General features: G+C 49.1%; 2 protein-coding genes across 3 annotated transcripts; both read left to right on the forward strand.

Annotated features, from left to right (window-relative positions):
* Nucleotides 1–3,805: 3,805 nt before the first annotated feature.
* On the forward strand, nt 3,806–229,458 carry COL22A1 (collagen type XXII alpha 1 chain). Of its 2 annotated transcripts, XM_088023088.1 has the most exons (65): nt 3,806–3,923; nt 7,709–8,275; nt 32,903–32,977; nt 40,592–40,703; nt 42,486–42,609; nt 47,402–47,677; nt 48,033–48,053; nt 48,593–48,625; nt 50,943–51,023; nt 52,110–52,226; nt 55,473–55,517; nt 57,725–57,787; nt 60,596–60,634; nt 76,313–76,366; nt 77,385–77,429; nt 78,333–78,386; nt 80,241–80,285; nt 88,646–88,699; nt 90,739–90,783; nt 95,021–95,065; nt 95,337–95,366; nt 95,634–95,687; nt 100,030–100,083; nt 112,144–112,197; nt 120,880–120,933; nt 121,601–121,654; nt 123,503–123,556; nt 124,524–124,577; nt 128,133–128,177; nt 128,750–128,812; nt 129,253–129,306; nt 132,544–132,585; nt 135,317–135,349; nt 139,539–139,592; nt 139,861–139,914; nt 140,653–140,706; nt 141,988–142,041; nt 143,254–143,307; nt 145,980–146,084; nt 147,272–147,316; nt 154,499–154,576; nt 162,184–162,219; nt 163,535–163,588; nt 164,840–164,884; nt 168,977–169,024; nt 174,623–174,736; nt 175,500–175,553; nt 183,836–183,889; nt 185,523–185,576; nt 189,473–189,526; nt 192,823–192,876; nt 197,287–197,340; nt 201,652–201,705; nt 205,865–205,909; nt 206,638–206,691; nt 208,454–208,507; nt 213,316–213,369; nt 214,863–214,934; nt 216,355–216,390; nt 219,098–219,142; nt 221,496–221,675; nt 222,865–222,931; nt 224,986–225,168; nt 227,206–227,283; nt 229,271–229,458. In XM_088023088.1, exons 12-65 carry the CDS (start codon nt 57,731–57,733, stop codon nt 229,456–229,458), a joined length of 3,312 nt encoding a protein of 1,103 aa, XP_087879214.1. In that variant the 5' UTR covers nt 3,806–3,923; nt 7,709–8,275; nt 32,903–32,977; nt 40,592–40,703; nt 42,486–42,609; nt 47,402–47,677; nt 48,033–48,053; nt 48,593–48,625; nt 50,943–51,023; nt 52,110–52,226; nt 55,473–55,517; nt 57,725–57,730. The 2 variants fall into 2 exon arrangements, with proteins under 2 accessions (XP_087879214.1, XP_087879215.1); XM_088023089.1 differs by lacking the exons at nt 48,033–48,053; nt 48,593–48,625 and adding an exon at nt 76,412–76,416 and having other exon boundaries at nt 76,313–76,370.
* Nucleotides 229,459–394,443: 164,985 nt separating this feature from the next.
* On the forward strand, nt 394,444–567,875 carry FAM135B (family with sequence similarity 135 member B). Its single transcript, XM_028105680.1, has 19 exons — nt 394,444–394,520; nt 432,535–432,614; nt 474,056–474,195; nt 482,907–482,977; nt 488,372–488,545; nt 493,285–493,411; nt 527,397–527,550; nt 529,726–529,775; nt 539,809–539,964; nt 540,706–540,779; nt 547,388–547,542; nt 552,564–554,562; nt 556,319–556,485; nt 560,805–560,896; nt 562,348–562,445; nt 563,700–563,851; nt 565,865–565,975; nt 567,362–567,475; nt 567,670–567,875. Exons 1-19 carry the CDS (start codon nt 394,444–394,446, stop codon nt 567,873–567,875), a joined length of 4,197 nt encoding a protein of 1,398 aa, XP_027961481.1.
* The last annotated feature ends 8,841 nt before the right edge of the window (nt 567,876–576,716 follow it).

Raw genomic sequence — 576,716 nt, forward strand, 5'->3', positions numbered from 1 at the left:
AAGAAAGCTGGATCTCATACCAGGCCTGCCTGCCTCAGTGGGCATTTTGTTGTGAACACTCCATGTATATTCCTGGGCAGAAGGCCGTTCTGTCCTCTACAGTCTCTTCCAGAGGATAGAAACACAAGGAACATTTCCTACCTCACGCCATGAAGCTAGTGTTACTCTACTTCCCCAAACCAGGCAAAGACCTTCCAAGAAAAGAAAAAGACCAGTATCTCTCATGAATATAGATGCAAAAGTCCTCAACAAAATATTAGCAAATTGAATACAAACATATATACAGAAAGAGTTCTACACCATAACCAAGTAGGATTTCTCCCGGTCTGTAAGGCCAGTTCACCATTTGAAAAATCAATGAACAGACTGATTAGCCAGCTTCTCTTCCTTCCGGTTAGTATCAGGTTTCTTCCCTGCCTTTCCCCCTGGCATCCTGTTCTCTTCTTTCCTGTGAACTGGGTGATCAGAATTTGGGTTTTAACTATATGCTTTGCCCGTTTCTCATGCTGTTTCTGTGCCTAAGTTGGAAGTGTTGCACCAGCCAGCTTCCACAGCCCGAGAGAAGCAACGTTGCTGAGTGATGAGGAGCCTGGCCTGTGGTCATATTGCCTGGGACTGCATCCCGGCTCCGAGGTATAGAGTCCCAGGCAGGTTGCTAAGCCCTTTGTGCTCAGTTTCTTACTCTGCAAACTACACCTCCTGATACCTATTGTTCAGATTAAAAGAGTTCTTACCTGTGAAGCCCTAGGGGCTCCTGGTGCTTCGTAAGCGCGTGGTCCTTGTTAATAGTGCCTGTGGGAGAGAGTGTGGGCTCTGGTGTCCTCTGGGCCTGACACCAGTCCATCCCTGCCATTACTAGCCACGTGCACTGAGTGACGTTGTCTGTGCTATGGGCACACACCAGGTTTATCGCTGGCCAGGTGGGGGAACAGGGCAGCTTGCAGGTTTGCTGAGACCTCAGGGAGGATGTTGGTAAAGGCACCGCACTCACCGTGCACATGGTCAGCATGCTCTCCCCGGCCTGTTCTCTAGAGGGAAAAATCGGACTGTGGATTTTTAACTCCACAAATCCTCCCTGGGCCCTGTTGGGGTAACTAGCTGGCTGGTGAGAGGGATGGTGGTGGGCACAGACACCCCCCAGGGGAGCTTGCAGTCAAGGGGTGATTGTCTCTGAGTGCCCTGGGTGGGCTTTCACCCACCAGCAGGTTGTGCCCCAAGGGGTCTTCCCCCACTCCCAGTCTCAGCTTGCTCGCCTAGGAAGGGGGCTGTCGATAGCCACCCATTGGGGTTGCTGTAAGGATGGAGAGGTGCAGTGTGTACAGCATGGAAGCTCTTTACCAATGCCAGGCTTTACCCCAGTAGCGGGACCCTATGGATGGCCGGTGGCCTCAAGAAATAGGCCTGTGATGGAGTCCAGCTCTGGCTCACGTCAGCCATGTGGCCTTGAGAGTGGTTGAGGCATCAGGCTAAGGGCTTTATGTTCAGTTTTAGTGTTCAATCCCTACAGCAATGCCCTGCCACAACCCACTGTGAGGTAGGGTCTGTTATTACCTGTTTTTTTGTATGAGGCCTTTGTCACATTGAAAAGTTTCCTTACCATCTTAGTGTAACGAGTGTTTATATCACAAAAGGGAGTTAGATTTTGTCAAGTGCTTCTGTATCATTTGGGCTCACTGTGTGTGTTTTCCTTTGCTCTGTTGGTTCAGTGCGACTCACGGGTTGATTTTTGTACATTGAACCAGCCTTGCATTCCTGGGGTGAATCCCACGTGGTCACAGTGTATAACCCTTCCAGTGTGCTGCCGAATTCGGGTTTCTAGTCTCCTGTTAAGTACTTTTGCATCTCATTCATAGGAGATGTTGGTCTGCAGTTTTCTCTTTATTCGTGTGTGTATTTGGGAAGATGCATGACCAAGATTCCTCTGGAAACCCTGGTTTCGCCCTGCTTCCACCCACTTTCAATCGTGAGGGAAATGACCACATTTCTTGAGCCCTGGAAAATACTGGACACTATGGTTATGTCTGTTTTCTTTTTTTTTTAAGATTTTATTTATTTATTTGAGAGAGAAAGCATGAGCAAGAGAGCGAGAGAGAGAGAGAGAGAGAGAGAGCACGAGCAGGGGGAGGGGCAGAGGTAGAAGCAGACTCCCCACCAAGCAGCGAGTCTGACATGGGGCTCGATCCCAGGACCCTGGGATCACCACCCGAGCCGAAGGCAGACGCTCAACCAACTGAGCCACCCAGGCACCCCTGTCTGTTTTCTTCTGATGAAGGGCTCCTAGCCACCTCAGATAACAACATGACCGTGTCATTCATCACTGAATCTAGTATTCATTTGTCAAATGCTCACTCTGTGCCAGGAACTGTTCTAGGTTTCAGGCAGCAGAATGAATGAGACAGATGAGTCCACACTTACCTATAGCTTTGAAGGATGAGAGGGGTGGGCAGCCCACTGGACTTTTGCTGAGATTCTGTGTCTCTCCTCCCCCTGTACCCTCTGGTCAACCTTGGCCTCTGCCCCTCCATGTACCGTTTTGGGAAAGTGCCTCTCTTCTTGCTCCTGTGGCTGCCTCCTGAGTATGATACTTTCGGGGTGTTGTCAGGTGGGCTATTATATACCCTGTGCACTTGCAAGGGGGCCGTTAGTGATGAGGGCAGTTTCCCTGAGGGTGGTGGGGCCAGGAGTGAAGATTCAGGTATCTGCTAGAGAAGAGCCCACATACCTGTCCTGCTTGGGGGACGTTCTCCTAGTGCCATACCTTGGCTTTCCTCTGGGACTTTGCAGATGCTCTTCCCTCTGTCTGAAACTATCACCTGCTTTTGTCTGGTTGAGTCCTACTCAGTTTTCCAAAATTGGCTTGGCTGTCACTCATCCAGGAGGCCTGGCCTACCCCTGAAATGGTCATGTGACAGCACCTTCCCAGTGCTCCCATCACCCCTGAACGTCCCTGTGCTGGTGCCCAGGGCCCACGTCTTACTGTTTCCCAGGTGTCACTGACTGCCCGTGAGGGTGGGGGGTCGGTTTCCTTCATCTGCCTGCCCTCAGCATCTGGCACGTGAGGGCAACTGATAAATATCTCAGACTTCTAGAACCTGTTTTCCCTTTCCTGGATCTTGGCTTTAACAGTGACAACTACTTTCTGAGATGGATGTCCCCATGAAAATAAAATATGCAGAAGGAGAAATACACTTAGCTAATAAGCATCCTAAGTCAAAGAAATGCATAGAAAGGAAAAAGCAATGTCTCTCCTTTAGAGCTGGCAGATGGAGGGAATGACGGTGTCCCAGCTGCCAGGGATGCGGTGAGGGGAGCCCCCCATACCCCACAAACTCCTGCGTGGCTGGAGGCAGTGAGAGCCCGTACAACCTCTTCGGAAAGAAGTTCGAGATTTGTATCAGGGTCCTTTGACAAGATTTCATATGATGCCCTAAGTGTTTTCCTACAAACCTGCCCTAGGAAAATAATTATATATGGGCCACGATTTAGGTACCAAGGTGCCCTCTTACAGCATATTAAACAAAGAAACAGGCTGTTAAATGCCCAGAAGCAGAGATTACAATCAAAACGTGGTGCTGCTGCCAAGGGGTGGACCTGCGTGGCCGGGAGCAACGGGCCCGGCGGGTCCTCAGTGCGCATTTGCTGGGGGCCGAAGGCAGACGGGAGGCCAGGGCACGGCCTTTCTCGCACACAGGCCTGGGGCTGCTTCTTTGGCTTCACAGCCCCCAGACCCTTCTCTGAAGGTGTGTCCTTCTCTACACAGGGCATGTTCCAGTAGATCCCAGCGCCGTCCCTTCCCGGCCGAGAGATGCGTGCTCCCGAGCGTGGGAGAGCCGTGGCTGGCCTGCGAGGCGACGCCGCGGCCTGCCTTCTCTGGTTGCTGCTGCTGTGGCATCGGGACCCCGGCTGCCGGGCCCAGAGGGCAGGTGGGGCCACTGAGGAATGAGCCGGGGCTGGGCGCCAAGCCGCCAATGTGGGTGTGTGCGCGCGTGAGCATGTGTGTGCATGTGTGAGGGGGGAGCGAGCGTGTGTGTGTATGTGTGTGTGAGAGAGCGTGGGGTGCAGATGTGTGCCTGCGAGTGCGCTGGGCACTGATGGCGTGAGAGAGACGGAGGTGGGCCATCCGGCAGGTGTAGTCGCCCACGCGGGTGGTAGCCAGTCGTCCGGCGAGGGCATGTGCTTGTGTGAGCGAGAGAGTGTGCGTGTGTGAGTGTGTGATAGAGCTGGGGAGAGTATATACAAGTGTGCGTATGAGTGAGTCTGAGGGGGTGTGTGACCCTGTGTGAGGTATGAGATTGTCAGTGTGTGTGTAGATGTGAGAGTGCACGAGTGTGAGAGTGTGGTGAGTGTGTGGAGGTGTGAGAAAGTGTGTGAATGTGGGAGCATGTGTGTGTGAGTTTGATAGAGCTGGAGAGTGTATAAAAGGGAGTATGTGAGTGTGAAAGTCTGAGGGTGAGTGTGTGACAGTGAGCGTGTGTGTAAAGGTGAGTATAGGTGTGTGAGAGCATCTGAGGGGTGTGGGTGTGTGAGACTGAGTGTGTGAAAGTGAGAGTGTGGGACTGTGTCAGCACGTGTGGGTGTGAGCATATGTGAAAGTGTGTAAGTGTGAAAGTCTGAGGGGGGAGTGTGTGCGAGTGTGTGTGCAGGAGAGTGCGGGAGAACAGTGAGCTGTCGGAACCCACATCCTGAGTGGACCGCACAGTGTGCCGTGAGCTTGTCTCTGTTGAGTGCTTGCAGGCTTCTGGGGGCAGAAGGCAGGGGTAGGACTGTGTCGTGTTGTCCTGTGAAGGGTTTTGGGGCACATTCCAGCGGAAATGGACACACTGGAGGCCCACCAGAAGAGGCGGCCAGGACCACAAGGGCAACACGCCTCTGGAGGAGATGGGGGAGTGGGAAGTTCGCTGGAGGAGAAGTGGTGGTGGCAGGAGGGATGAGGTATGACTGGATGGTGGTCCAGCCCACCCATCTGAGGGCCCCCTGGGGAAGGCACCATCCACGGGGAGACGCGAAGGAGGGCTCAGGAACACAAGCGGGTCTGGGTCACGGCACCCACACAGAGGCTGCACGCCGGCCTCCTCGGGGCACAGGTGGACCCCTCTCTGGGACGGGCCCCGGGGCAGCAGGGCGAACACCTGGCTGCAAAACCACCCCATTTTGCAGATGAGGAACTGAGGTCAAGACGGCCCAAAGCCCCCATCAGGTGAGGAGGGTGTCCACAAGGAAGCGCCCACGCTGTGTTCCCCGAGCCTGCCGAGGAAGCAAACGCAGGCAAAACCCCCACCCAGGCCTTGTGTTTCTGTGTTTTTCCCAAGTCCCCTCCTGTATTTCACTTTGCCTGAGCCTCTCAAAGCCCAGCTAGCTGGAGAGACAGTGATGGCCATGCGTGGCCTGGTCTTCACAGGAGGAGTGTCGGGTTCTGTGTCCATAGAGATGAGCCCAAGAGCACACACAGCTGACACACAGGGAGGGCCCAAGGACCATCTCCTCCCAGCCCTCATTTTAAAGCATGGAAAACAGCCCAGTGGAGAGCGTTCACCATCAGGGCTCACACACGTGGCTCTTGCCCATGGCAGAGCTGAGGGTACCCCCGTCAAGGTCAGAGCCCTTCCCGAGACAGCACACCTAATTCTCACGCACACACCATGCAGTCTGCTCCCTAGCCCCCAGGACAGCATGTACCAGAGTGCCAAAGGGCCCCTGGGTGAGGCCTTTGGAACAAATGAACTGTCTGCAGCCTTAACACAAATTTGCTCGGGGATTACAGCCCACAGGCTGGGTCCTGCTTGGCCCACAGCAGCAATTACCCTGCACAGGCTGGGGCATCATTGTCCTAAAGACAAAAGGATGACCTTTTGTGTCAAGGAGAAAAACTCCCCAGGAATTATCTCTTGAGTCCACACATCTGGGCAAACACACTCCAAAAACTCTAATCCTGTTAGGGAACAATCCTGGAAAGGCGGGGATTTACCTCCACTCCCGAGAGCAGATTGCAACTTGGATTTTAGAAACTGGGGGGAAAGGTAGGTATGGAAAATTTACGAGAGGCACTGGTGTAGGGTGGGATCGAGAAGTGTGTGTGCGTGCATGTGTGTGTGTGTGTGTGTAAATACAGGGTTATTGTTTTCCTCTTTTCTGAATTAATTCATTACTTAAAGATATAACATCAGAAATACAGAATAATAAATTTTACCCACAGTTCTGCTTGCCAGAGGTAAGCAACATTCCTTTTTGTAGGTCCTCTGATGCATACAGACACAATCCCACACACAGACATCACATTGACACACAGCTTTTCAGACCCAGCAAGACACTGGGAGAATGTATCTGTGTTGGTAAATAAGGATTCCTTCAAGCCAGCACTCCACGGCTGCTGGTCACTGTGCCCTATGAGCCCAGCCGATGGTCGTGTGAGCAGTTCCGTAGGGAGAGCGTGGAGCTGGGCTCCAGGATTTTGCTTGCCCATGCTGCATGAACTTCTTAGATATCTTTAAAAATGTTTCTTCCTTTTCGTCTGATTGTTTTATTAGGGTAAATCCCTAAATTTGGAAGTGGTGGATCCAAAACACTCTCCTTCATAAGGCTTCTAAAACCCTGAAAATGGGTGTGACAGATCCCATGGCCAGTGGTAGAACAGGTGGCTACATTCTCCTGCACACTGGCTACCATGGGAATTTTTATGCTTTTGCCAACATGGTAGTTTAACAAACTGTTTTGTTGTTGTTGTTGTTTTTCTTTTGTTTTTACTACGAATGTTTTACCAAGCGCTGGTCAGTTGCTGCTGGTGGTATGAACAAGCGTCAGATTCTGCGAGATTCAAGACCAAGGCTTCTTGATGTTTCCCTTATATGTTTGGGAAGCTCTCTGGAGTGTAGAAAGAAACCCTTTTCCTCCTCCTACCAATTGTGAAATGGAGATGAGCAAGCTCTCAGCCCAGGGTTGCCCTGAGGATCAGAAATAAATTATATAGTGTCCTATTTTGTTTAATCAAAAGCATTATATAGTTTATATAAAACAAAGTTTACAAAAATAGAAGCATATCATACATCAAAATATGCTCCTATTTTGATAAAGCATTACAGAATTTCTACAAATTTATATTTAAAATATGAGTGCAATATATTTTACATGAGTTAAAATATTGAAATACTCTAAACTATTTAAACATCTAATGCTAAATAAATTACATCCTCTATGCAGTGGCATCTTGCAGCCATGGAAACCGGCATCACCACACTGGGAAAGGGTTTCCAGCATATATTGCCAGATGTGGAGAAAACAGCGATGTATCAGCGAGTCTGGTATAGTCCCACGTGCATTAGTAACTATACGGAAATAGAAAATAATTAGGTCTATACAGTGTGGGTTAACAGCATGACCTCTCTGTAGATGGAGACATAAGCATTTAAAACATTTTTCGATTGCCTTTTCTGAAATGAGCATGCGTTATTTGCAGTAGGTTTAAAAAACAAGTCACTTGGTAACCAAAATAAAAACTATTGAAGAAACTGATAAGAGTGGTGTTCCATGAACGTTAACCCTTTTTATGCAAGAACACATATTGGCAGCTGGACCTCACAGCAACCTTGGGGACATTCATCATCATAAGCCAGTTCAGAAAGCCAGGTTTGGACCTTTAAGGCCCCCAGCCAGTGTGACCTTTCCCAATCCGTTTGCCCCAAGTCATCCTTCCTTTCCTCCCTCCCCCCTGCAGGTTGCAAGACTGTCCACTACGACCTGGTCTTCCTCTTGGACACCTCCTCCAGCGTGGGCAAGGAGGACTTTGAGAAGGTCCGGCAGTGGGTGGCCAACCTGGTGGACACCTTCGAGGTGGGCCCCGACCGCACCCGCGTGGGGGTCGTGCGCTACAGCGACCAGCCCACCACGGCCTTCGAGCTGGGCCTGTTCGGCTCGCGGGAGGCGGTCAAGGCGGCGGCACGGCACCTGGCCTACCACGGCGGGAACACCAACACGGGCGACGCGCTGCGCTTCATCACACGCCACAGCTTCTCCCCGCAGGCTGGCGGCCGCCCGGGGGACCACGCTTTCAAGCAGGTGGCCATCCTCCTGACCGACGGCCGCAGCCAGGACCTGGTGCTGGACGCCGCGGCCGCCGCCCACCACGCGGGCATCCGCATCTTTGCCGTGGGCGTCGGGGCGGCGCTCAAGGAGGAGCTGGAGGAGATCGCCTCGGAGCCCAAGTCCGCCCACGTCTTCCACGTGTCCGACTTCAACGCCATCGACAAGATCCGTGGCAAGCTGAGGCGCCGCCTGTGTGAAAGTGAGTGTGCGCAGGGCGTGGGGCCGGAGCAGTGGGGAGTCTCCGAGCTGCGCCAGAGAGCACCGGGCCCGGGGCTCAGTAACCGAGGAAAGCGGAAAACCAGGCCAACCTGTACCCAGCAGGGCGCACAACTGGTCCTTCCCAGGCTCCGCCTCCAGGGCGCAGGCGGGAAGGAAATTAAAGAGGGCTGGGTTCTCAGCCTCACCCACCCCGAAGAGACCTGGAGCGGGTTAAATGCCTGGGAGTCCCATCTCGGTTTCTGTGGTGGGAACGTATCTCACCTGCAGGGCTGTTCGAGTCAGAGCCAGTCCCAAAGCCCTTCCTAAAGCTCATGGCAGGTGAAATATATCAGGCCCCTTTCTTCTTCCAACAGACTGCAGGGACAGGTGGTCTAAGGAAGTAGGCACAGACAGGCTTCTGGACTGTAGCTGTGATCCCCAATCAGCCGTTTGGAGATGGTCAGTCCCAGCTTATCCCAGAGGCCAAGTGCTGTTGACCTGGTGCCCTCTGAGATAACCCGAGGTGGTCTGGAATCTGTTGACTGTGGCTGGGGATGGGCGATGAGGGGGGTTGGGCAGCAGGCAGGGAGCTGAGGGCCCCTGGGCTCCTGACCCTGAAGGCTGACCTCCAAGACCCCTGTTGGGTCATTCTCAGGACAGCCTTCTGCACAGGACAACAAAGGTGAAGTGGGTTTTTGTGCATCAGTCCGTGTCCAACTTCTGTTCTGCCTGCTTCACTGGGGTGACATTTGTCCTTCCTGGGTCATGAGCAGTGTTTGGTGGCACCCCTCCCCAGGACCAGCAGGTGGGGGCTGGGAGCAGGGTCTCAGCCTCTGTCTTGCTGACTACTTCTGGGGACTGAGCCTCCTCGGGTGGGAGAAGCTCAGAGGGTCACAGCTTGCCGGGGACAGGGAAGCCTTGAGGTTGTGGCAGGCGGTGGGAGCGGCTGGGCGTGACTTGGCAAGCAGCAGGGGCCTGGGCCCAGGGATGGGCCTGGCTTGCAGCCCTGGGAGAAAACAGCTAAACTGTGTCTGACACCTGACGCCCTTGGGTTCTGTACCGCTCTGTGACTCTTCTCCCTTGGCTCACTTAATCTCTACTTCCACTTACTTACTCATACATGCTTATTGGGGATCTAGTTTTTGTGTGGCTTTGTGCTGATTTCTGGGCCTGTGGAAAAAGATCAGACAAAACTCCTGCTCTTGGAGTGTTCATAGTCTAGATGGCGAAAAAGACACATAAAAAGGGATATAATACTGTGGGGATGACCTTAATAAAGGTGCTGCAGAGTCTCATGGGGTCCTACTGTGGTTGTGTTCAGTGATGACCTTGAGAATGACAGAGGGCTTCCTGGAGGAGGTGGTGCTTAGACCCTTTAGAAGGACATGCCTGAGCCATAGGATGAGGGATTGAGGGACGGCATGACACAGTCAGGGAAGTGTAATGGAGCCCTGGGGCTGCGGTCAAGGAAGGGTCTGGGGTTGGTGGCTTTGTGTGATTGTCAGGCTCTCAATAAAGGAGGGCTTGTGTGCTAAGGTGAGGTGTGGGAGGGTTTCGTGCAGGGGTGTGACGCCGTCAGATCTGTGAGAATGGAATGCTGGCAGGACAGCAGGACACCCGGAGACCCTTTATGGGACTGCTGGAGAAATGCAGAGAACAAACAGTGCTGGCTTAGATGGAGCACTGAGGGCTAACCCCTGTCCCACACGTGAGGAGATTGCCCTGAGTGCTGAGTGAAGGAACGCAATCCAGTAGTGTACGAGGCATTGGCCGTGAACTTTCACTTGACCCTCATTACAATCGCATAGATTATGGTGATCTCCTCATGGATATGAGCATGCAGCGTGCTGAGCTCCTGGGAAGGGCAGCTGCTAGGCCTTCAGCAGTAGGCCGTCGGGCTGCTGCAGCCAGGATGGGAGAGGGCAGGAAGGCAGGAGAGACAGCCTGGGAGGGCCAGGGCTCAGGATTGGCCTCCGGGCTGATGAGAGCCGGACACCGGGCCCCAGGCCCAGCCAGGAGGCAGAAGTCCGACGTGGTGGCTCAGGAGCGTGTGCACCTGCTGGGATCCCAGAACACCTTGATGCAGGGCGCTGGGAAGCAGGACTCCTCTAGACCCTGCCCACTGGCAGCCTTGGTTCAGACAGGTTCTGGACGCTGGCCAGACAGAAGCTCGATTTTGAAGAATTTCTGTGCCCAGGGCATGGTTCTGGGAATGGTGGGAATGGCCCCCGGGAGGTGAAGTCACTAAGATGTGCTGCCCAGTTCACAGAAGGGCAGGGCTGGGGACGGAATCCAGGCCTTCAGCCTCCACGTGCTGGCCTCATCCCACTGTACCCGGCACTGAGGCGGCGCCCTTACTGACCTTAGTTCTGAGTCAGGGACAGTGCTTTCCATCACAGGCCATAGAGGACGCAACTGCAGATTCATATCACACACGACAAAAAGGTCAGAGGTCAGGCGGGCTTGAATGAGGAGACCAGGGCTCGTTCCACTCCTTCCGTGTCTGGGTTTCTCCTTGGCGTTAACTCTGTTCTTGGCAGGCTTGTGTGTCTGGGTCCCTGCATGGATGGTCCATTGCAGAGGTGTTGATGAAGGCTCTGTCGAGAGACGGCTGAGGTCGTGGAGCGATACTGAGCCCCCAGGAACGGGCAGCAGAAGAAGCAGGCCGATGGCAAGGGTGGAAGTGTGCCCAGAGCCCTGTAAGATGGGGAGGGGGCTGGAGTCACCTCATGGAGGACAGCTGCTGCCTCAGTGGTGGCCTAGAGGGAGCAGGAAGGAAGCACCTGCCCTCTCTCCCCTCCCCTCGTCTCCCTTCCTCCCCTGGCCCAAGCCTGTGTGACACCATCTCGCAAGGGGCCAAGTGATGTCATCCCAGGGGCCAGCCTCCGGGGGTGGGAGGGCAGAGGAAGCGAGAACAGGTGTGGGAGGGCACACTGGGGCTATCTGTGGTGCATCTTAGGGCCAAGAGGGATGAGACCATGGCCCAGCGGGCCTGGATTCAGTCTAATGGACAAGCGTGAGCCTGCAGCTCTCCCCAGACCAACACTGTGGCTTGGGAGTGGAAAGAAGCTGACTGTTTGGGGCGGAAACCACATGACCCCGTCCTAGTCACCAGCACCATTGACCCACGCAGGGACACTGGGGGCTGCAACCAAGAGAAGGGGAACCAGATGCCAGCCAGCCGGGCACACCACATGTCCGCCATGATAACATTAAGAAAACTCACAGTAGCCAGGCTCCTCCGAAAACCTAAATAGATGAAAGATGTAAGTTATGCTCAGTCGTCTAAAGGGAATTCGTTTTTGTAAATACAGCTGTAAGCTGACTAGGGGCCTGCTTGATTCTGGTGACAAATGAAACAAAATCCCCTTACAATTGCTTCAATTAGAAAGAAAGCAAAACAAAATAAAATAGCTAACAGTAACATGCTGAAATATATCTAGTAAGATTAAATCAAGGAGCATCACAAAATCGACATGGCCAGAAGTCCCTGCACACACAGGAGAGATCTTTGGGTGACTTTGGAACCCAGACAGGAGCTCTTCTGAACTGGGGCCTCATATTGATGATCTGGAAAATCACAGACGAACAATGTGGGGTTTTTGGTGTAGCAGTCATTCAATTCGATCTGACCTACTCATACATTCATTCAACGGGTGTACATTGTAGCAGTCATTGGATTCGATCAAATCATTCATTCATACAATCTTCAGCAACCCAGCAGAGCATTGTAGTAATCGTTCGTTCGTTCGTTCGTTCATTCATTCATTCGTTCATTCAGCAACCTCACACCAAGTGATTCCCCTGCTGGGGTCCATGCCCAGTTCCCAGGATGCAGTGAGGGATCTGACATTCTTTTTGTCCTCAAGAAGCTTTTGTCTACTCGAGGCAGCAGGAACGTGGCAGCTAACTACACGATGGAATGTGGACCCTGGTTACCGCCTGCAGTTTCACATGTCTGGTAGTTTATCTGCCTGGGGTCTGCCTTCACACACAAGAACAAGCTTCACGAGGGCAAAGTCTGTTCCTTGCGGTTTCCGAGTGCCCGGAACAGAGCCTGGGGTGTAAAGGAGCCGCCTAAATGTCGTTTAGAGGAGATCAAGGTTGGGAACCTGGGGTTCATTCTGTGCTTGCCGTTGTGTTGTACGCATTAGAGGTACCTAGGCAATGCCCTAGCCCCTTCCAAATGCAAAGGTTCAGAATATTCTGCAAACCTGAAATCATACCCAACATGAATGGAAGTATTGAACTTATCTATATATTGACGAGCAGAGACAAATGGTTAGACTCTGAAGGTTGATGAGGGTCTGCAAAAGGCAGGCTGGCTGGAACGGGCTGAATCAGGCTGCCTTGTCGGGGGGGGCAGGTGCGGAGGCGCAGGACCCTGACCGAGCTCCACTGGCGTGAGCAGAACCAGGAAGTTTGCTGTTCTCTGAGCACCAAATGTTGGCAGCACTCTGCACCCCACTCTCGCCCTGCTCCCCACCCAGCCCCGCGAGGTGGTGTCGATGCTGAATTCTGCACACAGGGAGCCAATAGCCCCAGACCTGCGCTGGCCAGCACAGGGGCATCTTGATCAGTCAGGTGCTGGTCCTAACCGAGAAGTGCCACAGGACTATGCATGCTGGCTTTTGTAGACAGAATGACAAAGCGTTTCACGAATATCTCTTCTATTGATTACGTATTTAAATGTGAATATTTGGGAGATTTGGGGATACATACAATATAGTAGTAAAATTAATCTCACCTGGTTCTTCTACTTTTTCAAATGTGGCTGCTAGAAATTTTACTGTTACATACGAGTCCACATGTGAGGCCCCGCCCCTCCCCAACAGCTCTTTCCTTTGATGCTGCACCTGACGAGCTGAGGTCCAGTTGCATCCAGAGCCCATGCTTTTCCATCCGGCGCTTGGCTGCAGAAGGGTGGAGGGGCAGCTCTGAGGGACAGCAGGCTCGCCAGGGCTGCCCTTCCGAGGGGAAGCAGAACCCCAGGTCAGTGCACAGGAAGAGAGGGGCCTGTGTCTGGGGTGGGGGTGCAGGAGCCCCCCGGGGCCCTAAGGCAGGGTGGATTGGGGGCTGCGAGCCGTGGCTGGTCTGGTCTAGAAGCCCAGCTGGAAGTGACTGGGTGAGCTGAGGAGGGGGCAGTGTGGGAACAGGAATGGGCCTGAGATCAGACAGAGCTTCTTTGGGGTGGCTGCTGCAGAAACTTCTCTGTCCAAATGCCCCTGGGCCATCTGCGGACCTGGACGGTTTTTTTCCTCAGGGTTTCTAGGTGCCTCTGTTCAACACTCTGCTAAGAACTCCATTAGAATTCCAGCTGCATATCCGACCCCCTGGGACATGGCTGCCAACAGGATACTTAGCTCTACTACCTTATTTGTTCTGGCCCATTTATGACTTAGCCTGTGCTTACGTCCTTTGTCAGAGTCTGTGTGTGGGACACCCAGGGTCGGCTAGCCCTGGGATTACCTGAGCGTCAGTGACGACTGGGTTCAACTGACTCCCCAGGGCGGCCCAGCGGGCGAGGAACAGCACTGGGAGCTCAACCCTGTTGTTTGACCCAGGTCCTGAGTTCCTTCTGGTAACTTGGGATATTTAGGAAGTGTCTTTCAACCCACCATGTCCGTGATGTCTCCGCAAGTGCTCAACACGGGTTTCCTGGATCCTCCTGGTCTGTGGATGGTGCTGAGTCCCAGATGGCCTACACGGATTGCCCGGGATCACAGCGGGGCAGGCGGCAGGGGTTCCAGTGTCCGCTCCCTTCAGCGCCCACTGCCTGGGAGTAGGTCCCGTCAATCTGCCCCTCTGCGATCCTTTGGAGTTCTGATACTGAAGTGTGCTGGTGCCTTGCGCCGGCCTGGCTCACACGGTGACCGGTGGCTGTGTGCTGAGTCCACGAATGAAGCTAACGGTATGTGGCTCACTGTCCCCCCGGCCTCAGGCTCATGCAGGGAGGGGCCTGTGTGTCATGGCATCAAGTCCTGCCTCTGTGGCCTGACCAGGTCCCCAGGGGACTTAGTCTCAGCCTGGCTTCCTGCAGTGCATGGGGCGGAGGTTGACGACGGGGCCCAACCCCAGAGCACTGGCTGTAATTAAGAGCTTTCTCCACCCCGGGCTCGGTCGTAGCCACAAAACAACCTTTATATAGCTTATCGGGTGGCCGGGGGTGAGCCTGTGGAATGCTAGCCGGCCACGGCTGAGAGACCTCCGCCTCCTTCTATTTTGGGGACACCCAGTGGTGGTCCTCTCGCCCCATGAGCAAGAGGCACTGTCCTGGGTTCTGTCTTTTGGCTTTTGGACAGCGAGGCTGAGATGCCGGCGCGGGTTGGGGCCGAGTGGCCTCTCCTGTGCTCTGTGGTGCTTTGTTGTATGACACGTGGGCACCCTCTCTCCAGCTGTCTTTCTCTTGCTGGTGTGTTTGTGCTTAGCTGTGTTGCTGTTCCGGAGAAAGTCTGGATGGCTGGATGTTCTATTTACCAATATGGCAGCGACAGGGGAGAGGGGAGGGGGGAGACAGAGGGAGACTGACTTATTTCGTGTGGCAGGGAGATTAATTCTATTGTTCACCCGTGGCTCTCGCTGGGAAAAGGTCGGCATTTACACCCCAGCTCTGCGTTTAATTAGTGGGTGCCCTGCAGCCGTTCAGGCCTCTGAGGCTCCGCTCCCTGTGTGGGGGGCCAGGGTCTCTGCACGCCCTCCTCTGCTGTGACAGTGTGCGGGGCAGCCCCGGCCTGGGTGCCCTGGCCATCGAGGGCTCGCTCTGCTCTGGACTGTGGTCATCAACAGGAAATTTCACCTTCTAAATGAGGGAATTATTAGGTTCACTTGAAAACGTGTCCTTTTTTTCTTTTTGTAATGCATCGTCGGTAAATAACACAACTTACTGATGTCATTGGGAGTGGACTGGGTAGACCTTTAACGATACTGTGTCACAACTGCGGCTGTTTTAAGGAACCTCTGTAGTACTGGGTTATTTTTTCCAACACATTTTAATCAATCCCCTGTTCTCTCACATTGTTCTGAGGCACAGGATTCCTCCTTGAATGAGACATCTGTGATCCTGCTTTTAGAGTGACATTTCCAGAGGCCCCTCGTGAAGAATTGGGTTGAGCTTGGGATGACAGGCTGCAACAGTCCACATCCCGAGTTCCAGGCAGAGGCAGCGGTGAAAGCCAAGGGCCTGGGGTAGGCAGGCACTCTGGGTGCTGGGAGGAGTGTGAGAGGAGACTGTTGTCATCTCCTGCTTCAGGAGGTGGAAATTGAGGCTTAGTTTGCTGGCTTAACGTTCCCAAGTTTATGCAGTAGAAGGAGTCCAGCCACGAGTCTTTCCTTGGCCAGAAGCAGAGACCACCTCAAACCCCTGGAATAATCTGTCCCCTTGAAGACCCAGCAATAATAACGCCCAAGGGAAGGGCTTGGGGGCTGGCTGTCGGCATGCCTGGGTGGCAGGTCTGGCCTGAGAATTTTTTTGGGCCCCATCTCCCTCTGAACCTGAGTCTTCTAGCCATCCAAGAAGGCACCACCTGTTGCTGGCCTTGTCCCCAGTGACCGGGTCTTCCTGACCACACATCTGCCTTCATCCCCACGTCCCTCTGCCTGCCCAGAGACTGGTGGTGAGGTCAGGATACACACACACACACCTGGGAACGTGTGTGTGTGTGTGTGTGTGTGTATGTGTGTGTGGCCCCCAGACCCAGCTAGTCCTCTGGGTGGACCCAAAGACCCGGGAGGAGTCTGTGGCAGCATCAGCTGTGGGTTTGGACCCGCCACATGGATGTCTGTGGCTTGGCCCTCAGGACTGCATCAGCCTCAAGAAGCAATTTGGGCCGGGCCCACCCTTTGCCTAAGGGTCACTGAGAGTTCCTCCTGGGAAACCTTGTTCTGATTGAGCTCACCCCCTAGAAATAGTAACGGGGTTACTTAATTCTGGTTATGTGCTGGGGAATTTTATTAAGACAGTGACTGAAAATGATGAAAAACTGAAATCCACCCATCAGTTCTATATAATTGGCATATATCAGGGAAAGAGGAACTGTCTCTCATCTGTGCCCAGCCAGGCCCATGCCTGGAGCAGATCCCTGGGAGCTGTTTGGAGCATGTCCCTGCCCGAATCCTGTCTTTTCCTAAAACCGAGGAACTCCTGTGTCAAACCCAGATGTTCTGCCTGTAGCCTCCATGGGGCCCGGGGTGGTGTGTCCCGCTGCGCTGGGAGGGGCACGAACCCACATACCCTCCACTGTCTCTGAATGGACCACCCCCCACGTTGCTTCTGGCTCCTGGTTTCCCGTGATGGTGCAATAGTGTCTTCCTTGTGCTGAACTCTGCGTGTGCCCGTGCACTGATGTTCCTCCAGGCCTTTCTTACAAGAGGTGTGCATCAACAGTGAGGTGCGGTCGGGGTGGTTACGCCTCGCCCGAGCCGACACCTGGCATGCCCGGCTCTGCTTCCCAACCCTCAGCTTCCTAGCCTTGTGCTGGCCTTATATGCGGCCATACAAAGGGGGCCCTGGCACCACTTCTACCTTGTAGGGTGTTGTGAGGATATAATGGGGTGTGGGAAGCACTTGGCTCAGGGGTGGCCCTGAGCACCTGCTATGGAGTGTTTGCTTTTACTATATACACATATACACACACACACATGAATGCACATAAACACAAATGTGCACATGTGTGCACACACATACATATATGCACATACAGGCACGTGCATACACATACATATACATATGTGGATGTGTATACCTCCATATACACATACACATAGATACAGGTATGTCTGTGTATAATTTATATATGCATATGTAAATTACATACAATATGCATGCATATACTATTTTCCAGAAAGGTGATTGAGTTAAATACCTTTCACGTAGGGCAGTGTTTCTCAACCAATTTTTTTTGTCATGTCCCTCTGAAGGACCCTACGTAAACGTTGCATTTCCCCCCAACTGCCTCCTTCTCTGAAATAGAATATAAATATACTTTGCTGTCTATGCTGCTTGAGCTTTAGAGGGCCCAAGGCCGTGGGTCTCCTAGACTTGCTCACCCCCTCCACTGAAGCAGTTTTTGCCCTCTCCCTGCCCCCTCCCTGGAGATGTGGCCCCTGTGAGAAGGCATGATTGAGGGTGGAGGGGAAGAGTCCAGGACGAGCATTCAGGGAAGGCCTGGCTTCAGATCCTGCCTTCTCTCCTTCACGAGCTGGGACTCCAGAGCCTCCATGGTTAGCAGAGGGATTGGGATCTAAGAGCCTGAGTTAAATCCAGGTTTCTCTGTTTGGACAGATTACTTTCTGAAGCTTTAGATTTCCCTGTAAAATGCAAACAGTAGTCATGCTACCTACCCTCTAGAGCAGAGGGAACATGTACATAAAAGGCCCCCTTTGTGGCTCGTCCAGAGTGGAGTCACAGTCTGTGCATCTTGAGACATTGCCTGGAGGTAGAGGGGCTGGCCTGGTATCCCAGCCCTGCTACCTGCCAGTTGGGGGCCCCTTGGCTGGGACTTCATGTCTCGGAGACTTGATTTCTTTGTAAAACTTAGATGATAAATTACCGATCTGGCAGCTAATTGATTGTGGTTCTTAGTATTGTGTTATCATATTTACTAATTATGTCAAGTCTATATGAAATAGAACATGCCAAAAATCAGAGTGCCCAAACCTGACATGTCAGGATCTGAGCTCCCTGTCCAGGAAGGGAGTCCAGCAGAGTCTCGAAATTCACGGATTGCGAGCTCTGGGCAGGATGCTGGCCTATTCAGGAACTCAAGATCTTTCTGGATCAAATGCAGGGGACAGCAGACTACAGCCCACAGGCCATATCTGCCCACACACCAGTTTTTCAAATTGAGTTTTGTTGGAATACGGCATGTCAGCTTGTTCACATATTGTGGGTGGCTGTGTTCACACCATGGCCTCAAGCCAAGTAGTTGTGACAGAGGCTGCGTTGCCCACAAAGGCTGTTTGCACTCTGACCCTTGAGAGAAAAGCTTGCTGACCCCTGACAGTGTGTTCTGATATGATGGCTGGAAATCTGACGTCACTGCCACTAACCCTTCTGTGACCCTGGGTAGGATATTTTATGGGGGCCTCAGTTTCCCCCTCGGGTGCTGAGTGGGGTGGGTGGGATTCCCCTTGGAGGGCCCCTCTCCCCTCTCCCCTGTGTCTTGGTCACCATCACACTACCCCCGCCGTGTGCCACTGTTGTGGATGCCTCCTCTGTTTGTCATTTTGAGGGCTCACCCGAGATCGTTAAGAAAGCCTCCTTCCCTCCGTGGCCTCAGACAAGGATTCATGTCCCAACTGGACCAGACGGGGCCCTGGGGTCACATATGAATCAGCATCGGCCCCTTGCCACTGCCTGGCTGGAGGGCCTCGGGCCAGCCCCAGCATCCTTTCCTGGTGCCATCCCACATAAAGCATGACACGGGCGTGGCCATCCCATTTACTGGGACCATATCATGCCAGGCATTCCAGCTCATGGAGGTTGGGCTCCGTGTTTGACACGGTGGTTTTCATTTAGGGATAAAGTACAGTGACCACAGCTAAATTGGTACTGCTTGCAAAAGGCGTATGTACATATACACTGTTCATATATATATGTGTGTGTCTCTATAACTATGCATCCATATAATTAAAGACATGGAGAAATTCTGCGTATCTGAGTGACTCTCACATCCTGCAGCTGACCTTGTTCTAGCTGAACTTACTTGACACTTGGCAGAGGGCAAGTGGGACACGGGGCTTGCACAATGTCTAGGGGCTTTCCAAGAAATGCGGCTGATGAATTGCAATGGTTCTTTTTCTTAGTAATTTTTTTATTATGTTATGTTAGTCACCATACAGTACATCATCGGTTTTTGATGTGGTGATCCACGATTCATTGTTTTCGTATAACACCCAGTGCTCCATGCAGTACGTGCCCTCCTTAATACCCATCACCGGGCTAACCCATCTCCCCACCCCTCTCCCCTCTAACATCCTCAGTTTGATTCCTGGACTCCATAGTCTCTCGTGGTGCATTTCTCCCTCCAATTCCCCCCTCTCATTTTTCCCTTCCTTCTCCTAATGTCCTCCAAGCTATTCCTCATGTTCCACAAATAAGTGAAACCATATGAAAATTGACTTTCTCTGCTTGACTTATTTCACTTAGCATAATCTCCTCCAGTCCCATCCATGTGGATGTAAAAGTTGGGTATCCATCCTTTCTGATGGCTGAGTAATATTCCATTGTATATATGGACCACATCTTTATCCATTCATCTGCTGAAGGGCCTCTCGGCTCTTTCCACAGTTTGGCTATTGTGGACTTGCTGCTATGAACATTGGGGTGCATGTGGCCCTTCTTTTCACTACATCTGTGTCTTTGGGGTAAATGCCCAGAACTGCAATTGCTGAGTCATGGGGTAGCTCTATTTTTAATTTTTTGAGGCACCTCCACACTGTTTTCCAAAGCGGCTGTACCAACTTGCATTCCCACCAACAGTGTAAGAGAGTTCCCCTTTCTCCACAACCTCTCCAACATTTGTTGTTTCTTTCCCTGTCCATTTTTGCCATTCTAACTGGTGTAAGGTGGCAGCTCAATGTGGTTTTGATTTGAATTTCCCTGATGGCTAATGAGGATGAACATTTTTTCATGTGTCTGTTAGCCATTTGTATGTCTTCTTTGGAGAAGTGTCTGTTCATGTCTTCTGCCCATTGTTCAACATAGTACTAGAATTGCAGTGTTTCTGACACAACTTCACACTTACTGGAAGACCGAAGGAAATCCATTGTCAACGCAGTATGTTCTAGGTGACTTGTTTTGCTGTAAAACATGTCTGTCTTTGTCCTTATAATTATAGACTCTGTCTTCTTTGAGTTTTATCCACCCACCCCTCCCCCACACAAATGCATACACTAAAACACGAGGCCACACGCATGCTCGCTCAGAGGCACACTGTGTGTGCATGCACTCATACACACACACATACATACTACTCTGCTGTTTACCAACTGTGTGCATTTGGGCAGAAGACTTACCCTCAGCTTCCTCATCTGGAAAATAGTATGCAGAAACCTCCTGCATACACACATTGCAAAGATTCTGTGCATGTCTGTAGATTGTATGGCCTGAGTGACTGTAGACCTTGTCCTCACTGTCTCCATGTCCTCTGCTTCGGAGAGGCATCAGCCAGAGCCCGGAGAAGGCACAGGACTAGGGAGTAAAGATGCAGGAGGCAGAGCCCCCAGCCAGCTCCTCGTGCCTGGCGTCCCTGATGCAGAAACGTAGTCCTTGCAAGTGAAAATCAGCTGTTTAGCACTATTTCTCTGCACACTTAGAGGTAAAATGGACCGCAGAAGTCTCCACCTGTCATACCAGGCCCAGGTGCCTGTGCTGAGGAGGTGGTAGGAATGGGAGGGAAAGGGACCCTGACCGGCGGGGGTTGGGATGGACGCAGACCAGCTCCTCACCAGCCTTCTTGCTTTGTGTGAGAGTGACCGCATAGTCCACATTCAGGGAGGGGCGACTAGAAACGTCTAAGTGGGCTCAGCAGCAGATTATTCCAGCGACAAACAGGTAATCAACCTGTTCAGCACATTCCATTGTCCTGAGGTGGGCAACAGGGACTGGCCCAGGGGAGTCTAAGGCACCATGGTCCACAAGACGTTTGTTGATTGGAAGCCACAAAGGGCCTTACGCCACCTAAAAAATATTTTTTTAATAAAAAATAATTTATTATCATCAGAGGTGTTATATACAACAGGAAAATAGGTGAGCAGGTTGGGGGGAATGAGTGGAGCCCCCATGGGCTGCTTTGACCTCCTGGTGTAGGAGCTTGAACAGGTGCAGGGGAGAGAACAGACAGATGGTCACCAGAGGGAGTGGGGGGCTGGGTGAAGTGGGTGGAGGGGATTAAGGGGTACCAGCTTCTGTTTATAAAGTCAATAAGTCATGGGGATGAACAGTCCACCACAGGAAATATGGTCAATATTATTGTAATAACCGTGTGCGGTGACAGATGGTGACTACACTTCTCGTGGGGATCATTTTGTAATGTATAAAGAAGTCACATCACTATGTTGTACACCTGAAACTAATATAATGCTTTCTGTCAACTATACTTTAATTTTTAAACACTGGAAAAAAAAAAACAGAAAAGCAAAGAAAGAGGGATCCAATAAACCTGCAGTGAGGACCTGTTAAAACTCTGGGCTATCGGGGATTTTCTCTCTTTCTCTCCCCCCTTCCCTCGCTGACCCGCTCCTGGAAGCCCAGAGTTGAAGTCCTGGGTTTGCCATCCATCATCCTACTGATTATGTAACCCCTGGGCTTGGTTTCTCCATCTGTACAATGGCTACACAATCCCTCCTCTTCCTGAGTGGGTTACATAGAAGGTGCTCCAAGCAGTGCCTGGCCCACAGCAGGTACTGGACACGTGTCCTCTGTCACTATTTTCTGCTACCCATACGAACTTGGGGAAGTCGCATGAGCTCTCATCCGAAACACGGGGATGAGAAACCCATCTGATAGCTTTGCTACAGGATTTTCTTCATCAGTTCAGGAAATCCTGATTAAATGCTTCCCAGGAGCCGGAAACTCTGGCTGCAGGTTATAGGAGTGTGGGGCTTAATGTGACCTCCACAGCCCTGTTCACACGGAGCTTCTATCTCAGGAGAAGAAAAAAAAAAAAAACATTAAAACATGAGCACGTAAAAATGATGAGTGAAAACCAGAATGAGATCCCATCTCACATCTGTCAGAATGGCTCTGGAAAAGACTAGAAATAACAAGTGTTGGCGAGGATGTGGAGAAAGGGAACCTTTGCGGGCTGTTGGTAGGAATGTGAACTGGCGCAGACACTGGGAATACAGGATGTAGGTTCTTCATAATATTGAAGACAGAATTCCCGTATGACCCGGCAGCTCCACCTCTGCAAACATACCCAAAAGAAATGAAATCAGTAACCTGAAAACTACCTGCCTCGTTCATTGCAGCATTATTTACAAAAGCCGGGATGTAGAAGCAGTGTAAGCGTCCATGTATGGATGAACGGGTACAAGAGGCTGTGGTGTTCACTACAAGGGAATATTATTCGGCCATAAAAACTGAGGGGAGACCCTGTCCTCTGTGGCAACATAGTGCAGGCATAGTGCAGAGGGAAATAGGCAGAGATGGGCAGATGGGTAGGCATTCCCCAAGAAGAGGATTTAGGGGCGGGGCGGGGGGTGGAGGGTCTGGCTGAAAAGTGGGAAATGTGGGTAAAGGGTTGAACGGTAAGTCCAGCACATAGTAATGTTCTCGTGAGGAACCGGAGGCTGGAGGGGCTGGGCAGCGGGTTCATGGTCAACTAGGAGGTCCCCCCACAGCTTCATTCTCCAGCAGTGGGGATGGCAGGTGCAGCAGAGCCCAGGACTGCAGGCAAGGTGACCCCTCTGTTCCCCACCCCAGGCTGGTACCTCCAGCTGCAGACCCACAGAGGTGATGTGAGGTGCAGCCCCAGTGGGTGCCCTGGACAGAAGAACAGCATGTGGGCAGGGTCCCTACCCTGTCCCCAGGCCCCGCCCCCCTCCAGTTACAGCCGTGCCTTCGCCAGCTGGATGGTGGAAAGGCTGCCTGACTGTGCCTCTTTGACATCTGGCTGTGATTTCCCAGCAGCCTCACCAAAGCTCCCCCTGCAGGAATGCAGCCGGTGGCCGTTCCGGGAACCCACCTCCACCAAGCCTCTGGGGAGGGGGTGGGAGCACATGAGGAGCCAGGCTGGCCACGTCCGCTTCTGCCCCACGACCTGGGCCGCAGTGAATGGGCCCCCAGGCTTGCCGTCTGCTCCCACAGGCATTTGGGGCCTGGCAAAGCAGTGGGCTGAGCCAGGGCGCCCTGCTCGTCCCTGGGGACTGCCTTGGCCACTGGGGCTCTGATTCTGGGGTCATGACCCTGAGTCTGGACACAGATAGGTCTGATCCCAGACCACATACTAATGGAGAGAATGTGGCCGTGACTAGAGAAAATTAAATCGCACCTTATCTTGTTTGCCCATCTCTGCTGAGAACCACAGAATGTCCCTGCGGGGAGGCATTTTGGGCTCATTCTGTTTTCCTGGGACTGCATGGGGAGGGTCGTATGTCCTGGCCACGGGGTGACTTAGGGCCAGTGTTGCCCCCAGAACCCGGGCCTTCTTCACACCCTGCCCCTTACCTCCTACCCCTTTCCTCCAGGACGTCTTGTCTCCTCTCCATGGGATGGAGTGAAATATCTTCTCAAAACTCCCCTGGATTCACATGATCAATTTGCATTTTGCCACTCCTTTGTTTTCTTATTTCTGTCTGCTCAGAATCCATGGGGTAACAAGTAGGCTTTGTTTCCTTACCTGTGGGTCTGCTCAGCAGCCCTGTCACCTAGGACCCTCACCTTGTCATGCAGCCCTGGGAGTGGCCCTCGACCTCGGATCCTGCAGAAGCTCAGGGTTGTGGGTGACTGAGCCCAGACTCGGCGCAGGTGAGGTTCCCCTCTCAGCGCCGGGTCCTGTGGTGAGAACGGGCAGGAGGGGAAGCAAGATGGCCATTGCATGAGACAGAGGTGGCCTGAGCACTGTACTCGGCTCTTCCTGCACTTTCTCTCCTGTAACCCCTGTTAAGACCCTGAAGGGCAGGTGTCAAGAGTGTGCACTCAATTCTAGAATGGAGCAAACTAGCCTCGGAGTCTGAGAAGACAGAGGCTGCCGTACACATAAGGTCTCTGTTCACTGCCTACGGGGGACGAACAGAGCAGAGACAGCGAAGGGGGAGCTTGAGGAGATGTTTGTTCCTGGGGAACTGATGAAATCGCCTCCAGCAGCAAATTTGGATCAGAGGTTTTGCATCCAAGTCAGAGGGCAAAGCTTTGGGGAGAAAAGCTCGGCACAAGAAGCTATACCCCATCCTCCCCAGGACTAGCTGTCCCGTAAAACACACTGCAGTTTGAGAAGCTCCTGCTCCACTCTGGCCACTGGCGTTCCCTGGGTTTGGCTTCAGAGGACCTTTGAGGACCTTTGAGGAGTGGGACCAAGGCTGTGGGTGTGTGCCTGGCGCGATGGAGGCTCTGGTGAGGGCTGCACCATAGGCATTTCCCTTTGGTAGCATCAGATCCCTTCCCTGTAAAACGAGAGGTCTGGACCATAGGGTCATCCCTCATGCTCCTTCCTGATCCTCAGCTCTGGCTGTGTGCTGTAAGAATATTGATTCTAGAAGTGCCTCTCTCCGTTGCACCTGGCAGCCCAACTCAGCCGCTAACCTTTCCTGCCATATTCCTCTTCCCCTGCCAGACTTTAAGGTGCGCTGGGGCAGGTTGTGTGGGTTGTGCCTTTCACCAGGCCTGGGTTTGTATCCTTTATCTGCCACTCCCTGCAAGGTGACGTGGATGGGCTGTGCAGCCGCTCCGAGCCCCCACGTAGCTGCATGCTGGGAGTGGCCAGCCCCCCATAAAGCCTTTGAGAGACTTGAGTGAAATCCCCTGGACTGTGGGCTTCAGGAGGGCAGGGACTTTTGCCCTTTCTGTTCCTGTGGCCTCCCTAGCATCCAGGCAGTGATCACATCCCTGCTGTGCTAGACACTCCGGAAACATTGGCTCATGTCCTGCTCCGCTCCCTAATGATTAACTTCCCAGCAGAACACAGGGGTCTTAGGGTCCTGACAGTGTCCTGCCTTAGCCCCTGCCCACCACTGGCCCCAGACACCATGCTACTGCCCCTGCCCCTATCTGTCATGTGACATTCTCCCCGATTCTGCTCATTTAAGGGATTCTTGAGGTCCCCAGAGCCCTTGTTCTACAGATGGATCATTTAACCCATGATGGTCTTGCGGTCTGCTATAGGGGTCAGACGAAACTGGGTTTGGATTTTGCATCCCGTATGATGAGTTCTGTTACTGGGGGACAGGTTGCTGAGTCTTATGAGCTTGCTGTGGGTCACTCTCCTGCTGCTTCTACCTCCTTCCCTCCGGCTCACCCTTCAGGTCTCAATGGAGACGACTCTCCAGCCGTTAGCTTGGATCCCACGGTGTTGCCCCCATCCTCACCCCAGAGCTTCACACTGGTTATGATCACCTGCTGGAGAGGTCAGTGCCTTATTTGGCCAGTTTCCATCTTGTCCACTGGACAGCAGCTCCCTGAGGACAGAGAGCTGGTCATTGTGCCCATTACATCCCAGAGCAGGTCAGTGCCAGGTACATAGTAGACATTCATTAGACATGGGATGAAGGAAAAGAAGTTTGCAGGTAGGTTTGGTGCATCTCAGATGCCCACGGCTGAAGGTCACTGCTTGGCTGAGCCCGGTGGGCCGAGGTAGCCAGGACCCACGTTGCACCTGAGTGTTGGCCGAGGGTTCTGCTGCCCTCCCGAGTTCCCCCTGCACCTGTCTTCTCCTGTCCCCTCCTAGAGGAGGTCCTCTTGGCCTCTGCTGACACCTGCTGGTGCTCAGCCCACGGGACATTCCTGGGAGGGCAGGAGGTCCGAGGACCCCAGGGGGACCTGTGAAATCCCTCCCTCCTTGGATGGCCACACTCACACAGTAACTACCATTGCCTTCTGCCTGGTCTCAGTTGCTCTTCCTGACTCCCTGGCAGAGCCATCTATCTCTTCTTTGCCCTGAATTCCAAACCCTGCCCTGGGTTACCAGGCTGCCCTGAGCTGGCGTCTTCCCTCCCTCCCCTCTGTCTCCTCACTCCGTTTAGCTCGGGGCTTGGTCCCCTTCCCTGCCCCGGGGCGAGCCAAGCCCCTTCCCCCTCGGGGCTCTGTGCCACTTGGTGCTCCATCTGCCTACTTGCTTTTCCTGTGGCTGGCTCGTGCCTGTCTCCGCTCTCAGCCCAGATGTCACTCAGCCAAGAGATCTTCCCAGACCCGCGTGTCCGATGTGCATCCTGGTCCCCACAGCCAGCGCCCGGGCATACCACCTGCGTACTTCCTGACCACACCCGATGACTAGCTCACTTCTCTGTGTCTGTCTGTTTGCTCTCTGCTTCCTCCACTAGCATGTGACCACCGAGAGGCCAGGGGTTGGCACGTGTTTGCGCTTGCTCTTTATTCTGGTAGGTTGATGCCGGGCACTTGGCAAAAATGCACTGGCTGAATGAGTGAATGAATGAATGAGCACTAATTAGGTGCCAGGCATCATGCCACCAACTTCCCACTCAGTATATATACCATTTATGCTGCAGGATGACCTTGGGTGGGGAAAACCCCACAAACTTACATCCCTATTTCCGGATCTGGAAGCACACACAGGGGCAGCTGACACGAGAGAGGCGAGGTCTGCAGAATCCCAGACCATCTTCCCCATCAGCCTTGGAGAGCATGGTCTCCCTCTGGCCCTGTTCCAGCCTCACCCTACCCCAGTGAGCAGGCCTGGGCTCGGGCTGGGAGAGGAGAGAGGGCCCCGGTGTGAGGCCGTCTGCCACTGCCCAGGCCACTCCAGGCACGTCAGCTGGTGCAGGCCCAATGGGCCTCCCGGACTCCCGAGCTCACCTCTGCAAACAGCATTTGCTTAAGGCCACCAGCCACCACCCACCCACCCACCCTGCCCCTGCTGGCCTTCCTGCCTCCTCCCCCTGAGCCTCCGGTTGCCTCAGCAACAAGCACCCTGGGCGCAGGACTCAGACCTGTTTTTAAAAATAATAATCACAGTAAATAACTCATAAGTCATGCTCAAATCTTTAAAAAAGCAAAAATGAAGATATCACTTTAAGTTCTGCCTCCCAGAGGTAACCACGATTTCAATATTGCATGTTCTTCTGGACGCCCCAGCATGTGTATGTGTGTGGGAGCAAGCGAGAGAGTGCTGGAGTCACACCGACTTGAATCCCGTCTCCACCACTAACTAGCTGCATGATTTAAGTGGGTCCTCCTGGCTCGCCTAGGCTCAGTTCTCTCATCTGCACAATGGGCACGGTGAATAGTACTAACGGGCCAGACAGGATGCCAAACAGTGCCCCAGTCAGCGGCAGACACGCAGCCGTGCCCGCGGGAGCTGTGATCCCGGCCTGTGTGCTCACGGCTCAGGGGAGCCTTGAGCCTGTCTGGGTGAGGGAAGAGCGGGAGGCCGGGGGGCTCCGCTGGAGAAGACCGGACAGTGGGAGGAGCACCCCGGCTGCCTTGGAATATCTAAGTAGCTTCTGTGAGAGAGAATGGGGACATGTTTGGGCTTGGTACCCGCCTTGCTGTCTGTCCACCCCGGGGTCGCAGTGCCCAGCTCGGAGCCTGGAGTCAACCGGCACAAGCGAGCAGACCCGGCGGGCAGAACTTGGGGATCACCCGGATCCTATAGGTGCAAAGCAAGGACTTTACAAGTCTGAGCTCTTCCAGGGGTGAAGGGGCTGCCTCAGGCAGGAACAGCTGGCCGTCTGTCTGTTCAGGCTTTAGAGACTCGGCTCCCCATTGGCTGGGTGACTGGGGTGGGTGACTTTCGGAGAGGCCGTGTGGCACCGTGGTCAGGAGCCCGATGCCAGAGCCGTCCTGCTGACTTTGCCATTTGCTAGCTCTGTGGCCTTGGTCGATCCATTTACTAATTCCTTTGGCCTTTCTTTCCCCATCTGTAAATAATAGCGCCTGTCCCTTGAAGCTGTAGGGAGGACTCGATTAAACGTGTCAATGTGTTCACCGTGCTTAGGACAGCGTCTGGTGCAGAGCAGGCATACCCGTGTCTGCTGATCACAGAGATGCCGCCATCCCCAGCAGAGTGGAGACAGTCTATATTGCACACCCAGCACAGAGCTGGCCGTGGGGGCCCTCAGTCCCCAGCAGCCACTGGCATTGCTGTTGGGACCATTCATATCAGCCGGGGCCTGCCTCAGTGTCTGCTGGCTCTCCAGAGTGGGACCGTGAGGATGCCTTCCTGGCTGGCCTTGGAGCAGCAGAGAAGCGGGGCTGCGTGTCTGCTGGCGCCTGATTCATGTCCTCCCTCCTCCACGTCTTCCCCGCCCCTCTTGGAACACCGCCATCTTCTCCATGGCCGGTTGCCCTCAGTGGCGTCCGCTGTGAGGTGCTGGGTGAGCAGTGATCGCTTCCTGTCCGTGGCCTGCAGTCCGCTGGCTCTGCCCCTTTCTCCGATGGTCCTGCTGATTCCCTAGACCAGGGCTACCATGTCTTCTCCCAGACTCTAGATACGTGTAGACCTTTATTCAAATCCAGGTACTCCTCCCATCCTGGTGAGTTTCTTAACCTTGTAGCATCCATTTCTGCATCTGTGTAATGGGAAGAAGAAAGAGACTTACTGGAATGGTTGTTGCAGATAAAATCCCCAGCTGGGAGATTGGCACACAGTAGGTGCTCAGTAATTGCCAGCACTCTCTTTTCCCAAATGAAGACACCAGGGGATGCCATGGCTCTGTGTTTTCTAGATAGAAGTGTGGATGTGTCAGTAAAAAGCCAAAGGGCATCCTGGGCAAGCATACTTTCCCCTTCTGCCATTTGGTAAACTGAGGACGATTGAAGTGTTTTTCCAGAAACTGCAGTGAATTCCTGCGTTTGTTTTTCCCTTGGAGCAGCTCTGATCCGTCAGTAGCTGGGCTCTCTTGAAAGCTTCTGGTGAAACAGAACTGGTCCTGTGGGCAGAGAGATCTCTTTCCTCCCTAGAAGTCGCGGAGGATCCACCTGCCCAAAGACTGAGGGAGAACGGATGTCAGTGAGTGACAGTAAGTCAGCTCCAAGAGAGCAGGTCTTTGTGGTCAGCCATGTCCTTTGTGTGTTCCTACCCTTTCTAAAAGGAACATTGACCAACTCACGCAAGAACTAGGTACACATTTCCATTCCTGAGAACTCATCCCATCCCTAATCCCAGAGCTGCTTCTCATGTCGATCCCGAATGATTACCGGGTAAACCCGTCTTTCCTGGGATGGTGAAGACACCCCAGTCCGTCCATGGCTCCTTTACCAGGAAAGTAATGTGCTGGTCCTCACCACTGTCTTGAGTTGTGCTCAGGCAGCTGGAAAGAGAGCAGCTTTCCAGGCCTGGATCCTGGCTCATCAGTGCTGCTTCCAGAAAGGGAACACGTGCAGGTTTGGAATACACTCCGTGGCAAATTAAAAACAAAGACAAACCAAACGAAAACAAGTGCAGTGGCTGAGGCAAACAGAAGTGTGTTTTTCTTACCCTTTTCACCCAGGCTCGGGCTGCTGGAGTGGAGTCCCTGTCTCCTAAGTTGTCCTTGGCAGTCCCGCGGACGTTATGTCCCTGCGGTCTAAGGAGAAGGAAGGGAATGTGAATTCAGCAGCCCCATCCACCTCTCTGTCCCATTTCATCAGGAAAAGCAAAAGCTTTTTAAGAAACCACCCCTCGGCCAACCACAGCAAACTCTGTTACTCATTTTCTTGCCCAGAACTGGGTCACGCGTGTGTCCCTGGCAGTGAGGGAGGCTAGAAAGGTGGGGGACAGTATAACCTTCATTAGCCAAGACCGCCACAGTTCTTCTCCCTGGGCTGAAAACTCTGCCATTCTGAGGCGAGGGGCATTCTTTTAGCAGGGAAGAAGTAGCACTGACAGCCAGCGGGGTCTGTCCCACCTCCGTGCAGAGTCCCACCTCCGTGCAGAGCCCCGCCCTGTGGCATCTCACGGCTCATCCACGTCACGATGGAGCCCATGCCTGGAAGGCCAGTCAGGGCTGACTTCTTGGCTCAGGTGTCACTGGTCATTTCTGGTCCGTGTGAACTTGGGGCCTGTCCGTGCCTGGGGCTGGGAAGACAGTGGCGCTACGGAGCTGAGCGGGGAGCTGCCTGGGGCTGCAGGCTCGCACTTTCTGGGGAGACAGACACCAGTCGGTGACTTCCAGGTGGTGGCATCAGCTCTGGGACATGGGGCGGGGTGCTGGGGCTCTGTGATTGAGAATAAGCCCTGGGGTGAGGTGGGCAGTCTCAAAGGCTGAGGGGGGAGCCTACAAAGCAAGGAGACACAGTGATGTCACAGCAGCTGTGACACTTTCTTGTGCTTCCAGGTCTCAGGTCTGTCGCCACAGTCAGCCCACCAGTGCCCTGAAGGCGGGGAAGGTGACTTGTCATTTTTTTTAAAATTTTATTTATTTATTTGTTAGAGAGAGGGGGAGAGAGAGCACAAGCAGGGGGAGCGGCAGGCAGAGGGAGAAGCACGCTCCCTGCTAAGCAGGGAGCCCGATGCAGGGCTCAATCCCAGGACCCTGGGATCATGATCGAGCCGAAGGCAGATACTTCACTGACTGAGCCACCCAGGCGCCCGGGGACTTGTCTTTTATCCCATTCTAGTGTCCCTAGAACTAGCTGTGTGCCTAGAACGTATCTGGAATTCTCAGGTATTTTAGTTTAAATAAATGAGTTAATGTGGAAATAAATAGATCATTACCTAAGATGTGGAAATATCTTGGCCAAACAGATATAGTTTTAGGCTAAGCGGGCCTTTGGATGCTAACCCTACTTCCCTGCCAAGCAGGTGAACCCACAGGGCCCCGGCATCCCACCCCTGCGAAGCCTGGCTGGAGTGGGTATTTTAGGAACCATCTGTCCTGACTTGATACTAAGTTGGCTATAAATTGCACTTTAGGGCGCCTGGGTGGCTCAGTCGTTAAGCATCTGCCTTCAGCTCAGGTCATGATCCCAGGGTCCTGGGATCCAGCCCCACATCGGGCTCCCTGCCCTGCGGGAAGCCTGCTTCTCCCTCTCCCACTCCCCCTGCTTATGTTCCTTCTCTGTCTCTCTCTGTCAAATAAATAAATAAATAAAATCTTAAAAAAAAATAAAATAAATTGCCCCTTGAGCCTTTTGGATGTATAAAGGTTAGTGATGGCCCCACCAGGTGATTGGCAGGTTGTTCAGGGAATGATTCCTTAACGCAGTTTGGGCAAGTTCTAATGTCTTTGAAAAGAAGCTCCATCTTATCTGTGTTCATGGTCTTTGGACTGTCCTTGCCCATCTGGGTTTGGGAATCAGGTCACAACCTCAGGGTATTTTCGGAGACAAGGCCCCGTGGCCCTGCCTGTGCCCTGAGCTCCAGCCATTAGTCTCCAGAGATTGGCTCGTCATCAAGGATAGAACCTTCTGAGTCAATGCATGATCCACAGCCAGTCTTCTCTGGCAGCCTTCCAAGGCTAGAGCAAATGGTGGTCAGCCCACAGCTGCCGCTGTCTGGGTGGGGCTGTCTAAATATTGCGAGGTGCCTGCATCCTCTTGCATATTTGGTCCTAGACAGACAGCTTGGTGCTGTTTCCAAAATAACCCCTTGCATGGGGCTTGGCAGACCTCATGGTGCCTTTTAGGATAAACATGAAAAATACCTCCACACCAGGGAAGATCTCATTCTTTCCCCTCCCTGCTGATTGGTAAAGGGGCCCCGAACCGGCCCCTCACTGAGACCCTTGTGCCCTGAATGTGAAAACAGGTCATTGCACATGGGACAGATAACAGAACTATCTAATAAGGGGGGAGGGGGGGTTGTGATAGTGACCCTCACAGAGAAAGGTCTCCACTAAGGTAAGCAAGTTGCTTCAGGCGCTGAATTGGAGGACCACCCTGCCTTATCGCAGCCCCTTATGAATTTGAGCTTGCTCAGCCCCCAGGCAGCCTCGTGGCCCGTGTGTGCTCTGTAAGGTCTCCCCGCCAGAGACACTCACACCAAGACAGGTTTACAGACTTGGCCAAGACAGCAAGCTGGTCTATCAGGGAGTCGACACTTGGACTGAGGACTTTAAAATTCCAAGTTGGTGATTTTCTGGGATTTTGGGGGCAACTGGAAGCGTCTCTTTTGCTTCCAACTTTTTTCTTAAGTGAGGAATCGTGAAGACGTTAAGACAATGTACTATTCTATAATGCAGTATTTGTCTTGCTGTAAGACTTACTCTATTGTCTTTGTATAGTCAAGCAGCTTTGCTTCTGGAATTGTACTTGAAGCTCCTTAGAGTGGGCATAAGCATAAGAGACACCTTTGTGGGGGGGCCCCCCGGCACATGTTTCCCGTTTCACTGACACCTGTGAACTCAGAATCTTGATGCGTATGTTCATGCCTTTCTAAATGAGGTTCCCTTTGCCTGTGACCCCTCTTGTTCTTTTGTCAGTCTAGCTAGGTCTTCACTGTTCCCTTAAGAAAACCTCAAGCATCACCTTCTCAGGAAAGCTTCCCTGACCTCCCCAAGCCCTGGCGAGGTGTCAGACCTGTGTCCCAAATCCCCCAGCAACCGCGCCCTCTCTGTCACTTACTACACTGTGCTGACCCTGTCAGTTTGGGTGTCTGACTCCCTCTAAAGGGTGAGACTGTGTGCTCCCTGTGAGTGGGGACACTGCCTTGTTGGTGTGTCACCCACAGGACAGAGCACAGTATTTGCAGAGTAGGTGCTCAGCAAGTACCCGTGTAAATGAACCAGTCCATAGTGTGCACCGCCTCCTGCATGCCAGGAGCTGGGGGCACTCTGGGTGCTGTGTGCCGGGAGCTGGGGGCCTTCTGGGTTCTGCGTGCCGGGAGCTGGGGGTGTTCTGGGTGCTACGTGCGGGGAGTGGGGGTGCTCTGGGTGCTGGGAGCTGGGGGCACTCTGGGTGCTGTGTGCAGGGATCTGGGGGCCCTGGGTGCTGCGTGCCCGGAGCTGGGGGTGCTCTGGGTGCTGTCATATCCCACAGAGGGACCATGGGTCACATTTGCTCATCCATCTCTCTGTTTTCTCTTGCCTTCCTCAGACGTGCTGTGCCCCAGCGTCCGAGTGGAAGGAGACCGCTTTAAGCACACCAACGGTGAAACCAAGGAAATCACAGGTGAGAGAGAGAGGGGGCAGCCGCTGGCTTGCTCGGCTGCGCTGTTTGCTGGGTCTGAGCTCGGCCCTCCCTGACGCAGGGCTAGCCTCCCTGATGTGTTCACCGAAGTCTAATGGAACGGCTGGAGCTGTGAGGGCGGCAGCCCCCATCCACGAGCTGCCAAACTGTGAACAGCAGTAGAATTTCCATCTGGGAGTTGGCAGTGACCCTATGGGAGTCTCTAAATAACACATCAGAACAAATGAGTTGGGGGATGAGTAAGCGAATGATCGGTGGAGTGAGCAAATGAGTGGAGAAATCAATGCATTCAGGGTGAGAGCGTGAATCAGAGCTATAAATACAAGACGGAATGATGAGAGAGAGAGAGAGAGAGAGAGAGAGAGAGAGAGCAGAGACGCTTGGCTGCAAACCCCGCAGTAGAAATAAACCCCACAGAGCCTGTCCCCGCATGATGGGGTAGACAGGTAGCTGGCAGTGGCTGAGGGGGCTTCCCACCCTCCTGAGAGCCATGAGTGTGGAGTAGGGTTTGCTCCTCCCCGTGGCCTACCTCCTGCCCCTGCAAATCTCAGGGGAGTTTCCTCTGCCTCCAGGACACCAGCCCTGCTCCTGCCCACTGCCTGAGGGGCCAGGGGCCCCTCCATGTGTAGCGCCGGAGGGGGGTCTGCATCCTCAGCATGGAGCCAGGGGGTGTCAGGAGCAGGTGCTTTGCAGGCACCGTCTGGGGGATGCCGTCCCGGTCCGCTGCCATGTCAGGGTGTCCCGGCCCACAAGAAGATGCCTGCATCTGCATGTCTGTGCTTGAGGGATGTTTCTAGAATGGTAGAAGGCTGCCCCACCTGCTCGCACAGCAGGTGAAATGTGTCCTCAGGACTGACTCAGCCTGCAGGCCGTTTCTTGGGTAAAGAAACACCCTGGTTCTGCTGCCCTTTTGGGGGGGATTATTCCGAATTCTACATTTGACCCCTTCCCTGGCATTTCCCAGTGGTTTCCAGCTGCAGTCACCTGCTGGGGCGGCTGGCTGAGTGCCACATGCTTTGTAACTGCTTTTCCTGCCTGTCCCCAACCCTCAGTGCCCCATCAAGCCCCTCCCAGGTCAGCGCTTCTGGAGGGACCCAAAAGAAGGCGGAGTTAGTTGTGTCTCTTCTCCTGGTGGAGCACCTGGTTTGTGTGGTTGGTGCTCCGTGAGGACCTCGCACTCGCAGGGGTTCTCTGTCAGCCCGGGAAAGCTTCTGGGCAGTGTGACGTCATTGCTCCCACTCTCTGCCTCGGCAATCCCCAGCTGAGCACAGCTTCCACTGAAGTCACTCTGCAAAGCAAATTCCTGCTTGCTGCATGGTCCATAGTTGACTCTGTAAGCAGCAAATCCCTCAGAGCAGCGTCTCATTATCTGGTGGTGTGTGTGTGTCCACAGAAGGCAACAGAGATGACAAGAGTGACATTCATACCCAAAATGGTAAGAATCGACACTGAGCACCTACGGTGTGCCGAGCGTTGTGCCCGTGTGCTCTCATTCAACCCGGATGAGGTATGAGAGGCACAAGTCTGTATTTTATAGTTGGGGAAACTGAGGCACAGGCACATGCGGTAAATTGCCTGAGTTTCTGGCAAGTTGCAGAGCTGTGCATGAATTCTTCCGCCTCTGCTCCAGGAGGAGGGTCCTGCTGACAGGCTGTCTGGTGATAGATAGAGGGGATCAGATTCCTCTATTAGGAATCGGTGTGTCTGTCTGTAGCCTGTGGAGCCCTGAAATCTCCCCACCCCTCTGTGGGCTCTGAGGCTCCCAGGAAATAATCACAGGGCCAGGCAGGCATCCATCACGTGGCACAGATGCCCTGTTTGTGCGGCGCCGAGCTCACGGAGAACCTGCGGGATCTGTCCTCTCCTTTAATTATCACCAGCCCAGAAAAAAGCCCCAGCCGTGTGGAAGCTGGAGGGGGAGGGGGTTACGGAGAGATACAGTCTCAGACTTGCCAATTTAAATGCAATTGGGTAATTGAAATCGCTTTTATACTCTGGGAAAAATGGGGTTGCCAAAAGCCTCATTTCCAGGCATTCCCTCTAATGACTTCGGGAGTTTTTAGTGCTTCCCAGGCCAGAACAGCCGGGAAGGGAAGAGAGCAGGGGGTTTGGAGGCATAGGTCTTAACCTGGCGCCGCTGCTGCCAGCCTCCCAACACCTCCGAGGCTCAGGTTCGCCGCCTGCATAACCGTGCGCCCTGTTTCTGAGGATCGCTGTCAGTGCTCATGACCGAGTGTCCTGGGAGTTTTAGTGACGGCAGGTATTACGCACCTCTCTGGGAGGTTATCGGTTTGGTGCTGGGGAACACGCTAGGCTCTGAGCAGCTCTGAAACGTGGCCACAGACATTCTGGATTTTGCTTTCTCCTCCTACCTGGGCTCCTGCGTCCAGATACTCGCTGAGGCACACCGCTTGCACCTGTCAAGTGGGCCCTGGCCCGAGGCCTCCTCTACCTTCTCCCCATCCCATCCTGCCTTAGCAAGTCCAGCCTCCCTGGTCTCCCTGTCCTGCCTCCCTGCTGCCAGATTGACCTTCAAAATAGAAACAGGACTGCGTTTCTTTCTTGCTCTGAAGCCCTTCCATGGTTCCCCATTGCCTGCAGAAGGACACTCAGACTTCGCTGTGTGGCCGACAGAACCCAGCCGGATCTGACCCCGCCCACCCCAGTCCCAGCCAGGGTTCCCCTGACCGTGGCTCTTGACATCCCAGAATAGCCAAGATTCTCAGAAGGAACCTAGCTGACCCGAGCCCAGTGACCTGTGCACATCCAACTACCTTGGATGCCCTTTCTTCCTCCTCTGTTTGCCCACCTTTTATTTGTTCTTCAACTCTGGGCCAGGCCTTGCCTCCTCCGGGAGGCCTCCCTGCTCGCTCCTCAGCTGGATGAGGGAGATATTCCCTGTGCTCCCATACAAGCCCTGTCACCCCCCCCCCCCCAATCATTCAGCCACAATGCTAACACTGCATAGGTGTCTGTTTCTCCCTAGACACTAAACTTTTGCGGGGCTGGGATTTTTGTCTGTTTGTTATTGGGATCCAAGCCGCCAACAGGCATCCTACCTTCTCCCCTTCCTTCTTTCTACAAACTGTGCCATGAACAACCAAGGTTCCTGGCTTCTTCGGGGCTGGAACCATGAATGAGATCAAACTGCTCACCATCCGATGAGGGAAGCAGTCCCCTAGACAAGGGACTTAGTCTTTGCCAGACCCACTAAAGACCCGGGAGAAGCATCGTGCCTGGAGAGCCCAGCAAAGGTCTGTCCCGGGGAGATGGTGGGGGAGAGTGCCCAGTGGGCGCCGGCGTGGAACAGGTGCAGTCAGCGGACTCAGGGCCATGGCTAACAGTGTCCCTGATGCCACGTGTTTCAGCTGACTCTGTGATTTGGGGGAAGTACATCCTCGCAATTCCCGCACTGAACAATTGCTTCCTTATTTCCTGGTGCCTTGCATCAGAGCCCATTTACCTCGGGAGCATTTTTCATCTTCCCTCCCAGCCTTTTATTTCCTGCAAGCAATTAATCTTTTCTCTCCGTGCCCTTTGTTGCCACCTAGTTAATTGCTTGTTGTTCAAAGTTTTGTTGTGTTTAAGTCTTTGTAGTCGTCGTTTTTATTCATTGAAAGCAATAAAAATGGAACCAGGAAGCAGAGCATATGTTTGCTTTTTTAAAACTTAAAAAAGGAATTCTCCCACGTATAACTGCATAAGGGAAACCGAGCTCAAGGTGGCAGTGTCTAGTGACAGTGGACAGAGGTGAGAAGTGGAGGAGCAGGCCCCCTTTGCTGTTCTCACTGCTCACTTGTCAAGGGGAAGGCATCGGGCACATGTCCACCGGATTGTGAACTCACTTTCTGAGTAAGAGCTGCCACTCCATGGGAGCCTCTAGGGCTGGACGTCCACGCGAGGCCTCGGACGGACCTGCCCACGGTGGCCACCCTACCCTCCGTGCGGAGGAGGAGGGAGCTGTGAGGGCCGTGGTAGTTGCGCCTGCGTTGTGGAGCTGCAGGCTAAGGACAGGGATGGGGCCCGGGGTGCTGACTGAGATGCTCTCCTCTCCCTTAACTTACCTGGGGGCAGCTTCTCTTGAGCAACAACCTGCACCCCTCCAACCTCACCCCCTCCCCTACAGGAGGCAGGCAGGAGAGTCAGAGAGTGTCACAAATGGGAGAGCCCATAGGGGCCCACCAGTGCCCAGCCGCAGGAGATGCCCAGGACAAGTGCACCTGCTCAGTGCAGCCCTGCCTGCAAGAGTGTGCCCAGTCCTCAAGGTGGCAGCCTGCGAGTTGGGCCATTATCCCCGCCTCCTTGGTAGAGGATGCACAAGGATGCCACCCATGTGCGTGGCCAGTGCTGGGCCAGCTTTTTGACCCGGGACAGACTGTCTGCCTGGAACAGAATCTGAGCCCAAACAGGCTCTACACACCTTACCACTTGGTGTCCATTCCGTGGAACCTCCAGGACCTTCTCGGCCAGTCTCCCCATTCCTAGCTCCCACCCCCCACTGCTGGGAACTTCCCAGCACTGCCAGGCCATGTCCAGGGACAGGGCCCCAGCATGTATGGCAGCCCTGTGGATCTTCAGAAGGTCTCACCTGGGGCCTGGTCAGTTCTACCAGCTGCCCCTAGCTGGGCCCGCTGGGCTCTCTGAGGTGTTGAGCCAGAGCTGCAGGGGCACCTGATGCTTTCTGTCCCCAGGTGATGCTCAAACCACAGGACCCAGTCCCTGCTCAAGGGGGCTGTGGCCAGGCCAACAGCAGTGCCGAGGGGGAGTTGAAAGGAGAGGGCTTCTCTCCTTGTTCTATAGCAGGTGTCTCCCCATATCTTGTGCCCCCGACCTGCTACCTGGGGGGAGGGGCTCCCTGAGACCCCTCCCTGAGTGAGGAGGTGGCTGCTTCTTGCCACATACCTGGTCCTCTACTACCAAGTGATAGCGGTGGGGCTCTGGGGGTGTGGCGGAGCTATGGCCAGGGTATGAGCCTCCCGTGACGGGATTTCACAGAGGATGTGGGTCAAGGAGGTCCCTTTGTGGTCCCCAGCAAGGGCTGGTGGGAGGGATGGAGCAGCTGCCCGGGGCCGTCTTCCCTGCACGTGCTCTCTCAGCTCACCTCACTGGACTGTCCCGACAGCCTCACAAGGGATTATTCCTTCTACCTTCCCAGTAAAGGAAGCAGACTCAAGAAATCAGACGTCTTCTTCAAAGTCACTCAGTGTCTTTGTCCTTTGGCCAGTATAACAGAAATTCCATGGACTGAGTGGCTTATAAGCAACAGGAATTTATCTCTTATGGTCTGGGGGCTGGGAAGTCCAAGACCAAGGCACCTGCAGATTCCGTGTCTGGTGAGGGCCTGCTTTCTGGTTTGTTGATGTCCTTCTTCTTACTGTCTTCAGATGGCGGAAGGGCAAGGGAGGTCTTGGGGTCTCTTTTATAAGAGCAGTGATACCATCCATAAGGGCCCTACCCTCATGACCTAAATGGGACTTGACCTGTAAGTATTTGGCCTTCTAGGTCCTGGGTGCTCTCTCTTTTACACAGTCTTTCTAGGGTAAAAGGCATGCACCAGCCTGAAGTTGGCTGGAAGAATAGTTGCATGAGTTTGTGCAATGGGCCGGGCCTGGTTCTGCGGATGGGATGGGGTGGCGTGCTCAGCTCCCTGAGCATGTCAGCCAAGGGACGTGGCCTTGCTCAGCCTGTGCCCTGCTCAGGCCTGCTGACCCCTCCATGGCCCATACAACATGGTTGATGTCGGGGGGGATGTGGAGCGCCCGCCCCTTGGAGGAAACCCCCATCTCTGGAGGGGCTGGATCATTCACCCTAGGGCACTTGAGGAAGCTTGAAGGTGTACGTTTTTCACCCATGAGGAAGATTTGGGTTCATGTTTTCTATCTTAAGGACTAAACGTCATTTAATATTATATCATGAATTTCATTAATTAGCCAGGGTGTGAAATGCTTTTAAAATGACATAATGGCAACTCTTAGTCATTTTCCAGAATGGAATGAGCGAAGCATGGTGAGGGGCTGGAAACTCCAAAAAGTCACTCAGAGCTCCAGCCTGGCAGAGCCTCACTGTGCATGCAACCCTCCTGGACCGTGGCAGGCTCTGCTCTGGGCCGAGCACAGCCTCTGTTTGCATGTAGTCCCAGGCCTGCTTTGTTGTGCCTCACTGCCTGCAATTGCCCCTTATCTTCCTGCTGTGTGTTTGCTTATTTCTGGTCCCCCACGAGGGCACCAGTTCCCCAGAACCGGGATTTCGTCTCTCCTCCTGCTTGAAGTGCTGTGCTCACACATGCTTGGCTCGGAGCAGGCTCTCAAAAACATGCATCAAATGAATAAAGGGCATCTGTGGGCAAAACTTAGTGGTAGAAGAGGCTGTAATCATTATAATGGGAAAATAATCAATATGAAAACTATTCAGTGGGTTTCTGTATGTTACATGCTATATGAAGAGCTTTGTATCCTATCATTCAAGGTTTACCACAATCCTACGAGGTATATACTGAAACAACCCCCTTTTTACAGATGAAGAGACTGGCGCTCAGAGATGTTAGGCCACCTGCGTAAGGTCAAACTGCAAAGACCTTGTGGTCAGGAGCACAGCCTAGGCCCGTCCATTCTCCCACTCAAACCCTCAGTCAGTGCTAAACCTTTTCTGTCCCTGCTATTTCTTACATGGGGCTTGGAGTAGCAGAGAGACTCTCTAGAATGTGTTGAATGAATAAATGACCTTTTAAAGCAAAGTTTAGTGGGATGTCTTCATCATCATAATGTGAGCCCTGCCAGCTCAACTCTTCCCTGCATGACAGTGCCTTAGAAAGTTAGAGATCCCAAGAATCTTCCCAAAGTCTCATGGGTGAGGCGTCGCCAGGGCCAAGAGTCGTGTGAGCCCTGGGGATGCAGAAACGAGTGAGCCCCCATGCGTGCCCTCTGGTGGTTTCCCTCAAACCTGCCTGAGCTTTCTCATCGCCTGGGGGACACAGTTTGGGCCAGTACATCACACTTGTCAGCCTCGGGTTGAGCGCCGTGCTTGGGTTCCCCTGAGAACTGGGTGTCCCGGCCTGTGGGACTCAAGTCCCGGCCGTTTTGTAGGGATGTGGATTGGGATGCGCTGGTGGGCGTGGTAGAGCAGGAGTGACAACCAACCGGCCAGATCACCGCCCTCCCCTTACGATCAAATGGTCAGTGCCGAGGATCCCACAGGTTACGTAGCTGGCCCAGCGTCTCACGTGCATGTGCCTGAGCTGATCACCCCCTCGCCCCACCAGCACCCCGAGTGCAAAGGTCATGACTTTCCCATCACAGACTTTGCCAGTGCACATGAGGTCCTCCTTTAGAGCCAAAACAAACCAGAACCAAGGACCTGCCAATGAATGCAATATCATTCAGGCTTTTTCTCTCTGACCTTTCACTCTTTAAAAGCATGAAACTTAAAAGCTGCCAACCTATAATCCAAGCAAAATTCACGTGAATTTCAGGACTGTGGCCACAGGAGGGCAAGCCCTCAATGGCCGCTCTGCCTGCAGAGCAAGCCAAGTGTTCCCGTGGGGGTTTCTGGAACACCGGGGCAGCTCCCGACACTCACCCCAGCTCTTCTCTCTGACAGGTTTCGACCTGATGGATCTGTTCAGCGTGAAGGAGATCCTGGGGAGGAGAGAGAACGGGGTGCAGAGCTCCTATGTCCGGATGGGATCCTTCCCTGTGGTGCAGAGGACGGAGTGAGTCTTCCCTTCTCTTCCCAGACCTGCCCTGGACGCCTGGCAGAGGGCTGGAGGGAGGCCGGGCAGAGACCCGTGGAGAGCACGGTCAGCTACGGAGGCTGCTCTGCGCAGGGGTTCTGTAGTAGAGGATCTGGGCTCGGGGTACACCGAGTCCTTCTGAGAAGGGATTTCTATACGGTTCCAACTTGGTTTTGATGGCAAAACACTGGGAACAAAATCAATCCCAACAGAGCTCTGACATTTCAAGGAAGAATAGTATCCTTGTAGTTTTTCATGCTTTCATATGTATGCACGAATACACAGACAGGTGTAATTTTAATGTATAGGTTAATTTTGTTCAGAATGGGAAGGGATGTCACTTTCAATATTAACTTTTTTTCTCATATGTGTAATGTCTAACGGGCATTTTACACGCCTGGTCTAATGTATTTCTCACTACAGTAAAGTGAGGTGAACGTGGTACTCGTCTCATCATTTACCCAGTGTGACATTTGAGACTCGGAACGGGACAATAATGCGTCCACCATCTCGCACGCAGTCTGTAGGAGGCAGAGGTTGGCCCCAAACTCAGGTCTTCCAGCCCCACACCCTTGGTGTTTCCCACTGTGATCTTGTTATCTGTGTGGAGAGCCTGGTGCGGGGTGGGGGGGGGGCGTCTCCGTCCAGTGGGGGCAGTGACCGAGGGCGTCCCTCAGTCTTGTGAGGGCCCAGCACCGAGGGATGGACGCTGCTCCTAGTGCCTGCAGGTGAGCTGGGTGATAGGTCAGTTCGGAGAATGACTTTGAACAACAGGGCCCACACCCAGCTTGGATTTGGAGCCGAGAATCACAAAATGAGGGCCAGTCTTAGCTCACAGGTTCTACAGCCAAACCAAGGGTCCCAGAGGGTGTGCGAGTCGGGAACCAGGAACCCAGACGCCTCCTCACTTCCCTTCCCAGCTTTCTGGCCAGACTGGCTTCCACCCCCTCCCAGGGAGAGATCAGTGCTGTACATTCCTCAGGCAGGTCCCTGCCCCCAGAGCAGGACGTGGCCCCACCGTGGCCAGGTGCCTCGGGGTGAGGGTGTCGATGGTTAAGAGGAGAGCTCTGGAGACGGGGCCCCCTCTCTGTGCGGGTCTCTGTCCAGACACTTAGCAGCCAGATTGTGTCATGTTAACCCTCAGACCCTGGCTGCCCTTGGCTACCCTGTGAGGATGCCAATACCTTCTTTGTGACTCCTGGGAGGAACAGCTTTCATTCTGAGTGTGCAGGGGAAAGGCAGGTACAGAACAATCTGGGCAGGGGGCCACACTGGGCAGGGTTGCAGGGCTCTGCTCTGTGAAGATGGGAGGACGTCCTGGGGCGCAGGGCAGGGGACCAAGCAGGATGAGACAGAGAGGCTGGGCCCAGCTGAGAAGGAGCCAGTGGGGAGAGGTAAAGACAGGTACCCTCAGCAGCACTTGACCCGGAAAGGGAGGGGGGATGGGTGGCAACTTAGCATCTGCCATCGATTTTTGTCAGTGGGGGATGGTGGAGACACAGAAGCGTACACACTCTGTGGGGGTGGACTTGAAGCCCAAGGCAGGGGGGCACGGAAGGGGCCACAGCACGGGGCTGCGGTGGATCATACTGAGACCCCAGCCAAAGGAGAGGGCAGTAAAGGCAGGAGAGAAGGTGGATTTGAGAGACGCCTGGGAAGTAAAATTGGCAGGACTTAGTGACCCACGGGGCGCCTAGGCTTCCCTTGCAGCCCCTGCTCTTCTTGCTAAGCCCACTGTCTTCCATCTCCGTCCCCCTCCAGGGATGTGTTCCCGGAAGGTTTGCCTGATGAGTACGCTTTCGTCACCACCTTCCGCTTCCGGAAGACGTCTCGGAAAGAAGACTGGTATATCTGGCAGGTCATCGACCAGTATGGGATCCCACAGGTAAGAGTAGAGCACTATGTCTCAGGGGCCAGAAGCTTTCTGTGTCCTCGTGGGGCCGGCGGCACCTGCCGTGTTTTCTCCATGGCCCTCCGTCCCGGGCCCAGGAGATCAAGAGTCTGGTGTGTGAAGCCCCAGGGATGCTGCCGGTCCTGTGAGAGATGCAGCTTCTTCCCCCGAGGGTAGTCCAGTGCCTGGCGCTCTGGCGAGCCGGAGACCAACTTCCTTCCTGCCCCAGGGATGCTTGGCCTACCCAGGAGGTGGCGGCCAGCTCTGTCGTCCGGCAGCCTGTGCTCTGTTTGCGGTGTGACTGGCACAGCTTGGTGATGTAGCAGAAGAGACTTGCTCAGGGTCAGCAGACCTGGGTTCCCATCGTGTGCCTACTCCTTTCTTGGTGCAGCCCTGAGACATGTGAGGTTAGCGTTCTGTGAGTCTTGACGTTCCTAGCTGTTGCATGGAAACAGCAGAGCTGCTGTGAACGGTTGGGGACGGTGGGGTGAACCGTGTCTCCAAAGCATCTGGAAAGTGCCTCACACGTGATATGGTCTTGTTACACCTGACGTCCTTTGTTCTTACCCTGAGGGAAGCTCTGAGGCCCTGTCTGTGGCCCCTCGGGTGTGTTTTGGCTTTGTGTCCCTGCAAGGGTAGAGCGGTCCCTCAGCGGCACGCAGCCCAGTGAGGAAAGAGGGTCTCAGATCAGAGTCATCAGCCCCACACGTTGGTTGGAGTTGCAAGCAGCACTGCGTTTGTGCCCTGCCAGGTCCCCGTCCCGGGTTCTCAGGGTTGAGGGGGTCTTCCTGTCTTTGTCATTATCCCGCTCTCCTCTGGAAGACATGACTCACCTTGGGCTGAGGGATCCAGACTCTGTTTTCACTGGAGCCGAAATGAAAATGTGCTCAAGCAATTGGGCCGCGGGGACCACACGCGTAGGCTGCAGCCGGGGAATGGCACCCTCCACGCAGCGAGCCGTACGCCCTGGTGAGAGCTGGACTCAGACGCCGCACGGGCTCATCCACACGGCCCCACTCTCCGTAGGGGCGAGGGATGGGCACCTCTCACATCAGAGCGCATCCTGTCCGCTTCCCAGCCTGTTGCCATCTTGCAGGGGGCGGGGGGTGAGTGCAGGAGGTGAGGCCTCTGCCTGCACTGTCACGAGTGAGAGAAAGGAAAAGAGGGATTTGAACACGGGGCGTCGGGCTCCGAGTCTGTCTGTTACCCACCATGCTCAGCTGGCTCCTGTCTCCCGCCGTTAGTCCTGTTGAATGATTTTTCCATAGCACCCCTGGTCTGACTGAGATGCAGTCTGACTGCTGAGTGCCCTGATTTCCTGAGTGTGGGAGGCTGGATGGGACAGACAAGGTTCTTCTCCAAAGGTCGTTTTCCTGGGGGGCATGCAAGCTATCCACCTCCATCCACAGGCACGCGGGTCTTGCTTCTCCAGTTTCCCAGGGGCTGGTGCAGTGGGACTGGGCGCCAGCCATGCATTCTTGCGGGCGAGCCCCCACCCCCTCGTCTGGGTTCTCTCCCCTCATGGCATTTGCAGAGCTGTGTGGGCTAGCCGTCTGCCATGTCTGTGCCCTTCCCTCCTCCTGCCGGAACAAGCCGTGGGCTGGGACACGACAGAGCCAGGCAGAGACAACCCGCCTAGGGGGATGTGAGGCTCCTTTTCAGAGGCACCTGGCAGTTCGATTTCATTGAGCAAAGGCCTTGGTGGAGTGCTCTTCCCTGGCCCTCTGATGGTGGCCACTTCCATGCCCCGGGGAAAGTACTGGCTAGACGTAGGGAAAATGGAGAAAGGCCTGCCGGAAGTGATGTGTGTTCACAGCCTCCCCACGCATTCTGTCAGACCTACCGACCTAGATCTTCATATTCATCACCACATTGAGTATTTACAACCACACTCGAAAGTTGGCCTTCTCCCCATTTGTCATTCACTCATTCCAGATACCATGAAGGGACAAGAAGGAGGCAGGTTCGGCTGGAGCAGAGCGTGGGGGCTGCTTATCAGAGATGAGGCTCGAGAGGTGGTGGTTGGGGGGGGGGGGTTGGTGTAGGGCCTTCTGCTGGAGACCAGGCTCTGGGAGGCAGGCTGGTCCAGAAACAAGAGGACTAATTCAGACACTATTGTAGTAATAGAAGCAAGAGATGATACTGACCCAGACTGGCAATAATAGTTAAACTGGGTAGAAATGATCAGATTCTGGATGTCTTTTGAAACTAGAACCAACAGGATTTGCTGATGGATCTGAGCCATGAGGCGCCTTCCTGAGGTCCCCAGCCAGCACCAGTAGACAAAGGACTCAGGCCTGCCGGGCGCTGTCCCTCGCTCTGTGTCCTGCTAGAAAAATGTGCATCTGAAGGGAAAGCTACATGTGCTCATGAAGCTCCCTCAGTGGTTTGGGGACACCGGGCTCAAACGGGAAACAGAAGACCATGTTTAATAATAGAAGTATTTGGGTGTGTGTATTAGAAGTGTACGAGGTTATTGGCCAGGGGCTCATAGTTTTCTCTGTTTACCCACACCACAGCCTATCAGCAGGCAGTACAAGTAAAATCAGATCCTAGCCCCACCCCTCTTGTACTGAGGTCACGGGGACCCAGAAAGAGAAATCAGAACGCCTGGGTTGTGTTACTAACACTGTGGCTGATTCCCAGCAGTGCATGGGTGCCTTCCTTGAACTGAGGGCTCTCATTCATTCACTCATTCATTCATTCAGTGCCTTTCTGGGGTTGGCACCATGTGCTGGGTGTGGTCCTCACCCTGGAAGAGAGGAACTAGGGAGATGAAGTGCCCACTTGCAGGGACGGGGCAGGGCAGGCAAGAAATGGGTGAAGAAAAGAAATGAACTCTGACCAGGCACATGAGAAAAAGTAAATGAAATGAGCCTGGGGATGTGAGAGCAAGTGAGTGGGCTAGGGTGCAGTCATATGTGCATGCCAGAGAAGACTTGCCCTGTGGGGATGCTTTTGGATTTATTTCCTTATTTTGTTATAGCTAATACTTGGAACAGCACCCAGCATCTAATAAATACTGTGTCAGTGTTTTATATATATGCTAATTCATTTAATCCTCATAATGACTCTGTGATGTAGGTGCTGTCATTGGTGCCCTTTTATAAATAGGGAAATAGTACAGAGAGGTTAAATGACACACAGCTCAAAAGAGACTTGCCAGTTTGAGTGTAGACAGACAGTAGACAGCCTCAGTTTTTTTTTTTATTATGTTATGTTAATCACAATACATTACATCATTAGTTTTTGATGTAGTGTTCCATGATTCATTGCATGTAACACCCAGTGCTCCACGCAGAACGTGCCCTCCTTAATACCCATCACCAGGCTAACCCATCCCCCACCCCCCTCCCCTCCTGAACTCTCAGTTTGTTTCTCAGAGTCCATCATCTCTCATGGTTCGTCTCCCCCTCCGATTTCCCCCCTTCATTCTTCCCGTCCTGCTATCTTCTTCTTTTTTTTTTCTGAGACAGCCACAGTTTTGAAGAGTGTTTTAAGAAAGTGGCCAGAGTTAAGGTTGCTGATAAGGTTAAGCGTCAGGGTTAAGGAACCCAGCAAAGGATATTGAGGTATCTTGGGATAAGCGACAACAAGAAGCTACTGACGCCTGAGGCCTGGGTGGCTGGGACAGGAGGTGGTTGGTGGCTACTGGAGACCATGAGTTCTGGATCCACGAAGGACAGAGAGTCCCCAAAGGGCCAGAGTGTGTGGGGGGACACAGCCACCAGAACCGCAGAGAAGCAGGGAGGGGCAGGGTGAATCAGCCCTAGGACCCTGTTCTCCTGCCTACGGTCTCCATTCCGTGGGCTTCCCATGGGCCATGCTGATGAGATGCCAAAGGACACAGGAGCCCAGGCAGAGCCTTTAAAGGTCAGACTCGAGGCAGGGAGCTGGGCAGGGAATAGAAGGTGTTTAGTGCGTACCGTGTAAGGGAGGTAGAAATGAGCACCTGGATGAGAAAGTGTCCAATCATTCTTTTTTTTTTTTTTTTGATTTATTTATTTATTTGACAGAGAGAGACACAGCGAGAAAGGGAACACAAGCAGGGGGAGTGGGAGAGGGAGAAGCAGGCTTCCCGCCAAGTAGAGAGCCTGATGTGGGGCTCGATCCCAGGACCCTGGAACCATGACCCGAGCCAAAGGCAGACGCCTAACGACTGAGCCACCCAGGCGCCCCCAATCATTCTTTCATTCCAAGAAAAGCAAAAGTAAAACTTTCTTCCAGGGTTGTGCAGGCATTTTGCAAAGGGCAGGGGGTCCTCCTGTGAACAAGACCCGTTAGTCCTTGCCGCCAAGGAGCTTTATCCTACTGGAGCTTCAGGGTCATCCTCACAGTTGGAGACAGCGTGGGCTGTGATGGGGTCTCAGCCTGGTCCCTGGCATCTGGTCAGATGTGGCCTGTTTTGCCAGGCCAGGATTTTCAATGACATGGAGACCAGTTGGGGTTTCTCGCTGGGCTTGAGACTCAAGCCCTTCTGCACCATTTGTCTTGCAGAGTCACAAAAGTGCCCCTACTGCATAGTCCCCCAAGCATGGGGTTGTGTGTGGCCCCCGGATTAGTGTCTGAGCCCAATGAATCCATCTAGTGTAGGTGCTCAGAACAGCCTGCAGGGTAGTATTGTTAGCACCAAGGCTGAGGAGGGAACCGAGGCTTTATCCAAGGTTGACCAGCAGTGAGGGTCACGGCCAGGATGTGACTCCTGATTCCGCAACCCTCTCCCCTCTTGCACTCTCCCGACTTGGTCCCACGCAGCTCAGGGAGCCTGTGGTCCTTTGCTCTCCAGGTCTCCATCCGGCTGGACGGCGAGAACAAGGCAGTCGAGTATGATGCCGTGGGTGCCGTGAAGGATGCTGTCAGGGTGATCTTCCGAGGCCCCCGTGTCAGTGATCTCTTTGACCGGGACTGGCACAAGATCGCCCTGAGCATCCAGGCCCAGAACGTTTCCTTGTACGCCGACTGTGCGCTGGTACAGACGCTGCCCATTGAGGAGAGGGAGAACATCGACATCCAGGGGAAGACGGTGATCGGCAAGCGCCTGTATGACAGCGTGCCCATCGATGTGAGTACCCGGGGGGCCCTCTGCAGCCAAGGTCCTGGGGTCACTGGGGGCAGCCTCGGGAGTCAGGTATCCCCAAGTCCCCCTCACGGGTCTGGACCATTTATCAAGACATCGCCTTGAACTGCCTTAGGAGGGAGGACCCTGACTCAAAAACCGTACTGGAAGCCGGAGTCACCATCCCTCGTCCATGCAACTGGTCATTTATCACATATGTTGAGCACCTGCTGTGTGCCAGGCACTGTGCTCAGCAGTGGGGACGTAGATCTCCATACGTATTTGTAGGTAGAGAGGTAGAATTATAAAGTTTTCTGTACATTTAAATAGAGGCTTTTTTTCCCCCCTTCTCTGATTGTAGAAAGTTTGGCAAATATAGAAAGTATATGCAAAATAAAATAAAGTCTGCTTGTAAGGTCTACATTTACCGTGCATCTGGAACCCTAGGTTTGTGTCCTGCCTGACTCTGAAATTTGATGGTCACATTGGGCCCTTAATTGGGTTCTTTTAACCCATTGCATGGAGTCTGGGGGCTTGGGTGGGTCCCTTTCTCTCCTCTTTTAGCCCACGGCTATAGCTGAGTGTCCACTTTGTACCCAATACTGGGAATCCCAGAACCTCTGATGTTTGTCAACAGAATACTGCTCCCACTTCCTGTTTCCTGCTGGGTTTCTAGAATTAAAAAAAAAAAAAAATCCTAGTGAAGTATGTGGCAGGAGAACCAGTGAATTCCTCAGCCTGTCATAAATCTTGCAAAAGCGTGGGATGGGGTACTTTTAACCACATGGTCCGGGGCCTTGGACATGGTGCAAGCACCGCAGCTCACCTGTAATCCTCCCTGGGACCCATAGATAGCTCTCTGCCTCACCTGGTCCTCACCTGGTCCTCACCAGGTCCTCACCCAGCTCTACGGGGGCTCAGCACCACCCCCACCTTACAGCATAGGAAAGCAAGGCTCAGGATCGGGGTCCCTTGACCAGCTGTCATGAGAGAGGAGCAGGGCCAGGACCTAAACCAGATTCTAAGCTCCCTGTACCCCCTAGCTGGCTACCCTGCTGTCACCAGGGAAGGGTCACCGAGCTGCAGATGGTAGACCCTGGAGGGAAGCCAGGCCAGGAAGACCACCCAGGTTTACAGGGGGCGTAGGCCTGAGCAGAGGTCTCTAGGTGGAGTGGGAGCCAGAGGAATGTCAGCAAGTGGACTCCCTGGTCGGTGGAGGGAGGAGGGGGAGAGGCGGGAGCCGGGTGGCAGGGAAAGGGGCCCCTTTGGCTCCCAGACCCTCTCACCCTCTCATCCTCTCACCCCACCTGGGAGCACCTCTGCCCGGCCTGGGCCATCTGTGCTCTGTCCCTGACCCTGCTCCTCTGCCTCATTCTTCCCCATCCCTGTCCCTGCAGCCTTGCCAAGCGGTCCAGCTGCTGAGTGTGTGCGCTCACTAATGCAGAACGCAGGACCCTGTCTTTAGAATGGGCCTTGTTCAAAAGCACGATTGTGCATTTTGTCATTTTCTCCTCTGTCTGTGGGCTAGTGTCTTACAGGAAATAGAACAGACAGATGAATGGAACAGTTAAGTGTTTGTAGCGAGCCAAGTCAGTGAGGCAGGGAGTCATACCCCTGGGGCACATCATACAGCCAGGAGGATGAGGCCAAGCAGCCGACCACCCGCCCGGCCAGCTCTCTGGGCCACTCCAAGTGCAACACAGGTCAGCCCGAGAAGGGTAGAGGGAGGTACAAGGCCATGGGCACTTAGCATCAGTGTTTAGTAAAATAAGCATCCCTCCTTCCGCTGGTGCAGCTCGAGTTCCCTTCAAAAAATGTGCGTGCACGTGTGCATCCATCCAACCATTAATTCTGTGCTCGGGGCCTTCGCCATGCACCACTAATGGTCCTGGTGTTGGGGCTCCCGTGGGAGACAAGAGGAAAGAGAGTCCTGCCTGCAGAGTTCATGTGCTAGTAGGGAAGCAGATTTTAAAAGTAAACTAGGAAACAAGGGTGTTCGTGGTCCGCGTGCTGCAGACGTGCAGGATCGCGTGCAGAGTGACCAGCGATGGGGCCGGCACTCACGTGGTGGTTATGGAGCCGGGACATGAGAGCAGCAAGTACAGTTTTGGGGGGTGACTAAGAGCTTGCTGGTTTTTCCGGGACTTTCCTAGAAGAGGAACCTTGCATGGAGAGGCATGGCTGTGGGACTCTGTGAGGTCAGAGGCCGTAGAATAGAAGTGAAGAGAAACACACCTGGAAAGGCAGCAGAGCCAGGTCCTGGAGGGCTCGACTGTCCTAGAGGAGGCCCGGGCTTTATCTGCAGACTGTGCGTGTGTGTGCGCATGTGTGTACTGCATGGGCATTGTGTATGCAGATGTGTGTACATGCATGTGTATATTGTGTGGGCCCGTGTGCACAGATGTGTATACATGTGCATATATGTGAGTGTGTATATTGTGTGGGCGTGTGTGTGTAGACTGCATACAAGTGCATATGCATGTGCGTATTGTGAGGGTGTGTGCACAGGTGTGTGTGTACATGCATGTGTGTATCGTGTGTGTCTGTGTGTGCAGGTGTGTGTACGTGTGCATGTGTATATTGTGCGGGCGTGTGGTAGATGCGTATGCGTACATAATGCGTATGCGCACATGCATATGTGCATGTACAGGTGTGTACATGCATATATGTGTGTATTGTATGGGTGTGTGCTCAGATGTGTGTGTGTGCACATGTGCATGGATGTACATGTGTATATTGTGTGGGCATGTGTGCAGGTGTGTGTATGTGTGCATATGCGTGAGTGTGTGTGTTGGACACCAAAGCCCTTGTAAGTTACACTAAGGGACTGTGGTATTCAAGGCGGTGATAAAGGCACATTTTTACTTTACAAAGTTGATGTAAGCAACCATGTGGAGATGTCTGGAGGGTTGGAAGTGGGGTACTTTCTGAAGACTTTTGGGGCCTGTCGTGAGAGCATCCAGGAGGGGGCTCTAAGTAAGCACAGTGACAGTGCCTGGGGGCAGAGGTGTCCGGGGGAGGATTCGGAGGAGACTCAAGAGCCAGCTCCATCCGTGCCGGCTAGCCGGTAGCCTCCAGCCTCCTCACTCTTGGGTTGTCCCTTCTAGAAGGGGGTGTGTAAGCAGGAGATGTGGAGGCTCCCCTGAAGCTCAGCCCAGGGAGGGACCCCGAGGAGAAAGCGGGGCCCAACCCCTGCACAGGCCTACTGGAGGCGTGGAGGCTTCGGGCTGCCGAGTCCTCCAGACTTACTCTGACCTCATGTCCCTTCCAGTTCGACCTGCAGCGGATTGTGATTTATTGTGACTCCAGACACGCAGAATTGGAGACTTGCTGTGATATCCCCTTGGGCCCGGTGAGCAAACTCCTGCCTGCAGAGGTGGGGAGGAAAGGGGTCCTTGGCGTCCAGAGGGACGGGGATGTCCAGGTCCTAGGGCACTCAGGGGTCAGAGGGTGCCCACCCTCAGAATGTGGTCTGAGAGGAGTCCAGTGACCATCTGGGGCTAGGGCTCTGTTCCCTGGGCCCCCAGGATGTGGGTTGGGGGCCAGGCAGGTCTCCCTGGGGGGCTGCCATGGTCCTGGTCTTAATTGACACCACCAGTCGCAGGCTGAGCGGTGCCCAGCTCTGGGGAGGAGAGGCCAAGGCTGGCAGCATGGCCCTTGGAGGGACGGACCATGCTCAGTGGATGGAGGCCTGGCACACTGGGTTGGTTGGCAGAGGGGAGGAGGCGGCTTGCAGGCAGGACTGGAAAGAGCGAGAAAACCCAGAGTTTTTCCCCTGATCCTGGACCTCTCTGCATCTGCCCCCTTTCAAGGCTCTCCCTCCCCAACTTCTTTAACAAACCCCAGTCCCGGGGCTGCTTGGAAGGTGGCCTTAGTGACAGAGCCCGATTCCCGGGGCAGAGGGGTGATGTCCACACATGGTGCTCAGTGGCCCTGTGCCCAAGACATGGTGGTGGAAACCCCCAACGCTGGGGGTTTGGAGTCAGATGGGCCTGACTGTGGACTGAGCAAAAGAGAGAAGGTCAGATGAGGGCCTGGACAACAGAGGGGAGGGAGGCGGGGAAGTGGTGATGGTAGGGAAACACATCGTTTCCAAGCACCTGTGGGTGTGAGACAGTGAGCTGTCCCATCTAATCCTCCTCACTGCATCACAATGGACCCACACTTGTCCCCATTCTGCAGAGGGTAACACTGAGGCTCAGAGGGGTTCGTGGTTCCTGCAGCCGCTGAGAAGCGAGCGACGTGGCTGAGAGCTGGTTGGCCCAGGCCCTTCTGACTCCAAGGCCTCAGGAGCCCAGGACCTGCCGCTGGGCATGACCCGACCTCCCCTCCACTCAAGCTCAGGCTTCTTGGGTTCCTGGTCCCCTTGCCTGCTGGGGAGCTGTGCTGGGTGAAAAGCCAGGTTCTGACCTTCTGACTCACTGGGATTTCCTTCCAGTGCCAGGTGACCGTGCTGACGGAGCCTTCACCCCTGCCCCAGCAGCCTCCCACTTCCGGCAGTGAACAAATCGGGTTTTTGAAGACTGTCAACTGCTCCTGCCCGGCTGGAGAAAAGGTACCCCCAGCAGTCGACCCTCAGTCCCCAGACCAGAGCCCCCGAGCTGAGCAGAGGAAGTGGGGATTTCTCATCATGCACCAGGGTGGCCAGGGCAGGATGGCCCTGGGCTCTGGGGGACTTGCTGGACGGAGAGTCCTTCTTGTTCCTTGGCCTTCTTGTTTCTTGATGTTCCAGCTCTGAGGAGGGGAGCCCCCAGACCTGTTAATGTTTTCCTGGAGTTAACGTATCCCCGAGGTTTCCCTGACCCCTGCTGTTATCTCTCCACTCATCAAAACAGACCTGGTTTGCGAATAAGACTCCGAGGAGGTGACATACCAGTAGAGTTGTGCGTACCTAGTTTCTAATGTACAAACTAGTGTTTCTGCGAACACCACCAGCACCATCCACTAGCCTAGATTTAATGTCTCATTGAGTGCCCGAGGCCTTCATCTGTTCTGTTTTCCTATAGACCAGTGGCCTTTTTGATAAGTAAGAAGAAAGAAGTCTTCTACTGTTAGCAGAGCAAGTTAACCAAGCACACAAGGATGATAAAAAGCAGAGCTGTGCTGGGGAAGGTCTTGGGGGTTTCTGCCAGAGCCCACAGCCCGGGGCCTTGCCCTGAAGCCTGCAGTCATATCCCCTGCTGTACCTGCCCTCCTGGCTCGGGGCCAGCATGCAGGAGGTGTTCAGTGACTCTGCAGGGGGCTGGGCAGACAGGAAGGAATGTGAAATCACAGTGGAGTTCACTGGAATGGACACGCTTCCAATGCACATGTCCTGGCTGGCAGGCTCCCTCCTCCCCCACTCCCTCCTTGCTCTCCTTCCCCTTCCCTCCTTCCTTTCTACCCAGAGAGTCAGACCTGGGAGACAGGGAGCCCCCAGGAACTCTCAGTCAGGTGAGGCTGCCAAATGCTGGCCCAACTTGCTGAAAGGAGCCAGCTCAGCCTGGCTGTGAGCTGAGGCTCTTTCTGGGCAGGGGTGAAGGGGCGGTACCTTGGCCCAGTGCCCGCTGGGTTAGAATGAGACACGTCAGGCAGGGAGCCAGGGTGAGCACGCAGGGCTGGACCTCTGCCCCCCCGCCCCGTCCCTGGGTTTTGAATAAGAACCCCAAAGGAGAAGGCTAACTTGTTGTGAGGTTTGGGGTACTAGCCGCTTCATGGACAGACTGCTGGGGCAGTGGCCAAAGCCAGTTCTGCCCTGGCCAGAGTTTTCCCTGAGCCAGGCTGTGCCCTGGGTGTGTCCCGCCGAGGCTCCTGTGGCCCCTGGCATGGGGGAAGGACCCCTGGGAAGGAAGTCTGGACTCAGGAGGTCTTTGCCTCCTGTTCCCATGCATCTTCCCACTCAAAGACCCCCAGGCCCTCCCCGCCCACGCCCACCCCCACCACACCACCCTGTGTGGTCACAGAGGGTCCCCAGTTGTCTCTGTAGCACCATCTCTCTCCGTGTTGCCCCCCCAATTTCCAGGACACCTAGAAGTGCTGGTTTCTTGGAGGGGTCACGACCGTTCTTGTCTTTGGGTATTTGCATATACAGCATCTGCCTGGACCCCCTCCTTTATCTGGCTCATGCCTGCTCTTCTCTTAAGAGGTCCCCAAGGAATGTTTTCCTGAGCACCTTGTGGTCTATGTGATTTCCCTCCTCCCTCCCTCCAGCCCTCCCTCCCTCATTCCCCATGTAGCCATACACCTGCTATTTCCAAGACCCCATGACCCATTCCTCTCCCTGGGCTGCCATCTGCCATAACAAGGATCACATTGGACTAAAAAATGTCTACCTGTTTCTACTTCCATAAGGTAAGTTCCAGATGCAGAGATTGGATCTTGACACGTCTGTATTTTCAGCCACTGATCGTGTGTAGCCCAACGTCATTGAATAGTGGTTGAACTGATGGATACGTGGATCAGGGTGTGAAGGATGATGGGCGGATGGTGGCAGGACAGCTGGGAGGGAGGGATAAAGGAACACACCCTCTCTTGCCGGCGGGACAAGGGCTCGCTCTTCAAGATGATCAACCACCTTACAGATTCTCAGCCTCAAACTCTGGGTGGCATCACCCAGTAACCCATTCCTTTATTCCTCAACCACCCCTTCTATCTGACAGTAAACAGTAAGCACCCAGTGTGTGCTGAGCACTGAGGTTTTAAGACACATAGCACATGATCTTCAGAAATGCTTCAGTGTGCGGTCTGGCTACCGCGCCCAGGAGAGCCGAGGGGAGCTCGCACAGGTGGGTGGGAAGGGGGCCTCTTCTGCCTCCCACACGAAAGAGCTTCAACAAGCACCTCATTAAATAGGGCTGGCCTCTGTCTCACCATCTTCAATTCCATAGATGATGTGATGCACGGGGGCCCAGGAGATCTGAGTGTTCTCTCCTGGGAGGAGGCCACAGGCAGACTTGGCTTCCAGTGGTTTAAATCTTGGATTCAGTTTACAGAAAACTTCCATTATTCTCTTAGGTCAATGAGCCTCTTGGGACCATGTTTCCATCTCTAGACCCAAACATGGTTCGTGTGAACTGTGTACCAGACATTCTGATGGGCACTATGTGGGGTCAAATACACAAAACATCATTTACCTCCATTTGCGTGTGCAAATGACATCGATGAATGCATTAAAAAAAAAAAGCTTGTTCCCGAACTAGCTAAGTACACAACCGCACTGGAGTGTTTTTAGCAATGGGTGGTACGCACACACAAATGGATATGGTGTCGCTTCCTTTTCTCTAATGTGAGATTTACACGCGTACGAGTGTATGAACTGTGTTACGTTGGTTTTTAGTGTGGCAGTGTTTACACGCACCCACAACTTAGCAGATCAGAATTTTTAATCTGGTAATTGGATCTTTCACACAAACAGCATGTATGTTAGAAGGTGAACGATGGTTAGAGATAGGTTACAGACATGCGTGGCTTTGGTGTTTAGTGACTAATAACTATGGGAACCATTAATGGGGCCATGTGATAGTTTGACCTCCAGGGGAAGCATTGTCAGGGAAAAAGTAGTCCGTGGGGTACCATCTTGTTTGTCCCCATCTTTATTCCACTGACAGCCACGTAGAGGTGACACCAAAGTGTCCCATGCAGTTGGAGTTCAAGAAGAGTGGTTCTTGGCTCCAGGAAACCTTGTCCCGCTTGCTGGCCATAGGTGACTCATTCAGAGACTGGCTTAGGAGCCTGTGGAGGGATAACCGACTGCTGAAGGCAGAGGGGGTGGGGGAATTAACTAGAGTCTCACTTCTTGTTTCTTTTGTCCTTCTTCCTTTAGGGTGAAAAGGGCTCTGATGGCCCCGTGGGACTCCCCGGCCCAAAGGTCAGTGCAGGCATGGCTCAGGGGCGCTTTGGGGCCCAGGTGAGCCTTTGCTGTGCTCTCCACGTGGAGGCGAAGCGTCGTGCTAGGTGACTAGTCTGTGGTGTTTGTTTCTGAGCCAGTGGTGTGAAGCCCGGAACCTCTGTTTCTGAAAACCTGAGCTAGAAGGGGTTGGGTGAGAAAGTCCTGCCTCCCATCCCATTTGCTCCAATGGGCTTTCCTCTCCGTGGTTAGCTAATTCTGTGCCAATCCTTTTAGGCCTCTATATTTCAGAAACTTTGGGGCTTGGGATTGTAAGAGTCTGTCTGTTTAGACTGCAGGTAAGGTTTCTTTAAGTTGCATGAGATTCTTTTGGCACAAATTTCCGAACTCACTTGTTGCTCAAAGCCAGGTGCCTCTTTGAGGGGCCCCGCTCCTCAGTCATACAGCCACCTCTCTGTCTCCATCCCTTCTCAGGTTATTAGCATTTACAGAGCTGGACAGAGCTGTCTTCTCACATCCTTACTTTGGTCTCAGAAAGCTGAGACCCAGAGAGATGAGAATTGCCTGTGGTCACACGGGCGGGTGGAAGAAGTCAGCATGATCCAGAGGCCATTACCTGGTCTGGTGTTTGAAAGGGGGGCTGAGTGTGGTGGTAGAAACACCCTGAGGTGATACCTTTCCCTTCTCTCTCTCTCTCCCTCTCCCCCTTCTCCCCCTTCTCTCTGCCCCCACTCTGCTGGGCTGGGGAGCCTGGACACACACACACACATACCCCCGATGGGCTCCCCTCCCCTGGTGCCAAAGGAGAGCAGCTCGGGGTGGTCCAGAGTGCCAGGTGGTCCTTTCGAGAAGGAGCACGGGGGTTTCTGCCTCACTGAGCCCCCCTGGGCAGTAACCTCAGCTTCTCGGCTGTCAGAGGAAAGAAGAGAGCAGAGGTGTCCGGGGGTTTGTGGAAGTGTAAGTGGAGAACATTTGTCTGAGGCAGTAGTTGGTTACTGGTTGACCGCGTCGTGCTGTGGTTGGACAGATCCAGGGTTGAGCCGTGACCTTCACAGGGGGACAAGGCAGAGGGAGGCAATGCTAGGGAGGGACTCGGACTCAGCCGCCCGGACACCAGCCTGGCTCCCTCGGAGACGATTTGCAGTCCTTGCCCTTTGGCCGCACAGGTCAGATTGTCCCAGTCCGAAATGAAGACCCCAGGGAAACAGCTGTGGCTCCCAGTGGCCCCATTTACCCAGATACAGCTCAGGTCTGGTCAACAGTCGTGGTCTGGTGACTCCAGGTGCCAGGGCCCGTTCTGGTGCAGGGATGTTACAGTGAATGGAGAGCCCTGTCCCCAGTGCTCACAGGCTGGTAGCAAGAGAAGAGTGACAGAAAAGAGTCGGATCCCCTGCGGGGAGAGCCAGGGTGGAGGGGCCCCGGGGTCTAGCAGGATGCATCGGAGCTTCTTGGGATGAAGAAGGCAGAGGAAGGGCATGACAGACCAAGGGGGGCAGCAAAAGCCAACTAGCTGTTTGTCCTGAGAGTGTACAAGGTGGGAGTAGACCCAGATGAAATTGTATACCAAGAGAAGAGAAAAACAGACAAAACTGAGGGCTCCCGTGTTGGGCACCCAAGCCTGTTTTGGATTGGCTCATGGCATGGTAGGAGACTGCTCCAGTCCCGCACTCGACACTTGGTGAATTTTCTTCCCTTGCAAACACTGTTTTCTCCTCTGCCTGCCCTCCCTGTCTTCATGGACAGTTGGGAGGGCCCAGGGCATACAAATGGCATAATCAGGGGACCCTGGTTGAACTCTGGCAGCCTTCAAAGCACCTTCATGCTTTCAGTCTTATGTGCGCTCAGGACAGCATGCCCATTTCACAGAGGAAAAGCCCAAGGCCCAAAGAGTAATGATGCTCTCACAGTAAGCAGCAGAGCGGGGGTTTGAACCCTGGGGCTTCTCACACCCTTTCTGGGGCTGGACCATTCCCAGGCACAAACACATGATGCGTTCTCCCACTCACTTACTTAGGATGTCCTTAGTTGTGGAATTAAGAGGTTGGGGAAATTATTTAGATGCTTCCTCCTTCTCCGGGGGTGGGAAGCACGGCCTCATTGCAAAGTTGGCAGGGACAAAATCAACCGCTGCCGGAGCATCGAGGGCCAAGTGGGCAGTGGGCCGTCTGAGTGGGGGAGCCCCATTGGGGGACCTGACCCAGTGCTCCTCTCTGGTTTGCATCCTGCAGGGAGACATGGGAGCCACTGGGCTGGCTGGAGCTCCTGGACCCAAGGGAGAAAAAGGTGACATGGTGAGTATAGGGCCGGCGTGGGAGACCCCGGGCTTCCCCCAGGCGTGCACGTCAGCTAGAATGCACCAAACACCTAGTGGGAGCCAGACACTGAGCCTCACGCTGTCCTTGGAATGGAGCCCAAGCTCCTCCCTTGGGCACAGGAGGCCTGCCAGACGTGGCCCCTGCTGCCACTCTAGCCCTGTCCTGTACCACCCCTGCTCCTACCCCTGGATTCTGGGTGCCCCGATTGGCAGCTCGGCGTCTCCACACTGGCCACTTCTCACTGGCCGCTGCACATGCTCTTTCCTCCACCAGGAAGAATTATACTGTCTTTCCATGCCTTATTTCCCCCTTCCCTCCCCTTTTTGGCTGGCTCCTATCTGCCCAGATTCAGACTGAACTGTGTGTGGTTCTCCAGGATATCCCTGTGACCCCCAGGAAAAGCAGCAGGGAGTGGGTTCTCCCGTGATGGGGCACAGGGATTGGAGAAGCAAACACAACCTGCAAAGTAGCTGTCACAGTGACAGTGAAAGGACAAAGCGATATCATTCTTAAAGGAGGAAAGGCAGATATTATGATAGCATGTCAGCAAATACAGAATATCAGTAAAGAGATAGAAGTTTCTAAAAAAAAAAGACCCCAATGGAAATTTTAGAGCTTAAAATTATAACTGAAAGGAAAATGGGAATCAGTGGAGAGGCTCAATGGTAGGTAGGAACCAGCCGCCTGAAAGAAAGAGCCAGCATTCCAGCCACCAGATCAATAGTGATTCTGTAATCTGAAAACTAGAGACAAAGAGTAAGGCCGGAAAATGAACTGAGCGTCGGAGAGTTAGCAGAATGCACCAGAATGCACCTAATGGGGCTGCCGGGAGGAGAGAGGAAAGGAGCAGAAAGTGTATTCAAAGAAATAATGGTGAAAACAAAAATCCCAAATTTGGTGAAAAGCAGTAATCTACACATTCAGGAAGCTCAGTGAACTCTAATCAAGATTACACAAAGAGAGCCATTCTCAGAAAGATTGTATCCCCAACGCCAGAAGACAAAGAAACTTTTGAAAGCAGCAAGAGAGAAAAAGGAGTCAGCGTGGACCAAGAAAGGCCAGTAAGATCCTTCACTGACTGACTGTCGGGGGTGATGGAGACCTGAGTATATAGCAGGATGACAAGCTCAGAGGCATCATCGTGATAGTGTGCAATCGGGCGTGTAACATGCAGGTGTGGGAATGGCCCAAGATTGGGGGAAGAGGGACTGGAACCAGGTAAGGAGGGGTGTGTCTATAAATCTCACTGGAAGAAGTATAAATTGGAAGTAGGTCATGAGAAGCTGAGTTGTGGATGGGAAACCCAAGAGCGACCTCTACCGAAATAGTTCACAAATATACAGTAGAAGTGCCATAAAGAGATTAAAACATAGCACTAGAAAATACTTAATGCAAAAACAAACAAACAAACAAAAGCCGTAAAGGGGAATAAAGGAGCAACAAGACAGGAGGCAGAGATGAAAATTTAGATGGCATACATGAAACCAACTATATCAGTAATCATGCTGTATTTTCAGGCTGGACATAAAAACAAGACCCAACTCAATCCTGTCTTCAGGAGACATACTTTGGATTCAAAGATGCAAATAGGTTGAAAGTAAAAGGATGAGAAATAGATATTCTGAAAATAGAAAACCGAAAAATTGGGATTGACTGTGCCAGTATCAGAAAAAATAGACTCTAAAACCCGACGTTAGCGGAAATGAAGAGGGGTGTCTTAGAATGATCAAAGTGTCAGTCTTTCAGAAATCAAGAACAGTTATAAACATCTGTGCACCTCACAAGAGTCCAAAATACGTGAAGCAAAAAGTGACAGAATTGAAGAGAGAAATAAGTAAGGCAGTGATGATGGTTAGAGACCCTAGTGCCTTACTAGTGATGGATAGAGTAGCCAGGAAGGTGGAGAAGCTGGGACTCTCAGACATCGCTGGTACAGAATGGTGCTACTGCTTTGGAGAAGAGTCTGTCTATCCTTAAAAGGCTAAACAGAATTACCGTGTGACTCAGCAATCCTCTTCTTAGATACATATCCAAAATAAATGAAGACATATGCTCATACAAAACCTGTAGGGAAATGTTCAGAGCAGCATTATTCATAATAACCAAAAAGTGGAAACAACCTGAGTGCTCATCACGTGGTGAATGGATAAATGGGATGTGTGTTACATTCATGCAGTGGCATGTGGTTCTGCGGTAGGATGGAATATTGATACATGTCCAGCATGGATGAACCTTGAAAACACCTTGCTGAGAAATCTCTGGGTGCAAAGCCAGCAGTAAGAGCCCACATATCGTATGATTCTGTGTGTATGAAATGTCTAGAGGAGGCAGATCTACAGAGACAAAATAGATTAGTGTTTGCCTAGGGCAGAAGGTGGGGGGCATGGGGTGTGACCACTAACAGGTGCAGAGTTCTTGCTCAGCTGCTGAAAACATCCTGAAGTTGATTATGGTGGTCGCTGCACAACTCTGTAAATATACTAAAAACTGTTACATTGAATATTTTAGGTGAATGATACAGTAGGTGGATGATATCTTAGTAAAGCTCACAAGCAGAAAGATACAAGTGTAGTAATATTGAATTGTTGGAAAAATTAAATGGGGTACTACCCACGAGAATGAACGCTCAACAACTAAGGGTTATCATCTCGTTTTGGAAGCTCGTTCGCAGAGCTGATGAGAAAGCTTCCGACCTTTGCAGACCCCAGGGCGCTGCTATCACATGTGACGTCATGCATGGAGATGTTCTGTCGTAAACCTGTGCCTCCTCCTTTCCTTTTCTAGGGCAGAGGGCCTTTTGTCCAAGGAGAGAAGGGTGAAAAGGTAAGCATTTCCCTTTTATCACTCCTCCGGGGGCTGGGTAGCTGGCCAGGGAGCAGGGTGGGGGCGGGGTGCTGCCTGGAAGCATCTGGGTGAAGAGAAGAGGTCTCCTGGGCAGAGCAAAGAGCCTCAGTGCAGGTGCTCCCCTGACTTGGGCAGTTGAAGCGGGTGCAGTGGGCAGCGCTGCCCGGCAGGGATGAGCATGAGCGAGCACAACACAGGGGGAATGTTTGTTTGGGCCGTGGGTGATTGACAGTGCTTGGAGCAGAGGGTACTCGCTGGAGCTCATAGGGAGCAGGATGCAGAGCTGCAGAAGGGTCTGAGGACCAGCGCGCAGGGCGGTAGATATCCGAGCATGTCCAGGCCTCGTCGGCAGTGTGGGGAGGCATCGAAGGGTCTGTGCATGGTCAGACATGCTGGGAATGTTTGAGTGTGACGTGCCAGGTGGGTGTGAGGGGAGAGCCCAGAGGAATTTGGGGAATCGCCAGAAGACTTGCAGAAGTTTCAAGGGGAGATGGTGAGCAGCCGGACAAGGCAGGCAGCCCCGTACGTGCTCTCCCCAAATACGAATGTTGTACCTTCTTTTACCTTCATCATAAGCAGGACAAGCCCAACAGATCCTAGGACATAGGTTCCTTCTGAGGAGGAAAGCTTTCTGGCGTTGTTAGCCTGTGAGGAGAAATAAAAATCAGAGTGTCACTAAAATGCTGTTTTTCACTCCCACCAGCTATTAAAAATGTACTTTCCGTGTCCCAGGAGAGACACCCACAGGACTGTCGCACATGCGTCTGTGCTAACTCACATCTCACCAGAGTGCAAGCTCAGAAGGCAGTGCAGATGGACCCTGGAGGATTTTCCTCCACTCCTCATGTAGGGCTGCACGTTCAGGTGCCTCTCTGTTCCATTACCGTGCGAATAGCTTTTACGTGGCCAGCCCGTTCTCTCCCAGTAGGTCCCCTCTCATTGCGTGCTTTCACTCCAGAGATGTACTCTACAGAGCTAAATCAAGGATGCACAGAAGTGCCTACCCCATGTTTCACTCTGTGTCATTCATAAGTGAGACTGGAAACAACCACGTGCTGTGGAGCGGGCAGAGGGCGAGCTGCGTTATCGTACAGCTAAACGATGCGGCGGCACTCACGAATGCAAAACCACATTTTGACAAATAATTAATGACCTAGGAAATGAAAATTATAGTTTGTTAATTTTTAAAGCACATGGGAAAATACACGGTATGACCCCAGTTTGTGTGTGTGTTTGTGTGTCTGTGTGTGAGACAGAAAGAGATTGATTCTGGAGTGGAGCCCCTTTGTTAAACAGGGTAGCCATGTTGACGGTATTTATTTTCTCCCCTACTTCTCTGTGTCGTCATTTATTCCACAGAGAACTTCTTTTTTAGCCCTATTGGAAGCACAGGTGCGCGCATGCGCGCGCGCGCACACACACACACACACACACACACACACACACACACACACACACACAGTAACTCCTACACAAGGATACAGAGCAGTCTGAGAAGCTGCGGGATGGACACACAGCACAGTGTGACTTTCCCATCAGTTTTCCAGTCTGGGTCTCCTGACCCCTGAGACGGGGCTGGTGGTGGCCACCGTCCGCTGTTCCTGTGTGGCGTAGAAGCGCGGCACCTGGAGTCTAGGTGCTCAAGTTCAGCAACTGCTTTTAGCTATTGTCACTAGCTTGTAGATTCCTATGGGCCCAGAGCACAGGTATTAGCAGGATACCCAGATATTCCTGTCAGGATTGGGGCTGCTGGAGCCCTTGAATCCAGGGAGCTGGGTCTGGGTGATGCTTGCTGGGCGAACCAACGTGTGTCTCCTGGACCAGCATGTCCTCTGACTGATGAGCTGTCCTCCCGTGTTGGTGTCACCAGGCAGGAAGTGATGGGCCTCTTTCTCCTATGAGCGGCAGGTGCATCTGGGCCTTATCTGTGCTGGTTTAGCTCAGAACGGGCAGCCTTATTCTCCTGGAGGGTGCAGGCCCCTCCCTGGTGGCATGGATCCTTGCCTGCAGGCCCACAGTCGGGACCTGCCAGGTCACGGCGGCAGCCAGGGAGACCTCCTCACATCCTCGATGCCGGCAGGACAGATGGGCAGCCGAACAGACGCTAGCACTTCCAGCACTGTCCTTGGTTGACTTTCTCTTGCAGTTGAATATTTTTAGCAAAGTTTGAGTCTAGATTCTGCCACATATTAGCTGTGTGATTTGGGGTGAGTCACCTCCCTCTCTGGGCCTCTGCTTCTTCATCTGTAAAAACGAGGGGGTGGGATGAGATGATGCATAAAGGCCCTCGCAGGCGGCGGCTCTGGGATTTGATGATCAGCCCACCCCAGCCTGAGCCCCTGGGGCTCTCTTCTGTAACTTAGAGTCTTCTGCTCCCCGTTACCCCTTGAGGATGAGGCGAGGCCTGTGTAGGTCAAGGGGACTGATAGAGTCCACAGGAAAGAGAAGGCCACGGTGACTAATGCACTTGGACAGGGTCCAAAAAACTGGCTTCCCCACTCGAATATTCTCTCCAGAGAAGTTGCCTTGGGCAAGGGGATCGGATGAACTGGAGCCCAGGGGGCCCAGGAATCATATTTCTCTGATTGTGGTTGTGTGTCTTGTATTTCTGGTGTGTAATTAACCACTGAGATGATGTGTGTTGCACTCCTTGAGGGCCAATGTGCCCATACCTTATGTCTCATGATGAAGCCAGCACTTTAGAGAGGGCGCAACTTATGCCCATTTCACAGATGGGGAGAGCAAAGCTTAGAGGTCAAGTGACCAGCCCAAGGTCACAAGTTAGTCGGATGATGGGAAACACAAACTCTGGTTATTACTTAAGTGAAGGGAGGCTGCGGGGCTCATTGAGGCTCCCCTTCCCCAGCAGCGGAGGAAACCAGCTCTCAAAGAAGGTAGGTGACTGGCCCCAGGTCACACAGCTGAACAGCTGCTGGAGTGCTTGGCCTCCTGACTCTCCTTGGCTCCCCCATCAGATGCCCAAGACCACTGTGTGGTGCCATGTTCCTGGGCTGCTTCTGCCCCTTGTCTTGGAAGCTAGCCTCTCTGGTTCCCATATTCACTGTGGGGTCCTCGGGGCCAATCTCCCCCAGTGTTTTAATATAGATATATATATGAAATCAGGCTAAAGTAAGGGGGACAGCCTTTTAGGGGATGCTGCCCACAGCCCAGGCATTGGGACTATAAAAGGAGAGGAGAGGAGGATGAATCTCCCAAGCCTCTGGGAGGCAGCTGACACTAAGTACGCGCTTGCTAAACGAGCGGATTGATGAGTGGATGTCTGACCTCCGCCATCCAAGACTGAGGGCCAGCTCGACCCAGGAGGGGTTGCTGACTGCAGAATCTGGCTCCACCTCGTGCTAACTGCATGTCTGTCCTGGGGCGACTCTGAGCGTCAGTTTCCTTTTCTGTAAAAGGGGAAAAGGGAAGTATCCTGGTTCTACCACATAGAACTAGGTGAGACTAAAGGAGAGAAGGTGCGTGAAGGGTTTGATGCAGTGCCTGGCCTAGGGAGTGCTTGAGCTGGTGATGCTCTGTTTCTGTTACACCCGTAATTTTCAGTCACTTTGCAGCTGTCTTAGTGGCAGTGATGAGGGTGTATAGCCACTGCCCTGGGCTGGTCAGGACCATTTCCAGTGGAGTCAGAGAGAGCAGGGAGGGGTGACGACCTCTGTGCCCTCCGTCCTCAGTTCTTCCCTGCAGAGATTGACCAGCACAATGAGATGCTGGCATGAGGGTTCCTTCCGATGGGCACTGAGCCATGGACGTGAAGTCTGTAGCATTAGCCGGATCGTGAGCCCCACTGGTAGAAAAAGACTTGGGAACAACAGAGACAAGTCCAAAATGTGAGTTTCCGGTGAGCATCCTGAGGGTCCTTGGTGCATCCTGAGGGTCCTTCTGCTCTGGGGACCCATGCTGCCAGGGAGGAAGCCCTGAGCTGCTCGGTTGTGTCCCTTTCCTGGGCCCATAGCGCCCTCTGGTGTCTGCAAGCCAGCGCGTCCGCTCCAGTTTCTCTCTGCAGGCCTCTTGCCCAGTGGGACTTTGGGGACATCTCTGCCTCTTTTCCTTGCAAATCTGGCATCTGGGAGGAAGGAGGGAAGAGGAAGCCTTGGTTTTGTGCTGAAACGTGGGCTCAGGTGATGGAAAGAAAGCAGGTCTGGGGAGCTGGGCAGACATGGTTTGGATCCCATCTCTGCAGTGGCCGGGTGATCTTTGGCTGGTGTCTCTCTGAGAGCTTCAGCTTCTCATCTGTAAAATGGGAACAGGGATACCTATCCTGTAGGGCTGTTGTGGGGATTATAGGAGGTTGATATTGAAAGCACCTGGCTTCGTGCCTGGCACGTGATAAGTACGTGTAAAAATCTGTCCCTTGTCTTTCTTGTCTTTTTCTGCTAGAAGATTTTGCTAAAATCCATACAAGAGTGAATGTGTTTCTTTAATAGACAGCACTTAAGTACCCAGTATGTGAGAGAGGAGGTTGGGCCCCCGTCCAGGCGCTCATTCACCCGTTCTGCAGAGGAGGCGTGCTGAACGCAGTCATGCCATCCAGAGTGTGATTCTTCCTACTGGTCCCTAACGAGCCAGGTTGTGGCCTCCATTCCCCACGCTGTTACGCACACTGAGGACCCTGCCTGGGCCTCAAGGGACGGAGGAGCAGGGGATGGTCACATCAGCACAGCACCCTGAGGGTTTCCTAGGATACTTGGTGTTCTACTGTGGGGGGTGCTAAGAAATGAAACCAAAAAAAAAAAAAAAGTCTAGGAAATTTACCATGAGCATAATTCATATGAAGGGAGAAACAGAAGCAGAAACAAAATTACCACAAGCTGACTCTGTTTTTTTATAAGAACTCTTGACAACTACAACAGCAACGAAAAATGGGAACAACCTAATGGAACATCACATTACAGCAACCAGATGGGCACGAGTGAAAATTAGGAACACCTTGCGATAGGGAGCTAGGCATGCAACATAATGCAAATGAGATACAGCCTAGGAAGCCCATGTGCTTGCTCATAAAAGGACGTGCGCGCAGGGCAAACCACCAGCACACTGGGGTGGTGGGATTTGGGGTGTTTCATATGTACTGTTAATTACTCATCCTGGTGTTACAACGTCTGTAAGCATTTAACCAAAGACTAAGTCCTAACCTTAACATAATGAAAATCCTTTTAAGTATAGGATCTTCACAACTGTTTATGCAGGAAATCCCAAAGTGGTGTGATTTTGGAAAAAGCACCCTGTCTCCCAGCACAGGGGTCTGCCGAGCACTGGATGGCAGGACAGCTGGTGGGTCCAGAAGGCAGAACATGGCAGTGGCTGAGAGTCAGGCTTTGGGACCCTGGTGCTGCCCCCTCTTGTGCCATAACTGTGGTGCATAGGGAGGATTCTCCACAGTTCTTGGTGCCTCGGTTTCCTCACCTGCACAAGGAAGATACTAGAACCAACCATGTGCTCTCCTCAGGCGGACGTGAGGGTCCAGTGAGGGGATCCGGGAAAGAACTTTGTTGGCACCTGCTAAATAATGACTTGGGCAAGCATTAGCAGGAATCGGGTGTCAGCCATCAGGGCCCCAGCCTTTCCCTGAGCACGGTGATCAGTTCAAGCACATTATCCAAGTTAGCTCAAACCAGACAAACTCAGTACTTTTGTCTCGAAGCCCAGAGACAGAGGTTCTTTCCCCTGGGCCCACGGCTGTGAGGACGGAGCTTGACATCCCTGCCTCCATTTTGCTGCGATGAAATGAGCCAGCTGGAGCCGGGTGAGGTGACCCTCAGAGGTTGGGCCTATTGAAATGGATCCTTGTAAGTGATATTGCTGAGTGATCCTGCCCGCAACCTCTCCAGCTGCTAAGATACACGACGCGATGCATTTCCCGCCAGTGTTGTCCTCTTTATGACCAGCAGCTGGTGTTAATATGGCAATTAGAGTGGGGCTGGGGTGTGGGAGGGGGCCTCAGGCAGGAGGGGCCAGGACCAGGGCGGGGAGGCTGGGAGGCGGGACAGGGTTCCAATTCCCTGGAGTGGAACACAGTAGGGGGGAGATAGGGAGAGGATTTTCAGCCCCTCCTCAGCCCCGATCACGTTCTATAGCTAGCAAGGGCACCTGAGACCTACAGGGGATGAAATTGGGGCAGAGTGTCCTGTAAAGCCATGCTTGGGTCAGCAGCTCAGCACTTAGCAGTTGGTAGAAGCGAAGAAACTCAGAAACGACAACCACCAGAAAGTCCTTCCTTAAGCATTTCCACAGAAATCCATATGGCAATAAATAAAAGCTCATATGGATTTTGTGCTCAGATTTCACGGTGTGATGCACCAGAAAAAATATAGGAGCAAATATGAGAAACTCAGCTGAATTTTATTGGGCTGGCTGGCTGGGTAGCAGACAGAGTTTTAGGTCACACAAACATCAGTTCCTTGTCTTTTATGGTTTTCTTCAATCCTTGCCGGGATCATAAGCCTGACAAGACCAATGTGGTAAAGGAGGAATCTGAGTCCAACAAGTAGCCCAGATGCTGCCTTCTAGAAACTTCAGCTGAATGTCCTAAAGAGGATGCCAGAACAATGAGCAGCAAGCCTGAGTGTCCTACTGAGTGTCCTCACATAGGAGAGTCTTCATGGGCTGGGTCATCACAAAGCTAAAGAAGATGCCACATGGAAAACTGAGGAGAGAGTCCAAGGCCATCATGATAAAATTAAGAAGGGTTGTTGGGAAGCAAGGTTCCTAGTGGTCAGCAGAGGCAGCCTGGTCCCCAGGTCTGAGAAGAGCAGCAGGTTCTGCACATGCGCCCTGGAGGACAAAGCGGGGCCCTCCACTTTGCTGTGGACCATGAAGCATCCAGCCTCTCAGGAAAGGCAGCTGGCTTGAGGGACATTGGGGGCCCACCTGCCAAAAAGTCCCTTCCAGCAGTGGGGGAGGGCGCCTGGATTTCCTCCATTCCCAAGAACTGTCCTCTGGCTTACACTTGCCATCCTGTTGGAAGCATGCATGTGCGCGTGAATTTGCGTTTGATTGTAAAATGCTGTTGTGACAAATCCCCTGTTGACCACTGCTCAGCGCCACGCGTTATGTGACAGATAAAGTCCACGTGTTTGGAGTGCACTTCATACCTGCTGTGATGGGGCCCCAAGAGATCCTTCCTCTGCATGTCTCTTTCCAATTCTGGGTTCATATTTCCCGGGGCCTTCTCTCAGTATTTCTCCTGCTGGAGACTGGTTTCCTCCTTGTGCATCCACCATTGCCCTCTGCCTCTTGAAATACTAGGGATGCTCCTGACCCAGGAACCTTTGAGCCCTCATTCACGGAGCCAGGTGGTCCCAAGGGCACCTTCTCATTCATTCCTTCCAGTGAGCACAGGTGGAAGGTGGCATTCTCCCCATTTCGTGGAAAAGTCACTGATACTTGGAAAATACACACATTGATGTTTTCCCTGTAAGAACCTATGGGAAGAGGATGATGTAGTTTATAATATCTCTGGCTTGTTCAAAATCCTACCAGCTATTCATTTAGGGACAGGCAGGGCTCCTGGGGACTGGGGAGGGGACAGCAAAATAAGGGACATGAGCCTTGAGGTATGATTAATGCAACCTATTTGCACCTGAGGGCAAAAGTGGGGTGCTCAGAGGATGAAGAGTGTCCAGGAGAAAGTTGCTCTGGCCGCTGCACAGCTGATAGGGCAGAGCTGGTAAGACCTGGAAGCGATATTCCCATTCGAGCCTGGTCTGAGCTCACCGAGGGCCCTTTCTGTGAGGCAGTCACAGCAGTGCCTGGAGACCCCCCTGCAGGGGACAGTCAGACCAGCTCTCACAATGGCACCCCTCTGATGCCAACGTGACAGACACACCGTGGGCTGTCTGCAAAGTAAAAGGACAGATCCTTCCCCCCCACCCCGAGCTAGTTCTTTCTTGGGTGTCTTTCCAGGGCAGGCTTTATTTGAAACTTTGAGATGAGATTTCATGGGGTCTTTATAGAATGGATTGCAGAATTGGTGGGGAAAGAAGAGAGTGCCAAATAGGGATTTTCTTCCTGGTGCCTCTTTTCCAGACCAGGGCCCAAAAAAGGTCTCCAGAAACCACAAGGTGCTTCTCTACATCGGGGGTTTCTGGTGTAAGTGAAAAGTGCAGCACAACAAGGGGTAGTGGGCACACTTTTATTCCACTGATTCTTTCTGAGAGAATGGGATGCAGATATTAGCAGTAGGAGCTCTGCAGAATTCAGTGGCCAACCTGTAGTGACTTTATATGGAGTGGTGTGGTGACTTGGTCTCAAAGAACGTGCCATGTAGTGGAAAGAATCATAACAGCACTTACTGAGCTCTTGCTATGTGGCAGGCTGTTTAATTTAGTATCAGCCTCCTGCAACCCCTTAAGGAGTCTGGGGCATGCCCGAGGTCACAGTGACCCACTCCGATCCATTGCATGGCCGGTGCCAGCTCTCTGCCCTTCCCTGAAAGCAGGGCTGGTATCTGGGAAGCTATGAAAACCATGTCCCTGGTGGGAATCAACTTATTTTATGTAACAACTACATCGCAGAGCTTCTGATCCATAAATTATACATGTGTGTTTGTATGTGTGAAACTTTTAAGATATATTTATGCCATTGCCTCTAGCTCTGGGTCTCTTTCCCTTTGCTCACGGCTGGCTTAATCAGCAGCCCCATCTCCTATTCTTAGCCTGTGCATTAATGTGCATTATTCATGGTTATCGAGTTGGATAACTGTGGTTGAAGGCCTTCTATTTTTATAATAATTAAAGGGTTTCGGGGAAAATGAGTTTAGCTGCTTATGTGCCCTCAAGTAGCCTTGTGGGGTTGGGGGCACAACGCTGAGAGAATCATGGGGGCCGCAGACTCTGTCCATGGTGCTGAAGGACATGTTGATGTTGGGAAGTTTTGAGTTCATAGGATCTCACAGCCCTAGGCAGAGCTGGAAAAGGAATGTGTGTACCTTTCCCCACCTCTCTCTGACACTCAGGCACTTGCCAAGCCTAATGGACCAGTCACAGGACCTAGGGCTTTGTACAGGAGGCGGAGAGTATTTGTGGGAAGAGCAAATCCTGGGCTGCTGGACAGTGGGACGGGGTGGGGGAAGGGAGGCTGAGGGCGTGGCCCTGGACACAGACTGGCGGCTTCTGACCCTGCTCAGCCACGTGGCAGCTGTGGACCACCATGCAGTTCCTCAACCCCTTAGCCCTTACTTTATTTGTCTATAAATTGACAACTATACTACTACTCGTCTCAGAGGGTTGCTGTAAGGACGAAATGAGCTAATGAAAATAAATTGACTTATATTTGTAAAAAGTGCTCATAAATGTTAAGTATAATTACCATTACACCAGCGTAGTGTTACATTTTTTATACACCAGATGACGTCTTCTGTGTCCTGGGCATTGGTGAGGTCTTATCCCCAGGGACAGAGGACAGCTGCAAGATGTCGGGGTCCTGCCTTCCCCCCCCCCAGGGGGACCTCTGTAGCTCTGCAAGCCTCTTGAAGCCTAGAGAGTTATTGGAAAATGTGCTTCAGGTGGGCTGATCACAGTATGGGGTGTCCTTTCCTTTCCTTGTTTCTCGTAGAATAGTTTGTAGAGCATCTGAGATTATAACAGTACCTGGTATTTATAGAGACCGTGGACTGCCAGGACTCACGCACATGCTATTTAGTTTGGAGGTAAATACCACTGCCCTCATTTTATAAGCATATTAACTGTGTGATCAAGAACCAAGTGAGTTTCTCTCTCCATGTGTCCGAGCCAGGAGCTGTGCTCATGTTTTCTGACCCCACGGCCAGCATTTATCAGTGCTGAGCCGTGGTTCTCAGACCTGACAGCATCCAAATCACCGGGAGCGCTTATTAAACCAGCTTGCTGGGCCCCACACCCAGAGCATCTGGTTCAGTGGGGCTGGGAGGGAGACAAGAGAATACGCCTTCCTAACAAGGCCCAGGGGATCCTGATGCTGATGCTGCTGGTCCAGGAGCCACATTTTGAGGACCACTGCCCAGAGAACTCCTCAGACCCCACCTGCAGGACCTCCTCTGTCTCTTACAGGTGAACTGCAAGGGATACTAATGTGCACCTCAAGGGATGAAGCGATCTCTTTGTCAACATTTAGAAAAAGCCCTGATAGTTAATTAACCAAAAGAACAGGGGAAATGTCTGCTCTCTCTTTTCTCTGTATTTTGCCCAGTGAGGTAACTCCATAATTCCTGGAGCTCTGGTTCTGAAAGTGGGCATGGGCAGATAGCTACCGCCATATATTACCCTCCTGGGCGCTGCCAGTGAGACCGTGGAGGCAGTTTGCGTGTGGGGGTATGGGCAGAGAGGTCCACCTTGACGAAGCATCAACACCCTGAGTATGAACTGGGGGAGGGCCCTCTTCCCGAAGCCCTGGTCATCTTCTGTAAAGGGCTTCATATGCATTACCTATTATTCTCTTGATCTGGGTGACTGCCTTTTCACAGGTGAAGAGTGGAGGTTCAGATAGTTTGCCCAAAATAGCAGTTCCTGATGCTTGTGTGAACTTGCTTGTATACGCAGCATTTCCCCAGGCACTGTCTCCAAGCATCTACCGGCCATCTGGAGCCAGAGGCACAATTCTTCTCACGTTACCTCTTGCACAGGTGAAGGAGCTGAGACCTAGGAGGGGAGGTCACTTGTTCTGCGTGGCTAACAGGTGGCAGAGGCTCCATGGCAGTCCAGACCCTTCTCCCCCAGTCTACTTCCCTTGCCTTCCCTTCTCTCTCCCTTTCTTCTTCCTTCCTTCCCTCCATTTCCTTACTTTTGTTATACTTTATGTGGATCCTTAGCGACACATATTCCCTTTAAAAATCCCTCTGTGCCTGACTTGACCAATTCCTGGAACAACTCCATTCTTCTCCTTTAGTTGACCCACCCCATGGGCTGGAGAATGTGTTCCTCATTCTCAGAACTATACCAACAACTGGCATTTTTAATTATGTCCACACCCTTTTTCCCAATCTGAAAGCAGCATAGGTCTCCATGAGATGAGGCTCAGAGAGGGCGGGTGAGTTTCCTGAGGGGATAGAGCTTGCAGCCCTGAGCTGTAACTTGCCCTTTGCAAAGCTGCTGCAGGCAGCCAATGGGGAGCCCCCCTGGGGGGTTTGGGAAGGTGTATCATAGGGCGTGGTGGTGTTCTGGGAGGCCAAGCTGAGGTGATGCGAAAACATGAAATATTTGGTTCAGGTTGACAGTTTTCATAAGAGCAGGAACCCGTCTAATAAATGTCTGGATCTCATGAGGATTTGCAAGTGGAAATTTTCAGGGTCTTTTTTTCAGTGCTGGCTTGGTTATCCTAACCATGTAAAATAAGATTGAAAAGAGATGCTATTCTCTTAAGACAGGGGAAATCTTCGCCACTAAAGAGACCTCTAGTCAGTTTCTTAGGCTACAAAACAAGGGTGGCCCATCCATCACAAAGCAAAAGTGACTGCTGCTTCCAAACCAGTTTGCCAAGACGCCCATGTCCTCGGGAAGCACGGATCCTGTAGCTATATTTGTGGTCCCTATTTACAGATGAAGACTGGGTATTAGAGCATTTCACTAACTAGGCCACGGCCATTAATACTAAGTGATGGAGGGTTTGAAGCCTCAATTGGCTGGCTCTCGAGACCACTGTTTTTCTACAACGCCCTGCTATTCCCTGTGTCCCTGGGGGTTCATACCTGCAAGGCTAACTTTAAAGTCCCTGCTGTCTCCCTTAGGAGCCCACAGGGCTCAGGAAGGGATTGAAGCAGACAGCACCTGGGGGGTCCTGTGCAGAGCAGGCTGTGGTGACAGGGAGATAGGTGCTGGAGCCCTGATGCCCCACCTCTTGGAGCTCCTGTCAGCGAATGAGACAGATTCATCCAGATACATGTTGGGCATGTATTGGGAAGTGCCAGCAAGGCTGGAATGTGACAACTGGGGAAAGGGAAGGTTCCGGAACTCTCTGGAGTTCCCTCTGGCATTGTCTCTGGTCTCCTCCCCGGCCCCCTTTATCAGACGGTCCTGGGAACTCCAATGCCCTGCTGCCGTCCCCCCTTTATTCCTGAGGCAGGAGCCCACCAAGACACCCCTTCCCCTGCCTTCAGCTGCAGCAGCCAGAAGACAGACTGGCCTTTCAAGGACCCGCCATCTTAACTGGGTAACCAACACCTAGAGGGAGCTCTGCACCATGTCCCACAATAGGCCTGGTTGTCGGGGGAAACACCATTGAGGGCATTTCCTCCAAGGAGGTCTTTACTCTTCTCAGACATCCTCCTTTTGGGAAATCTTGAATTTAGCCCTAGAGTTATAGAGAAGCAAGAGTTAAGTAGACTGCGGTCCCTGCCATCTGCAGATGTCCATGCCATCCGCTCAGATCGGTACAGGACGGGGCAGGGGATAAAACTTGGAGACCAGGCAGCTGGGGAGCTGAGCCCGCCCTATTCCTGACCACCAGCGTCCTGGCCTGACTCGGGGTGCCCGCCTCCAGGCAGGCAATTGAAGGAGCTCTGCTGCTTTCCTGGGCTGTGAGGCTGAGGGGGAGGGACGGGGTCCCTGGAGAAGGGCAGTGGGGCTGGGCTGAGTGTGCAAGCACGGCTGCTTGCAGTCTCAGCGGCCGTGTCAGCGGTTGTGTGGGCTCGAGAAGGCCACGGCCCTCTGTGCCCCGGTGCTCCAGATAGACTAGGGATGGAGACGCCTGGCCTGCAGGACTGCGAGCATCCAGTGACTCAGCGTGTGCAAACGCTGTGGAGAGGCAGGTCCCGGGGCCCCGAGTGGGTCTTCTGGGTATAGACACTGCAACTTTGGACACATGATGGAATCTCTGTGCTTGCATTTGATAAACTATATGAAGTGTAGATCATAGTTGCATCGTTCTTGTCGAAGAGTCCTGGGACAAGTTAGAGGCACCCTGCAAGGCACTTACTCCGTGCTCGATGCGTCGTGCATGCTCAGTGAGGACGGACTTCTTGGAGCAGCCTCTTCAGTGTCACTTGATTTGTGCGATTATTAACATCACTGTAATATTGCTGCTAGTTCTGCCATTCTTAGTGCTAAGGAAACAAGGCGAATGGAAACTCAGAAATCACTTCTGCCTGTCTTAGGTGCCTGCTTCATCTCTGGACCCAAAACAGCCCACTGGGGAGGCAGGGCGGGGAGTCATCCCCCTTGTGTGGTTATGTAAATTGTGGCTGAGACACCGCCTATTGGGCCAGCCCCTCCCTCGAGGATGCCACCGGAGGTTTGACCCCAGGAAGCACCCAACTCCCATTGGTGCCGAGGAAACCCCGGGTCCCTAACATTGAACAACGCTTCCTGTTGTGGAACATCCATAGCTTTCTCGCCTGCCCCTTGTATCCAACCAAGGACAGCCACAGGTACCTGAAGACCAACAAGGAAGTCCCCCTCCCAGAATCGCACCTGAGTACAATGCTTGCCCACTGGAGACGGTCTCATCTTTCCTCCTCTTAGTCTGTAAATAACTCTCCTTTCCAGCACTTTCAAGCCCCTGCCAATGGCAGCCTGGTCTCCTTGACACACGTGTAAAAAGGATTCGGTTTTGCCCATGATGAGATGCAGAACAGCCTAGGCACGTCTCCCTGTGTGTGCACTGAGCCACTGTAGTCCCTCACACATTCCGTGGCCAGATTGGGTGGGTAGGCAAGGGCACTGGACAACCACCACCACCGAGCAGATTCAAGGCTTCAAGGAAGCCTGCTGTAAAGGATACTGTTTAACTGGGTTTAACTCTGTATTTCACAAACCTATTTGACTGAAGAACCCCCACCTTCCCCCAACCCCTCACAATTTAATTACACATCAAATTGGTATCATCCAGAGCAACTTTGGCAATGTTACATGGAGCACTGCGGAGACATTTAATACTTAAAAAACTTCACAGTAGCTGTGATTATTCCCATTTCACGGAAAGTGAAACCGAGCCCCCCAGACATGAAGTCCTTCGCCGCAGGTGGCCCTCCTTCCGCTAAGTGAGGGTGGCAGGACCTGGCATTCAGTCTACTGGGTCCTTGATACCTCCCTCCCCAGGCTTCCTCACCTGGAGACATCCCTTCTGGAAGCCTCACGTTCACCAGTCCCTTCGGTCTCCAGGACTAGAGCCTCCTGGTCCGAGTCTAAGAACCAAACACCACTAAGCAGCAGATGGGTGTGTTGCGTGAGCACAGGCACCCCGTCTGCACTGTGAACTTGCTCCGTGAGGGCGGGAGGGTGCATCTCCTGTGACCCGCCGCCCCCCCCCCCCCCGCCACCAGCGTATTATGTGCGTGGCACACAGGGGACGGTCTCATTTCCCTGCCACGAGTCTGCCTGGGCAGTGTGGTGCCTCCTACTCCCTCCGTGATCGCGGGCAGGACAGCTGTGCTGACCGCAGGCTGCCAGAAGCCTGGGACTGCCCCGCCGCTGAGCGTGTGCTGCATTGCCAAGCGCTTGCTCACCTGGGAGCGATGCCGCTGCTGGCCTTGTTGTCCACACAGGGGACAGGCTGGTGACACGCACGGCCATCCAGGGTGGCTGCATATGAGGTCCCACAGCTAGAAAGGTGCAGAGCTGGGATGCAGACTCATGTCTGACATCAGAGCCGCAGTTATCTCTCTGTCTTTTCCATATCACACTGACTTAGAAGGAATGTTGCATCCATGGAAGGCACTTCATAGAAATTGTAGAAGTATATCTGTGTGTGCATGTGTATGGACACACGCACGCGTCTTCATTTATAGGTGAACACTGGAAATGTACAAGGTCTGACATGCCTTTGAGAAAATGGCGAGACCTATCTCGCAGGGTTATTTGAGGACTGCATAAGGTGGTAGAAGCAGAAAACATGATGGAGCACACAGTGTTTGCTTATTATTACTTACAGATTCATCAGTTTGCACATGCGTTTGAATGTCCAATAACCTCATTTCACAGATGGGAGAGCCTGGAAAGAGACATTGACTTGCTCAGTGTCCTACAGAAAATTGACAGATAGGGGAGCCTGGGCTGGAGGTCTTGGCAGAATCCTTTGATTTGAATTGAATGGTGTCAGAGTTGGACAGGAGCTCAGAGATCCTGGAGTTCCTGGGTTTAAATGCCCCCCATGTGCTCTCCAGGACGTGTGTGGAAGACGAGCAGCCTGGGCCGTGTCCCCTTCCTCCCCACAGCTGCCACATAAGTATGCCTATCACAGGCTTCTGCATGGGATCCATTAGAATGGAGTGAGCACCAGCTTAAGAAATCCTTCTAGACACCTGTTGCAACCCAGTGGTGCTCAGCCAGGGGCAAGTGTGCCTCAGGGGACTTGTGACAGTATCTGGAGACATGTTTGGTTGTCACCACTATGGAGTGCTACCCGTGTATAGGGCCAGATGCGCCCGGACATCCTGCAGTGCCCAGGATAGCCACCCCAACAAAGGAGCATCAGGCCCAGTGTCCATCCGGCCCAGATTGAGAACGCTGTGCTTTGGGTATGACGTTGAGCCCGGAGCAAGGAAGGGCCACGCTGTGAGTTGGCGGGGGAGGGAGCATGGGGCTGGCAGGTGCGTACAGACCCCTGGGGGTCTTGTTAAAATGTGGACCCCGACCGATGCGGTAGGTCTCCAGTGAAGCCTGAGAATCTGCACTCCCTGTGCTCTTTATCCTGCACTGATTGATGCTCTCTCTCTCTCTCTCTCTGTTGTAGGGTTCCCTGGGCCTGCCCGGTCCCCCTGGGAGAGACGGCAGCAAAGGCACGCGGGTACGTCTGCTCCCACCGCCCTCCCCACAGGCAGCTCCTGGTCAGAGCCCGTGTCCTTGAGCGGGGCGGCCTCTGTTGGGGCCAGGCGTGAGCTGGGGCTCGTGTGTGCCGGGACCTTCCCAGGTCCCCGGAGGTCAGCCTAATCATATTAACAACACCAGCCGCAGCGGTTGCCATGGGCACGGGAAGCGAGTTTCTCACTCAGTTGACAAGCAGCTCTGAATGGGAGGTCTTTGTTGTCCCAGTGCCCAGGCCTGGAATGAAGTCCAGACCCAAAGTGGGGGACTCCCCCAGGTCCCTAGTTCATAGCTTGAGGAGTTGGGGTGGGACCCAAGCAGCACCCCATCCCCTGCATGTGGCCCCCAGCCTCCCTCTTATCAGCTCCCCGACTCCACCTCTCCACTCCCTGGCTCTGAGTTGGAACACGCTCCAGAAACCCAGGCCAAAAGTGATCAACTTGGGCAGGGCAGTCTACACCAGGGCAAAGGGATCCTCCTCACCAAGAACCCAAAGAGAGATCCATTCTGGGTGTTCCCTTGGTGATGTTTGCCACATGTGAGCAGGCCTCAGAGCGGGAGCCTTGACCGTGAGCACCTTCCATGTCTGCAGCCTTTAGCGCTCCAGGGCAGGAGGTCTGGGGTGCAGAGCAGGAGAGAAAGGGGGGCCCCATACTCCACAGACCCCTCTGGCTCCCCTCCCGATGGCCAGGCTCCTCCATCCCAAAGGCCCTCCTTGTCACTCCCGTCACTCTGCTTTCTCCACTATTGTCTGAATCTGGTTCTGCTGACCCTAGCAGCCCGAGTGAGGGGGGTTGAGCTGTGACCCTTGTAACGAAGACCAGCTCCTTTGCTCGTGGGACATCTCCCAAGGGCAGCCTGGGTCTCCTTTCACTGGTGGTTACTTTGTGTCTGTGATGGGTTTTGCGTTCCCGACACGGATGCCCCCGGGCTTGGGCTGCCCTGGCGTGCCGGGGCCTGGGTCACACTGGGTTCTGATCAGCACTGTGTTGTGTGTGCAGGGGGAACCAGGAGAGCCGGGGCTGCCTGGTGAGGTGGGCATGCGGGTAAGTGTCGCTTTCCTCCGATGTCTCCAGGGGATAAATCTTGGTGCAAAACCAGTGGCTTTAGGTGTAGAGTAGGTGCACATGGCTTCCTGCCCCACACTTAACGCATGCACGCTTGTATGTATATATATATATCCTCACATACGTGATTTTTCCTGAATTCTTACAGAAGGTGAATCATACCAAACTCTGCTGCTTATCTTTTTCATTTAACAACAGATTAGAGACGTCTTTCCACATCTATTCTTTTAATCGCATTTCGTTCCATGACATGGGTGCATCATAACCCACATAACCTTTTCCCTATTATGGCCCTATAAGTGTTGTTTCTAATTTCATTTTTCACTAAAATCCATACAGCAGTAAATGATGGCGTATTCTTATGTACTGCAGTTTATTTCAATAGAATAGAGCACTAAAATTGGGATAACTTTGACTAATGAAGTGCACATTCTAATTTTAATAGATTTTAAGAGGCATCTCCCAATTAGCTGCTTCAAATCTGTAGCAGTTGATGGTCCAGGCAGCAGCGGGGCCTCGGGGCTCTGCAGACCTCTTTGGGCCTTGTCAGGACTTGTCCAGGCCCTGCTGGCCCTCGGGCAGAGTGTGAATGAGGAGCCGCAGGAACCACGCAGCTTGCTCAGAAGCTGGGCACAGATCCTGGCCGGGTCGTAGGAAGGCCGTGAGGCACAGGGCAGGTACAAATGGAAATTGTTGTACTTGCCTCATTAGAACTCAGAGGCAGCACACTCTAGCTGTTCCTTGAAGTTGAGCAGATGGGGGTGAGAATCCTGGTGATTCCTGCTGTCTCAGGCAGGGGAGAAGCAGGGGTCTCCGGGTGTTGCCTCTGGCCCTGCCTCTCCTCCCTCCGCCCACACTTTTCTTGTAAACACTCTTCTGCAGGGATTTCAAGGACCACCTGCACTCCCCGGGCCCCCTGGACACGTTGGAGCTCCTGTAAGTAAAGACATGCCTCGGGAAGGGGTCCTTTTCCCTTCTGCAGGGGCGGAGGACCCACTGCCTTGCACGTGTCAATAGCAATGAAGTGTTGGTGTCTCTTCCTAGACCAGAAGTGCCGAAATGTTATGGCACCTGGGGACCTCCTGGAGATCAGGTTTAAATGCACATTCCCAGGACCTCATTCCCGGACAGTGATGCAGCAGCTTTGGCTGAAGTCCAGGAATCCACATTTGTACCCAGTAGCCCACGTGTTTCTGAGACTTGACCTAAAGAAGCCATTTTTACCAGCCTGTCCAGGCCGCCATTCCAGAAGCGTGTGGAATCTGTTAATTCCCAGCCCCAAAACAGTGCCAGACCCATGATGAATGTTCAGTAACCACGTGTCCCTTGAAGTAAGTGATGAGCAAATAGACATGTGTGTAAGGAGCAAGGTGGCTTCTTGGGTGTCTGACCCTATTTTTGGTTCTCATTAAGAGCTTTGAGATTAATCCAAATGAAAGAAGCAGTATAAAAGGTCATTTTCAAGCAAGGCAGCCTGCATTGCCTTGGGGGGCATTTAACACCTCCGATCTGCATGTGTCTGGCCAAGATACTTGGATGGAATTAAAACAGCAGGGATATCCAGCTCCCACCAGGGGCCTGGGTGGTCCACAGAGCCTCTGCCCTCTGGGATAGCGGCGTGTGGTTCTGGCACTGTGCCTCTTCTCCAGGGACAAGGATGTAGGTATTATTCCTGGAATCAGTAACTGGGCCTGGGCAGTCTCTGTCCTCTTCAGCATACTCTGCACAGAATGTCCAAGGGTCCTTTCTCTAGGAAAGGAGAGGAGAGAGAGGGTGTTCCATAGTAACACAGGACACGTTCAGGCCTCTCCAGCAGGGCTGTGCACTGAGCTGTTGGCCAAGCCCTCGAGCCTACCCGGGAGCAGCTGCAGGGTCCTGCACGGGTGCTGGTGGCCCTGGATCTCGCTCCGTACCCTAAATGTGGCAAAAGAACAGGTGCAGGCATGCATCCTCCACTCCTGCATGTCACTGTGGGGCAGGAGCCTGCAGGCAACACTTCTACAGGATTCTTGTGCTAACCAATGATGGAAGCAGTCATTGACTGACTCATTTGTTCATTTAGCAAGTGCTCGTGAACATCAAGTGGCAGGCATGTTCCAGACTGTGGGGACGTGATATTGAAGGAATGAAGACACCACCCTCAGGGGGCTCCCATTCTCCTTGAGGGAGGCACATGGGGCTTAGTGCTGGAGGACAGTAAAGCGTGGTAACGGGGATAGTGGCTGTGGGCAGGGTGGAGGGTAGTGATTGCATTTAGATCTTATGGTCAGAGAAGCCCACACCTTGGCTGACACTTGCGCAGCTCTGCTCACAGAGTGGAGGGAGTTCCTAGCATAGGATCTGGGTGCTGCTCCCGAGGAAGTGGCGTGGATGCAGGACAGGGCAGGAACCCTCTCCCCAGAGGAGGTGGAGGAATGTGGCTTAAAGGCACCTAGATTTCACGACCCAGATGTCATGATAACGAAGGGATGGCAGGTTCTGCGTGGCAGGGGGGACTGACTCCACTCCTACCATTGGCCAGGTAAGCTCAGGGACCGGGGTGTGTTCAAGCCTAGCTGGGAGGACCTGGGTAATCCAGGCCAGGAGACCAACCCCAGGAGCTCACCTTGCACCCAGGTGGGGGCCTAGCTGCCCAGGCCCGAGAGGGAGGAGCCCAGGCCGCTGTGCAGAGAGAGAGTCCCGGGAGACAGATCTCCACAGCCTTCCTGGGCAGGCTGTCCGTGTCCCTCAGACCTTCAGAACAGAGAAGCAGGACTGAGATGTCTTCCTGCTCTTCACCTCTCCCCGCAGGGTCTCCAAGGAGAACGCGGTGAAAAGGGATCCCGAGGAGAAAAGGTATTTACTTCTGCCTCCCAGGGGTGCCCATACGTGTGCATGCACACAGGGGCCCACGGGTGCCCGCGTGTATGTGCTGCAAGTGTGTGTGTGATGGTGTGCATGCCTGTGTGCTGGACAAGGGCCGGTGCAGATGGGGCATTAATTTCCCACCCTAAATGTAAGGTCTGGGACAGGAGGGTGTGGGCTCGGCTCCCGCAGACATTACAATCCCTCACACAGACAGAGTTTAGGGTTTCCAGGCTGCGGGATGGGAGGGTAGGTATTGACAGAACCCGATTGAGACTCAGAAAGTCCTGGCTGGTACCCTTGGGCTCACATATCACTTGGCTCCTTGGTTACCCTGACTCTTAAACCAAACGGAGGGTGCGTGGTGACAGCTGTGTTGGAGACCCACATTCAGCCTCGCTCACCAGGCACTGGGAACTGACCCATGCTGAGACTCTCGGGCGCAGACTACCACAGTGGCCGGCATGCTTGAGGAGGGCTGGGGGTCATCATTCCTTCATAATGTACACCAGTGTACCACAGGGTGACCCTCAGACCAGACCCTTCCATATGAGCTCCTGTCGTCGATGGCTCAGGGTTCAGCTGGAGAGGGGACAGGGATGGCAGACCCCTCCTCCTGCCCACACAGCAGTGGGCACTGCGTTCTTGGGAGGCTCTCCCCAGGCCCATCCTTCAGATCCATAGCTGGGACGTGGCCCTCCCAAGCCAAGTCACATTCCACGTGGCTTTTCAGAGTCTACCCCTGTTCTGTCCTCAGGGGTGCATGTTCCTCTCATCTTATAGGAAGTTTTGAAAGTATTATTTTAATTTCACATCAATATATTTGGAAAATAGCAAAAATTAGCCTGCAATCCTGCCATCCTGATACAATTATGGGGGTGTGTTGGTCCATTTTTCGTAGGACTTGCTCTCCTAGATCTGATTTCGTTTTACGTAGACACAAATAATCTATTCGGCTTTGCAACCTGTCCTGCCTGTTGTCCCCATGAGCGGTGTGTCTGCCCCATGCTGCGGTAGAGTTTTTGTGACTCATTTTAAGTGGCTGCACACCACTCTGGTGCATGAACAGACCGAGATTTATGGGTCCATCACCCTGTTATTGATCACTTCGTGTTGTTCCCAGTTTTTCGTGATTAAGATTAATGCTCGGGTGAATATTTTTAAACTGACCACTATATTTATTTACTTAGTTTTCAAATTTAGGTTTATTTCCTTAGGCTGCTTTCCTGGCAGTGAGATTACCAGGGCAAGAACGTGAACCTGTGCATGGCTCTAGGAGCACTCTGCCACATTGCTTTCCAAAAGGTGCTTTAGAATCAAGGGAAGCTGGGGCTAGCATGGTATCCCACCTCAGTCCCTGAAATATAATTTCTATTTGCAGATTAAATTTTGATCATTATTACTTAAAGAGTGAAATCGCTTACCCCATAGGTCATTGGGGTTTGCATCTCTCGGTTCTTTTGAGAGTTTTAACATGGTCCCACAAACTGGTTTACCAGATCTCCTTTCTGCAACTCTCTGCCCCTTTCTTTACATTGTGGGGACTTGAAGGTGGCATTTGGACTAATTGGGGATTCAGGCACAGGGTGACATGGCTTGATGGGCAGCTGGTACTCAAGAGAAGAAGAGCAGGCAGGATCTGGGATACTGGCCCCGGAGAAGGGCTGAGCTGAAGAACAGTAAGAGGGGAGCTCAGGCTTGGCGTCCAGAGTACGGGGTGAACTCAGCATTGATTCTGGATGAAAGCCCAGGTGGGTGGAGTTCTGTCTTGGCTGTCACCCGAGGGCACAGAGACCCACCTGGGGTTCGAAACAGGCCTCCACCTTCAGTCTCCCTCTAGCTCCTGCTGAGGCCTGTCCACTTCAGTGCCCAGGAAGCCTGCAGTTTTCACCCTGATTGGTCATTTATATCAGATTCGTCTGTCTCTCCCACATACACATGTAGACCCCTCGCAACTTGGGCACAGCGCTCTCGCCATATTCATCTCGGCGTCCTCACTCCCTGGGGGAGCACCTGCCGCCAAGGCCCCAGCCAGTCCTCCTCCGGGGACACATTGGTGTGGCACTGGGCATCAGTGTGGAACAATGCAGGAACCAGGATTGATCTCAGGTTACAGAAGGCCTTCGCTAGCAGGTGAATGAAGCTGGGCTTTTTTGAAGAATGTGCAGGATGGATCTGGAAGGCGCATTTTAGCACTCAGGCTTAGGTGATGTCGCAGGAGTGGCTGGTGAACGGGATACTGCTTGTACGTCATGTCAGCTAGGAAATGCCGCAGATGGAAGGAGTTGGGGGCCCGCAGCACTGTCCAAAAGATGCTCTTCTCAGCTTCCTGGTTGCATCAGCTCCAGCCGCACTTCTGGGGACCAGGGAGTTTGGGTTTCCCAGGGTTTCAGTGAAGGCTGCCGTCCAGAGCTGAGGACTCTTCACAAGCCTCGTGACAGAAGGCTCTGCCACTTACGGGCTGGGACAGCCACTGGATTGACTAGAGCCTATGTTTGCTCATCTGCAGAGTGGAAACAGTCACATCTTCCCCAAAGCTCACTGGAAGGTTGGACAAGATAACAAATGCAATGCGTCCAGCACATAACCAACATTTCCACATGTCCTTCTTTCCCTGCCCGCATTTCAGGGGAACGTCAGTCTGTGCACACTCAGTGCCTTGTTCTTGCCAAACCTCGGCTTGGAAGCAACCACTTTTCCCCCAGACGGTATCGGCTTGCTTTTCCAGCAAGCATTTGGAGTCTTGTGTTAAGACTTGTGTCCAGCCACGACATGGTGCCTTTCTATCAAAAGCCTAAATTATCCGATCTGGAAATGACCATAGGGAAGCCTGGAGAGTTTGCCTTACTTTCAGATGGGGAAACTGAGCCCAGAGGCTGTTTCCTGATGCCATGTGGCCCAGTATAAAGATAGCAGGTGCTGGAAACGTTTCATTTCCAGCATGGGCTTTCCCCACCATGGCACACCAGGCCTGAAGTGTTACCAGAAATGTGGGGCAAGGGACGTTCCCCTGAACTCTCTCTGCAGATTGGCCATAGCCCTGCCCCCTGCAGGTGTTACCTTACAGGGAAGTTCAGGAAATGGAGGGCCACCTCCAGGTGAGGCCCAGGAGAGGGTGTCCAGCCAGTGTCCCCATTGGCCCATCTCCTCAGGCTGCTCCAGACGGCTCATCATGGCATAGAGGAAGCCCTGCAAGTTGGTTCTAGAACCAGCCTGCCTGTGCTTGACTCCAGCTCTGAGCAGTGCAAACAGTGTTACCTTTGGAGAGTTATTTAGCATCAATTTTGAGAGTAACTTTATTGCATAAGGCTACCATGAAGATAAACTGAGTTAGTATTTATAAAATGGATAGAACAGTGCTGGGGGACATTTGCCATATGTGGAGGGTGAGGAGACAAAGAGGGTCAGAGACAGAGAGAGGGGGAAAGATAAAGTGGGGAGAGGGTGAGCCTGGGTTCTGCTAGCTCAGCTTTGGGTATGTTTCCGACTTCCTTGCTAACTTATTGGACACCTCTAAGGAGAGCTGGTCCCCTCTCTGCACCTTTACTTTCCCATCTGTCAAGAGGCCTGGACTCCAACATCCCTTAGGCTCCTTTCCAGTTCTTACATCTGATGGGTACTTAAAACCATTCATTTTCTTGCAGGCCTCTCTGATTTCTTACCTCAGCCAGAAGGAAGTTTCCATCTCTCTTTGAGACAGGCCCATCGGTCGCCTGGCCTTGCCCAGCTTGGAGCCAGGCCACAGAGAGCCAGTGTCCATCCATTACCGAACCTGCCTCCAGACAGAGGCATGGCGGGGAGCTTGGTGTAAGGCGGGGGATTGTCCTCGCTTGAAGCATCTTGCAGAAGGTGTCTCTGCAGGCACAGAAGGTGTGAGGCTCTGCAGGCATGAGCACATCCTGATGATTGAGGGGCAGTAGGTCCGAGTGGCCTGTGCAGGGCTGCTGAGCTTGGGACAGCGGGCAGAGTGCAAGGGGAGTCAGTCGGTCAGAAAGACAGGAGCCCACTCGCTCACTGAGGAGCCACAAGGGGGATGTAGTGGCCCCCGCTCTGTCTGGAAAACCGAGGTCCCAGGACAACTTCGGGGGGCTGTGATGCTCACACTCCTGGACCCCAGGGTTCCTGCTCTGGCTTGGGGATAGGGGAGCCAGGGCACGGCAGCCCCAGGAAACTGGTAGGAACACCAGCTTTGGAATCAGAGGAAACAGATTCTCACACTGGCTCCGTGTCTCCTAGCTCTGGGCACTCACACAAGCTCATGTCCTGTCTAGCAGCACCTGTCTCAGACAGGGGCTCCGTGAGTCCCATTGAGTACGTTGTGAAGGCAAGTACAGAACCTGGCCCCTGGGAGCGCCACCTGAAATGTTAATGAGACCAAGTGGGAGTTTCAAAGTGCCCAAAGCTGTCATCCGTCCTGGGGAATACTGGCCCCCCTTTCCACTGTAGGAAAGCCGTCAGGGAGACATCCCCCCAATCCGCCTCCTTCAGGGATGGTGGGAAGAGTTGCCCACCAGGTCTCACTGTGACAAGTGTTTGGTGAACACCCCCTGGGTGCTGGAGGCACGGAAACACGTTCCCTCTTTCATGAGGCAAAGGTTTAAGTGGCAAGCGCCCAGCAGACACACAGCACACGTCCCACACTAACGTGTACTCCACCACTACCCACACCCGAGAGATGTCAAGGCCTCAGGGCAGCCTCCATGCCATGGCCAGGATGACTCTCTGCTTTAATGGGGCACGCGCTCCCCCTGGTGTCGGAGATCCAGAACCACAGCAGGAGGACGTGAGTGGAGGGGCCTCCGGAGCTTCCCAGGCAGGAGTGATTCCATGAACGCCAACCTTTCTCTTTTGAGTCGAACATCCAGGATGACACACTTAATCTCATCAGATTGACAGGACTGTCAGATGAGACAGAGCCTGCTTCCGAACCTGGGACCTGCAGGTGCTCACGACAAAGGCGGGGTCCCCTTCCCTTTGCGTGTAGGCACACCTGCCTGTCAATTAAGATTGTGAGTGTCCGAAGAGGTCTTGGGGTCCTTGGAATACAGCCATCTTTCTTCAGTTCCCTCTTTTCACTATTTTAGCCCAGGGAGGAAGCTGAATCTCAGAGCAGGGTAGACTTTAGGCGGCAGCCCGCTTTGGCAGAAAACAGAATCAGGACTCTGGTCCCTGACCTCTGACTTGTCCCTCGCCTCCCTTCCTTCCGTCCCCTGTTCACACCACACCCCTTCCTGGCCTGTGAACTTCCTCTTTGCTGGCCCCTTCCTGCTGGCTTATTTTTCTCTCCTTCTCCGTGCCACGTCGTCGCTCTGTTCTGCTTCACCAGCTTGTAACATGACACCTTCCACATGCCACATGTTGTAAGCATTTGGCATATATTAGCTCACCTAATCCTCACAGCAGCCGTAAGAGGGAGCTGCCATAGTTGTAGGTTGGAAACTGAGTCACAGAGCTGCCGAGTGACTGGTCCAAGGTCCCACAGCATAGGAGTGGGAGAACCAGGCTTTGAGTCTGAGTTTTGGGGTTGGCTGTGGCTGCCTGCACCCTCTGCACCCCTCCCCAGAGCCCCAGCTCCCAATGTCTGCCGGGAACCAAGCAGCTGGTCAGGTGTCCACACCATGTCCTCTGTCGTGCTCATGTGGTTGGTGCAGGGGGTGAGATCAACAAATAGCAACACAACAAAACTAAGTGTCACGTCTTTCAATGGGACCTACCCTTTCAAGTTCTGCCTCCGACCCCCTTCTACCCACCTCATGCCCCAGCTGGCCCCACTCTCTAGCACGGTGGCCAGGGATATGGATGACTAACTCTGGCCATGCACCTGCAGCTGTCCTGAGTTGCCGTTGGAAGGCATCTTGCTTCCGGGCCTCACAGATCTTGACCTGCATGTGCAAGGGTGTAAGAAATGGGGCTTGAGCAACAGGTAGAGCCCTCTCCTTTGAGGTAGACCTTGTGAAATTGTACACGGCCAACATGATTTTTTTGCTGAATCCTAAGGAAGTGCCTGTTCAGGAGTGACATTTAGTGGGTTGACCCTCTCTAAGGAAGAGAGTTCTGGGATGTCAATCGCCCTTGTCTTCAGTTCTGGCCCCGTCAGAAGGGTTCTGTGTGACCCTGGTCTAGATATACTCCTAAGGTCAGTTTCCTCACCTATACAGTGAGGGCATGGGATTCCGTGGGTTCTGAGACCTTGCCAGCTCAATGGAAGAGACCCACAGGCCCTGTTGGTAATAGAAATGAAGGAGGAAGGGTCCAGAGATCCAGGTTCTGGTGCCTGTGCAAGCATGTCCCACTGGGGTTGAGTGGCTGTCCATCTGGGCCTCAGTTTCCCCATCTGCTGTCAGCCCTCCATCCTGCTAACCTCATGGTGTGTGGAGGAAGAGAATGTTGCTAACTGATGTGGAATTGGTTGGCAGAGAGAAAAAATGCAGAGAAATACCCTCTCTGTTCACCCCAAACTCACGTAATGAAAAGAGGTTTTTAGAGAATTACTATGTAATAGTACTTGAAAACGGAAATATGTCCATCATTGTTCTAGAATTTTTGAAATAATTTCTGAAGGGCAGAAAGCAGGTATTCCTAAGTCTACATAGATGCAGGAGGGAAAGGACAGACTGGAGCTGGGGAGGTGCTGGAAGGAGCCCCAGGTACTGATCCGTGGCCATGGGCGGCAGGGGGTCTGGGGCAGCTCTCTGTGGTTAACGGGGGCCTTGTGCTTGGAGCAGCTGAGTTGGGGGGCTCCTCCCCTGACCTCTGCCTGAACTGGTCAGTGGGAAGCATCGGTGTTTGCCGCCAGAGTAAGAGAGAGAACAAGTGGCCAACACCTCCCAGAGGGAAAGGGAGCTTCCAGACCAAGAAGAAAAACTGATGTCCCCTACCCATCAGGAGTCCACCTGGCCCCGTGGTCCCCGGCAGTGGTCTCCGGTGAAGTGGGTCAGCACCCAGAGGCAGGCACACGAGACTAGCACAGGAAAAATGAGCAGAAGACCAAGAGCCTTTAATCATTCAAAGAAAACATCCTGAAAGACACACCAACCTTTAAAAAAAAAAAAAAAGGCAAAGAAAGAACAACCTAAGAGATAAAGTTATAGAGAAATAGAGTCAAACTAACTTTCACGTGCAGTCTTCTGGCCATTCAGTAAATGTCAGCTGGGGCCACACTGCGTCTCTGGGCTGGGCACCGGGGCGCCCTCACGAGAAGAGTAGACGCACCTCGTGTCCTCACATGAGCGAGAAGGATGGTACCACGGATCACAGATGCAAATCGAATTAACAGGAGCGAGGGAAATGAAATGGGACATGCTAGAGAAAGATGGGCCTCTAGTTTGGATTCAAAAGCCAAAGAGAGGACATTGACCTGAGCCTGGAAGGGTGCTGAGGAGCCAAGCAGAGACAACAGTGGGCACAGCACATGGAAACGAGAAACCGCCGTGTTGGGGGGACTCCGAGAAGAAAGCCAGGGCTGCTGGGGTGGCACATAAAAGACTGTTCATAGCATGGACCCACCCGTGGGAGTCTCCTTTCTCCACCAACCGAGTTCTCAGGGCCCAGTGGGGAGAAGAACACCGCTGGGAACATCAGACAAGGGCACCAGCCACGAGAGGACCACGCCGACATCTATAGGCTTTGGCTCAAGAAAATAGAGCGGGGCTGGGAGGAAGATGGCGGCACCTACTCCCCATCTATTATAAGCAGGTGTTTTAGGTAGGGTATCTCATTCCTTCGTCCCGGGTGTCTTCCCAGGAGGGGATTATCATCATCCCCATGACACATGGTCAACAGAAACAGGCTCAGAGGTGAAGTAACTTGTCCCAAATTATAGAGCTAAGAGAGACAAGCGCAGCTCTGAGCACAAGCAGATGGATGGGTGGGCACTGGCGGGATGTGTGGATGGTTGTTTACTGTTGGCCAGCAATTAACTTTTCATTCCAAGCACTGAGAGTGTAATGGATGTTATACATATCCACTGGATGAATGAACGATGAGTAAATATGCTCACGGTTTTATGAACTGCGTTACACACCCCACAAGTCCATTATTTTGTTTGACCCCATGAGATGAAGAGAGAGCGTGGTTCAGAGAGACTGCATGACCTGGCCTTGGTCACAGATTTGGGGAAGGCAAAGCAGATTTAGGAATCTGGTTTCTCTGACCTTTGATGTATGTGCATTGAGCCATAGTACACATAAATTCTAGGCTGTTGTGTGTGTGTTTGGCTCTCCCGGTATCCAGAGATGCCAGATAGCGAGTAAAGGTTAGCACACTTGGACACTAGCGGCCTTTGCATCCCGTGGCTCTGACCACAAGGATGCCCATTTGTCTTCATCTCTTCATTTTCTTTCTCTTGCCAGGGGGAGCGAGGCCTGGATGGATTCCCCGGGAAGCATGGGGAGATGGGAGAGCAGGTAAGGGGGCATTGGGTCTGGTGGGCTCGGCTTTACTGGAGGACAGGAGCCTGACACAAAGCTCTGTAGGGCCTGATTGCCTTGATCTCTGGCTCAGCTGGAGGCTCCGGGAGGCCTAAGGACCAGACCTCTCCTTACACCAGGGTGTGGGGATCACAGAGAACACACCTCTTTCAATCCAGTCCATGGATGACATGCACGTGTTCAAAGTGATGTGTTCATTGCAGGCTCTTCTGCAAGTGTAAAAGATGACAAACAACCTAGGGGCTCATCAGTAAGGAGCTAGTTGAACAAATCAGGGTGTGGAGTTACAGGGAAATAACATGAGGCCGTGGAAATTGATGAAACTCCTAATGCACTGACAGGGCTGTTCTGTAAGCTATGTGGTTGAATGGAAAGTACAGTGCAAGAATAGAATGGTGTGGAAAATGGCATCTAGGCCTTATGGGGACACGCACTATCTATGGGAGGATGCTCAGGAGGCTGATAACCTGCTTGCTTCATTCCCTGCCTCTGTAAGAGGCCCCTCAGTGTCTGGCCGATGGGACTGGAAAAGGATTTTTACGCACATACATTTTGAACCATGGGAATGTGTTATCCATGAGAGTAACTACATCTAAATATTTAAATGGCTAAAACTAAATAAAACCTAAAATTCTACATATGCTTGAAGGCAGTTGTGAAAATACTTGTGTCATATAACTTAATACATTAATATATCGGTCAATTCATACATTCATATTAGTAGCTTACAGATAAAGTGAGTATATTAATTATACTTGATATATAAGTTCATTATAATATATTAATTTCATTATATTAATATAAATTACATTTATGGATAACCCCATCACTCCAAAATCATGTCTTGATTTATATTTATTGGCACTTAACAAATTGGACTCATACCTTCTTAGGTCTTAGCCCCTTCCATTAACATGGTGTCATAAACATATAACTGTTTCCTTAAATATTCACCAGGGACGGGACTCAGATGACTGCTTGGTGTTCTGTGGCGTGACTGCGCCATCATATATTCATATTAATTGCACGCTGCCCCCGCGCCAGGGCTGAGTTCTGACACTGGAAGTCCCCACAAGGTGAAAGCCCAGAAGGCAGGGGACAGCAGCACGCACTGAGCCAGCCCGTAGTAAGATATTGATGGTGTGGACGCAGCAGGGCAGGGGCGTGGAGAGGCAGAGGAACAGCGAGCGTCATGGAGGGTCACGGAGGGTCACGGAGGGTCTCCTCCTGCGAGGGGACGTTGGGTCTGTTCTGATCGTGGCTGTTTACAGGAAGAAAGGAAGGGAGAGAGCTCGTGTGTACATCCCTGAGCACACCTGTGCCTTTAGGGTGAATTCCTGAGAAAGTCACTTGTCAACGGGATGAATGTTGGTTGTCCAACTGCTTTGCTCTTCGTCCTCTTACAAGGAGACTCAGAGGAGGCCCCCAGGGTGTGGCGGCTCGGGGCGCCTCCTCACTTCTGTTCTGGGGGGCGCTTTCCCTGCCTGCATCTCCACTGAGACCCCCATGGAAGGCTGCCCGGTGGGAACCTCGAGGAGGATGCGGGCTCATCGCCAGCATCTCCTACGCCAGCCCTCCGGGTGCTAGGTTTTTCCTGCAGCACTAACTGACCCTGGTCCAGAGTCCAGGCGGCCCTGTCCCTCCTCCCTCGGCCCTGGGGACCTCGCTGGTCCTCAGCACCCTCTGAGGAGCCCACGTGACACCCAGCGGGTCGTGGGTGCCTGCTTCCTGCCTCTCACTGGGAATCTTTCCTGACACATCCCTCATATCCCTCGAAGAGCAGTCCTTGTCCCTCAGAATGGGTGCCCCACACCTCAGTACTCTGATTCCAGAGGGGACCACACGGGATGTGGCGTTTGGGAGTCACTGGGAAAGAGTTTTCCAGGAATAAGCACTGTCCAGAAGTGTGGACTGTCCACCTGGGGCAAAGGTGGATTACAGCGTTGGAGCTGCGGGCCCCGACCCCTTCCTTTCCTACTCACTGCCACTGACAGTCCCCCCTTTCCTTCCTCCAGGGGAGACCTGGCCCTCCTGGCGTGGCAGGACCCCGGGGAGAGAAGGTAAGCCAGGCCTGGGGCAGGAAGGGCGCTCGGCTCTGGGCAGGTGGGTACCTGGGGCCCCAGGGCAAGGTGAGGGGCCCAGGAACGAAGTGCAGACAGAGGGGATGAGCTGGGCCTCAGGAACTCGTCTCCCAAGAAATTTCTGGTTATTTTATTTAAATTTTCTTTTTCTACTTTGAGGAATAAAAACCCATTTCAAAACAAAACAAAACAAAATCCCTGTTATATAATATCCAGACATATTAAAATATTATGCTACTGAAATTGCCTTTTGGACTAAGGCAGGCCGTGAATAAATACCAAACAAAATCTTACCGACTCCGCCTCCTCTTCCTCCATTTTTCCTGTTCTCTGCAGCACTTCAAAAAATGTGGTGTTTTTTTTTTTTTTTACCAGAATCATAATTCTGAAAATGTACTAGATCTTTCATAAACAGACTAAAGATTGCATCTCATCATACTGGCCATCTCCTTTAGAACATTCTCTCAAGAAGGCTTAACTCAATAAATGCGCTGCTTAGAATTTCTGTATCTCAGTGGAAAAAAACGCATGTGAAGAGTCTTGGCAACTTGTGAAGTGCTCTGAAAATGTATGTGAAGATAATAGCCTTCCAGAGCGTTCTGGGCGGCAAAGGAAACTGAGAAGGTACGGTGTGTCCTGGGTTCTAGGAGGAGGACCAGAGCACGAGTTCAGGTTCTTCAGCAGGTCCCTGGAAGGACATCGGGCCTTGGGTTTGAGACTCTCTGGGGAGAGGTGGGGCAGGAGGAGGAATCCGGGTAAACTAAGGCAGGTACAGCCCCCAGGGAGCATCACTTGGACTCAGGGTCACTCTGCAGAGCTCAAGGGAAAGTCACTGCCTGGCGCGCACTAGTCCCAGCAATGGTGGAGAATAAAGGAGGAGAGAAAGGCTGCTCTGCTCTTTCCAGAAGCAGACGGAGCAGGTGTTATAAATAAGTAAGCAGACCCATAGGCTAAAGAACCGTCGCCTGCAGAGTGGCGGCCGGAAGGACATTGATGTCTTCCCAACTTGCTCACTTCGGCTTCAGTTCTGAGTCAAATGATTCTCTTTCCCAAGTATTTTTAGATTTGAGATTTATATTGTTATATTATCTTGGCATGGGGATTTTAATATATTCTCACAGTTCCTTGACAGGGGATGCTAAATTCTAAAATAAGTAGTTTATTTCAAGTCACTAAGAGGGAATGATCCTTGAAGTTTGGATGTAGGTGACTTCTGCTATTGCCTGTGTGTGTGTGTGTGTGTGTGTGTGTGTGTGTGTGAGAGAGAGAGAGAGAGAGAGAGAGAGAGAGAGAGGTGGGGGCGGGGATCCCAACCTTCCACCTCATTTATAGATGTTTTTGGCCCCCACAGTTTGGGCAACAGCTGAGTTAGTGCTTATTATGACGAAAGCAGAAATGCTAAGACAAGGTCATGGGGTCACGGTAGTATTTGGATCACTCATTGGAAGGACCAGAAACCAGGGATGCTCAAGTGATCCAATGCCTCTCAGCACATTCTAAGTGAACATCATGGAGACAAATCTCAGATGTTTTACAATCTGAGGAAGTCGTCGGAACCACAGAGCTGGTCTTTTCTATCCCCTAACTCTACAGATGAGAGAATGGAGGCCCAGAAAAGTAGGGTGTCTTGTTTGAGACCCCAGAGTGACCTCACAGCCAGGCCTGCAGATCTGCCTGCCCACAGCCGTTCACCACAGATCTCCGGGTCAGGGAGGCGGTGTTCATGCCAAGCCAAGATTCCATGCTGGTGTTGCTGATCTGTTGGCTCATGACAATGTCCCTGAAACTTAAAAGTGTAAAGCAATGATCATGTGGTCTCGCGCAGTCTCTGAAGGCTAGGATCTAGGTACTCGGTGTTCACGCTGTTGGGTCGTCCTGGTCCAGGGTTCTGTGCAAGACTGTGGCCAGGCTGCCAGCCAGGCTGTGATGAGCTGAAGAATCCGCCTCCAGGCTCACACACATGATTGTCAGGCCTAGGCTCCTCGATGGCTGCTGGCCAGAGGCTTTGATTCCTCATATTACATAGGGCTGCCCACAAAAGGGGACGTTGCCGCCCCTGGAGTGAGTGGTGAGTGACCTGAGGTTGGGAGGGGAGGGGGCTCCACCTGGAAGCGACCATCATGTTCATAACCTCATCTTGGAGGCTGCGCAGCGTCCCTCCTGCTGTGTGCTGTTGGTCCCGTAGCCTGGCACCAGTACCCGGTGGGAGTCCCCCAAGGAGGCGGGGGACGCCGGGGGCCATCTGGCGGGCTGACTGCCGCAACAGCTAAAAGGATTGTGGCAAAAATGCGTCACTTACATCATTTTGACCTTGAACAAGTTACTACGCATCCCCGTGCTTTAGTCTCCTTGTCTCTAAGATGAGAAAGAGTATCAGAGGGGAAAAGCTTGACTCCAAGTCCTTCGAACAAGGCCAAACAGATGGAAAGGCTCCGGTATCTATTAGCTACACACAATTATTATGGATGAACTACAGGATCTTAGCCTTCCTTAAGAGTGATTTCGTATGTCAGGACTTTGGCTCTCCTATTCTGTAAATGACCTGAGCAAATGAGAAAGCCCATGTTGATTAATTTCATAACTGTCATTGAAAATTCACTTTTGTGGTATAATCATGATGATGAGTACAACAGTAAACACAGCAAAAGTAAATGTGGTAGTGAGACATAGTGGAAATAAAGGAAAAGGGAGGCAGTCATGAACCCCAAAAGACTCATGGTACACCCACATACGACTAATTCTCTCTCCTTCGCATCTGTTTATATAATATAAAATAAGATAGCCACACAAAAATTACAGTAGAGCTCAGAACGGCTTCTAACAATCATATTACAAAATATTAATAAGGTTTGTGGGAGCATAGGGAAAATGTAATCCTGCTTGGGGGGGGCGGGGCTGAGAGTTGTTTATGGAGAAATGGAGAGATAAGCCAGCCAGGGTCTGAGGGCCTAGAGATAGATGGGTCATGTGTATATCTGGAGAGGATACACAATGGTAGAAAATGCTGTGTGTGAGCACAGGCGTGCACACGCGTGTGTGTGTGGTGGTGCCATGGAGAAAAAAAACTAGAATGGAAAGCTGTTTCTGAGACAGGACATATTCCTGTATGGGAGAGACAAAGAGGGAGAACAAGGAAGGGTAGCACTCATTAACTCTCCCTTCCCTTCCATTTTGTTGTGCAGCCAAAACCACTCTAAAATAAAGTCTGTTTAAAAGAACATTTAATTGGGATCTCCTGGTGATAGGTAAACAGATGTTTTTCCAAGTCTTGGGCAGCCAGTGGGGACCGTGGGGGTGGTTCAGTGTCAGGAAAAACCTGGCCTATCCATATAATAGGACCTCGAATGTAGCACAGGACAACATGCGTGCCTGGAGCCACTCATTCTGACACCCCTGCACTGGGATTTAAGAGATGCTTTCATATTTCTCCGGTGACTCTGTCATTCTTTGCCAGCTTATTCAACGCTAGTGTTTTCATGCTTCCCCATGCTCCCTGAGCTAGCCTCGAGGGAAAATGAAAAGTGGTGTCCCCAAGCCACGTGTAGGGACACTGGCTGCAAATGGGGCCCTGGTTTAGCTATGGGCGTGAGAATAAGAACAATGAAGAGTTTTCTATTGCACAGTGGACGAATGTGCCCCATGTAGAACCAAGATGTAGCTCACACCCCAGAAATCTAATGCACCCACAGCCGTCATGGGCCGGGTGACCTGGACACAAAACAAGTCTTTTGTACATCATGACTTAGTGAAGACAGATGAGAGTGATTTATGTGTGACTTATTTGATAAACATTGAATACTGACCACGTGCTGAACCAGGGACTTGGTGCAAAGGATGCGCCATAAGGTGTAATGATCACTCTGCCCGGGTCCGGTGTGGTGCCTGGTGCAAGCAGGTGCTCACGGAATAGTGGACCAAGAGCTGCTCTCGAGCAGGAAACAGCTGTGAGAGCACCAGCCAGATCTAGGCCCTGATCCAGCACCAAAGAGAAAATAACATCCCTGTGATCTTGACACAGACAAGAATTAGACACAGAAAGTCTGAGAAAATCAGGAAGCAGGAGGGAGATCCAGCATGGCAGCCGCATGAGGCAGAGCACAGAGGAGGAAGTGGTCCAATGGGCTCGTGTGGATAAGCAGGGGCCTCAGAGGGGTGGGGACCAGCAGAGGAAGGAGGCAGAAGGCACGCCGTTGAAATGTTTGTCATTTCTGCACAGGGTGACGTGGGGCCTGCAGGACCTCCCGGTGTGCCGGGCTCCGTGGTAAGTGTGCACGCATTCCCAGGGGGGCAGAATCACAGACCTTACGCTGATGGGATTGTGTATTTGGAGGAGTCCTTGCCTCTAAAAATGAGGAGGTCCTCCTCCGACCATATGAGCTGGATACAAGGCTTCCAGCACTAAAAGTGGGATAAAATCAGAGAAAAATCAGGAATTGCTGCATTATAGCTATGTGAATACCCTTGACGGAGCTGCGGGGAATGACTGTTGAGAAAACACCACCACTTTTGCTGACACGTGGTTTGCCCCACAGGTGCAGAGAGAGGGCCTGAAGGGCGAGCAGGTAAGAGGGATATGGCTCCTCCCCGAGTGCGGCTTCGGTGGGAGCAGGGACAGAAGGGCCAAGCCGTGGGGTTGAAGCTGCTTGTGGAGCTCGGATGGAGCCTTCCAGAGTTGGGGCAAGTTGACTTTCCACCAGGAATGCACATCCCCACTCTGTATCGCTGGGTCCCTTTTGGGAACTCCGGATGTAGACTCTGAGTCAGCAAAGGGTCGTGAGTCATGGGGAAAGGGGAGCTGTGTCTAATGCAGGTTTGGCTTCTGTTACCAGGGAGCTCCGGGACCACGGGGTCACCAGGGCCTACCTGGGCCACCAGGAGCTCCGGTAAGTCACCCCCCCAGCCTGGGGTCTGCTCTGAACACCTCGAGGTCTGGGAAACAGCGGTTTGCCCTTGGTGAGCTCTGTGGCATTGCAGGAGCTGGTCCCGTCCCCCCGGGTGATAGGTGCTGATGTCGCTATCAGGCATGGGAGCAAGCTGAGCCTTGTCAAGTGAAATTTTCATTAGGCAGTTCCCAAGTGTGGAGCTGGACTTGAAACCCAGCAAGCCCACCTTCATAGCCCCCGGTCCTAAACAGGCTGTGAGTGGGGTTTCTGGTAGGCAGTCTGGTGTTTTAGGTTCCATTTTCTTTTTTCTTTCTTTCTTTCTTTCTTTCTTTCTTTCTTTCTTTCTTTCTTTCTTTCTTTCTTTCTTTCTTTCTTTCTTTCTTTCTTTCTTTCTTTCTCTTTCTTTCTTTCTTTCTTTCTTTCTCTTTTTCTTTCTTTCTCTTTTTCTTTCTTTCTTTCTTTCTTTCTTTCTTTCTTTCTTTCTTTCTTTCTTTCTTTCTTTCTTTCTTTTCTTTCTTTTCTTTCTTTTTTCTTTCTTTTCTTTCCTTCCTTTCTTCTTGGCTCCAGTCCCAATGTGGGGCTTAAACTCACAACCCCGAGATTAAGAGTCACAGGCTCTACCAACTGAGCCAACCTGGCAGCCCCCTAGTTTCCTTGTAGATAAAACGGAGTCAGGGCATTGGACATCGCAGTGCTAGGCGAGTCTTTTCCAGGGCATATTGCTTCCCCCATGTCTCTGATTCAAACTGGCTTCGCAGTGGCTGGGGAAGCTTCAGCCTTTGGGTTCTGCTCCACTGTAATGAATTTAGAGATATGTAAATAACTATTTGGGAAAAGGCCATTCAAAGGGACTCTGATCATTCTGTGATAGGAGTTCAGATACTAAGGGTAATTAATGAGCATAGAGTAAATTCCACAGGTCAGTGATCTCACCATATGCTCCTCCTAGAAACATGATGCCCCTTTCAAGTGACTGTATTTATCAAAGGAAATAAGACAAGTCTTACTTTGAAATATCCATAAATCAAATTTATATGAAGCCATCAGGGCCCATCCCTCATTAGGATAAATGTGTATGGTTTTTGGGGGGTAAAACCAGAAGAAATCTAGTGGATATTTAAGCCCAGTATAATTAAAGCAATTTCATACCAAAAAGTTCAGGTCAGAAGAGCTGCCTTTTGTCTCTGTAACCTTGCATGTTTTGTTTAATCTCCCAAGCTTTGGTTTCCAGAGCTCCTCACCATTATGATAACTGTTGGGAGATTTACAGTAGAAAAGGCAGGTAGCATAGTATGTTCTCATGCTTGGATCTCAACACATACATGCATGTATATTGCAGATCTAAAATTGGCAAGTGCTGAAAGTCTATACTATAGTGTGTGTGTATGTGTGTGTGTGTGTGTACACACACACACACACACACATATATATAAAGATCTGTTTATTTACTTTAGAGAGAGAGAGAGTGCGCGTGTGCAGACGGGAAGGGGCAGAGGGAGGGAGAGACTCTCAAGCAGACTCCCCACTGAGTGCAGAACCCGATGTAGGGCTTGATCTCATGACCCAGAAATCATGACCTGAGCCAAAACCGAGAGTCGGACACTCAACTGACTGAACCACCCTTCTACTATGGGATAGGTATTATTAGGTGCAAACATATGCATATTAAATCTGCAAGGGTGAAGGCGTTCTTTTTGTTTTGCCAATGAAGACCTTGGTGCAAAGATATTGAGTGGATTGTGCAAAGTCACACAGCTACTAAGAAGCAAAATTGACCTTTGAACCTAGATGTTTCTGACTGTCAAGCACGTGAGTGCACAATGCAGCAATACTTTCCCTGAAATGTATAAAGGAGAATTATTTCCTCCATGGCCCCCACAAAGGAATAAGGAGCTAAGAGTGCCCAGCGCTGCTTGACCCTGAGGCAGCCTTCTTGACCTCTCACTCTGGAGCCTCCCCTTTGTGCGGATTTTCTTATGATGAATGTGGGTGGGGGGAGGACAGAAGGAAGAAACCTTAAACTTTTGTGGCCAAATATTAATGCTGGAGGTAGAGGGATGAAAACACATGGGCTGATCTCTCAGTTGAATGAAGGAGATAGGAAAAAATAACCATGAGTAAGCACTTGCACGCTCTAGATGATTAATGAGATTCCTTGCATGTCTTGTTCCTGCGGTGCATCCTATGGGGCAAGGACAAGGTCTGGAACCTTCAGCACATTCAAACACCAGAGTGCCTCAGCCCTGGAGCTGTCTGATGTTCTGAAGCTGTTCTCCATGCTCGATGCTCTCTCTAGAACGGGGCTTGGAGTAGTACCTGGTGTGGGTGATGGAATTCCCTTAAAGGGAGCTCAGAAACACTAGAGCCTGCCCCAAGACTTGTGGAAAGGGGTCCCCATGAGGAGAGACCAGAACTGGAAGATTCTGAAGGCCAGGACCAACGTGTCTCCCTTCTCTAAATCGGCAGTTTATCTCATGGTGGGGATTAGTGCATGCTTATGAAGCAGTGGCCCCACCACAGCTGTTCAAGAGGGGCATGGAAGGGGGTGCTGACTGCAGTGTGAGCTCCCAAAGAGCAGCATGGGCGCGGAAGGACGGAGCTTGCAACTGAGCCGCAACATCCGGTCTCATGTTCCCGTTCTCCCACCAAGTAGCTTTGTGTCTTTGCTGACATTACTGATTCTCTCTGATCCTCTTGTGATTTAGTCCTACCCGGAAATCACCGTCACCCTCATTGTCATCATCTTCATCATGCACGTGACTGCTGCGCGGGCCACACGAGCCAGTGTGCAGAAAGCAGGACTCGGTGCAGCCCTATGAAGCCCCGTACCCATATCGGTTGCCGTGTCTGTCTGTTTTGAATCCCCAGCAGCACCTGGCCCAGGGCCTTCCGCAGAGCCGTTGCTCCCTAAATATTCATTGGATTGAATCAATCATATCAGTGACTTCTGGGGAGAATGGAAAATTTTGGAGTTTGTGTTCAGCAGTACCAGAGAGAGGAAAATGTTTCCCCTTCTCCAAATGGAAAACTGCGTGCAGCATTCTGCATCCAAATGCCAGAGCAGTCCAGGAGGCTTGCAGCTTTCTCATCTTTCCCCTGAGATGAGACAGGCTCTGGCTGTCTCATCAACATCTCGTGGAGCGTAATAAAGAAGGGCAATCTGCACAGATCAGATGTGAGGTGTCTGCTGATGCTCAAGGAACTTTCACTCATTTATGTAGGGCCTTCCCACCCCATGTGCCCTGAGCTCATCGGGATAATGCTTGTGAGGAAAGGAGATTTAGGCCTGTAGTTCCTGTGGGTTTTCTGTTCATGTGTGTGTTTCCACGGTGTTCTTAAGAGAGAAGAATTTGGATCTCAATATAGTCCAGTTACTTCATAGTCATGCAATACTTGGCAATAGTAGCTCCTTGTATGATGATATTCATTGAAGAAATGGAAGTGCAGAGAGGAAGCCTCTGGCCAGAATTCACCTGAGAAGTTGATGATCGCATCCCAGAGCTGAGGGCCTCATTCACCCACTCCCACTGCTCGCCTTCCTCCTTGAGCTCCCGTCAAGGAGCTGATTTTGCAGCTCCTTGCAACCTTGCACCACGTGGGTGCAAATCAGAGTATGGTCAGGAGGTCTGGGGGTGGGGTGCTCTGTCCGGGCTCTTGTGTCCATTCTCCATGTGGTCCCCACGGCCACTCGGAAAGTGGGCATATTGTCCTCACCTCACAGATGAGCCAACTGAGGTTCACAGATGCCAAGGAACTTGTCTGAGGTCATATAGCAGATATGTGTGTGTGGGAGGGGAGGTCTTGGGGAGTATGACTTGAATTATCAGGTCAGTAGGACCCCTTCCTACACCAGTGTTCCTTGCTTAATTCAAACTGATCTTAGACAATTTCGTTTATTTGTCCAGATAGCCTTATGTTGCATGTCACTCTTGACTGAGTCATGTAGCCCAAGCTAGTTCTTGCTGAGCCAGCAACATACAGGGACAATGGCACTGGGCTTACAGCTAAAGATACTTGGGTTCCAAAGACTTTTGTGCATGCTTTGTGTAAGGCACTAATGCAGGGCATTTGACCCCTAATGTGTTCATCTTTAAAGTGTGAATGATGTTGCCTACCTCTTGGTTGGTAAAATTAGGCCAGATTGGTGCACGTGTTTTAAAATGTTACAGATTTGCAGGGACAGGAATTTTCTCCTCCTGACCGCCCCCCCCCCAGTCTCCCCATTGAAATGGGATGGTATTTTCCTATCTAATGAGCATGAGAAGGCAAAGTACAGCCTGTAGTGCTGAACTCTGTGTTGACCATTGTTTCTATTTTTTTTTCCTTTCTGCTCCTCCTAAAGGGTCTGATGGGTCCTGGAGGCAAGGACGGACCTCCTGGTTTGCAAGGTCTCCGGGTGAGTAACATGTCTTTCTCTTCAGATCTCCAGCTCACCCACACTGGGGCCCCCATTTCAGCAGCTCAGACAGAAGATGTGGTGCCAGCCTCACGAGCTTGAGATGAATATTGGAAGCTGATTGAAGGGTTAGATTTAGTTCATCAAACATGGTGGGGGTTCTACTCTGAGTTCAACCTGGAGCTGGGTCCTCGGGACATGGAGATGAGGCTGTTGGCTGCGGAGAGTGATATACTTGGAACCCCACAGCCCTGTGTGCTCAGAGCCCCAGTGGAAGGAAGCCCAGTGCTGAGAGGACAGAGAGAAGGGGCAGCTGACCCGGCCTGCAAGGCGGCCAGGGCTTCTTGACGGAGGTGATATTTGAGCCAAGTCTCCAGGAAAGAATTAAAAATAGGGACAAGGAAAAGGGTAGAGAGCTGCCAGTAGGCTCTTAGCTACTTTAAACATCCGTATCATTATTGAATATCACAATATCTCATGGTATTCCACTTAATTTAACTTAATCTAATTTAATTTAATTAAGCACCTGTCTTTTTTTTTTTTACCCAGATTGTACATACCTTATGCGTTTTATTCACCAGTAAGCACAGCTCCTGACACAGTGTCCTGTGATTTAAGACAGGGGGATGGAGGAGTACCCCTGGGTTAGGTGCCCTCTTCGGGGTCCCCACAGTGACTGTGACTGACCCCCAACTCTGTGTCCCCCCAGTTCCTAGCATGGTGCCTGGCATAGAGTAGGGACTCAAGTCTATGCATCTCTTACTAGTTCCCGTAGAGACTGTCCAAGGGGGTACCACTGCCCAAGATGGGGTGGTCAGCCCCTGGAGATAGTGTGGTCACTGCCCCCAGAGGTGTTTGGTCAGAGGCCGGGTGACTGCTGACAGATGGGTGGAAATGGGGATCTTGCATCTGGCAGAGGTTGTCTAGCCCCATCTGTGGCCTCTCTAGCCTGAAAAGTCTCTAGCTCAGTGACGTGGACAGTATTACATATGTGTCCTGGTTTCACTCTGTGTCAGAGGTTGAACCCACCCTCTGATCACACTTTACATCCTCAATTCTGAAACTAGGGGACCTGCTTTATGACTCAACAGACCCCCACCTGGCCTAACCCGCCCAGTGAACTTCCTTCCTTGGTTTTCAGACAGTTCTGCGCTCTGTAACTGTCTTAAACCCTAAAGATTCTAAGAAGAACTTATTTGGAAGGCTAGCTGAGATGTGGAAAGGTGTCGTGATGGAGGGGTTAGGTGGGAAGGTGGGAAGTCACTTACCCCATTAGAAGGATGTGGATGTGCCACGTCCCACTCAGCATCACCAGCCCTGGCCTCAGTTTCCCGGTCAAAGCCAGGTTGCCTTCTCCTCTGTATAATGCAAGGATCTTGGGCTTTGCAGCAGAACACCTGGGTTTGAAACTTGGTCCCACTTCTGAGCAGCTGTGTGACCCTTCAAGTCACCTAGCCTCTCTGGGCGTGTTTACTCTGTTACAATGGGAAGGCATCACCACTGGCCTGGTTTTTGGGAGAAAACATGCTCAGGATGTGGCTGCACCCTTGGTGAGCAGCAAGACCAGGCAGCGGTCATGAATCGCACTCTCCTAACATGCTCCCGCATGGTCTTTTAAGAGAAAACAGCAATCTTTGTACATTATGTAATTGATGTTTAGGTGAACCTGAATTCATCTTGTATTGAGCTGCTGCAAACATTACTTTTCCTAACGTAGAATTAGATGCTGAGTGGAACTCTTGATACAAAGAGACTGCAAAGAGTTTTTTTTTTTTTTAAGTACATTTTTACCTGATTGTTATCAAAAGGGGTGAGGACACCTCTTGCTTGGAGCTTGCTTACCAAGGCTCATGTTTCCTTGGCCGTGACTTCTTGGCTCCCCAGGGAGTGTCCGTGTGCTCCCCAGGATGGCTTTTGTCGTCTCCAGAAACACCTTCTACCCCTCAGAGTAATACCAGCCACCCGTGTTCCAAGGTCCATACCGGCCAGGGGCCATGGGAGTTGGATGCGTGCCCCAGGAATGGAGATTTGAGGGCAAAAACAAGGGGACCCAGAGAAGGAACCGGGGGGGGAGAGTGGTACGTATTGAGGTGCTGAGCTCTACGTGCCAGACCTCAGCTGTCCAAGGGAAGTGTTTGTCATCCCCCTTTGCAGAGAGGAAGGGCAGCCTCTGATTAAACACCACCACCGGCCGCCTCTCGAGGATGCACACCCAGGACTGTGTCTCTCTAAAGCCTGACTTCTTCATTCCTCCCATGTGTCTGTCCACAAACCTCGTGTCGTGCTCTTAGGATGCAGGAGCACTCAGATAAAAGCTTTGGGAATGTCTGAAGAGATTACTGTCTCAACCACCAGGAGCTCATAGCTGGAGGCACTAGAGAAATAGGGAGGGATAACCCAAAGGCCTCAGTGGGGACACCGCGGTGTTGAGCAGGGAGGGGTCTGGGCGGGGGTGGGGGGTGCTGGGACAGAGTGGGCGCTGGGGACAGGGAAGGGGGTGTCTGAGCTGGCCTTGCAGGAGCCAGGGCATTTCAGCAGGAATTGATGGGGGCACACTGGAGAGGGTGATGCAGACTCAGGAAGTGCCCCCTGGAGAGGACATCCTGCCTCTGGACACTTGCTCCTACTTTCAGTTTCTGTCTGCACTCCCTGTTCTCCAGCTCCGGGGATGCATCGGTACAAGGGACAGGGCCGAGGATGTGGGGCTTCTCTAGTTGGAGCTCTGTGGGCATCTGTCATCCTGGGGATCCAGCACCAATCCCTCTTCCTTTTCCTTCCACCAGCCCCCCTCTGTCCCTGCCCCCTCCCTTCTCCCCTTTCCTCCCATCCACAAGGTCATCCATTCAGCAGGTCTTTCCAGGGCATCTGCTGGGTGCTGGGCAGTGCTGTAGGTGAGTGAGATCCCTCAGTGCGGAGATCCCTGCTCCCTGCTGTTTACCTCTAGGCCGGCAAGGGAAGAGACACATCACCTTAGCACTTATCTAGTGCAGGAAGGGCCCATGAGAAGGTCAGTTTGGGCAGGCTCTCAGGAGGTGGTGAGCTGGCCAGGCCAGTAGCCGAGGGGGCGCGTGCCAGGTGGAGGAGGCAGCTAAGACCCCAGGCTGAGGCCACACAGGCAGGTGTTTGAGCAGAGACCTGCAGCTGGAGCCAGCCAGGGGCCAGCGGGAGGCGGTCAGTCAGAGGAACTGGGCGCCAGGTCATGTCGCTTGCTGGCGGCCATTGTGAGGATTTGGGCTTTTTACTGTGAGGAAAATGTGGGGCTACTGGATGTTTTCAGAACTGTTACTATGAAAAAAAAATACAAAAGTAGAAAGAATAGTAAAATGGACCCTCATATGCCCCACATCCATCTCAACACTTACCATGTCATTGGCCAACTTGCTTAATTTATGTCCAAGCCCACCTCCAGCCAGCCCGGGGTCCGTTTGAAGAGACCCCAAATGTCATTACATCATTCTGTCTTGAAGATAAGGAAATGTAAAAGAAATGAAACCATAATACCATCATCCCAACCAAAACTGATGAAAAAGTTGCATCATGTATGCATTTGTGGTCAAAATTTCCCTGACGGTCTCCTGGGTTTCTGGCTGCCGTTTGGTCACTGTAGGACTTAGGGTACAGAGGCAGAGTGGCCGGCTCACAGTAAAACATCCATTTGGCCTCTGTTCTGAGAATGGACTACAGGAAAGGAAGATCAGTTAGAAGGCCACAGAGAGCAGAAAGGGAGGGTGGTGGCCCAGACCAGGGATAGGGGCTGCAGGAGCCCCCATCCCAGCCCGATGGTGTGCCAGGATGTGGGGGCACACAGCGTCTGACACAGGAGGCTGAGCCGACAGCCACGGGCCGGGCGATGTATTAACAGAGAGGGTGCCAGGAGGCCCTCCCTTGTCCTGCTCCCTCTAGGGAGTGGAGGCTGGTGACCACGTAAGTGTGTATGTCTGGGGACCCCTGGACTTCCAGTCGTCCTCCGTGAGTTTCTGACTCGGGCTGTTTGTATCCCGTGGATGTTGCTAGTCCTGTGGCTGCACCTGTGGGCAGACACGCTGCAGAGACTGATCTTGATGTTGGTGTGGGTTCAGCAGCAGCTTCCTGTTCAGTCAGCCTCTGGCTGAGTCAGGAAAAGCCGAGACAGAATGACTTACTCAGAAAATGAGCTCTCTCTCCTTCCCTCGCGGGGATCTGTCATTTCCTCCTCATCAGCCTCAACCGAAACATCACTCCCTCGTGTCACGGCACACACTTAGGCTGGAAGAGGGAAGACAGAAGACAATGACAAGCCACAGGACCCAGGAACTGAGGCACTGAGACTAACAGACGAGCTAGGGAAGGCGATCCAGCCCTTTATTTTCGAGATTAGTGACAGGCAGACAGTGTAATCCCCGGCAAGGTAAACACATTCATTTTGGACACAGCTGGTATTTTTCCACAATGACATGGTGAAGTGGGAGGAACAGAGCTGGGCACTCCCCATGCCGTCCCCATCCTGCAGGGCTCTGGCACACACGGCACCCAGCGTGGGGTGTTTGGCCATCAGCTCCTGGCTGGGCTCCCTGCCTTCCACGGGAGGTACAGATGCTACCCTGTTGCTCTTTCTGAGGCTCTGCTTTCCTCCTGCATGTCTGAGCCAGGCATCCGGGAGAGGTTGATGAGCCCTGCTACTTAGCTGAAACGGGCAGTGCTACAATTGCATCTGAACCCAGAATGTTCTGGAAGTAGAACCTGCCTGGCTCCAGGCCACTGACGCATTTGGACACTGAAAAGCATTCACAGGGTTGATTTAAAAAAACAAAATCGTCCATGCCCTAATCATTCACCCCCCAAATAGGCAGCTTCCCACACTCACTCCAGGCTTATTTTAATTTTTGTAGCGAACTTACATTTTTTTCTTATTTTGGCATTTGTTTATTTTTGTTTTCATTAGAATGTAAGTCTGTGAGAACCTTCTTTATTTTTGTGTCTGTAGCACCTAGAAGAGCATGTCACACTTATAAAATGTATATATTTTTATGCACACATGAAGAGTACACGAACAACAGGTCCAGGCGTGTAAGCTAAGCATACGTGTGTGACGTCACAGTGAGCATCTGATACAGTTGGGGTGCACGGGTGCGTGGATTGCACTCTCTTGCTGCTCTCTGGGTGGCTGACCCGGTGCCAGGAGGACAGTGGGACCCAGATCGGGGCATCTGGTCACCCGGGGCCTGACCTTCCATGGGGAATGCTCTGTTATAAAGAAGAGAAATCGGTCCCGTTTTGTACCTTTCCTGTTGCTTCACCTGTAGTGTGTTTGTGCTGCTGAGTCCTATCTGAAATACCCTACATGTTTTCTTTCCTCTTTTCTGGACAAAGCACGGGGAGATTTTTTTGCTTAAGAGAATTCCATGCCGTCAGGCATTTAAGTTTAATGCAGAATTTGGAATGTCTAAATTATAAAATCATATTGGTAAAGGATCCCTGAGATGGATAGTGAAACATTTCATGTCCAGAAAGATTAGATGACCTGCTCCAGATCCCTCAGGACTTTGTCCCCGCCTTTCCCACCAGCTGCTGACAATCCCTTTGGTTCCTTTGACTATGTTTTCAATACCTTCTGGATTCTCTTCTCTCGTCAGTAGATGAAAACCGAAGAAGAAACCTACCAAATATGATGCCCCCCTTCTTTCTAATGATGGAGTGATCCCCAGATGTCTCCTGATGTGCCTGATTGAGTCTGTTGCTTTCAGAACGTATTTTTAAGACAGAGTCTAACAGGTGTAGAACTGATACAAGGTAGCAAAGAAAAAACAGTGGTTGAGTGATGGACTGATGCACTGCAGGCACATAGGGAGGTAACTGTTTTCACTCCTGTTTCTCACTAATTCCTGCAAGGATCCTGTGAGGTAGGGCAGTTTTCCTCCCATTCTGCAAATGAGGAAGCCAAGACTTAGGGGTGTAAATCCAATTGCTCCGTGTCACACGGAGTATAAATAGTGGCGCAGGGATTGGAACTCAGGTCCTTCAAGTTCGCCTCGCTCCAGACCTTCACTGTTTTGGCTTCAGGAGGCAGTGTGTGGGTGTGTGCGTCCATGTGCACACCACGATTCTCATCTGGACATTAGCAGTCCTTGCGTTGGGCATCTTGGAGAGATCTAGGACCCCTTATTCCCTGCCGGTGCCTACTTAGGAGGATGCATTGTTACACACTGCTTTAATCTCTGGCCACTACCCTTGGAGCCGAGGGTCTCCTAGCGCTGACTGTGATCAGATCCATCCGCTCCTGCTTCTTGTAATTCGAGCAGAGGAACATGGGTGTCTTCTGTCATTGGCAACTTGGGTCGACTTTGTTTTACTTTTCAATTTTTAAAGGCTTTTTTCTTGCTTTTCCATCCTCTACCAGGTGGTAACAGCATTTTTTGATCACAGGCTACTGTTTGATTCATCTCGTGGCACAGAGCCACGGTTTATGTCAGGACACCCAAGGTTTTCCCCAAGCACCTGGTTTCAGCTCTAACCAGTAGAAAATAATCGTCTTTGACATTTGGAGGCATGGAGAGCAGGAACTGAGCAAAAGACCATACGGCACATATTAGAATCCATCACACTAGCAATGAGTTCAGCTGGTAACGGGCCCGCACACGGCTGTGCTAACTCGTCCTGGCTAGGGAGGGATCACTGCTTTTCTGGATTTATGGGCTTCCTCTTCTTCATGGGCAGATAGGCAGCCTTGGAAATATCATTCCTGCTCAGCATCCTGGCATTCACTCAGAATGGCTTGAAAAATCTGCCCTCATGATAAATTACAAACACTTACCCAGATATTGTGTTGGGTAGCAATTTAAAAGAGAAAAAAAGAAAAATGACAAGACATAGGCTTGTTGTTAGTAAAACAGTTCTTCATTGCTGCAAAATTTGCTCTGGCCAGCACTTCTCAAATCCCCACAGCCGATTATAGGTCCAAAAGGAGGAGGTTACATAGTTGCTGCTGCTGCTGTGTCCACCACTGCTAAACCTCCCATCTTCACCCCTGCCCATCACCACCACCACAACCACTATTACCACCTTCACCATCACCCCATCACCAGCACCACCATCACCACCACTACCACAGCCATCACCACCACAACCATCGCCACCACCATCCCCATCGCCACCACCATCACCAGGACCACCACTACCACCACCACCACCACCACCACCACCATCACCACCACCATCATCACCATCATCACCACCATCATCACCATCGCCACCATCACCACCACCATCATCATCACCACCACCATCATCACCATCATCACCATCACCACCACCACCACCACCACCACCATTATCACCACCATCACCACCACCACCACCATCACCACCACCATCATCATCAGCACCACCATCATCACCATCACCACCACCATCATCACCATCATCACCACCATCATCACCATCACCACCATCATTATCACCACCACCATCACTATCATCACCATCACCACCACCATCACCACCATCATCACCACCATCACCACCATCACCACCATCACCACCATCATCACCATCACCACCATCATCACCACCACCATCACCATCATCATCACCACCATCACCATCATCATCACCATCATCACCACTACCACCACCACCACCACCATCATCACCACCAATATCACCATCACCACCACTATCATCATTACCACCACCACCATCATCACCATCACCACCACCATCATCATTACCACCATCATCACCACCACCATCACCATCACCACCACCATCATCACCATCATCACCATCATCATCACCACCATCATCACCACCACCATCACCATCATCACCACCATCATCATCACCACCATCACCAACAGCATCATAATCATCACCACCACAACCACCACTACCATAACCACCATGACTTCCACCAACAACACTATGACCACCACTACCACCACTGTCACTGCTATCACCAGTAGCCTCATCACCACCTCCACCATCATCACCACCCCAACCACCAGCACCACTGTCATCACCACTATGACCAACACCACCACCATCATGACCACAACCATCACCATCACTATTACCACCATCACCATCACCACCACCACCATCACCATCATCATAACCGTCACTATCACTGCCACCAGCACCGTCACTACTACACATTTCCTAATGTTAGATCCTGTGCTAAGTACTTTGTGGGCATTTTCTCATTTAATTTCTCTGGCACTGCTGGGAGGAGCTGTTTTGAAACCAGATCTGTTGCACACATGGTCTTTTACCCACTTCAGAGACTCAGAGGAGCCAGAATCCTGCTATTACCATTTCTTCCTCATCAGCCACCATCCCATTCCTCCTCATTCCTGTAGTGATCTGTCATGTTTGCGTAATGCTTTATTATTCCTTATAAAGCACTTCCTCAAATATTGAATCATTTCTTCCACTGCTATCTTTTCAAATAATTACAATAATTATAATTTTCCACATGAGGAACCTGAGACTCAGCAGGTTAAGTGACTTGCCCTCCCCCCATTTACCTTAGATTCCGAACTCATTTTCCTACAATATTGTAGAGGAAGGGGGTCAGGAAGGAACACAGGAGAGCTCCTCTGCTTGCAGTGAGTGTCCAAGGCCTCATAACTGCTGACTTAGAGCTTTGCGTCCCATCCGTGGCAATTCCAACTCATTAGCTCTCGGGCTGCACCAGGGACTCTGTATATCCAATATATTTTTCTCACATTTCTCAGTATTGCTGGGGCTTCATGGAAGAGGTGGCACTGGCCTGGGGCAGAATTTTGACAGGTTGAAATGGAGTGTGGGTGTTACAGGCAGAGGTGGCAGCATGAGCCGATTCTCCGAGGCCAGAAGTCCTAAGGGGTTGTTTGGGACCAAGCTGAGCAGCTCACTTGAGCTGTTGCTTAGGGATGGGACCATGGACGCTGGACATTAGATTGAAAGGCAGGTTAGAGTCACGGGGTCATCGATTTCCAAATAAAACAGCTCAAATGTTACATCTTTCAGATAAGGAGGAACCTCTGACTGTTTTAGAGGCAGAAGGTAACTCGGACAGAACTTTCTCCCTTTAGGAAGATCGCCTGCCAGTATAGGGTAACTGTATAGACAAGTAATGAAATTTGTAGAAGGCACAGATTGGCCCAGAAAAGTCTGGAGGGAAGGTACTGGGCATGTGAGCAGTGTTGACTACTGTGGTTGCAGGCAGGCAGGCAGGATGGGTGGACGGATAGACAGATGGAAGGAGGGGAAGGAGGGAGGGAGGGAGGGAGGATGGATGGAAGGAAGGAAGGAGGGAAGGAAGGAAGGCAGGCAGGCAGGCAGGCTTTGAGGGGCACTGGGGGCAGCTCCGGATGCTATGGGTGGAGAAGGTGTGAATATGAGTGCTGGAGCTGGCCAGAGACATTACCCTAATATTTCTGTGGGTGATGCCCTTTCATGGGCGACCCGTGAAAGATGATGCCACCTTATGACCACTGCTATGATCACAAATTTCTTCTTTTCCTCTGGCCTCTTCCCACCTTCTTGCTTTTTCCTTCTTGCTGAAACCCTAATGCCAGGATGTTTGCTTCCCTAGGTGCTCTTGCTTCTGTCTTTCTCTTCCTCCCTGGACCCCTGTTATCTGCACATAATTCTCCTTTTCCAGATCACATCTTTTTACTTCCCTGGTATAGGAGCAACTCCTGCCTCCACGCTTCCTACAGATTTCATGAGCATCTCAGGGGCTCATCCCTCTAAGCGTTAGCAGTGTCATTACACAAGGTCCCCAGACTTGAGGGGAGTGGGGAGCTGCTGAGAGCTTGCACCCCCTCTGAAGATGGCGAGTCATCTGAGGAGGGACACCGGCATGCACCCCAATCAAATTGTCCCATTAGTTAGTAATCCTGCTCAACCACACCCCAGACCTTCACATCCTTCCTGCTTCCCTCTGATCCTTTGGTACTAACCAGTCAGTGATCCATTTCTCCATTTCTTCCGCTAAACGGAGTTACTTTGCTGGCCCAGGTTCTGAATTCTGATGGCTCCTCACCAGGCCATTCCACCGACCTTGAGGGAAAATGGTTTATTCATCTTGTAAATAACTCGTGACTCTCAGTGGAATAATGTGGCAGCAAGTGGAGGGGGTGCCTGTCTAGATACCAAATTGAAGATGTCTGGTTTCCATCCCCTGAGGAAGGGGAGCTAGCGGCTCTTAGCTCTCTTGCGATCATCTCCCCGATGTTTGCCTTCATCAGAGCAGGATCAGATGGAGGCAGACACAAATGCCTCCAGGCCTGGCTCATTTCTGAAGGTGTCTGGGACCACAGTTTGAATTCTACCTGACAAGTGTCAGGAAACACATTCTGACCTAGGCCTCACTGCACCTCCAGGCCGCTGTGTTCTGTGGCTCAGGGCCTGCTGATCAGGGCTTCTGAATCGGGTCATCCTGCTCTCTCTGCAAGCCCACAGACCGCCAGGTTGTGCCTTTCTGTTCTCGTGCGGCCCCTCCCTACCCCTGTGGCTGTCTCCCCTGCCATTGTCTAGACTCAGTCCCAAAGCAACAATTTATTTATCCAGCCCACAAATGTTTATTGAGTTTCCACCATGTGATAGGCACTGTTCTGGGCCCACGGGGAGAGCTTTGAACAAAAACAGAGCCAGGCCTTGTTTCCAGAAGGCTCGCAGCCAGGACGGGCAGGCAGGCAATGACCAAATACATATGTACATCGGCAGTGTATCTGAAGCTCCTTGGAGAACATTCCCTCTTCCAGCTCACCCAGACTTCTGCCTTGTGCCGCCGTAAATCCCTGAGCCTGGAATTGAGCTGCGTCGATGAGACCCTGCCACGGTGTCCTGTGGAAGAGGCGCCTTGTTTTGTGGCCATTGTCTGATGCAGAGGTGGATTGCTCGGCAGCTCGGCGTCACCCCACTGCCCTGTGGATGGGGCCACTTCTGGGAGGTGGGGGATGGAGGGGTCCCAGATGCCCTCTCCTGGGCTCTGCATGCTCTCAGTGCTCGTGGAACGTGGACAGGAGGATGGGGAGGGGATCAGCAGCACAGACCAAGGCAAGGGGGAGGCCTTATATGGCTGATCTGACTTCATGAGGGAAATTGTAAGGAGTGGAACAAAAAGGCCATCATTCCATCATCCTGATACTGCCTTATATGACATATGCCTTGTGCTGTATGCATCAAACCAACCAGCACACCCTTTACCCTGTCTGGAGAGACAGACTCTGAGGTTTAATGAGGTTGGTGAGCCCCACATGATGACCCACCGGGGTCATGACAGCAGATGGAGTCTGACAGTGGCAGACCGGAAGTGGCCGCCATGACCCGCCCATCTGTGCAAGCCATTTCACCCTTACGGTGAACCTTGTGTAGCGGTGAGAACAGGCTGACTGTCCGCGTGCTCACACAGGGTGCCCCCAAGGTCAGCTGGGAGTGGAAGCAAGCAAAGCTATCTGAAGACTGAAGGATGTGCTGTGGTTTGTAAAGAGAAAGGGAGGACTGAGGGAATATGTGCGTATGTGTGCGTGCGTGTGCATGCATGCGTGTGTGTGCGTGTGCGTGCATGCGTGTGCGTGTGTGTGCGCATGCGTGTGCGTGTGTGTGCGTATGCGTGTGTGCGTGTGTGTGTGCGTATGTGTGCATGCGTGTGTGTGCGCGCGCACGTGTGTGTGTGTGCGTGTGTGTGTGTGTGATGCTTGCCTATACACAGCACACCTCTGCAAAGACAAGCCAACATCGGCTAGGGTTAGTTGCTTTCAGAGAAAGGAGCTGAGTGGCTGACAGTGAGATAAGGGGACACTTCTCAAGTATCCCCTTCTGTACCTTTTAACCTTTGGGCCACGTGTCAGCAAATCCATCTAAGTTATGGAGCTGGGATCCGAAGCTGAACCTCCCTGACCCCAAAGCCTGAGTCTTCGGCCCCAATCCCATGCTGCTCCCTTGGAGGGCGTCCCAGCCGGTGGGGGGGGGGGGGGGCTGTTCACCTGCGAGCTTGAGAAATCAAGATGGACATTTCCACCGACACATGATTACACGGGTTCTGGGTGCTACTTGCCTGCTGTTGATTTTGGCTTCTTCTTTTGTACGCAGGGGAGGAAAGGTGAAGTGGGCCCACCGGGAACCCCTGGATTGCTGGGGCCACAGGTAACTACCAGCTCTGCACGCCCTTCCCTAGCGACTCTGCTTCCTCAGGTGGAAGAAGCAATTGGGTCGCATTTCTCAGGTTGGTAGCTGGTCTTGTATGGTTAGCTCGTCAGAAAGAATGTTCAGAGGGTCCTTTGTCCTCCCGTCGGCCCTGGCTCCCTCAGCCTGCCACTCCTGTGCTAGGAGAATGGCCACCCTGTGCTCCCCTGGAGGAATTTCGGTCTGTCGGAGGGCAGGTGGTGGTGACACCATGGTGACCAGCATGCTGAGAAAGGGAGCGGAGCCCCGGACGGGGCGTCTGATGATGGACAGCGTGCGGCCGGCAGGGCAGAGGTGGGAGAAGGGAGCTGTCCTCTACCGGGATAGCTGCTTTGGGATACAGCCTGTGTGCAGGTGTGGACAGGCCCCTGTGTCGCTGGAGCTCATTGCACTAAGCACGGGGTGGCTGGACCGTGCGTTCAGGATTGGAAGGGGTTTGGCCAAGGGACCAGATCAATCAGAGGGGCTCCCTACTCTAGGAGACAACACCCCCGAGTTCTAGCATCTGACTTCCTCCACACTGTGACATTAGCCAACTCCCTCCCCCTCTCTGGGCCTCAGTTTACCCACCTGTAAAATGCTGCGGTCAAAGCCCCCTTCACACTCTGCCCTGTGCTGTCTCGCTCCCCAGATGCCCTCCTCCTGCCTCCTCACCACCTCCGTCTTTCAGACTCCGCTCTGCCGGGACTTCCTCTGGCCCCATGCTCTGTCCAGCTCGCCACTGTCACACATGTGCAGTCACCGTGGTCCCCTGTGGACCCCACAGCCACCCACTAGATGGACCGACTCAGGGTCACCCTTATTTCCCAGTTTGCAGGGCAAGACTCCCAGGTCCAGAGAGACTTGCTCAGGGCTACTGGCTGCTAAGCAGACGCTTCTCTCACTCCCCAGGTGACCTTGGCCCCGAACCCTCTTAGTCCCCCTTATGTATAGATGCTGCATCACGATGAGCCCCACCTTAGTGTGGACAAAGTGGGAGAGTGCCGGGAGCCTGGGCCTGGTGGGTGCAGCTGCTCAGATTGCACTTCGCGCGCTCTCTCTCTCTCTCTCTCTCTCTGCCTCCTGCATCAAAGCTTCCTCCCCGTCCTTCTGCCCCAGCCCTCCCTGGATCAATAAATTCATGAGAGGAGTACTGCAAGGGGAGGGAGTCAGAGGCCGGGTTCCAATCCTAGCCTCACCACTCTGTGGCCAGGGCAAGGTTGGGGCAAGTTATTTAACCTTCTGAACTTGAGTTATGCCACTTGCAAGAAATACCAATAAAAATCAAAAGGAGGGCAAAACTCTAGTTGGAGAGAAGAGCAGTGATGTGGCCCAGGTGATGAGGTCCCGAGGCCTGGGGAGCACCAGGCAGGGATGCTGTCCTGTTCTTGTGGCAGTGGGAGCCAGCAGGGACATTGATGGGCTGGTCCCTCTGGCTCTTCCCTGAGCTGCAGCAAAGCAGTGGGCTTCAGCACCCACCTGTTCCTGGACACCTCCCTCTCCATGTGTCAGGCACCGGCACGGAGGCACCCACCCCAGAGACGGGGCTCTCTGCACTTCCGAAACCCGCTTTTACTGCTCACTGACATGGGAAGGGTCCTGGGGAGTGATGGGCACCTTGCATTCCATCTCAGACCTCACTTTGGCACCTCCTGTTCAGTCCGGAGATGGCGTGCAATAAGGGAATATAAAATCAATCATAATTCATGGACTTCTAAAGATTCCACGTTCACTGTGGCATTTTGATGTTAATAGTGAAAAATAGAGTGCTTTTGCATTTGTTTTATTACCTTGCTTTCCAGTGAGCAAAGCTTGTGTATTTCAAAAATTCGTCACACATGCAGCTCCATCAAATTACTTTAAGCTACAATTTTTTCCCCTACCTACAACTTTTTTTTTTCCTGCTACCTTGGAAAATATAGTTCTTTCTTTCACTTTAACTTTGAAATCACTTTCCTTCATTGAATGTTTACTGAATGCCAGGCATTGAGCTGGATGCCATACATATAAATATGATCGGGCTCTCCACAGCAGGACTTTTGCCAGAAATAGGGCACTCTGATATACCTGGGGATCTCAGCGGTTCAGAGCCAGACAATGTAGAGTTTATAGTGTGGACTGCCAGCATCTTGATCGCATCACTACCCAGTGGACCCTAAGCTGCGTTCCACCCAACCACGCCCAATCTAAGAGGCTGCTGGGGCAGACTTCTGGCTGTCTCCTCTGGTTCACTTCTCTGGACAAGCTGCATGCTCAGCTTTCCTGGCCGTTGCCATAGTTCCTCTTGTTCAGAGATTCCCTGTGTCATCCATTCAATGAGGATTTATTAAGGACCCGCTATGTGCCCAATTCGGCTCTGTGAATTGGAGTGGGGTGTGAAATCTGGCTGCCACCGTGCATGCCTGGAGGAGCCATATGTTAGCGGGGCAGAGAGACTTGCAGGTCGAGAAGACAGTCCAGGGAGCTGGATTCTGGGCGAGAGGTGAGCTAGTCAGCCTCTCTCAGGGCCCAGAGGGGGCTCCTACTTACGCCAAGCTGGAAAATCCAGGTTGCTTCTGCTGTAGGGTTTTCCGCTCTGATGAGAAGGAAGGGAGATAAAGTGTGTGTTGTTTCTGCCATCGTCAGACACTCTTTAGTGCTGGTACATAATTGCGACTGTTGTTTAAAACCACCTGTGAGAAAAGAATGTGGGTCCCATATAAAACCTAAGGAATTAAGGTTTTAACTCAGTGCAGAGTGCACTAGGCCCCAGGGCGGCTGGCATCCTGGAAGATGCTTTGGGTGCCTCTTCTCCAAGATGAAAAAAATTTCACCTGCTGGCATGTTTTAGAATAAATAGACACATCCATGATGTTGTAGGCAGTGGCTCTTGTATCCCGAGAGCCTTTTAGGAAAAATGGAAATCTGTATCTCATCTGGTCAAGTGTTTGCAAAGGCAGAACTGCTTGGTGTGGCCATCAGGATGGACAGATGTCCCTTGGATTGGTAGCCAGGGGTGGAGCTGGCCCCAGAGTTGGATGGCGGGGTGGGCTTGTGGCTCCGGGCCTCTGCACAGAAATCTGCTGAGGTAGGTAGTCATTACAGCTTCGCCCCCGGGAGCCACATCCTGAGGGAGAGGATGCACTGATTATGAAACCCCCCCAAAAGCAAACATTTCCAAGCCATATAAGCCGTGTGAGTGCCATGCTAATGGTGCAAGTAATTTTCACGAATCTTCAAGTCCCATCCAGCTTCATGAATCTATGCCAATTGGAACTAGGTGGTTATTGGGGATAAGTATTTGCCATTCCTTTATTAATGATAATTAGGTTAATTGGTTGTTTTTGCACCATCGTTGTCATTATGGAGCATGTCAAAGAGATGCATCACCGCCATCGAGTTAGAAGGATCAAATGCTATTTCATTAATACTAATTAGACCGAGTGGTTCATTTTTATCAGGAGTTACAACTTTGTTGTTTTCGTTGATAACAATTAGAACCATCATTATTTTGTTGTTAACATTCGAATCTGTTGGCTAACTTGTCAGTCTCGGTAATGATTATAGATTAACTGGTTATTTGTGTATTTTTATTAATGGGAAAAGGAGAAGAAAAGGTGTGCTGGGCTCACGCATACGCCCTCGTGAATCCACGCTGCGCTGAGAGCAAAGGGCTCCAGCCTTTCTCTTACAGTTGTGGAGACTGAGGCATGAGCGGAAGTACGTTGCCCAAGTCCGTGGAGGTTGTGTGAGGCGACCTAGCGTTGGGCCCAGGCCCCCCCGAAACCAAAGCCCTATTTTTTAATCTCTTTATACCATCATTATACCACCAATAAAGGTATTCATAGTCAAATAGCTTTAGTTTAAAGTAACCTAATTTATGATCTGTAATTCAAATACTAGAAGAACAGACAGGAAGTTGTGCCCTTGGTCAGAAACGCTGTGAGGGTCAAGGACACCTGAACTCCTGCCTGGATTTCCTGAAGAAGGTGAAGTGGGGAGTGGGCTTCGAGGTGGCCCTCCATGATTCCCCTCCAGGTCAGTGTCCTCTGTGACTCCGCGTCTCCCGCAGGTTCATTCACGTTAGCATTCTTCTCGGTAGACCCCCACACAGCTCCTTCCCAGGCCAGCGACGCCTGAGCGCTGATCGCAGACAGAGTCCGTTCTCCGGGCTCGTTCTGCCCCATCTCCCAAATGATTGTGTCTCTTCCTTCTTGAAGCACTTTCTTCTCTAGGTTTCTGACAGGACAGACCCTTGTTTCTCCTCCGACAGTCCAGCCGCTGGGTCTGGGTCTGCGTTGCAATCTTCCCGGTCTTCCCACGTCCTGCAGAAAAGCCATGGATGGTCCCGTCATCCTCCAGCTGTGGCCCTGCCGGGTTCCCCATCTTGGCCGATGGCGCCACCAGCTTCCTGCTTGTTCTGGGCCAACATAGTCGGGGGGTGGGGGGCCTTGACGCTTCTCTTCCTGTCACACACCCTAACTGCTGTTAAATCTTGTCAACTTGGCCTTCAAAACATATCCCAGGGCAGACCTGTTCTTGCTGTCTCCACTTCAAAAGCCCAGGTAGGAACCATCACCACCCCTCGCCCCTGTTCTCCCTGCCCTCCTCTGACTCACCCCTTCACACCGACTCATACTCCCTGCCGGGGCTGGCGCCATTCAGGAGGCCAAAACAGTAATAACCACCCCCGCCCCCGCCAGGAGGTGGCAGTGGGCGTGTTGTCCTGTCTGCCTTACCATGTTCAATCTTGAGGAATGGAGGCTTCATGACTCCACCTTAGAGACCGGGGAACTGGACCTTCGTAAAGCAAGGGACTAGACATCTGGCTGTGAACTAGCAGATAGAGGGTTCTGTGTGCTGGACCCCAAGCACAGGGACTGGCAATAAATGGGGACTGATAGGGGGTCATGGGGCCATAGGCATAAAGGCCTCATAGAAGGCCAGGCATACAGTAGGTGCTTCTGTCTTCTGTCGGGGGAGTTCCAGGTAGGAACGGCCATCCCTGGCCTCCAGGCTGATGGGCCCACGTGTCCAGGTCCTCCCCAGGCCCCACTCCTGCCCCACTGACCCTGCCCCACGGCTTGCCAGAGGCCATATCAGAGATCTTCTGAGTCTCCCCCAGAGTGGAGGTCTGCTCTGCATGAGGTATCTGGTCCCCTGGAGGAGGCTGGTCGCAGCCTTCCAGGATGTGGACGTCAGAACCTCCCAAGGCCAGGTGGCTGTGCTGAGAAGAGCCTCTGCCCCCACCCCGTGTCCCCGCATGGTCATCAGAAGGCACAGCGAGGCCCTCTGAGCAGGGTCCCCAGGGCACCAGCGGTGGGCGGGCTGACTTTGGGTCCTGATTGCTGTTTCCTCCCTCACTACGTGTTTCTCACCTGGACTTACAAGGTGCTCCTTGTCCATGAGACGAGTCTGGGGGCGAACAGCCTGTGCCCTCTATGTGGCCCCCAGCTGGAAACCATTCCCCAGACCCTCTGTCAGCTCTCTGCACTGCCTCTAGCTTCAGCTTCTCTCTGCAGACGGCCACTACAGTTACTGAGTTTAATTACCGTGTGGGATTTTGCTCTTTTTCCTGAGTTTATGGCATCAGACAAGCAGGTCATTATTAAGCCCCTACTGTGTGCCTAGCAATGAACCAGGTGCTGTGGGTCCTTACAAAGGAGGTGGATCAGACATGGTTGAGCCCGCATTGAAAGTTCTGGTCCCACTTAATACGCACACAGTCTTTTAGGAGAGCACACTGTCCGAGAGGGTGCTGAGGCAGAGGGCTCAGACCTGCATTCCCAAGCTATGTAGACACTCTGCAAGGGTGAGTACGGGGGATGGCGGATGAAGGGACCAGGGTCCTTGCGTCTGAATGCCAGTTTGTTGACTATCAGTTTCCCTCCCAAGTTCCAGTTCTTCCTGTGTAAAATGGGATGGAATAGACCCACCTCGCAGGATTGGTGGCAGACAGAAATGAGACAGAGGGTATAAAGTGCAAGGCAGATGAAGCACCGAGTGGGGGGTGGCCGCCCCCTGCTCCCGCCCTGTCCCTTCTACACCTGTGTTTTCTGCTTCCTCCTTGTATGGGTCCCTGCTTCTCTCATTGTGCTTCTAGTATTCTCGCAGTTAGAATATAAATAACCTGGAGTTATTTTAGGTGAGTGATTCCCAGACCTGACAGCGCTTCAGAATCCCTGGGGGAATGTTTCCAAAGTCCCTGACCCCTTGGGCTTGTGCCAGACCTGTCTCAGAGTCCAAACAAGGGGCCTGGGTACTGTACTTGTAACAAGTTTTCCGGGTGATTCTGCAGCAGCCGGCCTATCAGGATCCTTTGGAGATGATGGCTGTGTGGCCTCAGGTGGAGCGCTTACCCTCTCTGGGTCTCAGTTTTCATTATCGTCAGATAAGGAGGTTTAGTTTTTCAGTAGATGATCACTAGTGATCCACTTACTCTAGCATGCTGTGAGGTCACAGCATCCTGCAGGGGGGTTACAAGAAGCAAAGGAGGAAGGGGAAACAGAGTCAGAAGAGCGAGCTAGCCAGGAGGCCAGCTTCCCGGAGCATTCTGTTTGATAGTGCATGAAGCACTCCAGGGGCCACCACAGGTCCTGGAGTACAAGGAGGGAGGAAGGCTGATGTGTTCAGATTGCAAGCAGAGGAGGGACTCAGAGAAGCCCTGTGGTGTGGAGGGAATATGAGACCCCAGGGGTCATCTTGAAGTTCGAGCAGGTTACCTGGAACATGCCTTCTGGAGGTGGTCTCGGGAGTGTCACCTGCAGGGCCCTTGCTTGGCCAAGAGGTGAGCAGAGCTAAGCCGGTGAGCCACGTGGTGGGTCTGCGTGACAGTAGGAGGTGAGGGCACGAGGCTTCTCCGTGCTCTTCCTAGACCCACATGCAGCAGGGAGGACCCTGCCCAGGCCACCGTCCCACTCTGTAGGGCCCCTCAATTGTGTCTGCTTCAAGCACACATCTCCCAACAAAAGTAGATGCTACCTCCAAAGATGCACCGGGACTGAGCAGCTACAGGGACCCCAAGGTGCCGATGCCACCCAAAAATTCCACGTCTGTGCCCATTGCTGACTCACGTGCACCCCCAGCGGGAGACAAGGCAATGGCCAAGGGAGCCACTTGTTAGTATTTATCGCCCTCTAGTGGCAACGTGGCGTCGTTCTCCCTGGACGCACAGCTCTCTCCTTAGTGCCCCTTAAATTCAGTTGAAGTCTTCGAACATTTATTGAGCACCTGGTGTATACCAAGGGCTGGGTTTGTGTCTGTGACAGATGCAGAGGGAACAAGAGGGGCCTCCGGCTCAGAGGGCATGTGAGTCAGATGAACACAGTGACACCAGCCTTGAGCGTGGAGTGATTAATGGAGACCAACGGAACTGGAGAGCATGTCAGAGGTGGAGGCATGGAGAAGGGGGACAAGGAGGGAATGCATACCTAGAGAGAGACCCGAGCAACAAGGCCAGAGCTCATCTCTCAGAACGTGTGCCAGGCCCCGCTTGGCGGTGACCGGCGTGAGGGTGCGGAGGGGGAGGTGGGGGAAGGACCTGGAAGGGTGCACAGTGCCATTGGCAAGAAGGTCATCATCTGGACCTGTGGCGCCACTGAGGATTCTTAATCCATGGAGTAGTAGCCGGACCTTGTGAAATGAGTGGGTCCTGGGTGGGGGGCTCTCCGGAACCCGTGACTACTTAGGATTCTCAGCTCCTCTCCCTCTCCATGGTCCTGGATCTGCGCCACGGCCAGAGGCCCATAACTTCCTGTTTCTGACAGGATGACCTGGCCCAGTGCTTCTGTCTCCCCCACATGTACCCCTCACCCTCAGTCTGACTGGGGCGCATGCCGGCGGGAGCTCTGGCTTGCGGTTCTGTTCTGCTTGTGGGGCCGGACCTGCGTCTGTTTCTGGCCACAGAAGGTGCCCCGAGTGTCGGTGTAGGGAATGAATGAATGAAGCTGCAGAGTGGGTGTCAAGACTGGTCTCCAGAGCGCCTGGGTGGCTCAGTTGGTTAAGCATCTGCCTTCGGCTCAGGTCATGATCCCAGGGTCCTGGGATCGAGTCCCGCATCGGGCTCCCTGCTCCTTGGGAGCCTGCTTCTCCCTCTGCCTCTCTCTCTCTCTCTCTGTCTCTCATGAATAAATTAAAAAAAAAGTTTAAAAAAAAAGACTGGTCTCCATAGAATCGTCCAGAGAGCTTTCACGAGAACCAGCTCGTGGCCCCACCCCAGACTGTACTGAATCAGGGGTCTGGGGCAGGAGACCCATGTCATTCACGCCCCGTGATTCCACGCTGACTAGTGCTGAGAAACCACTGTGTTGCAAGATCTTTGTTACTGGCTTATTCCACTGTGCGTGTGCGTGTGCATGCGCATGTGTGTGCGTGTGTACATACATGTACACATGCAGCACATATGTATTTATTTCAAATACTCAAGTATTTTAAATGGAAAGAAGAGACAACATAACAGCTATGTACCCATCACCCAAGTATGACAGGTGTCAACATTTTGCTAATTTTACTTCAGATGTTTTTTCTTTTTTCTTCTGTTCTTTTTCTGTTTGAAAATAAAGCATTGCGACGATGAGGCCTCACTGGGTCACCATGTCCCCCTCCCTCCTCCCCTCTCTCAAGATATTGTCGCCAGGAGGCTGCTCCACGCATGATGGTAACCCACGCCCTGCTCTTTCTTTATAGGGCCCTCCAGGACCACCTGGTGTCCCAGGCCCCCCCGGACCCGGAGGCCCCCCGGTAAGCATGGCTTTGATTTTCTTCTGCAGGGGCACTTAGGGGAGGGTTTCATGGCCTGTGGGAATAAGAACATCTCTGTATGTGGCCATCTGTTTGTCCTTCGTCCAAGAGGAGAGCAAAGGCATAAACAAGGAGGACTCTTACAGCCACCCACTAGCCTCTGGGCTTTCAGGACCTGAGAGGAGACTAGAAATGCCTCTTGAGCTCATGTAGCAGGTTGGTTGGCTGCTTTGAGAGACAGACATGTTGAAGGAGGTATATTAGTCTGGGGATGCCCATTACTAGTTTGTGGTTTGGTGCTGAGACTAGACACTGGTCACATCCTCCCAATACACAATTCTGTGCATCTGGGAAAGGTCCCCTGTGGGCAGAGGGGGAGGGTGGGGCAGACCCAGCACCCAGCAGAGGGAGGCCATTCTGCCCATCCTACCAGGCTGGAGCCGGTGTATGGCGGTGGTGGCCCTGAATGCAGACCAGACACGGAGTGACAACTCTGGGCTTCACAGTGGCCCGCAGTAAGGACATTCAGAGGCCCTGAGGTATATCTGCCGCTGTGTATCCTCATCAGAGCCAGAGGCCTTAGACAGTGCCAGGCAAAGCATTGGGAAAAAGGCCCTGATGGTCCCCAGAGGCCAAACTGACCGTTTCCATGTGGTTCCCTTCTCAGGGTTTACCTGGAGAGATCGGCTTCCCAGGAAAACCTGGGCACCCTGGGCCAACGGTGAGTGTCCCAGAGCGTCCCCACCCCCATGCTTCCCAGTCCTCCATTGGTCTATGTTGCGGATGGCCGGGCCCTTCCAGCCAGCCACCAGGGCTGCTGGCCACTCGCCGTGCCCTTTCCTCCCCTGACAGGGGGGCCTGAGGCCCTGGCGCCTGACCCTTTCCTCCTGTGGTGCCTTCCACGAGGTCAGTCCCCTGGGATTGCTCCCCACAGGGCCCCAGCCAGGGTGCAGATGGGGGCACCCTCTTCCCAGGCCACCACCTCTGGTCTCCTTACCCAGATGCAAATTCAGAAGCCCTTGCTGTTTAAAGTGTGGCTTCTTGTGCCTGCAGGACGCGTGCAGAGGGCAGCAGAACACTCACAAGCACATGATCACCTGCAGCATCCCCAGCAAATACTCATGAGCACACGGTCACCCGCAGCGTCCCCAGTGAACACTCACGAGCACACGGTCACCCGTGGCGTTCCCAGCAAATACTCACGAGCACATGGTCACCTGCAATGTCCCCAGCGAACGCTCATGAGCACACGGTCACCCGCAGCGTCCCCAGTGAACACTCACGAGCACACGGTCACCCGTGGTGTTCCCAGCAAATACGAGCACATGGTCACCTGCAATGTCCCCAGCGAACACTCATGAGCACACGGTCACCTGCAGCATCCCCAGCGAACAGTGTACTCAGGTGACGGTGTCATAGAAAAGCTCAAACACATTAACAATCACATCTGATCTAAGGGGTTCATCAACAAGTACACATGTTGGTTGAACATTCAGGAGAGGGGAGAGAGTCGTCGGAAGAGGAAAACGCCGTCGCCAAGAAGACATTTGTGTTGTAGAGCGTGAGGTCATGGCCACTGACAGTTTGAGGCAATGCTTTTGGCTTTAGTGTTTGCTCTTCGACTGTGTCAGACTCCCATGGACCCGAGTGCCCTCAGCCCCCAGAGGAGCACCTCCTCCTGCCCTTCCAGGGGTCTTGACTCCGGGGCCCCTGCTCTGGGAACATAGGGCTGTCCTCCCAATCGGCCACCAGCCCAGGCTAGCGACGCAAGGACACAGAAGTCTTTAGTTGGGTGTCCAGGGACCTCTTGGCAGAAAAATTACCAGGTTTACTAAAATAATAATGACTTTGGGTAGCACTTCCAGCTGCCAAAGTAATAACATGGACAGTAGTTTGCGGGGAAAGGATTTTCCTCGTAGCTCGTGGGGGTGTGTGTGTGCACCTGATAGGTCGCTTAAGATCAGAGAAAAAGCAGCAGAGCCAACAGGTGTGGAGTAGTGGAAGGCAGAGCCAGGAGGCTGCGGGGAGTTTTGAGCCTTTGTCCCCTTGCCCGGACACCACCTGTCGTGACCTGGTCCAAAGGGGCTGGGGGAGGAGGAGGCTGCTTGTAGGGAACTGGGGCATGGAGCTCCTCAGTGTCGTCCTTAGAAATAAAGGCGGACTTGACAGTCAATTCCAAACCAGAACTGGGAAGGGAGGAAATGTTGGCGGGGATTTTGCAGAGAGAGCGGGCACAGGGTGGGCATTGTTCTTCCTGGGGGAAGTGGGAAGCAGGGGTAGAGAAGGACCGTGAGCCAATCCGCTGACCATCTGGGTGCTGCCTCCTCTCGCTGACCACACAGGTCCAGAGTCACCGGACACCGGACACCGGCCAGAGGGTGAGGGCCATCTCCCACATAAGGCAACGTGGGGGACAGCCCCGTCCCACAGAGACCACAGCACGCTGGCGAGCAAGTGCCCTGGGATGCCCCAGCTGCTGGCGACAAAGCAGCTCCTGGCTAGAAGCCACTCAGTGCAATGCGCCCTAAACAGGCCTCTGATTTTGTTCTGTTTTCTCCCTCTTGCCCAGGGCCCACCTGGAAAGGACGGGCAGCATGGAGCACCAGGCCTGCCGGGACTCAAGGTTGGTGTTCATGGGGGTGGCAGGAGTTTAGGACCCAAAGAGCAGGAGGAAAGAGGTGTTGGATCGTTGGTGAACGCTAAAATCCACTGATTGCCTGGCCCCGGGCTCAGGACTCGGCAATGTTTGGATTCACCAGGTCAGACATGGGCAAGTCCTTTATTTCTGCTAAGGTAACTGGGGAAGGATTGGGAAGCCTCAGGCTTTAAAACGAAGGTGTTAGAAATATGTTACATATTTGCAGGGAGGAACAACTTTCAGATACACTTAACATAAGAGACTTTAATTTTAAAAATATTCTGGTGGGGCTCCTTATAGTAGGATCATTAAGAAAAGGGTCTGGGGTTAAGTATCATAAAATGGGGAAGCAAATTCCCAGTTCACACGTGGCAAATGAACAGCTACAAGACCGCACAATAGATATTTCCACCAGTGAACTTGATTCTTTCCTACCCAACATGTACGCTCAGTGTGTGGGGCGACCGTCCGTGAAAGGCAGCTTTTCGATGTTATTAGGACATCCATCATCTTCTTCAATAAGTAACTTAGAAACTCAACTTTTTCAAGACCAAATACTGAATAAGTATGGATTTAACTTCATTTTATGGGTATTTATGTGAATAGTCTCCATCTTTTCTCCCTTGTCTTTCACGACAAAGGGCGAACCCAGTATTTTGTATTCTCAAAATCATTCACACAACATCTCCCATACCCCAAGTCTCTCAGTGAGAGAAAGGCACCTTTTCTACTCAGTGACATTTTTGTGAAATTAAACAAAAGCAGAGGCATGGAACATGGAATCTAAGAGGTAGTACGAGCCGCTGTTTTTGGTCACCGTGGTCACACGGAGTGAAGGGGCTCAACACCACCAAAGGAGTGATTGTCCGCCTTGACCAGCCTGTGATGAGTGCTGAGTGGGACTCCCTGAGCCCAGCGCTCTCCTGCCAACCTCTCTGTGTGTTCCTTACAGGGCCAGCCCGGAGAGAGAGGAGAAGGCGGTCTGCCTGGAAAACCCGGCCCTAGGGTATGGATCCCGTCTCCTCCCCACCAGTGGGTTCTGCTGCACAGTGTGTTTGGGGTTGTGTGAACCACAGTGGATGGTGTGAGCACCGACTGTCAGCGGGGGTCTGGCAGCACCATGAACACGGGGCTGTTGGAAGGGGTGAAGGCAGCGGTGGGGGCTCCAACAGGGACAGCCACACCTGGTGGGAAGGGTCACACAATGCCTAGGACAGAGGGAGCAGGGGCAAGTGGGTTTCTAGGGAGACCTGTAGCTGTGGCCTTGGGAAGAATTCGTCACTGTCCAGCTTATCCTGGCAGTGATGAGCGAGAGGGCCTTCTCACTGTCTGCCTGTCTGTCTGTCTGTGTCCCTCCTCCCCTCCCCACTGGCACGCCCTAATGCCTGGCTCCAACTTCTGGCTGATGTGGTCTGTGGCGTTCAGGCCCCTGTGCCTCCAGCAGGTGCCAGGGGCTATGGGAGAGGCAGAGGCCACTCCCCATTGCATTTGGACAGGGCACCTCCTGTGGGCGTTTGGTTGGCCGTCCCTCAGAGCCCCACATCATGGGCTGCAGGGTCTTCTTTTGCCTTGAGGCCCTGAGCTCAGATCTCAGCTTTGGCCTGGGCTCAGAATGCAGTGAGCACCAAGCAGAGAAGGCTGGACCATGTGTGCATGGTGCTCTGTGTGTGGCTGGGGTGTGTGTGTGTGTGGTACGTGTCAGTGTGTATGTGGGGTGTGTGTGTGTGTGTGTGTGTGTGTGGTGTGCATGTGTGTAGGTGCTGTGGCTCTAGAGAGTCTGTGGGGACAGGAGATTGCCAGGGCGCTGCCCCCTCATCAGTGCCCTGTACTTTGCTGGGTTATGAACTAGTCAAGGGCAGCACACTTGACTGGGTCTCTGTCCCCTCTGCTCCCCCATTCCCAGCTGTGGTCAGGTACTCGGCAGGTGCTCAGTAAAGGTTTACTCTGCGGGATGGATATCAAATACAGCCAAGCAGGAGCACAGCAGTGGCCTGAACTCAACACCTGCCCCTCTGGAAGGCAGGACTCCGATCACCTTGCTGGCCAGGGAAGGTGTTCCTGGGCAGATGCAGGGCCCTGGCCTTGCCTCATTGTTTCATAAAGTGATTGTTCTTTAGAACACCAACAGAAAACGGAGCAGGAAAAGCACAGATTAAAGCGCACCTGCTGAAGTCGAGCACACCCAGGTTTATTCAGATGTGAAAAGAACCTCCCCAGGTCCACTAGAAAACCTCCTGTTGTCAGGATTCCAGATGCAAGAGGCTCAGCTTCATGCCCCCTTAGTGCCCAGTGAGTTGTCCCCTTGCCGCTTACAAGACTGCTCCTTCGTATTTTAAGAAGCAACATATGATTTTAAAAAATACCTATGATGATCCCCAAATCGTTGAAATATAATAATAAGTAATTCACCGAGCTGTGTGCATGCACACCCGGAGGTGCTTGTGTGGGGTGAATCTCATGGTCTTAAAAGAACCCAGGCAACCTTTCAGCATTTGGCTGAAATTCTGTCATTTTCCGGAAAGGACTTAACACATTTGCACAGGTTGGCTGACTTGACCTGGTAGATTTTATGGTGTGAACCACACCTTAAGAGTTGTGTTTTCTCAAATTTGTAAAATGGCAAGTCCTGGGTTTGTGCATGTGAATTCCAACATTGTGTCTGGTGGTCTTTGGAAGCAGGCTTGCCCCCATGCGTGGGTCTGCAGAAGGCGGCCACTGATCGCAAGAAGTATTGGGCTGAACTCAGATGTGCCCTTGGGGATTTCTGTGGTCTTTCCATCTGTGTGTTTTATATTTCTGGTGATCTCTAATGGCTGGAAGATTCAAACAGAGAAGCCTACTACTCCGGCTCACATGTGGTGTTTTTGCCCGATTTCTAGTGCAATATGTGTAAAACATTGCTCTAGGAATTTCAAAACTATGAATTTTTGCAGTTATGGTAGTTTTACAACATCCTTTGTAGCCTCAAAAAGGATCTGGCCTGGGGTTTTGTTACTTTTTTTGACAAAATGCCCAAGTGAAGATAAGCATCTCCCAAGATTATGGGTAAGTCGTGGACAGCGGGTTTCTGAGTCCATCAGGGAATGCAGCTGGCTTGCAGGGTGCACAGATCAGGAATTCAAGACACCATCCAGCCCTCCATCCACCCTGCTTTTGACTTAGGGTTCATGGTACGAATTCAGGGGGCACTTCTGAGGCTCTTCAAAATGCCTTCTTACCAAACCCAGATGCACAGCGCCTTTCTCAGCACATAAGCAGCAATTCCCATGGCTAAGGTGTAATCATCCTAGCTGATTTACAGTGACAGTTTGAGTGGCAGGTATTTGCACAATTCTGGTTAGAGAAGTTCTTCCTAATCGTGCCTGTAAATACTGGGAATTCATGGGGGATCGGAATGCATGGAGAATTTCTATGTGTGCTCACTCCAATGCTGGGTCCCCTGGTGGCCCCAGAGCTATAGCATCAAATGTGTGCTTAATTGCTTAATTCTAACCAAATCTGTGGGTTATTTTTTCTTTCTTTCTTACCTTCCTGTCTGAGACGTGGTAGTAATGTTAGTCTTCATCACCAGCTGAGTCTGGTATGGCTGTGGGGAAAATCATTATGTGTATTCGTACCTGCTCATTTATTCATTTATGTGTCCATTCACTTACCAGAAAACCACATTTCCTTATGGAAATCTACACTAAGGTTCTGCTCAATAGCATCATGGGTGTTAGAAATTGTCATTCAAGAAGTTAGTGCTTCTCAAGACACGTCCTAAGTTAGAAATTACAGTCCCTCCCCACTACCCCCCCCACACACACATTTGCATCAGTAATTTGTAGGGATCTGGTTAACACAGCAGCCAGATGTCCTGGGACCAGGGATCAAGCCCCTCTGGTCCTGTGCCTCCTACTTCAACATGACCACAAAATGCTAGTCAGGAACGAATGGCTAAGAACAAAACTGCATCCAAGCTGCTAGGACCAGTGTATATTTGGGGGTTTGCTTTCTGATATAAGTTTGGATTGTAACACACCATGAGAGAGGAAACATAAAGCTCTCCCCCACCTCTAACCACGGGGCTGCCTGTGTTTTCCAAAAAGTCCCGACAGCAACCATGGGACAGTGACCAGTGTGGACATGCTCATGAGCTACTTCTCCTTCATCGCTGGACCCAGCATGGGGCCTGGGCTCCCTACAATGTGTGCTAACAGCTCGGAGTGGGATGGACCTTCGAGGCACAATTTGGGCCTCTCGTTCCGAATCGTACACTTTTAGATTCAGGATGAATGGATTCACCTGTGTAAACGCTGTCAGGGCGATTCTAGCAGAGGTTTATTTTGGGGGAAGTGAGAGAGGATATGAGAGAGTGTGGGGCCCCTCCTTCTAGAAATGCCAAATGCTCGGGTTTCCACAGCCCAACTGCTGTGTGGAGTCTGCTGCCTAGAGCTACGCACGTGCTTGAGAAGCCAGAGTTGTGGCCGGCAGGTGCTGTGAATGTGTGGGGCCAACTGGGGAACGACATCTCTGCAAATGTGAGTGAAAAATAATAGGATATCTGTTACTCTGTCCCCAGGGAGAAGTTGGGGAGCAGGGCCTGGCCGGCCGACCTGGAGAGAAGGTCTGTTTGTTCATACCTTCATTCATTCATTCTTCATTCAATGCATTCATTCATTATTATGCCCTAGGCCTTTATCCATTCTCCCCTGGGGGCTCACTACGTTCATCTCACGTAATCATTTACTTACCCAAAGATTATCAGCATGTCTTATGCCTCCATCGCTGTGTTGGGGTCACAACCATCAACCAAGAGCCAGGGACAGGTGCAGTGAGTGGTAGCATGCAGGTGTGGGTGGGAGGGCAGGAGAGAGCTCCTCGTTCAGACTTGGGGAATGTCAGGAAGGGTGGCGAAAAGGTGACAATTGTCCTAAAGGACGAGGAGGAGGAAACCCCCAGACGGGCAGAACGGGTTCCTGGTGAAGGAGCGGCTGAAGTGAGAAAGAACTTGGAGACGCCCCAGTGAGCAGAAATCTCTAGAACCACTTTGCTTTCTGCGTCAGCCCCGCTGCACTAGAGCTCTCTGGGGGCTGGAGAGCAGGAAGGGAAGAGCACACGGCTGGGGTGTGGCGTGGCCCACAGGAGAGCCTCCTCACCGAGAGCCCAGGGGACAGAGGCATCCGGTTGTTTCCACAGGGAGAGGCCGGTCTCCCAGGAGCTCCAGGATTCCCGGGCCTGAGGGGAGAGAAAGGAGAGTGGGTAAGTGGTGGCACAGCACCTGTGCCCTCGCAAAGCAGCCCCCTCTGGGGTTCCGTCCCTGGGGCATTGGGTGGTCTGGGCTGGGGTCTGGGAGTATTTGGCCAGGTTTACGGAAGAGGAAGGGAAGGGGCTCAGGCTGCTCCGGTCTGTCCGCTGCAGCAAAGGGACAGGGACTGAGCAATCAGTAGGCAAGGGTGGAAGATCTTCAGATGAAGTGGATGGGAACGGGGTGGGCGCATCATGTCAGGTGCCCGATGGGGAGGAGGTGCTTCACCCCTAACTGACGGCACGCCCTCGGAACCGTGCTTCACCTTGGCGTTTACCGGTAAGGCCGGAGAAGAGCAAGAGATAAAAAGGATTTTGCCCACGGTCTACTCGCTCTTATGTGCAAAAGGCAGGTGTTGAGTTCTGGTGTATTCTAATTTCATCTTTCACCGCAGGGAGAGAAAGGCACGGTGGGCCTCCCGGGAGTGAAAGGTGACCCAGGTGAAAAGGTAGGAGTTGCTGCTGGCTTCCTGGTCTTCAGGGGCCTGGATTGGCCAAGCCTCCCTCCTCTGCCATGTGTATGTGCGGTGCCTGCAGGGCCGTGGAGAGGGTCTCGGTGTCTGAGTCAAAGCTGTGGCCTGGGTTATAGTCGGCTTCTACCCGCGGGCGGCTCTGAGCCCCTTGTCCCTCCTCCCTGTGCCTTGGCTTGCTGCCTGGGAAATGGTTCCACTAGCCCTTCCTCTGAGGGCTGCTGGGAAGCGTGACTCAGGTCCTGTGTGTGGAGTGAGCGCTGCAGACTCACGGTGTGCCAGGATGGCCGAAGCACCGCTCATGTAGTGACTTCGGTGATGCTCAGGACAACCCTGAGAGGGGTCGTGTTACCAACAGCATGGCTGCTGCTTGGATAAGGAAACAATGAGGCACAGACAAGCCACATTGCTTTCCCAGGGGCACATGGATGGAGTGCACTGCGGTCAAGATCCAAACCCCAGCAGTGGGTCAGCTCAGTGTCCCAGCTCCAGCAGAGCTCTGCCTTGAGCTGGCCTGGCCCATGGGCACCCGAGCATTGGCAGCGCACACCCCAAAGGGCTTGCCTCTCCCCTTCTCCCGCACGATGCTCCCCCTGCCTCCGTCCCCCCATGTTTGCACGGTCTTCCCCTCCAATTCCCCATTCTCGGTGCCCCCCACCCCTCCCGGTGTTTCTGGGCTCCAGGAGGGGCCTCGCACCAGCTTCTCTCTTGGGCTGGAGGCTGAGGGCTTTACTTTGGACAGACCTGCTATCTAGAAATGGAAAGCCAGAAATGGAAAGGGCTTTGTGTGGTAAGCTGCCCAGGCCTGCTGCCCTGGTGGATTTTTTGGAATTGCAGTTTTCATTTGAGAAACTCATTTCCAGGCTGCAAAGGGCTCCACGAGATCATAAAGCCCCTTTTATTGCTTTGGCAGAACTGCTGGGCCCATGGCAGAATCACATTAAAGGTTCCAGAAAATCCAGCCTGCCTTTCTTTTCTCCAGAGAAATATGTAATAATAGACGATTCTGCTCAAAAATCCAAAATAGGACATTAAAGCAACATTGTCCCCTTCTGACTGTGTCTTGCACTCTTCCCTGTCTCCATTTCCCAGTTCATTCCTTCCCACCACTGGCTATGAGCGTTTTAGCCCTGTGGCATCTTGGAAAGTGGGTACAATCCTCTCCTTTCTCAGCAAGGGCTGCTGAGGATTCATGTTTTCGTGGAAGATCTGGGATCTGAACCCATCCTCTAGTGAACTCCAGAGCTCATAGGTCAGCAGCCGTCGGGGGTCTTCCCGACAACCCACCTGCGATTTCTGCCTCACCCCACAGCGCTAGGGAGGGGCCGGCTCTACCCAAAAGGCAGTCTTTAGGCTCTCTGGATTGGAGAGAGAAAAATCTCTTTGCCCGCCCTCTCCTTCTTAATACATATCCATACATTCACTAGTGTCAACACCCAATGAACAAACCTTTCTTTAAAATTTTTTAGAGAGAAAAGAAAAGAGTTTTATTTGAGCCCAAGTTAGGACAGCTGCCAAGATACACAATCTTCACAAAGAAGAGACTGCTACAGGGAAGAAACATTTGGGGCAGGATTATATATGATCATCAAGATGAAGGACATTCCAGAAAGTTACAGACTTTATCTTTTGTTTTCAGTATGTGCAAGGCTGTATGACTTTCATCTTATGGGCACCAGGGAGGTTTTGTATTGTTTTTCTTATCTTTACATTTGGAATGTTCCCTTTTGGTTATTCTACTTTATTTTTTTTTTAACGAGGTAGATGTACAATGTGTGCTGGGGCAGAAATAGAGCCTATGCTTTGAAGTTTTGCTGAGTCATTTTGACGTTGGCAAATGTCAGAGGATAGCTTCCCTGAGAGCCCAGGAGCAGGGCCCAGACACCTGAAACATTGAAAATTTCCTTTATCACCAGGAAACACTCAACTTTGATTATTCAGACTTTTTAATGTGGGGTAAACTGGTTTAAATGAGATTGTTTCTGGAACATGAGGATGTCAGTGTCAGGAGGATAATTAGGTAAAATTTGGCAATGCAAATAACATTGAGAAAGTGTTTTTCTTTCTGAAATAACTTCTGGAACTTTATTGAAGGCAGTGCTGCTTGGATTCTGAGTTAAAACCAGGCTCAGCCGTGTGCTGGCTGGCCGTGACTTTGAGCAGGTGAATGAACGTTAGGCGTCGGTGTCCTCATCTCTGAAATGGGTATCTGTGTTACAGCCATTTCTATGGAGACTAAATGAGTTAATACGTATAAAAACATAATTCAGTAACTGGAATTAAATACTGTAGAAAAGTAGAAAAAAGATAGAAACAGTGTAACTATATTAATTTATTATTGTTGCTTACTAAGAGTGGCTTTGTCCCTTTCTAAGCCCGTTTTATTCATTCATTTGTTTACTAACCATGCATGGAAGGCCTGCAACAGACCTAACCCCGGGCCACTTGGAACACACGTGGGCACAGACATGCATGCCCTGGCATCCTGTGGCGCACATGGAGTAGGCAGTCTTTGAGGACCAGGTCTGCTCGCTGTGGTTCCTCCTACATGGAAAGCCCGGTGGCCCCCTTCCTTCAGGTCAAATGTATAACAGTTTCCTCCTTATTGGGCCTCTGCTGAAGATGATCTGTCAGTGTCCCTATGACGCTGTGTACCTTTATCATTATTTTACAAAGAGGTGAACAAGCCGAATGAGGTAAAATAATGTATAAAATGTTAGATTGAGGTTGAAAGCTCAGGAGGCTTAACTCCCAGACTTGTGTTTTTTACAGGAATGTAGATTTGTCCCCTCAGTCCCCTGAGAAGAGCCCATCCCCTCCACTCGGGCTGGGACAGGCCCCATGGAGTCCGTAAGGGAGCTCCTGTCTTTGTGCCCAAAGGCGCAGAGCAGGGATGTTTGCTGCATCACTAGTAAGCAAGAACTAAGTGTCGTCAACAAGAAGGTGGATAATGGATCACTCTATTTCCATATTCATAGTGGACTAGTGTAGAGTGATATAAATGATCTACGGCTGCCCATATTAGCATAGATAATTCTCAAAACATAAGGTTTCTTATGTCTGAAATATTTTATAATTCAGAATCTATCTGTCTATCTATCTGTCTGTCAAAGTAGATACTAGCTGGGTGATTCTGTTGTCCGGGGAAAGGTGTCCCAGAATAAGCAGAGTTGGCAGGAGGATTAATGATCTTTTGTGTTCGGTTTTTTCATCTAGGGTGAAGCTGGTCCTGCAGGCCCCCCTGGATTACCCGGAACTGTAAGTTACTCTGCTTCTTATCCTCATTTTTTCTTTGAATCCCTCAGGCTTTGGGTAGCTCCCTTCCTCCCATACCGCTTAGTTATAAACATCTTTTTAATGGGGATTGTCAGTAGCTAGGCCTATTCCTAGGTCTTGTGATCCAGAAATACATAAGCTTCTTTAAGAACTACCTTGTGCTTATTGATTTATTTTATGCAGCAAGCATACTTACCATTTATCAGAACATTGGCTAGACACAGTATGTCCCCACCTGTTACATGTGGGGAAACTGAGGTCCAGAGACAAGAAACAGGGGGAGACTTTGTCCAGAGTAAGACTGCAAAATGGGTATGTAACCATGACTCATGCTCCCACCCAGTCACTCTACTTGGTGTTGAGTAGTGAGTAAGACCATGGGCTTCAGAGCCAGAAAAAAGTGGGTTTGAGTTTCTGAGTCCCTGCTCTGCCATCCACCAGCACTGTGGTCTTAGATACATGTTTAATTTCAAAGACCCCATCTTCTCATCTGTTAAGAAAAACTATTATACCCAGCTGTCTTGTACATTTCTAATGAAAATTAACTGAGATCATAACAGGTATGTAGTCCAGTTTTTGGTACATAATAAACAGTAAATCAAAAATGACTGCTATATATAGGGGAGCATATTTTGGGGTTTTTTTTATCTTAATGTTTCTTCCCAGCCTTAATATTCTGTGCATCGATCAGTTGATTTCAGGGAAATAGAACATGTCTTCATTGCTGGCTGTGGCTGGGCAAATATGGAGGCCAGGAGCTGAGAGCCCGAACACCCAGAAATCCCATTTACAGTGTGACAAAGAATCTTAGGCTGTGGTTTTTATATATGTTAAATCATTATTCCATGGCTCAATCTCTTCCCCAAACACATGCCTATTGAAATGAGACTCAACCATTCTATAAGGATGTCAGAAGACTCTCAGAATCAAATTAAGAGTCAGAACCATTCATATAAAGCTTTGTGTAATACCAGAAACATCTCATGTTGGGAAGCATGCAGGGAAATGAGCACTATTATTTAGTGTGAGGGCAAATCGGTAACACTGAATTGAGAAGTTCCTCAGTAGTCACATATAAAGTATGTACATGTTAGCTTAGAAATTTTATTCACAGGTATCTATCCCAGAGAAATATTTACACTGTGTGTATTTGAAAAAAGCATGTACAAGGATGTACATTGTAGTTTTGTTTATAATGAAATATTATAGGCAACCCACATGACATTAAGCATAGACTTAAGTAAACCACAGAATATCTATGTCATGGAATCCTAGTTTATAAAAATACACACACGTGCATATGCACATACACATACACACACACAACGTACGTGGCCTTGGAAAGATACCGATGCTCAGGAAAGATGCATAGAGAAACCAGCATGGCCTCCAGGGCCCACCCAGGTGGGGCTGGTTCCTACTGCACACTCACTAGTGGTGGGAGCTTTGTTAAGTACTTTACCTGCCTCCAATTTTCTTATCCATGGTGCAGGGAATACAGATGATCTACTTCTTTGTTATTGTGAAGAATATGGGGGTTTATTCATATAAACAAGGATGAATAGCCATGTGCTTGCTGCTGGTATTTGTGTAATTCTTGTACAAAGTCATGTGTTTCTATACATTCATAATTATGTGGAAATATATAGAAAAATTTACTAAACTGAAAAACAGTGGTTTCTTCTGGAGAAGAGACAAGTATTGGGGGACTTGGAAGGCAAGGTGTATTTCAAAAACTTGTTTTTATCCTTCTATTTTGACTTCATTGTGTTTTTGGACTAGAATCCATGATGTCCTTTGGTCCATTCACTTTTTTGAGCACCTGCCATGAGCCAGGCACTGGCAGGGTTTGGGAGCCCTGGAGCTTCAGCCTAGTAGGGGAGGCAGACTCTAGTCACCTGGTGGCCCTGATACACATATGTGACAAATTATAGTGAATGCCAGCAGAGGAAAGAACAGGGTTCAATCAGAGAGAATGACAAGGGGACCTAACTTATATTTGAGTTGTAGAGAGGAAAGGTGAGGTCTTTGAAGACATGATGTTGAAAAAAGGCCTGAAGGATGAACTATAGTCAGCTGGATAAAGGGAGGAGGAAGAGCACGTTCCCGGCTGGAGGAATGTCAGGTGCAAACATCCTGGGGCCCGAGAAGCCTTGAAGTCAGTGACACGCTAACTGTGGTGTGAATGTGGGGTGGGGCTGGAGGGCCACACACAAGGGCAGGTCCACGGCGATCTATGTGCTGGGATAAAGAGTTTTGCATAAGTTGGCTCCCGGTGCTCAGAGCACACCTCCCCTGGTTTCCTCCTCACGTACATCATCGCCAGTGGATGCTGGTGGTGGTGGACTCTGGGGGAGGGCCCGGGGTCCCAGGCTCTGATTACTTGCGTGGCCTCTCCATTTCAGCTCACAGCACCCTGGGTGGAGGAGTTTTCCACCCCACTTTACCAGGGAGGGAATAGAAGCTGACAGGTGGTCACACAGTGTTTTTTTGGGGGGGGTGAAACTCCAGGGTCCCCCATCTACCCACAGTGCTTTTCTGCCCTGTCTCAACCTCAGCTCAGACGCTGGAGAGCAATCAGTCATGGTGCCTGTCCACATTAACAGTCACTTCAGGAAGCCCTGGGGTCCCCTTCTCCCACTTGGTCTGTCTCTTAGGGGCAGGTTGTGACAGTCAAGTCACGCTTTTCTCATTTCTCGGGTTTCCTTTTCAGACGTCCCTGTTCACACCACACCCAAGGATGCCAGTGAGTAGCTACGGCCCCTCGGGGCCACAGGTGCCCCCCAGCCAGGCCGCGATGCCTGCGTGCTCCAGGTCCCGACTCAGCCCCACCACGCGGGGCTGCCCAGTGGCTGCGCTTCCAGATCTGTCCTGGCGGCCAGGGTGGGGTGGTGAGGACGGACCCTGCAAGGACCTGGCTCCAGTGTCAGGCAGGCGGTCCAGTGGCCTGGAGGTCACCTCCTGCAGGCCGAGGGCAAGGGCCAGCCCTTTCTTTGGGGGAAGTTGGTTCTCCGCTGCACAAAGAGCTGGTGGTCTAGAGGAGAACAGGGCTGTGTGCCGTGGCGGGCAACTGAAGAATCCCACGAAGCATTACTGAGGATGTGGGCCGTGAAGGGGACCCGGAGACTGAAGCGCATCGGGGGTGGGGCCCTGGGTCTAAGAGGGGCTGTTCTGAGAGTAGACAGTGTAGACCCGGCCAGCTTCGGGGGTGGCCGGGGGAGGGAGCACTTGGGGCTTCCCGTGAAGACCGACCCTTGACAGACAAGGAGGCTCACCATCACTGCAACCGCTAGGAAGCTTTTCCTCCTCTGTTCGCAAAAGGCGCTTGGGGAAAGAAGTGTTTCCGGGCTCTCCTCTTGCCCTCAGCAGCACTGAGGTCAGAGGCACGTGCTTTCTGGTCCCCTTTGCTCTCAGGATGGGCTTCTCACTGCTCCGGACCACACAGCTGCTGAGAGCCTGCAGACGTCAGTGTTTCCATAGTTGCTTTCTCCTTGTGCTCGGTGTCAACTAGATGCACATAAGAAGCTGCAGTGAATCCTGTATTTGACGGGAAAGTTGGGAGCAGGGGGATTGAGCCAGGATCTCCTTCTGCTGAGATCCTGGTAGAAGGAGAAGTCCTTTGAGCTTCTCTGGAGGTGAGATGGGGAGGAGGAGTGGTGGACGGGGTGTCACCGGGCGGCGTGGACTTCAGAAGTTGTTGGGAGTTGCCTTTTGGAGAGAACAGATTTGTGTGGCTCTGGCTGTGTCCCCTACTCACCAACAAAAAAGGATTCAAAGGGACAGAGCAGGAGAGCATCCCACATGGCAGGTGCCAGGAAGGCAGCAAGGAGTGTCCCTGAGGGATGCAGATGTGCCCCCATTTCACAGATGATGCCTTGAGGGTCAGAGAAGCTAAGCAAGTTGCAGAGGGCCTGCCTTGGAGATAGGAACTGAGGTGGAGTTGTCAGCTGTAAGGCCATGACTGGCCAGAGTGGCTGTCCCCACCTGCTACTGAGACTTGGCTTGCCCAGATGGTGGCCACTCACATCATGCTACCTCACGTTGCCTCCCTCCCCTCTGTCCTCTGGGTCTCCCTCCCGTGGGCCCACCCTGAGCCCCTTGAGCTGGAGACAAGCCTACAGGACCAGCCTCTCCTTAAAGGAATTGCTCCATTAAAGATGATTTCCAAGGCATTCTGGCTAGAAGACTCATGATGGGGAGCCGGGGTCTGCAAAGCTTCCCCTTTGTCCCCCAATGGGAACACTTCCTGCAGGGTCTGAGATTTCTGGAAACCAGGAAGCCACTGACTTCAGGTTGCAAAGTGAGGAAATTGTGTCTATGGAAGAAAAAAAAAAAAGATTCATTGTGGATTATTGCATGTATCTCTCTGGACTGGCCTCGTTGCCATGGTAACTGTATTTTTATTGATGGTTTGGAAACGTGTTGTTTGACATCTCTCTGCTCTCCGGAGGCCCGCTCCTTTTAGTGCCTGCACAGGGAATGGGTGGCAAAGTTTGGGGCATTAATGAAGCAAGGAAACAGAGCGGGGCAGGAGGCCTGGGAGGAAAAGCCCACCTCCCTCTGCCTGGAGATGGGGAAGTCTGCTGGGGCTGGCTGCGGACCACACCTGGGGAGGCCTTGAGGCAGTGTGCAGGTCTGGAGGGGGGTCCAGTCCTTCGCTGGAGGAAGGAGGGACACACAGCCTGGGGCTGGGAAAAAATGCAGCTAAGAACTCAGAGGGCCTTTGCACCTGGAGGGGGGTGGCTAGAAGGTGGTGCAGAAGCAGTTATCTGGGGAAGGGTCTGGGGCAGCCTTACTCTGCCCCCTCAGCCTGCAAAGGAATCTTCAGGATGCCACCCAGTGCTTGAGTTTGCTGGGACGACACTGAGCGCAGAGAGGGTGTGGATGTGGCTGACCTCACCAGTCGGGGGAGTCAGGAAGAGAAGCCAGTCACACCCATGCATTCAGTGATTATTGATGAGCACCCACTATGTGCTCCTGGAGTGAAGGCTCTGCCTCCCCGCTGACTCCCGGGCCCTGGGCTGGAAATGGCTGGAGCACCTTGCCCCTGAGCCCCCAGGGGTCCCTCCTCTGGCCTGGCCTGACCACTCGTGGGTCCTGAGCCTGTCTTCCTGCCACCTACAGTCTCTTGCCCCAGTGCATCACCCAAGATAATCCCATGGGCCCTTTTGTCTTTACGGGTTATATGGCCAGTGACTGGAGGACCAAAGAGTTTGGAAAATCCCCCCGTGGAAAGTTTTCTAGGAGGAAAATGTGCTGGGAGAAAGGTGTTGCCGTCCCTGGTGAATGGAGCCAGAGTGTGTTCTGAGCCGGTTTGCCATGGAGCCTCTAGAGGAAAGAGGCCACACCTGTGTTGGTGCCACAGAGTGTTTGCTAGAGCAATCACAGGGAGTCTTGGCCACAGCTCCCCGAGGTAGACCATGCAGATTGTGTGTGACACACGATGCAGGCAGAAAACCAGCCAGGGCCACGCAGATGCTAACTGGGGTTCCCACCCGTCACTCGGGACAGGCGGGACCCTCTGGGGCAAGGTCTCCCGAGGCTGCCTGTGCATGGCGAGAGAAAGCAGCCTGTCCACCAGTGTCTCCTGCCACTAGCGTGCCCCAGGCTCCCTAATGCACATGTTAGAGTTTGCCTTCTAGATGATTCCAGGGTCCTCTCTAGGCCTCCCGGTCTCAGAAAGAAGCCTGTGCTTTCAAAACCCTGCCTTTGCAGGTCTCCCTTGTCCACTTCAGGCAGTGCTCATCCCATCTCTCCCAGGACCTTCCTGCAGATGGGGTGCCTAGTGTCTCCCTAAACAGCCCGTGGCACTCTCGGACAGCTCTAGGTCCTGCTCCTGTAGAAGGAGCCATGCACGGCCCTTCTGATGCACAGGCTTCCGTGGTTACCCTGGTCTCCCCAGACAGCTCCACAGACCCACCCCACTCTCTCCCCTTTGGGGCTCTTCTCTGCTGCCCCTTCTGTGTGTCACTGAATCCTCATGCTGTGTGCAAGAGAGAACACCTGTTCATTTTGCAGCTATGGTCACAGAAGACACTGTGGCTTAAATACTTCACCCAAGGTTATAGAGCCAGCACACTGGAGAAGCAGAGTTCTAAGTCAGTTCCTATGGATCTAGAGCTGAGGCTGTTTTCACTATGGTCCACTGTCTCCACCCCTCTCCCACGATGGCCCTTCAGCTCTTGAAAGATAGAGGCCTAAGCCCTTCCAGGTCTGCCCCGATGGAGCCTCCTATCTGCCCTTCTCCCTGTCACTTGTGAAGAGCACTTGTCTCTCTACGCCTCCTGGGGGGAGTGTTGGGAGTCCTGGATGTGGTAGCAGCAGATCAGGAGAATGGCCTGTCTCTTCCCCCATTAGATTATTCCATTCTGGGCAGCTCCCAACATGGCACCCCTTTTCCTGCCTGTGGCCCATCTCTTCTTTAGCAAGACTAGACACCCCAGCCTGGCCACCAAGAGTGCAGCATTCAGTCTCCAGTCTGCCAGATCCCTCAAGCAAAGCCCTTTCCCCAGCTTCCTCATCAAGACAAGGAAGGAGAGAACTTGGAGTCTGAGAAAAGTCTCTGCCCAACCTTCCTTCCATCATTATTCATTGATGATCGGTGCTTGCAGGGCTCGGGGCTGGAGCGGGTGGGAGTCGAACCCAAACCGTACAAAGGAGGGTTAAACTGCTGTGGGCCAGGTCTGTGGAGGACAAGGGCGCTGCCCGAGAGTCCCCGAGTTTGGGGTCAGCTTCCCTGCAAGCGATTCTGGGTCTTAGATTTGAAGGATGAGTAAGAATCATCAGAGTCCACGTGGGGCCACAGGGGAGAGGCTGAGGGAGCAGCCTCTGCTAACGGGTCAGGTGCAGACAAAGGACGGGGCGCGGTGGGGGCAGTGCGGCGGATCTGTGGGCAGGGCAGGGCGTGTCTGCTACACTCTGTGCTTCTCCAACAGGCAGAGCCAGGGCCAAAAGGAGAGAAGGGTGACCCCGGCATGCCTGGGGAACCGGTGAGTGCCCTGCACCCTGCACCCCGTGCCCTTCAGCCTGTGCACTGGTTACAGGCCGTCCAAGGGCCGTGTGGCGGCAGGTCTGAACTGTGCGATCTACCCACAGGATCCCCGCTAACTGAATGCAGCGCCTCCCTCCTTCCTCAGGGCTCTGAGCACGTCCTCACCGTGGGTCCCAAATCAGACCCGTTGCATGTGTCCTTGCCCCAACCCCCTCTGCTAAGAGCTAGGATGATGACGTAGTTCCTTGATGGTTGTTGCGTTGCAGGGATCCCAGGGCCATCCTGGAGAACTGGGGCCTCGGGGACCCACTGGAGCACCGGTAAGAAGCCCCCTCTCCACCTGTGGGCTCTGAGGTGCAGGAAATCCCCAGCAGCCCCCGTCCTTCCCTGTCCCCACTGGTCAGTGTGCCTGGCATTTGGGGGCTGCCCACCAGGGGGCGCTGCCTTAGGTGCCGTGAGCCCAGTGCCTTAGGGCGGAAGGCCCTCACAAGGCACCCCCAGAATGCAGCCCTGGGGATGGGTGCTGCCTCTGGACCCCTGGATGGGGAAGCGATGCTAGAGCACAGGGCGGTTCAGATGCAGGAATGCCTTCCTTCCCAGCTCTGATTGGCAGCTCTGGTGTAAGGGGCGCTGGTGTGGTTTAGCATTTTGATTTGTTGTCATTTTTCTCTGCTTGGGCTTCTTAGAAACTGCCTTTCTCAGGCACGTTCTCTGGAGAGGTCCCTTTGGAGTGACCTGTGGGGACCCAGACCCCAGGGGGGCGCTGGCTGCCTCTTTGGGCCTGGGCCGTCCTGTCACTGTGAGCCACATTTATCTAATAATGTGTCAGCGCTGACACCTGTCCCTGGGGGTGGTGAGGATGGGGCGAGATAACAGGCCGAGCCCCAGGGCCGGGGGGGGGGGGGGGGGTGTGATTTCTGCGTGCTTCGGACTCTGCCCCCTGTGCTGCCGTTTGCATCCACTGACTCTGATGAGCAGGCTGTCCCCGAGATGGCCCTGCCTGAGGACGTGGGCAGCTTCCCCAAGATGTCTCACCTGCCCCTTTGTGTCCCGGGCAGGGTGCCAAGGGACAAGAAGGCCCACGTGGGGCTCCTGGAACAGCTGGAAACCCTGTGAGTCCTCATGCCCCACATGCCTCCTGGGGGCAATGGAGGGAGGCTGGGCTGGGCACGTGCCCCTGGGCTCACAGCTCAGGGCTGATGGGAGGGGTGGGCAGAGTGCTCGGCCAGGGCCAGGCATCCCCGGAGCAGTGAGGACCAAGAGAGACATCCTGGTCTCTGCAACATTCCCAGCATTTCAGGGCTTTGTCCACATGCCCAGCCCACAAACGGAGTGTCCTTCCACACACACAGGGGTGAGGCACACAGGGACACACCAACACCCACTCACACATACACGTATTCTAAAACCAGCCTGCACATGTACAGTGATGCACACACCCCTGTAGAAACTCCCAGCACACAGGGGCAGCTAGGGACACGGGCAGACAGGTGCCTTCATGCACACGCCTTCTGAGCTCTCTGCTGCTGTGCCTCGCCTCCTGCGGGGCCAGAATCTCTGTGGGGTGGGCACTGGACCCTGGGGGCTGATGGAGTGAAGTGTCCTGGTGCAGGGCTGCAGAACTCAGGCTCCTGTGTGGCGCTGGTGGAATGAGGCCACCTCCACACCGGCTCTGTGTGAAGCAGTGGTGGTAGTTAGAGGTCCTGGACTGTGGGTTAAAGGCCCCCGGCTGGGGGGCATTTGCACACCCAGGCCATCTGTGCCTGTGGCCGAGTGGGAATGGGGTCAGCCAAGGGCAATGAGTGACGTGGATGTCACAGGGCGGGTGCAGATGGCAGGCTCCTCCCGGCTAGTAGAGAGAGAGAACCCTGGGTGGAGGGCAGCATGCCAGGCAATGAAGCCGAGTGCAGGCACGGATGCCTGGGAGAAACATGAGTAGCCTCCAGTCCTTGGGGAGTTCCCTGCTTCCCATCTCCATGGGTGTTGACCCCCACCCATGGACTCTTTGTTAACCATCAGTGTTGCGTTCAAGTCCACTTCCTCCAGGAAGCATTCCGTGATTCATCTGTCAAAGTCAACACACAGGCATGCACACACACGCACACAAGTGCACACGCACACCCTACCTCTGCCACCTCCATGCCTTGGTCTTAAGGAGCTTCCAAGAGCCCTCTGTCCTGTCTCCCACGTCTGTGCCAGCATCCCACTCACTGGAGGTCTGGCTGGCTGCCACCACATAGGCACGGGAGGAGGCTCACCTTGCCCGTGGGGGGAATGTCCGGTCAGAAGTAGCAAGCTACAGTGAATTGAGGAGAAGGCAGGTTTGGAGAGACTCTGGGGTAACTGCTTGTCGTTGATACATTGAGCCTTTCTAAACTTCTGCTTCTGAATAGGGCAGTCCTGGAACCGCGGGCCCACCTGGTGCCGACGGCCCCCCAGGAAGTGCGGTGAGTAATGGGGGGGCGGGCACCAGTGCCGCTTGCAGATCCACAGCAGCCCCCCCCCCCAGGTTAACATGTTTATTCTCGTCCCTGAAGCGGGCGGAGGGGTGGTGGTGTAGGCACAGCCATCCTTGCTCCCATTTGACAGCTGGAAAAATGGGCATCCCAGACAAGGTCACCTAGAAAGTTCACCAGCCTAAGGCTCGAGGCCACTCATCAGATGTCCGAGTGGGAAACAAAACTGTGAGAACTGCAGAAAACTGCAGAAAGCCTGTGAACATCGGGGATGTTGGGGTCAGCCTCCGAGTTTGCCTTTCAAAGAGACAGGACAAACCTAAAGGATTCACAGGGGTCCCGACCTTCAGGGTCCCTAGAGGCTGATCATTTATACATGGCGGCATCTCTTCTAAGAACTCTGCATGCGTTAATTCATGGAATCCCCTTGACCCTGGGAGGTGATTTTTCTCACTGCTGCCATTCTACCCAAGAGGAAAAGCAGACACAGGGAGACTGAGTCGTGTCCTTAGTGGTCACCAGAGATGGTGCTGGAACATGCCTATGTCTTGTCAACCCTGTGTTCCTTTGCCTGAGGGTTTTCTCCGGCTTTCGGAGCCCGCAATGTCCAGCTATAGGACACATGGTGATGAGCATGAGCCCGAGCTGCCGGCTGCGTAAACCCCTGGCTCCTTCACGCGGGCAGCCCCGGAGGGCGTGTCCTGAACCAGCTCCGGGAGCACCTGCAGAACTGGGCTCCAGCTGCACCCATGCATACTGTCCTCTGTCCTCCCCTTTCTCACTGCTTTGTTTCCCCCCTGGGGTATCCCTGGGCCACTTGCACTTAAGCCTTGGCTCCAAGTCAAGCCCCGGGTGATGTCAAGGGCACGGGGTGGAGCAGGGCCCTGATGTGGAGCCTGTGTTCCTAGGTCATCCTCATCCTCCCTCGTGTCCAGTGGAGGCCGGGCCCTGCCCTCTGAGAGCCACTGCCTGGGGCGGGGCAGACCACCAGGCAGGGCAGGCTCGGCACAGGGGCACGTGAGCGGACAGGGAGGGACCATGCGGGCAGGCAGGGAGGAGTGGTCTCCCCCTGGGAAATTAAGTCAGGGATGGGGAGCCCATGGGCACAGATGGTAGCCTTGGCTATGAGGGTGTAGGATCACCCTTCTCTGGGAGCCACGGGCCATCTTGAACTTATTATGTGCATAACTGTATTTTTTTCAGGGCTCCCCTGGCATCAGAGGGCCCCCTGGGAAAGACGGGGAGCGTGGAGAAAAGGTAAGACATAGCTGTTCTCAGCATATGCAGCATCTGTACTTGGCTTCTTGAGGAGCCCTGGAGGTGGAGGCCCAGCCACTGGGGCCTGTGTTCAGGCGCTGGGGTCCGAAGGGGCTTTCTAGGTAGAGGAGAGAGAAAGCCATGCAGCTACCTCCGGCAGGCTCCCAGCAGACCTGAGTCAGACAGATCCCTAGGGAACAGATGGGGGCTCGAGGGGGCTCTGGGAAAGGAGGTGACTTGCCCCACCTCGGATAGCGGAGCTTGACTCCAAGGCCCCCTTTCTCTCAATTCGGTGCACCAGCATATCCATCCCACACCTCTGTGTGCACCCTGAAGCCTTCCCAAGTTTGAGAAAGAGTTTCATTTATTAGAGGGAAGAGAGACATGGTATCTCCACAGAACACCAATGCCCCCGAGGTAGGGGAGGAAGGTCCCCAGTCCTGTTTCACCTGCATTTTAGGAAGTGAAAGTGACTCTGGGGTTCATTGCTGAGGGCCTGCTCCTGGCTTCCAGTGGGTAGAAACCAGGGTTCTGCCAACAATCTCACACTTGCAGGACAGCACCCCCCACCGCAATCCCCCCAAATGTCAGTGTGCCGGCGCGGAGACGCCTGATGTCTGTAACATGAGGACAGTGACGTGTCAGTGGCAGGTTGTAAAGATGGAGTGCAGAACTGACCCGTCAGAAGGCTCAGCAGAGGGCCGGGGAGGAGATCTGCTGCCCCATCTCCCTCCGCGAGCGGTGTCCCGTCCCCGGATATCCTCCACCTGGCAGACGCTCCACCGGGGCCCCTTTAAGCGCAGGTCCCTCAATGTCCTGCTGGGAATACCTTCAGGTCCACTTTAGCCAGAACCTTTTAAAGGAGAGATCATTTTGTCCTTTCTATTTTGGCAGAATTTAACAAGAATAGATGGTACATTTGCATTTTGGCAGGGAGGCTGGATTTTAAAATACATGTCTCCGATAAAAATGGTTTAGCGCGGAGGAAAATGATCAGCCAACCTGTAGGACATATCCTGAGGTTTTTTGGAGTGTTGGTTGATGATAAGCCCAATAATAACCCTTATGTGGTGCAAGTGCTAATTTTTGTTTTGAAAGAAGATAATGCCATCGTAGATTACAGTAATAAAAGTAGAGCACCCAGATGAAGCCAGGGGAAAAAATAACCCTGGCCCATCTGCTTTGCCTTGATTATACCATGTCTGAAGATTGCGCTCTATTCTGGACACACAGTAAGTAGGGCACTGATGACCTTAGAAACGGGTGACCAAGATGCTGGAGGTTTTGAGGTCCAGTTGAGAGCCAAGAGGAGGAAAGCAGTGAGCTGTTGGCATATGCACCACTAGAGGGAGCCAGACACCCCCTCCTGGGCTGTGCAAGAGCCTGGGTAAGGGCCCAGAGCCAGGGCTGCGTTGGGAGGGGATGCTCTGCAAAGTGGTCAGAAGCCCAGCTGCCAGGGCAGGCTCTTTGGCTCTTTCTCTCTCCCTGGGTCTCCAGTGGCTGGCCTGAGGCTCGGGGAAGCCGATCCTGCCCTAGGCTTGCCGAGGGGGGGGGCCCTTGCTTTTCCAGCCCTTGCTCCTTACCGCACCCTCTCTCCAGCAAGGCATGGCTACAAGCGTTCACGCTGCAGCTCAGCCCCCAGGGAGCCCTGCCCAGGAAGAGGAGCCCCTGTGGCTCATGTGGTTTCACCCAAGCTCCACAGCCAGGGCTGCCCCATGGAGCTCTAGGCTTTGTGGTCCGAATGGTGAGCATTTGTGAAGAGCAGCTCCCTCCCTCCTCAGGTCCTGGAAGCTCTCTATCTCTGGCGTCTCTCTCCTCCCCCCCCATTCTGCAGCCCTGAGCTGTGTTCCTGTGGCTGGAGGCCTACCCTGTAAAGAGGGGTTAGATTCTGTCCACGGAACTCCAAGGTTGAGTGTCACATGTCTGGAAGATTCCAGAAAGGGCACTCTTGGCTGAATGGAAAGAAACAGTGTGTAACAGGGCTGCCTGATAAAGGAATAAGGCCTAGCAAGGTGATGAGCTCTCTGCTCTTGGAGGAGTTCAAGCAGAAATGGGAGGACCTCCCACAAGAGATGCACCGGATGCTTCTTGCACAGGGTAGGCGACTGGATTATAAAAGCGCTAATATCCTGCCCATTCCCACGTTCTGCCTTGTATCAGCTTGCCAAGTCTGCTGTGACAAATATCACTCATTAGGTGGCTTAAACAACAGAAATGTGTTGCCTGACTTTTCTCACCATATCTGGAAGTCCTGAATCAAAGTGTCATCAAGGCTGGTTCCTCCTGAGGGCCATGAGGGAAGCGTCTCTTCCAGAACCCTCTCGTTGGCTTATTGATGACTGCCTCCCCCCTGTGTCTTCACACTGTCTTCCCTCTGCGTCTGCCTGTGTCCAAATCTCCCCTTCTTACAAGGACACTAGTCGTATTGGGTTAGGGACCACCGCAACCTAACAATGAATTGCATCTGCAAAGATCCTGTTTCTCGACTGAGGTGTGGGGGATTAGGACTTCAGCATACATATTTGGGGGGACCCAGGCCAACTCACATACATTGTGTAGACTCGTCAGAGCATCACCGAGAAGCCTCCTGACCCCCTTCAGGCTGGCTCACCGTTGAGAAGCTTACCTTCTGCATGTCACTCATCCTGGAAACTGTCCTCTTTTCTTTCCAGGGAGCAGCAGGTGAAGAAGGGAGTCCAGGACCAGCTGGTCCCAGGGGCGATCCCGGGGCTCCCGGGCTCCCTGGAGCACCTGGACAGGGAAAGGACGGCGAGCCGGTGAGTGTCAGGTCCAGCGGTTTCTGTGTTCATTCGATCAGGCTAAAAATAGAAAATAAAAGGAAAGGAAACAAAAGAGAGAGAGAGAGAGAGAGACACTGGCTGACCTCCCAAGGATTAAGTGAGAAAATACACATAAATCCACAGAAAGTGGCACTGGGTGAGCGTCTATTATGTTAACTATGGTATCAGGCGCTAAACACCATACATTTAATCTCACAACTACCCTGAGAAGTGAGTACTTTTTTTAGCCCATTCAGGTGCCTATAACAAAATACCATAAATTAGTGGCCCTAAGCAACAGAAACTTCGTTCTCACAGTTGTGGAGGCTGGATGTCCAAGTTAAGGGTATTCACATTGCCAAGTTCAGGGCGTCTGCATGGTCAGGTTCAGGTGAAGGCCCTGTTTTGGTTTACAGAATGTCCACTTCTCACTGTGTCCTCACAGGATGGAAGGGGTGGGTGGTCTCTCTGGAGTCTCTCTTACAAGGGCAGGAATCCCATTCACAAGGGCCCTACCTCCTAATAATTTCACTTGGGCCTTAGGATTTAATTTATGAATCTGAGAGGGAAACAAGCATTCAGAACAAGGCAGTATTATCAACCCCATATTATTGATGGGGAATGTGAGGTTTGGGGAGGTGAATCACCTGCCGAAGTCACAGAGCTTGGCTGCAAACCCACAAGGGACCGGACCTTCTCTTCTTCCCTCACCCTGGCTTTCAGCCAATACAATCAAATGTGATTTTTTTAAATCTGGCCATGCGTCTGCATCAAGCAAAGCCCTTCAGCCTGAAGTTGAAGACTCTTCTCATTGGCTCCCCAGGTCTTGATATCATGGGAAATGAGAAAGGGACCAGGCTTTGGAAACCATGAGCTCTCCTTTGAAGGCTGGCCCTCCCACGTTTGCGGGAGCCTGTGGTAGAAGACCTTAAGTGGGAAAGAAAGCTGAGAGATACGGGGGTTTGCTCAGGGTCACACGGAGGCGGCAGGCGGCCGAGGCAGAACTCACACGCAGGAGACTTGTAGCTCAAAAACTGTGCTTTCTTCTGTAAACAACAGGCCACGGTGAGACCCTTGCCTTCCTCAGGCCCACAGCATAGGACGCACACAGCTTGGCTTGTGGTAGACGGGTAAAATGCGCATTCATGGTCTCATCACTGTCCTTGTATTCTTCATTTCCCCAGGGGCTTCGTGGTCCACCTGGATTACCTGGACCTCTAGGAATCAAGGTGAGTGTGTATCCAAGCAAATCGTGATGTCATGGTTTGGCCTGAAGTAAGGAACCATTGTTTCATTGTAAAGCATCTCTGGCCACCTCAGTCCACTTCCCCGTTCCGCAGTTTATCACATTCGGCTTAACTAGAGACTTGAGGGCTCTGAACGGTGATCCTGGTGATCCTGAAGTCGTTGCCATACAGTTGGCACCTAATAAATGCTTGCTGTTAAATGAAGTTGCAGAAGACACTGGTCTTCACCTGGCAGAACAATAGATCTAAGCAGTTTTGTGTTTTTAGTCAATTATGGTAACATGATCCCCAAATTTCAGATGTTTAACACACTAAACTTTTACGTGTCATTCCCAGTAAGCCTACGGGGAGTGGTGGCGGGTGGAGAGCTTGGGCCCACACGGCCACCTCAGTCCAGTGACTGTCCCACCATCTAGGACCTGAGTCTGCTACCAGTCCTTGGTGTGCAATGGAAAATGAGGGAAAGACAGTGGACAGACTGTGGGCCAGACCTGGAGGTGGCGATTCATTTCCCCCAACCAACCTCTCAGTATTGCCAGCAGGGGAAACTGAGTTTGTGGGCTAGCTTTGTGCCCAGGGGTGAAAGGGGGAAGCTTTGGTAAATACCTGTCATCTCACCCTCAACTCACTTGCAACCATAACTCAGAAAAGCTGACTTGGCCCAAGAGGGACTGTTCTTTTTTTTTTTTTTTAAGATTAAAAAAAAAAATTCATTTGCGAGAGAGAGAGCATGAGCAGGGGGGGAGTGGGAGAGGGAGAAGCAGACTCCCCACTGCGCAGGGAGCCCGGTGCAGGGCTCTATCCTAGGATCCCGGGATCATGACCTGAGCCAAAGGCAGGCCTTAGCTGACTGAGCCACCCAGGCGCTCCCAGGCGCTCCCAGGAGGGACTGTTCTTAGGAGAGCTTTCCTGAGTGACCGGGGACTCTTCCCTGAAGGTACCTTTACATGGAGTTGTTCACTCATGGACTCATTTATGCTCCCATCACCAGTGAATGCATTTATGATTGCATCTGCTGCCCATCCACTAGGTTGCCACGTGTCAGACCTTGAGGTGGGCTATGGGACAACACTGGTGTATGGGACATGTTCCCAGCCCTCCAACAGCTCAGGGACCAGAGGGGAAAACAGATAAAGGAGTCAACAGAAGCAGACAAGTGCTAGGGTAGAGAGAACCTTAAGGCCTGAGTAAGCTCAGAGGAGGCTCCCCAGCCCAGCCTGGTTTGACTGTGGAAGTCTTCTTGGAGGAGGTGATTTTTATCTTGATTTTAAAGTGCAGGGTTTGGAAGGGGAAGAGGTGAGGAAGGGGTTCTCCACAGGGGTACTGACACAGGAGGAGACACCGAGGCAGGACGTGGAATGTGTTCAGACACAAGCACATACTGTGAGCGCACCCACATCCAATGCAACATGATTTAACCATCTCCGTTGCTTGAACTTAAGAATGTGGGTCAGCCCATCGCTGATGGACATTGGAATGTTTATATATTTTTTTGCTTTAATGTAACATGTATATTTAAAATCACATTAAAATGTTGTATCGTTATATTACTTTTTGCCCACTGGTATGTATTTATGAAAACAGTTTTTAAAAATTCTTCTTGTGTGTCTTCAGTCCCGTTGCCTGCCACCCCCAGAGCCACTTTCTGAGTCAGCCAAACTCTTCTGTGGTGCATCCCCATCCCTCCCAGCTGTGTTAGCTAGGATACGGTGCTTCTGAAAACCATAGATGCTGCTCTTCTGGGAAGCTTTATCCCAAACCCCAGATCCCCATCCACTTAATAGTAGGAGAGGTTTTCCTTTTTATGCTAGAGCTGTATCTTCGGGATCTCAACAACATAGCCACAGAGGGTATTGCTTTTTACAATTGTATGTAAAAGGCTCATTGACAATAAGATCGAGGATAGAAGTTTGAGGCCTCAGGAATGCTTGCTGCTTCTACATGAAACTTCTTTGCTTCCTGGGTTTCTCCCTATTCAGGCAGGTAGCCTCTGTAAGCCTCCTAAGCTTGCACTGATTGAGGTCATGATCGCTCCTGTGAATCCCTGCTAGTGATTTGGTTGTTCACGGTCAAAGTCAAAAGAAACGGGGGTGTTCTCAGAGTGATCTGAGGAAATGTATGGCAACTTCCTATTTTCTGAAGAAGAAAAAAAAAAAAACCCTTAGAAACAACTTCTTCTGAATTTGGGGGCATATAAAATAGTCCCATATGCCCAGAGGAATGGGCATGGGTGGAGAGGAACAGGAGGCCGGATCCAGACTCTGGAGGGCCTTGTGGCCCCATCACCAGCCCGAGGCTGGTCTCTGAGGCCCCCTGTAATGCCCTGAGCCCCGCGTGTCATTGGCAGTGCTCCTGTGCTCTCACTTTCCTCCCCAACAGGGAGCCTCCAGCCTCTTAGAAGAGGAAGGCAAGGGCACCAGAAATGCCTTAAGATGCCCTTTCCCTGTGATAACTGTTTATGAGTTCAATAAATTCAACTCCCAGGCAGAGTTTGGGGAAAAATCAGTGATATAACACAAATAAAAATAGTTGCCTAACTCATGGTGTCCTAGGTCCATGCTTAATAAATATTCGTGGTCCTTATTATGAGATCACCCTATGGACTTGGCTTTAGGGTTGCAGCAAGGAGATGGGGATCTAGAGAGCCCTTATCCACCCCTGAAGGAATATTAGAGACAGGAGTGCAGAGAGCCTTGACCTGGGGTCCAACTGACCAACTGGTGCCAACTTCAGGGGACCCAGGGATGGTGAGTGATGCTGTCCTTTTGGCCAAAAGTTTACTCTTATTTAAAATGCGAGGCATGGGAAGAGATGGCCTATTCCAGTGTTGATACTGTATACGTCTGTAAGTTAGAATGTGGTTTAGAAATAAAGATCTCCCTGCTCGGCGGGAAGCCTGCTGCTCCCTCTCCCACTGCCCCTGCTTGTGTTCCCTCTCTCGCTGTGTCTCTCTCTCTCTCTCTCTGTCAATTAAATAAATAAATAAAATCTTTAAAAAGAAAAAGATTTCCATAGTTAATTGGCATTGGGAAGGTAAGTTTGAATTCTAGGAGGTCTTTAGTTGAAGCATAGGCTGCTCTTAGGATGGAAGGAGGGAGGGATGGAGAGAAGCCAGAGAGCCTGTTGAAGGCCAGCCTCCTACGCCCCCTGAAGTGCTGTCCATGGTGCTGAAGGGAATCCCCTGGGGTAGGAAGGGAGCCTCAGTTCCTAATTACTCATAACTGCCGGAAGGTCCTTAAAGACACTTTTCCTTTTCTTGTGTGGCACTTGTTTCCAGCAAAATGAACAGGCTTTGCCTTCATAAAGAACTGGGCTGGGATCCCAGCTCAGCGACCTACAGAATAGATGACTTGGAGCAAGTGGTTTAGTCTGTCTGAGACCCTCTGTTCTTTTCTGTTTAAATGAGTAAAGCCTATTTAACTCCCCAAGGGCTCTTGTGGAAAGAAATGATGTCATCTCCTTCCACGACCAACACTTACTCACATTTTTTCCCTGGACACTGTTGGACTGGCCCAGAATGTCTTACAGCCAAAATATTTATTCTAGAGTCAGTATCTCAGATTCTAGCTCACGTGCCCCCGCTCCTTTTTTTTTACTTAATCTTGAGCCTTTTTCCTTTTGCTGACAGAGCATTAAGGTCTTTTTCTCTTTTCTTGGGGCTATTTGCTCAAAGTCTCAGCCCATTAAGCTGTGAAGTTTTGTTGCTTTGGGAAAATGTTAGCATCACAATGGGCCGTAAATACAGGAAAGGAGCCAGGCATGGCCACCTTGCAGAAAAGAATGGAGACTCCAGATTCCAGGCTGGGCTGAGTGCTCCCTCCTGGCTCTGTCCTGCTTCCTCCTCTGTAAAAAGTTGATTTCCCCTCAAAGGCAGAATTTAGTACCTGACAAAATGTGGACAATGATGGATTCACTCATTCTAGCACTCAGGAAATGGCAATTAAAAGCTGTCATCAATGCTGGGTCCTAAACTGGGCACTATGGAAGCAAAAGTATGATATTGGGGCACCTGGGTGGCTCAGTAGGTTAGGCAGCTGACTCTTGATTTCCACTCAGGTCATGATCTCAGGGCTGTGAGATAGAGCCCCACATGGGGCTCCACGCTCAGCAGGGAGTCTGCTTGACGTTCTCCCTCCCTCTCCCTATGCCCCTCCCCCTTGCTGGCTTGTGCACACTTTCTCTCTCTCTCTAAAACAAATCTTTAAAAAATGTTGTATCGATATTGTACCCAAAGTAGGGTCTCACTCATTCTAGGTACTTGACAAACACTTGCTCAATTACTGGATAAATGAATGAATGGATAGTTTCTACTTTTAAGATACTTACACAGAAGTCAGAGGGTCAGACAGACACAATGGGGGAACAAGATGTTAAGATTAATGAAGGTCCACACAAATATGTGCAGGAGGACAGAGAGGAGTACGGGCAGAGGTGGGTTTGTGGAAGTAGAACGATTGGGCTAGTCTTATTTGATGGGTCAGTGTTTGGGAGGTTAAAACATGGACAGTTGGCATGGTTTAGCTGGCAGTACTTAGGGTTTGCTGGTGTGTGAGGCAGCCTTGGGAGGAAGAGGGGAGCCGAGCTAAAACAGAAAATGATAAGAAAATCTACATTAAATATATATATTTTTAAGATTTTATTTATTTATTTGAGAGAGAGAATGAGAGATAGAGAGCACGAGAGGGAAGAGGGTCAGAGGGAGAAGCAGACTCCCCGCTGAGCAGGGAGCCCGATGCGGGACTCGACCCCAGGACTCCAGGATCATGACCTGAGCCGAAGGCAGTCGCTTAACCAACTGAGCCACCCAGGCGCCCTACATTAAATATTTTAAAGAGGAAAAAGGCTCTGGATTCGTCTGACATTCATGTGTGTTTGGTTTATCTTCTGTCTTCTAATTCCACTGATAAAGTGGTAATAATATACTTGTAATGCTCCATGCTAAATAGTGTCTTCCCTTTGAAATGAGTCTTCACAGGATACATGGGAGTTTGGTCAAATGTTCTCTTTCATTCTCACTGATGATGGTCCAAGGTACAGAGAGGTTATGGGACTTGTCCCGGGTTACAGGACCAGGTGGACATTGTCCTAACACTGGACCTAGAGTCCCCTGACCGCCTGTTCGAAATCTTCCCACGGGTCCCTCTTACTGCCTCAGTGTGCTTGCAACTGGCATGAGGAGAAACAGGTTTGTCCTCTGTTCGTTACACTTTTTCCTGGGATTTCCCTTATTTCTGGACTACCTGCCTTCCCTTCCTTCCCCCTGCATACAAATTAGATTTCCTAGCAGCCCCAAGCATCTTGTACTTCGCAGAATGAGTCACATCACATTTTCCTAAAGAAACATAATGTACCAGCTGAGGCTTAAAGGAGAATTTCAGGAGAATTTCAGGAGGCCTTGTTACAGAGGTAGGGGTGAGGCGGAGGGGTGCCCCGGCTCTTGGGAAGCATGGCCACGGTGGGCCTGGAATGATAAGGGCCAGCAATGTTGTTACTAGAGAGAGGTTTGGGGACTGGTTGATCTCTTTTGTAGACCTTCACAAGCCCCCTCCCTCCCGTATCTCGTGAATGGGATTTCTCTTCGGAACTCAGCACGGAGTGTTGGAAATGGGCATCTTTTGGTCCAGGAGCCCATATTGCTGCTAGAAATAAACAGCAAGGGTTGGTGGAACAAATATGTGACTTAGGTACTCACCCAGGCCAGAGTCCTATTGCAGGAAAATGAATCATCTTAGAAATGTTACTTTTCTTAAAGGCCCAAATGTAAAGTTTTCTGATTGAAATGATGGTTAGAGAGTAAGCTGATTATTAATGAGATTTTTTCACGCTTAGAAACATAAGCGTTAATAAGCAACGTGTTGCCTAGCAATGTCAAGTTCCACCTGAGATCAGATTGCTGTGCATTATCTCATTGGCTCTTTGCACCAACCTTCTAAAGCTCTTTTCATTTGTCAGAGAAGTTAACTCATCCCAGGGACATTAAATAACTTGAACAAGATCAGCCACCGGTTCATGTGAGGCTTGGCTGAGTTCAGCTGACCTCATACAGGTGCGCAGTCTCTCACACAGAACTGATGTGTGTTCTGGGCTATGTGTGTTCTGGGCCGGATTTATTTTGGAATTGGAAAGGTAGCAATTTGCAAACTATAGGTGTAACATTGACTGTAGTCTGTGGGCCAGGATTCCTGATCAAACTCTAATATTGATGCAGCAGAAATGTGTAAGCATCCATAGACAATGGCATCCCAGAAGGTTGTACGTAGCCCACATCAGATCCAGGTGAGTTAGGATAAGCCCTTGTTTTCGGAGGCTGAGGATTTTGAAATTGTGGATAAAAGGGTATGATTCAGTCTCAGCTTCCTTCTACAGGAAGTGGCAAACATTCTTCCCTTTTACTCTTCCCATCAAAGTCCAGATTGACAGGTGCAGGAGAATGGCCACTGCCACAAGGGCTAGCTGGCATGTAGAGTCGGGCCAGACTCTGTGTCAGGATGGCTTTCGGCGTGCGGAACCTTGTTTCATGAGCACTCCACCTGCTGATGTGGCCGCTGCTGTGGTTACCTACCCTTTGTAAATGAAGAAACTAAAGCTCAGGGAACTTGTCACTTTCTTGAGTCAACCGTGAATAGGTGTTGAAGACAGACCTGAGACCCACAGTCCATGCACCCCGTGCTCAAAGGTTACAGCTCAGTCATTCTTGCCTTTCCCAACCCCTGGAGAAGGGGCTGGGGAAATATAGGTACTTGGCAAATTATGGGTAAATTATTGGTGATTTGGGACTTGATTTGAAATGCAGGTACGCAGTCAAATCTGGGGTGTGGTCAGGATGGGGGCGTGATGAGGTCTGGAGAAAGCACAGTAAAATTTGGAACTATGGTCACATTGGAGGTACCATCTTGTTATAACCACATTTGGAGCCATGGTCAAGGCTGGGGCACGGTAAGCTTTGAAAGGTGCATGATGACCATTGGTGGCTGCGTGCGTGTGGGGTGGACTGGGTGGGTGATGGGCTGCCTGGGGGGCCGTGGAGGGACATGCGGAGTTCACGTGGCAGGAGAGGCATTGATGGATCTTGCAGTCAGGATGGCAGGAGGGACATAATTCCTTTTGTGCACTGGCTCTCTCCTGCCCAGAACTGACCTCTTAATCTGTGTTTCCTCTCTCTAGGGGGACCAAGGTGCACCTGGGATCCCTGGCTCTCCTGGCAACCGTGGCGACCCAGGCCTCGGGGTGGCTGGCCCTCCTGTGAGTCTTTATTCTTCCAGAACTTCCTCCTCCATCTCTGAGCCACAAAGCCACTCCCTGCTGGCTCCCTGGGCCTGCCTGCAAGGACTCTCCCTTTCCAGCCAACCTAGGAGTGGCTCACCAGTCCTCCAGTCAGTCAGGGGGTGTAGACCTGTCCACTGGCTTTGTTCTAAAACTTGGTGTATTTCCTATGGGGATAAGGCTTTTGGGGAGACCAAGGCTTGTCTGAATGAAAAAGGAAAGAACAAAACTCATTAAAATTAAAAAATTAAAAAATGACTCACTGGCCAAACTTTTGCAAATCTGAGGTATAGCCAGTGAAACCGAATTGTCCGGGGAAGGGGTGTGATGTGGGAAAGATAGCATGCTTTTGTGTATTTTAGGCCAAATGAGTTCATTACCCCTCTGCCTCCAGTTAGGATACAGGTGAGGACATAAACAGAATCAAGGAAGGTTTTAATACAGTCTCCAAAATGAAATCCGTGAAGTGGTCCTCCCACTGGTAGGGCGATGAACAAGTCACATTAGTCTGATCGACGTGGGTCTGCAGACTTCTTAGAGGTGGTGACTTTAGAGGTTATAAGAGACTGCAAGGACCAGGGATGTCTCGACCCCAGCCCAAGCTGAGGATAGCTATTATTTTTCAACCAGAGTCCACCTGAATATCTCTAGAGATAGAAGACACACTTCTTTCAAAGCCAGTATATCTGGGTTTGAAATTTAGACAGTTATTTCTATAGAGAATTGACATTTATTGGAAATTTTTCTCACCGAGAATAGGAATATGGTCTTCTGTGTCTTCCACCCATTGCTTCTGATTCTTCCCAAAGAGGACACTTCCTGCTCCCTTTTACTGAATTACAGCCTTCAGAAATTAAGGCTAGTTTTCAATCCTGGTGACTTATCTTCTGATTTGGTCCTTCCTTTGCTAAAGAGACACAGTATGTTAGTAATGCACCTTAAAATTGCACTGACTTTTTTCTTTCTTTTTTTTTTTAAGAGAGAGAGAGAGAGAGTAGGGGGAGGGGCAGAGGGAGAGAGAGAATCCTAATTGTTACCCTAAGCAGGCTCCACACCCAGCCCTGAGCCCGATGTAGGCTCAATCCCATGACCCTGAGATCATGACCTGAGCTGAAATTAAGAGTCAGTCGATTAACTGACTGAACCACCCAGCTGTCCCTCGAGGGTCTCTTTCGTGAAGACACTAATTCTAGTCATGAGGGTTCTGCTCTCATTACCTAGTAACCTCTGGAAGCCCCCACTTCCAAATACCGTCACAAGGGGGGTTTGGTTTCAATATAAGAATCTGCAGGAGACACAAACATTCAGTCTATAGCACAGTCTTACTATTATTTAAAAGAAGCTCAAACACCCAGTCCTTTTTAAATGCTCTTACTAAGCCTCACAATATCCACACTACCCATGTACTGTTGTTGCGGTTAACATTGCTTAACCCAGACATGCAATCTAACTCTGCCCCTATTCAGTGTGACCCGAATATAAACCAGAGCAGCATATGACCCCAGTCATTGCTTGGTTTTACATTCAAGAAATGCAGACCATAGCCAAAAATAATTCAAGGAACACCACTCTTTGTCTCTCAAATACTTTGAAAGAAAATGCAGTTTCTTCCCCTACAATATCACTTGTCAAACAGAAACCCCCTTCGCTTCCCTCTGTGGTCCTCTGACATCCCAACGCTCATCTTGGGCTCCTCACTCTGTCCCTGAAATTCTCCAGGGCACTCCAGCCCTGTCCCCCCAGCCCTATCTTGCTTCACCTGCTCCCCACCAGAAGTGACCGTCTCCCTTCTATCACACCCCTAGCAGTGGGACGCCTGCCTTCCCAAATGTCCCCGGAAACCATGGATGGAGCAGGTGTTTAGAATCCCCTTGGGAATGTCTACTGTTAATTTGTTTTTCTTAAAAGAATTCTCAGGTAGCACAAAGCCCCCTACGTCATTAGATCAACTTTGTGTTTGGCTATTTTTTTTTTTCAGTCTTTTGGTAGCTGGAGGGAACACTCTGGTCAAAGATTACAGTGAAGAAACATAGTAGTTCAGACTGTTATTGCTGAAATCCTCCTCCTCGTGGGGCCTGATCTGCTCGAGTGAGGATCCTGCATCCTGCAGGAATGACCCTCGAGACTAGAAGACTTTGTGCAAGGGAAGCTGTAAGCTATATGTAGGCCCCTCTGTCACTCAGCAGGTCTCTGTAGGTCCTGGTCTGTTCCCTAAGGACTCACCATGTCACCCCCCTTCAGAGCTGCCTAAAATGAGCCATGAAATATGTTCGTGCCTAAGTGATTCCACCTGAAAAGTAATTGGCTGGCTGCAACCAAGGGGCTGTGAATCAACTGTATGTATATTGTCTTTCCTCCACTTCAGTTTATTACAAGCTTCCGTGGCAGGCACAGCCTTACGGAATTTTCATAAATCTTGTCTTTGGCGCCTTGCCTAGGCTCCTGATGGCCTGGGATTCTGCACAGAGGATGCAGGGGTGCCCTGAGAGTCAGAGGAGGGGAAGAAGGGGTGAAGCCATGGGTGAGGGTCTGCTGGGGACGCCGCTGCCCCTTCATGGGAACAGGGCCATGGGTGGTGTGTGTCTGGCTGGGTGCCAGGTGTCGAAGCATGCACACCCACCACTTCCTGGAGTCCTATGGAAGTTGCCTTACCACCAGCTGAAGGCTGGATTCTGTAGAAGGCTCTCCTGAGAACAGGATCCAAGGGCCAGGAGTTTATTTGGGAAATGCTCCAAAAATCACCACTTACGGGGCTGCATTGTGGGGAAAGGAAGGGAAGCAAGGGAGGGTGTGTTCATGAGCAGGCCTCCACAGTGGACAACTAGGGCTCCCCTCCACCGACCACCCAGGAGATGCGAGGCGCATGGCGGAGCTGTCCTCTGACAGCGGGGTGAGGCGGGGGTGTTTATGTGCCCACTCCAGTTGGCCAGTGGGTGAAGGCTGCTCCCTGGGGAGGGGGGGAGCTGATCCCCAGGAGCTCCCAGCCTGCCCCGCCCTTGGGCCAGGGGTCCTCCTGTGGCTACAGAAAGCCCAGGATGATGCCAGGTTGCTGTGTGTTCAGGGCGTTTGGAGCGGGATGCTGACGGTGTCTGCTACAACACTGTTTTCCCCTGGAAACTGTCTGAGCTTCACAAGGCGGAGCGACTTGGCCAATGTCACATAGCTAGTCCAGGGCCAGGGCCAGGACACACATCACTTCCCACATCCTCCCAAGCCAGTTCTCCTCACCTGTGGCTTCAGCAGGATGAGCAGGATTATTCATTTCCATTAAGGATGGACCAGCTTAGAAGTTACTCTTCACGTCTTTCCTCTCAGGGCATGATGCTCCGAGGCCTTTGGCATCCAGGAGCAGTGCTGACACCCTGGAAGGGAGCCCTGGCTTTTCCTGCCAACCTGGGAACCTTCACTGGACAGGGGCATGGATGGGGGAGCAGTGGCTGCTAACATTGGCCTCTTGCTTCAAGACATTAACAAAAAATCCCTTTAATCTCCAGGTTGTCTCTGATCTTTTAGCAAGGTGTTAAACGCTTAAAAAATGATCCAGCCTAGGCCTGAGGGCAGATCAAATTGCCACTGAACCTCACCGAAGCCAGGAGTTCGAGGCCAGCCAGGGCGGGATTCCCACTTGCAGCCAGGCTCCCCGGGACTTGGGTCTTCCGGTTCTGTGAGCTTCTTCATGGGTCGAGTACCAGCCATTTCTGCAGCAGCAACGGGGCTGTTGGGAGGTTACAACACGATAATACTGGTAATAACACCTGATATCCTGCCTTGGACCCTTTGATGTCATCAAAATCCTCCCTTGCCTTTCCTTCGCCTGTCTGGAGTCTCTCGTCCTGATGCCTCCCTTGGCTTAGGCAGAGGCCCACGTGGGAACAGGACTGGCTCGCTGTTAGCCTGACAGCCTGATGGAAGAAGGGAGCGTGGAGCTGATTATGTGCAATAAAATGTGTCAGAGTCCTCACAGAGGTGTTTTTTTGAACTCCCCATCCTCGAGGAAATTAGACTAGAGATGAAAGCTGCTGAAAGGCAAAGAATCCCAGCCGGCACGCCGGTCGGCCTGCAGAGGGCAGCAGAGAGCAGGGCATCGGCACCAGTTGGGTCCCTTTCCCCCGTCATGTTACAAATGAGACAGAGAGGGCACACCATTGCCCGAAGTGACACTTGCGACGTGGCAGAGTTAAGGTTGGGCCCCCCTCCCCCCCGCATTCTGACATGGTCCGGGCAGGGCAGCGATAGTGATGAGGTCATGCTCAGGAGTCTTTTCTGAGGATAGTGTTGGCTGCGAGCATCTTGGCTCCTGAGTCTAGCAACAATGTTCTCGGTTTCTTTATTGAGGTATCCTTGACACACAATGGCACGTTAGTTTCAGCTTGTACAATAGCAACTGGGTTTTGTGCATATGTCTTATCTGCCTGTTTGGTTCAATTCTTTTGGTTATAAGAACCAGAGAGCCACGCAGCTCAGGCCTTCCCAAGAAGTAGACTGGCCAGTTTCCCTTGAAAGGAGTATGTGTGGCCCTGTGGCCACTTCTCTGACCCTGCTTGGGGACACCAGGCACTTCTCAGTAGTTAGTGCCAAGCTGATGCTCAGGAAATGTGCAGGGCTTGGCTCACTGACATGCACTCCCATCCTGTTATCTGCGCAGGGTGAGGCCCCACGGGCAGCAGACGAAGGGGGTGGGGAGGGTTTGGATAGCACGGTACCCCTCAGACCCCAGGGCTCTGCGGATGACCAGGAGCTGAGGACTCCACTCTTGGTGTTTAGATTAAAGTCTTGGGATTTTTCCGTTGATGAAAAAATGTTTTGAAAGAGGTTTCCAGTGTTACTTCTGATTGGGAGCTCTCCTTTTAATCTCTGTTGCTAATATTAAGTCCTGTGCCTACTGAGCACTTCCAATGGGCCAGGCTCTGGTTCTGGCCTCTCTTGGCCTCCCTCCTGTCTCCCTCCTGGATTTCCACCCTGGTCTCCCTGCCTGGCCTTCTCCAGTAGCTTCCCCACGCCAACCCAGAGCCTGGATCTGAGCTCATCAGTAACTTGGAGGCTTCCCCCGAGGGGCCCTGCCAGCCCATCTCATATACACGAGCGTGCACACACACATTATATATGTACTCACATTTATCAAGGAAAATTTCAGATAGACCAAAAGAATATTTTGGAAGAAGAGCCAAGTGAACCCCATGCAGCCACACGTAGCTCCAATGACCAGGATCCCTGTCCAAGGCCACTTCTCCCTGTTCATCCTCCACTATTTTGAAGCAAATCCCAGACAGATATCATTTTATCTGTAAATAATTTCAGTATAGTTCTAAAAGATAAGGACTTTTTAAATATGACCACAGTTTCATTATTACACTCTCCTAAGTAATTCCATAACATCATCAAATATCCAGTTAGTGGTCAGGTTTTTGTTTATTCCATAAATGCCATGCCTATGCAGTTCTCTTGTTTGAATCAAGAACCAAATAGAGATAGTAATTGGCTGATTTGTTTTTAGAGAGAGGGAGGGGGGAGGGGCAAAGGAATTGAGAGGGAGAATCTTACGCCAGCTCAACGCCCAGTGCAGAGCCCAACATGGGGCTTGATCTCACGGCCCTCAGATCAAGCCCTGAACTAAAATCAAGAGTCAGACACTTAAAAGACTAAGACACCCCGGTGCCCCTGTAATCTGGATTTTTCTTCCATTATTTTTTCTTTCCTTTTGCAATTTATTTATTGATGGAACAAGATTTCATTTTGGTCTCCTAGAGCTTCCCAAGTCTGGAATTTGCTAATTTAATAGTTTAACACATTGCTCTGTCCCTGAGTTTCCTATACATCCGTAATTGGGCCTAGAGCCTTGATCAGATTCTGGCTTGATGTTTTTGGCAAAACTTCACAGAGAGTGTGTTCTTCCTTTAGGAGGCACCTGGTGTCTGGTGGTCTCTCTTGTTGTGATGTTCACACTCTTTGATGTCCAATGCTTAGATCAATTAGCACATCAAGGGTTGCAAATTGGTGTCTTTCTTGTTCTACCAGTTCTTTTTTATGTATCTGTGAGAATACTTGTAGATGGAGGAAAGGTCCCTCAATTACAATCGACATACCCAGTGGTACAAATTACATGGAAAGCAGGATATGCATGACTGTTCCAGTCTTTCCCTTCAATTATTTTCAAATAATGACTGGATTCCCTTGCATCTCACAAAGATGATTAATTTGGTGTTTTGTTTTTCATCAATAATTTTGAACTCCTGTATTCAAACACAGTTGATGTGTTTCAGTATAGTGCAGTTATGCTTCCCTTTGATGTGCAGATTGTCTTCCTTGATGCCAGTAGGAGCTTATCCCAGTTGACCCTGAGTACCTTTGACACAAGCCTAGCTGTCTTTGATAGTGTCCTTGCTCTTTGGAATGACTAGGTGCCCTAGATTTGTGTACCTTTCTTGTCCAGATCTGGAAGTAGTCATTTCTCCAAGGAGCTGTATTTCCTTCTAGTGGAAAGTGGTGTCAAAGGCCAGTATCTGTGTGTTGGAGTAAAGTGGCTCTTGAGCAAATGTATCAGAGAGCATAATCTTGGAAAAGAGGGTTGTGGTTGTTGAAAACTTGTTTAGGCTTCAGATTTAGGAATGCCATTATACAATCCCTCCTCCTCAACACTTGGATATTTCTTTTTCTTTTTAAAGATTTTTTATTTATTTGAGAGAGAGAGCATTCTAGAGAGCAGAGAGCACAAGCAAGGAGGGGGTGGAGAGGGGCAGAGGGAGAGGAAGAAGCACCCCCCTGAGCAGGGAGCCCGATGCGGGGCTCGATCCCAGGACCCAGAGATCATGACCTGAGCTGAAGGCAGACGCTTCACGGACTGAGCAACCCAGACTCCTAACACTTTGATATTTCTTAGAAGTGTACTGACAAGATAGTTCTGGGGATGTGTCCAGGTAGAAGCGGGGCAGAATCATCCATGCAGAAGTGCAGCATAGGGAAGACTCGGGTCAAGGGAGCATTCTGCTCATGGCAGGGCCTAAAACTATATATACTCATGCCTTAGTCCATGGCCACATCTTAGATGCAATATCTAGAGGCCACATTGTAAGCTGAGGGCTTAGAGGACAGACGTGTGTGTGTGTGTGTGTGTGTGTGTGTGTGTGTGTGAGTGAGAGAGAGAGAGAGAGAGAGAGAGACCCCCCTTTTAGGAGTTGGGGGGCACCATTGCGTTATCAGCAAAGCAGGCCATGCCGGGGAGTCTGGCCCTGAGTGTGCCCCCAGCCTGTCCCAAGCAGGAGGGAGGCACCACCTCCTGGTGGTGGGCTGCTGGATCCCACCCTGCACCAGAGCTATAAACTAGAGAGGAGCTTAGGCATCAGGAACCAAGTGGGTGCCGGGATAGGGTGGTACCTGTTCAGGAACAGATGGAGAAAGTTCCAGGAAGACCTCCATGTGCGGAGTTCCTGGGTGGGGTGAGTAGGTGACTGTGGCTGGACGGTTGGGGGAGTTAGCTACCCCTTCAAAGACAGTTAAAGACCTCCCTTGGAAATAAACACGAAAGCATGTTTAAAGAAAATTTTCATTCTGACTTGACTTATTTTATGTCTTGTTTGTTTGTTTCTCAGGGCCCTTCTGGACCACCAGGAGACAAAGGGCCCCCGGTACAGTATGAATAAATGAAGGGTTGGGCTTAAGGGAGAAATTCTGTTCTAATAAAAGTGGAGGGGCCAAACTCAAGTGGTTTCTGCAAATCCCTAACATTAAACAGTGCAGACTCTAGGATATAACCTTCGGCCTCTGGAATGATAGAGTAGGAAGGGCATGGGTGGTCATCTAATCCAATATGCCCATGCTATAGTTGGGCAGACTGAGACGGGCTTTGCTCTTTGGCATCTCCGCATCACAGAAGGAGAGCGTGGTTTGATGACTTTAATCTAATTACCAGCAGAACTAATTTTGAATCCTGGCTTCACTACCCCAAGCCTCATTGTCCTGATCAAGGGAGGGATCTCTCTTTAATCTGTATGGTGGACCTGGCAAGACCCCTGGGCCGTTGTGGAGGTCTGATGGGCTAAATGCTGGGAAGTAACAGGAGAGCTCAGCAAACATTTGTTCTTAGGAGTAGCCACCGTTGATGATAAGCATAGTGTATGCGTTCGCCAGGAAAATGTGAATTTCTATGAACTCACCCCCGTGCGGGAGTAGCACCTATGATGACATATTTTATATGTAAAATTCTGTGCACTCAGGTGATTTCTGAACCAAGAAAATGGGTTTGCATACCCATATTTTATAGATGAGAAACCGGAGGCCCAGAACAGTTCATGGACAGTGAGTTCCTGTAGCGTAGCACTAAGGTGGAGAACACAGGGATGGGGCTCCTCTGGAGGGGTGGCTCTGGAGGGGACATCTGGGAGGTCTCAGAGAGGCTGCGCTGGCCCCGTTCCAGCCCCTGCCATCACAGAGTGCTGACTCCCCCCTGCACATCTACTTCAGGAAGATTCCTACAGGAAGGGCGAGCCACAGTGAAAGATATGTGTGAGAATTCCTGATGTTGTCCAGAAAGTTTCAGCAGAATGGGAGTGATTTTCTAATAAAAAGTAATAAATGTCCTCTAAGTACCGGGCGCTGTGCTGAGCCAGCCAGCCACCCACCAGATGTGGAGGGGTGAACCACGACGTGCTCGTCACAGGAGCTGACCCTTCCGCTCAAGGAAGGAGCCCACACCCAGGGCCTGGGCAGAAGGGCTCAGAGTGAAGGTGTTCCAGAATGTTCTTTGTGTGTGTGTAACATGCCCACCTCCATGAGCATGGGGAAATGAGTAAGCGCTGAGCAGAGAATCTTGGCACACACATTATTATATCAGATTCCTCATAGTAACAGGCCATTTGTACAACGGGAACCGACTATTGCCAAGGGGGGGGGTGTCTAATTTTGCTTAAACTGTTGGCAAGTGTCTTGCCTTCTTTTTCTCAGGGATCCCGAGGCTTACCTGGATTCCCCGGCCCCCAGGGACCCGCCGGCCAGGATGTAAGTACAGAGCAATGGTATCTGCTCAGCTGAGTTTCCTCTGGACTCCCCTGGAAGCCCACCTCCACCATCTCCCAGCCTCCCTTGACCAGGAAACCCCCAGAGGGGCAGTTGTCCTCCATTCATCCCTGTCCCCCTCCCCAGTATTGTATTTTGATTTTTGCTCTTCTCTTGCTTGTGAGCTATGATTTTGTATTGTCTAGGTTCTCTCCTTACGCTTTGGTATTGCGTTTTCAGAATCTTGTTAGCTCCCAGGTGTCCCAGACAGTGACTCCCACTTTTTTGGTCAATTTCCTTACATCCCTAGCGGGTCATTTCTGCCCAGATCCCATGCCCTGGACTTGCTCTCCACAGACTTGTTCCTGACCCATCCCTGCAATGGCTTTCTCCCTTCACGAGAATCCCCAGACTTACCTGATGCTCATTGAGGATTTCATCCCTTCCCACGTGGTGATAATGATAATCATCTCTTATCTCCATGCCTGGCTTCTGCCTAGGTAGAGCTGAGCTCCAAGAAGATAGGGACCATGTGTTTTATGCACCTCGAGGTCCCTGATGCCTGGCAGCATGCCAGGTACATGGATGTTGCTCGCTGCATCCTCTGACCCAGTGGATGGATGGCAGCGATGAGTTCCTAGGAGGCACAGCTGTCTGGCGCCATGAAGCAGTAGTACTTACTCTTAGACACGCATGGCTCCATCTGTAGATTCAGCTCACTATAAGCAGGGACCATAAATCACCCTCCCCTTCCCTTCCTTGATTCCCCCGCAGAGGAGAAAGTTACCCTCTAGAACCTGTCCAACCATTCTCAGTTCCCCGCCCCACTTTCAATGTGACATTCTTATAACCAGCCCTCCTTTCAAAGCTGGTCCTCCCACCTGTGTTTGGAGAAGGATGGTGGAAACTTAAGGTGTGTGTGTGTGTGTGTGTGTGTGTGTGTGTGTGTGTGTGTGTGTGTATACAGGTCCATGCTCTGTGTGCATGCGTCATTTTCAGTTTTGCATTTTGGGTCAGAGTTTCAGGAGGGGTGGCTTATTCTAAATGTTTGCCACAGTGGAATTCTTCCTGGGAAGACTTGAGTGTTCAGCTGAGACTGGAAACCATGTGTTTTTATTGGTACCAGTTTTCACCGCTGGGTGATTTTTTTCCCCACCCAGTGACACTTGGCAGACAGAGGTTGGGGGGCGTGGGCCGAGCGGCTCCAGATGATGTGCTTAGCACTATTAATGTGTCCTGTTTCTCTTCTCTTAGGGCGTACCGGGAAATCCAGGAGAAAGAGGGCCTCCTGGCAAGCCCGTATGTCATCTCACTGTTCTGGATGAATATTAACTCTCAGTCAGGGCTCCGATGAGAATAAAACACAACTCAGATGCTCCAAGAGGCTGAAAGAGGGACTTCTTACAGAGCCCTGGGCCAGGGCTGATCTGAGATGCAGGGGGGCCCAGAGATAAGCCACAGCAGGAGGCCGACAGGACCATAACCTCTTTCCAGTGCCAAGCCAGAGCATGAGGGTGGGGAGGGGCTGCCCGTAGGAGCTGTAGTTGTCGGTACGAGGCCACTGCCCCAGAGCTAAGCCCGAGGGGCGGAGCAGGGTCTCCCCAGCTCCAGTTTCCTGATGGGGCCTCTCCTCGTTCACCTCAGCCAGGGCCTGCAGACAGTGAGCCCCATGGCAGGCTCCTGGGGTGTGGCCTCCCCGGCATGGAACAGGACAGGGAAGGGTAGAGAATGGGTCTGGGGGTGAGCAATTGGACCCCAGTGTACATCACAAAGTCCTAACTGGCCCGTTTCCTGCCCCTGTGCAGGGATGTCCAGGGATGTCAGCACTGCCCAGTTGCCCCCTTCACATGGGGGCAAAAACTCTTTCATCTCGGTGGGAACAGTGGAGGCCGGAGGGGTGGGGTGTTGCAGGGGAATGGCTGGTCCTGAGTGCTCGCTCCTTTGGTGGTCTAGTCCGAGGCTCCTACGGGCTTCCTCAGGCACATGTTTAGTGCCCCCCACCCCCGATTAAGTTGCTGTTACCAGAGAAGCCCCAAGGCTTGACTAAGTGACCAGGCCTGGGGCGGGGGACCCTCTAGGGAAGGAATGGTGAGGATGAGCAGTCTGGGGGGGATGGCAGTGCCGACATGGGAGAAGCTGGTCCCCACAGAAAGGCAGAGGGAAGAGACAGTAGCATCAGGGCCGGGGACTCTGAGGCCTTGGTGGGACCAACCGTAAGTCTGGCTCTGAAACCAGGATGCTCACCTGGCAGAAGCTTCACCTCCAGCTGGACCTGAGAGTCAGAGTCTCCTTTGCAGGCCTGGCCCACTGCCTGACCCAGACAAGCACCCAAAGCAGAGGCCCCCGTGGGCACCAACAACTGTCGCACCCTCATCCGGGTTGCTGGGCCCAGCAGAGACCTGGGTGGGGACCCCAGTCTGTTCGGCAGGGGACGTACCTGTGGGACCAGAGGACGGTCATGTGAGAGGTCAGGGACCGCTCACTTACCCTCCTCCTGCCCGGAAGCCAGCTTTGCGGCAGACAGTGAGCCCCGCGGAAGCCCCATCATTAGCCCCGTGCAAGGCCCTGGTGCAGCAGGGGGAGAGCAAGGTTCAGACCAGAGGCTAAACGGGAGATGACCTCTGCCAAATCTAGACCTTGACAGCTCTCTGCCAAGAGAAGACAGCACAGTCCACTGACAGTGTGGACAACCGTGACTGTCCCATAGCAGGCCACCCGCAGAGTCTGGAAGGAGAGGGGGAGAAAGAGGGAGGAGGAGGGAGGACAGGTCTGTTTCTGATCACTTTTAAATTCCCTGAACGCACGGCCCACAAACGGTCCCAAGTACAGCCCAGTAGCCATCAGGGTCTCTCTGCTCTTGCTGGTCAGATAAATCATTTTCCGGGGGCCCCCAAGACACCCTCAGGCTCAGTGATTCATCAGGAGGACTCACTGAGAGGATCCTCGGAACTCAGGGAACACTCTTCTGCTCATGATGACAGTTGGTTCTGGAGGGAAGGACACAGGTAGCAGTTGGCGCAGGAAGATGCAGAGGCAGAGCCCCTGGAAGACCAGGTCCAGAGCTTCCAGTGCCCCCCACCCCCCCATCCCCAGTGAGCGTGTGCAGACAGCACTTCCCAGGATCGAATTCATGAGAGAGGGGTGTAGGTGCTCAGGAAAAGCAGGACGTGCTGCCAACGAGGGATGCTCACCCAGGGTTCATCAGGCGGGGTGTCCGAGGGCTTGGAGGTGACCCGTCAGGAGCGAGCAGGGCCAGACTTTCTCTGGACTGAGTGGGTTCCGATGCCCACTGAATCCATCGCTGCCTGCCGGCTGACTTCAGCCTGCCCCGCACAGTCCCTGCTCCTCTGGGTGGAGAGTAGGACCCAGACGATTTCTCCGGGGCTGCACCCGCAGAATTCCTGTGCTGGGAATCCGTGTCGGGAGTTGGGGCCCGAGACACCCAGCCTCTGGCGGGGACTCTTGTGCAATGGATGGGCTGGGGGTGAAGCCTACAAGGATCAAGGGAAGCAGGGCATGGCAGGCTCAGCGTCACCCCGAGGGGGCTGCTAGGTCTGTGAACAGCACCACCGCACTGTCCCACCTGGAGTTAAGAGTCTGTGTCACCTCCCTATCAGTCAGTCCCTGCCTTTCCAGCAAGGGTCCCCGGCAGCTGGTGGCGCGGTACCCTGGGAGGGCAGGAGGGGCCTGGGAGGGCACAGACTGGCTCTTACAGCCTCCACGCTTCCCACCCTTTGTTTTTCTACCTGTCCATCATGCCTGAACTGATCTGCCCTGTGTGAGCTGCTCCTCGGAGCCCAGCGTGGCAGGTGGCTAAACAGCCTGTGTTCCCCCCCGCCCCCGTAAGACATTCATGAAACTCTTCCCCAAGGCCACACTGTACCTGGGCTGAACGTTCCCTCTCCATTCTCTCTGCCTCTGTGAGTGCTCCTGGCCATGTGGTCTAGTGGGGCCTCTCTGATTACACAGGGGCCTCACATGACAGCACAGAAACACCCCGGCTAATACAGCACTAGCCCCACGAACATGGCCCAATTTGAGCAATATGGATCCTCCATGGTTATTAACTTCCCAGGGAAAAACATAAGGCTTCAGGATAAAACCTCTTTCTGCTTTTAAATTAAAGTTTCAATAAACAATATTGCAGGGGTTGGCCTTCCTCCAGAGGGTCTCGCCCAGAACCAGGGGGTCTGGGCTTCGGCTGCAGCAGGTGCATGCAGGGTGAGCTCTGCCTGCGGGGCTGGCACTACCTCGGCACCTCCAGATCCGAGTCTGTCAGCCCCAATCTCGGGGTTCCACCTGTGTCCTGGCCCAGAGTCGAGAGAGGCCCCGTGCACAGAAGCCACAGGAAACTGCACACACCTGCCTGAGCAAGCTGACATGATGCCATGGTCACGTGGCTTTGGTTAGCTGTAGGGTGCAGCAGAAGCCCCCGGGGGGTCAGGAAAAGGACTTTGGTAGCCAGGAAAATTGTGTTGGTTTCAGCATCCCCAAGATGCTAGAGTCAATCCATAATTCATAGGCCAAAATGCAAACTTAATCATTGAAGAAAGCCGCCCCTGCACGTTCACTTGTGGCCACAGGCTTCCCATATTCTAGAGGAAGATCTAACACCTTCCCCTGGAGAATGGATTCTCTGGCACTCTTTCCCTGTGCAAAATTTAGAAGTTTGCAAAATACCCTGTCAATCTATTCCAGTTCTACCTAAGACTTCCCTCTTCCCTTCAGCGTCTGCCTGTTAATTATGGCTTTCCTTCCAGCTCTGGGTTCTTATACCCCAGTGTGAACCCAGGCTGCATACAACCTTGGGCTCCAGGCTGGTCATAATCCTAACAAAGCACACTCCAACTCAGTGGGTTTGAATGGGACTCTGGTGACCTGCAGACTTCTACATACCTTCAGAGGCTTTGTAATTACTCCTGACTTCTGAAATCTCTTTCCCAGAGTTAGACAGCTTCAACCTGTATAATGGGTGAGGTTTAGAACGCAGTTTCATCTGGGAGAGCTGAACAAGTGGCTTCCAATTCATACTAGGTTGTGAATGGCTGATAGCTGCAGCTGGTACCCATCTGGGGAATCCAGGACAGTCTGTCCCTTGGCCTTCCACAGTACCGACAAGACCTGTCAGGTTGTGATGGGGGATGGGGAGAGAGACCAGCAGGAGGAGACTGGGGACCAGGAAGGCTGATGTCCGTCAGACATGGGTAGGACAGGCAGCATGTATGGTTGCTGCCTCCGAAGTGACTTCTTCCCATGCCTCCCTGGCTTGGGATGTAGACAGCGCTGTTTGAATCTGGGATACGCTCTGAAGGCCTTATGCCGTCTGAGCAAGGACAGGGTGTACTGCGTGCATGTGTGTATGTCTGTATTTACTTGTTTTTACTTTGGCAGGGCCCCTTTTCACTACTGTCTCCAGGGGACGTAAATCTCTTGGTTAAGGTAAAAGCATGAAGTCGATGTGCATGCATTGGGAAATGGTGGTGGGGTGGGGGTGGGGTGGACATTTCAGTAAGTTGTGGGGTGTTGTGCTTGCACAACTGTGTGTTAGTATCGTGATGACAGCAGCAGTATTTGTTAATAACTCCCTGTTTGCCTGGCGATGTGCTCAATCCTCCATCTCGTCTGGCAGCCACTGGCCACATGTGTCAGTTTAAATTTAAGTTGACTAAAATTAAATACAGCTAAATACAATTAAAAATTCAGGTCCTTGGTCATGCTGGCCACAGTCTACGTACGTAATGGCCAGTTGTGGCCAAAGCCTTTCTTAGTGGACAATGCACATACAGAGCATTTCCATCCGTCTAGAAAGTTCTCTGCAAGGCTGTGATAAATGCTTGGTGTGCATCTCTTACCTGATTTCCATGATTACTCTCTGGAGTTGGTACTATTTCTGTTGTTGCTTTGCGTGTGAGGAACGTGAGGCACTGAGGGTCAGTGGCTTTCTGGGAATGCAGTCTGGTGCTCACTGATTTCAGAGACTGACTTTAACCCCACACAAGGCTGTCTTGTGTTCTTAAAAGGGGGCCATAGGCAGAGTCAAACAGCTTGGGGGTGCATCCTGCTGGTGCAAGGGCCAGGGCACAAGGCAGGGAGGTGAAGGCCACTGCCGGGCCTTTTGGCCAGGAAGGAGACCAGATCTGGGTGCAGATTTCTGCTGGTTTTCAGAACCTGTTCACTTTGTCCATGGTTGCTAAAGGCCCTGAGAAGCTGGGCATCCCTCTGCCAAGACTGGGCAAACTGTGAGGTTGCCCAGCTCCCCACCCATGGGCCTCAGCTCTGACATGACAGAGGGCTGGGGCAGGCAGTGAGCAAGACAGACGGGTAAGGTCTGTGTTTCAGAAAGAACAGTCTTGCTGCAGTGAGTAGGGAGGACCCTTTTGCTGGCTCTGTGTCAAGCCTTTGTCTTAATTTAGGGTGAAGCTTGACATTTGTGTGATCAGCTCCTTCCTCGCTTCCTGCATTCTGAACAAGCACTTGGGTGATGTCAAAGCCACAGAGTTCATGCCTGAGAGCGAGGGAGCAAAACAAAAGAGAAAAGAAAACATTTTCAGAGAAGCCCGAGATTTTTCATCTCTGTACACAACGAGATGCCTCGATGGAAAGCTATACATTTTATTTTATTTTTTTAAACTAGTAGTAGAAAATCTTTCCTGATCTTAATTGACAAGAGAAAGCTTTTTTTCATAGTCAAGGACATGACAAGAAATCATTACCTATTGATTAAATTCCTTATTTATTGGAGGCTTTTATTAGCCTCAGTCATTTCTCATAATTCCGTTGCTCTAGAAAGACCTGGGAAGCTGTCCTTCCCCCACAAAGAATTTAACCTCAAGATGTTCCAGTCTTTCTGCCAATGATAACAGGAGTGTGGAGCCTCATGCTTTACTGCTACCGCATTGAGGCAGACAATTAGTCCCATCAGCGTTCCTTACCTGCTGTGGGATGCAGCTGTGTTCATCACAGCAACTGGGAACCCCAAAGAGGATGGGGCACCTACATTCAGGGTGACGCCCAAGCCTTACTGGTCCCATGGAGCTGTGCTTTGCTTGGGTCCAAGTGGGTTTCCCAGGTCAGCAGAGCCTGTTAACTGCTCCAAACTTTCTAGTCACCTGCTGCCATTCTGTTGTAAGGTAAAGCCTGCTGGTCAGGCCCAGGTGGCTGGTGGCAGGTCCCTCCCTTGCTGAGAAGGCATCTTTTGTTACAGAATATTTGTCTCTGCCCCAAGGAATTTTATAGCATCACATACTTCATTCTGATAGTTGGAACACCGCCTGGGTAGAAAGTTCATCTCCTGAGTCCCTGGTAAATGAACTTCCACAGTTGGATCTGTGCCCAGCAAGGTCGTCCTCAGGATGTCTCCATCAGATGGCTCCCTTGGATAAATATTATTTCATCTGATCTTCCCAGACAGCCCAGTAGGTGGGCACTGTTAGGCCTGCATTTTACAGGGAGGAGGTTGAACACAGCTGGGCAAGGCCCGTGTTCAAGGTAACAGAGTTGGATAGCGGCAGAGCCAAGATGCAAACCCAGTGTGTCCAACTGCAGACCCCTGTGCTTGACCCCCTGTGTCACCTGACGTCATCTTGCATGGGCCAGAACCAGCTGCCAGCTCCCTGATGAAGTACGGGTGGGTGGTGAGTTCCCTGCCTGCCACCTCGAGGTTTGAGAGGTAGGCTGAACGGCCCTTTGGAGGAATACTGCAGTGAGGATTCAGGTATCCAGCGAGAGGTTGGATAAGATGACCTGGGGGTATCTCTGCTGCTGGAAAACAACACCTGGGTGCTTTCTTCGAGTAGCAAGGGCTGTGGCATCCCTCCCTTTGGTAGGCATCGGGTGGTGTGCTTACTTGGTATGCTGCACTATGCTGACTACCAGCCCAGTGAACTGGGTTTGATGAGAACATCTCAGACAAAAGAAAGGGGACAGAGACCAGAGGGAAGCAACATTTATAGATTCCAAGGAACCCTGCAACACACCAGGTGCTCTGCATGCCTTACTTCATTTAGATTTTACAACCATCCCCTAAGGAAGGAGAAGGACCTTATGATAAGGAAATAGACTCAAAGGGATCGAGTGACTTACCTGAGCAGCTCCATTAGGTAGAGAAGTTGGCAACCAGTATTGATGATCAAGGGCATCTGATGGGCAGATGAGGCAAAGCAGAAAATTCGGGGAGGGAAATCGTATGGAAATCACAATGGCAGATTAACAGCTAAATTCGCCAAAGTGTCCCCATGTGCCAGGCATGGCGTCAGGCATTTTTCATTCATTAACTCATTTCTTTCTCACCGGACTTTGAGGTTCTCCATTCACAGATTAGAAAGCTGAGGCTCAGAGGGGTGAAGCCGTGATCCCAGGGGACAGGGGCTTCCGTGTGATCTGGTTACAAGCAGAACCCTGTCTACTCTCAAGGCATTCAGGGTAGTCCAGGGTCAGGAGGAACAGGGGGCCCCAAGAGCACGGGTGCCAGAGTGAGCGTGGGTGGGCCTGCAGATTGGGGGCTGGTCTCCCTGTGTTCCCTGGACTCTGGGGCTGGGTCAGAGCTGTAATCCGGCACCCACAATGTAAGTCTGGGCACTGCTACAGCTCGTCTTCAAGGAACAGTCTTTTTATTGATTTTATTTATTTACTTATTTAAGATAGAGCCAGTGCCAGCAAGAGAGAGAGAGAGAGAGAGCACAAGAGCGGGGGCTGGGGTTAGGGGCAGAGGGAGAGGGAGAAGCTGAGCAGGGAGCCAGGGCTCAATCCCAGGACCCTGAGATCATGACTTGAGCCGAAGGCAGACACTTCACTGACTGAGCCACCCAGGCGCCCCATTCAAGGAACATTCCTACACAGACGCTGTGATGAAGACAGACCCAGGCTGAGTTAGCCCTCCAGAAATTGGGAAGAAATAGGTGGTGAGATTTTGTATTATGCAGATATAACTGCATAATACAGTGTGGATCCCACCATAAAGAATGGTTTCCGGATCACCACTGTGTCCTCCAAAGCTAGCAAAATCTCAGTGGCCGGAACTCCTGCTGCCCCCAGACTAGCCCCATTCCACCTATCACACACCCACTGTTGCACTGCTTCATGGATGCAGCTTGTTTTAAAGACTAAGAGAAGGACTGTTCTTCCAAACAAAAACAGACCCAAACCAGTACCCTTTGGTTTATCTCTTTCACCTCACTTTGTATATCCCGACATTTGGCACTCCCCAGCCTCTAAAAATACTTACCCAGCTTCTCAAACCACCCACTAAAAGAAGACGGTGCAGGACACCGAAAGGTCAGGTGGTCAGTAGGGCATTTAGTTGGTGGCTTGGGTCAGCTAGTTCATTCATGTATTGAACCCCTGCTCTCTGGAAGGCCCTTCGCTCTGAATTGGACGTGGAAAGATAAAAAACTCGACTCTGTTTTCGGAGAGCTCACACCTTCTTTGTGCTTGGTGGGGAGGGAATGGAGTATACATGGACCACTTCAGCCGTGAGGCAAGTGCAGGTGTTCCTGGGGTTGTGGGAGCAGGGTCTGAAGCAGTCCCCAGTCTGAAGCAATAGGATGGCTTCTTGGTCCCCGAGACTTCTAAAGACTCTTCAGGGCTTGAATAGGAGTGAGGCAGGTGAAAAGAAGGCGAGTCATTCAGAGTCAACTTTCGTGATGGAAAAACTCTTCTGTCCTGAGTCAGAGACCAAGGTGATTGCTGTCACCTGCAACATCACCTCCCCTAGGAAGAAGTATAGCTGCCGAGGGTCTGTGCAGATGCCTCCAGCGGAGCATTCCCCAGGCCGTGGTCAATGCATTTGTTCTGTGCCAATTAACACCATTTAAGTGTGGAACTCTTCAAGATAAGTGCTCATTGTGGTCTCAGAGCAGAAAGGCACAGAGCCTAGGGCGCCTGGGGGGCTCAGTGGGTTAAGCGGCTGCCTTCGGCTCAGGTCATGATCCCAGGGTCCTGGGATGGAGCCTGGCATCTGGCTTCTTGCTCAGTAGAGAGCCTGCTTCTCTCTCTCCCTCTGCTCTGCTGCTCCCCCTGCTTGTGCTCTCTCTCTCTTTCTCTCTCTCTCACTCTCTCACTATCTCTGTCTCCGTGTCAAATAAATAAAAATAAATAAAATCTTAAAAAAAATAAAGGCACAGAGCCTAACAGTGGATGCTTCGCAAGTAGTTTTTCATTGAGGGAGTCAGTGAGTGCAGGTGGGAGTTGAGGATCCTAGCTAAGTGCACTGGGGATGATCTGGTATTATTCTAAGTGCCTTCTCTGTGCTATTGCTTCTAACCTTTATCCCAAGGAGAGGGGAGGGAGCATTGCCGAGAGGCAGTCCCGCAGACTCTGGGATAAGACACAGGCCGCGGTGTGCTCAAGCCAGTGAGTTTTGTTGGGTCCGCACTGCACTCCAGACTGTAAGGTTTTAGGATGACACAGGATTAGGAATTAGGAAATTAGGAAACGTGTTCCCTGGGCTGAAAGGACTTTAAAAATCACACCAGGAACAGCACTCCTGTGCCTCACTGGGCAACTCACCGACCGGCAACATTTATTAAACACCTACTTCGGACAAAGAATAATGCCAGGCGTGTGTGGTCAGACCGGGTGTGTGTGTCACAGCCAGAAAATCCAGAGGCTGTGTGCCTGTTACTTCTTTGTTCGCAACCCACTTAGGCAAACCCAGGAGACAAAGAGCTCAGCTTCCAGCTTCGTTCCATCTCCAGCTTTAGGAACAGGATGTGGACGTGTTATTTTAACAACCCTGAATGTTTGCCTTAAGTCTGTACTGTTAATGCATTTAAATGCTCACAGATAGTGGTGCACTTTTGACATCACTGTCGTGGGCAATACTTCACGCAGTCTGCCTGGGTAGAAGTAGGGAGAAAGGAGGTAATGATCCAGACGTATCAGCGCTAAAATCTGATTTCAGATGAAGAAAGAGAAAAATGCAAAGTTTGACATGAACACTCTGGATAATAACCTGATGCACTTGTTTGCTTTTCTATCACTTTCATGGGCCACCTTTCGCTTTACAAGGGACTATTATTTATTCTCTCTCTTTCTCAGGACGTATGCAATGACTGCCCTCCTGGCCCCCCGGGCCTCCCTGGTCTGCCAGGTTTTAAAGGGGACAGAGGTCTCCCAGGAAAGCCAGGGAGAGAAGGCACAGAAGGGAAAAAGGTAAGGAGAAAACGGGACAGTTTGTCTTTATCACTGTGATGAGATACATCATCTTTTTTTTTTAATAATTTTTTTACTGTTATGTTAATCACCATACATTACATCATTAGTTTTTGATGTAGTGTTCCATGATTCATTGTTTGTGCATAACACCCAGTGCTCCACGCAGAATGTGCCCTCTTTAATACCCATCACCAGGCTAAGCCATCCCCCCACCCCCTCCCCTCTAGAACCCTCAGTTTGTTTTTCAGAGTCCATCGTCTGTAATGGTTCGTCTCCCCCTCTGACTTACTCCCCTTCATTCTTCCCCTCCTGCTATCTTCTTCTTTTTTTTTCTTAACATATATTGCATTATTTGTTTCAGAAGTACAGATCTGTGATTCAACAGTCTTGTACAATTCACAGCGCTCACCACAGCACATACCCTCCCCCAATGTCTATCACCCAGCCACCCAAAGATGAGATACATCATCTTAGAGATCCCAGTGCTGCCTTTCCGTACAAATGGGAGGAGGCAGAGGTCTAGGGGTCATCTGGGGGACTGGCTACCACATTAGTCATGAGCTGTGCCCGTGAATGCACAGTCACACTCAGCAGCACCACCGGCCCACACCCTTTGCTCAGACATGCTGCGGGGGAGGAGACAGGGACAGTTCAGTGGGAAATCGGTGAATAGGTGTGCAAGGGCAATGACATGCTGATGACTCTCGGTATGAGCTCCAGACACTCATTCTTGATTGTCTTTCTTCTGTTCCTGCTACAGGGAGATGCTGGGCCCAGGGGCCTCCCAGGGCCTCCAGGAATAGCTGGACCACAGGTCAGTGAGCCCTCATTAACATCGTGTGCATCCACTCTGCTCATCTCACTGGTTAATCTACATCTGAGGAAGAATGATGTCTGGTGTGGAGGAAGGATGCTTTAAAAATCATGATACCCGCATTCAAGGGCTGACCATGACCTTGACTATCTCAGTGACCTTGGGAACTCATCTACCAATGCCTCAGTGGTTGAATAATGAAGTGAGCTAGGGGATTGGAATAGGTAGCAGTCACTGGTTAAGATGTGAGTTTTGGGGTCAGAGTGGAGTCAGAGCTGTGTGGCCTTAAGGCAAAATCTTTGACCTCTCTGGGCCTCAGTCTCACCATCCACGAATGGTAGGAATAAAAGTAAGATTCAGAGATTTGTTAGAGTTGAACAATATAATACATAAAAGGAGCTAGTTGTTCAATAAACAACGTTATTAGGAAAGTGCTAAGCCAGCATGGGTGAGCATTAATGCTGCTCATAGGAGTGATGAGGCACCCACCTACCATGGGCAGGACAGCTCTGTGCTTTCAGAGGGCCAGGGAGACAGGTCTGGGAAGAAGGAACTGTGATCTCAGCCTTAGAACGGGAGGGGAGGCTCTGGCTGCCGAAACAGGTGTCTGGGCTGTGGTGGTTGGGTTCCTGGTGGTGACAGTAGGTAGCTCTAAGCAGAAGAGACTGTGTGAGTGCTGACCCTCCCCATCCCCCACCCTCCCACCCCTCCCCCCAACACCCCCGGGGGCGGCGGGGGGGCTGTCCCTGATAGCCTTGGGGCCTCTGTGCCTCTGCAAGCTATGCAGGCTGCCCTCCCCCAACATTCAGGGGCAGGTGTGTCACTGTGTCTCCCCCTGTGGCCTGGCTGGGACACAGCAGTGTGGCTTGCCTGGGGACACAAGATGCATCAGAAAATTGTCAGTAGGAGAGAGAGCTCAGGAGCCACACCTCTGGGGTTGGCATTCCCAAGGTCTAGTGTCTTACTTCTGCCCTTCCTTTTCTTCCAACAAACTAAGGGATGTCAAAGCAGTGACCTTCCTTCCAGGCCTGTGGCCTTAAAATCTGCTCAGGAGATGCCCTTACCAGGCCTGGCACGTTGCAGGCCCTCTGCCAACCTTAGCTCTACCGCTCTTTCAGCCCGTGGGGTCCCAGCCAGCGGCAGGGCCGGGACTGGGGGGAGGACCTGGACACAAGATGTAAGGGGAGCCCAAGACCTCAGTAACCAAGATAAATAGGACTTCAATGCAATATTTTAAGAACTTTAAAATTAGTGCAGTTGACCCACAAGGAACAAAATGTCACAATTTTAAATAAAGATGGGACCTAACCCTCCCCTTGAACTGCTCACCTTCCTCACTCCCCCTAATCCCAGCCCCATCAGAGCCCCATTTATTTACATTTTTATATTTTGTTCATCTTGGATTATTTGGCATTAATTTTTACTTTTTAAATACGACACTGGACTATTATTTATTTTGGATACTGATGTGTCCAGAATCCTTTACATGTTTACACATAGGTAAGTGCTCACTTGCCTTACCCTACGGTCAGCCCTGTAAAATGGGGTTGGAGCTCTTACTAGTATATTAAGATGCAAACAGAAATACTGTGGTGTAATAGAGCACTCACTGGAGCTGTTGGGTATCAGGATGGAAAACATCCCGACTTCCCAGGACTGCCTGGCAGACATCGAGGGTTTGTGGCCCATAGACTCCGTGAAGTCTTACAGGGTTTTGACATACCCAGGGCTCCTGCTTCAGGAACTATAGATGTCAGGTCTCAGTGTAGCTGGAACAAGAGGTTTTCCCCGCCCATCAGGTCAGTGTTAGGTTAAGAGATGCCCATAAAGTGTAGCATCACCTGCGCTATTACCCTGCTTTACCCGCCCTTTCTGGGGTTATCAGCTGGGGCTAAGCTCCTTGCCCGGAGGAATCTGCAGGCAGCCAGTTTCAGCTGATCCTTTTTAAGTAACCTTTGCTGTCAACTCTGGGCTGCTGGATTTGCCTTTGCTGAGGAATGGCTTTTATTCAGAGAAACAAAAGCCAATCAATTAACAGATAAGGAGTTCCCTCCACTAAGTAGGGGTTGTTTTCTTTATCAGCCCAATCCCACTTAAAGTGCTGGTGTCTTGGAACAATGGCTCTGCCTTTGTTCCTTTATAATTCACTTCCAGGGAGGGTTTGTTCTTTGCATATTCAGAGAGAGCCAAAGAAAGCTTCCATCCAGAAAAAGCACAAAAACTAGTGCCTCGGGTGAAAGACAGGGTTCTAGCTGTCTCCACTTGGGGAGTCCATGGTGACCTTGAGAAGTTGGCAGGACTTGGGGTCCACCCTACATAATGAGCCCTCAGGCAGTTACAGTGGGCAGTATACCCAGTGTTCTAAGGGCCAAGGGCCAGGTTACCTGTTTTACAGCATGGTCTCTGGCAATAGTCAGCATGATCCTAGGAGGTAGGGATATTATCCCACTCTACAGACAAGGAAGTGAAGGCTTAGCAAGGTTAAAAGCCAGTACTCCCAAACTACTAGGTGATACAGCAGAGGGGAGTCCCTGCTGGCCCAGCTGTAGGACCACCCAGCCCCTTAGCATGCTGTCAAAACTTAGTTGTGGGACCAGCATCAGCACCAAGGACAGCTCCCAGCGGGCTTCCTGGGTCCACCACCTATTGTTGGGGAAATGAGTCAGGGAGGAGTTAAATGTCTCCTTTGAGGACTCACAGGCTTGCCTTCAAATCCAAGTCCCTCTCTATGCTCGTCATTCATCCCACACCACTCTCCAGAAAACAGACGGGAGGACTGTTTTCATTTTCTCTCTGTTGAACCTCGCTTATCAAACGAGATCTCAGCTAGACTTGCGGACGTGAAGATGAATTTGTACACTGAAAATGCTACCAGTGGCCGAGCACTTATGATTATTGTTCTTGTGCTTTCATAGCCAGAGGCCCCAGGTGTTCACTGGTCCAGTGCCTCTCCAAGGGCGTTCATTTGCTTGTTTGTTTGCAATTGTGATCCTGCATCTGGGAGATCAGCTTCCCCAAAATTTATCTTGCAGATTTGCAGCTGCTCTGACTGGTGGCTGGGTCTGGGGAGGTTAATGCCACGATCGATTACAGCTTCATTGTAGAGCTTTCAAACTGTGTGAAACACCGACTTTCGGGGATGGGGTCTGGACATAGTGGCTGCTGTTACGATTACGATCCATGCTGAGGAGGAAGAAGGAACAAGATGATAATCAGAGTGAAGACCCTGGGAATGTGCTTTTCTGCAGAGTCCAATGTAAAACCCCCTCCCAGTAGGAAATGCTGATTATTCTCTCCTCCATGAAAAGCATTTAGGTTTCTTCTCATTCATGTGCCCACCAGCCAGGTAATGGGAACTGCAGGGACTGGAGACACTAGATGAGCAGAAGCCCCCACTTGGACCTTCTGGATAATTCTGGGGGCCAGAGATAAGACCTCCTCTGCTACTATTCGAATTACCCGAAGAGGCTCTCAAATCCGTTCCTGCCCAGAAGGTACCCCATGCCATTTGGTTTATGCTGTCTTCAGGAGCATAGGTCTCTTTCACCCAGAGCTGCCTCAATCCTGGAAGATTCTCACCAAGCATCCCTTTCAAAGTTCCCTTCTGGGTCAGGAGGTGTAGAGGGAGGTCAGATATGGACCATGCCTCCTAGGCCCCAATGTTGTGTTGGAGAAGAAAGATCTACAAGCTGGTGGTTTGTACAAAAGTCAGACTGGGGCTGGGGGCAATCAAGATGGGCGGACACAGGCTGGGCTCTGGAGGTCAGTGAGTGGTTCCCCGTCTGGCTCTGCTGCTTGGTAGCTGAGTGCATTTCACTTACTACTTATAAGACTTGGGCAGTTTATTTGCCTTCTCTGAACCTCGGGTCCCTCATCTGTAAAAGAAGAGCCATATGGTCTATCTCACAAAGAGGATGTGAGGATTGAACAAGGAAACATTTACAGAGCACCAGGCGTGGAACCAGCTGGGTACATCTAACCGCAAGTGGTCCTCATAATTGTTTCTCTAAATTAATAGCAGTTGTAGCAAATGATCAGGAGAAGAGTAAATGGCTTTAAGGAAAATAATGCCATGGGGCAAGGGGTCACCTGTGAAGGCCACCTGGAAGAGGTAGGATTTTAGTTGCATTGGAAGGTGAGGCAAGGATTTGTCAGACGTCCTTGGCAAATGGCTTTCTAGACGGTGAAACAGCACACAAAAATTCAGGGACAGGACTTACTCTGCTAGTAGCAGAGAATCGTTAATTTGAGGTTTAGGCCCTGCCCTCCACAGTTTGTAAACCCCTTGAGAAAATTGCCTTTTTGGTGGAGTCACAGAAACCAACATCCTTCGAGCAGCTCCTGGTATGAACACAGCCTCTAAGTAATTGTTACATTGTGCGCTTAGCACATGAGGGTATTGAGGAGATATAATTAAAAACTAAAGAAAATCTTCTCCCAACCCGGGGAAACCTCTCCAGGAAGGTGGAAGAGAAGGAAACAGCCATATTACTGAGTTAGCATTAAGCCAGATTGTGATACCCATCACAGGCCATCCGCTGAGAGGTTGCAGACAGAAATCTCGCTCTCTTCTGTAGCCTGGCAGCCACACCTGCTGCATACAAGTCCTCAAGATAAACAGTAACTGGTCCTCAAGTCAGAGGACGTGATAGCACCATTCTCCAGACGTGTCCATCCTAAGTTGACCTGGGAATTAGGGGATCATCTATGTTAGTTCATTAGCTTTATAAAAAGGAAAAATGAGCTCTCATCTTTACGACAGGAAGTAGTTCTGGAGCTTGGAGCAAGGAACCTGCTTTTCCCTTAGGCTCCCTTTCCCCATGGAGACTGGGGGGTTGGGGGAGCTCTCTTCCTTGATGATTGATTATATTTCAAAGGGACGGATGCCAGGTCCTAGAGAAAGAATTTTCTGAGTCCTGGATCTGGCAGGACTTACTTAGCTTTTAAGAGGATTTACATATATTTCAAAGAGACAGAGAACAGACAGTGACAAGTTTTCTGAAGTAAATGCTCTAAGAAAAAAGGTTTGGGAAGAGAATCTCTTCCCTTCTTTTTATGGGGGAGATTTAAGCCCTGACAATGGCTCTGAATAAACATCATCTAAGAGAACTGAGCTAGTAAAGTAATGAACTAGTAATCTCTCTAGAATATAAACTCCAGGTAGTCAGGGATGTTGTTGTTTCCTTGATTGCCGTATCTCCGGTGATTTTAGAAAGTTTCCTGGAGCACTCACAGTCAGACTTCTAGGCTGTAAATGCTATGCTCTTGACATTATAAAACCAGTGGGACAAGGCATCATGCCCATGGAAATAGCCAGAAAAGTAACTTGGGCAGGAAGAGGCAGTTTGAATACAGATAGATCTGGATTAGGCTCCAAATCTTGCTTTTTGTTAGCTGTGTGACCTTGGTGAATGACTTAACCTCTCTGGTCTTCAGATTTTTTTATCTATACACTCCGGTCAGACCCCCACCTCATAGAATAGTCTTACTGGCTAAATTAAATAACCGGGCATGTGAAAAAAAAATTTTTTTTTGCATCAGCTCAGGATATAAACAAAGAAATACACGGAATGGGATCTCATGTGGAAAGGCCTGGCAGTGTGCCCAGAGGAGTAGAGGCTTGGTAAATGTCAGTCCTCTCTTCTGGAAGGAAGTGAGTCAGGGTTGGGGGTGGCTGTGTTTGCTTTGATCCTTAGCTGCAGCAGAGAAGGAGACAGGGCAACTGTGGAGATCCTTGAGCTCCTGACATTTTCACTGCTGGGAGTTGAAGGTTGAAACCACCCTAAGCCCAGACTGAGGACTGGGATTTGAAAAGAAACCATTTACTTTTAAGGCAATTGTCCTAAATGTCAGAGAAGCAGTGTGCTATTCTATGTCACTTCTTTTCATTGAGATTATAATACGGCCTGCACACAGTTTGCTGGCTTTATAGACTGAAAAGTAGTAGAACTAATTACATGTAAAAATGTTGGAACCAATGCTTTTCCCCTTGTGAACCTTTTTTTTCTCCTCTGCACACTGGCCTTTGGCCCCCAGCATGGCTCAGGGAGGCAGCCGGGGAATGTTATAAGTCCTCAGTGAGCTGCTGACATGGCATGGCCGTGTGGACGGGAAGAGGGCTGGACCCCGTGTTTCAGGGGGTGAATTGTGGGGCTCTGCACCTGGGTGGACTCTCCTAGATTGACTGCCCCCCTGTGTCCTACATTTACTGGATGAATAAACCCAGGGCACAGAGGGGATGTGATCTGCTCCAGGATGCAGAAACAAGAGGTGACAGGCCTGGAGCCAGAGCCAAGATTGACTTATTGCAAAAGACTCATTTTACTGCATAATGTATACTTTTAAAGGAACTGACATGTTTTTGGTTAATAACGTTTTACTGAAATACATTTGTTGCCACAGTAAATGCAGAGCCAAAATAGGTGACAGTTAAGAGAGGTTGGAACCTTTGAATGTTACTTTCAAGGTTAGTCTGTGAAAAATATTTTTGATAGGTTTCATATTGTGAGTGTCTTAACCACGATAATGACAGCAATGATGATGGTGATGGTGGTGATCATGTTGATAGAGGTGATGGTGATGATGATGATGGTAGTGATGATGGTGATGGTGATGGTGAGGATGGTGATGGTGATAATGATGGTGAGGATGATGATGGTGATGATAGTGAGGATGATGATGATGATGATGATGGTGAGGATGCTGATAGTGAGGATGATGATGGTGATGATGGTGAGGGTGATGACGGTGAGGATGTTGGTGAGGATGATGGTGATGATGGTGAGGATGCTGATGGTGAGGATGCTGATGGTGATGATGGTGATGGTGAGGATGGTGAGGATGATGATGGTGAGGATGATGATGATGGTGAGGATGCTGATAGTGAGGATGATGATGGTGATGCTGGTGATGGTGATGATGATGGTGAGGATGATGGTGGTGATGATGATGATGGTGATGATGATGATGGTGAGGATGATGATGGTGATGGTGATGATGGTGATGGTGATGATGATGGCGATGATGGTGATGGTGATAATGGTGGTGGTGGTGATGGTGCTGGTGATGATGATGATGGTGATGGTGATGATGGTGAGGTTGATGATGGTGAGGATGATGATGGTGATTACAATGATGAGAAGGATGATAGCTAACAATGAACTCATTACTCACTTATGCACTTTGTAGATTTTAGGTCGTTCAATGCTCACAACAATCCCATGACAAAGGTTCTGTTTTTATTATTCTCATTTTAAAAGATGGAGACAGGGTATTAAAGAGGACACGTACTGCATGGAGCACTGGGTGTTATATGAAAACAATGAATCGTGGATCACTACATCAAAAACTAATGATGTATTGTGTGGTGACTAACATAACATAATAAAATAAAATTAAAAAAATAAAAGAAAGAGACAGAGTTGAAGCAGGTTGCCCAGTGACAGGGTTAGTAATGACAAAGCCAGGGTTCAAATACAAAATAATTTACAAAAATAATCATAACTAATGTTTATTGAGCTCTTGCTATGTTCTGTTCTCTGTGCTGTGTCGATTTTATTCTCCCAACACTTCATGAGATAGGCAATCATAATTTTCTCTATTTTATAGATAAACAAGAAATCCTATAACTCACAGTTTAAGTGACCCACTCAAGGTCACACAGCTAGTAAGGGAGGGAGCAAGGAGCATACATATGTATGGATGGAGTCTTCTTCCTCAGCCTGTTGGGCAGTGCTGTCCCGTCCACTCTCTCAGCTTCTCCCTCTTCCCACCTCACACCAGACACTATGCTGACTCGGCTCCTTTCCCTCCCACACCCAAACATCCCAGTTTCCTCCTGATTGCCCCTCCTCTCTTCGTCCTGGGCCTTCCAGCCCATCCTGTACTACAGTCAAGGAGCCCTTCTGAAACCAAGAGCAGTCATACATCCTTCTCATGGTTCCTAGTGTCTGCAGCTCAATCCAGGTTTAAGGGGTAAACATCCAGGGCTCTCAGTGAAGTAGGTACTGCCTGCCTCCCCAGTTCCATTTTCCACTGACCCCCATCAGCACCCCACAACCCAGTTAAGCCATTCCATCAGCAGTTCCTCAACCAGACTCCCCTGCTTCTCTCTGCGGACACCATGCCTGGCCTGCAGCTCAGACTTGGTAAGAGTTGGATGAAGAAAGAGTAAATGGATGAATAAATGAATACATAGGTGGATGAATGCATGCAAACTTTTTTGCTTTTGCAATGTAGTTCTAGCAAAATTTCCAGTAAGCTTCTTTCTTTTTTCTCCCAAGGGAAGTAAAGGGGAATGTGGTGCAGATGGTGAAATTGGACACAAAGGTGACCAGGTAAGAACTTACTTTATAATGAACCTAAAGAGACATCACTATTTCTCCTAGATGAATTTCATTCTGCCATTTCTGACATCACCACTTGGATCTTCTTTGCTTGGAGTAGGATTTTTTTTTTTTAACCACATTTTCCTGGTTTCCATCTTGATTCCTGTGGTTCATTGTCACATTCTCCTTCCCCAATTATCTGAGCAGACTGCCTTTTCTAATTTCCTTTTGTCTTGTTTTTCTGGACTCTCTTACACTTAGAGCTCTAGTTCACTAGAATGGTTGTCATCCATTATACAATGCCCCCTTCTTTCCTCCCTCCTATCACTCCTTAAGTACCTATCGTGGAACTCACGGTGCTAGTTGAGATGTTACACAGATGCCCCTTCTGTGCTCAGTGCCCAGCCAGCCCTGTTGGACCACTTCTCCAAATGCATTGTAAGATAGCGCCCACGCAACATACTCCTCTTTCTGTGGGTTTGGACATGGCATCCCCATCATCGTTTATCTAGCGTTACCAGCTGATTCTGCAATCCAGGTCCCCAGCCTCCAACAGCCTTTCTGCCATTTAAACTGGCTCCTGCTTGGCAGCTGTCTCTCTTCCCTTTCCCTTTCCTCCCTCCCACCTGCCCTCTGCCCATCACTCCTCTGTGCATCTCCGCATTGGTCCACCTTGTAACCAGCTGCATGCCAGGCATGGCACCAGGCTCTGAGATGCAGAGGGAGTAATGGGCAAATACCTGACCTCAAGGGGCTTTCTGTTCCATGAGGGTGAAGCAGGTGAGCAAGCACTCCAGAAGCTGTGATTTCAGAGCTATGCTCAAGGTTGGAACGACATGCTCAGCTAAAATTCCCTCTGTATTTGGAAAAACAAAATGTGTTTGGATTATTCTTGCAACAGTGAATTTTCAGAACTAGTATGCTCTATCCTGACTATTACAGCTTGTGTTTCCCAGTAGCAAGAGATAGAGGTGGAGGGCAGGGAGATCTTCCACGGTGGTGTGTCTGTTTTTATAAAACATTGTCCTACAAAGACTAAACATTAAATGCAATCCCCTCTGGCTGTTTAGCTCCTCCTGTAATACACATTGACTCTGCTCTGCATGGAGACATGACTCTCTTTCTTAAACTAACTGCAACACTGTTATAGTAGGGATGCCATGATTCAGTATCCCCAACAGTTTCTATTGTGAGCATATGTTGTGTGTGCATATGCATTTATTTGATTTCAGATTTTTATTATGGGATGTTTCAAGCATACACAAAAATTAGAAAGCATAATAAAAAGACCCCCCCCCATACCTATCACCTAGCCACAGGATCTTGCAGCCATTATGGCCACTTCCATTTTTATCTGTGTCCTCAACCCCTTCCCCACACCGTCTTCCTTCACTTTATGTTGAAGCAAATCCACTTTCAGGAGAGATTCGTTTTTGTAAATATCGTTAGATACTTTCTCAACCTATGGAAACACCAGCAATATATACAAAAAAAGAAAGTGTTTTTGTTGCCAGTGCCTTTATCCAAAATTGTTACTGGAGTTAGAAGTCAGATTCTGGATTGTTGTCTGAAATTTGGTAGTCACCAAAGTGAAAAGCTTCTTATGAATCATTTTGAAGAATCACCTCTTGTGTTTTCCTAGGGTCATCCTGGAGTTCCCGGTTTCATGGGGCCCCCAGGGAACCCTGGGCCACGGGTAAGTGATGATTTTGAATGCCCTCCTCTTTTGGCTTTGACATTTGCACACATTTCCATACTCATCGGAACTGCTTCTTACTTTAAGGACCAGGCTGACACCTGAAAGGTGTCCAAGGCTGAACAGAAGGTGCAGGTCCCAGAGGTACAAGGGGTCAAGGATGGGTACTTGACTCCAAGGGACCCAGTGGGGTCAAGGACGGAGTGACTTGACTAGGTGGAGCTGCTGGGCAGTGCAGTTAGAATGCTGTTGGGACCAGGGTGGCGTTGGCAGGGATGGGCAGGCTTGATGTATTATTAATTTCCATCTATCTGGGGTGGTGGGAAACCTGAGATAATTGCAAGATTAGGATCTTCTGTGAGAAATGGAGAAGCAACTTCCCCTCTTCCATAGGATCCTGTCCCATGGCAAGAGGCTCTGGGAATCACAGAGTGTCTCCATTAGCACGGACTTTCCTGGATTTACTACAATTAATGACAATAATAAATCACTAAAAAATGTTATCATTGTTACCATCTTCAACTATTCATTCATTATCGTTCGAAGGCACTTGTCATCAATATAACTATAGATACCGTGACGATCATCCCATTGGGCCCCCTGAGCAAATATTCCTCCTTGTTCTGGTAGTAGCTGTATCTCTGACACTGACTGATGCACTTGTTAGCAAATTCGTCTCCCTTTGGTCTGAACTGCCCACAGATTAGTCTTGTGGCTCCTGTGCTCAGAGTCCACTGTAGTTGATGCTCACGTATCCAGCCAGGTTAACCACGGTAACGGGCAGTGCGAATGAGCATCCTCACCAAGCCCAGGACCAGTCCCCTGCGACTTCCCATGTGTTCTCCAGGAGACCTGGCCACCCCCAGACCTTGCAGAATGCGAGATTACTGGTAATGGCTAAAGGACAACTGAAGGGAACCCACTTCAAATAGGGACTAACCTAACATAATCAATAAAGAAGCAGAGGCTGGGTTAGGATCATGAAGTTAAAAATGCATGCCATTAATCTTGCCTTGTCTTCTTTTTAACAACCCTAAATGACTTCTAATTGTAAGTATGTTAATTCTTAGAATAAACTAGGTCGTTTTAAGTGTATTTTTTTCAATAAAATCATATAGGAGCATGAAACTGTGTCTTTTTCTTCAAAACTGACTTTTACAGCAAACTCATAAAAAGTACATTAACTACAAAAGTATGAAAGCTTTCCCAGTTTACTGGAGAGCTCACCTCAAATCTTGGATCCTCAGCTCACTTCCCACCTCCCTCCCCCCCCCACCCCCCAGCGCCTGTGCTGTTAGCATCCTTTTCAGTTTCTCAAGAATTCATGCCTCACTGTTGCGTCTCTGCCATGAGCGAGATTTTGAACTGCCTTGCCAGGGGATGGGTCAGTCTGTTGCCATTTAGGTTCATGAAATTCTGCGTTTTCTTTAAAGAAATAATTTCACATGGGAAATTCCTTTGTATCGTATTTGCTTGTGTTCCTGAATTTTGTGGCATCTGGCACTCAGGCACAAGAGAAACTGATCAAGAGGGCAATGTTACAGATAATGGGGAGAGATATTAGTGTGAACTGAGGAGGGACATTGAGAAGGAAATAATTTCATATTACAGTTTTCATATCACAATGACTTTAGCTTCTCCATGCAGCCTAATAGCTGAGGGGCTCCCAAAGTGAATGTGGAGTAAAAGCCCCATCCGCAACCCACCCTGGTCGTTCCAAAGCCTGTAACACATCTCCAGTGCAAATGAAACCATGTTCTCCTCTCCTTGGAAATTGCTCTTTGGACTCTATGACAGCTGTAGGAAATGGCTCCTGGCTTATGGTTCTCATGCTAGATGATGAATCTGGGATTCAGAAATAGTCGTAATCATAGGGCAGCTTCTCCATCTCTATCTGATCAATGTGTTCAGTTCATTCAGTTGATGTTTACTGAGCTTCTGCTTTGTGCCATGCCCTGTACTGTTCTTTGTCTTTGGGAGCGGATGCCGGTCACCCATCCATTTGGGTTCAGTGGCCAGTCATGCAGAAGCAACTCGAGAGCAGGAAACCCTCCTGGTCATTTATGCATTGTTTCTTCACGTGCTTCCATGTCGGATGCTGTAACCAGGGATATAGATACCAAGCAGATAAGGCTCCTTTATTATGTTTACTTCAAAGTTGATTTCCTGGTGCTCAGTTGGCCTCCTTCTTTCGGAGAAAGCCCTTACACTGTTCCCAACCTGCTGTACAAAATTTAACTCCAACATAGCTAGGTTCCAGGGTATAGGGTGCTGGGGGGTTTTGGCAAAATTACATAGAGGAATCCAGTAGAAATGCCATTGTTCTGCTAGGTTTGAACTAGATGTGGAGGTTCCCAGCAGCGGCCCAGCCAGGGAAGCATGAATCTTGGGCTATGGATGCAAGTATTATCAACAGTCCTTTATTTCATGAACATTTATTGGCTCCTCACCTAGTGAAAGAGGTGGAGGCAAATCTGACTGCATCTTATCCCTGGGGATTTATCTTACATGGCAAACAAGACCTATCTTCCATAGCTGTATCAAATTTCCTTGAGGTCCATGATGTAGCCATATCTGTAACCCTAACAATTGGCCAGCACTTGGTATGACATAGGCACTTGATAAGTGTATGTAAAAAACCTAAAGCCTGCTGGAAAGGTACTGCAAGACCTTGCTTATTTGTCCTCCTATACTTAGTTTGTATCTGCAGTGTTCCCAGTCATGGACTGGCCAGTAGACACACTGCTGTTATCAGTGCTTGTGATAACGAAGAACACTTCAGGGAGAGCCCTTAGTGAGTGCCAGTGCTGGCTAACTCTTTCTAGGTAGGAACTTACTCAGTTCTCTCAACAACTCAAGTGAAATAGGTCCTCTCTTTCTCTCCAGTGCACAAAGGAACTGAGAGATACAGAGGGGTAAAATAACGTGGAGAACCAGGACACGGGCCCAGGAACTCTGGCTCTGGGAGGGTGAACCCCAACCAACAGCCTTCTGTTCTATGCTAAGCATGCTGTAGGCAGTGCCTCCTTACCCTCCTTACAGCCTGGGCAATCATATCGCTTCCAGCCTTTTACCAACAAGCACACTGAAGTTAAACATCTTCTACCACTTGACCAAAGCTAGGAAGATGCAGTGTATTCATTAGTCTAAAGAATCTCTGCCCCATCTGCCAGCCAGGCCAGCTTTTCATTTATTCATTTATTCAAGAAATAGTGAGCACCCACTATCTCCAAGGCACTGTTTTAGCTCCCAATAAAGCAAACAGTCAACAAACACTAGGGTGTCAGAAGGTGACAAGGCTAGGAGGAGCATAAAGGCGTTAGAAGGGGCAGGGACTTGGGTTTTAGATTTGGGAGGCAGGTAATTTTTCACTGAGCTGGGATGTGGATGAGGGCAGCCTGTGAGCTCTGAGCAGCAGAGGGAGATCTGGGCTCACTCTGCTGCACCTACTCACCTGTGTAGAGCTCCTTGTTCCTGGATCTGTCCATGCATTTCTCATCCCTGGGTTGACACAACCAAGTGCCTTCCTTGATGACCTGGAAGATAAATCCAGTTCTTCATTTTTGCCTCTGTCCCGAAATGTTCCCTGATATTAGCTAAAACGTCCACTCTGAAGTGAGACCATTTACTGTTGTCTTAGGGATGACTGTGGATGCTCTGGTCCTTCATGCAATGCTTTGTGCAATGTGGCTTCTGTGCTCCCAACATCTTTGTCTTCCCAGAGTCCCGCCCCACCTGCTGGGGAAGGCAGAAGCACGTCCAGAGTACTTACAGTTCCAGCCGCGAGGGAGGGGCTCAGGATGCACCTTTAGGCACCATGTGCTTCGTGCACAAAAAGGCGCTAATGATCATGGCGCAATGTACAACAAACTAACTTCCTGCTCTATCATCCGTAGGGAGCAGATGGAATTGCTGGAGCTGCTGGCCCTCCAGGAATCCAAGGGCCACCGGTAAGTTCCTTGGTGGACTGGATCTGCCTTGAGTCTGTGTTTGGGTGTCCGCAGAATCCAGGTGTTCACCGTCCCTGCCCTGGTCCTCCCTACCTCCTTGGCTCACTCATCCTGAGTATTCACAAACGGTCTTGCAAGGAAACTGCAGGAGCGGGGTGCTTTCTATTGGAGCCCCGGGTTCTTGCCTCAAAAATAAAGGTTTGGTTGAATGATGTGGCAATCCGTGATTCCAGAATTCGGTTTACAACCAGCTCACACAGGCCCTGTGTCGGGTTCTCTCCTCACAGGCCCAGGGCAGTAGAGAAGCTGGAGCTGACCCGTGCTGAGGCTAATGTGTGCATCAGGAGGCATGTTGGGCAGGAGTAGCCCCTGTTACCCAAGCGTCCCAAAGAGGGGAGGGAAGTAAGACAGGGGAGTCACACCGCAAGCTGGCTAGCTGACAAGCAGGTCAGCCCTGCCCCGGGATGTCTGGACTCTAGTGCCAAGAGCACTTGAGGGATCAGTTAGGACAGCTTCCCCTCCCTGGGATGAGGAGGACAAAGCCCAGTAGGACTGGGTCACTAGTCCAAAGCCACACAGGAAATCAGTATCCAAGTTGGGAGTGAAGTCAATTGGGAAACCCCCGACTCCATGTGCTTCCTGCCACTCCTCACTGACCAGCTGTTTGGGGTGGTTGGGGTGGGGCTGCAGGGGTGTTGGAGTTGAAAACTACCAGCCACATGGACTGTCTTACCTTCCTCATCTGGCCAGTCCTATCCAAGCAGCCCACCTGCTTTTTACCGATTCTCAGACAGCAAAAGATCTCCCCAATAAAAACAAATGGACTGTGTGCTCGAGGAGAATCAGTTGCGGGGCCCAGATAGGAATCATCAGGTACTTCGGAATTAAACTCTATCGAATGAGACACTGATTCTGTCGTGGGGGACCCTGAGGCAAGCGATGGCTGTGCTTGGAGCTCTCTGGGGTCCTGTTATTCCACTGTATACGTCAAACCAGAATATACTCCAGATTTTCTTAACGTAACTAATGAGTGTTGGTAGTTAAAAAGAGAAATAAGGAACGCTAAGTGGGACGTAGTAAAAAAAAAAAAAAAAGACACATAAAAACTGAAAACATTACCATTATATTTTGAATTGAAACATACAAACCATTTGCCAATCTTTTTGACATAAAATGAAGGCCTTACTTGATTTGGGGTCCTCAGCATGGAGTCTCTTGTCATTATCCTTGTAAAAGGAACATCTACTCATTTACTGTTTGTTGCTCTTCTTAAGAGTGGTTTGAGACCGTAAAAACACCTGTGGAGCAATTTGAATGTAGAATACTGGATCCTGGATTGTTAGGATAAGTTTTTTTCTAAACTTTCATAGCTATCCTGTTACAGCGATCTGGATAGCGACTCATCTTTATAAAATATTTTTCAAGTGTTCATTTAAAAATGGTTCTTTTTCTTTTTCCACCTAGATTTAATAGGGTTACCTAAGGAATAATTAAACTGTGTAATTTCCATAGCAAACCACAACTTGTACATTACAAACAGGTTTAGGAATGAGCATGTTGACTCCTTGCGCATCTTCAGCTCATCAGATGGAAGCAAAAAATCCCTAAACAGTGAATATGTTAGTCTCATGGGCCATGTAGTCTCTCTTGGAAAAATTCAGCCCTGCTCTGGTAAGGTGAAGTCAGCCACAGACAATAGGTCAACAAAAGGCTTCTGATAAAACCTTTTTTTTGCAAAAACAGCAGAGGGCTGCATTTTGCTGACCAATAGTGGCTCCATCCCTAGGGTCTGTGGAACAATAGACATTCAGGAAGGAATCCAGGAAACTCTATTATCAATATTTAAAAATCCCTAATGATGACTACTTGTTCCAAGTTGACCCAAAAATATCCACTCAGTTACGTGTTTGTAGGTTTTGTGATATGGGAGGTGGTGAATATTTTTGCTTTACTGTTGCCATTTTGTGTTGGTCTAAGTGGCATGATGGCTGGGCAACCTCAGATATCATGGGTCATCATGTTACAGAGATGCAGGGTATGTCAAATTGTTGTCAGGGCAAATGCATCACCTGAGCATTCCAGTTTCTAAAATTAAGAGTAAATCTTCAACCATGACTGCGTAAAGTGCTACTCCTTTTGATTTTGAGAAAAGGTTTTAACCAAGTAGTAGTAAACCTCAAACATGGTCTAATCTTCCTCAATTCCCAGGGGTCATGAAAAAGTTCTCATCTCTTAATGACGTATTATTAATATCTTCCATTTTCTTCAGGTGGGGAAGTAAGACTCAATTGTGGAGTTTTGATTGAGTTTAAGTAGCACTTCATAAAGGAAGTGTGCTTTGGGTCCTCTGATTGGACCCTTTTTACATGACAATATGTAAAATCTGCATAAATCTGAATTAAATATCAAAGTAGTTTTGCCTTTCGCTTTTCTTGCAAGAAGCTAACATCACAACCCTTAAGAATACCTCACTCTGTGTGGCCTGTGGATGAGAATGTAAAACCTGACATCAGCATTTTATTACAGAAGGAACAGTGATAAGAGAGATTATAAAGTTGTAGGGGCTTCTGAACATGGTAGAGACACAGATGACGTCAGAATGCTCATCCAGATAGACGTGACGACACTGATGACATCATCTGATGTAAAACTGTGGTTGGCAGTGATTGTATCTTTGGTGAATAAAATGCAAAATGAAGTATGAATTAATGTGGTTTGGCAAATATAGTCTTTCAAAACACAAGCTCTGTTTCATGGGGGAAAGTGATACTAAAAGCGAGCTACTGGTGGTAAAACATGGTTTGGGACCCTCCAGACAAGAGGATGGTAATAATAGACCATCTGTTCAGGCCCTGGTCAACTTTTCACTTGCCTCGGGTCCTGTGTGCACAACAGCTCCAGATGCTCTGGTCTTGGGCCGCGTGGTGAGGACCGGAATTTCAGGCAGTGTAGGGACAGAGTGCAGATCTGGACCCAGGTCTTGTGGACCCCAGAACCTGAATATCTTCTTCTTCCCAGACTTCTCCATCTTTAATTCCCCCCGAGTCTATGTCATATAGCCAAAATGAGACCCTGTCTGCACACCCACCTGCGTGATTGTGCTCTGCCTGGGGCACCACCTCCATGGTGGTGGTGGTGGGGGAGAGGCAGTGCCTGGGAAGCCAAGAGGCAGAAGCACCCATTGCTTCTCGCCAAAGACTCCTTCCAGTCCGTGAAGGCAATTCTATGTGAGATCATGTACTTCCAGAAAAGCCGATCTAGGATTTAATGGTGTTTTTATGTCTTGGATCTTTTAGGGGAAAGAAGGTCCTCCTGGCCCCCAAGGTCCATCTGGATTACCCGGAATCCCAGTAAGTGGCATTTAAAAAAAACTGGTTTCTCCACTACAAAAATGAGCAAACAAAAATAGATTCCACCACTGTTAAAGCAAGGTATGGTCCCTAGGGGAGTTTCCAGGGCTCCAGAAAATGAGAAGCATAATCACTAACCAAAGCCAGGTATGTTTTTGGTGGGGGTCAGTCTTAACCTCATTCTTTCACGCAGTCGGTGCTCTTGTTGACTTGTGTAGATGGTGTTTGCCTCTGTCCACACACACATCCGTGTATGTATGGAGTTGAGACAGCACACACACACACACACACACACACACACACACACACACACACAGGCGTGCACAGCGGTGACAATTCACTCTCTGCGATAATAGAAACAGTTTCTGTTTCCCACACTGGTGTTAAATGTTCATGTGCTCATTAAATTTTACATAGGCTCTACCCAATAAATATACCATAATATATATGATCATTCCTCTGTGGCCTCAGAAATTGTACAGTTATTGGAGAAAACTATAATAAGCTCGTTCGCATGCGTGGCCCTTTTCCGTTTTCTATGCGATGGTCCACAAAGGTGGGGCTGACTTGTCAGGTACGATAATGTCTGAGGTTCTTGATACATACCGCCAGATTACTTTCTACAAATACTGTTCTGGACTTTCGCATTCACTATACTTCCCACTGGGTTGGAGCTCTTCAGGGTGTTACTAATAAGGCTGGTCCAGCGAGGCCATGTGCCACCTTCTCTGTGGAGAATGAATCCCTGTGGGGCTCGTGGTCTGTCCTGGGCCGACTGCTGGGGCCTCTACTGGCCACAGCCTCCCACCCCTGCCCTGCATGATGATGATGGGTTTTATTGCAGCCATACTGGCTTCCTTTTGGTTCCTAGAATGCTCTGCATCCTCTCCTCTACAGACCACAGAATTTTGCACATGCATTTTTGTCTACACAGAATGCCCCTTCCTCACCTCTTGCACCAGTTGATGCCTTTGATTCTTCCCATCCCATCTCAGGCATCAGCCCTGGAAAGTTCTCTCTGTTCCCCCAGGCTGGGGCAGGCTCTCCTAGTTTCTTTTCCTTTCTTCCTGAGTACGCTTCTGAGCTGTAGTCACATCTTTATTTGTGTAATGGTTTGATTAGTGACCACCACCTCCATTATGCAGTAATTGATTTGCTCATTCAACCAACTCTTTAGGAGCCTACTGTTTGCTAGACCTGGGGACAATAGAGAGGAGTGCCTGCTAATCATGGGGCGATGCTCTAGGCCATGGGTTCTAGAATACCACCAGGCTTTTGCTTCCCACACATAGTGAACACTCAGCAAATAGTAATTAAAGGAACAGGTGGATGAATGAACTGTTTTACGAGAGCCCTCCCTCCTGGAGTAGCTGATAAGTGCCCCCATCAACCCAGGAGGCATTTCCCGGGCACCATCGGTGGTGCTCCCTACAGCCACGCGACCCTGAGGTTAAGTAACCTGTGCAGGGATGTGAAACCCTTTTGGTCTAAATGGCAGCCCAGTAGCCTAGCCTGTGCTGGCAGCTGGGAAGAACTGACTGATTTAATTCTAGCAATGGTGAAGCTAGGGAGAGAAAGTCCCGGTTTGGCTTTTGTGCCAACCCCTTATCACTAAAGTCATAGCGTGCAGGAGAAGAGAGACCTGACTTTAGGTGTGATTGTGTATACTATGCAGACCCCAATCTGTGGCTCAAACCTAAGCCAAGCCTGGGCGTGTGCCTCCCTGATGTCCCGTGAATGGACCCTGCTTTCCTGTCTCTCACCCCAGCCCCACTCACAGCCTCCCTGAACTCCTTTGCTTCTTCCATACCATTCCTGCCTCAGAAACGCTTCCTCTCCCTCTGCCTGGACAATAAGAATCCTCATCGCTTTCTTGTGCGTGATGCTTACCCCCTGGTGGGCTCCGTGCAGAGAGCCTTCCGCACATGTACCCCATGCCTCGGGCCCCCTCAGCAGTTCATCCTGGGGTCCCAGCTGAAGGTTTTCTCCAGGAGGCACCCTGAGCCCCCCCAGTGGCTTAGGTAGAACTCTGAGCTGTGTTTCAGGAGCACTCAGTCCCTGTGCCATCACAGCACTGAGGGTGTGCAACAACACACACCTGTTCATTTCTGTCCACCTGCGCCTCGCCCTTGCCAGCACAGCACCAAGTACTGACCCAGGCCAGCATGCGAGGTACCAGAAGGACCCAGCCCTCATCCCCCCTAGCGTGCAGCCTGAAGTCTCATGGAGAAGCCAAAGAGAAAAAGAAGAAACCATTGACACAAAGCATGATGCACTGTATGATAGAGGGGGACCCACGGGCCACAGAGCCCAGGGGTGGATACCCAAGCCAGACCCGAAGGGATATCTGGGAAGGTGACACTCAAGGAGAGTGTTCAAGGTCAAGTAGTCTGGCAAAGAAAGATGAGAAGGGGCAGGAAGAAGGCCTTTCAGGTAGAAGGAGCAACATATAAAAGACACAGACGTATTTACGTGTAGGAACTGGCTATAAGAAACGTTGAACGTTAAGAAGTGGCTTCCACGTCTGGTAGGGGCTGTAAGGGATGCAGTGCAACCTTCTGCGGACACTCATTGAGCACCCACATGATGTTTTATGAAGTGGAACAACAACCTCACCATTTATTAAGCACCAGCTATGCGCCACGCTCTGTACCAGAAAGACCCTATATATTCCTCGCCTGCAGGAGGTGAGAGCGTCCCTGCAATTTATTGAAGGTGCAGAAACAGGCCCTGAGATGTTGAAGGTGTCAGCAGCCCATCAGCTAGGGGCAGCCCTTCTCTCTTGCAAAGCCACGTTTCCTTCTCACGCGATTCGCTAGGCCACACTCAGCCCACCTTTGCATTTCCCCTAGTGGTGCTCATGCCTTTCCCGGCGACCTCATGTCTGCGCCAGGAGTCCTGGGGTCTCCTGCCAGCCTCCAGCCAGAGTTTGCAGGTCTGCCCATGTCTCTTCCTGCGGCATTGGCTTTGTCTTCCGTGCACGGGCTGTGCTGCATGCCTGGGGAGGAGTGGTTTCGGGGTTAAACTCTTATTTGAAAAGAGGATCAGTTACAAGGGCGCCTGGGTAGCTCCGTTGGTTAAGCATCTGACTCATGGTTTCAGCTCAGGTCATGATCTCAGGGTCGTGGGATAGAGCCTCGCGTCAGGCTCTGCGCTGGGTGTAGAGCCTGCTTGGAATTCTGTCTCTCCCTCTGCCCCCACCCCCATCCCCCTTTCTCTCTCCCTCTCTGGGAAAAAAAAAAGAATGCAAAAGAGGATCAGTATAGCCTGGCCTTGGCAGCAGCCCTGTAGGTGTATGTGGTCAAGGCGGCTGTGCCGGGAGCAGCGTTCGTGAAGAGTTACGGGTGCCATTGAGCATCGGCCAGCAGCCCAGGTGGCCAGTAAACTTAGATTCCTGTCCCCAGTGGCTTCCCAGCAGTGCCAAGCCGCTGACGTTGAAGGCACTGATGAGGAATCATGCACGGTTTCATGAACGCCTGCAGCAGCAGGAGCCCCATTGCTGGGGCGATTTGTCGATGCCTGGTTTGTTCAGCCTTGCAAGCAGGAGCATTGGTTCTGAGCTGCCTGGAGACTCTGCGGGGCAGGATTGCCATCTCTTTTTGGAAGGGAACTGAGGAGCTGAGAATACCAGTAACTTGTCCAAGATCATATGCCTAAGTAGTGCAGGCAGGGTTCAGACCTAGCCTGGTTTGACTCAGTTTCCCCTCTGCCCTGCTGCCTTGTGGCTTTCTTTCCCCAGACCCCACCCAGTGCAGGTGGCCCAGGATTGGAACCCAAGTCTGTGTGATGTCATAGTCATTGTACAGAATTATTTTCCTGTTTGCAGAGACTCCTGAAGAATACTGGTCTCTTGGATTAACACGAGGCTTATGGCGCCCTCCCTTAGAGCAGGAGGTTGGTTCCAGGAGGGGGATCACAGGTAGATTTCACGGAGAGAAAGGCCAAGTGTCCATGCAGGATCCTTGCTGTCATTCTCGGAGCCCCTGTATGCTCCTGGGGCTGTGCCCCGTGCTCTCCTGCATTTCCTCACCATCTCTGTCGGAAGCCACATCCTTACCCCCTCAACGCTACGCTCAATCCAGGAGGCCCAGCTATGAGGAGCCGTTGTCCTAAGTTCGACTTCAGGAAATGTCCAGTCCGGGGCTTCTTTAGATTAATAGCGCTGAAAATGATGCTGTTGCAATTCATTGCTTTTCCACTCTGTGCCAGGCTCTGCGGATCAGAGATCCAAGCCAGAGTTGTGGTGTTGGGAAGGAACCACAAAGTCAAACCAGTTCTGTCTCTGGACACGCTCCCAGGGCCCTCAGGGGCGGCTGTGGCCATGCACTAGGTGTGCACCCCCAGCAGAACCCCATCTTTCCACCCAGCACCCTTGGCCAGAGATAATGAGTAATTTGATTTCTCTTGCAGGGAGAAGAAGGGAAGGAGGGCAGAGATGGAAAACCAGGTCCCCCCGGCGAGCCGGTAAGGGCCTCTAAATTTCTTACAATTGTACAGGCCAAATGAATAATTTCTCAGCAACATCCGCTCTATGTCGAGGAGCTACTATGACTCAGGCATAGTAAGAGTTACTTCATTTATTTTTCCTGACCACCCTGCAGGGTGAACACTGCTGTCCCCATTATACAGCTGAGAAAACTGAGGCTCAGGGAGGTGAAGTGATGGGCCCAAAGTCACACGATGGGCTGGTGACAGAATCAGAACCTGATCCCAGGGCTTCTGCCCATCCTCTGCATTTTTTTCTTCCTGCCCCGTGCAGCCTCCATCCCGTTGACTTGGGAGGGGAGCTGGGGCAGGTGAGGCCCCGCTGGGGTAGACACCTGATGCCTGAAAGCCTGTTATCCCTACGGAAGCCCTGAGCTTCTCCCATCGGCTCCAGGTGATGGGAGTTGGCCCTTTCTTCAATTCTGGTATAGAGCTGTAGGGTTGGTTTTTTTTGTTTTGTTTTTCCTTTTTCTTTAATGTTACCTGTCCAGGACACACAGCGAGGCAGACGGAGTGCACGCGACAAGTCTCTGCCTCAGTAGCTGTCGGTTGGAAGTGTGAGGGCTTTCTGCGCACCCAGATCTGTGACCTCATCGTGGTCCTGCCACAGCTGGCCATTGTTCTCCCCTGTGGGTCAGGGCCCGTGGTGATGGCCCCTTTGTCTCCCCAGATCGCTTCCACAGCCTCAGCCTCGAGGGGAAGCTGGAAGGTGGTGTCTGGGCTTCGAGACCCGGCTCCCCACATGCCCACCAGTAGGAGCGTAGTTAGTGATGGGGTGCACCCGGTCGCATACTAAGCCGCCCCGAGGAAGTAGGAGGACGCCCCCCAGACACGGACATGAAACTCCTCCAAGATGGATTGTTAAGTAAAAAAGCGAAGGTACAGAGCGGTGTGCTTAGCCTGCCCTATTTTGTATAAAAGCGGGCCTATGTGTATTTTTCTAGTGTTTACATGATGGCAGTCCGGGGGACTCCGAAAGCACCTTTAAAGGTCGTCACCACCCACGGTAGGGTGATTCTGGGCAGAAGGGGCGCAGGGACGCAAAGGCAAATCTGTGCTCTGTAGTGAGTGACTTTATTGTGGAGCCGTTGGTATGCATTGCCTGCTGATAACATGTAATTTAAAATGAGCTGAAATATTTTATGCCAAACTGACAAGCACAGCCAGAAGTAGACCCTGGCTCCAGATGCTGGCTCCACTCCAGACCGGCCCCAGGGCCTGGGGTGAGTTGGGAAGCGTCTCCGAGATGCTTTTTCAATAGAACGAGAGTCATAGTAGCAACTCGCTAGAGTTGCTATAGAATCCAGTGAGGTGAGAAACTGGTGGAAGGCATCAGGCTCGTCTTACTGTTGATTATTTCACCAACTGTCCTGGCTATAACTCCTGGTGAGGTCAGGGCTGCAGAGCCCTTAGAGCCACGGCGTGGGATAACATAAAATTTTCTACAGTGAGTTTTATGTTCCATTTAATTTGCTTGGTCATAAACTATTATGACTCGTTCTGCATCTTATGCAACTTGCCAGAAGCACCTTCGTTAACATTTTTCAGCTTTGCCAGATGCTGGAACCAGAATACACTGCTGAGAGCAAAAGAAAGCGCTCGTGGCAGCGAGCAGAGTCCAGAGCGCCTGCCAAGCCGCTGGAGGCTGAGGCCCAGCAGAGTGGTCCGTGGCGGGCACATGGCAGTTAGCAGGGTGAAAATGTGGGAGGCGAGAGAGGACAGATATTGCCACCGGGTGCCCACCTAGGGTTGGGGTACTGATGCTTTGTTATATTTTCCACTGTCATCCCCAGAAAATCCCCATGGGGCATGGTGTCATTATTGCCGCAGATGAGGAAACGCACAGAGAGGTTAAGTGGGCTGGCCAAGGTCACACAGCGGGTAAATGAAGCTGCCAGGACTCACGCCCCAGAGGCTGACCCCAAAGGTCAGTACTGCAGAAGAGGAAGTCAGCTTTTCTGCGGGAGTGTTATTCTGAGAGCTGACATTTATGGTACGGGAGGACTGGGGCCCATGGTCTTCATTTGGTCTGTTTATGGATCACCTCCTCCAGGTAGGCCTCAGGCATAGAGCAGTATGAGACCAGGTCTGTTCTGGGTACATGGAGGGGATATCAGTCCCTGAGAAGGCAGGGCTGGTCCTGCTGGAAGAGGTGGCCCAGCAGCTCCCACCCAGGGGCGTGCCAGAGTCCTCCAGGCAGGCATTCTGGAACCTCAGCATGTGACCAGTGTGATGTCTTCTCTGTCTGAGCTGCTTAGGAATCTGGCATAGGAATGAATGGTGTCGGGTCGCATGAAAGCAGCCCTTTTAGAGACAAAGATTAGGTTGCAGGTGGGGTCTTTGGGAAGTGACCTCAGGAAGCACCGAGGGCAGGAGGAAATGAGACAAGGAGAGAAGAAAAGCCACGGACGTCAGGCGAGTGAGGCAGGCAGCTGGGCCACGGTCACTGCAGACCCTCTGAGAATTGGTGAGGAGCACACTTGCCATCTTGCTCCTACCCCGGCCAGGCTATTCATCCGTCGTTAGACCTAAAGCCCTTTTGAAATTGAGGATTGCTCCGGGAGGCAGCAACTCGCACATTAACTTGCATACCTCGGTGTCATGCACCCCGGAAGGCTGATCTGTGCACGGCCCACAGCCTGGGCGGGAACTGTTCAGTGCTGACAGGTGCCTTCCTCGGTGAGCCCAGGGGACCTGCTTGGGAAGCAGCATTTACTACAGGTAGTAGGTAGTCCGTCTTCACGTTGGCGTAGTCCTTCAAGTTCCTCTATGTTAGAGACATGGATGGACAGACAGACAACCGTAGATAGATACGTGGATAGATGTTGGATGGATGACTGGATGTGGGTAGAAGGATGTGTAGATACATAGGCAGCTGTTTGAGTTGTGTGTTGTGTAATCTTTATTAGGAGGCATTTGAGCTATAATTATGGTGTAGGATGATGTACGGAGACTCTAGAGCCAAAATACCTGGATTTTGGTATACCCCAGCAGTGTGACATTGAGCAGATCCCTTAACCTCTCTGTGCCTCAGTGTTTTGCCCGGTGGGTAACAATGGTGCCTCCCTCATTGGGTTGTAGTAAGGACCCAGTGACTTACCATGGGAGGCACTCATTCTGTGTCTGGAATGTGGAAATCCCTCAAGAGTTGCTGTGAGTTACCATTTTCCTGCTGGTGACTTGGACCAACGATGGCCATGTCACTTGACTGCGGAAAGCATGGAACCAGGCTAGGCCGTGTACCCTCAGTCACGGAGTCCCATGAGGGCGACTGTGCTGAGTTTGCAACTGAGAACAGATCCAGGGAAGGGAAGGGACACCGAAGATCACGCAGTGATGCTTGGACCAAACACACAAACCTGGAAGTCAGAGCTCTGTGTGTCCTCCTTTCTGAGATTTCCCCTCCAAATCCAAGGACGCCCCTTTCCCCCTCCTACCCTGCTCTTGGGCTCCGTCTGATCCTTGGGGTTTACAAGCTGTGAAAAGGAGTGGAAATTGGGGGTGGGATTTGCCCTCCTGTCACAGTGAAGGTGGGGCCAGGTGCTGCCCCATCTTTCGTCAGTCTGACAGGCCCTGTCACCATCTGCCTGCCCCTCCACACTCCCATGCTGACCACATTGCCTGGACTCAGCAGCCAGGCCCATTGGCTGTTATTTGTGGCTGGTTCTGCCCACGGCAGCACAGGGATGCTGGTGGTGAGAACTTTGAATAGCCTGAGTGTCCCCATAACTCCGTGGAGTTAAGAGAAGCTGGACCAGGGAAAGGAGGGGTAGATGACAGGCTTCCCTGTCCACGGGAGCTGGTGGATGAGAAAGACATCCTTTGGGGTGGTGCACCCAGCTGGGATTCAGTCTGGCTGTGCTGTTCATTAACTCGGCGAAGCGCTGTTCATTAACTCGGCGAAGCACTAGCTTCTTGGAGCCTCAGTGTCCCCTGGTGTCACATGCGATAGTTGATGGCTGCCCTAGGTGCTTTTGTGAATGAGTACAGAGTCATTCATAACGAGGATGTCTGCATGACTCTGCATCCAGACCAGAATGCTTCTGAGGACGATCAGGGCCCACTAGGAACAGTGGGTTCAGAGACCGCACCTGTGCAACCAACACGGTCTGAGGAAACCAGGAGCAGGGTCGCTGGGTACACTGGCGTGATTCGTGGGCACTACAGTGGGGCACAGCGTCGCGGAGGTGGTTGGCGGGGGTCAGAAACGGGCTGGCGGAAACGTGACAGGCACCAAGCAGGGAGATCCTTATGACGATGGCCCCAAACTCTTCTCTTCTTTACTCTCAGGGCAAAATGGGAGAGCCTGGTCTGCCAGGACTGGAGGGAGCCCGAGGCCCACCTGTAAGTGCCAGTGTGTGTGTGTGTGTGTGTGTGTGTGTGTGTGCGCGTGCGTGTGTGTGCGTGCGCGCGTGCACATTGTCCATGTAGTACACAGCCATCAGCCGCATGGCTCATATGCTGTGCCTGTCCCACCCTGGATTTCCAGAAGTACCTCTGTTCCAAGGCGTCGGCGCCTCTACGAAGTAATAAATTCAGTTCTTTCACCAGCGTGGCTATAAAATGTATTTTCAAAATTACAACCATTGTTGCCATGTTGTTATTCTAAGTTTTCTTTGTTCTTAACCTCTTTAGTATGATTTTAATGGGCTTTCTCTGGATGATAGGACCTAAAAATAAATCTTAGTTTTGAACACTTTCCATGGCTAAAAATTTTTTCCCCCAATTATAAAAGTAATCCATTCTCACTGTATACCAATGACAACGATGGTAATGATACAAAAAGAATAAGAAAAATAACGTTATAGAGAATATAATAGAGTTACTCGTAATTCTGCAACACAGAGGTAAAGCTCTGTTAATATTTACATATATTTTTTCCAGATCTTAGGAATGTATGTATGAAGTCTGTATGAATTCTGACTCTTTTCTATGTATGAATTCTGACATTCATATTTATATAGCCTTCTATTTCCAGCTTCCAGGCTAGTGTACATGTAAACATGCATAGATAATTTTTCTATAAAAATGAGTTGTATATTTTGGGGTTGGGTTTTTTTTTTGCTAAATGCTTTACTTCTTCATAATTTAAAAATTGTTTACATAATCCCATAAATTTGTTTTTAGAAAAAAATATCTTATTTTTAATGACAATCCTAAAACACACTTACCTGGCAAGAAGTAGGAGATCAAAGTGCCACTTCTATTTCCTTAATGTATTTTTCTGTGAAAATCAATAACTCACCTGGCTAGCATTCAGTAAGAAGGAACTGAAACACAAAAATCAATTTCCTTTTTCCTAAATCTCCTTGCCTTTCACCTGATTGTACTAGGAGAGCAAATCTAAGAGTAGGGAATACTACCTCCTGTGTTAGAATTAAAACACGGAATTAGTGGCTGTTTTGTTTTGTTTTTTTTAAGGTGGTTCCTGGCTTATTGGAGGAGAGGGTCTTCCTTTTAGCCAAGGGGATCCATTTGCTGGGACCCACATTGAGGCAAGACCCATTTCTCAGTTGAGACTTGCAAGGAATCCTACCTCAGTGCAGGGGCAGAAGCTAGAGACCCAAACAGGTGAAAGAAGACCCATGTCCTCTGGCTGGCAAGGTGTAGGTCAGAGAGCCACGCTTGGAAGAACCACACAGTCTTTGAGATAGATAAATGTGGGTTCAGCTTTCACTTCGTCACTCACTTTCATCAGGGGACCGTTCTGAACCTCTGTTTCTTCTTCTATGAAGTGGGGATCGGAATGTCTCCCCCTTCTGTAGGGTGGTTGTATGCATTAAAGGAGATGGTGGAAGGTACAATTATCAGCCAAGTGCCTGGCACAGTCTGTTAAGCTCCCTTAGTTGGTGTTTCTGTCCATGATCATACGGGAGGAGAGCACACCAGGGTCCCGGCTCTGAGCTGGCTGGATTGGGGATTCTAGTGTCTTTGAGGACAGTGCTGGGACCCAGGCAGGCCCTGCCCCTCTCCAGGGAAAGAAAAGTGGCCCGTTTTGAACAGCGGTGAGCACAGTTTATCTCTTATTCGATGCTGATGGCAACTCTGCAGAAGTAGGGTCTATCCTCATTTACAGATGTGGAAACTGAGTCCCAGTGAAGAGAAGTAAAGCACCCAAGATCCATAGCTACGAGGTAGGGAGCCATGGCTCTCTTCCATACCTGACTCCAAAGTCGGCCTTAATGGTACATGAGGCCCTTTTCCATAGATTAATTCTGCAAAGCAATGCCTGGCAGGTACTTTATTCTTCTTAGTTTATAGATGATGTTAGGACTCTAAGGGGAAAGCTGACTTCTCCAAGGTACAGTGGTTGAATCTGGGATCAAATCTGAGCTGACTTCCTTTACCTCCTCCTCCGCCCACTACTGACACTTCCTGGCTATGTGACAGGCCTGAATCAGGTGGCAGTGGCTCATCTCATCCTTACTGTAGCCCAACAGACAGGGGACACCTCCCTGCGTTACAGCTGAGGCCCCCGAGGCTCAGAGGGGGGAGGTGAAATGCAGCCACTTAGCTGGGGGCTTTGCAGGGGTGTGAAACGTCTGGCGGGGCTCCTGACCTCCTTTGTCCCCTGCATCTCTTGACCTCTGAGAGCATGCACCTGTCACTGCACCACCTGCTACTTGCGAAGCATCCCCAGAGCCCCCCTCCCAGAGGCAGGAGAGGTCATACTTTCTTATTTCCTATGTCTGGAGAGGCAGGCTAGAGAACACATCTCCAGGGTAAGAACCCCCACATAAGAGAAGCCGCTAGGTTGTCTCTTTTTGGATGGCCAGGCCCTGGTGTGGTCTTCTCCCCAGCAGAGTCTTCATTTGCTTTTTGGAACCAGGACCTAAAATCAGGGCATAAGGTCAGAGAAGAGCCTGGCAAGGTCAGCCAGGAGGTATGTGGCCTTGGCCCCGGAGGGTCCAATTTGGCCACAAACTGCTGCGTCGTTGAGTTGGGGGGTGACCTTGAGGAGGGCATGCTTTGCAGAGAGACAGACCTGGGCTTGACTCACGACTCTCCTGCTTCTAAATGTGCTAGAGAGGCCTGAGCCTCCTGTTTCTTACAGAAAGTGGGAGAAATAAGATGCATCTCCCAGGACCCTGTTACAGGGCAGTGAGAGCACGGAACCTGCAGCACAGGATGTGGTAGGGGCTCCACGAGAGGGTTTCCCTCCTCCCCTGCTACTGCCCCGCTCCCTCCCCTCCCCCTGTGGGCAAGGAGCCAGGACAGGCCCTCAGCCCAGTCTCTCCTAACCACTTCCCTGTGCCGCATCGGCCCGTCTGTATCTTTGTGAGGGTGCTGGACAAGGGAGATTCACTCCAGGCCCCGCCTCAGGGGCCCCCTGACTCTCTGAGCTATGTGCACAGGCATCTGCCCACCCAGGTCCCTGCTCTGTGCCAGCCTCTGGCTGGGGACCAGCTGGCTAGGGCACTCAGGGGTATAGGAGCTCAGAGCGGTGCTCTGACAAGGATGCCTAATGACAAAGGTACAAGGAGGGCCTTTGAGAGTGACCATGTGAGCAGTGAGGGAGATGGAGTTGGGGACAGGAGGCTGGTAGGCAGGAGGCCTCCAGCCAGGAGCAATGTCCCAGTGAGCAAGGGATCTGCCAGGAAGAGAGGACACACACGAAGCAGGAAGGGAGGTGTGGAATGTGCAGTCCACCTAGGACACTGGGTCTGGGACGTGGGGCAGTGAGGTGGCCAGGTGGGCAGGCGCCCCTCAGGTGGAGACCATGAATGCCCTGGGTCTCAGCAGGTGGGGAAAGCATTCTGAGACCAGGGCTGGAGAGAGGCCATTCCCACCTGTCAGGAGTAGAACCCCAGACCAAGCAAGGAGAACAGTGGAGAAAGGGTCGGAGCAGAGCCGCTGGATCTGAATCAGATTATCTTCTGGCTCTGGGACTCTGAGCAGGTATTTTCTCTCTCAGGGACTCAGCTTTCTCATGTGTGAAATAGGGATTATTACGCAATCAGCTTGATCTGGCTGTTAGAAATGATCATGTCAGCTCTGCTAACAGCTTCTGCTCAGTTCCCAGGGCTTGGTGCTCGAGTAATAGATCACCAGGTTGCTGTTATGTGCAGGGAGGCCTAGCACCGTGGCCCAGGACGAGGGTGTCGGGTGGGACCGGCCAGGAACAGCCAGCCCCAGGAACAAGGAAGGCACCTGAGACCCATCTCTGGGGTGAAGGCAGTGTTGTCTACAAGGGAAGCACCTGCCCCGGGGGCCAGGCCGAGGGGTTGCAAGCCAGGTGGTGTGAGATCGGGAAGATGAAGCTCAGGAGACACGTAGAGTGACCCCTCGACTCAGGAGCATTTGCGGGATTAGCCCTGCAGCTCCGCCCGTGGTGCACCTGATCATCCTGTCCTCCAGCATCAAGGACCTGGCCTAGCCGGGGGTCCAGAATGGGAGGCGTCCAGGGAGCCACAGTGAGCGGGGGCCAGATTCGGCTGGACCATCACACCACTTCTCACCTTATCAGCCTGCTCTTGGGTGGAATAACTTCTCTTTCTTCTAGGGCTTCAAGGGACACACCGGCGACTCTGGCGCACCCGGTCCCCGGGTAAGTGGGCGTCTAGCCGTGAAGGTCAGCCCAGGTGGAACTGAGTTGGTGTTTCTAGATGGGGGGGCTCCTGGCCGGGCAGGCCAACACAGCACCCGGTCCCCTGAGAGAAGACAGTGGACATGATGGGAAGCATCGTCCCTAGTCGTGGTCTGGTTTTTCTAAATGTTTCTTTGGGGGCCAGACACTGAGGTGCGACCTATGTGACCCAATCAGCCTGGGGTCAGGGCACCCCTTTTTGGCTGTGCTGTGCACAAGCTGTGCAGCAGGCCCTGAGCTAATGTGGGGAGAGCTTTGGTGCGTCCTGGGTGGGGAGACCCTGGAGCCCACACTCTTACCCTTCAGCTTCTTCCCTGACCTTCAGATGCCCCAAACAGAAGGAACCTCGGAGGACCACCGGTTAGACTGCCGGCCGCGCTCTGTTTAGTGATGGGAAAGCTGAGATTGTCTGTTGGGTCAGCGGGTGAGGAGGTAGAATTCCAAGCCTGTTTGCCTGACCCTTGGCTGGAGGTGTGCCAGCAGGTCAGAGAGGCACAGTAGGGTCCAGGCTCTTGAAGCTGGCTGTGGGGGCCCTTCAGACCCCGGCTCCACCCAGGACTCCATGGGGCTCTTTCTGGTGGGCCGTGCTCCTGGGTCTTTCCCCGGCCAGTTGTGCAGAGACCTGGCAGGTGGCATTCTGTGTTCTCTTCCCTCACAGCAGGTGTTCTGTTTCTGCTTCCCCCTTTTAGGGAGAGCCTGGTGCCATGGGGCCCCCTGGCCGGGAAGGGTCACCTGGAAAAGATGTAAGTTGTGGGTGTCCTGTGGGGCCTGGCTGGGCCTGTGGAGGGGTAGAGAGAAAGTGGAAAGTGTGCATCGCTTAGGGGTCAGGAGAAACTACCAGGGGAGGGGGGTTGGTGCCTGCAGAGGCACGCGGAGGTGGATTCTCAGCACTGGTCAGTGCTGTCTCACCTGCCAGCCCCTCGGGTCCTCCCGGAGTCCTGAGGGGGCCCTGGGATCTGGGTGTCTGGCCTCACAGTCCGGTGCCTGTGGTACACAGTAGCTAAGGAGGCTTTGCTGACTTCATCGTGATCCAGCTGTTGGTATCCGTGGTGGCCTGTTGGGTCTGGCCTCACGTGGGCTTGAATTGCAGAGTGTCTCCCAGATTATTTCTCCAGCTGCACTGTTCTGCAGCCTCATGAACCCATCACGGCCATCAGTACCACGAGCCGTGTGGCACTTAATACCTCTCACCTGCTCTCACTGACTTGATGTAGGGATCAGGCAAGATGTCTTTTCCTCTAGTCGTACAGACAGAAAAACCAAGACCCGGAGAGGTCCAGGGACTTACTGGTGGTCGCCCGGGCTGTCAGAGGTGGGAGGAGGCAGCCTGGGGCTGGCTCTGTCAACTCTGCGCCCCGTGGGAGAGCAGACATCATACATGACATCCTACAGGGCCTGTCCGACATGTGTGGACAGCACTTGACCTCCTGGGAGTGGGTGTTTGGTCAGGAGCCTGGGCACAGTGTCCTGGGACCTCATTACCTCTTTCAGGACCTGCCTTTAAACCCCAGTGAAGGGCATGCCGCCCGTATCTCTTGATGCGCATGGTCTTCTCAGCTGATCCGCCACCATGAGATGGTAGAGCTGGGAGGGGTCTTAGAGGAACTGCCACCCAGCTCCCATGTCTCTCCTCCCAGTAGCAGAGTCAGCTTGTTAAAACTTGTCACACCCTGTGTGCAGCTAAAAACAGAGCAGCTGCATTGACCTGGGCGGGGCCTCTCCCCGGCCCCGACCCCAAAGACACCCCGGCCTCTCAAGGCCAAAGAGCAGCTTGAAAATCCATCCCCCCTCAATTCAACTTACAACAGAGTGGGTGAAAGGAGCTCCCCAGGCAGGGGTGTGGCGGAGTTCAGCTCCCCCCACAGGTCAGGCAGCATCTGGGACAGGAGCCCAGGATGCCAGATCAGGGGGCAAACGCTTCGTCCCCTCCTTCTCAGCCCTAGGTGTAACTCTCTTCATTGTAAAGCTCCATTTCCTAGAGTGGTTGAGTCTAGTCCATAAGGACCATGGCCACGCTTCAGTGTTTTCATTCATAGCATGGGAGACTTATCCCATGCCATGAGGCCACTCGGAAGATGAGGTGGTACCGAGTCACCAGCACTTTATACCCTGCCAGGGGCCGGCTGCATGGGTAGTGTTTTTCTTACTCCAGTGACTGCGCAGCAAGCATGGGTCAGATCACTGTCCAGTGAGTCAGGAACAGAACTGTATGACGGCTTCTCTTCTCTGGTTGCTTCCCTTAGTTCAAGATGGCGCCACTGGAAATCACTGTGGGATCAGGTGCAAAATGTCAAAGCCAGAAAATAAATAAACCACGTGCGTGCATTTACTCATCTACGGGAGATGAGTCTGTCCGTACCTGGAACCTCCAGAGATTAGTGATGAAGCGTTTGGACAGCTAGCAGGTTCTCTTGGGGAACTAGAAGAAGTTTGGTCCACATTTGCAACTGTGTCTCTGTCCTTTCCAGGAAGCCATTCTGATAACGTGATGTCTCTCTGTTCCAGGGTGATTCTGGACCCACAGGGCCACAGGGTCCCCAAGGAATGAGGGGGCCCCCGGTGAGTGTTTCAGCCTGTCACCACTGTGACATTTGGTTGGTGCATCAACCCTGGTGTTGTTTACAAATGGCAGTATGTCTTAGCAGGTGGAAAAGAGCCATGGCCCCAAGCCCCACTAGTGCCTCCTACTCACACCCCTGGCTGTTTTCTGGGACCACCTCCCCACAGTGCAGACAAGTGAAAGGGGCCACCTGGCATGGCAGGGGCCCTGGATGACTTCCCTTTAGGTCATTCTCATATCTGCTGCGTGATCTGCATATCAGTTTGCTGGGGCTGTCGTAGCAAAGAACCACAAATTTAGTTGCTTCAACGACAAATGTATTGTCTCACAATTCTGGAGCCTAGATGTCTAAGAAATTTACTGTCTCACCATTCTGGAAGCCAGAAGTCCAAGATCAAGATGTGGGCAGCGTTCATTGCTTCTGAGGGCCGTGAGAAAGAATCTCACTTCCATGCCTCTCACTTCGCTTCTGGTGGTTTCCCGGAAATCTCTGATGTTCCTCGGCTTGTGCAAACACGACCCTGATCTCTGCCTCCCTCTTGACTTGGTATCTTCCCTGTGGGCACGCCTCTGTGTCCAAATGTCCCCCTTGTATAAGACGACGAGTGGTGTGGTATTGGGGCCCACCCTGCTCCAGAATGACCTCATTAAGCTAATTTTATCCGCGTGACTTCATTCCCAAATAAGGTCCTATGCTGAGAGAGCACAATTGTGATCCATGCTAATGATAAAAGGAATCGTGCAGAATTAAAATGGAAAGAAGATTCCCTTTCCAACCCTGCCCCTACACCCCAGAGGGAGCCACTGTTAACAGCATCTTATGTGTATTTTAAACTACTTCCAACACACCTATAAGTGTATCGATAGAATACATGTTTGTTACACAGCACTTCGTCTTGGCGGCTGGCTTGTTTTGTATGGTGTATGTGTTTGTATGTATATTTGGAATGGGTATGGAGTAAACCAATGAGTGGATAACATGTAACCTAGATATGTATGGGCTTCCTGGGTCCAGGGTAAGCTGCTGGTAAGAGCTGTAGGTGGGATTTGAACCCAAGATTTTCTGACACCAAATGCAGTGCTCTGCACCTACTGTGGCTGTGTTCTTTGTCTTCAGGACCCTACAGGAGGCACCCGGGGCGGGTCTCAGGCACTGGAATGCCACATCTTTTTGGAGCTCACCAGAAGGAGCCACTTCCTCCCCTGATGGGGCCACAGTGGCTCACACCCTGCTCCCCACCCTAACTCAGCAGCCTGTGGGGGGACAGGGTTTCCAGACGCCTTCCACACCCACGGGCCTGGGTCCCAGGGGGCTGAGGAAGGGCACAAAGGACAGCCTTCAGACCAGGACGCGGGCCACCTTTCAGCTGTGAGGCAGGAGTCCCCTGTGTGTAGTGATGAATACATTGTGTGCTGGGGGTTTGGCTCCAGGGTAACATCCATGCTCAGGAGCAGGGTATTCGTGCTTTCTGGGGTTTCCATCTCAGCCCTGGCTTCGTATTTCCCACTCTATAGTGGCAGCTCCCTGACCGTGTCCATTTCCTCTTTCTAGAATGTGGCGTTTGTTCATCTGACAGCATGCACCAGCTTAGGGAGCTGAGTGGTGTGTTCTGCGTTCACTCTCCCATTGGTGGGGTCCACCTGCAGATCCTGGGGGCATCAGCACCATCCCGATATGCAGGGACCAGGAGGCTACCCCCAGTTTGGGCTCTTCACCAATGACGGTCCCTGGGGGCTGGCCCCAAAGCCCAGGCCCTCTGGGGCATGCATTCCCAGTGGGGGTGCTATCACCCCCAGGGGGCAAACATTGGTTCTTGGGATGCCGAAACCCCTTCCTCTTTATATATTACACACAGATACGCATGCAGACCAGAAACAGATATCCAGTAGAGCTGCAGTCTTAAACTTCCATACGGGATGAGGAGACTAGGCAGGAGTGTAAGGACAGAAAGTTGGAGAAACCCAGCTCTTGAGCCCATAGGCATGGAGTGGCGGACCCTGGGGCCCCTTCTGGCCCGTCATCAAGCTTCCTCCTCCAAGCTCTGCAGTTAAGCTGCGTCTTACTTATTCTGTGGATGGGGTGAGTTCCTTCACCTCCCCTGGGCCTACTGCTTCTCTGGAAAGTGAGGGGAAGTTGCAAGATCCAGCAGTTAAATTGGTGAAATGATGGAATAGTGTTCAGCCCTCAGAAAGGGCCTGGTAGGTGGCTGGTGGTCACCCTGGGCTCCATGCTGGGCTCTGCTCCTGGAGGAAGGAGGGGGCTTGGCTCTGCCCCCCTCCAGTGTCTCCTGGCACAAAGTAATGCTCCGCAAATTCCTGATGAATGCCAGAGTGTCCAGGGGCACGGAAGAGGGAAGGGAAAGCCACGTGTGGGGATGAGCGAGGGCTCCAGGATGGGTGTGTGGGGGAGGAGGCCCAGGGCCTCATGTGCCACATGCAGGAGGCGGGGAAAACCCGAGGTCCCCAGAAGCAGTTTTGTGTTTTTCTATCTTGCCCCCATCAATTCTGAGGGACCATCATAAGGACTGGTAACCAACAGTAAACTGCTAGAGTTTGCCAAATACTTCCTTGAATGCATCAGAGGAGGGTCCAGTTTATGACTGACGACCTCTCTCTCACTCACTTGGAATTGGCCTTCCGCAGTGAAGGGAAGGTTCCTAGCAACCTTCCGTACCACCCTGAACCAGATGCTGAGTATAGGAAATTCTAGCAGTCCCAGTGCTAGGGACCACATGAGCATTTGCCTAATTCACTCATGGAGTTCTCCCCGAGCCCTACGAGGCTGGTGGTACTACTGTCCCTGCTCCCAGATGAGAAACGGAGGCACAGAGAGGTCAGGTAACTTGCCCTAGATCACACAGCAGGTGAGTGGCAGGGCCAGGGTTTGGACTCACATGCAGGCAGTCTGATTCAAATCTGCAGCTGATGTTCCCTTCTCGGGAAGATGGGAACTGGTAGGAGGGGGTCCGGGGCAGGATTTTGGAGCACAGAGCAGTTGAAGAGGGGTCTGTGGCTTCCATTCGGGACAAGTAGGGGATGAGGAGTGGCCTGCAGCCCAGGAGGGAGCCAGGTCCCAGCCCCAGCCGGCCTCCCGCACCCTGACAGGTGACAGGTGGCCGCCCCGAGCTGCCCCTCCTGTGCCCTCCCCCTGTGTTGGCACCACATGCTAATGTGTCTTGGCCCTTAGCCTCCCTGCAATCCGGAGGGAGCAGGAGGAGAGAGATAATTACCATAGGGATGAGCCAAAGCACATATTTTTAGAAGGACACAGATGGGTTGGTGGGTGGGCGAAGGGAGGTGCCGGGAGGAGCCACCACGCCACATTCCCTGGAGGGGTGAGTGGGGGAAGCCACAGAGCCACAGGCTTCTCCAACTGCAGCACTCCCGTGTGGATGCTGTGCTTTCTCTGTGCCTCGGCCTCCTCGTCTGTGATAATAGGGATAAAGACAGCCACTCTTCACACTTCCTGGCAGGATTACGGGAGATGTGCCGCGTGAATCATCCACGATCACACGTACACTGCTCAGGCACACGATGTGGGCCCTATTTAATCATGACCACCAGGAGTCATGTCTTTAAGGAGGCACAGGGTAACACCGGCTGGGCTCCCTGCTTCCTGGGTTCCAGTCTCAGCCCCTTCCCTTCTTTCTCAGGCAGGTGGTGTAGACATTCCGTGACTTGGTTTCCCCATTTATAAAATGGCAGCGTTTGAATCTGTCGTGTGCAGGGAGTTCAAGCATGTGAAGCCGGCGTAGAGGGAATTCTCAGGCAGCATGAGCTGCTTTTTACTGTAACATGTTTCCGTGAAGCTTACTCATTGGTGACTGCATGCTTCACGGGTTATAGGACGTTAGCACCTTTTGGTTACAGGATCAATGGAGAGTGGTTTCCTGTGATGTTCTCGGTTCCTTCTCCAGCAGAGTTTCTCCTGTGTGTCTGGCACTGTGCTAGATGCTGGCCCTAGACAGAGAGGGGAGACACGGATCTTTGGGCTCTCCCAGCAGGGAAGAGCCAGGTGAAGACACAGCCATCTGGTGGGGGGAGCTCCCAAGAGGGTGGAGAGTGGTGGGCAGAGGCAGTGACCAACCCAGTCTGCTGAAGCCAAGCTTTGAACTTCAGGCTTAATAAGGAATTTGTCTGATCCTCAAAGGTATAGCTAGGAGAATTCTTAAACTTTCTGAGTTTTAAACTACCAAGGATCTTACTGGTGAAATACATTTATCAAAATACCAGAGTCAGAGAATGCTAACTCATCCGGGTCAGTCCTGGAGTCTAGAGTGAATGGACCTTCAATATAGCAGCTGCAGGATTCTGCACAGCTGCTTGTCTGTGTCATCATCCTCATCTCTTCAGGATAATGGTGCCCCTAGTGGAGGAGTAAAATGAAATCAGCACAGGGACAAGCATCCTAAGCTGAGAATAGCATTGCGGTGATGTGAGCACTTTTGTGTTGCTCCTTAAGACAGCATCTGAGTTGAAGGGTAAGGGATGGATGGATGGATGAATGAGGTCATGATTATTTACTATGCCTGTGCCCTGAGCAGCACTCACCAGGCTAAGCTTTATCATGTACACAACCTCATTAAATTCACAGTATTTTGAGTTAAATGTTATGAGCTCCTTTTAGAAGTTGAGAAACATCCCCTGAATAATGACATGGCTTACTGAGAGCCATGTGGGCCTGAATGATAGCTGCCGGTATGAAATCAGGTCCTCCACATCCAGCAGTCACTCTGTTCTGCTGCCCTGCTCCTCGATGTCCTGGTGGAAGGTCCTGACAGATGACTACTTGTGTTTCTTCTACCAGGGTAAGAATGGATCACCGGGATCTCCAGGAGACCCTGGCCCCACAGGAAGTCCTGTGAGTACTCCCCCTGCTGTATGGTGGAATCAAGGCAAGCTTTGAAATGGGCATGCCTTTCACATTACAGATTTTATGTTCTCTATGCTAGAAGCATCAAGAGGAAAATAAGGGGTTTGAATGATAGAAATAGGCTGGAGGCAAGAGGATCCAATAAGGACCTCTTTCAAAGTCTAAAATGCATACAATTATGCATTGGATCTCTGTTGTTTACTACCATAGGGATCCAAAGGTACAGACTTACCAAGGACTAAAAAAAAAAAAAAAAATGTATAATGTTGCACAGTAAACATTGCATATTTTTAGAGGATGGGAGGACAGGGTGAGGTCCCCAGCCATTCCCATCTCAGACGACAGGGTAAGTGTGTAACATGGGAATGGGTACAGGACAGACTTGGCCGAAGAGGGTCTTCCTAGTGGTCAGGAGGTGGGGGATGGGGAGAACAGGAAGAAACGATGGGTAGGATCCATGGGTGGTGGAGAGAGGGTGGCATGAGTAATCAGAATCCAGGTCTCTGGATTTGGGATTAGGTCTGGTAGATGGGGGACATGGTGGGGAAGATGGTTCTCTGATGGGTTCTGGGGTTGGATGAGTCAGATCCTATCCACAAATCTCCTCCCAGCACAGCCTTCTTGTATATTTATTTGCTAAAACTGGCAACTCTGTTCAGAAGACCACCTCCCTCGGGGTGTGGTGAGTCAAGCAATGATTGCACAAAGCACTGGGCAGACCACTTGGTCGGCCAGTTCTTGTCATTGTGGAAATGAGGGTGACAGGCCCATCTTCGTTGGCCAAGAATCTTCCTGGTTTTAGCACAGAAAATCCTGCATCTTGGGAAACCCATCCTTTGCAGGCAAACTGGGCATCTGGTCACCCTAGTAGAGACACCTCTCTCTGTTAGACCAGGGATGGCTGCACTAGAGGAGCTTAACTCCTTAGCACATGTAATGACGTTCCTCAGAAGCTGTGGTGTGGGGCTTGTCACTGCTGGTGAGACCGAGTGGACGGGGTGGGACAGGGCCATGAGCCTGGCTTCACGCCCAGTGCAGAGCTGGCCCCAAAAGAGCTGACTCACACATGCCCGGAAAGGCTGGAACTGAAAGAGTCCCTAGAGCTGTTGCCAAAAAGCCATCCTACCAAACCATGAGCCTCACTGTGCTATTGGGAATAAGTGCACTACCTTGCTGGAGGACTCCTTGGAGAGGCCACACACACACTGGAGTGTTTCTGTGCCATATTTGTCCCATGTTGCTTCTGTTGCTTTGACTGAAAAAAGACATGCTTCTAGTCTTGCTGCCCCACCTCCACAGTGCTGTTAGGACTCACAGTAGCCATGCCTCTCCCTGACCCCCGGCCCTCCCATACAGGAAAGGAGTGTCCTTCTCTCTGTTGATGTCTCAGACCTTCAGAGTACAGAGGGGTTATGAGGTTTCTGAGTCTCCTTGGGCTGGCCCTTGACCTTGCAGAACCAATGCCTGTTCTCCCTCTGCAGGGCCAGAAGGGGAACAAAGGAGACCATGGCAACCCGGGACTCCCTGGCTTTCTGGGTCCCCGGGGGCCCCAGGTAAGCCGAGAACTCCCTGGGGGCCAAGACGCCTAGCTCTGGGGAGAGGTTCAAGGGCAGTATGTTTCCCGCCACCCACTGTGTCCTTGGGTCCACCTGCTCAGGTGGCATCACCGGCTGTGTGGTCACACTCACGTTGTGGTTGGCGGGCAATGGTGTGCATTGGCTAACATGGGAACTCAGGTGTCAGCTGCGTGGGATTCTCAGCTCCACGCTCCCGAAGTGTGGGACCTCGGGCCGGTCTCGTAGCCTCTGTGCCTGAGCTTTGTCATTATTCAGATGGGGATATAAGAGTGCACACCTCCGATCCTAGAGCTTCAAGGGCCCTTCCAAACCACTGTAATGATGACTGAGTTTGGCTGCAGGGTCAGAACATGTGGGTGGTTTTCTGAGGCCACGTGGTCAGTCTGCGCTCCAGCTGCTGCTTGAGCCCAGGCCTCTGGACTAGAAAGCGGGATCCAGAGATGCTGCTGGGGGATCTTTGCTCAGTTTCTGGGCTGATGGATGCTAGGGTACTCAAATATGTCCAGCTAAGTTCCCGGTGCATACTGCATGCCATGGTCCACACCATGGGCTGCTGACCACAGGATCACGGTGGTATGTCCCACGCAAGAGTAGGAAGCATACCCATGTTCCCGTCCGCTCCCTCTAGTTTAATTCTGACCCCCAAGAGTGCCCCTGCCACCCAGCCAGCCCAGCCACTCCAGGTGGCAACCTCTCTTTTGCCCACTTCTACCATGTAGTTTAAGCCCTAACGTGGCTCTGTCCACTGATTTTTACTTGAGCCCATCCACTCCGTGGCCCAGCTGTTAAAGGCCCCAGCCTCCTCCTCCCTCCCCTTAGGAACACCCTGCTGCCAAGCAGCAGTCTGGGACCCGCACTTCTAGACTTACAGCACTCTTGCTTCTGGTCACAATAATAGCAGACGGAATTTGGGCAAGGTCCAGCTTCTGCTCCCGTTTTGCGGATGAAGAAACTGAGGCACAGGGAACTTGAGAAATTATAAGGACGTTGTCCAAGGTCACAGACCCAGTGGTTGAAAGAGCCAGGATTTGAACCCCGGGCAGGCTAGCTCTAGAGCCCAGTGTCACTGGAGTCTTGTTTCTCACTCTGAGCCTGCTTCTTGGGACCACCCCCTACCACAGCTAGGCGCTCTGGAAAGCCAGTGTCCTGGAGGCCCTCTTGGTGGAGTCCCAGCCATCCCTTTGATGAGGAGCCCAGAACATGTGGCTTCTCCTCCCGCTCTGGGGCATTTTTTTGCTGACTTCTGACCAGGCTGATGAGAGAAGCCTGCTTGAGTTGTCCTTGGTTGGCTGCACCATTGATTGTCTCCTTTGCTGGAACATGACTTGAGTGAAAATGTTTTGGCGACAATGTGCTGATGCTGCAGAGCCTCCTGATACTCTGTTCTGTTCCGTAGGGAGAACCAGGAGAGAAGGGAGTCCCAGGCAAGGAGGCAAGTATCGCATGGTCCCATCCCCTCGGCCCTCATTTCCTCTGGGGGACCTGGGTGTGGGGACGCGGGAGCAGCTTTGGGGGCGGTGACACGCGTAGGCTCGGCCGGGTCCCCCCCTTGCTTCGGTGCACTGCTGTCATGTGGATCCTTTCTAGTTTTGCACGGGGACCCTCAAAGGAGGCAGCTGGTCCTGGGCACCTTCTTGACAGCCTCTGTCCGTGGCCTGTCTCTGGGTCCAGTCTGTCAACAAGTCCTGTCGTTGGCCAGTCCCAAATGCCTCACTCTGTCCAGCTCTCTCCATGCCTACCGTGAGGACCCCAGTCCGGGCTGCCATCACCTGACACCTGCACGATTGCAGTGACCACCCACTGGCCCCCTGGGTCCAGCCCCCCCAGTCTTTTCCTGCCTGTAGCTGCCTGCAGAGCACACACGAGGTCATTCTGCTTCCCAGGCCAGTCTCGGCTCTGCCCGCCCCTGCACAGGTGGGAGTCCAGGTGCCCTGGCCCCACCGGCTCCCCTCAGCCTCCGGGCTCCAGGCACTCTGGCCCTTCAGTTCCCCAAACATGCCAAGAGCTCTCATACACATTGGGGCCCTTTTCCAAAAGCCCTCCCCACCCCATACCCCTTTGCCCTCCTGACCCTGCTCGTCCTGAGGTCTGGGCCAAAATGTTCCTCTTTTGACTTGACTTCACGACCCGAAACAAAGCGATGCCCCACTATGCAGTGTCCTCGCACCCCGCTCTGTTTGCCAGAGCCCAAGAGTGCAGCACAGAGGAGGTAGCAGAAATATTTGATGAGAAACAAGAGCCTGAATGAAGAACACAGAGAAAGCAAAGCTACTGTTACCACCTTGTCTGTTTCCAAGCCTGCACGCCCCCTGCATAAGGAAGACCCCTTTTCACTCTGCGTCTTGGGGTTCCTTTCTCAGCTCAGGGAGGGAGGTGGGTGACTCCCTGAGAGCCGGATCCAAGGGCTCTGCGTCTGGAGAGTATCTGCCCCCTGCCCCAGCCATGCTTCCCACTCATGGGCAGATTGCCCGCTCACTCACCAATGCCTCCTTCCTCCCGCTCCCTGGATTGACTAGAGGGGAAATACCACCAGCTCCTCGTTGTCTGAGAGCAGGCCCTGAGTTCTGCCCCAAGGTGACCCCATGCTCTCCCCCATGTGAGCTCCTGCCTCCTCCCGCCCCCTGCACACCACGCTCCAGTTCCTGTATCCCTGCCTCCCGACACACAGTCATGCACTTTCTCCTGGGGCTCCCAAAACACCTTGTTGTACTTCTATTAGAGAAATAAAGGGGACTGTGGCCTGTCTGTAAGAATCAGCTGGGCCCACCTCTAGCTCTCAGCTGGACTGTGAGCCCCGTGAGAACAGGGCCGTGTTCTGCTCCTCCCTCTGCACAAGGCAGGGGCTGTGGGTGGCCCCTGCGTGAAGGGGTGCAGCGAATGGGGCCAGGGCTGAAATGACAGAGTGTTTGCTCTCCTTACTTCCTTCTCTGGAGACGCCTTCTGTCTCTGGAGCTGGAGATGGGACGTGAGCCCTAGGCTGACTGCTCTGCAGTTTGTATTCTTTACTAAGTGCACAGTGGAGTTTGGGTCGACACAGTGGAGCCCAGGGGTGGGTAAGCACAGGACCTGCCTTCCAGGTGCTTGTTGTCCAATGGCAACACCCCTTTCACCTTGTCTGGGGACAATGGGAGTTACAGGGCAGCTGGTGGCCTGGGAACCCGTGCATGAGGGCAGACACTGGCCAGTGTTCCTTTGCAAAGGAGGTGGCAGAGGGGCTGGGGGCAAAGTGGGGTAGAGAGAGGTTCCAGCTGGGGAGGGTCACAGAAGCAAGGAGGGAGTATCCTAGCAGTGGGGACTACAAGGCTGTGTGACCGCCCTCCAGGAGGGGTGTGGGGTCCCTAGTACCTAGGTGCTGGGTGGTCAAGGAAGGCTTCCTCGGGGGGAGGCCTGAAGGCCTGGTGGGATTGATCACAGACAGAGGGATCGTGATTAGTCAGCTTGGCTGCCACACAATTAGCCTGGACTGGGTGGTGAGAAACAGACATTTCTCACGGTTCTGGGGCTGGGAAGTCCAAGATCGAGGTGTCAGCAGATGGTATGCCATCCTTCCCTAATTACACTAGCCGGCCCCCTGGTCTCAATGCCTGTCTCCCTATGTCCATCATGGGGCCACCCTCGCAACCTTATCTACACCTGAGTACTTCCTGAAGACCCCATCTGCTAATAGTCACCCTGGGGATTCTGGCTTCAACATATACACTTGGGGGGCACAGACATTCCATGCAGGACAGAGGGGAGTGCGCTGCAGGCAGTGGGAAGGTGAGCCTCAGAGGCCAGGAGAAGGGAGAACCATGTACTCCCTGCAGTGGGCAGTCATGGACGTGGAGGTCCTTTGGGTGAGTGGGAGGCAACGCACCCCAGGTCACAGGGGCAGCGAGCACCTTTCAAAGTCCACATCCTGCGGGGTCTCCTGAGTGTATTCGGTGAGAGGGATCTATCCTGGAAAAGGCAGGGGAGGAATCTTAAAAGGGCTGGTGCCATCAGTCCAGGGTGCACAAAGAAAGGTGCCTGCAACGTCTGGACAGACAGACAGGGGCTCCTGGGGGGTCTGATTTCCCGGATACCCCTTGTGCTCGGCACACAGGGTCGCAGATGGGTGGCCCTGGTTCAGTGAGCATCCTCCTTTGGACTTTTTGCAGGGAGCCCCTGGGAAGCCCGGAGAGCCAGGAGCCAAAGGAGACAGGGTAAGTGGGTGAGGTAGTTACTAAATGTGACCTTTGCAAGGCAGCACGGGGACCCTGTCGCTGGCGGTCAGAAAACAACAGCCAAGCCCGGGGAGCTTGTGGGTCTGCTGCTCCCTGGAAAATCATTAGCCCACGAAGGGATTGTTGTAGTGAATGTTGTTACTTTCCCTTTTTTTCTTTTTGAATGTTATTTTAAGGAATAAAATCATTGCAATTACAAATTCAAAGGCGAGCGTTCTGAGACTTTGACAGATTTCCCTCTCTCCCTGTACGAGTGCCCGGGCATGACGTGCTCAGCTCCCAAAATGCCAATTTGCCAGGAGCCAGATTTGTCGCTGAAGGTGACAAGGGAACAGATTTTTTCCATAATGAATCGCCTTGGCGCCACACTCAGGAAGCCTTTCTTTACATTTCATTCCTCCAAAAAACAACAGGGGGAGGTGTTTTTTTGGTTTGGTGTTTTTTCTTTTTTTTTTTTTTTCCCCAGAAATGCCAGTGGGGGGAGGGGGTCTTCTCACCCTTGTGACAACAGCCACTCCCTTTAGTGGAATTAAGCATCCCGTTTGCCCACAACCCTCCATTTGGTCAGCCGAAACCCTGTCGCACCATGTGGATGTCACCGCCACGCCACACCCCACCCCCAGCTTATTTGCTGTGGTCCTGTTGAGAATTTATCTCTGCTTTCTTTGCAAGTTGGGTGGGTGAGGAGCTGGGTTTCTCCTGCAGGTCCGAGGACACAGGGCCGTGGAAGCAGAGAGTGTCAGAGATTGTCAACGCCTCCAGATCTCTCTCTTTCCCTCTTTCCTTCTGAGTGACTTGATTCCTCTGCATTCTGGCCGTTGGTTCCTGAGGATGGAGCCAGGGAGGGGGTGTGTGGCTGAGAAGGCATTTTGAGGGGTCCCCACCCCAGTGCCACACAGGTGCTCCTGGGAGTTCTGGCTGGCAGCCAGGGAGTTCAGACCACAAATAGGAATCTCGTCTCTAACACCTAATCAATAAGTGGAGAATTGCCTTCTCCCTGTTAAGTGGTTTTGTGGAACATTGCCAGGGAGCCGTGAGGCTCCTCATTCCTTTGCACTCCTGGGGACATTTGAAGTCTGGGACAAGTCCTCCCCCCGCAAAGTGATATTGAGACATTTAATGAATAGGAAGTGCTGTACCACAGCTGTGATAGGGTCTCGGCATTCAGGACCTCAGAGCGCCAGGACCATCACTAACCCCTGATCACTGACAGATGACAAAGGTCCCATGAGATGCATCACATCTGAGAAATTTAAGTCAAGACTGTCCCCCTGATATGGATAAGTTCATTTTAAATCCACTGTCCTTTATTATTGTTTGAAAAGGCAATACAGACATACAGTTAACCATTGCAAAAAGTGAATGCAATGAAAAGTAGGTGCTCCTCTACCTTGGTGCCCGTTATGGGCCCCATTCCCTTCCCAGGGTCCGTTGCGGGACATTTTCCTTTCGTCCTCTGTGCATGTGGAACCATGTGTGTTATAAATCTGTATCTGCCTTTTGTTAAAGCCCTGGGAACATTTCAAATTTTGTCTGTTATTTTTTTCTCTTCAAGCATATAGGTTGGACATAGTTTCATGCCTGCAGTCTTCCCTCTCCTTGGCTCTGGGTCATGTCCATGGCCATGCTCCATTTCCAGCTACCATCTTGCTTCCCCTCTCGTTCCCCCCGACTGCTATCTGCCCGCAGGGGAGTCCTGTTACACCCCGAGCTCGCCAACATGGCCATCTATTTTCAGACCCACCAACAACCAGGACTTGCTGGTCACACCCACAGTAGTGCGTTGGGCAGAGGACCGGATGGTCTGGCGGTCACCATGGTTCCCAAATCATTGATCCAGGTCTTCGGGGGCTGGGTCAGAGATGGGGAGAAGAGTCTGGTCAGTGTCATCCCATGTGGGCCCACAAAAGCCAAGAGTAAGGGTGCGGGAGGCCACCTGCAAGTAGCGGCGCCTCTGTCGAAAGAGTAACTCTGTCCATCCAGCTGATAGAGCAAACTGGAGGAGTGGCTGCTCGGCAGTCAGGCTCAGTGGCCGGCCTTTCTGAGGCATGCACATGAAGCCGCATGGACTGGGATTGGAAGTCAGAGTTCTCATCTAGTCCTCCGCACACTACCTGTGTGATGATGACAGGTGGCTTTGTGTCTGGAGGCCTGTGTCCTCACATGTCTTGGCTCTGAGACACAGGTCTGCCAGGACAGAGGTCTCCTGTCCAGGGCTCCGGGAGAGAGGACCCGGGGACCAGGGAGCTGCACACAGCTGCAGCGGGCCTGTCTACACTGGGTGCACTTGCCTAGCCCTCTGCTCACTGACATGTTTCTTCCCCTCCTCCAGGGAGATCCCGGGAACAAAGGTGACAAAGGACCTCCTGGAGGAAAGGGCCAGCCTGGGGACCCTGGAATCCCTGGTCACAAAGGCCACACGGGCCTGATGGGCCCCCAAGGACCTCCTGGGGAGAATGGACTGGCTGGGCCCCCAGGGCCTCCGGGCCAGCCAGGATTTCCAGGACTGAGGGTAAGGATGCTGGTGTTGCCTCAGACTTGGGGGGGGGCATGAAAGGACAAGCTTATTTAGTGTTTTTTTTCTCGAAACAGTTTATTCTAGTGACAGAACTCTTATTTGACACAAACCTGTAACACAAGCACACACTGGAGAAAAACGCAGAGCCACCCGGTAGAAGTGGTTGGGGGTGGGGTGGATTTTGGGTCCACGTGACCTCACCTTCCCCTCTCGGCAGCCCTGTGGTCCCCTGGGGACCTTCCCGTCCTCAGAGCGCAGGTCTAGGTGATCTCCCGTGTCCCTGGCAGCTCTGATGCTCTGTCCCTTCCCAGAGCCTGGCTCTCAGCCAAGTGCAGGAGCAGGGGCACGGGAGGCGGGGCGCTTCCACAGCCCCCGGGGTCCTCGCTGAGTTCTCCTAGTCCTGGTGCTGTGGGTAGCCATGAAGTTCTGGGATGAGCATGAAAGAGGGACCAGAAAAGAAACAACAGAGTAAGGACACGGAATTCGTGTCCTGCTCATGCTGGGCGCTGTCCCCGGTCCTGGGGCTGCAGACAGGAGCGCAGGGAGGAGACCCTCGCCCCGTGGGGACACGGCCCTGAAGGAGTCAGGCAAGAGGGAGGGGTCTGGCCACTGCGGGGCGTGAGGGCTGCTCTCACAGATTCCTCTAGGAATCACATGTCACCGTGTGAGCCCGGAGGCAGCACACACTCACCAGCGTCTATGAATCAGGCACCAGGAGGGTCAGGCACCTGGGGAGGGCCAAGGTGAACTGAGCAAGGAAAACCAGACCCTGGGAGCCGGGGTGGCCGAGCGGCTGGTCAGGGAAATCAAAGAAGATTCCGTGGAGGAGGCAGCCTGGGCGCGGCGCCGGGAGTGGACGGGACTTCGGCAGGGAGAGGTGCAGGGCCAGACCTCTCAGGTTGACGCCGGGGAAACGGCTTGTGCAGGAAGAAGCTGCAGCTAAGGAGCGGGAAGGGCGAGGAAAGAGTGTCACCGGAGGCCTCAGGTCACCTTATCAAATAGGAGGATGCTGCCTGCGTGGCCAGGGCAAAGGGAGGTGCTTCTGGGCGTGAGAAGGATTGGACCAGGCCTATGTGCTATGTGTTGCCTGTGCCCCTCCTGGTTCCCGGAGCCATCAGGGGTCTTGGGGCGCAGGAGTTACCGGGGAGATAAGTAATTTCCCCTTCACCTTCCCTCCTTGCAGGGGGAGTCCCCCTCCATGGACACCCTGCGACGGCTCATCCAAGAAGAGCTAGAGAAACAGCTGGGAAGTGAGTAGCTGGACTGACCACAGCTGGGCACACAAGGGCCTCTGGAGGAGCCTGGGAAGCTGTCCCTTCTGCACCCTTCAGTTCCCCAACCCGGTTTGAAGAAGGCTCGTGGAGAGCAGCTCCCGTGTAGCAATTGTGCAGAACCGTGAGGAACACCGTGCAGGCTCTAGACACACAGAGCCCTGTCCAGAGCTTGTCTTTGCCTCCTCTTGAATACCCCCGATTAGGGGAGCTCCCATCCACAGAACCAGCTCTGCCGTCATCCGTCATTTATTCTGTTCATTCGCTCCCAAAGGCAGCGGAGATACATAGTGCTTTCATGGAACTAGGTCCATTTCAGTCCAAGTGTATTGGACTTATTGTTAAATCCCATGGGTTTGCATGAGCCTGGCACATAGCAGGTGCTCAGGGAGGGAGCAAGGTTGGGAGGTAGTAGTAACGCCAGCATGTGGGGCTTGCTGTAGGTCAGGTGGTTTCCTACACACTCACAAGGCAATTCATGGAAGGCTCTCAAAGAGCAGGAGGCATGTTTCAGTGTTAGGAGCAGAGATGCCAAGTAACTTACTGGACATGGGAGATCTGGTAAGCGTCTAGCAGGATTTGTGTGCAGGCAGCTGTCCCCACCTCCCTCTGGGCTGGAATCTGTTAGGGGAGGAAAGTCATGGGCAGCCTATGATAGGGAAGGTCAGACATCCATAACTCTCCCAGGACCCAGACGGACAAAATGGGAGGGCGTGTTTATTCACATGCTCACGTCTCAGAGGGATTTGCACCAACTGTATGGCAGACTGTGGGTTGGGTCTGGGGGCACAGGTTTGGACAAGGTGCCCCCCATCCCAGCCCTCTTCGACTGGCCAGGCCAGCATGGTCCCTCTCCACACACAGGAGAGCCCAAGACCATTACCTGGGAAACATGGCAGGGGTGTGGGTTGAAAAAAGGAAGGAAACCAGAGGCTGGAATGGCACTTGCCACTGAGCAGGTTGTGTCCCGGGGTCTCCCCCATGGGCATCTCTGAGCTCTGCTTTCTGAGTCTTAGATTTACCAGCGACAGAAATGGCTTCTGCCCTTGGGGAGTTTCCAGCCCAAGAGCAGAGACAAGACCTGTTTTGAACAAAGTTCAGATGGAGCATCTGCTGGGCAGGGTGCTTTCTTTCAAACAGCTTTCTGAAGAGCAAGCATCAATTCTACTTTAAGGATGAGGAAATCAGGGCTCAGAGAAGTTCAGCCGTTCACTCAGGCCTCAGACACAGACTGTACCCCACCTGCTGCCTCGTGAAGGAAGATGGGAGGACGGTGCTCGTGGCAAGCCAATCCCCAGGGCGCTCAGAAGACCCTGACTCTGCCTTGGTTTTATCACCAAAACACTAGGACCTTGGGTGACCCTCCAGCCTCTCTGGGCTCAGTCACCCACCTGCAGGAAGAAGAGCTGGGCCTGACTACATGTGACGGTCTCTTGGTGGCCATCAGATGGGCACGGTGTCCCCAGTGTGGTGGAAAGCCATGGACCTCTGGGTTTTTAACCAGTTTTGCAGTCTTTGCATTTTAGACATGTAAGGTTCCTCAATGACATCATACCCAGCCCTTCGGTGTATAGATGAGAAATGTGACTCTACATTGCTCTGTAAGCCCCTAAGTCTCACCCCCAGTCTCAACTTCCCCAGCTGGCAATTACCGCAACCCCTTCTTCTGTGGGTACTGTCCCGGCCGCCAGTCCTTCCGTGATTGGTGCCACCAGCGTCCGCTGACCACAGTCTTAATGCCTCATCTCACATGACTGTCCTCACGCCCACCAGGTGGGGTGGCTGTGATTGCATTGCCTCCATTCTCCAGACAAGGACGTGAAGGCTCAGAGAGGTCGAATAGCTGGCCTGAGGCCCACAGCTGGCCGAGGCTGCCCTGGGACGGGCTCCCTGGCTGTGCTGTGTGGGGTTGATCTTGTCGGTGTGCTGTGCTGCTTACAGTCTCCCGAGCTCTGAGCTGCAGAGTGAGTTCCGGCCCATCTCCTGTCCATCGCCCTCCTTCGTTGAACATCTCTGTTTTTCCTCCTCTGCAGCCAGACTCGCCTACCTCCTGGCCCAGAGGCCCCCAGCACATGTGAAGTCATCTCAAGGCCGACCCGGGCCCCCGGGGCCCCCTGGAAAAGATGGGCTTCCGGGCAGGGTGGGCCCCATCGGGGAGCCAGGACAGCCTGGGCAAGGGGGTCTGGAAGGACCCTCTGGACCAATGGGTCCCAAAGGTGAGTGAGGACCCGGAGGAGCCATGCTTGGCACGGAGGAGGGCTGGGAAGGCTGAATGTGCATAATTGATCTCACTTTCCTCTCCTCCAGCTTGGTAACACTCAGCGTTTGGGCATCATGTAATGTTTTCATATGTACAGAAGGATTTTATACTTGACATTTTTGTAAAAATATGCTTCCGCCAGGAAGAGCGAACCAGCTCCCTCCCACTTCCTGGTTCTCCACTAGAGCAGGGGCGACACAAAATGCCCTCTTTCCCCTTCCGAGATTACAGCTCGCTGAGGAGTGAGACATGCAGTCTCCAGGCCCATGAGGCATTGGACGCCAGCTTTAGAATTGAGCAAAGTGGCGGCTAAAAGGGCTTCTACCTCTCCAGCTCTCAGGCAGACGCCTCACGTGGACGTGGGCGATCTGGGCAACAGCCGGTCTCTCCTCCAAGGGGCAGTGTCTGACCCCCGTAGTGACCGAGGCAAGCACACCCTCTCGGTGGGCAGGCAGGTGGGAAAGCAGGAGGGAGGACAGAAGCCAGACTCATCAACCTGATTATTAGCTGCTCTGTGGGGAGGGGTGAGTGCAGGGTGTGGGGGGGCCGTGAGTGTGGGGTAGGAGAGGGGTGAGCCTGGGGTACAGAAAGCACCAGATTTTGGTCACCACTGGGGAGTATCGACATGGATGCCCCTAACATCTTCCTCTTTCCACCTACTGCTTCCTTACTAATTCTTCACTCATTCATTTATTCATTCATTCATTCCCTGTAATGTTTCTCCTGCTGAAAAATTTTTTGTTAAATTTGTGCTCAAGTCCCACCTCTTTTGGTTCATAAAACAAAATACATGAGCTAGAGGTCAACAAGAAAGCATAAAGTGTAGGAAACATCAGACTCGGACAGAACTGACCCAGTGTGGCAGTTACAACAATAAATAGGAATGGTCTAAAGTCTCCATGAACTAGCAAAATTTCCATTTAGATCCCAAAAGAAAATATGTTGCATAAAGGAGACTTCTGCAAATAACATGGCAAAAAACAAAATGAATGACGAAAAATATTGAGACAGTTTAATCTAATCTGTATGTTATTAATTCAAATGTGATCTTGAATTTCCTCCCAGAGGGAAGGGACCCTCTCTGGAATTTCTGTGTGATTTTAACTCACCCGCATTCTGCTTCGAATAAGAATGTTCTTGGTGCCCTGTTTCATCTCTTACTGGATTTAAAGTTTCTTGGGGGTAGACCTGTTGTAGTAAATGTCTGTAGGATCTAGAGTGTTGAGTTTATTGTTATCACCCAGTTCCTACAGGTTCAGGTGAAATGCTGTGAGAACACGGGAAGTGGAGGCAAGCATGAGTGGATGAAGGTGGACGTGTTTATTACAGGGGAGAGAGCATGTGGATGTGTGTGTGGGCACGGGAGAGAGCGTGTGGCTGTGCACATCTGTATGCCCGTGTTTGAGTGAGTCTGTATGTGTATATGAGTGTGCATATATATTTGCTAACATATGTGTAAGTGTCCATGGGGTGCCTGGGTAGCTCAGTCGTTAAAGCGTCTGCCTTCGGCTCAGGTCATGATCCCGGGGTCCTGGGGCATCGAGCCCCGCATCGGGCTCCCTGCTCTGCGGGAAGCCTGCTTCTCCCTCTCCCAATCCCCCTGCTTGTGTTCCCTCTCTCGCTGTGTCTCTCTCTGTCAAATAAATAAATAAAATCTTAAAAAAATAAATGTCATATGTGTGCCCGTAATCAAGCAGTTATGTGCTTGAACCAATGTTGATGTGTAGTTGAGCATGCATTTAGGAGGGGTGTCCATTTACTTTGGTGCTCATAGGCGTGTATCTGGATTGAGTGCATGCTTGAGTGTGAGTGTATGTCAGTGAGTGTGAACAGGACTTCGGAGTCCCAGTGTGGAGAATGTGTGAGTGAGGCTGGTTCGGATGAAAGGCTGCCGCAGCCCCGTGCTGACCCTGCATCTGCTCCCGGTGCCACTCCCTGCCTCTGCCCTCACCCTGGGTCTCTCTCTCACCAAAGCTGTGTGTCTCTCTCACAGGTGAGCGAGGAGCCAAAGGAGACCCGGGTGCACCTGGCGTTGGCCTCCGAGGCGAGATGGGCCTGCCTGGCATCCCAGGTAGGGAGAGTGTCCGGAGTCTCAGGGTGGCCCTCTGCCATGGAGTGACACACTGCAGTGCCGCAGGGGTGTCTGGGAAGAAAGGCTGGGTTTATCTGAGAGGAGAGAGGATCACTCATGTGTTTTTATCGAATCTTTCTAAAGCACCAGCTTCTTGACTTACTAAAAAACCTGTAGCGTATGTATTCCATGAGTTGTTGGGGTTTATCTTGTGAAATAGTCCTGAGGAAAACAGACCTGGGGTTAAATAAGACTGGGCAGCATGGGGAACCGTGCACCCCTTGACTCCTTCCCAACACTCGTGAATTCTCCCACGTGCTGCCTCGCAGGAACAAATGATGTTTATTTTGTTTATGGCAGCATTTTCTCAACTCACGTGAAAGTCCAGTCTGTGCACATGTTGATACCCCATTACTATTTCTCAGAATGTATGTTGGGATGTGCTGGCCAGGTGGCAGGGTCGGGGTGAGGGCTCCCTGGGACGTGGGGCTCGCCATTTGACAACCTGGACAAGCTGGCTGTCTGGAAGGATCTCCGGGGCACAGCAGTGTGGTGGCCCAAGATGAGGGGTGTGAGTAGAAGGTGGAAGAAATTAGACTGAGTTATTATTACCAAATTCCACCGCACTGAAGTTCCTCTTTTTATTTAGTTCTAGTTTATATGATCACCTGAGATCATTTTTGCATATGAGACTTATAGGTCATTCTAATTTAGTGTTTATATCTTGATTTCCCAAATTTCCTGCGCTGGATGCATGTTGCTACTCTCATGAGAGAAGACAACTAAAAATACATATTCAGTGTTTATTTTTGACAGCTTGCCTACTTTCCAGTAGCTTCGAATATTAAGAATATTTTTCATTTTTATTTTTTTAAAGATTTTATTTTTAAGTAATCTCTACATCTAATGTGGGGTTGAACCCTCAACCCCAAGGTCAAGACTCATGTGCTCCCCTGACTGAGCCAGCCAGGTGCCCCAAGGATATTTTTAAAATAAGGCAATTTCAAATAAAGATTAAAAGGCAGAACAGAACCGTTTAGAAAGAGGAAATATTTGTATGAGTACGAGTTTGAGATAATGACTGTTCTTCAGTGATTCTCTGCAGGAGTCAGTGACACTGCCGGCCTCAGGCTTGGTCGAGGCAGGGCCATAGAAATTAAATAACGACTACCAAAGTGTTCGTGAATTTGAGAGTTCATGAAATGTCTAAAGATCTTTTTAAGGGGAAAATGTCCTTCCTTTTTGTTTCTTTTATAAGGAGACTCAGATTTCCTAACATGGTGACTTAAGAGGTAATAGGGTTAGGCATACACTTAGCAATGAGCTTCCCAGTGGCCAAAGCAAAAAGGGACATAGATTGATAATATATGAAATTATGATGTTTAATAAATGGAGGAATAGATGCTTGTCTATAGGTAATATTTCTGAGTCCAAATTTTGGGTTATTTGTCAGTGACTTACATCCTATTTGTATTGTCCTTGACCATGATTTACAGAATAGGTGAATGTGGCCCAAGTGTGTAGTTCACATTTAACATACGGATACCAGCCTAGAAACTACAGAAGATTTGGGACAAGTTGCATATTGGGTAATAGAGCGTCATCAGGTATCTCTGAGGATACATGGATTGGGGCTGATGGTTAATGACGAGGACTTGGTGTCTGCCTCTCAACTCAACTGTATCTCCTAGAACCCCGTGAGAACATAGAAGGCCGTGTCTCTTGCCCACCCCATACCCCTGCCCTCCATCTGCCCTTGTTGGTTTCTCTCCAGGGGCACCCTGATTGCTGCCCCAGTCCAAACGGTGAAGGCATCCCCGTGCCCCTGTGGACCATTGTGATTGCCCCAGGCAGAGTTCCCAGTCCTGAGGACGTTTCTGGTCCTCAGTTGGTACTGAATGGAAGCCATGAGAGCAGGGCTCGTTTGCCCCAGAAGGATCCTGAACACTTTCTGTTTGTTTGTTTTTTTTCCTTCTCCTTGGGCCAGGTCAACCCGGGGAACCTGGCTATGCGAAAGATGGGCTCCCCGGGGCTCCCGGCCCTCAAGGGGAGACAGGACCATCAGGACACCCCGGACCCCCAGGCCCGCCCGGGCCCCCTGGCCAGTGTGACCCCTCCCAGTGTGCCTACTTCGCCAGCCTCGCTGTCCAGCCCGCTAACGTGAAGGGCCCCTAGAAGATTCCAGAATACCAAGAGGCGGCAGTGGATTTCTGAAACTTGAACTCAGAGCCTGATAAGAAGCCAGAGGTCTTGAAACATTACAGCCACGTGTTTTTTTTTTCTTTTATCATTTGTTTTTGTCTTATTTTCTTGAGAGACCTCAACATTATTAAAACCAACAGATGCTGCCGGTCGGTCAGATTATTATTAATATTATTATTATTGTTTATTATTATTATTATTATTATTATTATTTCATATGATAATGCTCTGCGAGTTTTCCCCTCTCCTCCGAAGCTGGGAGAACATGACCGTGGGGCAGTGGGTTGTTTCTCGGTTTTTCTCACGGTGCCCATGTGATGTGGAGCTGCCCGTTTTAAGGAAACTCTTGGTGCTATGAAACCCTGACCAGAAGACACTTGCCAGATTTACCTCTTTCCTCAAAAGGAAACTGAAAACATGAGACAATGGGTTTCTATTCTGGGTTATGCCCAGAGGTCGCCACTTCCCAGGAGAGACATGTGAAGCAGGAAGCAAAGGAATGTGCAGACATGAAGAATGTCCTCGCTGCCTGATGGAAAGTGCACACGGGGAGCCCAGAATCGGTCCTCGGGGAGCAGACTCAGCCACCTCACTGCTTCAGGCTCTCAGATGCAAAGTCATGGCACTTGAGTCGGGGAAGCTTCATGGCATCCTGTGTCCAGCCAAAGACAGAAGCCGGTGTGGAAGAAGCGTGTTAATCTGGCTTCTGAGCCATGGATGGGACTCCTTCAAGTTCCTCACAGTTGGTCTCTCTTTAATTGTGAAATAAAGAGGTCCGGTGACAACTGCCGTGTCTTCCCGATGCTGGGCAGTTGGCCAGGGTACTGGCCAGAGCTGGCACATCTGTGCCTCCAGGGTTCTGCCTTGGAAATAAAGTGCGTTGAGTGTATGTGTGTACCTGAGACGCCCGCACAAACAGGTGCTCAATAAATCCGAGTTTCCTCCTCAGGTCGCATGGATGATTCCTTTTCTTTTTATCTCTTTTTATTTTTTTAAAAACTTTATTTATTTATTTATTTGAGAGAGAGAAAGAGCATGAGCAGGGAGGGGGAGAGGGAGGGGGAGAAGCAGGCTTCCCGCGGAGCAGGGAGCCCGATGTGGGGCTGGACCCCAGGGCCCTGGGACCGTGACCCGAGCCGAAGGCGGACGCTCACCGACTGAGCCGCCCAGGCGCCCCGACAATCCCTTCCTTATCTCCAGCCGTCATCTGCCTGTGAACTCCTGAAGGTCTGGATGAGTCATTTTCCTCTGGGGAGCCTAGGGCCTCAGGTTCAGGCCCCGTGCTGATGCACACGAGGGTGGGTAGGCATTATCATCCCCTCCACTGGGGCAGCTCTGTCTTCTACGTTTTGGAGGCAGCCATTTCGATGTACACGTCCACATAGGGTCACAGTGGGGAGGGAGGGCAGTAAGGGGGAAGGTTGGCTTCAGTAGGACTCGGGGCCTCATCCTGCTGACGTGTGTCCAGAGACCAGCGGATTCACCATGGCCTCAGAGAACCACTCGTTAAACACGGGGTCATGTCCTAACTAATTGTTGGTTAATTGATGGATCCATCCATTCATCTGTCACTCATCCAGGCATGGACTAACACAGCATATGCTTATCAAGCACTTCCTTTTTATCACCTCTGATTTGGGGACCAAAAGTGCTGGAAGGTTCCATGCGCAGAGAAGTATATTGCAGTGATTTTAAATAGGCTCTGAAGCTGCTCTCATTCAGTTGTTTGGTGCTGGTTATGGGGGTGGATGCGTGTCTGAGAGCGGCCATTCTGCAGGGCCTCTCCGTGCAGACAGACAATCTCCTACCTGAGCTGTTTTCATGTTCACCTGCTCAGTTTACCCTCACAACCATGTGAGACACAAGGACTTGAGGAAACAGTGTCAGAAACCTTAGAAATCCTCTAATCCAGTGACTTAAACATTTTTGACTGTGATCCACAGCAAGAAGTAAGTTTCTTTGTGATTCAGTGTATGCATACGTAAATATAGAAGGGGAAACGTTTGGTGATAGGACATTTATCCTGACCGCACTCGATGCCCCATAACATTTACTGTTCTGTTTCATTTTTTTTAAAATGCTCATCACAGTCCACTAACTAGATGTCATGAGCCACCAGTGGTTTTGAAAGATAGTTCTCTTGTCTAGAGGGAGACTTAGGCATAGAGAAAACCTGTCTCAGGCCTCAGAGCCTTGGGTGGAATCCAGTTCTCTGATGCCTTGAACACTTTTTCTCTTCACATTGCATTTTGCTCCTGAATTTTAAGGCTTTCATCACGTGCGCTAAGAATGGAACGAGAAGAAGGGCTTATAGCACAGAAAGAATGACCTGGTAAGGCCAAAGGCTGTTTTGATCACTGAGGTTCTCAAACACTGGAGTGGGACAGCGAGAAGGGTCTGGGCATTCCTCTTCCGGGGACCTTGGAGACGTTCAGCAAGCTGGCGTGGCTCGGGAGCAGCTGTGTCTGCAGAGGGCAGGAGGAATGCATTGTCTGTACTGATCCTTTTCCAGGCATAGGACTTGATGCTTTTCTGGAAACACATGAAAGCATCAGCATGATTGGGTATTTCCGTAGTTTCCAATTTAGAACGCATTAATATGGTAGACGATGTGAGAGTGTGTGTAGGGGTTGGAGGGTGTGGTAGACGATGTGAGAGTGTGTGTGTTGGGAGGTGGGGTTGGAGGGTGGGCTTAGAAGACAGGACTCTTTCGTTTCCTTAGAGAACCTGATCAGCCTTTCCAAGACCACTCCTCCAGAGACGTGCATCCAGGAGTATGGCCCCCTGTGAATGGGCTCTGGAGGGGATGTTGATGGATGATGCTTGTGCTGATGGTGCTCATGGTGCCTAGACCAAGAACTACAGAAAGTTGGAGTTATGAGTAAAGGAATGCAAGAAAATAAATAAATAAATAATAAATAAATAAACAAACAAACACACATATACAAATATATATATAAAGGAGCACCTGGGTGGCTCAGTTGGTTAAGTGTCTGACTCTTGATCTCAGCTCAGGTCTTGATGTCAGGGTTGTGATTTTAAGCCCAGTGTTGGGCTCCATGTTGGGCGTGGAGCCTACTTAAAGAATAAAACAACTACCGGATGTATAAATATATTTAATACATATAAAGAATATATATATTTAGTATGTGTATAAAGAATAAAATATATGTACGTAGAAATGCCGCAGTGGTGTTTCTAAACCAGGCTCCTCTGTGGGCCCCACGCAGGGCATTGTCGTCCCAGGGGCTCCGACGAAACACGCAGATCTGGTCTACATGGAGAAGTGACTGCACCCCCTCCCCAGGAACTGGCTATTTTCCTTGCTTCTGGGATCCCAATTTGCTTTCATTTCTGTATGTGTGTTTTCTTTTTCTCTTCTCCATGGCTTACTGGGAATTTTTCAGCACATGGCAGCAAGCGGTTCTAGCCTCTCCTTCCCCCACCTCTTCAGGAGTGGTGACGTCTGGAAGCCACAGTAGGGAGGAAGCCCCCCTCACCAGGGTGACCAGTGGGGCTCCACTGTCTGCTGCCTCCCATAGGAGGGGCCACGGCTCTCCGGATTAACTATACATGTCACGTCCACTTCTGTGATCCTTGGATGCTAAAGGCATCCTGGGAGCCCCAGAAAAGCATGGTGTGTTTAGTGAGACAGAGCAGGATGCTGTGAAGGGCCATACCCATGATCGGGGATTTTTCCCCTAGTAGTGGCCCGGAGAGGTCATTGGTGTTCCTTTCATCCACCGTGTGGACCAAGTCCCGGCATGTGAGTGAAGGACAGGGCCAGAGCCACCTGAGTTAGAACCCTAAACTGAGATGGTCAATAGAAATCCTCAGGTGGTAGGAGAGTGGGGTGGAAATTTCCAGATCATACAAGCACCAGCAGATTCTGGGGCACTTCCAACAGACCTTTGTTCCAACACCTGCTATGCACCCTGGGGTGGTTGCTGCCCTCGGGGAGCTATCATCTGGTGATGGGGGTGGACACAGGAGAAGCTGTGTAACAGGCAGCCAGCTGGGGAATCTGGTCTCCACGGTGGGGCCTGCCAGGGGCCGTGGGGTGTGCAGAGGGCACTGTTCCCCTAGGAGGTGGAATATTAAACTTGTCCAGGGCATTTTGAAATGGGGAGGGGAATGACTCCCACCACGACGGACATTGCAGTCAAGGACCAGGAACGGTGGTAGAGAGTCACTGCCAATCAGAGCCAGAAGGCAGACTGGTGGTCAGGGGCCCAGGGCTTCCCCACTGCTGGTCTGGGGCCAGTGTTTGCTGGTCCACGCCCGGCGGGCCGAAAACCACATCCAGGACATCACATTTAAAGGATGATCCTTTGCTCCATCTGAGACTGCCATCTGCCTAACTTTTAGGGTTTGAATGTCTTGTTCTGTGAGAGAAAGAGTGTGGGGGTTGAGGGAGTAAAACTGTGTGTTTGTTTTTTAGATCTTTACTTGCCAAAACAAAGATTGGGGTCTCAGATCTTCACGTCAGTTCCCAAGATTATTTCTTAAGCTCCCAGTTCATAATTCCCACATGTGGGAACCCCTGGTGTCGTCCAAATCCTGGTTTTTTTTTAACAAGTGGAAAAAATGAGGCTCAGAAAGATAGAGTGATTTTTCCCAGTGTTGGGTACGAAGGCTCAATCTACTTCTTCAGTACAAGCCCAATATGCCGGGTGATCCAATGTTACAGGAAAACTTTTGCTATTGACACTATAAATTCTCAGATCTGCTCCAGAATCACTGAATCTGGATCTCTGGGGGATGGTATTCAGTAATGTGTTTTGAAAGGTCTCCTCAGGAGGTGCTTAGCCCTGTGGGGTCTACCTACCTGCAAACTTTCCTTGGCGACTCCTTCTTTGGAGGAGTACCCTGGGTGCCTTAAGCATCCTGCCCACTTTTTAGAGTGACACTTGTTTCAACCCAAGCTCAGGGCCTCCGGCTTTAGGAAAACCCAGAGCTTGGCCAGACTCAGCACCCTATTTCCAGAGCTGCCAAGGTGAGGACTTTATCCTTACCATCTGAGAACACTGTTGCGTTTTGGGAAGGTACACGCAACCCACACGGATGGCCCAGGGTGTTGGGTCCAAACCTGCTGTGTATTTTCCAGCGAACCCTCACTCTCCACCTGCCAACGGCTACAGCCAGAGGACCCGTCCCTGCAGCTTTCTGTCCGTTCCTTGGCACACACTGGGGAAGGAGCAGAGAGAGTTGACTCTGTGCCACGGGAGGAGAAGGCCGGCTCTCTGACACAGACGCTCAGAGGACACACAGTGGATGCTCAGTGAATAGTGACAGAGACCGGGGGCTTCCCAAAGACCACCATGTGTGTTTGGGATCCTGGGGCTTCTTCTGTGTGGGACTGGTAAGAAAAGCTCGCTCCTCTTCCAGGGGTGGAAGCCTGAAACGTCGGTTTTGGCTCAGGGATCACTTTGACCTGCAGTCTGCATTCTTGTTGAGGCTGGGGCTCTCTGATCTGCAGCCCTCGGGCTCTGGCTTCTGCCAGCCTGGATTTGCAAGAACTCCCCCTCTGAGTTCAGCGGCTGTGACTGCCTCGCTCTGGTCCTTCAGGAGCTGACTGCCGCGGTAAGGTTGGCGGACCCATAAAAACAAGGCAGACTGATCTACCTGCAACCCCATTGTCATTCTTTAAGAACAACGGAGTCAACTTTGCTCGTTTGTTTACTTAAATCCCATTAGAGAAGCCCTTCTTTTCAAACCAAATAGTTGCTTTACATGTTTTTCAAAACATGTTCCCTTTGGTTTTATCCTGTGGTCCTCAAAACACACCTGTGAGGGGCCGGAAGTGGCTCTTTGACCCTTAGTGATTAGGAACCTGAGACACACACACACACACACACACACACACACACACACCCACGGCTCACCTCTCCAGCTTCGAGGAGGGTCAGGCTGGGGCACACAGGGAGCCCCCCAACTGCAGCCTTGACTTGGGTGGCCTTTGTCGGCTTCCCACCAGCTATTTCTTAGTAGTGAGTGTGCCTTCTCCAGGCTGTCTGCCAAGAGCCGACCCTAAATGGGTGTTTTCACACACATTCTCCTTGGGAAAGAATGTGCCATTTGTTAAATTACTAAAAGGAAGGGGGTTCATTCCTGGCTCGGTTTGACGTGGTCAGGAAGGTGCTATTTCAGGGCCATCATTTTGCTTCTCCTCCCTTCCTTAAATTTCCTATCTTCAGGTTCTTTTTATATGCTGTTTTGTGCAGTTAGGGTGACGAGTGTAGCGTGTGGCTGCAGATGCTAAGTTATTAAAACCATTCAAAACCATGGAACTGGCTGGGAGGCTCACTTAAGATGGGAGAGAACCTGGGGACAAGGGACGATTCTGTCCTCGAGGCACGTGAGGCCTGAAAAGATGCATTAAACAAAGCACCACCAGACCCAGCTCGTTTCCAGACCATCTTTCTGTTTCTGCAGCCATTTCTGCTGAAGAGTGGAGACCAATTGTCTCTACCGCTTTCAGCCCCGGGATTTAGGGAATGGGGAGTGAGGACCAGAAGGCCAGCCCTGTTCTGAGACGTGCCTTTTCAGGGAGGCCTCAAGCCGGCAACTTGACCTCTGACTGCGTAATTAACCACCCTCCTTTGTGTGGGACAGCAGGACAAGCCGTTGCTATGGAGACATATGTGAGGTTGTCTGGCCCAGTCTCACCTTCATTCCTTTCCGGAAGGTTCCCTGTAGTCAGACAGAACTTGGCAGGAATTACCGAGCTGGCTGCGCTCAGAGCAGGTCTTACTCTCCAGCGATTGGAGTGGGTGGGGGGTCCCACGAACAAAGGACCCTGCAGAGACGGGGCTGGAAGTGCCCATCCCCAGATGGATGCTTGCTCTTGTGAGCTCAGCAAAGCGTCAGGTGTGGGGACAGCAAGGTGAACAGCACGAAGCCCATTCTCAAGGCGGCCACCGTGGGGACAGACCTGGATAAGGTTCATTCCAGAACACAACTTCTGGGCAACACGCAAGGAGAACAGAGCCTTACAATTTAGTTGCCTGAGTGCTATGAAAGACAAAATCTAGAGATGTTATGGAAGACTCTACAGTAAACATTTTTTAAAAAATCATCCACCGGTGTTTGTACCCACTGGGCGCCTGTGGCTTCCTCGCCTGCTTTGTCACCCCTGGGGGCAGGTAGCCTCAGCCTCACCTGTAGAGCTGAAGCGATGCTCTCCCGGTTGCAGGGCAGGGGGCAGGCGAGGCCTTTTGCAGACAGGGGTTCTGCGGTGGCCAGTGTCTCCTTCCCCGCCAGCGACCAGACGGGAGGGACTGGATGGCTTCCAGGCTGGGCTTCATGTTCCCTCACTCAGCAACTCGAGACCGCATCTTTCCGGCGAGAGGCCACACGGGAGAGCCCGCCGTTCTGTTTTTCCGTCAAGTTCTCCAGAAACAAGGGCCGTCTCGTTCTGAGGGGCGTGTGTGTGTGTGTGTGGGGAGGGGGGATGAACCGTCTCAGGAGGCTCAGGAACAGCCCCCCCTCAGCGGGATTCCTCTGGGCAGTGGGGGTCACCACTCAGGAGGCACGAGGGCCCAGTGTGGCGCAGCCCAGGACCGATCTGGACCTATACTGTGACACACGAAGAACCCGTGATATGTCACCTGGAGACCAGGAGCCGGGGGCTGTCACCAGGACAGCCACGAGAGCCCTTCAGCAGAGCCGCAGACAGTGGGCCCCGCACTGAGGGGCTCACCGCCCCTCTACCTGGACTCCACCCGCTGCAGGAGCAGCCCGAGCTGGGGGCCAGAAAACACTGCACCTGCAGGGTCAGCCCTTGGCCAACAAGGGCTTCCCTGGCCTGCTGGGCTCCCTGTGCTGGCCGTGGGCCCTCCCTCCTGCTCCCACGACCACCAGATTGCTGGCTCCCGGGACCCTTGGGAAGCTGCAGGAGTGGGGACCCTCCCACTGTCACCATCACCCTAGAGACCAGGCCGGGAGCTCTGTGCCCCGAGGAACCGGCCTGAGGCCTGCAGAGCCCTGGAGATTCTAGACTGGGTTTTGGGCGCTGCCCAGGACAATGGAAGCACCTTCCCCAGGCATGTCTGCGGCCCAGGCTCCCATCCCTGGGCTCTGCCACCCCCTCTCTTCAGGGGTCAGCCGGCCAGGAGGCCTGGGGTGAGCTGGCGGCCTGCTTTCTGAGGGAGGGAAGCTAAGCTGTGGAGATGGGGCGACCACCCCCATGTCTGCCTTCCCCTCTGTTCAGGGAGAAAAGGGATACCCAGCTCCCAGACTCTCTGTGTGGGAGCCTCCCTTTCCCTCACCCTCTCCAGACCTGAACGGAGAGGTGTCCTTTCATCGGGGCACGGGGAGGTGCGGGGAGAGATGGCAGGTGTGGCCGTGCAGATGTGCCCTCCCCCGTCGCTCAGCCTGGCCAGCCTGGCGCCTCCTCTCCTGCAGGCTGCTCCTCAGGTCCCCTTCGTCCTCTCCCTCCTGGCCTCTGTTCCCTGCTGGCTGTCTCCCTCCCTCCCTTCCCATCCCCCACCTCTCTGGCTCTGCTGCCTCATTTCTCTCCAGGACAGAGCTCCTGGGGTTTGCCTCTCCCCTTCCTTTCCCTCCCCTCTCTCCCCAAAGTGGACTGCTCTCCACCTGCCCCCGCGGCCCCCTCTGCTCTGGTTTATTCTCCCCCATCTCTCCCTGTGTGTCTCTCTCCCTGTAGGTCTCTCTCCCTGTGTGTCTCTCTCCCTGTGTGTCTCTCTCCCTGTAGGTCTCTCTCCCTGTAGGTCTCTCTCCCTGTGTGTCTCTCTCCCTGTGTGTCTCTCTCCCTGTGTGTCTCTCTCCCTGTAGGTCTCTCTCCCTGTGTGTCTCTCTCCCTGTGTGTCTCTCTCCCTGTGTGTCTCTCTCCCTGTAGGTCTCTCTCCCTGTGTGTCTCTCTCCCTGTAGGTCTCTCTCCCTGTGTGTCTCTCTCCCTGTGTGTCTCTCTCCCTGTGTGTCTCTCTCCCTCTGTCTCCCCCCCAACGCCCTGTTTCCCTCCCACTTCTGTCTCTCTTCTTTATTTCTCTCTGTCCAGTTCCTCACCTCTGACAGATCCACTTCTCCCCCTCACTCAGCTGTCTCTCTCTCTCTCTCTCCTTTTCTCTTGGCCTTTGTACATGGCCATCCTGCACTGTCCACCGGACTACTGGGCTCTCCCCTTGGCTTTCTCCGCCACCTCCTCCTGGCTCTCCTGCCTCTGACTCTCTCCCCTCTGCCTCCCGCACCTGCCCCTCTCTCACCGCTGCTCTCACTCCAAGCCACCTCCAGGACTGCCCCTCTCTGAAGAGCCCCTCTGGGCTGCCCAGCCCTGCTTTCTGGTTTGCAAGCTTGGAGCCCAAAGAGAGCCAGCCTCCCTTCTCCATTCTCCGGGCCAAGGTAACAGAGGCCCAGGGACTGATTTAGCAGATGGAAGGAATCTCCCTGCTGAGAACAGAGGCCCTCTCCGGAGAGAAGCTCCGAAGGTCCCAATCCCGGTGTGGACAGGGTGTTCATTCACTGAACACGGGGGAGGTCTGGAGGCCATCCCTCACTGACCTGGGGCTGCACTATGGGCTCTCTCTCAGACTAAACCTGTTCTATTGCAGACTTAAGGGTTTCTCTGCCCTCCAGTAAAAAGCAGGGCTCTTTGCTTTGATTGAACACATGCTCCTCAAGGGCTTTTCTCTGTTTAGAATCCATTTGTTAGAGCCTCTGCTTAGGAAGGCTCATAAAGCACGGTCATTAACAGCCACATTCTCTGTGTCTGCAATTTTTAACGGAGTTGACCATGTTCTAATACATGCACATTTTGGGGCTGTGGGATGGAGATGGGTTTCCTCCCCACCTCTGGTAGGTCCCAGTAGCCTCCATTCTCCCTGATGCCCAGTGCGGGCGGCGGGGGAGGCAAGTCCCCCTGAGTCCTGTCTGGCAGCAACTCCCAGGCTCCATGTCCCCAGGTTTCAGAGCATGCCCTCTCCCAGATTTGGCAGCTGCAGAAGGGTGACTGGCGCTCCCCACTCCTCCTCCCAGACACTTGTACATGTGTGGCTTTCTGGTCTCCGCTATGTGGTGTGGCAGCTACCTCCCCAGACACAACCCTGAGCATTACAGCCTTCAGGCCCTTTCCCACGTGGATACCCCAGGACCTCAATCCTGCTGCTGCCAGTCAACCGGTGCCCAGATGCCGACACTCCACCCCTCCAGCCCCCTCCGCCCCATGGAGGTCCTCCTCACTGCATGGCTTTGGTACCTGGGCCAGCTCTCCTCTCCCTCACCCCCTCCGTGGACTCCCTCCTCAGCCCCGTTGGGCTCTGGCTCCCACACTGGTCGTGCCCCTTTACTCTGCTTGGCATCTGTGCTCATCTATTTTCAAGACCAGCGGAATGCTTACTCAAGAATCAGACCTAACACCAAGCACCACCCAGGAGTGGAGTCAGATAGTGGACTCGTTTCTGCATACCAGGCTGCCTGACTACTCAGATGGGAGCGGAGACCAGCTCTGGGACGGTGGTTGAAGATCTGCTTCTGCTCTGTGTCCCCAGAGCCCTGCCCTCCCCTGGAGCCAGCAGGGAACAGAGGCCAGGGGACCCTAAAGGGTCCCTTCCTTGAGTTCCCCTCCCCTCCCCGAGGGCTGCACCCAGGCTTGACATCCTTGGGATGCTGCTCCATGCACACGTGATAGGCTCTGTAACTTACCAGGGAGCAGTTGTTAACAAGACACCATTCAAGGCTTAAGAGGTTCTGTAGGTAAAGGATAATTATTCCTGTTCTAAGAAAGTTTTATTCCAGTGGAGATATAGAGAGACCGTGTAACTCTCAAAGACACAGACACATATACACAAAATACAAAGATATTGAAAAGGACTATAAATAAGATAGAATGGGGTAATAGGGTAGAGTACCTGCCTAAGGGAGATCAGAGGGAAAAATCTCTGAGATCACATATGAGCTGAAACTCAGACACTGGGAAGGAGACAGCCAAGCAAAGTTCTGGCAGGGAAGAAAGGGAATCCCCAGCTGCAGTACAAATGTCCTGTGGCAGGAAGCAGCATGTCATCATACTTGAGAGACTCCGAATGGAGGGTCTTTGGGGGAAAAGGAAAAGAGCCGAGATCAGAGAGAAAGAGAGCCTCATCAGGCCTTCAGAGACTGAGTAGGGGGCTTGGGTTTTATTCTAAGAGGGATGAGGACCTATGAAAGGTCTTCAGGAATGACCCTCAAGCAGATCTGGGGGAGCAGGGTGGGAAGTGAGGGGACCAGGCAAGAGGTGTTGCAACAGTGCAGGTAAGGAGGATGGCCTGGGACTAGACCGGCAGGGGGGGTGGGGGGTGGAATGGGCTGTTTGGGATGTTTCCGAGGCCCTGCCAAAGGACGGTACTACCAGGAAGTGTGCAGGAGGGAGAAGAAGACTCATGTTTTGGCCTGAGTGTAGGGGAAGTTGGCAAGTGATTGAGTGGGGCAATCAACAGTTCTGCTTTGGATGGATTAACTGGGATGCCTAAAGACTCCTGAAAGAGACACCCAGTGGGGCTGGGCATGTGTCCCTGGAGTGCAGAGAGGAGACCCAGGTGAGGGTGAACATTTGAGAGCTTTTAGCAGAGATGGTATCTGCAGCACGGCAGTGGGGCCACCTCTGTTCCCCTCGCACTCCACTCTGGGAGGGGAGAGCCCAGCCCTGCACAGGGCAGCTCCTGAGTTCCTAGACCAGGAGGTGTCCAGGGGAAGCTTGGGAAAGAGGCAGCAAAGTAGGCAGAAATCAGCCTGGCTGGTGTTGAAGTCTTCATGCAGAAGTGGGGTCGCCGTGCGATCGCTGCTGAAAGGCCAGTCATGGCGGAGGCTGATCGTGGTGGGCGGAGCAGGTGGAAGTGACTCACGAGGTGGCTGGGGCCCGTTTCCTGGTTGTGAGGGGTGTGAGTGCCCCGCGGGCGAGTTGGGGACACATCGGAAGTGAGAGTTCGGAGAACCCAATGTGGAGAACTTTGTAAGGGATTTTGTTGGAAGAAGATCAGGGAGGGATGTGGGGATGGACGTAACTGTCCACGTCCACATCTACCTCGATCTACATCCGTCCATATCTGTGTCTCTACGTCCATACCCGTGTCCACATCCACATTCCATCTACACCTACATCAAAATACATATAATAGGCAAATGTACATACTGAAATCTAGGACTGGGAGCTCAAGCTCATGTCCTTCAATGTCTCCAGTCCTACTTTCGGCCTCTTCCCCAAGGTGTGGCCCCTGTCCTTCCACATAGCTTTCACAAGTGAGGGCTTCCCGTCTCTGTGGCACCTGTCCCTCACTCGGCCTCGGTCCATGCTCCACGACAAAGTGAAGGAGGGGTGAGTGGAAGGTGCAGCGACTGGGTCTCTTGCAAAGTGAGGCCGCAAGAGGCTTTTCAAAAAGCAAATGGAAGCCAGTCAGGCAGCATTTGAATATGAGACTAATCTGAGGATTTTATTCTGTAGGTAAGAAGAAGCCAGTAAAAGCTTTGAGGCAAGCAAGTAATGTCATTTGGCTCATGCTTCAGAAAAGCGGTCACTCGCTGTTACGTAGGGTGCGAGAGCTACCGAGAAAATGAGAGGGAGAGATGGAGAGAGACTGTGCAAGGACATACTTAAGAGGAATGAAAGGCGAGCATGCGCAGGTGGACGGGTCATTCCTAGAGCACCCCGCAGGCGGGAACAGCGGTGGGGAGGCTGGGGAACCAACTCGAGGCTCTGTGGGGAGGACGAAGGGGTCCCAGGAGCAGGTCCCAGAACCAGGCTGTGTGAACGACGATGGGACCTGAGCGGCCAAAACCCCAGAGAAAGGAGCCACCTTTCTCCCTGGAAGAGTGCATCTCCCTGGCTTTGCACCAACCCTCCAGTCAAGGACGCATGCTCTCCTCTCCTGCTGGAGGGACTTCTGTGCCCGGCCTTCTCCGGCCCCGAATAATCGGTTCCCAGTTGAGAGACTTTTGTATGAAGATAAATAGCGTAATTACCTGCGTGTCAATCTGGATGACGCCACCGCATAGGGCGGACAGTAACTTGACCTGCGGCAGCTAACACAAGATGAAAATCGAATCAGGATGTTCAAGAACTACCGGTCCTGCCTCCACTTTGCGGCATGAATCATGGTTAATATTTCTTCCCCTCCACCGCCCAAGTGCTCATTACCGACCTGTGCCGTTGGCTTCAGAAACGCAATCGACTGCTACGCCAGCCCCCGTTGGAAGGACGAAGCCATATTTCACATCCATGTGGGTGGAGGGGTTAAGTGTCTTTTTATAGTCCCTGTCGAGAAACCTGACCCAGAGTCGTCCTTGTCCAGCCTGGGAGACGTTCTCCAGTGCAAGTGAGTGAGCAGTGCATAGTCAGGGAAAATTCCCGAGCATCCCATCCATCCAGAGCCGTGGGTTCAGAAACAAGAGGGGGACATCTGACCCAGGGCCAGGGTGGGGGAGAAATCTGAGCGGGGAGACGGGAAGGATGCCAGAGCCTGTAGGGCGGCTGGCAGAGATACCCCAGCCCCAGAGACACGAGCCGTAGATCAGTCAGTCTGGAGTTCAGAGCCTTGCAGTCTGGACTCAGAACAAACCCCAAATCCTTTGAGAATATGTGGATCATGTCATAACTCCATTCCAGCCGTTCCCCTGCGTCCCTTCTCATCCTGGTTAAAAGCAGGATTCCTGACAATGAGTCGCAGAGCCTGACGTCAGCTATGCCAGCCTCCCCTCCACCCTCACTCCTTGCTCCCGGCCCCCACCCTGACGTACTCGATCACTTCTCCAAACCGCCCACTCTGTCTCCACTCCGGGTCCTTGATGGGCCTCAAACATCCAGGGCCTTTGTCCTTTTGCTGCAGCCCCTCCCCCCCCTTGCCTGTAGCTCTGCCCAGGGATAGCCAGATGGTTCTATCACTTCCTTTGCTTTCCACATACATGTCGCCTGTGTCTGTGACTTTCCCTTGAGAATCGTATGCAAATTACTCCTTTTCTTGATCTCACTTTCCCATTGGCTTGGATTTTTGCCTCCATACCAGTTATCCGCCTCGGATGCAAGTGTTTATTATCTTCTGTCTCCCTCCTCTAGAATGGAAACTCCGTGAGGGCAGAACTGCGTCTGTTCAGATTATTGGCTCAATCTCCAGAGGCCGTAACAATTCCCAGAGCACACGTGCGCTCAACAAATATTTATAGGATGAATATCTAGCTTGGCGATTCTCCATATGCCGGCTGACAAGCTCTTGATGAGTCAGGAGTATTGCAACAGAGTCAGGAATTCTTTGTTATCGAACACAACCCATGAGTCATGGGCACAGCCACCGTTCCTAACATTTACCACTTGACGCGCTCTCATTAACTTAATCCTCATGCCAAACCTCCGAGCTAGGTTATACTATTAATGTGTCTTCTTAACTAACAGTTTAAGATAATAAAGGCACAAAAAAATGAAGCCATTTGCCCCAAATTCCACAGCTCGTGAATGGAGAAGTCTGATTTCAGAGTCTGTACTCTTAGCCATGTGATGGTCATAGGAACTGCCCCTAAAGACTTCCAGTTTTTCTTCTTTTTAGCATAAGGTCTAATTTGGTTTTTTTTTCCCCTCCGAATTCCTTGAAGTTACTCAGTACCATTTGATGATCTTTGGTCAAAGGAAATACGAACAGGATTAACCTGTGTCGCTCCTGGGGATGGCACTGTCAGTGAGTAATGGCCAGGGGCTCACCCCGTGGTGAGGACAGTGCACACCATGCCGGGACATGTGGGGGCTGCACTTGGGACAGAGTGGATTGACAACCAGGGGCTGCGAGAGGCAGAAACACACTGATGGCTCTGGCAGGGCCCCCCGAGGTCCTGCTCCCTGGTATACACGCCTTCTCCCAGTGATTCAGTCAAGCAATAGTAGAAGTGTTGCTGTAAGGAATTTTGAAGAAGCGATTAAAGTCCCTAATCGGTTTGAGTTAATAGAAAGGGAGATTATCCTGGGTGGGCCTGACCTAACCAGGTGAGTCCTTCAAGAGAAGACTTGAAGCATGAGAGGGTGCGTGGAGGAGGCCCCATGGCAAGGACTCTTGAGTGTCCTGTAGATGCTCTGAGTGGTCCTGGCTGACAGTTAGTAAGAAAATGTGGACCTTAGTCCTAAAACCATAAGGGGATCAATTCTGCCTACACCCTGAGGGAGCTTCCCTAGTCAGGACTCCAGATGAAGGCACCGCCCCCGCTGACAGGTCATTCAGCTTGTGGCACCCTGAGCGGAGGACTCAGCCAGAACCTGCTGGATGCCTGACCCACAGAAACATGGGGTGACAAACGTGTATGGCTTTAAGCTGCTAGTTCCTGCCTATTTATTACACAGCAATGGAAAACTGAGGTAGTTGTATCAATCGTGTTAGGCTGCAGTAAGTTTATTTTTAGCAGTGGTGGTCCTGCAGCATCATCTACACACTTGACTGGTAAAACCATGATGCACACCTGCCTCCTTGGGGTACTTCACACATTTGTCATTACCCGTTAATGAATCGTTCATTTCCCTAACCAGATTATGGGCTCTGTGACTTGAGGGAGAGCTTTAGAGCCCTCAGCGTTGATCTCTGACTCTGCCACATGGTGGACATTCAGGGAAGGTTGGTGGAAGGAACATAGGAAGGAGATGAGAACATCACGCCCAACGGTGGCCCCGTGGAAGGAGAAACCGACTCGGCCTGGACCAGGGAAACACTCAGGGGGGTTATTCGTGAGGGTGAGGGCATGAGAGCAGGCGCACAAGGCGGGGAGGGATTCTAGGCACAGGTGACGCCGTGCAGACGGCCCCTGGGAGCCTTTGCTAGGGCTGCTCGGAGGCTGCAGGACGTGGAATTGGCGAGGTGGAAAATTAAAGCATGAGCCTGAGCAGATCCGTCTGTGCTCCCTGAGAACATCAGCAGCTTTAAAATGTCTCACCTCATCTGTCCATGAAAAACTCAGAATTCCAATCCAAGTAGTGAAAGCTGTCAGAAGGTAGCAAACAGTAACAGGAAAGTGTGAAATCACAGGGTTTCTTTCTTTCTTTCTTTTTTTTTTTCCTCAGTAAAAATATATAACTAGAGCTTGGCAAATCATTTTGGGCCAAGATTAAAAACAAAACAAAACAAAACAAAACAAAGAGAACCCCATATCTTAAAGCTGATATCCTGATAAGGATTATTTTGGTCCGACAATTGTCTATGATGTGAAGCTCAAATCATTCTGGCTGCCAGGACACAAATATATTTTCTTTAGCGATAGGGTTGCTGCTTCTCTGTATCTGTTCAGGACTCCAGACTCAAAAATTGGACCCAGTCATGTGTTTCAAGGCTGTACTGGGGACTGGAGGTTTAAAGAAACAATACTTTGTATCTCTCCAGCTCCCATCATGTGCCAGGGTCCGGGCGCGCATTGTTTCAGGACGCTGTACTGGATCCCGGTTTACACTTGGGGAAATGAAGTGGTGGGAAGCAAGCGGATTTTCCCAAGGCTGGAGAGGTACGTGTGGCCCAGCGAACTTTGACCATGGGCTGAGAGATTTCAAAGTCCTTGTCTTTCTCACGACAGAAAAATCTTCCAGCATTGCTTCTATTTAAATAGTAACTTTGGATGGAGGCATCTGTTTGGCTCAGTCAGTTGAGCATCTGATTCTTGATTTCGGCTCACGTCATGATCTCAGGGTCCTGAGATTGAGCCCCACTTCGGGTTCCATGCTCAGTGCGGAGTCTGCTTGAGAACCTCTCTTTCTCCCTCTGCCCCTCCCTCTGCTTGCACATGCACTGTCTCTCTAAAATAAATAACATCGTTAAAAAAAATAGTAACTTTGGATGGATGAAGCGTATCTATTATGCATTTCCCCTAAGTATTTTGTGAAGGGTGGAGCATTTTAAAGATGGAGAAATGAATGATTAGAGAAATTAAGTCTATTCCCTCTGTCTCTCCCTCTCAAGGAGACAGCGAGGACAAGACTTGGTGACCTACTTAGTATCTTATTTCCCAAGAGCCAAAGTCTTTTCCTGGATTTCTAAATTTTAACTCTAGACAAACCCTCACCACATGGCTAATGCCCAGAGGAATGGGGCAGGTGTCTCAGACCTGCCTTCCCACCGTCTACCCCAAGTTATAAGTCCAACAAATGTTACCAAAGTGTGATCTTATTGGGGGACAAAATCTCAGACACTGCTCCATCAAAACTGGGCATGCCGTTTTAAAGCCTAAAACATTGCTCCCATACCTCGTAAGAGGCACAGACCTCACTGAAACATGGCTGGAATAGTGACTGAGCCAACCCAACAGGAGCTGCATTTCCATCTATGGGTTCACTGTGTCCTGAGCCAAGGCTCTGGCATGTCCATACTAACAGAGAAATGAAGAACACACATTGGAGGTGACTTGGGTGCCTTGACCTCAGTGATTTGTTTTACAATGACCTCTCAAGTTGTAGCTTTTGACACACATTGGCTCTGCCCACAAACTGGTAGGAATATACTTCTCTTTCATAAAGAAATACACTCCAGCTCATTTTTGTTGAAATCCAAGTATCGGGCGATCCATTTTTCATTCCCCCACCTTGGTTTGGCTTGAATCAGACGCAGAAAAGCATATCTGTGTCATAGGAAAAACATCCTTTCAAGGACAATGATAAATGCCAAGGGACAGTCTCCTCATCAGCGATACAATTGTGGGGAGGGGATGGTAGGGACATACGAAGCTCATCATCTACCAGAAGAAGATGGGTGGCAGGTAGAAATGCCAGACTGCACACTTTATTTATTTTATTTTTTTTTAGGACAAAACTTTCAGGTACATGTTTCTGATTGCTGATCAAAAGTTCTTTGACATGCCTGTAGGTCAAAGAAAAGATATGGTTTACGAGTGCCAGTGTCTGACCTCAGATTTTAACCCTTGTTCTGCCTTTCTTCCTGCAGACGGAGGCCAAGGAGAGAGGTGCTTGGCTCGGGTCTCATGGCGGTGAATGGCAGAGCAGTAACGCATCAAGAGTCCCCACCAGTCTGCCCAGAGCTCCCCTATTATATCACACTGTTTCTCTACACAAGCCAGCAGTTCCCCGGGAGAGGAAACTGTGCTCACTGCCCTGTCCGGACCAGAAACCTCTGCTGATAGAACTGGTCCTGTCTCCATTTATTCTGAACCTCAGGGGCATCAAGCTCAGATTTGTCTTCAACTTCTCAGATGGCAATTGTCCCATATTTGGATCTTGCTACTTATTCCAGTCAGAGGGAACCAGCTCAATAATGGAAATAATCACTTAATGATGGTGGTAATGATGATAACAGTTGTGATAACCACGAAACAAGAGCTCACATTCTCCTGCACTATCGAGGTACTGCACACCCCACCACACCCCTTCCAATGTCTCGCTGAATCCCCATAATGCAATGATATAATTACTGCTGTTTGCTCCCACTTCATATAGAACGAAACTGAGTCTCAGAGACTTAACGGTACTTGCCCAAGGTCAAAGAGCTACTTGGTAGAAGCAATTCTGCTTCCAAGCCAATATTTAACCACCACACGTGGAGTTGTTACTCAAACTGGGATTGTAAATGCAGGATTCCATAGGTTCTCTACAGGATGTCTAAAATGTTTTACTTCTAATTTAACCTAAAATTAACATGAACATATTCTGGGCCACCTGGATAACTACCTTATAGGAAACTTCCCAGGGCTGCATTTGTGTTTGTGTTCGTGTTTACCCTGGGGCTTAAATCATAGCATATAGGTTTTATTTTTATTTTTTATTTTTTTAAGATTCTATTTATTTATTTGATAGAGAGCACGAGAGGGCATGAGGTAGGGGAGGGGCAGAGGGGGAGGGAGAGGCAGACTCCCCACTGAGCAGGGAGCCCAACGTAAGGACTCGATCCCAGGACCCCGAGATCATGACCTAAGCTGAAGGCAGACACTTAACTGACTGAGCCACCCAGGCGCCCCAGCATTTAGCTTTTAAGGTACTATTTTCCCCTTGAGGTCTGGTGATCTCTGGACAGGGGTGTTTTGGACACTCTGAGGGATCCAATTTGGGAAATGCTGTGCTAACTTCTACTGTTTTAAAAGATGAACCTCAGGGCGCCTGGGTGGCTCAGTCGTCGGGCGTCTGCCTTCGGCTCGGGCCCTGATCCCAGGGTCCTGGGATCGAGCCCCACATGGGGCTCCCTGCTCAGCGGGAGGCCTGCTTCTCCCTCTCCCACTCCCCCCTGCTTGTGTTCCCTCTCTCGCTAGCTCTCTGTCAAATAAATAAATAAAATCTTAAAAAAAAAAAAAAAAAGGTGAACCTCTTTTCCCCTCGGAAGGAGGTACGGGAATGGCGGCCATGTTGATGCTCTGAAGGTTGGCGTGGAGCACCAGACCCTATGGCAGCTTGTTCACATCCTCACAGATCTTCTAGAGGCAAAACCCAGGCCCATAGCTCTCTCAGAATCCAGCAGACCATGTCCTTTAGCTTCTCTGAGTCTTGGGTCAGGCATGAGTGCACTTCCTTGGCAGGGCACTCTTGCTGGTCACTGAATCACCAAACATGGACCAGCTGTCCCCAGGGACTCAGTCTGTCCTCAAGATTCAGCCTGTCTCTATCCTGTCGGTCTAGCTTCACCTCGAGCTACTGGCCTGAAGGGCCTAGAGTGACAGTTGTTGAGACAACTTGCATCTGTTTCCCCACCAGCTCCTGCAATGGTACAATAAGGTCTAATCTGCGTAACAAAGCCTTATGATCTGTTACTTATTGGTGTTCTGTCCTTCCATCAAATCTCGAATGATACAAGATCCCTGACTCAGAAATGCTGAAAAACAAAACAGAACAAATTACCACTTTATAGCTTTAAGAACTGTAATTGACACCATGCCTGAATCCATGAGCTTATGGAAAAGTAAAGTTGACTGGATAATTAATATGCTTTATACATACGTGCACAGCTGGTTCTGCTATGATGCAATATATACGTTCCTAGAAATCACTGTGCTGCTCACACAGAACAACCCACAGGGCTTACAGGAAAACGGGGTTGAAGACACAGTGCTCAAAAGCCTCAGGAGTTACACAATTTCCAAAAAGGATCTTAAAACAGCAGCATTGTTTTATACCCGAGAAATGGGTTAAGAAATACCTAACTATTAGGACAAGTGTGGGGGAGTGGGAGGTCCGGGCTTCCAGGGAAGGAGTGAATAAGCCACAGGGATGAGAGGTGCGGCACAGGGAACAGAGTCCCTGGTATTCTAACGGTGTTGTACATGACAGATGGCAGCTACACTTCTCGTGAGGACAGTGTGATCTAGAGACTCTTGGGTCACTGCCTTGTACACCCGAAGCTAATGTAACACTGTGTGTCCACTGTACTTCGATTAAAAAAAAAATGGCTCTTTGAAAAGACAAAAATAAGAGATTAATATGGTGCTTTACCTTGAAAAAGACCTGGGGTTTGCTGGTGACTCTGGGCCTGGCAAGGCTTACAGCTTGTGAGGTGTTGGAAGTGGTACAGGGAGGGTTGGCTGATGGGAGACTGAGAATTGGCCTACCCCTGGGGTGGGCGTGGCTCCTGACACGTAACGACAAGAGGCAGCACGCAGAGGTTTCGGGGGTATGTGTTTTGGTATTTGTATGTGGCCTGATTTAGTTGTTTTCTGTGTTTGAGTGCGTCTCACAGACAAAATCATACATGAGCAAATCCAAAATTCATATTACGTACAGACTGGTCCCTACTCAGTCATCTCAAGCGTACAACGAGGCTGTTGTGGTAAATATATATAGTTGGGTTATAGATGATTACAGAGTTGACTTGTTCAACAAATACTGATTTAATTAGCTAATTCAACATATCCATGTTTACTATCTATTTTGACTAAACTGCCCGGCACAGGTTAAACCCATGAGAGATGTTGACTTGTATGTACTTTCTCAATCGGTGGATCCCTGAGCTATTACAATAGTACTTGGTTTGGGAAAAGCGGGTCCTCGTACTTGAAGAGTTAGGGAGCATTTGGTAAGGGTCAGAGGGATTAGAGAGCGGGGAACACTAACGGGAGAGACCTCTTGTTCACCGTAAGGATTGAAGATACAAGTTTATTTCTGTTCACTCCAGAAGCCCCACTCATATAATATAAGCAAATAAAGAGGAAAGAACCCCACAAAGACGCGAAAGGAAATAATTCCTTTAGCGTGAGCCGTTTCTATTGGAAGTATTTTGATTCCTTAGTTTTAAGGTGGTTGATTGAACGGTTTCTTGTGCTCCTAGAGGCATAACGTCTCAGTTTTATTGTTTTGGGTGGATGGCTATTGTCCGTATAAATTTTTTAGGTGAATATTGCTCATGTTCCACTTCTTTCAATAAATTTTTGCTAATACTTGTAGGGCCTGGGGGCACAGAGATTAGGATTCTTGCTCTTGAAAAAGCTGATAATCCAGAAAAGAGAGGAAAGAGTCTCTGGAGTAACTAACTCTGAGTAAAAGGGAAAGGAATCTAAGGATTTTGCATCCATTCAGAAAATTTAAATGCAAACCGGTGCAGCTACTGTGGAGAACAGTATGGAAGTTCCTCAAAAAATTAAAAAATAGAGTCACTGTATGATCCAGTAATTCCACTCCTGGGTATTTACCCAAAGAATGTGAAAACACCGCTTTGAAAAGATAAATGCTCCCTTATGTCTATAGCAGCATTATTTACAATAGCCAAATGATGGGAGCAACCCAAGTGTCCACCCATAGATGAATGGATAAAGAAGTGTGTATATACACACAAACACACACATATACGTATACATATAATAGAATATTACTCAGCTGTAAAAAAAATAATGAGATCTGCTATTTGCAACAACATGGATGGATTTAGAGAGTATTATGCTAAGTGAGATAAGTCAGTCAGAGAAAGATAAATACCATATGATTTCACCCCTTGTGGATTTTAAGAAATGAAACAAATGAACAAAGAAAAAAAGAAAAACGAACAAAAAAGCCACAGAATCTTAACTATGGAGGACAAACTGGTGGTTGCCAGATGGCAGGTGTGTGGGGGATGGGTGAAATAGGTGAAGGGGATGAAGAGTACACTTACCATGATGAGCACTGAGTAGTTACAGAATTGTTGAATCGCACCTGAAATTAATACAACACTGCATGTTAATTATACTGGAATTTAAAAAAAATCAAAATCAAAAGGGGAATAATATGTCATGACCCGTGAAAATATAAGAAATTCAAATTTCAGTATCTATAAGTAAAGTTTTATTGGAACACACACACACACACACACACACACACACACACACACACACCCCTAAAATGAAAGCACTGTCTTTCATTTCTTTAAGAATCTTATTTTTAGGGGCACCTGGGTGGCTCAGTCGGTTAAGCATCCAACTCTTGATCTTGGCTCAGGTCATGATCTCACTGTTGTGAGACTGAGCCCTGCGTTGGGCTCTGGTCAGCAAGGAGTCTGCTTGAGATTCTCTCCCTCTCCCCTTGCCCCTCCCCCCTGCTTTCTCGCTCTCTCTCAAATAGATAAATCTTTAAAAAAGAACCTTTAGTTGCAATCCCAAATAAAATTCAGTGCTACTAATGCATATTAATAGAATGTGATCATATATTAGCATAAACGAAATATAATTTCCTGCTTATAGAATTACACAGGAAACACATTAATTAGAAAGGAAAGCATTTTCTACCTCATAAGATTCCTTTTTAGACTTTGACCATTCATTAGTCTTTAAGAGGAAGTGAGATGAGAGAGGACTGGAGTCTCACTGGTGTGTGGACAAGAGCAACACTGTGCTTGGTTCACTATCATATTCTTCTGCAGGCACCTTTCATTATTTTCTTTAAATAAGCCCCCAGAGGTTACACGGGATGAACAGACAGCTGCATCAATTGTGATGGCTATGATAAAAATCATAAAGAAATGTTATTACAAATAAACTTTTACGGGAAAAAAAATTATTGCGCACCTAATACGTGCCAGGTACTGTTCCAGGCACTGGGGAAGGAAGTATGTTGGTGAGAAAAAAAATAAAGATCCCTGCATGATGCCTCATATTTAATAAAAACCAAACCAAAGAAATAAATTATGATGATTAAAACTAAAAAAAAAAAATCTACATTTTGTTTGGATTAGACATTGAGGAACAAAACTTGACTGTCAAAAACAGGGAGAGAGATATATCTGACAAATGTGCAGCATTGGGCGGTCAGGACAATGGGATCCCGGCCCTAGTTCTGCCCTTGAACAAGCCAGTTTGTTTCTCTGGGCCTCAGTTGCATTTTCTGTCAAATGGCCAGCTACTTCTTATCTCAAAGGACTCGGGTGAGCAGGAAAGAAACACAAATCAAGTTAATGTGTCCAGCCCCGTGCTTGGCATATAGCACTCAATATATATTAATTGACTCTCAAATTGAATGAATACATTAGGTGCTAGCCAGAGAGCTTTTATGTGGTTTAATGAGGGGAACATCTCGAAACAGGATTTAAAATCTGTTCACTATCGACCTTTTCCAAACGGCCATAGTTGGTAATTGCTAATAATGCTGCCCTGGCATCCCCCAGAGCCACAGCCTTGCCAGGGTGAAAAATATAATATTAAGAAAGATTGAACACCAGACCTTAACGTATTTATTTTGCAAAGTCTTCAGGCTGCCTAGCAACCATTGAAATGTCTAGCCTTTTCTGTCTCGCTCAAATGTTACCCAGTCACAAAACCACACGCTCTGTCCTGCTTGAGAAAAGAAGAGTGTTCAGTGGTTCATGACCCTGATCTCAGCATCCCTCCTTCCACTTTCCTGGGAAAGACTATCCTGCCCCCAGCGACTGTTATTGATCAGCAAGTCTCTCTGAATGAGTCTGCTTCATGTGCTCTTCCTGTTTTGATTATTTATTCTGTTCTCTAGGGTCATTGTTGAATGGCCCTGTGGGAAGAATGAGTAATACATCAGGTGGGAACGTAGAGGAACCCCCCCCACTCTATAATGTCTCTACCTTACTTAAGTCATCTCTTAGACTGTGGGTATTCCTAGTGTATCTGTTTAATACACTCAAACTGAGCCATGGATAGAGGAGGGCACACCCCCAGGATCCAGTGCCAGAATTGAGGTCAACATTCAGGACTTTTCTTCCACGTCAGTGATGTCCCTATGGCCTGTGTTGCCCTTGCAATGGGCATAGCATTTGGAGGAGCTCCGTCTCGGAGATATTTGACCATGGAAACCCCGTGTGCCCAGAAGGGTCATGTAGGACCACAGTATCGATTCTTCAAGATCAGGAACGATGTTTCATTCATCTTTATGTAACGCAGATATTGGGTGAAGCATATCCACAGCCTTCTAGGTGAAAATGACTTGGTGTTCTGAATTCTACAGCCCGTGGTAGTCCACAAATCTCCAAATTCATACAAATTTATGAAAGGTGTTCATTTCTTTTATCTCATATTCCCCTTGGGTCTCCTGCCTTGAAGTTCTGGTTCTCCACCATATTGATTCAGATGTAACTCCAATTCTCTTCACCTGTCTCTTCAGGGAAACAAAAATGCACAAAGTTCCAACAGATAATAAGCTTTGTCAGAGGAATTGACTCCTACTGAAGAGTTGGGAGGTGAGTAGTGAAGACCAGATGGGTTCGTGTTGTTCAGCTTATCATTAAAACACTCACAGTAGGTAGATATTTCCATCCTAAAATATTATCCTTGAGCATCACCCCTCAAAGTGGAAGTGCCGAGGGAGAATTCCAAGAGCAAGCAAGAATGTGCACAGTCTCTTAAAGCTTAGGCTCAGAGGTAACACACCATTCTCACCTTCTTCTGTTGGCCAAAGCAAGTTGCAAGTTTAGCCCCCATTCAAGAGGTGGAAAAGTAGACACCACCACCTGACAGGAGGTGCTGGCTGCCATGTCTTATTTCAAAGGGTATTACCATAGGATGGAGGCCCTAGGGTAGTTTCTTCATCACCTAAGCAAAGGGTAGGGGTCCCCAGAGTGACTCATAAAACTGAACAAGTTGGGAGGTTCTGTAAGAGGGAGAGACTATACTATCCCCCAGTTGGATGCCCCTATCCAGAGGGTTGGCTGATCTGGCCGATTTTCTTGGAGCAGGCAACAGAGATTTGTGGAAGGTTGGCCTGGTAACAAGTTCAGGCAGGAAATAGAGAGTTGACCACTTTCTTCATATTTCCATTCCCAAGAATTATAGAAATGGATACAACCGATGCACAGGCCACAGACCTTGGGTCTATGGTGGTGTGAGATTGGGCTGGCTGAGGACATTTACACATGGAGCTAAGAAATTCTTGCAGCAGAAGAATGGAATGCATCATGAGGGTCAGTCTCAGCAGGTCAGCAAGAAGACATGATCTGGTTGGGAGGGAGCTCCTTCCTAGCAGACTGGGCACAATGAAGCAAACATCCACCATCATCAAATTTACCATAGACGGTCACCTACGGAGCTCCCTTCTCTCTGCCCTTTTCCCCCAAATCAGAGGCTAAGATTGGGACGAAGGTGGTGAGCAGAGAACACCACATTCTCTGCTCTTCCCATCAGGTTTCCAGGTCCTAATTAAGCACCAATTAGTTTGCACAGGGAGCGGGGTGGTAGAGTCAGGATGTAGGGAGCCTTGAGTCAGATACAGAATCAAAACATTAAAATGATCGGGTGAGCCTTAGGAACTTAAGCAAGATGGCTTCAGTAGCTGAAAATGACTTCAAATATCACTGAATCTGACTTAGATGGTAAAGAAGACCACTGCCCCATAGGAAGGGAAATTTTAGTTTACCTTTTTTAAGGTAAATTTTAAATTTTAATTTTACCTTTTTTTGCCTAATTTAATTACCCAGCTGGTTATCATTACTGGAAGAGTAAAACAATTTCATGTTTCTGCCTCCAGCATATTTACGCTTCTCCTTAAAATGAGGGTTATAATATTGATTATTACAATAATGGTGTATCAGAAGGCTCTGTTGGATGATATCATGTCTTATTTTTTTTTTCTTTTGCAAGTACCTCTAAGTTTATTCTCTCTAAATGTCTGTAGTTGTAAACTGAGGGGAATGGGTGAGGGCTTTTGAGGTGGACCTTTATTCTTTTTTCTTATATTTTTACCGCTGGTTTTAAGTTATCACAAAGTATTAGTCTTAAAACATCTTTTCTTCTGACTATTTATTCTGTCATTAAGCACAAGAGCCATGATTTTCTTTCTGGAGAGAAGAAAAGGAACGATATTAATTTTCCAGTAGAAGAAGAAATGGACGGGAAAAGTAGATGAATGTCCAGGAGAAGATTAATTCTCCTGGAAACAAACAAACAAACAAAAAAAACCATTTGGAATACAGACACAGATAGAAGGTAATGCAGGCTCTCAGAAACTTCCATCTGGTTCTCAAAAAGGAATAAAACCAAAGGGGGGTGAACAGTGAGGACATTCTTATAAATTCATCCCTTTTCGTTCATTAAAAATGTAAAATTGATAAGTACCAGATAAAGTAATAAGTGAAACGCATTATATATAGTAAACTGATGGTTGCATACTTGATGTCGAGTGAATCTGGTTGCTGCTGATTTTCTATAAATACCAAAATTTAGTGATTGTCCCTGAGCTATTCATTAAACTTCAAAAGTCAATGAATAATGAATGGGAAATCCATTTGTTCATTAACTTGAGAAATGAAAAAATATCTCCCTCCCCTGTTATGTCTCTGATTAATTTGGCTCTGAAACAAGTTACCAGGTCTATAAACATTCCCCAGGGTTCTAACCAGCTCAGAAGAGCCACAGCTTTTCTCTCAAGGGATGCAAGTCTGTCTGCACTCAGTATGTTAGAACCCAGCCCGGACAAGGTGGGCTGCCTGGGGCTTCATTCCAGTGGGTTTTGCTCCAGTGAGAAGCTGGGATCCTTTTATAACAATATAGAGGAACATGCCCCTGGGCACCTGTGTGACCAATAATCATTGCCTGGAAGGCAGAGACTGATCTTGGAACGGGGATTTTATTTAGCTATATCTGATAGGCCATGGAAAAGGCATTTAATTTTCTTGATTCTCAGTTTGCTCATCTATTATAAGTAGAAGAGGAAACATAAGAGTGCACTGTTTTCTATGGCTTCTATAGCACATTACCTCAAATTTAAAAGAACACACACTTATTATCTTGCACTACTGTAGGTTTGAAGTCATACACAGGTTTCAAGTGCCCAAAGTCAAGGTGTGAGCAGGCTGTGTTGCTTCTTTTCCAGACTCTAGAGGATGCCCACTTTCCTTGGCTCCTGACCCGTCCAACATCTTCAAAGCCAGCAACTGCGGATAGAATCTGATTTACATTGTATCACCCTGATCTTGCTTCCATGGTGCCATCTTTCTCTGACTCTTGGGTTTTTAAAAAGATTTTATTTATTTATTTTTGGGGAGAGAGAGAAAGAGCATGAGAAGGGGGAGAAGCAGAGGGAGAGAGAGAGAATCAGAAGCAGACATCCCACTGAGCCCAGAGCCTGACGTGGGGCTCGATCTCATGACCCTCAGATCATGACCTGTGCCGAAACCAAGAGTTGGACACTTAACCAGTTGAGCCACCTAGGCGCCCCTCTCTGGCTCTTCTGTTTTTAAGAGCTCTTGTGATGACGTTGGGCCCTTCTGGATAAGCTCCGTACTTTATAGAAGAATAAATTGAAGTTCAGAGAAAGTGAGGAATCTTGCCCAAAGTCACAAGCTAGCCAGCAAATGGAGAGGTGGGCTCTTTGTTAGATCCACCTCAATAAATCTTGCCTTAGATTCTTGGGTGGGATCAAAGGAAAATTTGGAATGACAAAGCAGTTTCTGGCTTTTAAGAAAGGACGGCAAAGCCCCCAATCGTGCCTCTCTGCTGGACTGTGCCAAAGCTCTAATGGAAGGCATTAGTCAAATTGGAAACAGGCCGTTCTCATTAACCACAGAGAAAACCCCCATTTCATACCCAGATAGAAAGCATCCTGCTGTTCTCATCAAACCCTGCTCCCCTTACTTGGATTCATTCCCCCCAACCCCTACCTCTTGGGGCATTCATAGCTCAGTCCATCGAGGGCGTTGCAGTTTGAATTTGGGAGGGACCATGGGCCTCACAGTGGGGCTGAGTGTTCATACCCCAGTGCACCACCCAGTGGTGATGGCACATTCCTGGAAATGTTTGCAGAGTTGGGAGGCGCTCCCAGCGGCACTGTAGGAACTGGTTCTGCAGACAGGAGGATAAATGGGGCACCCTTGTTAGAATAGACACTGGGGAGGAGAAAAGAAGACAAAGTCATTAAGTTTTCCCATAAACATTTCTTGAATGCCATTTTGGGAGCTGAGCACCGAGGATGTGGATATGTGAGGACCACGTGTTGGCCCTTAATGAGCTCCCAGCCCAGTGGGGCCGACAGATAACACCCATGGACGGTGCTGCTGACCCTGCAGTGAAGGCAGGGGACCAGCCATCTGTTCTTGCATAGGTCAGGGGTGCAGGGGCAGAAAGGCGGAAAAGCACACCAGACCTATATCCAGGACAATCCTTGTTAGTATCATTCTGCCCCAGAAAGTTACACCATCTGAACCTCCAAGCTCCTCATACCTAAAATGGTAATAGTAGCAAGTGCCTGCAAACACCAAGCAAATACAATGGCTGATGAGATGTTGTCTCCAACCTCTGGAATCTGTAGGATCTCCTTCTGTACTGGATCCCTAGTGCGGAGAGTCATGCCTGCTATGTGGTAGATGGCTCAATCAATCTTTCTCAAATGATGGGGTTAAATGAACAAGTGTTGCAAGCAACAAAATGCTGATCAAATACAAAAGATTTTCTAAAGTTTGAAAGAAAACTTCACATACAAAAATGTTCACTTCGCTGTTACCGAGAGCAATAAAAAGTGGAAGCAAGCTAATGGTGATGCGTAAACCAGGCACATATACTTGGATAACTGACTGGCAGGCAATAACGACTGTGTTCACAAACCTAAGCAAAGAGGGAGAAAATGTGTATCTTGTAAAGAAAAGTGAATGACATATAAAATGCTAACTCTTATGTATTACATTTTCACTGCTGGGTCCAAAAATAAATTCTACAAAGTTTTTTGTTAAAACCTGTAAAGAGGAAAATCAAGGCGTAAGGGAAACATGTTACACTGTTAACAGAGTATGTCTCTGGCTGGTAGGTGAATAATTTTATTTTCTTCTTCCTGCTTCAATATAATTTCCAAATCCTTTTAAATGAGTATATATGGCTTTTGGAATGGAACAGATAATAAACCCATTAAAATCCCCGCAATGTTTCTTATTAGGAGGTGTACAGTGAATATTTTCTTCATGGTCACTCACTTGGTGTTCTTAGGCTGACTCACTGAAGGCTGTACCCCCTTTACCAGGAAAACAAATCTGCTTTGTGTCACAGACTCATTGATGCTCAGAACTAGACTTCTAATCACTGCCATTTGTCACCATGCAATAAATGCTCTGCAGATGATCTCATTCGAGTCACAGTATCCCTGGGGCTTAGCCTTGTTTTAATACCATAGTAACTACTCTATTTTAAGTCTCAGTCTCATGTCCCACACCCTGTGCCAAGCACTGTTTATAAGGGCTTCGCTAGATGTCTGTCAGAATCGTGTGTGTACCGAGAATCTCACCAGTGCCCACACAAGTTAAGGGACAAAGTCACTAAGCGAATCGGAAGTTGCAGAACCACGATTTGGAATTCAAACTTTTGTCTTATTTCATTCACTTTTCCATTCTTCATTCATTTATTCATCATTCTTTCCTATATAACTGATGCATTTCCCCCTGTTTTAAAGGGTGGGATGCTTAGCGTGTTGACAGCTGTGTGAACTGTATGACATACTCGAGGGCAAGTGCTCAGGGAAGTGTAAACCGCGAGGGATGTGACACAGGCTATGAGTGTCTGCCTTCCATGAGTGAGAGGGGCCCCTCCCTCCCTTTCCTTCCTCCCTCCTCCCTCACTTCCTCCCTCCTCCCTCACTTCCTCCCTCCCTTCTCCCTCCCTTTCATCCTTCCTCCCTTCCTTCCTTCCTTCCTTCCTTCCTTCTTTCCTTCCTTCCTTCCACTCTTAGACAAGTATTTATAGAACACCATAAGCTGAGTGCTGCTGTAGGCATTAGGGAATAATTATGAACACGATAGAAAAGATCCATATTCTCATGGAGCTGCCTCCCAGAAGTCTCAAGAGCTGACTCATTTCATTTCTCTGCCCCTCTTGGATTTGTCTTTATTTCATTCCTTCCTTCATTCATTCATTCATGAATTTAATTTTATTTTCTCTTCCTTCCTTTTCTTTCTTTTTGAAAAACAATTTCCTGTTTCTCTTTTTGAAATTGCTTTGCCCTCTGACCTGGATTTGGCTCTAAGTCACTGTGCTCTTCAGGGTCCATCTCTTTATCTTTCTTGGCCACACTTTCCATACCTGTGATCTTTATAAAAAATAAACCAATGTCACTCACCTACTTAAAGTCTTCTGAGGACTTCCCATCATACCGGGAATAAAATTCCCAAATCTCACAGCATGGGCTGTAAATGCCATGCAGTATTGGGCTAGCACAGTGTCTGGTGCATAATGCCCTGGGGGCAGGGGCTGTTCGCTGCCCATCTTGGCATCCCTAGTGCCTAGCAGTGTTGATGTGGATGCCAAGATTCCCATGCAAGGTCATGGAAGCTGACCACCACCCGGCTCCAAGAGTACCACTCATTGTTATAGACCATGAGAAAGGGACCCCTCGGAGGTATGCAGGTCACAACCTCTGTGGCTGCATGCGGCATCCCTGAGTAGATGGTAGCTCTCCTTACTGTGCTTGGGCGTTGGGCATTGGGCATTGGGCATTGGGCATTGGGGGTGGTGGAGCTGAACTAGATCTTGGATTTGGCTGGGCTGTCAATGCTGCTGGCATGCCCCACTGTGACCTTGCCCAGTTTTGCCCTCCATGTGATTGGATCTGGGTTAAGGGGACCTTTCCCTGGCAGCATCTCACAGAGTATCTCCTGCCCAACCTAGTGGCCTGCTGTTGTGCTAAGAGGAAGGTGTGAGCTTATGTATTAGTTTCTTATTGCTGCCGTAACAAATGACCACAAACCCAGTGGCTTAAGACGACCCGGACTCATTCTCTTACAGTTCTGGGAGTCAGAGTTTAAACTGGGTCAGCAGAGCAGTGTTCCTTTTGGAGACTTCAGGGGAAAACCTTCCTCCTTGTCTTTTGCAGCTTCTACACATCGTCTGCATTTCTAGCTTATGATCCCACATAAGTCTGACCTCTGTTTCCAATCCTAACACCCTCTCTGACTCTGACCATTCTGAACTCTTTCTAGAGTAACCCTTGTTACTCTACACAGGGCCTACATGGATTACCGTGAATGGTCTCCCCATCCTTAATTTAACCTCATGTGCAATGCCCTCTCGCCATATGTGGTAACCTATTCCCGGGGTTCTGGGAATGAGGGTGTGGCCATCTTAGGGTGGGGGAGCACTGTTTTGTCTACCACAGTACCTGCACCCCAAAGGAAACTCCTGCTGGCTCTCTGACTCTAACCGGTGGGCTCCACTTCTTGGTTTCCGTTTCCCACCTCCAGTTAGATCTGTTCGAGGAAACAGTTCTGCAAAAGGAACAAAGAAGCTTGTTTGAAATGTTAGTTGTCCAGGTTACCTACAGGTCTGAGATGATGAAAGGCTCTTGTATTCGAGATTCAAGATGCTGTCTTCCATGAAATCTTCTGTGGATCCTCCGCCCCAGCTCGCTCCCCTGGGGAATTTGACTTGGGGGTCTGGGCTGGTGCATGCTCATTCACCCTTCTGACTTGTACTCAAAGGGTTTCTTTGCAGCAGAAGAGTTTGGAGGACCCCTGTGGCCACACTACGAATCCATACCCTGCCCTCTCTGAACCTCTCCCTCCAGCTTGAGATCCCCTGGAAGAAGGGCAGGGCTGTGGGGATGCATTTACGGGAGCCTGCTGGATGTTGGATGCCGGACCACATGCACACAATTTCATCTAATCCCCATGATAATCTGGAGGGTTGGCATCATAATCTCCATCTGACAGAGCAAGGGTGGAAGGGAGAGATTGGTTCCAGTGGCAAAGCTGGGAAAGAATGGGTCTGTCCCAACTAAGCCTACTTCTCTTTCACTGCACAGAAAATGTGGCAAAGATTTCACCGGGATGTCTCCCCAGGCAAACAGACATTGAACAGACTCACATGTCATGTACAATAAGATTTCTGACCACAGAGCCCACTGGAGAGAATCTATGGAATAAGCCATTAGGAGGATGAGTGTGGCTAATGAAGACAGCCCTTCTGTGGGGTGTCTGCTGAGACACATCTTACTTTCCACTCAATTATTGTTTTCCTCTTAGCCTAAATTATTGGAATAATTGTGTCAATTTTCCACTTTACTCATTGTGTTTAAACACAGCCATGGCTTGCTGTTGCTCTCAAAGGAAAATTGGACAACAAGCAACCAAGCAGAGATGGGACCAGTCATTATTTAGAGAAATAGAGGGGCTGGTAAATGATGTAATTCCAGCCAAACCCTGGGCCTCGATTTCCATTCACGGAGTGAAGCAGCTTAATTGAAAAGCACTATTTGCAAATGGATAAAGAGGGAGTAATAGGTAGGAGCCTGATTAGAAATAATGGCAGGAAGTTGAGTTTCCTAACCATGTACTCCAAATTTACTTGGGTTTTCTTAGAAAATTAAGGAAACTTGCAGAATAATGTACCTTTGAAGCTAGAAGTTGCAACCTTCTGGATGGATTTCAAAAGTCCTGGCATAATACAACCCTGTCAATTCAAGTTCATCCAGACCAGGAGTATATTAAGAAAATAATTTTGGGGGCACCTGGGTGGTTCAGGTCCCAGGTGGCACCTGGTTGAGTGTCTGACTCTTGATTCCAGCTCAGGTCATGATCTCAGGGTCCTGGGATGGAGCCCTGCTTTGGGGGGAGTCCATGCTCAGCAGGGAGTTTGCTTGTTCCTCTCCCTCTGCTCCTCACTCCCCCCTCACACACACTCTCTCTCTCTGAAATAAATAAAAAAAAAATTAAAAAAGAAAATGATTTTGTACTACTTAGAAATAAACAAAGAAGGGCTGCGTACCCTTTTGATGTTATATTGGAACATTGTCTAACAGGCACACCCAAGGAGTACTTAATTCTCTTACTACTCACTATTGTTTAGGGTCCAGATTCTGAAGTTGACTGATCCCCAGGAGAAAAGTAAATGATTCTTCCTCGTGAGGAAGACAACTACAAAGCTCAAGATTTTATTGACCTATAGGATGTTAACCAATTTTGTCTCCACTCTAGCTAATTTACTTTATACGAAATGAATTCATTAATACACACAAACAGAAATACATACATATGAAATAAGATTGTTGGGTTATGTATGTATACATATGAGGATTTTTTTTTTTTTTTTCTGTTTCTTGAGTTCTCCTTTGAACCAGCTCTACTATCTTGCTGGTTTCCATACTAATGGGCTATATCTGTCTTCGACACATGTTCACTTTACATTTCCTAAGAGTCATTTTTCAACTTTTTGAAATATTTCGACAGACAGATAGAAGAGACCTGTTAACACATAGGGCCAGGCAAGCGAATGAGTGCAGGAAACAGGGTAATGCAATAAAGACGGGGGTGGTGTTGGAATGATCATGCAGAGGATATTTCCAGCCCAAAACTCAACCACTCATCAATTTTAGCAGAGAGTTGCCAAGGAGGAGTGCCATCAAAGTATTAACATCTGATTTTCCAAAAGAAGACAAAAATCTGAATTCTTATGTGAAATTTCCTTGGCAATCCCAAACGACCTAATGGAATGGGCTAAATTCTTCCCGTGACTCATCAGTTTATAACCTCTCCTCTAAGTCCTACCATGTCTACCCAATACTTTTCCTTGCCTCCTTGCCTCCTTGTGTATCCTCAGAGTTTCATGCTTTCAAGTTAGTCCACTTACCTCCATCTCCACCACCACCAGATTGATCCATCCCACATTCTCACCTGGACCACTTGACCTGCTTCCTAATGGGGTGTGGCCACGGACAGTCTTGGCCTCTTCCGGTCCTTTTTCCATAATGGCCAAACTATTATCTTCAAAAAGCAAGTCTAACTATGTTCCTCTCTCTGACTCAATATTAAAACTATCAATGCCATCCCATTCCCTGTAGGTTAAAGAACAAAACTCTTAACTTGGCCTTACCCTAAGGACCAATCCTTGCCCCCACCTTATTTCACAATACCATCCTGGCTCATTTTGTCCTAGAAGTAACCATATTTGAATTCCTCAAAAGTGGCATGACCCGTCCCATCATAAGACATTTGTACCTGTTCCTCCTCTTGTCTGGAATTCCCTTCTCTAGTCCTCATTAACTCAGCTCCTACTATTTTTTTTAGACCTATATTTAGCAAGCATTTCCTTTACTGAGACTTCTTTACTTACTAAGGGTAGCGACAAGTATATAAGACCCAATACCTTGTTTCACAGTTCATTCTAAATAAGAAACCACGGTTTAGATCAGAAATTCATGAAGAAATCTGAAAAGACGGAAATGCAAAGCACTACTGAGACATTCTTTGTTTAGAAAGATAAGAGAGATGGTTATAGAATTTTGATCCATGTCTTATCATCTTAAAATTGCATTTCTGTTTGCTTTCTGATAGCACAAAGAACTTTCTACAATATTTCAAGATTTAGTTTTAAAATTATCTTCAGACCTATTGCCTTGTAACTTTTAGACCATAAGAATTTATTTATAGGAACGTAATTGTTAGAATTTTTATTGCAGAGAATTATTTTGTTTATTTCATATGAGCTATATTTGTCAAAAGAGGTTAAATTTGCCATCCATGTAATGGTTATCCTGTACCCTACACTCGCTGATGTTATAATAAATTACTCAATATATATTGAATCATTCACTTTACACTTATGGACATTATTTGAAAGCATTCGTTGCAGTATCAGAACGAGCTAGTAGAAAGTAAATAAAGGCTACTAACAGATTAGTACACTATCTTTTTATTCTACACCGAATAATTTCCTCTGTGGCTACCTTTATTATTCGTAGATTTATCTGCTGTAACATTATATTTGATTAGAAAATCATGCCCCAAACATGAAAATAAGGCCAAGAGAGTATAGCAAATCCTCAAGGTGTCATAATGGGGCATCATTTAACAAGTGCATCTAAGGATTGTTTAATTATCTAGGGAATTTACCTCCATTTCATTTTGAAACTTGACAGTTCTGTGTGGCATTTCCTGTTCACTTGTCAACATTCTCTAATAATGATGCAAGTAATTTCTGTCCATTAGGAAGAGATAACCTTTAGAGGTCATGGTTTAGTACCTATAGAACACTGGTTTTGTTGCTATTGCAGACAATGTATTTCAGGCTGGGCTTCCTGAGGACCATTTTGCCCACCACAGGTGGAAAGCTTCTTTGATGAATGTGGTCAAGTAACAACATACAGAACCAGACCACAGTTAAGTTTTACCTGGGGTTGGCTTGATCGTGGAGCTTCCCTATTATTTGGGCCAATACGTTCCAATTTATATATTTGCATTATTAATTTTAAATTTTTGTTCTAATAAGTTGGGCACCTACTTGCAATAATGACTTTTGACTATTACAGAGGGTGCTAAGGATGGTAGAAAATTTTGTTTTTATTATTATTTTTTTTTAGATTGGAATATTGTTTATTGGCAAGTGAATTTTCCTGGATGCCCTGAGGGGTGAGATTTATGAGGAGCCTGTTGTTTTGCTTTTTAAGCAAGATAAATCACCAGCTACTTCTCAACAATAGTCAGAAAAATTACCTTGAATCAGAACTTCATTGTTCTGCAAAGAATCACTTGAATGCTCTCTGTTAGTCACAGAAACGCAAATGAGTAAGTGTCCTTTGATGCAGGGCAAAGAATATGCAAAGCTGATCACTAGAGGGGGAACAGAGGGGTATTATTACCTGTGGAAGGAGTACAGGTAAATCAAGGCCCCAATCAAGGAGGGTGCAGGGACGTAAAGTAAAAATTAAAGGACGGACCCGTCTGGTTACCTGCTCTTGAGACAGCATCTTATTGCGGAGACGGGTAAGAGTAAGTACTTTTCTCCTACAAATGGATTATTTGGTTTTCCAATACTTCACCTGACCTCGGAGAATTTAGCACTTGGATGTCAGACTGTCATGAGGTTGTTGAATACACAGGTATAGTGTGAAAGTGGTGTAAGGAGGTGTCACTCCAGGCTGTTGCCTTAGGACCTCGTGCTTACAGCCCCCTCGAGAATCAACATTCACCCCACACGCTCACACACATGCACACGTTTTTGTGCCGTAAAAGTAGTTACTGTGGGGACTGCATAAAACTACTCACACAATCCACACTCAGGACGGATGTCATGAATGGGTCGAACTACTGTTTGTCAATGCACCTTTCCAGTCCACCTTAAGGTTAAAACAATTAATCGAACCTATAGTAACATATTACGGGTCTGTTTGTTGCTAGTAAATTAAATAAAATGGTTGACATTTGGTTAGTTTATATTTGTATGAGACCTGCAATTTTACCTTTCTAAAACAACATCCTGAAGGGACGCCTGGGTGGCTAAGACAGTTAAGCTTCTGACTCTTGCTTGATCTCAGCTCAGGTCTTGATCTCAGGGTCGTGAGTTCAAGCCCTATGTTTTGGGAACCATGCTGGACATGGAGCCTACTTTAAAAAAAAAATAGCCTGTAAAAATATCCTTTTACGGTTTGGGAAATCATACACTGAGATGCCCTGCGGATTTACCTGACAAGCCTGGTAAGGAGCCACGTTGCTAGAAAAGAATATCGTAAGCCCAGATGCATGTTTTCTTGGCTTACAGAGGCAATTCCAAGCGGCAACAGAACTTTGCTTACCATTGCTTCAGTTTATTTTCCTCTCTTCTACTTGTGTCTTGTTTTGGGTTCACTGACAGCCCATGAGTTCATTTCCCACCAGGGGTAGCAATGATTGGGAATTTGGCTTTGGGTCTGGCCATTTGGTGCTCTCTACAGAGGAACTGATGGGTAAGAAATGACAGAGAATCCGGGGTTTCGTCTTTAGTTTGTGTGCTTATGTGTCTATTTGTCTACTTGGGCTCAGGTCGAATTAAGTATTTTTAGCCCTTTGGGAAGGAGAACTGCTCTTGATATCTGGATGTGTGAATTCTGTGTTTTTGTGTGTCTTATTCTGTGGCTAAAACTGAGGCTCAGAGGTCTCCATGTTTGTATGTCTGGAATCCGGAAAGACCTTAAATTGTCGTTATGTGAGTGGTCTAGGCTTTCTCATGTCCATATGGTATTAATAAACTAGATTATGAGGTTTCTCATTAAAACTAAAAGTACTCTGTTCTGATTGATTTATCGAGGTAAGAAAGTGCTTGCATAAATAAAAATTTGAATATTCCTAAAATTTCCAGAAAGTAAGACAAGTGAACTTCTAATACTCTAAGTGCCCTAGAACTTAGAAAAAAAAATCTTACCGAAGCTAACTCAGAAATGTTTTAAGAATGCAAGGAAAAAATAGTTTATCATGAATTGCAATCTACATTATGAGCTCAGTTTGAATCTCCTTATGATTTTGCCATAATCTAGAGCTCATTGATTATCTGCAGGAATATCAACACTTTCTTAGAGTAAATACATGGAAATTGATTTGTATCTTGAGTAATAAGGGTATTTGCTGTTTTATTATTGTTCCACATCTGAAGAAGTTTCCGCTTTCAAAAATCAAACTCAAATGGAAATGTCTCGCCTTAAAAACATTTGAGATGGGGGCGCCTGGGTGGCTCAGTGGGTTAAGCATCTGCCTTCGGCTCAGGTCATGATCTCGGGGTCCTGGGATCGAGCCCCATGTCAGGCTCTCTGCTCAGCGAGAGGTCTGCCTGTCCCTCTCCCTCTGCCCCTCCTTCTAGCTCATGCTTCCTCTCTCAAATAAATAAATAAATAAAATATTAAAAAAAAAGTAAGAGACTCTTTACTCTAGGGAACAAACTGAGGGTTGCTGGAGGGGAGGGGGCTGGGGGGCTGGGGTAACTGCGTGATGGGCATGAAGGAGGGCACTTGATGGAATGAGCACTGGGTGTTATATGCAACTGATGAATCACTAAATTCTACCTCTGAAACTAATAATACAGTATATGTTAATTAATTAAATTTAAATTTTAAAAAATCTTTCAAAAAGCAAAAGAAAACAAACAAAACCCATTTGAGATGCAGATCCCAGTAGTCTGCTAACAACTTTTTAATGAAAGGATCACTTAAGTTTTAATAGAGATGGAAATCTACTTTTCTCTAAAATACATCATTTCTTGGGGCACCTGGGTGGCTCAGTCATTGAGCGTCTGCCTTCAGCTCGGGTCATGATCCCGGGGTCCTGGGATCGAGCCCCGCATCGGGCTCCCTGCTCAGTGGGAAGCCTGCTTCACCACCCTCTCCCACTCCCCGGGCTTGTGTTCCTGCTCTCACTATCTCTTTCTCTGTCAAATAAATAAAATCTTTAAATAAATAAATAAATAAATATAATAAAATACATCATTTCTTTTATTTATCAGGTGGTGTAGGCAACACTGAGTATCTGAGAAATTAATGTAAGGTTTCACCTGGCACGGGAGTTGTCAATTGCTAGTGACAAAGTCCTGAACCAAAGTGTTTTCAGCAAATAGCCGCCTCTGTGGGATCACATAATGGGAAGTCCAGGGGTGGATCTGGCTCCGACACAGCCCAGGGGCTTCAGCTGTGTCACCACTCTGTCCTCGTTCTAAAGTGGGGTTGGCTCTCTGGGCGACGGCAGAGTGTCCTGGCAGCTTCAGGCTTTTACGATCCTGAAGTTTCCAGATCTCAGAGAAGGGGCGAGAGAGCCTTTGCCGATTGCTCCTGCAGTAGACCCAGGGCAGCTCTACTGGGCCAATCCTGGGAACCCGAGGAGCCCCAAGCAAACCACGTGGGCTAAATGGGATGGCCAAGGATAGGAGAAGGGTAGCTTTCCATAGGAAGGACTCTGGGCAGATGCAACTTCGAAAAGCCCTATGTCTAGCACATGTCATTCCTTCTTCAGGGCACAGGTGAGTGCCCCCTTCCTTTGGGAGCTTGCTCTTTTCCTCTGGGCTCCTGAAACATTGCATCATTTGTTCACAACTTTGTGATTATGAGAGTATTGTCTTTCTCCATGAATAGAAAATGAGGATGGAGTCCAAGAGAGGCAACTAGCTTTTGGTGAGTATTCTGGGCTTACCTCATTTATGTTGTTTTATTTTTTTAGAGAGGGGCAAAGAGAGAGAAAAGAGGGGGGAAGGGGCAGAGGAAAAGGGAGAGAGAGAATTTCAGGCAGGCTCCATGTTCACCGCAGAGCCCAATGACGTGGGGCTCGATCTTACAACCCCGAGATCATGACCTGAGCTGAAATCAAGAGTTGGACTCTTAAGGGACTGAGCCACCCAGGTGCTCCCTGCCCCCCTGTGTTTACCTCATTTAAATGAATCCTTAAAACAACCTTGCATGGATGCATTATTATACCCACTTTCCAGATGGGGAAACTGAGAATCAGTGAAAGATCTGACAGCTTGTAAGTGGCATAGTTTTGGAAACCCAGTGCACAAGCCTGCCTCTTGGGTACCATAGCTTACTCATCTTTACAACTGCAGTTCACAGTGTCTGGCACATCCTAGGAAGTCAATAAATATTTATTGAATGGGAGGCTGGGAGGGGTTAGCGGGATAAGCGGAAGTTGATTTTTCCCTTTCGGGTCTTGGTGTCTGTGCCCTTCTCTGGATAGAACTCAAGTGATTACACTGGGGTTTGTGTCCTTTTATTGAATCCTGCTGTTGCCTACACCGGCTCCTTGTTTCTTCCTCATGGTCCACGGCAGGCACTCAGATTCTGAGCCCTTATTGACTGTGCGAGGTGGGGCTGCAAGGGGCTCTGCTTTGGGGTGAGTGCAGCACGCCCGTGACCCCTGATGCAGACTAAGCCAGCTGCAGATGGTGTGGGTGGTGCTGATGCAGTGCTTAGAGCCATTCTATAGGGAAATCCACTGGGGCACTTAGAGTTTATGTCCTTCCCGGTAGAATTAACAGATGAAACACAGGATGCCCAGTTAAATGAGAATTTCAGACACTTTTTTTAGGAGAAGTGTTTCCTGTGCACTATTTGAGGTATACTTATACTAAGAATTATTTCTTATTCACCTGAAAATCAAATCTAACTGGCATCCTTACTTTTATTTGCTGTATCTAGCAACTTTACTCTACAGGAAGGTGGGTCCTGGGTTTCTTCAGAGTGCCTTTGACTCCTTCCTTTTCTTTTCTAATTTAATTTTTTATTTTAGAGACAGAGAGAATGAGTGTGGTGGGGAGGGGCAGAGGGAGAGAGAGAAACTTAAAAGCAGACTCTGTACTAAGCGTGGAGCCCGATGTGGGGCTCGATCTCACGACCCTGAGATCAGGACCTGAGCTGAAATCCAGAGTGGGATGCTTAACCAATTGAGCCACCCAGGTGCCACAACTCCTTCCTTTTCTTTAACTGCCACCCCCAACACCCAGCCTGTTATTTCTCCTGAGATAACCAAAAGCGGCCCCTTTGCCCCTACTCTCGGTGGGGCCCTTACCAACTGTTGTGTCGTAGGGTGACCCCACCTGCCAAGAGGCCTCTCACCTCCAGTGTCTGGTGAGCTCCCTCTCCCATGGAGTCAGCAGGGGCGTGAGCTCAGAGCACCTCACTGCATCGTGGCGGGAGTTTCTTTCTGAAGATTGTAAACCCTGCACCAGCCTCTCCTTGCATATAGCAGGTGCTAAATAAGTAATAGAGGATCTGAATTTGATGCTTCCTTATACCCTCAGCTGAATAGCAGGCCTCTTGATTTCTAAAAGCAGCACTGGAACAATTGGTCCCATGGTTTCAAATCTGCTCCACACACTCCAGGGGAGATGCAATGATGCGTCAATTAAACGGTTGATTGTGCAACGAATATATAATTTTCATATTCATAAAGCAATCATCTATTATTAAGACTTCTTCTCCATTTAAATGAAAAGGATCCTTTAGGTAGGACGTTAGTAAATTACTTTTACATCAGAAGAGATGGTATGCATTTTTCTTTTAAACATCAAAATCCTAACTGGAGCATTCACAGGTCTCAAAGATGCATTTATGTTAAAACGGCTGTTTGTGGGATGGTTTGGGTTTCTGCAAAATGAAGTGGGCAAGCATGAAAACTGCCTGGATGATGAACAGCCCAGGTCACACACGTAGGGAGTGGAAGCTTTGAATGAGCTTCCGTGGCTCTGAGTTCTTTTGTTGCCTGAAAGAACCTGGAAGGCAGGCGATGCTGAGGTCATTGTCCTCAGTCACAGATGCTGTGACTGAGGACAGGGTCGAGTAAGGCCCTGTAGGTCACAAAACCAGTGAATGGCACCCCAAGGTCAGTGGGGTCCTGGGGAGGGAGGTAGGGGTGGGGGCCCTTGGCAGGGCTCAACCTCCTAGTGCCTTGGGGTGTCTGGTCACCCTGATCTTCATGTCTCCCCTCAGTGTAAATGAGAGGATTGCACAGGACTGGTGAAGCACGGGGTCTGTTACTTATAAAGGGCTTGACATGTGTTAGTGATCATCTACTGCAACCAACCCCAACTTCTGAGAACCTCATCTAGCAAACTGCCCATTGACACCCACTGTTTTCTGAATCTCAGCACAGTCTGACTTAGAAGTCAGCTTTGCCCTGGTCCCGTGTGTCTTTGGCCTGCTGATTGCCCATCCTGCTTCTCCTGGTCTGGGCTTGGCTGCATCTGCCCAACCTGTTTGGAACAGAAAATGTGCACTCAGATCTCAGTGTAAAGCAGAGCAAGCTGGGGTGGGGGGAGGGGCACTCCACGGTCCCAATACCTCCTCCCTCCACATCAATAGATTTCCATCCCTCCCTCTGCCTTTGGTTATACCCCAAGGACCTCAGGGAGTGAGGCCAAAGTAGTCAGATAAATTATTCTTTCCAGGATGGACTGACGGACGGATGGACAGATGGACGGATGGATGGATGTGTCAGGAGGAAAGATGGATGGATGGATGGCTGACTATTAAAATACACAAAAGTCCTAAATTCAAAATTTTAGGTTGTTTGAATTGCCGGGGAGCAAGAATCTCCTGTTCCCTCAAGGTCCTTCCAGCAGGACAAGGAATACATGAGACAGATTAACAGAAGAAAATATAATTCAGTTTGTACATACGAGGAATCCACACAGACAGGGGAAATTGTGAAGAGAGTCAGGGAAAATGAGGTATATATGTCATTCTGAACTAAGGAGAAGGGACTAGCGGTCTAGGACTTCAAAGAGAAGGAAAGCAGTTTAAAGGAAGATGAAAAACAGTCAATGTTTGGTAAACAAATGTGTGCCGGGGCCACCCAGAAACCGTGGGGCACAGGATTTGGTCCATGGGGCTTGCTAGTCCTCCCTGTCTGCAGTACTTAGTTCCTATCACAGTGTAGTTATCTGGGTGATCGCTCTCTTCCTGGAGCAGGCCCTCTCCCTAAATCCTTTTTAGGCAGCAGAGGGGGAGGTAAAGTGCTTTTCTTGAATCTGTTGGGTTTCAATGGCCTTCTAATTCAAAATCATCTTCATGGCAAAGTGGACCGTCCTGGGGCTGCCTGCCCTTGGCCCCTACAGAATCAAGGTGATTTATTTTTTTTTTTAAGATTTTATTTGTTTATTTGACAGAGAAAGAGAGCGAGGGCACAAGCAGGGGGAGCAACAGGGAGAGGGGGAATCAGGCTCCCGCTAAGCAGAAAGCCCAATGCGGGGCTCAATCCCAGGACCCTGGGATCATGACCTGAGCCGAAGGCAGACGCTTAACCAACTGAGTCACCCAGATGCCCCAGAATCAGGGTGATTTAAAAAAAAGTATTGAACCACACTTATTTTTGCCTAATGACATAAAGAACGATTTCCTGTAGGATATTTAGAAAGCGTGGCAACAGTGGAGAATTGAATTAAAATCACCTGCACTCCCAACCCCCAGAGCCCATCTCGGTTTTGTATATTCTGAGGGTGTTATTTTTTTTTCCTATGAGTTTTGTACAAAAAAGGAATCACACCATAAAAATCTCATAAAATCTGTTTTCCATTTACCAGAACGTGTTCCTTTATTTTTAAATACATTTAAATCATCCATTGATAGCGGATTAATGGCTTGTCACACTCACCAGCTCTGAGTTCACTCCACCATGCACTTCATCCTGAGAATTTGCAGGTTGGATTGGGAACAGACCCCTCACTCTTTCACACCCCCTGGGTTATCAGAATCAGGGGGCATCTTGAGAAGGGGGCTGAGGGTTGCTTCATAAATTTGCTCTTTCCCAATTTATCTTGAGATCAAATGATGTGCCCAGGCGAGAACAGCTAGTGGTGCCTCGTAGGTGTGTGTGCACGTGTGTGTGCGTGTGTGCACGCATGAGCATGCCCGTGTGTGTATGGGATGATATGGCCGTCTGGTTCAGATAAATAAGCAGTTCTCTGCCAAAGAGCCAGCAGGAAGGGAGCAGAGGAATGGAGGCATGATGAGATAGAGGCGGTTTGAGCAATGGCCAGCTGCCGGGTACATCTGGAGCACGGGAGGCCTCGTGGAGGTAGGTGGCTTCACGGGAGTCAGGGTTTCAGCTGCCCAGGCTGTCATGCTAAGCGGTTTGAACTTTATGGAGCCCGAGAGCCCTCGCCCTCCTAATAATGATTAGCATGTGTAATGCGATTCGCAGTTTCCCGAGTGCTTCCTTGACTCCCTTGGTTGTCCTCCCAGCCGTGCTGTGGGATGGGCTCGTTGGGGGCTACGCAGCCAGGAAATGACCAGAGCCCTTCTTCTGAAACCTCTTCAGTTGTCCCCGGGGCTGAGTGAGCTGCCCTGTGGTGGGCTTCCTGTAGTCTTTCCCGATCCACTCACGGACTGGTGGTCCCTGCAAGATGCTGAGTGCTCCCGTGTTCCCAGAGCCAACCACGGTGCGGGACCAGAGCACTCTCTCTGTTTGATACAGGGCAAAACAAATGCATGGACTTGGTATTGCCTCCTGCATTCTTCAGGCGGAAACACACTCCCACCCACACACTCACTGAAATCAACCTGTCAAATCCATCTCCATCCATCATTCCATGCCTCTCTTCCTGCAGAGATGTGAGCTGCCTTCCGTGGCTTTGGCTCTGAGGTAGTTTGAGGGGAGAAGGCACGGCCAGGGGTGCATGCACCCCAGATGTAGGCACTGTATACTGCATTACAGAGCTTTAGAGCTGGGGAGGACCTACATGCCTATTCTATGCAATCCTCTCGTTCACAGGACACCCAGTGTTACAAAGTCACTGGTCCTGGAAGGGGACCAGAGGTGGCCTCGTCCAGTTCCTCATACTGAGACCATTACCTCAAGACCAAACAGGAGACATGGAATCCTGTCTCGGCCCCTTACCTTATATATAAGGAGGGCACTCCTTGGGAAGGAAGTATGGTGGGCCTTGGAAAGCAGGGAGTGGGAAAGATCTTGGGAGTTGGCAGAGGGGATTAAAAAGACCCCGTGTTTAAGGATTGTGCATTATAAGCTCAAGAGAAGACACATAAAGAAAGGTGTTTCAGAGTCTTTTTTTGTCTTCAAAGAAAGTCTGGTTTGCTTGTCCCTTTCAAAGAAAGGATTCCTAGCCACCAAACTACTGTGTGTACCATCACCTGGAGGCCCGCCCACCTCACAGAGACAGAGAGGGTCAGTGCCCATGGGTCTATGCCTGGTTGCATCCGTCCCCACACCCATGTCTGAACAAAGTCCTGTGGGCAGTGGGAGGGCTTGATTCACTCAGTGCTCATGGCTTGAGCCAAAGCAACTCTCTGCAGAGAAAGGCGCATGGGTTCTCTCCCCCCCGTAGGCTTCTGTGGGCACGGCCCGCTCCTACAACGGTGTGGGGCACATGCAAAGGGCCAAGTGTGAGGGGCTTCTGCTATGGACATGACACATTTTCAATATAGGAAATTCATCCAACTCCAGACATAAGGCACAGTTGTAACCTCACCGTGACCGTAATAGTTAATATTTTCTGAGCATCTTCTCTGTGTCAGAATCTGCTAAGTATCTAGCATGGGCTGAACTGTGTCCCTCCAAAATCCATATGCTGGAGTCCTAACCCCAAATGCCTCAGAACGTGACTATGTTTGGTGATAATGTCTTTAAAGAGGGAATGAAGTTCAAATGAGATCACCAGGAGGGACCCCACTCCAACATGACCGGTGTTCTTACAGGAAGAGGAGATTGGGACACACACACTCAGGGCGGGAGGCCGGATGAAGACAGAGGGGGAAGACAATGATCTCCATGCCAAGGAGAGCTGCTGTTAGAAGGTTAGAAGAACCAGCCCTGTGACGCCTTGATCTGGGACTTCTGGCCTCCGGGACTGAGAGAAAATACTTTCCTGTTGTTTCAGTCCCCGGTCTGTGGTGCTCTGATAGGGTAGCCTGAACTGACGGATGCAGTCCTTTACCAATATTACCAATATTATCAAGGATTCTCTTGACTTCTCTGGGCCTACTTTTCACATCTATTATAAGTAACAGTTGTAGAATGCTTACGTTTGAGGAATACATACCACGGTAGCCCTGTACGGTAGAAATACCACGATGAGCATTGAGAAATGAGGACACTGGGGTATAGAGGAGTTCGGTGCCTATTTAAGAGCACACAGCAGGTGAATGGCTGAACTGGAATTCACCGAGCAGTCCAATGCAGGGGCTGGGCTAGCTCAGCAGTGTCTAGGGCGAGGGGCTGGGCTAGTTCCACAGCATCTAGGGTGAGGGGCTGGGCTAGCCCAGCAGCATCTGGTGAGGAGCCCTGGTGCTCAGGCCTCTGCCCTGGACTCTCGCTTCTGCAGGACCCTGTGGTGTTCCCTTCATTGTTCATTACAGATGAGGTGGTTCAGGACATGGGGAGCCCCAGGGGATGCTGAACTTAGCAAGGACTTCAGGGAGCCCTGAGCAGAATGGATGCAATTCAGCAAGGTTAGCCTGACATTCCAGCCTGGAGATTGGCCTTTTGTCCTGGTTCTGGGGGAAGCACCCTGGTCCTCGTGCGAAGATCACGGGAGAGCAAATCTGGGGTCAGGGCTTAGTCCCAGCTCCGGGGTTTACTGGTTATGAGGCTTGAATCAAGGAGCTCTACTTCTCTGCCCACAGGGTGATAGGACTTGTGTCTTCCAGGAGGCTTTGGGGAGAACAAAAACAAGAGAAGATCATGGATACAAACTCATGCAGTAAATCATTTCCTTTTTTCAAAAAGCTCTGCAATGGCAAGGGATGTGTGTACCTAGCTAGACCTCTTCACCTCCATGTTTTAGTTTTGTTGGGTGTAAAATGGGGATGATGGTATCTAACTCAAGGTGGCAATGGGGATCAGAAAAGATGCTAACTGTGAAATGTTTTACTCAGGTTTTGCCAGTACGGGAACTAGATGCTTCAAGAATCAGGAGGTTGCTTGTTGGCGGGAGGGAGAATAGGGACAAGGAAGGGGGACTCACACTGTGAACGCACAGAGGTGCCAGACAAGACGACCTCCGTGACCACAAGTGTGGCTATGCCTGCACAGTGTCCATACAAACCCGCAGGAACACCCATTTTCAAAGAATCTACCTTACGTGGATCCATGAGAGGACACAGCCCCACTTCTCATCCTGGCCTGTGCTGGCGCCAAGGCTCATTCTCCACCCAAAGTCCTGCTGTTGCTCTGGGAGAATTCCATGTTCCGGGAAGGACCCATCCACTTCTGGGCCTCTCGAGCAGTGTTGGGTACTGGTGACATGTCAAGACTTTGGGATCAGACAGACCTGGGTTCATGGGGCACCGGACTGGCTCAGTTGGTTAAGCCAGCTGCTTTTGGCTCAGGTCATGATCCCGGAGTCCCGGGATCGAGTCCCGCATCGGGCTCCCTGCTCGGCGGGGAGTCTGCTTCTCCCTCTGACCCTCTCCCCTCTCGTGCTGTCTCTCATTCTCTCTCTCTCAAATAAATAAATAAAATCTTAAAAAAAAAAGAAAGACCTGGGTTCAAATCCCATCTGAGAAATGTCCTCGCTGAGCATGGTGCTCCACCTGTCCAAGCATCAACTTTTCATCTGTAAAGTGGAGATACACCCCAAGACGTTGTCCTGAGGTGAGGACTAAATTGCACAAGGTATGTGAATTGCTCAAGGTGTGTGAATTCTTGAACACCTTGTGGGGCAGAAGGTCAGACCAAATAGAGGAACACCTCCACTGTAGGTGGTTCTGTGCAGCCCTGGTTCCACTGCCCGTCACCCCCGGCTCACCTCCTGTCCCCGCCCATGATGTCACGAGGACTGAGCCTAAACCTGACTCAGCCGCAGACACCCCCTCACCCAGGTGTCCGTTCACACCTGTTCTTTCTTTCTTTTTTATTTTTTTTAAAGATTTTATTTATTTATTTGACAGAGAGAGACAGCGAGAGCAGGAACACAAGCAGGGGGAGGGGGAGAGGGAGAAGCTGGCTTCCTGCCGAGCAGGGAGCCCGATGCGGGGCTCGATCCCAGGACCCCGGGACCATGACCGGAGCCGAAGGCAGACGCTGAACGACTGAGCCACCCAGGCGCCCCACACACCTGTTCTTTCTGATCACCAGTCTGTCTTCAGCTCCCTCTCCCCCTCCCTCCATTTACTTTAAGTATTTTTATTTCAGCTTCACAGCCCTATCCAGTTCCGAGCTCTCTCGCTCCCTTCCAGTCTGTCATGACCCATCTCTTCAACTGCGGTCAGGTACTTAGCCTTACTTCGTAGCCCCAGAGCCCCTCCGCTCCGGCTACAGCCCCCTGGGGGCCAAGCCCAGCCCGGTGACCTGCCTTTATCCATCACCTCGAGCCAATCCTAGTCTCCACCTTTCCACGTTTCTTGTTTTCCTCCAGGCTTAATTCCAAACCTCCCTCTCCACGGTTTCTTTTTCCCAAAGAAGAGAAAGCCCATCAGGCAAGAGTTGCTTCTGCTTCAACTCTCTATCCTCTTTCAATATACCCCATAGTCTTGTGTTTCCATCCTGTCTCTGAAGAACAGAGGTGATCCCAACAGTCCATCTAGCTCCCCACTAGACACTGAAATCCCCTCCCCTTGCCCCGGCGGGGACCTCCTCTCCTTCCCTCCCTTCTCTCCTTCATCTGCAGTCTTCCCTTTATGGTTGTTTCCTCTTAGTCTATAAACAGGCTCAGTCCTGAAAAACAATCCCTCCTCCATCCTTGGGGCTCCACCAGTGATTCTACTCTTCCATCTACCAGCTGAATCAATGATTGAAACTCTTCCCACAGAGAAAAAGCTAGACTTCCCACACCAATGATTTTACAGTCGAGTTAAATGTTCAAGAAACAGATTACTGTTAATATTATATAAAGTCTTTCAAAGAAGAGAGGGGAGATGACACAACTTACTTTATTTTTTATTTTTATTTTATTTATTTTTCATTTTATTTTTATTTTTTAAATTTTTTATTGTTATGTTAATCACCATACCTTACATCATTAGTTTTTGATGTAGTGTTCCATGATTCATTGTTTGTGCATAACACCCAGTGCTCCACGCAGAACGTGCCCTCTTTAATACCCATCACCAGGCTAACCCATCCCCCCACCCCCCTCCCCTCCTGAACCCTCAGTTTGTTTTTCAGAGTCCATCGTCTCTCATGGTTCGTCTCCCCCTCCGATTCCCCCCCTTCATTCTTCCCCTACTGCTATCTTCTTCTTCTTTTTTTTTTAACATATATTGTATTATTTGTTTCAGAGGTACAGATCTGTGATTCAACAGTCTTGCACAATTCACAGTGCTCACCGTAGCACATACCCTCCCCAATGTCTATCACCCAGCCACCCCATCCCTCCTACCCCCCACCACTCCAGCAATCCTTTGTCTGTTTCCTGAGATTAAGAATTCCTCATATCAGTGAGATCATATGATACATGTCTTTCTCTGATTGACTTATTTCACTCAGCATAACATCCTCCAGTTCCATCCACATCATTGCAAATGGCAAGATCTCGTTCTTTTTGATGGCTGCATAATATTCCATTGTGTATATATACCACCTCTTCTTTATCCAGTCATCTGTCGATGGACATCTTGGCTCTTTCCACAGTTTGGCTATTGTGGACATTGCTGCTATAAACATCGAGGTGCACGTACCCATTCGGATCCTTACATTTGTATCTTTGGAGTAAATACCCAGTAGTGCATTTGATGGATCGTATGGTAACTCTATTTACAACTGTTTGAGGAACCTCCATACTGTTTTCCAGAGTGGTTGCACCAGCTTGCATTCCCACCAACAGTGTAGGAGTGTTCCCCTTTCTCCGCATCCCCGCCAACATCTGTCATTTCCTGACTTGTTAATTTTAGCCATTCTGACTGGTGTGAGGTGGTATCTCATTGAGGTTTTGATTTGGATTTCCCTGATGCCGAGCGATGTTCAGCACTTTTTCATGTGTCTGTTGGCCATTTGGATGTCTTCTTTGGAAAAATGTCTGTTCATGTCTTCTGCCCATTTCTTGATTGGATTATTTGTTCTTTGGGTGTTGAGTTTGATAAGTTCTTTATAGACTTTGGATACTAGCCCTTTATCTGATATGTCATTTGCAAATATTTTCTCCCATTCTGTCGGTTGTCTTTTGGTTTTGTGGACTGTTTCTTTTGCTGTGCAAAAGCTTTTTATCTTGATGAAAACCCAATAGTTCATTTTTGCCCTTGCTTCCCTTGCCTTTGGCGGTTTTTCTAGGAAGAAGTTGCTGCAGCTGAGGTCGAAGAGGTTGCTGCCTGTGTTCTCCCTTAGGATTTTGATGGATTCCTGTCTCACACTTAGGTCTTTCAACCATTTTGAGTGTATTTTTGTGTGTGGTGTAAGGAAATGGTCCAGTTGCATTCTTCTGCATGTGGCTGTCCAATTTTCCCAACACCATTTGTTGAAGAGACTGTCTTTTTTCCACTGGACATTCTTTCCTGCTTTGTCAAAGATGAGTTGACCATAGAGTTGAGGGTCCATTTCTGGGCTCTCTATTCTGTTCCATTGATCTATGTGTCTGTGTTTATGCCAGTACCACACTGTCTTGATGATGACAGCTTTGTAATAGAGCTGGAAGTCAGGAATTGTGATGCCGCCAGCTTTGCTTTTCTTTTTCAACATTCCTCTGGCTATTCGGGGTCTTTTCTGGTTCCATACAAGTTTTAGGATTATTTGTTCCATTTCTTTGAAAAAACTGGATGGTGTTTTGATGGGGATTGCATTGAATGTGAAGATTGCTCTAGGTAGCATTGACATCTTCACAATATTTGTTCTTCCAATTCATGAGCATGGAACGTTTTTCCATTTCTTTGTGTCTTCCTGAATTTCTTTCATGAGCATTTTATAGTTTTCTGAGTACAGATTCTTTGCCTCTTTGGTTAGGTTTATTCCTAGGTATCTTATGGTTTTGGGTGCAATTGTAAATGGGATCGACTCCTTAATTTCTCTTTCTTCTGTCTTGTTGTTGGTGAATAGGAATGCCACTGATTTCCGTGCATAGATTTTGTATCCTGCCACTTTACTGAATTCCTGTATGAGTTCTAGCAGTTTTGGGGTGCAGTCTTTTGGGTTTTCCACATACGGTATCATATCATCTGCAAAGAATGAGAGTTTGACTTCTTCCTTGCCGATTTGGATGCCTTTTATTTCTTTTTGTTGTCTGATTGCTGTGGCTAGGACTTCTAATACTATGTTGAATAGCAGTGGTGATAGTGGACGTCCCTGCTGCATTCCTGACCTTCGGGGGAAAGCTCTCAGTTTTTCCCCATTAAGAATGATATTTGCTGTGGGTTTTTCATAGATGGCTTTATGATATTGAAGTATGTACCCTCTATCCCTATACTCTGAAGAGTTTTGATCAAGAAAGGATGCTGTACTTTGTCAAATGCTTTTTCTGCATCTATTGAGAGGATCATATCATTCTTGTTCTTTCTTTTGTTGATGTATTGTATCACGTTGATGGATTTGCAGATGTTGAACCAAACTTGCAGCCCAGGGATAAATCCCACTTGGTCGTGGTGAATAATCCTTTTAATGTACTGTTGGATCCTAATGGCTAGTATTTTGGTGAGAATTTTTGCATCCATGTTCATCAAGGATATTGGTCTGTAATTCTCCTTTTTGATGGGGTCTTTGGTTTTGGGATAAAGCTAATGGTGGCCTCATAAAATGAGTTTGGAAGTTTTCCTTCCATTTCTATTTTTTGGAACAGTTTCAGGAGAATAGGTATTAATTCTTCTTTAAATGTTTGGTAGAATTCCCCTGGGAAGCCATCTGGCCCTGGGCTTTTATTTGTTGGGAGATTTTTGATGACTGCTTCAATTTCCTTAGTGGTTATAGGTCTGTTCAGGTTTTCTATTTCTTCCTGGTTCAGTTTTGGTAGTTGATACATCTCTAGGAATGCATCCATTTCTTCCAGGTTATCTAATTTGCTATCATAGAGTTGCTCATAATATGTTCTTATAATTGTTTGTATTTCTTTGGTGTTGGTTGTGATTTTTCCTCTTTCATTCATGATTTTGTTGATTTGGGTCATTTCTCTTTTCTTTTTGTTACGTCTGGCCAGGGGTTTATCAATCTTGTTAATTCTTTCAAAGAACCGGCTCCTAGTTTCATTGATCTGTTCTACTGTTCTTTTGGTTTCTAGTTCATTGATTTCTGCTCTGATCTTTATTATTTCTCTTCTCCTGCTGGGTTTAAGCTTTATTTGCTGTTTTTTCTCCAGCTCCTTTAGGTGTAGGATTAGGTTGTATATTTGAGACCTTTCTTGTTTCTTGAGAAAGGCTTGTATTGCTATATGCTTTCCTCTCAGGACTGCCTTTGCTACATCCCAAAGATTTTGAACAGTTGTGTTTTCATTTTCACTGGTTTCCATGAATTTTTTTAATTCTTCTTTAATTTCCTGGTTGATCCATTCATTCTTTAGTAGGATGCTCTTTAGCCTCCATGTATTTGAGTTCTTTCTGACTTTCCTCTTGTGATTGAGTTCTAGTTTCAAAGCACTGTGGTCTGAAAATATGCAGGGAATGATCCCAATCTTTTGGTACCGTTTGAGACCTGATTTGTGACCTAGGATGTGATCTATTCTGGAGAATGTTCCATGGGCACTAGAGAAGAATGTGTATTCCATTGCTTTGGGATGGAATTATCTGAATATATCTGTGAAGTCCATTTGGTCTAGTGTGTCATTTAAAGACTTTATTTCCTTGTTGATCTTTTGCTTAGATGATCTGTCCATTTCAGTCAGGGGGGTGTTAAAGTCCCCCACTATTATTGTATTATTGTCAATGTGTTTCTTTGCTTTTGTATTAATTGCCTTATATAATTGGTTGTTCCCATCCTAGGGGCATAGATATTTACAATTGTTAGATCTTCTTGTTGGATAGACCCTTTAAGTGGGATATAGCATCCTTCCTCATCTCTTATTACAGTCATTGTTTTAAAATCTAATTTGTCTGATATAAGGCTTGCCATCCCAGCTCTATTTGGTGTCCATTAGCATGGTAAATGGTTTTCCACCCCCTCACTTTCAATCTGGGGGTGTCTTTGGGTCTAAAATGAGTCTCTTGCAGACAGCATATTGATAGGTCTTGTTTTTTAATCCAATCTGATAGCCTGTGTCTTTTTTATTGGGGCATTTAGCCCATTTACATTCAAGGTAACTATTGAAAGATATGAATTTAGTGCCATTGTATTGCCTGTAACGTGACTGTTACTGTCTATTGTCTGTGTTCCCTTCTGGTCTATGTTGCTTTTAGGCTCTCTCTTTGCTTAGAGGACCTCTTTCAATATTTCTTGGAGGGCTGGTTTTGTGCTTGCAAATTCCTTTAGTTTTTGTTTGTCCTGGAAGCTTTTTATCTCTCCTCCTATTTTCAATGACAGCCTAGCTGGATATCGTATTCTTGGCTGCATATTTTTCTTGTTTAGTGCTCTCAATATACCATGCCAGTCCTTTCTGGTCTGCCAGGTCTCTGTGGATAGGTCTGTTGCCAATCTAATATTTCTGCCATTGTAGGTTACATATCTTTTCTCCTGAGCTGCTTTCAGGATTTTCTCTTTGTCTCTGAGACTCGTAAGTTTTACTATTAGATGTCGAGGTGTTGACCTATTTTTATTGATTTTGAGAGGGGTTCTCTGTGCCTCCTGGATTTTTATGCCTGCTTCCTTTCCCATATTAGGGAAGTTCTCTGCTATAATTTGCTCCAATATACCTTCTGCCCCTCTCTTTCTTCTTCTTCTTCTGGAATCCCAATTATTCTAACATTGTTTCGTCCTATGGTATCACTTTATCTCTCGAATTCTGCCCTCTTGATCCAGTAGTTGTTTATCTTTCCTTTTCTCAGCTTCTTTATTTTCCATCCTTTGGTCTCCTATATCACTGATTTTCTCTTCTGCCTCATTTATTCTAGCAGTTAGCCTCCCATTGTTTATTGCACATCATTAATAGCCTTTTTGATTTCAACTTGGTTAGATTTTAGTTCTTTTATTTCTCCAGAAAGGGTTTCTCTAATAACTTCCATGCTTTTTTCAAGCCCAGCTAGTATCTTTAAAATCATTATTCTGAACTCTAGGTCTGACATTGTACTAATGTCCGTATTGAGTAGGTCCCTGGCTGTCGGTACTGCCTCTTGCTCTTTTGTTGAGGTGATTTTTTCAGTCTTGTCCTTTGGTCCAGAGGAGAATAGATGAATGAGAGAACAAAATGCTAACAGGGTAACAATGTCCCCAGAAAAATATACTCTAAAGAAATCAGAAAAGACCTGAAACCAGGGGAAAAGAAAGAGAAAGAAAGAAAAAAGAAAAGGAAAAAAAAGAAAAAGATAAAGATAAAAACAAATAAAAACAAAAAAGCAGAATATGATCAAATATGATCAGGTTGGTGCATAGATTAGTGCCACACACTAGATTTTGGGTGTATTTTGGTCTGTTAGAAGAAAGTGCCTCCCCACATTTTAAAGAAAGAAAGACTTATATATGTACAAAAGTAAGGGTTGATACAATGAAGGGGTGGAATATGACTGTAAAGATGAAAATTATAAAAAAAATTATAAAAGGAATTGATAAGAAGTTGTTTGAAAAAAGAAGGAAGAGGATTTAAAAAGAAAAAAAGGGAGAGAATTTGATCAGCTGGGCGATTAGAACAAAGCCATACACTAGAGATTTAGGGTATATTTTGATCTGTTAGAAGAAACTGTATCTCAAAATTTTAAAGAGAGAACAACTTATATATATATGCCAAAAATAAGGGTAACTACTATGAAAGGATAGACTATGACTCTAAAAATGAAAAATAAAAATGTTTTTTTTAAAGGGATTGATAAGATGTCGGTTGAAAAGGGGAAAAAGAAAAATTCAAAAAAAAAAGGCAGTTAAAAAAATTAACTTTGAAAGACTAAAGAATCATGGTAAAAATGCCATGAATTCTCTGTGCAGTATTCCCCTAGCATTGGAGTTTTCCCGTTCTCATTGATTGGTAAACTTGGTCTTGGCTTGCTGGCTGTTCTTGCTGATCTCCTGGGGGAGGGGCCTGTTGCCGTGGTTCCCAGATGTCTTTGCTGGAGGCGGAATTGCCTCGCCCTTGTCGGTCCGGGCTAAGTCATCTGCTCGGGTTTGCTCTCGGGATCTTTTGTTCCCTGCAAGCTCTCGGTACATCTTTGGAGGATGAGAGTGAAAATGGCGGCCTCCCAATCTCCGCCCGGAGGAGCCGAGAACTCGGGGCTTGCTCCTCAGTGTGCCCCCAGAGAAAAGCAGTCACTTCCGTCTCCCTGGTCTCCGGCCACACTCCGTGCTCACCCGGCCTGTGACTGAGTGTTTCTATCTCTGGCACCCGACCCCGTGTGGAGTCTCCAAACCCAGCAGATCCCTGCGGTGCGCTCCCGCGCCGCTCCTCCCGGGGGAAGAAGGGGAGTCTCCCCGGCTCTGCTGCTTGTTGGGTCCCTGCTGGAGGAGCAGTGGCCTGACTGTCACCGATCACAGTTTATGGCAACCCCGAGCTGAGAGCCCGCGCTTTGGCTCCGTCTCTGCAGCCGGATTCCCCGCTCTGATACCTGGGAGCTCTGCCACACTCAGGCACCCCCGGTCTTCCTGTGACCCCGAGGTCCTGATACCACACTATACCGTGAGGGTTCCGCCCCCTGCTTAGCCACTGGAGTGATGTCCCTCAGCACAGCCAACTTCTAAAAGTTCTGATTTTGTGCTCTGCGGCTCTATCACTTGCCAGAAGGGCCGGCGGAAGCCCCCTCCCCCGCCATCCATCCTCCCGAATATCACCTCGGATTCACTTCTCAGCACATCCTACCTTCCAGAAAGTGGTTGCTTTTCTGTTCAGAGAGTTGTTGCTATTCTTTTCTTCAATCTCCTGTTGAGTTCGTAGGTGTTCAGAATGGTTTGATCCCTATGCAGCTGAATTCCTGAGACCAGACGAAATCCAGGTCTCCTACTCCTCTGCCATCTTGCCTCGTTTTATTTTTATTTCATCGTGATAAGTGTAGTCTTTAATCCCCAACACCTATTTCTCCCATTCCCCCACCCACCTCTCCTCTGGTGACCACCAGTGAGTTCTCTATAGTTAAGAGTCTGTTTCTTGGCTTCTCTTTCTTTTTCTTTCTCTTTTTCCCTTGCTCTTTTGTTTTGTTTCTTAAATTCGACATCTGAGTGAGGTCATGTGGCATTCGTCCTTCTCGGACTGGTTTATTCACTTAACATTGCATTCTCGAACTCTATCCATGCTCCATCTTGCAAATGGCAAGATTTTCTTCTTTTTTATGGTGGAATAATATTCCAGGGCACAACTTATTTTAAAGGGTGGTATAACCTTGATTCTACAACCAAACAAGGCTGGTAGAATCAAGGAAATTTTTATTCAAATCTTATTAATGAGCATAATGAAATAATTTAAGTAAAACACTGGCAGTCTGGAGAGGACAGTATATACAAAAAGATGGTACATTGTGACCTATTGGGGTTTATCCCAGGAATGCAAATTGCCATCAATATTACGGAACACATTAAGGTAACTTACTCTGTTAACAGAAGTGAAGAGAAAAATCACTTCCCTATTATAACAGAGAAGTGAATATTTCATAATGTTTCAATAACCATTTATTATTTTAAATGTTTAATAATACAAGAGTCGAAGAAAACTCCAGTAAGCAGGTAATTAATGTGTATCTACAGATAAAATAATGGAATGATGTATACAATATTAACCATTCAAAAGCATTCTCTTTAAAGTAGAGATTAAGGCAAGACCACTCACTATCATGCCTCTATACTAGGTTCTGCAGGACAGCTCAGTCAGGGAACGATGACATGAAAGAGGAATAATTTGTATAAAATAGGAAAAGGAAGAATTACAACTATTATTCACAGATTGAACAACTTTCTACATAAGAAACCCAAAGAATCTATAGACAAATCATTAGAATTAGTAAGAGATTATAGATATCTGGCCAGCCAAAAACAATGCTATGGTCAATTTCATTTCTATTGGCTGATAGTTAGAACATGGGAATTTCAAAGGGATACATTTAAATTAGTAACTGAGGTATAAATGGTACGTAGGTTTAAATCTAACACAATATTTGCAAATGATTTAAGAAATAATTATAAGGTTTTATTGCAATGGAAGACAAATAAATGCATAGTCGTTTTCATAAATATATCGGTTACTCCAGATTGCTCTATGGGTTTGATGTAATTCCAATGAGAAACCTAAATGGCCTTGTCAATAAGCTTAACAAAATCCAGAATTTAAGCAAAGAGAGAAGTTTTGGTTCTATTCCTTTCAGATGCCTACAGTCTGTGTTGTCAAGAATAGCTGATATATTCCTGAGGAAGAATCAGGTGCATGGCATTATCCTACTAGATAAAAAAGTTCAGTGTGGAGCTATAGTATTATAAAGGGTGGCATAGTCTTGTTAAGAGGGAAAAGAAAACTGTATCAGTGGAGCACCGTGGATTGCCCAGAGCCAGTCCCCTCCATGGACACCAACCTCGTCCACCACAGAGCTAGTGTGGCCGATTACTGTGGAATGGGGCCTGGATGACGAACAGTGCTGGGTAAGTGGATGGAAAACCTAAAGGTCAAAAGCAAAGACACACAACTTAAGAGATAATAATATAAGGGTGCCTGGTGGCTCAGTCAGTTGAGCGGCCGACTCTTGATTTCAGCTCAGGTCATGATCTCAAGGTCGTGAGATCGAGGTCCACACTGGGCTACCTGCTCAGCAGGGAGGCTGCTTGAGGATTCTTTCTCTCTCCCTCTGCCGCACCCCTGCTGTCTCTCGCCCTCTAAAATAAATAAATACATCTTTAAGAAAAAGAAATAATAATACAGCATAGGATCTTAATGGCTTCAAGATACAAGAGAGTCTCTAGATAGTGTCAGAAAGAGCAAAGGTAAAGAAGGAAGGGTAAAGTTGGCATGAGTGACACTGTGGAGACGTGGATAAACAAGAACCACAAATCAAAAGAACTGTTAGAGACAAAGGAAGAATTCCTACAAACCCATAAGAGAAAGATAAGTGATCCAATAATAAAAATCGGCAAAATAACAAGCATTTTAAATAAATGGCCAGTAAGCATCTATAAAGATCTGAACATCATTAGTCATCAGACATGCGCAAATTAAGACCAGTTCTGAACGAGATGCCATTTCCAAATCCATCAGATTGGCAAAATCACAGCCTGACCTTACCAGGTGTTGGAAAGATACGCCGCCGGGGGAACTCCCATACCCTGCTGAAGCAAGTGGAAAATGATGCGCTCGTTTTAGAAAATGATGTGGTACTATAACTCAGCAATTGTCCTAAATATAGAGAAAAACAGGCATGGGTATACCAGGAGATGCATACCTGGAATGTTCATGAATATTCCTGAGTATCTGAATATTCATAACATCCTCATTGGAAAGAGTGCGTACACATACACACAGAAGGAATGACTCAAATATGCCTCAGTAGTAGAATGTCTTAATCTCTTAATGGAAACCTGCTGTCGTCTTCTTCTTCTTCTTCTTCTTCTTCTTCTTCTTCTTCTTCTTCTTCTTCTTCTTCCTCTTTTTTAAAGAGATAGCACAAACAGAGGGGCAGAGGGAGAGAGAGAATGTTAAGCACACTCTGCGCTCAGAGCGGAGCCCCATGTGGGGCTCGATCTCACCACCCAGAGATCACGGCCTGAACCGAAACCAAGAGTTGGATGCTTAACCAAAGGAGCCATCCAGGTGCCCTGAAACCCGCTGCATTCTTAAAGGAAAACCTGTAACTTCATTCCTTTTACTAAAATAACTACACAATGCCCGTTAAGAGATAACATATGTGTTAACATGTACAGAAAGCATGGGCTTTAATACACAGAATTCAGAATAAGGTCGTCTGGGGAGTGAAAACAGAGGCATAAAATCGGGACAGGGATCAGGAAAGGACAAAAGGGGTATGAGCAAGGCTCTTTTCCTTAACTGGATTGGCTACATCCACTTTTTTAAAAAAATTATTTTTTAATGAACACACGTGCTTAAACTTTCTCTGTGTGTGTATACCATGTATGTGTGTATATTTTTTATCTGCTTAAGATGAAAAAAAAAAAACCCTTCAAAACAAAAGGAACATTCAATTAAGGGAGAAAACACTGGGATCAAATAAGAGTAAAATATTGAGCTGAGTTTCATGTTCAACTTGTCCGTTTTCATGCAAGCCAATAAAAGCATGGAGGAGATGGAATGAGGGTCTTGTGTCCCAGGAAGTGCCAAAATCAGAGGGGATCTTAGTGGTTTTCTTGGAAATCTTGCCCATTACAGGGTTGAGGACACTGAGGCTCAGTGAGTCAGAGTGATTTTTTTCCCAAGGTCACAGAACTCTTTACTTGTAGATTCAGTATAGGTACAAGGCTTGTGGCTCCCTGACTCTATTAGTCTAAGGATGTTATCACCTGGTCACTGAACCTCTTACATCCCCTACCAGGAATCTGAGAAGGAAGGTGAGCCAGCATGAGACTGCAGGAGTCGGGCAGAAAATGGACCTAAGATGTATGAGGTGCCCCATAGGAGCCAGGCTTGTGCTGGGCACCTGTGCACGTCGGTCACTGAATCCCTCAGAAGATCCCACAAGGGACAGTGTTCACATCTTATTACACAGAGGAGGAAATGAGGCTCAGAGCAAAGGGATGGAACATGATCAAGATAAATTCTTCCCCATTATAATTCACCAAGGGAAGGCCTTGGAACAGGGCCTGGAGTTTCTGCAGACAGGAGCGATATTGAAGTCCCGAACACTTTGATTAAGAGAAGTGAGAATGCCCTGGCCAACTCCCCAAGGCTGTGTCCTTTATAAAAGGGAGGATTTGTCCCCAAAGTACTACTGTACATTTAATTTAATGATTTGCCAACTTAAAATGATGGATATTAATTTTATATATGTAGATAAATCCCTTATTGTTTTGAAGAGTGGTATCATTATTGTACAGCTTAGGAAGGGTGTTTATTTGTTAATGTCATTACACTTGCTCTCCACTCAATGGTCCCCACTTTTTTTTTTCAGAGTTGCTGACATTCTAAAACACAGATGATTTATTTGTTACCAACTAACTTCTTTTCTCAGTAGTGATTCTAGCTTTTCTCAGCAGTAAAGTAATGAGCATCATTAAGTGTGATAAGTAAACATAAATCCTGTGCCCAGAATTCTGTCATTCATTACAGAAACCTTCCTTCAAGTCCTCAGAATAGGTTGAAGGAGGTCATGGGGAGGCCATGGCTGCAGGTTGACCTGAGAGCTGCCTGGCCCCAGGCAGTCAGAGGCGTGTCCCCTCCTCTGTGCTTAGAGTGTGGCCCCCAACCCCCGCTCCCACAGTGGAGCCATTTTCAAGGCCTTGGGAAACAATGTGGTGTTGCCACCCTTGGACGATGTAGTGACTGAGCCTTCTGAAGGCTTCTCTGTAAACTCTGAAGATCCTGGTGGCCAGAGACAGAGATCTCCTGGTCCTTTGGCCAAGACCAGCCTTGGTCCTCCTGTTATCCAACCCCTGTCGTCCAACTGGAGTGGCCTGCCCCTTCCTTCCGTAGCTCCCTGTCCTCTGCATGGAGGCCAGTCAGTCCAGATGTTGTGGGAAACTCCCGAGGTTTCCAGCCCACAGAGTGGCAGTCTCGTGGGCAGACCCTGGGGCCAGTTGCTCAGGGTCAAGCCCGGGCTCTGGCATTTTGGAGAAGTTCTGCCAGCTGGGCTTCAGTTCCCTCATCTGGGAAAAAAAAAGGCAAGCAACAATAGCGCCTATCTCCTGGTGTGGCCCCATGAGCTGTGGCTGTGGTTTTGAGATGATTGTCTAGTGGTTTGGAAATCTGTGTCCCTTTATTTATGGTAGGCAACATTGGCTACTCAGGACTATGTCAACAGATAGACTCTGAAATCTCAGCCACATAAATAAGAGTTACTTTTTTTCCCCATCTATCTTACGCACCCAAGACAATCACCATTAGGAGCTTCAGAGCTGCCTTCACGGTTCTGATCTATCTCCATTTTGAAACTGGCCTTTCCCCCACCCAGTTTGGTTTTTGTTTTCCTTTGTACAGATGGAAGAGAGGTTATGTGCACCTGCGTGTGTATCTCCTACCCACACGCTCTATCTCTTCACACAGGAAGTGACATATTCTTCTGCTCAGGGACTGTGGGCCAGGACTCGGGCCTGAGGTCCCCATCCTACAAGGAGGGCTTGACAAAGGCAGTTTGGTGGTTGCAGCGAATCAGAAGGGGTCAGTATGGCTGCCATTATGTGTCCTGGCCGGGGCTCCTTTATGGGTTTTGTTCCATGTATGCTTCTCTCTGTGCCTTTTCCTGTATGGACTTAATTCTCATGTAAACCTACAGATGAGGAAACAGATATTCAGGCAGATCGTGTGCCAGGCTGCAAGTCACACCGGGGGTACACGGCTGAAGTGGGGGTCCAATTGGGTCCCTTTGATTCTAATGCCTGTGTACCTTTCACAAGAACACTCCTGACCTCCAGATTGGGATGGGGCAGATGCAGGATTATCCATGTTTTAGAATGTGCAGCCAGGACTTATTAAAATATCCATTTAGACTGAACTCTGTCTTCAAAAAATGACAAAGCTGCACTAATGTTTCATATGAGGATTGACAATGACACCCTAACTCAGTCCACATTATGACGGGCACCTGCCTTGCCTGATCCTGAGGGAAGGTTTCGAGGATCACATGATGAGCAAAATGTGACATCAGTTCCCCCCAGTTAATGTAATGGGAAATGCCACAAAGACTCTTTGTGCTTAGTTAATGGAACTATGATTATGTAAGTATTTTAACTAAACTGATCCTTAGAAATTGGTCAGATGGCTTAGAAAGACCCCTGTGAACACACACACACACACACACACACACACACACACACACACACACACTGAGGCAGGAATTAAAGGCAGATGTACATATGATGGAAACACAAGAAAACAAGGAAGAAAGGTTGAACGAGCGCCTTTGCCAGAAGGAAGGCTTCTCCGAGCCAATCTCTAGGTAAAACCAGTTGATCTGATCCCATGGAATAAATATTGGCCTATGAAAAAGTATCAATAATTTTATTTGAATTGGATTTACAGTCATTATCATTTGTTACAAAATTTGCCCTAAGTCTATTTTTGGACCCGTGGTTCTCAATACAGGGCCATTTTGTCCCCCAGGGATAGTTGTCAATGCCTGCCGGTCGTCTTGGTTGTCACAGTGGAGGATGGGGTGGTACAAGTGGTCTCTAGGGGTTAGGGGTCAGGGATGCTGTGGAACAGTCTACAATGCACAGGGATGCGCTCGTGACAAAGAATCATCAGTCCCAAACATCAATAATGCCGAGGTTGAGAAACATGGTCTTAGAAGATGGTAGTGAGATCCCTATAGAATTTATAAACAGAAACCACACAGATAACGGAAGCAATGCTCATGAAGAGCATAGAGGCAGCATGTCATCATGGCGAAGAGCAGGGACTGGCTGTTCACATCCAGGCTTGGCCCCTTAGAGCTGTGTCCTTTAGTCAAGGGCTGCTGTCTGGTCTTGTTTCCTCCTAAGAGGGCTCTCGTCAGGCTGATGTGCACATGAAATGTGCTACTATATGGAGTGCATCAGAACTATAAGAGCCCAGCCTTGTGTCTGTGTCTCTCACAAATAAAGCAATGAGAGCAGAACGTGATCAAGGCAAAACGTGAAGGCCTGGGCTGAGGTGCTCGTGTGCTGCTAAGTAGTTCCCTTCAAGACCCATCCCAAGGCATAACAGACTTGGCCTCCTCCTGACGCCCCTCCCCACCCCCTGCCAATCAAACTCTCAAGTGAGCATCGCTGCCTCCATCAGTCAAATTGAACATGGTAGACCAAGCACCTGTCATAAGCTCAGAGATGGCTAAAGCTAACTTTGATTTTTGGTTGGCAGGGCAAGATAAATACACGAGAGGAAAATCAAATCAAATCAAAATCTATTCAAGTAAAGTTTTAAACCGTTTTTGAGCATCGTCTCTATGTTCCAGATCCTGTGTTATGGGTTGGGTAAAGAAAGATAAAACGACTCAGGCTCTTCTTTTAAGAATTTCCTTGGAAGAGTCCTCAGTCTAGTGCAGGAAATACATCTTTATATAAGTAATTATACTATGGAGCTCTGAGAACATTATCCAAGTGTGTATCAGAGGCTCAGTGGAGGAGATATGAATGCAAAGGTAGATCTGAGCAGGTTCCATTAAGGAAGGAATCTATAGACATAGCTCTGAAGCACGAGCAAGAATTCATGGATGTGCTAGATAGCCTGGCGCTTTCTGGAAAGCACAGGAGGTTTAGTATTGTTGGACCAAACAGATCAAGGGTGCTTGCTGAGTGGGAATCAGATGTTAGCTGGCTAAGAATGTTAAGCCATGAAGCTTGGAGCTTATTTGGAAAGTCTGGAATCACTCCTGAAGAATCTTGAGAGGCAGGGTGATTGTATCAGGTTTACATTTTTTTTAAAGTTTATTTACGTATTTAAGTAATCTCTACACCCAATGTGGGGCTTGAACCCATGACCCCAAGATCAAGAGTTGCATGTTCTACTGACTGAGCCAGCCAGGTGCCCCCAGGGTTACATTTTTAAAAGACCAATAGGATGTGGATGGCAGAAGGGTAACTGGGGATAACATCAGAATTAGGGAGATCAGTTAAGAAATTACTCTGGTATTTCAGATAAGAAATCGGGGGATCCTTAGCCAAGGTGGTGGCACAGGGCGTGGGCAGAATGTGTGACTGATGACCCAGAATCCCAAGCCCCTCTTCTATCTCCTCAACTCATTCCAACATTTAAAAAATAATAGCTCAGGGCTCCTGGGTGGCTCAGTCGGTTAAGCATTTGCCTTCGGCTGGGGTCATGATCCCAGGGTCCTGGGATTGAGTCCCGCGTCAGGCTCCTTGCTCAGCGGGGAGCCTGCTTCTCCCTCTGTCTGCCACTCCCCCTGCTTGTGCTCTCTCTCAATCTCTCTCTCTCTGACAAATAAATAAGTAAAGTCTTTAAAAAAATAAGTAAAAAATAATAGCTCACGTACATACATAGCCCCTACTCCGCATGAGGTACTGTTCTAAGTTTTAATCCATTTAATCTTGGCAATAAACCTGTGACATATATTTTGTTATCATCCTTGTTTTATAGAAGGGGACCTTGAGCTACAATTAGGTCACACTGCATCTTAAAGGACACACAGTAAGGGAAGAGCAAAGCCAGGTTGGAAGGCCAGGCAAGCTGCCTCCAGTCCTTCAGTTCTACTGGCAGGAAGTGAAGTTTCTCTCTCTTGGGGATCTCTCTTCTCCCAAACTGTTGTAAGACAGTGGGGGCTTACCCAGCCCCAGCGGGAGGCTATTCCAACTTCCTCCCCATCCTGTGGAGCCTGCTGCCTCTGGTAAGCATTTCATGACAGTTGCTTCTTGTTGCCACAGGATGTCACCATTGAAAACCTGCCTTCTGTGACAGAGAGAGAAAATGCTGGTCCACTCTGCTCTGATTCTGTCCTCATCCTGAACGGGCTCCAGACCCTGCGGCCCTGTGAGGGAGAGCAACCTCAATCCCCCAGAACTGAACTTGGCCAGGAGTAGCTCCTGCTGAGCTGGCTGTCTCAGTGCTCAGCTCTTTCCAATGGGGTGTCACCTTCCAATGGCACCGGAAGCCTGCCTCAGGCTCTGCATCTGTCCTGGAATCCATGTCCTCCTGTCCTGTCTGCAGCTGTTCATCTCAGAACGTCAGGCTAAGATTCTACCTCTTTCTCTAGACACCATCACTCACAGACTCTTGTTGAAGAAGATTTAAAAAAACAACACTGTTGTAGGGCCCCTGTTATAGATGACTCTGAGAGCTATTTACGTGGTGGAATTGACAGAAGTTGGTATTTAATTACATGTGTGGGAGACAAGGTGGGTAGAGAGAATGAGGCAGGGACCAGGAAGCCTAGGCTGACGTTGGGGTTCTGGCTCGTTTGCTGGGATGGATGGTGGGTCACTCCCCGAGAGGGGCGATGACAGTGGAGCGCTATCTTGCTTTGAGTCAGTTCCACCTGGGCTCACCCTTCCAGACCTCCTATGGGCCCCTAGCTGCTCAGAGCCTCACCGTGTGGGTCTGAGAATGTACCAGTTTGGAGCGGGATGGCATGGAGCCCATCCATGAGGAGGGCACTGGGTGAGGCAGATGGCATCACACCAGGCAGACGGTTGATGAGTGTCACGTTGGCCACCAGGGACCGTAGCCACCATGATTGTTATCTTGGGAAGACCCCTGGGTGCTGATGCATAGATTACATCCATACTGGCACTGTGACCTGGCCTCCTGGAGGCCTCAGTTTCGAATCGGTGTCCTCCTCTCCCCTCACCTCCGGTCCGTGAGCGTAGCAGGACTGAAGAGGAAGACTTAACAGTAATCAGTCATAGTACTATTGTGCAGCACAGGAACTGGGGCAGTGGGAGGAGTAGGTCTTGGGATATGTCCATTGGGAACATGTTGCATGTAAAGTTATCTCAAGGTTCATTAAAATTCTAGACACAGATGGTAACACATTATGCATGTGTGTAATTTATTTTTGGTTCAAAAAAGTATAATGGAAAGTCTCTCTCTCACCCAGACCTTGTCCACCCGGTCCTCTACCCACCCCAGCCCCATAGCTAACCTCTACTTTACAAGTTTCTTACACAGCCTTCCAGCATATTTTTACGCCAATACAAGCAAATTCAAGTATACATTTGTGTGTCCGCCCTTCTCTCCCAAGAGGTATCTTATTATAAACACTGTTGTGCACTTTGCTCCTTCAGGTAACAATATATCCTGGAGATCTCTTATCCAGTGCTTGAAACCTATCAGGATACAAGCAAACCCCGAGCTCCCCATAATTAACAAATGCAGAGAATGCTGCGGACTTGTACTAACTTTCAAAAATCAGGCTGCATAAAAATGCAATGTTTATGGCAAAATAAATGCTACATGATTTTGATCACACTTTAAAGACAAAAAAAATTGTGAAAGAAAGGAATCCATTTTCTCTATGGAGAAATAAATATTCATTTATTTGCCACACACCACACATTTAGGGAGCACATGTGTCGTGTGAGGCTTGGCTGGGTGCTGTGGGAAGGAGAGCAAGGCGGAAAGAAGGTGGCTTTCTACTGCCGTGGCCCAGACAGCAGCAACGCCCTCCTGATACCCTTCTTGTAGCTTTAATACCCACTTTACCCCCACCACACACACTTCCACCAGGGTGACTGCCAAACTGGTGACCCAGCCTCTCTCCTGCATAAGTGTCCTCAGTGGCTTCCTGTTGTCTTTAGGGTCGAATTCCAACTTCCTCACTTGGCCCTCAAGGCCCTTGATGTGCAGCCTGCCTCCCTTGAACCTCTCCTGGTGGGCTCTGCTCCATTATACTGGATCCCAAGTGTGGGTAAAAACTAGCGCTGGCTGTTGTGCCTCCAGGCCTTTGCATGCTAGGTCCTCTCCTTCTGGATGGAACTTCCTCAGACTTCACCTCCCCCCTTCTTCTTGTGCCTTCTTTCAGGTGTCTTGCCTTGCCTTGATTACCAACCACCCCCCGCCCCTCCCCCCCTCCCCCCGCGCCACTGGATTAGCCGTGAGTCACAGTGGCTGCAATTGCTTGGTTACACCGCGGTTCTGGTTGGGATGTGAGTTGGTGCAGCCCGGTCTCTCTGCTGGGCTGTGCACGGGTCTCCGGAGTCCCACCCTGTCTCCCCGGCTGAGGCTGTTTCCTCGTCTGTAACACCATGTGCCGCCAGGCCTTCCGAACACAGTGATGCCCAGAACTGGAGGCCCCTCCACGCGTGTCGTGTGCCGTGCCTGGCGAGGGGCGCTCAGAGGATGACAGCTGTCCCATCCCTCCTCAACCCTCGCCTCTCCCAGTGGGCCATATCCCGCAGGTGGTTGAGCCGCCGCCGTCCGGCAGGAAGTGTGGGTGGGCAGCACCAATGGGTTCGCCGGTGGCGGGGGTGGGGGGTGTCGCCCGCCCCGCTGGCCGTGGTACTGGGCTCAGAGCTCGCTCGGGGGCACCCGCGGGGCCGCCCCCGGGCCGCTCCTCGGAAGCCGACCCGCGACCCTCCGGGGCGCCGGGAAGGGCCTCGCGCGCCGCCGCCCGCCCAGCCCTGCCACGCGGGAGGGCGCCTCCCGGGCCGCAGACTGAGCATGCTCGGGCCGGCGGGCGGCGGAGGCGGGCGGGCGGCGGCGCGGCGGCGGGCGCCCCCCACAGGCCGGCGGGCTGCGTGCCCGGCGCCGGCTGGCGCGGAGAGGGCCGGGGCGGGGCGCGGGGTCGGGGGCGGGCGGGCGGCCGCGTCCCGGCGGGGGCGGGAGCGGAGCGCGGGCGCCGCGGAGAACCGAGCCGGCAGGCGCGAGCGCAGCCGCCCCGCGTCCTCCTCCGCAGTGGTGGCGGCCGGCGCCGGCCCCGTGCCCAGCCTTGCCGCCCGGCCCGGCTCGCGGGGCTGCCCGGAGGCCGCGGCCGGGCAGCTGTTGCGCCGAGAGGGGGCAGCTGCGGAGTTCCATAACCATAGCAACCGCATCAGCACCGCGGCGGCGGCGGCGGCGGCGGCGGCGCGGGCAGCAGCTCTCGCTCCTCCTCCAGGCAGCCTCGCCGCGGGCACCGGAGACCCAGCTCGCGGGTGCCCGGACCCCGCGGAGCGCCCACCGCCGCTGCGGAGAGCGGGGAGGGAGGGAGCCGGCGCGGCCCGGAGCCGAGGGGAGCCCTGCAGTGGGAGACAGGTAGGTGAGAGCGCTGGGGGTCGGCAGCTGCAAACTCTCTCCTCTGTGGCGGTGACGTTTCTGGAAGCGTGGCTGCTAGTTGGATGGCTTTCTGTTACTTAACAGGGATTCCGCCGCGAAATGTGGTTTATCTCCTTCGGTCTCCCCCCAGTCTCTCTGTCCTCTAGTCTCCGGGCACATCTGGGCAGGTCTGAGAGGGCAAGAGGGGAAATCTGGGGTGATAGGTGGGGGGACACGCTGGTGAAGGAGGTGGTCCCCGCAGAAGTCCCAGATGGAGGCTGAGGGAGCACGTCCAGACCCTTGTGCAAGCAGGTCCTCTGAGCCCGTGAACCCCAGGCAGGGTCGGGAGAAGCCGGTGTTGGGGTGAAGGGGGCAGCGGTAAGGGTTCTCTGTGATCCAGGCTGACCCAGAGACCTGTTCTCCCTGTGGCTTGGCTGGGGACAGGGGTGGGGGAGCACTGCAGCTCAGCTATGACATGGAAAGGGACCAGAGTGCACACCAGCTCTTGATCTGTAAAGTCGGCTTCAAATCCAGCAGCCGGAGGGGGAAATTTGGACAGAGGAAGTAGTAAGTATTACCATTTTGGGACCCAAGGGTATCCCTGAAGTTTATCACATTACTGCCTTTGACTGTTGGGGGTAGAGTGGGAATAAATAAGAAATTTATAAGCGAGCAATCAAAATGCCCCTTCCTTTTCTCCTCACCTCATTTCTAGCCCCCCCTCCCCCCCACTATTGTCAGCAAAACAAGACTCCATTGAGTATAATAACACTCTTTGTCCCCTTGGCCACCCAGGGCTCTAGCCAGTGCCAGACTATCCCACTTTGAGACAGCTAGAGAATCTCGCTTCAGTGCTGTCTTTGAACTGGAGAAGCATTGGTTTTTCATCAGGTTCTGAGGCTCCTGATACTAAGAGATGTATGTGTCAGAGCTGAGAGGCACCTATCCACATGGAGGGGTGGACTGCTGTTACCTGCGTCTTCAGGCCAGAGAGAGGGGCAGAGGTTTGGACAATGATTCCAGACACAGCTCCGTGGGGGCCGGGGCCCCAGAAGAACATAGAGAAGGGTGATAAAAGTTAGAAGAATAATTTGGGTCTAAAGGCTCTTGCATATGGGTAAGTGGGTCTCTGGATAATTTCCAGGATGGGCAGCCACTGACTTTTATAGGGCTTTCTCTTTAGATCCTAGCCCCGGGGGACAGTGGTAAGTCCCAGTTAAAAGGCCATGTTCTTTAATTGGGCTTTTAATTTATGCTATAGTTATGCTGCCTGAGGGGATGTGATTTGACCAGCATTTCATCTGGGATTCGTGTCATAAATGAGGATGATATTATTGTATTCCAGGCAGATGGTAAGGTGTAGAGAAAAGAGAACAGGATCGGGGAGTCAGAAAACATCGTTTTGAGCTCTCATTTCACTATACGCTTGCTGTGTGACCTTGAATTGCTCCACCTTGCTGAGACTCCGTTCTCTCATCTGTAGAATGGGGATGCTAACAATCCTTGCACCCTGCCAGGCGCTTGTGACACTTGAGTGGGATGATGGAGAGAATGGGTGGAGAAATGCTTTTCAAAACCTAACTTGCCATGCACATGAAAAGGATTATCATTTTCTGAAGAAACTCCCTTCCTCAGATCAGCAAATCATTAAACAGACATCAGCTGTCTGTCTGCCTCTTGCCCTCTCAGACCTGCCCAGATGTGCCCGGAGACTAGAGGACAGAGAGACTGGGGGGAGACCGAAGGAGGTGAAACGAGGGTAGAAATATTGGTCAGTGACTCACAGTTGAAACGCTGTAGTCCGGCCCAAGATACACTCAGGGAAATCTAAAGAGGCCTTTATCAGGGGAAACACAGCATGTCATCCTTGTTTACAAATGTTGAAGGTCAAGAGCTTTGGCATCAAATTCAGTACTTTAGTTTGGGAACACCGAGGTCTGCTCACCACAGAGTTAGTCTAAGTGTTCTATAGTGTAAATAGGGATTTGCACATAGTAGGGACTCATTTAAATGTTGGTTAGGCGGATACAGTGGGCATGTTGTGAGTTCCTTGTGGGAAGGGTTTACCTTCACACAACTCTGCACTGGGATGGTAGATGCTTACCAAATGTTTGCCCAATTTGACTGAATGCTTTCAGCTTGATGTAATTGCCGAGGAAACCATAATTTCTGGAAGGAGCCAGGACTGTCTTCTACTATTCTCTGCTCTTTTATACCCCGACTTTTGCTCACTCTGGCCTCTCTGCCTAGAATGATCATTTCTCACTTCCCTCTTCCCTTCATGACCCAATTCAAATGCCCCTTCTGATGGGAAGCCTTTCTGAGCTCTGTCCCTGGTGCTCCCACAGCACTTTGGACCCGCTCTGTGTCAACCTGGGCTGGGTCACGTTGTCGTTGCTCGAACATATGCCTGCCTTCGCTAGAGTTCATGCTTCCTGAGGGTAGGAACCTTGCCTTATTCCTCCACGGTTGTGGCCCCAACACCTGGTAGACGACTGCCCTGGTGAGTGGCTGAGTCCGTGGAAAAGCCTTACCTGCAGCATGACCACCTGCACCAGAAGAGGCTTGCACAATGGCTGTCCCAGCCACCTCCCTCCGCCTCAGTAAGTGCAGCAAGCCTGAAGGATGCTTGCTGGGTTGTTGTGCATTATTTAGGGTCAGCCCACTGAAGCAGAGTGAAGGAGAACAGAAACACATATTTTGTCTTAAAATGCTCATTTTTTTCAAGTGGGTACTTTAGAATAACTGTAATCCAGTGTTGAATGGCCTTCATATAACATTTGCTGAAAACATCTGATGGAATATTTTAAACTTAAAATGCATTCCTCTCCTTTCAATTTCTTTCCTTGATTTCAGCTCTAGTGTTATGGAAAAGGACATAGATTGGAGCAAGAAAGCCTAGATGTGAATCTGGTTCTAAGGGGACCCGGGACTAGGGCACTCGATCGCCTCATGCCTCAGTTTCCTCATTTGTAAAACGTGGATGATATTGCCCATCCAACGGCGATGCCGAGTGCTTGGAGTGAATGAGTAGCCATGCACTAAAAGCAGTTCATAAACTGTAAAATACTCTACTCAATATATTATTTATTTTTGTTATGGAAAATGAGCAAAATCTCTATGTCAAGTTACACAGCAGCAGACAAGATGGGCTGGAGATTCTGGCTCCTCCACTTGTTAGCTCTGTGTGACCTTCAGCAAGTCATTTTGTCCCTGTTAGCCTTATCTGCATGGCATTATAATGACGGCAACCTTTCCGGATGTCTTGGGAAGGTGTACACTAAGACCAGGGCCATGCCTGGCACTTAATATGTGATATCTGTAATTTCCAAATGATAGATGTAATCACCAATCATAGAAGGTCTTGGAATTTTTGACATGCCCCCAGTGCATTTCCTCCTTATATTTCACCTTCCTTTCTTACACAGAGAGAGAGGGGTGGGGAGAGGGAGAACACTAAGATTCCCAGAGCTGAGTTTCTCATGCGAGATACCACGAGGGAGTAGATAGAATCAACTAAAGATTTAGATTTGCAGACTGCATCGTCACTCCAGCTCTGACACTAAGTGCTTACAAGACTGTTGACCTGGGCCCTCACCTCACCTTTCTTGGCCTTGGTTTCTTCATCCATAAATGGCCTGGATGATTCTCATGGCCCACCTAGCTCTGCTTTTTCAGTGTTTCCATACATTAGTCTATGTTTCTCCTCACCAAAGCTACACCTGTGGCTCTTGGCTGTCCTTTCGGTCAAGACTTCTCACTTGTCTGAACTCTACATCTTAATTCACTATAATTGCCATATTTCTCTTCTTTTAGAATTTTCCCCAGTCTAGAAGGCCAGTGTCCCCAAGGTAATCCTGGGACTTAGGAAGTGTTGAATGCTGCATGCTATCCATCCTATCTCAGCCCAATTCTTACCCAACCCCAGTAAGGTGCTCTGCTTCTCTGTCCATGTTGGAGGATCTCCTTCATTCAAAATAGAAGACACTAGGGGCGCCTGGGTGGCTCAGTTGGTTAAGCGTCTGACTCTTGGTTTCGGCTCAGGTCATGATCTCAGGGTTGTGGTATTGAGCCCCGCACTGGGCTCCAAGCTCAGCAGGGAGACTGCTTGGGATTCTCTCTCTCTCCCTCAGCCCCATCCCCTGCTCTATCTCTCTCTCAAATAAAATGAGTAAATAAAATTGTAAACAAAACAAAACAAAAACAAAATAGAAGAAACTATATGATTGAAGCCCAATCTTACCTGAGAGAGCTGGAGGAGATTCGCAGAGATTGCTAATATTCGTTGAGCTTCCCAGACTCTGGGTGCTCCACAGTGTCAAATGTTTCTGTTCAAAAATGAATCAATTCTAGGTGGCTGCACACCAATCTCAGGAGTGATTCCTCAGGGGGATTTTAGCACCGTGAGGGAGACTGGTGCTACGGGCCAGGACTCCTACCAGTGCCCTTCTGCTTCTAGTGTGGATGGAGAGGCACTGTGGTGTGCCCAGCACGGGAAATCGGAGTCCGTAGTCTGCTCTGTGCCACTCATCCTTCCAGGCCCTGAGAGTCAACTGTGAACAAGACAGGGATCTGCCCCACATAGCCGGGGGATCAGGCATGGAGGCAGACAAGAGAAAACCAGCCAATGCAGGGTTCTGTGGGGAAAAAAGAGAAGGTGTTTTTTAACATATTTCCTGGCAGGGGCTGCCAAGGAAGGCTTCACAGAAGAGAGAGATCCTAAGCTGAGGTCTGAGGGAATTCCAAATGGAGACTACAGGGAAGGGCGATCGGAAGAGGAAGTGACATGCAGCGCCATGGAAGCAAGAGGTAGCCGAGAAGTGAAATGGATGAACAGGGCTGGAACACAAGGAATGGAATGGTGTCCCTTGAGGCTGGGGAGATTGATAGGGACCACATCTTTGAGAGTTTCAGGAGCCATGCTAAGGAGCTTGTGTTCTAACTGGAAGGTCATGGGAGCCATGGAAAGATTTGGAGTTGGGCAGAATATTATCCCCAGCTGCAGCGTAGAGGTTGGGTTAGAGAAGATGGATCAACCAAGAAATATGGTGGCCTCTTGGGAGACTTTGCAGATAACAGGTTGAATTTAGGCAGTGAGAGTTGGGATGACTCGTCCTGTCTGTATGATGGACAGGAACTAGTGAGAGAAGGTATACTGAAGAGAGAGAGAGGGAGAAGCCTCAGTTCAATGAACACACTGCATCATTTATCTGAGAAATATCAATGGGACACTTGAGACCTTTGGTTCAGGTCAAGGGGAAGGAAGGGTCAAGGGCAACACGCAGGTCTTTCCTTCCATCCCTACAATAATTCTGGTTCGAGCCCCTTCATCTCTCACCTGGATGAATACACCAGGCTCTGAACGGACATCCTTGCCTCCACCTCTGCTCCCCCAGTCTTCTCTGCACACGACAGCTAGAGGGAACTTTGTCCAGCTCAAATCAGATGTGATGAGAACACTTAGCAGATTTCAAGTATACAATACAGTGCTCTTACCTGTGGACACCATGCTATGCTTTGGCTCTCCAGAACTTACTCATCTTGCTAACTGAAGCTTTGTACCCCTTGACCAGCCCCAGCCTCTGATAACCACCTTTCTGCTCTCTGCTTCTGTGAGTTTGACTGTTTTAGCTTCCACATTGAAGTGAGATCATTTAGTATTTGTCTTTCTGTGCCTGCCATGATATCCTCCAGGTCTATTCATATTGTCACAAATTACAGGATTTCCTTATTTTTTAAGACCGAGTAATAGTCCATGGTATGTATAGATCACATTTCCTTTACTTAATTTATCCACCGATGGACATTTAGTTTGTTTCCGTATCTTGGCTACTATGACTAATTAGCTATAGTGAACATGGGAATGCAGGTATCTCTTCGAGATCCAGATTTACATTTCTGTGGACATATACTGAGAAGTGGGATTGCTGAGTCATATGGTAATTCTATTTTTAATTTTTTAAGAAGCCTTCCTGCTGTTTTCCATAATGGCTGTACCAATTTACTTTCCCACCAACAGTGTACCTCCCCACTGAGCCTTACCTTAATTTTTTAAAATAAGAGTCATTTTAACACATGTGAAGTGATATCTCATTATAGTTTTGATTTACATTTCCCTGATGATTAACGATGTTGGACACTTTTTCATGTATCCACTGAAGACAGGTAAGAAAACATACAAATGGAACTTCTTTGGAAATATGTTGAAACAAGTCCTTTGCCTATTTTTTTGATTGGGTTATTTGTTTTTATGTTACTGAGTTATATGGATTCCTTGTATATTTTGGATATTAACCCCTAATCAGATATATGGTTTACAAATATATCCTCCCATTCTGTAGGCTACCTTTTGGCTGTGTTGATTGTTTTCTTTGCTATGCAGACACCTGTTAGTTTTATGTAGTCCCACTTGCTTATTTTTTTTTGCTTTTGTTGCCTATGATTTTGAGGTCATATCCAAAAACTTACTGCCAAGACTGCTGTCAAGAAGCTTTTCCCCTATTTATTATTTTAGGATATTTTCAGTTCCAGATATATGTATAAGTGTGTATAGTGTAAGATAAAGGTTCAGATTTACTCTTTTACAAGTGAATATGGAGTTTTGTTGACACTATTGATTGAAGAGACTGTTCTTTCCTCATTGTGCATTCTTGACACCCTTGTCAAGGATTAAACATTATATGCATGGGTTCCTTTCTGGGCTCTATATTCTATTCCATTGGCATGTGTGTCTGTTTCTAAGGCAGTACCATACTGTTTTGATTACTACAGCTTTGTAATATAATTTGAAATTGGGAAACGTGATGCCTCCAGCTTTGTTCAGCAGTGAAGGCGTTTTATACTGGGAAGACAGAGACACATGGGCATTTTGGATTTGGGCTGCAGGATACAGAATGCATTGGAGGGGTGTAAGATGAGAAGCATAGAGACTTGGTGGGAGGCTCTTGCAGGAAATCCAGGGTATATGGAGGTAATGATATCTGTAGCCAAGGTTAAGGTAATAGGGATAAAGAAAGAACAAACTCGAGAGATATTAAGGCAGTAGCTCTTGGGAAGTATTGGATGACCCAGCATACAGTATCTAAAAGGGGAGAGGCATCAAGGATGATGCTTAGTCTTCTGACCTGGTCTCAAGGACTGGCCTTGTTACTGTCCCCTGGCCTGGGGACACAGGCAGAAGAACAAAGTTTGAAGGGGAAAATGATAAGTTCTGCTTTGAGTAAGTAGATTTTTAGGTCTCTGAGGACATCTAAGTACAGTTTAGACAATTAAAGATCTCAGTCAAGCTCAGAATAGAGTTCTTGGCTGAATATAGACTTGGGGAATCATCAGCATGGAAACACTGATTGAGAGCATGGGGGTAGAACTGATCACCCAAGGGAAGTATATAGAATGAGGAGATAAAGATGTTCTTTTGGACTCAGCAGGTCTCTACCACTGCCTTTTCAAAAATAAAACACAAAAGACAAACACGCACTCACTAGCTTCCTCTTGGCTTCTGAGCTTCTTCCTGTGATTCCACACTGCTGGCTAGGACAAGTCTCTGCCTGACGTTTCCATGGCTCCTTTTTTCCCTCCTCTAAGACTTTCCTGTTAGAGACCTTCCCGGACCACCGGCCAAACAGCTGCCTCCAGGCTCTGGCCGCGGAACTCGCTGTGTTTTTCTCCATAGCATTCATCCCTGTGTAAGCGTTGGTAGTATTATTACAGATGTGTTTGTTTGCCTTTCTTATCGGCTCTCTCCTCTGGAAGATGGTGAGCTCCGTGGTTGCAGGGTCTTGGCTGTGTTTACAGCGGTCCCAAACACTTAGAACATTTCCGTGAGCACTCCGTGAGCATGTGGCCAATATTTATCAAAGCACGTATGGAAGAAAAGAATACCAGGAATCCTCAATAATGGAATAACAATTTTTCAGTTTAAAAACAAATAACCATAGCCTTGTGTGAGTACCATTTAGAACTCCTGGTCAGATGTTAGGCTTCTAGTTCGGGAGGACCTGTCTAGTCTATTTTTTTCCTGGGTCTGACTGTTCTTGTTTGAAAACTGAATGCCTTGCCTCCTGGGAACACGCACCCCTCCCCCCACTCCCCCCAGTCCAAGACAAAATGAATTGGCTGGTTTCCCTAGTTCTGACATTTGTTAGCCAAGTGACCCTGGACAGTTACTTGGCCTCAGTGGATAGCCCTACCTATCCCCTCTCTTAGGTCCTGAGATGTAGATGTACCACCTACATCCTGAATATAGAGCCTTATCCCGGCTCACACAGGGAGCTCTGGGGTACACGTGGCCCCACAACATTTTCTACCTTGAGGCAAGGTCATTTCTTTTCATCTGACGCCGGGAGACATATGCACCCAGGTATTCCTGGGCAAAGCAGCTTGTATCAGCTGAGGAAGATTCTCAGGAGAACAGAGCAACAATGGGTTGTTATCAGCTAACGCAGCAGCTGGGGGATGGGTACACCAGCCTGGGAGAGGGCGTCACAGTGGGGCCTCCATTGTGTTGGCTACAGTCTAACTGGTATTTCCACTACAATCTCCTGAGTCGTCTTTTAAGACAAAGCTGCTGCCTTTGGGGCTTATGACATTCAGTCACAAGACCCTGTGATCCTCATAGAGTGTCTGCGCTCTAAGGAAGTCACAAAAACATACTATAAAAAAATCTCCCTGAACTTTGTAGTGCTTGGAACCCAAAGAGCCCTGCTGTGGATTCCCTTCCTGATTTAGCCATGCCTTCCCCTGCTCAACTCTTGAAAGCATCATGGGTCAGGGCAAATTGCAGTAGGGGGCCAGCGACCCTGGTACCTACCAGCCTGACCAGTCACATACTGGTCTTTTGCTCCTCACAACCTATTCTCCAGGCCCTGATCATTCTGGTACCTGGACCTTGGTTTTCCTCACCACCCTGAGTCCCGCTAGTATCTTGGATGCCTTCCAAGTCTAGCTCAATGACTTCTGTAGCACTTTGGCCTCCACCTTCTCAGCTTGGAGAGCTTTTTCCTCCACTCCACTCAGGCATACCTTCATTCATACATCATACTTGATATATATAGCAAATCATCTCTTGAACACAGCTTTCTCTCTCAGCTTGCTTGCTAAATTCTTCCATTAGTGCCATTTTTAATTCCAGGCAATCTCTGGTCGATGATCTCTCCTGTTTTAATTCATTAGCCCTATGGTATACAGTTTCCACAATACTTTTCCCGATACCCTGGTAATAATTTCAGCTTCTCTCTAGAATAGTGTGTGCTACTTTATCTGTACTGACCTTAGTTTCTTTCAAACAATGAGAATAGGGAACCCATAAGAGATTTTTAATGAAGATTAAGTGAAAAAATAAAAATAAATAAACCAAGTTAAATCTGTTGTCATCCTTGGCACACAGTAGGTGTTTAGTCAGTGTTTATTCTGATTAGAGGCTGATGTGTATACTTTAATGTCAACTAAGTCGTTGGTGAGATTGACCTTTTATTATGAAAACTGAGGAGGCTAGATGAGACCTTCCTCGAATGGAACATCTCCATGGGGTGAACCAAGGGATATCCATTAGGAAGGACCTTGGGATCCTCAGTGCAGGAACACTGGAGACGTTCACGTGGTATGGGTCTTTGAGGGCATCAAGCACTAAGTGATAAGCCATCACTTATGTTCAGAAGTGTGACAGTGAGTCATCAGGAAAAACTAAATTATAGTCTGCTGAAATAAGGCAGGGGAGTACACTTTCTAAAATGAGCTACATCAGAAATTGCTAAAATTAAATATAAAAGTATTTAGTATTGAAGGGGTTTGCATAAGTTTTCTGGAAAATTAATTTCTGAGCACATGTCATCATAGCTGAGATATTAGTGTAAGAACAGACAGGAAACTGAACTAGTGGTTTTGGTGAAAGCTTGTTGATTTTCAGTCAGAATATAAAATATGTTGAAGAATAGATTGCGGGTTTTTTTTTTTTTTTGAGTTTGTTTAAAGGAAATGTTTAAAGGTAAGATCATCCTTGGTATCTTTTGCCCAAGGTAGAATTCATCAAGCTCAGTCTTTTAACATGCTGACTTGTGTTGGCCTTCTGGGAGAATAAAATGAATATTAATAAAATTGGTCCTGAATAATAGAATGAGATTTCCTTGGTTTTCTTTCTTTCCCCTTCTTTTCTGAGAGCATGGGGATGCTGGAGACAAAAATGATCATAAATTATCTTTAAGTGACAGGCTGGAATCCAATGAGGTGGTGGTGCAGATGGGAGGGGCCAGGAAGCCCTTTCTAAGCACCTACTACCTGTTGGTGACTATAGTAAGTCCTTTCCCTGGAGATACTTTTATTTAATCTTCATGCAGGAGCTAGTACCAGCCCTCTTTAGAGCTGAGGAGACCCAGCACAGAGAGGGGAAGTAATTTGCTCACAGTTCCACAGCTAGCAGGAGATGAAGCCCGGACAGGTTCCCCCGAATCCATCTGATCCTGAGGCTTGTCCCTTTTCAGCCACCCTGCAGATGGCCCTTGTGAAGGGCATTTAAAAGTCAGCTGTAGGTCATAAAAGCAAAACAAAACCAAAAACCCAGAACAAAACTCAAGAACGATCCAGTCAAAATATCTGGCTTTCAACCACTCAGCTGTTTGTGAATTTGGGAAAGTGGGTAAGCCTCTGTTTGACTTGGAATATGAAGGGGGTGAGCAGGGGATTTGTTTGGTGATCCCTAATATCAGGTCTGCTTCTAACATCTTTTGATTCTGGAATATGCATGAAAAATGTAAGTGTGTTTACTTGGAAGGATGCTTTATAGAACTAGGAGCCTGCTTAGGTTAAAAAAAAAAAAAGTAGAAGAAGAAGGAGGAAGAGGAAAAAAAAAAGAAGATGAAGTAGTAGCTGTAGTAATCCAGGGCAATCTGTGCTCTCCCCTAGTCGTTCAGGTAAGTAGTCAAAATTCTAGGTATTTACCTCTCCGCGTTATACTTTATTGACTGTGTCAGACCAAAATGAAAGAAAATACATTTACTGGGATTGCAGATGTGGCTTTTCTCCTTTGTGTGGTCTAATTGAATGTCCCCTGGATATTTGCATTCAAACTTCAGTGACTAATGTGTGTGTCAAAACTGCTGGGATATTGGTGTAATACATTGTATACACCTAAACTGAAAATCAATGTATTACTTTAATATGCATCTCATTTTAAGTTAAAACTGAGGCTGGGTTGGCTGGAGTGTGAGGCTTGTCTAGAGTCACGGCAGGAATGAAGTGTGCATTGGGCTGGAAGCTTCCTTGGCAGGTAATCGCGGGGTCCTGATCATGGCTGCCAGGGAGATGGAGAGTGATGTGTCCCCCAATAGGGGGCTGGTTGATCCACAATGTGTTATTGACCCTCACACACACAAACGCACATGCTCACGCATGCCTACACACACACCACACCTTCATCTGGGCAAGCTCTTCACTGATTCAGATTCACCTCGATTGTCATCTCTTTGGAAAAGCCTTTCCCCTTTCCTCTGATGGCTGCATCTGCCCATTCCCTCTGGCCTCCCACAGTGACTGGGCTTAGCTTGACCCCGGCATTGGCCCAAGAGAGGCTGTTGGGCATGCCGGTCATGCTCTGCTCCAAGCCTAGCTCTGTTCCCGTTCGCTCCACCCCACTCTGGGCTCTGGCACACCTAGTGGCCATGTGCAAACACATTTACCTGAAGGTTGCAGGGAGAGCATTTGGATTCAGAAAGTCCTGGCCATGTTCCAGCTTTGCCACTCACTAGCTCTGATTTGGAAAAGTTATTGAACTTCTCTGAACCTGTTCCTTCATCTGTAAGATGGGGGAAATAAGGCCACTCTTCTCATAGGTGGCCTGGACGGTTAGATACTATGCCTGCTGCATGCAGGGTACTTAGCTAAATGTCTGACACCATGCAAAAGACTGGAGAATGAATGGCTAACTTATTCATAAAGGAAGTTTGATCAAGTGCATGTTATGTGCCATGCATCATGCTGCAGACTGGGGTTGCTGTTGAGAGCAAGACAGACTCAGTCCCTCTCTCCTGGAACTTGTGTTTTTCCAGTGGGTAGAGAAGGGAGAAGCCAGAAATAGCATGCAGTAGTTTCTTTTTTCTTTCTCGGTCAGACAGTGCTCTTAAACACTCATTCATTCATTCATTCATTCATGCATTCATTCAGCAAATGTGCAAGCACTTTCCCTGGGCCAGACACTTAACATGGATTTTCTCATGTAAATCTTCACAGCACTTTTATGAGATAAAAGCATCCTACCTGTCCCTTTTCACAAATGATTCTGAAGCTCGGGGAGAGATCAGGTGACTTGCCAGAAATCATACAGATCAGTGTCAAAGCCTGAATTCCAACTCAGGGCCATTTGGTTCCACAGCTCGCTCTTGAGGCTAAGTTATCCAATAGAGACGCACAGAGCACTCCAAGAGCAATGTGCACTGGGACCAGGGCTCCTACTTCTCATAGGCTCCATTCCCCCATTTTTTAAATGAGAAGGGTTGAAGAGGTCATCCCTAGGGTCCTTTCTGCTGGGCTTCCTTCCACTTATAAATCATTTCTCTTTCCTTTGAATTTGTCCCCTCTTGGAACCTGTTTCATTCCCACTTCCCCTCATCTATGCCCATTTGCTTCCTCTCTTTTAGTAGAGGCATTTGCCTATGTTCTTCTTCCCTAATAGACTGGGTGAAATTAAAGATAGAACCCAATTCAGTCCTTTTTCTTTGCAGTGGTTTCCTACCACAGGTGTACACTAAACATTGATGTCATTTAATTGCACAGGTAGGATTTTGTTGTACAACCTGAATGCACGGGCCCACAGAAATAGGGCAATCCCAGTACGTCAGAGTGCAGATGTTTTGGAACCAGTGGATCAGAGCAATTGAGGCACGTTGACAGCTGCTCCCCATTCCAGGTCCCCCTGAGCTGACAATGGTTGGGATTGGTGCTTCTTTGCTCCAGCCTTCTTGTGTCCCTGAGAGTCCCTGTGGAAGCTGCATGGGAAGATCAAATTTTCAGGAGTGGTAGATTCAGAGCTCCACTCCCCAGGTCCCAGGGTCTGGGCATCCAGACCCAGCTAATGGCCACGTTGTTTAGCTTGCTTTATTATTTGCCCAGTCCAGCCTGCATAGTTGGTCCCCAGGAGAACCGCTCTGGAAAGTTCCTGCCCCAGCGTCTCACTTGCTCAGAAGCACACATTGAGCCTGCCTAATAGGGTAAACTCCAGGGGATAAACATCAGGAGTTATTTTGGTGGGAAAAATTAGGTACCCAGGGATACCATTTGATTCTGTGCCCTTTTGGGCTGAGACTTCAGAGTGCATTATAATTTAGAACCAAAACTTGGATTTCCTGTCATTTATTCATCCTGGAAATGTTACTAAGCACCTACCTTGGGCCAAGTCTAGTGCTGAGGATACAAAGAAAGATACAATCATCATCTTCATCGTCCTCCCAATAGCTAATGTTATTGAATTTATTTTAGCAGGCATTATGTTAAGCACTTTGCATGCATTTAAGTATTTCATCTGTAAAGTGCTCAACTCCGGGGATACAATTCATTTTATTCTACACACACCTGAGGGTGGGGCACTTGTCACCTGCAGTGCACTGTCCCTTGGAGTTGTGTTATCTGGTGGCCCTAGGGCTATCTCTATTTTACGGATAAATAATTTAGAGAAGATAAAGATCACAACTTTAGTGAGTAGAGGTAGTATATTTAGAAGTACCTTTAAATATATTTTGAGCAGAGGTCTAGCCCGATAAGGCTAGACCACTGCTCTACAGGTTTCAAGTTATGGATGAGAAGGCAGATGATTAAGACAGACAATCTAAAAGTGATTCATTAATTGCTATAGCAAAAGCAGCCATGGGGTGCTCTCTGGAAGTTCAGGGAAGGAAGAAACTACAGAATCAAGGAAGGCTCTGTGGAGGAGGTGATGTTTACCTTGGTTCTGATAGGCCAGGTGAGGCTGGTGGGGGAAGGGCCATCCTGAGGCAGAAGAAGAACCCATGCAAAGATTGGGACCTGCTTAAAGATGGGGTTTCCTGGGGACTTGTTACTAGACCAGCTGGAATGGCTGGGTCTCTGAGAATATGTGGTGATGAGGAGGTGGCAGGAGGTGGGAGTGATAGGGTTTGCAGGCATCGGGATGGAAAGAGGTGTCATGGGAATGGGTTGAGATTGTAGCTTGTTGTGGGAGAAGAAACTATGTGTAGTTGTGCATCAGTCAGAACTGGCTTCAGCTATAGCAACAGAAATCCAATAACAGTGGCATATCCAAATAGAGTTGTGTTTTTTTCATGCAACCATGGGTCTGCCTTGTATAGTTTTTCGTGGGAAATCAAGGACCCAGGCTCCCCAAGCTTCCTCCTCTGCCATCTTTGGTGTGGAGTTTTCTTTTTCAGATTCATGCTTGCAAGACCTCTTCTCTACCATCGGGCATGGTGTCCATATTCCAGATGTATAGGGAGCAAGAAGGGGGGAGAGGAATTGGTGTGTGTCAGCCAAGTTTATCTCTTTTGATCAAGAGAACAGTAGCTTTCTCATAATCCCATCCAGTAGACTTTCACTAACATCTCCTTGGTCTGAACCAGGTCTCATGGCCACCACTGACCAAAAGGGCATCTCAAGATGTGCTTATTTGGGCATGTGGTTGTGCCAGAAAAAAAAAAAAAAAAACAGAGAAATCTTTAATGAGGGTGGATATTGGGTAAGAAACTGGCAATGCCCACCATTGTGACTGACCTGATCAGCTCACCTTTACAAAAATGGCTTTGGCAACCACCAAGAGGCAGATCTTGGAACTCTCAAGGGCTGGGGGGTGGTTCATAGTGAACACGCAGGTAAATAGACAAACAGATGATGATAATATAGGGCAAGGAAGATCAGTGGTGAAGTGGGAGCCAAATGAAGGAGTGCTTCACTCAGTGTGGGACATGGTCTGGGTAGGAGTTCCCCAAGGAGGTAACCATGGGGAGCCTGGGAAGGTGACAATGAAGAGGTGAAGACATGCAGGAAGGTTTGGAGGAATGAGATCACATGACACTTGCTGGCAAATGTCAGTAATTCATCCTACTGAGTAGGGTAGAAAGGGAGCAGAAAGTACAGAGAGTTCCCATATATTCCCTACCCCCCCACAACATCCCCCATTATCCACATCCTCTACCCCAGTGATACATCTCTTATAGGTGATGAACTCACACTGGCAAGGGAGCAGATGTGAGGCTTGAAAGAGAAGCAAGGGCCAACCAGAGGATCTTCTTAGTCTCCCCTAGACATTCAGATTTACAGGCCAACTGTAGACCATACCTGGCACCTGCCCTCTCAGGAGCCATAGGTGCACCTGCCCTCTAGGAGCTGTAGGTGCTCCTGCCCTGTAGGATCCATAAGTGTTCTTCTTCAGCAGGAGCCTTTGCAGCAACCACACTGCAGACAGCTCAGGTGCCAAGAGGAACAACCTGCATTGGATGACGCAAGGTCCACTCTGGCTTAAAGGGCCTCATGCTTTTCAGGAGCCATGTATCTCTCGTAGAAACTCCATAGGCATCACTTCTAGGGTCCCTGAAGTCAGATGTATCGCCACACTTTGGGAATCCCATGAAAGGCACCCCATCAAATATCCATAGTTCTCCCAGTCCAGGTAGAGTCTGCCCAATGGGTCATTTCACAGGAAGCAGTGTTGTTAGTGATATAGTGGACACAAACCATCATTCTCTGTTTCCAGGGAAACGGACTAGAAAGTTTATCCAGTGGTCACGTTCTTCAGGCAGAAGGGGAAAGACACTTGCTAAACCCTTTGTCCAGAGCCCTTTAATTTGTAGGCTACTGAAAAGCATGGGACGGTTTTTGGTATTGGAGTACCCTGATCAGGTTTTTTATTTAGGAATCATTCTTAAGCTTTGTGGTGGATTATTAGAAAGGGCTATGATGGGCCCACAGAGCTGGATGGGAGGCTGTTTTGTTTCTTGTTTATTTTTAAGAGACTTTACTTTTTAGAGCAGTTTTAGGTTCATGGCAACACTGAGCAGAAAGTTCAGAGAGTTCCCATATATTCCCTACCCCCCACATGCACAACATTCCCCACTACCCACATCTTTACCCCAGTGATACATCTCTTACAGGTGGTGAACTCACACTGGCAACATCATTAGCACTGAAAGTCCATAGTCTACATCAGGGTTTACTCTTGGTGGTGTATATTCTATGGGTTTGGGCAAATTTATAATGACCTGTACCCACCATCTTAGAATCCTACAGAATAGTTTCCCTGCCTTACAAATTCTCCACGCTCTGCCTTCTCATCTATTCCTCCTTCAACCCCCAGCAGTCATGAATCCTTTTACTGTTTTCATAGTTTTGTCTTTTCCAGAATGTCATAGAATTGGAATCCTACAGCGTGTAGCCTTCTCAGATTAGCTTCTTTCACTTGGTGATGTGCATTTAAGTTTCCTCCATGTGTTTTATGACTTGATAATTCATTTCTTTTTAATGCTGAATAGTATTTCATTATCCAGATATACCAGTTTTTCTGTTCACCTACTGAAGGAATCTTGGTGGGTTCCCAAGTTTTGGCAATTACAAGTTGCTGTAAACATCGGTGTGCAGGTTTTCATGTGGTCACCTTTTCAGCTCATTAGGTAAATACCAAGGAGCATGGTTGCTGGATCATAGGGTAAGAATATGTTTAGTTTTGTAAGGAGCTGCCTATCTGTCTTCCACAGTGGCTGTGCCATTTTGCATTCCCATGAGCAATGAATGAGAGAATTCTCCACATCCTCTCCAGATTTTGTGTTGTCAGTATTTTGTTTTCCAGGTTAAGAGATGTTGGGCCTGGAGATGGAGTGAGCAAATTCTAGAACTGTTGCAGGTCTCGGATTGACAAATCTTGGTGATGGATTCGCTTTGGGTGTTAAGGGAGCATGGTGAATCTGGATGACTCTGGGATTCCTTTGGGGGAGACAAGATGGATAGGTGATGATGCTACTCACAAACATAGAGGAATGGAGAAAGGGCTAAGCTTTTAGAGCTGCAATATGGTGTCTCCTCAGGAGCCACCCACAGAGTCTGTGGCTATTGGGAGAGGTCTGGGTTGAGGACGGAAATACAGGTGTTATTGGCGTGAAGATTGTAGTTGAATGCATGAGTTTTGATATGACTCCCCAGTTAGAGCATTTGAATTCTTTCCTACAGAAGGATAAGAGAAGCAGGAAGAGGAAGACAGAAATAAAACCCACCCAAGAAGAGGGAACTATGACTGAGTCCCCTTTAGACGCTGGGCTCTGTACTTACAACTTGACCTTTTTTCCTTTGTCCCTATTATAGCTGTGTGAGATAGGTAGGTTTATTATTTTCATTCTGCACCAGAGGAACTGAAACTCAGAGAATAAATAATTTGCCCAAAGTCACGCAGTTAAGGAATAGTAGAGCTGGCATGTTCTTTGGAGTCTGTCTTAAAAGTGCTCACTCTGCTCAGCCATCTCCATCATCATCATCATCTCCACCACAAATGACGCAGGTGGCACTGCCCACTGGATTCCACTGGGCACATTTCAGCCCTCCACGCTGGAAAGAAGGAACCAGGGCTGTGTTTACTTCCTGTTGTCTGGCTGACTCCATGCAATGGTTTTGCAACTCTCAGATAGAATCACTGAAATCTATTTAAACTTTTCTCCAAGACAAGTTGAGAAAGTCAAATAAAACATGAAATACTGATCTTTATGTAATGTGCATAACAAATCCATCCCAAGGCACTCTTTGTAGCACTGTGATCCCCAGGGGTGGCTTGTGTTTATAGTTTATGCACAATTTACATAATGCTTGGACTGAGTTAAAACAATAAAATTACAACCCAGTAGACAATCGCACTCTTGCACTCACTCGTGCATTCTCTCTCTCTCTCTCTCTCTCTCTCATATTGGTAGGTTAAAAAAAAAAAAAAGAAGTAATCCAAAAATAACTATCAGTTGGTCAAAGACAATTCTGTTCTTATTTGTTTTTGCTGTTGTTTCTTAATTGCTCTGATGATGGCTGATCTCTTGGTTGTATGCTACTGAATTACTAGTGCATTATTCTCTTTGGCAGCAAATAGCTGCCCTCAGTATCCAGAGAGCCTTTAGGAAATTGCTTTAAAAGACATTAGGCAGAATCTGCTTGGAGCAATGGCTTTGATTCCTTATTGTTTCTATCTCAAGAGTGACCATCTCTTAGCAGTTAGAAAGGACTTGGTTGTAAGAGTTTGGAGCTCCCTGAGGTATATATTTCTGGTAGAATATAGGCTCTCGTGGGAAGGAGCAGGACAAAAGCCTGGAGAAGTAGCAGGGACTTTATCCTGGAGAATTGTGTCAGGCATACCAAGGATGCTGTGCTTCCTCCTCTTGGCACCATGGCATCTTACAAGATCTTGAAGCAAGGAAATGACATGAAAAGATTTCAGACCTTTGTTTTTTGGATTTTTTTATGGATTGTTCTGTCGCTATGAGGGTGTGGCTGTGGGTTGGGTCAGGCTGGATATGGGTCAGTACTTTTTATTCTTAACACTTAGTTTCAGATTCTCCTACTGGATCATCCATTCATTTTCTTCAGCCAGGAGCAGAAGTCACTCTTCTCATATATATGCCTCTGTTAACCTTAAAAATAAAACCCTCAGTTATTCTATAAGCAAATGGGTTTATTCAAACGTGGCAGAGAATTGCAACTGGGACATGCAAGCCCCAGAACAAAGGAGAGGAATGCTCTTTATAGAGGGAAGGGGGAGTTGGGAGGGCTGTTGTAAACTCAAAGTCCATTGGAGTATCAGGGAAAATGAAGTGTAGTGGCTTCTCATTGGCTGAGCCGTGACAGTCTCCCATTGGCTGGGCTGTTGCTGAGGGAGGAGAGAATCTGTCCTCCTTCTGGGGTAGTGAAGTAGTATGGGCTTGACTTGCTAGGTAGGACTCACAAGGTGCATCTCTTCTGGTTGGGTCTGCAGTTGACTAGTGGTGGAGTCTGAGAGTGCCCTTGCTGGCTGGCTATTCCGACTCCAGTGCAGGGAGGTTTCCCTTGATTAATTTTCACACGTCTCGCCACCCCATCACCAGGCCATCTCTATCCTCTGAATCTTCAATCTCTATCCTCCTCATCATGAGCCTGGTGAGGCTCCGCTCAGTTACGGGGACAGTCTCCTGACTGATCCCCCCACACATGCCAGCCGCACCCTCTCCCCAGTCTAAGGTCCATTGGAATTTCTCAACATGCAGATATGATCCTACACCTCCCACCTCTCACTAGGAAGCCCTTGGAGATGGTCAGGTGCCATTAAGAGCATGTGCTTCAGTGTTGCGTTTATGACAATCTTTCTGTCGCTCAGCCCCACATTCTCCCTACTCTCTACTCCTTTGTTTCCCAAAGCAGTGGCTTCTGGAGTGAGAGGCACACATTCCAGGATTGCTTAAGGGAGTTCATTGGAGCTCAGACAGAAAATGCTAGAAGTTTTATGTGTATTGGTTTTATAATTATAAAGTAAGAAATTGGGCTTTTTAATATTTAATATTCGGCACAATATTGGTGCCTTCACCTGTCTGCCTGTCAGGTGGTCATGTGCAGTGTGACAGGTGTCCTGGGGGGGATGCTCTTACTAAGGCCAGTTAGAGTGGTGTCCTTACTTGTCCGTTCAGATTCACTTTATTGTGGCACTAGATCATTTACAGGGCCCAGTTATGTACATTTGCGGGTTATCACATTTTGTTCTAATTAAACAGCCTTCACCAAATGAACTCTAAAACATCCTGCAAGGAAACCACAGATTGAAGACAATGTTGATAATTAAAATATGAATGAAATCAAATAGAAGCCTTTTCCAGCCACATTACAAGTTATAAAACAAAGTTGATCTAATTAAATAATACAGTAAATTAAAAATGTTATCAAGAAGACCATTTGAAGTAGAGAATTACACTTACCCACATCCACAGTGAGCTCTGGCATCTAAATATACTGAGACTTGAGCTATTATTTAATGTGTAAATATAACATGAACACAGGATACAATATTTATGTGCCTGCATGTGTGTGTGTGTGTGTGTGTGTGTGTATGTGTGTGTGGTTTTTATGATGTGCTTGTGATGTGTATTCCAGAACATATAGAAAACATCGTACTAAAGCTACATGTTTTCTCCTGTCTTAGGGCCTCTGCCTGAGAGACAGCTGGCTTCTTCCCATTTATGTTTTTCAGAATTCAGCTCAACTCTTAATGTCATTCATAGCAGTGATCCTTATTGTTTTTAAAAGATTTTATTTATTTATTTGAGAGGGAGAGAACATGCATGTGCAAGTGAGCATGAGCTGGGGGAGGAGCAGAGGGAGAAGCAGGCTCCCTGCTGAGCAGGGAGCCCGGTGCCGATGCTGGGCTCGATCCCAGGACCTTGGGATCAAGACCTGAGCTGAAGGCAGATGCTTAACCAACTGAGCCACCCAGGTGCCCTTGCATGATCCTTATCTTTAAATTTACAATGATTTCTGTAGTTACTTTAGTACCTTCTTCATTAGCTTGCATGCTCCACGTGCAAGAGAGCATATCTACTTTTGCTGACCTCTGGAACGTCAGCCCCTGCGTGCTGGCCACACATCCCAGGTGCTGACTTCGTGACTAGTGAATACATGGACCCAGGAATACATGTCAGGTCTTTTGCTGGTTGCATTGCATCTATTACTATGTTTTCCCAATTAATGCTGCTACTTGTGGAATATGCCTGAAGCTATATGTTAGAAACTGTCACCCAAGCCTGTTAAAAAACCTGTGGATGACATTCGTACCCCTACTTCCCTCAGTGATATTAGGTAGCATTAGCATGTAGATTCAGAAAAATTAGATCTGCTCATTCTAATCCCGTGTCTGTCCTATGCCACCTTCAAGGCGAATGAGGTTATAGCATTAATCAAGGAATCTCTGACACTTAAAGTTCTAGGGTGAAGGGCTTTATGTCCATCTCTTGGTATCAAGATGAGTCCATTGTCTGTCTGTAATGGGTGGGCTTAATGCTTTCTTGTTTTCCTTACCCTTCTCTCCCTACTTGTTTTCCCTAGTCCTGAAACATGAGGGATCTGTGTACCATACAGATGCATGTTGCCTTCCCCGATCGGCACCCAGGTTTCATGTTAAATTAGCTGCCCCCTAAGCTACTTGGGTCTCTTCAGAGATGTGCCTGGCCACTGGCTGCCCTATACAAAGTCCTGCCTTCCCTTTCCTAGGTCGGACCATGGCAGCACCTTTTAAACTCTTTATTGTGGAATTCATTCATTCCAGGAGCTTTTCCTGACATGGGGAAACTGTTCTAAATTTCAATTAAAATATTTTCTTTTTTTTTTTTTAAAGATTTTATTTATTTATTTGACAGAGAGAGACACAGCAAGAGAGGGAACACAAGCAGGGGGAGTGGGAGAGGGAGAAGCAGGCTTCCCGCTGAGCAGGGAGCCCAATGCTGAGCCACCCAGGTGCCCCTCAATTAAAATATTTTCTTACAGTTTTTAATTTCAAGGTTTGGAGTTTAAGAGGAGGCTTTCTTATTTGAGCTGGCTGAAATCAAAAGTGAGTTGTAATAGGTGCAGGAGGAAGGAAGTGCCTGTTATGGTAATTGAGGGGTGCACTCATATTACATGTAAATTTCAGCAGCACCCTTTCAAAAAGAAGGAAGAATAGAGAAAGAATAAAGGAAACAGTTGAAGTGGGATCATAATAGAATTGATTCCCTTGGAACTGGGAGAAGTATATGAAAATTTCATGTCAGTAAAATGTGCAGGCTTTCTTCTGTCCATGGATAATGAGTCATGAAAAGCTAAAAGCTGATGAGTCAGAAGGCACAATAAAGTTACTCTTCTCGTTTGATCTCTTTGACACACGTAAATAAAATAGTGTTAGAGGAATGGAAATGTTCCATTACTAGGTAAGAAAAGCAAAAAGGACTTTCAAATACAAACTGCCTTAGAGTTTTGACACATGTCAGGTTCTGTAAATTCCTTAGGGAGGCGGTTTCAGAAAAATTTTATTATGAAAATCTTCAATCAGACAAAAGTTGAAGAAAGGAGCAGTGAACACTCACATTTCCTATACCTAGATTTAAGAGTTGTTAATATTTTGGAATGTTTGCTTTATCTGCGTATGAATATACGTGTATTTTCCTAGATCATTTGAAAATAAGTTGCTGATTCCACGACAGTACAACCGAAATACTTGAGCATACTTTACCTAGGAAAAGATATTCTTCAGTCTGACTCCATTGACATCATCATACTGAAGAAAGTTGACAATTCCATAATACCACTCAGTGTATATTCCACATTTGTATTTCCCCAGTTGTTCCAGAAATTTGCTTATAGCTATGTTTTTATGTAGAATCCAATCAAAGTGTAATGTATTTCTTTTTTAAAAAATGTTTTTAATAGACTTTTTTGGAGCAGTTTTAGGTTCACAGCAAAAGTAAGAGAAGGTGCAGAGATTTCTCATAGACCTCCTACCCCCGACATGCTTAGCCTCCCATATCATCAGTATTCTCCCACCAGACTGGTACATTTGTTATAATTGATGGACCTACACTGACACATCATTATCACCTAGAGCCCATAGTTTCCGTAAGGTTCATTCTTGGTGTTGACATACTATGGGTTTGCACAAATTTATAATAAAATAAATCCACCGTTATAGTATCATACAGAATATTCTTACTGTTCTGAAAATCCTCTGTACTCCTCCTATTCATCCCTTTCTTTCACCCAACCCCTGACAACCACTGATCTTTTTACTGTTTCCACAGTTTTGCCTCTTTCAGAACGTCATATAGTTGAAATCATACAGTATGATTGACTTATTTCACTTAGTAATATGTATTTAAGGTTCTTTTTTTTAAAAAGATTTATTTAATTATTTATTCATGAGAGACAGAGGAGGAGAGAGAGAGAGAGGGAGAGAAGCAGAGGGAGAAGCAGGCTCCCAAGGAGCAGGGAGCCCGATGCGGGACTCGATCCCAGGACCCTGGGATCATGACCTGAGCCGAAGGCAGACGCTTAACCATCTGAGCCACCCAGGCGCCCCTGTATTTAAGGTTCTTCCATGTCATTCATGGCTTAATAGCTCATTTCTCTTTGGCACTGAGTAATATTACCTTGGCTGTATCACATTTTATTTATCCACTTACCATCTGAGGGACATCTCGGTTGCTTCCAAGTTTTGGAAATTATGAACAAAGCTGCTATAAACATCCACGTGAAGGTTTTTCTGTGACCATAAGTTTTCAGCTTCTTATGGGTAAATGCCAAGGAGTATGATTGCTGGATCATATGGTAAGAGCATGTTTAGTTTTGTGAGAAATTGCCAAATTGTCTTCCACAATGGCTGTGCCTTTCTGTATTCCCCCCAGCCATGAGTGAGAATTCCTGTTTTGCTCCGCATCCTCACCAGCATTTGGTGTTGTCAGTGTTCTGGTGTAATAGGTGTGCATTGGTAATGCATAGTTGTTTTAATATTTCCCTGATGACATACGATGTGGTTTCATATGATAATTTGCCATCTGTATATTTTCTTTGGTGAGGTATTTATTAAGGTACTTGGCCCATTTTTTAAATTGGGTTGTCTTCTTATTGCTTTAGACTCTAGATCTTTATACATTTTGGATAGCAACCTTTTATCAGATATGTCCTTTGCAAATATTTTCTCCCGTTCTGTGGCTATCTTTACATTCTCTTGACAGTGTCTTTTGCAGAGCAAAAAATGTTAATTTTAATGAAGTTCAATTTATCATTCTTTCTTTCATGGATTGTGCCTTTGAGGTTGTATCTAAAAGGGCATCACCAAACCCATGGCCATCTATATTTTTTCCTGTGTTATCTTCTAGGACTTTTATCATTTTCATTTCCTGAGATTTTATCAGGAACAGAGTTAGATTTTGTCAAATGCTTTTTCTGTATCTATAGATATATTATTCACATGCTTTTTCCTTCTTTAACCTAATGATATGATGGATTACATTAATTGATTTTTGAATGTTGAACCAACCTTGTATACATGGGGTAAATCCCAGTTAGCTGTGGTGTATAATTCTTCTTATACATTGTTAGATTCACTTTGCTAATGTCTTGTTGAGGACTTTTACATCTGTATTTATCAAAGACATTGGTCTATAGTTTCTTGTAATGTCTTTGGTTATGGTTTTAGGGTAATGCAGGCTTCATAGAATCAATTTGGAAGTAGTCCCTCTGTTTCTATCTTCTGAAAGATACTGTAGGAAATTGGTAAATAATTTCTTCCTTAAATGTTTGTTAGAATTCACCAGTGAACCCATCTAGGCCTGGTGCTTCTTATTTTGGAAGGTTATTAATTATCGATTCAATTTATTTAATAGATACAGGCCTATTCAAATTATCTGTTTCATTTTGTGTGAATTTTGGCTGATTGTGTCTTTCAAGGAATTGGTCCATTTCATCTAGATTATCAAATTTGTGGGCATGGAGATGTAACATAGGATTCCTATATTATTCTTTTAATGTCCATGGGATCTGTAGTGATGTCCTCTCTTTCATTTCTTGTATTGGTAATTTGTGTCCTTTATTTTCTTTTTCCTTAGCCTGGCTAGATGCTTATTGGTTTTATTGGTCTTTTCAAAGAACCAACTTTTGGTTTCATTGATTTTACTCTACTGATTTCTTGTTTTCAATTTTACTGATTTCTGCTCTATACAAATTAGTTTTTTAAGTTGACAGGAGAAGGACTAGGTCTGGTTTTTTAATTTTATTTTTTCTTTTTTAAGATTTTGTTTATTTGAGAGAGAGAGAGAGAGAGGGGGAGAGCACAGAGGGAGAGTCAGAGGGAGAAGCAGACTCAGCAGGGAGCCTGACACGGGTCTCCATCCCAGGACCCTGGGATCACAACCTGAGCCAAAGGCAGACGCTTAACCAACTGAGTGACCCAGGCATCCCTCAGGTTTTTAAATTTTCTTAACTAAGAATCTGGAGAAAACTATGAGATGATGTATAAGCTTATGGAATTCTCTAGAGGATCAATAGAACATTTTAGTGATATGGACTCTGAATCTATAACTTTGTAAAATATCTCCATTTCCTCTATTTTAACTCTTTACCTTTTGGTTATATAACCTTCAATAAGAAATTACCAGTGTTTCATAGATTTTTAAGTTATTTTCTTTTCCCTCAGAATTATGCTTATAATCAACTAGCTTATTTCCAATATGCATCTAAACCACACTGAAGAGGTTTGGTTTATTCCATGCTGTTTCCATGCTTTTCTTAATTGTATTATGGCTAATATTAGCATATTTATTTTCTCCATTTTTCCTTTATTTTAAACAATGCAGGAAAATGGAATAAAGCACTTGAATGGATCTCAAACAAAAACCATTATAATACAGAGATGGTTGTTTTATGGAAAGTGAACAAGTTGGTAGGCAGAAATGAATGGTAATGCTTGATATTTACTTGCTGGATGAAAGTCTAAATTTGAAATAAGAAAAGTGGTTTAAGTGTAGCAGAGTAAAAGTTGAGGTCCCATGAGACGACAGATGTGTGCTAGAAATAGCCTGCCTGACTGTTTTAGTTAAAGAATAAAGTCTTAAGTAGCCTGGCTGTTGGAAAAAGGAAAACTATACACACATGCATATATACTAGCTAGTGAAAGGATTTAGTGTGAGCTCACAGAGTACCACAGCTCACTGGATATTGGCAAGCTACACCCCACCATTTGGTTCTGAATCTTGCACGGCTGCATGACATGGTCTATCACGGTCCTTCAACTTTCTCTTCCCAGCCCTCTGCTCATAACATTGACTATTGGAGGGTATAGGCCAGTTGGGTTACAAATATTCCCACATGCTGGAGTTGTCTGATTGTGTTCTTTTTTTTTTCTTTTAAGATTTTATTTATTCATTTGACAGAGAGAGAGAGAGAGAGAGAGCACAAGCCGGGGTTAGTGGCAGAGAGAGAAGGAGAAGCAGGCTCCCTGATCAACAGGGAGCCCGATATGGGGCTTGATCCCAGGACTCTGAGATCATGACCTGAGCCAAAGATGGTTGCTTAACCCACTGAGCCACCCAGCCCCCCCCCCTTTTTTAAAGGTGATTTTTTTCTTATAATGTCATTTACCTTGGTCTCTGTCCTTTGTATCTATGAAAGACTAAAACTTAGGTCTAAGGCAATGCTGTCCAATAGAACTTTCTGTGATGATGAAAATGTTCTAGGTACATTATCCAGTATGGTAACCATTTGCCACATGTGATGATTGAGCACTTGAAATGTGGCTCGTACAACCAAGGGAATGGGTTTTTTATTTTACTTAATTAATGTAAATTTAAGAAATCACATGTGTCTGGTGGCTACTCTATTGAATAGCACAGATCTAGAGGCTGGAGTACATTCAGGTTCAATATTTCAGCAATATTGCCCCAAGGATGTTTTTAATTTGTTTTGCATTTCTGGAGAAGGTTTTATTTCTGTTCACCCCCAGGTGAATACTAGGGCTGACTGGTCAGTCACTAGTATAAGGTAGCATGTGGTGAATCACAGACTATGGTTTTCAGTTCCTCCTGCAGATTTATAGCATAGGCCAGGCACAATCTTCTGACCAATATTTGGGGAAGACAATGATTCCATAGACCTTTAATGACCAAGGGACTTACTTGGAGTTTGCCTTTTGAGTGAAGGGGTGAGTTGCTAGAGAACAACCAGGAAGTGTGCGTTTTCACCATCTTTAGTTCTGGGACCTGCTTCCCTTCTTCCTGCTTTGTCATGCCTCCTTAATACACATTTCTGTGTAATGATAGGCACGGTTTCACTGATGGCATGACTGCCTGATCCTGAATCATCAAAGCCAGGCTTCTATAAATTTGCCACACCATACTTATTAAGGGAAGAAAAACACTTTCACAGCAGAGAATGACATTCTCTTCTCTCCCGAACTAGACAAAGTAAATGAAACAGAACATCCCAGCGCTCTGTATAGTTAACTGGGAGCTTTGAAAGTAGAGAGGCTTCTTACAACCCACTCTAGTTGCATTGGCGTAGATGTCTTTATCTCCCATTACCTCTCATCCTGGAAGAGACAGCATCCATTTTTTTTTTTTTTTTTAGTGTTTTGAATTCAGTTGTTCCATCATTAATTCCTCAAGCACACACCAGTTAATGTCTTCCAGTGCCAGAGACCAGTTCCTCCACGTGAGTGGGCTTTCTGGTGCCCCCCCGCTTCTTGATTCTTACACAAACTCGGGATGTCCCTGCCCACCTGATAGCATTGCCCTTTCTTGGGCACTGCATCCTGTTCTCACTTACTCACAAAGCTTTTCCAGTCTGACGTGCAGGCTTCCTTCCCTCTCAGCCTGATGCTGACCTACTTCCTCCACCTGAGATTCTGACCCAGTCTCTTTAACTGGGTCACAGTGCAGCTGTCTTGCTTGCTTTGACCTTCCATTAGTTGCATTGCTAGAAATGAGGTGTCAAGAGCAGGGGCCAGTCTTCTCGATGACTTGTAGGGGCCTTCCTCTCTACTACCCAGGTGAACGTGAGGGCTGAGCAAGAAGCTAGGGGCCCAGCGGACCGGCAGGGCAGGAGAGAGGTGTCAGCCGTTTGCAGTTCCTCGAGCTTCCACTGGCTGCCTGTGGCTTCATGAAGTGAAGAGTGGGCTGGGCGGAGACAGGGGGTTGAGTGGCAGCACCCTGATGGGCCTAAGAATGGAGATTGCATTTGCCGGTGGTGAGAATGGACCCACAAGCACAAAAGAGGATTCCAGAGAAGAAGCTCAGCAGAATTTAAGAACAAGGTTTCAGAGTGAAGAGAACAAGGCATCTGGACGTGGACAACCCTGAGTGCCTCTCGTAACACGGCCTCTTACTCACCTTGGGATCTTAAGGCAAAGTCATTGGCCTTACGTAGTCCACAGCGTAGCATCTGTGAATTGGGGATACGACTATCCCGTCCCAGGAAGGTGGGGATGACTTGAGATGACGTGTCTGGAAGAATCTGGTGCTTCCTATGCACCCACTGCACAGGGATGAGGAAGGGTCATGGAGTGATGCTGGGTGGGGTGCAGACCATGTGAGCATCAGTAAATGCCTCTCCTTCCTCCCCCCCCCGACGCAGGCCCACCCACATGGTGCCCCAATATTTACTTGGAAGCCATGAGAGCCCAGCCGGGCTCAGTTTGTGTATGCTTTTCTCTTCCTACTTTAGACTTGACACTTTGTCTCCTGAAGCTGCAGCCTTTAATTTTCTTAATTGCAAAATTGCCCTCGAGCTGATGATTCCAGCGTGCTGCTATTTCTTCATTAATTGTTCTTTAAACAATGAGCACAGCCCGTAGTTTGTCCTGACCTCCGGGTGCGTTCTTCTGCCCTCGCTGAAGTGTTACAGTGGGGCAGGCAGGTCCTGAGCACCAGGGGACAGAGGGACATGTTTCCCGCCGTGGCGGCTGCCCCACTCCGGGGCCCGGGGTGGGCTGTGTGCCTGTCTCGCCACCTGATGCAGCATTCCAGAATGTGCGGATGCCTTTTCCACGAGAATAGGCTCTGGCTTGTTTTTCTAGCGATCCGGGCAGCGGGCCCACTGCCTTCCAGCCCCAAGGATCTCTGTTGGGATGATGGCAGAGAATCCTGAAACCCTTCCATCCTGGTTTTTTCCATCTCGAGTCACACTGCAGCTCCAGCAAACCTCCTGGCTGCCTTGTCTCCTTTCTCAGAACATTCCCTCAACCTGAATGCTAAGGCTAACTCTTTATGTGTTTAGATGACACTGAAAGGGACCCCTGCCTGTGGGTTTTCTTGAGGCTGGAGGGCTCAGAGTTGCTCATGGAGCTCTTGCTCTGAGGGGGTATGTGTGATCTCTGTTGGCATCTGAACCCTGTGGGGAGGTCTTTGAGAAGCCGTGCTCTGGATGGAGGTCTGGATCTGAGAGGGGGGCTGTTTGTGAGGTCCCTCCCTGGGAACTGAACAAGCAGACCAAGAACATGCCCATGCCCAGCTCAGGAGGGAGTAAAGAACCCTTCCTGGGCATCATGTCCACCTCCCATATTTGCTTGGTTGACATTTGCTTAGTGATGTCTTAGCCATCTCCTGTCCTTAATGCTACCCTTGCAGCCTTCTTGAAGTCAAGGATGTTGCCCACCTTCTTCATTTGTCTTATCTAGTGGGGACAGGCCTACGGTTTTGACAGATAATATCTGGTGTGGAATGAGTGAATACAGCTCCTTAAGCCCTCTGCGTCTGGCTCCTTGCCTGTAAACATAGGTGGCAAGAACTTACCTTGTATAATTGCAGAGCAAATTAAATGAGATAATACACCTTAAGGGTGTAGTATAAAACTTTTTTTTTAAGTGCCCAGTAAATGTTGGTCCTTACTGTTGTTGTTACTATTGTCTGCTGTAACTGTCCGTATTACTACAATCATCTGCCCTAATGTGGCCCCTCATCCAGATGTGCTCTGGATCTACCTTCTCTTATGTCTGCATCTTGACCCACTTTGCTTCTTTGTATCACAGGCTGGTGCTTCCTAGATGGATAGCATTTCCTTTTCCATACTTATGGAAAGGCACCAACTCCCTGTTTTTTAAGTGAAATTGAACAGAAACTCCCTATATTGATAGTAGACCCAGAGGAGCACCACTTGGATTGACTCATGGGTTGGGCGTCCAGAGCCTTACTCCTTGCCCTGGTTTTCACCCTGTCCACCTCTGACCTGTGCCCTGGGGCACCATTCTAGCCCTGGGTCCTCAGGAGGCGGGTTAGAGACCCATAGCTCTACAGTTCTCTCCTGACTCCTTGCAAATATGTGCTCAGCAGTAAGACTGCCTCTCTTGGAGATGACTTAGTTTATGGCGGAACACTGGGGCCTTAATCCCCACCCTCTTGAATCCTTGAAAGAACTTGGATGTGACTTGCTCTACCAAATAGGAAAGCATTCTGTAGAACTACAAGAACAAAAATAAATGCAAAGAGCAATGGAACAAACTGTGCTGTCCCCAAACAACCTTCAGTGTATGATAAAGTGGAAGTCAGTGGAGGGGGAAAGAGGAGAATTGAAGAATGTATACATTTGATCCTGGAAGTATTGACATTGGATGGGTGGAGATATATACTAATCATTATTAGTGTTTGTACCTATCAAACCAACCATGATGTTGAGCCAGTTTTCCATAATGGTATCTGTGTCATTCAAGCGGGATGATGGCCACATGAGTCATGCTGCTCTAGGTGGGTGGCTCTTAGCAACTCTTTCCCACCCTGGTGGGTTGACTGCAGTGGAGGTAAGAGCATCATTTTGAGTACATACTGGTTTCAAGAAGAATCAGGGAACAAGGTCACTGTGCCCATGGCCCATAGAAGGAGTTTAGATCACAGTTACGTTTGGCTGTGAGGTCCTGGATTGACTTAGACTTTTGAAGTCTGAGCTTTATCTTTTGTTCAGTAGAGTAATCCTATTAATTTCATAGGGTTGTCATGAGGAAGAAATGACATATATGCTAGAAACCTTGTAAGGGTCCCAAATATGGTAGCCCTGTAGAAGCGGGATATTTGTTAACACTTCATTTGCATACCTTAACATGAATTCAGAAACCATGAGAGAATCATATGTCAATCCTGAGGCCATCTTTAACTGCCTTTCCAGATGATTTCTTGTATGCATACTCTGCCTTTTTCATGTCACACTACTGCTCAAATCCTTTTCAATAGTTCCTCCTTACAAAAGGGTGTGAAATTTTCAGACTGAAGCAGACCTTGTCTGACATCTGGTTTTATTTCCTTTTTCACAAAGGAGAATTGATATCCCAGAGGGTAAGTATGTTTTTGGGGAGTAAAGACCTGTCCCCTGCACCTGGCCCACTTCCTGGTTCATGGTAAGTACTTAATTCTCCTGTTGTTCTGAGCAGCCTTGGAGTGTCAGCCAAGATTACTGTCAGCTCTAAGTAACGAAGATTTGACTAATGGTGGCTTCAACTGTTATTTATTTAACAAACCTGGAGGTGATCAATTCCTGACCTTTTTCCCCCAATACTTATGAAGAGGGATCCACTCTGTTCTCCAAATGAAGTTCTCCTTTACAATCCTTAGCTATAGGCTTGTTGCCTCTTGGTCCCAATAGGATGACCACAGCTCCCAACATCGTATCTGTGTTCAAGGAAGAAGGAAAGGGGAGTACAGCCCCAGACATTCTCCTCCCTCATCTGTCCCATTTTGAAATGACAAAAAATCTTTCCAGGAGCCTCTCAGCATAGTTCTCCTTTTATTTCATTAGCCAAAGCAGGATTGCATGGCTATTTTAACTAGAAGGAATCTGGGGATGTTGGATCTCTGTCTTCTCTTGCCTAGGCCTTTTATAGTCAGAGGCCAACACAAGAGGAGGAGACCAGGAATGAATAGCTCTTGTGTTAGACAGCCCATGGCATCTGCCATGCTTGGGTTAATATCCTGTTTTGTGAACAGCCCCAGGACTTCTGCGGTGCCTTTTGCTCTCCTGCACTTCCAAGTGGATGTGCTTCATCATCTATCTAGACTTGTGTTTAAAGCTTGGAAGGAAGGTTTCAGCTTCCAGGACTGTGGGTGTCTTGGGCATATACCAAGATGGCACTGGGTTGTCCAACTCATGGGCTTCAAAGCCAGATAGTCCACGGAATCTCCCATTCCCATTCCTCTGCTTCCTAGCTGTGTGCCTTTGAACATGTTATGTCCCCTTCTGTGTGCCTCAGGGTCCTCGCCTGAGAAACATAGGTGATGCCTCTGCCTCAGAGAGTGCTGTGAGGATGACTGTGATAAAGAACAGTGCTTAGCACAGTTTCCCACTTGCGTTGTGTTTCGCTGGCAGGTGAAGCTGGGAGGCAGCAGTTACGACTTACTGATAGGGCGCCCGCTGGGAGCCCATCCCTTGTGAAGTGTTTTTGTGTCTATTAAATCAGGTAATCCTCATAACAAACTCAGGGGGGAGGTGCTATTATTATATTCATTTACAGCTGAAGGAACCAGCAGAAGTATATGAAGTCACCCCCTTGGGTCACCTGGGATTTAAATCAAGGTGCCTTGGACCCATATGCTTATATCCAATCTTGATGTTCACGTGACTCGTACAGACTGGTTATTATTTCTCCAGTCCCCTGTGCACTGGGTTGGAAAAGGAGACAGGAAAACCTGAACTTTCTGAATATAAGCGCTTTGACTGTGGGATGCTGGGAACCCCTCTGCAGGGTCTGGGCCCTACTCAGTCGGGATTTGAATCTGAGTCTGTGCAGAGCTGAGGTTCACGGTGGAGCTGTCCTTGAAGAGGATGGGCTAGGGTAAGACTGACCATGCATCACTGTTTCCCGTATTTGAATATCGTATCAACACAGTCAGTGTCTCTCAGGGTCAGCCTGGTCCTTAAGGAGATTGTTGATAAGGCATTAAAGGTCTTCACGGTTGTTGATAATCTGAAGGCAGCCCTCTCTGGCTGCAGACTGGGCAAGAAATTGGAGGAGTTTTTTGAAGTGCCTTTCCAACTTTCTGATTTCCCGATCTTGCAGTCCTGGAGGTTTATAGCTGTCCCTGATACCCAGCCTCATGCCTGTCTTCGTGCCAGCTCCCCATTGCTGTTTCTGCCTTGTTTATCTGACTTTTTCCCCTTATAGCATTTTGGCAATTGTGAGAAGTGGCCCTGGAACAAAATCAACAGATCCCCTTCATGTCCCCAAACTGGTGCTTTTGGAGCCTGGCTGAGGTTAATGGCAAAGAGCTTGAGTGCGGTAATGTCTTTCCCTGATTGTTCCATCAGTTACTATTTCTGCTGAGTCCCCATCCTTCATCATCACAGAATTTCACAGTCACGGTGGTCGTAACTGTCCCCAGTTCCTTTTGCTCTTAGCAGATTTTTGGGGGGCTGTGTGGATCCAGAAGCCAAGACTTTGTTGTATTTGCCTGGGCCTGTCTGTGTAAGGAATTTCCGCACTCATGTGCTCTGTGGCCACCAGCACATGGTGGCAACTTTGCAAGTCAGAAATCCCACATTTCATTTTTCCTCTGCTTAAATTAGCGATGTGCTGGCAGGGAAATCATTCACTACTCTCTCTGAAGTCAGTGTAATTCCTAAAACAGCAGAGACTTAAAAGAGCCCCAAAGTCAGGGGTCAGCAAACATTTTCTATAAACTGGCTGGATAGAGAGTAAATATTGTAGGTTCCCCAGGCCATATGGTCTCTGTCACAACTACTCAACTCTGCTCTTGTAGTGAGAAAGCAGCCACAGACAATACATAAATGAATGGCTGCAGTCATGTTCCAATAAAACTTTATTTACACAGATAGGAGGTGGGCCAAATTTGTAGTAGGTTTGGTGCCAGGAAGGAAGCATAGAATTCTCTGGGCATATTTACTCCCTCCCCCATCCAGGAAGTATTTTCCAGGGACTTTTGATTCTGTTCCTTCTCCCCCATAGTGACCTTTGACCATTATAGTTCAGGCCATAATCCCCTCATCTGGATTAACTAAGATTCTGCTATCTTGTCTCAGATCCCTGTCCTCTAATCTGCCATGCAGACTCCTGTTAGCATGCATTCATTTGTGTATCCCTTCATGTATTCATGAGATAAACACTGAGTTCCTCCATGTGACAGGCTGCCATTGTGCTAACTGCTGAGTTTTCCAAGGTGAACAGAAAAAGGCATGGTCTCCACGTTCACAGAGCTTATGCTTTTGTGTGGAAACCTATAATAAGAGAGCCGTAAAATGCTCATGAGAATGTATAATTTATATATAAAATTGGCCATTGTTGTAAATACTGTAAAGCACAGCAGATGATGAAGATCTTTATAAAACGAAAAACAAACATCAGATTCCTGCTTAACACTCTCTGCTGGCTCCCCAGTACTTGGTGGAAGGTCACTGAGTTAGTATAAATGAGAATCATCTGGGGCAAGGGTAGCACCAGAACCGGTCATGTGCTTTCCACCATGTTGATTGGTTAAGCCTTATATATTAGTTTGCTAGAGCCGCCATAACAAAATACCACACTGGGTGGTTTAAATCACAGACATTTATTTTCTCACAGTTTCTGGAAGATAAAGTCCCAAGTTCAGGTGTCAGCAGTGTTGGTGTCTTCCAAGACCTCTTTCCTTGACATGCAGGTGGTCCCCTTCTTCCTGGGTCCTCACGTGGTCTTTGCTCTGTGCGCTGCATTCCTTGTGTTTCTTTGTTCATTCACATTTCTTCTTTTTATAAGGACACCTATCAGATTGGATTAGGGCACACCCTAATGGCTGTATTTTCACTTACCTAGTTGGAGGTCCTATCTCCAAGTACAGTCACTCTGAAGTACTGGACGTTAAGGCTTTCACATGAATTTGGGGAGTTTCAGTCAGATGGGCTGCCATAAAAAAATACCATAAACTGGGGGCTCATCAATAAGAGAAGTTTATTTCTCACAGTTCTAGTGGCTGGAAGTCCAAGATCCCATGGTGCCACCATGGTCAGATTGGTGAGAGTCATTTTCTGAGTTGCAGATGGCTGACTTCTCATTGTACCCTCCTCAGAGAGAGAGAGAGAGCGCGCGCTCTGGGTTTTGCATCCTATTAACAGGGCACTAATCCCACCATGGGGGCTCCATCCCCATGACCCATCCAAACCAAGGCGCTCCCAAAGGCCCCACCTGCAAATACCATCATCACACTGGGATTGAGCTTCAACCTATGCCTGCATTTTGGGGGCCACGAACATTCAGTCCATAGCAGGGGGGCGTGATTCAGTCCATAACACATTGGAAAGGGCTTGGGATCTGAATTTTCAGTGACTGCCTCTGGGTGATGTTGAGGCAGTGGGTTTTTGCATCACACTCAGAGAACCTCTGGCCTGGATGATGCTATGGTAAGACCCTGGTGTGGCACAGAGTGCTGACCACAGTCTGCCCAGATGCTGCAGTCTTTTGTATCCCATGGCTCTCTTTTGTGCTGTGATGGACATGCCTCCAGCTTCTTGCTGTTCCCTGCATCTCCAAGCCCCTTCCTCTCTCCTATTTGCACACACATACCCTGTGCCTTTTCTCTTTTATCTGGCTCCTGGTCATCTTCCAAGATCTACTGCAACCCTTGGTTGCACTCCCCTCTCTTTTCCAGAGACATTTTGGCTGCTCTTTTATTACTCTACATTTTACATTCTACATTAGTTTTTTAGTGTTCCTTTTATTTTTCTCTTTACATCTTCTTTGTGTCCCAGTTTCATTCTCCCCAAAGTTCCCCGGAATGAATGTCCTGGCCATTCATTTGTTTCATCTTTCTATGTGGGGGATAAGAGAAATATAGGATGATTTGAGGAAGGGAGAGCGGCTGGTCTACACCACTCAGCTTCCCTTCATCTTACTAAGTACTGATCTATGTGGGGCATAACCTAGGTCCTTTGCTTTCACTCTTACAACATGAATACCCTTTTCATCTCCCCTTTGATGGGGAAGAATGTGCTTCTAAAGAGCTTCAAGGGAATATGGGGAAGCCACCTTTTGGTGTATAATCTAGTGAAGATGAAGGCTACGAAGACTTTAAAATGATCTGCTTTTTCTGACCAGGTTCCTAATTTTTACCTAGGAGGTAGTGGGACTGCTCATAGGAGACCCAGATAAACCTACCCCTCGAAAATCCCATGATCTTGAGGGTAAGCTTCCCATGGAACCACTGTCTAAAGCCTTCTCCCTAGGCTGGTGCAGGGGTTAAATTAAGGAGCAAACACAAAGAAGCTAATACCTGTCCCAACCTTGTAGTCTCCGAGTGAAAATGCTTTCACCCAGCTCCCTTCACCCACTTTAGAAATGCACTTGTTTTTGGCAAAGTGTAAGTCTGCAGTTTAAAGACACGAAAGATTAGGAAGTTTACCTGGCTTGGTGGATCACAATTAACAGTTCATTCTTGATAACTTGAATGTGAGCAAAAGCCAAAGCATCCGACTACACGCCCAATGATATGCATGAGGGTTTAAAATATAAATCTGGAGATTTTCACAGTGTTGTAGCATTTGGGGGATTTTGTAGCTCAAACCATAACATAAGGGAGACCCACAGAATCCTGGCTTTCATTCAGATCCCTTTCATGTGTGGGACGCCATTATGTTGGTGACTCATCCACTTATTCTTCCTGTATACCTTTACAGAGCACCTACAGTCTGCTAGCATGATCTTCCATCCTCATATGCTCTTCTGAGTAGATCAGTCATTTCCCCCATTTCATAGAGAAGGAACTGAGGCTCAGAGAAGTCACACCAAGGGCAAACAGCTTGTAAGTGGTGGAGCCTGCATGTGGATGGGCGTATCTGAATTCATCACCACCATTCTTGGCCTCCGCAGCAATTCCTGCATGACTCAGCCCACACAACAGTTCTCCACACTGTGAATGATGGATCAACTTGGATACCATAGCAGTGACACTGTCTTAGTTGTTTCCTGTCTCTTTCCAGGCTTTCATTTACCCATCCACCCACCCATCCATCTATCCATCCATCCATCCATCCATCCACCCACCCATCCATCCATCCATCCATCCATCCACCCATCCATCCATCCATCCACCTACTCACCCACCCATCCACCCATCTACCTACCCATCCACCCACTCACACATCCATCCATCCATCCACCCACCCACCTACCTGTCCATTTGCAGGGAGAATAATGCCAGGCATTATTTAGAAGTCGTTGGTATGTTGGACTTAAATACTTCTGTCTCTCTCATTTGCCTCATCTGTAAAATGGGGATTATTGTAGCAATGATAACAACCTACCTCTTAGTTTTGTTGTGAGGATTAAATAAGTTGGTACACTTGAAACTCTTAGAAACTGTAAAGCTCTGGCACTTCTAATTATTACTATGTCATTATCAATGTTTTGATTATTATTTATTATTATTATTATTTTAACTATATGTTATACTTAATTTCCCGTAGCTAGCTGAAACATTAAGAGATATAGTCAGACCAGCTACTTGGTATTTATAGACTATGAGAACCTGGTTACTCAGGACATCAGTGGCTTTGAAATCTGTGATAGTTGTGCACACTGAGGCCCATGACTGTTTATGCTTTTGCCATCCATGGTCCAAGAATTTGCTGAGCAGGGGCACCTGGGTGGCTCAGTTGGTTGAGCATCTGACTCTTGGTTTTGGCTCAGGTCCTGATCTCATGGTCCTGGGATCGAGCCTTGTGTCAGGCTCCATGCTCTGTGGGGAGTCTGGGATTCTCTGTCTTCTCTCCCTCTGTCCTTTCCCCTGCTTGTGCTCTCTCTCTGTCTAAATAAATAAATAAATAAATAAATAAATAAATAAAATCTTAAAAAAAAAAAGAATTTGCTCAGCAAACAGGCGGACATAAGGGCTTGGGGACATTTTTAACCTCCATAACACTTAAGGAGGACCTATGTACCGACAACTGTATTTGTTGGATTCGAAGCAATCTTACTTCTACATTTAAATAGAACCCCCAAGACTTCCTCTTTCTGAAGGCCACACACTTACTTCTAGTTCCCACATTTGCACCCTGATTGGATTGAGCAAATCATTCAGTGAAGCTGAGACTTGTTCTCTCCTTTATGTAACTCAGTACTCATCTGGTTCCCTAAGATTTAAGTGAAGTCATTCCTTTCCTCAACATGTTGGCTGAATGCCTACTATGTGCCAAGCCCTGGGGTGAGGGCTGATAATACTAAGTGAGAACTGGTAGACAGAGTTAGACTGCAGTCTTGTGGCAAATACAAGCTGTATCCTGGGCATACAGCTGGGTACCTGGCATGTTGTAGGCACAGCAACGAGCTGTTCCTACCCCCTGCTGATTCCAATAGCATTAGAGTGAGCTTCAACTAAATCTATGGCTACGGGGATCCTTTTTTTTTATCCCCCTTTTATTGTTAAGTGTTGAGCAGCAGAGGAAGGAAGCATGCTTAGTCAAACCCTAGTATTTGTCTTGGTTCTACACTTTTTGCTTTGTAATATCAAGATGATTTTATCATATGTTTGACCTGAGTTTCTTCCTCTGTTTAATGAGGTGGTTCAGATGGATAAACTCCTCAGTCCCTTTCAGGGGAAGATGCTGGAATTTGACCACCATCTTGTAACCCCTGTCAGTGGCGCGATGCCTGTAAATGCCGAAACAGTTGCTATTCCAGGGAAGCCCCGAGGGCAGTGATTTTCCATGGGAGGGGTGAAGGGGATAGTGGGACACAACATGGCTGTGTTCCAGTGATCCACTTTACCCTAGCTCAGCCCATTTCTTGGCTAGGAGAATTGGCCTTTGAAGAGAGCCTTGCCCAACTCAATGGCTTAAACACTTAGGCCACTTGTCATAAAGGCATTCTCAAAAGTATTCGTTTCCATTTTAAAAGCCGTGGACTTAAAAGGAGCTCTCCTGCAATCACCTTCCTTTCTCCTCCTGCCTGAGTGGATTTGTTCTTCTCCTCTGCTACCTGTTTGGACAGCTCGGCACCCATCCCAGGCCGTGGAGTCAGGACACAGGAGTTCCAGCCATAGCTCTGCTATCTGCATCACCTTGGAAAAAACCACTCACCCTGCCGAGAATCAGATCCTTCTGTAGCAAAATGAGGAGGGTGTAAGGTTGTTGAGAGCACAGGGAAGATCTCACACTTGATGTGGATGTAAAGGATTTCTGTCTGGAAGTTGAGGGCTAATGTTACCTCTCTGTTTCTGGCTTGTGGTCATATTTAACCTCCCTGGCTTGCTATTCCTCCTCTTTAATCTATAGCCTGTGGTCATCTCAAAAGAGATGCACGCTACCTGTGGTTTTTAACCCAGGTAGTACAACCTCTTGAAGTGGTTATTCATGGGATATGCTGCTGAATGCCTTTCTCGCCATTAGTGTATGAGATTTTGTTCAGTCTACATCCTTAGCGCTTGGCATGTACCAGATGCTCAGGGGATGGTTTTGTCCTGTGAGTAAACTGGGGCCTCGTGTGACCTCAGTTTATTTACAGTAAGTGGATCACTTTTGGAAAGAAACAGTTGGACAATACCAACAATAACATGGAAGAAGAAGAGGTATGAGGAAAACTTCCCGAACAAAGTTGGGTGTTAGGAAAAGGGTTCTCTCTGCAAGAATAGGAAGTCATCTTTAAAATCCTCACATCCTTGGAGTGCCTGGCTGGCTAGGTCAGTAGAGCGTGTGACTCTTGATCTTTGGGTCATGAGTTTAAGCTCCACATTGGGCATACAGCTTACTTAATTAAAAAAAAAAAAAAATCCTCACCTCCTCTATCTGCCTATCTCCGGAATCATGGGGACAGTGATGGTCTCCCAAGGACTTTCTCTCTGACTCCTACTTCCCTCCCCAAACCATCCTGACAGCCACCTTTAGGAGTTTTTGTCCTCTGACCTCCCTCTGGAGCCGCTGCTCTTTTATTTTTTAATTTAAATTCAATTAGCCAACATATAGTACATCATTAGTTTCAGATGTAGTGTTCAGTAATTCATCAGGTAAATATAACACCGAGTGCTCATCACATCATGTGCCCTCCTTAATGCCCATCACCCAATTACCCCATCCTCCCGCCAACCTCCCTTCCATCAACCCTTAGTTTTTTCCTAGAGTTAAGAATCTCTCATAATTTTTCTCCTTCTCTGATGACTTCCCATTCAGTTTTCCCTCCCTTCCCCTGTGATCTTCTGTGTTGTTTCTTATATTCCACATATGAGTGAAACCATATGATAATTGTTTTTCTCTGATTGACTTATTTCACTCAGCGTAATACCCTTGCGTTCCATCCATGTTGTTGAAAATGGTAAGATTTCATCTTTTTTGATGGCTGAGTAATATCCCATTGTGTGTATATATATATATATATATATATATATATATATATATATATACACACCACATCTTCTTTATCCATTCACCTGTCAAAGGACATCTTGGCTCTTTCCACAGTTTGGCTATTGTGGACAATGCTACTATAACCATTGGGGTGCAGGTGCCCCTTCGGATCAATACATTTGTGTCTTTGGGGTAAATACCTAGTAGTACAGTTGCTGGGTCGTAGGGTAGTTCTATTTTTAACTTCTCGAGGAACCTCCATACTGTCTTCCAGAGGAGCTGCACCAGCTTGCATTCCCACCAACAGTGTAAGAAGGTTCCCCTTTCTCCACATCCTCACCAACATTTGTTATTTCCTGCCTTGTTAATTTTAGCCATTCTGACTAGTGTGGGGTGGTATCTCATTGTGGTTTTGATTTATATTTCCCTGATGCCGAGTGATGTGGAACATTTTTTCATGTGTCTTTGGCCATTTGTAGGTCTTCTTTGGAGAAATGTCTGTTCATGTCTTCTGCCCATTTCTCGGCTGGATTATTTATTTTTTTTGGGTGTTGAGTTTGATAAGTTCTTTATAGATTTTGGATACTAGCCCTTTATCTGATATGTCATTTTCAAATATCTTCTTCCACTCCATAGGTTGCCTTTTAGTTTTGTTGACTGTTTCCTTTACTGTGCAGAAGCTTTTTATCTTGATGAAGTCCCAATAGTTCATTTTTGCCCTTGCATTCCTTCGCCTTTGGCTATGTGTCTAGGAAGAAGTTGCTGCGGCTCAGGTCGAAGAGGTTGTTGCCTGCCTTCTCCTCCAGGATTTTGATGGGTTCCTGTCTCACATTCAGGTCTTTCATTCATTTTGAGTCTATTTTTTGTATGGTGTAAGGAAATGGTCCAATTTCATTCTTCTGCATGTGGCTGTCCAATTTTCCCAACACCATTTATTGAAGAGACTCTCTTTTTTTCCATTGGATATTCTTTCCTGCTTTGTTGAAGATTAGTTGACCATAGAGTTGAGGGTCCATTTTTGGGTTCTCTATTCTGTTCCATTGATCTATGTGTCTGTTTTTGTGCCAATACCATACTGTCTTGATGACTATAGCTTTTTTTTTGCTGTTTTTTTTAAAATTTAATTTAATTTTATTATGTTATGTTAGTCACCATAGAATACATCATTAGTTTTTGATGTAGCTTTGTAATAGAGCTTGAAGTCCAGCATTGTGATGCCACCAGTTTGGTTTTCTTTTTCAACATTCCTCTGGCTATTCAGGGTCTTTTCTCGTTCCATACAAATTTTAAGGTTATTTGTTCCAGTTCTGTGAAAACGACAGGGCTGCTCACTCTCATCACTGTTGTTCAACATAGTACTAGAAGTCCTAGCCTCAGCAATCAGACAACAAAAGGAAATAAAAAGCATTCAAATTGGCAAAGAAGAAGTCAAACTCTCTCTCTTCACAGATGACATGTTACTTTATGTGGAAAACCCAAAAGACTCCACCCCCAAATTGGTAGAACTCATACAGGAATTCAGCAATGTGGCAGGATATAAAATCAATGCACGGAAATCAGTTGCATTTCCATACACTAACAATGAGACAGAAGAAAGAGAAATTAAGGAGTCGATCCCATTTACAATTGCACCAAAAGCCGTAAGATACCTAGGAATAAACCTAACCAAAGAGCTAAAGGATCTGTATTCAGAAAACTACAGAACACTTATGAAAGAAATCGAGGAAGACACACACACGAAAAAATGGAAAAACATTCCGTGGTCATGGATTGGAAGAATAAATATTGCTAAAACGTCTATGCTACCCAGAGTAATCTACACATTCAGTGCAATCCCCATCAAAACATCATTGCCATTTTTCACAGAGCTGGGATAAATCATCCTGGAGCTGCTGCTGTTTGTTCTGTAGCTTCCCTGCTTCTGACTTTACCCTTGGATTAGCTCCACCCTGATTCCACTCAATAAAGTGGATCCTAGCAGGGGAGGCTACAGACAGGCAGGTATAGGACTGGGGGAGAGAGACCCAGGGAGCACCCTTACTTACAATACAGAGCGCTCGAGATTGTGGACACCCAGCACACTGCCCCCTTCCTCTGTGTCTTCACGTCACCTGGATACCACCTGACAGGTGGCATGCGTCCTTGCTCTCCTTTGGTTGCTGTTGCTGTTTCTGTCCTCTGTGCCTCGGGCACTGCTTCTCCCAAACACAGTGCTTAGTAAATGTTTATCAGCTGAATGCATTTGATGCATGGCAGTTTTGAAAATGAAGATGTCTTGGATTGACTAATTAGAAGCTTTATTTGTTTGAATTCTGCCTTCCAGGTGTGATGTAAGATTTTAGAAGATCACACAATGTCTCTTTGTTTGCTTTTTATTTCCTATTTTTCTTCCTTGCTGTGAAAGGCTCAGATGCTTCATTGTGCCCATGTAGCTAACTTAATGAGATGGACTCACGTTTCCTGGCTCCTTTTGGAGAACTTCTTTAGAACCAGTATGACCTAGTAATAAAACAAAAACAAAGCAAAAGTTTATTAGAGTCAGATAGACTAGATTTCACATTCTGTCCAAATCACTTACTAGTTTGGGAATATTAGTCTCCTGTTCTGTTATTTGGGGTTGGAGATCTCCTTCACCCAGATGCCATGAGCAGTGAGGTTTTTACTGCCAGTACTGTGGTAGATCGTGGCCTCTGCGTCCCCATCTCACACACCTCCACAAAGACACAGTTCCGTCTGGGGATAGGACCTCATGGGGTTGTTACATTGGACTTCATGCAAGCCTGAGCGCAGGTCCTGCCTCATCACCAGAAGCTGCCAGCCAGCTGCAATCTACCAGCTTAATTCAAGGTAGACCATCCTCCAGGTAAACCCGCAGGTGATGCAGGCTTGCTCTCCCAAGAACCATTGTCTGGTCCTTTCTGATCTGTCAGTGGCATTGCATTAAAATCGATCCATTTCCCAAACTCCATTGCTGTTCTTTTCTTATCGAATTACAGACCCAGCTACAGTGCATCTACCCTTCCCCCCAAGAGCGGGGACTCCCATGCACAGCAAAGCTCTTTGACACAATATGGTTTGCTTGGAATTCATTACTCCGGGGACTTGGTGAATTGAAGATCTATTACTTTTTTACATTCTGCTTTCTGTGGAGTGCCTGGCATAATATCCTGGCCACCCTCCAGAATCCTTTTGATTGTTTCTCTCCCCCTGTCTCTCTGTGGGTCCTTTAGCTTTGTTTTATTTTGCTTTGTGTTTGGTGGTGGAGGTTATTTGGAGATAATATAGTGAAAAATTATATCAATTTTAGGTCTGAAAGGTAGAACTCAAGTCCCAGATACATACAATCATTTGACATTTTGAAACCTGTTGAAAGGAGATAATAAATCTCATCTATCTGGGGGATGTTGTATGTGTCTGGCACATAGTAAGTGTGCTCTGCAAATATGTGTTAAGCAAATGAAATGTTAAACACAGAAACACACACACATAGTGACCATAAAGAGATGTTCAGCGGTCAACCGTTATCATAATTCCCATCTTCTTCTTTCTATTACACTTGATTATTTTTAATGTAGAGACTCGACTCAGACAAGCTGAATTCTATTCTTGCTTGTGCAGCACACCTTGGACAAGTCAGGTAATATTTTGAGACCTCTATTTTCTCATCTGTAAAATGGTTCGGAAGAGATAGCTAAGCGATCTTTTACATCCTTCGCCCACTGCATAAAGACTTATTTATCCAACCTGGTATGTTAAATACTCAGCTAACTGACTCCAGGCTATAGCTCAGTGTATAAACATATGTAATTCTTCAGCGCTCTCCTTTCCTACCCTCTTTCTCCCTCCTACTGCCCAAACTTCTTCTATCTCCCTTCCTTGTTCATTTATTCAGTGTCTGCTATGTGGAGACATTGTCTATGTAATGAATAAAGCAACAAATAAACAAAAATCCCTTGCCCTCATGAAGTCTGTTTGCTAGTGGGGAAATAATACAAAAGCAACCAGAAACTCGCGTGTCAGACTGTGTTAAGTGCAATGTCTTATGTTGTTTACATAATCATAGTAATGATGGTTAATGAGTGAAGATTCCCAGTTTGGTCTGAACCCAACCAAGGACCCCCATTCAAAGTGTCACTGTCCCACTCCTTCCCAGTTAGTGGCCTGAAGTTCCCATAAGAGCCTTGGTGAGTGTGTGACTTCGCTTCACTTGTAATTAGGCAACCGGCCTAAAAAAGGCATGATTTTGATTTGTAGCCTTATGTGCCCTGTGGCCACAAGAAGTAAGAGCTTCTGTTAAAGCTGTTACCGAGGCAGTCTTGTTCTCTGATCAGAGCAGAGGTGATATGGTGGTCTGAAGCCCGGATCTTGCTTCCTTCTTGTTCTCTCTCCGGGGCACTGAGAAGTATCCATCCCACTCAGTGTCCTTAAATTCCGTAGCCAAGTTCAGCAGCCACATGGTCCTCAAAGCCCTTGCTAGAACAGGTACTTCCTCCCAGGAAGGCACAGGCAATAAATGAATTAATTTTCATACCACTTCTTGCTATGGATTATTAGTATCATCCCATTTTTCACTGATGTGGAGCTCAGCACTGTATTCCACTCCAGAAGCATAAGCAAACCTGTCGTTGTGGGTGTGTTTTCTGGGACAACTTCTGGTACCAAGGAAAGTGTCGTTCTCAAAGCCTAGTTAGAAACACAGAATCACCAGTGGTTTTTTCAAACAGAGGGATTTGGTATAGGGAATGGATTATGTAAGTGTTGGAAAGTTGGCAGAGCAAGAAGTTGAGATGACTCAATGATTGATCATGAATCATTATGATTATTAATGACTTACTGGTAAATGATAGTACAAGAAGAGGCCATGGTTGCTAAGACTGGGGAACCAAAAGGAGGAATTGGAGACCAGAATTAAGAGCTGAGACCTCCAGGGAAAACTGCAGGCAGCTGGTGCTCGACCTCTAAGCAGGGCCTGGGAGAAAGCTATGGCTCTGTCCTCTGGGGCGGGCTCCCTGCAGGTGATACTCTGAGTGACAGGGAAACAGTCCATTTTGTTGGTGGTAGCTTTGAAGGGAGGGGACGAGGGGTGCCAAAGGAAACGGATGTGTGGAGTGGAGCTGTGCTCTGTTGCTAGACTGCCCAGACTGGAAGCGAAAAATTAAAGGAGGACATTTCTCCTCTTTATTGCTTCCCATTCTCCCTCTGGCACCTTCCATTAGCAGCCTCTAATAGGAAGTCAACCTGCTCGTGAGTCAGAGCAATGTGCCTTGCAGATTTCCAGCTCCGGACTCCCAGAGCATAAAGAGGTGGGCTTGGAGCTGCAAGAGAAAAGGCCAGTTACCCCACACAGAGCCCGGAAAGGCAACCCTGAACTCCACTGTTGCAAGGTGTCTGCCAAGTGCTGGCGCTGGACAGACCCGTTCTGTGTCAGTGATGGTCCTGATAGGAGGCAGAAATGTTCTTTGCTGCTCCCTGAGGCTCCTTATGTGCAGGTACTTAGCAACCCAGGCTCATGTGCACAGTGTTGCTCTTTTGATTTCCTCTCCTTCATGCTCCACCTTCAGCGAGCCTTATCAAGTCTTGCTTGTTTTTACCTCCCACGTAGTCTGACGATCCGTTCCTTGGTCCCTCAAGTACCACCGTTTCAGTCTTGTACCACTTTTTGCTTTCGTTACTGCAGGAACTACCCGACCTCCTCCCTTCCCTGTGCCTTACTCTCATCCTTCCTTCGTACCGCTAGCAGATCATCTTTCTTCTAAAAAAATGTATCATTCCTCCAGCTAAACCATCGCAGCGGCTTACCAGGGCACGTGGGATGGATCCAAGCCCCCTCCACACTGGCTCCCCCAGCCATTGATGAGCTTGCTTCGCTCCTTCTTGCCTCCTTGCTGCTCTTCATGTTCCACCAATGCCTGTGATTCCCTTGGCCCCTGGTCTGTCTGTGCATCATCTGTCCCATCAAGGCTTCCTTCCCTGTCCCTCTTCTCTGAAGCCCTTTCTTATTGCAGTCTTGGTTTTCAAGCTACTGTGCGTGTGTGTGTGTGTGTGCGCGTGCGCGCGCGTGTGTGTATGATCACAAAGCTGTTGGTATCTCCGTTGCATTTATTTTAGTATCACTGAATTGTAGGCAGAAGCAGAAGGAAAAGAACGTAGGCTTTGGAGCTAGACAGTGTTGAAATTGAACCAAAGGTCTGACACTTAAATGCCAGGTGAATTTGTCCAAGTGAGTTATGCTTCCTTGAATCTCAACTGCTGCATCTGAAAGTGGGCTCTAAGGCCGACCTCATAGGGCTATTAGATGAATTCATGAAATCGCATCCTTAATTTCCTACCACAGTGCTCAGCACCCAGTGGACTTTTTAAACAAGGGTCGGTTCCTTTCTTTGAACTGAGTTTGGCTGGTCACTCCCACTACACTCTCAGCTGCATGAAGTCAGGAGCAGGTTCCTAGTCATCATTACATCTCCACAGACCCTGGAATAGTGTTGGGCAGCTAGGAGACAGTGATGCGTACCTGGTTCCCGGAGTGGTCCTGTCTGCCCTATGGCTCACCTGGCCAGGAGTTAGCATGATATCAGAGAGCACTGGGCAGGACCTGGAGAGGCCCTGCACCTAGACAGCTTGAATACGAAGCAGGTTCTCTCCCATTGTGGTAATATGCAGCACTCTATTCACAGCATCTGAAGGACCACTTGATTACCTGCCATCGAAGGGAAGCCCAGAGTACTCCCTCTCCCCATATTATGCCCTCCTCTAATAGCATCTGGGTTTGTGTGAAACATTTCCTTCAGGGTTGAAGGGGACACTGCTGCTTGTGTACAGTGAGGACCATTGAGGTTACATAGTGCGGAGGAATGAGCATAGGCTTTGGGATCCAGCAGGCTGGGGCTCACCCTGATGGCATCATGTGTAATTAGTCACTTAACCCCCAAGCCTCATTTCTTGCTCTGGTTTCAGTTACTGTTAACATTCCATGAAGCAGCCAGACCAGTGTTCGCTTAGGGCTACTCTGGGCCAGACACAGGCTAGACACGGGCTCACGGGAAAGAAGCCATGACCTCCATGCTCAGAAGGCTCTTCTTTTTATTGGGTGTGAGAAGAAGATTGGAAAGAAAGTGAAAATGTCAATGCATATTACAAGAGCAACCACGATTCTATATAAAATATGCATGAGGTGGGACTGGTGCATCATTTAGGGCAGTTAATGCTACTTCAATGTCTTTAACAATTTCTAACAGCCCAAGAGAAAGTACAAATCCCATATTATAATCATAGGAGACAAGAAAATCAACCACCCCTCACCCCAGGCTTGCTTTCTTCTATTTTATTTATTATCTTCATACTGCTTATCATGATTCAAAATTATATTATTTTTTTTCTCTCTCGGTACACACACACAAATTGCCACATGCACACAAATGCACACATACACACACATACACAATGCACATAGAGAGGCCACCTCTTGATACCTTGGTCAATAAATGAGGGTTTGAGGAGAAGATAAGGACTGAATGCATGAAATAAGGTTTAAGAAACCCAGATAAAATAGTTTCAGTTGTCAGTTTTATGATGTAAACTAATTATTTCACACAAAACAATGATAATCTTTATTTTATTTTATTTTATTTAAATTAAATTAATCAGCCTATAGTGTATTCTTAGTTTCAGAGGTAGAGTTCAGCAATTCATCAGTTGCGTATAACACCCAGGGCTTATTCCATCACATGCCCTCCTTCGTGCGCATCACCCAGTTACTCCATCCCCCACCCACCTCCCGTCCAGCAACCCTCAGTTTGTTTCCTAGAGTTAAGAGTCTCTCATGGTTTGTCTCCCTCTCTGATTTTGTCTCCTTTTTTTTTTTTCCTCCCTTCCCTTATGATCCTCTGTTTTGTTTCTTAAATTCCACAGATGTGTGAAATCACATGATAGTTGTCTTTCTCTAACTGACTTATTTCGCTTTGCATAATACCTTCTAGTTCCATCCATGTCACTGAAATTGGTAAGAGTTCATCCTTTTTGATGGCTGAGTAATATTCCATCACATATATATCTAGATATAGACATATATATATATCTATATCTAGATATATGTATCTCACATATATATATTTTTTATCCATTCATCAGTCAGGGGACATCTAGGCTCTTTCCACAGTTTGGCTATTGTGGACATTGCTGCTATAAACATTGGGGTGCACGTACCCCTTTGGATCACTATGTTTGTATCCTTTGGGGTAAATACCCAGTAGTGTAATTGCTGGGTTGTAGGCTAGTTCTATTTTTAACTTCTTGAGGAACCTCCATACTGTTTTCCAGAGTGGCTGCACCAGCTTGCATTCCTACCAACAGTGTAGGAGGGTTCCCCTTTCTCCGCATCCTCGCCAACATCTGTTGTTTCCTGAATTGTTAATTTTAGCCATTCTGACCAGTGTGAGGTGGTATCTCATTGAGGTTTTGATTTGTATTTCTCTGATGCTGAGTGATGTGGGGCATTTTTTCATGTGTCGGCCATTTGTAAAACCTCCATGAATATAGTACAGAAGTTTCAAGAAACCTGGTAATTTGTTAAAACCGGTTCTAGAAGTATGCCTGGAATCTGTGTGTGTGCAGTGATTGTCTCTTGAGTTAATTAATTGATTAATTAATTATACTGAGTTCTCAGGCTCCTGTAGCTGATCTAGCCAACTACTTTGTCCCCAAATACTTCAAAAGCTAGTATATTTGTGAGGTAAAAACTATCCAACCTTATAGGATTCTTCACTTTTTTTTTCATTTGAAGTAGGGCACATGCTAGCCTCACTTTCATGCTTAGCTAATTTTCATTGATTGTAAGCCTATTTTCCATTATGTCATTGAATATAGTTATGATGTTTGCTATTTGCAACACCTGTGTCATCTTGGGGTCAGTCTCTATTGCTTGTCTTTTTTTTTTTTTTTTTTTTTTAAAGAATGGGTCACATTTTCCTATTTCCTGTCCTGTTAAACTCGTTTTGGACCGCCTCCTGGATATTGTGAATGTTGCATTTTGGAAACTGCAGATTCTATCATATTCTTCTGATGACTGTTTTGTTGTGTTGATATTCCTGTTGTCATTTTTTTGGTGTCTTTGTTGTAGTGAGCAATTGACTTGGTTCAACTCAGATTGCAATCTCTGCCTATTGGGCAGTAGTTGAAATCTTGGTTAGTTATTTTATCTTTGGCCTGGCTACTTGGAGTCTGCCCCATGCATGCATGGTTTTGGGGTCAGCCAGGAATTTGGACAGATTGTATATAGAGACTTTGTGGTTCCGTTCTCTGCTTCTTTCCTTTGTAGGTTTCTGCCTCCCTTTTTGGAGGTTGCAGTTTTCCTGAATTCTGTCCTCTGGTCTTTTGGGCCCAAAAGACTATAGTCTTTTATAGGGATGGTGTTCCTCATTCATGCTCAAAGCCATATAAATAGCAAACAGTGGTGCACTAATAGGAGTGCAAATTGAACCTGATTTGTAGATTTAGGAGGAAGGTAGCTGGTGTTTGAAAGGCACTGAAATTCTCTTTCCTATCTTCTGCTGTATTTTCCAACTCTCCTCTACATTCTTGCTAAGGAAGCAGAGGAAGTCAGTCCGTAGGATCCTGGCCCTCAACTAGAGAGAGCCGTGCCATCTCCTCGATGAGATGTGGAGAATTCTAGGAGCTCCTTTTTACTTGAGAGCCCCCTTGAGTAACAGTCATAAAGAGATGTTATAATAAAACTTTGCATTTAAATTGCCTCTTATTCTTAGGATGTCAAAGTGCTTAACAAACATGAATTGCTAGAAACCTTTTAGATTAATTAAAATGAACAGATTTCCCAGACAAAGAAGGTGACTGTGTTTGTACTTTCAGATGTTTTTTTTTCTTTTTCCCCCTACAGGTGAGTGAGTGGAAGCACAAATAAGTTCTTTCTACAGACTAAGATGTTCTGAGAACAGGTGAATTCAGTGTGAGCACAGTAACTGTACTGTCCAATTTCATCACTCTTCAGAATAATAGCGATGATAATATCAGGGCTTCATGAACACTATGATTGGGTGGAGAGGATTTGTGCTGCCACTTACTGAAGGTCTGTGGTAAATCAGGCATGCTGCCTGGCACACGGTTTGCACTCGTGCATTGTTTTCCTCTCGGTGCCTCTGTGAGGTGGGTCCTACCTTCACTTTGGAGGGGGGGTCTTATCTTCATTTCACAGTCCAGGAAACGGAGGCCGTTAAGCTGCTTGCTGTGGTCCTCCAGCTAGGAAGCGTCAGCGCTGGGATTTAACTCAAGTCTGTTTGATTCTTATAGTCTTCTGACAGTCTTCTCTGGATTTTCGGCATTTCTATAAAGAGTCCCATATTCTTCTCTACCAATATCATTACCAAATATGATGCCCTGCCCCACCCCCCATTTCTAAACTCCTAAGGAACATAATGCAGTCTCGTCAGAAATAGCAGCTCATCACAGACCCCGCTGACTGGGAATGAGGGGTCAGTACTGGCAGGTAGAGGACATGAGGGTGGAGTGTTTGTCCAGCTCAGATGGGAGGCTGTGCATAATGGAAGCCAAGGTGTTTGGACTTTGCTCTTTAGATCATCCTGTTTGCCAGTGCTGACATTCAGCACTCAGTAGTCCAAAGGCAAAGGGAAGGAGACTCCTATTCTCTGGAGCATAGAAAATGAACAGATCCTGTAGCAAAGAGGTTGCCAAATGGTATTCTCACGAAAACCCTACGAGTAGGTTCTCGTCTCTGTTTTACAGAGCAAGAAACTGAGACTTGGAAAGATTAAAGGTTTTTTCCAAGGTTGCATCGCCCTTAAAAATGTCGACAGCTTGCTTAACTTCGAGACCATTCCCTGCCCTTCTCACACTGTTTAGAAAGTCACATTCTTTAATCAGATCTGACAGCCCAATCAGTCTGCGTCGAATATGCCCATCTACGTGGACATGCTGTGTAAGGGTTTTCTGTCCAGGGTGGACACGTGGTTGCCAAATTCACGTTTGGAGACTTTCTGATTTTCCATCCTGGCCATACCGGCAAAATATGAGAGCACCCTTTCCATTGTACCCAGCCTTGGCATGCTTCCGTGTGCAGACGACCTTGCCCAAGGGTAAGCCCAGCAGGGTGCCTTTGCTCTTCTCATTTCCATTTTGTTCATAGGATTGTTTATGAAGCTCAGAGCAGCTCTTTGATGCAGGTTGATGTGCTGGGAACACAGAGCAGACATCTGTGCATTTCACAGAAGGTCGGACTAAGGGCGTGGTGCTCACTGGCAAAACCAGCAGGTACTTTAATCCCTGCTGTCCAGCTCTGCTGAAGACATTTCGACAAGTGTTTCTGTGGAGCGAGCCATTTCTCCAAGATTCACTGCCATCGCTCCCCTGAATTCTCACTCACAACATGTCACAGGAGGGACAGTGCAGGGGTTTTCCAGGGAAAGGGAAAATGCGCCCAGAGAAATGGGATCTTTCCAGCACTCCCAATATGTTTTCCTGCCACGTTATGCCCAGTGAACTTCTCTTCTCGTGAATCCATCCAAGGTTTTCTTACCCTCTGATCACCAGGGACATTGCTTAGTTCTGTGTTGACCCTCTCCAGGGCCCAAATGGCCACATCGAAGAGAAGCCTGGAAGTAATGCTCCCTGCCTATCATGTTGCATGAAGGGGGAGGACTCTGGCTGCACCCTTTAATGGCATGGTTGTTACAAAGTGGGGCTGCGCCAGCCCTTCTGGGCTGGTAGAGCACACAGCTTGTCACAGATTCTGTGGTGCCAAGGCCAGGAAAGGCGGGCTGTTAGGAGGCCACAGTAGCTTGGGGTGACATAGCAGTGCTGACAGGGTGGTTTTGGAGTATCTGCTGAATCCAGACCCACAACCTTCAGCTGCTGACTGGCTGGCTTACTTCAGTTTCACTGGAGATCAGAATTGAAGTCTCCCATTGTTTTTAAACAGGAGCAACAGGACCAAAACTGCGACTTAGAAAGAGCATGTTGAGAGCAGACCAGAGGGCAGTTGGCGGCCTTTAAATAGGTGTTTTGATGCACTTGTGTGATTTGTTTATTTATTTATCAGAGAAAATTGAGGTAATATAGTTGAGAATACATGGAAACTTCCAGAACTGTATACCTGAACTATTTTTGGATATTGTTACTGTATTTGGTACGTACTATTTAATACAGTAACGTCATTGCATTTTAATAAGTTATGTAATAGTATTATTATGGTACTTGTATGCAGTAGTGATGCAGCATGGTTAAACAGGACACCTGCAAAATGAGGGTAACCCTCTCAGCTTGCCATGTGGTTAGGAGGCATTGGTGGGATGCCAAGCATGGAGCCTGGCACATGGCTTCTGCCAGACTTGGAGGAGCAGAAGCCCCAGGGGGACGAGCAGGAGGGTGCTCCAGGGGCCTCGTGGTCAGAGGCCGGCTGTGCCACTGCTTGAGGCTTTTCTTTGGATCTCAGAGGGCCCCAGTGTGACTGGTAGTTATATGATACGGGTGTAGACCCCTGCTCCTTTGAACCATGCATTTCATATTAGTTCTAAGAACCAGGTTTGTTTGCTGTCCCCAGTTCATACACAGTTGACAGGTTCAGAGATTATTAGCTTCCCAACTGCTAATACAGTGTCCTAAAATGATGGTGGACAACAAATGTTGTAACCATGTTGGGGAGAGTTTTGAATGTTACTTCCAGAAGGAACCATAATGTGGAGTCAGTCTGATAACCATGTTTCACATTATAACCAAGTGAGACGGGGCAGGAGTGTCAGACGCATGGGATTTTGTGTCTAATTCACCTTAATTGGAATCCTAAGGTTCTCCTTCTTACTAGGGAAAATAAATGGCTTATGTCTGCTTGGGGTTCCTATTAACATCTACCTTAACGTGGAAAAGCATAGAGCCAGAGTCACGGACAGGACAGACCCTAAGTATGTCACCTTTTTTTTTTTTTTTTTTTTAAGCTTTCCTGATTATTTTTACTCCCAAAGAAAAGGAAAGCTCAGAATCGAATAAATTCAAGAGCTTCAGAAGCAACATTAGATTCCTATTTAGACAGCAATTAATTTTTCCTTGGGTAAGAAAAATTATACATTTGCTTCTAAAATATGGAGAGTGGTGATTATGATTCATGCACACATGATTCATAGCGAAAGCTGGAGCTAAAACACAGCTAAACTAATAATATTTTGTCCTTGTGACTGAAGCTTGTCTAAGCTTAGAATGTGTGCCCGCCATTAGAGCAAAGAGCCCCAGGACAGCTTTGCTGATGCTTTGATTTGGTGATGGGGCATAAGCAGGGAAGGTGTTCTCACTTTCCCAAGGTGGGGGGCGGGGTGCCTCTGCGTCCTCTTCACCTGCTTCCCGCTCTGTACCTGCTTTGTTTCCAGGTATGATTGATTTCTGGTAACAATGCCCAGAGCCAGACTTCATCCTATCTGCTGTGGATTATTACAACAGCTCCTAAATGGGTGTCCCAACCTATAATATTTCTGCCCCTCCAAGAAACCTGTTCTCTCTCTTCTTACCAAAGTGAATGAATCCTTCAAGCATGGGTCACCTGTGTGGCTGAGAAGAAAGGTCATTGACTTGGGCATTTGCCATTCTCTCGCATGTGACCCTCAGCCACCATCACCTCGCTGAGTATGAACTTCATCATCTATGAATGAGAGATTGCCACAATTTAATAGGCTCGTTTAGGAGGATTAAATGTATATAAAGTAGCTTACACAGTTCCTGAAATAAAATAGGTAGACAGCAAGCTGTGTTTGCTGTTCAGCGGCTCTTCATCACTGTAAAAATCAGACCTAATTTTATTATGGCATTCTGTGTGTGCCTACGAAGATACCGCCTCCACGTGCATCCTCCCTGCTTCACTGTCTGTGTACATCACACTATTTCATGTCTCTTGCCTCCCTCCTCTGACTTTGTACTTCTCCCCATCAGAGTCTCCCAGGACCCGATGCTTGGATGGATACTTCCATTGGTTTTGTTTCCCGTGTGCCTTCTGATCCAGTACCTGGACTATTCCAAGAAAATTAGGGTCTCCTGGGACCCCTTCATCCCCAGCAGACTGGAGCAAGCAGCATCCCAGATCTGCACCTTCTGAGTGTGATTCAGTGGACATTCATTAAGAATGTACTGTGTGCTCTTACCATGTAGTATGGTCTGAGTCGGGTGTGGTCACTCACCTTAAGGATTCACACCCTAATAGGAGATGAGAAGGCAAAACGAATCCACACCTTAGTGTCTGCCAAGGGGAATGAGAGTAGTACCAGGGCGGGCTGGGGAAGAAGACTTACCCAGGAGGACCCTCTGGTTTGCAGAGCGTGATCAAAGATTTGAGGAAGACCGTGATAGGAGAGCCTGTACCTGAAGAACAGGAGCAGTTTCTGCAGACAGCTTGGAGTAGCGGAGACCACGCAGGCTTTGGCTCAGAGTAGGGGCTTGAATACCAGCAATTCCCTGTACCCGAAAGCTCTTTCACACGATCTTTCCAAACCCTGCCTCTTGTCGTGCTCAGGGCTGTTTTCAGAGGTCACGTTGTATAAGTCCTTCTCTGAATGTTCTTTCTAAAGGTACCTGTGACTCATATACCGACGGCAGTCACTCTTCATATCAGACACCATTGGTTTCTAATATCCTCTCCCTCCTGGGCCCCCAGTGTTTTAGGTCTGTACCCCTCCAAAGCATGATTTAGGGGAGAGGGATCCCAGCCCCAGCCCCAGGGATTATTCTGATTGGCATGAGTCCAGTGTATTGGTCCCCTTCCCTTGCCAGTGCCTGGTTAAGGGAGGACAGAAGACTTAGTTCTGGGTGGAGAGGCACAGAGGGACATTGTGGGGACCTCAAGGAAGGATTGGTTTGTTTCCTCCCAAGAGAGACACTGTTAGGACTGGTCTCTTCTCTTTCCAATGTTGTGGATGTTACCCACCCTGCAAACCTAGAGAGATTCAGTCTTCAGTAAAGCTGTCACTTGAAAGCTAGGGGATGGAAAATTGGGAGGCGTCCAAGGGCATCATGACAAAAGTGACCGGGACACACGATGCACCTTTCCTGATTCTTCAGTGACTGGGGGGTGAAGGGGGGTGGTAATACCATTTCTTACATGTCTGTCTTGCTTAAGACAGAGATGGCAAAACTTTTTCTGTAAAGGGCTAGATAGGAAATATTTTATGATTTGCAGGCCATGTGACCACCTGTGACAGCACCTGGTGCTTCAAAGCAGCCTTAAAGAAATGGGCGTAACTGTGCTCCAATAAAACTTTTTTTTTATCAGGACAGGTACCAGCCCAGACCCATGGGTTGCAGTCTGTGGACCACTGGTGGCAGCCACTGAGTAAGGATGATGTTTCTTTCTGGTGGAGCTCTGTCCACTTGAGCGTTTTGTTCCCCTTTACCCCAATCCATCTGATGAAGAGTCACATTACAGGAAACTCATTATTTCGCTGTTTGATGATTTAGTTTCTCTGTTACTAGAATGTAAGTTCCAACATGACAGGGATGCACTTTCTCTTATTTGGCGCCTGGCACAGAGGAGCTCCGTGGATGTGTGAGGGAGCGCAGGAATGAACTTGGGTGAGCTCATGAATCTTTTCGAATTTCAGTTTGAGTTTGATTTTGCCTATTTCCAAAGGTTAATGATAATAGGAGCTGGAGGTGACTATAAATTCCACACGTACCTGTTGTATCCACATCATTACACAAAGCCACCCCTCCCCCTTTCACTCCTGAAAGTATCCTGAATTGGATGATAAATTATATGGTCACTGTAAAATTACCACCTGTTCGTAGACACTTGTGCAGGGGACATGGTATGAAGCTCATTTTATGCATTATTTTATTTACTCCCTTGCGAAAGCTTATGAGATTAGCTGCTGTTATTCCCATTTTGGAGGTGAGGAACTCGAGGCTGAGAGAGGTGGGGTAACTTGTCCGTGGACACACAGCTGATGGCAGAGTTGAGATGTCTGACTCCAAAACGCATGGTCCTAACCATTATGCTCCAGTGGGTATATTTCCAGAGGTGCCCATAAAGATCCCTCCTGGCCTATGCTGCCTGCCCTTTTGCACGGTGTCCCTCCCACTCCCCCATGGAGAGGCAGAACCTCTTTTCTCCTCCCTTGGAATCTGGGCCAGCCCCGTCTCCAAGCCTGACAAACAGGATGTGGCCGAAGTGCTACTCTTTACCTTCGAAGCCTCAACCCGAAGAGACCTGCAGCTTCTGGAATGTTCTCCTTCGGAGACCTGACACCAATTTGAACCCTGACCGCCCAGCGGAGAGAAGAGGCTGTGTCCAGAGAGGCCAGGCATCATTTTGCACCTTCCACCACAGCTGAGCACTCCCAGGCTGGGTTTGGAGTCACAGATAGCTCTGCTCAGATGCCCGATCCATTGAATTGGGAGCGAACAAAATCGTCCTTGCTTTCAGTCAGTGAGTTCCGGGATTATTTCATTATGCATCAGTAGATATCCAGAACGCATGCCAAATGTCCTTGCGGAGTGCTTCTGAGCGTTAGAGGTGGTGGATGTCCAGGGTCTGAGCGGGCGTGGCTTGCAGGTGATCAGTAAGTAGGAGGTGCTCTTGCATCTGGCGCGGATGGAGGCGGAAACCCCAGGAGCCAAGTGAGGTGCGTAAGAACCGGTGGCTCTGGGTGAAGGGCGAGTAGCTAAGGCATTGGAGAGATTGAATGCAGTAGTGAAAATTGCACAGTGCATTTGCAATCTGTAAGCCTTCCCCTCTAGGAAGTGCTGCCTCAGCTAGAATCCCGTGTGTCCTGGGCCATGAGTTTGAAGTTTTAGTTGTATAAGAGGAATATGTTCTAGAGATCTGTTGCACAGTGCCGTACCTGTAGTTAACAGTATGTATTGTGCACTTAGAAATTTGTCAAGAGGGTGGATCTCGCGTTCAGTGCTCTTACCACAACTTCCAAAAATGTGCAGAGTACATCCATAAAGTACTGGGAAAGAAATAATACAAGAACTGGGCATAGTGGGAGGGCTCTTGCACATTAAAGTGGCAAAGCTGGGGCCCAAGACCTGGTGTTGTCCCTTGTTTTCTCTCTGTCCTGGAATTGATCTTTCCAGACCTCAGTCAGCTTCTTCGTCCTTGGTGCTGCTTGGGAAGGTGGGAATTTCTGAAAGGGGCCTTCCAGATGTAGAAAATCCAGCTCTGATTTTTGAAGTACCTGTGAGCAGATTTTCGCCGATTCTGAGACAGCGTGTTTGATCTCTGCTCTGGGCTGGATGACACCTCTGTGTCTGCGTCTGCCTTGTAAGATGGTGTTTCAACCAGGCTTAATGCAAAACACAGTCATGGCTCGGGAGTTGTGAGGAGTCACTAACAGAAAGCTGAACTGCTGCAAGCTTGTGAAGGAGCATGGGGAGGAGGCATGGAGAGCAAATTAGCCTCTCAGAGAGGAAGTCAGAGCTAGTCAGCTTTCTTATTTCTTTGACATCCACAAAGTGCTCTTTCCTTCCTTCTGTACCAAGAAGGTGCGCTTTATTAGAGGGTCATCACTCGGGGGTTGTGCTCACTCAGACACTCCCTACATTTTTCTTCAGTTATGGTGGTGGCCACGAGGGTAGCGGGTGTAATGCTGAGGATGACATCCCGTGGCCACCTACAATGGGCCACCCAGGGCTTCTAGGACATGGAATTGAGGCACGAATAAGACATACTCCTGTCGCTGTGTTACTCATAGACTATCGTGGAAACACATGGGAGGACAGATTACAGTGCAGTGAGGTGAGTGCAGGTGGTACCAGTCAGTACCATCAGTCTCCCCTGATCTCCAAGCCCAGAGCCAGTGCCCCACTATCCTGTTTTAAAGCTCCCTATACTCTTCACTCACAGCACTTACCACAGTTGGAGACTGCATCTGAGAGTGATGCATGCGAGCCCCACCCCCCAAACATAAGCACTGGAAGAACAGGGAGATGGCTATTTATGCACCGTTGAAGCCTGCATACCTTGGCTACTGACACTGCATTGTAGGTTATTGGGGACAATTTTTTGAAGGAAATAAGGGAGTAAAAGATCTGAGAAGTCCTCTGAGAGAATGAGATATTTGAATTAGGTTTTGAGGGTTGAGTGGAAGCCTGCATCCAAAATAGCATGAACAAAAGTAAACCTAAAAATATTGACAATCTAAAAGAAAGGTGTGACCCCATTAGCCCTTTGTTACTGAATTGGCAGAGATCCCTGCTAAGACTCATTGACATCTGAATCTTTAGGGAGGTGGATTTGTGTGGGAGAGAGCCTGGCATAAAATCGTTAAGGTTGATGGTTCTAAGCCCAGGTCCCACTGCTGCTTAGCCACTGTGAGTTCCAGTTAACATGTCTTCAAATTGAGGAGAATATTCTGTCTTCTTAGGATCAAATAAAGTAACACAGGTTAATTCTTTGGCTGCTACAGATGACACTCTGCATACATATGACTCCCATCTTATGATTCCACTATTGCATAAGATACAGTGACCTAGGCACTGAAATAGACCTCTGTGTCAGTTTCCCTGACTGTAAATGGACAAATGATTGTGTTACTGAGAGAGACAGCCTTATGTCTAGATCCACCGTACTGAAAATCTGTCAGTCAGTCGTCAGTGACAGCCTGAGGTAGTTTGGGATAGGACACTTGGTATGGCAGCTTCCCAGACCTGGTTTGAACCCCAGCTCCTCTTGTTCCCAATTTTGTAAGAAAGATGTATCACTTAGCCACCTGGAGCCTCTGTGTGCTCATTTAAAAACTGGGGTATTAATGCCTAATTTCCTCGGTCCTTGTCAATTTGTTTCATAATTTGTTTATTTTAAAGCTATTCAACAATGTATCCATATTGTTTCAGGGATAGATTGGATTATAAATTAATGTCTGTAAAGCATGTATCCCAGAGCTTGATGCATGGTTGATACCCAGTAAGTGGGAACTGAGTATGATAGTGATGCTGTTATTGTTCTTGGAGGAATAGACAAAGTATGGGAGTTAGAAAGTGGGAGAGGACTTTGGGGAGGTTGCAGGTGATATGCATGGACATTGAGAAAAATAGGAATGCTCTGGACAGGTTGATGAGATGAGAATTCCAAGAAAACAGAACACTGGAGTCAAGACCAGGTGCAGAAACAAAATGAGTTGAGTTTGGGATGAGTAGGTTGTTTAATATAGCAAGAATGAAAGGTACATCAAGGGGTACAAATTGAAATATGGGACATTATCAGGGAATGGTATAAAATCTGTTTAAACACTACATTGTACAACTAGATCGACAGAGCTGTGTTACAGCATATTTGTAAGTCCAGTTTTAGTAGATATTGCTGCATAGTTTTCCAAACTATGGAGCGTATTGAAGTAATAGCATTGCTAGGATTCATTCACTGCAAGCATTTGTTATGCCAGTAAGTTGTTGGTCCAGATTTTCTAATTTTCATATCCACTTTGTGAAGGTAAATGTTATAATTCTTGTCTTACAGGTCAAGGCTCAGAAAGTTTAACTTGTGTCTTTGAAATGTAGTTTTTGCTTCAGGATAAAACATATGACTTTTGGGAAAAAATCAAGGTCCAAGGCATATATCAACGTATCAGTGTCATGGGAGAAACTTAAAGAAAAATTTAATTGAAATACACATTTGTATAATCCCAACAGATGTTCTCAAACTCAAAAAGCTAGTTTAGCTGGTACAGAAATCAAGAAACGACATCATCCTATAAATCCCCTTTGTGCTTTTCTCCAATTACTACCCACCACCACTGCCAAGTGTAGATACTACCTTGACTTCTGGCGCCATATTGTTATTAGTTTTGACTGTTTCTGAACTTTATAGATGTGGGGTCATACTGTGTGTATTATTTTGTGCTTGGCTTCTTTTTTTCAAACATGATTATGCAATTCATCCACCTTGCTGTATCTAGTAGTATCTCATTCTTACTGCCATATAGTGTCCAAAGTATGAACATACCACAATCCATTCACCCATTCTTCTAAGATCTGTGTAATCTTCATTGTTGGAGTATTATAAAAGATGATACAAACATTCTTATACCTGTTTTTTAATTCCGATGTATATGCATTTCTGTTGGGTATATTATAGAGAATGCACAGCTATGTTATAGGGTATAAACATATTCAGTTTTAGTAGATACTGCTGCATAGTTCCCCAAAGTGGTCATCTCAGACTTCCTCCAGCAACACATAACAGTGTCCGTGTCTGCACCTCCTCACACACTTGGTTTTGCCTGCCTTTTTCCTTTTGGCCCCTCTGGTCAGTGTGAAGTGGTATCATCTTATGATATTAGTTTGCATTTATAAGATTGTAAATGAAATTGAGTATCTCTTCGTATGATTATTGGTCTTTTGGCAAAGTATTTTGGTGTACAATTTAAGACTTAAGTTCCTTTCTTGCTGAGCTAACTGTAATGTACTTAAATTATCCAGTTCCTATGAACCCTTTGATGGATGGCATCAGCGGAGCCTCATGCCTCTGTGTGGTTTCAGCACCAGGGACAGTGTCTCAAACAGTTAGCTGGCCAAAGCTCAGGTGAAAGCCCAGGGTCCACACTGAGAAGGAGGTGAAGCCAGGATGGAAAGCCGAGCCTGGCAGATGCTAATCCTGTATTCTCACCACTCTAAAGAGGCTGAATATGGGATGGTTCACCTTTCCTTCGCTGTTGCCCAGAGCCATTCCAAGTGGAATGCTCAATTAATCCAGTAAGTAGAGTCCTTATGAACAATGGGCATTCTAATATGGCCATGGTACAGAACACACCTGCAAGAGATAAAACTGCATTCTCTCTGAACAGCTTTGTGAATTCAAGAATGGGCTCTAACCCAACTCTCTCCACAACTACATCTTATTGATGGGGCCTTCCTCAGCGTGATATTTGTCTTCTCGGCAACTACATTTGATGTTTCCAAGTAAGTACTTGTTGCTGAAATATAGTGCCTAAAACTATGTGCTTTGGGATCTAGTTCTGCTTCTCATTTACTCTATTTGAGCTTTGGTTAAATCATTTGCCCTCCCTGAGTCTTTTTCAAACCTAATATTGAGGTGATCTCATCCACTTCAAAGCTCATTGTAAGGATCAAATTATCCATGAGTATTAAATACTCAGGTGAGCTCCTGGCAACTACTGATCACTCACTGAATGCTAGATCTTATTATTAATGGTAATACTTGGGGGGTTAAAAAAGATAGTGATGACCATGTGGCCCAACATGACAGACCTGTTTTGAAGTAAGAGGCAAATCAACAGAGCAGACTATGGCTAATTGAATGTTGCAAGGGTTACATGGTAGCAATACATAGAGAGTATACTTTGCAAAACCACCTGAGAAACAATATTTATAAAATGCCATGTGATGTATGGCACAGAAGATGTTGTGGCCAAGGGAAGGAAGGGGAGGTTCCCTGGAAGACTGGGGTGAGAGATGAGACTAAGAAGGTACATTGAAGCCAAAACAGAGGGCTTTGAATGCTATGCCAGAGAAGGGGACTTTTTAGTTTCTAGACATCTCAGCCATTGGAAGCACTTGATAAAGGAGTAAGTAGATGAAGCCATTTTTCAGGAGATGGACCTAAGGGGAGCTGAAGGGTTAGAGTAAGTTAAGTTACTGTGTCGCTGTCATTAATTCTTGGACTCTGGAGAGCAATAGGATTGCCCCTGAGGCCGTATCCCCTTAATTAGCTCTTTACACTAATTAGCTGCCTCTTGTCCTTCTGTCTTCAGCCACTTAGATCATTTGTGATCTCCTGAAAACTCATCTTTAGCTCTGCTCTTTGGGAAGCTCCATGAGAAATATAAGGAGGTCTGCATGAAATTGAGGGACCTGGGTCACAGCCCTGTCTCTGCTGCTACCTTGCTGTGTCCTGGTCTCCCTGGGATTCAGTTCCCAAACTGTATATTGAGAGAGCTGGCCTGGAAAGTTACCCACTGGGCAAAGATTCTGTGATGAAATCCTTTGTCATTGTCACCACAGATAGCTAAACTGGGATCCGTGGAGCGTTTCAAGAAGGTCAAGGAGGGTACTGCTACTTACTGGACACCAGCTCAGGGCCAGAGGCTGTGTGAGGCCTTCAGTCATGGTTACAGAGCTCCCCAATCAGATGGACAAAAAAACGTAGCTGTGTTTCTCAAGTTGAACCTCGTGTCTCTTCCAACCTCTAGGCCATAGAGAACGACAGAGTCCAGAATCTTTCTTCACTCTTTGGTGAGGCTGAATCCAGGTTCTTAGACTTGCAGAAAGCCACAGCGTTAGAGATGGGGGTTGAGGGTGGGAGATTGGGTGGTTAGCCCTTGATCATCATCTACCCTCACTGGCATCCTTGGAGTTTATGTCTTCCCATGGGAACCTCAGTCGTCCGTCTCTTGTCCCTTACCCCAGGGCTTCCACTCCTGGCTCCCTGAGCCTTTAAGGTCCTTCTGATAGGATACCAGTTGGTGCCTGAGGAACCCTGTGGACCTGCTGTGTCCCCAGGCCCAACCCAGGGATGAGGACACAGGTACTTTCTGCACAGAGAATCCTCCAGGTCATGTGGGGATTCTCATTCTCTCTTTAGGATAAGAGCACTCAGCAGGTTTTGAGGGTGGGGGAGGAGCATGGGGTCTCAGCACAGAATGAACCAGGTATACAGTCATTTCTGCCTCCTCTTCAACTCACCCTCAAACTGTTCTTGTCTGATCAGCCTTTATCTAGTTTCTCGGTTGGGGAGGGGAAAAGAGTGATTCCATTCTAGACTTCTAATCTTCTTCTAATTCCTAGACTTTGGAAACTCTACAATCTTTGCTGTCACATGACAATCTTTCCCATTAAATTCAAAAGTCTGTTTTGAAACTTATAATCAAAAACCAGCTGTTCTCTTTGCATGTCTGCAGTTGTAAGGCACCAGCTCTCTTCTGGAGGTGGGGATGCAGGTGCCCAGTTACCCCGAGTGGAAGAGGGTGCAGGGACAGAAGTCTGTACTGGAAGGAACCATCTGTTTAGAGTCAGAGGATTTCCTGTAATCGTCACTGCTGTCCATCATGTGAGGCTGTGTGGGCCCATTATGGTTTCGGTTTTATAGATGAGGGAACTGAGGCTCAGTGGCCTGGTGCCTTGTCCCAGTTCACATATCCTAGGAGAAGACATATCAGATATGCTCTCTATTCATTACCTAGCTGGAAACTAAATGAGCTGTCTCAAGTGGTGATGAGATGAGCTTTCCACCTTTGGAGTGTGTGTGTGTGTGTGTGTGTGTGTGTGTGTGTGTGTGTGTGTAAAGGATTTTAAGCAGATTCAGTTATTAAATTATCTCAGCAATTCCAAAGCATTTTAGAGTTCCCAGTCTGTAGACACATTTCTTATGGTTATAGAGCTTTGGATGCTCTATGTTCTTGCTCTTGAAAATAAAGCCCTAGTTGGAGGTGGGGTGATGGGAGGTGAGGGTTGTTGGCCTAGCCAGGGAAAAGAGGGATGTGAAAAATGCTTAACACCCTTTCCCCAGACTTTCTCTCATGTTTACTTGGTGATTTCACAAGCTCTCAAATGCACAAGGAGTAGGGCCGGATCATTGGCTTTGCTGAACTGAGCCAGAGGCTTATCAAACTGTTGGCTGAATATAGAAATGGTAGAAGAATATGTGTTTTTATTCTAATTCCTCTCTTCCAACAGAGGAGCGAACAGCTTTTGGATTTATGTCGAACTTGTCAGCACTATGTTCAAGGGAAAATTAGTTTTTGCCATTCTTCTTCTATTATTCAATGCATCCATTCATTCAGTGAAAAGTAACAAAGCACTCAGGGTGCCAGATGAGAAAGCGTTCATCCCTGTCACAGTTAACTTTGTTGTGTTTTTTGAGAAAAATGAATAATTTAAGCAGACATATACTCGAGGTAATTCCAACATCTCAGACAAGGCATGTGTAGACCAAATTGGGAGGGGGCCTTTGGGGAAGGTGTCCTAGATTACTGAATAGGATGACCCTTAAAATGCGTAATTAAGAGTACTTAAGAATTGACTGGAAGGTGGGAGGCTCATCAAAGCAGAGGGGACAGATGAGCAAAGACTTGGCAGTCTGAAACAGATGGTGAGGTGTAGGACACCTAAGCTGGAGAGTGTCAACAAGGTGCACCGACAGGGAGGGAGAGGGGGAGCGAGGAAGGAGCAGGTCAGAACCAGCTCACTTCATATGGCTTGTGTCTTCTCTTTTGCTCTGTGCTCTGCTGAAGGTGAGACAATGTAATAATATTTAGGATTGTAGAACTTTCGAACTAAAAGAGACACAGTTCGGTCTCCCCCAGCCATGGAGAGAAAAGGCTTGACCATTCCCATGGGTTGGGCATTCCTGTTATATTAGATCCTGTCCATCCTAGCCTCACCAGCCCAGAAAGCAGAGCTGGAGACAAGGGTTGTGTGCACACAGTGCTAGGAAGTGTGATCCTAGGGTCAGGGAAGCAGAGCATGAAAGGAGAGAGAGCCAGTGTGTGTGCCAGCCAGGTGGCATGTCCACAGGTCTGGATTCGTACTCCTATAGGTGCCAAGGGCAGTGCATAATGAGCAGTGTAAAATGTATCTTAGGATGTCCATCCTGGCTGCCAGGAAAGAGGAAATCATGTATTTGTTGTTCCTCTACCCTTGGACCAAAATTTATTCCAGGGCAAGTTAATACCCCTGTACTTCCAGACTGGACATGCAGGGGTGCAAGGCAGGTGCAAGAGAGAGTGCAGTGTAAGGCTCAGGCAAGGTGGGAGCAGATCCCACTCCCAGGAAGGTGACTGGAGCCCCAGCGGAAATGGTCATCTGAGATGATTTGGATCAGAGTCAGGTGAGGTCCAGAGGATGGGAAGTAGCACATAGGAAGCATCCAGTAGGCACACTGTGTGAGTTACCTCTGACCTCAAAGGTCATCAGCTTAAAACAACAACATGCATTGTGTCCCAGGGTCAGGAATGCCAGTGTGATTTCCCTGGGCGGTCTGGCCCAGGACTCGCCATGGTGCAGTTAAGCTGTTGCCTGGGGCTGCAGTCCTCCTAAGGATGATCCCCTTTCCAGTTCACTGAAGTGGTGGGGTATAGGATTTGGTTCCCAGAGGCGGTTGGCTGGGGATCCTCAGACCCTTGCCATGTGGCCCTCTTCCTGGGGCAGCAGGCTCTTAACAGAGAGAGCAAGAGACAGCAAGCAGAGCGGGAGCCAGAATCATTGTGGTCTTGGTGGGGAGGGTTACCCAAGGGCATAGATCCCAGCAGATCAGGTCTGTGGGGCCCTTTAGAGGCTTCCTGCCACCGGAATGTATGCCATGGGACATTCACCGAAGTCCCATGGGCATGATCGTCTTATTCTACGAGGAAATCGACTCAGAGGTTTGTCATTCTCTCCGCCTGGAGTGGAGCACTTCCTGAGAATGTCAGCCCCATAGACAGGGTATCTGCTTTCTCTAGGCCCTCCATTCCCTCCCCTTCCATGAGATAAGAGTATTACCAGGCTTATTGTCTCTTCTGAAGATGGCTTAATTGATGCATGAAAAGCACTCAGAACAGTGCAGGACTTTTCTTGGCATTTAATGTTCTCTATGTTCCTTCTGCCCAAGATTCTCAGCCTCGACAAGATCGCTGTGGGAAGGACTGTCCTGTGCACGGTAGAACTCTCATCTCTGGTCTCTCCCCACTGAATGCCAGTGGCCCTCTCTGGCTGTGAAAACCAGAACTGCCTCAAGGTCTTGCCAGCAGAATTGTTCCCACTTGATGAACCTCTGCACTGTACCAATCAAAATGCATGACTGTAGATGGATAAATTTGAATGCACGGATGTGGATAGATGCTGAGGGGTTTGGGTCTTTGTGATGAGGAGAACAAAGGCAAGGGAAATGGAGCTCAAATGAAATCTCCTTACAACTTGTAGCCCACTGAAGATATCAGTTCCTGAGACATGCCCAGCATGACATTCCTCAAGGAAGTCATGGCTGTCTTGATGTTCATGTCTTGCTAGAGACTTAAAACAACCTTCTCTTGACAATAGCGGGACCCTCCAGGATCCTGTAACTCTTCCTTAACATGCAAAAGTCCCTTTAGGGACTTAACGTTATCTCTGTCCCTCCCCCCCAAATGTAAAAGTATATCATCCGTCCCTCTGCACAGTCACAAGTGTGGCTCTTTCTGCCCATGGGTCCTGTCCCTGTGCTATCATAAAAACATCTTTTTGCACCACAAAAATGTCTCAAGAATTCTTTCTTGGCTGTTGTGCTACACAGCCCTGCATCATTTGGAGAGGGGGATGGGCAGAGGGAGAGCCGGAGGTGGGGAGGAGGGTGTAGAATGTGCTGAAGGGGCCAAGCTTTAAGGTCACTGTGTCCTGAGTACAAGGTCAATGTCCGGCCTGCTCTCCATTGGCGCTGGGAGCCACTTCAAATCTGCGGCCTTGTTTTCTCACCCGTAGAACAGAGATAAAAATCCCAACTTTCTGGATTGTTGTAAGAATGAAATCAAATAATGTCTGTGCAACAGTGTGAGACAATTTACCTTTCACGGCACCAGACTCCCCTTTACACGTGGAGCTCTGTGTTGTTGGGTCAGCAATGTGAGGAGCTGCCTGAATCAACCGTCCTGGGAGACTGACTTGCAGACCATGATTCCTGGGCCACTGGCCAAGGTGGTTGTCATGGTGGTTCAGCCAGGTGGGGCTTGGGAGTGGAGGCTGAGGGCCTCGCCTCGACCTTGGGAGGGTGGAGCAGGAGAAGGGGTCCAAGGGGCTTGCATCTGGAGAGGGGTGTGTTGAGAAGTTGTGTCCTGGGACCACCACTGAGTTTTGCTGCACAGTGAGTGGGAGCCATATTCTCATTTCCCCAGCAAACTTTGCCTTAATCTCGGTTATCCACCTCTGCGTTGGGAGCAGAAACTTGTAGCCGCACAGCGTGGTGGCTGAGAGCACAGCTCTGGAGGCGGACCAGAGTCCTGGGGCCCGACACTGTCCTGTTCGACTGTTGGACCTTGGACAGATGACCTGCTCTCCTGTGTCTGGCCCAGGGTGAGTGCTTTGAGCCTGTGACAGCTGTGGGTCCTGCCTGAGGGGGGCTGGTAGAAGAGCAGCTGTCCTGTCTTTCACATCTGGGGCAAGAATGTCCAGGGCTGAGCACAGAATTGCACATGAGAGTTTTTCCCTATTTATTCACGTGCGTGCCTTCGTGTGTGTGTGTGTGTGTGTGTGTGCGTGTGTGTGTGTTAGCTTTCTTATGTATGTATTTACTTATGATGGGAGCACTGTCCCAGCTGAGCATTTTTTTTTTTGAACCATTTTATTTTTAAAGATTTATTTATTTATTTATTTGTCAGACAGAGACCGAGCACAAGCAGGGAGATTGGCAGACAGAGGGAGAAGCAGGCTCCCCGTGGAGCAAGGAGCCTGCCACAGGGCTTGATCCCAGGACCCCGGGATTATGACCTGAACTGAAGGGAGATGCTTAACCAACTGAGCCACGCTGACGTCCCTAAACCATTTTATCGAAGTATGATTGGCACGCAAAAAGCAATACATACTTAATATATGCGACCATACATACATACGTAATATATGCAACTCCATGAGTTTGGGGGACCCGTCATCTACCCAAGTTTCCTCCTGGCTTCTTTCTTAGTCTTATTTTTATTTTATTATTTATTTATCTTATTATTTACTTATTTAAGAACATTGAACATAAGATCTACCCTCTATGCCGATTTTAAATTTATAATATAGCGTTGTCAGCCATAGGTACGAGGCTATATAGTGGATCTCCTGAACTTATTTGTCTTGCGTAACTGAAACTTTGTATTTTTTGACCAGTCAGCTCCCCATTTCCCTCCCCTCCTCACCCCTGGCCACTGCTTCTCTACTCTCTGCTTCTGTGAGCTTGGCTCTTCACAATTCTACACATAAGTGAGATCGTACAGTATTTGTCTTGCTGTTCTGGCTTATTTCTCTTAGCCTCATGCCCTCCAGGTCCATCCATGTTGTTACCAATGGCAGGATCTTTCTTTTTTAAGATGCAGAAATAAAGCTACAGATAGACCACATGTCCTTTACCCATTTGTCCATCACTGGACAGTTAAATGGTTTGGATATCCTGGCTATTGTGAATAATGCTGCAAGGAATACAGGAGTTCAAGTATCTTGTTAAGATCCTGGTTACAATCCTTTGGACAAATACCCAGAATTGGGACTGTTGGATAATATGCAAGTTCTGTTTTTAATTATTTGAGGAACCTCCACACTCCTTTCCATTAAGGCTATGCCAGTTTGCATTCCTCACCCTATTTCTTGAATGTGCATTCTGTTTCCCAAGCAAAATAAGAAATCTCTTACCTGGCTTTGTAGGACCTAGTACAGTACCAGACATGCCCTGTGGGAGAGGTTGATGCTGCCTGGGAGGAAGTGGTCCCTAGTCCGTGGGTTTCTAAGACCCCAGAGAATTAAGAGTTTAACTCTAGCTGCATTTTGTTCCTGTTTGCTCTGCATGGGAGCCCTATTCCTGGGAGGGCTTTGCAGCAATCTCTCTCTCTCTCTCTCTCTCTCTCTCTCACACACACACACACACACGCATGCATGCACACCAGGAACAGACACACAGTAGGCACTGAGTAGCTAATTGCAAGCCGCCTGACAGGTGTATGATTGGTATAGCTATCTGTGGAAGTCAGGACTCACGCCGGGGAAACTGTGCCTGTGTTCCCAGGATGCTGGTATGTTCCGTGAAGATCCACTTAAGCCAGATGGTGCTCAGAAATGATCAGGTCTCATGGCTGTACCCTAAGATGTATTATCCTGGGTGTGTTCCTGGCCCATCAGTCACATTCAGCACCCGGCTCTTGAGAAAGGAAATGCAATTGGTCGTTATTGCTACAGGAGAAGACTGCATTAGGGGGAAGGACACTCAGCCGTGGCCTTCCCGGCTCCCACTGCTGTGGCAGTGGGGTTAAAAGGCCATTTTTCTTTCTTTTTTTTTGCTGAAGATTGGGAAAATAGATGTGAAACATCCCTGGGACCAACACTTGGCTCAGAGCCCAGGCAGGTAAGCAGATGGGTTCCTTCCAAGCCTGTGGCTGCCACTCAGGGAAGAAAGCCAGCATGAGCACCGTGGGTCTCCTGTGTGCTTGCTCATGGTTTTCCATTACCCCCTCCTGGTTCTGCAGGATGAGGATTTCAGAAGAGGCAACCAAAGTTCACAGCATTTCAGTGGCTTGCTCAAGTTACAGAGCTAGTAAATGGGAGTTTCCTTGTCTTTAATGGATGGTATTTGATTGATTAGGTTTTCTCTATGGAGTGTACCATAGTCTATCAGTCCAGGTGATAACCCGCAAAATAAGAATTCCATACCAGGGAAGGTGGAGAGAGAGTCTGTACTTTTTGGAATGTCATAGAGGGAATAATCCTATCAAAGGCTCTGAGAAGTCCTGCAGGCTTGACATCTGTTTAACCCAGTTTCTTCCAAGTTTGGTTGAGGATGGAAACCTCTTTTGGTATAGCACCAACTGATGTTTCATAAAAGAGTGTCCAGGTTCATAATTTGGTAAGTAAATGCTCAATTACAAGATCTCTAAGGGCTCTCTCTTTGGACCCCTAGCATTTTGTGAGTTTCCTGAATTTCCAAGTTGCTTGTTAAATATACTGCTCTGTGAAATCTGATCCGAGGTATTGAAATTGTTGATGGATGGTTTAGTTTGTTCAAAGTCACCAAACTTTAGACAGTAAACCACGAATAGTTTACCAGCATTTTGGCTCTTCGTCTAAGATGGTATTTCTTGTACATTCGCATGTACAGTTCATGTCCAGGGCTTATTAGAATCTGGGATTTGGAGGGATCACTTACCATAGGAGTGGAGTGAAGCTGTGGGTGGCCCAAGGAAGACAAAGGTTTTGGCAGCCGTGGAAGGTAGTAAGTGTTGAATGGGTTTAACCAAGCGCTGAGCCGCAATGTGCTAAGGAATTAGGGGGACTCCATCAGGTAGCTCCTTCCATGTTTGGGGTTCTGCTGGGGAGTAGGCCACTTTTCTTGACTCAGCTTTCCCAGCCCTCCTCCTGTCATTCCTCCCTTCTTCCCATTTCCGCCCAAAGGCGGTGGGTGGAGGCTAAGGCCGGGAGAATCCATGGAGACACTGGGACCTCAGCCGTACAGGATGACCAGGCTTCTGGTTTACCACCCGGTCTCTGACTGCTGGCGTCGTGTCCGCTCCCCAGCCGTTCCAGAACTGGGAGTTGGCGTGCCGCCGTTCTGTTCCAGGCCCCGGGTAAGTGGCACCGTGATTTGCCTTATGTCTCCCGGCCTGGGACATTCGCATTCTCCCACCCCGTCTGAGCTGGGGTATCCAAGGAGTGCCTCTGGCTCCAACATTAGCCTGCCTTCCGTTTGCCCTCAGGCAGCATCCCAGCCAAGCACTGCCATGCTTCCAGAGCACCCAGAGCCCGGGTTCCAGAGAGATCCAGCACAGGGGATTCCTTGACCTCAAGCACCCATTCATCCATCTGATATTTATTGAGTCTTTACACAGTGCCAAGTACGCACAGAAACTCTGGGGAATAGATAGAAATAAAACCTAAAACTTGGGACTCCTGGCGTGAGGGGAAAAACAACTGAATGAGAAATTGTCTATGTACTGGGCAAACATAATGGATGCACATACAGGCGTCGGGGGGTCAGAGAATATGCATGCTAACGAGAGGCCAGCCTTGAGAAAATTAAAAGTATGTGGTTTGCTCAATAATGGCAACAGATGACAATATGTATTCATGCTTTCTCTCTATAACCTTGCCATGGGTATACTTTTTACCTCCAAGGCCAAGTAAGTGCAAGGATTCCTTCTGTAATTAGGACTTTCTGTTGTGTATTTCCATGTTATATATGGCCTATGAAGTTGGGGTGGATCGTTCTGACATGAGTGTTTTGGTAGTGAATTTTGCCATGAATATAATTGGTCACTAGAAAAGTCTGTGTCAGTCAGTTCAAATCAGCTGTCAGCCTGGGAAGTTATTAGGTAATGACTAGAGTTCCTTCGGTCATTTATTCGAAAGGCATTTACTGGGACCCTATGGGCCTGGCGTTGTTCTAGGTACTGGTGATACAGAAATAAATCATTTTGTTCAAATTTTTAAATATTAGACTTTTTATCCCCCCAAGGAATTCTTGCAGAGACCTTCCTTCTCCCTCTGTAAAATAGATAGCAGGGGTTGGGTCTGCCCACAGTGGGGGTGGTAGGACCCCTGAGCCCCACCCTCCTGGTTTTCCTGAGTTCCCTAGTGGATCCTAAGGAATGCCTCTCCCTGCCCAGGGGCTAAGGGACATTATCTGAAAACCACCCATTTTGAGAGGAAATGTGTGGGGAGAGATTAGCGCTCAGCCTCTATTTTAGACAGACTAAATTTGAATCCTGGTCTGCCACTTAGCTGAAATAATTAATCTGTCTGAGCTTCCATCACCTCACTTGTAAAGAGGCAGCAGTAATAAGGCGTATCTTAGAGTGTTGCTGTGGGGACGATGATCATAGAAGGTCTTGTTCACACCCGACCACTTCTGAGCACAAATGGGGATGCTATTAAGCATCGTACCGTGGGACACTAGGTATTAGCAGAGCATTCCCTGGAAAATGATGCGTGGGCTAATTAAGATGATGCTATGGAACAACAACCTGAAATTGGTGTTTTCAAAATTTTTTTATCGTGACTCCCATTATTCTTTTATTAATGATGAAAGTGAGGGTAAATATCCATAACAGGGTGTTGTGGTGGAATGAGCTTTGTTCCAGAGTCTTGGAGATCTGAGTTCAAGTCCTAGTAATAGGTGTTTATTATTTTCCTAGTCCAACTTCCAGCGAGAGTCTGTCAAAGAATTGGCCATACTCTATATTAGGGGAAATCGAGGCTGGAGGCGGGGCCAGGTCTGGGTGGGGACTGAGCAGCTAAGAAAGACAAGGCATTTTTACTCCTTTCTCCTGGAGTCTGACCGCTGACCTCCCTCATTTCTGTGGCTACTTCACACAGCTTTCAGCATGGGCGTAAAACCATCACATCCACAGGCTGCCTTAAATTCATGGAAGATCCCCACATTGGCAGAATGTCCTCCACCCGTGTTCTGCTCCCTGCACCTCCTCTCCCAGCCCACCCAGAGGTGCATCTAATGCCTCTGTTATCCCCAGAGCAAGTCTCTCCTGGGCCTGGGGCTGGGTCTGCAGGTTGGTAAGCTGGACTCCTTTCTCCATGGGCTCTGAACTTGGCCGATTTTTCTTAAAACCCATGGCTCACTCTTGCATGTGCTGTGAGCATCTGTTCCAGGTTACCTGAGGCTAGTAGGGGTGGGGAAGACGAGGTAGCAAGGTTTTGACATGTAAATTGGGCAGATTTAATGTGAAATCATCCTTAGAAGAACTGCTATATTTAGCACCCTCATATTCTTGAAAGGCCAGTCATTCCCCCCTCTCTCCCCTGGGCCTTTCCTCCTGCTTGGACCCCAGGAGCACCACACCCCTGGAAGTGAATATGCCATGCCTCTTTTCGGCCCCCACGAGCATTGTCCCCATTTTGCAGAAGATGCAGAGTGGCCCAGCCAGCCTCACAGGGTCCTTGAATGAGCTGGCTGCAGAGCCGTGGGCGCCCTCTGTGTCTGCCTCATCTGGGATCCTGGGAGAGGGGCAGGGCTGACCACCCGGTGAGGAGGCTTACTTGCAGGGGAGCTTCACACCCAAGCCCAGGACGTGGAAAGGCACCAGAGGCTGGGGTGCAGTCGCTCAGGTTGGGAGAAGAGATGCAGTGCCCACCGGAGGGTGGTTTCCTCCCTGGCTTGGCAGGTGGTGAGCCTCCCTGCGGGCATGCCGGGGCCGCGATGGGCCGAGGATATAGCAGAGCCTCTTCCTCTCTGAGGCTGAAAGACCCAAGCGTGTGTGGTCTTTAGAGGAAAATGTTCTGGGGTCGTGAGCCCTGAGTTCAAGCTTCTGGAGCTCTGTCCATGAGAGATGGAGACTCAGTCTAGGAAATCAGAACCAAGAAGTGGGCGAGCAGCCTTGAAGTCAGAGAAGAGACAAAATAAAATCATAACCGTTAATTTTTTTTTTCCAGAGTGAAAGAATTTCTTATTCCTGAGCGATTGGCTATGAGGGTCGCATAATACAAACATATTGGAGATTGTATGTTTTTGTCAAAGTGAAGCCAACATGACATAAAACGTAGGATTTGAAGTGTCTTCAGCACCTTCAAGGCGCTGTGTGTCTAGTTCCCAAACATCTTCACCCCCCCCCCCCAAAAGAGAGGCCAGATCTGTTAGCAGCCTTCACTCCTCTACTTCTCACCACATCTCCGAAACCACACATCGCCCTCGTTAAGGATTTACCTGTTCTGGACATTTTATAGGAGCATAGTTGTATGATACGTGACCTTCTGTGTCTGACTTCTTTCACGGAGGATGGTGTTTTCAAGATCCATCCATGTTGTGGGGCTGGGCTTTGCCCGCCGGCCGAGTTTGTCCGGAGATCTTAGAGACATGCAGCCCGGCCCCGTGCAGGATCTCATACGCGTGTGCGATCTGGTGGTACTGAAGCCGTGCATTGGTCTTGGGCAGCTCAGGATCAGGACTGATCACCTGGGGAGGTGGTTAACTGCTCCGCTGTCCCACCTGGGGGATGGCATACCCCAGCTCAGCCACACATTCGCTGGGGTCTCAGGCAAGTCGGTCAAGGAAACCTCTTTTTTCACACGTTTAGTTTGTCTCCTGGGCTTCTCTGGCTGTGTGACCGAATGAGCCACGCGTACCCTGTGGTCAATGCAAGGGCCAGGTGTGTGCTTTGCAGAGGAAGCAGGCGCTGCCTTAGGGTAGCTCGGGGGAGAGGGCAGCCGGGGGCTCCTGCTCTGTACGGCTACAGGTGGGGAGAGAGAGTCATCCCAGTCAACAGCCCTGCTGCTCCGGACGAGGTTGCTCTGAGCCTGGTAAGGCGGGCAGCGGGAAGCTCGGGGTGGAGGTCTGCACTTCTGCCTTGGGCCTCAGTATCCCCCGCCCCTGCTAGTGACGGTTATACACAAAGTACCATGAGGGTTAAGTAAATAAATGAATGTATCCATATGCTAATATTTATTGAGCCTTCACTAACAGTGTAGGGGCTTCTTTTGGATGCTGGGGAGATAGGGCAGGTGACCCTGCTCATGGTCTAGTCTCCTCCTCCTCCTCCCTACGCCATCCCTGTGTCCTGGGCACTCAGTAGATTACATGGCACCTGAACACAGTCAAGAATGAGTTTACTCTGGGGCGCCTGGCGGGCTCAGTTTGTGGAGCATGTGACTCTTGATCGCGGGGTTGTGAGTTTGAGCCCCATTTGCGGAGCATGTGACTCTTGATCGCGGGGTTGTGAGTTTGAGCCCCATGTTGGGCAAAGAGATTACTTAATAAAAAAAGAAAAAGAAAAGAAGATGTTTATGCTCTTTCATGCCATCTACACAGCACAGCTGCCAATCTCTACCTTCTGTCCCTTTCCTTCCTTATTCACGCTAAGTGACAGTGGAGCCTCACCCACTGGCCATTGTGCTTCCCTGAGAGATGACACATGGCCAGGGGCATGCACGAAGCTCACAGTTGTGTGGGGAGACACTAGGGAAAGGAGCCCTGAGAGGGTCTGTAGCCCAAAGCCATTCCACCAGTAAGGGGCAGGGCTGGCCTCTGGTGCAAGTCTGGCCTCAAAGCCCATGCTCTTCTCAGCAAGCAGAGCTCCCCTTTCATTGCACGGATGGGTAAACTCTGGTCCATAAACAGAAGAATAAATGATGTGAACGTACAGCAGGGAAGCTGGTATTGCAGTCCTAATGCCCAGAGTCCTGTCTATAGGAAATCAGCAGAAGAACTACATCACTTCATGGAGCAGAGGCTGTGACCCAAAGACCGTGGTCAGGGTTTTGCCTGAATTATTTTAATTATCACAGACATCAGAAAAGATGACATGATACTTTATGTGGAAAATCCAAAAGAAAAGAACTCCACCCCCAAATCACTAGAATTCATACAGCAATTCAAGAATGGGGGAGGATACAAAATCAATGCATTTTGTATTCTCATTTTGTAGATATTGAAAACAAGGTGCCACAGAGTAAAATAATCGGCCAAAAGTCATCTCTTTGTTAAGTGTCAGAGTGGTTAAAATCAAGGTCCTTAGGAGTCCAGAATGTCTCTGCTCTCTGCCCCTAAAGCACAGCTGTCAATGGTGCTCTGTCGTGTGCAAATGCCCAGTGCCAGGCATATTAATTGGCACATGATATGTGCTCAATCAGTGTTTGCTCCGTGAATGAGACCTGTTTCCAAGGAGACCCCACCTAGGACCTAGAAAGATGAGATCCCTCACATCTGTCCGCATCCAAACCCTAGTTTCAAGGAGGTGAGGGGACAGCACCAAGGCCACCCAGCTGGTAAGTGGCAGAGCATGGATGCACACTCAGGTGCGTCTGGCCCTCAGTTTTTCCTCTTACCCTAGAGATCCTTTGGTTTTCCAGGTGCTCTGTTTTGCTCAGAGTAGAGCCCATCTGCAAATGACACTAAACACTGGTGTGTTAAATGCTGCTTAAAGTCTCTGAGAACAATGTTTATTCTTCCGATCCATGAGCATGGAATGTTTTTCCATCTTTTTGTGTCTTCTTCAATTTCTTTCATGTGTGTTCTGTGGTTCCTAGAGTATAGATCCTTTACCTCTTTGGTTAGGTTTATTCGAAGGTATCTCATGGTTTTGGGTGCTATTGTAAATGGAATCGATTCTCTAATTTCTCTTTCTACAGTTACATTGTTAGTGTATAAGAAAGCAACTGATTTCTGTGCATTGATTTTGTATCCTGCCACATTATTGAATTGCTATATGAATTCTAGTAATTTGGGGGTGGAGTTCTTTTGGATTTTCCACATAAAGTATCATGTCATCTGCGAAGAGAGAGAGTTTGACTTCTTCTTTGCCAATTTGAATATATTTTATTTCTTTTTGTTGTCTGATTGCTGTTGCTAGGACTTCTAGTACTGTGTTGAACAATAGTGGCGAGAGTGGGCATCCATGACGTGTTCCTGATCTTAAGGGAAAGTCTCTCAACTTTTCCCCATTGAGGATGATATTCGCTGTGGGTTTTTCATAGATGGATTTTATGAAATCGAGGAATGTTCCCTCTATCCCTATACTCTGAAGAGTTTTAATCAGGAAAGGATGCTGTATTTTGTCAAATGCTGTTTCTGCACCAACTGAGAGGACCATATGGTTCTTCTCTCTCCTCTTATTAATGTGTTCTATTACACTGATTGAATTGCGAATGTTGAACCACTCTTGCATCCTGGGGATAAATCCCACTTGGTCGTGGTGGATGATCCTTTTAATGTATTGTTGGATCCTATTAGCTAGGATTTTGTTGAGAATTTTGGAATCCATATTCAAATCCAAAATCCAAATTCTCCCTTTTGATGGGGTCTTTGCCTGGTTTGGGTATTAACTTAATGCTGGCCTCATAGAATGAGTCTGGAAGCTTTCCTTCTTTTTCTATTTTTGGAAACAGCTTCAGGAGAATAGGTATTATTTCTTCTTTGAATGTTTGGTAGACTTCCCCAGGGACTCCATCAGGCCCTGGACTCTTGTTTTTTGGGAAATTTTTGATCACTGCTTCAATCTCGTTACTGGTTATTGGCCTATTCAGGTTATCAATTTCTTCCTGTTTCAGTCTTGGTAGTTTATAGGTTTCCAGGAAGCCATCCATTTCTTCTAGGTTGCTTAATTTATTGGCATATAGTTGTTAATAATAATTTCTAATAATTGTTTCTATTTCCTTGGTGTTAGTCATGATCTCTCCCCTGTCATTCATAATTTTATTGATTTGGGTCCTTTCTCTTTTCTTTTGGATAAGTCTGGCCAGTGGTTTATCGATCTTATTAATTCTTTCAAAGAACCAGCTTCTAGTTTCGTTGATCTGATCTACTGTGTTTCTGGTTTCTAATTCATTGATCTCTGCTCTAATCTTAATTATTACTCTTCTAATGCATGGCTTAGACATCGTTTGTTGCTTTTTCTCCAGTTCTTTAAGGTATAAAGTTAGTTGGTGAATTCAGGATTTTTCTGTTTTTTTTTTTTTTTTTTTTTGAGTGAGGCTTGAATGGCTATGTATTTCCCCCTTATGATCACCTTTGCAGTATCCCATAGGTTTTGGACCGATGTGTTTTCATTCTCATTGGTTTCCATGAATTGTTTAAGTTCATTTCCTGGTTGACTCAAACATTCTTGAGCAGAGTGGTCTTTAGCTTCCAAGTGTTTGAATTTCTTCCAAATTTTTTCTTGTGATTGAGTTCCAGTTTTAAAGCATTATGGTCTGAGAATATGCAGGGAATAATCTCAATCTTTTGGCATCAGTTGAGACCTGACTTGTGACCCAGTATGTGGTCTATTCTGGAGAAAGTTCCATGTGTGCTCGAGAAGAATGAGTGTTCTGTTGTTTTAGGGTGGAATGTTCTGTATATATCTAAGAGGTCCATCTGGTCCAGTGTATGATTCAAAGCTCTTGTTTCTTTGTTGATTTTCTCCTTAGATGATCTGTGCATTGCTGAGAGTGGAGTGTTGAGGTCTCCTACAATTAACGTATTTTTATCAATATGCCTCTTTATTTTGGTTAACAGTTGGCTTATGTAGATGGCTGCTCCCATGTTGGGGGCATAGATATTTACAATTGTTAGATCTTCTTGTTGGATAGACCCTTTAAGAATGATACAGTGTCCTTCTGTGTCCCTAACTACTGTCTTTAGCTTAAAATCTAATTTGTCTGATATAAGGATTGCTACCCCAGCTTTTTTTTGAGGTCCGTTGGCATGGAAGATGGATCTGCATCCCTTCACTTTCAGTCTGTATGTATCTTTAGGTTCAAAATGAGTCTCTTATAGACAGCTTATGGATGGGTCTTGTCTTTTTATCCAGTCTGCAACCCGATGCCGTTTTATGGGAACATTTAGACCGTTCACATTGAGAGTGATTATTGAAAGATATGGCTGATATCCAAGATCTATAAGGATCTTCTCAAACTCAACACCCAAAAAACAAAAAATCAAGTCAAAAAATGGGCAGAAGACAGGAATAGACACTTCTCCAAAGAAGACATACAAATGGCTAACAGACATGAAAAAATATTCATCATCAGCCATCAGAGAAATTCAAATCAAAACGACATTGAGCTACCACCTTACACTAGTTAGAATGGCAAAAATTGACAAGGCAAGAAACAACAAATGTCGGAGAGGTTGTGGAAAAGGGAACCCTCTTACACTCTTGGTGGGAATGCAAGTTGGTACAGCCACTTTGGAAAACAGTGTGGAGGTGCTTCAAAAAATTAAAAATAGAGCTACCCTATGACCCAGCAATTGCACTCCTGGGTGTTTACCCCAATGACACAGATGCAGTGAAAAGGAAGGACTATATGCATCTCAACATTCATAGCAGCAATGTCTGCAAGAGCCAAACTGTGGAAAGAGCTGAGATGCCCTTCAATAGATAAATGGATAAAGAAGATGTGGTCCATATAGAAAATGGAATATTACTCAGCCATCAGAAAGGATGGATACCCAACTTTCACATCAGCATGGATGGGACTGGAGGAGATGATGCTAAGTGAAATAAGTCAAGCAGAGAAAGTCAATTATCATATGGTTTCACTTATTTGTGGAACATAAGGAATAGCTTGGAGGACATTAGGAGAAGGAAGGGAAAAATGAAGGGGGGGAAATTGGAAGGGGAGACGAACCATGAGAGACTCTGGACTCTGAGAAACAAACTGAGGGTTTTAGAGGGGAGGTGCGTGGGGGATGGGTTAGCCTGGTGATGGGTATTAAGGAGGGCACGTATTGCATGGAACACCGGGTGTTATAAGAAAACAATGAATCATGGAACATTACATCAAAAACTAATGATGTACTGTATGGTGACTAACACAATGATAAAAAAAAAAAAAAGTCTCTGAGAAGTCCTGTAGGATCAAGGGTTAACCTTGTTTATTCTGGTGAATCCCACATTTATTTGTCCAAGAGATTCTTTTGGGAAGAAACACTTAATAAAGGGTACATTCAGAACACAGTCTAATTCCTTCCAAGAGGCCTGGAGGGTGGAGGAAGAGGGGCAGAGAGTTTGGCACAAGGAAGAGAGACCCACACCCCTGTCTCCTGGCTGTACCAGGACTGTGTTGGTCTAATCCCCCCAAGCCCCCCTTATAAGACCACTGTCCTTTTTCCCATTTTGACTTAGAAAAATCCCACGCTGGTGGGATTGGCTCTGTGACTTCGAGAAGGTGCGAGAGGTGGATGGGCTGACTGGGAGTATTGGCAGTGAAAGATCAGGCTCCTGCAACCAGCACGGGATCTATGCAGCGTCTGCCTTAAAATGCATTCCCCTCCCTGCTCCCCTCCACCCGTTGGCTTCATTCACACCTTGGTGAGAATTACTCTAATTAGCTAATGTTTTCACACACAGCAAAGTGCTACTTAGTCTTCTGGCCTAGGGAGCGCCGTGAAGCAGGCTGTAGGTACACACAAGATGGGAACAGAAGCTAGGTTTGGGTGGGAGGGGCTCCTCGGCCAGAGGCCAGACGAAAGAGTAGTTTGCAAAGACAGTTGCAAAGTCAGGAAAGGCAAACGTTTATTTCAATGAGATCGTTAAATTATAAACCTATTTGAATGTATGACATTCGATATGCAAGTGGTTTTCCATATGTTATGCAGTTTCATTCAGTTAATCCTATTTGCCAAGTACCCTGGTCCCCTGTGCTCCCTCCTGGCCTAGGTGCTGGGGCTGGTGCTACAGGTGCGCCTCCTCCCTCCCTGTGCAGTGGCTACTAGAGGCACAGGCATGGCAGGCCAGCTGGGACCCCAGCCAGGCCCCCTTGGTTGTCATGTGGGTTTTGTTACTTATTTAGCTGTGTGACCTTCAGGCAAGTTTCTTAACCTCTCTGTGCCTTGTGTGAAAATGGGGATGATCATAGTAGTACTTAAGTGCATGGGGTTGTTGGGAAGATTACATTAATTGTATAAACATCTTAGAATGGGGCCTGACACACAGGGAGAGCTCAGGAAATATTAGCTAATGTGATCATTACCGTACAACCATAATGACTGAGAGGAGATTGGGCTGAAGCGGGGCGGGCACCGAGGGCCTGCCAGCTAGTCTGCTTGGTTTCAGATGGCAGCTGACACCTGAGTCCTTCTGGAGGGAAGGCGGGAGGTTGCTAGGTTGGAGACGTGAAATCAAGGCAGGGGAGTAGTCTGCACAAGGCTAGACTGGAGGAAACTATGAAACAGCCTGAGTATTCTGGAAACCAGTAGGGTCTCCATGATGCTGGCAGGTAGAGAGGTTGATGGGGTGGGTGGAGAAGGGGGGCTGGTGCTGGAGGTGGGGGGTGGGAGAGGCCAGTCTTGTAGGGGGGAGGGGTTCAGAGCTCTAGATCCTCAGCCATAAAATGGGAATAATGACACCCACCGGCCAGGAGACATTCAGTGGAAGGGATCGGGACAGCCAACATCTCCCCAAACCCTGTGGCTCCAAGACCAGAGAGAAGGAAGTGAGCTAGTCAAGAACAGCCTGCAGGGGGTGGTGGGAGGGATGGGGGGCGGGTGGCTCTTTGGTTTCGGAGTGGTCTTTTGCTGCCTCTTGCTGTCTCGTTCATCCCATCTCTACAGTCCTGCTGGAGGGTCCAGATCCTCGGAAGGTCGCTCTGAGGGTGACCTTGCCTCTCTGCTTCCCCAGGTGGCACTCACAGGGTCATCACCATTGCTCCCCTGTCTTCCCCTTCCAATTGCAAATTTCCAAAGGGCGGTTCCACGACGCTTACTTCATATACCCTGTGCTTATTCTGCTTCTGCACTGCCATAGTGGCATGGAAGGGGCCGGGGAAGGGAAGGGGAAGGCAGATCTAGACGTGGCCACCTTGCCACATTCCTCTTCTGCCCATTCTGCTTTCTCTGCCTACTGCAGTATTACAGTGATCGACACGCACACGCACACGCACGCACGCACGCACGGTGACTGAATTCCTCATTAGTGAGCACAGAGGTATCGGCCTACGGATTGTGTCTTCATTCCGTTTTTCATACATATTTATTCTGCACCTACTCTGTGCTCTTGGGATACACCGGTGAGATAAGGCTGCCAGATAAAATATAGGAAGCCCCGTTAAATCTGAATTTCAGATAAACAAAGAAATAGTTCGTCTTTTTTATTTATTTATTGTTTTGTGCAAGTAGGTCCCCCATTTCGCATTACTTGTTGTCTTTTTAATTGCCAAGTCTGGCAGTGCTAAATGCAGAACAAGGCTAGAGGAGGGTTATTCCAGCGGGCGCGTGCTTACATAAGAAGATAGGAATACGGTGGGAAGTACAACGTGGATCCTCACGGGAGGGTGTCTTTGTCCTAGCTGGCTACTTACTGGGGCCCCCATGGCCTTGGGGCTAAATTGTTCGGGGAGGGAAGTTTCAAAAGAGGATGAAGGAGAAAGACTTGGTTTTCTCCCTTTTTTTTTTTTTTTAAAGATTTTATTTATCTATTTGACAGAGACAGCAGGAGGGAACACAAGCAGGGGGAGTGGGAGAGGGAGAAGCAGGCTTCCCGCTGAGCAGGGAGCCCGATGCGGGGCTCGATCCCAGGACCCCGGGACCACGACCTGAGCCGAAGGCAGACGCTTAACAACTGAGCCACCCAGGAGACCCTGTTTTCTTCCCTTTTTTATGGTAAAATACACAATAAAATTCACCAATTTTTTTCCATTTTGAAGCGTAGAATTCAGTGGCATTTAGCACATCCACAGTGCTGTACGATGACCACTGCTGTCCTGTCCCGGCACACTCGTCACCTGAAAGAGAAATCCTACACCCGTTAGCATTCATTCGCCGTCCCCCTCCTAGTCCTTGGCAACCACTGATGTGCTCTCTGTTTCTCTGACTTTCCTATTCTGGACATTTCTTATTAACAAAATGATACAACGTGGGACTTTTGTGTGGGCTCTTTTCACTGAGCGTAATGTGAAAGGTTTGTGCACGTGGCCCCACTGCATTCCTTTTCATGGCCGAGTGATAGTCCAGCCCAGGGACAGCCCACCTTTACGTTTATCCATTTGTCAATTGCGGCAAATTTAATTCATTTCTCCCTTTGGATTCTTGTGAATAATTCTGCTGTGAACATTCAGGGACAGCAGAATATGTCTTTGGAATATGTTGGAATATGCCTTTCGGTTTTGGGGGGTCCATCCTGAGGAGTGGAATTCCTAGGTCAGATAGTCATTCGGTGTTTTTTTGTGGAGGAACTGCCAAACTCATTTCCCTGGTGTCCGTGTCATTTTACATTCCCACTGCGATGTACAAGGGCTCCGATTTCTCCAAATTATCATCAGTGCTTGTTTTCAGTTATTTGCTTATGCATTATAGCCATCCTAGTGGGTGTGAGCTCATTGTGAATGGCATCTCACTGTGATTTTGATTTGCATTTCCCTGAGGATGAATGATGTTGACCCTCTTTTCCTGTGCTTTTTGGGTATTTGTACATCTTTAGAGGGACTTGATTTTACTTAAAGATGGTGGGGAAACTGATGGGGTTATGGGAGTGGATGTTCATACGAACAGACCCTCTGGTTTCTGGGTGAGAATGGGGGAAGCAGACGGATCACTTGGGGGGGAGCGTATTTTAGGAATTGGGGGAAAGATAGTGGAGGCTTGAGTGATGGCGGTTCACGACTCGGTCACTTCCTCTCTGACGCTGGATAAGTCACGTCACCCCTGACCCTCAGTTACCCCTGAGTGGAATGGGGTTGCTGACAGAACCATCCTCACAAGAGCATGCTTAGGATTAAGTGGGGTTGTGGTTTCGGAGAGCCCACCCTGGGCCCGGCATGAAGCAGGAGCTCTGAGAAGTAGGAACAATGTCCCTGGCAGCAGCTTGAGGGTGTGTCCTGGCTGGAGTCTGGTGGGGACCCGGAGGAGCTGGTCCCTTGGCAGCTCCATCCATTTCCTCTCTGCCCTGTTGCTGCCAGGCTGGTGGGGAGAGGAGAGCAGGGAAAAGGAGGGAGAGGAAGGTGGGCTAGAGAGTAGAAATATCATAGACTACATTTTCTTCTCTCTGTCTCTCTATCCGTGTATCTCTCTCCAAAGCTCTATTTATGGACAGGCTCCCTGGTCGCAGACCCACAGAGCATGAGGAAGCTGGAAGCTCCCGGGGTCTGTGCAGTGCTTACAGTGGGGGCTGTGGGAGGCTGGACTAGGAGGAATGGAGGTCTAGATCCTGTGAGGCCTGGGCTGCAGCTCACTTGGGAAGTCTGATGCTCCTTGCTGTCACCTCTGTGCTCCCCACTCAGCCTGCCCCATAATGCTTGGCTTGTCTCTGCAACTGCATGTCATGTTTATGTGAAGTGTTTATCATGCGTCTTTAATTCCTGAATGTCAAATAACACTTTGTATGTGGCTAAATATGTCAAGTTAAGTGGGGGAGAAGTGTAACTTAGCAAGTGTGCTTCGTACTTGCTCAGCCCTTATGGGGCCCAGGGCCTATAAGGCCATCTCCAGCTCCCCGACTTGTCGCACAGGTGCAGGAGTGATTGCCCCCCACCCCCCCAGGGCCCTGTGGCAGGCTCCTTGCATAGTCACCTTAGAGTACTTACTGTGGAATATCCTGATGATCTGGTGTCTCATTTCCCTTTCTTGAACTCCTGTTTTATGCATTCGTGTCTCCCTGATACACAGTGCGGTTGCTGATGCACTCGTGGCCTCTAGTTAATATTAATGTTTGCTGAATGATTGAACGAACCAGCGGTCTCATCACGACGAGGGCGGTGGTCTGAGCAGCCTTTGCGGAGACGCTTAGAAAGGGAAGATTGTTTTTAAAACTTAAAAAGCATCAGTTCATGATTAATTCATGCCCCCCAAAAGGTTGTTCATTGTCATTTTATAAAGACTAATATCCAAGCCAGCATGAAGGTGTCTACTTCAGGTGTGTTCTGTATCACACTTGAAGGTAACTGCTGAAATCCTGGACGCTGCTTGGTCTTCCACCGTCCTCCCCGCCCCCCAGGGCCTTTCCTTGCAGCCTTGCACCCCCTCCCCGAATGCCACACAGGACCCTGGGTGTTTGCCAGGATGCCCATCACCCTTCTCATGGCCCAGGGCCCATAGCTCAGACCATGCTGTGGCTGTGGGGTTCTCTTTGCTTCTGTTTCCTCCCACAAACACGTGGGTATTTTTACAATGATCTGTTAGGCTGGGTTTTGAAAACTAAGTGGAATAAAATGACCAAGTATCCAGTATCATAGCTGTTCCAAAAGTTCTGTCCCCGCCCACCCCACCCCCCCAACCACCCCTGTCCCCTCTGCTTTAAATATGCCTTTCCCGGCCCTCAGCTCCTAAATCGTCTACTTTCTTCAGGACTCTGCTCGATTTTGACCGTGGACTCATTCAGTAGAGATGTATGGAGTGCTGTGTCTGGGTCAGGCCCTTTCCTGCCCCAGGGGATACAGCAGCTCCAGCGTGGAGTGGAGGAGAACCTGTCCTCCCAGAGGGAGGGAAGAGTCCCGGAGGGGAGTTGCTTGCTCTGGAGGAAGAGAGAGGAAGTGAAAGTCTTCTTGTGGTAATGACATTTGAGCACCCAGAAGGAAAAGTGAGGGCCAGGCCCCGGGGCAGGCTGCGGAGAGAACCTTTGAGACCTGCCTCATGCAGACCCCAGCCCCGAGGCTTGGAGGAACACTGAGGAGCCTGTGTGCAGGGGCATCTTAAGGGAAGTGGATTACCTGAGGTAGAGCCGGGAGGCAGGGCACGTGGGGCACGCTGGCCAGGGCTTTGATAAAGGGCTGGGAGGCTGCTGGAGGGTGACGTGATGGGGCTGTCTTCCTAGGCAGATCCCCGTCCCTCATGCTGCTGAGTGGGGAAGGGCCCCTGGGGGCAGGGACCGAGAAGAGAAGCAGGGACACCAGTGTTGGAGGCTGGTGCTCAGTGTCCAGGAAGGCGGTGGTGGAGGAGGTGACCAGTGGCCAGCCTCTGTATAGAACATGTCTTCACATGGCAGGGCTTTCTGAAATACATATTGGGGCATCCAGGACCATGGTGTTCTTGCTGCCTTCCATTCCCCCTTTGCTCTAATACACCCATTCTCAGGTTTTTATAAGGAGATAATCTGAATAACTGGGAAAATAGAAACACTGCATTCTCAGGACCCCACGAACCTGCACGTCAGATCACTTGAATACTTCTTGTGTGCAAATTGCACTTATGTCCGTTAATCTCCACTCTTCTCCTAAGACATGAGTGTGCTTTTTTGCAGGTGAAAAAAAAAAAAAACTGAGGGCCAGCTATGTTCAGCCACTGACCATGAGTTTACAGAGAAATACACACTGGTTGGGATTTGAACCAAAGCCAGTCTAGCTTTTGAGGCCCTGAGTGGAAAGTAACAGAATTGACTCCGGGTACCTGTGGGTTTGCGGGGTCCTGGATCTGAATCACTTCTTCTGGAGCTGAAGGAGAGAGATCATCTGCCTCGTTGATGTCTGGATTTAACAGATGACAGTGCCTAGAGGGGCATTTCTGTGGTTGGGAAGAATGGGGATGCTCTTTGTGGTCGTTCAAGTGCATGAACTTTGCTAGCCCTGGGGTTCCATCTGGCCCTCAACAGTGGACGCGTCCAGGTCAGACTGACGCCTGCCCCTGCCCTGTGCCCACGCTCTTCATCCGCAGGGTGTCCTCTCGCACCCCTCTCCAACCTCCTGGGGCAGCGTCTTGCGAGATCGTGCCTGCAGGGCAGGTTTTCAGGGACATGTTATGTATGAAATGAAACCCCTCCACTCATTTTAAGGGAGACTGTTTCTGACCTTGAATGGAAGAGTTATCGTTTCTCTAAATTATTTTCCATCCCATGCTTGTCTCCGTGCAAAGAACATTAGTAATAGTAAGAGCTGTTTAGTAGTGTTCTCTGCATGCCAGATACCGAGGCGGTAAGTCCTTCACTTTCTCACTCCAACCCCGTGAGGAAGGTCTTTATTAGCTCTATTCGTAGATGAGAGAACTGAGGACCAGAGAAACCAAGGTGCCGGCCCCAGGGACTAATAAAGGGCAGGCTTTGTGGTTGATGATGGTTTGGTGCCCGCTGCACAGAGCTGCCTCTCCGGACCCTGCATGGCCTCAGTTTCCTCTTCTGTAGAACGGACTGCCCCATGAGCCCCCCCACCCGAGCTCTGTGGGTCTGCGGGCTGACACTCCAGGCTGACTCCCTGGAGGTGCTCGCGGCCCCGCAGGAGGAACCTGCAGGATCTCCGACCTCACTGAGCGCAGGACAGACTGACTGTCCCCTTCCTCCTGGCGCCTGGGAGGCTCCAGGAAACGCTGCTGGTTGCTGATTTGAAGGCCCTCCCTTTCCTGTCCCTGCTTGGCTTTCTATTTTGGCTGGGAGGGTGGCTGGACGAGGGCGCCCACGCGAGTGTGAGAGAGTTGAGAAGGCTCGCAGATCCTGTGGGTGGTCAGTGCGAACACAGAGGCAGGCTGAGTCACTGCCGCGCTTGGGAAGCTGATGACAGGCGCCGGCAAAGCTGGATGCCCAAGCGTGGCAGCCGGGCGCAAACAGTACGTCTGAAATGCCAACCTTGACTCATTCGCTGGGGGCCCACAATGCCAACCTTGACTCATTCGCTGGGGGCCCGGCGGCTTGCATTCACCTCCTCTCCTGTTTATGCTGAGGCGTCAGGAAGGGTAAATAGAGCGCTCCTCTGCAGGGGGGCCACCCTCCTCGGTGCATCCCTGCCCCTGCCAGCTCCTCTGTGAGATCCCCTCTGGCACGGTGCGTGGCACCGCCCTCCCTCCCTTCCTTGGTGGGCACACGCAGAGGACAGAAGGAGCTCAGGCCTGCTCTCAAAATAAGAGGGTACAGTTAGCATCTCAGTCCCAAGTAGTGGCTGCTTCCAAGTCTCAGGGAAAGTGTATTTGATTAGAAGAGTAATCGGCGTGCATGCATCTGTATGTGCCTATCTCTTGCATCTGTCGGTTCTTGCGTCCCTCCTCTCCTTCGCCCCACATGTTACCGTGTACTGTTCGCTACCCTGTTGTACTGCTAAAAAGTGGTGGATGGCCCTTCCTTTAAGGGCTCAGAGTCTAACCTGCAGGAGAAGTAAGCTTTTAGAACATCATGTGGTCAGGGCTGTTTCCGTCCACGCGCAGCCAGCCGGGGCTCATGCGGGAAGGGGTGCCTGGCCGCTCAGGAGGGGCTTCCTAGAGCTGCTGCTTGGACAGGTGAGCCTGGGAGCTCATCAGGTGGAGGTCAGAGGTGGGCCATCCAGGGGCAGTAGAGCTTGAGTACCGGAGGGCATGTTCCAAGGAGGCCAAGGGGTGGTTCTGGCAGGGGGTGCGCTGACATACAGAGGATGGGCTGCAGGGCAGGAAGGGCCTGGAGTTTGCAGTGCCTGGTGTTCCTATCCAGAGCATGTGCTGTGCTGAGGTTAAAGTCTGGCGTGTCAGGCCGGGCTGCCCCTGCCTGAGGGTATACAGCTGCCGAGGGCCGAGCTCCAGATCCTTTGGTCTGACCAGGCCCAGGCAGGCTGCCCATGTGTGTCATAAACTCTGTGCACCCTCACATCATGGCACCTGTCCCACGTGTCCCCCCGTGTCTCCTTTCTGACCTGTGTCTTCTGAGGGCCCGAGGGCTGTGGCTCAGTTGTCTCTCTGTCCCTGGGGCTCTGAGCAGTTCTCTGTGCTTGGTCCCTATGTCCAGGAGATGCTCCGCCTTTGTTCCTAAGCATTTGCTCTGACAGGACAGTGTTGGCCCACGTTCCAGACGTGAACACTGAGGCTCAGAGATGTTCCGTAACTTGTCCAAGTTCCTGGATAGAGGTAAGGCCCCAGGGTGGGGCTCTAATGCCAGTGAGATGCTCTCAGGGGACCCTCCCTCCTTGATGAAGAAGTGCTGATTTTCATACCTAAGGAGATCATTGTCCTTGAACATGGAGCAGATTCTCCCTGCAGTGATCCTGCAGGAGTTAGTTCCGCAGTGGAATGTCTGCCTGGAGTGAACCACCTGGGGGGACGGAAACCCACTGATGTGGCTACACGTGTTTGAGAAGGATCCCTGGTGCTTGCTGCTCCTCCCAGACCCCAGGGAAGGCAGTGCATTCTGACTGGGGCGGGGGTGGGGGGTGGGGCGGCTCCGGGCTCCCACGTGCCTCTCCCAGGAACATTCTTGGTCATGTTCTTGTGGCAGCCCTTCTCTGTCCTCACGGTTCTGCTCTGTAGCATGAGAGGGCCCCTTGCTGAACCTGTCCCCGCTTACCCCGTCGTCATTCTTTGATTTATCGTTTTTTGAGCACTTTAGCTTTGCATGCCCTTTTCATAAAGTAAATGCTGATGCATGTTAAGATCAACGCGCTTTTTTTTCATTTAATCTTTTAAAGGCCACGCACTTTGAGGATGGATGTTTTAAAAGAAAAAATACATATTAAAGGGAGATGTGTTTGTAAAAGGATTTGTTTCTAAATAGTATCTAATGAGGTGTTGAAATCATGGTATTTCTCCATCATACAGCTGTATCCACCCTCATCTGTGGCGGATATGTTCCAAGACCCCCAGTGGATGCCTGGATCCACCTGTAGTACAAACCTTACGTCCATTGTGTTTTTCCCTGTACATCTACACCTGTGACAAAGTTTCATGTGTAAATGAGGCACAGCGAGAGATTCACAGCAGTTACTAATAATAACATAAAACAATGATAACCATGCTGTCATACAAGTAATGGGAATGTGGTCTCTGTCTTTCAAAATGTCATACTGTTCTCCCCTTCTTCTTGTGATGGTGGGATCTGGTAAAGGGCCCACATGATGAGAGCGAGTGAATGTTGCAGGCACTGGGATGGAGCTTTAGGCCACTCCTGACCCTCTGATGATATGTCAGCAGGAGGACCATCTGTTCCCAGACCGCGGTTGACTGCGGGTAACTGAAACCACAGAAAGCAAAGCTGTGGATAATGGGGGACCATGGTAGTCTTAGTATTTTCAGCAGATGTCCTCAGAGGCAACTGAGAACAGTCTAAAACATATGAGAAAATGCAAGTAACTGATGAAACATTTAGACATATCACAACAAAAAGCACAGTTACTCAATGTTAGTTGACGTGGAGGCCAGGCCTCCAGGGACCCTGGACTTTAGAAAAGAAAGGAGGGAGGCCTAATGCTGTGCGCCTGGATTCTGTGAGCAGCCTTTTGAACTCCTGCTGGCAGTACTGAAGGCAGAAATAAAATAATGACCGATGGCTGCTGAGTGACGGCCCACCGCTGGGACCTGGCCGGAGTTTGTCAGACACATGATGGTCTCCAGTCCTCAGCACCTGATGCTCTGGCTCACTCCCTACATCTGTGGAGAGACGGGGCCCTCAGAGGACTCAGGCTCAGCTATGATTCAGGAGGGGGAGGGGGGGCACTGTTCATGCAAGAGGGAGGTGCCCAGGACAGTCAGGGTGGCAGCTTTGGAGACAGAGAGAAGGGGTTGGATTTGAGAAGCTAACAGTGGTCAGAACTGGTTGCCTTTGAGGGTGTCTCCATCCATTCCTGCGGGTTAGAACAAAATACCAGTCTGGGTGGCTTGTGCATCACAGAAATGTGTTTCTCACGGTTCAGGAAGCTGGAAGTCTGAGGTCAGGGGGCAGTGTGGTCTGACGAGGGTCCTGGTCTGTTGCAGACGTCTTGTGTCCTCACCTGGTGGAAGGGCAAGGGAGCCTCTGGGGTCTCTTTTGTTAAGGACACTAATCCCATTCATGGTGGCTCCACCCTCATGACCTCCTGGCCTCCCAGGAGGGAGTGAAAAACTTCACTTTGGGGGTTAGGTTTCATCATATGGATTTTGGGGGACCCAGGTATACCGCAGCAGCGGGGGAAGGGGAAGGGAGGACTACAGGCTGATGCCCGGTCAACACCAGACAACTGGGTAGGTGGTGGCCGCCTTCCTCAGCTTCGTGCCAGTTCTCAGGCCTCCAGCGCAGGGAGCGGAGAGTCCTCTATCTCCTGGCCCCATTACCAGGGCTGTGGCTCTCTGGAAGAGACAAAACAAGGATCTTCTCCCGCCCACACCATGAGTTTTGCGTGTCTTTGAATATACCGTTCTGGATCAGACTGGCTTACAACTGGCGGGAAGCAAACACACAGAAAGAAAAAGCTCAATGAAATCTGATGATGAAAGAAAAAAAGCAAATTCAAAATGAAGCATTCCTACAATTAACTGAATGTGTTAACAGTTCTTGGTGACTTCAGCTTTATGTGTCACTGGAGGGCTGGGACTAACGTGTGTTGTCAACCTTCTGTGTCACCCCCGGGGGTAAAGAGTTATCTCTGATTTGCAGAGGGGACAACTGAGGCTTGCAGAGTTTTGCCACGTGCAGTAAATTGTAGAACAGATATCTGGCTCCTGGCTTGTTTATCGCCAGACCTGATGATCCTACACACACACACACACACACACACACACACACACACACACACACACACGTGTTCACTGCCCTGAAGGCCCTGTTCCAGACGCCATTCAGAATTGCTGCTTTCTGCATGCTGATTGCTATACCCAGACCACTTTATGAAGCTCTCTAAGAAGAGGAGCTTCATTTCTGGAAGAGAAGCCTCCAATATTTCCTCCCAGAGGGGCTTCCTTGCCCTCCGTAGGTCACACGAGCGGACAGCAGATACATTTCTCTGGTCTCTGGCTCAGGACTTGGCTACGAGCATGGTTTTCCCTTCCGAGCTGGCATGAGAAGCAGGTGCCTCGGGGTTCCCCCTTTAGCACGAGTGTTCCTCAGTCCTATTCCGAGTCTCCTTAGGTCTGGGTGTAGGACCCAAGAACCTGTTTTTGTGTGTTTCCTAGGTGGTTCTGTGGGGGAAGGTCCTCGTCCCCAGTGCGGAGGAAGCCTGGACTATCCACAGTGTGATCCCTGCCGTGCTGTGGACGGAGAGTTTAGGATAACGTCCTGTCCTGGCCCTGCACGTGCTCCTCGTGGACACCTCACGCTGCGCGTGTCACGTCCCATGGTCAGAGCCTGGTGCCAGTCCTCAGTGATGGGCAAGCCTGGAAGGGCTCGCCGGGCCGGCCTCGTCAATACCTGTGATCACAAGGAAGACGCTCTCTCCCACAGAATGCACGCCTGTGCTCACACTCCATGGTGCAGCGTGTGTTTTGTGTTGCCCTTTTCCCTCATTGAGATTGGCCTCCTTTCCGCACTCACGCTCCGACTGCAGCTCTGGTTCCCGATGCCGTCCTGTGTTCATTAATTCCACGTGCATCTGTGAATGTCTGCGGTGTCCCAGCCGCCGCGGGAGCCATGCAGGGCCCAGAAAGCCATAACTAGACATGACTCCTGTTTTCAAGGACCTTAAACATCTCCGTCCTCCAGGAAGAATAAGTAATGTGTTTATTTTTCCAAAATAGTTTTTGTTCCTTACTTTAATAAGACCCTATTTGACACCAAAAACAGTTTCATACTTTTTATTTTTTTAAAAAAAGATTTTATTTATTTATTTGACACACACAGAGAGAGAGAGAGATCGCAAGCGGGGGTGGGGGGGCAGAGGGAGAGGGAGAAGCAGGCTCCCTGCAGAGGAGGGAGCCTGGTGTGGGGCTTGATGCCAGGACCCTGGGATCATGACCTGAGCTGAAGGCAGACGCTTAACCGACTGAGCCACCCAGGTGCCCCAGTTTCATACTTTTTAAAAATCCCTTTCGTTAGTTACCTTTGCATATCATTCTCTTGGTTGATTTTCCCTTGACATACAGGTGTGGAAATCCGGGCTCAGAGAGGCCACGTAACGCATGTAGTGGGTAACTCCGTGGACATTGGTTCTGAGATAGGGCTCCCCGACTTTGCGGCCTGATGCATTCTCTCCTCTGCTGTCTTCTGAACCTTACAACTTCTTCCTTGTTAATCCGAGCTAAACATGGTCTGCCCGGGGATGATGCGGTCTCACGACATCGAGGCTGGGAGGGAATTTCATTGCCACTGAAACCCAACATAGGGGCCTGGGATCCCTGAGCAGCGGGGCCCCTCCTTTGCCCGGACACCCCCAGTGATGAGAAGTTCATTGCTTCACGAGATGGGCCCTTCCCTCGCGGGGCAGATGCGATGTGAGAAGTCTCCCAGAAAGGGCAGGCCTGTGGGGGGTGCCTGATAAAGATTGCTCTGAATGAATGCAAAGCAAAGGGGGTGGCAACTCCAGTGTGTACTAGTCCCGCTCCGCCTCCTGGGATAAGATTAACAGTCGCCAGCCTCTGTCGGGGTTCATTCTATGCCAGGTTCTAAATGCCTTATGTGTATTAACATTTTTCATTTAACAACCCCATGAAAGAAAGTATTATGATGGCTCCCGTTTTTCAGAGCAGGAAGATGAAGCCCAGTGAGGGCAGCAGCAGGTCCTAGGTCACCCGGTGTGGGCCCAGAGCACTGGTGTGTGGTGCCCTAGAGACCGACGCTGTTCTCCCCGACCCGCAAGGAAGGCCGCTCTGAAGCTTGTTTCCCGTTGTCTCTGCCATATGCATCAGGGGTCCCTCACTTACCCTCACCTTTCTCTGTGGGTGCCCGTCCCTAAATCATGCTCACCAGGTGCAAGGTGCCCCCACCCAGGTGCAGGCTCCTGGGGGAGGAGCCTTACTCCCTTTTGGGGGAATAGCAGGGCAGGTATGCCGACGCCGGGTGGGCTGAGGCCCTGACGACCTGCTGGGGGGCTCTCCTTGCTTTTTGTTTTTAGAGTTTTTATTTAAATTCCAGTTAGCGAACGTACAGTGTAATACTCGTTTCAGGTGCACAACATAGCGATTCAACACTTCCCGTACAGCACCTGGAGCTCATCACAGCCAGAGCCCTCCTTAACCCCATCCCCTATTTCCTCCATCCCCCACTCATCTCCCTGCTGGTGACCACCAGTTTGTTCTCTAGAGTTAAGAGTCTGTTTCTTGGTTTGTCTCTCTCTCTTTTTTCCCCTTTGCTTATTTGTTTTGTTTCCAAAATTTCACATACGAGTGAAATCATATGGTATTTGACTTTCTCTGACTGACTTACTACGCTTAGCATGATACTCTCTAGCTCGGTCCATGTCATTGCAAATGGCAAGATTTCATCCTTTCTGGTGGCTGTGTAATATTCCATTGTATATATACACCATGTCTTCTTTATCCATTTGTCTGTGGATGGACACTTGAGCTGTTTCCATTGTTTGGCTCTTGTGGATAACACTGCTGTAAACATCAGGGTGCATGGGTCCCTTCTCGCTTTTCAAGCAGAGGGAGGTTTTCGTGGATGACGCTGGACCGGGCATGACCTCGTCACTCAGAAGTCTGCCTTCCCAGGGGTGCCTTCCCCGAGCATCCAGGACTCTTTCTCCCCATCCTCATCATGCTCCTTGTGACTGACACTTGATTGCCTTGTCCCAGTCCTGAGCATTGTGAGGACGAGGTCAGCCCCTAAGATCACGAGGCGCAGCACCTGGACATGCCGCAGGCTTTCAGGAAATGCATGTTGGGAGTTGAGCTTCTCAGGACCACACCAGATGTGGTCAAATGATTGCAATCTCTAGCTTTGGAGGTGACAGTGGTTGTGATAGGAGGTTAGTGCAGAGATGTCTGGTGTGCGTGGGGTGGATATGGTGCCTGTGTGTGTATCGTGGGTCAGGTGTGTTGCATGTTTCATGTGGTGGGGTACGTGCCATGGGTGTCTCATGTGTATGATGACTGTGGTATGTTGGCGTGTATGTATTATGTGTGTATAATAGGTGTGTCTGCGCTTGTGTCTGAGTGTGCACTAGGTGTGAGTGTAATGTGAGTGTGGAGTGTACTGAGCATGTGTCATGTGTCTGCCGTGTGCATGTGGAAGGTTTGGGTTATTTGTTATGATTAATGGTGCACCCATTAATAGTCCATACGCTTTGTGTTTTGAGAAGCCGATGAAATCCACCACGTGGGCAGCAGGGCTATTGCTGTGACCGCTCAACACAGACTGAGCCATTTGTATGTTTATGAAAACTGTTGTGTGGCACTTTCTCCCACAGAGCTGACATCGTCCTGCCTAATGGGACATTTTAAAAATAAAATCTGGCCTATATTTTTAAAAAATGCCTGTATGGTGTGCATATGCTCTACCCTCGTTTTGGGCACTTCCTGTGCTTTATCTCTGTTGATCATGAAAACCACCTTATGGGGCAGGTGCTCCTTTACTCCTGACTGCCCGAGGAGGAGAGCGAGGAACAGAGATCCAGCAAAGCAGCAGGTCCAAGGTCAGGCGGCTCCCAGGGAGCTAGTGATCTCAGGCCTGGGTAACTCTAACCTCCATTCTCTACACAGGTGGTTCTCAAAGGAGTGTTGGCATCAGCATTCCCTGGAGGGCATGGACGTGGATTCCTGGGTCTCATCCTGCCCTTACGGTTTCTGGTTTTGTGGGTCTGGGGTGGGACCCAGGACTTTGCTTTCATAACAAGTGATGCTAAGGCTGTTGACCTGGGGCCACATGTGTAGACCACTCCTCTGAATATGCTCTCTCTAGTCCTCAGATAGAGAGGGCAGAGGAGACTGTTGGGACCCAAGCCAGTGGTTAGGATTCCTGCAGATTCCTGCAATTTCTGCTGATAGGACCAAGTACAATTACCAGGAAAATCAACATGGAGGTGTTTGTTGTTGTTGTTGTTGTTGTTTTTAAGATTGTATTTATTTCTTTGAATGAGAGAGAAAGAGAGAGTGGGTGAGAGAATCTGAAGCGGACTTTGTGCTGAGCGCAGAGCCCAATGCAGGCCTTGATCCCACGACCCTGAGATCATGACCTGAGCCAAAACCGAGAGTCAGACACTCAACTGACTGAGCCACCCAGGGTGCCCCATGCTGGAGTTTTAAAGCATATTTTACTTTATTCTGTGTATTTGTTATGGCAGTGTAGTTGATGTTACATTAGCTTCAGGCGTGCAGCAGAACGGCTTAACAATTCTATACCCGACTCAGTGCTCACTGTGATGAGTGTGGTCACCATCTGTCACCACATGTCATGACAGTGTTCCCTAGGCTGTACTGTCCAGCCCTGCGACTTACTTAATTTATATCTGGAAGTTTGTAACTCTTCATCCCCATTACCTATTTCACCTGTCCCCTCTGACAACCACCAGTCTGTTCTCTACATTTGTGAGATATTTCTGGTTTTGTGTTTGTTTATTCATTTGTTTTGAGATTCCACATATAAGTGAAACCATCTGTTACTTGTCTTACTCTGTTTGACTTAATGCACTTAGGGTAATATCTGCTAGCCCCATCCATATTGCTGCAAATGGCAAGATTTCATTCTTCTTTACAGCTGAGGAACATTCCGCTGCAAGTATATGCCGCGCCTTCCTTATCCATTCATCCATCAGTGGACACCTGAGTTGCTTCCCTATCTTGGCTATTATAAATAATGCTGCAATGAACATAGGAGTGCGTGTATCTTTTTGAATTAGTGTTTTCATTTTCTTTGGGTAAATACCCTGCAGTGGAATTACTGGATCATATGGTCTTTCTGTTCTTAATTTTTGGGGGAACCTCCATACTGTAAAACTGGTATTTTAAATGTGAGCTCATCTTCCTCATGGTCTAACTGGGTATTTGGGTTACAATGAATCACATGGCCTTAAAAAGGAACAGACAGCTTTCCACCAATAAGCTGTGTTCGCATTGACACGTTTCAGGCTCTAGCTAATTCGTCCTGGGCAGTAGGGACAGGAGAGCGCATCTTCCCAGGAGAAGACAGTGTTTGGCCGGGTATTCTCCATGCATTAAGTATTTTTTTCTTCTAAATACTAATTCCCCAGAAAAACACTGTCCCAGCCATTCTACCAGTAAGGGCCAGAGGTGGAAAACTAGCACCTGCAGCTCCTGGGTCAGGGCTGTTCTTCTGTAAGGCGCTGCTGTCTCCTGGGTGACCCAGGGCCCGGACTCCAGTGGAGATGTTTTATGCAGTGCGTGAAATGCGTGTGAACCCCCCGAGCAGTGTTTGGCGTGCAGGAGGCTGGAACGTTAGTGTGTGGTGTTCTTGCTCTCCCTCTGTTCCTTCCTCTGTAACATCCTCCCAGAGTTGGGGACCAGGGAATGTCAGGAATTACTGACACTGGCAACCACAAGCAGCGGTCAGATGGGCTTTGCTGGCTCTGCAGTGTTTCAAGGATTGAGACTGAGCGCGGGGCAGGGAAGTAGGGAAGAGACAGCCATCCCTGTGTTTAACGTGATAATGAAATTAGGTGCAGAGTGGCTTTATTTGCTGGCCCTCAGTTCAGCTCTTAGAGGAAGTGCCTTGAGGTTGAAACCCGAGGGGTGGGTTTCTGACCTTGACCGGCTCAGGTGTGCACCTGGAGGGCTCTCCCATTAGGGAGATAGGTTTTCAGCACATTTTGTGAGCCACACCTCTCTGGGCGTGTGAGCTTGAAATTCCGTTTTGCGGGATTTATAGAGGCTGTGTTCTGGGATCTGCTGCATTTTAATCTGGTCAGCGGAATTCTGCATCTTCAGAAATATTTCCCTGCGTGGCACCCTTGCCAGAGCCAAGATGCGGTGTTAAGGCCACATTAATCTCTTGTGCTCTTATTCTTGGGAGCTGGCCTAGCAGGACCACACTGGCTACAGTGAGGTCATGCTCTGAACCCCAGTGCTGGTGTTCTGGTCATTGAAGCATCAGGGGAGCAGAAGGAAGAAAGGCTTTGAAGGGAGACCTAGGTGCCAGCTAGGAGAGACTGGATCTCCTCTTAGCTTCCGTGCTCCCTCTCTCTCATTCTCCCCTTCCCCAAGTTCATGCCAACTGCCACCCAGCAAGAACCTCCTGGCTCCCCAAGAACCTGCTCATTGCAAGTAATTACCTCCTGTCCTATGGGGACTCCTCCTAGGTAGCTTGTATCACCCCATTACACATGGTGGCAAACTGAGGCTTGGAGAAAGTGCAGACCCCCTCCAAAGTACACACCACTAGAGCATTCTAGATGAGGAAAGTGGGTCCAGATTAGAGCCTCTCTGATCCTTTTCCTCATCTGCATTATGGGGCAAGAACCTTTTATCACAAAATTCTTCTTGGATAAAATCAGGCAACTTACAGAAAATACTTTATGCAGCACCAAGAATATAGTAGGTGCTCCATAGAAGTCAGTTTCTTTCCCTTCCTCCAAATCACTGGTGTCTAGACAATTTCATATCCTCAGAAAGTTCAGCCTGCTTTGAGTCTTTCTTCCCCTTGGTTCATTTCTCAACCTAGACTTGGACTATTTTAATTTTGTTCCCTCCCATCGTCCCCATGCGGCCCTCTTGTTATTGGCCCTAAGGTCTCCAACTTGGAAAATGAGCATCCTGTCAAGTTGGGTTCAACATCTGGGCAATGGCACCCACTCCCTCGGCTTCCTGTGCTCAGTAGAAAGCACATCTGGAATTGCCACTCCAGGTCCCTTAGCACTTTTGAGATGGCATTTATACTAACAACGATCAAGTCCTTTTCAATTACTGTTATTAATCATTATGCATGTCAGGAACTGTGCAAAGTGCTCTGTGTGGTAGACACGTTTAATCTGTCCATCCTCTATCCGTTTTGTGCTATTATCAGGGTTCGTGTTATAGAGGAGAAGTTAAGTGACTTGCTCAGGGTCACGCAGGTGGAAAGTGGAACAGCAGGGACTCTTGCTCCATTGGCCATTGGCCATGTGCTCATGGCTGGGCAGCTGTTGCATCCACAGCATGGACAGGTAAGGAAGGGCATAGCCCTGCTTTAGGATTAGGATAACTAGGTCCGAGTCTGGTCGTTCCAGGAGTGAGCTGAGTGACATTAAGTGTGTCTTCTGTCTCTGTGTCTTTTCCTATAACAGGAACCCCTGAGTGATGACATCCAGTGGACCCACCATGCTCCCAGGGGTCAGGTACATTGGGTTCCCCTTGTGGAAGCCCAGGCTCTCTGTGTTTGGCTGATGGGATATCTCAAGCTGTTAATTTCTCTCTTGTTTTTCAGGTAATGAACCAAAAAGATCATGTCTGAAGTACAAGGAACGGTTGAGTTTTCTGTAGAGCTACATAAATTTTATAATGTGGATCTCTTTCAGAGAGGGTAAGTATGCATCACTATATCTATTGGTGTGTGCACGCACATGTGTATACAGTTGACCCTTGAACAACATGGGTTTGGGCTATGCAGGTCCAGTTGTACATGGATTTATAAATATAGCATAGCGCTGTGGATGTCATTTCTCTTCCTTATGATTTGCTCAGTAACATTTCTTTCCTCTAGCTTACTTTAGAGTAAGAAAGAATACAGTGGGGGCGCCTGGGTGGCTCAGATGGTTAAGCATCTGCCTTCGGCTTAGGTCATGATTCTGGGGTCCTGGGATCGAGCCCCACATCGGGTTCCTGGCTCAGTGGGGAGCCTGCTTGTCCCTCTCCCTCTCCCCCTCTTCCCAGTTCATTGTCCCCCTCTCTCTGTATCTCTGTCAAATGAATAAATTAAAAAAAAATCTTAAATAAAAGAAAGAATACAGTGTATAATACATTCAACATACAAAATATGTGTCCTTGGCTGTTTATGTGATCAGTAAGGCTTCTGGTCAACAGTAGGCTAGTAGTAGCTAAGTTTTTGGAGAGTCCAAAGTCCTACATGATTTTCGACTCTGTGGGTGTGGGTGGGTGGTGGGTGCCTCGAACCCCATTGTTGGTCAAGGGTCCTGTGTGTGTGTGTGTGTGTGTGTGTGTGTGTGTGTGTGTGTGAGTGAGACTGTTTCTCCCGGCAGGAGGTAGAGGTGGTAAGGACAGGTTGTAGGACATTTTAGATTAATGAGGAAAGGATTTTCATTATTTTTCCTGTGAAGTGGAACATCCAAAAGTTTAGTACAATTGAAAATCACCCACATATTGACAGACTTGAGAATGCTCATTTCTCCCCTCCCTCCTGCACCTCCGTCCACGTCCTCTCTTCTGGGTTGCTCTTCCCATGATGTACATTGGTCAGTTTTAAAGGGAAGTGGATTTATTGGCAATGAAGCTTGCTTGTGTAGCTCTGAGAAAAAAGTGTGCCTGCGTCATCAATATTTGGAGCGCCCATCTCCCCAAAACTGCATGTCATAAAACCTGTGCCTAGATCTCTCAAGAACTGAAAATTTGTGATGTCCTCTTTAAATACAGAAGTAAAATGTAGTTGCTTGCGGTGTTTGCGGATGTGTTCTGAATTTGGTGTTGTGTATGTGTGATCTCAGTAGGTCTTCAGGATAGACTTCCCTCTCAGGGTCACTGCAAATAATAACCACATGGAATGGTTATGTGAAGCATCCAGTCCCACAGCAGGACTCTATGTACTCCCAGTGGCACCCGCTGCTTCCCTGGGTTACAGACAAGGAAACCTAAGTTCATAGAAACTGAATTTGTGATGTGCTCAAGTTAACAGCAAAACAGGAGGTTTTCCATGTTGTGGAAAGCTGACCTTCATGCTCCAGAGCCAAAATACAACTCCAAGACAGAGTTGGGGATAAAGAAGAGCAATAGTTTTATTGCCGTGCCGGGCAAATGAGGCTGCTCATGGCCTTCAAAAAACTGCAAGGCTTCCCAGAGGAAGGGGCTGGGGCATTTTATTGGGAAATATAGGATCTAACTGGTTCTGGCAGGAACCGTGGATGAGCTGCCAGCCTCCTTGTTAGTTATGGGTCGTTTCCAGGGCTGCACTGAGTTCCTGAAAGGCAAGTCCAGGAAGGGAGTAGGGGAGGTTTGCAGAAGGGGGGAGGAAGGTTACTTTAAATTCGAGCTTAGCTGAAGCATCAGGGCAGCCATTTTGATTTTGGTTCAACTTTATGCTTTTAAGTGGTTCCATCTATTGGCTTGTTTTTGCTGCATAACGAACCACCCTTAACCGTAGTGGCTTAAAACTGCAGCCCTCCATTTAGCTTCTGATTCTGAGGGCAGGCAGGTTGAGCCTGGTCGAGTTGGGCAGTTCTGCTGAGCTGGAGCAGGCCTGGCCACCCTCACCACGGTTTGCTCCAGGACTGGGCCCTAGACTGGGAGGCGGCAGATAAGCCCTCCAAGCAGGAGTGGAAACACACACAACACAACGTCCTGCTAGCTAGCCTCAGACTCACAGAGGGGGGTTTCCGTGGCCTTCTGCTGACCAAAGCCAAGTGCAAGGACAGTCTGGATTCAGGGCGGAGAAGTAGAGACCATCTCACACTTCTACCATCTGCCACCCGGGTCAGGCTCCAGTTTCAAAAGGATCGCTCTGAAGTTCATGCTTCTAGTACCTCTTGTATATGATGACCCCTTGTTACATGAGGTGTGATTCGGTGACCGGGCCATTTTAGTAAGTGACCTGAATCAGGTGGTGCGGGGCACAGGCAATGATCCTGGGGCCAGCTATGTTGCAGGGACCGGGCCCATGAAGGGTTCTGGTCGGGATTCTGGAGCTGAGTTTTGAGGAAGTAAAGCTCTGTGCATCCTGCAGAAGCTCATCACCATGGGTCTGCACCGCCTCGCTTGATCAGAAGTTGGGTGGTAGAGTGAGAAAAATCTGGGCTTGGGGCCCCGCCTCCTGAGTCATGGCTTGGTTTCTGCTTCCTAGAGCCCCTTTGGTACCCCCCACATTCTGCTGTTCACGTTTGAGAATGTCATGTGTCTATCATAGTGTTAGATACTTCTACTGATTATTTCCTAAATCCTCATCACCAACCATAGCATGAGTGATAATATCTTTATTTTGCCTGATGGGTAACTTGGGATCAGGGTGGTGGAACAATCCGCACCTCTAACATGGCAGAGGGGGGATATGGGGCTGAGTTGCTTGTTTCTGTGATGTAAGCCTGACCTCCAAAGTGGGCTGCCTTCTCCCCAGGGCTGCACAAAACATTCATCAGGATGTGGGAAAAAAATATTAAAACTTCCACTAACATAACTGTTCTCATCAAAAATCAGAGAGAAATCAAGCTCCATTAATAATTAGAATCCAGGCTGACCCTGGAAATCTTTTGTGTCCATATGGCACACAGTCTTGAGTTCTACTCAGTAACTCTGGCCTCAAATAAAAGGGTGTCCCACAGCACAGATGAGTTGATGACATCACCCTCATGTTGCAAAATACTACAGTTTGGACTGGGCAGTTATGCACATCTGTAAATTGTTTTCTACTTTTAACTACACTAACCCCCCTAAAGTAGCAAGTGCCTTAAAAACAAATACTATAAAGCAATTATGAATTGAAGGTAATATTACTAATGAAAGTATTGCAAACAGCAGGAAATCACAGAACCCCACTGGTCTTCTCCTGCACAAGCCTGTTCATACACACACTGAGATTGAATGACAAGCTGATCAGATTCAAAAATAAGTAGGCTGAGAAATTTGAACTTACTTAAAGAACTCTTTGATATGTGGATTTGTAACCATAATTGTTCATAATACACTTTATCCTAATGGTATTCTGGGCCTTCAGGTACTGACTAAGTCTTGTATGAAATCGTCACCATTAGCAGGACATTTCAAGGGACACATCCAGAACTGGAAAAGGGCCCTGTCCAGTTGGTTAAGGAGTTTACAAGATGAGTGTGGAAACCATGACCCACTCAGCCAGCCTAAGATCCTCTAGGGGTCTGTGTGTTTTGGGGAGTTTTCTTGTGTAGCCATGCTCACCACCAAAGTCTAATATTTAATTAAACTAAATTAAAACCAGAACATCGAATCACTGTAATAGGCATATTTTTAGTAACAGCAAAAAGGTTATGTGTTCCTTTAATATAAAAAGGAATTAATTTTTAAAACATGGATTATTACATTCCTTATCTCATCTTTTAAAACATCCTTTTCTGTACTTACAATACATATTGCATAGGAGTATGCGGTCGTGCGGGTATATTTATAAATAAATATACGTATACTGGGGTTGCATGCTTGAAGATATTTTTACTGTAAGTATGAAATCACTGGCAGTTGGTGACCTTGGGTCTAGTGGAACAAGGTTCTCACAAATTTCTTCCAGCTCTCCATGCTAGCACTTCATTGTGATGGTACTTTGATGTGGATGAGGGCATAATCTTATGATCAATATGCTTGCAGTGGGCTTCATAGCAGCCATGGCCATGAACAGGCTGGGGCATCATTTTGATGAAGGCAGTCAGACCTCTTAGGGGGATGGAGTGGGTTCTTAGATCTCTAGAGCCCTGTCAGCAGTAATAACTTGAAATTAAGAGTCCCCAGTCCCCTGGGTCCAGGCTGTAGAGAGCCATGGACAGGCCAGATGTGGTACCAGCCAGGATTCTGCATCTTCCAGGTTCATGCTGCTCGATCACCAAGGATTTTCCCGCTCTGAACCCCACAGGAGCCATGTTGACAGAGAGATGTCGTTACTTTACCCAGCAAACACTCCGCGGGGAGGTGATGATTGCAATTCAAGCCTAGTGGATGAGGTGTGTCCCACATGAAAGAAAATGGAGGATTTCCATGTGTCATTGAAGAGAAAGAAGGCAGCATTTGGGGAGGCTGGCCCATTTTTAGGTGTGAGGATGTGCTCCAAAGGACCTTGGGTGGTAGAAATTAGAGTTAGGGGTTGCAAAGGAAGGAAAGTGCCCTTCCTCAGACTGCACTTGCCTGTGGGCATCCCCATTCCAGCAGTTTCTCCAGATAATGAGACATGCCCCTTGTACCTCCAACCCGACGTTCTACATCATCATTGCCCTTTTTGGCCAGGTAGACAGTCCCTCTTGATTCGTTGTGAGATGTTGTGTCAGAACCACGTGGATGCAGAACTGAGAGTATTACATGAGATTCTGCCCCGATTGCTTGCTTCTAGCAAGCGATTGCTTGCTTCTAGCACATTTACATTTGTGGATGGTTTTTCTAGTCCCAGAACGCATATTGCCTTTTGGTGATGTTTGCTGTGAGCAAACAGTCAACTTGCATTTATCCAAAGTCTATATTGACTGAAGCAAATTCTCCAAGGAAAAGAATCTCCTGAAACCAGTCAATAGGCATTGGGAATTGTCAACCCATGCTTGGCAGCAAGACTCATCCTGACAAAAAGGGCAGGGGCAGGGAGACACTGGGGAGCCTGGCTTGGGGGGGTCAGACCTGAATGTTAAGCCACACTCTGCCCCTTGTAGGCTCTGAGAGCGTGAAAATGTCCCTTTAAGCCACCATTTTGTCACCTGTAAAATGGTGATGACACAGTCTCACGGGGTAATCAGAAGTTTTATGGTATTGATTGCATGAACTACTATATGTAGAGCACCTAACATGGTGCCTGGTATCTAGTAGACGCTATCTAACTTGTCATTACTACTAATACTGATGTGACCACATCGGTTTCCTCTTTACAACCCTCCAGCTTGCTCATGCTCTCATCCAGCTTAGTGTGCAAAACCTGAATGGTTTGACCTTAAACTTCTGCACTTTATCATCTGTGCTCAGATCATTCTTTTTTTTTTTTTAAAGATTTTATTTATTTATTTGAGAGAGAGAGAATGAGAGATAGAGAGCACGAGAGGGAAGAGGGTCAGAGGGAGAAGCAGACTCCCTGCTGAGCAGGGAGCCCGATGTGGGACTCGATCCCGGGACTCCAGGATCATGACCTGAGCCGAAGGCAGTCGCTTAACCAACTGAGCCACCCAGGCGCCCTGTGCTCAGATCATTCTTGACCCTCCTCCTTGTAATATCTACCTTGAAGATTCTACCCTATTAAGTTCTAGCTTAAATATAATCTCCTGTCCAGACTATTTGTTTACTGATAGTTATCTACTGTATTCAGCCCAGTTTATAGGAATCCCTCATTCCCATATTTTTAAAAGCCTGCCTCTCATATGTTTTATTCCGCCATCCGCTGACACAGTCATTACTATAATAAACACAAGTGAGCATATGCTATGGTAATAGTCTCTAGAAACATGAAGATGAGAGACTCTGCCCACAGAGTGTTTACCAGCTAATGAGGGAGGCAGATACACAAAGAGGAAGTGACCACCATGTGGGATAAGTTCTGTGACAAACACAGTCCTGGGATGCTATCAAGAGAAACAACAGGGGGAAGCCACTCTGTGGGCAGGGTCAGAGAAGGTGTCCCGGGAGGAGATCGCACAGAGCTGTCGCTTGAAAGGTGGGTGGGAGCCAGCCGTGCAGGGGCCCTGGGAGGGCAGGACCACAGAATGGCTCAGTGGTCAGGAGGCAGAATCCACCCGGAAGGCCACGGGGAAGGGGGGAGTAAGAAGGGGGGAGTGGAGGATCATGGAACTTACTGCAGCCTGTCTCTTGTTAGACTGGTGATTACAGGGATGTTAATGTCAGTGCCACAGACGTTCTGAGATGGCAGTGGTGGGGGACAGGGCCAGGCTGCAGAAGGGAATGGTGGTGATGGCCTGTCTGGCTTTGTCTTCTCGTCCACTGGCTTGAGGCTTCTTAAGGCTAAGGACCTGATCTTACCTGACTTTCTATGGCCTGTGTCCGGCCCGGAACAGAGCCTGGCATCTCCTCGGAGATCCATAACAGCTTGTGTTTGCCCTGGTGGAATTTTCTGCTTCTTTGAGAACTTCCTGCAACTCAGATGGGGGTCACATGGATCTTTATTAAATGATACCAACAATGAGAAAACAGTTCCTAATTCCTGATGTACTATTTACATCAGTGCATCTCAGAGTGTGGCCTGTGGGCTACAGCATCCCCATTACACTGCTGTTAGAGTTGCAGACTCATGGCCCTGTCCCAGACCGACCAAGTCAGAATTGCTGGTCATGAGGCTCAGAAAACCACGTCTTCCCATGTTCTCCAGCTGAGTCTGGGGGAGCAGCACAGGAAGTTTCTATGACAGTATCATCCTAGACTGTGTGCTACAGTCATCTGCAGAACCAAAAAATCTACCCTCTAGGCTAATTAAATAGCGATTTTTGGGGTGGGAACCCTAGGCACCAGCACTAGTAAAGTTGCCCAGGTGGTTCCCAGGTGGAGAATGATGGGGTTAGGACCAAGGGAAGAGTCCAGACGCTGAATAACCTCGGCCTTGCTTGGAGACCCTTCTTCCAAAAAGAATAGACCCAGTTCCCTTCCTTCTTAGCAGGACTGTGGCATCTCTGCTTCCCCAGTAGGAGACTGGACCTTGCCTCCCTTTGCACGTGGATGCCTCCTGCTCAAAAGCCCGTGGAGATTCCGTGTTAGCTTTCCAGTGTGGATTCTGGAAGCTGGAAAGCAGAAAGGAAGGTCTTACTTCATTTACAACAGTTTTCTCGTAAGGAAATACTTAAGTGAACAAGTAAAAAGTACACAAGTATAACCCCCCACTATGTGAATATTTGTAGTCATCAATTTATTAATATCTCATTTATACTTAGGAGCGTGTGAGTCTTCATTCCCAAGGGAGCCAACACTTGTCCTTGAAAATGTATTTAAATTTCATTTTAATTCAGACAAAGCTCTACATCAAACTGGCTTGCTTTCTTTTTTTTTAAGATTTTATTTATTTATTTATTTGACAGAGATACAGCAAGAGAGGGAACACAAGCAGGGAAGGTGGGAGATGGAGAAGCAGGCTCCCTACGGATCAAGGAGCCTGATGTGGGGCTCGATCCCAGGACTCTGGGATCATGACCTGAGCTGAAGGCAGATGCTTAACGACTGAGCCACCCAGGCGTCCCAAACTGGCTTTCGTTCTGAGCGAGGGTTTTCCCTAACGTTGAGCTTCATCTTCTGGCCTTTCCTACACACTTCCTCTACAATCTCACTTAGGAGATTCTCTGCCCCAAGGTTTCAGATGGTTACAGATACATTCTGTCCTACCCACAGAAAGACCTGCAATCAGTATTATCAGATCTGATGTCTAAGGTCAGACACTCACGGAACTATTAGGATTGAAATGCCCTTTGAACAAACTTACCTGCCTTTTCTCTACCAGAGTGAAAATGGTTGAGTCATAAGTCAGGGGATTCCTGAAAGAAAATGCCATCTTTTGTTTATGCCTCAATGTCCCCATCACAGTCTAATGGCCGGCGACAGCCAGCTCCCTGTGAAATGAGTTAACTGCCTTGATATGCCTTAATAGACTCAGAAATACAATTATCTTTGCTTGCCAGAGATCAATTAATTGATTTGTCTGGTTCTGTCAGAAACAATCTCTTTCTTCTTATTAAAATAAGTTACCATCCTTTTCATTCATTCCCTCATTTTTGAAAGGGAGTAGGGATTATAAAGGGTTGAGAGCTCCATTGGATGTCCAGCTTTGCTGGGTAAGGAGAGGCCAAGATGGTTCTGGGAGGGCAGGGTGTGTGCGAACCCGCCGGTGAGTATCTCCAGGGACTTGACGGGTGCATTTGCTGCAGAGACAGAGCGTGCGCCCTGATGAATGGCCAGCGGGTCCGATCTTCATGGCGTAGAAACCATGGATCTCATGCACCATTTCAGGCCCATGACTCTACACGTGTGCAAACGCAGATACCCTTTACTTTTGTATAAGTCAGTGTGAATCAGGATTTTTATCCCTCAGAGTCAGAGTCAAGGGTTCCGTCTAGCACAGGGAGTGTGGGTCAGCTCCATGGTCTCTAAGAATAAAATTCCATAATTGTTGTTTTAATAAAAAATCTGATCTCCCCTTCCCAGTAAAAAGGCATTATTAGAATTATTCCTATGATGGTTACTCAAGTATTCATGTAGTTGGGAGACCCTGGATTATTTTTCTAGCAAATCCACATTCCTGTCAACAGTTGCCCCATTTTTTTCTTCTTTTACCTTTGAATCTGTGACTTCTTGAGCCTGCTGCTTTTAAGCCTTTTATCCTCTTAACTGCTGAGCCTGAGGACAGGCTCAGCAGGTCTGTGAAGAAGAGCCCCTTCCAGGGGGCTCAGTGTGGCCTGTAGAGATTAACATGCTTCTGGTGAACTCAGGGCCACCCACAGGGGGAATCAGAGGTGAGGCAGGAGTCCCTGGGCAGTGTGGCCCTTTCTCCTTTTGAGCTCAAAGTGGTGCTTGCCAAGGCCTCTCAGGGGAGCAAAAGGCCTCTGGTCTCGAAGGTGGTAGAGGGAAAGGCGTACAGGCACAGATCTTGATTCGGATTCTGTTTTTTCTGTTATTAGCCAGGTGCCCATGGGCAAGATGCTAACCTCTGGTCTCCGTTACTTCACTGGTTTTACAGGAAACCAGTGAGGTGATATTTGTAAAGCTCCTAGTTAAACTGAAGTCCAGACCTTGCAGGGCTAGTCAAGACGGCCTGAAGTGACCCGCTGATCTAGCCGGAATCTGAACTGGGTGTTCCTTCCTGTGTTTTAAGCAGGTGCTTTAATAGTCGCCACAACTAATCCCCCAGGAAGAGGTAAAGGCCTCGTGGTTTTACAATTATTTTAGGGGCGCCTGGGTAGTTCAGTTGGCTAAGCATCTGACTTCAGCTTGGGTCATGACCTCAGGGTCCTGGGATGGAGCCCTGCATGCAGCCCTGCATGCAGCCCTGCATCCAGCCCTGAATCAAGCTCTTCGCTCAGCGGGGAGTCTACTTCTCTCTCTCCTCTGCCCCTCCCCATGCTCATGTGCTCTCTCTCTCTCTCTTTCTCCTTCTCTCTCTCAAATAAATAAATAAAATCCTAAAAAAAATTTTTTTTAAAGTTGCCAGTGGAAAACCAAGTGGACGCCATGCCGATTCAGATTGGCCTCACCGGGGGAAATCCTGCTTCCTGTTCTTTACCTCATACTTGGGATCTCCAAAATAAAAATGCCACCTTTCTTTTTGTTTCCAGCCTTGTTGAGAGATCATTGACCTGTAAGGTTATGTAAGCCTAAGGTGTACATGTGCTGATTTGGCCTATGTTTATATTGTGAAAGGATCACAGTAGGGTTAGTTAATACACCCATCACCTCCCGTAGTTGCTGCTGCTGCTGTGTGTGTGTGTGTGTGTGTGGTGAGCACATGTAAGTCTACTCTTTGAGCATCTTCCAGTGCACAATACATTTCTAAAGAAATAATTGTTTTGGGGACTCTGGTGCAATATAGTCAATAGAGATATACTAAATCACAGATGTTTCTTTTCTTGAAGGTTCTTTGAATAGATCTTGGGTCAGAGTAGAAGGCGTAAGGGAGTGAGGTCCTTAATGGCTCTTGTTTGGTTCCATTGGTTGTCCAATATTGCTCAAAAGCAATTTTAAAATACACTTCATCAGATTTCCTCATTTTAAATGTTTAATTACACACATAGGCACAAATAAGATAATTGTGCCTGGTGAAGGAATCATGATGACAGTTCCTTCTACTTTTCCTCATTTTTCACAATACACGTATTACTTTTATAATCAAAATTCCTTCCCACCTTCTCTCTCCTTTTCCCCGGCCCCTCCCTCCCCTTCCCTGTCTCTTCCTCCCCCCTCTGCCCCCCCACTCCCTCTCTTTCCCTCCCTCCCTCCCTCCCTTTTCTTTCATTGAGCAAACACTATTTTATATGCACACGTGTTTTCCTTTCAAAAATGTAATAAACCAGTTTGTTCTCTGTTTTTTCTCTTTCCCTGTTGGGAACACTTCCTGTAACCCTGTGCATTCCTTTACATCATGTATAATCAGTACAAAGGATTCCCTTACAGGGTTCAACCATAAGTTACTTAACCAGGGCTCTCTTCTTGGACATTGTTTTATTTTTTAAAAAAACTAGAATGCATTTTATTATTTAGAATTTGTCATGACATTTATTTTAAAATTAGGAAATGTTTCATGCTTGATAACAAAACCCAGTTACCCTGAAGATGACTAAATTTTGCTGCCTCTCATGCTTCTAAGTCCCTGGCAATGTTAATTGAGGAAGGACATGACTTTCAGCCTAACAGCCCTCACTCCCAGATCTCTGTTCCTTCTCCTCCTGAACCCCTGTGAAAGGCGCAGTCCGGAGCTCCAAGGAATTCAGCATGGACTCAGGGGCTCTGTGGCATCAGGCAGTAGATCTCCACTCCTTCAGTGTGAGGAGCTCTTGGGAGCCGCAGAAGTCTGACCATTTCCCCTCCTGCTGATGCTGGGGTCTCCATGCCTCCACCAGTCCCACCTGCTGACATTCAGGTCTCTGAAGTTACTGTTTGGGGACTTTTGGGAAAAGGGGTGTCATCAGTAGGAGGCTGGCCCTTTCCTGCTCTTTCTAAAAATAGGCGGCCGTTTGTGTTCACCAGCGCACTCTGTGTTCCCCAAAAAGGTGAAATTCTCAGCTTTCTTTGAAAAACTCTCTTTGCTTTCATTTGATGAAGTCATCTCTTGAATTCTGTCTCAGCCCACTGGAGTCAACCAGAATTTCCCTGGAGAGGAAAATTTTAAAATTCTGTATCGCTACAAATAACCTCTCATAATCCCATAATTTGACAAGGAGTATTATCCGTCCACTGCAGAGGAAGCAAGAGGCTCGGGTAGGAGCCTCTACAGAGAGAACTACAGAGTCCTACTGTCAAGGGCAAATCAGACTCAGACTTGCTTTCCTTGCTGCTGGCCACCCACTGCATCTCTTCCATGCATAATAAGAGGATGACCTGTTGGGAATTCAGTCCTTCCGGCCAATGATGGGCAGGCAGGAGGGGTACTTTCTCAAACAAACATATTCACACCTCCATGACAAAAGTTCTTCCCCTAAATAGAACCCTCACAGATGAGCATTTGCTCCCCCTTTTTCTTACCCACTAAAACTTGCCCTCATGTCATCCTCCTCAAGAGCGAATGTGTGGCTTCCCTCCCATGGAGTTCCCCTACACATCCCTCCTGGTGAAGCAGATCACTGTCATTGCCTGTTCCTCTGTTTATGCATTTATAAACTTGTTAATGTACTCATCCAGGGGACATTGGGCTCTGGCTCTCCTCAGCACTGCCCTAGGAACTCTGGCAGAACAAGAAGAAAGAGACATGAACTCAAATTGTTCACAGCGGACTGCGGGAGTTAGAGATGCAAGTCAAGAGAGTGACGTCCCAAACGGGACAGCAGAGTGTGAACAAGGATGCCCTCCCCTCACCCGGGAGGCCTCAGGACAGGTTACCTGCAAGAGGGGGCTCACTAGTCACATAAAGACTGGGAGGGAGCCCCAGGCATTGAGACCCCCATGTGCAAAGGCCCTGAAATGGAAAAGCGTGGCACCTCCTGGAAAGTGCCTCAATGTTTGGTGGTCTTTTCCATAACCTGGGAGGGGTGCTAACCCCGGTCATCGTGAAGATTTGCTCTGTCCTGGAGCAAATGGAATTGGAAGAATTGGGGCTTTTACGTAATGTGGAGAGGGAGAGAAGGGTTGCAGTGGAAATCAGCGTTCCCTTGGGTGAATTAGTAGATGAAGCCAGGGGTGGGGGTGTGGGGGAGGGGAACTGGGCAGTCAGGGTGGATGACGTGAGTCCACAGGTCCAGAGGCCACAAGGGAGCTGAGTCCAAGGACAGGCAGGAATCTGGGCTGGGATCCATCGGCTCATGGGTGTTCAGTGACTTGTGACACTTTGTGAGCTCAGACCGTGTGTCAGGAGCTTTAGGACCTCAGTTCGCCTGGGGCTACTGACAGCTCTATGAGTTAGGTATTATTACTTTCATCTTCCAGATGAGTAAACTGAGGCCCGGAGATATACCTGGCTATCCGACAGCAGAGCCAGGGTTTGAATTCATGGCTATCTGTCTGCAAAGCCAGGACGATCAACACTGTTCTTTACTCTGTTGGCAAGGCAGACTCCAAGAGAAAAATCACCATTTCAATACATCTGAAGGTGAGGAAACATGCAAAAGTGTCTGAGCTAAAGCTGTTGAGGAGGTGTCAGAAGCACCAAAAGAGTGGAGAAATCGCATAAGTGAAGAAAGGGGAGAGCCTGAAGGAGGGAGCATCCCCAGGGTCGCATGTTGCAGACTGATCAAAGGGTATGGGGACCCAGAGTGTCCTGAATTTGGCCTCAGGTGGTCAAGGTTCACCTTTGTCAGAATAGTTTGTTTGTATGATGGGAGCGTGGAGCCAGAGAGCCTGGTACGCAGACAGATGCGACCTGGCCCTGCAGAGGAAAGTCTCCCCAAGTACTGGGGAGAGCAGACTCCTGAACTGGGCTTTGCTATTCAGTGTGATCAAGCCAAGTAGAGCCAAGGGGCATGGCCATTCACCACCTGCTGCCCTTTTTGAGCTGATGTTGCTGGGGTGGGAGAAGGTGCTGGGAGGGCCTCTGGGGGAGGCAGAAGTGCCTACCAAGGAGCTGGAACTTTCTCTTGTGGGGTTGGTGCAGGAGGATTGAGTATGGGATGTTGTAAGCAGGTGAGTGATCAGATTTGGATCAGAACATCATTTGTTGGACGTGTAGGGCCAAGATTGTAGCAGGAGGATCAGTGTCCAGTTGGAAGAGGATTGGCAGGCGTCCATCTGAATGCATAATCACTGGGTGAGGCTACTTATATGAACAGGGCACTGACGGTGCAGGAGACGTTTACCGAGCCGTGTGACAAAGAGGTTTCTTACCGCACTCCAAATCCTATGGATTAGCAATTTCCAAGGCTTGTATAAAGCACAAATCCCACCACTGATCTCTGTCTTCCCATGACTTAGTGAGCTGCGGAACCATAAGAAACAGTAATGAAGTGGAACCAGTGTGCTTTATTTACAGCTGGGATGGTGCCTAAGACTCTCCCAGCGCAGGGTATTGAGAAAACAGATCGGGCAGTGAGGATTAGGCATCGGCGTGGAGGCCGAGGTGGGATTTCTTCCTTCTTCTCCCCACCCAACAGAGATAAATCTTTAGACTCAAGTGTTCAGAGGCTGCAGGGAGGGAGAGAAGGAAAGAAGATGAATGGATGTTTGGGTCCCAGGAGGGGCCCAGGGCCCATCGGCTGAGCTGTAGTTACTGAATACAAGGGATAAACTGCAGGTAGAAGACTCTGTATGGTTCTTGATAGTTAAGGCAAAGTAACGCCGCCCTTTATTAACATGCACCCGGCTCAGTGTCACAGGCTCTAACCAATTACATTGCCATTGCTTCTCTATGGACGCTCACTTCCTGGGCTGTTCAGTCCCCTGGGTTTAAATGCCATCCAGTGTCACTGGCTTCCTGGCTGATGTCATCAGCCTCTTCCAGACTTCAGACTTGCCCAGCACGAGTTGGACTCATTATCATCTTGCTGTCCAAGCGACACCCAGACCAAACACCCGATCTCCCACCCTCCCTCCCAAACCTCTTCCATCAGTCACCCCACCTCGGTTAATGGCACCTCTGTCCTCTGGTTGTGGAGAGCAACATCGTAGAGCAATTCTCGACTTCTCTCTGACTCCCACCTCATGCCACTGCAGCCAGAGATCCTGTCGGCTCTTCCTTCAAAATGCATCCAGAAGAAGACATTTCTCACCCCCTACTGCTAATGCCCCAGTCAAGCCACCATCTGCCCCATCTGGATTTGTACGATCGTCTTCCCTGTCTGGTCTCCCTGATGCCACCGTTGGTCATCTCTGGTCCCCCACAATGTAGAGGCCCGATGGTCCTTCTAAAGTGATGCTCCTGTGCTCTTTAGTTTGCTGTGAACGGAGCCAGACTCCTTGCGCCAGATGCTCCCCTCCTTCATGTCCCGCCTGTCACAGAGGTGTCTCTGTAGCTCCTTGATTGTGTCAGACATGATCCTGCAGTAGAGCCTTTGTGCTGGCTGTTCCTATAGTCTGGAAGAGTCTCCCCTTCACTCTTTCAAAGCACTGCGGGGAATCCCATCCTGTGGTTTGCTGCCCTGGGTCTCTAGCTGTGCACCTGGGCACCTGCAGCTGGATCCCTCCTCAGGGAGTTTACCTCCGTAGGAAGTCTCCACCTTGCCCAGCGTTGCATGCACACCCTCCCCCTGCTCTGGGGCGTTGATATCCAGTGACTGGTGGATGAGTGCTGCAAAGGCCTGTCCCCCTTGCCGTGATCAGGGGCATCTCTGATGGACCATCCCAGGTTCTGGGCTCCCATGGATTGACCGAATCTCCTGTTGCAGTTACATCTCCATCCATCTCTCCCACCCTCCAGTCCTACCTTCCTCACTCCCCCATGGGGACGTTCCTGAGATCATGCCTCAACATGCACATCTCCAACTCAGAGACTCTTTATCAGGACATCCAACTTGAAACACCTGCCCTGACCTTCTCTCCAAACCGCCGTCCCCCAGCGGCTCTCCCCGCCCTGTGGAGGCTGTTACCTTACTCTATTGGTATGATTTTGGTGGTGTCTGCCTTCCCCTCACCCCCACTGTGGGCTGTAAGCTCCTGGAAGGAGGGACGCCTGGTGTGTTCACTGATGTCACTCAGGTGTCTGTAACTGGTCCTGATTCATCGTAGTAGCTTGTCAGGTGTTAACTGAATGAAAGGAATAGAGAAGCGAAGGTTGCAGCTGACAAGCACAGGGGAGGGGGCTGTGTATTCCCTGCTCCAGTGTGGTGGCCACCTAGAGTGTCACGTCAAGGAGTCCGGGGTCCCTTCTAGGACTTGCAGGAAAGAACTCCCCGTTAATCAAAGGCAGGACTTGGTGTATTGGCTTCCCAGGGCTGCCCAGCGGAGTGCTGGACACGGGGTGGCTTACACAAGAGAACGGCATTGTCTCACAGGCCTGGAGTCCAAAAGTCTGAGCTCAAGGTGCTGGCGGAGTCAGTCCCTTCCAGGCCTCTGTCCTGGCTTCTGGGGGTCGTCTGGTAATCTTAGGTTTGCGGAGATGCATCCCTGCACTCTGCCTCCATCCTCACATGGTGTCCTCCCTGTGTCTCCAAACCTCACCTTCGCTTGTGCGTGTCTGTCCTGTGTCCAAATTTCCCCTTTCCAGGGGCGCCTGGGTGGCTCAGTTGGTTGAGCGTCTGATTCTTGATTTCAGCTTAGTTCATGATCTCAGGGTTGTGGGATCAAGCCCCTCATCAGGCTCTGCACTCAGCGGGGAGTCTGCTTGAGATTCTCTCTCTCCCTCTCCCTCTGCCCCTCTCCCCATTTGCACTTTCTCTCTCTCTCTCAAAAAAAAAAAAAAAAAAACAAGCCCAAGAAAACAAAAAACAAAAAACAAATTTCCCCTTTTAGTAAGGACAACAATCACTGGATTAGGGCCCAGCCTAATGACCTCATTTCAACTTGAATACCTGTTTCAAGATCCTATTTCCAAATAAGGCCACATTCTCAGGGCCTGGGGTTTAGGATTTGAACATACCTCTTTGGGGGGGGGGGGACTTACATGCACCAGATCCCAGACCCAGCTGCTCTCCCCACGGTCCTCACTGCTCACATGTCAGCCCTCCTGGTGCCTGCCACTGCTCTCTCTGGGCCCTCCCTGTCCCCACTCCCCCTGTGTTGTCAGCCCAGCGGCCAGAGGGTCCTTTTAGAAGCTGAGCCAGGGAGTGGCACTTCTCCGCACCAAACTCCCCGAGGACTTGACTCCCCGCCTCCCTCGGAACAGAAGCCCAAGCCCTGGTGATGTCCCATGAGGCCTTTCCTGACCCTCTGGCCACTCCAGCCGTTGTCCTGTTCCTCCTACATGGACCTCTGTGGCCCGTGGGACGCCCCGCTCTATCTGGAACATTCTTCCCGGTATGTAGATTCTCAACTCCCATTAAGTCTTTGTTTAGATGGCCTTCTCTGGCTACCCTTCACACCTGCAGCTCCCTGCCTCTAACCCACCAGCAAACCGCGGAACCAGCTCATCTGTGACATCTGTATTTTTGTCTTCCCCCCGCCGCCCCCCGCCAGACAGGGAAGCTGCCCCAGGACAGGGGTTTTATCTGTTCTCCTCACTGGTGGATCTCGGCACTGATGCCACCAGACAGGCCGTGAGTACATAGCAACTCTGTGCTTCATACAGAGAAGGAATAACGGGGAGATACATGGTGCACTTGGCATTTTATTTTTGTTTAGCTGTATTTATTTATTTTTAGTGATCTCTACACCCAGTGCGGGGCTTGAACTCACGACCCCAAGATCGAGAGTTGCATGCTCTTCTGATTGAGCCAGCCAGGCTCCCTTCTAACAGCCAGAAGGACCCTCCCCCCCCCCCCCCCCCCCCGCCGCTCTCCCAGATGAAAACCTACCGCCTCCTTCTGCACCCATCCCCTTCCCTTCAAGCAGAGCAGGGGTCTGGCTTCCATGTGAGGCCTCTGAGTAGGGATTCGAGAATATGACCGTGTCCGTGTAGCTGCCCTTTGAACAAGCGAAGGAGGCAGGGGGTTGTGGCCTGGGAAGGAATGCAGACGGAGGTGCTTTGGGTCCTGAGGAGTTTGTGTTATTAAAAAGACCAGAGTGCGACAGAATTGTAGAGATAGATTGGAGGAGAGATGGAGTCTCTGGCGGTGAGGAACTCAGGGGCCTGGGGAATCTGATGTCCTGTCCCAAACCAGGAGAGTAGCCATGAACCAGAGACGCACATGGTGGGTGGGCTGGCTGCCCCAGGTCCCAGGAGGAGGTCCGTGGACAGCAGGGAAAGGCGGGATGGGGAGGGATGCCTAAGTGGCACAGGCTCACGGGTAACGCTTGGACAAGGGGCTGGGGCCCCAGTGGTCTGAAAGTGGCCACGGGAGCCAGAAACTCCCAGACACCACCTCTGAGTCCAGCCATATGCAGCTGAGATTTTACGAAACCGGTGCCCGCTGCAGAGGGCTGGAGGGAGCCGGCGGGGGTGCAGGCTTTCACTCAATGACAAGGAGACACAGGGGACATTTGAGGGCTTTTGCTGATCGCAAAATGAGAGTTCCAAGGGGACATGGTGGTCTGGGGTGGGAGGTAGCAGAGTGATCAGGGCTTGGTCAAGGGCAAGGAAGAGCAGAACATTCTGACAGTCTTACCCTTTGGACGTTGGCTGGTGAGAAAGCAGGGTAGGGTGCCAGAGCGGGTCTCATAGTGGAGGCTGGCCCTGCCACACTCATTTCCCCGTGCGTGCCAAGGCTCAGCGTGGGAGGTGAGCACAGGTCCTGCAGCTTCAGGTCAGCCCTGGGGGCTGCAAACAGAAAGCAGAGGTGGGATGGAGTTAGCTCTGGAGCCCCAAGGTCCTTCAAGGTTCACCTGTGGCCCTGGGGATAGAGCTGTGTGTTTGGGAAGCTGAGGTCAGGGTGTCCTCACCTTCGTGTGGCTGCTCGTGGAGGCTGTCTTAAGGATGGTGGCAGCTGAGAAGGAACCAGCAGATTCATGCCTCGTGTTCCTTCTTGCCTGCACCTCCCAAGACCGAAAACCCAGGGTGTCATGAGAGTTAGTTCCCTCTGTGGCCGGCTCTGGGGTCAGAAGGCCCTGCAGTGGGCAAGGAAGCCTCCTCTCCTTCCCAGCCTTCCCTCCCAGGTTTCTCCCAGAACCTTCTCAGGACACGCCTTTTCAGCTTTTAAAACTAATGGTCGTGGGACCAACTCTCCAAGGAAGGAACTGCATGCAGACTTCAGGAGCCAGTGCACGTCTATTGCAGCCAAAACTTAAGGAAGAAAATGTTCCTGGTCTTTAAGCACATAGACTTCATTGTGGTTGGTTCTGAATTTCGTGCACACATTTGTGGAAGTGTGTGGCTGTGCATGCACGCGTGGCTGTGTGCAGGCATGTCTGAGTACGCGCATCTGTGGGGACACGTGGCTGTGTGCAGGCATGTCTGAGTACGCGCGTCTGTGGGGACACGTGGCTGTGCGCAGGCATGTCTGGGTACGCGCGTCTGTGGGCACACGTGGCTGTGCACAGGCATGTCTGGGTACGCGCGTCTGTGGGGACACGTGGCTGTGCGCAGGCATGTCTGGGTACGCGCGTCTGTGGGCACACGTGGCTGTGCGCAGGCTTGTCTGGGTACGCGCGTCTGTGGGGACACATGGCTGTGCGCAGGCATCTGTGAGCACGCGTGTCTGTGGGCATGTGTGTCTGTGGGCACGCATGTCTGTGCACATGTGTGGCTTGTGCAGACATGTTTGTGGATATCCGTGCATGCTTGATTAAACAGATGGACAAACAGACATACCTGAACCCTGTCGTGAAAAATTGGTGACTCTGGGCTTTGAGGGATCCTGGTTCTGTTCCTTTCTTGTGTTCTTCCCTCCAAGTGATTCTTTGTTTATCCACCTCATTGTGCTAAAAATGAAGTCTCTCTGAGTGTCACAGTCTCCTACTCAACCACCCTTTCCGACGCCCTCCTCTCTCCCAGGGGTCTACATGGCTGTGTTCTAAGAACAGTTTGAGTACCGAGGACCCTTTAAAGTCACCTGAAGGGCTCTTTGTTACAAGTGCAGGTTAAAGCACCACCCCCCTTCTCTGATCTGAAAGGAGGCTGTGCCTTTTGCTTTCTTTGTAGCTGTCTACACGAATTTAGAGGTCAGAGCAGGGATGGATAGATATTCCTGTGGATGGTGAGCTGAGGAGGTTCTAGGGCAGGTCCTAAATGGCTTGGCGGTACCCGAAGAGTCACTATACTTCTGTGGCTCCCAGTTCCCCGTCTGTCACTGGTGCCCAGATCAGCCCGCTCCTGGGTGCTCGGGGAGTGACCATGGCCCTGCCTCGGGGAGTGATCATGGCCCTGCCTCGCCAGAACAGGGGTTGCTGCTGTCGTGTCTCTGAGCGCAGTCAACCTGTTTTCTCTGTATCATAACCTATTTCATGGTGTTGCAGGGGTCAGAGGTGAAGAAATACGGAGCTCTAAACACAGTGCGTGGCACACAGTGGGTGTTCTTAATGGTAATTCACGGCAGAGTCGAAGACGGGCGAGGGCGTGTCAGACCTGCTGGTTTGAGAACACCAAGCGGCTGAGATAGCCGCACGCCCAGTGCACGGAACAGTGTCTAGGGCACAGCAGGAACCCGTGAGAGGCTCCCAGACAGAGGGAGTATCATGAGCATCCTGTGCCTGCCCTTCCTCGGACAGGTTCATACCCTCCCTGCAGAGAGGGGCCTCGGACGCAGGGCTGAGACTTCACGTTTTTGCTTTTGGGACCCGAGGGGTTGCGAGAGCAGGAGACCCAGCCGTGTGTGAGGGCAGGGGAGCGGTGTCACAAGAGGCTTGCATTTTCTCCCGTTTTAAACAAACTGTGGTAAAATACACAATGAAAATGTACCCTTTTCACCATTTTTAAGTGTGCAGTTCTGTGGCTTTAAGAGCATTCACTTCACTGGGCACCCATCCCCGCCATCCTTCTCCAGAACTTTCTCTTCCCCATCTGAAGCTGCAGACTCCTTCAACACTAGCTCCCCGCACCTCCCCCAGCTGCTGGCCCAACCCTCCACCTTTCTGTGTCCCTGCACTTGGTGGCTCAAGGCCTGCGTGCAAACGGCATCATCCAGGGCTGGCTCTTTCGTGGCTGGCTCATTTCAATCAGCATGTCTTCAGCACTCATCGGGGTTGGAACAGATGTAAGAATTGCCTTCCTTTCTAAGGCTGCATAACGTCCCATTGTAGGGATGGACCACACCGTGTGTATCCATCCATCCGTTGGTGGACAGATGCTTGGGTCGCTTCCACATTTTGGCAACTGAGGCTGACCCTGCCACGGGCGCAGGGTGCCAGTGTCTGTGTGAGGCCCTGCTCGCACTTTCTTTGGCCAGACACACGGTACCCCGCACCTTCTGAGTACTTTGTGTCAGGGTGTCTTCCAGGTGCTGGAGACAGAGGGCAGAATTTAGACAGTGAGACCCTGTCCTAGGGGAGCACTCAGTGTTGTGGGATTGTGGAGTCCAGGGGGACAGGGCTGACGCAGGGTCATTTATGGTCATCAGGAAATGAGCCTTGAACCAGCCCTTCCAGGACGAGTGGATGTGAAATGGTACAGTGACGTCTGGGCAGAGCCAACCTCAGGGGCCTGGGGCTGGAACATTCCAGGACGCGGCAGCCGTGGCATGCAGAAGGTGAGGAAGGGATGTGTGCAGAAGGGCCAGCTCACAAGGAACCCGGCGTACCCAGCAAAGGGACGTGGGTGCCACCCTGTCGGGAGGGTCTCTGAAAGCAGAGCAGTGTCATGGTCCAGTGCTCAGTCACAGATACGAACAGTGAGTGGGGCGGGAATCCTGGAGCCAGGCCTCCTTGGGTTTGCTCCCCAGCAGTGTGACTGCGACACGTCCCCCACCCTGGAGCTGTGTCCGTCTCCTATTTGCGGGTGACGGTACGGATCGCAGCGTGGACACAGTGACGGGGCTCCACAGAGACTGTAGTAGCTACGTGGACTGGGCTCTTGTAGGATGTAGGGAGTCACCAAGAGGCTCAGCCCAGAGCTGCAGGCTCGGCAAGGGCTCAGTGCCGGTCACTGCTCTGTGGTCTTTCCTTTGTTGTCATCGCATGATTATTTCAGAAGACGCTCTCTGGCAGGGGCAGTGGTGGAGGCGGCTTGAGTGGTGCTGCCTGGAGACGCTCTGCATGTGAGCGCCAGACTGCCCTTGCTGTCCCAGAGCCCCGTGGGCTGCTCTCCATGGCCAGCTGGTCAAGGTCCCATGGAAGGGCTGCAAGTGGGAGGAAAGGAGTTCTCAGGGGCTTCCTGCCCATCCCCAAATCATGAGTAGGGCCTGGCTCCCAGAGATCACAGGTCAGTTGTGAGGAGATCAAATCGAGGAGCCGTGCCCCCTGTGGGCCGGGCTGGACAGTGGCAGGGACAAGGCACAGCCTCCTCCCACCCCTCCCCTGCGCCCGCCCACCTCACATGCTGCTGCACCAGAAGCCAAGGGCCCCTCTACCTGAGGGACGTGGGTGGGAGGGGTGAGTGGGGGAGGCTCTCCTGTAACATGGAGCAGGGAGGGATGGCCTTCAGATGTCTGTAGCTTTTTTTCTTTTTTTTTAAGATTTTATTTATTTATTTGACAGGGAGAGGGAACACAAGCAGGTGGAGAGTCAGAGGGAGAGGGAGAGGCAGGCTCTCCACTGAGCAGGGAGCCCGATGCGGGGTTCGATCCCAGGACCCCGGGATCATGACCTGAGCCAAAGGCAGACGCCCAACGACTGAGCCACCCAGGTGCCCCCAGATGTTTGTAGTGTTAGCTGCGATGTTGCGGCACTCAGCCGATGGAATGCTCTCATCACTGCTTAAATGCAGCCGGGGCCCCGTGTGGTTAAAGCTCACTGCACTTGCCTCGGCCCTGCCTCCCCTTCCCCTGTTTCCTGATAGCCTGGCAGCATGGTGGAGATGTTAGGTGTCACCGTTCCTGACTCTAACCCGTCCCTGGCCGCCTGCCTTCAGGGCAGCACAGCGGTAAATAGAGGTGGGGGGCCGGCGGTCCACATTGTTTACGTGTAAGATGTATGTTTAGTTGGTTTTGTAAACACAATGCAATTGTCTTATCAAATTTGAATTACTGCCACATAGCCACCCACATTCTTGTGATGGTTTGGGGTTTTAAAAATGCACACAACACATTGCACAAACAGTAGGAGGTGGAAGGGGGACGGTGGGCAAGAAATCGTTTAAAATACTAAGTGTGGCTGCAGTGTTACCTGGCTTCCACTGAGCTCCGGTGGCCCCGGGGTTGTCTGTCACCAGGCACTGGGGCTCTGTGCTGGGCGGATGGCATCGGAGCCCATCTGGCTTCATGGACTCCTAACCATGGCTCTGGGACAGGGCGTTTTCACCACTGCGGCTCAGAAGACCACCCTGGACTCTAAGTCCTGTCTAGTGCTTTGTGGGGAACCTCCCAAGGTCCACATTACATGCATCCTGTTGCACAAAAATGCATATTCATTTATGTAAATTAGAAAATGCAGAGAAACCCGAAGCCTATTCCTCAAAACCATTACTGAACTTTTAGAGAACTTACAGACCTCTCTGCATGGATACAGATACATGTACACACCGTCAGCATTTTAAACAAAAGTAAGATTCTACTGTGTACATTGAACCCCGATTTTTTTTCTGATTGTTTACTGAAAGTTGAGTGAATGAGTATTTTCTAAGGAGATCTACAGCCATTTGCCCTCGACCACACTCTGGGTGATGTGAAAATGCAGTATTGTCAGAGTGAGGTGGAGGTCAGGATTCAGAAATCAGTGTCAGCTTCTGGCCCCCAGAGTGACTCAGGATTAAGTCATTCACTCACCCCTCACAGAAACAGGTGGAGGAAGCAGTCTGGAGAAATCAATACCTCACAGCCAGGGGCGTGGGTTGAACAGATAAAACGTGTGTGTTAGTCCTTTCCTAATCCCTGGCGAGGGACAGGGGTGGCGGGGGGGAGGCAGGAAGGAGCAGGAAGATAGGATTCTAATGGGGACAGGTGGTGGGGAGGCAGAGTCCTGGGTGCAAAGACACTTAGCAGAAGATGGGGGCAGGTGGGGTCCACTCTGCAGGTGCCGGGGAGGGAGGTTTTGAGTGGAGTCCTGACGTGTGAGGGCAGTTCCCTGGATGTTTGAGGCGGGCATTCCAGGGAGGGGTGGGGCATGTGTGCGAAGGTGCAGCCGTGTGCAAAACCACAGCACCTTAGAGCAGCAGTGGAGGCTGCCCCCTGCCCCCCACACTCACCGCCCCCCTGCGGCGCCTCATGGGTGTGGGTACAGCTCCTGAATCAAGTCATCTAATCACCCGTCTCTTCTGCCCACTACACTTTTGCTCATCTCTTTCCTGGGGATGAGAGGGAAATCACTGTCTTTGTCGTAAGTGTGTTTCTTTCTGAGCTCCTACTTCCCTTGAAAATGCAGTTCTTGCATCCCCAGTGTCTTGCGAGGAGCCGGGTTAAAGGAATGGGTGGTAGCAAATGCAGTCCTTTTTGTCCCGACCGGAGAGCAGGGCCCATATGAGCCCCCGAGAGTGGCGCCATCACTGGAAAGCTGGAAGCAGGGAGAACTGTGGGCCTTAGGCATTGGCTCACAGAAATACCCTTTCCTTGTAGACCAGACGGGTCAATCCTGGGCTAGTGGAGGGGGGGGGGTCCCCTGGGTTCCAAGGGATGTGGTGCCCGAGCCTTGGACCATGAGCCAGGCAGTCCAAGTGCGAATCCAAGCCCGGCCAGCTCCCACCGAGAGCGTCATTAATCAGACCAGTGGACAGTCTCCTATTTGCACCTGTCCTTTTCACTTTTTCTTGCAATGAAGCACGGAGACACGGCTCTCAGGCTCCCTGGGAATCTGAAGGTTGGTTCCAAACACTGCGAGAGGCTCGTTGGTCAGCTTGGAACAGGAATTAAGTCTGGGCTTCAGAACATGGTAGTTCAGCCTCCTTATTTTGAACATCCAGATGGAGAGGCCTGGGGACATTGGGTGACTTGCCAGAGGCCACAGGTGAGTTGGGGGCGGCCATGCTCCTAGGACTTTTCTCTTCCAGAGGAATCCCATGGCAATATACCGGGGACCCTGACCATCTTGGGAGTTCTGTGGGGCCCTGCCCAAATTTTGCTAGTTTTCTTTTATCCCAGCTTCAACCCAGCCCGCTGTGAGAGAGGTAGAAACCCAACCAACCAGAAAATGATGGGTCATTCGAGAGTCAAGACTTTTTTCAGATATCCACTGATTTGTCATCAATGTGAGGTTACTCGGGATTGACTGCGCTGTCTTTGGAAGAGCTTTCTGGAGTTCAAAGAGTCTGATAAGCCTCGGTTTAAAATCCCAGCTCCACTGTATCTTTGCTGTGTGACCTTGGGGAAGTCAGTCAGTGTCTCTGAACCTCTTTTCTCATATGTATTCTGGAATGATGCCTACTTTTAGACCTGTTTTTAAAAAGAAATGACACTATTCTCTGCCATCCTAAGATAGTAGATCCATTTTATTTCTTCACAAGTTAAATCATAAGATAAACTATTTGGCGTTTTCACATTATTGGTTAAAATGCCCCAAAGACCCTCAATTAATACCTTGTATGCCTGAGTCAGATGACAAAATGCACGCCAAAGGAGGCAGTATATTTTTCTTTCTTCAACAAATGCATTTATGATTGAAGTCTTTCATTACTCAGCACTTTATGGTTTTGGGTCTCTGTGTTAAGTCAGAAAACATTTCTAGCACCAACTATGCACGGCATGCCAAGGACACAGGGATGAAAATGACAGATTTATTGAGAGAGGCTGACAGCTCACCATGGAGATGATTGATTGCCTGAAACTCCCAGAATGTAAGTCCTGCTAAGAAAACATGGGGTGGGGAGGCAAGGACAGTGCGGGGCTTTGAGGATGGACAGTACTGCTCTAAATGCCCGGTCTGCTAATTATTAGCAGCAGAGCCTTGGGAAAGCCACTTAACCTCTGTGACTCTGTTTCCTTCATTAATAAATGAAGATGGTCTTACTTAGGTGGTTCACTGAAGCCTATAGAAAAGGTGTCCTCCTGGATTGAGCAGAGGCATGTGGCAAGATTCAGTGCTCGGGAGCTAGTGATTGTACTAATTTTATTTTGAAAGGGCAGCGCCCTTGAGCAGGAAGTGTTGAGGAGATTGTGGTAGGGCAGTGAGTATTCTCTGTGCACCTGCTATTAGGCCTGAAGGTTGAGGGGCCTGCAGCTTCTCACTCCTGCTCTTGCAGGACGAGGGGTGGATTGCTGTCCACTGGAGGGACATTGCCTTGAACAACATAAATCAGCAGCTGGAGCTTTGAACTCCTAGCACCTTGATTACAGGGAAAGGAGAAGCATAACAAGAGGCCACTGATAGTAAAAAGGAGCAGCTGGTGCGGGGATGCACAAGTAAGATTGGATGCCCTCACTTTATAGACAGAGAATTGTGTGTGTGTGTGTGTGTGTGTGTGTGTGTGTGTGTGTTTCAGAGAGATAGAGCACAAGAAGCAGAGACACAGAGGAAGAGAGAGAGACAGAGAGCGAGCTTGAAGAGACTGACTGGTCAGGGGGAGAGAGCCCATCCAAGGGCAGGCTGCATCCCAGATTCACGTTAGTTTTCCTGGTTTCTGTCCCACATAGCTTTGTGAGGCAGTCCCTAATTCTTCCCTCGGCATTGGGGATTTCCCCCTTTCTTCCTTCTGGGCAACTCACTGATGGTGCCAGGTCTCTGTCCCTCTTCCTGACCTAGGTCTTCTTAGCACTGACCCGGGGTTTTCAGGCATGATGCTGCTGCTGTCCCTGGAGCCGGTGGTGCTGAGTCCTGTTCCGCCACCTCCCTAGAGCCTCGCAGCCACTCGCTGGGGGGTGGGCCTGCTGCTCCCTCATGTCTGGCCGCGCCCGGGGGGGCCCCCCACTCTGTGCATCTGCCCGCCAGCGGTGTGCAGCAATAACACACCTCCTTCAGCGCCGATGCCGTCCGCTGTAATTACAGAGCCTGTCTCTTCGTTACATGGAGCTGAGGGGCTTCTTTGTTGTTCTGTCGGAACAGTTTTGCAGAAATAAAGATTTGATTGATGATAAAATGGGGAATTTTTACGCAGACGAGGAAATCCCTCGAAATCTCCAGGCCGCCTTCAAGTTCTCGAAGTTTCCATACCCAACGGTAATCAAGAGGCAGGGCTCAGGGTGGAAGGCTGACTGGGGCTGTGACAGTTCCTTCTCAGAAGAGACACATTCTGATGGAAGGGGCTGGAGATCCGTCAGGGATTCTTCCTCCCAGAGGACAGTTGGCAGGTGTGTCTGTCTGTCTGTCAGCCCCTATCTAGCTGCTCTGGTTTGGGTCTCAGTGGCCTGCTTCACCTGCCCTCATTGCCTGGACAGGAAACATGGCTCATGCTAGATGGCCCGAGAGAGGAGGCGAGGTAGACAGATGGTGGCAACAGCCACAGGGAAGCTCAGAGCCTCTTGTGTTTCCTGAGTACAGGTATGTGGGGGCACCTTGCAAATGCTGCTGCACGGACTCCTTACAGCAGACCCACCAGATGGGCCTTGTTGTCCCTCTTTGACAAGTAAAGAAACTGAGGCTCAGAGAGCTGGAATGATTTTCCTCATACCACACAACCGGAAGGTGGCAGAGGCAGGATTCAAACCCAGGTTTCACTCTGAAGACCGTACCTCCCCAGGGGAGCACGATGCCTCCATGAAAACTTTCTTTATTAGAATAATAATGGCAATACATATGTTAATCAGTTAATGATTTTTGGAGACTTACTTTGTGCTGTGCTGAACTGTTTTTATGTCGCCCTCACTCAACCCTGTGTGTTGGGTCTAATTGTTTATCTGCATGTTACAAAGGAGAAAATGGTAGCTCAGAGAGGTTGAGTAAGTTTCCTATGGTCACACAGCTGGGAGGGGATGAATCTGACTCTTAACAAGAAGTTCTGTTCGATTTCACAATTGGTGCCTTTACCCACTACACTTAATCCTCTGTGAAGGGTGAGGGTAGTGTGGGCCATCTGTTTACACAGTAGCAGATACTAGGGTAAATATTTGGGAAAGAAATATCTATTTGTAGTTCTTTATTCCCCATCCTGTACTCCAGCCAAACTCAGCTCCCCACTGTCCCTACACATATCTCCGGGCACCACCCCTCGGCATTTCTCCAAGCGTTGCCTCTGCCTCAAATGCCGTTATGGCCTAGTCTTACGCATTCTTCAAGGGTGAGCCCAGATGACATGTGAGCTTCATCGGTACTAACTTACGTTTGTAAAATGGATCAGATTCTGGATAAGTCAGGTGGACTCAGGCATGGCAATATGTAGCGCATACAAAATTCCATTACAGAGCATCTCTGTCTACCAGCATCTCCATCATACTCTGGGTCAAAGCCTGCAGCCTAATACTAAAGAAGTGCACTGTGGTTCTCGGGGGAGTCTGTATCAATGGGACACTGGCCCAGTCATTCCTGGCCTTGACCTCCTGGCTCACATTCCTGTTCCTTGACGTGAGAGATCCCTCCTGCACCCTACTATCTTTTAGAGACCAGTTTTAATTCGTCCCTGCCTCCCACCGAGGCAGGATCTTCCTCCTCTGAGCTAACCTTGCCCTTTATCTCATTCTCTTGGAAACTCCAAGAGCCTCTTTAGGATTATAATTACTAGCTGTGAAGTTAGTTTATTCTCTACTAGGCTGTAAGCTCCTTGAGGGTGGGGACCATTTCGTCATTTTTCTAGGTCCTCAGCCTCTATTGTGGTGCCTTGTCCCCACATTGGTCAGTTCAGTTGACAATAAGTAGTGAGAATATGAAGTCGAAAGCTTGCAATGGCTCTTTCCATCACTGTCACTGGTATGACCTTTTTTTAATTTAAATTTTTAATTTTTTAAAAGATTTTATTTATTTGAGAGAGAGAAAGAGAGACAGCATGAGCAGGGAGAGGGACAAGCAGACTCCCTGCTGAGCGGGGAGCCCCACTCGGGGCTTGATCCCAGGACCCTGAGGTCACAACCTGAGCTACTGACTGAGTCACCCATACGCCCCCTGGTATGACTTCTTAATGCTTGAACTCTTCATGCTACCCATCGCTGTACCCCAGCCACATTTGTTGGTGGCCAGTATGTATAAATGGACCCCAATTTGAAGAATACTTTTGTGTCTTTGGGGTTTCCTAGCCATGAGCTTGCATACTACTTGTTTTTATGCTCTATTAGTCTGTGAGTGAGGTCTGCTTCTTTGGAGCTCCAGCTTCCACATAGGAAGAATGGAGGAGATAAAGACCATCCTTTCTGAATATTGTCCAGGTAGAATCTCACATCACACGTACCACACCTGGTACGGTGCCTGACTCAGGGTTGGCTTGCAAGGATGGGCAGCTTCCTTCACTCTTGCTCTGGTGTTGTGGTTGTTATTGTAAATATTTATGGGGTCTCCAAAAGCAACAATAAGATAATTTTATCTACCTACTTGTAGAGTATCTTTTCTTATCACTTAATATCAATAGCCTAGAATTAAATTATGTCCAAGTGTATTGGTATCATGGATTAGGTGATGGGCCAAAACTGGCAGTCTTGTGTTCTTTTGTGGACTCTGCAAACTAGCTGGGTGTTCCTGGGGATCTTCCCCCCTTTCTAGGTCTACTTCCCATTAGCAACATCTGGTTCTAATGATGAAAATAGTTCCAACTACATTTTAGAAGGAATTGGTGCTTACAGTGTCTCATGCATCGTGCCAGGCACTCTACCTATAGAGTCCCATTTGTTCCTGATAACCACTGATTTTTAAGATGAGAAAACCAGTGCTTGGAGAGGTAAAATGGATTGCTGAAGGTCACACACCACTAGGAAGTGGAGAATCAGGTATTTGACTCCCAGGCTTGTCGGAGGTGAAAGCCGGGGCCTTGGATTCCCCAGTGCATGTTCATACCACGCTTTTTTGATCCCTCTAGATGAAAGACCTGGCCTCTCCCTCCAACTGCTTGGAACTGGCTGTCGGATCTGCTCTTACCAATTAGAAAAATTCTCTCTGCAGAGGCCCCTGTCACAGTGTGATTTTGCATGGCTGATTTTCTGGTCTGAGGTTTTAAATTACCCATGTCATTTCAAGCTGTGCAAGACGCGTGAAAGCCTGCTTCTGCCTAACCTCATTTAATCAAGCAATACAACTGCGAAGAAAATCCAGTGCTACTTCCTATCGAAAGGGAAGAGAACTGGCCCTTGTTGAGGATGCACTATGTCCCAGGTAGCTCGTGATGGAATGCCCTTCCGTACAGGCTGTCAAGAAGGAGTCTTCATTTTACCTGCAAATGGTTCTTTTCTGGCTGACCTGGATGGAGACTGACACCAGCAACCTTTTGGAGAGCTGCATTGACACATGGCCACTCATGCAAATGAGAAACCCCATCTGGGTTGACTCATTAGCTAGGAACAACAGGTTCACCAGGGAGTGAGAATCACAACAGCAGAGGGAGATGCAGGGATGGAGAGGCACGTTGCAGTGTTTCAGCAGCCTGGCAACCTCATTTTTTATACATGGCATCTCCAACGAGGCTACTTGTGTTGCTGATTTGAGCTCCTTGAGCCACGTGCTCTGGCGAATAGGGAGGGTGGTTCACCAGGAAATCAGGCTGATGTGTAAAAATAATACCCACCATTTATTAAAGCCTAGTGTTGTGCTGCACACTGATTCCGATTTGTCTCTATCAACTCCAGAAGTTAACTGATCATCCCCATTTGCAAATGAAAACACCGAAGTGCACAGTTTAAATTGTCTTAAGTTGGACAAAAAACATTATCATTGCCATTATTGCTACGGTGGGTTTGCTTTGTTTTTAACCTAAGTGAGAAGAGGGGAGAATGGGGGAAGAGGTATAGCTACTTTGTTCAGACTTTGAGATCTATACTCACAGGGTACGCCTCTTGCAAAGGTCATCCTTTCTTCCTGTTCACGGGAGAATTATCCCATGAGTGTCATGAGTATAGCTTTTTTCAGTGAGGTATCTCAGGGCAATGAAATAGATTTTTCCTGAGGGCTCAACAGTTGGAGTCCTACCTAAAAGTGACTTTCTTATAACTCTTCCAAATCGCCCCCTTATTTAATCTGTGTGGGCTCCATATTTCCTTTGGTTAAAAGGATGGAGGGGTGGTCATGAGGGGTACCGTGGCGTACTGAGAAATGTTTAAAAAGTGGCTCAAGAAAAGTACATCGTGACATTTGTTGATTTCCATGGGGTAAATACTCCCACCATGGCCAGTTTCAAGCTACCAACCTGGGATCTCTGACTGAGTCCTGATCTATATATTTGTATGAGGCAACTACCCAAGACTGAGGGGACTTTGGAAAATCTTATTTCCGTACCTGTAAGTGGGAATGTATTACACAATTCAGAGAGTTCTCATGAAAAATAAACGTGTTGTCTGTTGGTGCGCACGCCACGTAGTCCTAGGCACGAAGGATCAACGTGACGGCGGAAGGTGTGCCTTGTTCACAGTTGGAAAGGATGCAGGGGTTGGCGGTTTCAACCTTTGACCACACATGTCCCTGAAGTTTTCAGGACATCCTCATAGATTCACAACATACCCATAGAATTAAGCAAAAGACACTTTATTGTCACCTGGGGCTTTAGAGCTAAACCCTGTTGGGAGAATCCATTGCAATGAGTTAGGTTCAACTTTATGGAGAGGACCCTTTCCCCCCACGAAGCAGCTTTAAACTCCAGTGGACAAAAATATCTGCTTTGTTTCTACCCAAAAGTCTAACCTGGTTTTTTAGATTTTAATGGCTCTATTGCCAGGGAAAGCTCAGCTTTCTACTGTCAAGAGAAAAGATAGTAAGAGAAATCAGGTTGCTGATGTCACTTCTTCTGAGTTTTCCCCCATAGGAAATGTGGCCCCAGGTAGGGTCTAGAATCAGATTCCATCCATCAGGATTGTGTTTGACTTCAGATGATCAGACAGATGACTAACCCTGGCTTAAAAATTACAAGATGTCACAAGAAATCCACAAGTAGACCATTCTGCCATGTCACCGAGGACACAAAGGACTCAGACTTCTGTCTTTCTGCTCTGCCATTGTTTTCACGTGGCTTTTATCCTCATGGCCAAAACATGGCTGTTTTAATGCCCACTGGTGTTTTCTTTCTGTATCAAGTCAGGAGACAAAGTCAGAGAAAGGACGGACAGCCCACAGGGTGTGAAACCCAAGACTCGTCCTTTGAAAGTGTTCCTCTTTACTCCATCTGGCAACGAATGGTTTTCTCTCATTAGCCAAGAGAGGATCACACAGTCTCTCCTAGCTGCAAGGGAGTTCAGGACGGGTGAGCATCTTTAGCTAAGCATGTTTCTTTCTTTGGCAAAAACTGGTTTTCCTTTGTAAGGAAGGAGGGGGATATGGCTATGGAGCAGACAGGTCAGAGTGTGAGCATCACACAGGCCCTTCCAGATGAGCAAGGAGTTGGGAATGAAGAAACGAGAAAAGTCATCCCAGTAAACATCAGTGGCATCTGACTGAATCATTATAATCATTATGTTTTGAACATATTGAAGTATCCAGGCAAGTTTTGCTGAAATATTAGAGTGGGTTTTTCTTGAAAAAGTATCTCATTACGTGCTATTGAGGCTAATAAAATCCAACAGAGTGGTGTGTAGTCCTCTTATGGAGTCCTGTTATGTAGTCTAGTAGGTGGACACTGTCAGAACAGATGAGTCAGCCTATGAGTGTACAGTAAAAATATATTGGTCATTTCCTGGGTACTTTTCCTTTTATTAGTTAATTTTTTAGAACACCAAGGCCTCTCTTACTGGCAGGACTACCCTGTCTTCCCTGTTAGGGCAGAGAGTTTTACCTTGGGACCAGTGGCTCTTCCATTGTCAAGTTAAGTCCCACAGCCAGTCAGGGCAGAGTTCCAGAGTTCACTCATAACCACGTGCTCTATTACCTCAGAAGACTCAAAGATAGAGGGTTTTTTCTTAGCCATGCGGGCACAGCCATGTCAGAACAGAACATTAGCTCTGGTGTCCGCAATTTTGTATTTTCGAGTACTACGTGCCACAGGCATCTCTGAACCTTGTCCCGCTCAAGCCATCACCTTTCCCCCTGCTTCATTCCAGCCATGAGGTTGGAAATATTGGGACCACAGTTCTGACATGATGTCTGTTCCACACGTCTTAGAGAATAGTAACAACGATATTTTCTCTTTAGTGAAATAACTAAAGGTTGAACATCATACTAAGGGCTTTACATGTGTGTCCTGTTTGCAGTGCATGACAGTTCTGTGAGGCTGGTACAGGTATCATCACCTGTGAGGAAAGAGGCTCAGAGAAGGAAAGTTATTATTTGAAGTTTGCGCATTTGGCTTTGGGACCTAGGCGTTCTGACTACAGAGTCTTGGTTTTGACCCTTTTGCAAACACAGCGATTTGTACTTTTAGGTCATGTCACCTGTCTCTGGGTCAGAGTGGTTGTTGCATATCATGTCTGATATGAAAATGATTATAACAAAATGTCATGGGTCTCTGTATTTCCATTATAGAATATCATTTCTAGTTTTGTTAGTTTCATAAAAATTGCCTGTGGATTCTTAGTCACAGAATTGTAGATGTTGAGAGTGAATTGTACAGCCCCGTGGTTTTTGAAGGAGTCTGTGTTCTTGGAATCAGTCAATCTTTCCTTCTCTCTCTCTCCTTCTTTCTTTCATTCCTCTGACACTGTTTGAATGCCAACTGTGTGTAAGCACCATGTAAGTTGCTGGAAATACAGAGATGAATAGGACATAGTTTTCCTCCTCCAGCAGCTGGTGGTAGTGGATATTTCTATAATCAACCAAGAACAAATGTTTATTAGATGCTCTTCTCTCCTTATACAGTGCTAAGAGCTCTAAGGAATACAAAAGAAGCAAAAGATAGCATTCCTATTCTAAAGATGTTTTTGAGAAAACAAAGGGAAATACATTAGTGATCAGAGGGAGAATGTGATTGGACTCCTGGTGATAATAGTGATGGGGAAGTTGAGGGGAGCCTAATGAAGTTTAAAGCACCTGCATTTGCCTCCCCCAGTAAGAGCTTGGTTTAGTCAAATGGCCCTACATTTTAATCCCTAAACTTTCCGTTAACTAGCCATGTGACTATAGGAAAATTACCTAACCTCTCTGAGTCAGTTTGTGTATTGTTAACATAGAGGTAGTCACTCCTGCCCCTTAGCTTTGTCATGAGGAAGAAATTTGAAAGCCTGTATGCATTAGTTTACTATAATAAATTGCCACAAACTAAGTGGCTCAATACAACATAAATTTATAATCTAACAACTCTGGAGGTCAGAAGTCTGAAATGGATCTCACTAGGCTAAAATCTGGATGTTGCAAGGACTGGATTCCTTTGTGGGGGTTCTAGAGAAGACTTTGTCTCCTTGTCTTTTCCGGGGCATGCAGGCCGCCTGCATTTTTGGGCTGATGGCACCTGCCATCTGGAAGGCAGCAGTGGCTGGTAGGGTCTTTCTCACATTGCGCTACCCTGTCACTCTCTCTCTTCTACCTTCTTCTTCCATTTGGAAGGATCCTGTGGTTACACTGGATGTACCCAGGTAATGCAGAATAATCTCATTTCAAGGCCAGGTGGTCAGCAGCCTTAATTCCACCTGCAACCTTAATTCTCTGTTACATGTTGTAGTGGAGATGAGGATGTAACTGTCTTTGGAAGGGGCATTATTCTGCCTCCCATATCATGTAAAGGGCATAGTTTATGCCACCCTTACAGATGGAAGCCCATAAGGTAAAAAATGACTATACGTATTTATATCCCAAAAGGAGTCACGTGCAGATCAAGACAAACACGCTGGCACACTGTCTGAAGGTTTCTACTTCCTGCAACTCACTCCCCCACACCTTGCTCACCCTCCAAGGACTTGAGCTAACTGTTCCTTTCTTCATCATGTCTTTGTGAATGACCCCCGCTGGAAGAAGGTAGCTTTAAGGTGGCTAAAGGAAATCCATGTGGAAAATAATAAAGTCATGCCAGGAGATGTGCTAATATTACTTACTGAATGTGTGAATGTGGACACATCTCTTCATCTCTAGAGGGGGGGTTTTCTCATCATTAAGATGGAAATCATAGTAAGAGTATCAAAGGTTTCCTGCAGAGATCAAACGGTATCATGTATGTCCGGTAGGACACGTGGTTTATGGATTTATGACCGGGCAGCAATTTGTGTCAGATAGAAGAGAATTATTAAAGGGGTTTAAGCATTCTATTTAATCAGGGCAGAGCCCAATTTAGCCAATCTAATGGAAACTTATTTCTTTCAACATGTGCCTGTAATGCATCTGAAGTTCAAAATGATGTCTGATTCCTTGAAGTAAGACTCAGCAACATCAAGTGCTTTTAAGGAAAAAGAACTCAGACAGTGCTTTGGAATTGGTTATAAAAGGTTTTAACGAATGCAATGAAATGTGATTCCTGTGAGGTGTTGCAGGCAAAAAATTAAAAACATACATTTATCTCCGGATTAGAATGCTGGCTGCCCTTTGCTACTGGATAAGTAGTTGGATATTTCCAGCTTCTTCTCTGGGTAGCCCCTGAGATGGTGCTTTCTCTCGCAGAGGATTTATAGAGGCTGCAACAGGATTGCCTACATGGAAGTTCCTGGTCCAGACCCTGGTGAGCGGTGCTGAATAAGTCTTGTGCATAACTGTAACTGCTCCAAGCACCGCCTGATAGAAAAGTGATATATTGCCTCTGGCAAGGAGTGACCCATTTTGTGTTCAGAGAAGAAGCCATTAGAATACTAAAACTGGTGGTGGTAGTGATGGGATTTACATATCTTCCTCTGCTGATGAAATTATTGCAATGCTTGGGTCTTTTTATTAAAGAAACACCAGAAGCGGCCTCTTGTATTCGTATGCATCAGCGTTTGCCGATGATTGGCGCATGGGGAGGTGGCCTGCAAATGTGTTCCATTCTGGAGACACGGAGCTTGATTGTGAATGTGGTGGCCGCCCCTCATTGTTTCACTGTTGCTGTTAATGCTCTTGTCACTGTCACTAATTTATGAAGCAACATTTCACATTTTAAAGAGGTTTTATTAAAAATCCAAATTTCTGTCTTCCCTTGAAAACCCCAAAGATCTAGCAATACACAGTCAACCTTTCTGCACAGTGGTAATTAGTGACTGCTAAGGAGCAGTGGTCTCCTATAGACAGGGTGGGAAGCTTCCCCTGCCTCAGTCTCCCTCACACAGATAGTTGAGCTGATCTGTGATGGTGCTTCCCCCGTGGATTTCCCGGTAATAGTAAACTGCCTCTGTGTAATGAGCCATGGCTCCCCAAGGACACATAGAGTGAGGGCCTGGGAGCCTTTGGTCACAACATGTTTATCAGCTCATCAATATGTAACCTTGTTTTAGGTGTGTTTCTGTATAAGGCAGTGCCATCTATCTAGCTGTCTTTTTATGTATCTATTTATTATCTGTCTATCCATCCATTTATCCAACTATGTATCTATCATCTATCCTTCCATTTATCTATCATCTGTCTATCTATTATCTATCTATCTATCTATCTATCTATCTATCTATCTATCTACTATCTATATCATCTATCTGTCTTTGATCACTAACATTGAACTCATGGCCAGTGGCACTATGCCTCAGGTCTGAGCACAGCTCATCTAACACACTGTTGCCTCTGCTGGTGTCCTGCATTTAGGGACATGGAACAGCACTTCAGCTCTACACTAGGGGCCATTTTAATTAGCAGAGTCACCAACAAAAAGCACAAAAATACAAAAAATAAAAGGGTACTAAATAGATTGCAGAGGACATGTGTTTACAGCATAAGAACTGGAAACAGAAGGTAGTGTGGTCTTGCCTGAGCTCAGGTGAAACAGGTGCACGGGGGAGTCAGAACTTGCCCGTCTGGGAACACATCTGAGTGACCACGGAGCCCCTGAGCACCGTGTGTGAGGGTGTAGATAACACATTAGCAAGTAGGAGAATCCACATATACAGAATCCGTGAATAATGAGGGTCAACTGCATGTGATTGGCACATATTTTCTCTCACCATGTAGCCTGTCTTACAATCCTCTTAATGGCACATACTACAGAACACAAGTGTTTAGCTTTGGTGAAGTCCAGTTTATCAATTTTTCTGTATGTGGATCATTCTTTTGGTGTTAAGAACTCTTCACTTATCCCTAGATTTTAAAGCTTTCTTTTATTTTTCTTCTCGAAGGTTTAATAGTTTTACTTTTTGCATGCAGGTTTATGATCCAGTTTGAATTAATTTTTGTAGAAGGTGTGAGATCTAAGTTGAGCTTTTTGTTTGGTTTTGGTTTGGTTTGGTTTGGTTTTTGCCTATGGATATCCAGGCACTTCAGGACCATTGATTGAGAAGGCTACCTTTTCTCCACTGAATTGCTCTTGAACTTTTGTCAGAAATCCCTTGAGCATCCATGTGCTCTCGTTACTGCTGGGTGGGGGTAGAAACTCAGGCCCCCCACATGGTCTGTACTTTAAAAAGGTGGGATTCTCATCACCATTCATTAGTAGTGAAAATCTGGCTCCCTCCTCAAAGATCTTCTCTTGCCAGATGAGGAAGGTGCCTTGTTAAAGCTTGCCAGTGACATCGAGGCTCCCACTTGGCCTTTGCTGGTATGTGTGGGGGTGAGGTCACATTTTTTGTGTGTAGTGTGGCTGGAGTACAGCTACTCCTGTCTAAAAGTTTTCTATCTCATGAGGCTGCCCCTTTTCTGGTCCTTTGTCAAGAGAAAGCAGGCATTTTTGCTGGGGATTTTGTTGTGCAGCCATTAGAATTTCTGGGTGGTTGGTTTCTCTCTGGGATATACGGGGCAAAAAGAAGTGCAGAGAACTCACCACCATGTCTTTATCTGGATCTTGAGGTCCTTAAACTGTTTGCTTTCTTCTTCATCTGTAAAAATCTGTTGTTTGTTTTCCATATACTGTCTAGAGGTTTTAGTCGTATGTAGTGGGTAGGATGAGGAAAAGTATGTCTACTCCATCTTTCCCGGAAGCAGATGTCATAGGAGGTACTTTCTTTTTTTTTTTTTATCATCATTTTACAGATACAGAAACAATTCAGAGAAGTTGTGTGGTGTATTCAAAAGCACACAGCTCACAAATGATGTCACCCAAACTCCGGCTATGAATCTACCACCAGTGCCCTTTGCTCTACATCTCTTCTGCTTATCATACAACACACACGTACAACAAACACGAGCCTGTCAACAGAATCTTCTATGGGTATATTCACAGCGCAGTGTTGCCGCCAGCCATACGCTTGATGAGCCAGTGGAGACTGTTGGGTTCATGGTTCATTTTACCTCTATTTCACTTTGTTTTATTCACATCCCATTTCACAATGGGCTTGAAATCGGTGGAAGTGGAGAACAGCATGACGCCAGAAATGTTCCTGAGTGCTTGTGAGCAGAAGGGCCATTAGTGGCAAAGGCAGGGACCTGGAGAAGGTACTTCTGCACCTGTGGTGGAAGTGGACAGATAGGAAGGTCACTGATAGTGTGGGAACCTGCGCGATGTCCTGAAATGGTGGAATTTGGAAATGGGAGTGATGCATTACACATAAGGACGCAGATATATGCTGGAAGAGTGGTTGGTAGGGCCCCTAAGATTGGCAACCCAGCTGCTGTGTTTCTAAAGGAAGAGTTTGTGTTGCAACATGACAGCGACTCAGTTTATGTATGGATTTTGCACCGCGTGTTAAAGCTTCCATTTTCCCATAGAATGGACTTTCTTGACCAAACAAAAGCTATGCCCCTTGAGGTACCTGTGCCATGTGGCCAACCCATCTATCCCTTTCCCTCTCCCTGTTACCACCAACCTTGTATGTGTCTCCCATGATCTCCCTTCAACTCAACTTCCTGTGTCCATCTTGGTCCCATTCTAGCCCTCTCCCACTGTCCCTTCTTGATGCCAAATGGTTGTGCACACTGCCTAGAAACTCCCGTGGTTCCCTTTGGCCTGTACTTGTAGAAGAAGCCAACCGTAAGGAGTCTGATCTTCATCAGCCTGTCCTCTGTTCTTTCCTTAGGTATTACCAGATCCGAGTGACCTTGAAGGTGTCCTCAAGGATCCCCCACAGACTGAGCGCCTCCATCGTTGGGCAGACAGGTGAGCAGGAGGATGGCAGTGGGGTGCTTGTTGTCCACTGGTAAACCGTCCTTTATCACTACATAGCAGTGCGCAGCAGAGTGCAATGTACATAGCGACATTCAGTAAACCGCATTGAATTTTGGAAATGGAGGCCCACTCTTGGTGTAGCCATGTGTGCGCATTGTTGCAAGGGGAACCTGCCTGAAGGAAAACACACTCTCCCCGGGACAAACCTGGCTGTGACGGGTTGGCTACAGTCAAGTGAGGGAGGAAGACGATGGCAAGTGTCATCCTGTTATCAATCCCGATGATCAGCTAGTTACAAAGGACTGAATAAGTTGGCAGTTGTGGTAGAGCTTCCCAGGTACAAGGAGGACGCAGAATCAACACTCCCACCTTGGGGAGAAGGATGGACAAGGACAGCCCCGGTTCTAACTCAGAGGAGGCTGGGTATTAGTGGGCATCCAGGACTCCCAGCAGGTGTAATAGAGTGTTGCGTCCCAAAACTAGAGCTTATTGCCTAAGAAGTAAGGATAGGCATCAAGAGGAAATACTTATATTAGTACATTTGGGAGAATATCAAGAGGAAATACTTATATTAGTACATTTGGAAGAATATGGCATGAGTTCCAGTAGCACTCAGATCAGTCATACCGTATGAAGGAGAAAAACAGGGATGGAGAGGGCACCTGGGTGGCTCAGTCGGTTAAGTGTCTGCCTTCGGCTCAGGTCATGATCTCAGGATCCTGGGATTGAGCCCCGTGGTGGGCTTCCTGATCAGCAGGGAGTCTGCTTCTCTCTCTCTCCCTCTTTCCCTCCCCACCGCTCATTCTCTCTCTCTCAAATAAATAAAATCTTTAAAGACAAAACAAAAAAACCCTATAGGGATGGAAGAGAGAGAAAGCAAGGAGATAAAAAGACAGAACTATGGAAAATCTGCTTAACTTTAAAGATACAAATAGAGGTAGTAAAGATTATTATAGACATAAAAACCAGTAGAGTCGAAAGCTCTGGTCATAGCTACCCTTCAAAGAAGTCCTTTTGGAATTTCCCTGGCAATCGGGTCACTTCATTATTGGCAGTGATATTATGGTGAGTGGAACCGCATGCAATGAAATACCCGGAGACTCCGGGTGTAGACAGAGTGGTCTGCTTAGCTCCACCTGCAGGAGGCGTGGGCAGTGTGGGGCAGAGCAGGCTACTCAGATCACACAGGGCAACATCAAGGACTGCTGGTGGTTTATGGGCAGCAGGTTGATCAGAGCCTTTGGTCTAGAAGTAGCAAAACACTGGAGACCACCTGCCCCTCCTCTGACTCTGGGCAGAGTTAAGTGTCAAGTACGAGGCAAGTCACCCCATCTCCAGGGCGTCCCTTGTCTTCCACTCTGCTCCTCTCTCCGGGGAAGAAATCAGGCAACTGAGACTGGTGGGCACCCGGTCTCCTGTGTCCTGTGTGCATTCCGGAAGCCTGCGGTTCCCTGCTTGCCACTGCCTGTGTAGCGCCCCATCTCTACCCCACTTTCTGCCAGAAGAAGGTTGGTTTGATTGGCAGAGGGAGTAGGAATCCTGCCATCGCATGAACTCCTGTGTGACCCCAGGCATTGGCATTGGCAACTTGAAATTTAATTTCCTTACCTGAAAAATGAGGATAAAAACCTATCCTCTGTAGTATTCTTGTCTTAGAGATTATAAAGGAGAAGGACATTTTAAATTCGCAGAGATTATACATGTTAATTGCCAGGAGAGGAACTGGCTTAACGTCAGTATCCAGTCATTCTGACCTGTGAGTGGCCACACAGGGCTGTGGGGCTGGGTCTGTTCTCGGGGATGAGGCTGGGACCTGGAAATTGGGTGGGATCTGCACCCCAGCCCACCTGCCCACAGCCAGCCCCAGGTTCCTGATAAGGACTCTGGTCCTTCCCCGTGACTCTAGCACCTGAGGTCAGTTGGTGTCACCAGCGGAGGCTTCTCTTGGAGCTGGTGGTCCCCACCCCCCACTGTGAGGACCAGAGGGCTGCTGGACATCCAGCCACCGGCAAAGCCCGGCAAGGGGCTTGGGGAGAGGAGGACTTGCCACACAGAAACAAAGACAAATGAAATGCAGTTTGGGGGAGGAAAAAACAAAGCTTTTCTTCTTCTTTGGTCTGTTTTGACACAGGGCTAATTGGGGTACACTTGCTATATGCCCTTGGAATATACACAAGCATACTATTTAGAATGGAATGCTAACATAGAGGCCAGCAATAATTACCATAAGGATTGCTCCGTGAGTGAGCAAGAGATAGCTGTTGTGATTTCTTACTCGAAGTGATTTCCAGTTGCATTATTTTCTGTTAGATATCACTGCACTGCCAGGCACGCCAAAAACTTAGTGGTTTTAAACCATGATTTATTCTCGATGTTTTGAGTTGGCCGGCCTCATCCAGGTCATTCGTGTACTGCTTTCTGCTGAGATTTCTGCGGAGAGGATGGATCGTTGGAGATCATGACATCAGACATGTCTGATCCTTGGTTGGGGTGGCTGGACTGCTCAAGGGAACAGCTGAGCTTCTGTCTCCAGTTGGGTGGTCCAACCTTTTATATGGTGGCTCAATTCACTGAAGGGGGGCGGGTTGAGGGGAGAAAGGAGATTCTAGGTTTCTAACAGGCTGGGCTGGGAACTGGCCCAGGGTCCCTTCCCCACATTGCCTTGTTCAAGGCCAGGTGCAAGGCCAGCCCACCTTCAAGGGGAGGGGAATATACTTCACCCCTGATGAGGCGCCCTCTGCAGGTACAACAATGAAGGCAGTTTTAACAGTCGTGTTTGTATACAATTATCCAGACAGGATTTCCATCACATGCATGTAGTTCCAAGTAAGCAAAAAGAAAGAAAACCAGATGTTTAGACGATGAGGTAGGATATACTGAGAAACAATGAGAAGGAGTCAAAGCACGTGGGACCTAATGATGTCTTTGACACTTATTAGTGGAGTGGTCTTGCAGGGACAAATGATTTAATTTGGCTGTTTTGTTCCATTTATCTCTAAAACAGAAATAGAGAAAGTTTGCTGTGTCTAGAGGTGCAGAATTCAGTAGTGGTGAGAACCACAGGCTCTGAGCTTTCCAGGTTCAAATCCTACTTCCAACACTTCTCTGCTCTGTGGATTTAGAAAAGTTTTTTGATTTGATGGATGGATTGATTGATTTTTGGGTTCCTTATCTGTAAAGTGGGGCTGGTAAGAGGCACCTACCTCTGGGTTTGTGTTAAGGATTGAATGAATTATGCAAGGAAATGTCTGGAAGAGTGCCTGGCACAGAGTAAGCTCACAGTACCTGTTAGCTGGAGTAAATGTCCCTATTGTGCACATGGTGGTTATTCACTTAGCAGCTCTCTGCCCCATGCCGGTCCCTGGGACACATCGCTGGGGATGGGAGGCTGCCTTGCTGCTTTGGAGGAGCTCACAGTCCTCCAAGGGAGATGGACAAGTGTTCCACGAGTCCAGCAGAGGTGGATGTTGAGATGGGATCCCAAGTGAGGTCTGGAATTGGGAGCAGGGGTTGGCTCAGCAGGCAGAGGTAGGAAAGGATGATCTGGGCAGATGTAGCAAAATGACTGGGGCCTGAGCAGTGCAGGCATGAGCATAGGGCGGGAGAGATGTGGGGTGGCAGGGCCGAGGGGGGAAGAGAAACGGCGTGGCTAGGGGCCGAGTTGTGCTGACCAAGCACACAGACCTCCTTGCAGCCGGTTGGCCCAATGAAATGAGAGCACTTCAGAGACACAAACCCAACACAGTTCAAAGGTGAGATGTTGTCTCATAAATGAAGGGGCATAAAGAATTAGACATTTTTGTTCTCTTCTTCAACATATCCGTCCTCTGGTAGCCACATTATGTAGAGATGGTTTCAGTTAGGCAGACGATTTAGATACTGTTTCTCAAGATGTGAAACAATTGCTTGTTGAATTTTCCAGGCTCCATGTTTATGGTTGGATTCTGTAAATAAGAGGAAACGAATAATTTCCCATGTGAAATGCAACCATTACCTGCCACCATTGCATTGTCTTTTTTCAATATGTTTTTAAAAGATGACTTGGGGAAGGTTCCTTCTGGTCTGAGTGAACTGTGTATCTCATGACTGTGAGGGGTTCTGAACTCAGAAGGGACTGTCCCCCGGGCATTCTGGAAAGATCCCAGCATTACAGAACAGACATGCATGCAGTCAGCTGACTGCACAGCCTGGGTGACAGGTGTCCCATCTGCTCTTGGAACTGGGGGCAGGGCAGAGAGGGGGCTGCTTCTCTGTGCACGTGACAACACTGGCGAGTGTTTGGCCCTGGTGTCTAGTGGGAATCTAAAGTCCACAGTGTCTTGGTCATTACCAGAAATAGAAAAGTATAAATTACAGGCGATCCCGTCATGATCCACTGAGGCCAGGATAAGTCTTGGCTGCCCCATACTTTTTCAGATGCCTCTACAAACCAAAGTACTGGGACCTCAGAGGCGCAGAGATGAATTTTGGTCACTTAAAATGTGTAACGGGAAGAGAAACCAGAGTGAGAAATTTTAAAATGTGATTTGCTTGCCTCAGAGCCTTGCTTACCCTTTGTGGGTCTCCCAGAATGGTCACTTCCTCTCTCCTGAGGTCGGGGTTGCGAGTAATCGACACGTCCGTGCCTGTGAATAAGTATTACGTCTACTTAATTGTGACAATTTCCTTCCACCACGGTGGTGCTATTTCATAGATTTTGCCGTTTCTTCCTCCCTGAAGGTGTTAGAAAATGTTCCCCTGGGGTGGGGGGTGACCACTGAAGTCAGGGAGGGCAACCTCAGGCTGTTAAGAGCTGCACACAGAAAAGGCATCCGCTTGTCACGGTTCATCAAAGCCCGAGAGAAGATAGCACAGGAAGTCTACATGGAAGCACAGGAAGTATACATGGAAATGTATAAAAATTACCATGATTAGTTTTAGTACTGTTTTGAGAGGTGATTTCCATTAAGTAGAAGCATTTAAGAGTTTCATCATGTAGGGGGTGCGGGGGGGGGCATTTGTTCTTTAAATGAATCAACCTAATTTCTTTTCAGGGTCCATTAAAGTGCACCTAAATATCAAATATGCCTGTTCTCATGGAGAATACTAAGCAAGTAAAACAGCTGCGCTCCCAGGCTCTGAGTACCCACCTGGGGCCCGAGGAGAGCACTGCTCGGGGCCGTCGGAAGGAGGTCTCCGGCCAAGCCGAGACTTGAGTGATATCCTCCCCCCTGCTCAGCTCCAAGATCGGTGGTCAGCTCAGAACCACTGAAGCCCAGGTCCCTCACTTTTGACCCCCTCCCCCGGGCAGACCAGGAGTCCACTCTGCCAGCTGGCCCTGTGACACTGGGGCCAAACCCGGTATTGCTTCTCCTTTGTCCTTCAGATGGCATCTTTAAGCCTGCTTGCCCTGCAAGGCCCTCCTCTGGAAGCTGTCTTCAATCTGCTCTATCTCTGCCTCTGTTCTGGGCGTTCCTTCCACTCTGAATGCCTGTCCCTCCCTCCCTCCCTCGGGTCCAGGAGACTGGAAGAAAGGACTGACACAGCTTCTGGGAGGGAGATGTCCCACTGCATCGAAATTACCAGTTCCCCATCTGAACGTCCTCACAATTGCCTACACACACACGTACCTCCCCCATCACTGTGCTTCCATTTTAGGGTGCTCTCATCCCCTGCCACCTGTGACTTGGCTTTGGAGGACCACCCCAGGCTGCTGGGAGCACTTTGTTCAAGATGGGAATTTGCCTGAGCCTTTGAATCCCACAGTCTCTCACAGCCATCCCAAGCCCAGCCCGCACCCATGACTCTCCGTACAGGGACAGGGAAGCCCCGTGTCTTGTCTCAGGATGGGACAAGCTGAGATGTAACTCACGTTCCAGAGTCCCCTGCAGGATCACCTTTGCTGAAATGTACCCATGTCTGCCTCCCTGCCGACTCCCTGCCTTCTCCTGCCCCGTGTTCTCCATCCTGCTCTTACTGGAGCACATCCATAAGAAGTCACCAGCACGTGAGCCCTCGTCTCTGGGTCTGCTGCTTTATCAGTTCTATGCGGAAACCACTAGAAGTTGTATAGCATTAGTTGTATTATAGGAAGTAGAGTGTGAAGTTAGCCAGAGCTGAGTTCACCTGGGTTCCTTGTGACCCTGGGTCAGGAGCCTCTGTGCGTAGCACCCTCTGTGAATGGAGTAACTGTGATAGAAACAACCCTGTAGGGCTGTGTGGGGGATCAGATGACATGCATGGATACACCAGGAGCCCCCACGTGCACACACGCCAGCTCATGGCCTCCTTGCTTCAGCTGCCCACCACGTTTGGCAGGAATAATCTCCTAATCCACCCCATACTCAGTGTGCATTCCTTGGAGACACTCAGCGTCAAACCCCAGTTTCTGAAAGTTGGCTGCCTGTGAGGCCGTTGAAGCGGAGCTTGCTGGCAGACCCTGCTCTCTCGGAGCTCAGATGCAGTGGTGGGGAACCGAGGGGCTGAGTGACAGTGACAGAGAGAGCGATGAGGGCCCGGGAGGAGAGAGGGCTGGCTGCTCAGGGCTTGGGCAGCCTCCCTGGGAGGGCCGCAGTGCTCTCTTCCCAGGTCTGACTCCATCAGGCAGACCCGACCTCCAGGGGTCCTGGCTTCTGGCCTGGGGTCGTCGGAGCAACTCTCTTTGTGTTCAGAGAGCAGGGAGAGCCCCCCAGCAGGTCGTCAGGGCCTCAGCCCACCCGGCGTCGGCATACCTGCCCTGCTATTCCCCCAAAAGGGAGTAAGGCTCCTCCCCCAGGAGCCTGCACCTGGTGGGGGCACCTGGCACCTGGCGAGCGTGATTTAGGGACGGGCACCCACAGAGAAAGGTGTGGGTGAGTGAGGGACCCCTGATGCATATGGCAGAGACAACGGGACACAGGCTTGAGAGCGGCCTTCCTTGCAGGTCGGGGAGAACAGCGTCGGTCTCTAGGGCACGCACACGCACGCACGCACGCACGCACGCTGCGGACCAGCCAGCTGTGTCCCACTCACACGGGAGAACTAGAGTCTCTGTAAAATGGGAGTCATCCTCCCCCTCCCCCTCCTTTCTTCATGGAATCATGAGAATTGAAAATGTTAATATTGTGAAAGGGAGATTGACATCCTAAGCCTTCAGTACATTCTGGCTGTGTTTAGTTTTATTGAAGAAGCCACAGTCAGCAGACATGGGTGTAATTTATATGGACTGGAACTAGGCCTGATGGGTTTTTGCTTGTTCTGTTAATGCTCCTTGAGTGTCTGCTGTGTGCCCTGCACTGTTTCCGGAGCTCTCCGAACTCCCAGAGGCCCCCCCCACAGATGTTGTCTTCCCTGGTGAACTCCCCATCACTGGATGTTCCAAGCCTGGGTTTCCAGGTTTGAGACCCTGGCACTGAAGAGGAATATTACAAGATAGTGTATACGGACTCCTAGTCCTTCTGGTGTTACGAAAATGAAGTTGCTATTTATTGTATTTTTTTTGTGTGTGTGGATATTTAGGGATGTAAGTGAATCCTGCATGTGCAAACGATGCTTACAGCCCTGGCACCATGTGGCTTTATTCCGTTCTAGCTTCTCGGTGCCTATCAGTGTGTCTGGAACATAGTTGGTGTTCCCTGTACATTTACTGAATTGATGAAGGAAAGACCAGGGGATGGAACTTGGGCCAAAGAAAGAAAGAAAAGAAGCTGAATTCCACTCAATTAGAAAAAACAAAAACAGAAACATAGTGAGCTCAGTGATAATAGGGAGGGAGTATCTCAATGGAAAAGTATGCTGTTTCTGGTTCTCAACTAATAGTCAATAAGCTGTTGTTGTTGTTGTTTTTTAAAAGATGATGATTTGGAAAACAGCAAAGTGTCCAAGAGGCAAGACAACCTCTTTCTGATTTGGCTAAATGATCTCTGAGAGTCTAAGAATGAACCAAGGTGTGTGGAGTTGGGAGCATCCGTGTGGGAGATGTCTGGGAGGGGACGGACCCATCAGGCCTCCAAGTGTGGGGACCACACCCTGCAGGATCCCTGAGGGATCCAGTTTCTAAATCCTCACTCTTCACCCCTCCTAAGTCAGCTCTAAAAGTGAGATGAGATAGGGAGCAGATAGAGTACTGAAGAGGAAATTGATGTGGGGACACACAAGATGAACTTGGTGCTCTGTGCGAACCTTGAAATTCTGTAATTGTAGCTATTAAGTTGATCCTAATGGCAGATAATCGGATGGTTTTATCTTCCCTGCTCAGTGACTTACAGCTACATGAAGAAATTCCAAAGTCTTAATGCCTTAACGTAAAGGACCTCTTCCCTGAGGATAGACCTGCGTGGCAGAGGGTCCTCATAACTGATCTGCCTGCAGGTGCATTTTCATCCAGGGCTGATGAGAAAAGTATAATCATGCAAAGAAGTATTTGTTTCTGAGCTAGCCAAGGTGGTTGAGCAGATGAAATAGTAACTGCCAGAAGCAGCAGAGAGCCTGTCTCTGTGTGCTCCAGACTCTCCCAGACATGCTCCCTGGCCGGATCCGGGGTCCTCTCTCTCCACCGTGAGGAACAATCAACTTTGTCCTGGCCAGTATTTCCTCAGTGAAAATGAGGGAGTCTGTGCCCCCATGACATGTGGGTTTTTTTTTTTTAATCCAAGGGATCAGGGATGAGTATATCAGAACCCCTAGAATAGAGGGAGGGAGGGGGAGCATTCTCAAGACCAGATTCCTGCTGAGGGAGATTCTGCACCCCCCACCCTGGGTCCTGGGAGCTACTTCAGAACCTCCATCCACCCGGCCCCGGGTACTCTGACTTTTGGTGACCCCACTCCACTTTCTAGGAGACGTTGAAATGTACCAATTTCCCACACTGAATACACATTTTTTTCTGTAAAATTGTTTTTATTTTATTATTTTTTATTTAGAGAGAGAGAGCACGCACGTGTGTGTGCACAAGTTGGGGGAAGGGGGAGGGGCTGAAGGAGAGGGAGAGAGAATCCCAAGGAGGCTCCACACTCAGCGTGGAGCCTGACTTGGGGCTCGATCTCATAACCTTGAGATCATGACCTGAGCTGAAATCAGGAGTCAGACACTTAATTGACTGAGCCACCCAGGTGCCCCTAAAATGCATTTTTAAAATTAATTAGCTCCAAATAACTATTTGTGAACAGTTGTTATTTTTCTGCATACTCAGGAAATGTTGCAAAGTAAGACAGTCTACCTACAAGATCTTTGCAAAAGCAGTGTAACATTTATAAAGACTAAATGTGAGCAATATATTATTTCAAGGAAATTTAATGAAGTATTTATTAATTTGACCTTGCAGCATTATGTTTATATCTCAAATCCCGTTCTTTTGCTTTAACCTCAATCATTTAGGCCCTTGGGCAGCTTGGAGACTCCAGGCATCCTGACAATGGTAGCCAAGCCATAAAGCAGGCCATGCTGATGGGCCTGTGTCCTACATACGGGCACAGTCCATAATTACTGGACAAGTTGAATCAGTGGCCATTTCAATAATAAAAATGTGAAATTTTCCATTTCCACATTTATTTTAAGAACTAAGTTTCATCCATGCCAATAGGACAAATTGGGCCTTGTGCCAGAGACAGAATGGTCAGGTTCTAAGGGGCTTTGAAGGCAGAGAAAGCTGGATTCACATCTTGGCTAAATCTCTTATGGGCTTTGTGCCTTCAGGCAAGTCACTTGATCTTCCTGAATTTCAGGTCTTTTATCTGTAGGATGAGGATCATAATTTGTACCTCACAGCACGCTTAAAGGCTGAAATTGGCCTTTCCCACAGTGTGGTGTTAACACCGATATTGGTTAGTAATTGTATGGGATTGTGACTGACGCAGACATGACATATCGGGGCTTAAGCCAGATAAAAGATGGTTTTTCACTCACATTAAACTCCAGATGTGGGCAGACCACATTGGCATGGTGCCATCACGTGGTGGCTGTCTTTCTGCTGCTTCATCTTGACGAGCAGCCTCCACTATCGAGACCCCCTTAGGGTCCAGGCTGACTTCCGAAGCTTTGGCCGTGGCATGTGAGCCACAGGCTGGGGAAGGCAGAGAGGAAAAGCAGAGTGAGGGTGTGCAGTCCCTTCCTTTCCCTGGGGGGAGCCATGGGGGGGGGCGTGTGATGTTCCTACATCTCATTTACTATTTATTTATCTGGCCACACCTGAGAAACAGAGACGCCGAGAAGAGCAGCCTTTGAAATGGGCACCATTCCAGGTTTGTCTCTGGGAAAGAAGAGCCTTTGATTCGTCCTCTGCGCCTCTCAGCCTTTGCCCTGAGACCACTGGGAAGAATCAGGATGAATTTAGCAGACCCATGAGATAATGCTCCTGAATAGTAATTCCTATGGAAAACTTTCTTCATTTTCAATTTTCTTTCGAGACTGTGTTTAATTCAAGAAAAAAATGTGTTTTAGGATAATAAGCCTTTGCTAATCTTCCCTTTTTTTAGCAAGGAGAGCAGGGGCAGGATCAACTCCATTACCTGTATCTGGTTAGACTTTAATGACACTGATCTGTTTTTCCAAACAAGGAAAGACACACTGCAAAATCAATGTATGCGTTTATTTGGGGTCTTAGGGATTGCAATCTAGGAGACAGAGACAGCCGAAATTGGGTGTGCTTCATGCCTCAGGCAGGAGGCAGGGTTTTGAAGGCAGAAAGACTCAAGCTTCCATAAAGTGTTTGAAAGACTTATGTTTGGTGCTGACAGCATTTAAACTGACTTTCTGATACGTGATTGGCTGTTTAGTTAACAGTATCGTAGTGTCTCTGTTTCAGTCTAAAGTGTGAGGATGTTTTCCAGGATGTGTTACCCTTGTTGCTCGGTCCAGAGCACCAGGATGTTTTCCAGGACGGAGCTAAGCTGCGGTTGTCCAAAGTCAAAATTCCATTTTCCACATGGTGTGGACGTGCCTGGGTTCTGCCTCCACCCCACTGTAAACAGACACCCCAAGCCATACTTACTCCATTGTGAATCTTTCATTGTTCCACAAATCTCTCCTATGTATGGAAAGCAAGAACAGCTTCGTTTTTATTTAAGAGAATGATGCCAATTCCCCTTTAAGTTAAATTTTAAAAGCAGAACAGATTATTGCAAACAAATATTAAATAATTCTTAATCTCAGGAAACAAACTGAGGGTTGCTGGAGTGGTGGGGGGTGGGAGGGATGGGGTGGCTGGGTGATAGACATTGGGGAGGGTATGTGCTACGGTGAGTGCTGTGAATGGTGTAAGACTGTTGAATCACAGATCTGTACCTCTGAAACAAATACTACATTATATGTTAAAAAAAAAGAAGGTAGCAGGAGGGGAAGAATGAAGGGGAGAAAATTGGAGGGGGAGAGGAATCATGAGAGACTATGGACTCTGAGAAACAAACTGAGGGTTCTAGAGGGGAGGGGTGGGGGGATGGGTTAGCCTGGTGATGGGTATTAAAGAGGGCACGTACTGAATGGAGCACTGTTCTTATACGCAAACAATGAATCATGGAACACTGCATCAAAATGTAATGTAATGTATGGTGATTAACATAACATAAAAAAAAAAGAAGTAATGTCAGTAGAGGTAGTCTGGGGATATAGTAAAAATCATCCACGTTTTATATAAATGACTGGAGTTGGGTAATTGGATACATTAAATCCATTGGTAGACATGAAGCTCCCAGCTCAGTGTCTGAAGAGTTACGTTGTACTGTGAGCCACTTCTATTTCTTGAAAGAACAAGATTCAAAGGTACTCTTTATAGAGTGCCTCTGATTCATTGCCCTATTTATGTGTACTCAGTAAAAAAATTAGGAAAATATTACTTAAGACAATGGTACAGAGCAAAATTCTCCCACAGAGGCTGACAATTTGAACTAGATACATTTTAAACCAGAGCAGGGCTGTCCTGGAGAGTGGGGTTACTAGATCAGGAATTCCCACAAATTGGCTTTCAGTGCATCTGTCCAATACGTTCCTTCTCCAGAGTTAAGAGGATGGGATTTATGTTCAAATTTTTCTTATGCAGGAAAATTAACAGAAAATGCTCCTCTTTTTCTCACATCTATATTGTATTGGGGCAGTTGCAGAAACCACATTTCCCATTTTGTCTTGTTAGCTAATTGGGACTATCTTAAGGGAGAAGCCAGGAGGAATGTGCTGCCTCTCAAGTCTGCTTTTACTCGGAATGCTCTTGAAGGAAGAGCCTGAGAGTCTTGTTCTGTTTTTCGACATTGCTTTTTCCCCCCGCCTTTTTGGTAATAGTACATCCACTTTAGGCAGGCAGTAGGTTGTAAAGACTTGACTTCGCTGGACCCAGCACGTACATATTCTCGGGGGAACGTTGAAACCTCCATGCACAGAGCCACCAGCCACTGGTTCCTTGTATGCGCGATGCAGTGGTCTCTCACCAGCACTCCCGAGGGTCAGTGCACCACTGCCAAAGGCTGACCTTTATAACCCGCTCACGGAAGCCAGAGGACTGTTTTTTTACTTGTGGATAATTCAGATGGTGTTGGTTCCCTGCTCAGAATCCACAGATGATGATGATGAGGGTGGTGGGGACAGTGGAGAGCAGCAGTGGTGGCTAATGCTTTATGTAATGCTTGATAGGCACCTGGCGCTGTTCCCTCCCACTCTTTGAAAATACTTCTTCATAGCAACTCTAGAGGGGGGGTACTGTTATCATGCCCATTTTCCAGTTGAAGATACTGACGGACACCCCTGGGAAGGGTAAGGTTGGGATCCCGTCCTAGCCAATCAGTCTGGCTCTTAACCTACGACATTGTATTGCTTCTTGTAGATCTTGGAGTAAAATACAAACTCATGGGCAGGTGCTGGTTGGCGCCTTATGATCTGATCCAGGACTTGCCCCTCCCCCTCATCTTCTGCCCCTCCGCCCCATCCGTCTTACTTTTCCTTGGACACATCATGCCCATTCCCAGCTCAGAGCTCCTGGGCTTGGGGATCCCTCCACCTGGAGCCTGGTTCGCTGTGTCAGGTATTGGCTTGATGGCACGTCCTCAGAGAGAACTCTTGCCTTAGGTTTCTAAACAGATTTCCCACTGTCACTCAGATCCCTACTCTGCTTTAGTTTTCTTCAGACAACTTCAGCTGATTTTATCTTATCCTCATTTATGGTCTGTGTCTCCTCTAAGATGTAATAGTCATGCCCCCTTTTGGTAAATCATTACCAAGTGCCTTCTATGTGCCAGGAAATAGAATATTTTAAACATTTTGTGTATGGGAATGTACTTAACTCATTACACCTCCTGCAGGTGATGGACCCCTTTTTGCAGAAGAGGAAATTTAGGCTTGTAGAAGCTCATGGACTTTCTCACGGTCCTCCAGACACTAAGTCATGGAGCCAGGATGCGAACCCAGTGAGTCCGGCAGGTCTGTGTGGCCCCTCCTGCACCCGCAGTGCTGAGAACAGGACCTGTAACAAGCAACAGCTGAAGGAAAACATAAGCTATGTTGAGAAATGGCCCTGCCACCCAGCAGGTCCAGTAAGAGGGACCTGCACCTCAGCCTGAATCCCTCCCCTGCCCTCACCTCCACACTGAATCAGAGTTCAAGTCCCATCAGTTGGGACTTTCTCCTCCTTAGTTCTCTTGGGGCCTCTCCATGTCTCCTGATGTAGCTATGGCTCAGCCTCCTCACTGACCCGGCCCCCCGTATGCCCCCAGTGTCCCAGTCATTCACAGAGTAGTGACAGAGCAGGCCTGCAGGGGCTGCCCAGCCCATGTTCCGTGGATGGGCTTAAACGGCATTGCATATGCCATCCCAATTCTACTATTTAAATATGTTAAACTTCCATAAAAGAGGCAGTGAATGAAATGTTTGTATTATGATCTCAGTCTCTTCCAGTCTCTCTGGGTTTGAATCCTGGTTCCACCTCTTTGAAACCGTGAAACAAGTGCTTGGTGCCTCAGTTTCTCTGTCCGGAACTGAGAGCAGGGCAGAACCTCCCCCAGAGGGTCACCTCAAAGATTCAGTTCGGTAACGGGATTCCCCAGGAGTGTGCTCAAATGTCAGCCGCTGTCTTCCTCCTCGTCACCATCATCAACCCATGCTGGACTTGCTTCTCTCGCTGGCTGTCTTTGAGCCGTGCATCACTGTGGGAGCGGCAGGTGCACACATTCGATCCCATTCCGTGGCCCCCACACTCAAGGGGGCCCCGACGCCAGGCCCAGATGCCGCGGCTGCTCAGCACAGATTGGCGCTGCAATGTGACAACAGACGGCAGCCCAGGTCATGATTATATTGTATCCTGTGCAATGTCAGCACTTCCTTTGAGTTTCCCTTGCTTTGTATTTGACTTTAATATTCATGAGGAAGAGCGTGAGCATTTGTTAGCTGTAATTAGAGATAGAACTTTCCAACAGAAATCGATGACAAACCTTTGTTTTCCAATCACTTTCAGGACTCTTGAAATATCAAGGCAGATAGTGATCTTGGGAGTTAAAATGAAAAACAGAACCAAAACCAGTGTTGGGGGATAGGCACGGGAGCAATCAGGCATCTATCACACCAACGCTTATAAACAGTAATTATTGTAAATGTTAAATATACCGTATCTTATGCAATCAGGGGAAAAAGCAGAGCTTACCTGTGCCTCCTTAGCTGCTGATTTCAAGCTTGCGTGTCAAGCAGGATGGCTTCTTGGTTTCATTTTCTTGCACAAATGTTATACGTTTGCAATATATGAACTAAATGACATTAATAAAACCATGCTTCCATGTTTTACAGATTCGATTTCAATATAAGATTGAGTTGGGAGGGAGGAGTAGGGACTCCATCGCCTAAAAATAATTCAGTATGACCGTGTGCACAAATGCCCGAGCACAGGGAAGTCCAAGCTGGCTCCAGGGATGATCTGAGCCGTGGTTAATTCATGCGGAGCCACCAGGAAACAGCCAGAGGTTAAAGCCAGCGGTGCAGACAAGGTTACACATGGAGGCTTCTGGGGCTGGGTGGACGTCCGGGGGCGGGGCAGGGTGTGCAAATGAAAAGAAGCTCATGAAGAGGCTCAAGGAGGAACTGAGGGAAAGAGACCAGGGAGGGACTGGAATTCAGAGAGGAGGTCTCAGTTTCAGGGCCAGAGTTAGAGAGAGGTTTCTGATAGGGAGTGGGAAGCATCCGTTAGCAGTAAATTTCTAAGTTTTGGCTTCAGAGTCTTGGAAGTCAAACTTTCCAAGTCATCCCCTGACAGGTGCCATGGCTTAGCCTGGACCAATTCCCTGCTCTTTCTCTGACCCCCACCCCACGTGCTTATCCCACCTCCGTGTTTCCCTGGTGAGGTCCTCCTGGATCATCAAATTCCCCAGCCCTGTTTCCTCTTCCCACTTCCACAGAGCCTTTTATCCTCCAGGCAGGAGTAATCTCGCCTCTTAAAATCTTTTCCTAATGTTTTAGCTGAACATCCCGTATGATTCTTACTGTTTCTGACCACGTAGCACGTGGATTAACACTCCCTCGAATGTGCTGGCCCTAGAATATAGGACATTTGCATGTATCTCCCTCTGTCTCTCCTGCCCTGCACCCCTTCACTACCACTCTGTCTTCACAACTTTGCCCACAGGCCACATGCTCCCCGGAAGTCTCCCCTGGCCTGGCTGAGTGCCAGGTGCCTCTGCTCTGGGGCATCCATCGCTGCCATTATGTATTTGCGTGAAAATACCTGGCTCTTCCTTTGGTCCCTGCAGCTTCAAGCTCAGTGAAGGCAGGAAGCATGTGCTCCTGTATATTCTCAGCACATGACCCGTCACCCAGTGGTTTCCTTCAGGGCCAGTAGCCTTGTTCTATAGATAAGAGGACTTGTCTCCTCTATAAAGTAGTAGCTCCCAGGAGTCAATGTCAAAGTCACCATGGGAACACGCATGCGGGTTCTCAGACCGGTACCCTTCTTAACAGGCTAGACTGTCCCTCTCACCTAGGAACGCTGTCTGAGAAGTCCATCCCTTGGGAACCTTTACTGCATTGGGTGCCCATCCTCCTTGGGCTTCTGCATTTGAGGGACCGAAGCCAAGGGATTACTAACCAAAGGAATGAAGCAGCAATGGTGGAGTTTTAGAGTTGAATCAGGAGTGTGTGAGGACCTATCATGGTCTAACTCTTCTTTCTGGTTAGTTTGCATTCATTGAGAAAAGATTCTGAAGATCATCGCCTTGAAGTCTTTGAAGTAGGAGCCAGAAGAAATTGGAAATGGGAATTAATTGGGAAATTCAACACTGCTTTAGGGCCAAAAGGGACTTTAAAGATGCCGTGGAAACCTTGCAGACCTGGAGTCATTAAATGGATTGGCCAAGGTTACTGGTCAGTGGAAAAGCTGGAATTTTAAATTCAGGAACTTGAGATCTAATGGATATTTTCTCCTTCGACAAAATTTTTGTTCCAATATGAGAAAGGCCCTCATTTGCCATTTGAATAGTGAGGAATTCATTTAAGATTCCTGAGTTTTAATTTCCTGTGGGGAAGAAGAGGCCATGTTTTGTTGTTCAACCAAATGGATCAAGCGCCATGAAGCTCCTAGCATAGCACATGGCACTGTCAGGGAAGATGACTCCTTGGATTCCATTCCCCCTTTTCTACCAACAGAACTCTACTTTTCCTAGGAAAACGTTTTCTCAGCCATGGTGCTTATTGATTTAATTCCCACCTACAGGTCTGGCTCTGATGAGCTTACACCAATCAACATATCCCTTGGTCCTGATCCAGGGAGGGACCTCTCTTCTCTCTCTCTTCTTCTAGATATTGGGCTGCAGAGATACTGAATTTTGATACTGCTGTGTCCATTTTTCTATGATAGAATCTTGGGCTGTTTACACAATGATTGGGAAGGGAACTAGAGAAAGGGAAAGCCAAAAGAACATCAGGGTTTTGGGTTTCATCCCTGAGCCATAGAATTAAGCCATCCTTGAAGCTAGAACTGCCATTGGGTTATGATTTGAGTTTTCTTTCTTGTTGAAAACAGTGTGAGTTTAACTTTATGGCCCTTGAAACAGATTTCTCAGGAGATATTTAATAAGTAAGAATTTTTTTAACTTCCCCTTATTTTAAAGTAAGTGTCTTTGAAGACTGCGGAGGAGGCTGCATGATGTTTTGGGGTCCACCGTACTTTAAGGACCCTGATTGAAGGGTTAGAAGGACCTGCTGGATGTCCTTCAAGCTGAATTTTTTTTAAGAGGACTCTGAAGTTGCAGATGTAACCTTAGCACTTTTTACCAAACCAGCCTTTCCCACCTCCCCGGAGGCCCGGCCAGGGGGCTTTGTAGGAGTCCTTGATCCACAGCCACGCGGCCGACTCTTCTTCCAGCCTGAGTTGTAGCTGTGAGCACGTGGGGCTTTCTACGTCTCTGCCCTGCCCTTGTCTCATTAGGGAGGTGGATTCTTGGGGTGGGTTTCTCCTAATGGCAAAACGCATGCATGTTCATTGAGAATATATTTAAAACCAAAAGTGCAGGAACACAAAGAACCCCATAATGCCACCGTCTAGGTATCCCATAAGCATAGCGTTTGGTGAGTTATCTGTTCAAATTGTTTTCTTTCCCTCTTTTTTCCCATCACCTCTTTCCCCTTTTCTCTCTCTGCTCTTTCCATGTTTCTTTCTAAACTCCTCTCTTTCTGATCTCTCCTGTATATATATGTAAACAAAATTGAGATGGTTCCACAGCTTGTGTCTTTTATTTCTGTTTATTTCAAGTGTTGGCATTTCATTAATTAGGCCAGGAGCTACATCTTTTTACTGCCTTCCCAATTTTCCATGTATTGGATCTCGGGTGACTTGTTTAACCTCTCCGTGAGATTGCGTGGTCTGATCACAGTGTCGTTTCTTTATAAATGATGACGTGATGAACATTCTATGCCCGAGTTCGGCCAGTGTCTTTGTTGGCTTAGAAATGTCTTACAAGAGCCAAGCGCCTAGTTACGTTAATGAGCGTGCATATAGATGACCTTTTAAGGTCCCAACCTTTCAAGAAGACTTGCTAGTCTCCCAGTTTAAATATAGCTACCTTGATCCAGCCACTTTTTAGCCAACTTGTTTGTTCAGATTCAGGCTAATATCAGCTGGCTCTGCATGGGGCATTTTATGGAAAGTTCTACATACAGCCGATAGTTGATACATTTTGCAGATCACAAGAGTATATAGTGGGTACGGAGGTGCAGAGAGGGCCTGCCACCTGTCACAGGCAGTAGTGGATAATGGGATGGAGGCAGCCGAGTGAGTTTGCACCTTGGCCAAACCCCAGGGGTGGTGCACATTTGCTCCTCCTGCCTTGATTTTGGACTCCATGAGGACAAAGGTTGGTAGGGTCTTAGGTCACGTTCCCTCTGTCAGCCTCAACTTTCCCTGCCATAAAATGGGAGAGCTAACAAGCAGTGTTCATGGTATTGCTGAAAGAGTTAAGTGAGGGATGGAAACAATGAGATGAGGAGCGGTAGCCTAACGAGTGGCTCATGTCCTTCCACAATAAAGGCACTACCTGTTTCCTTGTCTGGATCTTGCTGTAAGACTTTTTGATCAGTCATTCCTTAGCTCCAACCGAAGCAGAGCAGTTGCCAAAGAGGAGGAGAGAGAGCCATGTGGAGCGCAGGATGCTGGCTGAGCACACACAGCCCCTCCTTTCCCTATCAGAAACTGGTGTGACCGGTCCACAGTGGCCAAAGATTGGAGACAAATGAGAGTCATAGAAAGCACAATTTTGCAGTTTTGAATTTTGCAACAGGACGAGCCCTCCCAACCTCGCAGGTGCTGTTTCTGTGGCAGAGCAAAGATGCAAACCAGTACCCAAGACTGCATTCCGCCTCCACCGTGTGCCCCGTGACCTTGGACATGTTGTGTAGGCTCCCCGTCTCAGTTGATGCTTCCATATGATGGTGCTCATGGATACACTGCACACGGCTGTGAGGACGGGGTAAAATAGCAAGCACCCCAAAAGTGCCCGGTGCACAGTACATTTCATTAACTGTGCAATCTCTAGAGCAGGGCGGATGGAGCAGAAAGGGTCTAAGCAGAGGCCCTGGGGGGAGGGGGAGGGGAGGATGAGTTGTGCCCCTGACCACATTCTCTAACACCCAAGGTACTTAGAGGGTGGAGGTAGCCAAAGGATGGCACCTTGCTCCACAGCTCGGGCCGTTTGAGAAATGGCAGCTTTGCATCCTCACCCTACCTGAGCCTGGGTCATGATTAGAGCAGATGCATGGATGGACCCCGGAACAGGGGGTGGCAAGCCAACTGTAGGGAAGGGATATCTAAGCTCCTCAGAGAATATAAATTATGGCAAATTTACTGCATTAAATTAAAATAGCAAATCTTGTGTAGAGGATTAGATATTCCATAAATGCCTTCTGGTGCAATACAAGAAGATCATGGATCAACCATAGCAAACTTCTGCATAGAATGTATTGCCTAGACTACAAAAAAGTAAGAACCCCCCCCCCAAGGAGTGGAGGGAGGATGGGCAAGAGAGACACCAGCAACATAAAAACAGAGCAATAAGCGGGGGCATCTCTGAGGGCAAATGCTGGTATCGGTCCAGACCAGGAGCCTCAGGTGTGGGCCTCCCCGCTCAGCCCCGGGAACATTAGCAGAGGAAAGGAAGGGTAGAAAAGTCCCAGTTAGTGCAACCCCAAGACACTCATTAGGCGTAGATGTGATTCCGTTCTGCAGGAGAGCATCCTCCATTCATGTCCTCAGGATTTTCACAGATCCCATTCCACCAAATACAAACACTCAGAAAAAAAAATTCCAAACCCACAAATGCACCTTGTATTCCGGGCTCCATCCCTGTGTTTCCCTTCTGTGACATCCTGCGTCTCCTGAACCATGTAGGCCAGTGGGGTTCCCGTGAGCTTCTGTCCACAGAAGCCACTGGTGGAAAACGGGAAGTCAGGAAGGAGGGAGAACGCCGCCTCCTTTTCCCCAGCATCTCTGGTGGGGCCCCTGGCAGCTGTAGCAGCAGGGGCAGACTGAGCAGGGCCCCCAAAGCCTCAGCAGTGTTTGCACAGCATCCTTGCTTCCCGCTCTGGGTCAGCAGCGAGTTCCCAGCAGCCCTGGTTAGCTGGAAGTATCTGCAGGTGAGCAGCGGCAAGTTGGAGCTCCAGGGACAGGAGTGGCTTCCAGAATCCCCGTGAGCACCGACAGCCCCTCCCTCTGGGCATTCCCAGCCCCTCTAGTACCTCGGTGTCCAAATCCCTGCACTGGGTCCCTTTCTGCTCAAAAGATCTGGCGCCCTTTCTGCCTTCCTGAGTGGATACAGCTACAGTGGGGGAGTAAGCTACTGGAAGCGAACATCAACAGAGACAGTTGACAACAGGACCAAGCTGGATCTGCCAAACCAAATCTGAGTATCTTAAGTAGGGCCTTTTCCCTTGAAATTAGGAGAAAAACTAAAAAGCCCACAAGTTAGAGGTAAGTGTGTTGGATATGTTGAGACCATTGAGGTCTCTTGCAAAGGAAACCAAATGCAGGCATTTACTGCTCTTCAGAGACCAACGGCATCCAGGGTAAGGTGCCACGTGAAGCTTCCCTGGGTTGTTTCTCTGCAGATTGAAATCCCACTCACCACCCACCCCATGTGATTGTGCATCCCCCCAGTTCAGAATAACACTTGTTGTGGCCCTAACAGATGCCTTAGATGGTGCCTTTACTTTCTTACCTGCATCTCCCCCACCAGGGGTGGATGGATTCTGAATCCAGCACACCCCCATGGCTCACGAGGAGCTCAGCCGTGCTTCATGACGGGGTCTCTGGTGTAAGCTTCTGGGGTATTCTGTTGATCCCTCCCTCCTGGAGAAGCAGTGCAGCCTTTTTAAACTCTTGTTTTAAAGCTCCAGACATGATGTAACTTCTTTATAAAGTGTCCAGGCTGCACTTCTGGCCTGGTGTGTGTGACCTCGGGCCATCTCAGCTTCCCATGCGTGCTGCCCCCCCCCCCCCGCAGTGCTCCTGACAATCTCTCACATCGCCAGCTGACTGCTGGGGCTAGTGGCGCCCTGCCCCCCTTGAGTTAATTGGATGTTTCATGATCATTAAATGAAATGAAGAGAAAAATGTTGGCTAGCACTTGGAGAAGCTCCCAGGATGCTTGAGATGGAACAAGGATTCCAAAAGCAGGTGAGTGAACAGAGCTGTTAGGCTGACAGGCTGCAGATGAGTCCAGTACCGAGGGGGGTTAGCCAAAGTGTACTGGGATGACTCTGGAGAATAAGGTGTCCCTGTCCCTGCCCTGGGAAGACATGACAGAGGTGGGCACAGTGCTGGGGAAGGTCCAGAGCCAAGGGTGCAAACCTGAGCAGAGCTTAGGAACTATATATTGAATGAGTAGAAGTATGATTCACTCATCACTCCGTCGACCCATTCATCTGCAGGTGCATTCTTCAAGGGCTCTGAGGGGAAAGTGCAAAGGTAGAAAATGAGAAGAAAACCTTCCATTATCCAAGGCTTGTGATTCCCTTTAGGTGGGGGTTTCATGGTGATTACGAACTGATTTCTCCTGATTGTGGAGGCTTGGCGAACAGTGTGCAAGAATCTTCCTCCTTTGAGGAGTGATGCTCTGAGATTTGACTGACAGTTGAAAAGGCTCTAATGCTGCTGGCTGAGCTGAGGGTGTATTTAAAGGGAGGGAGGGAGAGAGAGAAAGGAAGAAAGAGGTTTTCATCCACAAAGGACCTGGACATGTGCCCAAGGAAATGAGGATTCAAGTTGACGGTGGGTAATGAGAGGCTCAGCAGGAAGGTGCTGGGATGGTAAGCGAGCAAATGCAGGTATGACTTCATAAAGCCTCAGTAGGTCAGGAGGACCCCTGTTGCAGGTAGACTTCCAGCCTGCAGAGGCAAGCCCCACACCAGAAAGGAAACCTGTCTTTACTGCAGACCCACAGTGTGACAGCACCTTCCAGGCTCCGCAGGGTGAAGAATCTTAGACACATATCCTAGAAAAGGTTTCCGGGGGACTTTGTCATCTGGTGCTGTGTTTTCGAAAAATTTCCTGTTTTTGTTTGCTTCTGTCACAAAAAATATTTTGATTACCACCGTGGCCCTGGCCTCGTGGCTTCCCAGTACCGGCCAGTACCGGCCCTCCTGCCTACATGGTATCGGCTCCCCCCACAGCCTGTTTGCCTGCCAAGTTCCAGCCCCGGTGGCTTCTTGCAACCCCCCACAGCCCCTGCTTGCAACCCCCCACAGCCCCTGCTGTCTCTCCTCTGCCTGTTTTAACATGATCTTTCCCCTCCATGTGGTCTTTTCTCCCTTGCCCTTCCCTCTGCTTCTCCCACCTTCTTTTACTGGAGATCCTTCTGGTGTTATAACAACCTGCAGACTTACCCCCCCCCCCCCCGCCACACACCCCGGACATCGCCAGTGTCACACCTATGATGTGCCTCCTTTCTCCCTTTCTCCACTCTTGTATAGTGCGAATTACTCGCCAGCCATTATGAGCTCCCCCAGGCTGGGGTCTTGCTCCCGGCCATATTCTCCTGCAGAATGAAGTAGGCACTCAGTAACAATGTATTTAATGCTTGCATGAACAGACTTGATTTGTTTTCCTCAAGAGTGCACAGCCATGGTAGGAGGGAGCAATGGAGGAATCCGCATGGATTGGCCATTCCATTCATTTGCCGCATAAAGACTACAGCTATGTTACTTCAATGTTTATACTGTTAACTTTGTTACATAAGTGACCTCCTTGAACATATTACAAAGAAGGCTAAAGTTATCTTTGCTATGGAAAGGCAAGACCCCGCCCCTTCCCAAAGAAAGCATTGCTGATTTGTTGGTATATATTCTCCTTCTTTTTTTCATGCTCTACGCACCACCAGGTAACATGTAGATGCTGGGTCTTCTTACCTTTACACAATCTGTTCACATACCCTGTTGGGGGCCGTGGTGTGCTGAGGTCTTGCACCAGCTCCCGAGAGCCGGCTGTGCTCCTCTCTTCCCGGGTTTTGAGACTTCACCAAGGTAGCTTAAAACTGGCCATGGGTGGGACTGGTTGCAGCAGAAAACCCGCAAACCCCACAAGCCTGGTGTGTTTGGAAAGTCACTTCTTAACCCATGTACCAGCATGCTACTATCTGGGGGGTCTTTGTTAAATCAAGAGGACTCGTAAACATTTGTGTGCATGCCTCCTTGTGCAAATGTGTGGAGAGCTTCTCTAGGGGAGAAAACAAGAAGCTCCACCACTAAATCAGTCTCAGGGTGCACAGATTTAATTTTTTTTTTTTTTTTTTTACCAATGACTGCCAAAACTGCATCTAACGGTGCCAATTTAAACTCCCAGCCACAGTTTATGAGGCTATTTCTCCCCACACATCTAGAGGGATAGCATCTAGTATCATGTTTTCTTTCCTCTGCATTTCCCTGAGGTTGACCCATCTTTTCATGTAGCCATTAGTCCTTTTTATTTCCCCTAATGTGAATTTCCTATTTATGACTTTTGTTTCTTTTTCTTTGGGCCATTTGCTCCTTTGTGATGCAGTTTTGCTCCCTCCCTCTGGCCAAACACATCTTCCAGAACCATTGTTTGATCTGTCAGGTGGAAAATCTCTTCTCCTGAGCTGTAGCTTGTCCTTTAACTTTGTAGGTAAATTTTGTCCTAAAGAGAGTCCAACCTTTGAAGTATAACATATCAAAGATTCTGCCTATTGACCTGTCCAGATGAGCTCTCTTATCACACCGTTAGGATTTATTCTTCCCAAAAACCTGGGGCTATAATAACACTCCCAATTACAGGAGGAGAAGCTGAGGCTTAGGGAGGTAAAGGCTGGGACAGGATCTGTACCTGGGTCTGTTTGGCCTCATTTTCACTTAGCCTTTGAGCCAAGGCTCCATGCTGCTACTGCGGGGCACCCTCGGGGCCCTTGCCAGCCATTCCCAGCACCTCCTGCTGACTCTGCCTGCCCAGCATCTCGACCTCCTCACTGGGCTTGTTTCAGCCACGCAGGTGTTCCCTGCTGGGATCTTCTTGTCCTTCCAGATGGTCCCCCTTGGGTCAACCTTAAAATAGCACCAGGCCAGCTCTTCTCCCCACGTGTCTCAACTCTGGTCCATAAACAATGCCCCCTTTCTCTCAACAAATTCCACTTGCCTAAGCTTATCCTAATACATTAGCCTCTATCCTGTTGACCTTCACTTTCGGAGGTATGAAACGTGCACTGGCCCTCTGGTTCCCAGACTGTGGGGATCTATATCAAGCTGGCTGAGTAGGCACTCCATGTCTGGATGAAAGGAGGTGACACGTCTCTTCTCTCCTCCATTGGAGGAGGTACAAACAGAGACTGACTTCCCAGCAAGGACTCTTTCCAAACATCTGCACATATGCTTTCTCCAAAATCCTTTCTTCCCTCTCCATCTGATGCCATGTGACTCCCCTAACCTATCCAAGGGTCAAGAGCCATGGTTCCCACCCTCTCCCTCCTGAGCCCTGCTTTTGAGTCTGGCCCTTCACATTGGTTTGAGGGTCAGTTGTGGCCCCTATCAAACTTCACTTTTAATAACCCGTAAAAATGCTCGTTTCTGTAGGTTGACCAACTGGAATTTAAATAAAAACTTTAAAGAATGCAAAAAAAAAAAAATCCCAAATCTAAAAAAAAGAAAAGAAAAACATCATGTAAATTTTTTTAAAATTTTTTATTGTTACGTTAATCACCATACATTACATCATTGGTTTTTGATGTAGTGTTCCATGATTCATTGTTTGTGCATAACACCCAGTGCTCCACGCAGAACGTGCCATCTTTAATACCCATCACCAGGCTAACCCATCCCCCCACCCCCCTCCCCTCTAGAACCCTCAGTTTGATTTTCAGAGTCCATCGTCTCTCATGGTTCATCTCCCCCTCCGATTTACTCCCCTTCATTCTTCCCCTCCTGCTATCTTCTTCTTTTTTTTTCCCTTAACATATATTGCATTATTTGTTTCAGAGGTACAGACCTGTGATTCAACAGTCTTGCACAATTCACAACACTCACCATAGCACATACCCTCCCCAATGTGTATCACCCAGCCACCCCATCTCTCCCACCCCCCCACCACTCCAGCACCCCTCAGTTTGTTTCCTGAGATTAAGAATTCCTCATATCAGTGAGGTGATATGATACACGTCCTTCTCTGATTGACTTATTTCCCTCAGCATAACACCCTTCCAGTTCCATCCACATCATTGCAAATGGTAAGATCTCATTCCTTTTGATGGCTGCATAATATTCCATTGTGTATATATACCACCTCTTCTTTATCCATTCATCTGTCGATGGACATCTTGGCTCTTTCCACAGTTTGGCTATTGTGGACATTGCTGCTATAAACATTGGGGTGCACATACCCCTTTGGATCCCTACATTTGTATCTTTGTGGTAAATACCCAGTAGTGCAATTGCTGGATCATAGGGTAGGCTCTATTTTCAAATTTTTGAGGAACCTCCATACTGTTTTCCAGAGTGGTTGCACCAGCTTGCATCCCCACCAACAGTGTAGGAGGGTTTCCCTTTCTCCACATCCCCGCCAACATCTGTCGTTTCCTGACTTGTTAATTCTAGCCATTCTGACGGGTGTGAGGTGGTATCTCATGGAGGTTTTGATTTGGATTTCCCTGATGGCGAGCGATGTTGAGCACTTTTCATGTGTCTGTTGGCCATTTGGATGTCTTCTTTGGAAAAATGTCTGTTCATGTCTTCTGCCCATTTCTTGATTGGATTATTTGTTCTTTGGGTGTTGAGTTTGATAAGTTCTTTATAGATTTTGGATACTAGCCCTTTATCTGATGTGTCATTTGCAAATATTTTCTCCCATTCTGTCGGTTGTCTTTTGGTTTTGTGGACTGTTTCTTTTGCTGTGCAAAAGCTTTTTATCTTGGTGAAAACCCAATAGTTCATTTTTGCCCTTGCTTCCTTTGCGTTTGGCGAGGTTTCTAGGAAGAAGTTTCTGCGGCTGAGGTCGAAGAGATTGCTGCCTGTGTTCTCCTTTAGGATTTTGATGGACTCCTGTCTCATGTTTAGGTCTTTCAACCATTTGGAGTCTCTTTTTGTGTGTGGTGTAAGGAAATGGTCCAGTTTCATTCTTCTGCATGTGGCTGTCCCCAATTTTCCCAACACCGTTTGTTGAAGAGACTGTCTTTTTTCCATTGGACATTCTTTCCTGCTTTGTCGAAGATTAGTTGACCATAGAGTTGAGGGTCCATTTCTGGGCTCTCTATTCTGTTCCATTGATCAACATCATGTAAATTTAAATCATTTTAAACAATTAATGATGTAAAAATGATGTCCTTTGTTTCATATGTGATAATTGAATGTTATAATCAAAGATTCATAATGTCAAGTGTATGAAGAGCTTTCATTAAAGTATCTTGTTGCTGTTAAGAAAAATGATTGTTTTCATCTTTAGACTATGAGCTCCCCCACTACAAATTAAGTGTGCCATATTTCCTTCAGTCTTGGTTTTTGCAGCATTTAGGACATTATAACTAAAGGATTACTTAAGTTTTGGGGGCGTTTTCCCCTTAGTATAGCCTAAGTCCCAGGAGGACAGAAAGTCTCTCTCCTTTGCTGCCATGGCTCACATCAGGCTCAATCCCCAGCAGGATCCTGCCATGTCAGTCTACTCCTCATCCCTGAAATACGCTCTTCCCTGGGCCTCTGGGAATAAAGCTCCACTAGTTTTATTCTTGACTCTGGTAGCCCTTCTCTCTCTCCACGGCAGAGTCACCTCTCTGAAAGTCAGGGATGCCTACACCCCTCCCCTCCAGGGCTTCCTGCCTCCCTTCCTGTGGTTTATTTTACTCCAAAACACAGTACCATTGGAGGCTTATTGACGGTCTTTCCCTCCAACCAGAATGGAAGGGACACGTCTCCCTCACTCAGGGCTTTGTGCTGAGTTCGTGGATGGATGGGTGGGTGGAGGGATGAGAGAGAATGACAAGACTCTCACATCACTCCCAGACCTCAGGGAAAGAGCCCTTCCTCTCACCTCTGTCTGAGACCTTCACCTGGGCAAACACTCCCCAGTATTGATTGCTTTGGTTTAGAGCAGTTCAGGTCGATATTGTTAAAGTTTAAAGCTCAGTAAAAGTCATGACTCCTGAAAATGAATGTTTTTCTTTATCTTCCTTGAAGTAAATGTACTTCACCTCAGTTTTCTGAAATACGTACCGATTGGCTGACCCACATTTTTACGGATCGGTAACCAATGACACTAATAAATTTCTGTTGATTGTGCAACTGAACCTACCAGGCATTGTGCTTGGTCTTTTGTAAATATTATAAATCCTCCCAACAATCTTTGGAGGAAAATACCTCTGTCCCTATTTTCAGAGGAGGAAACAGGATCTCAGAGAGTTTATTAATGAGTAGAGTCAAGGAGTGGGGTGTTTCTGAATCATTGCTGTGGTTGGGTTATTAATTTTGTTTCCTCAAGTGGATAACCAGACTTCTCTGTCTTTTTGTAATTTATTGTAATGGTCAGGTGAGAAGGAAATGATTTTTTTTAATTAAAAAGGTCAATGAGTTACTACCTTTATACTTTTGTCAAAACTAATAATACACATTTTTTTTTAATTCCACATTCAACAAATACCTATCAAGCAGCTACTGAACCTGCTCAGGAGGCTTTAGGTCTTTTTGAGCAGAAAGAACCTAGCTGGCATCGAGGACGCAGTCTAACAGGGGAGGTCGCCATTTTTATTCCCCCTAATATCACGACCCTCAGAGATGTGCATTGTGTAATGAGAGCCTGTAATCAAGGATTTGACCCCGTGACGGAGATTAGAGAGCACTTCCTGGGGAAAGAGATGCTTGAACTGAGGGCAGGAGGGTGAGCAGAAGTCAGCTGGGTCCTCAGGGAAGAGAAGCCCCACTGCGGGTGGAGGGAACAGCATGGGCGCAGCTGATGTGGTGACAAGGAGGGACTGGCTGGCCAGTGTGGCTGCAGGGCAGTGAGCAGGGGAGCCAGGGGTGAGATAAGGACAGAGAGCGAGAGAGGTGGGGAGGGCAGAAGGGCTTTGAGGACTCCATGAGGAATTGTTTCTCTTTACCCTAAAAGGTATGGGAAGATTCTGAAGGCTTTTGATCAGGGCAACAGCTTGGTCCTATTTGCATATCGGAAACATTCTTCTCTGGAGACTTGATGGGGAGTCAGTCCGCATGAGGGGCAAGTGGAGTAGAATGAAGTCCCTCCGTGGTCCAGGCGAGGGGTGGGGAGAGTGTGCACAAATCCATCGGTGGCTGAGATGGAGCAAAGCGGGAGCGTTTGCTGCGGGGTTACATTTGGGAAGTGGAGGCAAATACATCAAGGATGGCGCTCAGATTTCTGACTTACATGAGAGACCGGAACATAGAACCATTTAGTAAAATAAGGCGTCTTGGAAGGGAAACCAGCTTTTTAGCTTTTTTTTTTTTTTCTTTTTTGTTCTAGTGGCAATATAGAAAAGTTACTTTTTTTAAAAAGATTTTATTTATTTATTTTTAAAGATTTTATTTATTCATTTGAGATACAGAGCGCGCGAGAGAGAGCATGAGGAAGGGGAGAGGGAGAAGCAGGCTCCTTGCTGAGCCAGGAGCCTGATGTGGGGCTTGATCCCAGGACGCTGGGATCATGACCTGAGCTGAAGGCAGACGCTTAACCACCTGGGCCACCCAGGCGCCCCTTAAAGATTTTATTTTTAAGTAATCTCTACACTCCCATGTGTGGGGCTCAAACTCACAAACCCAAGATCAAGAGTCTCATGCTCCACCAACCGAGCCAGCCAGGTGGCCTGGAAAAGTTATTTTTAAACAGGTTAAAGGTGTGGTGCCTTCAAAAATCCAAGCAGAAGGCTTCAGGTAGTTAACTAAACGTGCAGATCTTGAACTTAGAGGAAAAGTCTGGGTTAGGGACATAAATTTCTTTGAGTGGCCATGTGTTATATTCCATTTTATGTACCAGACTCAGAATGCAAACAGGCAAACTTACTGCTCACCTAGGGCTTCCATTCTGGTTGGAGGGAAAGGCCATCAATAAGCCTCCAATGGTATTATGTTTTGGAGTAAAATAAACCACAGGAAGGGAGGCAGGAAGCCCTGGAGGGGAGGGGTGTAGGCATCCCTGACTTTCAGAGAGGTGACTCTGCCGTGGAGAGAGAGAAGGGCTACCAGAGTCAAGAATAAAACTAGAGGAGCTTTATTCCCAGAGGCCCAGGGAAGAGCGTATTTCAGGGATGAGGAATAGACCGACATGGCAGGATCCTGCTGGGGATTGAGTCTGACGTGAGCTCACACTGTCCTTAAAATCTGAGCAGTGTGTAGAGTGCTCCCTTGGTGGTGGTCAAGGAACCAGGGGCCAGAAACCAGGTTTTTGTTTTTATTTTGTTTCGTTTTTTGTGGGGAGGAGGGAGGTTTGAAGAGTGAGCTGGGTAATGAAGAAGAGAGGCCACCAGTAGACGTCTGTTGGCTGAGCTCATTGCTCCAGCAAGGAGGGAGATAGGGTAGTGGCCGGAGGGGCTTGGAGTTTTGACTTCTGTATGTATTTTATTTCTAATGAGAGAAAGTTGACTGCATTTAAAAACCGTTGGGAAGGAACTAGTTGAGAAGAAGCTGAAGATGTAAATTAAGAAGAGAAAATAACTGAAACGGTCGTGAAAAGTTTACTTTTTCTCTGGCCCTATGCCAGATGCCGTGGCTGCTGAGATGAGCCACACAGCACGACTGAGCCCCAAAAAACTCACCCAGACGTGTAGGCCTGCAATGCCAAGACGCTGGGTGGCCCCGAGGAGTGTGGAGCCGTGTGTATGGTGGCCCGGCCTTGGGTGGCGCTGACTGCCCAGGACGTCCAGCTGACCCCTGTCCCCGGGCCCCCAACAACTTACGCTGGCCAGTGGATAGCGGCCATGGTACAAAAACAGCCGGCTTGCAGGATTGCCTCTGCGCCAAGGTGGAGACTGAAGACAAATGAGCGTGACTTAGCAGGCCATCTGGTGATTGAATCTAAAGCTGCAGTACTTGATTCTGAGGACATAGACCCAGGCATGCACTGATTTTGGAGCCAACTGGCTAAGCGTTGGCTGACACCCAGGCAGGTGCCGCTGTGACTTTCAGATGTTGGTTATAGAATTTGCTCAGACGCAAAGGCATTGAGCGATCCTTGGCAAGAGACCTTCAGTGCCCCAGTGAGTGTCAGGGCAGGGCGGGGAGGGGCAGGAGGAAGGGCCCTGGCCTCGGATGCTGGATTCTGGGTTTCACTGCTTGTTCTGCCGTTGAGCTGGATTCTCCATCTCCCTAAGCCTCCTGGTTTCTATGTGTGAAGTGAGTTTATAGAACTATGTGATGGTCTTTTAGCTATCAGCCCCCAGCTATCAGAATGTGTGGATTCTCAGACTTAGGATAGCGGCTCAGAGATGAAAAGGGAAAAGCTACTTTCCCTAGTGAGGACTCAGCCTTCCTTTGGGGGTAATCACGGTCCCCAGGCTAACCGTACCCTTATTTTGCTAGACTCCTATTGAGCATTTACTTTATTCAAATACTCACCTACGTCACTGGGAAGACCCAAATGACCGGCCTATTGTCTATGCCTTCACATAGCTTGTAGAGGGTGGAGAAGCCGGCCAGTATGTGGGTGGGGATAAAGTGATTCCAAGATGAATAAATAGAAGGTGGACCATATGGGGCACAACACTGGTGTAAGGACAGAAGGACAAAGTGGGGGTAGATGTGTGTTTTTAGTAACAATAACTACACCAGTCATTGTCTTATCTATCACAATGACCCTTTGGAAGAAGAGGGCCTCATGATTAGTTTACATGTGAAGAACATTAGGCTCAAGAGGGTATGTAATTTACAAGTGAATGGAGAGTCTGAACTTGAATACACGTCAGATTTTGGAGCCTGCGCTGCTTGTAACTACAGTAAATGGGAACATCTCCATGAAGAGGTGACTTTTGAAAGGTCATTGAGACACAGGCAGGATTTTGAGATGAAGATGAGGCTTTCCGTTCATTAAGGGATATTAATCGTCTGCCATTTATGCCAAGCTCCTTGATAGACGCCAAGAGCCCAGTGGTGAGCGATGTACTCTGCAGGCTTAGAGGGACCTTCAGTCTAGTTACAGAAAACACCAAGAGCTATACCTCTGCACAATAGGTGTCCTTAAGCTAGTGCAAAATATTGCAGGGACAGAGGAGGGGCGATTATCCCTGCTGGGGCTCCGAGGGAAGAACTTCCAAAAAAGGGACAAAATAAGTAGGGCCTTCATGGATGGAAAGCAGAAAGCTAAGTGGGGAAAAAGTCTGAGGATAAAGAATATTCAAAAAATATTTCTAGGGGCGCCTGGGTGGCTCAGTCGGTTAAGTGTCCAAGTCTTGATTTGGGCTCAGATCATGATCTCGAGTTTGTGAGGTGGAGCCCTGTGTCAGGGTCCTCACTCAGCACAGAGTTTGCTTGAGATTCTCCACCTCCCTTTCCCTCTGCTCCTCACCCTGCTCACACACTCTCAGTACAAAAATAAAATCTTTATGTATTTATATACATACAAGTATCTACAGATATATAGATTTTATGTAAATTACCCACTTAGGACCTCGGAAAATTATCAGTAAACAGGTCTAATCAGGAAGAACTTGTATTTGGCATGGTGAAAGTCACTATGAGCTAATACCACCTGACTAAAACACGTAATTAAGAAAGTGATTAGAACACTGAACAAGAATGTTCATTTATAGTGAACCATAGATACTCATTTCCATTGCCTGCTGGATATTCATGACCACTCTGTAATTAGAGATTATACTTCCATTTCACGGAAAGCAAAGGGATTCAAAGAACATCATGACCTTGTACTAAGGAAAGATGTAGACTCTAAACCAAGCTCTTCAGTGCCCCCCACCACGTCCCAGCAGCCTAAAGAAGCTCTCGGATGTTCCTCTCACTTTCTTGACATATCTATATAATTGACCAAACAAACTGTATTGATCATCTATGATAGGTTCGAAGTACAAGAGTTAACAGGTGATTCCACGGAGGAAATCATAACCTTTATTCAAGGAAACACAATGATGATGGTCTTTGTTAAGAATGGGGGCTGTCTTGAGTCTAAGTCCTGCACAGGCCCTGCATTTTCCATATGTGTGATGAGCGGTGTGTGTGTGTGTGTGTGTGTGTGTTGGGGGGAGCAGTGGATAGAAGGGTAGCATCTTCTGAATGCTAAGCGGTAAGAGGTGTTGAAGAGTAAACGTATGGGATCCAGAGGTGAGAACATCCACTCTAAGCTGCGGCAGTCAGAGAAAGCTTGCTCACGACAAGAGCGTCTGAAATAGGTCAGAAAGATGGAAAGGGATCAGCTCCTGCATCAGGCCCTCGGCTCCTATTCCCTGAAGCGTTGGTGCCAAATAAGGGGGTAGCTGTTCTATACAGTCCAGCTATGCCCGACACTGGTCCGATTGTGGGTGGGAGCTGGTGGGGGCAAGTGCAGAAGTGCAGATGGAGAAGGATCCCAGAACTTGGTCAGGGCATGTGGTAGCAACTCTTCTGTCCTGCGCTTGCTGCATGTGGAGTTAAAGGTCAATTACCGGGCTTGGCTGGGGCCAGGTCTGAGTCGGGGTGACCCATCGGGATCCAGGTCACTGGTTGATCTGGGACTACGGCAGGCAGGCCAGCAGGAGAGCCTGAGGGCCTCAAGAGATGGTGGAGGTCTGAGTTGGAGAGGGGAGCGCTGGCCCTGGAGTAATCCCCAAGTTCACACACGGACAGACTGTGCTTCTGTGGCATTTGGCACAGATGTCCCACGGCGGGAGAGGGAGCTGTTGGAGGGAAGGGGAATGTGCAGGAGCATCCGTGTCCCGGAGGACCAGCTCAGGCCCCTCTGGGCCGCCCCGGGGTTTAGAGGGAGGAAGTGAGGGATGAAGGATGTAGGCTGAGAACACAAGCCCTGGCTGCAGGAGCAGGTCTCAGCAAGGAGGGCTGGGCTGACCTGCACGTGCTGTAACGGTGCCTTGTTCATTTGAACTGGGGGCGGTACTCGGTCAGTGCTTCTGGTGTGCAGTTGTCTTAGTAGCCTCTGCCCTAAACTTTCCAACCACCCCACCCATTGGCTCGTTGGCCTGGCCCCCCCCCCAGATCCTCCCATTCCCTACAACCCATAAATCAAGGAGGTATGCCTGGCCCAGCAGATGGCCTGCAGGATCCCGCTCATCACTCTTGCTGGCATGGGTTCTGATTGGTGGGCCCCTGCGCTAACCTTACTCAGAGTATCCTGCCTCCGCTCCCAGCTACAGGTACGGCCCAGGCGCATGCCCTACTGAGCAGGATGGAGGAATCCAGTAGGGGAAAAGTGAGGCAGAGGAGGACAGGGTCCAGGGGAGAATGTCCTGTGACTGAAAAGACTGAAAAGCTCATTCATGGCTTGGGGAGGGGCAGGGTTGGGGACAGCCCTTGGAGGCAGGAGGGGGCTGGGGCTGCTAATCTTTCTGGACTGGTCAGTCCTGGCTCAGCCCGGGGCAGTGGGGCTGGCCCTCCCTCTGAGGGACCTTCCATCTCTGTGGAAGGAGAAGGCGGAGTGACCACCTGCTCTCAGCTACTCAGCACTGACGCTGGGGGGCAGGGGGCTGCTGTTGTGGTAGCAAGGCACAGCTGCCTCCCACGTCCTGTGGCTTCTCGTGAAGGCCGAGGTCACCGTGGGCTGGGGAATGGCTCTGTGCTCCTTGCAACATACTGGGGACCATGACTGGGCCTGGGCGTGGTCGCTGCCGCTCCCACAAATATTGGATTAGCTGCAATTGTGGCTCTTCTTCGTTCTCCTTGGGAAGCATATGGCCAAGGCAGATGGCTCAGAAAAGTCTGAATCACATAAAGAGGGCTCTTTGTCACCCATTTGCTGTCTCCTAATGACTTACTAACAGAACGGGTTTCAGGATGAGAAGACGGGGCCTTATACCCTTCTCAGAAAACCCCACGTTGTGCCTTTCAGGCGTAATTAGCGCCTGCTGTTTGCAGGGGGGCGTGGATCGGTGTGGGTGCCAGGCCATCGTGAGGACACAGCAGGAAACAGAGCCAGCCTCGGGAGCTAGCTGTTCGAGCTGAGGTTCAGCTCACTTCCACAAATGTTTATTAAATGCCGCTGCCAAATTCTCAGGGATTGGCTCACTTGGAGCTTTTGGCAGCCGTGCATTCTATAAATATTTGCCCGGCCGGGACACGGCACGAAGCACCGGCTGTGCTCGGCCCTCACCTTGACTGCAGCGTCCACACTGATCATTTAGGACCAGTGAATTTAGATTTTATTCTGAGTGCCACGAGGGGTGATGATGCCCGGTTTATATTTTACATTAACAGACTCAAGCGTGGTAATAGTAGAAGCATGCTCAATATTGAGAGAAAATCCTAAAATGACATAGAAAGGATTAGATTAATCAGAACCACGTTTTGAATGTGAATGTGCAGGATTCGCAGATGATTGGCTAAGGGGGTGAGGGAGAAGCATTGTCCTACTGTGGGTAAGAGACTGGGAGAGAAGCACGTTTTGGAAACAAGAGTAGAGGTTCTGTCTTGGGCATGTAAGTTTAGGGTGTGTAACGGACATCAAAGCAATAATGGCACAGGGCGGAGGGATGGTGTGCACCCACGCGGGAGAGAGTGGGATATAAAATGTTGGAAGTGGCTAGGGTCCCCTGGGGAGAGAGAAGAGCCCATAAAGGAGAAAAGACGTGGGTCCAAGATCCTGATGGGGGTCTACAGTGCAGAGAGGCGGGAGGTGCAGGAGGAAGCATCCCATGGGATCGAGGGGGAAGCGAGATGGCCAAGCAATAAAGACCCATAATTATTGTTATTTTTCCTCCGAACATTGAGGCTGGGGGAGTTAAAATTCACCCCAAACCTCCCAACTAGAAAGCAGGGAGATTCTCCATGCTCCTCCATCCTCGCAAGCAATACCCGCTGCTCTGGTCCAAGGCTGCTCTCTCCCCAGAGCTGAGGGGCACTTGAGGATTTCCGTTGCACTTCCCCCAAGAGTTTCACTAGTAGCTGGTGGAATTCTGTTGTGGGTCCTTTTTACAGTCACATCGGCGACACACTGCTGTCCACGGAGCCACACCTGTGACATGTTACCCCCATGTGCCAGGTGCTCCCACAAGTCATCTTGTTCAACACCTCCAGCCCTAGAACGGGAGTTCTCTCTCATCCCCAGTTCACAGGGGAGGAAACTGAGGCTCACACCCGGGTAAGTTCCTTGTTCACAGGAACACAGTAGACAAATGCCAGAGCCCCGGGCAAACGCGTGGTGTTTCACTCAGATCCATTTCTTGTTCTTGCAAAAGCGGGAGGCTGTGTACTGGACTCTGCCATTGACATGCACATGGAAGGGCCTGAGTTGGCTGGGTGGTTAGGACAGAACTGCAGGAAGCCCGGTGGGTCACTGGAGTCTATTAGAGGCGGCATGCTGGCCTTTTACATTTGAGATTACATAGCCGGGCATGTTATTGGCTAGCAGAGTATTATCAAGTGCTGTCCTTACCGGGCTCCCTCTAATAGGTAGGTCGCCATGGTTATAATTAAGTAATTAAGCCTGCTCAGTGTAGATGGGAGAAGGCTCACTGCTGAATTGCAGCGGCAGCCCTTGTTCATTTTCAGTAGGTTAAATGGTGTTTTTTTTCTGCGTTCTTTGGTTTAGTTTCTATAAACATGAATTTCTGCCAGGCCATGGTATCTGCTGCGTAACTTGATTCTTCATGCGGAGGAGGCTAGGAGTCCAATATCTCGGGTGTTGGAACTATTGCTGGCATTCAGAAACTTCTGAGCACCCCCCCCTTCACCCTGCACTCGTTAGTAATGACATCATGGGTGGATTCCATGAATATCCGAGTAACTATAGTATGCACAGCCCAATGTTCCATCATTCTAGGACATCACCTCTTCTGCAAAACGGAAGTGGTAGGGTAGGGAGTCCAGCGAGGAGAGAACGAAGTTGGAAATGTTGGAGTAAATGTTGGAGAACATTCCTTGTCATTGTTGTACCATCACCAGCGACTGGTGTTATGTACACCATATTGCCTGTGTGGTTGTTTAGTTAAATAACACATGAGTGAATAAGCAAACTTAGGACAAAAGAATGCAACAAAAGCACAAGATTTGGAGTCCCCGATGTACCATCTACTATATTTGGTGCTGAGGATGTAACTAAACTGCTGTGACCTGAGCTTCCTTGTGAGTAAAATGAAGACTCTCATATCTAAGGTCAAGTGAGATAAGGGATATAACGTAGCTAGAACTCAAACCAATCCCAGGCCAGCGTCTATGGAGCAATCCACGATGGGTGAACAATTTTGGTATTTATTATACCTTACAGAGAAGTGATGTTTCCAAACCATGTAGTTAATAAATAACAACGTCTGTTCTCAAACCCAGTTGGTTGTACCTAACTCACCACCTCAGTTCAAATTGGTTGAATAGGCCATATAAGATGTTGCAAATAATGCAGTGTATCTGGAGAGATGCGAAATGCATTCAGACAAGATGTCTGTGGAAATGAACAAAGGGATTACCCATTCCCTGCTCCATGGACAGATGTGCAAGATGGATACACCCCAAAAGGAACTCAGATTGTCCATTTCTGAATTCCACTGTCTTGCATAGGACCTGACACATAGCAGATGATTAATAAGAATTCAATGAATACGTGAACATGTTTTATAGCAAAAAACATGAAAACTTATTAATCTGAGATTATGGGTAAGGCAGAAACTCATATCCTTGTTCATTAAAGCAACATATTAATATTCCATGGGCATCCCATATTTTAAGTAGAAAGCAAGGAAAATGTTTGTATTTTTTCAAATGGCAACACAAATGACAACTAAAATATAGCCTTTTATTGTCACCAATATGATGTGCTTCAAAAATTGAAGGTACAAGTGCATTCACATCTCTTCAGACATTTCACAGAAGTGCTTTTGTATCTGAATGTTCTGTTAGCAGAAATGCTTCTCCCATCTCACATTGGCTGAGGAGTTCCAGGCTTACACGATGAAGTGGGATCCTGTTCTGAGAGCCAGGCTAGGAAGGAACTGGGTCTGATCAATCTCTTGCTACTGGGGCTTCTCATGGGATACGGGTGTTCTGTTGAAGGGGGTTCTTTAGAGTGCCAAGAAGCTTGTAGCCTCAATGGTGAGCTCCTTGGTGGTCCAGGTGTCTGCAAAGGGCTTGGGGTCCCTGCCTCAGGACTTCCGATGATCACTTTTTAGGTGACATTCACGTGTTCAGCCATTGCTATTCAGAGCACAACCTTTGTGACAAGTTAGATGGATCCACAGAACTTTCCAGCTCGTAATGGGACCAAGCCAACCCTTCTACTCATGAATCCTTGGGCCATTGTGAACATCCAGGGTCATCATCCTCGAGTCCAGCTTTCCTCAAGCTACCTTTATTTCCAGGAAAGGGTGGTGCGTTAGCCATTCAATATGTTAACACCTCTTTGGTTGGGGAAAGTCTGTCCCAGTCGAGTGGGTCTGCCCACTTCCAAACTCCAGAGAGACTCATCAATGCCTTGGCTGTGTGCTCCCAGGGGTTATACTTCCCCTGTGTGGGTTGTTTTACTTGTACTCTTGCGACAAGGGTTTCCAAGGAAACTAGCAGCTTTGGTGGAATCACAGAGGGCCATGTCATACTTCTCTAAGCTTGACAATGAGTGTTCCCTGGTCCTACCAGCCAGAAAACACTTAAGTGAAATGGTAAGTCACTCTGGTCACTCTCTAGAGAAACAGTGCACCCTGGGATCATGACCTGAACCGAAGGTAGATGCTTAACCTACTGAGCCACCCAGGTGCCCTACCACCCCTTTCTAAAAGATTTTATTTATTAGAGACTGAGCAAGAGAGCGAGAGAGAGAGAGAGAGAGAGAGAGCGAGAGAGCAAGAAAGGAAGTCCTGTGTTAAATTATAGGAAAGCCAAGGTCCTGACCTTGAGTTGCTCTTAATCTAACTTGGCTTTTCCACTTCTATGAGCTCCGACATGTTGGAGGATTCTCACATTGGAATATGGGCTCCATTTGAAGAAATTCAGTGACAGCTTCTCAGCATCTTTGGCCAACACTCCACATTTCACCCAGCTGTCTCCAGGCCTGAAGGTCTGGAAGGAGTCTCCCAGAGTTTTGACTGTTGAGTACAAACCTGATCCTCTGGGGAGCTCCTATGTGCAGGCAGAGCCATTGCCATGTTCTTGGAATTGGAGTGGGATTCATTCCACAAATAAATGCCCATGAGTGTGTTGCAGGCTTGCACTCTGGGGCAGAGGGTCCATGTCAGATGAACAGCACCTACATTCTGTGATCTACGCTCACAGAGGCCCCTGGGGCTGGTGAAGGCTCCCAGCGGAGGGAAGGTCATCCTCCAGGTTGTAGACATTTAGAGATAATGTAGATATGCAGATTGTTGATATCACTCATTTGTGGGTGGGTGGGGGGGTAGGGGGAGGGAACTCAGCAGAACCTAAAAGTTTTTTTTACCCTTGCCTTCTGGCCTGAAATTCCAGATTAAGCTGTTTGGAACTCACTCCTTGATTGGTGGGAGCCATGGAGGAGTCCCTCTGCCTCTGCGCTGTTCTCTTTCCCCTGCACCTTGCCTCTCCTTTTCTTTTCTATTCCTTCTTCTTTCTTCTCCTCCCTTCTTTCCACTACCTCGTTTGCCCTTAAAGTTCCAGCTGTCCTTTCAGATACTTATGCGTGGTACAACCCTGGCACACACGGAAGCAGACAGATATTTGGGGAGACTCTAGTCTACACCTTCTCCTTGGACCACTTGAGTAGAAATCCGGTTACCAAACAAGTAAAAGCATTCTAAAGAGATGTGGCTCTTCAGCCCGCAGCTAAGTAAGGGCAGCATCCCGAATATCCCCAAGGTCTTTAAGGGTGGAGAGAGCATGCACATTCCCCAACGCTGGGTGCCCAGTGCCTGGTGCATACAAGGAGGGTGAGCTGGAGTAAGTGCTTTCTCTTTGCCAAGGAGGGCTCCATAAAATGAGCCGGAGAGCCAGTACCAGAAATTCCAGGAAGAGGCCTTGCCAAGGAGAAGAAAGTCACATTTCCTGCAGAATGTCAGGAAGAGGGAGCCAAGATAATGGGCAAGGTATCAGAGTGTGCGTTGTCGTTGTCGAGGAAAGAACCCCAGTGGGAACGAAGGAGACAGGCACTGTCTCAGTGATGCCTACAGTCCCAGACGGTGGCCGTGATCAGTGAGCCTTCCCTTGTAAGAAGACTCCTGTTTTATGCCCTACTTAATAGTGATAAGAAAATGACACAGGAAGTCCCATAGGGCATAAGAAATGCCTCATCCTGGGCCTAATGGGGGCACTTTGGGATTTGGTGATCTGTAAATATCATTGAGTCCTATGGTCTAGTTTGTCAATCTTCTCAAAGTCAAAGGAGTTTAATCTGCCGTAGAAATGTGGCCAGTGGGCAATGCCTGGGTGGCTAAGTCGGTTAAACACCCAACTCTTGATGTTAGCTCAGGTCATGATCTTGGGGTCATGAGATCGAACCACAGGTCAGTCTCCGTGGTCAGTGGGGAGTCTGCTCGGGATTGTCTCTCTTTCTCTGACCCTCCCCCTGCTCACATGCATGCTCTCTCTCTCTCTAAAATAAATTTTAAAACAATCTTTAAAAAAATGTGGCCAGTGGAACTGTATTCAACAGAAAATGCTCAAACTTTTTTCTAAGCATAGTTAGAGTCATCCTACTGCATATTGCACACCCAGTATGTGCCTGGTCTTAGGATCTTGATTTATTTTATGCTCCTTATGTCTATACGGATCCCAGGAGGTCAGGGTGGATATGCCCATTTTTCATGTGGAAAGCTTTGGTTACAAGGGGTGATGTCACTTGCCCAAAAAGGCTGGTGATTGAACTGTTGTGCTGGTTGTCCCTCCTGGTACTAGACGGCTCAGTGCTGCTCTGACCTTCAGAGTCTTTACCCCATCCATCCTCTGCCATGGTGTCGGGCTGGCTGATAGATCAACTAGGCCTTGACAGTGATAGAGAGAGGGCTGGTGCAGCAAATAAAAACAGAGAGGCATTTGCACACAAGGATCACTTCTATTTAAAAGCCACATCACTTTGAATCCAGAGGGTCTAAATAGGCCTGCATTAGCCTGGCAATTCTGTTTCCTTCATGACGAAGTGCAAATTAGAGCAGGCACATCTGAGCAGCCTTGGTAATGACCTGGGATTTTACATGTTTTTCTTCCCTCTGCGGAAGCTACAAGGCAAGTGTTGGCTTGCACGTCACTCTGCACTGGGGGCTGAGAGTGACCCTTTCTTCCTGTTTCCCTGGGATTCTTCAAGCCATCTGAGGACAATGCACACTGCACTTGAGCTGTTTTTCTTTGCTGGTTGCGCTGGTTTTTTTCCTGTTATTTTCTGGGCTTTCTTTGCAAACATGCTATTTCATTCTTTCTGTAGTGATTTATAGGGGACCTACATTTTGCTAGGAGATGGGTGCATTTTAGTCAATCACCTGAGACTTCTTGGTTGTTAAATAGATAGATGTGATGATGAAGCCACACGATGCCTCATCACATAACAAATACCAAGACTCCTGCCTCTTTTCCTTTGAGCCACGCTCTCTTCATCTGTAGTAAAATCTTCCTTAGCAGTTTCCCAGAAGGATTAAGGAAAAGAAGCGTACATGAAAGCATGTTGGAAGGTGTAAAGTACCACACGGCCGGTCATTTTATGAATAGGTAATCATTGCCTTATATTAGAGAAATATTAGCCTTATTTATTTGAGAATGTTTTTATATTTTCCTTAGGGTGCAGTTCATGTGTTAAGTGGTTCTGAGAAATCCACCTGTTTGCTTTCCATAACTCTGGTCAGCGGATGCAGTCAAGGCTCTCGTCATCATCAGATAGATGTGTCTTCCTGAAGTTGAACTCGACTTACAGACAAAATTTAGGGATTAGGGTGTATATAGAATGCTTTGGAAGATACTAAGTCGAACAAGTTCCTTAGAAAACTTGATGTCTAATGCCATTAGAATCCATTTAACCAAAAACTCAAGACAGTGTTTTCCGTATCATACATGTTATGTGAATGACATTTTCGGGAGAGAGATTCTATGGGCACTAGGAAGTCCTTGGAGAAGGAAAATAAGTTTCTATCCTTATTTCCCTGTTCTCTTCCCTCCTGATTTCAGGAGAGGAGGATTATGGAAGGACTCACAGAGGAGGGGACATGTGAGCAGGTGAGCAATTTAGCAGACACCAATTTCTAGCTGAGGAGCACTACATGACAAGATCAGATTGTGTGGTGTGTAAGGGATCCATAAGTTTCTTCCAAGATGCCAGCCCCGTTCCCTCAACAGCAGTCTTTATAGGACGGGATGCCATTCTTCTGTGGTTTTAATCTTTGGACACCACAGTGCATTTGGGGGCCATGACCTTCCTTGAGCTGGACTGACAGCAGAGGAGGCTGCAGGGACAGGGCAGGCCTGGAGTTCATGGGCACCTACTGGTTCTTGTTTTGCAGACAGCAGCAACCTGCACTCAGCCTGCACCCATGAGAACGCCGTGCACAGCCGGGTCTTTCAGATCTTATACAGGAACGAAGAGGTCCCCATAAATGACGCCGTCATCTTCCGGGCTCATTTGCTCTTAGATGGAGAAAGGGTAAGTCATGCAATCTGCTACCAGCCACAAGTGCTTTTGTATCTGTTGCTGGGTAAATGGTAAGTGAAGGAGAAGCCAGAGATTTGCTCTAAAGCCCGGCAGGGATTCATGACTTTAGAGAACCCACGCACTTACTTATTTATTCTTTTTTGTACTCATTCTTTCATTCATGTGCTTCCCCCTGCCATGTTCCGAGCAGTTTCCATTAGCTACCTGACTGATGCTTTTATTCCTTCTTCATGTACCCGTTTGCTCATCAGTTCTGGGGCTCCATCAAGCAGTCAGTCAGCAGACACCTACTGGGTATTTGCTTTGTGCAAGGCTCTGTGTTGGGCCCTTGGGTGGGGGACAGAGCTGCAGAAGGAGGCAGGAACTCTACCCTCGAGGGATTGGGAATTCAGCAGGAACACAGGTATAGAAAGCACCCCCTGGTGGGTGACGTGCACGGTGCTGGCTGCATTTACAAAATAAACAAAGGGCCCCAAGGATGGAGAGATGAGCTCTGTGGGGGACATCGATGGTTCCACCAAGGAGCTGGCTTTGAGACACACCAACTAAGAGTCCCTCAGATGAAGAGAAATAGAAATGGCACCCTATGCATGAGGAAAAGCCCATAAACCTTGGGGACCTCATTCCATTTGTGGGAAACCTGATCAAAAATTCTCTTTTCCTCAGATGAACACATTTCAAAGGACTATCTGAAGTCTAGGCCTTGCTCACACTTGTCCAGTCCCACCTCCAATCCCCGTCACCACAGCCCGGCTGCTCATTTCCTGCTAGAATACCTTCAACGATGTGGAAGTGTAGTCCCATTTTAGGAAAGTCAGATTAGAGGCAGGTCCCCCACTCCCATTCCCTGAGTGGTGCGTGGAACGGCTCCCGCTGGCCAGGTGACTTCTTCCTCTTCTCGTGCCTCGTGGCTTTCCCTCCACGTCTTTCATGGTCTAGGTGGTAACCAGGTTCCACTGTGTGGCTGGAAGTGAAGAACTCATTCTTCATTCATCAATCCGTCCATCCATCAGAGATTTATTGAGTACTGACTAGCACCTGCTATGGGCTAAAGATAGAACAAAAAGATATCCCTGGTGTCTTGGAGCTTATATTTTACCATTAGATCAGTACATCACAGGGAAGTCAAATAAACAAATCCTGTACATCCTACCCTTGAGCCTCGCACTGCTAATGCTCAGCTTACCCGTCTATAAGATGCACCCACAAGGGCGCAAGAGTGGGAGCTGGTACCCGCCACCCCTGTTGGAGGTCCTGTGAGGCTACCTCGACCTGACATGGAAGAGAACGCATGGCAGGCCCACTCGGCAAGACCTCGGCTGCTTCATGAATGCCCAGAGCTCAGCTCCTAGACAACCTTCTCACCGGGTGGAGCTTATCCCCTGGAAGACAAGGGACAGGCAGGAGAGGCCTCCCTGAGAAGTCAACATCGAGCTGAGACCCCAATGCTGAGCAGCCAGGCATGCCAGGAGCTCAGGGAGACAGCATCCGTGGGGGAGCGCACAGCAAGGACAAAGGCCCTGAGGTGGGAATGAGGTTGATGTGTCCCAGCAAAAGCGATAAACCTAAGGTGACTTGCACAGTGAGTGGAGGGAAGGAGCAGGAGGTGAAGCTGGAGAGGTAGGTGGGGCCAGACTTGTGTTGCAGGCCACGGGAGGGAAGGCAGAGATTATTCTTGGGTGATAGGGAGCCATTGATTTGGTCAGAAAGGTGGAAGGGCACGATTTTGCCCCTCACCCCCACCCAGTCTGTGCGCTTCTCAGCGCTGGGGTCTCCTCTGTCTATGTTTGCAACACCAACGCCTGCCAAGGTACTCCGCTGGAGACCCCCGGCTAGTGTGAGCAGATGACTTCGTTGGCAAAGGAACAAACTGAATTTTGAAGCTGCAGCCCTTTCAGGGGCTTTGTAACCCCTCTCTTTCCAAACAGAAATGAATATCCCCAGTGTGCTAGCCTCCAGTTACCCTGAGCCCCGTCTTCCTTGTGCCATCACAGTGACCATGAACACTTTATCTGTAATTGAAATCGAAGAGACCCAAACAGCTGCTATGAGCTGTGCCCACTGTCTCCTGATGGCTGGCGCATCGCCCCCCTCTCTACCTTCCCCCACCTGCTTTGGACCCCGTTGCTGATTGCAGGCATGGCTCAATAGTATCCATACCTCAGTAGTATCCTTACTGTACCTTACCTGGGTTCGGCTTGTGAGAGGCGTAGCAGTGATTGAAGGAAGGGAGGAGAGTGGAGCCAGAGTATTCACTCCCCAGGCTCCTTCCATGCTGGCTCAGGGAGGGCTGCTTGTCCAGTGTGCCGGAGCCTGGCTTGTGAGAGCCAAAGGGACACGTCTCTTTCCACCTCCCCATTCAGCGATGTCACATGGGTAGCTGGAAATCAGTTGTGGTGGAAATATTTGCACCAGAGAAATCGGCAGTGCTGCAAATCAGAGTTTTTAATTTTCCTTCTGAGAGCCGCTTGTTAAGCATTTAGCCACAGTCTCAGCTCAGGCGAGGGGGCCACTCCACGTAGCTTTCTCTCCAGTTCTGATAACCATTCCCTCAGCCTTTGTTTCCTGGTCCAGGGTGGCCTGGACATCCTGCGGTGACCAGCCCTGATGCGTGGCCCTCATCTGTGGCTTTCCATAAACCCTCCCCTCACCCTTGTGAATCATCCCTTTCCCGAACTGCACACATTCTTCATTTTGAGTGCATCATCTGCTTCCTTCTTGGGCCCAGTTTAGGAAGAGAGCGCTGAGGTTATTTTGAGTGTTAAGGAATTCCAAATTAGGCTGTGCGCTCACACTTGGCTCATCCAGTTGATGGCAAGAGAACATCAGTTTACCTCTCGTGGACCATCATCATTTGGCATGTTGGTCTCAGAGCCCTTCCGGGCAGCAGCTGTGTTGGGAGGCTGGGTTTGGACATTGCTCAGGTGTCTTGGTCATCTTTCATCTGAATTTACCACGTGCTCCTGCCCCAGCAGTCTGTAGCCCTTTCCCAACACCCAAGTTCAGCTCATGTGAGGTTGTAACAAGCCTCGGTTTTGAGGTTGAACCTCACAGGAGTCCCTGTGACAATACATATTGCTTCCTCCCTCTACCTAGTCACTCATCTCTACAAGCCAATTGTCACAGTGTTGGGGTAATCCAGACAGCAGCAAACAGTGCTACAGTTAATCATTATACCCAAGTCAGTGACAATTAAAGTTAGTTAGATATGTCCATAAACACTGTATATCGAGAATGGACACGTTAGCTCTTTTCTCGTGAGTATCTGTCTGTGTTTGACAACCAAAACACTGCCTATAGCCACGTGGCCAGGGTTCGTGTTCCCGGGTGCACACAGCCTGTCATTGTGAACAACAAATCCATACATGATGGCTACACGTCAAGCATACTGTTGCACATGCTACAGGAAATGCAGACAGGATTGTGTCCGCACTGTGAGGGCACGGGTCGGCAAGACATGACCATGAAGCCATCCCAGCTCAAGGCATACGATGGGCTTTTTTCATGATGGTTGCGAAGAGTGATTGTGAAAGTAGGATGACTGTTTTATTTACATGCACTCTGTGTAATCACTCAGAGGATTTGGGAAGGCTGACAAAATGCATAGAATAGTAAAAGGAAAAAACAACAGCAACAATAGAGTTAGCCAGAGTACAGGGAAAACACAGAAAGGGGGCGGAAAAGCCTGGAAACTCGGGATGAATGTCATAGACCAAAATACACAAACATGGTGTTGGATGTTGCCAATGGCAGCCGACACATTCAGCACTGAGCTTCCCAGCAGCCTCGGCAAAGACGACAGTTCTTAACAGCAAGATGCTTAGTGCCCTGAGGAGGAAGAGGAGCAGATTACATCAAAAAGTCTTTATCAACAAGGTTACATTTTTATAGGCTTAAAAAAGGAAAGTATTTCTCAAGATGTGATTCTTTGTTGTATCCATACCACAGAACCCTGGCATACTTGTTCAAAATGCAGGTTCTTGTGTGTGTGTGTGTGTGTTTGTGTATGTGTGTGTGTGTGTGTGTGTGTGTGTGTGTCTATTTATCCTGCAGTCATTTATATGAGCAGATCCCTTAAGCATAGAAAAGAAAAAAGAATTACAATAAAAACATAATTCAGTACATTAATAACCAAACCCAGGGTTCATATGTGGCCCTTTATTAAGTCTTTCATGTAGTGATCCTTCGGTGGTCATATCTTACTAGGGAGTGAAGGTCAGTGGAAGATCTCCCAACATTAGATTGAGTTCATTGCTTTCTTAATACTGATATGTATCTGCTTTATTTGAAATGAAGATTTTTTTTTTATTATGTTAGTCACCATACAGTACAGCAATTGCACTGCTGGGTATTTACCCCAAAGACACAGATGTAGTGAAAAGAAGGGGCACATGCACCCCAGTGTTCATAGCAGCAATGTCCGCAATAGCCAGACTGTGGAAGGAGCCAAGATGTCTGTCAATCGATGAATGGATAAAGAAGATGTGGTCCGTATATACAATGGAATGTTACTCAGCCATCAGAAAGGATGAATAGCCACAATTTGCATCGACATGACTGGAGGGGATTATGCCAAGTGAAATAAGTCAATCAGAGAAAGACAATTATCATTTCATTTCACTCATATATGGACCATAAAGTATAGCATGGAGGACATTAGGGGAAGGAAGGGAAAACTGAAGAGGGTGGAAATTAGAGGGGGAGACAAACCAAGAGAGACTATGGACTCTGGGAAATAAACTGAGAGTTTCAGAGGGGACGGGGGTGGGGGCATGGGGGGATGGGTTAGCCCAGTGATTAAGGAGGCCACGTGTTATAATGAGCACTGGGGGTTATACACAAATAATGAATCATGGAACACTACATCAAAAACTGATGATGTACAGTACGGTGACTAAAAAATGTGGATTCTTGAGCCCATCCCAGACATAGTGAGCCAGGCAGAGGGAGTTGATTCAGAGTTTTGAGTTTTTACAGAATGCATGGAATTTCCACAGGAGGCTGTGATGAGCTTTCAAGAGCAAGGATAGCGTGTTGATGGCAGGGAAAAGCAGTGACATAGATGGCAGATCTGGGGAAGAAAGCCTCGCTTGCAATGGGGGAGGAGGCAGCATGGGGCAAGGGGCGCAGTGCTGGACAGGAGAGTTAAGACTCAACACGCAGTCCCGGGCATGCCCTGCTAAACACCACATGCTTACCTGTTCTGAAAGAAGGAGGTGCCCTCAGGAGTCAGGAGGAGGAGAGCTGGGATTTGGAAAGGTCCATCTGGCAGAAATATGGGAAATATGGGAAGTGGGGCCCAAAGCTCCAGAGCATGGAGGGAGTGCTCTGGTCCATGTGAGTGCTGGTGAGCGCTATGGCAAAGGCAGCCGCAGTGGGGCTGGGTGGAAAGAGTGACCTGGGCTCAGGTTAAGCATAGGGGATGCCGCACGTCCTGTAGTCAAGAAAATTCAGTGGGAGTTGACTATATGGTTTGGCCATGAAATGGGCTTGGGGTCCATTGACAGCCCAGGGTAGTTAGGAGAAGACACATTTCTTTTGGGGGAGTGATAGGAATTGAGGTTGAGTTAGGATAACACCCACATGATCTTAACACGAATAGCACCTTGTATTTATTAGGTGTGTGTTGTGTGGCAGGCGTTGTGCTGAGTGCTTTTCTTGGGAGATCTCATTGAATCATCACTCCAGTGCTGTGATGTGTATTACAGATGAGGATACAGAGATGTGGAGAAAGAAGTAAGCAATTTGTGCAAAGTCATGCTGCTAGGAAGTGGTAGAGCTGAGATTTGAACCCAGGCAGTCTGGCCAGGACACCTGTGTTTACGAGCAGTATGCAGGCCCGGTATGTGGAGTCGGTGCACGGAGGGTCCTTTTGGGGTAGGCCCACAGGAATTTAGAAATAACAACAATAACGTATTTGTTGAGAATTGTCTTTGTTCATACACTGTGTTCAGCCCTTTATGTGTATATTCTTAGTCACACAATAGCAGTGCTCTCTAAGGAATAAGGGTAATATTTTACCCTTGTCTTCCAGATGAGAAAACCAAGTTGGAGAGGTTGATTGGCCCAGGGTAGAGCCAAGAATGGCACCCATGTAGAATGTTTTCCAATGTTCCCTTTCCTACTCAGCTGTGATGTAGCTCAGGAGAGAAGCTAAGAATGGAGGGGAAGAAGTGAGAGTCACCATTATGAGGGTGTTGAAACCAACCAGGGAGAGAATGCACAACCCAACACGCAAAAAGGCCAAAGAAGCAGACGAACCCTTGGCCGAATCTAGGCTGTGGGATTCACTCACCAGTTGACCTTGGGAAAGTTGAATTGGGAACTTGCTACTACCCTGAGCCTGTGTCCTCATTTGTGAATGGGGACAATATTTCTGAATTCACAGTCTTCTCCACATGGAATAAGATAGAATGGGCAGTGGACTGCTACCCAGGAGCTCCTCTGCAAATCCAGTTATTGTTACTACGTCCAGGGCTACACTACATGGCTTCCTGGTGTTAAACATTGACTCTGAAAAGGAGGTGATGTCTTTAACCAAGTAGGACAGAGCAATGGAAGAGCATGTGTACAAGTGTGTATGCACGTGTGCATGTGCAAATGTGTGCATGTGTGTGTACCCTTCTGCACATGCCAATGTACGAGTGTGTGTGTGTGTGTGTGTGTGTGTGTGTGTGTGTGTGTGTGTGTGTGTGTTGGGAGGGAGGGGAAGGCAGCCAACAGCCAATGGTGAAATCAGTGGTTAAAGAAGCCAGTGACTTCATTCTGGAGCCTTTTGGAATTAAATTATTGAGACATCACTAAAGTCATAGCCAGGCTCAATCTAGCCACAGCTCATCCTGGCCCAGGATTCCTCTCCTGGTTCCAAAGGATTTGCAGCAAAGTTTAAAACTGGAGCGTACAGTGAATTTTTGCTAGCCAGCATGCTCAGGAGGTGGTTAGGCGGGCTTGCTTTGCCAATCTCACTTCCTAGGAACGGGTGGCAAGAGGCTCCGTTGCTTGGGTTGTGTGTGTACGAAGCAAGGTTTGTGATTATGCAAAACAAAGCTAGAAGCGGAAGTTATTCATAGCACTTGGATCCAGCAAAATGTTAACTTTTAAATGCTTTTTTCTTTTTCGAACAAATTTTAAAACCCTGGGGACCTAAAGATAAATTCCATCCATATGTCTCTGCCTGAGTTATGCTTAACCAGGAACGTGTTTCCAGAGATGCTTTTGGGTAAGAGATTTCCACCCCTGGGGGCTGAGGACATTTTGCAAAGAAACAAAACCCAAAAGGAGTGGGGGTGGTGAAGAGCTTTATTTATTCCTCAGGAGACATGAATACTTTCTATGTGGCAGGCTCTATTCTGGGAGCTGGAGATCCAGAATGAATTAAGACTACTCTCTCCCTTAATGGTGACTGATTACTGTGGACCCAAGGCAAGAAAATGGCCAGGGGGTTTTAGCCACAGGCCAAATGGCGAATGTCAGTGAACTCGGGGAGCCTGATCCAAACAAAGCTTCTAGATGGCAGCCCTGTGTTGCCAGATCCAGGGATTTTTTTTTTTTTTTAATAGAAGCTGGAAACTTGCAATAGAAATGTGAAGTTGCCTGATTTTTGAACGTTTGGGGTTTGTGAGTTGCAACTTGCAGCTTTGTGTGGACTGAACAAAATGTGTCTGCAGATAACAATTTGGCTCACTGGCTTCTAGGTTAGGAACCTGAAACAATTATAATAGGAAGCATTGAATGCTGAGACAGAAATTAGAAACCAGGGTTTTGTGGGTTGCAGGGGAGAAGGGCTCCGGTCAGCCTGGGCGTGGGGAGGAGCCCGAGTCCTGGCCCAGGAGCATAGTGCTTTCCTAGGTTTCTCCACTGAGCAGGGGAGGCAGTGGGATCTGGTATTCCGCAAGCAACCTTCCTGCAGGTGGGGGTATGGAGTTCAGTGTGGGAAAAGAACAACGGGGGGGAGGGGTGTGTGGATGCCATCTTTTAGATATATGTGGGAAGCTGGCAGGTGAAACAAATAGATTCCTTTGCGAATTGATGAAAACAGGAAAGTTACGAATGAAAGCAGCTGTGGATAGGACAGGAAATGCCAAAGTGTCTCAAAGTGTAAATGGTTGAATGTAACAGACCTCAAGATGAAAGTGAAAGATCTGCTTTCTTAGGAAGCTGAGCCACCTTGGGGAGTGACTTCACTTTCCTGAGCGTCAGCAGCCTCCCCTGACCCCCGGAGAGTGGTGCCCACCAGGCAGGCGTGCCTGAGGGCAGAGACCATGTCACCTCCAGCATCATCCCATCACTAGCCAACTGGGGTTTCCCGTGGCCAAGTTCACAGCTCCCCCTTCCCAGAGCAGGTGCCACGGAACACTTCCCTCCTGCCTAAAAGGATTCCAGATCAAATCTGTTGGGGGAAATGTGGTTCTCAAAAGTCCTGTGATATAGTAACCTTATTTAACATTTTTTTTTTTTTGGCACATTGACTTTTTCCCCACGTTTGACTACATAAATCTCTTCCTTCTGTTTTCCTGGTAATACCCACAGATCTCCCCTTCAACCGGAATTCCATGGAACGTGCATGGGAATTCCACTTCTCGAATAAAGGACATTAGCCTTGTGGCGAGATGCTTTTCCTAAACTTTGAGAAATAGACCAGCCACATTTTTGATTTGGGCCAGATTGACCCCTAAATCCCTCGCACTGTGTTTCTCTCACAGGTGGAAGAAGCACTAAGTGAAGTCGATTTTCAGCTCAAGGTGGATCTGCACTTTACCGACAGTGAACAGCAGTGAGTGTCCCTGACGTCTCCGAATCGTGGTCCTATGACTTCCTTCTTCCAACCCTTACCCGCTCCCCAGGGCAGCTCATGGCCGTGAACCTCAGAACATTGCTCAAAAGCCCGGTTCTTGAGCAGCTGCAGTGCCCTCCGTTGCCACAGCCCACCAAGCCATGGGGCTGGACGTGTCCACGTGGTCACTGCAGACAGCATGTGCTTTAGAGAGGGCGCGCACGTGCTGTGTGCATGGAAAACAACCTGCCTGCTTGCCTTCATTATCCGGCACCTTCTCATCCCTGACACCTCGATTCATTTTTTTCAGTGCAGTATTATTTTCATTAGGTCTTTAAATTAATGACCCTATGAAGTGGCAGGTCTCAAGGCTCTTCCTGAATCCAAGGAGATGCGGCCAGGATTCTGCATCTTTGTACTAAATGCCCGCTATTATGTTTCAACTCTGAAAATTGAAAATCCATTTATGTGTCACCTGTGGATTACACAAGCGGGAGACAGTTGCTCTTCTTTCCCGTAACTGCTTCCTCTCAGCCTGTTCTGGGGCCTCCTCTCCTCCTCCAGGCGAGCTGTCAGCCACAGGTTCTACCAGGTCAGAAAAGGATAGCCTCTGTTTCAGGGGTCATAAGTCCAGTCAAGGATATTAGTAAAACTGCCACCTCTCATCCAGTTTATGACCTCTTCTTTGCCCCTGTCTCCGCCTGCACCCACCACCCCCAGCGCCAGGCTAGCTCAGCTCAGGAAGCTCCCTGTGCAGGTGCGGGGCGGTGGGCAGCTTCATATTTGTTCCTGCCTTCTTCCCCACTGGGGTGTGTGGACCTTGCAGGGTCAGGCATGGTAAGGAGGGAGGAGATTGCGGGGTGGGGGGCAGGGGTCATGAAGGGCAGATTTAGTTGCAAGCAGCTTCATGCAGTGGAGGCTGAATTACTGGGTCCTTTGTTCTTGGGGTGTCCCTATACATTCCTTGGGGATCTACCCATTAATTAGGCAAGCTTCCTCACACCCTCCCCCCCCACCCCTCCACCACCAACCCTGCAGTTCTCTGATAAAGCGATGCTTCCTGTGGCTGGCTCGTCCACTTCTTGCAGGAAGCTCTTTTGGCATATTCTTCTCCAAAGAACCCACATCTGGTCCTTGGGAAATGAACAAAGGCACTTGACTCCCTCCCTGGTGGGGCCTCCCTCCCCCTGCAATCCTCCTCACTCCTCCTTGGGCCAATGCAGCCACCCTCAGCTTCTCTCCTGAGGACTTCTGCAGGATGAGTCAGGCACAAGGACCTATGTTCTCTCAATTCTAAGGGACTTGATCAACTTCACTTGAGGATCCCTCTCATGAGGCTTACAGTTATGGAGGAGACACTCCTTTTCCCTCTGTTCTGTTAGCAGATTCTCAGAATTATTCTGACCACTCTCCACAAATTAATCTGCCCTTCTGGTGTCTACAACCCCTTCAGCAGATACTTCATGTTCTTCTATGGGTAATGGAGAACCGGGTGGCCAATGGTCCGATGCTGGCGGAAAACTCCTCCAGTCCCCCATTCCCTTCATCCCTACAAAGTTCAGACTCCCTGTTGGAACTTTCTCCCCTTTCTCAAGGACTTTCTCATCCCTGAGACTGATCTGGTTGTTATGGGAGTTTCCGTAACATGAGGAGTTGAAGCAGATGGGATTCTCTGAGATGTTGGTGACCTGATGTATCTGCACCTTGAGAATTGACATCTGCTGATGTGCAAATGGTCATGTCTAGTGTCTGGGGCGACAGGAGTATCTGTCCGTGGTCTTGCCATGGGGTCTGGGCTCAAAATCACAGATTCTTCATTCTTGTCTGGACCCAAGCCCCACCGGCCACATGCTTCCCTCATCCCTGCTGCTTACTCCTTCGTGGGATGGTGGATGCTTGGGAAATCTTATTCTCCTCACACCATCTCCACAGTTTGTTGTTCTAGCACCATATTGAACACAGAGCCCCTGCGGGAGGCTGGCTTTCTTCCTCACCTAGAAACTCGGAAGTGAATCTCCTGCCTCTGGTCTCATATGCCCCTCAACCATCTGTGATTTCTATCATTCACCCATCTCATTAACCCACCTGCCTTCTCTTCCTGCACCTGCTTCCTTCAGAGACATTCATCCGTTACTCCGTGGGAGACATTTCTAAGTCATCAACGAACCCTACACCTCAGCCTAGGAGTTCTCCATCCATTCCACCAGGCAGCCTGAATGATAGTCATGGTCAACCCAGAAAATGAGACCATCTGGCCGTCAAAACAGTGGTTGACGGAGATGGGCCCAAAGTGCATGAAATTCAGCAGCTCAGGCTCTGTGCTCATCAACCACGAGATGTTGGTCAAGTCCCAGAACATTCCTACATCTCAGCAGCCTCATTTATAAAATGGACATTATTATACAATCGGGGCCCCATAAGTCTGTTATGAAGATTAACAGAGACAATATCTCAAGTGTGTGGCCTGCCGAATCAATGTCTTCTTCCTCTTTGTGGCTTCCTAGATGCACATGGGGCCAGGCTTCCCTGTGTCCCTTCCTCTCTATAACACAGAGCACTTAATCACAACCAGAGCAGGGGGCATCATGAGTGTAAGATTAGCTAAGAGGAACAGGAAACCAGACGCTGGGGAAGAGTTTATAATGCCATATTTTTTCATTTTCATAAATTGGGTTTAAGGATGATACACTGTCTGTAGCACATCCTGGGGATACACATTAGGCTCTGAAACATAACCCAGGCAGAGGCTTCTTTAGAACCACATAGGCCAGGGTGGAGACCAACCAGAGAAGCACGGTGTAGAATATCGGGGATTTCAAAAGGTCTCTTGACACCCATCTCCTCCAGTGGTTTTCACTGTGGGTAGGGCGATTCTGTCCCCCAGGATCATTTGGGCCACATCTGGAGACATTTTTGATTGTTACGCAGGGGATGCTGCTACTTGCATGTAATGGGTAGAGTCTCTGAATGCCGAGAAACATTCTACAGTGCACAGGACAGAACCCCCTCCCCGACAAAGCCTTATCCCATCCCCAAAGTCAAGATCACCATGCTCTAGTCTACCCTCCGCTTGCACCTGCTACGTTGCAAAGGCCCACGAGCATATGCCTGCACAGAGATAGGGAGCTCACTCCTTCCCATCAGATCCCATTCTGTCCCTGGGCAGTTCTGCCTACGAGGAAATTCTTCTTTATTTAAGGAACAAGTCCTTTCTGTGTGCCTTCCTTCGGTTGCCCTGGATTTTAGTCCTTGCAACCACTTAGAAAAATTCTCAGTCAGGATGACCCTTTAAAATCAGATAAACAAGACTCTTCAATAAAATGATCTCTTCATCTCCAATTAAATATCAGGGCTCTTTCTTTGTGTGTTTTTTTTTTTTTATTGATTTTTTTTTTTTTTAGTTCCTTTATAGAAATGCAGACATTCTCCTCTCGTTGCTCTCAGGTTTACCTCCATCCTTTCTAAATTGAGACCCCCACAAACTGAGTTTTATCTCCATTGATTGGTTCTATCCATTTTAGAGCACAAAACAGCTTTTACCTCCTTTATTCTGAGGTCTTTACTCCTATTAGTGTGGCTTAAATTCTTCTTCACATTTTTGACACCGTTGCTACCCTGACGTGTTCTTCACCTCCTGTCGTTCTAGCCTAAGAATATTTCTGTGATTCCTACAAGCCTGTGAGCGAATGGATTCCAGTAGAGTCCAGTACTACAGAATGGACTGCGTGGTCAGATAAACGTGGGCCTAGCATTCGGTTTTCTCTTGTGACTTTGAACAAGTCAGTTAACTCATGCTAGCTTTACTTCCTTGTCTGTAAATGGAATAATACTAGGAAAGACCTCATATGATTGTCTTACGGATTAAGGGAAAAAGCACTGGATCCAGTTCATAGTAAGGCCTCAGTAAATTATTTTCAGAATTAAAATGACTATAAATGTTAGTGACTTTCTGAGGCTCAGGAGGTATACTCCTAGCCCCTTCCCCATCAGGCTTCTCCTGGGGAAGAGAGGAGGCCCTGTTTGTGGTCTGTTTGTGGAGTCACACTGGGCTGCAATGACTTATATGCTTGGCTTTCATTTGCACACAAGGATTGCAGGAAGCAGAGCCCGTTGGGCTGGGTCTTGGGAATTTGCTCACTTTGCTCTCTCTGTGTCTCATTCCCCCATCTATGGAGGAAGGAGCAGTTTGTCCTCTGTTTTCTGAGGGAAGATGCCCCACCCCGGCTACCCAAGTGCTCTGATTCAGAGAAACTTGGAACACCTGAGTGATTGATTTCCAGAGCTTGAGATTAGCACTGGAGGAGTTTTATTTAGAGAAGAATCAACCCTATTTTTATCACCAGAGGCTCTGTTGGACCTTGCCTACCAGCCAGTTCATCTCTTGGGAATCAGACATGCGCCAATGACAAAATACTAGAACAAAGGTAGAGGAATCCTTGATGAAAGTGGTCAGACTAGGGGCACCTGGGTGGCTCAGTCGTTAAGCGTCTGCCTTCAGCTCAGGTCATGATCCCAGGGTCCTGTGATCGAGCCCCACATCAGGCTCTCTGCTCGGCGGGGAGTCTGCTTCTCCCTCTCCCTCTGCCTGCCGCTCTGCCTACCTGTGCTCTCTCTCTCTCTCTCTGTCAAATAAATAAATAAAATCTTAAAAAAAAAAAAAAAAGAAAGTGGTCAGACTATTTAACCAATATGCTTCGGGACTCATTTGTTCATTTGGTCAGACAGTTATTCTTTTTAATAAAGCAAACATTGGGGCAGCTTCTATAGTATGCCAGATAAGATGTTAGATGTTGGGGATAGAACTGTGAATTAGTCACATTTCTTGGCCTTAGGAGGTAGAGATGTAGTAGAGAGCGAAGACCTACAAAGGAAGTGCTTTCCTGCATGTGGGGGGAGGGAGAGGAACAGTGGGGGAGGGAGAAGGGCAGTGGGGGGGAGGGAGCAGGGCAGTGGGAGAGGGCGAGGGGCAGTGGGGGGAGGGCGAGGAGCAGGTGGGGGGGCGAGGAGCAGTGGGGGGGCGGGAGAGGAGCAGTGGGGGAGGGAGCCCAGGAGGGCTTCAGTGTTGAGATGAGCCCTGAAAAGGGTCCGAGTGTGTCTCCCTCACTGGCCTGACCGGGGGGCTTGGTGCCCATGGCCACAGCGCCTGAGTCCCGGGGGGCTGCCGAGAAGTAGCTGTGAGATGCCTCCTGACTTCATTTTCTTCTTGGACACGGAGTTTCTTCGTCTGCCAATCATGGGAGAAATGATTTCTACCAGACAGGGTGATTGTAGGGATTGAATGAGACGCTGTGCGCATGGTGGTTGTCCTGGGGTGAGGCTCTCACACAGACCTGCCTGGGTGACAGCAGGGATGGCCTGCCATCACTCACGGGCACTCACTCACTTGCCTTCCAGGCTGCAGGACGTGGCGGGGGCCCCCCTGATCAGCAGCCGCATGCTTGGCCTACACTTCCACCCCCGGAGAGGTCTGCATCACCAGGTCCCCGTCATGTTTGACTATTTCCACCTGTCAGTCATCTCGGTGACGGTCCACGCCGCCCTGGTGGCTCTGCAGCAGCCCTTGATCAGGTAGGAGGCGATGCCTACGATCCTGGAGGTACGGGGGCACTGCTCTGGGTTTCTTGGTATGCTCTGTCCCCGGCACAGCTGAGGAGCATGGGGCTGGCCGGGATTGATGGGAGCAGACCAGAGGAGCGTCTCCCAGGCTGACCGTTGAGGCTCTGGGCCTCCCTCGGGAGCAGGGGGGAGGTGGGCGGGGACGTGGAGGGAGGCATCAGGAGTCAGGAGTGCACAGGCAGGGACCCAGGGGCTGAAAACCTGCCAACAGTGGCTCAGACCTGGCCACGCTAGAGACGGATCCAACCTGGGCCCCATGCCAGGCTTTGTTTTTTCTAACGGTGCCTTATCTGAGAAGTCCCTGCATGTCCCTGAGACACACAGTCTTCATCTCTAAACCAGGAGCACTCATGTGGCCATGCACAGAAGATTTTAGTGACTCTCAGATGAGGATGTGGCCAGGCCTGGGGCAGGGGCTCTGTCTTCTGCCCTCTCCCAGCTTGCTGTTTGTTCCAAAGCAGGACCCCATGTGTGGCCCTGTGTTCTCCACATCAGTGAAACCCCACGAAGTGCTGAGGTTTCATGAATGCCACAAATGGAAAAACAGAGCTGGTACACTGTGTTTTGTGCCTGGCATGGCCAGACATATGCCAGGTCAGTTCGAAACCTTGCCCATGTATGTGGGCATGAGTTGCTCAGGTGTGCAAAGGGACATTCAGAGAGAGAATCTTCCAGCCTAGAGTCTCAGGATGGAGCTAACTTCCCAGTGTTCCTTTTCAGGACAGCTTCTCAGTGTGGGGAGTTAAAGTGCCTGTGGGAGAGACTCTGGTCCCCACGGTTTATTGTTGGGTAAGGCCCAGGCTCTGATGGGCTGCCGGGGTCAGCGAGTAGGGAAGGAGGAACCTGGATCCTGACCAGGTGGTGTGGCCAGGAAATGCTGTTCCTGGAGGCCTTCACTCAGTCCCTGGGCTCCTCAGCTGAGCTCCATCTGGGCTGTGCTTGCTGATGGGGCTAATTCAGACACTGACCTTGAATGGCAGACAGGATGCCTATGTATCAAATCAACCATAATCCTCAAACTGAGAAGTGTTGCCCAGAGATAAAGTCTCAGTGGGCTAAAGAGCATAGTTTCTGAGAGAAAAGGGGGCACTGCGTAGGGCGGGCCTTGGGCAGCATTGGGTTTTGACCTGGGGAGAGCCCATGGGGGGTTAGCTAAGGGCCCAAGAATGGAGCCAGGGGCACTGGGGGTGGAGGGAGCTGGCATCATGGGCTGTGTGCACTCTGCTGGCGAGTGTGGACATTCTCCTGCCCATCGAGGATTGGGATCCTCCATGGAAACTGGACCTCTGTAAGGGAGACCACGGGACTAGTCGTGGTTCTTTCTCAACGGTTGTACTGAGGGCCTGCTGTCCCGGGAACGGTGTTAGGACACACACAGTATACTAAGGAGACATCGCCATAGACTTTTCCCTCCAGGAGTGCAGAGCGGGATGGAGGGAGCCCGCCTGCACTGATGGCATTGTCATATGGCAGAGGCTGCGCAGTTTGACAGAAACATTGCAGAATCAAAGGAAAGCAGACCTGAATTTGGGAAATTGCAGGAGACGTAGAGTCCAGACAGCAGCAGAGGGTATGATGATCCTTCAGAGGATACCGCGTGGCTCTGAGCTCACTCCAAGGCTTGGTGATGAGTGGCCTTGGCACAGACATGAGGACATAGTCTGTCTGCTGTCAGGGACGCAGGGCAGTTGGCCAGTGTCCTGTGAGTGGCCGGCTCTCCACCGCTGAAAGTGAGCCAATAGCCCTGCTGGGAAAAGCAGAGCTCCCTGCAGGCGGTTCTGGGTCCCTGAGACGGAGCTCTTGTACCTCGGCTGCATCAGGCCCATCCTGATGTCTAGCACTGCCAGGTAATTTCTGGGGGTCCTTGGAGAGGTATCTAACTTCTCTAGACATCAGTTTCAACATTGAAATAGGGAAGGGAGGGAGGGAGGGAGGGAGGGAGGAAGAAGGAAGGAAGGAAGGAAGGAAGGAAGGAAGGAAGGAAGGAAGGAAGGAAGGAGGGAAGGAAGGAAGGAAGGAACTTAAGAAATGAGCAGTGAGACTCACCCAGCAGAGACGACAGGGGTACAATGAGATGAAGTGCACATTCTGTGTCACACATGGTGCACACGTGCTCCTTTAGTGGTGGGTGTCCTAAGCTTTAGCCATTTCGGGAAAGGCCAAGCCAGGAAGCTCTGGGATGAACAGATCAGATCTGGGACCCTAAAAGGCTTGGAGCCTGGCAGGGCAGAGACGTATTTAAGTATATAACCCTAGTTCAGTGGTGCAAACCATCCTGGGAGCATGATGTAGGATGCGGTCAAAGTGTGGGCTCTGGGGTGTGAGGGATCTGGGTTCTGTTCTGAGCCTCCTGCCGATTAAGCTTGTTAGCTCAAGCAGGTGACTTCAGCTCCCTGGGCTTCTGAGTCCGTGCATGCCGGGAGGTTATTAGGAGGATTAAATGAGATAGTACGCAGAGAACCCTTGGCTCTGCATTCAATGGATTAGTATCTTTGCATTGCCTGCCATGTCACAGGCCCTGCTCTCAGCCTCCTGGCTAGCACCTCACAAGCACGTACTGAATTGAGGAAATTTCAAGCTTGGGGAAGAAGTAGTTCTGCTCAGGGGAAACCAGGACGGGCTTTAGAAAGGAAACAGGCTTTGAGCTGGACCCAGCTGGATAAGAGATTGTGACAGTGAGATATAAATTGGGGAGGGTAAATGTCACATTTAACAGTATAACTAATGGCATGTTACAGAACTGAGAATCTGTTTACTGTCTAAGAAGGAGGCATGGGAGATGTTCAGCACGAGCATCACTTGATTAGACCCGTTTTGTGAAGAGCCCTCCCGTGGCCAGAATGGGCTGGGCTGGAAGTGACGTCAGGGTAGAGGTAGGAGGACCAGCTAGGGTCCCGTTAGGAGATTAAGTAAGTGTTCACACTGAGAAGCAGGTGTCACTCCTCTTGCTACCGGGAGCGCTGATACTATCTGACGAGGATTTGGGATCTGGAAACTCCTCGTAGAAAATGTAACCTTCTGATGGAAAGAGCTCCTTGCAAATCAGATGCAGCAGAGAGGAGCATGAATAGACATCCAGCGTCAGAGCCTGGCTTCTCCCGGGATGGGGGTAAAAATAGAACTGTCTTCTGTTCTCTGGATTTTACAGGAAGGATTTCTATTAGTTAGCTCACAGTGGCTGGGAACAGAGGGAACCCTTTAAAATGATGGGAAATACCTGTCAAACAGCGCGAGCTCTAGTTCTTCCAGAAAAGTGAGTTTCACATCATCAGTTAAATCCAATCGGTAAGAAGCAGGTGTGAAACTAAAATTTAACCTCAAAAGACCTTCCGCCTTTCCTGAAACACCCTGAAGAAGAGAATCTGACTTTTCATCCTTAAATGGGGAGAGATGGATTTCACGTGAGGGATTCAGATCCACTGCAGAAGCCCATCAAGCCCACCGTAAAGTAAAATAACCAGTCACTCCCGTTATGCATTGGTAATCTGTCCCCAAATGTGTCCTGAGCATCGCTACTCACGCACACATTCTGTTTCCCTGCAATGTTCCTTTCATCCGTTTGTAGCTAAACTGTACACTTGCTGAAATTGCAGTTCCAAGCAAATCAGAGTAGTGATTACATTACACTCGATTATATTTGTGGTGTTATCAACAATAGCAATACAAAGACAGTAATGGTTTTGTGAGATTTTATTGTATTTGTGGTATTATTGACAACGGCTAGAGCATTCATGGAATCATTACTTTTTGCCTGACCCCGTACTTACAGCCGTGTTGGGCTGATCTCATGGAATCCTCAGAGCCTCTGGGGAAAGTGCTGGGACCCACCCTTCCCACGTGTCAGCCTTTCAGAGGCACCCAGAGGCTAAAAATGTACCCATGTCACAGAGCTTATGGGTGCTGCCGCTGGGCTCGGAGCCGGGGCAGACCGGCCTCTAACCGCTGGGCCCTTCTCCATGAGGATCACCCCTAACAACGTTCTGAGTTTGCCTTCATCCTGTTACATCTGCCTCCCTCCCTAGACCAAAAGTCTTTGCAGGAGAGGGTCATGCCTGCGTCCTCTGGCCCCCAGCCACCTAACACTCTCCCTGCTATGTGGCTTGCACCTAGTACATATTTGCATAAATGAATTAAACAAATATGATAGGAGCTTTACTTCCCTCTCAGGATTTTAAGCAGTCACGTGGGACACTTGGACTAAATCATTCCGGGATTGTTTCTTGAGCACCTGCCCTGGAGGGGGCTATGGTTGCACCTTCTACAGAAGAACAAACAGAGGCTTGGGCGGGGGGCAGGGTTGAAGGAGCACACCCTGGATTGTGCCCTGAAGGAAGTGGAAGCAGGGTCCAGACCGAGGTGGATGGAGGCCCCGCCCTTCTGGCCTGGAGCCTGTCAGAACTGCCCCTCCAGTCCCATGGCCTTGGAGCTCTGCCTCAGTGTCTCTCGGCAGGCACGTGGTTGGCCTTTAGGGGCATTTCTTTCGTTCACAGAATAGGATGTGTGCCATTTTGCCTTCCAGGATCTCATGCCAGTTGCACCACCTCGTCGGGCCGGCATCCTGGGTGGGGGGCAAACTACTTCTAGATGACTTATCTTGCAGCACCCCACTAACAGCCCCGAGGGGCTGAGCTCATGATGCCATCACTTTCTTCACACTGTTTGTTTCCTTCTTCAATCCCCCTGCCTTTCAGTTTTACCCGTCCGGGAAGAGGCTCCTGGCTTGGTAAAGGTGGGCCAGACACGGGACCAGAACAATCCAGCCTCTCTCTGGAAAACCTGGTCTTCGGAGCTGGATACTGCAAGCCGACTTCCTCGGAGGTATGGTCTGCACGGGACGTGGCCCCAAGGCCGCCCTCGGTTTTGCAGGGTGTGTGTGTCCCTTCCTCTCACCTGTCTGTCCGTCCCTGCCTTTCTGTCAAACATATTCCTAATGCCAGGCGCTGGAGTAGACGCTGGCCCCGGGGTCCTCATACACGTCTCTTCTGGGTGGTCCCCTGTCAGGGCGTGTTGTGAGGGGCTTCCCCTGGACCACGTGGAAACCTGGAAAGCCCCTTGGCCTTGAACTGTTTTCAAAACTTGGCTCCGTCCCTCACTTGCTCACTTTTCTGAGTCTCAGTTTGCCCCCCTGAAGGGTGAGGTCATGAAAGCGTGATCCTCTTCCGGGGTGGCGTGTGTAGCCATTGCTATAATGAATGTAAAGTTCCTAGCCCAGTGCTGGTACTCAGCGGGTGCTCGGTAACTATGCGTACCCTGACCTTTCCCTTGTTCTCTCTTCTCCATCAGCACCCGTCCTTACCACTCTGTGAGGTGCATGTCTTTGGCCACACTCAGCATCACTCTGCCCATATCTCTCCTGAGCCGACAAAGGATTATTTTTATCAGGGACCTGCTCAGAAATAACCAGCCTGCATTAGTCTAGCTTCTCCAGAGAAGCAGAACCAACAAGAGATAGATAGATGGAGGAACAGATCATAGTATTTCCAACTAGCATTGACATATTTATGTGCATGCAATATATATATAGAGGTGGGGGGAGATCTTTTGAAAAGAATTGGCTCACATGATGATGGAGGAGGCTGAGAAGTCCCAAGCCCTGTCCCCTGCCGGCTGGGGACCCAGGAGAGTTGAGCCGGTGGTGGGGTTCCAGTCTGAGCTCGAGTGTGCAGGCAGGAGAACACTGGTGTCCCAGCCGGAAGGCAGTCAGAGAGAGGACATTCTCTCACTCAGACTCCTAGCTGGTCAGCTGATGCCCACCCACATCGGGAGGGCCACTCCGCACTCAGCCTGTCCACCTGCTGCCCCAAAAGAGGCGCTGCCCTGTCCTGTGCAGCCCTGTTCCCTGCTCACGGCATCCAGCATAGTGGGTTCTGCACTCTGCTGGCTCTCCTGTGATGTCAGCATTCCCAGCCTGCACCCCAGCCAGGAGGCCTGGCTGCAGAAGCTGCCTTCAGTCATGTGTCCATCTGGTTCAAGCCTCTGTGTCATGTTCTTCTGTGAGGAGCTGAGGAGAGAGCTGCCGACCCTCCTGCAGGACAGGGGACCCAGACCCAGGACAGGGCTCTGTGCCCAGAAGGAGCAGACGTTAAAGCCAAATAGAACTTTCTTGAAGGTAGACTCCAGTGACCTATAGATGTAGGACCTCAGGCAGCCACTGAGTCTCTAGGAACCATGTCCTTAGCGTTGACACTGGACCCAGCAGATAGTAACAAGGGAGTGGAAAGCAGAGGACCAGCCAGCCCGGGGCCGGGGGTGGGTTGGTGACGTATCTGCATTACCTCATGCACAGGGATGGCTTCAGGGCTCGGACATGGGATTGGAAAGGAGTGGACAGCAGGGACTCCCAGCTCCCTCTTCATCCCCACGGCCACACAATGACTGTGCATCATTAGTGGATCCCACCTGCTTCCCTGGACCAGCCCTGACCCCCCGCTGCAGGCCCAGCCTGGCTCCAGACTCCCCGTGGGCGGACTGAAACCTTCGTTGTGACCTCATCACATCTCCACTACTCCCTCAGCTGGGTCTTCCTCCTCACTCCCTGCACGTGCTGGCCCCAGAGCCTCCCCAGGAGATCTACCTGAAAATCTCCAGCTTGGACCATTTTCCATGTAATGTGGCATAGGACATTAGGGAGTATCAGAGGTCCTAGATGAATTCAAAGCATTTTTGACACATATTCCAAGATGGGGCTTTTGCTGGGTCCACAGGAGCCTATGAGGATGATTATGATACAGTGTCTGCCATCTGATGCCTTGTTCAGCTGCCACCACCTCTGAGAAGTGGTGGTGGCACTCTCTGATTTCCTAGCCTTCATTCTGTCTCAGTGTGGATCCATGTGGCTGGGGATAGAGGCCAGCTCACTCAGCATCCCATTCCCAGCCCCAGCAATGTGCAGGTCTGCCCTTGGAGACTGTTCAGAGCCCTAGACTTGGGGCACCCTCGGGCAGGGCACACTGACTCTGTGGCATCTGAGAGGCTGAGCATGACCCCGCCAGGTCCCTGCCCTTGAGGCGGTGTGACATGGGAGAGAGAAGATTATGGTCTCAGACACCTGATGTGCCCCTCAGGGCCCTGTGACTTGGCGGAGTTTGATTCACCCTTGGAAACTCAATTTCTCAAAGTGAGAATGGGGTAATACCTGCTTTTAGAAAGGATCTCAAGAGTTAATATATATAAAGACAGTACAAAAATAGACCCATAGCAGGCACATGATACAGTATAGCCCCCCCCCATTTCTTTTCTTGGCTATTTTTGGGGATGTGTGTCAAAGAAGACATCCCTGTCTTTTACAAGAGTCAGATAAAATAGCTTATTTGTGGGTGCTCAGCAGTGAACTTGCTCATGGAGCTTAGCTCAATGGGTTATTTTCAGGACCTGATTCTTTTCCTGTGTATTTTCCACTTGGGTCCCATCCAATTATGGCGCGCTCAGTGCTGTGCACCCACCCCATGCCTTCCCACCAGGCAAGGGCTGCCGAACAGAGAATAAAATCCACTCCCCCTTCCTCCCCTAGGAGCTGTGCATCCAAATCCCCAAGAAGCCCAGTGCATTAGCAAATAACATGGGGATCCACACAGACTGCAGCATCAGCTGGAAGGATTAGACACCAGGTGTTCCCTTCAAAATAAGCCTTTCTGTGCAAAGACATTTGCAGAAACTAGAGTTCAGCAGCAAAAGGTGCTGACCGCATGAAAAATCGTGGGAGGCCAGGGTCCCTTTCTCATCAGCCGGGCCCCTCCCTCCCTGTGTGCAGCCCCACTCTTTCCTGCTGCACCCAGGCGGCTGGAGCCTCAGATTTAGAGTTGGAGCTCGCATCCCCTCCCCATTGCAAGCCAGCAGCTTTGCCCTACGGGAATTATTTTCCCCTCTCTGATTTTCGGCTTATCTGTCAAAAAGGGACACTAATGCCTGCCTTGCAGGGTTGCTGAGAAGATTAAATGAAATAAGCATATTAAAGCCTGGAGTGTAGAGCCTGGAACAAAGTGCTCGGTAAAACCCTCTGTTGGATTATTTTTCTTTTCTTTTTTTCGGATTATTTTTCTTTTAGTTTACTCACATAATTAAATTGAATGTTACTCCAAAAGCCCCCATGTGGTCTTGTGGGTAGGGCATTGAAGGAAGGGTCTTAGGTGTGGTTTTGTTCTTGGTTTTCAGCACTAGCCTGCTGTGTGACCTTGGGTCAGACATTTGCCCTCTGTGGGTCTCAGTTTCCCCGTGTGTATAAAGAGGATTGGATGAGATCGTGCTGGGGCCTCCCCTCAGTCCTTCTCTGCTATTTTCCCTGTGATATCCCCGTCACTGCCTGATGCAACCAGGGGCATTTGATACATGCTTGATTTATTAGTCCAGATTCTCCAGAGAAACAGAACCAGGAGGATGTGTGTATGTATACACAGACACACTCACACGCACACAGATATATTCTAAGGGATTGTTTTGTGTGATTATGGAGGCTGGCAAGTCCAAAATCATCAGGTTAGTCCAGCAGGCTGGAGACCCAAGCACCAGTTGCAGTTCGAGCCCAGAGGCAGTCTGACCCAATGACCAGATGCTTTCTTCTTGGTGGCGGGAGGGGGGGGCGGTCAGTCTCTCTATGAAGATCTTCAGCTGATTGGGTGAGGCCCACCCACATTATGGAGGATAATCTGCTTTCCTCAGAGTCTGATGATTTAAATGCTAATCTCTTCTAAAACATAACTTTACTAAACACCTAGAATAGTGCTTGACTGAGGAGCTGGGTATTGTGGCCTGGCAAAATGGACACATGAAATCTGCTATCACACTTAGTGAATGTTCAGGTTCTGGCAAGCTCTCATTGAAGCTCAGGAATCCAAATCCAAATCCAAATCCAAATAATCCCTTTTTCCCTCCAGGTACAGCCCCTGGGCTGCGCCCCCCACCCCCCCAGCATCACTGAAATCCTAGCATTGTTCCACTCCCTGGGGGCAGGATGGCAGCGCCTGGTGGAGAAGCACAGGCTTTAGGACTCTCTGTCCTCAGAGCTCAGCCTCCATGGGCAGGGACATGACTGCGCCATGTGTTCATCTGCATCGGTCATGTTTTTAGCCCCTACTATGTGCTAGCACCTATGTGCTGCAGGGCTAACACAAATGCGCCTCGGTCTCTCCCTCAGTGGGTCCTGGGGCCTAGTGAACCAGACAAAGCAGTAATTGAAGGTTTAAAATTCTGCGCTAGTATGTAAAGTGAGACGCCAGTCATTTTACATCGAATGTTTGAACACCTGCTCTGTTAAGCCCTGGATGCACAAGGGCTCCATATATCTCCTCGACCTTGTATTTCCTTTTACAGTTGAGGAACCTGGGACAGAGGTTAAGTTCTAGCTCTGCAGTCACACAGCTGGGCAGCCTCTTGCCCTCTCTCCACCTGGTCTTTAGCCATAAGGAGGTTAATGGTTAAGCAAAGAAGGGGCAGGGACTCCCACTCTGCAAGGCTGGGCATGGTTCTGCTTTGTCTGCCTCCGTGTGCAGGGCGCAGCACATGTGCTCGGGAGGCCTTTGTTGAAGGAACAGGTCAGAAACTGTGGAATCTGAGAACATCTGAATACGAGAGAACCAACGCCCCTGCAAGTAGACTTAGATATTTCACTTTCCAGTTGATGTGTTCTAGCAGGCAGTGTGAGCCTCCCAGATCCTTGCCTCACCCGTGGAAATCACAGAAGCCGTGCAGAGCAGATGAATGTGTCTGAGATGAATGTATCGGCCACCAAGGTGAAACCCCTCCATCCTCAGCATGACTTAGGACATGCTTTCCAGACCCAGGAGCATGTCATTGAGAGAATATTCTAGATTGCGGCTCTGGAGCCACTTCCCCTTTAAGTCGGATTACAGAGAATTGTAAAACAGCATCGTCCTGGAAGAGAGTAATGCCCCCACAGCACAGGTACATGGAGTGCTGAGCTTTACATAGACTTCCATGTTGAGCTTCGTGTCGTGATGGCCCCTCACTGAAGGCAGGCACGTGTCTGGTGGGACAGGGTGGGGATGGAAACTGAGGCACGGAGCTGCCTTCCAGACAGACATCTCCCACCTTCTAGGCATGCTCCTTTTTTACCTCTTTGCCTCCATTTTTATTGGCGTCTTTGTAATTTACTCTTGCTTTAAATCTACCCTTGCTTGTTATTGTCAACACCCTCGTATTCCTTTCACGAGGACCCAGAGTCCCATAGTTAAGGCTGAGACAAGCATTACTGCTATGTGAACACATCACTAGATTACCTCTGGCGTGTGATGTCTCCGTGAGCAGAGATGCTGCCATTGGTCTATTCACTCATCTGATATTCATCAAGCACCTACTCTGTCCAGGGACGGGACAAGGAGTTGGCGACACAGCGCTCATGGGAATGGCAGCCTCAGCCCCCACCTGGTGGGCATCTTCATTTCTGTAACCCTCGGTGCCCATTCGAGTTGCTGACACACTGCAGGTGCTCACTCAGTGTTGGAGGTACAGATGAAGGGAGATGGCGTAGCATTAGGTTCTCGATCCTGTGTGAGGGGTGACCACTGCCGACTTAGCCCTAAGACACAGTAGACCCAGGACCCAGTGACTACAGTACTTTGGGGACTGATGGAATGTTTTAATATCTTGTAAAATCAAAAAGTGTGTGTGACTAGCTAGCTAGCTAGATGATAGGAAATTATATCAATGCAGTCATGAAAATAGAATTTTAAATATATTTTCTAACAGATGAAAAGTGCCTGGGGACCACAAAAGGATAATTCGACTTTGGGAACAATTAGGATTAGTCCCCATTTTTACTTCCTGCTGACTGACATAAGGAAGCAGAGCCCAGTACACCCAGATGGCTTCCCTGCGGTGGGCAGGTGCGCACCTAGAACTCCACTCTCTCTATTCGGCCCCATGCTTTGCTGCAGCTCATTTCTCCAGCGGGACGCCTGCTCGGGGAGTGTGCTGCATAAGCTTCAGCGTGGGGGCCGGTAGCTGAGTGTGGAGGAACAGCTGTTTGAAATCTGGGAGCAACATGCTCTAAGGTTCACTACCTGGGGAAGAATCAGAAGTCATCAGGAAAACACAATAGTTATTTAACGAAAAACCCGTTTTATGGTTTAAAACAAATGTGTTTAATGCCGTTTGCTGTTTCAGGAATTAAGACGTCAAGCACTGTTGTACTTACCCTCTCCACCAGAATTAAATAATTTAAAGCTTTCTCATTTAAACGATTATCTGATTTACTAAAATCTTGCTAATCTGATTTACTAAAACAAATAACAAGTTGCTCTCCAGCGCACAGCAATGGTGGGCTTTGACTCTCTGGTGCGTTGCGTTCACACGCATATGAATCTGGCAGCCTTCCACAGGTCATTTCCACAAAAGAATATAAATCCCTGAAAGTGGACTTTTCGTGCAAAAGTCTACAGTATTGCTTATTTATGCACCATCCTGTTCATGAGTGAAAACTGCCTTTATTCCACATTGCCTGCCTTCGGAGGCCTTCTTCCACTCCAGGGTTTCTAGGTGTGTTGTGATGTCAGGTGGCCAGGATGGGTCAGAGCATCCCTTCCCAGACTGTGTTTGCCCCCGTCTCGGGGTGCAGTGCAGCAGACACCAAGTCAACACAGACTGAGTGATCACCAGGCGAGCGGGCAGCAAGGTGCACAGACAAGAACACTGGGTACGAGTACAGAAACCTGGCAGGGCTAAAGTCAGATTCTTCTGAGGATGACCTGTGAGAGCTTGGCAAGTCACGTGACCACTCTGAGCCTCTGTTTCTTCTTCTTTTCTGAAACGTGTTCACCTATAAGGTTTGCCTGGGACTCAGGAGGGGAAAGAATTTTCCCCCTTTGAACATCCTTTTCTCCCCACGCCCTCTCCCCTTCTGTTCCCCGCCCCCCCCAGGGATGGTGTGATGACGTCACCACACATCACAGTCACCATTTAACATAATTATGTCAGCTAAATGTGTTGAGCCCTTCCACGTGTTAGGCTCTGAGCTGACCATTTTTACTGTGCTTCTTCATGGCTCCTGGAATAATCCACATCATAGAGGTACTCTAGTACCTCCAGAAAGTTGCTGGTAGTTGGGCAGCCGGTCTCCGGTGGGCCCTGGATATGTGCCCAGGCCGCACTGCATCCAGCATTTACCTTATGTCCCCTTTGAATCACTGTCACCTGCCCTCTCCTGGAGCGCTCCCAGTAAGTGGGCGGCCGTGTGCAGCACGTTCGCCACCGAGCATGCCAGTGGCAACAGGTGTCTCTGTTGGCGTCAGCTCCTTTTTGCGGTTGAGGAACCTGAGCCTAAGCCATGCTTTGCTCTCATTGAGACAGCAGTTATATTTAACACTCAGGTGGAGGAGGAGTGGAGCGACCATCAGAAAGTCAGCCCCAGACCCACCCTCGTGGAGTTTGCAATTATAGCCAGAAAAAAGAGACTGAAAAAGTAATTTTTAATTACAGGAGAGAAACATTAAGAAATAATTTGTCTCCGGTGTTGTAGTTGGCTGCAGCACGGGAGAGAGGGGCTCACCACCGGGGTGATTGATGGAGAGCTTCCTGGAGGGAGGGACTTTAAGCAGGGAACAGGATGTAGGACTCTGAATCTATATCTGTCTTTTGCCATGGACTAGTAGTTTCCTAAGTCCTTTGTCTTCCAAGACCAGACATTAGTAGGGGCCTTGCAAATCCTTTTTTTTTTTTTTAAGAGAGGGAGAGAGGTGGGGGGTGCCGAGAGAGAGAGAGAATCTCAAGCAGGCTCCATGTCCAGCACGGAGCCCGAGGCAGGGCTTGATCTCACAACCCTGAGATCATGACCTGACTTGAAATCAAGAGTCAGATTCTTAACCGACTGAGCTACCCAGGTGCCCCTAGCCCCCTATTTTTAAAAGAGAGAATGTCATTTCCTTGAAACTTCAATTATTACTTTACTTAACATGTTTTTACAGAGCATGTAATTTGATCGCTCTTGTGCTGGGGTGGTACGCACAGCCTAGAGAGACATGCAGACCCCAGACAGGGACCAGCGCTGTAGGAATCATCCATTTCCTGGTGGTGCCGGTGGTCCGCTAGGGGAATACAAAACAGGGCCAGGTTCCTGAGACTGGGACGCAGTCCAGAAACACTTCCCAGAGGGAAGGAGCTCTAATCTGAATCCAAAGGAATGAATTGTCAGTTGTTCGGGGGAGGGGGTGAGGAAGAGTAGCATCAGGGCAGAGGGCAGTGAGGGAAAGGGCGTGCCACATTGGGGAACTCCGGGGAGGTCAGTGTGGCCAGACCCGGGGCTGGGAAGGTCACCAGTGACCAGATCCTCGGGAACCCTGTAACCTGCTTAGCCACGGCAATGTCGCATGCAGGGGATCAGCGCGATAGGATGTGTCATCCTTCCTGTTGCTCTGTCCAGGATTGATTGGCAGAGGTAGGGCTGGGGCAGGGACAGAAGGTCACAGGCTGTTGCAGTGGTCCCCTAGCGAGTGCAGTAGAGGCCTGAACAAAGTGGAGGTGCGGCAGGCAGAAGAGAGAGAGAATGGGTGTCCTGGCTGTGACTGAAGTACAGAGGGAACTTGAACAATAAGCACGCGTGGTGTCATCTATCATGGGACGTCAGGGCTCCGTGGTGAGCTAGCTCCTAACAAGGAGAACCAGCAAACGTGATTCACGCTAAAGTGTGAATGGCTGGGATCATCCATTTTGGGTGACCCTACTTTCGGCATTTACATTTTTTAAAAGAGCATTTAACTCAAAGAGGGGGACATCGCCTGTTCTCTCTGCCTAGAATATTCTTCTCTGACCCTCTTTGATCACTCTTTCCCCTGGAAGAACTCCTCTTTATCCTTCAAAACCCACTCCAGTGATCACCACTGCTGTGAAGCCTTCTTTGACCACTCAGGTACACTAACCCACTATTTTCTCTCCTACATGTGCACTTTGGACAGGCCTCTGCTGTCTTGTCTGAATGTAATAATTGCTTCATGAGTCACTTTGTTGCACTTAAAAGCATTCCATGAGGGCACAGTCATTCATCTTGATGCTCCCAATTAAATCACTCCAAGGACATTTTACCCTTCAATCCCAGGATGAATCACAGTTGTTGCCCTGAGGAAGCAGGCGGATGACAGGCTTGCTCAAGAGCCAGAGTTTTAAGGAGGAACAGGATTGCGGACCCTGGGAGTGGACTGCCAGTCTCCAGAGCTCTTTGCCATTTTCCTGCCTGTGCCCTCCTATGGATGTCACAGCCTGTCACATAGAAGTCTAAATCAGGAGGATTAGGGGCTGAGAGGTCAGGGCTCTATGTGCTGCCCAGGCACCAGAGAGAGTTGGCCTCTTGGGCCGATGTTGTTGCTGTCGATGTCTAGCATGCTAGCAACCTGCCAGATACTCGTATGACAGTTGTCTCCATCGTACACTAGCTCAGGAGCCAGCAACAGGGTGCCATTGCCTTGAGGAGGAGGTCACGGAGAAAACGTGTAAGCTGGAGAGCCAGACACTTGCATTGAGGCTGATGTGCATCCCATATCTGTATTTGATCCTTCATTTTTTAAGCGTCATGTTGCATATTTAACCTGCAGTGTACGCTTGACTCTGGGAGTTTAGCTAAGAGCAAGATATACATTCAAGAAAACACACCATTCTTTACTTAATATTGTCATGAATGTCGAGGAGCTGCTATTATTTGGAACCTGGACTGGTCTTTGGTACAGAGGAGCTTCCCTGAGCAAGGGGAATTTAGGCTGTGATGTGAAGGATGAGGCACAGCCAGAGGTGTTGAGGGATGTAGGGCTGCCCTGTACAGTGCTGTAAGTTGCACACTACACAAAGACACCTGGTGGAGCAGGTGAGTTGGGGCTGAAATGCTGCCTACTCTCCACTCGCCAAGCTGGGCATCCATGAGGCTGTGTCCATCCAGATGAGGGACCTTCCCCCTCTCCTGTTCATCCACCAAGGAGAGAAACTCTGGTTAGCAACCTATGAATTAACAGTGGTCCTGGAAGGGGAAGAATGTTTGAGTAAGTGTACTGTGGCAAAAGCCCTGGGGTGGGAAAAAGTGATGTGATGAAGATGCTGTAGCCCCGGGCTGGGACCTAGTGACTGAGAGAGGGACAGATGTGAGTGAGTCTCCTGAGGACAGGGGTGGGGTGGGGGGTGGGGTGGGGGGTGGGGAGGGAACTGTCCCCTGCAGGGACCTGCAGACTGTGTGCTAAGGGTAGCAGGATGAGCTCCCAGGGTGACTGTGATGAGCAAGCAGGACACGATGTGAAGCACCTAGATGATCCTTGGCGGGGAGTTTGGGGCTCCACACACCATGGAGCCACTCTCTGGCACTCCATCAGCTTCACTCGCAGCACCCACTCCCCCTCAGGATCGCTGGGCTCCAGCCAGCACCCCACACGCAGCCATGCTAGCAAGGTGGTGGTTAAGAGAAGAAGCAGAGTTCGAGTCTCACAGACCCTTGGCAGGTGTTAGATCTGACTCTTGTCAAGATGCGCCCAGCGTTGTGTGAATTTGAAAACCAGGTCTGAACATGAAACGTTTCACTCCAAAATCTCTGAACCAGGTCTTGCTGAATGGCGAGAGCCTGTAAATGACTCTACCCAGTATACTGATAATTCATGTGGTTCTTTCTTGCCATCTAGCTGGGCAGGTATCAGCCAGTGGACGTAGAGCAGGCCTTTTCTAGTTAATGTGGTCGCAGCGGAAGGGACACTGTCATGGGAGCCAGGATTTCGAGCCTCTAGAACCGGTTGCCCCCAGAGAGGGTGCTGTGCCCCCCCCCCCCAGCAGAGACAGCCCAGGCAGATGGGCTAACTCTGGAGACGCAGAACCTCAGTGTGTGGGGGGGGAGGGTGGGGAGGGATTGGGGCATGGCTCCCACATTCCCTGCATTCTTCCCAGCCACACCTGCAGTTCCCTTGAGGCCCTGAGCCTAGGCTCAGGTCAATGAAATGGGGACAGAAGGTGTACAAGCCTCTTTCCTCCTTACTCTCCAAACATCTTGCTTGATCCTTTGGGCCTCCTTTCTTCGATGGTGACCTCAGGAGTCACGTGTTTGGGACCCGCGGTGGCACAAAACAAAAGAACCCGGATGAGGAGAGACTGGAGGAGAGCCACACAGGAGATCCACTGACTGGTATCAGACTCTGGGAAAACAGAAAAAAAAAGAAAAAATGATGTGAAGAAACAGATTTATGGACTGCCTATCACAGCAGTTAGTGTTACTTAAGAAAAACACTTGCTTTCTACGGTCTGGCCTTAACAAAAACCTAAAAGCATGGCATGGACCCGAACGATCGGAAATCCAGAAGTGGAGACTCCCCGGTCGGAAGACAGAAGGTCCGCGGTGTGTCTGTGTTCCCTGTGGCTGTGTTTGGTGAGGGGTGACAGAGACAGTGTGCTCGGGAAAGGATTAGCGTTCACGCAGACATAAAAGGGGACAGAGAAAACCCATGAGGACGTGTGGGGACCAGCGGAGGTGGGAAAGCCTCTTTCTTTTTGAACAAACGCATTGAGGTCATTTTAAAAACAAACAAAAACAAACAAAAATTTTGACAGACCCCAAGAACACCTCTCAGTTGAGTAAAGTGACAGTGACTGGAAGCAAACACCAGATTAATGCCTCAGCTCTCCTGCATCGTGACCCAGAAAGCTTCAAGGCATCTTCTGCTTAGTTTCTATAGAGACCTGGGGGCAAAAAACCAAAAACAAACAAAAAATAACAAAGAAATGCAGCAGACGTAAGAGCACAGGGAAGAGACTGGAAACCAATAGATTGACAGCCTACTAAATTTTCAAGAAAACTGTGTTGCTGAAGAAACCACAAGCTGAGACTGCAAGACTGGCTATTCAGGGCTAATCTGAACCCTTGGGCCCCCCTTGCAGCATGTGTCCCCCAGGGACCATGCTTTCCCTGCCACCCCAGCCTCCTGGAAGACAGACCCAGGGACTGGGGCTTGCGTGGACCCAGGGGAATGGACCGGATTGTTCCATCATGGATTTTGTGCCCCCTCTAGACACCTGCAGAGCTCAATCTGCTGTGCATCCCACACGTTCTCTATCCCTCAGGGGAGTGTCCATGGCAGTTAGTGCTGCTTGTTTCCACCATTGCCCGTTGTGAAGGCCAGTTAATTGATATCCTTCGGTCTTTGGTCATTGGAATAATAAGAGCCATATCAGACCCAATGTCAACAGCACCTTCCACCACCCAGAAATCCTCAAGCTGGAATACGAGGCAGCGAATGCCTGGGACCGGGGCCTCGCCCTTTGCATGAGGGTGTTGTAGGTGGAGGGAGAAGAGTGAAGCAGGGCTGGTGATTAGGACCACAGGGATGGCCGACTGGCTGTGTCCTCACCAGCCTCGTTTCTCTGTACATGTGAAGATGTTTTCCCAAGCCTCCCTGGCAGTTAGTTGAGGGCCATATACCTGGGTTTGAGCCCGTGGAGTACCTGAGAATTGTCCCTTAAAAATATTCTGCGTGACGCCTCAGGCTGTCCATTCACTCTGTGGCACCTTTGAAGGGTGCATGTCAATGGGTGGGAGTGTCCCAAGTTGGGACACCCCTGGATCCCTGCTTACAGGAAAACTGCCCCCAACACTGCTAACCCACAGTGGCCTTTGTGTGGGTGATGACTCAGCTCTCGCAGCGTTATGCACTGAGACCTCAGGGCTGTTTGTTAGTGTAGTGCTGTCAGACCTATTCTGACTGTAACTATGGGTCTCCGGAGAAAGGCGACCATGTATATGCCTCTGCTTCTCGCTCCTTGGTCTAAGATGTCCGCTGGTCCAGGCAGGGCAGACGCTGCAGGCCACCGGCTGGAGAGAGTCCTGGGAACCAGGGGGTCATCAGGGCCCCTCCCCACCATGCTGGCACCACTTGTAGGCCTAACTGTGCTCTGCCCTCCTTCCGCCTTCTCCCGGTCTTGCCCTGGACTAAAGATCAGCTTGCAGTTTTGAGAGGAAGAGGGAGAAATTGAGATAGACACCCTCAAGGCTGGCCTGTGTGCCACACCCCCCAGTAAGCTGACTCGGGGGAGTCTATTGTTCAGCTCCGCCTATCAGACCTACCTTGTCAAACCCAGGTCTATCCACTGCCAACATATGCCTGTCAAGCTTCACAGCTTCTCTGCTCTCAGTGTATATGGAAAATAGGTATAGACATCAGAAGTCCAACAAATTTGTACCTCTTAGTAGCTCGGTGGTGGTAGACAAAGTTGACCGTGGTACCAGGCCACCGGCAGAGAGAGCGTCTCCCTGGGGTGGTCCCCTGCAGTTGGAGAGAGAGCAGTAATTATAAACCAGGAGTGCACAGCAGAATATCCTGGGAAACCATTTAAAATCTTATGCCCATCTGAGCTCTACTCCCGGGGATTCAGCATCACTAGGTTGGGGTTCAGACCACAGTATTTTAAAAAAGTCTCCTCAGGTGATTCTGATGCATCCTCAGGTTGAGGTCTCCTGGAATGGCCCAACAGGTACAGACTTTGGAGTTGGACACACTTGGGTTCCAACCCAGGATCTGTCACTCTAGTCCCAGAGCTCATCACCTCTGATTTAGAGATAATGCATACATAGGGCGCTTGGTACGGAGCCAGAGCTCCAGAACACCCCTGGCAGTATGTCTGTGAAGAAGGCAGTAGACGCTCCACCACATAAACTTCCGCGTATTCTCTTAGTGGCTTTCTTCCAAAAGCCTCCCGATTCCTCCCTTCTCCCCAGGCCCCAGGCTGGGTTATAGGAGGCCCTTCTCTGGGCCCCAGATAACTTCTTGCTTACTCTTACCATGGCAAACTTTGTATTTCCTTGGCATTACCTGTTTTGTAACCAATTTCTTGCTAGACTTTGAGCTGCGAGACCACAGGTGTTGGGAGCAGTAACTGTTCCTCCAGAACAACAGTTGTCCCACAAATGGACCCAAAGTGAGTAGCCATTGTCACAGGGCAGTTGGTGCCCTCTCTACACTTCATCCTATTTAATGCCCATGATAACCCTCTGAGCTAAACCTCATCACCTGCATTTTGGACACAAGGAAACTGAGGCCCAGAGAGAGGAACTTAACTTGCCTCAGTTCACACAAATAGAAAGAGGCAGAGAAGAACTCTGTGTGGCAGACTCTGTGTAACACCTGTGTGCTATGTGCGTAACCTTGAAATCCGCATATGGAAGGACCTAGTCCACAATGTAAAGAGCCTCCTCTCTCTCTCTCTCTCTCTCTTTTTAAGATTTTATTTATTTGAGAGAGAGAGGAAGAGCATGAGCTGGGGTGTGGTGACAGAGGGAGAAGGAGAAGCAGACTCCCCACTGAGCAGGGAGTCCAACGTGGGACTTGATCCCAGGACCCTGGGATCATGACCTGAGCCGAAGGCAGATGCCCAACAACTGAGCCACTCAGGCATCCCCTGTCCCTGTTCTTCTTGAACATATTCAGCAACTTGGCCATCTCAGTATATTCTGGGACTGTGTTAAAACTGCAGTGAGTAAGACACATGCTGTCCTGGCCTCATGGACAAGTGGGGCACTGGCGTGGCCCCTCTGAGGGATATATTAAATACCTAATTATATCAGTAAGACATAGGTTATCATTGTGGTCAGAGTTCTCAAGAAGCAGAGCAAACAATGCTATTCCACCCTTTCTGTTATCACATTTACATCCTTTCTTATCACTTCCTGGTCCTGCCCCTAACTCTGTCCTGCCGTCTTGCCAGGCATCTCTCCCATCTCTCTGTCCTCATCTCTCTCCCTGCTTAGTTGGCTTCCTTCTCTGACCCTCTTTTCTCTCTGCTTCTGCCTCCTTCTCAGCTCCCTCCCCATCTCCTCCTACCTCTCCCCCACACCTCCACCTCCCCTCACTACCTCCCCTCCTTTTCCTTGCTGTACCTCCCTTTGCTGAGAGCTTCTCTGTCATCTGTGTCATTTTTGCTTTAGTTTCTACTGTTTGACTTTGCTCCTCATTATGTCTTGTATTTTCCTGGCTCTTTGTATGCCTGGTAATTTTTGATTCAATGTCAGGCATTGTGTTTACCTTTTCATTTTCATTATATAAATAATGTAAAAATATAAACATGTATTTATAATAACAAATACATATAAAAACAAATACGCATATATCAATAGATATACACAGAGAGAGAGGGAGAGCTTTGTTGTGGGATGCATTTAAGTTATTTGGGATCAGTTTGATCCTTCCGGGGCTTCCTTTTAAGGTTTGCTAGTGGGGGATGAGAGAAGTCTTTCCTCTAGGGCTAATTTTATCCAGCTGCTGAGATAGTGCCTCTCTGAGCTCTGCCCATCATCCCATGGATTGTGAGGTCCCCTACTCTGGTCTGTGGATGCACCCATCATTCCCAGTTGTGTACCAGCTCTGGGAACTGTTTCCTCTGCTGTCATCCCTAGTGCTCTGTCTTGTGATCTCTGGGCCCTTGGTCTCCTGAATTCTTAGTCCCATCTCCTTGACTCAAGGAGGCTTCCAGGATTTGAATAAGCTCCACTTTCTTATGTCACGTCCTGGAAAATTCCTGCAGGCAGGAATGTGAGGACAGTAGTAGGACTCACTTCAGTTGTAGTCTATGCAGTCTGATGGCCAATATCTGAAAACCGTTACTTCATGTTTTTATGTGGATTTTTAGTTTTACAAATGAGAATGTACCTTGGTCTCTGTTACTCATTGTTGGCTCAAGCAATCGCCCCTCCTTCCAGCCCCCCTTTGGCAGCATCTTTAAACATGGATGTAGGTGCAGATACTGTTGTTGCTGTTACCCTATTTCCTGTTTCATTGTAAACCAGGAGCTGAAATTTACCCGAGCTATTTGAGTAGAGGGCTTGAAGATTAATTTTCTTGGAAGTCTTTTGTGGGGTAGAGGTATATACACATGGCTTCCTTTTATCCTCACCACTACCACCACCACCACCATTATTGTCATTGATGTGCCAAATACATTTCTAAGCTCTTTACGTTGATTTACTCATTTAATTATAATGACGATCTCTGAGCCAGGTCATTATTTGTGTCACTTTTAAGATGAGGAAAGGAAAGTGCAGAAAGCTCATGGAACCAGCTAGTGCGCAGCATCTAGAATACAAACCTAGGCTTCAGAGACTCCAGTCTCCACAACGAGGCTATTTGCTTCTTACTAGCAGCTGAGCACAGCAGGGCCTTTCCAGGCTGAGCCAGAGCAAGGAACAGCACTGCAGCTGTGACTGGAATTATGTTTGAACTGCCTTTAGAAGGAACCTGGGTCTGGAGGAAATGGCGGGTTGTCTCTGGATTCCAGGCTAGAATGATGATCCACCCATGAGCCAGGAGGTTCTTGTCATCTTTGGGTAACCCAAACAGACCTGCTGGAGTGCCTGCAATATCCACCATGAACTCTGGGGCCACGTTGCTACGTTCTGTTCTGGACTCCGCTCCTTCTTGTGCATGAGCAGGTGTGTGAGGGTGTATGTGATTCTAGGCAAGTTGCTTATTCTTTCTATATCTGAGGCAAACTCATCTGTAAGATAAAAAAAAATATTGCTGTGTGAAAAACTGACAGATTTGGGGTGAAAAGTAAATGAGTTAATATACTAAAACATGTAAGATAGCGTGAGGCACAGGCCAGCCTCCCATGAATTGTTACACTGTCTGTGGTTTCTGGTAACAGCTAATCCCCAGCACAAGCGTACCCACATCTCTCACCCAGGTAGCTCCTAGAGGAAGGGAACAGAACAGGCAGGAGGCGCTTACAGCAATTCAGGCTGGAACTCAACCCAGGGAATGAAAGCAGGAAGTGGGGGGGCGGCATTTTATCAGAGAATAAATAGGTCTAGGTGAAGTAGAAAATCCAAGGGTGACTCCTTCTGTTTTTGATGAATTAGGGAAGGTATGGCCTTTCCCAAGTTACTTTAAACTGCTCTTTTGATATTTTGTTAGTCTCCATCTCATGTATCTAACCAGATTTGATGTGCTTTATTACATGATTGCTGAGCACTCTCCCTGAGTTGACTAGGGCTCTGGGCATTCACTAGTTCCCGGTAGGCTTTTGTAAAATGACTGAAGGCAGGAAGTCAGTCCTCTGGGATGAAAGCTTCCAGAGGCAGGTTCTGGGCTTGGCAATTCTAGGAACCACAGGAGGACTGGCTATTGTGATCCCTTCTCCAAAATATCAGCCTGTTCTCCCCATCAATGTCCTCTTTTCTTCCTGAAAAATGAGCAGGACAAAGGAATATTCCAGACCCCACACTTTGTATCTCCAATGTGATGCATAATTGAATGTGTTTGATAGTCTCTATCATCTTGAAAAATCTCTTTTCAAATACTGAAATAATAAAAGATCCATCAAAGAACAGTGGTGTGATATTACCTTCTGTTCCCATGGAGACCAAATTGCTGGTGTTCAGCTGTGTGATTATTAATGGCGTTTGCCCATGTAACATGTGTTGGCTCCGCCTGGAAAGTAGCACATGATATTTATCATCACCTGCAATGTGTTCAACTCATTTCAACTTATGTTTATTGTTGGGATCTTAGAAATGGTTTTATTTGCTTGTTTGTTTCAATTTAATTTTCTTGAAGGGCATATTGCCAATGCCAGGTAAGCTGTTTCTGTCTTGCTTAGGCTGATGGGGAACCATTCAACATACATGGGGTGTGTGTGGGTGTTTGTGTGTGTGTTCAGGGGAGACAGGTCATTGAACAGGATCTCTCGAGTGTAGACTCAGTGACCGTAGCACACATCTGGAGGCACTGTGTTATACACAGTGCTCAGTTTCTGCAAACATCCTCTCTTCTGAGTCTTCCACCATCTACCAACATTTCTAAGCGTGAGGCCCATTCTCCAGGTGGAGAATCTAAGGATCTGTAAGGTTAGGCGTCTGTGCTAAGGGCAGTTATTTGAACTGAAATTCTGGCCTACCTCCATGTAATTCTGAAGTGACTGCTCTGTGCATTTTGTGTGTTGCACTAAATTACTTAGTAGTTAGCAACAGAACACAGTGCTAGCCCCACGCATTTTTCTCACGTTTAATGTATTTGCAGTGACAGCATGTGGTGAATGTTGAAGAAGTGGTAGCGCTTGTCTCCTGTTTTCCTTCTCTTGTTTTTATTTTTTCCCTATTTTTAGCACAGCTACAATTAGAACTCATAGAAGTAGCATTATTCCTGGTTTTGCTCATGTGCACAAAAGGTTTTTGGTTAACTCAAAAGCTACATTTGCATAGATTGAGTTTTTGTTTTCTGCCAAAGTCTCATTGCTCACATCGTTGGGAGTGATCTCAGTTATCATGTTTCCATAAACACGAAATTTGCATCCATTAGAGTCTATCAATTATCCTTGGTTTGAAGGGATGTAGGTTAAATATGCCTTCCACTGATAGTCCTGCTGTTGCTTAGAAGAGAGAGATTGTTTTTGTTATAGAAACGAGAATTCTCTCAACTTAAAAGCCTGCCCAGAAGAAACCCTTACGTTTCCTGTCTTCTTCCCATGGCTCTTTTGCAGTAACATTCTATATCTTATCTCATCCCCAATCTGTCCCCCTCTCTACCAAAGCTCCGAGGAAGGGACCGTGTCTTTCTTGAACACTGCAGTGTTCAAGCCAGTGCCTTGAACATGGGAGTGCGCTAACTCCTTATTTCTCTGGAAAGCGTGGTGATGAGTGAACAAATGAGTAACCAGGTGAGGAAGGGCAGCAGCAAGGCTGATTTTTTTCCCATCTTATGGAGGAGGTTATTGAGATTCCAGAGTGAGTTCTTCTAACACTTAAGCTAAAAGCTCTTTCAACTATACCATGTTGTTGTGTAGATACAAGTATCCAGAGATATATGGATAATTCTAGCCAGAAAGCACGTTTCCACATAGTTACCACTTGTTTAAATGTAGATTGCAGAAATACTTTCCAAACTCGACGTAAGTGGCAAGCTTGCCAGGTGCCAAAGGGTGATGGCGATTTTGATGACGATGTTCGTGACAGCTAGTGCTTGTGTTGATGATCTCATGAACCCTCACAACAACGACGAGGCCACCGTGGCTGTAACAATGGTGTCATCAGCAAACAGGCACTGAGAGGTTGTGTTATTCGCCCAAATTCACACCGCTAGTAAGTGAAGAAGTTTGGTAGACTCCACAGCTGAGGGCCTGAGTAAACTCTGCAACCCACTAGTTATGGGGTCTCAGGCCTCAGTTTCCCCCCTTACGAAATGGTGAGCCTTGTGGCTCTCTTCCAAAGACATAGTTTATGCTACGTGACACACTTCTTGCAGTGTCCACCAGGACAAAGGTTGCTGTGGGTAAATCAGACTTTGGGGAGCTGATTCTCCCTCCCCAGCATCTCCTCCATGACCAGCCATTCAGCTCAGTATAGAAGCAGTGAAAGTTTCCAAGTGCCATCTTGTTCACAAACATAAACAGCGGAGTGACCACATCTATTCCTCCCCTGAGTGAGAAATGCAGAACATGAGAGTTTTGTTTTGTTTGGTTTTGTTTCAGTTTTCCCCTGGCCCATCTTTCAGGATCCAGAATGAATATTCCTTTCCCCAGGAGGCTCTGCCTGACCACCCAGACTGGCTCAGTGTTCTCACGCCCGCGTGGTGCACTGCCCACCCCATTGGACACCATTGTCTGTCTTGCCCGCTAGACCCAAGGCCCCAGGGCAGAGTGTGGCTTCCTTCAGGAGGTGGTCCTCCTTGAGTGGGTGAGCACCTGCGCTTGGCAAATACCAGATGCATGAGTGCTCATAAAGTATAATCAAAGTCTGATCCCTGAGAGCAGGAGATACGCCCTCTTTTATTGAACACTGCCCCCCTGCAGTTGCCGTAAATCGTGTTGACAGTGCCTTCATAGCCAGTTTTGTTGGCGTCTCTTACAGTTTTATTGGCGACTAGCAACTCCCTACTCACACTCACCCCGGACCTCCTATTCCTAAAGTAGACTCAACAGTGCAGCCCTCCTGGAATCTTGTCTTCAGACCATTACGGGTATAGACGGGCTACGTGTCTGCAGGCCCGGGGCTGTGCCGGCTGTTCCTTCCACGGTGGCAGTCGTCTGCTTCAGTATTTATTATTGGAGACGAATCTCATCCCTCGCTGACTTCTGCCATACTCTCTGCTTCACTGGCTCCCTTCTCTGGGTAGCAAAGAATCCTGTTCCATATTGATCTCATTCACTTTCCCAGGAGAACTTTCAACGAAGCCAATGCTTGCTCATGGCTGCTGGAAAGTCTGCTTGCGGCTTCAGGGAATACTCTAACCTTTGCCTCTGGGATGTGAGCCTTCCAGGGTGGAGGCAGGGCGGGGAGCGTGCACAGCCCATGCACACCTCCCAGGATGCCTGACTTGAACTTTTTGAGAGTCAGCACCGCTGTGGTGAGTAATGGGAACACGATCCCTGAGTTCCACCGCGCTCTGTGTCCCAAAGCCCTTTGGCCCTGGTATTCCATTGAATATCATCACAGTCCCGGGATGGGTTAACCCCTCTCATAGAAGGAGAGCCTGGGTCCCCGAGGGTGGATGTAACCTGCCGAGGCTTGTCCCCGTGGTAATCTTCGGGTGCTGAATTGAAGCCTCCCAATACAAGTGTTCGGTGTGCTACCTCCCAGCTGTCTCCAGTGATCCTGGCAGTGAATTCACAGAGACATAAGGGCTGTGGTTCCATGGCTCATATTCAGGCCACACTCCGTGCTTGCAGTTAATTAATAGAATAATATTCGCCAAACTTTGCGGAGTTCTTACTCTTTTCCAGCCCATCTTAAGGCTGTGTGCATATTCTCGGATTTACTCTTCACTCACCCCCTGTGAAGGAGCTAGTAGTATTTCCTCCATTTTACAGATAAGGAAACTGAGGCCTGTGGAGATCAGTTGGCCCGAGGTCAGGAAGGCTGTGAACGATGGCGCTGGGATGCCAGCCCCAGGGATGGGGGTCCAGAGGTTTCATCTCAGACGCTGCGAGTCTCCTCAGCTGGGGCCCTGTTCCTGGGACCCGGGCCTGTGCTCGGTGTTGCTGACTTGAGTGAGTGTCCGGGAAGCTCGGAGTCACCGGGCCCCTTCCTCCCTTGCACACCGAAGCCAGAGACAGGCTCCCGCAGACTCTGTCAGTAAAGTACCTTTGGATCCTCCTTTTCACACCTCCCCTTGTCCCTCTTCCGCTTCCTGTGCGGATGCTTCCCGCTGCGCAACACACAGCTTCAAGACTTACCTGCTTCCTTTGGATTCTCTTCCCTCTACGCTGTCTCCCCTTGGCTCCTGTGAGCTGGTGAACCTGAAAATCATCTTCGTGACAACGAAGAGTGATCTTGGTGCTGCCTCCGGCCTCAAAACCTAAACCCATCTTCATGGGTCATGTGTACATGTCCCTGCACGTACACTCTGCCGACATCATCTCGATTTTATTTTTGCTTCTGCCAAAGGTTGACCTTCACCTATGGAATGTTCCGCCTCCTACTTTAACCACTGATTTCTTTTAAATAATAAGATGGCCTTTCCCTGACTGCCCCAGGATGGATGCAGATGACTTACCCTGTGCCACGTGGCCTTGTGTGTAAACTTGATCCTAGCGCTTACCGAGCGGTACCCAAACTGTCCCATCTCTGCCACACACACTGGACCACACGGGCCTTGCACCCAGAAATCATATGCCAATAATCCTTTTATTCCCTAGCCTGGCCCAGAAACAACAGCCACTAAATGACTCTTGAGTAAATGTGGACATGAGTGGCTTGGGCACCATGTTAACATTTCCTGCATTCTACTTAATTCCAGAATATTGCTGGTTGTAGTGACATTTACCATACTCAGGCTCAAAAACATCCTGAACTCTTCTTGAAAGAGGTTTCTCTGCCTCAGAGTAGAAGTATTCCTAGCAGCAGCATCTGAGTCGAGGAAATGACAGAGTAGCTCCCAAAAGGGAGGGCGTCTCGTTGACTGGGAGAGATGGCATGGGGCTCTGGCTGGCCACCTGGGACACGGGTGTGGGGAGGTGAAGGCGCCGAGTCTGGAGGCAGGCAGCCTGGGATGGGAGGCCAGGTTCAGGGTCAGAGCAGGCTGGTGTTGGGCAGTGAAGGCCAGGCCAGGTGAAGCCACAGGGAGTGTGGCCGGCTTTGGTCTCTGGAGCAGGGGCTTCTGTAAGGGAGTGGGGGCCACAAGCAGAGTCTCTGGGTCGGGTTGGGGGCTGACTTCCGGCCGCAGCATCCAGGGTGGATGGGGCGCTCACGTCCATCAGCCCCTCCTGTTCTAAGTGGGCCCCAGCCCGGTGGGGCTTGCTGCCTTCTCTCTGCTCCTCGGTGAGCCCATGGCCCTTACGGTTCTGGACAGTCTGCTACTGTTCTCCCGTTTCTTTTCGCTTCTTGCACCTGCCCTTCTCTTGCTTAAATCCACAAGCAGCAGCTTGCCAGTGAGATAAACTCCCTCAATATTGTATCCTCAACAAGCTAAAATCCTATCCCCAAAAGATGTTTCTGCCAGATCCGAAAGCCAAGTCTTAAAGATTTGAAGACATCACTTAAAACAAAAGCGAATTACATGAAAATGAAAACAACACACGGAACGTAACCTCCCTCCTCCGTTGCTCCATCTGCCCACCTCCTATAGCTCCCAAGTGTGATCTGCTGATGAGGAAAACCGAGATGACGCTCTGTAACACTATAATGGGATTAATAAAAATAATAGAATTAACCGGGCGCCTGGGTGGCTCAGTCATTAAGCATCTGCCTTCGGCTCAGGTCATGATCCCAGGGTCCTGGGATCGAGTCCGGCATCGGGCTCCCTGCTCAGCGGGAAGCCTGCTTCTCCCTCTCCCACTCCCCCTGCTTGTGTTCCCTCTCTCGCTGTGTCTCTCACTGTCAAATAAATAAAGTCTTTAAAAAAAATAATAGAATTAACCATCATGATAAGAATATTATTTTAATCATTGTATCTACTATTTATGAAGTAACCAAATAATGCACTTAATCTCTACCAGGCATTTGATTTGTTATAAAACCGATCCTGTCAACAATCTTATAGATGGTATCACATCCCAAAATTGTTTTTAATCGAGAGACTTGGTGTGTACGTGGGTGCAGCTCTGACGAGGTTATGGTTTGCAAAGCTAGTGTTTGAGTTCAGTTTGACCCCACTGATGGACCAGGTGCTTATTTCACACAACGCACCATCTCTCATTTTTAAAACATCACATGTAGTGACTGGTGGTTTTTAAGAGATGTGAATACAGCTGATAGAGTTGGAGAATATATTTTTTTTCTTTAAATCTGAGCCTTCCTCCAGCTAGACTGTAAAACTACATTCATCAGAAAGGTGTTTGGGGTTTTATGATGATCTGACAACTAAATTGCTTGTTCAGTGTGAGTTGTGTAATGTTGTTCTCAATTAGATTAAATATTAAGAATCCAATTTGCCAACTGCTAACAAAATTGCTGAACATTGTGCACAGTTTGGGGAATTGCTTTTAATGAAGAACAAATGGAAGTAAAATACCAGAAACTGGAAGTGCCAATGCTGGAAATGTTTCGATAGATGGATCCAGCGCTCTCCGATGTGGAGTGTTCAGCATTTTCTGCACTGGAGTCATGTATCGACTGCAGTCACCTCAGTTAAAGAATCTACTGTCTGCAGAGTCCTTGTTAATAAACACAGCGGTAAAGAGGCCCCTTCACATCATTTGGAGGCTCTGTGTACAATACTGAAAAGAGAAAGGCCGGAGGGTGACCTGTGTTGGGAAGACTGCAGGGAAGTGGGTTCTGGCCTCCTCTTATATCCTCTTTCTACGCCTCTGTCTCCTCAGCTCAGAGAAAAGTGAGGCGGCCTGTGCACAGGATGGCCGCTGGTATTATGGCCGGCATCCTCACACTGCCTCTTCCTCCCTACCCTTCAGGACTCTTGTCTCTCCCGCACCTCTTGTGTGTCCCCAGAGTGCGATGATCTGTTCTTTGCCGGCTGCCCATTCTTTGGCAGGTGCTCTTCTGAACATCTTGCATCCATGACCTGTCTTAGTTGCTCCTCACCACAGCGCTTGGAAATAATTGCCTTTATTACAGGAGAGGCGGGAAAGCATCACAAATACGTGGTGGGCTCTGTACCCCATAGAAGGTGCTCACCACATTTGCCAGAGTACTACCACATAAGAAGCCGTCAATAGATGCAGACCAGCATGGACGACAAGTCAAATGCCCTAGCCTCGATTAAGAAATGTCACAGTGCAATGTCCATGCAGTCATGTTGGTGGCCATACGTTTAATAGCTTCATCTTGAACCTGAGGCAAATGCAAGTAAGAAAACTGCACAGCAGTATTTGATTGCAACATGGCCAGAGATGTGATCCAAATTTTACTTAAAATGTGTTCAGCTTATTTTTGGTCTATTAATTTTTTTTTTAATTTAATTTTATTATGTTATGTTAGTCACCATACAATACACCATTAGTTTTTGATGTGGGTGATCCATGATTCATTGTTTTCGTATAACACCCAGTGCTCCATGCAGTACGTGCCCTCCTTAATACCCATCACCAGGCTAACCCATCCCCCCTCCCCCCTCCCCTCTAAAACCCTCAGTTTGTTTCTCAGAGTCCATAGTCTCTCGTGGTTCATCTCTCCCTCTGATTTCCCCCCCTTAATTTTTCCCTTCCTTCTCCTAATGTCCTCCCTGCTATTCCTGGTCTATTAATTTTGACAATTTCTTTTTCATAGGAAACTCAATTCCCGACACTGTGTCTGACAGATCCACCCCCTGCCTCCTCATCCATAGAATGAGGCTAATAATGACCTATACCTTACATGGTTGATTTAAAAGCTCTAGATTAACTATAATATCTTATGCAAATACTCTTGTTTTGGTTTCTGCTATTGCCATGATCATCCCAATGAAAGCCGTACTTGCTTTGAGCTGGTTTCCTATAATAGCAATTACCTGTTAGAAGTAAACATTCTAATATGGTAATATTGATGTGGTGGCCTCCCATTTGCCTTAATAATCTCTCAGAACAGAATTGTCTGTTTCAGCAGGGGCCAAGAGAGGACCCACATTCACTGAGCATTTTCTATAGGGAGGCAGGAATTGGCAGTGATTAGGAGTGTGGGCTTGGGGATCAGGCTCACCTCATTCAGCGATAGCCATGCCCTGTACCGGACATCTGACTTTGAGAAAGACAGTCACTGTTGCTTCCCCCATCTCACTCCTGGACATGAGTCTGGGTGCTCTATGCATCTCAGAAAGGAGGCTTATGAGGAGACACATCAGTGTTTGTATGTTTGCTCTCAGAACATAGAATCCATGTTCAGTGCTGATCTGTCTGGTCTACATTCTAGATTCCCTACAGAGTGAGCCATATGGAAAGAGCCTACCAGGTGTACCAGGAGGAGAGACAAGGACCAAATCCACATGAGAGACCTCATAGCTCCCAGTAGCAGAATAATTACAGATGCTGAGTCTATGTCTGCCCTGGTGTTAGCTGAAGGAATTTAATACCTTTCATAATTAAAATCACAAAAGCATAGAATTTTACACCTTGAAGAGATCATAGTGAACCGCTCCGTCTTCCAAAGTAGAAACAGTTACAATGGTCGCAGTGTCCCACTGAGATTGACAGCTTGCTCATCCTGCAGATACGTTGGAGTTTATGGTCTTGGAACTGGCCTCTTGGGGATGGGTGTAATAACCGCTTGACCCTTCACATACTGCATAATCAATCCAGCATTTCTGATAGCCATTATCCCTGTTCCCACTGTCTTGCCCTCAGTTAGGAAGACTTTGATTCTGGTGAATTTGCAATAGTGCCCTGTGCGATGAGAAAGCATGGCTATACTGTATTGGAACCCTGGACTTGTCTCTTAGTAATCATGGGATCAAGGGCCATTTACTTAATCTCTCTGGGCTCATTCCATTTTTGTAAGTTTACAATATGATTTCGACTTCCCTGAAGGTTTGGAGGACCAGATGCAGTAGCTAGTAAGAAGCCAGCATCCTAGAAGAGCCTCAGCACATGCCTTCCCCTCCCCAACTTGACAAGCACAATGGCACACATTTTGTACCTTTCTTATGTGTCTCTGGATTCCTGAGAATTGAGTTTTGATGAACATGGTATGCCTGACCCTCCATGACCAGATCCCACCTGTCCATCTCCCACCATGTCCTGCTCTTCTCTCCTGGACTCATGTGCCTTAGCATCATGTGAAAATGTAGTTCTCTTAAGTCAAAAAGATCAATAGCAGCAATATATATGCATTCACCTGAAACACATCACAGGTGTTAAGGTAACTTACAAGATGGTGATGAATTATTTAGGGTCAATATATCAACGTATTTAATTACTAATGAATTACTGCCTTTTAAAGTTCTAAACAGGTCAAAAATCTCTTGGTAAAATAGGAATTGACCAGTTTACCAAAGGAAATGCCATGAGGTACATCAGCAGAAGGTTTCTTATGGAATTCTTACCTGTAATAACCATAAGACCAAGGCTGCATATCTGTTGTGCTCTGCTGAAGGTAGAGAACTACCCCCTTCACCCTCACTCTTGACCTGTGAGGGCACCTAAGTCCCTGTCCAAGGTGTTAGAGCTGGGGAGTAACAAAGGTCAGATGTGTCCCCTGGCACCCAGGTCATTCCTGTAATTCCAGGTTCATCAAATGGGTATGGGACTCTGTTGCTTTGTCCCCACAAAATACAAGGAAAAGCAAGCTGAATCAAAATGGTATCTTTTTAAAAAATGTTGTTTAAAACAGGCTTATACACAAGAGAGAATTAATATTTAGGAATCAGGAATGAAAACAATGGCCCCTGGTCTTCTGAAGCCTTCTGCCCAACACCGAGTGGCTCTCCTTGTGGGCTCCCTCTGGTCCTGAGCACCAGGCAGTATGGTGTCCACAGCGGGACAGTGTGATCGCCAGGGACTCCATCCTCAGAGGAGATCAGATCTGCTGCCGGGTGTGAGGGGGACTGAAAAGTAAGACTGTCTCCTCTCTACCCCAGTGCTGATCCAATCAGAAAGTAAGACAATAAGACGAACTGGAGATCAAACCAAGAGAGGACATCATGTAGCTTACATCTTTGATCAAGGGGGCTCTCGGATCTTGAATTCCAGAATGAACTACTTACCTGGTCAGGTACAGCAGTCCTGGACAGATGTGTAGGCCTCCCCAGCTGAGCACCTCCTCTGCCAGGCCTCCCCCAGAGCCGAGGGGGGTGGAGACAAGTGCCTCCCAGGGAGGACTTGCTATCAAGGAGAAAGACAAGGAAGATCCCAGTTTTTGACCCCCGACTCACCACATGCCCAGCAAATGGGCAGGGAGGAGTCAGGGGTGTCATGCTAATGGGCATCCCTGCACGTTGAAAACATAGCAAGAGTGGAGAAGCCGTCTTCTCACACGCACATGTGCCTCTGGATGCCCTCGCTGGGACCTGGTGCGACCGCTCCCCATGATAGCCCTTTAGAGAGCTCTCGCAGCTCTCAGCCACACGACTGGGCACTTCCTCATTCTGACTGTTGCCTCAGCAGCCGCATGGATGCGTTGCCCCCATATGAAGGTAGCTGGGAGTTGACAAGTCCTAGTCTGTCCCTGATTCACAGGAGGGGAGCTGTGGGGACAGCAAACTTAGGGAGGGGGAGAAACCTTAAGCCACACTCACTCCTTTTGTGGCTGGAGAGCTCTCTGTGGTCACTCGGCAGCCACCTGCTGGATCCTTCGGTGCTGGAGTGACATGCAGGTGGAGGGCAGGCCACAGGCACACGACGTAGAGTGGAGACGCGTCTGGATGAGAATGTAACCTACACCAGGGCCTGTCCACCCCGTCGCCGGCCCCCCCACGCCCAACCGGCTCCCCTTTCTCCTGCTCCAGGAACCCTGTGGGCTGCCAGGATAGAGGACAGTCATGGCAGCTTAGATGTGAAAGCATCTGTGATTTCTACAGTTCAGCTGTTTTGGGGAAGAGGTACTTGGTGTTCAGCCCACAGCTGCACAACAGCCCGGGTGTGGGGGCACAAAATCGTGCTGCTCCCAGGATGACAGCAGGCTGGGGCCAACCAGATGGAAGAACAGAAAGACAAAACTGCTTTCCCAGATCCCAGCTAGTTGGTTGCAAAGCGGAGGCTAGCCCAAGGGGGCTTTGATTCCCTTTGCAATGTATAGAGTGGGGTTCCTTTGTTAACCTGGGCCCTAACCGGGGTTAGAGGCTTCGCTCTTCTGCGTCCTGGACATGGAAACAAAGGCTAATACTATATAAACCTCCTCCAGCTCAGTTCCCAGAGTGAGCTCGGCGCTGTGAGCCTTCCCGCCCAGACTGTGTCTGAGTTGTTGATCCACTACCTGCTTGCCCTTAGACCTACAGATGGGTTATTTACCACTCTGGGGTTCAGTCTCCCAGGCTACAAAATGGGGGGACATAATTGTACTTATTTTATAGGGGTGGCAAAAAAAATTAAATGATTAATACATGTAGAGCCCTGAGGCAATGCCTGGCGTGGAATAGGGTCAAATAATAAACATCAGCTGCTTATTAAAGCTGTTGTAGTTTCCTCAATTAAAGATAAGATAATAATGAAAAACCCCCTGAATTACCGAGAGGAAGGATCCAGGGACCAAAACATAATGCCAGGTACACAGCAGGCATCTACTGAACAGTGGCTACTATTAATAGAATTCTAGATGGCGAGGTCTGATAGAACTCGCATTCCTATTTCAAATAAACATCCAGAATATTAAAACCCAATTCCATTTATGCGTTCTCCCACAATTGTAACACAGAAGATGTACTGATATTTCTATTCAAAAATGTGTCTTAACTTTCACTGGCGTGTTTGTATTAAATGAAAAGTTATCAATGCTTACCACAGAGCAGATAAATATCAGATTGTGTACGTATCTCATATAAAGCATAAATAAGTGTGTATATATAGGACATAAAGTTCAATAGCATGATTTTTGTGGCAGTGTAGCAAATCCCAATCCCAATCCCCAAATTGCGTGAAAACCCACGGTTCTAAGAAGGGGGAGGTGACGGTGATTTGGACCTTCCATCCAGGCCCGTGTTGTCCTGTGTTCTCGAGAATCCCCAGAGGATGCTACAGCTCATTCATTCATTTATTGTTTCCCTAATCATCAAATTTCTAGGTGCTCTTTCAGGTTCAAAGACAAAAGACAAACTGCTTTTACCCTCAGGGTGTTCAGGGAGGTTGGAGAGATCGTGGTGGTCTAAGGAGGTGTGTGAAGGATCTGGGAGGAGGGAGAGGATGGAGAAGCTTCACAGAGGAGAGGACGTTTGACCCGAGTCTCGGTGGCGAGTTACAGGCAGCCAGGGGACGGGCCCTTAAAAGGAGAAAGGCAACTGGAGATCTGTTGTGGCGCAAGAGGCAGCAGAGGACCTGGAACTGTGGTGCAGACTCGAGGCTTTGAATGCCATACTAAGGAACTTGAACTTTATCTTGTAAACAGTGGGTAACGCTATAAACTAACCTGCACACACTAGTGCTACAGGTGGAAGGTAAGACCAGCGTAGTAAGACCCTTTAGAAGGATGCTTTAACAATGAAAGTAAGCAATATAGACTCAAACTAGGGCAGAAGCAAGAGCATGGTAGAGGCAGAATCTTCAAGACTTTCTTAGAGATTCTGAGGTGAGAAAGAAATCTGGAGTCTTGGAGAACGTCACAGTTATTGTGGATGTGGGGCCAAATGGGTCCACTAAGGGCAACCTGAGGGAAAGAAGGATTGGGTCGGGGCGATAGCAATTAGGTCCTTTGAAGATGCTTCCTTGGCAACAGACAAGCTGCCCAACTAGCACTCTGGAATAGAGATCTAGAGCCCTGGGCAGGAATTAGATCTGGAGATGTAGATATGACCTGATGTGACCTTCATTTATAGGAAGGTCAAAGTTGATGGCAAGCTTGCTTTGTCTGTTAGATAATGGAAGAAGTAAAAAGCAAACCTTCCTAACACCTATTAAGTACTGAATGTAACCCCGGCACTCTCGTGAGCACTTTGGCTTTATTACTCTCCCCACTCCCCATTGGAAATGGACACTTCAGAGGATGGGGAGCTAGCCCAGTCACACTGTTAGTGAGTGGCTGATCCATGAGCAAGGTGCAGGCCTCCTGGCCTCCAGATTCTGTGTTCTAACCAAACCATGTCCCAGCAGAGCGCCCAAGGAGCTTCAGTTGAGTTAACATCCATTTTGTATAGGTTTCTAAGTGGATCGCTGTTGATGTTTGAGCCACATCATCTGCAGGCATGATCCTGGAGGCCATCGATGGGTGCATCTTGTCCTGCCCACTGACATTACCCTGGGACATCGCACAAGTCTGCATTCTACCGGAATAGTCTTGCTTGATCTTTAACAGCCACCCTAAGAAGCCATGTCATGACCATCCCCTCCTTATATCCCTTGTGTGCCTGTTGTGGGCTGGGCCCTGGCCTGGAGCCTCCCATCGTGAGTTCAAGTGCAGCCTACTGTTCTGCTGGCAATATGTGAGGCTTGTCAGTGAGGGTTTCCGTGCCAGACTGGGAGAAAGGGAGTGCTCGAGGCTCCTGTCTTTGTGTGGGGCGTTTGTGCCGTACGGCCCGTCCTTTGTGCAAGGTCCGTGGAGGTGCGTGGGCTCTCCCACGCTGGCTCTGCAGGCCCCTGGAGGGAGGGCGGGGGTGGCTAAGAGGATTCTGCAGCAGCTCGCTCACTTTCAGAAAGTTATGTTGTCAACTCTTTTATGGGGAACAAGATTTGTTGATAATAATCTCAAGCCATGCATTTTTTTTTTTCAGGATTTCTCTTTGCGTTACCATTTTGACTTCATGTTACCTCAATAATCATATTGAATCAGGGTTATGAAGATTCCCCAAAGATTATCTTATGTGTCTCTTGAGAAAAATCCATATGCTATTAGTATCTAGTTTTATTTTTTATTGTTTTATTTAAATTCAATTAGCCAACTTATAGTACATCGTTAGTTTCAGATGGAGCGTTTAGTAATTTATCATGTGTAACACCCACTGCTCATCATATCTGTTTTTTAAAAGATTTTATTTATTCATTTGAGCGAGAGAGACAGAGCATACAAGCAGGGGGAGAGGCAGAGGGAGAGGGAGAAGCAGACTTCCTGCTGAGCCAGCCAGGAACCTGACACGGGGCTCGATCCCAGGACCTGGAGATCATGACCCGAGCCGAAGGCAGATGCCTAACCATCTGGGCCACCCAGGTGCCCTGCTCATCACATCTAGTTTTAAAAGTCAAAGTTAATATCAGACTTCCAAGATCCCTTGCCTTCCATAGGTCCCGAAGCTTTTTCCATCAGAGGCATTGGTGACAAGAAAGTTCAGTTGCGAGCTGGTGGCAGGGCCAGGAAACGGGATGCTCAGGGCTGCTTGAAGCAATCAGACTGGGGACTCCTAGCTCCTGGATCTGATGCCTTTGTTAAACCCCCGTCTGCTTTCATTTCTGCTTAGTCACAGCTACTGGAGGCGCTGCAGGACTTAAATTAATGCCTCCGTCAAAGCAGGCAGGCCTGGTGGAACATCTGTCCTCCTCCAGGCATGGTCTCCAGGGCGCCTGTGCACACTGGGAAGGTACTGCCCCCCTTTAGCACCTGAACTGGAGAATCACTTCTTCTGCGGGCAAAGCAGGGTGAAATGGTACAAGTCATTTGATTCTCTGACCCACAGTCTTTTGATGTATGAAATAGAAATTGGAGTTCCTACCACTTATTATTTGATCTAATTAGAAAGAATTTTGGGGGCATGGTAAGTGATAAAAGCAAGGAACAAAGAACTGTCCAGGGCATTTTTCAACTTGCGAGTGTGTGTGTGTTTCCAGGACACCCATTCATATATTAAATGCACATAAAACATCTATGCACATACACATATGGACATATTCTCGAAGGATCCACAAGAAATTACTGGACTCTGGGGAATGAGGCACTTTGTGTTGTGTTTCCTTTGGTAATATTGAGATTTTTACCATATGCCTATTCTCATTTTGAAAGTCAAAATGAGAGCATCTGTTCTGTATGCTGTTTGTTGAACAGCAAATGAGATCAAGGTAATGGGCGTATGTAGATGCTTCTTGAACAGTGGATTCCTTCTTGCTCCATAGGTCTGGGGGGTCCGACACACACACCCTGCTATGCACAAGCTCCACTTGTCTTTCTACAACTGTACTAACTTCTGTTCCTAACATACTAGGAAGGATGACAAATGAGAGTATATGGATTACCTCGAGTGCCTAACTGACTGAATTTTCTGCTTATGAAATGGAAAAGTCTTTTGATTCCAGACCTCATTGAATGTCTCTCATAAACCTGAATCAAAAGGGAGCTGGTGGCCTCGGAATGCAGGTTTCAGTGGAGCCCCCGGGGAGCCGAGGGTCCACTGAGGGCCTCTCCAGTGGATGCGGTGGTGCACTGCCCAGATCCCCTTCTCAGGCCTGAGTCATTCATTCCCTCACACTGCCGAGGATGTCGGTAGCCAACAGCAATCGGCCAAGCCTCTTTCTGGAGATTGCTGCTGACCAAGAGCACACCTGTTCCCGAGGTAACCCATACTCAGTAATGGTCAATGCATGGGTGCAGAGACCTGGCCCCTCCTCCAAGGCCACCGGGCCCTGTAGCTCCAGAGCTCCCCGTGGGAGGGACCGAGGTCTCTGCTGGGCTGCATGACAGTGTGGTGTAGCTCTTCCCTCTGCCCCATCCTACTCTCCCACAGAGTTGCTCCCAACCCCATACCCAGGATCTCCTGCAGGCACAGCTCTGTCTAAGAGTCTTCTTCCTAGGGACCTGACTTATGATCATCTCAGAGCTAGGTGACACCTGCATCCCGCTTTCCCGATGTGTAGCACCTTGTGTGACCCACTCGTCATGACGCCGTGATTAGCACGAGTACAACACACCCATGGTCATCCCTCGTGGCACCATTGGGACTGCAGATGACATGCGGATGGCCATTGACCCCTATCAGACCTGTCCTGCCCCCGTGGACCAACTCAGTTCTCATTGATGGCAGCAGGGAAGGAGACCAAATGAGGCAGGAGGCTGCCACATCACCAGCTCATGAGAACCCAGAGGGGGCATTCCTACCAGCTCCCCATGTGGAGTTGCCTGCGGCAGGACAGGGAGAGCAGTGCAGGGTCATGAAGAGCCATTGGCTTCCTCCCTTCACAGCTGCGTGAGCAGTAGATGGACAGGCAGGTCCCACATCCATGGAATTCTCCAGCCCAGTACCAGCACCCCCCTCCTCTGCTGCCCTCCCTGGGGGCTTCTTTTCTCTGCCCCCAAAACCAATCCCTCCAGAAATTTACCCCAAGACATTGTATCTTCTCTTCCACTGTGTCTGGGTCTCCGGGTACACGGTGGACTTGGCCACCTTTTCCTCATCGCACAAACCCCATTTGGGCCCGACATCTGCAAGCAAATGACAATGTGCAGAGCACCCGAAGGCACTGCCGGCACTGAGTATCTAACCTCACATCTTAGCAGCAGTGTGTCTTCCTTCCTCTCGGCATTATGTACCGCTCACCCAACTCCCACGAGGATCTGTACAAATTCCTCCTCTCCCCACGAAAGGAGACCTTCCTGCCCATCCCCCATCTCCTGTGATGCGCCGTGCAGGGCCAGGGAGCGAGGGCTTGGGAGTGGGTCCCCTGAGGTCTCAGACCTTCCAGGTCGGTGCCATCCTGCTCCTCCTTATTGTTATTACTACTCTTACTATTGCTTTTTTAATTATTATTATTATTTTAACATGAACACGTGAGACAGAGCCTCGACTGGTTGCAGTGTTTTTCCCAGACGAAGAGGTGGGGGAGGGACTCAAACTCTCTCTTCTCCGGGATTGCGAAGCCCTGCACAGCTATTCTCCGAGATGCCCCGTGGGGTGGCCCTCAGCATCTGTGTCTGTCCCGCCCGCAGGGGAGCTTCTACGTGCCGTCCGAGAACTGCATGCTGCGCGCACACCGGTGGCACCGGGAGCTGTGCTTCCTGCTCCTACACGCCTACCGGGGGCTCCGCGCCTACTTCCTGGTCATCATGAGGGACATCCCGGAGCTGCCGCACATGGAGCTGGGTAAGGGGTTGGGCCCAGGGGACTCCTCAAGCCGGCGGCCCACCTGCCCCGTGTGGGGCCAGACTTGAGAAAGCTTGCGGTTTTGTCAGTGTCCCAGTGACAGGTGCCATTCCAGGTCCGTTTTCTCCGCGTTACCTCGTTCTAGCAGGAGGGAGTTTCGGGCGTGCATATGCAGGAAGAAAAGGCAGGCCCCGAGGCCCGTGCACTCAGGCATTCATTCACCCAGCAGGCATTTACTGAACACCTGCCACACGTCTGTCACTATTACACACAATGTCAAGTTGCTTGCGAAGGGAAAGTAGTTACAGGATTGCAACTGACAAGAGTGGAAAACAACCCCCAAAAGAACATATGTATATTCTGTATATACTATACATATATACACAAATATATACTTGTATATATCTTTCATATATATTATGTATTTGTGTGTATATATATATATATAAATCTGCATGATTATAGAAACCTCTCAGCAGCCATCATCTTTGGTTTTCTGGGGATAAATAGCTTCATGCACTTCATCAGACATCATGGAGATCATTGGGCCTGAATTCCTCTTCGCTGACAGGTGTCAGAACCGAAGCTCAGAGAGGGGCAAGTGACCGCTCAGGGTCACACAGCAATACAGGGCAGAATCAAAGCAAGAGCACAGAGCTCCTACACAGAGCTCCTTGGGGCAGCATCCCTTAATCATCCCACTCATTTACAGCAGGTGACACAGTGTGATTCTGCTAACAGTCCTCTACTGGGGCCCCTTTGCTTCCAGAACTGAAGCCAGGTCCTTAGCCTGGTTCAAGGTTAAGCACAATCCTGCCAGCGTGCCTCAGCTTCCCCACCCACACCCCCAGACCTCACCTACTGAGACAGTCATGGCTTTGGCAGGATTTAGGGCTTTGTACAGTGTCCATTCCTGCAATGAAAACACCACACGACAATGACTTATTTGCATGTTTCTCTTCCCCACTAGATGCAGGGTCTTTGAGAGCAGAGGCCCCCGTCAGATCCCTTGTGCACAGTGCCTGGCAGGTAGGGTGAAGGAGTAGATGCATTGCTGCTGATGAATTGTCCTGCCATCTTCCCTTCTGGCCTTATTAGCTCTAACACCCTGGACAAGTCAGGCACTACTCTTTGAATCATGCAGTCGTGAAGCTGCAGGTTTTTTTTTTTTTTTCAGGTTCAAATGTTATACACACAAAAAGACGCACACAGAATCAGAGCCCATTTACATTGCTCACAGGGAAAATGGAGATTGTGCAGTGTTCGTTGGCTTCTGGCTTTAACTTCTTTTTACCCAAAGGCACTGAATGTGTTTGCTCATTCATTTATGACCATACTTTTATTGAGCATCTATTATGTGCCAGACGCCAGGGACAGAGCCATGACAAAAGTCCACTGTGCCTGGTGGGACTCAGCTGACGAAAGTGCTGGGGGGGACAGGCATGTGTCGTCAGGCCGTCAGTGAGGATCCGGAGGCACTGAGGGACTGCCCCCACTCACCTGGGCAGCAACATTTTAAGTAGAACTCATGCCAAAGCCAAGTGCAAATCACTGACCGCAGCATCATAGGACTGCGTGAGAGAGTTCAAAGACAGGCAGAGCTGCGAACATGGAATCCCAAATGGCCAGAGGCCAGAGGTTCCTGCTGATAAGAGCTGAGATCACAGGCTCCTCCATGGGTTGTGATGATCGTGGGTTTCAGAGTCGGTGGAGCTGGGCTCAGCTCTTTCACTTCACTTCTCTGTGCTTCCCCACATTCACCTGTATGATGGAGATCCGAATCCATGCCCCACACGTGTCACACACACGGGTGTATGTGCAGGTGTGTGCACACCTGCGTGCACATACCTGCAAAATCCCAAAAGAATGTGGGACCCCTTTGAATCACACAAAGTGCTGTGTGAACGTGGAGGCCTTCTGTTCCTCAGAGAAGCATCCAGGAGATGATGTTGACCTTCATCTAGTGTGCAGTCATGTGGCTCCAGATCAGTCTTACCGTTTTTTTTAAATATGACCCCTTTAGGAAGTTGGAATAGAAAGGAGGAGAGTCCTTGGGAGTTGTGTTTCTTTCTGTGACTTTAATGCCAACTTGAACGTATGCTTCTTTATTATACTTAGCAACCACCGGATTTCAGTGGGTGTCCATTTTATTGTGCATCTTTTGTTTCTTCCTAGAGCCCCTTGCTGTTGAGGAAACACTCTCTCAGCTGTGCTCAGAGCTACAGGTAATTAAAAAACCAGCCCTGTGGGATGAAAGGGCAGTTGTGATACAGGACCAACATAGGTCCCCGCTCGATGTAGAAATCAGAGATGAGAGCACAGGGCTTATAAACGCAGTTAGACCTGAAACTGAAGAGATACTCTGCCATTCTTTGTTACTAAGTGTCCACTAGACCTCTCTTGTATGTCTAGCTCTCTGCTAGATGTTTTGGAAAAAATAAACAGGTTCACAGGTCTCTGTCCCTGGAGCTGAGGTTACATTTGTCTATTACTCATCCATTTAACAAAATGTATTGACTACCAACCATGTGCTTCTCCTGGAGGGCAATGCCTGTGGCCAGACAGCCTCAGCCATGGCAGGAGGCTAACAGCAGGATGATGCTGATGAAGGAAACAGTAGTGTGCATCTGCCCCAAACTCACCGAGCATCTACTAAGAATACATCCTTAAATAGGCACTTGGCAAATGCATACTGCTGTTAATTGCAGTCTCTGGAACACTTTTCCATCCCATTGCTGGATGGTCTCGGTGGGTACTGCATGTCATCCTTACATATCAAGAGGCAAATGAAGATGGAAACCAGTGTGGCAGTTAGGCTTGGTGACGGTGCTCATCACGGCTGGCAGCTGGACTCAGAAGACTGTCTCATCGTCGTCTCTCACACCAGTGTTTTCAACCCCTGCTGCACAGTGGAAACACATTTGGGACTTCTGAGATGTACCTTTGCCCAGGTCCCATCTAAACCGGGTGAGACGGAATATGGGGGAGCAGAGCTCGGGCATTTGTATTCAGTAAAATCTCCCCAGCTCGATCGGAACCACTGTGAGATACCAGCTCACACCTATGACAGTGTGAGAAGACCAGAGATGTCACGTGCTGGAGAGGATGTGGGGGAAAGGGAGTTCTCCAGCACCGTGGTGGGAATGGGAACTGGAGCAGCCACCCTGGAAAACAGTATGGAGGCTCTTCAGACACTTAGAAATGCAACCACCTGATGATCCAGCAATTTCACTGCTGAGTATAGATCTAAGGAAATGAGATCACTGTCTTGCAGAGACGTCTGCATCCCCGTGTTCACTGCGGTGTTATTCACAATAGTCAAGGCATGGAAACAACCTGGGTGTCCACCTACAGGTGAATGGATAAAGAAAATGTGGTCTATCTGTATGGTGGAATACTACTCAGCCATAAGAAGAAGGAAATCCTGCCATTTGCAACAATGTGAATGAATCTTGAAGGCATCCTGCTACGTTTAATAGAGTCAGACAAAGACAAGTAACATATGATCTCACTTACATGTGAAACCTAAAACAAACAAACAAAAACCTAACTCACAGGAACAGAGGATGGGGAAATGGGTGGAGGTGGTCAGAAGGTACGAACTTCCAGTTATAAGATGAACAAATTCTGGGAATAGAACACGCAGTGTGGGGACTAAAGTTAACAGTACTGTGCTGTGTAATTAAAAGTGATTAAGTGTATAGATCTTAAAAGTGCTCATCGCAAGGAAAACATTTTAAGTATGGGACGTGATGGGTATGTTAATGAACCTTATTGTGGTGATCATTTCACAATAGATGCATTTATCAGATCATTATGTTGAGCCCCTTCAATGTACATAATGTTATATGTCAATAATGTTATATCTCAGTAAAACTGGAAGAAAAATTGTAGAAAGAAGAAACTCCCCAGATGAGTATACTGTGCAGCCAGGGTCGAGAACCCCTGCTTTAGAGCACGTTATAAAGTCAGTGAAGCTCAGTGTTACTGTGGAGAGACGGCAGTCCGGTAGGAAGGCAAAGCACAGAGCAGGTGCCTGTCGCTGGGGTGGGGGAGGGTCTAGGACAGAGAAGCCCTTTGAAGTGAGCCCTGAAGAAAGGGTGGGATCATCAAGGAGTCACATCACAGGCACTGCTCCTGATAAAGTTGGGGACACGTGAGGGACACAAGAAGTCCATTTAGAGAGTGTGGAAGGCAAACCTAAGGCTGGCCGAGGACTTGGATGCCAGTGTGTGGAGCATCCACTCCCTAAACCCGGAGGCGGAGGCGGAGGATGCAGTGCACCAGGGGGCTGGCTAAGCTGACCACAGGGCCGAAGACTCGGGGGGCCGCAGCTCCCCCGTCTGCCCCGGAGGGCACCCAGGGCAGCATTGCCTTGGAAAAGCCCATAGGCTTTGCAGGTTCAAGTCCAGGCTCCAGCCCTTCTGCACATCAGCTGTGTGATCCCGGACGTGCGATATAGGATCTTAATGGGCCTCAGATTTCTCATCTGTGTGTCGTGGTTATTGTGGGGAGACAGGAGAGAGCTCACGAGAGGGCCCTGTGAATGCCCGGCTCACGGGTCTGCGGTGCAGAGCTGTCCTTGCCCTCCAGGGCTGGCCCTCCTCAGGCCCCATCCCTCCCAGCCTGGATACTCCTCAGTGTCCCCAGGAGACACTTGCAATCTGTAAGTCATCGAAAGTTGAGTTTTAGCAGTTTAAAAAAACGCCAACTCTTAATAGCTGTTATATACCACACCCACCATCTTCCCTGTCGCTACCAACATGATGAGCAGAAAGAGATGGGGTGCCCTATGGGTTCTCTGCTGGTTGCAGTGCCTCTTTCACTCAGGTTCCAGAAACTTCTCTCCTGAAGCTAGCCCGCGGTGCTTTCACCGGAGCATCCACACCTCCACGAGCAAGGACTGCCAGCATTGACGTGGCACGCTCTGGGGCCAGGAGCAGGTTAAATGCTTGTCCTGAAGACTCTCCTCTGGCCTCCCAGTAACCACTGAGACTTTGCCTTTCTGGAAGTGCTTGGCCGGGGCACCCAGTGAGTGGTGCAGGGAGCCGGGGCTCACACTTCCAGACTGCACAGCGCCCTGCCCACTGCCTCAGTTTCCTGCTGTGCTCGCTCCTCTGGACAGGCCAGGGGCTGCTCCCTGTTTCTTCTTAGACCTCACTGGGTGATGAGTGGGTTGGGGGACTGTGATGAGGTGTCATGACATGTTGCAAAAGCTTTGAATTCCTTACCTACTTACCGTGCGACTTTAGAAAAGTTGCTTAGACTTTATGGACCTTGATGTTCATATCTGTAAAATGGAGATAAAATGGCTCAGTTTTTTTAACCTCTTTTTCTCTGAGTCAGTAAGCTCGTACCCTGACTGGCTGCTGATTGCTGTTTTTATGTGCGTGGTGTGCATTCCTCATGTAATGTGTACAGCTGTTCTATGGAGGGAGGGATCCCGTTGTTCTCACGGGATGGAGAATCAGGACTCAGCTCATAGAGGGTGGGTTGTTTGCCCAGAGTCACAGCACTGGCCGAACAGGGTCATTGCTGGTCACCACGACGCCGGAGCCCGCCCTCCCCACCAGGATTCCATCCGGGGAAGCAGAATCATCCTTTGCAGAGAACACTGGTAGAGTCTGTGAAGTCTTTGCATACGGCCCGGCAGGGCAGTGAATGGAGAAAATGCTAACTGTCTTGCTTGGTACAATTATCACTGCCCTCTGGCTTGTCACTTCCCTGGCCATAAAGAGTTTCTGGTGCCACACATGCCCCTCGGGGAATAAGGTTAAAAGGCCCCCATGTTGCTCTTGTCTTCATGACCACAAAGGGTCAGTGTTTCCGTGGGAACTACTCTAGAGAGTTGATTCATTGCAGCAAACGCTTTGTGAGTCCCCATACTTCGCCAGGCCCTGTGTTAGGTCCCGTGCGACTCAGCAGAGACCCCCTTCCCTTGGGGGCACACAGCCGAGAGGGGTGACTCGTTCACTCTCGAAGCTCCAGTGCCTAGAAGGGTTCATTGCTGGAATGAATGAATGCACTAATGCATCACAAGAATGCTACATGCTACCAAAGGTGAGGAAGCCAGTGACCCCGGAGCAGCTGCCCTCACCCCAAGGCCGTTGGCTCATCTGCAGAAGGAGGCAGGGGTCGACGTGCTCACTCACTGATCCGACCAAGCCCTGGGCGTTGCTGTGCTGTCGCGCGCCACGGAAGGACAGTGGCCAGAGTCCACTGCTGTGTGAGCTGCGCAGCGCTGGCCTGAGGGTGCGGGCTGGCTGTCCACTTTGGACAGGCCATGTCCCCTCTGGGTGGCTGGTTTCCCACGTGTGGTGGGCCGCTCTGAGGGTGAAATGAGCTCACACGTGCACACGGTACCTCTATCCCTTGTTGGCCCTGTCCCGGTGCGCCTCGCAGGCTGCAGGTGTGGACACAGACATGCGTGTGGCTGTGGGGCCCCGGGGAGGATGTGTCACTAACTCTCTATGGGCAGGCAGGTGCTAGTGGGCCCCAGAGGGGAGGCTGTGTGGGAGAAAGCCTCATGGCCTCCGATAAGAGGACAGGGCAGGCAATGAAGGCAAGGCTGGGGGAGCACCTGGGGTCAGGCAGTGAGTGTGCATCCGTGAGCGGGGCTCTCAGAAGGGGAGGCGGGGGTCACTGAGGCTCTGACGGGGAGCCTGAATGCCCTGCACAGTGTACAGAGCTTGGGCTAACCCCCAGGTGACAGGGAGCCAGGCAGGAGAGTGAGGAGCTTGCTGGGGGCTGTGTGGAGGAGGAGGGTGTGTCTTGAGGCAGAAAAGAAAGGTGGCTAATGGCGTTTACAGCTGAAGCAATGACAACGTCCGCTTCCACCTGCTGGCTTCTGGCTCCCACCTTCAGGCACCGGGCACTGCCTCCCGGCAGCCCTGAGAATACAGGGGGACACACAGATGTGTCCCCAGTCATTTTGCCACAGAGGACTCTGAAGGGTAGCTTCCTCTGAACCACTAAGGGGTGGGCTTGGGGGCCACTGCTGTTTTGACGATCTGGTCCCTGCAGTGGTTCAGGTGAGAACTCGGGGTGCCAAAGAGTCTATCCGATACGTCTCATGAAAAGCCAACGAATGGGTTATCTTCCTTCTCTGGCGCCGGGCCCCCAAGCTGCAGGGATGCTGCCCCTGGTTTTGAGTGATTGTATTGCTGCAGGCTTAATTTTGTACAGAGCAATCAAATTAGCCTACTGATGCAGGGATACCAGTGGGTGATGGGGAGGGAACCAGGGAGTGGGGGTGGGCTTCAGCCCATTCTGTTGTTTGCTAGAGAGCTGCCCTAATGCTCACAGTGACAGAAACAGAGCCCCCTCCCCAACATCCCCCCAACGGGCACTCAAAGCCCACCAAACATTTAGAGGCAGGACATCGCCACCCAGTGGCCAGCCACACCAGGTGGGGAACCGTCCATCAAAGGGGATGGGTGGGGAGTAGGCATGGAAAGGTTTCTCTGATTTAAAAGAACTTGAAAACATAGAGTTCTGTAGTCATGGAGCAATTTGCATGTATCTTTATTCCAACTGAATCCTATAAACACTTACTCAGCACCTACTGTATGCTGGCCACTTTGCTCTCTGTTGGGAATACAATGGAGACACGTTCCCAGGACTAGCAGCCTCAGGAGGAAGAGGCTTGTTCAGAAGCTGCCAGTACGGTCAGGGGCTCGACCAGCGGGTGTAAGACGACAGGCACCCGGCTCTCCGGGAGGCTAGCTGTGAAGGGGTCTGAGTGTGCCAGATGACAGGGAAGGAACAGCCACACGGTTCCAGAGCACGGATCCACTGAGCTGAGCGGATGGGCCAAGTGCATGGAGGGCGAAGTGCATGGAGCACAGGAAGCCTGTGGTGGGGGCTGGGCTGGAAATGTGAGTCGGGGCACAGGATAAGGTCCCTGCTGTGCAGTCTGATGGCGGTGTGCTCTCTACCCAAATGGGAAGGTGTTCCAGTGGAACTCAGCCTCATGCTTTGGTACAAGAGACAGGCTCAACACATGCTGATTGTCTACCTGAAAGCCATTGCCAATTTTCTTTAAAGAATTCAGCAAGACTGGACTTGTTGTCATAGAAAAGATTCTGTCTGGGTTGCCCTCATACACTTTTAGGAGATCCTAAATTGCTGAATGGTCTTTCCTCGAGCTGTACCCTCCTAGCAGGAAATACTAAAAATTAGTTATTGGGCATAAATGAACAGCTACCAGTTGGGGTGGCTGGGGTTTTGCTTGTTTTGTCTACTTAATTGTGTAGATTTTTTTTTTTTTTTTTTTTTGCTAATTGCCTTGTCTGAGGGTTTTTAAAATTATTTTGCCTAAGACTGAAAACATCTCTGTGATGTGGTTCAGAACAATGATCCCACTGACAAGGATGTTACATGACTTCTTATTGAATCCTTGCTGTGGTGTGTATGTTTGGGCATGTAGGTCTTTTTAGCCGAGCTCCCTAGCAGAGGAAAGTAAAAGTGTAGTGAGTGTTTGTCCCCTGTGATTACAGTGACTTCTTCCCTGGCCAGCCACAGTCCCCTGTGGACAGAACTCTGGAGGGACCTCCCAGCTCTGGTCATTTAGAGTAGCCAGGGAGTGCCAGAGCTCGGCTAAAGGCAATGCGTTTGGGTAACATCCATATCTCTGTCCAATTTTAGAATCTCTCAGACTTGAATATGCATACGAAATACCTGGAAAACTTGTTAAAATACAGATTCCAATTTGATCTGGGCTAGGGCGGGAGATTCTGCGTTTCAAACACTTCCCCGGGAGATGTCCATGTAGCTGGGACGCCCCGATCTGCCATGCCATGAGGCTGAGCACAGAGTCTGACTCTCCTCAGCCTGGTTTCCCTTCCCCAGGGTGCCCCCCCCAAACTGCAGGGCCCCCCAAGCATCCCCACTGAGGAATCAGGCTTTGGCTTGGCCTTCTCCCCTCGAATGTGGAGGTCCACGGACCCAGAGGTACCTGGCTCGTTACAGAGGGTTATCTGCTGTGACTGCAAGGCTCTGGATATTAGGGAACATGGTTAGTTCAGGGAATGTATAGAGGCTTTTATTTATCTTGAGATCATAGCACAGGTATCACCGCCTCCAGGAAGCCTCCGTGATCTTTTGACAGCACTCAGTATGTATCTCTTTCATAGCACATTGTAGGTGTATTATAAGTCTCTAAATAAATGGCGGTCACTGAGCCATCTGCCTCTTCCAGGACTGGCTGTATTTATCTGTGGCTCCCCAGAGCCCAGCATACCCCTTCGCATATAACAGTCGCTGGATAAACAGAGTGGGTGGGGGACAGGAGTGAACAAAGGAGCATGGTTAGAGTGCGGATGAGAAGTGTGGCAGGGGTGGCCAAGGTGAGTGGCTGGCACGGATGAGAAGTGTGGCAGGGGTGGCCAAGGTGAGCGGCTGGCGCGGATGAGAAGTGTGGCAGGGGTGGCCAAGGTGAGTGGCTGGCGCGGATGAGAAGTGTGGCAGGGGTGGCCAAGGTGAGTGGCTGGCGCGGATGAGAAGTGTGGCAGGGGTGGCCAAGGTGAGTGGCTGGCGCGGATGAGAAGTGTGGCAGAGGTGGCCAAGGTGAGTGGCTGGCGCGGATGAGAAGTGTGGCAGGGGTGGCCAAGGTGAGTGGCTGGCGTGGATGAGAAGTGTGGCAGGGGTGGCCAAGGTGAGTGGCTGAGCATTCTTCAGGCAGCTTCACTTGAAAGAGCGTCGGGCCAATTGTGTCCTCGCTCACATGAAGGGCCTCTTCTTGGTCCTGCGTGAGAAGCCCCTCCATGTCCATCATCTGTAATTACACAGGCCCAGGCGAAGAGTCCTCTTGTGGCCTAATTAGAAGCTTCCCTGACCTTATCTGAAGCCATTTCTGTAATCAACGAGGGGAAAAAAATCGTTCTCCCAAAGACACATTCAATGAGTGGCTTTGCTTTCTCTCCTTTTCACTTCAGCGGCTGAGCTCAGAATTCAAGCTGTGTTTGCTGGCTCCACTGCGGTGGTGGTGGGAGAGCTGTGGGGGCTGGAGTAAGCAGCCCAGTAAGGGAAGTCCAATTATTGAGGCCCGGGGCGCCTCTCATTGATGCAGTCACCAGATTTTTCAATAAAGAGTTACCAAATCCCCACGACTCGTCCACCACCGCGTGGTTACTAGGAATATGGAGAAGCCTAACACTCAGAATGTAGGCAGAGGAGGGTTGTAGGAACAGTGTCTGGCCAGTGGTGCATTGAGAGTGGTGTGTGCAAGGTCAAGTCGACTTCAAGGACAGGAAGATAGACTTACCCTTGAAGCAGAGTAGACATTTCTAAAGAATCATCAGAAACAAAGGGGACTATGTTGGCTCCTTAAACTGTCCCCCAGTGGAGAGCAGACATGCCCAAAGTGGTGACGAGAGGGAGAAGAGAAGCTGGAAGATGGAAGGAGAAGGCCTTCCAAGGAGGATGTACGGTCTGGTCACAGCCTGGTATGTGGAAGGAGTGGGGTGCGTTCAGGCCACGGTGAGCAGGCAGTGTGGTTGGAGCAGGGTGTGCCCTGGGCCAGAAGGGAAGGTAGCCAGAGATAAGGCAGGCCATGGCATCGGGGGTAAAATGGTGCCAAGCGCTGATGCAGGTGTTTGGTGCTCATTAGCGAGGGTAACTGGTAAAGAGGAGCCACTTCTGGCCCACCCAAAACCTCACGTGCTAGCCTGGAGGTTTTCCAGGGTCTGACCACGTCTCCCACTCTCCCCAACGCATTGCTCAGTTTTCTGCCTCTGAACACCTCTGGCCACAGATTGTAGGGCTGAACCAAGAGTGGACAGTCCCAGTTTGACCCTTGCCCTCCAACAGGGCCGGTGCAGGAAGTAAGCCTTCCAACAGAAGAAAGTAGGGCCGTTCTCCCACTTTGGAGCTTTGGAGCTGGCAAAATTATGTTGCCTAAGACTGAACTTTGATTATTCATCAAAGACTGACCTTTCCTCTCGGAAGAAGCAGCTTGGAAATGCCCCACTTGGTTGATGCCCTATATCTGGCAGCCAGTCCTTCGTTATAAAATGCCAATACCCAAGAACTGAAGAACCTTACTGGCTCCCACGTTCGTCCTTCCCTCTTTTTCTTCCTCTTAGATTGATGCCCTTGCTCCAGCCCACCTGCCTTCCTCTAACATCAGCCTTTAGTCCAAGAATAGCAAAAGGAACTTCTACTGTTGTAAACAAGGCTTTCAACTTACTTTTCCTGTTGTTATTACATCCAATAAGTCTCCATTTGCTTTGCATACCCATTTTACGGTTGAAGAAACTGAGGCATGGAGCAGAGAAGGAGAGCAGAGATAGGCTTGAAACGGCTATGGTTGTCTGTCCCTGATGTGTCTTCCATGACAGAGCGATCCCCATTACTCCCAATTGTTAACTCACTTTCCTATCGCCTCTGCCCAGTGAGGCTCCCTTCCAGCAGAGACCCTCCTTTATTCAACTTTGTGTCCCCGTTTATTCAAAACACGTGCCTGGGACATGGAAGATGCACATTAAGGGCTTGTTGAATAAATGATGGGGTCTACCACTCAGTGTCAGGCTTTGACACCTGGCTCTCTGCCTTCCCCCTCTGAGACTTGATCTCCCCTCCAGAATCAAAGTCTACCCCGTCCCCCAGCGGATGGCCTCCCTGTTCTAAACTAAAGCTATCCAAAGGTTCCTTCAAAGGCGCGAGGCCCTCTCTGGCCTGGCATCTTCAAATTGTAGTTAAGGCAACCCAAGATCCCCCCTGAAGCTATTTGGAGTGATTGTGGGAAGATGGTGGTAGGGCTATTGAGCAGCCCCCCACACCCCTGTGCAAATCACCTAACTAGTTAGGTACTCTGAGGTTATAAAGACGTTAGCATCTCTCAGGAAGTGTTTTCAACACCTATTATGGAAAGGCGCCGTGGTGCTGTGGGTCTGTGGTTAGACAGCTGTGCCCCTGAATCCCAGCTCTGTGTGGCCTTGGCTGGGCTACTCAATTCCTCTCATTCTCGTTTTATTTTCCTTGTGAAATGATATGCAGTAACTCTACTAAAGGGTAACAGGTGAGCATGAAAAGGGGAGCACACACAAAATGTCTGGTGTTCCACCTGCCAAAAAGTAACCCTGAAGAAGTAGATACTGTAATGATTGAGGAGGACTGAGCTCAGAATGTAATATGATACAGAGTCCAGTGGAAGGAGAGATTCCCTAACAGCAGGGAAGTCAGCGAAGGTTTTAGGAGGAAGTCTGCAGTAGCTCCCCAGGGCAGAGGTCCTTTACTATCACCATTTTGCCTCTCCAGATGTTGAACAATCCCGAGAAGATAGCCGAGCAGATAAGTAAGGATCTCGCCTGGCTCACCTCCCAACTGATGGCTCTGTGGACCCAGTTCCTAGACACAGTGACTCTACACTCCCAGGTGACCTCTTATCTCACCCAGGAACATCACACCTTGAGGGTAAGGTGTCAAGTGGTATAAATTCTCTAATCACGTGCCAATGTTCCCTTGAGGGAGCTTTCCCACAGTTAGTTCATTGGGCAGAACAGGAATTTGGGTTTACTTCCGTAGCTGCGTGTGCCGGTCCTGGCTCCACCTTGAGCTCTCGGTGCGACTTTATGAACTGGTTCATCCTCTGAAACCTTGACCTCCGCCATTCGTAAAATATCTGTCTTGGCTACTAGATGATAGCATGAGGGATGTTCCAAATGCTCCGAAAGTATTTTGGAGAAGTGTTTTCAAATGTCAGACATTGTTCTTGGTGTATTTCTTTGCCACCAGGTTGGGTTCGTATGGACAGGTACTAATGCATAATAGATGTCGGTCTCCTCGTTTACAGCAAGAAGACCAAAGATCTGGGTCCGCAAAGCACTTTGTGGATGCACTTACATGACTGGCGTTGCCAGTTCTGTTTCCTCTGCATTTACTTATGGTCACGGTTTTCAAGTGTCTTCTAGTAGAAGAGATAAGACCTACATAAACAAATTATAGAAAGCAGTGTAAGAATAGGTTCACAAATCTGCATTAAACTGTGTCCCTAAACCAGCTTTGGGCTAAGAGAGGACACCTGCGGAAGCACTTGTTTCAGACCCTCGGAGGGGGAGGCGGGTGGGCTCAACTCTCCTTTGTCAGTTTCCCTTTGGAAAATCAAGGTAATGTCCGTCCCGTGAATTAAACTGTTCATGCGATCTTATTCCTCAGGTCCGAAGGTTTTCTGAGGCCTTCTTTTATATGGAGCACCAAAAGCTTGCAGTCCTGACCTTTCAGGAGAATCTGTAAGTAACCAATTGCATGCCCACGTCACAATGCCAAAGTGGCCACCCAAGGCATTCTCTTTCAAAGGCCCTTCTTCTCTCCGTCTCTGACTGCGAAGGAGAGAAGTCTGCCCACCTCTGCACATTCGAGCTGCATTTTCTCTGCAGGCAAAAGAGTCAAATCGCAGAGGTGGGAGCTGGTAGGTGGCAGAGAAGGTCAATAGCCAAAGTTTTCTTTTGTTGAATGTTATTACGGTTCTACAGACAGAATCGAGACTTCCTAGGTCCCTGAAGACATCTGTGCTGAGTCTTCTTTGTGAAATGAAGTAGAAGCAGGTGGTGTGGCCACAAGCTATGTCAGAAAAAAACACAGAATTAGCTGGAGACTTTGCAGTAGCTTCGAAACACATTTAGCATAAGAATGAGGACGGAACTACCTAATTAGGCGGACTGATGTATTTCTAAGTCTGCCTTCCTCCAAAATTAAAGAAAAAAATGAAAACATACGAGAAAAGTCAGAGGGTTAACAAAAAAATGAGGTCATTCTCTTGTAGATCTCCCCAGTGGGCGGGAACAGATGGGTCCCTCCAAGATGGGGTAGCGTTTGCTACCCAAGTTCAAGGGGCTCTTTTTGTTTCTGAATGATACGTTCACCTCAAGGAATACATGCGGATGCAGTAGTGTTCGAGACGGCCCGATAAATCCAGCAGGAGAAACATTTCAGGTTCATCTGTCACGCAAGACAGCCCTGAAGACCTTTTCGCCCTCTGCTTTGTAACCCTCTCCTCCTTCTCTCCACACTTCATCCAGTTGGACAGCTAAGCAGCATTTACAGTTTGCCTCGTGGAATCTGAGGTAGGGGGATGGGAAGGCACCAAGAAAAACACATCTATGATGAAAATAGCTTGTCTGGAACCAGGTAGACCTTCACTCACTCACGTCTTCATTCGGCCCAGCAACTACAGTCAGAAGAGTTAGTGTGAGCAAATGTGAGCAGAACTGTGAGGGCCGCGGAGCAAGATGCTATAAATCAGGACTGTTGCGGGAACCTGCTCCCTGAGTTCCCACAATAAGCGAGCCCTCAATCGCCGGGTGTGCTCTGTTCCCCAGGAGCATGGGCGCGTGTGGAGGGGACAGACACAGAGGGAGCTCCTCTTCCAGAAGAGTTTCACTGAGATGCTGACCACTCAAGTTCAGACGATATGGTACTTGGCCGACTTGGGTTCAAAATCCTAGTCTTCCATTGGACCTACGGCAGGGCCTTGAGAAAGGGCTGTTCTGTTGCTGGGTTGTTGCTGGTTTTTTTTTTCTCCCTTGTCCTCCCCTAGTCTTAGTTTCCCTAAAACGGGTAAGGTAAGAGCTGAAAGGACCAAATGAGAACATCCATGCACATGCAATACACCGTCCAAGCCACAGACTCCATTCACAAGACGCTAGGTGGTGACTCACACGTTCCACAGTTGTTGATTATGCACGTGGGCGCTGTGGCACTGCAGGGAACAAATTAAAGATGCTGTCCTTGCGGGTCTCTCATTCTAGGGCAGAAACAGGCAAGACGTAAATCGAATTATCTCAGGTAGTGACAAGTAAAGAAAACCAAATCAAGGTGAGGACACGGAACACGATGAGAAGGGACATAGCCGGCATCCTCATAAATGTTGAGGGGCGAGCTCTCGGAACAACACAAACAATATCCTGGGTCTGTGGTGTTTGCCGATTTCCACTGCGTGAATTCTCCCACAACGGTGGCTGTCATGTGCCAATATGTGATCTCTGGACACGGGACTGGGAAGAGATGTGCACAGTTGGCTCTTGCAAGCTGGTGGGACCGCCTCCAACATAGCCCTGGGTGTGGGGTAAGGACTCTTTAAGCCAAAGTGCTGAGAGGGAGTCTTCCTGAGGATGTGGGGTTTGAATAGAAACTGGGGTCTATCCGGACAGACCTCGATATGAAAGAAGACCAGTCAGAGGGAAAAGCTGGTGCCGAGGCTCTTGCACGGGAACACGGGGCGTTTGAGGAGCAGCGGGAAGACCAGTGTAGCTCTAGGATGGAGTGAGCAGGAATGAGGGGGAGGGAGCTAGGACCAGCGAGGTGGGTAGGGACCAGCCCGAGTAGGACTTTAGGGAGCATGGCAAAGAACTCAGACGTTGTACCATGACAATTATGATTAAGGCCTTTTGTAAAAGCTGGCGAAGAGTATGGTGGAAAGACCTGATCTCAAACTGATACACGTGGTTTGAAATCTTGGTCCTGGAACTTACAAGGTTTGTGACACCAGACCAGTTCCTGAGCCTCTCTTTGGTTGCTGCCTAGAAGTAAATAGGAGAGTCCTTCATTCAGCAGATACCCACTTAGTGTGGACTATGGGCCTGACACTCTTCCGGGCATTAGATATTTAGCAGTGACTGAAACAGACAAATCCCTATTTTAATAGCAGAAGGCATATAAATAAATAAATATGATATGCAAATGCAGTAAGTGCCAATGAGAGACATATCAGTGTGGTAAGAATGGAGAGGGCTTTTCTTTTGAGCTGTCATGGAAGAGGTCTGGAGCAGGTGCGGACTGAGCCCTGCAGATACCCAGGAGACCAGAGTACCTGTCTCACAGAGCAGTTGCAGAGGCACTGAGTACTATTCACTAGAAGATATTAACCTGTCAAGTTAGGCGTACACAAGGCTAGAAGCAATATTATTCAGGAAGAAGTAAACTTGTAATTAGGTCATTAAGAGTAAGAGGTACAGAACCAAAAGGGGCATTTTACGTCCGATTGAGAAAGTTACTGGAGGAAAGGTACAGAGTACTATGAATGGAGTTTCATCTCAGAATGAGGCAGTGAGCAGGTGTGAGGCCAGGCTAGTAAGCGTGCACCGGCATGGGTATACCCACCTGGGGGTCGGAGCTGGAGAGGGAGGGTGTGCATAGGAGACAGAACCATTCCCCCAAATCAGGATGGACAAGTGGACAGACAAGGTGGCCCCGGTGACACTCATCTGTCAAGACCCATCAAGTTCAAGACCCATCTAGTTCAAGACCCATCTAGTTCAAGCTCATCCTAGATTGTGTTTCTCGAACAGTGGGGCACATTGAGTACACTGTGAATCCACATCGTGGGTTTGGGACAGCACTTCTACACGAAACAGGATAGAATAGGACAAGAAGGAGTAGGGAGTACCAGTAAGACGTGTTTCTGAAACTTTTGCTTTGGTGTATGTTTCTAGGAGCGTGTGGTCGTACTGGGTCGCCACGTAAAATGGAGACTGTTTCTTGCCATGGACTGCAGTATTTAAAAATGCAATGTTGCAGTGTTTGAAAATGTTTTAGAACTGGCTGGTGGCAAGCGTGTGTTTTATTGTCCCTTGCTTCTGCTTTACTTGTACCCAGCCTGTGCTTTTCACACAGTAAGGAGGGGCTCAGTTGAGACCTTCTTGAATGAATGAATGCAGAAGTGTTGATGTGCAGGAAGACCCATCCTGGGGATTATTTAACCTCTGTAACAATGACAACTGACTGATCACCTGCCTTTTAGGTTTCTCTGTAGAAATAAGTATAACGCCAATTTTTGAAAGTCATTCATTTTACAAGATGCCATGTCTATAGTGTCTGAACGCAAAAGGCACTTTCCCTGCCTTCTTGGTGCTTTGCCTATTGAGATGCCTCGAGTCAGAAGCCCAGCTAAGTGCTCTCCCTGCGTTGGCTCATTGAATGCCCACACTAACACTGTGAGCTCGGAACTGTTTGTATCCCCACTTCACCGAAGAAGAAACTGGGAAACCCTGGGCTCAGAGAGGCTAAGTAACTAATTTTAGACCACACAGCAAGCATGTGATGCACACACAGGTCTGCTAGAGTCCAGATCCCACACTCCTAGCATCCTTATGGTATATAGCTGTGGCTCCGTGATATAGTGGTGAACCATTATCCTGAGGAGCTGAATCTGGCTTTCTCAGCCTCCAAAATAGAAGTGTCTGTGTGTTGTTCGATATACTCCTTGGGTCAGGGAGATAATAAGTAGGTGAGGAACTGGGTCCTGGATGCTGCAGAGAGCAGCTCTCTAGAATTTGTTTTTCTGCCTTGAAACTTTATGCCCATTGACTAGCATCTCCCCATTTCCCCACCCAGCCCCTGGCAACCACTCCCCTTTATTTTTTTGACTCTGAATTTGACTATTTTCAATTCCTCCTGCCCGTGGAACCACAGAGTATTTGTCCTTGTGAGGTTGACTTCTTTCACTTAGCACAACGTCCTCAAGGTTTGTCCACATTGTCACATAGGACAAGGTTTCCTTCTTTTTTTTAAGGCTGAATAATATCCCAGTGTCCTGCGTTTTCTTGATCCTTTTTCTGTTCACAGACTCAGCCTGTCTCCGTGGCCGGGCTATTGTGAATAGTGCTGCTATGCACGTGGGGGTGCATGGATCTCTTAGAGACCCTGATGTCCGTGCTTTCGGATAAATACCCAGAAGCAGGATTACCGGATCACATGGTGCTTCTATTTTTAATTTCCCCAAGAACTTCCATACTGTTTTCCACAGCAACTGTGACGTTTCACGTCCTCATCAACAGTGTCCGAGGGCGGCAACATAGCCACATCCTCACCAACGCTTGCTTTTTTCTTGGGTTTAAGAATAGCCATCCTAGGTGTGAGGTGACAGAACTGTGTATGTGCTCTAGAATTTTTAGTCATTTGTTTAAACACACGCTCAGCAGTGCTTTAGGTGCTTGGTCACATCCACAAAGTCACAAAGTCAAGAAGCCACCTTCTGGCAGGAGGTAACCCGGACCCGACTCCCCAGCACCTCTCCTGCTATGTGGTAGTTACTTGATTAATCACCCGATTTATTCATGACTGTGAGCTCTCTAGGTCCAGAATCAAGTTGCCATCCTGGCGGTATATACCTTTGCCTGGGGACCCAGTCCTCCGCACGTGGGTGTCCAGTCAGTGTACTTTTTTAATAAACTAAAAACTGGACCAGAATTTCCAGGTTCAGGTGATAGCTAAGAAGTACGGGATTGATTGCAACAAAATTCCCTTTAAATATTCAGAGAAAGCTTCACGATATTAAGAAGTTGCTACAGCCTTCATGGCTTTGAAGAAGAGAATAAATACATTGCTTATCCTTTTTTTTTTTTTTTTAAGAGACAGGGAGGGTGGGGAGCAAGGGGGAGGTGCCGAGGGAGAGAGAATACCAAGCAGACTCCCTACTGAGCACAGAGCCCGACCTGGGGCTCACCCTCATGACCCTGAAATCACGATCTGAGCCAAAGTCAAGAGTCGGACACTTAACCGACTGAGCCACCCACATTGTTTATCCTTTTTGATCATAGGTTAAAATCCAGTTGAATAATAAGAAAGAAATAAAATATTCATATTTCATATGTATATTCAAAATACATGTATAAAGTATCCTATATGCATATACGTTCAGTATATTTGTTCCCGAGAGTGCAGAATGAGAGAATTTTCCCTGGGCTTGTGTGGAGTTCTGCCTCTATGAGTGGTTCTGTGGGAGCAGGTGACCTGTCTACATGGCTAAAGAGTGATGTGGGGGCTTCCAGAGGTCAGGCTGCTCTAAAAACAGTGACAGTCAGACAGACAGATAGAAGCTAACTATGTGTGTGTAATTCTTCTCCCAGACTTACCAGCCTCTTCTCCCTGGGTTTAAGAGTGATTGAGGTAAGGGGCGCCTGGGTGGCTCAATCGTTGGGCATCTGCCTTCGGCTCAGGTCATGATCTCAGGGTCCTGGGATCGAGCCCTGCATCAGGCTCTCTGCTCAGCGGCGAGTTTGCTACTCCCTCTCCAGAGCTCTGTGATCTCTCTCACTGTCTCTCTCTCTATGTCAAATAAATAAATAAAATCTTAAAAAAAAGTGATTGAGGTGGAATGGTGAATGATGGGATGTTAATATTCTTCCTTTGTGGGAGGAAATAGACTCTTTCCCTTCTCTAGGGACTTGAGAAAGGGAATAAACATTTCCTACCATACCATCTTTTGAATGAGGAGTACTGATGATCTCAAACTCCAAAATCCAATTCCTGCTGGTGGAAGGGTGTTTGGTCCAGGGAGGAAGAATTTAAGGCATTTTTTTATCTTACACGGAGGAACCAAAACTCGTGGATCCTGAGCTAGGGGCACTTACCCGCTAATCCAGGATGCTGGTGTCCACAGAGTAAGCAATAAAACAAGAAAAAAAAAAAAAAAAGCAATCTTAGATGGTTCTTAATACAATGCCACGACCTAGAATTCAGACTCTAAGTGTTACAGGTTAGAAAAGCAAGAATAAAGGATAAGGAGTTTGAAGTTTTTCCTCCAAAGTACTAATTTAAGATTTCTAGCCATTTAGAAGCTCAGATCCTGCTCCACTGGAATGGTATTTATTGCATCCCACTAAAATGGAATGTGATACGTGCCCCGGTCGCACGATCCGTGACCTCTAAGCTCAGTGCCCAGACCAGTGGGGCTGGGTAGCTGGCTGGGAGAAAGGAAGAGAGGATGGACACACAGATGATGTATTGTCAGAGCCTGCTGAATGTTTCCTGAGTGTTTTCTTGGGATGAGGGGATGAGGCAATGACTCTTACCACATTTAAAACTTGTTCCAATGCTCAACCAGTATGTGTGTCCCCAGGATACAGACCCACAGCCAGTTGTCTCTGGACATCCGTAACTCGGAGTACCTTACCACCATGCCCCCACTGCCCGCGGAGTGCCTGGACATCGATGGCGACTGGAACACCTTGCCAGTTATCTTTGAGGACAGATACGTGGACTGCCCTGCAACAGGTTGGTCTTTGTTCTGGAAAGACTCAAGACTAAGGCTTATCGGTGGATTCCGGTCAGTTGCCCTACTTATGTTCCAACAGGAGTGGAACCAAATCAAGGAAGTGATTTGGCAGTTCATGGAGGAGACACAAAATCTCTGGCTAAGCTAGTTATTTGAGATGACCTTGTGTCGGTGCAATTGACAAATCAACGCAACAGAAGGGCAGCTATGGTAGAGATCCCCTTCCTGACTCCCTCTGGGGTAAAATTCTACCAAGTGCCTTGGTGTTTTCACCTATGAAATGGGAACCAGATTCTCCCCTCACCCTGAGCAGAGGATGGACATCCTTTCATATCTCAAATATAAAGTCATTTCTCATTGAACTTTGGTAGCATTCAGTTCAGACTCCTGTGGAGTGCTTGCTTCATGCCACGAACTGGGCAAGGTATTCAAGAAAGTGGGCTGTAATCCCATCTGTGTGTATCTGTGCGTTTGTATCCACATCGCGGTCTGTCTTGCTGGGCAGCACAGTGTGTTAGGGGACTGATAGGTCAGCGGGAGAGAGCCTGGTGCCCACGGGGCATTCCGTGGATGTTAGTCCTCTGTCCCCTCCCACAGCCCTGCTCATGGAAACCCAGAAGCTATCATAGCTGAAGTAGACCCATGATCCCTTAAAGAGCCAGAAAGTTGCCGGCTGGAAGTCTTACGTGTTTTATCTTTTGAATCCTCTTAAAAACAAAACAAAACAAAACAAAAAACTTCATAAGCCCTATTTCACAGAGAGAAACTGAGGCACGGTGAATACAATATTCAAGATCTGCCCTGCCATCTCTTTGTTTTTTTTTTTTTTTTTTTTTTTTTGCCATCTCTTTGTGAGGCGTTTCAAACCATGATGCTGGGATGCCCATCATTTAAATCATGCGCCACTTAAATTTCAGAGTTTCTGCAAGCAGAGATTTGTAGGATCTTTAAAAAAGAAAAAGAAAAAAAGAAAAAAGTCAAGGAGACTTCCAAGGACAGTGTAACTTCGTGATGGAGGGATGTTACTGGATTCTCAGTTGTGCCCTGACATCTAGCGTCAACACTGTGTATGACAGCAAGAAGGGGACGCACGCTAGAGAAGGCCGCCTACCCAGCTGGTCAAAAAAACGCTTAGTACTTTGCACCAAGGCTAAGTGTGCGTGTGTTTGTTATGTGTGTGTGCTCATCTTCATTATAGTTATATATGATTGCTACAGAACACCTGAACAGGTAGGGAAGAAATTTACAATAAGCACCTGCGATCAGACCCTCGGATTTACTACTTGGCTTCCTTGCAGAAAGTCTTCAGTCTGTTTCCTTTACATATGAATAGACACCCTGATGGATGCAAATTTCTGTCCTGCAACTCATGCATACAATTGTATTGCTTTATTTTTTATAAATCTTCCTATCTGCTGAACCCATCCATTCTGCCACACGTGATGGGAAGTCAATCTTGGGCTTTCGCTGGCTGCCCTGCTGGCCCTTCTCTGCTGCCCTCCAAGTCCGTGCTCTAGATTTCCATGTGGCTGGGGGTCATTTGCCCCTGCAGGGGCCTCGAAGCTATGTATTGTCCATCTTTGCCTGTGTTTCAGAGGCAGCATCTCTTTGCAGCTTCTGGAAGGTGCTTGGGACAGGGAACTTGACTGAGTCTGTGGCCCCAGCACTAAGGATCCCGTCTTCCCAGAAGGACCCCAAGGCAATTGCTCTCAGAGGATTGGCTGTCTCCCCAAGACTCTCTACAGACCTCTCACCTGTTTGTTCCCTTTTCCCAAGACTACTTCCCCACTCAGAACTTCTCTTGACCTTCTTTGTTCCTTCACAGTGTGCTCTGATGGTTCTTTAATCCCAGAGCAAAAGCATTAGCAAATAAAGAACTATTTCCCTTTCCCCAGGAATTGGTGACCTTAATGTAATTTTCAAGGAGGTCATCAGATTTGCGTTCCATTGTTTCAGTGTGGTGAAGAAAGGGAACTAAAAGAGTCCCATTTCCGTATTAAAATAGTAATAATTATTCATGGTCTGCTACAGTACCATGGGCTAGATACCTACTGTGTGCCAGACCCTTGCAAATTCTGTCTATATTGTCTGTGATCCCTTCTCCCCGGGACCCCTCACTCTTCTGCCCCAAGGCAATTGAACCTTTTACCTAAGGGTTTTAACAGTTGACCAGACTGCCTCAAATGGAATCTTTGCTCCAACCATTAGTGACTGTGAAATTGGGCAAAAGGAATTGTAATTTATATTCTGTAGGTCTACTGTGAGCAGTGGATAGGTCCATCCATAGAACACTTAAGGCACAAAGGAAGTTATGAATGCATGTCAGCTGATACTGGTCGTTAGTTGAGGACTAAATCCATTCTCTTTGAATTAGATCCTCCGCTACTCCTTTATTTTTCCACAGTTGTGGTAGTGAAGCTAGTGTTGTTATTTTGACAATCAGAGGCATCTTTCCTCTCTGTTCCAAGAATTTGCCAATCTCCTGATGCCTGTACTATAAAGACCAGACTCCTCATTTATACAGGGCATTCAGGTAGGTCCATCCATATGGTGGCTTCCCTCTACCTGTCTAACCCCATGGCCGCCTCATGCCCCCATTCTCCCTAGCTGCATTCACACGAGATCTAACTGATATCTGGCCAGACTGTGCGCCCCAGTCTTCTGGGTCTTGGCCCTTGCTGTTCTCTGTGCCTCATATGACTCATTAACTCCATCTCTGAAGAACCCAATTCATATTCTCCAAGATACAGCCCACATGCTTTATGTAGGAGAGCCAACTCTACTGTACCTTGTATGCTTCCCAATATTTTGAAAATCCCTTAGAGACAGAGACTAATTCATCATTAAAACTGATCCCCACTTCCCCTCTCCCTAACCTGTGGCCTAGTATAGGGCTTTGTGCATAGGCTCTGCCAATGCATTATTCACGGATTAAATAACATGGATGTTGCGGTTTTTTTCAAACCAACATAAGCAGTTCGTGAGACTAATAGTCTTTGTTCTGCTGCATTTCTGTTCTATTCTCGATTCATTTTATGAACACAGTTCACCATGTGGCAGCCGTGATGTTAGCCGTGGGCACAATGATACTCATACAACACAACCCTTCTTTCCAGTGCACAAGTGAGTTGTATGGTGGTGATGGTGTTAGAGTATGTTTGTGTAGAGGGGATGCTGGGAATTTGTTCAGAGAACATTTAACCTGCTGTTGGCTGTGGGAAACCTCCCCCAAAGGAAGGGACGTTTGCTCAGTGTCTCAAGATCCCAAGAACATATCCACATAAGGAAGAGACCCATTCTTCCCCGATCTTTGTTCTAATCTTTGACCCAGCCATAAATTTCACCCCAAGGTGTGAGCTGGTGATATGGTTTGTAAGTATCTTAGTGATTCACTTCATAACTTCCAAAAGTTATATTCCTTTAACTTCTATGAAAACCATTTGAAGAATTTAGAAGTTTTAAATAAAAGCCCAGTCCCTCTTTTTTTGTCTGGTGTATGTGGAAATTGAATAAACTATCAGATGGCTTTTTCAAGAGAGCTGTGGTACTGACAGACATGGGAGACACTTATTCTCTTCCATTTAGGTTTTATTAGAAGGGAGAGAAAGAGAAAGAGATAGGGGGAGGAGCAGGAAATGGAGGAGGAGGAGGGGCAGGAGAAAGAGAGAAGACAAAAGAAAAGAGAACAGAGACAGGATGAGAGAGATAATAGTTTACCATAAAGAAAAAATACGAGAAAGAAGGTCATGCTTTGACCCTGCCATCCTACCAGGAAAATCAGAGTGATCCGGGAACCTCTGCGGTCTGAATGCCATGCAGGATAATTGCCCTGGTGACAGAGCTCAAGCTTGGAGGGTTTCTCTCCTGAAGGCAGGAATCCGTCCTCCCTACGTGTGGACAGTTCATATTATGACTCTCCTGTGAGCTATGTCTATGAGGCCTGCTGGTTGCTATGAATCTGCCCTTCCTAGAGTTGAGGAAAGTGAGCTCAAAAGGGAAAAAAAAAACTTATTTAAGTTCTGTCCTTGTCCAAGGCCTCAGGGCTGGTAGCTGCCGGTGTCAGGACCAGAAAACAGGCCTTCCTGGCTCCAAAGCTCTTTCTCCACTGTAAATACTGTACATGATATAGAGAAATGCTTTAATATTTATAAGCAGTAATTAATTTAAAACTGTTTTGGTAAGTAAAAGACCAATCATGAATTACAATGTTTGACAGCTTTGCGTTAGCGCACGGTGATTCTCACACGAATTACCTGGTATTAGGTCAAACAGGTTGAGGGCACAGCCTCTGATAAGACTTCCCTCATGTCAGACACAAGCTTGGGGGTTCCTAGACCACCTGTCCTCCTGACCAACTGGATACCAATTCAGGGGTTCCAACCCCCCCTCCCAGTTCAATGATTTGCTGGAACAATTCACAGAACTCAGGAAAGTGCTATGCCTATGATTACCATTTTAATATAAAGGATATAAATAAAGACCAGCCAAAAGAAGACACCTGTAAAGCAAGGTCTGGAAGGGTCCCAAACATGAAGGTCCCATGACCCCAGGCCTGGTCATCCTGGCAAATCAATGTGTATTGCCCACCGGGGAAGCTTACTCAAGCCCCAGAGTCCACAGATTTTATTCGGGTTTCATTTTTTAGGCGTGGCTGGTCGAATCATTGGCCACACGATTGAACTGCTCTCCCCAGAGGAAAATACTTGTACCACCTGGCTCAAAGCCCTGACCAAATAGTTGGCCTTTCTGGCATGGCCAGGGCCCATCCTGAGTCATCTCCTTAGCATAAACTATTAAAGGACTCATTTGAGTCACCTGGTTAGTATAAGCTTTTAAGGCCCACCACCGATAACAAAGACCATTCCATCACTTGGGAAATTGCACAAATTCAGAGGTTGTCCCCTAGGAACCAGGAGCAGAGTTCAGCCAGATTATTTATTATATAGTCGCGCTTTTGGATAGTTTGTGGACATAGGTTCTTAAACTACAATAGATTTTTCTTTCTTTCTTCTTTTTGTAGGGTACAATTTGAGTGTTTACCCTAATTTTGATGTTCCAACGACAAGTCCTGCAATAATGAATCTAAAGGACAGAGAAGAGGACCCTTTTGTAAATAGAAAATCACCTTTTAGGGAAGACCTTGTCTTGCCCACCATGAAACCACCCCAAGTGGACTCTGATGAGGAAGTTATTAGGTGTCCAGAGCCAGATGACAACATAACCACACCAAAATGTGCAGACATGTGCTCCGGATCTCAGGTGTATCTGACAATTGGTGAGTCCCAGAACAAAGCAGGTTTGCCTGAAGAGGAATGTTGGACTGGCCAGTGGTCTGATGTTGGAACACATCCACAGGCAGATGAGGACCTGCCCAGAAGGAGCCCAGGTCCGGAGGATGGCCAGGCCCCAGCACTCACCTACATTGATGTGAAATCACATAGCAATAAGAGGCCTTGCAGTACTGAGCCCACAGTGGTCATTAGAGCTCAGCAGGAGAGTGGGCACTCTGCAGATAACTATGAATCACACAGAGCTGTGCCAGGCCAAGAGGTAGTGGGTGGAGGTTGTCAAAATGCCATCCTTTCAGAGAAAATAATGCTCCATGAGTCAAGTACTCTAGGAAAGGCTGCAGACCAGGAGGGCAAGATGGCACTGCTAAGTCTGAAGCTCATCCCCTCTGAGCCCTGCGATCCACTAAACTCGACTTTGAGGGATCCCTTGAATGTTAGGGCTTCCCCAAAGGACCCTCACTCAGAGGAGCAGGAGGAAGTGTCGGTGCTCTCTGGGGTCATCAAGAGATCTTCTTCCATCATCTCGGATTCAGGCATTGAGAGCGAGCCAAGCTCTGTTGCCTGGTCCGAGGCGCGAAGCAGGGCCCTGGAGCTACCCAGTGACCGGGAAGTCTTGCACCATCTGGTTCGAAGACATGCCCTGCACAGGAACTCCTTAGAGGGTGGACACACAGAGAGTAATACGAGTTTGCCGAGTGGGATCCAGGCGTCTCTCACCTCCATTAGCTCTTTGCCTTTTGAGGAGGAAGAACGGGAGCTGGCACTCACCAAGTTGACCAAGTCTGTGTCTGCACCCCAAATCAGTAGTCCAGAGGAGTCTGCTGAAGATGTGGACACCATGCAGCAAGGTGGAGGTCTTGCTGAATGTCCAGCTGTACCCATGGAAAGCGTAGACTCCTTGGGATCCAGAATCCAGGATGCTGGGGCAGACCATTCCCTTGTGCAGGTGGTTCCGGGTGCCGACAGCCAGCAGGGCCCTGGTTACATAGACATCCCCAAAGGTACAGAGAGTCAATTTGATCCTCAAGGGCCTTGTCATCTTGATGGCAGGACTGAGAACCCTCCGGGTGTTGAAACCAAAGGTCTTAATGTAAAAATACCACGTATCCTAGCACTTGAAATCCCTAGGCACGGATCTTGTCCTAGAGTACTAACAGAGACCCCAGAGGGCATGCCTGAAGACTTGAATGTGGGGAAAGGCGCTCTTTCCGACAGCAGCATCTCAGATGATGAGACGATCGCCCACCATAAGGTGCCTGAATGGAGCTGTAGGGCAGCTGCTGATGCCAGCGACCTGGGTTCCACGGGCGAGCAGAGCAGCTCACCACGCATCACTGATGATGCAGCATTTAGCGAAGGAGCTCACGCTCCTCTGGAGGCTGGACGTGAAGCAGGCACCGTGTGCTCTCCTGTGACTCACTTCATTCACTCCCAGGTTTTAGGAAACCAAGAGCCAAGGGCAGGCACTTCCGTCATGGCGTCCCACCTGAGCCCAGCAGAGACCTTCACTCTGGACAGCCTGAAGGCCGTGGAGGTCGTCAACCTGTCCGTGTCTTGCACTGCCACGTGTCTCCCTTTCTCGTCTGTGCCCAAGGAGACCCCTGCCCGGGCTGGGTTCTCTGCCAAGCAGACCCTGTTGCCCATCACTCATCAGCCCTTGGGTTCCTTTGCTGTGGTCTCCACCCATTCGAGCAAGTTGGAGGAAGAAGTCAGTGAAAGGATGTACAGGTAAGCCGACCACTGGCTTACCCGCCCCCGGCACGGTTTTAGATTCCCCGCATATTGCTCAGGTTCATGCATACTCTTTCAATATTGAGATAGGAGTTATTTCCCGATTTAGATAAAGTAATATATTTATGTCCTACAAGTCAGAGATGCAGAATAGTAGAGGTAAAATCTATCAGCAAGCCTATCTCTCAATTACATCCACTGCATAAGTTCTTCTGCACTTTTTTTGTGTACATCTCTATTCTCTTCTTATGCAAAAATAGGATGATTCTGTACAAACTGTAAGGTTTTTTTCAACCTAACATATTGGGAAAGTTTCTATATGTACCATGATTTATGAACAAACTCCTTAAGAGAGGGATATTTGGGATTTTTTTTTTTTTTTTTTAGTTTTTATTAGGATAAACAACTCTGCTATGAATGTTACTGTACCTCTGTCTTCGCACATTTTGAGAGGCTGTTCTTTAAGGGCCTTTGAGGAAATCTGCCTCAGATTTGGCTCCTCAGCCCTTTTGTGTGGTTCTTACTCATGTCATTCCTTGTGTAATGCCAGAATCCATCCCTTCATCCTTGCGTTAGGTTTGTATTCATATTGCTCCCTCATCTATAAACTATATATTTGATTAAGTATATTATAGAATCCTTTTATTACTCTTCTGCAAAATGCTGAAGAGTTACATATTAATGATACCCACGAAAGAGATTGCACAGGCAGGTAAACATTGGATTCCTCACTTTCTGAAGAATATTAAGTACCTAATATGCCTATGGCATCAATTTAATAAATAGACAGCAAGCACTGACCAATGCCTGCTTGTAAGGTTACCGTCCTTACAGCCTAAGAGGGAGACAGAAAGATGAGAGAAGTGAACAAGGGTAGCTGGGTAAACAGGAGGGTTCCTGTGTATGCACCGCTGAACCAGAAGAAGGACCCGATATGGCTGGGGGCAGCGGGTGTGCCTAGAGATGGGGGCCAGGGGAAACCTTTTAGAGGTGACTGCAGAGCAAATACGAGAGACACAGTGGTGATGGTGATGATGGGGATGGTAATGGTGGTGATGATGATGGTGGTGATGATGGTGATGAGGCTGGTAATAGATAATGTTTCTTACTGTTTAATCAGTTTTAAGTACTGTTCTAAGCATTTTACATAGACTGTGTCACTTAACACGCAGAATAACTTTATGAATTAGATAATGGTGTATTCTTCTTTTACAATTGAGGATACCCAACACAGAGATTTTAAGTGGTTGGCCCACAGCTAGTAAGTGTCAAAGCTGAGACTCTGACCTTAGCAGTCAGACTCCTGAGTCCGTGCTCTTAATCACCACCTTGTCTGTTATTTGGGCAAAGATTGTGATAACCCAGTGGGAAACCCATTTCAGACAGACCTGAACGCACCAAGGCACGGAAGTAAGCAAACTTGATTTAGGCAGGGAATCCTGAGAAATGTGTTCTCTCTGGAGGCTGGGAGATGATGCTGGGAAGCAGGTAGAGGCCAAGCCATGGTAGCCTGTGCACATAGAAATCTGCAGAACCCAAATCACACAAAACTTTTCCTGGAATGCTCTCCTGCCTCCTGGCTCAGAAAAAGCATCCCTCACCAGCATCTCCCGAGGCTCCATATTCTGCCTTTGCTGCTCACAGGTACTTCCTTATAGATGTTCATCACTCCCACGTCCCAGCCAGCTCAACTCATCTCCTGCTCAACATGGCATACACAGTGTGGCTTCTGATTAATTAGTGTATTCTCCAGTTTTTATCAGGCCAAAGAAAAATTTAAAAAAGAACTGAAGATTGATGGATTTCTGTACAGTGACTTATCTGTACTAGCTTCTGATATACCGTATTTCCCACCAGAGGAAGAGGAAGAAAATTTGGAAGATGGGATTCACCTGGTAGTCTGTGTCCATGGCCTAGATGGTGAGTCCCCAAAAAAGTTTCCTCCTCAAAATTCTGTACTGTGGACAATTTATAACATTTTTGAAAGATTTTAAGTCAGGTACTTGTTCAACAGTGTTATTAGCAACTGTGGGACGGCAGCATCCTGGGTCTAGGGAAATGGCCTGGCCTTGTTCCCAAGGAAGAGATCTATCTCTCTGGCACAAAAATCTGTTGAGCAAATGAAATTCATAAATGAATGTAATGATGCAGTGAAGGAATAAATAGAATAAATAAATAATGGAATGAATGAAGAAATGGAATGAACAATGAAACTAATGAACAAAAATAAAAGAAGGAATGGAGCGAGTGGATGGATGGATGGGTGGATGGATTATTGGAATGAAAATGTCAAGGGATGCATGAGTCAAAAGCACAAGGGAAAAAACAGATTGGAATGAATGTAGATTCATGTGGGACAGGCTCAGGCTAGTGGCCCAAACTGTTTTGTTGCCTATTTTTATTCTTTTTTCACTTATGGGGCAATTTTTGCCTATAAGATACTGTACCAAGTTCTGGGATTGCAGAGACCCAACATGGTTCCTGACCTTAAAACGTTCTTAAATTAGTGAGATCAGCAAATATGGACCGAGAGCTGAATGCTACGAGAGGTACCAGTACTATAGAGGTCCAGGGGAAGAGAGAAGAGAGTGGGAAGGGCTCCTTCTCCCCGCCCTGCCTCCCAAATGACTGAGGCCCCAGTGTCAGCTTTCTTTGGGTTTCTCGATCAGTTCTAAGACTCTGTAAGATACAGAACTTACCAGCTTTGCTGGAAGATCTTGAGGTCCCAGCTCAGCCTGGACCAAATGCAAGCAGTTGGTCCTGCTTGCCCTTGTGAATTCTAGCCTCTCCCGAACTGGCTGAAAAGGAAGTGATCCAATCAGCTGGAAGTACAGGGCATCTGAGTTCTCCTCAAGCTCAAGTTTACATCATAACTGATCTGAAAACTGGAATGTGAAACATGATTTCTGGAAGCATCTTGACATCCACTTTATATGGACTCCAGTGCATAACTAACGTCAGAGAAGGGAAAGGACTTCTCTAGGGCTTCACAGGTGATAAGTGGCAAAACCTGTGCTCACTGTCTTCTGGTGATCATGTAGTAGGGAGTGGTGGTGTGTTATGCTTCCAGGGCACACTATTCTTTATACCCTGAATTCCCAATCCAGGGGCTAATGCATTTAGCTGTCTGGCTGTATGCCGTGGATACCGGGACACTCGGTCAACAGGTCTATTTGGTGAAGTGTCAAATAATCCAGTGGTAAAGGATACATTCTAGATGAGGAGGAAGGGGAGGAGAAGCAGCATTGGTCTATCACTCTGGGGCCAGGCACCCTTCTAGATGCTTAACATCCATTAAGGTCATCGATTCTCACAATATCTCTGCAGAGTAGGTGGTGTTATTGTCCCATTATAACTGGGGACACTGCGTAAGAGGCCAGCTGAATAACTTGTGTAAGTTCCCACAGCTAATGTGGTTGAGCCAAGGTGAAAACCCAGCTGTCAGAGCTCCAGAGCCCATGGTTTCATTCTGCCTTATGCCAACAAATTCATCTCTTCGCCGTCCAAACCGTCGCCCTCAATACTGTTTGAGTCATCTTCTAAAAATCTTACCAGATCTGGTCGTGCCAGTCCATTACTAAAAATCTTTCTCTGTAGCTCTCAGAAAATAAAATAAACTTCTGTCTTAGAAAGCTTCTGTGTTCTGAGCCTCCCCACTATCATCTCCTACCCTTTCCCTCCTGCGATTCAACCTCATGCCTTTCCCAGAGATGCATGCCATCCCACACCACTGTGTCTAGTCACCCCGGGCTCGCTGCCTGGGGAGGTGTCCCTGCTCAGCGTCAATGTCACTGCTTCCCAAGTCCCAGCTGTTTACATACCTTTCCCCAATTTTGTTCCACCCAGGTACCTTGTCCTGGTATTTCAAAATTTGTATTGAAATTGGCATACTTTTTGAATATATTTTAAAAATAAAGAAACTTCAAATCACCACCACAAGGGAAATACTAAAATCTGTTGGCACACATGAAGAGTAATACTAAAAATAATTACGATGATATGAAAATAATCTTACTGAAGTTTGACCCCACTGTCAGAAGACTGGACTTTCGAGACTCACTTTTCTCTTAAAAAATAAAAAGCTACTGAAGACATACTTGTGGGTTTTTTTTTTTTTTAAGATTTATTTATTTATTTTAAAGAGAGAAAGAGAGAGCAGGGGGAGGGGCAGAGGGAAAGAATCTCAAGCAGAGTCAGTGCTGAGCAAGGAGCCCGATGTGGAGCTCCATCTCACCACCCTGAGATCACGACCTGAGCTAAAATCAAGCGTCAGATGCTCAACTGACTGAGCCACCCAGGCGTCCCTGAAAATATCCTTTTTTTTTTTTTAAACTGAGACTTGCAATCGGAAGGCCTGCAAGAAAGACAAAGAATGACTTTCTCCTCAGCATGATGCCCTTTTAACACAGGTGCTGTGGACGACTTAGCTTCATATCATGCATGACCAGCGTGCCCTCTTACTTATCTGATATTAAATTAAAACGAGAAATACTCTCAGTGTGTTCGTTAAGATGAGAAATCTTGTCAGGCCACAGACTTTTATTTTTGCCCACGATGCATGTTGGGGAGGGAGGTTATGAAGACAGGGCAACCTTGGCAGTGCGTGTGCTAGGTCCCAACCCCGAACCGGCAGTTACAGCATTATCAGCTAGGCATGCAGCCATCAAAAACAGAGCCGATATCACACATAGGTTTCTCTTGATGGTGACTTCTCCAGTTCAATGTACCAATGTCCAGATGCTACAGAGTTGTACAGGACCCATTTGTTGAAGTTTCAGTTGCAAGGATATATTTATATTAGCAGAGATATGAATATCTCTGAATATGAGTATATTCAGAATGTGAATATGAATATTCACACAACTCTTCAGGATGTGCCAAAGGCCCAAGATTTGAATCCTTGCAAATTATTTTCAGTGTAACACCTTATCAAATCCTATTTTCTGAGAAAGTTTCAAGTTTCACTCAGTAACTGAAGGGGAGGGAGGGGCCATTAGCATTCCTTATTTAGACTCCTCAGGCTAAGTATAAACACTTGCTGCTTTTCTTTTAAGGCCAGGTTCTGGAATATCAGTAGGTCACTCTAAATAAGAACCACAACAGGACCAAAGAGCCTAATTTTATCATCAGAAATGAACAGAAAGAATAAAATTTAACTTATAACACAAAATAGAAACCTTTCCTAAAAGAACATGAGCATTTCGTGGCTGTGATCCCCCAGGTTTGGGCCTGTGCTCTGCGGGCCACCATCACAGGGCGCGTGGGAGGCTATCGGGTCATCCTTACTGGTTAGGGATACCCTCACACCTGTAGTTCTCCCCACTTCCATGTGGCACTCCCACCATCCTTTGAGTCAGTTGGTAGTTTCATGAAGAAGGATATAAGCGTTTGTAAACTATATCACTCACGGTTCCACAAACTACTTTGAAATTCTGGTTGTATGGGAAGGTAGGTCCCCTGTCTGTCCACTGACTAGCTTCTAACTTTCGACTTTACAGGGATCCCTTTGAGGAATAGACCAAAGATTCAGTACGATGCAGTCCACCCCCAGAGCCTGCATGAAATCTACATTTAAAAATCCTTGACTCTGAAGCTCATTGGGTTACAGCAGAGCCATCCTCCGGATAATCTTTACTGCCCTCTGCCATTAGCAGTGGCCTCAGATTCCTTAGCTGTCATGGCTCTGTCCTGCGGTCGCGGTGGGTCCGGTGGCGTCCATGGAGTTGGCACAGTCATGGCTCCTGCTCCCAAGGGCGATCCTTACTCTATCGCACATAACCGTGCCCTGCCTGGCCCATCCGGGGTCTCGCCGGGTGCCTGTGGCTGGCACAGCTGGTCTTTGTACGAAGCGGGAACTTGAAGAGGGGGACATGTAGATCGTGGGGCATGTAGACATCAGCCACCCCGTGTGCCCCGTGCAGCGTGTCCTCACTAAACAGAATCGGCTGTAGAAGAGGAGGGGGCAGTGTGTTTGCAAATGTGCTGTGCGTGGAATGTTCACGAGCCACATGTTTGTAGATCAGGGAGAAAGTCCACTGAGGTAGGACTGCTTGACCTTGTGTCGGGGGGCAGGGGGGGCTAGAACCGCTAGGATGGGCTCGTTTCCACTGCTTTTACTATCTGCTTAATGAAAAAATGGAAAATGGGGGGATGGGAGAAGAGGGGGCCCAAATCCCTTGTGTGTCCGTTTTGATAATGAGTAACTATGGGTCTGTGGCGGGGTTATCTGTCGTTTTTAGGGAACAGTGCGGACCTCCGCCTGGTGAAGACTTTCATAGAACTGGGGCTTCCTGGAGGAAAGCTGGACTTCCTAATGTCTGAAAAGAATCAGGTATGACAAGAAAAACGTCAGGACTGAGAGAATCCCTGAGCCGTGTCTAGAAGGACCTCCTAAAGTCACCCTGATGACGTGTGGACACCCCCATAGAAGGGGACCCTGCCAAAGAACACTGGATTATTTCCTTTTGGGAAGGTGAAGAAAGAGTGAAGAGTGGGGACATGTGGGTCAGGTGGCTAGGGCACTTGGGGGAGGTGACAGCTTGGATCATAAATGCTTTGGGGGTCCATGGGTCTCTACTGGGCAAAGGGGGCTGTCACAGGCCTAACCCAGCCCTTGTGATGCAGCCCCCGTGGCAGAGGGATTTGACTGGGGTACCTAGGGACTACTGGACCGGGTCTAGACAGAAGTAATGAGCTGGTGAGCTTACACCATTTACAACACAACTTCACTGTGTTGTAAATGGTGTAAGCCTGACACTGGTGTGAGGAGTAGGCTGCCTTATCCCCCGGCAGGACTCGAGAGGAGACAGGCTCACACGGGAAAGCGCAGCCCCAGGCACAGGTCCTGTGAGCAGGAGAGCACGCCTGCTGGCCTGCAGGCATGGGTCTCTCTTACTCCGTGGACACTGAGAAGTGACCGGAGTGCTCCATCTCTGTGGTGTCTCTAGGACCGTTGAGTGGCAGGTGACAATGAGCCACAGGCCCCCTCTTCACGCCTTCTTCCCCACCCTGATAAATGCTCATGAGACACCCCTTGTCCACCTTTGTAGCTTGGCACTCAGCACAGTTCCAGGTAGCCCACGACCCTGAAGGACAACTCCACTTATGGGAAAGTGTCTTCTATGTTGGCCCCGAATCTCTCTCCCTGTGGTTCCCATCGGTTTCCAAAAGTTCATCCTTGACGGGATATCTCCCAATCTAGTATGTCTTCCTCATGTTTGCCCTTTCAGATTTTCAAAGTCCCATCTGATGTTCCTCCTCTTCCTTTTCTGCACGTATCCTCTGACCATCCCTGCTGAGTCACGGATGGCTTTGGACCCTGCTCTGGACGTGGTCTGGTAGCACAGTCCCGAGGCTGTGCCGGGAAGACAGCATGGTTTCGGGGCCAGGCGGGCTTGGGATGTGAGTCCTGGGGGCATGGGCTCACCCTTAGAGCCCGGTTCCTCCCGGTACCATGGGGCCGGCAGGACGCAGGCAGGTACGGCCCCTGGCGCGTGATGATGTGTCCGCTGGTGCCGTGGACCTGCTGCTCTTGCCCACCAGCTTCTCCCATCGGTTTCCAGCCAGCCTTCTGACAGGATTCTCCAGCGTCCTGAGTCTCTTCCTGAGAGCCCCAGTCTATGGGCCCCTTTCCTTGGTGCTGAACCCCCACCTGTTACCCCAACGTCGGGCTTAGGCACACTCCCAGAATGTGCCACCGTGGAAGAAGGTGGGCTTGTGCACAGAGCCTGGCCTTGCTGTGACCCCACCCAACCTACACCCGTTCTCTCTCTCTTCTTCCAGATGGACACATTTGCGGATTTTGATACCATGACGGATCGGTTGTTGGATGAAATCATTCAGCACATCCAGTTGTACAACCTCTCCATATCCCGAATTAGGTAAAAGGAAACCACAGGTAGTTAATGCTGGGAGAAGAGGAGAGGCATTTCTGGGTGTTGGCTGTAGACAAGTTCAGAGTGCTGCCTTCTGTCTACAACCTTCAGAAGCTAACTTGTGACTTACTGGAGTAGGTGACTTTCAGAGCAGGAGTGAGTGGGGGAAAAGGAACATTTCATAGCTCAGTAGAAAGGGAACTGGACTTTAGCACAAACCCCGAGGTTTGAATTGCTCTTCTAACACTCACTCATCTGAGCACTGACTCTACCGCGCAACCTCTTTTAGGCTTTCTAAACCTCTGAGCCTCCATTTCCCCACCTGCTTGGTGGGGTAAGCACTGGCATCCGGTGGGGAACAGCAGAATGCATCACCTGCCCCTAAGAGGACTTCAGTCCACGCTCATTTGGCCCTTCCACTCCGAAATGAGCTTGGCTGGAATGTTTCCTGATTTAGACAAGAACCAATGGCTTGTTTTTTTGTGTGCTTCCAGTATGTGGACATAGCCGTGAGGCCACATGCCTCAGTCATTTGAGGCCTCAGAGATAAAATATCCATTCTTTATTTCACAAATGAGAAGGGAGAGGCCTATGGAGATGGAGTGAAAAGCTAGGTAATGCCATTTCATAGACAAACATTCATTTCCTTTCTCGGCCCGTTTTGTGCTCACCATGAGCAGAGCCATGGACCCTCATGTGATAGGGTTTCCATAAACAGGTATTCAGTTTGAAAATAACGCTGCGTTGGGTCCTCAGATGTGTGAGTCACAGTGTGACTGGAGCAGAGCATGCAGGAGGGGCGTCCAGCGGCGCGGGCCAGCAACGGGCGACTCCTTACATTTGCAGTGATGGTGGGCAATGAATAAAATCGCAGAGGGAGTCAGACATCAGGTCGTGAGCGGCCTCATCAGCCAGGCCAAGGAAGTGGGGTTTCATCCTGGGAATGGCCAGGGCCCCCCGGCAGCCGGAAGCGAGACATAGAGCACAGGCGGGGCTGTTCTCAGGACGCAGAGCCCAGCCACATGCCCGCGCTTCTCTTCAGACCACACCGGGCAGCAGAGGCCTTGTGCCCGAGGTTTCCATCTCAAGCTCACTGTGGCCAGAGGCCGGAAACCCAGGGAGGGTGGGCTGGCAGCCCCCATTCGCTTTGCCAGATCCCCCGAGTCGGGGTGGGGGACGGCGGGATCCCTCGGTGCTCCCCAGCACAGCAGCTGGCCTCCCACGGCCATGCTCACGCGCGGTTCTGTTCTGTCCTAACAGCTTCATTGGCCATTCCCTTGGCAACATCATCATCCGGTCGGTCCTCACGCGGCCCCGGTTTCGGTATTACCTCAACAAACTCCACACGTTCCTGTCACTGTCTGGACCTCACCTGGGGACGCTCTACAACAACAGCACGCTGGTTAGTACAGGTAAGGCTCCTCCAGGCCCGTCCTGCCTCGCGGTCCAATCCGGGCAGAGGGAAGGTGGAAGCCCAGCAGAGGTTCTTCCTGATGGAGTCTTGTGGCTGTGGAGGCTCTCCAAACATGGGACGCTGAGCAAAGAGAAAGAGGGCCTCTCCTGTGTGAGTCCAGTGATCAGACTAGATGCCACCCGAGATTTTGTCTGTGAACGGAAGGGTGATGCCCTGGGGTCCTGGCTGGATGAGATTGAGCAGGCACAGGAGTGGGGAGGAGAGAGCAGGGGTGTGTCGGGCTGCTCAGGCTGCTATAACGAATCGCCATGGACTGCGTGACCTGGAGACAACAGAAGTGTATTCCTCACAGCCTGGAGGAGGTCCTGCTTCATGGGTGACACCTTCGCTCCGCCCGTAGCAATGGGCTTTGAACCATGTCCCTGCCATGGCAAGCCTGTGACTGAGTTCTGACCCAGACACTTAGGGGATGACTCCGGCCAAGACATTTTCATCCCTATGCAACTTAGAATATTCTTATTTAAAAATAAGAATATTTTTAAAATGGAGTTAGTGTATGTATGTCTGCTTGTGTATATGTATGGATGCATTTATGATCTTTAGGTATATATATGTGTGTAGATATGCATATCTGTAAATGTATATATTATTTCTCTGTGTGTGTGTGTGTGTGTGTGTATGTGTGTGTGTGTATCAGAATTGTTGAAGATTAAGCAGGAGAAGGAAGGGAGAAGTTGACTAACATGTATGGGAGGTCAACCAGAGCCAGATTCTGTACTTCTTGCTGGAATGGAATGACATGGCCCGCAGCTTTGAGGCTCTCAAAATTTCCTCTGTCAGGCTGGGAACACCATGGAGAGTAAAGAAGCAAGGCTCAATGAATCTTGGACAACGAGCAGAATTTCTAAGAGAGTGAATGGTGGGACCAGTTTTTTGTGTAAAAGAAAATAGTATGTATAATAACATAGAAGCAGGCAACAGGTGGCTTTTTGTGACAGGAATATAGGCTGAGCTCGAGGGACAGGAGATGACCATGAAGTGCTCAGCCAGAGCCTGATGATGAAGGGCCTCCTGTGACGTGCTGGTCTCCGTAGGAGCACCACGGCTGGCAGATGGCAGCCCAGGGAGGGCGTCAGGTTTCATGGAATAACAACTAGTTTATTAAATCATACTCCTAACAAAGACTTCAGTGGTCCCCGATAGCCCCCAATCCATTAGGTGGCATCTGGGCCACCCCAGTAAGCTCCCACTCCCTGCCTGTCTCCCAGCCCCTGCACCCTGAACTTGCCTGACACCCAGGGCCGACTGGGCTGCTTGCCTTCCTCACTGAGGCGGGTCAGATCTCTTTGTCTGCCTTTAGGTTATTTTAAGGACATTATTTGAAACGTTGGCCATAACAAGTGGAAGACTGTTCCTTTGCCATTCTCTCTGTCCCCACAAACCAGGGAAGCCATCATTGGACAGAAACACATGAGTCAAACCACATCTAACTTTTTTCATACTTATAATCTTGTGACATGACAAAAAGAATTATATTGTATTCATTTCCTTGCATTTTTGTCACACTCACTTTTGTCGTGGTGACGCGATACTCATCAGCGTTGGTGCTGGCGTAACCAGGGTCAGGGATGGACTCTGAAGTGGAAGGTGTTTCAGTTTTTCTCCATGCTACACGGATCTGTAAGGAGTATCCATATATACGGCTCTGTATTTGGGATTGCTTCCTTAGGCTGGATTTATGAGAGGAGGTCGAATGGGTCAAAGGGTGCAGAAGTATCATGACTCCTAATACCAGTCACCATATCATTTTGCAGGATGATTTTATATCCCTGCCACAAGTACATCATAAAAATTTTCCTCTAACTTCCCGAGAATTTGCCGAAGTGCCTACTACTCTCTGATGTTAAAATTAACTAAAAATCACAGTTTCATATTAATCTCTCCCCAATTATTTTTGCTCTCTTTAGGTTATATTTTTGATTTTTGTTCTGTTCCATTTTGGTCTTTCTAGGCTTGTGGCTCATGCAGAAATTAAAGAAATCCGGGTCCCTTCTGCAGCTGACCTTCAGGGATAACGCCGATCTGCGCAAATGTTTCCTCTACCAACTAAGCCAGAAAACAGGTGAGTGCCTTCCTCCACGGCATGCTGCTGCGGTCACGAGTGTGAGCTGGAGGTGCAGCCCTGAGACCCAAAATCTCTCTACCACTGCATCGATGCACTCAGGGAAGGGTTTAGTCAGGAGGTGCAGCATGCACAGACTCTTCAGCTCATAGGGAGGCTGCCCCCGAACTCAGCTGCTCCCGAGAAGGGCGTCCCAGGTGTGCCAAGGTGTGCATAGAGACCATCTCTGCACACAGAAGCTATAGCCTCTACTTCCCACCAAGCTTTCAATGCCCTGATCACAAGCCCTGGGTCTGCGTGCCCACACACTGCTCTTTCTCAGGTACAGATCCACCCACAAAAAGGGCAGGTGCACACCATTCATTTAGATTGATGGTGCAGGGGGAGACGGGGGTCCTTCCCAGGCAGGGCTGAAGTCACACCTTCACCCACGCTGTGATGGCAAGTGCACAGGGGTGTTGGAGACCCTGCCTGTGTTGTGGGAATGAGCAGAGGGCAGCAGTGGTCTGAGTGTCCAGCCTCGGTCCCCTGTCACTGTCTCCATCATCTCATGAACACCACCCCTGCTGACACTCTGCGCCTCTCTGAACGTGAGACCCCAGGCAAGACCTTACCCAGTGTGTCTCTGTGCCAAGTTGAGCTTTCAGGACTCCCTCCAGGCGGAAAGGAGGGAGGAGGATTGGGCAGAGGGGAAGCTGGAGGGCAGTGTGGTCACCGCAGAGAGCTCAGGAGCTGGGGCGACCCCACAGACTAGGGTGAGGGGCTGGCTTCATAGCCTTGCCCTGAGTCTGCCAGTCACTGAGGCAGGCTGGGCCCCATCAGGTGGTCTTGGGAGGCCAGAGGTCCCACCGCGGTACAGGGGCACAGGGCTGAGGGCCGTGCAGGCAGAGGGCCTGGGGGCACACTGCAGTGTCTGTCTGCAGGCCTGTGCAGGGCTCTGAGGCCGCAGGTCCGCGCCGTGCTGTTCAGCGCCCCTGTCTCCAGCTGCAGGCAGGGAGGCGCGTTCAGGGGCCATTTTCCTCCCTCGGGGACAAGATGAGCACCGCAGTTAGGAGCTGTCCCCGTTGTTGAGAAGGAGGAGCAGAGTCCTCACTTTATTCCTTACGGACTCCTTAGCGCTTGCCACCCAGAAAGGCCCCTTTGTCACCTGCGTGCTGCTCCCCTCCCCCCGTCGAGAGGAGCTTGCCCCCGCGTCTCTTTAGCTTCTGTGGCCGAGGAGAACAGGGCTGCACCTTCTCTCCGAGATACAGAAGCTACACTGCAAAAGCAACAATATGCCCTGGCTAGCTGGTCTCCCCACCTTCCCCTCTCTGTGCTCCCTGTGCAGAGCTGGGGGTGCCCTAGTACCACCCGACCTGGTAACGAGCACCCTCCTGGCTCCTGCAGGTCTGCAGTATTTCAAAAATGTCGTGCTCGTGGCTTCTCCCCAAGATCGCTATGTGCCATTTCATTCAGCCAGGATCGAAATGTGTAAAACTGCCCTCAAAGACAGACACACAGGTAAGCCACATTTAATTATTTTTTAATTTTTATTTTTTTACGGACTTCCTGATTTAAAAAGCATAAGTAAATTCGAGAAATTGCCAGTGCCTACGAGGGCACAGGGGATGGCCCCCCTGGCACACCCGGAGCTCTTCTCCAGATCCCGCCGGCCCCCTTCTGCTGCGGCTTCACCTGCGCCCCCCTCCCCCCAGGGCCCGTGTATGCGGAGATGATCAACAACCTCCTGCGCCCCCTGGTGGACGCCAAGGACTGCACTTTAATCCGGCACAACGTGTTCCACGCTCTGCCCAACACTGCCAACGCCCTGATCGGCCGAGCCGCGCACATCGCCGTGCTGGACTCCGAGCTCTTCCTGGAGAAGTTCTTCCTGGTGGCGGGGCTCAACTACTTCAAGTAGCGGCGGGGGGCGGGGGGGCCGCGGAGGCTTAGCGACCCCTGAGCGCGCTTTAGCCTGGACCTCCTTCGCAGCCCTCTGCCACTCCAGGCGGAACCAGGAGAGGCAGGTGCTGAGGCCAGGATGGGGGTGGGGTGGGGTGGGGTGGGGTGGGGGGGTGGGGCCGGCCGTCCCAGGTGCTTCTGTTTCGGAGGAGATTTGGGAAAGCTGAACCCGTCCACGGTAGTGTCACCTGGCGAGACATTGCCCGAACGTGTCGGCCACCTGGAGTCTCTTTCAAGATGCTTTCTAGGAGAAATATGACAAAATAAAGAAACAGAATCCTTGGGGTCGGTGAGCCCACCTTTTCCCCCACCGCGGGCTCACCTAGTCCGCTCCAGTTTCCCCAGATCTGTCCGGTATGTTCCTAGCTCATAAGCTTTATCATTCTGATTAAATTAAGTGCATACAAGCATTTCAGAACTCAGGTGAACCTCTGTGTGGAAGTGGGACATATTCGTGTAAATATAACCCTTAATAGATTCCAATGTGCCACTTGCTTAAGACAACGTGATGCCCACACGATCATTCTCTCTCATGTTTTCTCAACAAGCGGCAAAGGAATGCTTTGTACACTCCAATCCTAGTTCATGAACAGCAACGGGTGGGGCGATTTAAGGTGTTGGGGGAGAAAGGTGATACTCCTGGTAAATAAATGCAGGGTTGTTACAAAGGAAAACAACCTAGAGGGAACGTGGTGAACCCTGTTGCTTCACCTGCTCCTCCGCACTGTCTAGGCAGTTCCGTGGCCCACAAGTTATTTTTGTGAATGCTTAAATCTCTGTCTGTCCTTGGGGAAAACGGACTCAGATTAAATTTAGCAGAAGGGGGCACTGAGATGGATGCACAGGCTGATAGGAAGCTCCTGCTGGTATTCTTCCAAAGAAATGCTACGTTAGCATTTGATGCAATTGCAAAAAAAAAAATAAATACAAATAAAACCATTAACGTGACCAGCTGCTTCTCCTCTCCGTGGAAGGAGAAACATCTAAACGGAGGAGTGCTGGATTAAACCTCAGGGGAGCTCTAAGAAGGTGCTGGCTATCTTTCAATAGAAATGTCTTCTTGCCTTAGGAAAATAAAGGGCTAGGAGAGGTCACCATTGATAAAAACCAATAAACAGCAGGGACAACAGTGAGATCAGAGAGGAGGACCACAGCCAGATGGAGGACCCAGCTTAAATTGTTACCGGTAAGTCACTTAAGGGGAGTTTTGAAAATTGCCAGTCTATTTGATAGGGTCCCAGACTCCACTCTTGGCCTAAAGGAAGCCTGGAGAATCACCTAGTCACACTGAAGGAAGTCGCAAACCAGGACAGGAGGGATGACTAACACAGGAGACCCATCTGCAGGAGGTAGAAGCTCCTGTTTCTGCAAAACCCCCTTCTCATGTGTTTCGGAAACTCCTCTGGGACCAGATTCCTGGTCCCAGCGCCTGGACCATGACCTTCGCTCACCAGTGCCATGGTCCTAAAACCAAGTAAATCTTGGCTCATCTGAGAATTGTAGTACTCCCACGTTAACAGTGTGACTTTGCAAAACAAAGGCAGACCGTGAGAAACCAGTCCAGGTACATACGCAGCTTCGCAGGACAGGAGACCCATGGGTTTCTCGTGAAAGAAGGCGGGGGTGGAGATGAATGAGCCTCAGAGGCAGACTCGCACACAGTGGAGTTAGGGTTTCTCTGTGGGTCTCCTGTGAACTTTCATTATATCCTAGGCTTCACCCGTATGGGACCAGTAAGTCCCGTGGGTCTTTTTCCAAGTTCCCGCTGGACAGAGACTGGTTACTCATGAACAGGACCGATCTGCAGGATAACCCACCAGGAATCGGGTCCTGCGGTGGAGCCCATGATGTGTTTCCTGGTCTAGACGCATGTTTGTGCTCAGCGCAGGACCATAGGTTTGTGGCAACTTCTCCTTTTTGGCCACATGAGAAGCCCTGCCCCTCCGATGAGAGCATTTCATTTTGTGTTTCCGATACCCATCAGCAAAGTTTGTCATTCCCTGGTCATTTGCAAGACCATGTAGCCAGTGGTTATGGAGCCAGGGTGAATCCAATGACCATCGTCTTTTCCAATAACCAGATGCCATTTTTAACTTCAATATGCTGTCTGGACATAGTGAGAACTCATGGCAATAAACGTCCAGCTGCATGGTGTGCCCCTTTTTTATAGGGGTGATCTGCTGTCTTTGTAAACCCTCTCTGGCCTCTGAGCATCCAATCTATTGTGTAGAAAGTACATCTCTATATTGTAAATAAGAGTGTCCAGTGTTGCGTGTCATGCCTCATTTGAAAAGGCTTTTTTATGTCTCTTTCTAATGAAGTATAGATATCTAATATATATATACATAAATATATATATATAAAATGTAAAACAGGGACATTATATTATTTATTATAAAAATTATAAACAAAATGCCTGCCAAGATAATGGTCTAGTATGTTTTCATTCTTAGCATCATTTTTGTTTCTTGTTTTTACGGTTGATTAAGTTTCTCAGAAGTAGTTAGAAATGAAGATTGCTACTCCTGAGATCAATTGGAATCCGTTGTTCACAAGCCAAATAGAGCCAAGAAGTAGATGGGAACCAAAAGTCCCCTGGGGGCCAAACTCATACCTCGATGGCAGGGTGAAGGCGCTGGAGGGCTCTGAGCCCGGGGAGAGGCTGCAGAGTGGAGAGGCTCCTGCTTGCACCCACAGTCCACAGGTGTCTGCCAAGCGACTTCCCTCCATGCCTGGTGAGAGCACAGGGATCGAAGGTGCAGTCCCTGCCCTCAAAGAGCTCAAGGGAGAGGCAACCTTGTGATGAAGGAGGGCTTTGGCAAGGCAGTTCGTTCGTTCATTCATTCATTCATTCATTCTTTCATTCAGCAAATCTGTATGGAGGGTCTGCCGTGCCAGGGATGGACAGGTCAGATTGAGCAGCTCGCTGTCTGGTCAAATGGGAAGGCGAAGGAGGTCAGCACCACCCAGAGGTCGGGATCAGAGTGTGCTCAGAGGAGGGTCACCCAGCCCGCGCTGGAGATGGGTGGTGTCTGAAGAGGTCTCTGCAAGAGAGGACATCTACGCCCAGACACCAGGTCCCAGTCAGGGCGGGCCTGGCGAACGTGGGTGACAGGGAACCCCTGGACAGGGAACAGAATGACTGAGAGCCTCGAGGAGGGAGGGCCGGACCTCCGGCACACTGGACAGGTGGATGGAGACCGTGCTGGGGTCAGAGCGACAGGGCAGAGGTGTGAGAGCTCAGCCTCCCTGTGAGACTCTGAGGAGGAGGTTCCCCTCGTTCACACTAGTAGGAGAATGTCCTCTCAGCAGCAGGTCTCCGCCAACTCCCTGCGTCCACGTCCTTCCCCCGGGTTAGCTCATAAGACAGACCCGACCTTCTGTCTGGGGACCAGCCCAGGGCCACGCATGCCCGCCCCCACTCACTTCCGATGACACTATAGACATGTCTTCCCCGCTTCTCACGGAGAAAAGCCAGAGCAAGGGCCATCACATACACAGCCACGAAGAGGGAATGGCCATTTGGTTAAAATTATTGCAATTAGCACGATTGTTACTATTTTCTTATTTTTTTATTTTTCTTTCTGAGCATGGAAGCCATCAGGTGAGATGCCTGCAGGGGTGTTTGGGGTGACCGCACTAACTGCTCTTGATCATGTGTGTACCTGGGCGAGGAACCTGCTTCTCCATTGACAGCTGGGCAGTCTGCAGTCCCAGCAGGTTGAAGTGACGTGCTCAAAGCTACGGTCCCTCATTCAGTCACGGACATTCCCTCACAGCCGGCCAAGAGCCGGGGATCGGTCCCAAAGCAAAAGCAAATAGGCAGACCGTTGATGGAGAATGCATGAGACGGGTAGGGAGCGCGCAGAAAGTCACGGGCATGGTGAGATGGCAAAGGCCAGGTTCGGAAGGAGCCGTGAGAGGAGCCCATGGGGTTTGCAGAGGGGCCAACGCAGTGGGCGAATGGGAGGGAACAAACTAGAAATGGTAGCGTGTGACCCAGGTTTTCCTGTGAAGAATAAACACGTGAAAATGCTAGGATGGGACAGAGTATTTGGTGAGCCCTCGTTTGTGTGAGATGGTGGCACCTCTCCAAGACACACCCATTGAATTGAAAGTCTGCTCGAAGGTATTTGAAAGCCCCCAGACATAATTCTCACTTCTCTTTTGCTGTGTGGCTTGTTTGGGTTTCGTGAAGTATCCTTCTGAGCATCAGCAATAACAAGGGAGGCTCCGTACAGTCGCGCGGGTTGTGTAAAAAAGAATGGCGATGAGACATAGAGGAAGAGTTGTGCTTGCTTACCTTGTTCTTGCAAGGTATCCATTCCAACACCCTTAGGGAGGATGTGTGTCAGTCTGTAACGGGTTGAGCCAAGCACCATAAGCTAACATCTGGACCAGTTTCATGTCTTTGTTTCCTATTTTTTTCATTTGCTTATTCTTCCCATGCTTTATTGAGCATCTATTTTGTGCTTGGTACTGTACTAGACTAAAGAGCTGGTACCATAAATCACATAATCCTAAACAGGATCTGGAAGGATAATGACATTTAATGTTTTATTTTTAACTGTTAGTTGTGAAATGAAAGCCATGGGACTTCAGCATCGTAAGGGGAGCATTGCATGTTTAATCCAGACTCTGTCTGATGGGGGTTAGCATCTTGAGCTTTGCTCTTCCAACCTCTGCTTATCCATACGGGGCTCCATTCACATACCACAAAGCAGGAGTGCACTGCAGTGACATTACAAAGTCTTTATGTGTCCCTTCCTCCTTTCCTTTTTTTTTTTTTTTTTTTATTTCTGTTACTTTTTCTTTACCCTTTTTTGGCTTTAACCATAGTACCTCAGCATTATGCATAATGCTAGAGATGTCTCAGTAGAAAGCACCATTGAAAACCTTTGTAAGCAGAGCTGAGCCCTTCCCACATCTTTTCATGTGGAATGGTGGTAATATGCTCTCCTTTCCAGTGGGCTAAACTCTGTACACCAATTTAATTTTAGGGACTAGGGCCCCAGTGCCTTCTGTCACACAAAGGAACGTCCCCAGTATGTAGAGCTGGACTTCTGGACCAAATGGGAATGTGTGGATGCCACTGGGTCATGCTTTGTTAATCTCTAAAACAGGTTGTTTCCCATATTTGTAAAGTACAGAATGTGTTTTTGTTTTCATTTCATGGAAGTGGTTATGATTATATGGCTTTGAAATAGTCCTCAGACTCAAGCCTTCTTGGTTCATCACGGATTCAGAGCTTGTGGAGGTAAACCTCGGCTCTCACATGCCTCCTTTTTAACAAATGAAGGAGCAAAGGAATAGAAACAGCACGTAATGCTCAACTTCAGTTGGCGAGGTCTTCTGCATGTATGATTTCATTTCATCTTTAAAAGCCGCACAGCAGGGGCACCTGGGTAGCTCAGTTGGTTAAGAGTTGGACTCTTGATGACGGCTCAGGTCGTGATCGCAGGGTCGTGAGATCGAGCCCTGCGTCAGGCTCCTCGCTCCTCACAGAATCCGCTTGAGCTTCTCCCTCTCTCTGCCCCTCCCCCTGCTCGCACGTTCCCGTTCTCTCTCCCTCTCTCTCTCTCAAATAAATAAATAAATCTTAAAAAAAAAAAAAAGCCACATAGCACACAAACAATGCTGGTACAAGGCAAGTAACTTGATGAAGGTCACAGAGTTTCACAAGGGTGGAATCCAGGTTTGTTCCCTGAACCTCCCATTTTATCTGTTAGGCTATGATTCCTCCAAACTAGAGAAGTTCATAAATCATGAAAGTCACACATCTTGTTCAAATCCATGCCAGGTTGTCTTCATCATCTAAACCACAACCTCGTGAGCTTTCTAGGATAACACATTGCTATACGAGAGACACTTTCATAACCAGCAATCAGATGGCAGAAGACATAATTCCATGACAAAGGTGGTTTTGGAAAGCATGGTCAGGAAGCATGGTCCAGCGGCTGACTGGCCGTCTGTGCTCCTCAATCACTGCATCTCAAGGCTCTCTTAGCCCTGCTAGCCCGAAGCCACTTTCCGTCAACCACGATGCCTCCCCTTCCACAGCTGCTCCTGACCACTTCCATTTACACCTCCTGCCTCTTTCTGCTGCTCCCACATTGGAATATCCATCCAGGAATCAATCCCCTGTGCTGTGAGCTTCAAGCATGCACTAAACGCTTCGTGGCCCGTACATTCCGGCTTCGGGATGAGTCTGGGCTCCTTGTCCCGCCATCAGAGACAAGTCTTCTTAGGGTTCCAGGAACCAGTCCTTTCTCACTGTGGCAATGTTGCATCTGTCCTTGTAGGTCTCCCCCATGCGTTCACGTAGTTTTTGAGAGAGGGAGCCATGTATTCATGATCAGTGTTCCCTGCTGCTCTTCCCGTTGCCTGGCACAGAGTTGGGGTTCAGCAAGTATTTTCTGGGAGGGTCAGTTCCTCTTTGAGAGCTCACATTTTGTTCTCCCCCATAGCTGATTCTGATGCAGGAAGGGTTTGACCTGTGTCCATGTTTCCCCTGTAACCTTCTGAATCTGCCAGAGGCAAGTAGTTTCATGAGATCAGGTATGATACTGGGAGGTGTTTAAATGGGAAGAGCCGTGGTACCCCCGAGGCGTGCTTTGAAACCAGTGGGGATAGGGTCAAGTTTCCTTAGTTGTGAAATAGATCTGGAAGTACTTAGAGAGTTGGGGGGTACGTACAGATGAAAGAGGGAAAAATAGAGGGTCTGGAACAGTGCCTGTGTAGAGCAGGTGTTTTAAAATTTGGGGGTAGGTAGCCTAGGAATACTTCATAGCAAACATTTGGCTGTAGGGAATTTTTGTAATAAACTAAGAAATTGTCTACATGGCCTCAAAAAGATTCATACATGATGGCTTGAGGGGGATCACCTTGAATGAAACTTCAGGCCTAAGCTTCCAGCATTCAGAGCATTCATTCCATTGTGATTCCAAAAACCACCGAACTGGAGTTGTTTCAGCTCAATTCAGTATCCCGCATAATTGGATGATCTATGGAGTAAAGCTGTTTTCTCGCTCAGGGTATAGCTGTTAAATTGAGAGTTAAGAAAAAGCAGGGACTTGACATGCACCTGAGAACAATATTACATCTCATGTAAGGCATTTGGAAGTTTGGATTCTGTAAATGTCATTCAGGATCTTTTTATTGCATGGAACTGAAAAGACATCTTGAAATGTCTTTTAGCCCAAGGTTAAACTTACCGCATATGGGAAAAATACCCTGCTTCATGCTTCTTCTTCCAGAAAATTTAATAATCATCCAGGTACGCCCGATAACCTATGCATACGTCTTCGCTTGTTTTTTTTTTAATTTTTCTTTTAAAGAGAGCACCTCACTTTGTCCCACCTACTGTCTTGTCTTTATGTAACTTAATATGAAAGTCTGTGATTTTAGCTTCATTCACCAATTCCTGTAACTTACTCTTGAATGCATTCCTTTTTAAATGGTATTTAGTCTCTGCCCGGTTCTATGTGAAGCACGAGTGGCCACAAACATTTCTCACACAGGACCCTGCCCTTTAGGAATTTATAATCTAGTAGGGGGAGTGGATGCCCACATTAATAGAATAATGAGTCAAGAGAACAGGTAGGAAGCATTGAGAATATCATCATCCCAGTGCCCCTGAAAACAAATCATCCTTGGCATCTGGGTGTGGACATCCCTTCAGGGTCTAGAAGCAGAAAATCAGCCCAGGGGAGAGGCCACAGTGATGTCAGCCATGCCCTTCAGGCAGGACCACAAATTTTCCCTGGGACTACCCTCCCCAGATCAGTGTTAAGTTAGGAAAGTTACAAAAGGAGAAGCTCAATGGTCCCTCTTACAGCCCAATCTGTCAAGACCACCTGAGTGGTATATTACTTGTCTGTAGTCCACAGTCATTGGATGCTCCGTGACTTAGTCTTAACTATTTCTGTTTAAATTGATAGACCAGTGTAGATGATCAAATAAATAAAAGGCACGGCGGTAGGTGTCCGTAAGCATTGCCACACTCAGATCTGACCCCAAGAGCTAGCCTGTGGCGTGGGTCTATTATCAGACAGCGCAGGGTTCTGGAATTTATTTTATTTTATCCCAGTCTTCTTTGGTTTTCAAATGTGACCTTCTACATTGTAGAAGGTGAAGAGAGGCAGGGTCTTTCGCATGGTCCCTTTCTCTGAAAAAGAACTTGAATGTATAGCTTGATGCCACTGTGAATTCCTAATGTGTATCTATTCTGGTGACAATATCTGTATACAATGATCACCACCTCCCGCACAGCCTTGCGCACTGTCTGCAAAACAACAATAGTAATAACCAAGTCGATAGTGCCAATATAATTCTACTATTTTTCTACATCTGCTCTTTGTTTGGCATTTTGTGTAGCTTGTGATGTGTATAAATGATCATCAACAACAATAATAAAATCCTTTGACTTTCTTTTGCCAGGACCTTGTGTTTATGGGACGCACAGTGACCACTCACCAAGAATGTGTTTAGGGCTGAAGGAATTCTTTTTACACGTGTTGAGAGGACATTTGGAGCAAGGTGGTTATTTCTGGGATCCAGCCTGTAGGAAGGGCCTGGGACATCCTGGGGTGGCTGAACAGAGCAGGGAGGGAACTCCAAATGCAACCCTGGGAGGATGGGGTCAGGGAATGGGAGGGGTCGTTCAGTGAACGGGCCACCCGGGTCTTCATCCCTATATTCAAGGCACCCCAATGACTTGGACTTTTTAATAATCAGAGCTGCTCATTCAGAATGCCTCTGGAGGGATGTATTCTCAGTCTCTGCACGCAGCTTGGTCGAG

The sequence above is a fragment of the Eumetopias jubatus genome, unplaced genomic scaffold (genome assembly GCF_037043125.1).
Source record: "Eumetopias jubatus isolate StellerSeaLion01/CBP00866 unplaced genomic scaffold, mEumJub1_p1.0 scaffold_4, whole genome shotgun sequence".
In the NCBI taxonomy this organism is placed as follows: domain Eukaryota; kingdom Metazoa; phylum Chordata; class Mammalia; order Carnivora; family Otariidae; genus Eumetopias; species Eumetopias jubatus.

What these genes read in the sequence shown, in the direction of transcription:
- COL22A1 (XM_088023089.1), top strand. Translation starts at nt 3,806, where the DNA reads ATGCGTGCTCCCGAGCGTGGGAGAGCCGTGGCTGGCCTGCGAGGCGAC. An exon ending in TGGGACTCCCCGGCCCAAAG is followed by an intron (nt 55,518 to 57,724) that starts GTCAGTGCAGGC and finishes TGCATCCTGCAG; the next exon opens with GGAGACATGGGAGCCACTGG. An exon ending in CCGGCATGCCTGGGGAACCG is followed by an intron (nt 139,593 to 139,860) that starts GTGAGTGCCCTG and finishes GTTGCGTTGCAG; the next exon opens with GGATCCCAGGGCCATCCTGG.
- FAM135B (XM_028105680.1), top strand. Translation starts at nt 394,444, where the DNA reads ATGTCTGAAGTACAAGGAACGGTTGAGTTTTCTGTAGAGCTACATAAA. An exon ending in CTCCATCGTTGGGCAGACAG is followed by an intron (nt 432,615 to 474,055) that starts GTGAGCAGGAGG and finishes CTTGTTTTGCAG; the next exon opens with ACAGCAGCAACCTGCACTCA. An exon ending in CTGTGTCCATGGCCTAGATG is followed by an intron (nt 556,486 to 560,804) that starts GTGAGTCCCCAA and finishes TGTCGTTTTTAG; the next exon opens with GGAACAGTGCGGACCTCCGC.